Genomic DNA, 420164 nt, shown 5'->3' with positions numbered 1-420164 from the left:
TTCGTGTAGCGCGATTTTGTTTGACATATTTCCGTTTGAATCAGATAATCGACACTAATGTCGGTGAAGGCATGCCTGTACACCACACCACACTAGTGTGGGTTTGACTTTCAGTGACTTATTTCTTAACCATAGCGGGATAATCAGTTCTACGTACCGGGACACGGTTCATACGGGACTTGAGCCCATGACGAGCGTGTCGTTAAGTCGTGCAAGTAGACGACTGCACCACGACACCTGGCCATTCCGGTCTCATAGATAACGAATAAATGTCATAGATTAGGAATAATGAAATTGTACAATTACAACAGACTAAAAACAAAAATAAGGTACAACATTGTGATACACAACATCATGAATAACGGCGGCATGCGATGAACGATTAGTTGTTTGGTTTTCCGTGTACTCCCACAACGTTCACTTTTATTTTTCGCATAATGAATCGCATATCTTCGCCGTGCAACATGCATTACAATTTCCCTACAAACAAGGGCTCTTGATTTTATTTGCTTTATCTCTCTCTCTCTCTCTCTCTCTTTCTTTCTCTCTCTCTCTTTCTTTGTCGTTCTACGCATTTACTCTAGCTTATTCGTCGCCTTCGTCGAAAGCATTCCACTTCGTAGGCAAACACGTTCCACCAGATGTTACAAAATACTAGCCACACACGATTCACACGCTTTCGTTTGCTCTCTCCAATCTAAGATTGCTTCATACTTCGAATACAGGCTCCAGATAAAAGATGGTATGAATTTAATCTCTCTGCGATTGAATGAAACCCGCAACCATCTGCACTATAGTCACATGAACCGGTGATACTACCCTTCTTCTTAAAGTATGTTATTACGATTGAATTTTTATTACAATTATTTTTCTCAAATCTCACTCTTCTTTGATTTCATCATGGGTGCTTCTGCCTTACTCTGCTTCAGGTTCGATTTTCTGATCCTTTACGAGACGGCTACAGCTGTACCCCGTACGTTGACGGCTATCATCACCACGCTGGTTTTAAGTTGTTCTGAATTTCAGAATAATTCTATTCATTTCAATGCTGCACACCCCGACACGACGAAATTAACACATCATGCAAAGGGTAATCTCGAACCGAAAGCAAGCCACCTCGACCTTGTCTCAGCTTTGGGAGCTATCAAAATCGTTCGATCGAAAGGGGCGTTTCGACTTACAATTTCATGATGAGGTCAATATCATAACGCTAAGCATGGGTTGCAGTGGCTGTCAGTAGGTGTTATAATAAGCAAAGAATTAATTTAATTCTTTGTAGGTTGCCAATACATTCAGTAGTACGCTGCCTATGAACCAATTAAGTGACGCACCAAACGGCCGCATACGGTGGTGGTGATCGAGTGCAGCGTGGCATTTAGTTTCACCTCGATATAGATGTGATTTCCTTTTATCCCTTTGCCCTGCATTGTTATAAGAGTGTTATTCTGAACGTTTACTTTTGACTACGAAACAATCACTACACACCTGGCACCAGAACCGGTTAGACGATAGCTAACATATACTGTTTTGTTTTTTTTTTGTTTTTGTTTTGCTTCCATGTGTTGATGCTATTGCTGAGCTTCGGGCGGCGTTATGTGATTAATTTGTTTGTTTGTTTGTTTTTTTTTTTGTGTTATTTGCTGATGCTTATTTTCATTTTGTTTCTTTTTATTATTGCTCATTTGCGTGACATACAGATATTGTGTGCGCTGCAGCTGCAGTGTGCAAATTCATTTCAGTGTAATTTTTGAGTATGGACTTTCATTTCTTAGACTGATTTTGTACCGATTCGGTGCATTACAGTGAGAAAGAAAACTTATATCATTACAAAGCTAAACACAGTAGTTTAGGATGACTAGCCAGCTTCAGTAGAAACGAATCGGACAAACTGGATAAAGCTGGGTAAGCGGTTTCAAACCCGATTGCGGAATATTGCATTTTGCGCATACCTTGCGCTAACCCGCTGCACTACACAATTAGAAGCGATTGGTAATTAATTGCTGTTGCATGCATGTGTTGAAAATTGGGTACCCCTTCTGTTGCACCATATGCTTTTTTAATATATAGAAAAATGTTTGATTTTGATGCTGACATTTCCATATGCCATCCTAGTGTCCTAGTGACTGTAGCGCATTACTGACAATAGATCGAAGATCGGACAAAAGTGTTAATGCGGTTGCTTTCAACACGCTAGCTTCAATGCAGGAGCTCGTTATCGGCCGCTTGTCGATCGTTTTCGAAACAATTCTAAATATTTGGGGCTCATTTTTTATCATACTATTTGTTTGTGTTAGCTTATGGCGCAGACTTATTGCGCTTACGAGGATCAAATTGCATGCATACATATCGGTACATTGGTTATGAACAGCTTGGTGCTAGAGTAGAGTAAGAAGAGAAACGATGACAATTAACAATTTGAATGATGTTTGCAGCTGCAAAATTGTTCATGGTGGCATTTGGTAGATTTTGAGTATACATCTGGCTACTAGTCTTAAAAAGCAGTTGCTCGCTTCTGTGCAAGCACAGACATTGCACTAATTATAGCTTTTAAAACATTTTCACTCCTTTTTTGCCGCATATTGCATGTTCACCTATCCACTCGTATGTTCTCCAGATTATGTTTCAGTTAAAACATTCACTGAACTATTGGGCTGAACAGATAATTAACACACAAAGTACAGATGAGAGGGTCACGCAGAGATTGAATACTGTACTGTGTTTATGGTTCTGCAGTTGCAGTACATAGCCGTTCTCGTCAGACGGGTTTCACCACATCCAATCCATACCACGTTTGTGCAACATACCCATTACAAATAATCTCAGGAGATTCATGGCCGCTGTTTATGGCGAATACGTTGGTACGGTAACGATTTTTGATCCTTTCGCGTAACTATTGTACAATCACACATACACACATACAAATACGTTCATATACATCCACTGTTCACATCTCGAGCACATACGTTCTTGTCCTATGCCACTGGTTTGCGTTAGATGTGCAACAGATTGTAGCACGTGGTGTGTATGCGAGGGAGAATAATGCTACCACAGCAAGCTAGTATGACTTAAACTGCGCTACACAAAACATTCGATTATCGATAGCGTCGGTACTATGTGTAAGCGAATGGTACATTGAACGGCGAGCGAATCTTGCTCGCGATTAGTTCACCGGCCCATTTTGAATTAGATTCTTTTATAGTATGTTGTGTGCTTTATTTTTGTTCCATTTCCAGCACGAACATTGTATCGCGGTTTGAAATTGTGCGGCAGGTGCAGATAAAACCGGAATTAAAGAAAAATGTGCCTCTTTCAGAGACCAATCACGTTTGCACGTTTGAATAGCATAGAAATTTAGAAACTGTTCTTTGGTAAGAAGTACTCTTTCCTAGATCGCTCTACACGTTTGCAAGACTTTGCGCGTGCATACTAATAGCGTCCAGCGAAACGTCCAGAACGTGTGTTTCGTCCACGTCGATTACCGCCCTTGGGGTTGGGTTTGTCATCCTTAGATTCTTTACTGTCGTCCTCTTTGCTGGAGTCTGCTTCGGTCTGTGCACCCGATTCGTCATCTTCGTTTGCAGGGGTAGTAGACGTTCTCGCACCGTCCTTACCCACCAAGTCCGATGCTGCTTCCGTTTCCATTGGCTCGACCTGTTCCGATCCGTTATGACCGTCGTCGCTTTTACCATCCTCAGCCATGCTGGCGTCGCCAGATTCTTGAGACATGAAAGTAAATATCATATTTAATCAAGCCTTTTAGAGAAGGTGTACAGCTGAGGCAGACTCACTCCACGATAAACCGATTAACTGAACATAAACGTGATATCATGCTGGGAATCGTGTAAATAAGGTGAATAAAATAACTTAATGTTTACGAAGGAAAAAAAGGCATTTGTTTCAAGTCAAATTATCACGTGCACCATGTGCATATATTCACAGTACAAAGATCAATAAGTTTTAAACACTCGCGTAAACATAATCGGAACAGGAACATTCCTATCTGGATTAGTAAATATAGTAGGGTGATGTGCAACACAAATCTAAGACGGCAAGCAACAGAAGAAAATAAATTATCACAAAAAGGGTAAAATAAACTGGACTTTCGTGCGAATTATTTTCTACAACCAACTCAAAAAGCCTTCAGTTACACCACATCTGCCTGTTTAACGGAAGCCATATCACTAGTGTTTAGATTGTAACGAGTAGCACTGCTACCAGTATCTTCATAATCATCACCTGTGGCTTCCGAGGGATCGTACAGGTCCGAGTCCTTCTTTTCGCCTTCACCGTTGTTTGCCTGTTCACCGTTCTGCTCTCCAGTGCACTTTTTCTCATCGACCAGCTTTTGTTTCTTCTTGGCCGCCTCCGCTTCCTCCAACGCAACGACGGCACGCTTCTGAGCGATGCGTACCTCCATTGCCTTCTCATTGAGAAAGCGAATAAAAGCACGGTAGTGCGAATGTGTTCGAGCATGCACCTCGCCGGTTGCCTCACTATCGAAATACTTGTGGCAGATACGACACTCCACACATTCCAGCTTCCCAATTAAGCTCAACCCGAGGGCGCGGTTCTTTTTGTAGCGAGGCAACTTGTTGTCAATTTCCGGCGCGATCTCGTCGCCCGGTTTGTAATCTAGTATACAGTCTTCACTTTCTTCCTCCTTTACCATCTCATCCTCAGGGCATTCTTCGTCCAGCTTCGGGTCGTCCAGTGTCGCACCGACACCATCTTCCACTGATGGTTTGCTGCAGTCGCCAGCATCATCAGCTGTGGCTTCAGCCATGGCGGTCCCTTCTTCGCCCACTTTACTCGACTCGCCGTTCTCCTCGGTACCACCTGATGCGGACTGTTCGGCTAGCTGAGTCTTGGTCGCAGACTTGCCTTCTATATCCGATTTCTTTGTGCTCGTCCCTGAGGTATCCTTTTCCTTTCTCTTTTTGGGTGCTATCTCTTCACGAATATCCAGCAATTCGTCGTTCATTGTAGAGATGGTCAACTCTGGCATTTGGAATGGGAGAAAGGAAAGCAAACGTGATACATATTATTACAATCGACCCAACTAGCGGCTAAAGCGGAAGAAGATTAGCTGGAGAACTTACGTTTTGCCTTTCGTTCGATCTCAAGTCGACTCGGTTTTGATTTGCAGTTTTTCATGTGTACAACCGAAAGTAGATGATCATCATATTCCGTGCGATTGTGAAACTCGAGCTCACAGTCGTCGCACTTGGGATGAAGGAACTTCTTCAAATCCAAATGCTTCTCGGAGCGCCGATGGGCAATGATGTGCCCGTAGAAGAACAGTTCACACATGGGACAGTACTCGCGCACCTTGTAGTAGTTTTTCGCCTTCCCCATACGCTTCAGACGATCGATCTCGATCGTTTTAAGCTGCTCGGCGATGCGGGCCTCCTGCCGCAACAGTGTAGCACGCATTCGATAGCTCTCTTCAATGCTTTCCTTCATCACCCGATGCGTTCGGCCGGTGATGTGGTTCTCAAACGATGTGGCGTCGTACATATGCTTATCGCACATATGACAGTAGAGAAAGTCGTTCGACACATCCATATACGGTGATACCTTTGAAGTGGAGGATTTTTCCTTCGACCCACCCACAGGACCACCAGCTGGATTGCCCTTTTTGACTCCTTTATTACCACTGTATGCGCATCGAATTGATTACAGACGTTGTTGCGACATGGGAAAAGAATGAAAATATGTGTAAGTCAATAACTAAGGATCAGATCTACTTATTTTATAATTATTCCAACACAATACAAAAACAAACACTCACACACACTTATACGCACACACCGAGGACTACTTGAACTCAACCCGCAATGTAGATCATTCGCATGTTGCCTAATTACAGTTAGCAGTTTGGTAAAATTGTCTTTTTTACAATTATGAATTTAAACAAGCCGGTGCTTCCAGTTTAGTATAATCTCATTTTCTGTGTATTGTATTGACGTAGGGAAATTAAAAAAAAGTTCATGCATTACGTGCACTACCAACATTTAATAACATAAATATGTTTCTTACTAGCATAGAGATGAGATAATTCTTAAAATTAAATGACATATAATGCGTATATAATGTTTAAACATGAAGTTGGAGCCCAATCGGCAGTAAGTGCATTCTACGCAATGATTTTTCTTATAGTTGCCTATGAAGATTTTTTTAATCACCTGTAAAGTATTAATTTGAAGTGGTGCATATATTCATGTATAATCAACCATGCAATCATGCAACATAACATAACCACCAGGCGTGGGGCATAGAATAACAACATATAAGTAGCATAAGCGGAATAATGTAGTGGGATAAACAATGCAAAAAGCCAGTGTGCAGGTTTATTGTAATATTACCTGTTCTTATTTTTACTATTATTACTAGACTGAATTGGATTTCGTCTTTGATACCCAAGATTTAACCGCGAAATATAGTCGTTCTGAAACGGAATAAACCGATAGAATAGAGAACAATAAATGGAGTACAAGATTGATCACAGTAGAAATTATAATGCTAGGCGAAAAACGAAAACAGACAGTCTTTCAGTATTTATTTCAGATTAAATAAAAGAAACACACTCATAATACAGCAAAACAGACTCATACATTGGTGATAAAATCATATTCAATATACAAAGAGAACATCCAAGAACATCGAAAGTCCTGTGAGATCAAATCAAATTTGCAACAAAAATCTGTTTATAGTTCTAACTTAAAACACCCACTCACATACACACGCACACACACACATATATTTAAGATACTGGGGGCGGCTTTTTGGTCTTTGCTTATCGATAGTAGAATCCAATTACAAGTCTAGTATCGAAGAGTCTTTGTTATTCGGCTCTTTTCTACATACTGAAATAGTAAGAATAGTAAGGAACAGGTCTTATTTAAAGGCGTTTCATTGCATATATATATAAGGGTGAAATATGATTGCTGTACGAGGTGAGCGACAGTAAAATACAAACATTTGTACTTGTTCAAGTTCAAGTTTAAGAACGAGAGAGAATAATGAAGAGAGCATGAAACGACGAATTAATACAAAAGATGTACCAGCGAGGCTTAAAACAACCATTCAAACTATAGGTTATCATTGAAACCGAACCGTGCAACGTAAAGAAATGAAAGATAAATAGATAACGTGAAGAAAGAGATATTGTAGATCATACTAATGGCAGTATCAGTTGCATATTTTGCAGATGAAGTTTGCATTATATAAATTAATGCTTGATACTAAACAGAAGCACCAACAACTGTAAACGTGTATTATGAAAGAATAATCTCAGAATTTTCGTAAAAAATACGTTTGAAAATTCCGTGCAATGCAAACATTAGGTTGTGTATAAAGTTATTGCTCATTAGGTATACTTATTTTCTTAGCAAAATTTATTATTAATTATTTTTAAAAATCAAACTGACTTCTAATGTAATCTTCGTCATGGTATGGATGGTAACATAACAGAAACGAATTTTTAAGTGAATGTTACACTCGGCTTATAAATGCAATAATGCGCTCATACACGGGTTGATATATAGCTGGAGTGTGTGCGAGAAGAACGAAACTCCACGAAAAAGCTCCTGTTCATTTCCTTACCTATGATCGTTTCGGCTGCTTGTACCAGCATTGCCGAGAGCATCTTTACCTAAAGGTTTATTATAATTTTTCGATAGTACGTTCTTGGAACGAACAACTGCATCCGGTTTGCGAATGCCACGTCCATTTATGTTACGATTTTTGGTGTATCGGTTCTGAAGATTTTTTTTTCACATACAAAATATAGAGTAAAAGAGAAAAAAAGGGGAATTGAAAAAAAGTGTTTGTATCGATAATCGGCCAAGTCGAATCACCATTATATTGGTATATTGGTAAAAGCGACATAATAGGTTTACGCAAACCCGCTAGCCGTTTTTGGTGTGAGTTTTTAGCCTTTAGAATTGTAGATGCTTCAATAATAGTCTTCTAATGTTCCTGGATTTTGTTAAGCTATATAAATTAAGAAGCAAAAATCAAATGTATGAAAGGTTGATGTAATAAAAACCCAAAGAGACATAATAATACATCTACAATCGAAATCAATATCATTAACTTTAAAATACTAGTTACATTTATTTGAATTGCAATGAAAATCATGTGCATTTTTTGGACTGTTCGAATGTTTAAAAAACCATAAACGATTCTAAGAAAATAGAAACTAGTAATTCAAATTAATATGAAAAGCGGAATAATGAAATAAGGACAAATAAAAAGTTCAAATATTATACAATTTGTTTCACTTATGATTATTATGATCGTAATGTAGAAAAACATTAATTTACTGCTCTTTGTTAAGGAACATTTTTTCAAAAGAGAACAATATTCAATTGGAATGAGATTCCACGTGTGCCACACGAGCAAATTTTCAAAAGGTAGGAGACATATAATAAGCGGTAACTAATAAAATGTAAATTCCCTGCTGAACAAAAAACTATCTAGCTCGACGAAAAAAAAAATTGTATATCGGTACAGAACAGAACAGAAAAGATGCGTGATGTAACACTTACCCTAATAAAATTGTATCCATTCATATCGTCAAATCGCGAAGATTGCACACCGTCCAGAAGCGACGGCACTTGGTGGTTCGCGTTTTGATTGCCGAGCAGGTTGTTAATTAAACTGTTGGCAAACGAGAGCGCATCATTGTTCACGCGGACCCCGCCCACACCCGCATCCCAAGGATTGATACGGTTGCCATAGTTGTTTCCGAAGTTACTACTGCTACCTCCGCCACCGCCGCCACCTCCGCCACCACTTCCACCGCCACCGCCGCCGCTTCCACCACCTCCGCCACGACGGTTGTTGTTGTTCCGATAAGCCATGCTTTCAGTACGACAATTTATTTCTTCGGCTTAAGGAATATCTGAAAAAAAAGAATAAACAAACGATTTTGAGCTGTAATGCGACATCGCAAAACATTCCCAGTTCTTACGCAAACGGCCATCAATCAGAAAGTATTGATGTAATGCAAGAACACTAACACGTTTGGCGGCGTTCCCGGTCGAATGATGATTTAAAATACGGCCGGCATACGGAGTGCCCTGGAGTACGAACTACGGCTGTGGGACATGCGCAGTATATCAACGAAATGTGCTTCATTTTGCACGAACAAGCATTAAAAATGCTTAAACTAAACGTCAACAATTTGGTCTCACTTGGACAGGCGTAGAGTTTAATTTAAGAAAAAAGTATTTTAATGATTAATTAAACCCGTTCGTCAAATATGTATAACTATTGGAGCTACTTTAAAAAACAAATTTGCATTTTTGTAAAGTATTAAACATTATAACTACATTATTTTCCCCGTCGTAGATAATTTAACATTTAACGCAAACAGCATAGATTTTGGATTTTTTAACTTGAGTGCAAACAAACGATAAACACGAAGAAACAAAAATTGATACGATCACAACGGTTAATAAAGCTAACGTCAAGACGTCTTCCACCCTTCCAGTCTGTCAAAAATCGATCGAAACAGCTGTTCGGCAAGCATAAAAATCAACCCCCATATAATGCGGATTTTTGCTACTTTTTTTCTTATGAATTTTCATTGCCAGCAGTATAGTATTTAACAATTGATTTTTTTGCCAACATTCGCCAACGCTCTCTCTGTATATCTGTATTCACAAAATAATAATAACTCAATCGATTGATGCTCCAACCACTACCTGCAATAATGATAATCACACGGGTTTTTTACACGATACCGGCTTTCATTACATTTGATGACGGCATGATTCGGAAGAGCTGGAAAATGTCTATTTCACTCATACCGTATGGCAACGCAAGTGGGTAACCGAGACAGTATCAGCGTGAGAAAAGCGCTGAGAAAAATCGATAATTTTCCATCACCTAACATCATCCCCAATTTTACACGCCATTGCTACACGATTACCGTATTGTTTTTTCGCATAATATAACCGGTGTATTGGTGAAGCATTTACGCTTAACATTACTAAAATATAAATGCCGGTAACTATCACTAGCGAGGCCGATAATAGACGTGTTTTTTTCTAATTAATTTATACACGACAGCACATAGGCGGCACATTTCGATTCCATTTCTCCGCAGCAAGTAGATTTTATAGTCGTGTTACGATTTGCACACCGGTGGTTGAATTATAACATGAACAACTTACTGTGCTTAAGCAATTACTTACTTGATATATAGAAGAAAAATTGTACACTTTGAGATACACCTATGAAATTTTCTGAAAGCGATGAAAAAGTTTGACAGACAGAGTTTTTATTTTCACAAAACGTTTCGTCAAACGTTAGACACACCGATAGACCCGTTTATCTCTTTCTAGCAACATTTTTTGTCTCGTTTCGTTCAAACGTCTAACGTCTGACTCAAAATGAAGGAGGCATTTGAATGTTTCGTGGAAATTATCTTTTGTTTTTTTTGGTTTGTTCGATATTATCTTTACTGAATTACTTTAAATTTTAATTTTTTAAACCATGAATCGTAAATTTTTTTGTGTGAACGTGATCAGCACAAACAGCATTAACAAAACACTGTTTTGAAATTATTTGCCCTTTATAAGTAAAAAGAGGAAATATTGTTGTAACGCTTTCAAGTAGGAATTGTATGTGACGATGTATATATGTGTGATGTTTAAAACTAATAAGATGTGTCGAAATAATAAATAAAATAAATAATAAATACTCAAAGTTTGATGAAGTTCACATACATTTATGTTTAAGCCCATTCAAGAGAGAATTATTGCTTGTCATCTTACGTAAATCCCACTTAAACAATGCATTTGCAGAGAATACTGTTATTTTCATAACATTACAAACAATTTAAAGAGCAGAAGCTTTTCATACACTTGGCTGAAAACATATTTGGTACTACTAGCAGCATTGGTTCGCTAATAAAAAAAGTTTGAAAAAACTGAATATCTTTTTAAAAACAGTTAAACTAATAGGTACAGTCTGTTCAGTTCTGAACTGAAATACAGTTCAAAAATGGGTATTTTTTAATTAATTTTATGGGTATATGTATTTGGGTGGTTGTGTATGGGTATTTTAGTATTAATATACACTTAACTATTTATTCAATACAATTCGTGCAGAAATTTAGAAAAAATCTAGTTTTCGTTTTCAATGTTGAAATTGTATTAAATGAATAATTAACAAATAAAAAAAATTAACGATGGTATTCAAGTTCTGTTCAACAAGTTCTGTTCAACAAGCAAACCTAGCATTCGCTAACCGTAATCTTTTTGGTTAGTTTTGCCAAGGTGTAGATTCACAGATGCGGAGAAATATTAAAATGAATGAAGTCTTGTCTTAAAATTCTGTTAATTACGATAGTACGAACAATAAAAGCTGGCCAGATGAATTGAAATGAAACAATTTTCGGATCGACTAACGCTGCTAAACAGCTATATTTCGAGATTGATACAAAACCAACACTCCTACAATTTTAATGTAGACTTCTCATTGTTTCCGCTTCAAATGATTGCGTGATTCATTGTTTTATTGAAGCATCATTCATTTCTGTTACATGATTTGCATTCTGTAGTACTTTCGGTTCGTAATGTTCCACTTTCTTAACGTTTTCTAACACGTTTCTTAACGTTCTAGCACACCTTCTTTCCGCGCTCTCTCTCTCTCTCTCTCTCTCTCTCTCTCTCTCTCTCTCTCTCTCTCTCTCTCTGTGTCTCTTGTGAGGGAATCCATCGTAAGTACTCTCATTTTTCATTTCACTAACAATGCATTCTTTTGCACTGGCGAGAAGATTTATAATAGCTTCCACTCCACTTTCTTTCGGCAAGTGTTCAGGCATAACAACATTGGACAAGTAATAATCAATGCTTTCCATAACAATTAATATTAAATAAATCATTATTATTTTTTTCAAATTTCGAATACACAATCGCTTCAATGTTGCACAACGATCTGTACGCATTGATGGTATGGTATGGTATGTGCTCTGCTTTGTATTGTGTCTTTTAAGATTTGATCTCGCACCATGGACAACGAAAAAAGTGGAAATTTACCACAATCTCTTCAACTCCATTTGCGTCTGCGCGGGCGCGATGTATTACATTTGTGACTTCAAAAAAGCTACAAGCATAATCGTACAAAAATACACAGTCTTCATCCATGCTAGCGATTAGTTTCCGTACCTTTTCTGCATTTCCGCATATTTTCAATAAGTATATAATAAATGATACAAGATTTGCTTAGTTGCCTGTGTACTGGGGTGTTTATATTCTTACTGGGATACAGTGCACATCAAAATTGATCGAATTCAATATGTTAGTTTAGCATGCGTCAGTGATGATCATTAGTAGGGATATTATGCATTGATTTAGTATATATATTGCAAAATAGAGTTATTTTGTAGCTATGAAATGCAATTATTATTAATATGCCACGATCACCTTCTAAATGTTGTTTACGCACATCATACTATAATTATTATTACTATATACCATATTTAAATTTATCTCAAACGCTCATCACGCACATCAAAACCGAACTAAAATGTGTGGAAAGGGGAAAGTGGTTGCATTATGTACGAGCAACCAGTGTGATGTTTACAGTTGCGATTTTTTTTTGTCATAAAAATTGTTGTTGATAAATTGTGAGTTTCATCATCTATGCGCTTAACATGTTCTTCTTTTCAGTAGTATTGGATTGGTCCATTGCGTGCAAACAGGACATTACATAGGGTTGTACATTGGATTCAAGCGGTAGGATAATTGCATAAATCGGCGAAAGAGAAGCAGATTTGTAAAGATTTCTTTTCAATTAGTTCAAGCATAATATATATATGCACTTTACTGAGTACGCATGTACGCACGTATGTATATGAACAAAGTTAAAAGCCTGAGATACACTAGTCTATCAAATGAATGGTTTTTAGTAAAGGTCTAAGAGCTGATACAATGGTAACAATTATTCAGCGACCCGTTTTAAACGAATCCCATTTTGCACAGTTGATTGCTAAATAACCTTTCATGTAACAGTGTACTACAGGAAAATAAATTCATTATATAGAGGAAAACATGCAACAATGACATTCGTTTGAAAATAAAAATAGTCAATACAGTGGTCAGTATGCGATATCGAAACGTAGCCACACCATAGACGATGCTTATCACACGTGTGTTTGTAAGGGTTACAAAGGAAAATTGTCCACTAGTGCTACATTTCTTAAAATTAGGCAATCAATATTTTAAAGTTTTTCGCCGTGCAAACAGCGCACAGCTCCGTTTGCTACAATGTTAACGTTCGTTTTATTCGTCTCAACATTTTACATTTTAAAAGATAGTCTCAACATTTTACCACATCCCTGACCGATGCAGAAATGCATGTAAAGTTTTATGATACGTTAGTGAAACGGACAGACTAAATTAGTAAAATAAAGTATCGTAATTACATAAATGAGTTAAAACCTATATTCTCAATCATGGTACTTGTAGGAGACACAATAACAGTTGTACGAAATAAATAATACATTTTATAGGGATAAGTATAGCACAAACCAAACGATCATTGTTTTTCGCAAATAATGATCACGTTTATACACGACCTATTGTAGTTGTTGCAATTGATGTAAAAAGTCAAAACGAGTGATGATTATCTTTCAAATATAATATATGGCCAAAATATTATAGTTTAGATACAGATTTTTTAAGATTTGTTGCTTAAATTTTTTACTCTCTTGTATTAATAATTGCAGCTCATACGAAGTAGACTCATTAAACTGCTTACAGTGAGTGAATATATTGTTCTACTAGTAAACGTAATGGATTTCACATTTCAGTTGTATATCCGTAGCATAAAATATGTCCATAATTATTCATGTCGCTAACTACAAACAGTGAGGAAAAGGGGAAAAGGTAACAATTATCTTAATTTTAGTGGACTTTTGGATTGGTTTGATAAGTGCCGGTATTAATTAATTCCATTTATATAGTTAAGCATATTGCAGCCACGTACAAGCATCGCACCTCCAGTGGCAGCTATTAGTCATTGCTCGTTTATGCGCTTTTTCCCACCACCTCCAGAGTAGTTTAATATGAATGCTTTTTTTTTATTTTTAGATTCAAATACGGGTGCCTTTGAGATAGAAGTTGGTTTAGTGATTTATTACATTATAGATAAATACAGAAAATTGCTGTACGATCTAAACGATTAATCGAAGTTGATTACGAGGAAAGTTCCATCGATAGTGTTTCATTCATCAATTAATTTAAGGTACAGAAACATCACCTTTCAGTTCAACTGTTGACGCGATTATAAAATTGCAAAAGACTATCAAAAGATTAGTTCATGTAAGTAATTTGGCGTCTGCGTTAAAAGTTGTAGCATGCTATCGTACTCGTGGCGGTAGTAACGAAACTTTTTTCTTTTACTCTATTTAGTATGAAAAGAAGACGATCAGAAAATATGATGTGTCCCTTCATATGATGTTTATAGTGTAATTTTTTCTGTATAAGCTACGTGCAGTTTAACAACATTCGTAAAACAGTTTCAAAACATGTGTGTGTGTGGGTGGCTTTTTTTGTTATGGCGGCAACAATACACCCCTTTTAAAAGCTTACTTGTTTCAGTACATAAGAAGTGAAAACACTATTTAATATTTGAATATCATGTTTAACTAATCTTAGATAGTACAATGAATAAACAACTCAATCTAATCGCATCCAATTACAATTCTTCTAATTCATTGAATTTGCATTAGTTCAAATTCAAAACATTTGTTATTTTAACTATTTTCCCTGTAAGAGCTTTTCGTACTAACGCATATTTCGATAACCAACGTTATAAGTAGGCAAAATACAAAATCTAATATCGTAGAACGTAAATAAAATGAATTGAAACCGATCTATATTGATGGAAATTTACTGTTGAACTACACATTGTGTTCCTATATGTATGTCTGTTGACGTTTAACGTATTACAGTCTATTTAAACATTGATTCTTTTGAACAAGCTACTACTATGACACGAATACTAACATAAAAAACCTATTTGTTGTGTGTGACACTTCAACATTTTAAACCTGTCCGTACTCAATAGTAACACATACATAGATTGTCGTTTGCTGATTAATTATACATCAACTACGATCTGTATAAATGAAACAAAAAATATGAAATATGAAGGGTGGTAACGATAGTTAACATAGGTCTCATATACTGGGAACAGTTAAAAGGGGGAACAGTTAATGTGCATCAATAAAAGATAAATCGGCAATAAGCCATACTGTTGTTAAAAAGATTAACGAAATATGCTATTCGTATGCTGATTTTCATTTCACTTTGTTGCATGATATCATTACTGAATTTCCTTCATTTACTCTTCCATTCGTTAAACTGCATTCGGATACATTGGTTGTGGCTTTTGCGTGGTTGTTATAATGCTTGTTATTAATTAACTAATATCACATTGTAGAGTAGAAGATATATTTCCACAGATAACTATCAGTTGCTCTTTTCAACTTCCCAACTAGTTTGAATTCATTACACTGTTTCGTTCATTAGGTAGCGCAACCACGCTCCTTTTGATTCATTTTGAAAATATATTCATGAGCGCATGATGCTGCATTATTGCCTGAATAGATGTAAAATGATTGGAAAATTGTAGTTTTCTTTTCTTCTGTACTTTTAAAATGTGTGTTATGTTATGCTGTCGATATTATTTAGTATTTCTAAATTATGTGGCATGGGTGTTACTTTTATGAGAAGAATGTTTTGATTTTTTAAGAGTTTTAGGAATCTGTAGATCCATGTTTGAATGCTTATTTTATGTGCGTTAGATAACAATGAATTTTACAAACTGTAACTCATAGTTTAGTGCTCAGTAGGTTGATTTATGTTTGGTAATAATTTTGTTTCCAATATAATACTAACATATGTGTGGTTAATTCTTAGGTCTCTTAGTACATTTCGACATATTAGTAAACAATTGTTACATAAAAGCAGTCACACAAACAAACTCTAGTCAAAATGAAAACATAACTGGTAAAACCCTCTTTTTTCTAGTTTTTTAAGCAATTATTACTTGTGTATTTAGTTGTAGGCGTTTTTATCATGCCGCTTATGCTTTGATTTGAATTGAAAACTCATCACCAAGATTACCCCTTTCTATTGCATTATTAAAAGCGAGAAGTGAATACTTGGCTTTTGAGACACCTTCTCATTGTTACTCAGCTTCCACATACTGACATGTTGTTCTTAATAGCTATTGGTTGCACTGCTTTATAAGAGTAGTTTTTGTTTGATCTGTTCCAGCTTGCAATTACTGGCCACAACAATTTGATTTCAGCATAAAAAAACATGCCAAACTCACTAATTCTCCATCAAACGTACATATTTCTTCATGCTGTTTCTTCAATGGCACGGTGCGTATTCTGGTGTTGCGTTTTGATAAGGTACCGTATCTGCTCGCCCCTGCACCACACAATACCCGGTCGAAACGTAGAATCCTGTGATTACCGCTTACAGTTGCTAATTAGTTCTTGCTAGCTATTGCCACCGGCATTGCTGAACATTCTTTCGCTGCGACCCGTTGTGCTTGCCGTAATGTGATTTTAATTTTGCGTTTTGGTACCAATGTTCCGATCCGGCGGTTTATAGAATTGTTGTACAAAATGTAACAAATCGTAAACCGCACCCGGCCCCTTTCCAGGCTTCATGCAGATGAAATCGTCTAAGCTGTGGGTGCTCGCTAAAAGGAGACAAAATTAAACATTAAAATTCAGAGCAAAATGTTACAAACATTTCAGTTGTGCAATAAATGATTAATGATATGAATGTAATAGTAAAAAAATATCTAGCCGAAGAAAACTAATTGCATACGATATTTGCATTTGTCATAAGCAGAATTATGAAACTATAATACAATTCCCATTGCAGGATATAATGCTTCAATTCCTTGCAAACAATTCAACCAAAAAAAAACCCTTTCCAGATCGCACTAATACAAAATGTACTCACCGCTTGTCTGTATTGGCGGGTAGGACGGCGGTGGTTTAATCCAGGATCCATCTGGTCTACGCATATGCCGTCGATCCGAGGAAAACTCAGCCAAGTATTTTTCTGCCGGAATCACTCTGAAAAAACTATTTCCCAAACACACAGAACATGCAAGTTAGATTAGTTACAAAACTGGTCCAAACCTAAACGTAGTTGATAACATCAACACGAATTACGTCTGAGACTCGCTAAAATTGATTAACGAACCAATAACAGTTCGTAGTTAGTGTGAGAGCGATAAAACCCTTCTTTGTGACGCTGTGATGAAGGGCCGATAATGACATCATTCGCTAAATAATGGTGAGTAAATGCTTACCGGTGATGCTCTGGCGTTAAGGCATAATCCGATCGGAACGTTTCAGTAACATATTTGTGAAAGTAGGTCGGGAACGGTAACGTTGTGTCTAGATCAAACACCAGACACCGGTTCGGTGACGGATTGTGCATGAAAAACACATGGTAGTCCCATATCACCAGCTTTTCATCGCCTCGACCTGCTTTCTGTCTCCATAAGGGTACAGTGCGCCGTTCGTTGGACACAAAAACAGCATAACATTTCGGAAGTTCCGAGGGATACGTTTTCTTCACTTGTTCACACAGCTTCCAGACATTCTCCTCGCTAGAATTGAAATGAAAAAAAGGAAGGCATTAATAGATGCGTATGTATTTGATTATTTATTTACTTGCTTACAAGGGTTCTCATGTAATCTGATAACGTTGATAAGATCTGATAACATTCAGTTTGTTTTTTTTTCATATTAAACCAAGATCTGCTGCTAAAACAATTTGCTTTATGGCATTACTTGCGAAGCAAACTGAAATGTTTGGAGACTCCTGCTCTAGATACTTGATTCTTAGCCCTATCCTACCTTGAAGAGTGAGAGAAACAGGAACACTTTTTAAATCTTCGTGTCACTGTATTTAGTATGTGATTGTATGGACGATTGATGAGCAAATTTTTTATTCTTCAAACCCATGACTCGAATCCATTTAACATTATTCATTCAAGTTCTTTCATTTTGTACTCATTTTACTAAACGTAAATAAGGTGTCCGGCCCGTGTTTTTATATACATTTTTTTGGGTTTTCTTGTCAACTCGACACTTTTTTGGAATTTTTATCTTTTATTTACACCGATACCGACGCCATCTGACGTCCGGTCTGACAATTTGTAAAAAAGGCCGTGAAATTGAAAATCAATTTTAGGATGCTCAGAATTGACTGACATGTACTGTATATGGTTAGAGCGCTATTAATTATTTTACCATACTAATACTTTAGCCATCTATTCTGCGATCGTTCAGTTATAATCCATGTTTTTCTTTCTTGTCATGAGTACAGGTGACCCCCGTGATACGACTGTATTTGGGACCGAAAAAATGCCCCAAGGTAAGGAGTAAGTCGAAAAAGACGTATGTCGAATATGTGTCAGTATAAAGTTTATAACCGAAGCTGAAGAGTCGAAATCTATGATATCGATAAACTTTTATTAAAAACAATGTTCGATAATTTTCAATTTGACTACAAAAGAAGTTTACAATATATAATAAATCTACCTAACTGTTGCTTTCGAAACGGTTTGAGCAAAAAGCTGTGATGTTTTTCTTTTTATATATTAACATAAATGTTTCGTAATGTTATTGTTTGCAGTTAATTGAAAGGATCGCTTTAAACAAATTGAAAAGTTCGTCCAATAAGATTAAACTAACTAATTTTATTCGATAAACAAAAAAACAAACTAGTGATTTGAAAATGAAGTTTATACAATTGGGCAGATTTTTTTAGCTTTGTAAATTGGCTGAACCTTATTCTATTTGGTGTAACGTCCTCTGCGAACATTCCGGTCTATTTGCTGAAATTTGCTAAATGTTTCATTTGTAACTAAATTTGTTTTAGCTATCTTTGCAAAAAGGGATTGATAATAACTGTTGTTTACTATTCTTAGTTTCGTTTGGAAATGTCAGCTTTTGGATCTTTGAATTCTATATATTTTAGTAATTTATTTAAAATGCATACTGTTGTTGTATTAAACACAACAAATATAGGCTGTGGAAAATATTTGCTAGTAACGGGTCCTGGTAAGTATCATCAGGATCTGCATAAAACACTCCATCTGCTCTCAGTAGCATTATTGCCACTACGCTTGCATCGTAAACCATGAAACTGTTCCTGCATCCAGTATTGGAAAGGCATATGAGATCCCATGAGTGCATCCGTACACTCGTAAAACCATTCTTATTAAATCGCTTTACGTAGATGCTTCCGATTGCAATGGGATTTGAATAGGGCAAATCATACAACCTTCACCTAACTTAGAATGCAAGATTTATTGTGTGAATTTGTGTAACTTATCTTTAAAAAGTATGCATTTAGCTGAGAACAAGTCACTAAGAACATGCACCATCATAATCGCAAAACACATCTAAAAGTTGCCAAACTATATCCGCTTTCTGTTAACATGACTTTTTGAATATTTACTATGGGTGAAAAATGAAATTTTATGGTCATATTTATACTTAATTCCCGACCGGTGAGGGTTCGATTACATCTCATTTAGGATTTTTATTCTTCAATTTCGGAATTTAAAAAAAAAAACAAACATTCTATTAGTAATTGCAATCAATCTTGCTGTGAAAAAATGGTAAATATCGCGATGGTAAGAGAGTATAATACATTAATCTGGAATATATTTGATATGAGTGATAATTTAAAGAATTAAGAATAAATAAAATGAGATATAAAATGAGATAAAATGAAATCAGCATGTGCATGAGAGAAATAAATTCAGAAAATCTATGAGATGTTGTGACCATTCAAAGGCTTCAGAAAGTGTAGAAAGTTCTGCTTTGAGATAGTCTATTCAGCATGTATTTGATTAGTGACCCCAGAAAAAGCATGTCATGAGGTTGTTTGTTTAAATTGATTAAAACAAAATGTCATATGATATACCGGTAAAATCATTCAACAATGGATACCACATTTTCAATCAAGTATGTCCGGAATAAGGCAAAATATACAGGAAGCAAATATCCTGGGAAGCAAATGTCTGTTGATACATGATATAGCCGATGCCGTAACAATGACAATCTAAATCAGTAAATACCACTTATTATCTTATTATGCTTATTTGTTATACCACTTGAACTTTTATTGATAAGGTGATCAATCTTCCGCGAAAACCATAGTAACAAAAAAAGAGAGAGTTTTAAACCGCAAGCAGGGAGTTCGTATGTACATCCATCCAGAGCTTTTTCACGTCCCCAATGTATTCGGATGGATTCAAACCATTTGGACAAAACACAACCTTCTGCGAAGGTAAATTATCTCAAATCATATTCTTTACCAAAATCCTTTTTGTTTCCTTTTGTATGTTGATTCAAAATCAAATTTTAACATTTAAAATACATCTGTGAACATTCCGATACTGCCGATCCGATCGGATGAATCCGGTAGTAAATCAAACGTTTCATAATGAATTTGTCTGGCAATGATGTAAGAAAATGAATAAATCCATTCATTTATAAACTATGACCGAGGTTTTACATGTCTTTATGTAAATCAACAGAATGAATAGAACCAATGTACTGTCGTATGTGATAATATAAATAAATAAAACTAAGTGCAGCATAAACAGAAACGACGACACTTGTTGTGCTTTTAAGTTACACTTCAAAACACTTAATAATATGCTGTATTACATAGCATGTTAATGGTTATAGCTTGTAGCTCGATTCACTGTTACAAAGCAAAATGATTGTCCCACTGAGATAATGTACGTATAAGGTGGCGATGTTTTGGATATACACAGGAGACTGTTGCCCACACAATTTACCATGAGGCTGTACGGCTATTAAGGCATCATTCAGCTATAACAAGAAGAGATAAAACACTTAGGAATACTGTCATCAAAGTGCTTGTAACAAGGTCGTAACGATATGTCTGTCAACAAACACGTAACTGTGTTTCATAATTTCTTGTTTATACATCATTTTACAATAATAATCTCACAATGTACTAAAATTAACTTCAACCAATACAAAATTATAGCTCTGTGCAATGTACTCATTCGAGTGTTGCTATCTCCAAAAGCATCATACGACATACTTTTTGAGCAATCAGTGCAATAACATGGTATAACTGTTCAAAATTTACTTCATATTGTATGAACATTCAGTATCTAATTATAAAGAAGCCACCACCGTACGCGGTGAATTGAATTGGGGGATGTGTCTTAAATTTTTACATCACTAGCTTGTCCTTGTACGCCTTATTTTTACGTTTTCTAAGGAAAGTGGTTCAGGAGGAAGACTATTTAGCGGAAAGTCGCTACCAGCCGTAAGTTGTTTTTGTATGCCAAGTAACGCTTCATAACCGGGTTAAGAGTAAGCTCTGCCGCTGACTGGTCTGTTTATCGTTTCCATTAGAGGAGAAAATAAGATTGCTCACTGATTAACTTTTGGTTGCCTGTTATTTACTTATGTCATTTTAGTTATGTTGCATGCGTCGTACTCGACGTTCATGCCCAGCAAAGCAAACCATCGAATGTAAAAATAACCGTTCACACGTTCCAGTCCTGTTATGACTATGAAACTTACTTCTGAGGCGCTGCTACCAACTGCTAATATTTCATAGCTATTTTATAGCAATACGATTTGTATTTAAGCTCCAGCAAATATGTTCCATTAGAATTGTTGATTGCTGGGAACAGAACATAACAAATGTTCAAATAATTGAAAAACATATGTTGATGTAACTAAAAAAAAATATAATAGTCTTGAATAGACAAATATCTCGGGAATCTCCTCGATATAATACAAATTTAATTTTCAATCATCATACATAACTTTTTTATGTTTGGCGTAACGATATCCGCGGTCATGGCGGCCTTTACAGACTATCGAAACTTATCAGTACCACGCAGCCGAATAGTCAGTCTTTTCTTCAGGATATCGGTCCACATGAGGCGTGAAGAGTAGGGAGGAAAAATGTTATTCCAACACAGCAATAGTAGTTTTTGCAGAAAATTTTTCAAATAGCATCGTTGTGTACTTCTATTTAATAGTGAATGATGAGAAAGGTAGAAGTAATAACTTACCAAATAATTTAATCTTGAAACCCAATGCTATCTTATGCCGCTTTCATGCAATACCACTTCATGACGTTCAATTTGAGAACCGTGCCTTACACCATTTTCAATGCAAATTAGATGTCATGTTTGATTTATCGAAGAATCTACAACCACAGAATAATCATCTAGTGTAACGTGAGAGAAACATTATAACATCATTTTGGAGGTATTGTAACATACCAAAAGTCCAAACTACTATGTAAAAAAGTGTATCAAAAAGGCTGAAAACTGTTGAAGAGTTTATTTAATTTCTGTTCTGTTCGTTATCCATGTACATTGAAAACACAATTTGACTCGAGAGGGCTTTATAGTCTAGTGATTAATAAACACTAAACACTAATTCTTCCATATGTTTTTTAGATTTAGAGGATATTTTAATTTGCAAAAGGACAGCAACATCAACAGGATGCTTTGGCAATTCAATACCAGAAACGCTCGTCCCACTAAAAGCATGATTGGAATTTATCCGCTAATGGAAAAATAATTAGTTATATTTTTGGGGGATCCCACTTCCTTCGTTCGGCATTTGAAATCATCTCATTTTTCATGTTGCGAACCTCCATGACCCGGGTAAGAGCAATCATTTCGATCTACTCGTTGATTTAAAATATATACCTGTGTTTTGCTGTGATTCCGTTACGATAAATATAATCGATTTTCAGTAAACCATTTATTACCACGGTATCAGAATACAATCCCAATAAACCCCACAAAAATTATACTTTCGCGTTGCACTGTTAAACCGTCTCCATAAGCAGTGCGATGACGAAAAAACTAATCATAATAAAAATAAATATGCTTTTCTTTGTGTAGACCACCGGTTTCCAATCGCGAGGCAATTTTTCATTAAACTTTCTCAAAATGCAATGGGTCAAGACTTAAAAAGTAAGATTTAAGTGGGTTGTTTAAAAAGTAAGATCCTTAAAATGATAACTCATTTAATATTCAACTGAAGTTGAATATTGTAGAAAGTCATTGAAACTAAAAATTGCAGAAAAAAAACTTCCTAATAAATTCAAAATGATTTAAAAATGTGTTTTATTTCTTGTTTTCAGGAGGGACGGCTTTGTAGTTTCTAAATGAAACAAAAATGTGAAACAGGATAAACAAAAGTCATGTTCAACACTCCCCTTCTCCACACAATTGGAAAAATTATGAAAGAAAGAAATTATGTCGTGCTTTAGATGTTGAAAATCATTTCAAAGACTAATATTTCGCTAAAATTAGTTTCAAACCAAATCATAAGCAATAACATTACAATAGAAAAAAACGACTGAGGTCGTATTACTGTAAAATAGAATTAAAATTATAAATATTAAAGTATCAACGTTGATATTTCGCGGTATAAAGGGCTTCAATTACGTTTGAGCTTAGTATTTAATTTAACCTACGTATTATCTTATTTATCTAATAAGCAGATATTTCCAATATTTAATGTATCTATGCAAAAGCTTCAAACGATCCCTTCGGAAATAATAGTATTAGAAGAAACAGTTTGGCTTATACTTCTTCTTTTTCTTTATTATATTTTATTTTATTTTTTTTCTTTGACACAACAAACGTTTGCTGGCACAACAACCGTTGACGCCTGCCTGTATCCACTACTAAAGTGGATTTGTCTTTCAGTGACTTATTGTTACCATAGCAGGATAGTCAATCCTACGTATGGGGGCACGGTCTATTCGTGGCTTGAACCCATGACGGGCATGTTGTTAAGTCGTTCGAGTTGACGACTGTACCACCAGTCCGGCCCAGTATACTTCTTACAAACTGATGTTGATAAAATATGACGTAACTTCTAAAGTTGCCCAAAGGGCGTCCTGATTTTTGCTGAAGCTGTATAATAAGTTAGTTTACTAGGAAAAACTTTAATATACATAACTCTCAGATTTTTAACATGTTAAAGACATGACATTTAACATGTTTTATTTAGTTTTAATTTTCTTGTTATAGTTATTGCCATAACTTTCTTGGAAATTAAGTAATTTTTTAAATAAGGCATTCATTTAAATGTGATTAGATAACCTTTCTAAAACACTGTTAATTCTGACAATCAAAGTATTACTTTATTTAAATATTGTCGTTGAAAGATGCCTTTACCTAAATGTGAATAATTTGAAACATTTTTCATATTTGAAAATTTATTCCTAATGATTCACGTGGTGTAGAAGTCTAATTGTTTACCTTTCTTAATGTGATAGTATTTACTTAAAAGCAAAAATACTCTGGGCATTGAACTCGAAACCTTAAACAAATCCTTTTCATCCCAGTCTGCTTCCAGTGTGCATTGTGATCACAGGTACACAATACAATACATTTAAAATCATTTTTTATATTTATATCATAGAAAATGAAGGTGCAAAAATTTGTGACAGTTTTTCATCTTGACGCCGCTGGTTACCTACACATACTATATTGCCTAATGGCACGCACATTTCGGCTAGATGATGATTGCTTACACGAAACGCAGGCATTAAAAAAGTATAAGAAAAATATGAAAAAGAAAAAGAAATAAACCCAGTTTTCAACATAAGGTTTGATAAGGGTACAAGGTCATAGAACTGGAGGGAAAAGTTTAGTTGGTCCTATTCTACGTAAAATCACACTCAAATTCGATTTGAATATAGCAGTCAATCACACTACTTTATCCTATAACTTGATATTAATATTTTGTTCTATTATAACTACATGTTATATTAGAATTGTAATTTTGACATTTACTTTACAGGGTTTTCCAAGTCAGTTTGGAATGTAAACGTTGTTATTCACCGCATGCAAAATGTTGAACCACATCGATCTGACATTTCCATCATAATAATTTTTAATTTCGTCAGAATGATTTTCAACACGACTCACACTGGATTGAGTTTGACAGTTCTTTATTATGTTTGAAAATAATGTGTTGAAACTTAAATTTCATGTTGAAGCAAATACACCATTTGAAATTGTCAACGACCATACCGTGTTGAAAACACCAGTTCTCGTCCGATCACCATTTGATAGCTCTTGAAAAATATATTCGATGGGGTAAATAATTATGTGCACATTTAAAAGTGACTTGGAAAACCATTTACATTTTTCTTATTGAGAAAGAACGGTTTAGCAAGCTTACGTTGATTAGCAAAACTATTCTCCTTTATAAATGTATGTATAATTTTAAAATTACTAATTCATAAATAATGAACATTTTAAATTTTTACTCACTAAAATTTATAGAGCAAGGGTTCCTAGGTAGACTAAATTGAATAATATATGCTTAACGCGGTTCCGTGGAACAGTCGTCAACTCGTACGACGTTACGCCATATAGAAGAAGAAGAAGAAGAAGAAGAAGATGCTTATGTAACGAACGACGACTTATTTCACACGTGAAAACCTGAAATACGTGAAACAACAGCTTGATTTACTAGTGTCAAGATGAAGATGGCTTTTCGGTATCCACAAAAGAGCAAAACATTTCATTAGGCCTCGTTTCTTTCACTCGTTTCCAATTCACAATGCAGCTGGGTTTCGCGGGTTAGACATACATATCTTTTTGCTTTTTTTTGCTTTTTTTTTTAGAATTTAAGGATGTATTCAAATAAATTCCATACGCATTTTGAGTATCGCACAGAATCTGATTAATCGTTTGAGTGCTATTTTACACGCGTAACTAGGTTAAATATGTAGTTGTGACTCTCCTTCTTCGTGAGAAATATTTTTTCTACAACATTCCTTTCTGCTTTATTGCCATCACTTCAACATCAAAAGTATTATCGCTTCTTTACATCGGCTAAATTTCCGTTAAATTACTACCGTTGTAGTATTTATAATCTCGCTAAAAAGTGTATTAAAACCAATTTATTCGGCAAACCTTTAAATGAATGTTGTGTTTCTGCTCACTCACTGATAAAATTTGTAAACAATAACAAACTTATAGTCGATAAAGTTTCATAAACATCTGGAAGCCAAAGAAACAGGCAAGAAACATTAAGCTCCTTTTTGTGCTGATGCAATGGTGCTCTAAATGTAGATTAACCTTTTCCACAGGCAGTACAAAACAACCAAAACCACAGGCAAAATTCAAACAGTGATGGGGCCGCCTGGTTGTGCTGGTGATAAACCTTCGTATCTGCCAGGACTTGTAAACAAGTACAGCAGGGCCAAGTGAGGAAAATAGTAGAAAGCATCGCGCCTTTGATCGTCTGGCATCTTGAGGTGGATGACGGCAAGATAAACAGGTCAGATCGAAAGCTTTTCAGCAAATCCTATCCTAAATGGCGGTGCTGGCCCAGTAGCGGCTTAACTTGTCGCATTATTAGCGATGTACAGGGAAGGGTAGCGAAGGTCACTTGGAATGAATATAGCAGCGAAAGGCACCTTCTATAATGTTTTCAGTCTAGTTACATTGGAAAGCTCCATTAGTATTAACCGTATGATACACACATCTATAAAAGTAAGCTAAAGAGGAATCACCACTTCAATGACTCTTGGAAACAAACCAATAAGATAGGCTCGAACTTTGGAGAAATAAAAAAGCCTTTTTGTGTTTATGTGATAACAATTTAATGTAGAATGGCTTCTTTTTCCAAATTAATACTCTTACAGGGTTTCCCACGATTTATTGGTCAGTTCCCATGATTTTTTGGTGCGTTCCCACGATTTTTTGGTCGTATCCCATAGATTTTTGGTTTTTTCCCATAATTTATTGGTATTTTCCGATTGGATATCAATACAATTGCACCAAAAAATTCTGGGAAACGACCAAAAAATCGTGGGAACGCACCAAACAAACATGGGAACCCACCAAAAATTGATGGGAACCAACCAATAAATCGTGGGAAACCCTGTAAAGCAATATGGCGATCATTCCGAAAAGACGCTTTAGTGAGTAGTGTTGTAATACTAGAAATTGTATAGTTGTGTTTGACATTTCAACGATTTTCAAACGAAAGGTATTTTTAACATTCTTCTTCTTCTTTGGCACAACAACCGTTGTCGGTCAAGGCCTGCCTTTACCCACTAGTGAAGGTGAGCTTGGCTTTCAGTGACTTATTGTTACCATAGCAGGATAGTCAGTCCTACGTATGGGGACACGGTCTATTTGGGGCTTGAACCCATGACGGGCATGTTTTTAAGTCGTACAAGTTGACGACTGTACCACGAGACCGGCAACTTTATGTTAAGAAATTTACTTATATTTAATAGCATTTCCAGAATTTATTTAGTTATTTCCAACATCAGGTTAAGAAACTGCATCTTAACATGATCTAATCGACGTTTGACAAAGTTCTACAAAATGTATTAAAATCTTGGCATGAATAATATTAAACAAAATTGGAATCATTTTTTAAAAAAGAAGTTAGAGGAGGAGAACAGATAAAAACAAATAAATAAATAGATAAATAATTAAATGTTTAAAAAACAATGGCTGTTTTATTATCATCTAGACCGTCCCCCCATTTTTATATTTGATCGATTATGCGGTTACCACATGCTTACGTCTTGACATTATTTATTTGAAATTAAAAAAAAATCATAAAGCAAACAAATAAGTTAAATCAATTTGTTTAACGCATGAATGCTGCATCAAGTTGACATTCAAACAGTCTAGTGAAACTTTTTAAAGGAAAGCGCACGAGGAATGTTCTTACGGTAGAGTTTGCACATGATTTCCATAATTTTCCAGGAACTAGCCGTAGAGGTGGTTACCATTTCCATTGTATGAAGGTAGAACAGCGGACTGTACGACGGCAGGCAGTCAAAAGGAAATCTCGCTTTTTTCCATTTCAATCTACTCAGACCTTACAATATATGTTCTTCTACACATTGCCATGGTTTTCCATTTTTCAAATTACCATCCTGGTGAGGAAACCACTCAAAAGGAACTAAATTATGGGTATGTGACTAGTAACGTTGCGACGGAACGGGAAGCATACAAAGTTGATCCGATGTATATCAGCGGGTCACCAGTCGCCGGACGCCATCAAATTGGCACCGTACTGGTGAAACAATGCTGGCCTCGGCAATGGCATCAAACGCGCTTGCAATGGCAGGCAAACATACGGCCTCTGGATTATACTACTAGCGTGCTAAGCTCTACATTAAAAATCGTGCGTGCATCAACCTGTGTCCGTTAGTCGCCTGATAGACGAAGGCGGCGCGAAGTTGAGGGCAACATGCTGGAAGGTTGGTGCCTGTAAGCTGGAAGGTTGGTGCTTGTAAGCTCGCAAAAAGGCTGTGAAGTGGTCATTATTATGGGTTAGCATGCGATGCGCATAAAAATCCATCCCCCAGTATTTCCTTCGCTGACATCTCATTCGTTTCACTACTCCTGGCAAATATGTAAAATCCCTTGAGATAGATTTCCCTTGATGTGCGCTTGCTTAAATTTTGTTCTTTTTACACTTCTTTCCTCTCGAAAGTAACTCGTTTAGCAACACAACACAAAACACATTTAGGGCCAGTTTTAGAGGACTCATTCGTCAGATTGTAACATGTCAGTTATGCAGCTTATTTCAGAGAGAAAAGTAACGCAAACGGCAATCTTACAATTATGTTAACCTTTGAAAATAAACTTTCAGATCCGATTTTGATAACTGCATGAAGTTAGTTTAATGAAATGTTTGTCTTTTAGTAGCTATGGTCATGGCAAATATTTCACTGTACTATACTCAGATTGATCTTATACATATCTAAAAGGATAATGGGTCACGTAAATGACGAAAACTATTACGAAAGCTTTTCAAAAAAGACGTAAATATGTTTGCTTTTGTGTGATACGTTTTGTTACTGACTCATTCAAATTAATAGTACAAATTTATTAAAGCCTTCATAAAAATATATTAGAAAATACAGACAATTATACAACTTTTTTCTTTTACAAATTTGATTTAAAATATTATAATATCCCTTACTCATGTTAAAGATAAAAATATATACAAAATGTAAAAAACCTTGTTATTCAAAATTCATTTCAGGATTATTCCAGGATTTTTTAGAAAACCAAATCAGGTATTCAGTATTTTATCTACAATCATCAAACAATTCAATTTTATTCACGATAAAGATTGTCAGATAAATTCATATTTACTAGCAGTACAACCTTTGTGGGAACTCGTAAAGTATATGGAAATAATAATATGCACGGTAAAACATACGTAAAGGGAGAAGATACTTTGTTTGAACGCATATATGTGTGATAATTTAAAATGATCTCCCACGTGAAAATCTAAAACGAGTTTGGACATGCGTGGCTCAAGAAGGCGAATAGTATAATGCCACAAAAAAAAAATACAATGCTGTAATTTTATGTACACTCTCAATTATACGTAAAATTTATCATTATTGCTACTTTACTAGAACATTGAACCTCAACGAAATTGCGATTACTGTACAACCATACTCTGTATTTGCGCAATGAGTAGAACGTGTTAGAATAATCAACATGGGACCGTTAGCATAGTAAATTGCACCGAGGCACTATGACATGTAATGCACACACGCACGATTACACATTAATCCATTGTAGGCCTTGGAGCAAGGATAAAGCTAGACGGAGAACATCACAACATTATTCAAAGGCCACAGCGCAAATGGACCGATGGACATTCCCATTCCCAATGTTTTCATTTTTCGTACCACTGACTATATACAGTGAACCTACTGATAATGTTTGGCGCCAAGATGCCTTTGCTTTCTACTCAGATAATAACGGTGGGTCGGGACAGACAAGACCTAAGATGTTATTCACCGCAGGTCGAAACGAGCGTGAAACGTTTTCCCAAAATGTCATGTTTTTGGCACTCCCTTCGGTACCTTATGTTGAAATATGCTTGACCTTACTTCTGCCGAACGAACCATTTTGAGAATGTTGAAGCACGTTGCGTACTTGCCATCATAGGCGGTACTTTTTTGCCTTGGATGACGATGAAAAAGTCAACTATGAATAGAAGCATAAAACTCAGGCACAGAAACACCGTTGAGAACAAGGAAAAGAGGAATCATCCATACCATACAAAGGAAAACGGGAAAATCGCGATGGACGAGAAAAAGCAGCATTCAAGGGACGCAGCAGCAATTTCATTCTTACTGGAGCAAAATTGTTGGCCAGTTTGATGACGATTGGACAGAATAAATAAAAATTGTATAAACATTCTTATGGCGCACTCTTAATTCAACCACCCAGGAATGTTCCTGCCATCCCTATCATCAATGATACGTCCGCTTTCGCCCTGATGAAATTACGTGGCTGTAATGGAAATGAAGTTAATAGGTATGATGTGCACCGGACCGCACAATCCATCCATTTCAAATTATTCCGTTACGTTGCACAAAAATTATATGATTAAAAATCTTATACTTTTCAACCGAATGATCCAGCATAAAGGACGCCTCGTATTTCACGTGAAACATGTGCCAGCTAGCAGTTTTTTTGTTTTTTTTTTCAGTCCAATTTTATTATTTTTATTAGTCTTCAAGTATTTCAAAGGGAATGGGTTTTTAGATTATCCCTATCCTGTGTCGTATTTTAGTTATGATTTAACTTCCTGTTACGAGTTACAATCCCAATTCATAAGTCATTAATTTAAATTTATTAATAATTACATTTCATACCCGAGAAACATTATCAATAAGGACCGCAAGTAAACAAAGTGTGTCGGACTTTTGCGTAAGTTGTAAATTGCATTTGTGCCTATAGTGGATATCAAATATATTCGAATCTTATATTATAAAACCAAGCATATTAAGCGAAAGAGAATATTTATAACCATATTCTAATAATGGAATAATGGGTATTATTTTTGTTTCTACGATCTTTTTTCAATCAGCTTCTGCTGGGAATGCGCCATTGACAGGATAATAAGATTGTTATCCGTTCAATAACTGCAATCTGTCCAAGTTCTCTTTTGAACCAGAATTAAAAAATAGTTTCAAGGTCGACAAGGATTCGATTTCAAGATCGGTTTCAGGAATGGTTTGAGTATGGTATCAGTTCCACGAACGGTATAGGTTATTGATGAGTCCTAGAACCGGTATGGGTACTGAATAATTTCCAGTACAGGTACAGGTTCAATATCAATTCCAGAATTAATATAGGTTTAGGACTTGTTTCAGGATGGGTATTGATTTTGAAACAATTCCTGAAATGATATGGATTAGAAATCAGTACCTAGACTGATAAAGATTCAGAATTAGTTCCATAACTGGAATAAGTTTCGGATTAATTCCAGGATTAATATGCTTCCGGGATTTATAGCATGTTGTTAAATCGTGCGAGATGACGACTATACCACAGAACCGGCCCTATACCGACAACAAATCGAAGCTAAGCGAACGCTAAAAGGTCACTCTTTCGTCAATACCCGCGAAAAATGACGGATGTCTTCAAATAATAATAATTTGTAGAGTAATTTGCCAATTGTTGCACACTTAAGGGAATACCCAACGTGTTTTATATGTTTGAGATGGATAAACCACAATATTCATTCTATGTGGTTTTAGTATACATCATTATTGTTTAAAAAAAATATTATGTACATTTTTTAGGTAGATGAACACGATGAATAATGGCAGGAAATACTGATTTTTATTAATTAATTAATTTATCTATTTGTATCCAGATTTGTCTTGCTTGATTTCGCTGAGACTACTTAATTATAATATTAATTCTACCCTATCTCTATCGGGTTGTGCCGTCACCAAAGTTAAAAATTATTATTTTAATTACTATTATTATTATTATTTATTTAAATTTGTTGGCCTCTAGGGTTTTACAAATATGTTCTTATAATCTAGGGAAACATAAGGGATGAGGATTCACGAAGACGAGAGCGGAATTGGGAAACTGGGACGTTGAAGTCGAATAGGAGATATGAATCGTTGAAGGCAGAAAGAGCGCGCAAGAAAGGGTCATTCTGGCCATGACGAGTTTGGTGGGAAGGAATAAGGAGCGGGGGTCGGTCACGTAGACGACGTGAGGGGGCATAGATAGGAATCGAGGATAGGAGGGCGGGAACATCCAAGTCATTGGAAAGAAAGCAAGTTTCATTTGAAAGTATCAGTAGTTATGTTAAAGTCGAAATGCTCAGACCATATATTAAATTGCCGAGCCATGGCAAGGATCGGTTCATTAGCTACATGTAGTGTCCGTCTAGTCTCGTTTTGCAATAATTTTCTGGAACGGAGTGGCTTCAAAGGTGCGTAAAAATATTTTTTTCTAGTAAAGGAAGTGCATCAAATTCATTCTTTTAAAGTTTTACCACAAAAACACTTTGGCTTACTCTGAAGCGGTGTTAAAGTGTTTGTAACCCCAATAGAAGGCGTCAAGAACGATAACTATGCATATTGTTGAATCCCTCGAAGGACCGCCTTTTATAGCAAGCCTGGTAAATTTCCGTTGAATACGTTCAATTCTGTTGATCGCTGAGACACAATGTGGGAAGCAAACCACGGAGCAGCACTCCACGCATGATCGTACCCGTAAACAACGATTTCAGACATAAGGGGTCATTACATCCACGGGTTTGTCTGATAATGAAACCTAATAGTTTAGGCGCCTTACTCAACGTGTTGTCAATTTGTACGTAAAAATTCAAACACTCGTCTAAGGTAACTTCTAAGTCGGAAGCTTCTTGACGACGGGATAGTAAACAACCGTTCATTAAATATTTATAAATAACAGGATTCTTAAGTATATGGGACGATACAATAAAATACTCCTCAATGGCAAGTTCCATGTCGTTAGAAAGGCACCAGGTACTGAAGTAGTTAATAAAATCTTGAAGCAAGAGACAATCGTCATGGGTTTTGACAGGTATGAATATCTTCACATCATCTGGGTACATTATTCTCTGTTCAATATCTCTGTTCAAAAATCTAAATTTTACACACTCAAAATTCTATTATTGCACATTTTATATCAAAATTTTGGCAAGCTTTTCAACACACTGAAATAGTCAAAAAGCGACCTGAAATGGGTATTTTCAATCTAGTAGTGTTCAGGACAATACGAAACGCTGCTACAATGCACGCTTGTCTTTGGTTTAAACCAGAATTCCGCAAAATACAGCGATTATCCGTATGCGTACCTCCGTATGTAAGGTTCCACTTAAATGAGTCTCCTGTATAGGTTGGCATGTCTGTGTAGGACATTACGCCAAATAGAAGAAGAATATGCATAATGTGTGTCACCAAACCTTCTGTTTTTTTCTCTCCATATTTTAAATAGTGAAGTAGAGCTTCCCATTTTTTGTTACACTTTTTGTTACAAATGTTACCATGCTTACAATTAGAATGTTACATCCACCACAGCGAAATTTTTAGTAGAGCAAAAGAAAGCCTAAAGATGATGCTTCAAAATGACTGGGTGTGTTTCGTTCCACCACAGTTAAATAAGTTTTCGACGACACCTATACTAAAAGTGAACTTATTAAATAGTCGATGATTAATTTTAAATATATCGAGATAAATTATTGGTTAGTAAATTGTAGCTACTTTAGTAAATGAAGACACAAACAAAAGACTCAAGTCCATGAAGCAAACGGATCAACTTGGGGGTTTCAATTGTTTAGTTACGATTGAACGAAGTTCAGATAGGCGTCAGTATTTCAGTTGGAAGTCAAATGTTTACTTTTAGTTGAACAATGTTCAAAACCAACTTAAATTGTTTATTTTGGCACGAAAACGGTGCGTAAAACAGACTGCTTACTTGCAAGACTTGCAAAAGTGTTATTTGTCAGTAAATTTGAGAGAAAGAAAAATTTCTGTTGTTACGTTTACAACATGTGTAGTTTATATGTTTTATACGAGCATAAATAACGTTAAAAGTGTAATAACAGACGACCAATAAATGTAAACTTACGATATATGCCACGGTTTACCAAGTGTTTCATCAAAAGCCAATTACACTATGAGTTGATCACAATAAAAAAGAACATCAATAATAGAAGAAAACGAACAGTATAAAGAATTCGATAGTGATTATATTTTTAACTATCACAACAACAAATTAAACATACAGTTTTCCATAATGGCGTAATATAGACGATTCATTCAAACAACTTTTTATTTTTAAATAACAATGAATGTGAAGCATCGTCAAGATTAACACGGAGAAGGTAGAAACTTTTCAGATTCTACACAGGATGCGTACAGTCAAATTCCACGCATTTTTTCGAAAAGCATTTTTCAGATCATGTGTGAAATGTGGGACCAAGCATAGCGGTCTGCGAACATACAGGCTGGGATAGCATTTAACCTCAACCTTCGTTTATTTCAGTATCATTTCCGCCGTTCGCATCCTCCGTCTAAAGGAAGTTGCTCTTTTCGTTAGCCAATTATGCTCTTTTCTAACCGAATTCCAAAAACTTAAAAAATATGATCCTCCACCAAACACCAGGCGGCTCCGTTCGCGTACACATTTCAGGCGCTTGCTCCGCTTGCTGATACCCACATTCGCTTCGTAAACGGCAAGATAAACAGAAGCATTCTTTGTCAAATGAAGCTGGTCGAAAATGTTGTATACCGTACAAAGGTGCGTAGACCGTGAAATACTGAAGACCTTCCCCAGTTGGTGGCAGTGAGTGCGTGTATATGTTTATCCACGCTCAACGGGGCGAAAGGAAAACATAAATTGATGTTAAAAAGATTGATTGAGTGCCCGGGACTTTGAAGCAATAGCAGGTGTGTAGGTACTAGAAACAACAGAATTGGGTGAATGTTGTGTCACGCTAACGTAAAGCTTCATCATCTCTCGCTCTCATTCTCTCTTTAACTATGCGCCACTTAATGTGGTAGCAATTTACTAGCTGTTTAATACCGATCTAGTTCTTTCAAGAATTCTGGATAAATTATTTTAAAAAACTAATTCAGTTTACTTACCAGTAGCAAGAAACGTACGAGCAGTCGTTGATGTTTGAAAACAGCATAAAGTTAGCATCGTTTGTCGACATTTTCGCCGCTCCACACGTCTACTACTCTTTAGCTCCTGTTTTCCACGCTCTCGGCCTACTTCTGAGTGTGTATGTGTGTGCTTTTGCCACCGCTCTTCGCAGATTTTTCCTCGTGACACCACAACACTTCAATGGAGCGGGCGTCCAAGGGAGAGAAATAGCAGATGTTGCAGATTTTCCTCTCGCAACACGAGCCAAATTGCCGGGATACGGAGAGCAGCAAACGTTGTTATTATTGCTGAACACTTTTCCCCGTGCTGCTACAGAAGCAGTTGTTGCTGCTGGAATTATATTTGCTGTTCGCGCTTCAGTTGCCTCCACACTCTGGAGCGTTTTTCTCGCTTCGACCACCGTACCAACGCCCTAGCACTCAGTTTCCTTCTTTCACACCAGCTCGATCACCCAACGGCAAACGGCACAGAACACACCCGCAGACCACACTTGCTCACTCACTCGTACGATCTCACAGCCGGAGTCGGATTCTCTCGCAGGACATCTACCAGACAAGCAACGCTACACTCTACTTCACACTGGAACGATTGCTTGCTCGGTGCGTTTGGCAAATATTTGAAAAATATTCACTTTTTCACCGTCTGCCTTACCGTGCTCACGCTAGGCGTGAGGGTACTTTGATGGATTACTGTTGTTTGACTTTTATTGATATTGCTCTGGGGGTGTATATTTTCAATTTAACTAGCACGTTCGATATTTTAACGATTAGAATAGACCCTGCTTCCTCAAACACGCAAACACTTATCTAGCTCGAAGACAGCACGTACCACACACACACACACATAAATCAGTCTGATAAATTTACTAGCCTTTAAGAGAAGCTGCTAACTGTCGTAATAATTCACTTGCAAATATTCGCCACAGCGTATAATCGATGCCTCGGACGCAAAAAGGAGGCTGCGGAATCTACAGCAGAGATGTGCGTGTACGCAAGTGTATGAGAGCTTCAAACAAAGGGTCGCTCTGATCTCGAAACAAACGCACGATACGCAGATACGGATGTTGCTGAACAGTAAGTAGGAGGTTATTTCGAAATGAAGATTTGCTGCTTTCGGCCGAGAAGATGCGTTTTTGTTGCCTATTGGGTTGCAAAGTTTTGGATGGTTCTGGAAAGTCTGGAAGGGCTGGCAGGATGTCGGGAGGAAACCAGGGAAATATATTCCTATCTAACCGTTCCTACAACTTTCGGACTGATGTCATCGTTTTCCCTACGTTATCACTGTACGAAAATTTGCACTCGTGTACAATTGCAATCCATTCTCAACGCGGGAGACTGCCACATTTGGAAAGTGAGTAGCCACTATCGACGGGATATATCGTCGCTATCGCACTGCCGATGATGTATGATGGTGCATAACTGCGGTTAGGCCCCGACAGGGTGGCTTTAGCTAGGGGTGGGTTTTCTGGAAGGGATGCGCACGACCTCAAACGGTACTACACATACCCATGACACGAATAGGCCGGACGTAAAGGATATCGCGATAAGACCACAAAGCACGGATAACGTTCTCGCACTGGCACGTTGCTGCAGGTTTTACCTATCTTAAGGGCTTGGTACTCTCTTGTTTTGCCAAACTGCAAGCTGTAGGTTGAGTTTTCCTTTACTCTCGCGGGAAAATCGTTTTATGCACGAAGAGAGCTCTCCGAGCACGTTAGTCAACAAATAACAAGTTCCGAACGTTGCTGCGGAAACTGTCGCAAGTAAGCACGGGTTACACACAACACAAACTAGTCATACATGTTGTAAAGAAACGTAATCAACATCTTTGCAACTTGGCGTGTACCGACTGTTCTAGATCTGAATTAATCTAACTGATTAGGCGATTTTTTTTTGTTACAGAACCTGTGACCTATGATGCAGACGGAAATATTAAAGGCAAAAATAAAGAGGTGAATGAGGCCAATCGGCTCAAAGTCTCTATAAAAAAAAGAAAAAAAAAGGCAAAAATGTCTATGTAAAATTACGTATCTAGCCACTCTTTTCGTTTAAACAAATGAGAAGATTAAGAGTACAAATTGTCCCGGGTTCCGCTGTGAATGCGTTCCGCATAACTCAATCAAATATCACAATTTTCTGTCAAAATATTGTTTTAAACAGGTATTTTTAAATAAATGGAGAAACTTTATACACCCAATTACTGATTTAATACGATACGTGGAAAAAGTTTATATTATACAGCCATTCCAAGGATGTCCAAACTTGATATTTTTTATATCGCTTTATACCTCTCTATCTCTTTCTATTTCTTTCTTCATCTCGCGCTCTTTTTCCCTCTCTCTCTCTCTCTCTCTCTCTCTCTCTCTCTTTCTTTCTCTATTTCTCCATCTATCTCATTCTCTATCTCTCCATCTATCTTTTTCTCTCTCTTCTACCTACCGATAACGTAAAAAACAATGTGATCACTCTGGGTCCAGCATGAGTATCTTCGCAAAGGCGCTCCATTGTACAAGTTGTATACAAGATATTAGTGCGGACCGAGTAGAAACTACGTATATCGAGTTTCCGCGTTGGTCAAATTTGGCAGTTTCTGGCAGCTAATTTTTTTTGAGATTTTGCTTCAAGTTGTAGTCATTAATTGAATTATTTGATATAGCTCAAACTGAAGAGAACATTTTTGTGTATTTTTAAATGATTTTTTAAACTCGTAAAGCAGGAAGTTTATTTTTCATTTGAAAATTGATGTGTAACAGTACGAACTGCTCAAAGAACTGTCAAATGCACCGAGAAAACAGCTGAGACAGTAACTGACAGCATGCTTTGACATCGACTGACAGCATTTTCGGTGAGAGAAATCTCCTTGGCATGCAAAGAACGTGAGAAATTTGCAGTTTAAGGTGGACGATCAGTTATAGTTAGTCTTTTTGCAGTCAAATAAGCACATAAATATTGATAAATCGCAGAAGAATCTTTTTTGACTACATTTTAACGATTTTTTTTTCCACATCGTTCCAAAAGTCTCATATCGGTGTCTTTCGGAGCTTCTACACACACCGGCGTGAGAAACCAGTTATCAATTCTGTCACAGCCATCTCTCACCTTCAGTCTCGGTGTATGTAGAAACGCTCTAACAGTTACCGCGTATCTCGGGGACTTCCTGTATGCATAAATATTTATTGCAACTTGCTGTAAAACATGTGAAGTAGTTTAAACCATTAAATATCATCGACTTCGTAAGCATGCTGTCATATTAAAAATGAGCAAAATATGGCAAGATACACTGCTTGTACTGAATGGTGTTTAGCTCGACTAATAAAAAGAGCTAATTTACAAAGAAAAAAGAAAAAAATTAACAAATATTACAAAACTATGCTTTCAGTTATTATCTACATCACGAGCTGAAAATTAAAATCAAATTGCTGGATTATACACATTATTTATATCGTTATAAACCTCCAGGGGTCGGCAAACTTTTCGACAAAAAGAGCCAAATTACATAAAAATGTTAGCAGTGATCCACTGAAGGAGCCAAATTCATATGCCATGTGCATATGAGGACTAAGAGCAATCTGGCAAATGCCTAACGTTTGGCCTAAGGATACGTACTAATGTATTGCCGGTGAGCATAAGTTCATTTCCATTTTTTTTTCTTAAAAAAACTTGCAAAAAAAAAATTATAGAATTTTGTACAAAATGCTTTTTGCCACCTCAAATAACCTGCATCGTACATTGTATACTTCCAATCCACCTCTGAGACACCTCAAATTGAGGTAATGTCCTAGAATCCGTTACGGTCTGTTATGGTAGATCACCGATAACGCCGAGTAAATGTTTTGGGAAACGAATGAATGAACATAACCATAAAAAGCAGTTATAGCGCCTAAATAAGTAAATAAGTAGTTCATGTGTTACATATTGTAACATAATTAATAGGTTGTATAATAACTTAAGCAAAGGGTTGTTTAAGACAACGCAACTCTCAACTGCCTCTCAAATCCCTGGGGCACGTCAAGAGAAAATTACAGTGAACCCTCTCTTATTTGACACCTCTCCAATTTGAAAAACCTCTCTTTTTTGAACATTTTGCACAGTCCCTTGATTTCCAGTACATTTTTTTCCTCTAATTTGGAAAACCTCTGAAATCTGTGTCCCTCTTATTTGTGTATGGTGTTGCCATGGTTATTGAATGATGTATGCTCAAATTGGCAATCCTGTTCGCAGTTTCCTATATCAACAGTTAAGGCTGCATACTAAATGTTCTGTCTCTTTCTTGTTTGGACGGACCTTTCATTCACTTTCCACCTCTGTAATTTGAAAAACCCTCTTATTCGACAGTCCCATCGCCTCTCAAATAAGAGAGGGTTCACTGTATTAACAACACATATCGTTCATGGAACTGTTCTCAAAACCGGATTTGGAACCAAAATCACACTAGTTCCACTTCATACTAATCTTCGAAACCATATTGACCTTTGAAATGGTACTGAAACCATACCGATCCCTCATACAGATCTTGAAACCCCATCTAATATCGTTCCTTTCATTAAACTTATTTCAAGATTCCAAGATATTATTCCGAGAAGGAACCAGGATCTGTTTCTCTCATGTAATTCATGTTTTCAGGATCTGTTTCTCTGTTGTAATTCATCAACCGTTTTTTTGCTGTTAGAGGAAGTGGTTACGGTGGATAGTTTCTACAGCTAGCAACAAATTGTGGATCTGTTTCTCTCATGTAATTCATGTTTCACTCTGTGATCCATTCCGAACCATTTCTGGCAACAGTTTTTTGAAAACTTCAACGTAAAAATAAAGTTATCCATTTAACCATAATGAGCCGGCCCCATGATACAGTCATCAACTGACAAGACTAACAATATGTCCGTCATGAATTCAAGCCACGTGTGGACCGAGCCTTCCATACGAAGTGACTATCCTACCATGGGTACACGCTAAGGCTAAGTGGCTAAGGTAGGCTTAGACTAGTGTTTGGCACATTTAGATGCAAACCTTTAAAAATTTTAGTGAAGAGCCGCCAAAAGAGTCGCCGTCTAGGTAGGAAAGAGCAAACAACTACTATTAAGCTAAATAAGAAGAATTCGTCAGTAAGTAACAAAAGTTAATACGTGTTTCCCCTTAAATAGATTTTTTTTTGTGTAGAGAATGGCTTTTATCCTTTTACTCAAAAATATAACAGCGGATTGCCATATATTGCCATCCCCTAGTTTAGATAAGTCAGTAATTCGCTTTTATTGAGTTGTTAACAACAAATACAATTCTCCATTTAATATATTTAATTACACATTTAATTTCGAACTGTTGAATCATAGGGAGATAATTATTTTAATCATTTGAAATGATGGATATATTCATAATGTCAACACAAGATAACGCGGGGGAAATAAACATAGAAACTTCTATTCTCTCTGTTTTTGTTGTTGTTGCATTATACTACGTATAAAAATTAAAGATAACCATTTAATTTTGAAGTCACTACATTTGTTTGTAGTTTAAAACAAAAACAAAAAAAAGAGCCCAACCCCCAATGAGCGAATAATGTAAGCGTATTTTATTCGTTATTTTCCAATAGAGCTTTTCACGTATCCACGTTTAACTGTATTGAATCTATTTGTCATTATCTTTTTCTTCTTTTGGCACAACAATCGTTGTCGGTCAAGGCATGCCTGTGCCACTAGTGGGCTAAGCATTCATTGATTTAAGAATTACCCCATAGCAGGATAGTCAGTCCTTCGTATGGGAGCACGGTCCATCGGGGGCTTGTACCCATGACGGGTATGTTGTTAAGTCGTACAAGTTGACGACTGTATCACGAGACCCGCGAATTTAAATAGTTAAATAATCTATTGACAATTGTTTACATGAACCATTTATATAATTTAGAATTAAGTTTATAATTAAAATGATTAAAATATTCAGACTTATTCGAATTGATTCGTGTTTTGCATGATATGCCTAGAGGCGATCCATTTACTCTACGGTTTGATGCAAACATGGGTCTAGCTGTTGAACCGTCCGCTTTAATAATACAACTTTATGTAAACTTTCTGTAAAAATAACGGAATGTATTCATAATAAAGCTTACATTTTTCTTTCCATTTTTCTTTCTTTTGTTATAGTGTAATGTGATATTTTGTGAGTGAACCACCAACGCCAACAACAATCTCACAAGAGCAAAAACATTTAAACGTAGAATCAATCCAACCCGGCGCGACAGTTTAAATTGAAGGACGGCCTACAGAGAAGAAAACAAACAATAAACACGCCAAAACAGAACAGAAACGTGACAGATCATTAATTTATTCCACACATCAAAAGCGAAACAACGGTTGGTAGAATTTATTGACATGTAATAATGAAAACTCATTTTCAGTGCGTAACATACGTTATGTTTTTGTGTTGTGTTGTTTGTTCTTCTTATATTTTGATCGAGCTACGTTTCATAGTTTCAGGTTTGCCTCCCACCGAATGGCTGCCGGGGGAGTTTTTCGCATTTTTCAATTTCTTTCGTTTCTTTTTTTTATGCCAACTACGTTGACAATCGTAAAATGGTTTTCTTAATTTTGTACCAAGCAATTTTGGTGCTTTGTTGTTCGATCTATGCCCAATGATCGGTACACTGTTCTTATGTTTATTATAATAAGTATGGTTGGTATTTGCATTCATAGTTTAATATGTTTGCCTGTAGTACTGTTTATAGTATTTCAGGGTGTATTAGATCTTCCGTTTATTTTTTTTTTTGCTGTTAGAGGAAGTGGTTACGGTGGAAATAGTTTCTACAGCTAGCAACAAATTGGCGCTTATTTACAATCAGTACACGAGCAGGGCAACAAATGGAACCGAGATTGTGATCCATACGAGGGTAGCGTGCACAATGGGGAAGAAGAATGGCCTTTATGTTGATGTTTCGAATGTCCAGCACACCACCGCCGTATCCGTGCCGGTCCAGGGAAGGCGGGAGGCGACAAACAAGCGTCCATCAATCCAGGATGGTGCGGCGAGCGTTTAGGCGCTGTTGCCTCCGATTTACCTAGCAAGACGCCAGCAGGACCGAGTGGGGCGGTCGGATGGTTGGCGGGTAGCTCATTTTCCGAGTCCGGCAAGCATGTACACGGGATCGTGAAAGTTGGTCCCACGGTACAGCTCCGGCACGGTGGAAACCAGCGCTCGAATCCGGTGCGAGGGCCGATAGTTCCGGATGGCGTGCAGGAAAGCGGCACTGCCCGCCGGCTTGGGATAGTCCTCGACAAACTCTGGAATAGAAGAACCCTTCAGAAAACTTGGAGTCATTGGAGCTTTCAACCCCGCGGGCGGGTGGTTGTACCTTTGCGTAGATTGCTGATCATGTTTTGACCCTCCAGCAGCTTCACCTGATCGTTGTTCAAGTTCTTCGACTCGAGCGATTCCAGATTGTGCTTAAGGTTCTGGAAGAAATCGCCCAGGTTTGTCAGCGCGCCTGGAAATGAATGGGGGATGTGGGGGGTAAGGAAAATTACATCTTCCCGGCGAAACGCGTTTTGCGCACAAGCCAATTAACGATATTAGATCACACGACACATCTAAACATCCCACACAGTACAGTACAGTACACCGCGAAACAGTAACATCATGCAACCGATCGCTAGCCAGATTAGAGCACACGTGAATAGTAACACAGCTGTTGGAAGAAAGAGAGAGAGGGCAGGAAGGATGTTCCATGGAGCATAATTCATCACCTGACGACTGACAGTGATGGGAACGAAAGGAGTCGCGTTCAACCACAGTAGATGTGAGTGTGAAACATCGAGCAGATGAATTAAATCACCACTGGCGCAAGTAAACGAATTAACTATCAGTCACACCGGTAGCCCATGGGAACAGGTATGCTCCTGTGTGTACGAATATCTACACACTTCGCACTGACGGTGGAGCATCCTCGGCGCAAACCACCACCCACCATTATTAGACCAAGCCCGATGACGATGATAAATTTTATGTCGTCTCACAAAACGGCCGAGCGGTTAGAGTACTACCCGCCAAAGGACGCTGGGATATGGCAATTAAAATGACTATTTATGGTTGTATGATACATGCACCGGCCGGTTCTGCTATCCACGGGCGCTAAACGCACACCACGGTCGCGTCAATGAATAATGGTTCCAATAATCAAGCCCGTTCACTACCAATCCCTCCCTCCCGGCAGGCATGGTGATCAATCAATCAATTTTTGCTACTAATCAATTGGCGTGATGTAAGCACGGTAAACAAATGCAAATGAGGTGAGCGTGGAAAGCAGGTGATGCTAGCGCAGGATGACTACGCACGAGAGGTATAACCGAAGACTGCTACCATCTCTACGTGGCCAATTAAAATAGTTTAAAACAAATGCAGACTGTTTTTTTGTTGTTGCCCTGTTAGGGTGCACTGATTAATTTTGGCAACTAGTTGATCGGTGAGCTTGATCATGTGATATTTCATTAGTACTGTGGAGCTGTGGGCAACGGACGAATCAGAAGGGTGTTGAATAGCCTTGATTTGTAGGATTTATATGTAAATAAATACATTAGGAAATATTTAATATAATTACATGAGAATTGTGCAATACATGCTGAAATGTGTAATAAATGTACATAAACATAATTAAGTGTAAGATAAGCAATAATTGGTGTACTTGGTAACACTGAAAGCCCAAAAATTAAAACAAAATGTGAAGGACATGCAAAAACGATTGTTAAAATTTAGCCTAATTTAGCATTGCTTTTAGCCACTAGTTTTTCTCAGTCTATAGCTACAACAATAGGAAATAATCAAAATGCTGCATTTTTCCTCATTACTTATGGTAAGTAAGAAACCTGCAGGTGAACAAATCATATTACTTGTAATGTACCAAAAAGACTAATATAGTGAACAGTAGCTTACTGACTGATTGTAAGTAATGAAAAAAAGCAGTAATTGAAGTATGTTTGGTTTGTTTTAAATAGGTTTTGTTTACAAGTCGAAAGCAACATGGTATGTTCTTTGAACAGTGAAAAACTAAGAAGAAAAATAACAAGTGATTTAAAAAAAAACTAGTTAACAAAAATCTTAGCATAACATATAATCACAATTATTATACTTAAAGTTTCTGATCACTAATTATGAAGCACAATTTGCATGATTTTTGTTTAGTTAAATACAATAAAGCTCCGAAAGCACTGCAGAATATAAAGTTGAGCATTCGTAAGCGTGCCATTGCCATTTGCAGCCATCTGTGCCGTACCAAATAGGGTATTGAGATGGGAAAAAATCCTTTCATTGTTACCGTACCGTAAAACTCACCAACACTGATGGAAGGCATAAAGCTGCCCTCCTCCGCCGCCGCACCGCCCCCTCCACCCTGCGTGCCAGTGGGCATAATATGGGAACGACGTGCCATGGTAGAACGAAGAGCAGCGGCCCGCTTTTGACCTACGGTTCCGAAGGATTCATCTACCGTTCCGGCATTACGCATCTCCCCGTCGGTAGAACTACCAAAAGCAGTGCGCTGTCTTGGGCCTATCTCAACCAGTTTGCCGTGAAGCATATAGTTCGCCGTGTCTGGCCCATCGGGAACCAAAGGTTCACCGAACAGTGCTTCCTCTTCGTAGGAACCGATCGCATCATCCGCTGACAGATGTGGTCGATGTTGCAGCCTACCGTACGGAAGCAACAGTTGAAGGACCGTTGCTAGTGATCTTCTTACGCCAGCCATTTCGGACTCGGAAGCGGTCACTGGTACTGATCGGTGGCCCCCACTGCGGGGAATTGGTTGCATATGTTTCAGCTGACTGAACAGATCGAGGTCTTTGCGTCCCGCATCACTGATACGCTCTCGGCCCAATCCTGCGGTACCGGTGTCTACGAAATCCATTGGCTGGGTCGGTAAGGATCTTGACGCTGATGCATGGCCTGTGTCGTCGGGGCTTTCGTTTACGTTGCCATACACTGTACAGTCTGAAAATGAACAATCTAATTAAGATAGTTAATTAGTAACATTTTATATAAGTTATACAATGATCTTTCGATCGATCAAATGCGTCCGTTATAATTTCACCATTTTTTGTAGCATCGAAGCATGAATTTATGTGAATTATTTTCAAGAATATAAGTTAAAAAATCAGAACATATTAGTTATAGGATAACGATATAATTTAGATAAATTAACGCATAAAAAGATCAATTTGGTGGGAACATTAAACATTGTTTGAACATGTTTATATGAAACAGATAAAGCAGTACAAACAACACCCGAATGCTAAAATCCCTTACAGACATTACAGACATTATATTCGATCCCCGAAGAAGTATTGGTCCGTTTTTTTCGGCTGTGTGTCGAAATCGTTTTGCAGGAAAATAATTGCCAAAAAAGTAATTTGTCATTCTTTATCTTCAGCTAGCACAATTTTATTTGTCCCAGTACTGGAGTGAATGTTACCAATGGTCTGCTAATAATACTACACCCACCCGCCATAACCGTCTTCTTTCACCTCTGGCTCAAAAGTACGTGCTTTGCATTACAACTTATTATCACTTCTTAAATTGTGTGTACCGTGTGAGTTAGGTTCTTATGCCGTTTTACGGTCATTGACTTTCAATTGGTGGTTGTATCACTAGATAATGAATTATAATTGAAGCTCCTAAATTTTAAAGCCGAATTTGAAAAGAAACCCCAATTGATTTTAATGGAATATTAACATATTTTACACATAACACACAATACACAGCATATATGCAAATAATACGTTGCACAGTTAGCAGTTTTTTACGTTGCATTTTAATTTCGTGCTTGATATGATACTACTGAAAAATTATGAAATTTTGAACACTGCACCATTTTGGTGCTCGAACTGGTCTTTGAATGAACCAAAATAAATTGTTATCAGTAGTGCTATATTTTAAGTACAGCTTCTATTTGGCTTTCGGGATTTATTAGTACCACACAGCACTAATACAATGGAAGGACGGTTCATATGAGTCTTGAACCCATGACAGGCATTAATGCGAGTTGAATACTATACTACGAGACCGTCCCTGCATTTAAATAACATAAAATGACTGAATTCAGCAATGTTTGTACTTGTTGCTGTCATTATTGTGTTATATACTACGGCACAAAATAAAATTATAGTTATAATTGGAGGAGTCAAATAAAACAACCCAACCAACCGAATATCTGTAGGTAAACGATGAAATAAAAATCACATAAATAGTAAACCGTTGCCAAAACAAAATGTCTTGTCTTGTAAGAGTACAATTACTAGTTGGAACGCTCCATCCAAAAGCATGACAGTAAAACTTTATGTGATAATTACCCGTAGTAAATACTAATAAAACAATCCACAGGTGCCACATTGTTACGATCACTAATGCGCTTTCGCCAAACACCTCTGCAATAAATGTTTCACTTTCTGCACGCCCTCGTGCAAACACACCTTGTGGCTCAGGGTTAAAAGGATAGAGGAGCCTGCCACATACAACCACACAGACACAGACAAATGATGTCCACTACACTTTGCTTGGAACTTTTATGGAAACATAATCACACCAAGAAGCTTATCTATTGCACACAAACAACCAACGATCACACCTTGTTGTCCTTTTAAAGGATCTCCTTAACGAACTGTGCTCCACAATGCGACCGGATGCGACCTGTTGCTTCCGGTTCGGGACACTGAACCATGGTACCGCCGGTGCGTTCATTTTTATATACACTCGCTCGCACCGTGAACTAGCAGTGAGCTAACTAGCGTTTAAGTGAGTTTTATGTGGTGAGAAGCGATGAACATCGTGGAACATGCGTGTTGGTAATGTTGCGGATCGTTCGAAATTCGCTCGACATCGAGTCGAGGTGGAATGAATGAATTGTGCGCTACCGGAAGTCGGTGTGTATCCGTCTGTCCAACTGTCCTTTGCTAATTGATAGCCAAACTTCGAAGCCTAATCGAACGGTGTTCCAAACTTTTCTTTCGTCTTATTTTAACTACAGCGCAACTGTGAATGACATCTAACACTAACTTAACAGCACTGCTCAGATAACATTAACGGGTATCGGGCCTTTTGCTGTGGAGGCGGTATGATGAGTTTCGTTTTTACTTGTGAAAAATTAATGCACTGTGAACGGTTTGTCATCTCGTCACTCTCGTGACTCTTACCGAAATGATACATATCGGAGGGAGTTTTTTTTTACAAATTCGTACTGCGTTTATGCAGTAAATTTCAACTCATAACATTACATCCCCGGCACAAGGGTCCGCGTACACTTTAAGCGTACATAGGATTGAGCTGTGGCATTAACATTGGTGCACTGTAAACAGTGACGATATGGCGAGACATTTAAACGTTCTCGAGGGACATATGAAATCGATGCGGCGTTATTGCGTTAAAATTAGCTGCTAGTTACGACGGGAGAGGGGTAAAAAAAATGAGTAAAAGGAGAGAAAATTATCTGAACTAGCAAGACCTATGCAATGAGATTAAAGATATAACCTAACTAAAATATACTACAATATGTTTATTTGCTAGATAATCAATAGCCGCAAAAATATATACAAACCATGAAATATTAAACATTTTGTAAAAAATATTTGTAAATATTTCAAAAACTACAAACATTAAATCATTACCTCTACGAAAAAATACATAATAAAAGTAGAAAATTTTGATCCTATTGAGGCATCGACAGAAATATTACATCCATTTATTACTCATAGATTGTAGATCCATTTATTACATTTTTCGATTGTTGTCGATTGTACTGCATTTTTGAGTAAGCTAATTATTTTTGTTATGTTATAGCTAAACAATATACTCGTCGTGAGTTCAAGTCTAGAATGGATTGTCTCCATGTAGCAAGGATTTGACTTATTCGGCTACGTGGTACTTAATTAGTCTCGAAGACCTGTACAGGCAGGTCCGTGTAGGAAAATACGCTGCATAAAATTGTATGCTTTATGTGGGCCACTGGATGTTTATTACTTGTGGTGTATTATATTGCCAATGCGCAAACATAACTTATATTCTCTATAAAATTTGCCCTGGTAAACTATAAGTAGGAAATGGGATCAATTCTTCATACATAATTCTTAATGTTAATTGTTCAAGTACAGTGAACCCTCTCTTATTTGAGAGGCGATGGGACTGTCGAATAAGAGGGGTTTTCAAATTACAGAGGTGGAAAGTGAATGAAAGGTCCATCCAAACAAGAAAGAGACAGAACATTTAGTATGCAGCCTTAACTGTTGCTATAGGAAACTGCGAACAGGATTGCCAATTTGAGCATACATCATTCAATAACCATGGCAACACCATACACAAATAAGAGGGACACAGATTTCAGAGGTTTTCCAAATTAGAGGAACAAAAATGTACTGGAAATCAAGGGACTGTGCAAAATGTTCAAATAAGAGAGGGTTTTCAAATTGGAGAGGTGTCAAATAAGAGAGGGTTCACTGTACACTGTAACACTCTTACATAATGGCAATCTAGCTAAAGTAGGACTATATTCTGTTGAAGAGCAAGCCTTGAGTAAAATAGTAAGCTATGATTATTAATGTAAGGTTCTTAAAAATATAGTCTTGTTCCAACCAGCAACCTTTACACAGCTACTCTCTACATATTCTCACGACACTAGCAACCTACACCTAACTAATGGGAGACTAAACGATATTCAAGGATTGGGTAAACGAAACTGCATTATGAGGCCTTAAAAAAACGCCCATCGCGCACAGCTTTAATCATTGCGCGGGTAATACTCAATATTTTTGATACCTCGATTTCGGTGATATCAAATTCCGAACATTGAGGATGAACGAGAATTTTATCAGTATCATTGCAATACTGTTTTTTTTAACGAGTTTTCACTTAGATTGTCTGGTAGATTGGACGACCCTCTATCGCTTGTTATTCAGGCTTTTTGTCAGGCTGCCTTTGACTGTATCTCCCACGAAATACTACTCGAAAAAATAAAATAAAAAGAGTGTCCCTTATATGCTCTCATCCTGGGTAAAGTACTATCTCTCGGACCGTAGTTACCAAGTGGGAATACAATCACAACGCTCATACCCGTTTGCTAGCACGTCTGGGTTTCCGCAGTGTAGCATCCTTAGACCTCTGCTATTCCTGATTTACATCAATGACCTGTCAAGCTTGGTGTCCTGCTAGATTGTAAACTCACGTTTCATGCACATCTTGCAAGAGTTATCTCCAGGGGTAACTAGATACAGACACGACACGACACATACCATCTGTTCATTGACTTCAAAGCCGCATATGATAGTATAGCCAGGGTAAAACTGTATGACGCTATGAGCTCTTTTGGAATCCCGTGTAGCATCCATGCTATCGCATACCCGCTTAACGCATGAATACTGCACATGCGTCCCGTGCTTTACTGCACACGCGGTTCCGTGTTTTACCATGGTGGTCGCACCACCCAAGTTGGAAATAAACAAGGAAGACCTCCAAAGTAGGTCATAAATAAGGAAGAACAATTAGCATAAGAAACGCATTAGACCTTAAGCAAAACATTGTAAATTGTAAAAACCCACCAGGTAGGCGACCGTCTGGACAAACATTCGTTCGTGAAAGCGCATCAAGTTGCGAAAGGGAAAGTTACGAGCGTAAACATCTGGTGGACGAATGTGCGCTAACTTTCTTAAGATGGGAGTATAAATAAAGCTATCAGAACGGACAGAAGATCAGTTCTGATCGGACACAGGATCGTACATCTTGTCGCTTCAACTCATTTATGAGCAGTATTGTCCCCCTACACAAGGTTAGGCTTTACTGTCTCCAACAAATGCACCGTGTATTAGCTGGCCGGTCAGCAAAACTCCAATCCGAAAGGTTAACGTATGCTAGGTGGCATAACGTCGAAAGTTCCCACGGTTTAGCATAACTGGATGTCCGGTTTTCACCTGACACATCACATTGATATCAATTGTTACGCAAGGTCAAGTTCGATTAGTTTACTCGATTAGTACGATTAGTATCAATCGCAAAGTGCTAACTCAGCACTGCCACCAGGCCTATGACGCGAACCCGTACCGAACCAACAACAATTTTTCCCATCACCACACCCGGCCAAACTGATAAGGCTAGTTAGAATGACTATGACCAACGTCACTTGCCAGGTGAGGGTGGATGGAAAACTCTCAGGACCTTTTGCTAACACCAAAGGTCTGGCATACGCTGATGATATAGACATCATTGGTCTGCGGCTCTCCTATGTAGCAGAAGCCTACCAAGGGATCGAGAAGGCGGCAGAGAACCTCGGATTGCAGATAAACGAGGCAAAGACCAAACTGATGGTGGCAACATCAGCGGGCCTACCCATTAATAATCAGAATCTACGTAGGCGTGACGTACAGATAGGTGAACGCACTTTTGAAGTCGTCCCAGAATTCACCTATCTTGGGTCAAAGGTCAGCAACGACAATAGCATGGAAGCTGAGTTGCTCGCAAGGATGCTGGCTGCCAACCGGTCATTCTACAGCCTGAAAAATCAGTTCACCTCAAAGAACCTGTCGTGACGGACGAAGCTGGTACTCACATACCTTCTTAGCCGCGTTCGAGTGGAAGATGCTCAGAAGGATACTTGGCCCCGTATGTGTGGAAGGATAATGGAGGAGCCGCTATAATGACGAGCTATACGAAAAATTACGGCGACCTCACTGTCGTACTATACGAGAGATGTACGGCGACCTCACTGTCGTACAACGTATCAAGCTAGCCAGGCTCCGGTGAGCTGGCCATATTGTACGCATGGAAACGGACGAACCAGTCCGTAAAGTCTTTTTAGGCTATCCACTAGGACAGAGGAGGCGTGGTAGTCCCAAACTGAGGTGGTGTAGCATATCTGCTAAACAGAACTTATTATAATACACACTATCAGCTATAGACACATTGTAACTGTTGCGGTAGCAACGGGTAGGTTTGAGGCGATTTTTAAATTGCAACGGCTGAGTTGAGGATTTTTTAAATTGCAACGAAACGATTCATTTGCAACGGCTAAGTTTGGGCAGCAATTGAAGTTATTGTAACTTATCGTATGAGAACGAGATCGCTGGCCTAAATAAACATACAATTTGGGAACGGCCCGTTTCTTGAGCTCATTGATAAGCATAAGCCACTCGAACAACGTGTAGGGTAATAAAAATATTTTAGAGCTGGTGCATCCGGTAGGCAGACAGAAATTAGGAGAAAAATGCATGAAGGACGAAAACCATGCATATGTGCATGTAACGAATTCTTTCAGTTATCTACCCAAAACGAGGAGGTCATAAAATTTCAAGTTAGTTTAGGATCAATCTAGAATGCGTGGAATTGAAGTATAAACAAAACACCATACGAAAACATAAAGCACACTGGCACCAATACAATTAAACAACGTGTACGGACACGTTCAACACCATCAAACATGTTAGTATATAAGAACCAATTTTGTCAAATAAACGTCAGATCTAATTTAGAAACTGAACGGAAAACGTCTCGATTTTTTTGAACGTCTTGGCCTTTCCTAGGTTTTTGCTTTAGGTCTCATCCGGGTCCCTCTGCCCCCATCCGAAAAGTTATTGAATGAATTGTGCCACTTTCGAAGCATAGGTTCCCACGAACCGCGAACACTAGCCGAAGGTTTAATGTACAATTTATTTTGGTAACTCCTTTCGGGCAGAAACCCATCTTTATATAAATTTGTTTTCGGTTGGATCTCAGGACACTGAAGGCCTTTCCTTCGCGTGGTCTGGCCCGAGTTCCGCCGTCAACATTGGTGGCTCCAGAGAGGAAACGAATTCTCATTCGTCAGTCAGATTGAAGCTCCAGTTAGGAGACGAATTCCTTATCATCCAGAGATGAAAGAGATGAGATTATTATTCGTTAACATTGGTTTAGCACCGGAGAGGATGCGAATTATTATTCGATCCAGTTTGTAAAGAGAGTAACTTTACAAGAACGATCCTGTCCACAGAGAAGGCGTTCAATTTCAAGGATTATGGCAAAAGGAACAAGCGAACTCTACCTGTTGGGATAAATCCTTCAGTTATTAAAAAACTGACCTACGCGCTACCTTGAGCAACAGTAGTTGCATAATAATTTCGGTTGCTAAAACCAGAGAAGGAAGATCAATCAACACGAAAATGGGTTTAAAGAGTAAGAAGTACTTCGTTAATAACAAAGCCGGACTCTGCAGACTGTGTACACAGGCAGATGATTCCGAATCAAAAATGGTCCAGTGTGAAGAGTGTGACCGATGGTTTCACTTGGCTTGTGCTAAGTTAAACACGAAACCAACCAACGGGGAAGAATACATTTGTATTAAATGTAAGGATAATTTTTCGCAAGATATGCCACTTCCCAAAGACCACAATTCTGTGGTATCGGCTTTGATTGAAGCACTGAAGCAAAATCGTGTGAACGATAATATGTTCTACAAACGTACAACATTAAGAGAACTTCCATATTTCGATGGAAGAGCATAAGATTGGCCTAAATTCAAAAAGGCATTTGATGAAACCTCAGAGGAAGCTGGCTTCAGTAATTTAGAAAACTTGAATCGCCTTCAAACATATCTTAAGGGAGACGCAGAAAGAAGCGTAAGATCACTTTTTCTGGATCCCGTAAACGTGAATATGATTATTAATAGGTTGGAGGAATTATACGGAAGACCTGAAATCGTTCATCAGGAGTTGCTGAACGATGTTACAAAATTCGGGTGGAAAATAATAAAATCCCCGAACTAAGCGAAGCGCTTGAAAATCTTGTAACAAACATACAGGTTATGAAAAAGAAGGAATATTTGTACGATCATCGACTTATTGATGATTTGGTTGGAAAAATGCCATTTCACCTTCAATCTAATTGGATTGTATACAAAAGTAACATTCAGAAAGACGAGATTGTCACTCTTGCGCATTTATCGAATTGGCTCATACCAATCGCGAGCACAATACGGCAACTGCCGAAACAACATAATCATTTGGATTATTTAGCAACTTTACATATACCAAGCAAAGGTAATGACACATTCTTTGATGAAATGATATTTTGTCATAAAGGATCGCTCAATCCAGAGCCGATAAAAGATCGGCCAGAACACTCAAATAGCTTATCCAGGTTTATTAATGATAATTCATTAGTAGAAAATAGTTCATCGAGAACAAACGATCATTCGGAAATCTTAGGTTTTCTAGGAGCAATCACTTCCCAAAATAACATTAGTTCACACGAACCAAAGGAAGAAGAGAACGAAATAATTAATAGGTTGCCTCACAAACGTAAAAGATTGAAACCACCGAAAAAGAAGGTCAAAGAGAAGAGGAATGATAAATCAGTTACAATGTCAACAGAAACAGCATTAGAGTGTGCGGACAGAAAAGAAAATCAAATGCAAACCCAAGGCAATAAGAACAAGGAAAATCATGAGAGAACGATTACAGTAAATAGAAGTGAGCTAGAAATTGAAAATTTGCTAGAACCCATACACATTTTTGGTCTCAAAAAGGCAATAGAGGTGAAGATTGAAATCTTAGATAAAGGTATATCATTTGATATCAGTAATGAAGTAGGAACAGTATCAGAAACTTCGATTGGTAAAACATTTATTGATCATGATCATGAGAATATTTTGATGGGTATTGAACAAAATGAATTGACAAATTTCAATGTGCAGGAAATAACGAAAACAGAATTGGAAAAATATAATGAAATAAAAGAAGTATCAAAACTCGAAATAAATAATCAGGAGCTAGACAAAGATAACGATAAAGCTCAACATTCAAGAAAAGACGTAAATAAACTAGACATGACAATGATCACAAGTTTGAACAATTTGAACAAACAAGTTTTGCGTGGATTAAAAATCAAATTAGGCTTTTATGAAAAAGACAATTACAATGCTGGTAGGACTCATCTGAAAATGAAAATATCAACACAAGAACCCGTCAAAGCGAACACGAGATACGACTTAAAGAAATGGTTCTTTTATTGGGAGGAGTTTAAAATATTTTTGATGGAAATGCAATCAGTTGCAAAAGTAGTTAACATAAACGAGAGAATAAAAAAATATTTGCCTAAAGAAAGCCAAGAAAAAGTGCATACATTGAAAATGCGGAAGCTAGGTATAAATGAAACATCCGCAATAACTGAGGTACAGAACAATCTTTGCAAACGGTTAATTGGTTACTACGTGCACTTAATATTTTGGATTTCGAGCATCCTTGCAACATACGCAACTTTCACCAAAGCACATGGTAAAAACAAACTTCAACTTCCTTACGAGAGAGGAAAACTATTTGGTCATCTGGGGAAGATTCTGGAACCGAGAAGACATCATACGAGGCGAATCAAGACAGAAGTTGAATCAAAAGCAAGCATCATATATAAGCATCTGCTGATCGTCATCTAACCGTTGTATTGCATTGATTGAAGATTATTCAATTTAATTAAGGAAAACAATATATTGAATGGAAGTAAAATAGCCGGATCAAGTATCCATACATCGCTCAAACCAAGAGTTAGGTGTAATTCATAGTGATGAATTACAAGGGGGAGAATGTTGCGGTAGCAACGGGTAGGTTTGAGGCGATTTTTAAATTGCAACGGCTGAGTTGAGGATTTTTTAAATTGCAACGAAACGATTCATTTGCAACGGCTAAGTTTGGGCAGCAATTGAAGTTATTGTAACTTATCGTATGAGAACGAGATCGCTGGCCTAAATAAACATACAATTTGGGAACGGCCCGTTTCTTGAGCTCATTGATAAGCATAAGCCACTCGAACAACGTGTAGGGTAATAAAAATATTTTAGAGCTGGTGCATCCGGCAGGCAGACAGAAATTAGGAGAAAAATGCATGAAGGACGAAAACCATGCATATGTGCATGTAACGAATTCTTTCAGTTATCTACCCAAAACGAGGAGGTCATAAAATTTCAAGTTAGTTTAGGATCAATCTAGAATGCGTGGAATTGAAGTATAAACAAAACACCATACGAAAACATAAAGCACACTGGCACCAATACAATTAAACAACGTGTACGGACACGTTCAACACCATCAAACATGTTAGTATATAAGAACCAATTTTGTCAAATAAACGTCAGATCTAATTTAGAAACTGAACGGAAAACGTCTCGATTTTTTTGAACGTCTTGGCCTTTCCTAGGTGTTTGCTTTAGGTCTCATCCGGGTCCCTCTGCCCCCATCCGAAAAGTTATTGAATGAATTGTGCCACTTTCGAAGCATAGGTTCCCACGAACCGCGAACACTAGCCGAAAGTTTAATGTACAATTTATTTTGGTAACTCCTTTCGGGCAGAAACCCATCTTTATATAACTTTATATACATTTGTTTTCGGTTGGATCTCAGGACACTGAAGGCCTTTCCTTCGCGTGGCCTGGCCCGAGTTCCGCCGTCAACAGTAACACACTTCGGATGGCTTGGAGATGGCCTGGAGGCGTCCGCCATTAAGGCCGGGATAATGGACTGGCAGACGAAGGCGTGAGACCGCGAGCGGTGTCGGACACTCCTGAGGCAGGCCAAGACCGCAAGCGGTTGTAGCGCTGGATAAGTAAGTAAGTAACCAGATATTAGAACTTATGATGAAAATGTGTAAAGAGTCCATGATCCTATATTCCTGAAAACCGTATATTGAGCTATCGTTCGGTCCATCCTGGAATATTGTGGTGTAGTCTGGTGTCCCTTATTAGTCACTGAAAGCCAAAGCCCACAAGCGGGGGTACAGGCAGGCCTTGACCGACATCGGTTGTTGAGCCAAAGAAGAAGAAGAAGAAGTCTGGTGTCCCTTAGCAGCCCGCTCAATCAATTGCCTGGAAAGTATTCAGCGCATGTTTACGAGGTTCGCTTTACGACTCCTTCCTTCGTCTAACCTCCAAACAACCTGTTTACTATCGACGGTGCCCATTGCTTAGTTTGGAGTCGCTTAGTGTCAGGAGAAAAACATGCAGTGTTTAATCGTATTTCGGCTGCTATAAGGTGATATCGCTTCCCGGTGCTCCTTGCTGGCTTGATTTTTTTACATCATCTAGGGTAGTTTAAGACGAATTTTTATTTTTGTCCCGAGCGTGCGAGGACTATTTATGGACAAAGAGCACCCATTGAGTTAATATTTCTACGTCAGTGTAAAAAGATCGCCTTCGTCAACGTTTCTGCTGTGGTTAGTTTGTAACTATTAGTTAAGCTATGTAGAACGCTTTTATTTTGCAATGCATATATATCCTTTCTACCAGCAGTGGCGGATCAAGGGTATCGGGGGCCCTAGGCGGAACGACGACTTGAGGCCCTCTGTAAATGGTAGCGGAATTTGGGGCAAGTGTGCCACCTTAAGCATTTCAAGTTATAACTCACTAAAACGTGTTTTCCAACAGCCGATTTAAATCTCACAACCATTTTACATCTATTTCCTCACTTATAAATGAGTTTCGCTTGAAAAAAGTGCAAACAAAACAGTTTTTGAAGCGTTTTAAAAAGGGTCCAAAAAGACGTTGTTTTTTGGGCTATGGGGCAAGAGTGCCACTCGTATGGGGCAAGACGGCCACCTGGTTAAAATAACCGCATTTCTTTGATAATTGGAAATTATTACATTTGTACAACTAGTGTATGTATTCCTACATGTCTTGAGTCGCCAATGAACCCCTTTTCATCACAAACTATATCGCAATATGGGTTGTTGCTGGTCTGTTTTTCCGGAGTAGAATCCGCTCGTAAAAGTGCACCATACCGCTGAACGGTACAACAATGTTTACATTTTTGACAGCTCGCGCCTATGAAAGATGGTGGTACACTTGCCCCAAATAGAGATGGCTCTTTTGCCCCAAAAGTTGTAACTTTTGGAAATTGAATTTTTCAGTGACAAAAAGAAAAATTTTTTCAACTAACCCCACAAAAAATTTCACGTTTTCTCAGCTATACGGTGGTGTAAATATTTTCTCGGTTGATTGTTCGCATGATTTGTGAGAGCTTATTTGGTTGGATTAAAAAATTATAGTATTCTGCTCAATTTTGAAACTCAACACAAATTAGTTCAAAACAATGCGAAATATCGATTGATCTATATGAAATTCGGCTCCGTATACCTAGACATTGAAATGCATCCAACTGTATAATACAATTGATCATTAAACTAAAGTTTTTAAGGAAAATTGCTTGGTGGCACTCTTGCCCCGTATGGCACACTTGCCCCAAATTCCGCTAAATGTTGTTGGGGGGGGGGGGGGGGGGATAGCGGCACTAAAGTTGCTGTTGGGAGATTGAACAGTAAACTTGATCGAAGGAGGCCCCGACGGCATTTCATCAGTCGCAAACTCTTAAATTTTTGCTGACGGGGGGGGGGGGGGGGGGGGGGGGGGGGTGCAATTGATTCAGCGGGGGCCCCTTCGCAAATCAAATCCTTCACAAATCATCTGTCGCAAACTCTTAAATTTTTGCTGACGGGGGGGGGGGGGGGGTGCAAATTTTTCGCCAACCTCGGGGCCCCATCGGCCATCCTTCCGGGGGCCCTTGTCGCTAGTACTCTGTCCATACGGCATACTATAGAATGTCTACGGGGCCCCTAAATCGGCGGCCTAGTCCGCCTACCGTTAGATCCGCCGCTGTCTACCAGCACTTCTTGAACCACTTACTTCACGATTCTATTATGATCCGTGTTAGAGCACTCGATTAGTATCTGGTTTCAGCGGCGGATCTAACGGTAGGCGGACTAGGCGGTCGCCTGGGGCCCCGCCGATTTAGGGGCCCCGTAGATCGCCATTCTATAGTATGCCGTATGGACAGAGTACTAGCGACAAGGGCCCCCGGAAGGATGGCCGATGGGGCCCCGAGGTTGGCGAAAAATTTGCACCCCCCCCCCCCCCCCCCCCCCCCCCCGTCAGCAAAAATTTAAGAGTTTGCGACTGATGATCGAAGGAGGCCCCGACGGCATTTCAAGTTTACTGTTCAATCTCCCAACAGCAACTTTAGTGCCGCTATCCCCCCCCCCCCCCCCCCAACAACATTTACCATTTACAGAGGGCCTCAACTCGTCGTTCCGCCTAGGGCCCCCGATACCCTTGATCCGCCACTGTCTGGTTTGATGTATCTTACTGAACGAAGGTCATTTGCATTACCTGTTTAACTACTAAATTTGTTTAACTGCTAAATAAATATTTTTAAACCACATGTATTGCATGTAATTATATTCAGAAGGGATTTTTTGTAATTATTTACTTAAAAAGGGTGGGAATAACAAAATGCACAAAAATCAGATACATAACAAAAGCACTGCTTTGCATGACATTGCCAAAAACATTTAAAGAACAATGATACGCCACACGTATATATAATTATAAATTGATACGATACTTCCTGCGTTTCGCATTGCAGTTTGTTTTAACAAATAAAGCCATTTCAGATCAATTTGGCAGCAATATCTCGAGTCAGCGAAAGAATTCTCTAACCACTTTTATAATACCGATTTTGTTTCAGTTCGTGTAGCGCGGTTTTGTTTGATACTTTTCCGTTTGAATCAGATAATCGACACTATAATTGACACAAACAATAAACACATTAAAATGATACATGTGGTGGCCGATCAACGAACGGATGTGCAGGTTGAGGATTCATGGCAGGTTCTTCAACCCGACCATTATAAATTCCGGCCTCTTCCTTCAAGCACATGAGCATCCGCAACCCCTGCTTCCAGCATGCACACCGCCATAGTTACACCTGCAGACACCCTAAGGGTGATTCAAAGTCCCAAATCGACCACGTTCTGATTGACGGAAGGAACTTCTCGCATATTATCGACGTCAAAATGTATAGAGGCGCAAACTTCGATTCGAATCAGTTGATCGCGAAAATCTGGGAACAGGAGGAACTACCGGAGGAGTGGAAGCTGTGTGTCATCCACCCAGTCTACAAAAAGAGCGACAGGCTGGATTGCTAGAATTTTCGAGCCATCAAAGTCCTTAATGCTGTTTACAAGATCCTGTCCCAGATCCTGTTCTGCAGACTTGCGCCCTTAGCTACAAATTTCTTCGGCAGCTACCAAGCTGGGTTTGTTGGAGGCAAATCCCCCACTGACCAAATGTTCATTCTACGGCAGATCCTCCAGAAGTACCGAGAGCGCCAGCTCCCTACGCACCACCTGTTCATCGACTTCAAGGCGGCTTACGACACAATAGACCGGAAGGAGCTATGGAGCATCATGCAGCGGTACCATTTCCCTGGGAAGTTGATCCGGCTGTTAGAGGCCACAATGGACGGGGTGCAATGCAAGGTGAGAGTGTGGAACTTGACGTTGGAATCGTTCGAATCTCACAGGGCTCTGAGGCTAGGTGACGGACTCTCCTGTGTGTTCTTCAACATCGCCCCGGAAGGGCTAGACAACGACATCCGTGGCACGATCCTCTACCGGTCTCTCCATTTGTTTTTGGCTTTGCGGATGACATCGACATCATCGGCAAGACGACAGCGAAGGTGTGTGAGGCGTACCGCCGACACAAACGCGAAGCAGCATGCACTGGATTGAGAATCAATGCGACAATGACGAAGTACCTGTCGCTGGAGAATCAGACCATCTGAAAAGCAGTGTATTAGTTGACGGCGACGTCTCGAGGTAGTAAAGGAGTTCTGCTACCTCGGGACGGTCGTTTAAGGTAGGATGCATTTTTCAGTAAAGTGTACCGACCCGAAGGCTGATTCTTAAAGGATTGTTAGAAGACTCCGAAATTAAAAGGTTCATATACTACGTTAAAGGCTCGAATCATGGAGTTGAGAAAATCTCTAGATCAACGCAAGAAGCGGACAGCAGCGTAGCTGAAATGCGGGCACATATAAATTCAACTACTGAAGCCAGGATGGACGTTGGACGCTGCTCAGTAGTAAACCTTCCATAAATAGTTGTTGTGCAGTGCGGCGTTTAATGTGGAGTGGATGCAGCTCAAGAAGCAAAAGTCACGTTTAACATGATGGTAACTGAATGTCAGGAGACCAGGGTAGCAGGCGTATACAAAACCGAGACAGTCGACATTGAATCTATTCCATCCTGCCATATAACCTTCCATAATATGGAAGCCAAACTATACACCCGTACTCGAGTACCTAGCGAAAGATCCAACAAATTGAGTCAATTTTATGTGTTTTCTCCGTCCGCATTAGTACGGGGAGGGGCGATTCTACAACTCACAGCGTTTTTCAGGGGTTCTCATATTTTTGGGAAACTTTCTTGACTCTTTCTTATATAAAGTGAACTTTACGTGGAATCCAATAGGAATGTTGAATGAGCTTTTGCTCGTTATAAGGGGTATTTGTGGAGCATTTGCATTTACTCGTTCTGATAGGATCAACTGTATATAATATTTCGAAGAACTATCTAAAAATAAGCAAGTGAACGGTTCAAATGACCAACTACGAGAGGAAAACACAAATAACACTCCTTTTTTGCCTAGCCTTCGGATGTAATCGATTGCAGGTATTTATCCTGTTAGTGCATTAAACAATGTACGTATTCTTAATCATGTTTATTTCATCAATTGTATGGACTATTATAAAAGAAACACGGAAGCCTCCAGGAGCTAAAATATTTCACTTCTATCGTCATGCAATGAATAGTCACTATCCGTTTGAATCATGCAGGGGTCCATCAAGAAGAATATTTTACTTGCATAGTGTTAGGTTATGCTGCTGCTGTAACTTCGCCTTAAAATAATACACGAACAGATAAATGCATATTTTTTCCCAGCTTCATCACATTTCCAAAATGGTGGTTGTTCGTGTTTCGGAAATTACTACTCTATAGTACTAGGCTTATATATTACAAAACTTGAAAATTAAAATTCAGGTGTCGAAAGCTAATGTACTTAAAATTCAAGCAGTATTTGCAAACAGTTTTTTACATTCATTTATGTATTGCATTTATACACAATAGCTTTGTTACGATAGAACACATCATCCAAAATGTAATACTACAGTCAAAGGAGCTACCCATTCGATTTTCCAATTTGATGCTAATTTGTGTTATGAAAATTGATTCGACAAGAAGTATCGAAAGACTGAAATACAATTGCAGTTACTAGTTTTCCATTTATATTGCCTTTGTGCCCACAGTTGAAACACTATCAAATATGTACTGTTATTATAATCAATATCGAAGAGTGCTCAATGCAGGAATGCAGAAAATAGGTTTCACTGCGTAAAAGTTTGGATCTGTTTCAAAGACATTTGCGTTCGGAACGGCTTACAATGTTGTGTATTGATCTTAAAGCATTATCTTATATGTCACTTGTGTAGAGCTGATAATTTCACGTATCATCATCACTACTACTTCAGGTTTTTTTTTTACTTTCTAAACAACGTATCACAAAAACATCTATGCATACAAACCTTAATGGTTTACGCATAGAACGCTGTTTAAACATTACTTTCGTACTTACATGAAAGTAGATACAAACTCTTGTTTAGGAATCCTTCGACGAAGAATCTGGCAATACCGCATCGTCCGGTACCATGCTTAGTAACTCCGCTTCTGACAATTTCGCCAACCGGCTTTCGCCTTCAGAACCGCTCGCAGGCTGACAAACGGTACTAACCGAAGGCAAGCTGCCGGCTAGGTTAGCCAGCACTGCTCCAGCAGCAGTAAGGGAAGTGACAGGATCAAACGACGCAGCATTTGGTACCGCCACCGTCGGTGGCAGCAGCGTTGCAGGGAGAATGCGTTCATCTATATCACCTTGACTGTTGGCAACTGGTATGGCAGAGTAAGGAATAGATGGTGCAGCTTTGTATCCACAGTACAGGGAAGGTGTCGTCGGGTTGTATTCCTCCTCCTCCTCGTCTGCATTCGCTTCGGAAGTTCGGTTCGTGGCAGCCGTTACGGGTTCTGCCGCTAGTGAGCCGGAAGATGGCCCAGAAGAAACTTCGCCGACGTTTTCTACGGACGGCACACTTGCAACACCTGCTGCTGTATTACTGCCTCCCTTAATACTGGCCAGAATTTGTGATAGGTTGGGAGGTATGGGTATTTCGTTGATCAGTGACGGCGGTAAGGCGGAATTAATTTCGTCCTCCTTAAGTTCGGCCATGCTGATCAGACCAACGATTTCGTTCTTTTGTTCTGCAATTTTCCTGTTCAGTTCATCCATGGCGATGCGTATTCGTTCTTCTTCTATATCAACCCCGTGTTCGGAGGTTGAAGTACGTGCCACCTTTGACGTATCGACGATAGCGGTCACATCGGCGAAATTACTATCATCGCTCCCACCTCCAGGAGAGTACGGTTCATCGTCATCGTCATCTATCAGCATGGCGCTAGATTCCGGTGCACGGCTCGATCCAATAGTGCTACTGTTGCTGTTTCCTTCCACGGACATGACTAAAACCGCGATCAAAGAATGTTAAAGATGATGATAATGATAATAATAAGCATGACTTAACAAATAATCAGAAAGCATACTCTTACCTTTGCCTGCGATCGGTGCTTTTATAATATTCATATCGACTTCCATATCCATCGGATCATTGGCCGGAGTATCAGGGGTGCTCAATTTATTCGATTCTAAGCTAGTAGCCGATTCAGATCGCACTGTCGCTGTGTCATGCTTCAAGTCCACGTCCGGTTTTGCTGGCGCTTCATTGGCTGGTTCCTTGGAAGTGTACTTTGTAATAACTTGCTGCATCAAAGAAGATTTACTGGACGTCGATGAGCTTGTGCTTGACTTTCCACTTGCACTACTGATCAAACTTTTCGGCTGGTGCCGTACGACCTGTAGCAAATAAAAATATAAATTATATATTTATTAACAATTATGTTACAGAGAGCATACATCCCACTCTCAAATTATTTACCTTTGATGGAGCTGACGTAACGGAAGAATTCGAAGATGCTGGTCGTTTGCCTCCCTTGATCTTTACCAGTATACCTAGCAAAAGGTTTGGTTTATTATCACCTTCAATGATACCAATACCCCTAAGAGGTTTTAAAATCATCGGTATCATTTGATCCGCCGGCAATGGAAAAATGTAAAAGTCCTTAATAGAAGCCGACGGTGACTTCACTACACTGTACCGTTTGCGAGAGTGAAGATGTTTGTACAGTGTGTAATATGCGCTTGCTTCCGGCGAATGGAAACGCACCAAGCAGACCTCTTTATTGGGACTCTTCTTTATCTGCCCAATGTATTCCCAAACAATCTCTGGTTTAATAGTTCCGCAAATATTCAGATCCACTGTGAAGTCTTTCACTACATCGTGTATTTCTCCGCTAACAGCGCGTATTGACATTTCGATGCTCGCTACATCGATCATGTGTACGCTACCCGTCCAGTAGTTCTTTTCTGCTTCTAGTTTTTGTTGATCAACGGGGTCACTGCTTTCCGGTTCCTCCAGGGATTCTCCTTCATATGGATAGTGCGGGGGTGTTGGAATTGTAACTGTGCTTGTCGGTTCTTGGTCCTGCTCGGACTTCGAGTCTTTAACCGTGCTCTCTACTGCTACGGCTGAACTGTTAGAAGCCTCGGCATTTTTTTCCACAGTCGATTGATGTTTTTCCGACACAACGGCCTCACCCAAATCATCTGTGTCTGTCTTGTTTGTTTCCGTTTTCTCAACTCCCTTGTCACTAAGCGTTTCTATCGCGGATGGTTGTTTAGTTGTGTCTTTCGTTAGTTCTTCTGTTCGTTTTTTCGTCGACCCTGTAGTAGTTTTGCTTTGCGCTTCAATAGTTTTACCATCTGTTGTCGTGTTCGGATCGGATGAAGTTTCGGCACCACGACTAGCAGTTGACGTTCTTCGTTTCTCCGAAGAACTTTTCAATGATGCTTCCTTCTCGCGTGAGCTCTTCCGTTCATGTTTAGGGCGATCTTTGCTACGTTCGCGTCCTTTATGATGACGATCACGATCACGATCCCGTTCGCGGTCTCGATCGCGTTCCCGATCACGATCACGATCCCGTTCTTTGTCACGATCGCGTTCTTTCTCGCGGTCCCTGTCTCTACTGGAATGCCTTTCATGGCTACGTTCACGGCTGCGCTTTCGTTTGTGCTTGGAGCGGCTGCGATCCCGCGAGCGATCGCGTTCGTGTTTTCTTCCACTGCTGCGACTGCGACTGCGACTACTTCGGCGAGATTCTTTTTTGCGTAACGAAGATGATGATGAACCTGCACCACCGGAACCGTGACTATCAAGCTTTCCGCTGCTGAGTGTTGTTACACCACTGCTGCTGGATATTGATCCCATGCCGTATAGACCAGAGTACGTCTTACCATACACGCCGCCATATTCGTACTCTTTCGACCGATGCGAGCCTTCCAGCAAACCAGTAGATGAATCATCCATCTCACTCGTACTGCTAACAGCCGAATTGTTTAGCAGAAGAACTACATCCTCAACAGGCGCCGAAGGGTCCAACTGAACACGATCATCCGTTTTTCCTTCGATCACTTCTTCGCCCTTATGCGTCTTCAGAACGTAATTCTTGGCACAGGCAAGCAAATCTAATTCCGATTTCTTTATCATTTCTAACTGATGTTTAGCTTCTTTCTCGCGCCATTGTGCCAGTTCTTGACTGGCCAATTCGTCGGCGGTCATACGAACCTAGAAGAAACAAAGAGTTAAATTAAATAATATACACCGTATATACCGTAAAATTAAATAATATACACAGCATTAACCATATTCAACAGCTCGTGCATTTATACATACCAATTGCTTTGGTTCAATTAATTTCTCGGATATTTTTTGGAACAGTGATAAGTTCTTGCGATCTTTTATGTTAAACACCAATGATCGGTACTTGGCTCGATACTTCATTCCAGTGTCCTTGTTGAACAGGATAAACATTTCCCGTTCGGTGTCGTCTACGAAGCGATCAATTTCTTCTTCCGTGAGTCGCATAATCGTACTATCTTCTAGCAGTTCAGCGGTACGTTGCATAAGGTGTTCCTACAATCGATGCAATTACATTTATGTTATCCTTTTGAACAATAATTCTTAACAAATTATAATAAAGCTATTTTTTATACATTTAAATAGTGGCTACCAAAAGTTTCGATTATCACTTGCTTGACCACTTTGTTAACAAATTAAAAGCATACGTATGGACCACGGTTAATGTGTTTAACCATTCCCGGTGAAGAAGTGTCGAAGAAGTAAACAAAATACACGTACCTTCAATGTTTTCTTGACAGTCACACGAATGTTTTCACCAGCAGGAGTAGTAGATGATTTTGATCCTTTGAACTGTTTTGTTTGATCTGATGCGGTGGACGATGAAGGCGAAGGTGTATGAATTGGTTTTTGTTGTTTTTTGCTGATCGGTGTACTGCTCGGTGAGATCGGGACGCTGCTGTTTGTATTCGATTTCGGTGGATTTGCAACATTCGATGCAGTTTTGGCCACAGGCGTTGCAGTTCCCTTCACTGGCACAACGGGAGTAGAGGCGCTAGGAGTAGACGAGCTAGATTTTTGCTGAATTTGCTTGCTGCTTGTTGCCGGGAGAATTTTCGGAGAATTTTGCGACTTCACACCCAGTTGCGGCGAGCCCGAGGCAGATGTGGATAGAACCATCTTTTTCTGTTCGTTAAATTTAAGCTGAGTTTGAACCTTGGGAGACGATCCACCAACACCGCTAGAAGATGTAATTGTAGCATTAACGGAAGAGGAAGATTTCTTTTCCGCCGCTTCTTTAGCGAGTTGCTGCTTCCGAACTTCAGCCTGCTTGGCAAGAATAATCGACGCTTGAGCCGAACCGGGTGGCACAAGCTCGAATGTTGGATGCGTTTGAAGCCAGCTTTTGAGTTTATCTAATGAAGGTGCATTTCTTCCTGTTAAACAACGACCAGTTTTTCGCTCCATTACTATTACCTACAATAAAGGCGAAACGTAATGTTAATATCAATATGAAGGGAACAGAGCAGGATAAATATTCTTACAATGTGACTTTCATTCGTTGAATCTGTATTGCCAACCGATGCCGTGGCAGGGGAAGAAGCGACAGGAGGACGGTCCTTGGATTTGTCCACCTTAGATGACTGCGCGTTCACAATGGTACTAGAAGCGTGTTTACGTATGCATTCATCGCTACAGTAAATCGAGCTAGGTTTAGCACGTTTAGTACAAACTACACAATTCGTCACATCGCTAGCCGTTGACGGTGTGGGTGCTGCCGGATGTGTGATCTTAGGAATCGCAGCAGCATTTGCTTCCGTGGTTCCGGTGTCACTGCTTTTTTGCCAAAATGCCATCAACTTCGGTTGCTAGAATGATAATAGATAGAAGCCTCAATAAGGACGATTCTATGGTATTAACAGCCAACCATTCTGCCTACCTGTCGATCTTGTTTCTTTTTAAGACAGTTAGGGCAAGTCCATTCGATGCCGTCTTGCTCCATTTGTTGGCCCATCGCTTTAGTGATGTTGACGCATTTACCGTGGAACCAGTCCTCACACGAGTCGCAACATATCATAAAGCGATTGTTGTGAGGTTGTCTGCAAATACACCAAAGCCTGCAGGAGAAAATATGCGCATAAATATTAATTATGTACTACTGCCGTTGTTATCTGCTGCAGGCCTTACCGATCTGGATCGTCTTCCGAGTTCCAACTCTCATCTGATTCGTAATCATCGTCCTGCGCTGCTTCTATGGCGATTGCCACATTGGACGAGCTAACTCGTTTCACGCGAGTACTATCCACCGATTGGCGCACTTTACTGTTTCGTTTGTTTGCCGTTGCGTCGTCAGTCGTTTTTTGTTCGCTTTTACTCTCCACTAAGCTACCAGCTTCAACCATGGCGGCTGTAGGGGTAGCGGGTCGAGAGGAGGATGGAGTCATTACACCCTTTGCAACGGACTGACGTCTTGAAAGCTTGGGCGTGTCAGATGCAGCGACTGTTTCAGAACTATCAGCCACAGTAGCCGGTGGCTGTTCGGTAGGCTTGCGAGATGTTGTCGGTGTATTCGATCCACCAATTTGTGATCGTCGTTTAGACGCGCGTGTTGTGGGTGCTTCTATTGGAGGCAGCGTTATTACGCGCCCGTCACTACGACGAATTAGAATCGCATCTTTCCGTTGAACCGCTGGCTGATCTTGGATGGTGGATTGCTCCTGAGCGGCATCATTGGGGGTCAATGGTGCCATGGAAACTGGATTAACATTGTGTTGCTCCGGTACTGCAGTTGCAGGTCCAAAGGGTACGCTATTTGAAGTAGGCTGTACAATCGGTTGCTCCGGTATCAAGTTTGTCATACCACCGCCCATAGGTAGAACCGGTGGAGCTAAAAGTCCATCCGGACTTATCACTCCTAACACCTGCTTATCGAGTATTTCCTGCAGTTCCTTGTTTTTCGCCAACTCCGCCACATGTTCGAGCAATTCTTCCGGCAAGGCATCATCGTTACTGGTCAGCGCCTCCAGGATGCTGGTATCGGGTAAGATGTCCACGGCCGGTGCCACTGGCTGAATAGCTTTCACCTCGGGAAGCATAGCCGTCATGGCTCCCGCACCCACTGTGTCCACTGTATTGGACGGTGTTTCTAACATCTTTACAATGTTTGGAATTTCGGCTGGTTGTGCATTCGTCGTCTGTGCGGAGCCTAAAGATTCAGTGACGGGTGTAACAGTTATTGGTTGTCGTAAATCTTCTTGTACGATTGCATCAATCAGATCCAATCTTTGCTCTGTGCTAGGATGCGTAAGGGTAGCCGACGCTGGCGCTTGTATCTGCATTACTGGTTGTTTCTGTTCGGTAGTTTTCATCGTTGAATGAGCGGGTCCTTTTACTGTCGTTAAACTAGCGGTGGTGGTGGTAACGGGCAAAACGTTACTCGTACTGGTATTTGCTGAAGAAATGCTACTGGGGGTTGACGGTTTGTTAGCATTAACTTTTTTGATTATATCTGGTGTAGAAAATAGTGCAGACATATCGCTAAATAATGCGGCATCGTGTGGATTGGTTTTAGGTTTCTTTTCTTTCTTGGCAACCGGTACACTAGCTGCGGCTGGCGACGCGACTGCTGCTGCGACACAAGCTGCCGGCTGTTTGGGCATGCTAGAATCCAGTTTAGTTTGCACTTTTCCAGAGACAGCTCCATGCGGCAGTTGTTTGTTGCTGCTAACCAGTGTCGGTGTCGTTGATCCAGACGAGGACGAGGAACTAGAGTGAATTCTTACGGCATCTTTCTTCACAGGCAATCCCTTAACACTAGGCTCCACTTTAACGATGGTAGATTTTTGTGAAGGTGTTTTCACAACTACTGGCGTTGCTGATTTTACGATTACCTTTCCCTGTTTATGCTTATCGCCTTCCTTGGTCATGGACTCATTTAGCTCTTTTAAGTCAGATTTTTTATACTGCGCTCGTGGCATCGTTTTCGGCGAAACCTTACTCTTTGCTGTTTGCTTTCGTTTCTTGCTCGTCGAACGTCCACTGACACTAAAGTCTGCATCCATCTCATCATCTTCTTCCGAGAATGAAGACTCTTCGTCGGAATACTCCGAATCGAAGTCGTCATCCTCCTCTTCTTCGTCATCAACATCATGAGCTGGCTTTCCAACAGGTTTAGTGGGTTTGGTTACCTTTTTCTGCTCCGGCGGCGTAACTCCTACAGCTGACGTTGATTTTTTCAATTTGTTCTGAGGTGTCGAGCCGGCTGCTGATACCGCCACAGGGCCAACTTTGATTACCTTCACGCTGGATGGTTTACGCACATCGACACCCTTTGCACTGACTGACTGACTCACAAAACTGCCATCGATCTTAGGTTTGCTGGCCGTAGTGACAGTGCATTCTTCGGACGAATCGGCATCATCCAGCAACGTTCTTGGGGGCAATTTTTGTGTCGGCGAAGAAAGTGGCGTATAGCAATGATCGTTTGAAACGAGTAGCTTCAAGTATCCGATGTCAACTGCCTCCTTGCGTAGAGGATGCTCGTAGCCAGTTAAGCTGAGCACTTGGGCTGCAAAATTTGACGCTTCCTTCGGAGGGTAGTAAGCTTCCACCGTCAAACTAACGTGCTTTGGATCATCGTCGTCCCCCAGCAGCATCGTGCTCAAGCTTTTTTTAGCTGTAGATCGCCCTCGCCGGGGTGCTACTCCGGCGACGCTCGACGTAGCGGAGCTGGTACCAGCGACGGAATTACTGTCCTCGTTCGAATCTTCATTAGAGCTGCCAGCATCAGCATCCATTTGCTGTTTCTCTTCCTTACGCAGTCGCTGTTCTTCTTCGATTTCCTCCTCAATACTTGGCGTTGGGGAGGATATACGCACCACGCTCACCGATGTATCATTCGTTTCATTGGCTACAAAAAAAAAAGAAAGAGCAAGAACAATATAAAACGTAGGCAAAAATCTTGAGTCTTTTTAATGAGACTCAACCCGAATGCAGACGCGGAACTAAAACGTAAACAATTACCTAGCAGGCTCTGGAGAGTGCTTTGATCCACCGATACGGATCCATCCTTGTTGACCAAAATGACCAAATTTGAATCGATTTTCAGATCTTCGTGAACAGCACAGGAATCGCTTACATCACGTTCCTTCGCGCCAATACCGCCGCTGGAACCGGCATCACTCTCGAACCCATCGCGGCTGGAAGAGGCGTACACTTTGAACACTGAGCTTGACATTGCTTTATTCCTTGCGCTTCTAGCGTGGGCATTCTACTCTCCCGGTGGAGGTCTTCTTCACACAAGAAAAAAGCACAATCGAAGTCCGGAAGAACGTGCTGCGTGCACTAAAGCTGACACCCACACACAACAAGTACAACATCCGCTCAAGTAGTGATGTTGTTATTGATAAAAAAAATGCCCGCCCAAAAGTGATTGACCGATGCTCACATACAATACCAAAAGCGCGTGTGATATGGTTAAACGATGAAGCCAATTTAATTCGCTTTACATTGATACATTTCACTTCAATTGCAACCAATCCGCTTCATTCTTGCAACACCAGCCACCAAAAACGCCAATAAAACCACGAGCACAAACAACACCAGAATGCGCCTAGCCAGCCGACGCCATGTTTTTTTCTCGCTCACACACTCTAATCCAAGAAACTGGCAAAAACGCGCCCACCAATTCTGTCTCCGATGTTTAGATAATGAATTCGGTTATTGGAATATATGAACAATGCTCAATGCAGTGTGCAACATGGAGGAAAGCATAAATAAAAAGGTAGCAAAGAATTAGTGGCGTGCTGTCGCAGTTATTTCAGAGCCAATCTTTTCGTTCAGTGAGTGTGAAGAGGCGGCAAGACCATAGGTATGACATGGGCGCCATGTTGAATTGTAGGTTGACAGTATAGTTCTCAACATTTTTGCCAAGCGTGCAGATAGGAATGTAAAAAAAAGTTTGTTGTTTTTCTTGTAATATGTTTAACACAAAATTCCGTTCCATTATTCCTGCCATATCCTTAAAATTTGCGGAGCGATTGTTTTGTGCCGTCCAAACAAAATCAATTCCACAATTATTTCTACCATGCAGTAGGCTTTACGAGATCTGACATTACCATCGACCTTAGAATGACAGCTGGTGACACGTGAGCTAACCTTCTGCTATTCGCTGCCACCATTTGTACAAAAGTCACTTTTGTCTGCAGAAAAAATAGCTCTCTGCTCCATTGCGTGGAACATTTGTGCGAATTAAATATCTACCCCTCGCGTTTGAAAGCACAAAACACGAACGAAATAGTAAGCGAATACCATGGCAAGCCAAACGCAAGGAATTCAGCAACTGTTGGCCGCTGAAAAGCGCGCCGCGGAAAAAGTGGGCGAAGCACGGAAACGTAAGTGTATCTAGGGAGATTTTTTTTTTGTTACCACTCGTCTTCTCCCAGCGCACAGTCGTCAAGAAAAATCGATAGTACACACATTACATTACGATCACAAGAGGCGCCGCGCTACCCACTTGGTGGCCTTGCCCATCATCCAGCAGCAACGGGGACTGCTGCGGGGGTCGTCAGCTGGAGGTTGTGCATTCATCGATTGTGAATAATTAACCAGAGGGAACGAATCTTAATTGCAGGAAAGCAGCGTCGTCTGAAGCAGGCAAAGGAAGAGGCACAGGAGGAAATTGAACGATACCGTCAGGAACGGGAGCGACAGTTCAAGGAGTTCGAGGCAAAGGTATGCACAGAAGTGCCGTTGGGTATTGTTGTTGTTGTATTATGTTGCTAAAATATGTGTTTCCTCGCTTTTCAGCACATGGGAAGTCGCGAAGGTGTGGCGGCTAAGATCGATGCCGATACTGCCAACAAGATCGTCGAGATGAACCGCTCCATTTCGGTCAATAAGGCAGCACTGCTGAGTGAAATCCTTACACTCGTGTACGACATTAAACCGACGGTCCACAAAAACTTCCAGTACACCAAGTAAGAGGCGTCCCAAACAGCAGCCGAACTAACGGTTCTCCAAGTGAATTGCATACTGCAAATAGGAACGGAATACACACGGAACAGTAGTAGTAGTAGTACCCCCCCGCCCCACAATGTTGAACACAAGCGAGATTGTGTGGCAAGACAGCGACAAACGACAAAACAAACGCCATTAGATTCTATCGATGTTCGTCTGGGTGGAAATTAGTGGAGCTGTAAATACTTGTTTCACGCTGTTCTTCTTTGCGCGAGGAGCGTTGCCGCAAGTGAAGAAATGCTTACTTTGTTTGTTCCCGCGCCATTACACGTATTGCTATCTTCTCTCGCGTATCCTGTTTGTAGTGTGTAACAGTTGGAGAATTTCCCCCTTCCCCCAACGATTTTGTTTTATCTCTTCTGCACCACTGTAGAAGGGAGGTTTTAATTCAGTAAAAACTCGGCCCAGGCTGGCTGGTGATCCCGGGTGCGCATACGTTCGTCGTACAGGGCGTTTGATTCAGCGAAGCTAATCGTCGAATATTGATCATATTACACAAGGATCCGGTATCTCTCATTCCAAATCTTTCAATCGGTGTAGTATCTTGTTGTTCCCCAAGCCATTGTCGATACTTGCTATACATTAGATGAATTACTAACAAAAATCATGACAATATTATCGAACCACTGATCGCTTGTAGAGAGGCAGGAGGCCGTCGCGACCCGCCGCCTTATTAGTTTCGTTACAGCCAAGAGTGTTTTGTTTGGTATTATGAACCGGGGTTTGATTTAAAAAAATAACTGTCTCACTCTATGATCTATAAAAATATGTGGCCGCACAAACACTATGAGGCGCTCAAGATATTCAACTTTTTTTTGTATCCGTAATCTGTTCCGTTCTTTGCTATTGTTGTTGGCTTAATTGTTTTTTTTTTTATTATTACTATTTCGTTCGTTTGTAACTGTTTACCGATGATATTTCGGATACGCAATACTGTTATATCTATCTATAAAGTGAAGGGCGCGTGTGTGGTCATGAAAAACTATATATATTCCCTATTCCTTAACTGCAAAAGCTATATCTATCTTTACAGTGTATCTCCACAGGAAAAGTTATCTCATAAATCGAAAATGTAAAGAAACCGATAGCTCTACATGGAATATAGTTATGATGAATGCGGTTGAACAAGTTTCGTTTTATTTTTCGTCACCTCATCCGAATGTACACCCGAACGACAACACGACACATGAATAGTGCATGATAATCGGCCGTATCTATTTTGCCATACCGTGCGATAAATTACAAGCATTGTCTAGGAAGGTACAACCAGCTTTATTGTTTTAAAATTCGTCTGTAGAAACATCATAAACAAACCCTTCGCTAGCGTGCCAGACGCGGTTTCATCGCTGGAAACAGCACATTCCAGTAAAAAGATGTACAAAAGATTAAATAGATTTACTCCTCCATGTCTTTATTTAGGCTTGTATGTATAGTTATAGATGTTTTTATGTTCGTTCAGTACAAACAAGGGACTAAACACCGTCCACCTTCATGGTCAAATGTGCTTTTCTGGCAAGGATGCGTGCCAAATATGTTCCTAACTCATTATCTGGTCAGTTTGAGGGTTCACAAAACCGTAAGCGAGCTTGTGTCGTTAAAAAAAACATGTGGCTAAAGAACAGAACATTCGTTGAATACATATTATTCTATCCGTTCACGACACTAGTCTGCGACTTCATACTGAGGGATACACTTTTCGGGGAAAAGTTGGAACAGAGTCTTCCAGCATAATTGGGTACAAATAAAATTTGCTACTGCAAAAACTTAACTTGCGCTTGGGAAAAGTATAAATTTAGGCACCAGTTAAGTGTATGTTTCATGGTACAAAAAGGGCTCTTCTTTATTATTACACACTACCTTGATTTGATGATTCCTGTAGTTTCGTGTGAAAATGTTATAAATTTCCTAGCTATCATCTCAGCACTAGAGGAATATCATTTCTTACCATATATGTAGATATTACACACAGAATAACATCGATAGCATCTTCCGAAACGAAAGCAAAGACTCTTCAAAGCGGCATTTACTTGCTGCGTAACAATACTCATTATTTCTGATCGAATATAGCACCTTGCTGCGGCTGCGAGACACATAAGGGAAATCGAACGCGATTGTTTTTGTCTTCTGACGCCGGTAATGATTTTTTTTCGCTTCCCAACAGATTTTGAAACGTAAAACCGCAAAACATTGAGGTGAGCTGGGAAGCCGTACAACATATTTGCTGGGTTCGTCGTGCTGGGTTTGAGGAGAGAGTGTGGTTTTTGTTATTTATTATTAGTTACATGTTAACGAGGCGCATGCTGCTTCAAGAGGCGCCGCCGCGCCGATTATCATCCTAATACGATACCACGTGACTGTGACTGTAAGAGCAAAGGCGCACATTCATTTGCTGCTCAAGTAGCGTTATTATCTTGGGAAACGAATAAGATTCTGTAAGGAAAACGAGACATTGGATATTCTCTCCTGTATCCACTTTTGTACCAATCTGCTTGCTTCTGACTGTAGTTTAGTTGTAAGGCTGATTATCATGACGAGCAACATTAATTATAGAAAATAGCACACATGATAGATGGAACCGCTATGAAGCTGTACGAAAGAGGAAAGAATAATCCGTTTCCGGGGTTACATATTCTACGACTCTTGTAGGCGATAGAGTGCTTTAAACGGGCCACTACGATGTCGCGATCCTCCTGCCATTGATTATTTTCACAAAAAGCGAACGCACAGCTCATCCCGTTTTAAGCCGCAATATGCTTAGGGGATAGGCTTCTCCTCTGGGATGGCGGTTGGCGTAGTCACAGAACTGCGACGTTCATCGTTCTGAATATCAGACAAGCTTTGCACCGAACTGGAGCGTGATGAAACCTTCGACTGCAAGTAAGTAATTAAATACATTAGCGTATTGAAGTTCTCTCCTGCTCCCATTCTTGTCCAATGGTTTGTGGACTACTACTACTACTACTACTAACCCTAACATTTTCGTACGCCGATCCAACTCGTTCCTCGAACGACCGGAAAGAATCAGACTGCTTCATTTCCGTTAACTTCTGGGTCATTTTTCCCGCAATGCCACCGATCACAGATGTCGTCTTGCCAGCAGTCGTTTTGATCGCACTTTCAGTTTTTTGATAGCTGAATCAATAGAAAAAAAATAAAAAAACAGAAATATTACTTATTAATATGTTTAATTGCATGTATAAACTTTGTTAGTTGTTGTTTCTAATCATACGTTGCCAATTTTGATTATATCAAGCTTACTTAGTAAGTGCACATATTGAACAAACACATAGGAGGTGCTTAGTTTTTATAATTTTAAAGGAAAAAGTAGTGATAGCTTTTTTTATTTCTAAAAAGGAAACAGGCGACTTACCCTCTCGATATCCTATTGTTACATGCAAGCGGAAGGAAAAAAAGGGAAGCTTATATAGATCACACATTTATGCTACAAACGTATAAAGACATTTGCCACACCATATTAAGTCTATGCCGAGGTCACAAGTGTTAGTAAAACAGGAATAGGTGCACCGATCATACAATCAACTAATCTGTAGCCATTAATAGTTAATTTAAGTTATTTGCTCAGTTTGCGATCCTTGCAACCTTTCTATGGTGTGTAAGGATGGCTTTTGATAAGAACATCAATGCTAATGCTAATGGAACCATGTTTGTTAGGAAAATACACACACTTGGGATATGTTTTACAGCTTAGTCACATAAATGATACGTGCAGAAAGATACAGTTAGATACAGTTTGAAATAATATTTCAGTCTTACTTACATCGGCGCACTTGTAACCACGGTCGTGATTTCTCCCACCTTCGTTTCAACGCTTTGATAACTTAAAAGCAAACCGAGAAACATATTGAAATAAAACAACAAATAAAATAAATTGGGTACAATAATATTCGGTCAACAAAATGTAAAACGTAAATTATTAGTTTTGACAGACATAAAGAATGGGGTCGTTTGTTTCTGGACGTATTTTATATAAATTTAAACAGTTACCAAATATGCAGTGTATAAAAAGGTAAAACAGCCCAAAATCAAAGAGATTTGAAAACGCATCGACAGCAATTTGTTCTTTGACTCCTTATTATGTGTGTAGTAGCTAAATGATTGTACTTACACGTTGCTTTCCTTGACGTTTTTAATTCCTTGGCTGACATCGTCCGTGATTTCCTTCCACACGGTGATTCCTAGCTTCCGCTTCAGCTCGCTGGCATGGCGCATTTTGGATTGAAGCACCGTCCGCAGTGTTGTGATCTCTTCTTCAACTCGTGCCAGTTCCTGTTGATGTAGAAAAACAGAGGTACGTGTATAATTGATTAATATATAACAAGCTTAAGAAATCTAAAGACATACCTGGCTCCATTCCTCACGCTGTGCGGTTTGCTCTTCGGCTGATAGTCCAGAAAATTCGTTCGCGATTTCAGCCGAACTGATGGATCCAACTGGAGATGCATCGGACAATTTTCCAGAATTGTCTGTAATCAAACATAACAAAAGTAGTAAGTAATTTATTCTTAAGAGAAGTATCACCTACAATACGATCACGATCACTGTCGATTGTCGCAACATTAATGACTGTTGGGGTATGTGCGGTATGACGAGCCTGGAAGATTATAGCAAACGTTGAACGGCAGAACAATGTTTTACGTACATTTAAAATTCTAAATCCATACTTATTACATAATAACGTAACTGTCCCGTCAACATAAAAAAATCGCATAAACCATTAGAGGAAGTTTTGAAACTCACTTTTTATCGCAAAAAATATATAATACCCCCGCCATTATATAAATGCTTGGATTCTTTTTTCATCGTTTTGTTTGTAATAGGTTTCACCAGTCACTTGGGGCCTTTTCAAAAGTTGGGTTTCTTTATTCAAAGCTTCACCAGTTCAGCCGTGCATCTTTGCAAGGTTAAAAAACGTATACAAATTAACTAGATTCCACTTGAAAAAAATGTGAATGAGCTTTTTGTCACACAGTTGCAAAAGCCAACCCAGTGCATCGGCCCAACTGGAGTTTTGCTTAAATTAAAAAAAAAAAAAAAATGCCGCTATAAGTTAAACAAAGAAAATTGATAATACATAACGAAGAGGTCTGGTTTATAGATACAGCTTGCAAAAACCTATTGTTGTAATATATCTTACATTACTTTTTAACACTTTTGGATTATCACAAAAATGAATAGGATTGTATTGTATGATGAGTTTGCTAAATGTTCAGTTTATTTTAAATCACTGTTTTAAAGCTTCCCAAACAATGAATTGCTGAGTTGCAGTAGTTTGAAAATAATCGTATTTAAAATTTAATTTAGTGTGCAATCGCACCACACAACACGCAACAGCGTAACAAATCAATGGCCTTGAAAGAGTGAAAGAACTCTTGATCGAGTAACAACCAAATTTCATTGTGGTACCACCACCACCACCACACAGGTTCATTTCTGTTACATTGGCCCAATTAACGGGCTAAATGTAATCATGGAATGTCTGCTTCTTCTTTTTTTCGCATTGTGCCGTGGTTCGTACAGCTATATCATCCGCATTGGTTGTTCAAAACAGCACAGTAAAACCGATTAGCTGTTCCCTTTTCAAGCTGATCCCCTTCAATATTGTTAACAGTTTTAAAAATTACTCTGTATTGCGTTCATGGATCATGCACGGAACTCTGTATGTGTGTGGAGCTAATGATACGTTTATGAAATGGTTGTCTGTAGTGACGCTTATTATTCATACATTTGCGCCAAAATACTCATTTTTTGTCACTGCTATATAGTGAATAGTAAACAATCTAAAGTTTTTTTTTTTAAATTCTCGTTTGATAAGGAATTCTTTGACTTATGCGTGGCTGTTAGGTGCACAGCGCATTGTGACGAGTGTAGTTGTAATTTTAACAATTGGTCTAGTAAAACGGCCCAAAAGGGGCTTTTAGCCCAAAGTTAATGGAACATAGGCCAATAAAAATAACGACATTGGAATGGTTTGTAGTTATGAAAGTATGCTTAATTATACTTCATATCATGTTTCGCGTGCAGATGATGCAGCAAATAAGAATATTTACAATCATCCAAACTAGTGACAGTATAGATTATTCCTTTGCTGTTCGCTCGACACACGTATCGTCGCTGCACAGTGTTCTCCCTGACGTCAGACAAAAGTTACCACACTTCAGGGGTTTCAACAGGGCCTTGCCAGCAAATTTCGCTATTCTAACGGACACATTTTGTAACGCGGACGGTTCTTGGGTATACATTTTATGCAATCAGTAGTTTCCCTTTACGCTCCTACCACCCGCTTACCTGGAGCACTCCCAATGTTGAGGAAACTTTTGTAGTTATCACCACTCGAGATACGCGCTAGATATGGCTTCGAGAAATCGATGAACGTGACCCGCACGTCCCGAATTTTGCGCCGATTGAACAGTGCCCGAATGCGCCTGTTGGTTGCACTACCGAGCAGCAGTTTGCTGGCTAGTATATTTCGCACCACGCCTCCTCCACTGCTCGACTGGCTGGATGTTTGATTTTTACCGACCGGTTCAAAACATATGCCCACCCCTAACCGTTCATCGGCAGGATCTTTGCCGGGCGATCGAGCGACGCGACTGGACGGATGTTCGGTTGTATCGCCTTCGTCCGACGACAAAGGTGGATTAAATTCCGTTTCGACGGTTTGCAGCTCCACTTCCGAAGTGGGATCGATGTCTTCATCGTCGGACGGTACGCCTAGTATTTGATCGAGCGTGAGTGAGCGCAGGTAAAGTTCCGTTTCATCGGACCAATGCTGCTCCTCATGACCGATAAGCCCATCATCCTCGTCAATGTCGTACACTTCGTCCAGCGAGGGAGTAAAACAGTTCGGATCGAGCTTCGGTATGTACGGATCCTCGATGTACTCGAGACTTGGCAGATCATCCTCGCCGACACGCATCTTGCTGGCGAATTCTTTCTGCGACGTTAGCTTGCTGGTGGACGATGGGTGTGTTTTATCACTGGATTCACCCATTCAACGTTTAGTTTTACCTGATCAGGAATCCTGATCAGTATATCTGCCAGCGTGCGCTATATTATCGCGTTAGTACGTCAGCACTCTGCACAACTACTGACCATTCTCTTCACAACACTTCACTATCGACGCCACTAAATTCATCGAACGAACTATGTATGGCTATTACACCTAATGAAAGGGAGAGCGGCAACTACTGTAACAACAGTGAAGTAAGATGATATAATTGCCTTCGGGGGCTCGTAATAACATCGCCAACATCATGTCCAACAGCAATTCTTTCGTGTTTCGCTCTCCGGACAATCTGCACCGTTACTGTGTCGATGGGTACGCAATTGGGGCCTGCCAAGACCCTCTTTTCTAACAAACGAGCCGTCCGTTATAAATACACTGCTTGCTGTGTGAGTGTGTGTGTGCAAAAGCTCTTGAATTGTTTTCCTCACCGCTGACACTCACGTAGTACAAGCGACTCTGACGAAGCTTGAAGACAATCACTTCATAAACAACAAGCGACGTAATCCCCTCAACTTACAATCCCTCAACTTACAATGTTACTGATCGGAAATCTAGTGAAAAATGTTTAATGAACTTTGCTGAGATCGCACATACACATACGAACATTACGTTAACCAACAGGCGCCGCCGTTATGACCAATAGCATTCACACCACATGCACACAACGCGTTACTATTGCTTTTCTAACCGCTCAGTTCCATCGCCACCACAGCGTGCTTGGATGATTTGGCTGTGCCTCTTTTTCTTTGGGATCTCTTCGGCACTTCTTGTGCCACTGTAGTTTCATGTAACGGGTTGTTGTAAGTATGCTTTTTCACGTAAAATTGCAGTGGTGAGAAGCTTCTACTTCCTGCTGAAACCAAACAACGAACGAGCTTCGGCTGGCGGTCGTTAAAACGTGCTTTCTTTACAGTACAAATGGCAAACGGTTTCACTAGGTCAACTGCAACACAGCATGGGATGAATGTGTGTAGAAAGTGTCATTTAACTGAAGTGAAATGAAACTGAACGTAGGTACCTGATCCCATTTCACCAGGTTAAACAGATGTCCATTTTTTAACTTCTTCAGCGACTTCTACAATCGGTGGTGGCTCACTCATCACGAACCTTCGGCATTCATGCTTGGCTGACCTCAGGGGAGGTTATAAAAATAAAATCACTCCAACGCGATTGTTTCACGCACAACTGGATAGCAGCAACCTGTCACGTAAAGCTTCATAATCGCTATATTCATAATTGTGTTTCGAACCGATTATGCACGTAGCCTTCTCTAGCCCTGCTACCCGGTCGATCGATCTACCTTTTGTTCATTCACGGCGTTCTTTTCCAACCATTTATCTATTTCCGTTACTTCTCCCTCAGCGAGTCATTGGTCGTTTATTGACCAAACTTCGAGACGGATGAAATAAATGGAAAGGTTAAAAAACGCACCCACTGTGTGGCATTGCGCCATTCACTGCAAACAACGCTACCGTAAATTTTCCTCAGCGAACGCCGATTTGGCACACTTTTTGGGTCGGTTTCTTCCGAACGGCGGCGTAAAGCGAGCAAAAAAAACGCAACGGCAGCAGATAATGAAACCAGTTTCGAACGGTTTGAAACACCACGCGCACGAAGCTTTTCCCTTAACCGCGGACCGCGGAAAGTGTATCCGGACACTGATCCGTGGGCGAGAAGCTGCTTATGTTGCGCTCGTCCGCTAGCTTCGACGAGCGCCTGTGAACTAAAAGCAACGCGCCGCGAATCGAACAGCGTGGCAAAGCGAACGAGCATGAGGAAATGGTACAGCTTTTTGCCTTTGTGCTGCGGTTCCATCACGGCGTACCGCGTAAAAGGCATACGCGTAAAAAGCTCTCAGTTCGCCAGAGGCCCAGAGTACCAGAGTACCTCCAGAGAGAACAAATACGGCCAACACCGCAAAGCAAAACCGTCGATCGTTCATCACGATCGTTCGCTGGAGGAGAACGATGGAGTGGATCTTGCGAGAGAAGAAATGGTAACATGTAAGAAACTGAGAAAGGGTTTGCTTCGCTGCTCTCCTAAAGCAGCGATCCCAACCGAACACTTACACGATGTATTTCACGTTCTCTGAGTAAAGGAAAGCCTACAACTCTAACATCCGTAGTGATTCGTTGAAATGTCACGATCGGGAAGGGCAGGATTGCGGGGCTACTTTTACACTCGCGGGATGCGGTTTGTTACCCGTCTCAAGTTACCCAAAGCGGTAAGGTCGAGATGCAGTTAAGTTACCATTTTGCCAGATTGCACATACGGGTAACTTGCACCGGAATACATCACGTTTTAGTTTGTGTGACTTTGTTCTAGCGAACCTTAGAACTGTCGCCTTTGCAATGTGTTATGATTTTCCCCTTGCCAGATGTTATACACAATTTCATAACTCATCGGCTTAATGTCTAATAAAAGCGAAAGTGTGTGTACTAATGCAACCATCTAAGTTATCTAAAGGACTGGTGTTTCTGGAACTTGTTCGAAAATTACGAACAGTCCTTCAATTATAGATTCGGTATTGATAAATATTGCACACATGTTGGAGGAAACGAGTAGGCTATGTTCAAAGATCAGCAACCTGAGTGATTATGTGTTGGGTATTGGGTATACAACATGTAATTTAACGAGGTGTAAAGAGCCCGGGGCTCAGGTGCTAAATGTTTTCCACATACATTCTGCTAAACGATTGTAAAAGTGACACACTTTTTTTCATTCCAAATCGTTACTCGTTCGAATACGAGCAGCTTCTGGGTAGAGTATGGCAATTCTGGTTCCCTGCCAGACCAGCTATAGACGGTTAATTGTGATAACATTGTTTGCAACGATGATTAGTCATCAGTGTTACGATAACGTGGATTGGCTTATGGTCAGATGTAGCTACAAGTTTAGACCATTTTCTGTCGTCACATGCAGCTGCTGACCGCTACGGCAAGTGCAGGAGAAGGCAATAGAAAGTGCAGTTGTACTACATGTAGTAGTTCAATTTAATTTGATTACTAATTGATGGCTGCATTTGCATCGTTCTGCTCCCTCTGACACACGCAATGCACACGGGCAGAGGAAAACAAAGAAACCCCATTCAGCAGGGCGGAACAACAGTAGAACGAATGGAAAATATGGCATCACGAGTGGCTTCTTTATTACACCCGATGCAGTCCATTAATTGCTGGAATTATGTCTAAAGATACACGTACACCAAAATTGTTGAAAATGTCTACCGTGTGGGTAGTATTGGCAGGTTTTTTTTTACATTACAGTACTGAGCGACAACCGGCTGTAAATTCATACGTGCACCAAAAATCTTTCCATTTTACTTACATGATGAGTCTTCCATTGTGAGGTCGAGAATTAGCTAGTTGTGGACGAAGTCAACTGAGCACGATAATACACGCAGGAACTACAAAATAATCGCACAGAAAATAGGGGAAAACCTTTGGCTATTTGTGAATACCGCTAGGCTATTTTTTTCTCGTTCTCGTTCCCGAAGGATGCAAATGTTTGACATATGACGTAGACGACATTTTAAATGTCGAAATGGGCCAGGTTGACCAAAAGATTGCAGTTTGACATTTGCTGACCGGCCAAATTTGGCGCAGCTACTGGCTAGAACGAATCGTAGCGCAATTCATGCAAATGTACAATGAATGAAATAAATTTGCTTACATTTTATGTGCCGAAATCATGCACAACTCTCCAAAGTAATTTGATTACATAAAGGAGAGAAAAATATGTCAACAATGTCTACAACTGAGCATCGATTGCGTGCAGACGTATCGCATCATAATCATCAAAAATACGAGCGAAATCGGGGAGTGTGAGAAGTATTGTGAGTAAAAAGGTTCAATTAATATTGTATCAATCAATATTGTACTGTAATATTTGAGAGGGTTATAAATGATCTTATCCGCGCTGGAAAAGATTTGCTTTCGTAGAACAGTTGATCGAGTCACATTTCCCTATGCCGATCGAGCCATCAGCTACCCGCACGCGATTAAGCGGTGGTTAGACGAGCTGTACAAGCAAAACAGATCCGGGGGGCATGAATCGGCAAATGCGGCTAGTTGTCAAATTGGCACCAGCAGAAGGCAAACAGCCAACAGACTCGGCAGGAAAAAGGTGAAGACGACTCCGGGCACCAGCGTACTGAAAGTGAATAGTGTTGTGCGAAAGGAAATGGAAAGTATTGTTGATGTAAAGTTTCCTGTGACATCGCTAGTGCCGAAGAATGAAACCGGGGCGCTTAGTTTTATCCGGATGTATCCGGAGTACGATGGCCGAGACGTCACGATTGCAATCCTCGACTCTGGCGTAGATCCCCGGGCCAAAGGATTAGAGGTAGGTAGAGACAGAGAGAGAGCTGTGACGATCATGGGTGAGAGGAGCGCGGGCCAGGAGTATCAATTTTCGATTATTCGACATTTGTTGCAAGCTCTGCCGGTATCTAACTGAACGGCTTTGTAGCACCTTCCAAATAGGCCTTTCCATTTTCATACATTAAGCTAAATGTTTTTTTTTGTCTATCTTTCTTTCATCTTTGTCTGGTGTCATGCTATTCTTTCCGAAAAACGACAATTGAAATGGTTTAGCAAATCCCCGGCGGAGACGTTAAGGTAATCGAACGTTTTGACTGTTCCGGTTGTGGCGATGTGGATACCAGCAAAACGGTTACGGCCAGTCCAGATGGGACCATTGTGGGTCTTTCTGGGCGTAAGCTGCATCTGTCTTCCACGATGAAGTCAAAAAATGTTGCCGGGAGCGAATATCGCGTTGGACTGAAGAGTGTGCACGATCTGTCGCCGTCGCGCATTCGCGAACGTATTTTAACCGATCTGAAGGTGAAAACCTGGGACGATCGGCATAAGGTGGCAGTGAGTGAGGCGGCCCGAGAGTTGAGTGATTTCGAGGCGAAGAATCCATCCACCGGTCTCACTGGAAAGGACAAGCTGGCCAAGGAAAATCTGGAAAGCACGCTGGAGTTCTTGAACACTTGCGATAAAAAGTTCACCGATCTGAAAACGTCGTACGATTGCGTGCTGTTCCCTACGAAGGAGGGCTGGATGGCCGTCATCGATACAACCGAAAAGGGAGATCTCGAAGACGCTGTTCACGTGCTGGAGTACACCCGTTCGCATCAGGTCGTGAATTTGGATGATTTCCTGTCGGTTTCTATCAATGTGCACGACGAGGGAAACGTCTTGGAGGTTGTCGGAGTATGCTGTGAGTATGGGAGGAGAAGAGATACAAAAGAACCGGTGGAGTTATGAATTGTGTTTGTTCCTTTTTATTGTTGTTTTGCAGCAAGCCATGGCACGCATGTGGCTTCAATCGCCAGTGGCTATCATCCGGATGATCCCGAGCTTAACGGTGTCGCTCCGGCTGCAAAGATCGTGTCTCTGACCATTGGAGATGGGCGGTTGGAGTCGATGGAAACAGGAACCGCGCTGGTTCGTGCCATTATCAAGGTGATGGAGTTGTGTGAAGCAGGTCGCAAAATCGACGTCATCAACATGAGCTATGGAGAGCACGGACATTGGTCAAACTCGGGACGTGTGGGCGAGCTGATGAGTGAGCTGGTGAACCGATACGGCGTGGTGTGGGTAGCTTCGGCCGGTAACCATGGTCCAGCGCTCTGCACTATCGGTACCCCACCAGACATTAGCCAGCCGAGTTGCGTTGGCGTCGGAGCGTATGTGTCGCCCGAAATGATGGAAGCCGAATACGCCCTGCACCAGAAGCTTCCTGGCAATGTGTATACGTGGTCTTCTCGCGATCCGTGTATCGATGGAGGATTCGGAGTGACGGTTTGTGCTCCCGGCGCTGCAATCGCTTCTGTTCCACAGTTTACAATGTCCAAGGCACAGCTGATGAATGGTACCAGCATGTCGGCGCCGCATGTAGCCGGGTCGGTAGGTTTGCTGATTTCGGGATTGAAACAAAAATCCATCCCATACACTGCATTCAGTATTAAGCGTGCCCTATGGAACACCGCCACCAAGATTGATTACGTTGACAAGTTCGCGCAAGGTAACGGATTGTTGAATGTCGGTAAAGCTTTCGATCATCTGACCACCTACTGTGGACTTATCGAGAATAAGCTACGTTTCGCCGTCACGGTCGGCAATAACAATGCGAAGGGTATTCATATGCGCCACGGCGTACTTACTAAGGTTGAAGATTTTTCCGTTAACATAGAGCCGGTAATATTTAACGAAAAATTTGCTGGTAAGTTAGAAGCGAATGTCCGTGGTCGTGAAGCTACTAAATTTAGTGAAATTTCAATTGCAGATGCAGCAGACAAGATCAACTTCAACGTACGATTAACGCTCATACCAACGGAATCGTGGATTCAGTGCGGCAACTATCTGGATCTGTGCTATTCAGCAAGAAAGATTTCCGTCAAGGTAGACCCGTCCGGATTAGCTCCGGGTGTGTATAGAGCGAGCGTGAAAGCGTACGATTCCGCATGTCCGGAAAAGGGAGTTTTGTTTGAAATTCCGGTCACCGTAGTGCAGCCGCACGTGGTTGATGCTAAAACGAATGAATTTATGCGCAGCGATTTACCAGTTGACTGCAAACCGCATACCATCATTCGGGACTTTATCCTGGTACCAAAGTATGCGACCTGGGCTGTCATTGAGATGCGCTCGGCCGATACGAACGATGCTGTGGGTGGCAAATTTTTCCTGCATACCCAGCAGATTCTGCCGATGAAGTTCTGCAAGGCGATGGAGATGCAAAAAATATTGCCGGTCAACGGTACGGCCCCCACGGTGCAACCCGTTCGAGTAGAGGTACGTACAGGAGAATATTACATAGCTGTATTGTATAATTTCTCTAACTTCATATTTGATGCGTATTGCAGGGTGATCATATAATTGAGATTTGTATTGCCAAGTTTTGGTCTAACTTCGGAACGCTGCCATTACGCTACTCGATAAAATTCCATGGAATAAGCCCTTTGAATGGATGTAAATATCTAAATACACGGCGTGGGTGAGCAAATAATAATTTCAATTTATCGTTACAGCGGTAATGCATAGTGCCAGTGGAATTCATCGAATCGATTTAACCGCGCTCACTAGCGAAGAAGTCCATCCAGTAGTTTCGTTAAAAACTGCAGCTATGGTCTTGAAGCCATCTGAAACAAAAGTTACTCCACTAACGACGCGCGATGTCATCCATCCAGCAAGGCAGATCTACCAGATGCAGGTCACGTACCATCTGCATTTGACGAAGGGCTATGAGGTAGCGTTCTACACGCCACTGTTTAGCAACATTCTGTACGAGAGCGAGTTTGAATCCCAATTCTGGATGGTTTACGATACAAACAAAATGATGGTTCGCTGTGGAGACGCCTATTCCTATGATAAGTACGAAAAATTGGAAAAGGGAGACTACACCATCCGTTTGCAGGTGCGTCACGAGAAAAAGGAGCTGCTCGAGAAGCTAACGGAAGCGAACATGGTCGTTAACTTCAAGCTACCTAGCAATAGTCTTTCCGTTGATGTGTACAAATCATACAACCACGTGCTGTCGGGTGCTAAAAAGATGACGAGCTGCTCCATGGCGGCTGGTTCGTGTCGCCCGATCTACCTGGCACCAATCCCTAGTGAGAAGCTGCAGAAAGCTGCCATGCCACCGCAGTGTTCTTGGCTGGAGGGCAGCATTACGTATGCGAAGGAGGACATCATTAAAAAGTGTGTTTCGCACTGCTTCCAGTACATACTAACGGAAGGTCCTCCGGCAAAGAAAACTTCTAGCACGGCTAATGCAACCACTGGAGCCGCAAATGCCGTCACAAATAACGCAACCAATGGCAACAGTGTGGCCAATGCAGGCTCAAACGGTACCGGTAACAACGTAATCACCGCTACTAACGGAGCTGCCAACGGTAGCTTGCCGAATGGAACGGCAGTGAAGGAGAACCGAAGCAAGTGGGATGAATATTGCGAAGGATTGCGCGACTATCAGACCGCACAGATCTCCAAACTGGATGCGGAAAATGCTGAAAATGTGTATCAAGCGTTGCTAAAAGATAACCCGAACCACTTGGCAGCTCATTTAGCCATGGCCGATCACTTTGACAGTACAGATTTGAAGCAAAATCTGCCCTACACATTTACTGCATCATTTGATGCTGCAGACTCATCAGCAGCGACTCTGTTGAAGGTGAAGTTGCTACGCATCATCGAACTGGCGAGCTTAGTTGTGAAGGATATTGATCAAAGTGCATTACTTGCATACTATGGAATGAAGGTCGATAATCGACCAAATGCCGCCAAGATTAAGATGTATGTAGTCCTTTTCGATCGATCTTTACCTACGTAGGCTCTATTTTTATATCTGTTGTGTCTATTTTTCTCTCTCAAGTCAAATGGACAAACAAAAGCAACTTCTGCTGGACGCTTGTCAGCGAAAGTTTGTAGCATTGTGCAAACTGAAGGTATTGCAGAATGTATTCGATGCTCAAGACGCGAGTCAACCGGACTATACCGAGGAGCTAGAACAACTGTACGGTGATGTGGGCAAGTTTATCGAATACACCGATTCGAAGGTACGTAGCATTGTTATCCCTGTGGAACTCTTTCTAATTGATCTATTTCCCATTGACAGGTATTGCTGCTTACCATTTGGCATGCGTTTTCTCTGAAGCAGCACGGCCGTATGCTAAAGTATTTAAACAAACTGTACGAAGAAAAGCTTAGCCGCGATATACTGGAGGAAATACTTACCGTTGTTGATGAGAAAAAGTGGTCACACGTACGTAAGCAGCTTTCAAAAATAATTGTATCATCAAATCCTCAGGGCTATCGACCATTCTAAAATGGCACACCGTTCTAAAACTGATGCCTGTTTTATACAGCGATAATTGATTCATCATTTTCTTATGCACTTTATGTTTAATTCGCTGCTTCGTCCTGTTTGGTAAAAGCGGTTTTGATTTGCTACATTACGGAACATGCGGAATTAAATTTTAGAAAATAGGTGCGATCTAAATTTTGCTGAATATCCTTCCATTTGCTGAAGAGCCGCCAGGTAATGCAATTCTTTCCAAAAGTTAACGCATTGTCTTACGACATGAATACATAGAAAATCGCAAGTAAAGTGTCGCTTGCCTGCACTTTTGTGACTATATAACATTATTTTTAATTTCTACTGCATTGTATTGCTATATACTCGACAAAAACGCCGTTTGTTCATTTTCTATGAAGGAAACAGGAAGGATTGTCAATTTTCGTAGCATCATCCCAAATTGAGGTCTGCTGGCACTTTTAAATCCTAAGGTTTTCGCATTTAAATTTCACATCAAAACATTTACTATCAAAACACTTGTGTGTTATCTGAACAAGGAGTCTGAAAATCTTAGAAAATCGACGAAAACGTAACCTAGTTTTCTAAACTTACATACCTTGTCCCGAAAGTGTGCAAAGAACGTAATTTGTGTAGTCGCACACAAATAAAAAAATGGTACTGCCCTTAGCAGTCAGTCTCGCGATCGAAGTGTATTAATTCGCAAACAATGGCTGATGATTGATGTTCAATGAAGCGGAAGTCTAGAATATTGTATGGTAAGAATTTTTGATTGCGCAACATTAACAACTCGTTCAATACGTAAAAAAACAAAAAAAAATACATAGAAAATGATGCTGAAATTGCATTCAATTTTGTTTCTGTTTACCACAAACAAAGGTACATTTAGTGTTTCTTTCGCAATGAACACTGAAGATGAGACATCTAAAGAATAATTTTTTATGTTCATCTTCATGTAAAGAACAGTATGTTTTACGCAAAACATAGAACGAATAATGACTAAAGATCTAAATGAATACTGTACGCCACTATAGCTTTCTGCATTCGTCCCGTTTTACTATATTATTTTTCATCGAGATAACTCCACATTAGAAACGATTAACTTTGATAGAAAATACTACAGTTTCAAAAATTGACTGCCCTAGAAAAGGAATAAATGAAATAGAGATAAATAAACCGTATTAATTAAAAGTTTCTGAATATAATATTGATGAACGAATACAACGGAAGAATATGAAAGCAATATGAAAGAAAATCTTGACATGTTTTAAACGCAACACACTCAAATGTGGGTTATTCAAATTTAATATGGAATTCAATATAGAACAAATTAGGATCCGCTACACAAGGAGTTACTGAACGATCTCACTACCCGGCTGCGAGTTAAGATTACCAGACTTTGGTGGTGGTCCAGTACGTTTACACCTTTCTGGCTGCTCTAAGATAAATGAAGCGGGATAGGTCTGCGTCAATGTGGCAAGATCCATTTCTCCATTAAGATCGACATAACTGATAGCAACGACGTCGATCTGAGTTGAAACCTTTGGCGATTACGGACTTTTCTGCAGCCTGTGAAGGCCGAGTGTGGGTAAGTAAATGATAATGCCACATTCATTAAAGATACAATTTAACGGATTCGGTTGTTTGATGCCAGTCAAATATCGCACTCTTTCTTATGTACAGTGGAACACCTCACACTGACACAAATGGATCTAAATTGTGTTTTTAAATAAATAAACTAAAACAATGACAAACAAATAGTAAACTACAAATATCTTCTAATTTGTTTGTATTATAAGCACATTATTATTTTTTCATCTTGTTATGCTTGAGGAAAAGAGATTCCCGCATAATAAGCTTTTCGTATAACGAGTGAGTCACTAGAACGGATTAAACTCGTTGTGAGGGGCTCCACTGTATTTGAAGATATTCAATCATTTGAAAACTAATAAGAACTACTACTACTGTTTATCATTTTCTACTATTTGTTATCATCTAATTGTGAATGATAGTGAACTACAGGCGGTCCCCGAGATACACGGTTAATGGGGACCGAAAACGGCCGCAAAATACCGCGTATCTCGAATTTCCGCGTAAGTCGAATCTCGTGATTTCCAGCTAAAATATCACTAATTTTCGTGTAATTTTGCAAGTAGGAGGCGGTTTTAGTCACTTCATGAATTATTTGATATGATTCTGACTGAATATAACAGTTTTAAACCTTTTGAAATAGTTTTGAACATTCGATCAAAACGGAAATTATTTGGCAATTTACAATTGATGTGTCAAATCAGTACAATTTGCTCAAAGAACTGTCAAAATTAGAAAACCGCGTATCTTCGAATCCGCGCATAAGAGGTACCGTGTATCTCGGGGACCGCCTGTATTTGTGATTTGTTCTTTCTTTTGCTTTATTTTTTGGAGAGTCTTTGAGAACCTGTTTGATCTGATTCCCTCCTTTGGATTTTGTACGCTACTTTACACTGTTTTGCTCCTCAATTTTCAATGTGAACAGCATTATTCAAAACATGCAAGATGTTTTTCGACATCTGTTATTACTTGATTACCTATTACAGATAGGTTAACGCACGCAAGTCGTCACAGAATTTACCTATCTTGGGTCAAAGGTCAGCAGCGACAATAGCATGGAAGCTGAGTTGCGCTCAAGGATGCTGGCTGCCAACCGGTCATTCTACAGCCTGATAAATCAGTTCACCTCAAAGAACCTGTCGCGACGGACGAAGCTGAGACTATATATCACCTATATACTCACCGGTATATAGGTACTCTAGCCGGTCTATATAGTACAGTCGTCAACTCGTACGATTTAACAACATGCCCGTCATGGGTTCAATCCCCAAATAGACCGTGCCGCCATACGTAGGACTTGACTATCCTGCTATGGGGGGGAACCAATTAGTCACTGAAAGCCAAGCCCACAAGTGGGTACAGGCAGGCCTTGACTGACAACGGTTGTTGAGCCATAGAAGAAGAAGAAGAATATAGGTACTCACATACGCCTCTGAGACATGGACACTGTCCAAATCTGACGAAACTCTCTTAGCCGCGTTCGAGAGGAAGATGCTCAGAAGGATACTTGGCCCGATATGTGTGGAAGGAAAATGGAGGAGCCGCTATAATGACGAGCTATACGAGATGTACGGCGACCTCACTGTCGTATAACGTATCAAGCTAGCCAGGCTCCGGTGGGCTGGTCATGTTGTACGCATGGAAACGGATGACCCAGCCCGTAAAGTCTGTTTAGGCCGTCCGCAAGGACAGAGGAGGCGTGGTAGGCCCAAATTGAGGTGGCAAGATGGCGTGGAGGCGTCCGCCATTAAGGCCGGGATAACGGATTGGCAGACGAAGGCGCGAAACAGTGTGCGGTTTCGGACACTCCTGAGGCAGGCCAAGACCGCAAAGCGGGTTGTAGCGCCGGATAAGTAAGTAAGTAAGTTATTATTTGTGACAGTTTAATTGTTAAAAAAACAGTGTAAGACAATGTAAGGATGTTTGGAAATCATCAGATCTAAAATCACCTTTTATAGAAAATAAGCACTTTAAATCATCGAACTAGTACACAAATGCAGATTTGATGTTTTTTTGAATGAAAATGTATATACAAACGCCATGAATTTCGATAATACACCCCAGATGACGAATGTACCAGTAATTTACAAACAAAGACGTTTCTTAAATGTTGAGTGAAAAGTAACATAACTGTTTCATTAATTCAAGCACTCATAACGAATACCGAGTAGCGAAGGAAACAGGACTATTGGTTTATGAATTATTACTATGTGACGTTCGATTTGTTCCATCAGCCGTTAACAGTGACACGGATAGCATCGGCCTTCAAAACGATGGCCCTGGGAAGGGGGGGGGAAGAAGAACTCGCACCATTTGCTTTGCGTAATGGGCATTTGCATGAAACGCATGCAACGCCCCGGATACTAGAACACAAAAGCAGCAGCAAAAGGGGACGTACAAAATAGTGGCAAAGTATTGCAGTTGGTAATAGCAGCTCAAGAGACATGAGAGTCGGTGCAGCTGCGGTAACAGTGGCCCGGTCCTACCAACGTCCACTTCACGTAGCCAGCAAAAGAGGCTCCGTTGAGGGTTGCTTTCCGCTTTCATTTCAGTGACAGTCCGTGCGGTTTGTCATGTGGCGCGTTATGGTTTTAATGATCGTCTTGCTTTTGCTTATTTGTATACTTTTTTACACATCCATTCCCGGGATGGTGGTTTGGGGTGGGTTCGGTGGCCACATTCACCCGGAGTTCACTTGTAATGAGGGAGTGGGAGGGGGTGGGAGTAGGGCGGCTTATTTCTTTGCGCACAGTTGTTGCAGGCAGAACGAATGCCCTGCCCGTACTATGTCAACTGCATCGCCAGATCATTCCAAAGGGAGAACAGGCGTGAGACACATAGAGTGAGACACAGTCGAAAATGAAAAGTTTCACTCAGTGCACAACACGTATTGCTTGTGTTCGCAGCTAGGAAAGCGTCGGGAAACCATCGTCAACTGAACATTCCGCAGTGTCGGGTCAGTGTTGTTTTTCGGTTAGCAGAAGAATATACTTCTGTTCGCTTATCTATCCGTGCTGTTTTTGTTCGTATAAATTTATTTGTTTGTCAGTTTAGTGATATTACTTTACAAGCTTTCTTTCTTTCTTTTTTTGTGGTCGGCTTAGAACTTCAGTTACCAAAGCAACGGTCAGCTGATTATACAGCCATCTGCCTCTCAATTTGTGGAAGCTGTAGAGGAATACCTGTTGCATTTTTCAGTGGTCAGTTGGTTGCATTGCCAAGGTGGTGGGAAAAGCTTTCAGCGAAATGATGTGTTGCTTCGTCGGTTTTAAGGAATGGAATGTTGATACGTATTAAGGCATTTCCGGGAAGTGCGCGGTGGGTGGCAAATGAGTTTGTTGTGTTGTTTGAATAGCAGGACTATCATTAGTAGAATTACTTTCTTGGCTGTGTGGTGAAACATCGTCATGCAGCAACAATAGTGTATCAAAGAACCGCAATTTACCTTCATTGTTTTTTATACTCTTTTTGTACGCTATTTTGAACAAAACGAAAATGTTATAAAATAATTTCTGTACATATTTCAATGTGCCTCTCAACTACAGTTTATATGAACTGTTACGTTTAGACTGTTACTTTTTATATAAAATGCACATCGAGGAAGGGCTCAAAATAGCGGAGTCGATTCGACTTCTGTTCAGTTACGATTATCGATTGAAACAACTTTCTTGTACCATGCAGTGTCAATATGCATTTGTGAAAAGAAGGAACTGCATTTGTGTTGAATGGGTGAATAATTCATCCTAATAACTGCGTCATTGGAGAATGATATATGTGAATTAATATCGATATCGGGCTGATACGATCATCGATGAAAAATAGAGAACAGCAAAGAGTCAGTCCTCGAGTGATGTCAGGGTTTTTATCAAACTTTACAACGGAACGTTTGTATCGATTTTATTAACACTGTTTAATGCTACAATTACCTTTATTTATAGGGCCAGTGCAGTGCTAATTATTGCTACAATTTTTCCTAGAGGATAAGAGAATTACAGATGAATTTAATTTTAATTTGAGTCTATTTGTAAGTGTGCGTGTATGTTTGTGTTGGTATGTGTGCCTGTTTGATACATTTAAAGTGCAATTTACAGCAGCAGCAATCTTTGTCAGTATCGAAACTGCAGCACAAGTGAACTGAACGTGAAATTTACATAAATGATGGTTCCACTCGATCCTATGGGACCACCTGTAGTCAACGGTGGTAAAGGCAGTGGCACCAACGGTGGCTCAGATGCATCGGGAATAGCAAATAGTTATGGCATTGCAACCATCAGTACGAACGCGTCGTTTCGGAGGCGCGATGACGAATATCGGAACAAAATAATGGGAAGTAAGTGTCCTTCTGCTGAGTGGCAAAAAAAAAGATCGATGGTTTGAAATCGTTTCAGCATTTTGCAACAGAACTGAACATCAGCCCGCAGTCCATCCGATTGAAATTAATCTAGTTTTTTTTCCCCCATTCTCTTTTGTTGCTTGTTCAATATTAAAGCCCAGGTGCGGAACTATGGTAAGTGTGTTATTTCCGTTTAGATATTGAGATGTATGCATTGTGGCGTAATGTTTATTTTGAAGTGAATAAACATTACAAAACACTCTGCTAAGAGATTGCTATACACATAGTGAGTGTTTGCTACATAGTACATGGATAAATTGTAAAGTAAGGAAACACCAACAGTACTTGCCGGTTTATTTGCAACAATAACAGTGGTAGTGGTTATAGACTAGCTTCAGAGGCGTTGTGGGTTTTGATCAACATGTATTTGTTTGGTTTTCCGATGATCCGTTCTGCGTTTCGGAGGCTCAGTCTATACGGGACTTGATCCCATGATGTGCATGTTGCTTGGTTGTCCTGCTACGTCGAGGCGTAAAAAATTCAATTAATAAAAAAAAACATTTTCATATTATTGTCCCTTTATCAAAGATCATATTATGAATATTCGCAATTGCATATTGCGTAGCATAAGTAGAATACGTTTTAAATCTATTCTTGCTTCATATATCTTCTGTCTGCCGTAATAATATAAAATAGTAACACATCACAGTTTTCTATCTGATAAATCTATATAATTCCATTCCAGTCCTAACGCATACTAATTAATAGAACATTTTCGATTAAAAACTACAATCTATGGTTATGAGCTATACTTTAAATGTCATATTTGAGTTTGAGTCCACTTCAATATCAGTTATTTTACATGATCCATACAAGATAATACTAGACAATAAGTGGTTAAATAAGTATATTAAATATTTGTCACTTTATTTGAAATAAATTTGGTCTTTCGTGGACACATTCGTTTCGTATAGCTTAGAGCGTAAATTATGATTTTTTTTTTTTATAAAACAAAGAACAGTTTATTCACACTTATAACAAAAAATTCTTATTCGCTAGCTTAAATCTATATAAATCTTGTTAAACATATTATGTTTTTCAATTGATTTTTGCCTATGCTATTGGTGAAATTCTCTTTGTAAATAAATATTAAATTATTGATAAATAATGACATAATTTTAGCTCTTTTTTCTTTTTTTATATTATTCATATCTGGTTTAATAAGTTCATGAAAATTTGGTTTTATAATGACTAAGCCTGAATTTTGTGTAATCAATCCCCCGCATTGAGTTCGTTGATTTTCTGTACTGCGTAGATTTTAAGCGTAGATTACAGATGCCTTTCTTTCACACTACCGTGCAAATCTCTAAAAGCACTCGTAGCTAGTGGTCATACGACGGTTTACCCTGGCAGATAACAGAAAGCGTTTCCGCTCCGCATTACAAACTGGTCAAATGGCAGGATTTCCGAACCACTTTCGCTCAATCCAGATGCGAACAGTGCGGGACGACAGTACTTACTGGCATTCAATTGGAAAAAAGTCACAATCGCAAAGCGACACCTTCAAGATGCGGTCACCGTGCCTTGCTCCATAATATGGTGCTTGGTCACGGTGGGGGCAATCCTCTCTCTGTAGTAAGTAGCGGATGTTGAGGAAGTAATGAGGTTCAGGTTACAACGGTCGCACGCTGACAGAAATGTTTGCTGAGCATTGTGGGTACCTTAAGTCGTTGTAGCAACAAGAAACCATTAGCAGTAGAAAAAAACGTCCTTGTTATGTGCATACCGGTCGGGTTTGCCATTGGTATGGCACAGAACGGGAGAGGTTTTAAGGAAACTTCATCAGCCACTGTGCCTTTGTTGGGGTTGATCGGTGGTTTCGCTTTTGCCAACCATGTCCATTGGGTTTCGTATTCCTGCGTGAACTTCGGTTTCTTTTAGGGGACTGTTACGATTAATTCAATGATATGCGTCAAATATTTTTTCTTGACATTCAATAATGGAAATCAATTCGGGCAGAAGAGAGAGCTTTTTGTTAATGGCGTATCGCTACATTTGCATACTCACTTTGCATGGTTATGTACATAAGTGAAAGTGGTCTGGGAGTTCAACCGTTACCAATAGGGAGCACATAAAAAACACATGGCATCTCGGCCACAACACAAGCACAAAGCATCATTATACTTATTACAGATCTGTCTTTATAAATGATTGTTGAGGAAATTATTTTGGGAAATCTGAGCTGTGAATGTCTCCAAAATCATCAGCTCCATACCCTTTTTTAAAACACATTGGTTATTCAAAGACAATATCTGATAAACCAGTTTATTAATTGAAATTTTTGGTAAAGCAAGAAGAGGAAGAGCTACTTTCAAAAGAACTTTCCAATCTCATTTTTAAATTTGTAAACTAGAGTAAATGCAATAACACTTTCTTGTACAGCACCAACAAGCTGTAAGGAAAAGGAAATTAACTTCAGCCCAATGTGCTTGAGGCAGTGCTGAGGACACTCTCCAGTCCGTTGGTTTGATCTTGTGACTCTGAAGTTCTCTGAAGGGTTGCAGGGTAATCAAAAAGCATTGCTGAGGATTGACTGGCGTAAAAATCGGTTGGAGTTGTAGGATGCTTATTCGAGCCTTGCGGCAGAATTCATTATCGTCTTATCGCAATTTGTCATCGTTGAGGGCTACGTCGTATTTGTGGGGTAAGACAGCATCCAAGCTGCGAACGGGACGGAACGGGCTTATGAACGATAGCCGGGAAAATCAATAAAAAACTTCAGTATCTGGATCAAGTGTAGCTTATATGCACTGCACAGCGTTGACCTATCACTTTCATCCAAAACTGCAACCCATCCGGCACTCTACACTAAAGAAGGTCATGGTTTTAATTGAACACTCAACCTTTATGTGCAGCCTTTTCCTCCAATAAACTAAGCTGCTCGTGTATACTGGGTCGTGGGTAGGTTTTTGATGTGGCTCTACTAATACAAACAATGATGAATGAAGCACGATTAATGACGAAAAGCATGTTTAAAAAACATACTCTTGAAAAAAAAAGGAAAATGTGATGAAATACGTCAAAAGGTTTAGCTTTTTATATCCTTTGGCCAGGCTGACCTCGTCCACGTTCTATGGTGGCTAGCATTTAGGAAAAACAGTTTCAAGTTGAGTTTCAACATTCAACACAAGTATGCTACGTGCGGCTTTTGCTGCAACAAGCTCCAGATTTCTTCACATTCCCGGTGTCATGCGAGCGCGGCATCACGTTGCAAACTTTTATCGTTCACTAGGGACACGGTAGGATCTTGTAGGTTCTTATAGACCTTACCTTGAGAAGAAAAGAAAAGTGTTTGTACGATTTCATTGCAAATAAGCACCGCAAGAGAGGGAAGTGATGGTAGGGAAGTTTCAACTGTGTTGCGAGACATACAATTATGAAGAGTTGTTGTTGAAACCTGTGCGGGTTATTCGGATTCGGAAATTCATTTCGAGGCTATCGCATTCACCGCTGTCAGATTGGGAAAGATGGCCTTATGAAATGAAAAATGTAGAAACTTCGTTTTGACATGAAGGGGTGAAACAACTTTTGAAGATATCACTTCGCTAAACATTCATGTTGTTTAATAAAGTTTGAATCGTCATATAAAACGTTCTGTAGGTACGGAATTGCGCGGTTCCGTAGTACAGTCGTCATCCTGCACGATTTAACAACATGCCCGTTGGTGGTTCAAGCCTCATATGGGGGACCGACCGGTAAATTCGAATAGTTCGCAAATGAAGGCGATTATTAATGTTTTTTTTATGAAAACAGCACACAAAAACTGATTAATATTACAGTAGTACTATTTATTTTTACATAATTTCATAATGTTATCTGTAGTATCAATCGGCAACTATAATACGAATTACTCATTGTTTGAATGAATAAAAATTAATGTAGTAATGCTTAAAGACTAGCTATTAGAAGAGTCATTCTTACAGAGTGAAAGTTTTTACAAAATAAATGGTCGTTGTTGACGGTGGTTGTAATTTGTTAAACAATTTTACACCGATGAAAAGTGATGGAATATTTTACGCCATGGATGGAACGAGCAATGTTCGTATGAAGTGCTACAGGATCACACTTTACAAATTGCTTGTCTCATCCAAACCATCATTCGTTGCACGGTGTCGGCTGTCGGCAAAGAGTGATTGGTTTAAAAATTAATTTTTCCAAGCTGTCGAGCACGTGTGACGCATACACCAGGCAGAGCTTTGCTGAACACCAACATTAGCTGAACAGCCACTAACGGCCGCTGAATAGAAATGTGTCGGTGTCGATGTCAAACCGCTTTACGATGGGACACACAACGGCAGGATCACATCACCCGGTCCTGTATCAAACTTTTCCCTCAGCAGGGAATTTTGTGGCAAAAAACGTGTTCGTTCGAAATGTGCGCAGGGGTAGATGTGTTTGGTTTTGCTTGCTCTTGCTCCAGGAAAATGTAGCGCTCTTTATCATCCGGTCATGCTTCAATCTTCCTGCTTGTGGATAACGCGATGCTAATTATGAGGACGCATGTGGTTGGCGTTTTCGCACGATATAATTCATAATTAACGTCAATCGTTTGTACAACAATGTGATTGGCATCAAACTAACAAATCATAGAGTGCAGAAAATGAGAAACAAGTGTAGAACTACATACGGAACGGATTTAAATACAATCGTGCCAGCTTCATCTGAATGGATTAGAACGGATTGACTAATGGTTTTTGTTTATGTGTGCTCATTAATCTTTGACTGGGAAAGTAATTTGGACATTTTATGAAAAATAGATAAAACTCATCACTTATCAAGTTATATCCTTTTTTAACTTACGTATGTTTAAAAACACACTCTAACGCTCCAATTCTAAGGTTTTTGCTTTAAAATCTGTATAGATATACAGATTTGTTGAGTAATGCGCAATGAATGGATTTTCAGTTAATTATTCTGTATAACGATTAATATAAAACTCAAAATCACGATTCCATGCTTCACTTTATTGAAATAACTGATATCGTTTAATAAAAAAAAACTTTATTGTTTACGAATTTACCAACCTCCGATCAACATGATGACCCATTCAAAAATAGGTCAGCAAACGAGTTTCGTTGCCTCCAGTCAAATCAATCAGATTGGGTCAAACACGTACGTGTACGTATACTGGTCAAAATTCGATGCTCATCGTCTGTAAACTGTTATGTCTGTTACGCATATACGCTTCCCTTGCATGCGCTCTGAGAGATAACAAAAATGTACAACGCGGTACAAAAATGTCCAACCAGCAATGTCGACCATACCACGCGGATGCGCCATACCTAGATGAAATATTTTGAATCGTTCAAAGTTTTGTTGTTGTTTTTCATATAAAAAATGTAGTGACAATTTTAAGCATACATACCAAGCATGTAATGTTTACCCCAAAACACACACACACAAACTGCCACACAGATATCATCACAAGTTTAATAGGATCAGTGGTCCCGCAGGAGAACACGTAAAGGATTTTACCATACAACGGTCCACGGTGGGAAACAGTGATTGCGTCGGGTGCGAAGCGTGACGGTGAGGCAGACTTTAAGTAAACTCTGCCGTTATTTTCTTACACCGCCCTTCGCAAACGGTCAGATTCCGCAATTTCTGAAATGAGAAATGAAACGGGAAAACTGTTTTATGACACCAACTTATACAGTCCATTTTGTACGTGTAGCCGTTAAGTGAGACTGTGTGCGTGTGTGACAGAGAAAATGCGACAGTGTGTGACAGTCCGTTCCTTCACAGCTTCACGGAGAGAGAGAGAGAAACGAGCCGAGAGTTAGCGAATGAAATAAATGTTGTGAAAAAAGCTGAGAACGTGACGCCTGTGGTGGGCGGTGGAACCGACCACAGACCACTGTTGCTGCCGAGGGTGGGGTTTTTGTTAGCGACTCAGCGGACATCAGAAATCATGCGGATGATTAGTGGGTTTGGCACATGGCGCAACGCTGGGATGGGTAATACAAAGATGAAGAAACACCAGAAGGGTGGCATGTAATAAAGCAAGCCACAGCAGATCCTACATCCGAGTTTACGGCGGGAGTGTATTATAGTTGCTCAATTCAAATCAGAATCCACCCTCGGGGGCACGAGCAATTCGTTTGGTGTAAATGATAGCCACAGGGCAGATGAGATCGTAGTCAAATGGTGCCGGAATAGCGTAAGCGATACGGCAAACACCGTGCACCGTGCACCGGGCGGCCCTTTCACGAAAGCCGCTGGAATAAAAGAAGCTAGAAAATGGGAAACGAGGAAAAAGTGTACATATTTATCTTTGCCGCTTTTTTGTCCTTCTCTTCATCCTCTTTTTACTAGAATTCGCCGGTTTGTTGGTGAATACTACTAGTCAACAAGCTATTAGCTTTGAATGGCAAAGCTTAGTGTGCTTGTGTCATGTTCGTTACCACAAAACCTAGACGCAGCGCTGGGAAAGCCTTTTACGGGAGATGTGTTTGATGGTAGGATGGCCAGTCCCTTTTTGAGCTAAGCTGCTTGTACCAGTTACAGGTTGCTTTGGTCTTAAGCATGTAAGTCATACTGCACACTATGCACACATTCAGTGTAGCTAAAGTGTTAGTGTTAGTGGAGAAATGCTGCGAAAAAAAATAATCACATGTGTGTATGTTGATTCCAAATACCACCTACGGAGTTCTTGGTTGAAGATTCGTGTTCGGATCTCGGGCGTTTAAGAGTCTACTGCGGAGCGTGAATAAATACCACCACCGATCTTGGGATTCGTATAACGAACGCATGCGTGTCCAATGTTGAAGCTCTGGTTTGCTCGCACTTCACTAGTAATATTCATTTTTATTTCCAAAAATTGATTTCTAAATCAATAGTTAGGCTACTTACTAATTGCTGTTGTTGGTATAGCAGTTGCTTTAATATTATATGATGTGGTAAACTATAGTTTTTTGTGATTGTATTGATGTATTTTGTGATTTCGTTAAATTTTGTTTTTTTTTTCTGTGCTTTTTTGGCTAATTACAATATATTCGTGCTACATAAATTTTGTTTCGATAATCATTTATGAAAAACTTTATTTCCTAGTAACTCATCATTTATGTATCACACATGAGCTTTTTATGTATACAAATTTTACATAAATTAGCTTAAATAAACGTTGCAAAACACGTTCGTTTGTACCGTTTTGAAGCGAAAAGCTTTTTATGCATGATATACTGTTGAAACGGTAAGATTTTGGCCATCGCACGCAAAACGCTCGGTACGCTCTGTTGTGTGCTTCCGAGAGTCCTAGTGTGCACACTTGTAGCGTGTCCTTCCGCTGTTCCTGCTGGCAGGCGACATTGTACGGGTGTTTGTCGGAAAATTGCGATAAAGAAATCGTTCGCGTGTGGAATGGAATTTCCCTCCGACTCGTTTCACTTTTCACCCTGCTCCCTGGGCTGCCGGAGCGTCAGGGCAGTGGCGTGGCTCGTCGTGTTAAAAACAAATAAGAAAAGTGTACACATAAAATCACTCGCCTCGTTCACTCAAACGTTCGGTGAATCGACGTTCGCTCCTCGGTGAGCGATGGTGATGGTGGAGAAAGATACCTACGCGATACCTACACGCGATAACACGGTGTGGTTGGTGAGTACCACTTCGTATCATTTTGCCTTGGCGCTCAGCGTATTAAGGATTCTGGTGCTTTGAAATAAGGATTGAGTACCACGGTGAACAGGAGCTGTTGCCCTGTAAGGTGGTGGATGAACGAGCGACTGAGCGACCCGAATGAACGTAGAAAACTCACCATAGCAACCGGTTGATGTGAACCGACGAAGACCTGTAGTAAGCTCGGTGGAACACACAGACACACACACACACACGCATAATAGGAGCAAAATACGATGGTCCTTCTGACAGTGCTTGTAATGGGCGGCGCTGGTGGAAACCTGGCCTAGCTCGAACCACCTTCAAGGAGAGCGTCCGTGGGTGACTGGCGTTAGTCGACGTTGGTACGTCGTTTTTGCGTGTAGTCAGGTGGACTTTTCCGCACATGAATATTAAATGTACGACATATTTCGATTCTGTGCTTCGTTCTGTGGTACTTTCGAGTGCTTTTAATCGCAGTACTACCACTGTGGAATAATTTGTGACAACTTGTGCCAGTGTGAATGCAAAAGTGTGTAAAATTGGGAAATCTGGAAGCTTCACCAGAACCGCGGGAATCCCATGGGAGCGTCAGAAGTACGCGCTTGATAGCATTCGTCTTGGTACTTTCCACCCAGTGATGAAGCGTTTAGTGCAATCGTATGAATTTATTGTTGGGCTTTAGTACGACACAGTGAAACCGTGGGGGAGTATCCATTGTCAAGGAGCAAAGAATAGTTCAATCGAGCAAAATAAAAGCCACACGCCTCCGCAGTGAATTGATGCGCCTTCCGTTGCGCCAACTCTAACCATACCACATGTGTAGCGTGTTGGGCGTGTACGTGTGTTTATCAGTTTCCAGTTCATTAGCCACGTAAAAAGGGGGAAATTTCACGGAATTAGCGGAGTGCCCCACTTGTTCTGGTTATTATCAGGTAGAGCGTGATAGTGTAACCGACTGCTGGGGTATAATTTGTCACATGGGAGTTGCTCGTTGCTTGCGACCTGTGCTGATAAATCCGCAAGGTGCGTTGACAGTTTTGCGGTTGTTCTAAGGTGTGAAGCCATAGGGTTGCACCGGTGGTGGTGGCTGTAGACATCGGTGCGTTCATTAGTGCAGTAGAAGTGTGTGCAACCGTGTGACTGACTCGTGGTTAGTGGTGCATGCTGGTTTGGAGCCGCGTGCAAAAGCGATCTACTGAATGGCACCGACTATTAATCCAGCGACGCATCCCATCAAAATGTTGCACTTTGGCAATAACAACAACTCCCGTGCCAGTTCAATGCGACGTCCGGATACTACCGCGTCTGGTTCGTCCATGTACACATCAGGTCAGTATGATATGGAGGGAGGTAGGAGATGTTGTTGTGTTAGTGTTTGCGGGTTTTTAGGACTGCTCACTAATTCTTGGTAAGACAGGATCCATCAGCTATGCGTCAAACGTGAACTATCTCTTTGGCGGAAAAAGAAAATGAATGGTCTTGTTGTTTCACTTTTTTCCACGCTCGGAGAAACTTCCTCTTTTTTGGTAATTGCTGCAGCATACGTAGTCGTTCGGTAATTTGTGAAATCCTTTACGACGCGTCCTAGACGCACGTGCTCACAGCGTTCTCTGCAGAGATTTCGATGTCGAAGTCGATGGGATTTAGTATTACAAAATGCTGACAGTGTTTTAGACTTGGTTGGATGTGGTTGTGGTTGAGACGCACTCAGCCAACCTGCTGTCGGTGTCGTGTGTTTTCCAATAAGGTATTCATTGAGTGGAATAATATGCTGATGATAGCGATTTCTGCAACTCTATAGACATATACTCGTCTGTAACATCTGCTGTGGGAAGTATTTACATAGAACATAATGATATGTTCAGGAATGGATGAGATGAGTATGAAAGATGTTTTTTATTGATCGTACTATACAGCAAACTATATCGTTTTTCATATAATTTACTTAACTAAGATATTTCAAATATAAAAAAAAAAACAATTTCATCAATCTTAATCGTAAGCTACCAAATGTTATAATTATAGCTATAAAATATTGGTTAGTGTACTTTTAGTTTTCTATGCATGGCAGATATTTCAACTATAATAAATCAACTCTTTAAAATTCCATCCTTTCCCGACAATGGCTGGGGCCGTTGATGCACATGCAAAACATGTGTGAAAAATAGCGCAAATATTTCACCCAAACCACTAGGCAGCGATTTTGCACCACTAACCCTGTTTACCGAGTATGGTATGGTCAGTAAAATTTGCACCCAGCCACATTCAGCATGGCAGTATGTATACAGTATCCTTTTGAGATAGTGCACAGTCCCACATGCCCTGGACGTAAGCGTCGTAAACAAAATTGTAACACCAGTTTGCGAACGAGCCTTGCACTGGCAGCGTTGGCTTCGAACTCGGTGCACTGCGACAGCTGGATCTCTCGACGTTTGGGGTTTCCTATGATTCTACTGGCTATCCCGTGTTCGGAAGATATATTGTGAAAAGAATGTAATCCCCATTGATAAATAGAACAAAAAGTTTATCATGCTTTTGTTTGCCCAGCGGCACATATATGCAAGCAATGAGGAATAAAAGAAATCATAAATAAATCCTACATTTCACAGGTTGCAAGCCGATTCCAGATCGAGTTGGATACCTGTTTTTTATATCATTTATCATATCTTGATATCGTTCGTCTGTAATAATGACGTAGGACATAAAGTATTTATTTTTATTTTCAATGGCGAGTAATGGCAGAAGAACGTGAGTAGAGCTCCTTAGCGGCCAGACTAATGTAGACCCTGCTGAAGTGTCCAGCAGAAAGGTTGATTGAAGGATTCTCTACCGGAGAGGTATCGAGATGAAAATTTGCTTTTGTCTGGACAGGAGGAGGGGCCAATTTTTCGGACCCGCTTGTGAGTATAGAGCCCTAAGCGGCCACTTATTTTGCATAACGGTTGATGCGCGTCTGGGAGTACTAGAATTTGACCAATGCTTTTCAGGTAGTAAAATAAATATAACCGGCATGATGGACTCCACACTTTACACATCTAAGGTAGTTTTAGACTAAAGTAAAATAAAGCAACAAAAAGCAATAAACAGTAAATATAATGTTCTGTAGTATGTGAAATGAGTCTGAATCAAGAAAAAAATACGACTGAAACATTTACTCAAGAATATTGCTATCAATAGTACAATGTATACAATGTCTAATATCGGCATTGTAGGTGGAGTGAAACATTCGCCTAGATTAACATAACAATTTTAGCGAAATAAAATCGTAAACACTAACCGCGGTTTAAGGTCAAACTCATAATTCAAAATTTATTTGCCATCATACATATCCTCCGCCTGCATAAGAAACCGATCTCGATAGGCTTTTAAGCTTCATCCGTGAAGGGTTCGAGAACGTACACAGGCCTTGCCCAGAAGGATTTACGTAATTACTACTAAAGTTGATTAATTATCTCACAGGAACCGAGTATACCGCAGGTTTTTGGCTTTTCCCGTACTCTGGCGTTCTGTGTGTCGCAAACCCAGTTGACCTGGGTAAAATACCATCTGCTATCAAGCGTAGGGCGGGTAGTAATTTGACCGTGGAAGGGGCTTTTAATTATGAAAACGAGCCCGTTGGTGTGTTGGCGCGATTGGATAAGGTAGCAAAAATGTGGAAAATTTATAGAAATACCGCGGCAGCATTAGGCTCGGGCGAAACTCTCGGGAAACCCCTAAAGCATACCAACATTTAGAGGTGCTTTTACATGATAGAATGTATAGCTGTAGCTACACAAAAACACCATTATGAAAGGTGGCGGTGCACCTCCAAGACCAGCAAATTATTGTTGTTTTTATGATTTTCCAGATAAACTAATTTTCGTAATCCTGGAAACATTAATTGGAACAAGTGTAGGTGAGACAGAAAGTGAGACAGCTAAGTGAAACCGTATCCCGTGCTATCTTTGCGGGATACGCTTTATTTTCGTGGAGAAAGTTTCCTACTTGGTGTATAATCAAATCAACCCATGATGGAGAAGCCTGGTAATTCGTGTCTAATGGAGGCGCATGGTGTTTCATTTGTATGGGGAAAGCGAAAGAATTTGGACGATGTCTCTAATACCATCACGCACGAGCGACCGTTTTACGTGCACGGATATATCAGCGCTTCCAAATCGGGGGGAGAAGTGATAAGAGGTTTACGTGGTCTAGGATACACACGTTTTCGCACAACATTGATTAATGACTCTCGGTTCGAAATACACTCGAACAAGAGCTCTCCGATGTACGGTGGACGGTAGATGAACAAATAATCCAATTGTGTGGACGTGCAGTGCATGTTGGACTGGACATAATAACGAATTTGAATTTAGTGTTCTTTTGTAGCGACCGTCTGTGTAATATAATGCTTCCTACAAGAACACAATTGAAACACCAACTTCTGAACTGCGTATAAATGGCTTTGTCAAAGTGTTTGCTGAATAAATAAAGACTCACACAAGTACAGTTTCGTAATTTAATTCATAAGTTGGCCCTTCATTCTAAAGCCCAAAATGAGAAATCGTACCAAAGCAAAACCATTTACTTCCCTCTGCTGTATTTACTCTATTATCTTCATCACTTTCACTGTTCGTCTGTACGTTCATTCTCGGTTTTTTTCTCATTTTGTTTTGATGATATACTATGAGATGATGCTATTGTTTGAGCTTGCCACACAACAACATATTAAAAAGCGGGGCTCAAATTGAATTTCCCGACCGGTGCAAATTGTGCGCTGTAAACATTAGCGCCCATAAAACGGGCCATTCTGGACGGTTGATGAAGTTTCGCGTAGCGATCGGGATGAGGCAGTTGTCTGTCGCTTGAAAGGCCTGTAACGCTTGATTGCTGTCTGGTGAGATAATGACCATTGTTTTGTATTTCGATTACTCATATGATACATTAAAACTGCACATTACTGTACAGTACTGATTGTAAAAGAAAGGGAAATTTGTTGATTGTTTGTTTTTGCTATACATACTATACTTTCCGAGCTCAATGGTTTTCAATTATCGAATATCATCCTTACAGTTTTAAAAACTTATTATTTGAAACAAGAAGAAACAGTTTATGGATTATATGCAATTATATAAATAAAAAATATTATTATATAGCTTGTATGAAATCTTGAACTATGTTTACTTAGCGTACATGTACAGCAACAGTATACGTTATATAATATGTATGAAGTTTGTACTAGTCAACCATCTTGGGATGATGGCATTCGTTACGCTTTGCTGAACTGGTAATGTAGTTCTACGGCAGGCATCCAGAGCATCATCTTATGGAACAGAGCAAGGAAAAAATAATGACGACCGGAGCAAACCATTTAACAAACGGGCAGTTTAGTGTACATCGCATAAATGGGGGGTTCCCGACCTTTTCGTGTGGCCTGCGAGACCGTGGAGCTGTGCAATTTAGAGATGGTCTAATTTGCATCTACCCTTTGATTTGTGGCTCAATAAGAAGCTATGGCTGAAAGTAAAAGTTAAAGGAGGCGTTAGTCCCTTTCGGTGTAGTGTAAAAGTTTCTTGTATGAAGTATTTACATTTGCAGCAAAAAAGTTTATTTTTACTATCATAGCTTCATGATCCTTGCGGCTGGGAAAGGTTGGGATTGATTTTTGGGTTTCTTTACAAAAATAGAGAGCCAAAGAATATTTTCTGCCTCCCTACTGCTTGAATATAATAAACGTCTTGTTGTAGTAGTCCTGAGTGACTGTTCAAGTGAAATGGGATTAAAGCTGCCACACTTTGATATTCCTGTATACATTCGGGATACAAATATAACGAAAACTAACGCACACATAAACTGTAATTTAATGGTAACATTTCATCTTATTTGCAATCCTGCTTACAAATATCGTATCATAATACTAAGTTTCTATTATACGCTACATAATTCCTTGTCGTTTCCCGTGACTTTGTAGGTAAAAAGGAATAGTTCAATGGAATGTAATGATTGGTTAAAATTATAAATGCTAAGCAGACAAAACAAATGAACCCAAACGAATGGTAGCTTACGCTTACAACGAGTTACAAACTCTGTCTACTGTCTGCTCCATAACACAACTGCTCGTTGAAAGTGGAAAATGGGAATCGAAAAACTTTCCTCGAGAAAGCGAGAATAAAGTCATTGCTAAAGTCTCGCTGATTAATACCCCAGCACCGGCAGCTATTATTGTCTACTTGTTGTTTGTCGTTAAATATCGGGTGCCATTGGGCGCTCGTATCAGTCCGAATCATTTATCTTGATGGAACGAAAAAGTTGCCTTCGGCAAGTTTTACTCCGTTGTCGATAACGCGATCCGAGGCACCATTATCCATTCCGCGTACCTTCAGACAAGGCAAAAAAGCAGTCTTTTGTGGAAAAAGGAAAACAAAAATGCCGGAGGTTATGGCTAGTGCCCTAAAACAAAGAGTAGAATTTACTTTTAATCAGAGTGTCACGGCGCTTCCGACAAGTTGCAATTTACTGTAAATAAGTTTTGAAATCTTTTCCGTTGGTTTTTACATTCCGTGCTTCCGGGTCCGGGCAAAAGGTGCTCGGTGGGTCGTTGGATTAGTGGTTTCGACTTACGATTTCTACGACGCCGTACGTACGAGGGTTAGCTATGACAATACGAACATCCGCAGAGAGATTCGAAAGGGAGGGTAGGAAAAAAGTTTTTCCCCATCAAGGAAAACACATTCCCGGACTGGAAAGCTTGTGTCTCCGATTGGTTGAAAGAAAAGCTATTCTTTGCAGAATGTTTTACGTTACGAGACGCGACCGGAACAGTTCTGGGGGCTTCGCTTCCGGTACACTGATGTTGGTGTTGCTTCTATCTGGAAACGAAATCTTTCAGCAGCAAGGTGGTTGAAACAAAGTTGTTTGGTAAAGAAAATAAGCTTCGCTCGAAATTAGATGAAAAGGAATGGAAGAAAATGAAGGAATTGATAGAAAATAAAAATGAAAGAGAAACTAGCTTAGCGAAAGTTATACATTCCGCCGGGAACAATCAACCTGAAGTGGAGGTCGGAAATCGGTTTATGGTTACAGTGGTTTTGTGGTGGCTTTAATGGTACCAATACAGGGAAGTTGGTAAACAACATCCTGTTCCATTTAGCTTTGAAAGGTAATACGCGACACTTTTAAAAATAATATAAAAAGAGGAAATTAGAACTATTAATAATTGGAGCTTTCAAAATGTAATATAAACATATTTTTAGCTGCCTAACTTAAAACTAATTGACACAACTACATAGCTATAGACCATGCATGAACTTTTAAATTCATTAATTGTTCTGCTTGCAGGTGAACTTACCAGTCAAGATTTGCCTTCGAGGTAAATAGCGTCCCGAACAAGATTGAATCATCTCAAATACCAATTCTAGCGTAAACATCGCAGATTACATTCGAACCATCGAGGCTTAACTACATAATAGCATTCGATCGTTCACTAACGTCAATTATCCCGTGCATTATGAAGCGTACGAAAGTGTATTGACCTGTAAAGGGCGATGCGGTTCGCTGGGTGGAAGCCCATTTTGCTAAAGTGCTTGGTTGTAAAAAAGTGACTCATATAGAAGCTGATTGCGTTTGCAGTACAGCTAGGTTCTTGCAAATCACTCGAGATTGCCTATCGAGCAGTAGGAATGGTTTTTCTTGTTTTCTGCTCTTTCTAAGGGCATTTTTGAAAAGCTTCGATTTTTTTTTAAGTTTTCAAGTTTTCAGGCATCTGTGGATGCATGATAAAGGTTATCAATTGTTACGTTAATTTAAGAGGCACTATGTGTCATGAAAATGGTTAAATTATACAGGGTTTTGTAAGTCAATTTCAAGTGTAAACATTGTTTTTCGTCACGAGCAAAATGTTATTCCACATCACTCTGATATTTCATTTTCTTCAAAATAATTTTTAATTTCTTCAGCATGATTTTCAACACTTCCTGGGGTTTTCAAGACAGTTAGAATGTAAACATTGTTTTTCGCCGAGTGCAAAATGTTATTCCACATCAATATGACATTTCATTTTCATCTTAATATTTTTTTTATTTCTTCAGTATGATTTTCAACACGTCTCAAGCTAGATTGAGTTTGACATTTCTTTATGATGTGTTGAAAATTATGTGTAAAAACTGAAATTTCATTATGAAGCAAATTTACAATCTGATAGCTGTTGAAAAATATCTTGGAGGTGGGGAATAATTATGTGCACATTCGAAAGTGACTTGGGAATCCCTGTATGTTCGTTTAGAATGTTAATATGAATTCATTAATATGCAACGTTTTCAATGCTTTCTATAAATCGATCTAAAACAATCGACCTTGATAAAAGCATATCATTGGGGACCAAACAAAAGTGATTGCTGACCTATATTTCCGGCAGTTGAATGTTGATCTTTGTTCTCTCACTTCATCTACCAAACAGTTCGTAATGGTACTGTATGCGATAAGCAAACAGTACCGAACACAGCATGGCACAGTTGAAACATGCATCCGTAAATGATATCAAACACCGATGGAAAGGTTTTGTCAACTCTTTGTACAAATTAAAGCTCTTGAAATACATGTTGTACTTGCAGATCAGAAAAGTTGTCAACAGTATGAAGAATAAACTAAATACTAATAGGTGTAATAGATAACTGTTAAATATTACGTAATTTGTAGATTAGCCTAATACTTGAATCATCATATAGATAATGTTTAACGAAAAATATGTGTGTTGCTCTACAAAATTCAACCTAATGGCAAAGGAAATTAATTTGATAAAAAACTGAAAGTTTAACAATCTGAACTGAAAATGATTCAATGTCCTGTTAGAAGTATTGTTAGATGCCGCATCTTAAACCATTTCACATCATTGAGATGGACGAATTATATAAAACACCATCCAAAGAGTCATCCTTCATCCATCCTTGTTGCTGGGAATCCTATATTTTCCAGATACTACATATGGAAATGCACATAATAATATGGAAATTGCATATGATACTTAATTTCTGTAAAGTTACTAACATACTATTATCTAAATTCAATTGAAATCGAAACATTATTCAAAAAAACAATCATAACAAATAATGGGCCCCTTTCCTTTTTAAGATCGTAGACTGAGATTTCAGCCTGTCAGCTGTTTGCATTATATAGCAGTTTTCGAGCAGCTATCAAAGTGGGTGAATATACAGGTGGGATTATTCCGAGGTGTTTGTATTTAGAAGGTTGATTTTTATCGCTTCTGCTTCTGAATCAAGATTTTAAGAGTGTTTTGTGTATTTATCAAGAAAGCATGTTTGAGCTAAAGTTTTCACCCGTACTGTCAAAAAGTGACGTTCAAACAGGCTATGAGACCACCTGGACTACATACACTTTGATTCTAGATTCCACCACCTGATCTCTGAAATGAAAACTAGACCTTGTTTTGACATTTTTTCGAGTACGTACTCGAATCTAATTCTAACTTTGAGGTTAAATTAAACTAGGCTAAAAATTGCAGGCTAGTTTTGTACGTGATTTTGTATGGAATGTTGACATGATTTCAGCCGCCAACTGTCAAACTCCATATAGAAAAGCTGGTGTATCATGAAAGGCCCCACCAATCAAAAAGTAACACATGTCTTCGTTACCTTTTATGGTTTCAGAGAACAATTGATCCTCTGTTTTATCAATCAAATTAGTTAGATAGTTATAGAATAGCTGAAGCAGAGGAACTTGTCTCAAATTGCTTAGATAAGCTCTGGATTTGAAGTGACGAGGTGAATGCAAAGCTTCGCACTGCTTTTGATACTTTGTGATTGAGTGAGTTTAATATAAAAAGGCTCATAATTTAAACATATAAAAAAAACATAAAATTTTATAACGTTTAAAATTCACAGTACTTAACGTGTAGTGATTATAATGTACCGATAATTTTGTTTGTTAGTCATAGTTGTAACAAGTTCCTGCCGCAATTTTTATTGCTATACAAAAAAATGTTTTTTTAAATATTTATCGTTGTTCATGATACATCTTTAATCGTTCCTTATAGTGGGATGCAAAACAGTGTTACCATAAAATAAAAGGTTACTGCAGTTTCGCAGATTCAACAGCGTGAATTAAACAACCATCGTCCTGCGTAACATTTGGTGTAGTAAATGAATTTCTGCCGCCGTCCACTTACGATCATGTGTATGTAGATGAGTGATTCGTCTGCGAGCATCCTGATTATAATGAAGCAATCTTGGTTCATAATTAAAATTCATTATCACATTACGAATGCATTATTCAACAGAAAGGTACTATCCCCGCAACACAGTTTATCCTTTTTATTAGCCAACTTGAGCACCATGCCCGAAGCTTTGAAGCTTGTTCTATATGCCCGGCTTTTGGACATTGCGTTTAAATCTGCGGAGAAGCCAACGGACTGCATTCTCTACGGTGTCTCATGTCGAATAATGGTTCTCGAATCTGCTATGTCGTTTCGATGGTACTTGCTATCTATTTGAATACTGACTGCCTCATGCTTGCGCTGCTTTTTGTAGTTGTTGCTGCCACCTACTGGTATGGGGAGCTAGGGACGAATACAGAATGGAACAGATTGGCCAATTCGTTTAGAATACGAGATTCATGTGTAGCATTGCATTTTGTATTGGTGGCTGCTGGTATTCAAATCTGAAACAGACAGACCTTTATCACAAATCCATTCCGTACAGCAAAGTGGTTACTTAATGTTGAGTATGAGAATTGTGTAAAGTTGCTAGCATAGTAAAATGGTGACCTTAGATTAAGAGATGGACATTTTATACAGAGAGTTTGTGTAATGGATCCAGTTATCGAAAAAGAATTTTTCTTTTTAATAACTTATAATCAAACAAAACTGAAATGTCACTTCTTAATTTACAGTTCTATTTACAGTTACGATCATAAGATAACTGCGCAAAATTATGCTTATATTTTCAATTAATGTGATTGCTAACTATGCAGCAGATCAACCTGCATACAGTTTGAGAGTTCTATATTGAAATCACTTCAACACTAGGCTGAGATTTCAATCAATTCAGCCTCAAAATACTGTATAATATTTGATTCGACATGTTGGTATAAAGTCTGCAACATGTCGAATGGTTGGTAAAAAAGTCTGCAGTAATATTCTCATTTCGAATAGAAAAAAATGCATTGGTGACTGAATTTTGCAAAACATTGTTATTTTGATCACAGCACAACGTTGACAGAGCAAAACGAATAAATCTATCTACTCTGGTGTATTCAATTTGTCAATATGTACGTCAATGGTGGTGTTTTATTATACCGACAACTAGCAGCGGCTCTGAATGGAGTTCCGCACACACCTACTCTATGATGTCTTCAGCGTTGTATCCATGGAACAATGTGCATGTGCCATTGATTTATGGATGCGAGACTAAATTCGAACGACCGAAATATACGATAGTCTAGCCATCTTTCTTACGGGATATCATTGAGGAAATACTATATGTCACGCTCTTTTTTTCTTTCTCGTGTGCTAAAGTCTTTGTAGTAAACGTACCACGAAACCTTTGCTTGAAATACTTGCTTGATCCAAGCGCGGGCTAATGGCGTTCTAAGTAGTCGTTTACTTCAGTTCGTTAATTGTGTTTCACAAAAGAAACGGATTCCCAGCCACCATTCATTCAAGTCCTCTGGGAGCATGGTCACAGATGCTTGCCAAATTTGGCGGATGATTATTCTTCCATTTTATCTTAAGCCCTACAATCTCATTTCAACATGTCCCCAAGGTCATCTAAAGGCAGGGAGTGTTTCCGCTTGCATTGTGTTGTTTTGAATTGAGAATGAATGTACCACAGTAACAATATCTTATCTCTTTCACTGCTCCGCCAAGAGTGTGTGTTCTCTCGAGATTCCGGATCTTGATATCTGGCAGCTTGAATGGAGAAGACCAAACTCTGGCGTACAGCACTCATTCCATCCTACCATTTTCCCCAGTTTGTTACGCATTTCATTGTCTGTAAATATTTAATTCTGTTGTGGTAGTTTTATTCCCTTGCACTCTATAGACCTTTAAGATTTCTTTGCAAACCAAAATAGCAAAACATTGGGCAAACTTTCAATATAGATTACAGTAGTATGTGATTTCATGTCAAGGTCCTGGAAGAGTAATAATGTTAAAAAGCAATGTATTTGAAATGGAAATGAAGTTAATAAAGATCTAAAAAAAGTGGTAAAAGTTCATAAATAACTTAAAAGTTTATGCAATACCCAAGTATAAAAAACATCTATTTATGTAAAAAGGACAAACATATTGACAAATATATCCTTCTGGTACTATTTACTTGTATGTATTGTTAGTAATGGCATATTTTGTTATTCTATTCGGTGCGTGCCATGCTTTTTCTAAGCAGAGCTCATTTTTCGCCTAATTAATCATAAATTTTGTCATCAATTACTTAATTTTTTCCCATGCATCAATACATCATTTGTTCGTTTTGGCACCAGCCTTATCATCTGAAGCGTGCCTGCTTCGTGAAGGCTAGATGGATGTTTTTTTTCTTTTACTGTCCAAAAATGATTGACGAATCACGTTGAATGAGATGGGCATTTTCCTGCAGCCTCATTTTCTTTTGCTTAAGCTTACTTTTGTCAACGCATTCCTTGCATCACCTCATAGCGGCATAACGTGTTACACGTTTTCTTCAAGTGGCCAAACGAGCAGGTCGAACGATGCTGATAAATGATTACCCGTAGCAGTTGTGATGAGAAAATCGATAGTTTCCCTGTTTTTTTTGTTACTGCACCGCCATTCGTTGCGTTGTTTGCTGTTCTTTAGCGCAGTCAGGTCAGCTAGACGATTTATTTCTTGGCACATTAGCCAGACACTCATTGCGACGTATACAAAGTTTGACGCGTACGTGGTAGATGATTTAGGAAGGATTAGAGTACTAAAAAATAAGCAAAATTATATTTATTTGTTCGTGTTATATTTTTACTTTTAATTTTATAATGTTTCATGTTTTATGGCTTAGAATGAACTCTAATCCGTGTGAAGCTTCTCATGTATAATGTATACCACTAGCACATCTTACACAACACCAGCTCATGTAAATGCAATAGATTGTAGATCACGTTAATGGAGCTGTGCAAACAAAATTTGACCTTTTAAAGACATTCAATTAACATGAGTTGTGAAGTAATAATCAAGCTGTAATCGAAAGTAATACTAAAAGTGTAAGTTTCATCACTCGATAATGATTGACATTAATTCACTAGTAACGTTATGAAGTCTATGACCTTTACGTGATTTATGATTGAGCCGAGCTCGAAATTAATCCATCTGCGTGGATCCTATAGTTTAATCGTTAAATGTTTATATAATCTATTTGTAGTGTCTATTATACTCATTCTAAGTAAATTTAAAAGTGTTTGCTTTAGGAGATGATGCATAGATAAATGATGTATCCACTACATTAAAATATTTTTTTCAAATATTATATTCCTCCGTAAAGCCACGTGCTTGGTCCAATAGCAATCAGATTATTTAAAGGATCGGTTATAAATTTGCCCTTGTTGTTTTATCTGATAGTTCATATTTTTCCAATCACCATTCTTTGAAGACCCTTTAGCATTCTGGCCTCTGTAAAGATTCTATGAAAACAAAACAAAATTGAATGAAAAATCTCACACTAAACGACGAAGGCTACCGAAGGAAACATTTACCACGCTTCTTCTTCCGTTTCGTTTTATACGGCGAGTCACCGCCAGAGTATGCGTTTCCGGCACAGTTTCCTACACTTAGCACCTTCACAAAGAACGGATGCTCAATTCCGTCGGTCGGACTGGCAGAACAGTCTGGCATCGGAACGCAATTATGACAGCAGATGATGAATTTTACTCCCATTTCACTTCGTTCGGGTACTGAACTGAAATTACGGTTGTGTTAGTATTTCTTCTGCTTTCTGTTTTGTTCGCATTTTCTCAGTAAGGAGCCATCGATAAACGTCAAACGATTTGTTTTTTTTGTGCTGCAAGGAGCTTGTTTTTTTTTTAAAGAGAAATGGGTTATAAAGTATAGGTATAATAAGAAAGATAATATGTTTGGCTGTCGGTGACAGGTGTAACATATGGATTTCAAGAGTAAGAACGACATTTTATCTGGTCGCTTTTGCGAGTAATCGTTTAGGAGAGCTGAAAATATGTTTTTTTTTCATTACTGTTTACAACATAAGAATAGACACGATTTGTTCGTAGAGTTTTATAGAATTAAAACAATGAATATAAATGTAATAATTGATTATATGTAGTTTTGTTCGAAAAACGCTATCGAACATCAAATCTTTGTCATTTATTTTGCAAGTTTTCGAGAAGCAGATTCTACAAAAACATTATAAATAATCGTTATTTAGCCTCCCAACAGCAACGCTATGGTACAGCTTGGCTCGTTACAATGAATAATGTTAGAATGTTTGGAATGCTGGCATTTATCTTAGATAATATTGCATCTTTTGCAACACCGATTAAGGTGGCATGAGTAAGTGGCATTCCTGGTCTCTTTTGGCATTACGGATGATGTTAAAACTTGGCGAAGCTGGGATTATCCTTTCAGCTTGTTTGCAGAACGGGAGAAAACACATGCTTTTCTCTCTGTACCGGCTACTAGAAGTCACGTAGTTATTCGTAGGACCGTGTACTTAAAAGCGAAAAGACCACTTGGAACGATGGCTGAACTAATTAATTATAGCGTGATGTGATGCTAATGTGTAGCGGATCAGAAATGGATTTATAAGGATGAACTAAACAGTTGTTACAAATCAATTTATTATAGAAAGTAGGAAATCAACATTAGCACTCATTATCGTGTAGGTTGAAGTTTTCATTGGACGATTAAAATTGTTTTGAAAAGTTAAAAGAACAGCATTAAATCATACATTTTACAAAAGAGTCTTAATGTCTTCGTTTCATTTAAAAATCATCATGCAAATATTTGATTTTAATACCTTACTTTCAATGAAAATTCAGTCATTCTCAATGTAAAGATACGTTCGCTTGGTTTTCAACAAGATAAAAGTTAATTAGAATCAACATTTATGAACAAATTATACACAAACATACTTATGTGTGCTAGCCAGACGCAATGTCTGTTGGCACAACCGTGATGGAACGAACGTGCTAAAGTATGTACGTTTACCACTTCTTTCACCGACCACGTAGCATTCCATTGATGAGCATTTGGAGAGCTCTTGCCTAGGGGAAAAGCACTAAAGTTCATCTGCTGAAGTGCAAGAAGTCCAGTGTAATGGTTAGCCAGAGTACCCTTAGCGTCAGGCAACCTTTCTTCGGTATAGAAAATCAAAACCCGAACGAATGTAAACCGGACCGGATGCAAAGGATACACGGTTTGGCTTTGTGAGTATTCGTGAACCGAGAATAAGAAAGCTTGCGACGACATATAAGCCCAAAGGGAGCAGTTGTTGAATGTTAGCTGGTGACTATTGCAGTACTGTGCACTACGTGCACTTGGTTGCAGTCGAGCTCGGTTGCATTGGTTTGTGTGGAATATAATCAGATACCGTGCACATGGATAAGCTAGCAAGCATAGCAACATGTAGTTTGCATGTTTCATCGCAATTTGAACTTCCGAATTGGCAGGAACGTGTGTAAGTGTCTCGGGACAGGACTAGGACGTTTTCGTACGAGATTGTACAACAAATAACGCTGAAATAAAAACATCCTACATTTCAGGAATATGTCAACAAGATTGAACAGGTTAAAATGATGTTTGTGATTGAAGTTAAGTTGAAGTTACAAAAAAGTGCAATTTAGTCCAGTTTTAAATACTCAAAGACAAATAAGGGTCTCTTTTTACATTTTTCATGAAAAATGCGAAACAAATGAATGGATGTGATGTTCTTACGCCTTTGTAAACATTGTTGGCTGTTTTATTGCGTTGTTCTACGAGCAGTCGTAGCAAAATTTGTGGGATTCTTACATTTACATCAATCCTGTACCCAACATCAACAAATCAATGGTAAAAAGGGTGTTATACGCCCATGTCAACCATTGAAAGTAAAATTCAGTTGGCTTCATCGATTTTTTATTTCATTCAACAAACAGGTAAGCAACGCAACAACGTTAAACCTGTTGATGTCTGCTGAAACTTGTTGTTCTTTGGCCTCCCAAAATAGCGCTGGTGGTACTAAACCAGCGTAAACCATGACACGTGGGGCGTGATTTCGTGACTTACACTTGCACGCTGAATTTATTGTTGGTTTGCGTGCTAATTCTTTTCACCCTTCACAAAAGCTTTGAAGCGTTACGCACGAGTCTCGCTCTTTGCAAGCGTACCAGTGTGCGGGGTACTTGATTTCCATAGAAAATCTTTCTTTGTTGCTCCTAACATGGCACTAGGTGGGAATCAAGGGCAGCAAATAAAAAGAACGCTACGTTAAATAAATTCACCTCCCTTCTTCTCCGTAGTGCAGACTGGTAAACATTTTCTTTGTTAAATCGACATGCTCCCACATTTGTGTGAGCTAGTTTGATTAATGTATGTTACAATCCTTCATCTTGAGGAAGGATATTAGTACATGTGTTGTTAGGTGAGTAATTATTTCCATAAAATACAGTGAAACACGCGTCTATCCACAATATTGTTTGAAATTTAAAGTTTTATTAGAAAACTAAAGAGATCTGTGTAATAAGATTAGAGTGAAAATAATTATTTTATAATTCGTACCTTATCTCGTATCGTATGAGGATGAGCATCATCGTATCTTATAAAAAGTGCAAATATATGGCATTATACTTGTTTAAGATGGCAATTATGACATTCTATTTAAAACGTAAATTAATATGCGGAAGGCAATGAGAAGAAATATATTCATGACGTTCTGAGTGTAGTTTCAACCATTTGTGTTCAAAATGCAATTGTAAATTTTAATCAACGACAAACAAATATATTTTCATCATACATGACCACCTACCTCATAAGACATCATGCCGTGAGGTCTTTACATAAGTATAGTTTATGGAACAATTTTTATGGGTAATGGGTAATGGGTAAGTATTTGTGTCAAATTATTGTTTGTATTGTATGTGTGTGTTATTTTTAGATGTCAGATGAATTCTTGTCGAGATAGGAGTTTATTGTAAAACGCTTTTATTTAATTATAGCATAATATCATATAGAAGCATAAAATATGGAGTTGGAGCGTACTATGATAAAAATGATACATTCTTTTATAAAAATACAATAATATATTAGAAGTCATCAGCGTTCTGAAATGGAGATCCTATTACCAATCAATTGTTTCAGATCTTAATTTCAGAAAATAATCAAGTGAGAAAGTACATCAGTAAGAAAGTAGGAAAGAAAGTGAAACAAAGAAAGTAATAAATAACAATAGTAGGAACGCAAGAAAACAAGAAATTAAGAAACAATATAGTAAGAAAGTGAGAAAGTCATCAAGGAAGAAATTATTAAGAAGATATATAAGAATAATTTAGAAAATTAAGTAGGTACGTGAGTAAGTAAGCAAGTAAATAAGGTAAGTAACAATATAAAAAATGCCATTTTTTAATGTTATAGAGGATACTTTATCAATTGGCCTTGAGTCACCAAAGGGCCTTGAGACCTTGAGTTTAATAACAATTCAAAACATAACAACCAGGTGGCTTTAGCTCCCAGGTATTTTGTATGAATTTTGTTGCTAGTGAATATTACATGTGATGAAATTTTGACGATGCACCTTTGTGTTTACCCTCGAAACTTTGTCATGTGGTATTATAGTATAGTCATGAAACAATTTGACCTCGTCGGGCGTTACCAAACTGCCTACCGTACAAACTGTCAAGCAGGTCGTTGTCCTTTGAATATTCCAAATTGGTGGTCTATTGCATGATAATAGCATGTGGTCACTTTGTTGAAATGACCTTTGGTAGGCCATTAGCAACCAATCAGAACGTACGGTTAGAAATGTAAAATTATGAAATAATGATTCACACAACTCATTCTTTTGTACGTGGTAACCAATTTGAATTGAGAAACAATTGATGTCAACAAATTGATCTACTAATAAAAGGATAGGCATGTGCGTCATTGATGTGATTATTTTTATTTTAATAATAGTCAGGAAGTAACGCTTAGCTCGTGTTCTAATAGCAATGACTTACTTATTATTCAGTATCTATAGTTTAATTCACTTTACCATTTACACTAAATAAGCACATTTGTGCCGCGTATAGTATGTACATATTCCTTTTGAAAAAATACCATACAAATTGATAAGAGTTTGCATACAATTATACCAAACACCTTTACTTACTTTATTTCCTTTACTTAAGAGACTATTGGTTCATAATCCAAGGCATGCTTTCCCTTCGCACAAAACAAAACACCAAAAGCTTTTGTTATTGAAAGCAAACGCAACAGAGTCCTTTTAGAGAGGGAAAGATAGCAGCTGCTTTTAATAGTAAAGGCTGCATGCAAAAAAAGGACGGTTCACATTTACTAAACAACTAGTAATAATTTGAACCACAGAGGACGGGCAGAGAGATACAGTTTCGCAAGGTACGAGAGTCTACTGATACTGATTCGTTCTCTTCGTGCCACTTCCCCTAGATTTGGAGATGAGAGAGCTTCGTAAAGATGTTTCGAAAAGCTCTGCAGAATAGAAATCCTTTGTTCAGTTTGATTCAGAGCTTTCGATCCCGGTAACTGTGCTCGCGTGAAAAACACTGTTGAGCCACCTAAAAGCTTCCCAGCTTGTTTTACCGTTCTCTCTCAACTAGGCAGGTTATGTGGCAGTGGAGAGCTTTTCCCAGGAGAAGCAGGAAGCTTTTTCCATGCTCTCAAACGCTCTCACCAATCTCTTGCAAGGTTTTCTCCCGTTTCGTATTTCGGCTAGGGAGCAGGAGTTTACTTGGGGCGAAGGGTAACAATTGAAATTCGAACCATGCCGTTCGGTCCACAAGCTTTCCCTCACATTTGCTGGAAGTTTAGTTTGGTTGTGCGTCTGCTAGCGAGTGGTCGAAATTTTCGTTGGTCGAGCCTGTGCTGGCTGGAAGCTGTACGTTAAGCATCCACGAGTTGATAACGAGCGTGTTCGATCCGCATTGTGACGCATGAAATACGGTACCTAGTTACACGGGAAATTCAATTTATAAGCTTAAACAAATATAAAAAATAAGAAAGCCTAATAATATAAACATAAAGTGATGCGGTTCCAGTCCTAGTGTCGGTTTGCTTGTTTGTCTTGTGTTTGTTGCCCCTCTCACATAAAGCATACTATTGCGTGTATCCTGGCTGCAGCATCAGCTCACATCCGGGCCAGGTTTCATTTCCGTTCAAATTCGTTATCCTCGCGCTTTGGTGTTCTTTGTGCTCTTTGTGTGTTGCCAGAGCTTGTTTGTATGTGGCAGTATTATTTTCTCGCCTTGTTACAGTAAGATACCTTGTGAAAGCAAAAATCAGCTCGGCGAGCCCCGGAAAAGGTTCATGATGAACTTCCCTTCGCTGCAATGAGCTTACCCGTAGCGAGCTGTATTCGAGGGAGTTATTAAACTTTTCAAAACTTTTCATCTGCAGCGTGTAGTAGCGCACCGTTGGTCCACAGGGAAATGATGTGTTGTAGTCCCCGAGGGTTGAGATTTGAAGAAGCATTTGCGTAATAAGTGCCAGTAACTGAGGAGGCTATCATTAGTTCCCAGTAACATGTGTGTCGGAATGTTGTGTGTTTGTTATTTAGTCAGTGTTTAAATTAACTGTGTCATTTGTGCCGTCCATTGCGTCTCCAGAAGAAATCAATATGTTGGTAGTATAACCGTCTTTTTATCGTAAGAATCGATAAGAGAAGCATTGTGAATCATATCCTACCATTGTCGCTAAACAATCCCGTATGTAAGCAGTGCTGTTATGCAGGTGTTATTTGCAAATCCTCTATCCAGCAAATTACGTGTTTCGCCCTAGGTGACTTCGTACACTTAGGCCAGAAATACTGTGCCAGCAGGTACTTGTGGTTTTCCAATCTCGCAAATTTCGGTCCCCGTTCGAATGAATCGTGATCAATAACGGTAGCTGTGGGATTAAGTCTGCAGAGAAATTGCAAAGGTAGAAAGGCACACGCTAGAAGCGTTCTTTCTCAACCTTTTTTTCGTGTATGTGTGCGTTCTGAAGAGTGTGTGTGTGCGTGTGTGTGTGTATTTGTCCGTACCTCTGTATATATGTGAGCTCTTTGTATGCTGACGCGTGTAATCATGCCCAGTGAAAAGCCTGTGTGCCTGCGAAATGATGCATGTTTATAGAATATTGATTTCGCGGCAAATTGTTTCCAAGTACTGACCTCCACGCCAAACCACACGACGCAACTTGCGAACGTTTGAGCACAGCGTAGTAATATCGTTAAATAAAGTATCCTTTCGACAGTGACGGTCGAAAGCGTCGAGCCACGGTGAAGGTTCGAACGGGAAGCAAAATACGGCACTGCAGTGTTTGATCCCTGCCGGGATAATTGCTTGTAAATTCAAAGCAGCCGACCGAGTCGAGCGGTTCTCTTGTAAAGTGTTTGCCCAGGTTTCTACGGAAGACGTAGAACAAAATCCGCCATCACGACGACTACCAACGGGGGAGGAAAGCTTGGCCACATCACACTGATAAACGGAAATATGCCTGAAGACAGTGCTGTCATAGTGGAAGGTAGGGACGAACGGGTGGTTTGAGCGTTTGGAATCGAACAGCCACATGTGTATGTCCTGTGTGCACATCCCATTTACACCGTGTCCTGTGTCCTAGTTCCCACCAGCATCGCGGTGCAAAATGGTCAATAGTTGCAGAAAAACCCAATTCCCGAAAAAAAAGTTCGCAAACCAGTACACTATTGAACGTTTGCACCGATCGCTTGCACGATTTCATTAAAGTACGATGTTCGATGCACCATCAGTGGAGGAAACAGATGGTGGAGTTTCATTTTTGTGTAGTACAGTCACGTCGCACTACTTGCACTGCGTTGACAATCGATTGAATGTGATGGTGCCCAGATGTTCTCTACACATCCTACTGGCAAGACAACGACCAACAAAAAAAGTTTTGATTTTTGTTTGCAAATATTAATCTAACCTGCTAGTGACATTCCCGCTGTCCGAGACACGGTCGCATCCAATCCATTTATCCATCACATCCATGCACACTTGTCTCTCTTACACCTACTGATATACACTTACAAGACAAATACACTGCACAATTTCTACCGGCTTTCATCAGAGAGTGATGATAGACTGCAGCAGGTCAGACGGAAGTGAAGTCTTCCCAGCCTGTTGTCGGTTTTCAGCAGCTTCATTCCCGTTTCTAGGCCACGTCACATGTGCCCAGCAACGTAAAGCACTAGAATGACTGCACAGAGCGGCAAGCACACAAGTAGGCGCAACGAGTGCAACAGGAAACAAGAGACTTCGCCTACTAGCAGTTGATAGAGCACTGGATACTGTTTCTAGTGAGCGTGAGTGAAGGCTTCCTGTAACAAGAGTGGATACTCGATCAAAAATGACACGTTTTGGAGGACGAGTGACGAGCATCTCGGCAACGGGGTGACGGAGGGTGCAGGAGGAAAATGTGAAAAAGGGGTACCTATTTATATAAAAACGAATGTCACCTCTGTGTGACACGGTGTCGGTCGGTGCTGAAAGGGGTTCAGAAGTGATTGATGAGCATTTGATGAAAGTACAGTTTATAATCCAGTGGAAACTCTGCGATAAGAAAATAGATCGATCCCGCCCGTCTCTAGTTGATGTGCAAGCTCAACATCGACAGTTTGGTGAAAGGTGAAGCTTAAGCGATGCCTGATACAGTGTGGTAGAGCTTACATCGCTAGAACAAAGGCTTGCCATCGTATCAGGTGATGAGAGCGGTGGTGAGATGAGAGGAAAATTTTCAATCAAATCCTCAGCTCATGTTCTATGGAAATGGTTCGCTTTACCGACCGAACTCCGAAACAGAGTCTCTCTTTTGTGTAGCGTTGATGCATTCCAGCATCCCACAGCTCGATTACTTTTTGAACACGCTTGGATGCATTTATTGCCTGCAGTTTTCGGGTTTTATTTTCTTTGAAATATTCTGCCAAGGAAAGATGTGCCAGTTTGTTAGTCAAAGAAGGACCTTCAAGCGGGCGTCAAGACCTTCTGCTGGTTTGCGATTGTATGCGGACGGCACGTTTTATAAAATAAATTATCCTTTAAAGTTTGCTCAATCATGCCGTCATTGGCATTGCTAAATGGTCACAGCTAAACTGACCTACTTCAACACCAGTCGTCGGTGCGTTTGCCTGGTGGCTGGCTGTGGACTGGTCGTTTGGTGACGTTGCCTGCGATGCGACCCCTATTGCAGTGGCGTCATCGTGCAGAAATTCGTCCTGACCTTTCGCATTGGTGCTACTCGGGATGCTTGGCTTGGCCACCGAACCGTTTGCTCCTGTCGCATGGCAATGCCATAGGCCGAGTAATAAATTCCCTGTACCTTCGCCAGCTTCGGTCTTCGGCCTTGGCTGGATTCCAACGTTGCTGTTATAAGAAGGTCAGTCAGAGCGAACACTCGATAGTGATTTATCGCTAAGTAGTTATTGTATTGCATTTTATCATCACGATAGCTTGGTTGCAAAATTCTAAACTATGACACATGGGTTGCCACACCGTCACTTTGTACATGTTAATGATTTTTGTTAAGCCACGACGCATTATTGTCACGCTTTGATAAATTGTGCAGAGTCAGCAAAGGACAGTTAATTCATTTTTTGCTGAATCGTTGACAAGGTACGAAGATTTCCTGTTTTTGTTGAGTTGGTTAAAAAGGAAAACTTTCGACTGCATGATTAGTGACCCTGGAAAGACAAAGCCCTAAAAAGGCCACGAGCTGTAATGACATGGCAACTTCTGGAACCCAATTTGTTCCGTTTAATAGCAGCTCTTGTCTCTCTGTTTTTCATGTAAGCATGAAGAAAAAGTCAAGAGAATTACATAAGAAAAACCAGCAATGAATTAGTGTAATCTATTTAATAATCGTTTAGTTGGATTACGTGCTGATAAAATAAAAACTAAAAAGTTTTTTAGTTGATCTACAGCATACCAAAAAATTAGACTGTCCTACGGAGGGCCTATTCGATGAATGCAAGGCCGATAGAATCGATGCCCAAACGGACGGTTTCCGCTCATCAACTGACTGAACATACTATTCGGATGCGAGGTATTAAACTATTACAGAAGCATGATCACGTAAAAGAAAAGAAGAATAAGATAATCAAACGAATTTGGAAGTGAAACCTTGTATGTGGTCGTAGCCACAACCTCAAGGTCGGTTTTGCCAGTGATATAGATCGAAAGGAAATTTTCTATACATCGTACATTTGTCAGTCCGTGTTAATGGTGCTGTCTACAATATTGGTTTTCCCCTTGTCCGGATAGCTAACTGTGGCTAGCGATTCACACAGAGTATTCTCCAAAATGCGATGCAAAGTGTTTGGGAGTACACGTTGAAATATGTTCTGAAAATTTCACCAGAAGAGCTTCGTGTCCTAGTGGCTGATCGACCGATCAAGTGAAAGGTAGTCGCATCGCGAAAAGGTAGTTCCAATAATGTTCGAAAAGTTCTCGACACCTGCCACTTATGTGTCGATGCAAGTGGTTTGGAATAGGGTCGGTAGATGTGGGTGATGGTTTTACAAGTGTTGTACCCATCCACAACGGTGCTCCCGTCGCTCAAGCTATCGTGGACGTTGATTTGGCAGGTTGCAATATGGTGTGGAGTATCTAGCACCAACACTCAACGTAACTGACCGAGCAAATGTGCGATATGCGATGCGATAAGCATTCAGGAAAAGAAACTTTAAACGCTATACACTTCGGTGCTTCCTATGGATATATCGTCACGATAAAGACAGCACGTTTTGGATGTGATGAAACCATGTTCGATGTTTCGGTAAAAGGTCACAAGAAAGCAAACCACTTAAAAAATGCTAATTGTTTCAGGACTGACAAGGGAACCGTCGATTGAGAGCTTGCGGAAGGATTAAAAAGGCCGAACGGACAATGTTGAAAAATTACTTACATATTGTGCCATTGTAAAACCTCCATTGTTGCATAAAAGAATGCAAATAGTCATATATTAGAAGTTTTAATCGACTAAACGCAGATAACCTTTTTCTACAAACGAGTGTTCTTATGTACTGATTTAATGTATCACCACAGTCCTGTCAATTATGCGGAAAAAGCTTCATATCGGAAAAGACTACGTTTGATTAAATATTTTACACTGCTATTGGGAATTGGATTATTTCACTCCCTTTAAACCTCAAATACGCTTTTGCTGATTGCGATAAATTGAAGCAAAGAGCAATTGGTAAAGTGGTTTGGCAAATAAAGTCGTTTGTTTACTTACCACATCATTTACAGGGGCACACAAAGTTAGTGGTCAAAGGGACGGGAATATTTATGGCCCACTCGGAGTCCACCCGACATTGGAAAGAAATAAAATTTTGCAAATAAATCGTTCTCAATTCCCGAATGTAGCCCGATTGATGAATCTAGGCGGCAAATCTAAATACCAGCATTGGTGGACCAGCATTTCCACAATCGAATTGAATCGAGATGAAACCATTGTGGTGGGTGAAATGGGCGCAGCGCGGTAGATGGACTGTAGAAAAAAAAATTACGATAAAATGCTCAATTTTCAGCGCATTGCCGTTGGATCGTTCAATTCAATTAAAAGTGGGCAAGCCAAACGAATGAAGGCAATTTATTACCAGCGGTACCGTAAAATCCAATCATTTGCGGTCGAAGAAAATCGCTCGATCCATGCTGGCGTAATGACTGCTCGTTGGTGTGTGTGGGTTTTGGTTCCGAAATGTGTACCGATAACCAACGCGAACACCGTACTGACTGTCACTGACGAGAACGTAGCACGGGCATTGCCCCGGGGGCAATAGGGGTATGATGAGTCATATTTGAAAGCCATTTGAATGCTTGATGAAATGGCGGCCGTCCTGATTGGACCAGGACAATTATTGATGTGATGTCAGCGTTCTGTGTTTTGGCGTCACAGTAGTCAAGGTGATCGTAATTGCAGGATACAGACACGCATGTGGTTGTCACTGTACAATACAGGTAGCGGTGGCGCGGTAGTATTCCGATAAATGTTCCTTTTTTGGATACAAACGAATGGCTTGTTATATTCCGTCGTTGCTTGTGCGCTTTCAATATTCATATGATCACCTGCCATAAATCCCTTGCCATATTATATAAACGCCAAAATAGGCTTACGATTGATCATGCCTGACGAGCAAATCCTCTTTACAAGAACACACGAGTAGAGTAGGAAGCATATTTTGTGTTACGTGTGCCTTGTATTGCAGTAACACGTGTAGGGAGCATATTGTGAGTCACATACCAATGTAATAGAAAACGTGACATTTTTTCACTCTATCTGTTTTTGCACGAGTGAGGATGTATTTCCGGATTTTAGAAAGATTTGCACAAAGAAGAGATATTTCTTTCCAAGCCCAGCCAAACCACAGCTCAAATTGTATTTGCTGTTAGTAGGAAACTGATTTTACTTTCAATGTTTATATGTGGTTTTACTTCAAGTGTGCCCAAGTTAATGCTTTGTTTTTTGGACGACACTCTAAAATTGTTAAAAGATGTATTGCTCTGTTATAGCTAATGAAATGTTTCCCCAATACTCCATGATGCTGCTAATTGTATATCTTCCCTTGATGCTACTAATTGTATATCTTCCATTGATGATTGACATTCTCGGGCTTAAATGTAGTACTATATCATTAATATTGTCTCACTTCGTCTTAGACCCGCGACAAAGTCCGACAAATTTCGTCATGTAGAACCCTACGAAAACGTCAGGCTTTGTCAGTCCGCCTGTACTGAAATAAAGCGTCCTGGAAACGGTTGGTGCATCGCAAGCCCAGCCGTTGGTGCCGCAATGCTACACTTTACCAGGGCAGAGAGGCATACTTTAATTAAATTATCCCCATCACCATGAGTCCTGACTAAGTGAACGAGTCGAAAAGTGGGACCGACGAAATGCAGAGCGATACCGTACCGTTTTGTCTTCATCAAGCGCTTTCTTCTGATGATGATGACGATGAAGGCGGTTCAGGCAACGGACAGGCCAGCCTTTGCTGGTCCAATGTTGCGACGCCCATTTGTATGTGGGCATGGTTTTTCCACTGCTAGCCAGTAATTAATTCAAATCTCCTTAATTACCCCAATTTGGCAACTTCGGCCGCGTGCATGTACGCGTCATACAGACCAAAAAGCAGTTGCTCAAAAGTTGGGCGCATATTAACCGATCGTCGTAAAACCGGTCCGGTGAAAACTACCCCTCTCTAACCGTCCAGGAGCCGTGTGTCTGTGGTAAGGAATTGTACTACTCAGCAAAAAAAGCAACAACTCCTGTACCCCAACCTGATTAATGGGTGCACATAAACCTAAACAGTAAACCGGCGAGGCAAACGATTCTAAATAAAGGCTGCCGAGTGGCTGAGCAATACTTCTTGTGCACACATCGCACATAAATCATGAAAGTTTCACCAATTACAATGTCAAAATTTTAAATTTTCCTCATCAGCAGCCAAGAGATTTATCGCTGCCCATGGCATGGTGGGAGCCCTGGGATAACGAGATGGAACAAATCGAGATGGGAGAGTGTTCTTGCTGCTGCGTATGAAAAGCGTACTTTCACTCGTAAACGGGCGGGAAATGGGCGAAGAAAAATGAGCTTTCCGTTTCTTCTCACAAAATTTCACAGCACAAGGAGAAGAAGGAGAAGCAGTTCCGGTAGTGCTCTGTTGATGATGAATGGAAATCTACGCTTCGCTCGCTTCGTTTGGTGCACACAGAGCCATCGCAAAAGGGGTTGTTAGTCGGGCTTGTATTAAGAAAGTAGTCCAATTTGATGGATCACATCGTGGCATGTGGTAGTAATGGTTCCGCTTTAGGACATTGAGATATCCCTAGCTGGGAGGCATTTTCCGGTAGATTCCGGTCCTTTGTGAAGGTTATTCCGGTGCGATTACGGTTGCGGTGCAAGCCCAACATACCGCAACAATCGCCATACACAGCCACACCCAGCCGTACATGAAGTGTTATGAAAGCAACCGCAAGCAGCCAGAAGCAACCATGCTGTGCCAATGATTATGAATGATCGCGAAAAGCATCAGCGCTCGTTATACATCGTTATTGAGCGTCACTGGAACTGTATACTGTACTGTGGTTCGGGCACTGCTAGACCATTTGCTTTGATTTTGAAAATGTGCCATCGGGTGCCATAGGCTGCGGGCCTGAAACGAGAAAATGAAACGATCCAAAAGGAGGTATGTTGTAGTTCGAAGGACACGACACGAGACTTACTGGCGACAGTAAATTAATTGATGTCTTTCGATCTCAATCACTCCATCACTACTGGTAGTATGTATCTGTGGAATACTGGCACATAACGTATAATTACCGGCACGTGGTCAACGCTGTGCACTTTCTGTACGGTGCAGAGCGATGTGGCAATACAACATCTGACATGCTCTTATCGTGTGAAAGTCATTTTTACGCTAGTGAAGGGATATAAATAATGGTTAGCCATTAGTTCGGCTTCGTTCGGTGTGTTATCCTGTGACTACATGAGCTTTCAAACCTGCTAAATGAGTATGTCACGCACGTCGAGTCTATTGTAATTGTGGAATAAAAACGGAACTCCTGGAACAAAACCAATCTATTATTAGGTCAATTTCAAAATAGGTCGATAAATGCTTCAACAGTAAATGTTGAACAACGGGAAATATATATCATATATTTTAATAATATTTTGTTAAAGGATATTTTGCCGAGAGAGCGAGAGATCTTTTCAATGTAATTATGTTTCAAAGAAAAGGTTTCAAAATTCCCTAAACAATTTACACGCTTAGCACGCATAACTACTTGACGTTCTGAGCCTGCATGCTTTCTTATCTCTAATTGGCGTTGTCTTACAGACACATTTGTAACTCAAAATTTTGCCTCCCATTGCCCAAGAGTATATGCAGGATGTTTCAGCGAAATGGGAAATGCTTAGCCAAAAGTACATACCATTCATCATTCGCTACCCTCAGCCATGGCAGTAGAGACCAAACACACTGACATACAAACCTAATGTGTCTCATTATCGCGTCGTGTCGATCTAACACCGCCATCCTTTCTAACGATGGCCAAAAGTGTCTCTCGTTATTCAGATTTCCGTAGCACTGCTTCTGCTCGATCCGTCTAATTAGGCTTCTAGTGCCCTTCTAGTGCGAACCCAAAGACAATCTCTAGCGCAGACGGAATTTGGCGAAACCTTTGCTAGCTAGGAAGGAATCCCACAAGAGCGTTGTTGGGCGGTGATTTTGAGAATCCTATTAATTTCCCTCATCGCCGTTACGTTCGGTCCGTTGCGATTGTGTGCCCGTACCAGGACGTGGGGGAAACAAATGTCCCAAAGTCGATCGATGGATGGACCTGAGAGCCTCAGCTTGAGAGCACTACCGAATGTTGTCAACGATGGTACCGACAGAGGAAGGCTTTATAGCTGGCACGCCGGTTCAAACGGACGCAAACGGTGTGACGACCATTTCCATGGGTAATATCATTTTAATTGCGTCTTCATTTACGTAATCTATGTTGGTAGCAACTCTCCCGACCGTTTAACCACAACCATCATTAGGAATATCATAAGAACCTTGATTTTGGTTTTTATTTCAAGGTGGTGTGATGTGGTGTGAAAAACAACAAATGTTGTCCATTGAACCGTTTCAGAATTGGTTCAGACAGTTTTTGCTCGAAGGTCCTCTATGTGTTTTGTTATGTTCAATTATTTCCTGCACACCGAGTATTTTATAGGAAATGTAACAGTTTCTTTGTTTGCTGTAATCATACAGACAATAAAGTGTAAGAAACTGTTCCAATCTTTCATTTGTTTTCTCTCTTAGACAAGACAAATGTTCCGTAACTTTGCTCGGCTTGTTTAGCATTAAGGTGTTTCTTTGTATTTTTTATGTCACACTTCCAAATCAGTTTTGCTCAAGCTTTAAAGTGCCGAAGATTGCGTTAGGTATTGTTGTGTGGTACAAATTCAATTCAAATATTTACATTTGACAATGAAAAACAACATCGTGTCCAATTGCTTCAATCCTTACCACGCACAGCTTCATCAAGATACACTTTTTGATACACTTGGTCACTGTAAGCATGAATAGACGTTTGTTAAACGAACTGAAATGATGTGAACCGCGGGATGGTATTTCTAGCATGGGAATCAAATTCTTCCTCAAACGAGATATGTATTTACGATTGTACTCGTCAGCTCACACCGAAAGGATCTTTGGATTTGCAAAGATAGAAAAATGGTGGTCTGTTCCATCTCCGTATGCCATATACTTTACCATTTATTTGGACATACTATATGCGAGATTGAGAGAACGTACCAGTGTACCTCGTATCTGTATGAATGTTTGAGTGCGGTTTGGGGGTTTAGCATGTTCCAGCACAGTACTTGGTGGCCCGTGTTTGCTCCAATTTTGTGAAGCACCAACCACTCTTAGATCATGCGAAACTGTTTCAGCAACAAAAGAAATCGCTTTTATTCAGTGGAAACGACGAAACATACGACGATTCCTTTTTCATGCGCTGAACCGTGCCGATCGCTTACAATGAAGCACTGAAAGCCTTGAGCTTTTTTATGCTTTTCAAGGGAACTGTCGTATCCTGTCGCATGGTTCGACCGGCCAAGGAACAGATTCTTAAATGTGCTTCTTATATGATCTGGCAAGTGGAGCGATGGCAAGGGATGGATATGGGAAAAGAAATCCTTTTGTTACCATGCAATGCAATTTATTTACCTTTTCAATGAAACTGCGTAGAGTTGTGTCTTGCGCTTAGCTTTTCTATGGAACGTAACATACGAATGTCGGAGTATGTTTCCAAAAAAGATCGATTACAGTTATCCAAATGGTATAGGCAAGGCGACAAAAGTATCGTTTTTAAAAGGATTTAATATTCCTAAAATGGTAAACTTTTAAGCATTTATAAATTAAAATTAAAAAACTTGGTCGATCATGATTAGGTTTTATATGATATCATAGTTGTACAACTCTAACTGGTTTAAATGGTTTAAATGATGACTAGGTTTAGAAGATAAACCAGTATTTCAGTAACGTTCAGTTTATAGAAAGCAAAACGAATTAAATTTATACAATTTGAGATTGCTACACTCATTCACCAAAATCTGAAAACTCTAGCACTAGCAAGATGAAAATGTATTTGCACAACGAACAAATCTTACCCGAAAAGCGATAGTTTGCATTCCGCCAAATCTTTCTCGTACTGTTGTTCCAGGAACGAGGCTCATAAATAACCCAAATAAACAGAACTGTGAACAAAGCTGGGCTTGTAGGAGTCATTCCCAGCCGATAAGTGAAAGAAGAAAAGTGTTTCATACTTCTTCAACCACCCGTTTTGTGAACAACTTATGCCCTAGGATGTCTTGTGGTACATAATGCACGTAGTGCTGAGTCTCTAGAGCACGATGCAATATTTTCCTACGATTTAAGAAGCACAAGATTAAGAACACTGGCATAAGAGAATGCCTATGTCTGTAGAAAAAAGAAAGAAGAAAATTCCCTCCCAGTCACATGCAAATGCCCGAGAATCGCGAGATGCAGCCAACAATGAGCGCATTAGCTTAGTGTGTTAGTCGTATTTGCTTTTTCTTCTTCTGGTTTTTAGGAGTCATTTCATAAAGCTGTTTCATGTTCATTGGTGTTGCTTTCAACCATATAAAGGTGTTTCGATGATGTGAGACATGTTTCTGTTGAGAATAGCAGCGAAATATAATTAAATTTAGCGATATGTCATTTAATATAGAATGCAATGGCTTTTAATGATATTTTATAAACTCTTTTAGACCACACGACATCTAATTGAGCGTATAATTAATGTTTGTTTTGAGGAAGAACATCGAGAAGGAGGTTTTTTCTCTTCTAATTTTAAAATACATTTAAATTTCATTTGCATTTCACAGCTTTTGTTGTGACTCATGTGCTATTGAATTTGTGTTTCATGTTTCACATTGGGAGTGGCATTCGGACGTAACGTAATTTTGTTATCATTTGTATTTTGATTGTTTTTTTTTTCTGTGTGCCCTCTCATGTACACACATCAATACATCAACAATCACACTTTACAGCATTGACCAAAGCGGCCACCCTGATATGATATCTCGATTCGATGCATCTAAATCCATAAATGTTTCCAATCACACCGTATAAATCCAGCCAAACTAAATTGACCCCCCCCCCCCCCCCTCATCGAAAAACCAAATTATTGAACAAGCTAAATTCTAATTCATTCCAAAACTAATTCATCTTTTCACATTTTGCATACCGTTTTATTTTTATAGATGTTAAAATGAAAAACTCACTGTTGCTCTACGGTAAGTGGTGACAGCCGACGGTGGACTAATATAATGGATTGCGGATACTTGGTCGTTAAAATAAAGTAACCGTCTCGCTGTGTCTTTCTCTCTCTCACTCTCTCTCTTTCATTCTCTTTGGTACCAAATTTCAAAATTTCCAAATATTTTTCATATTTTCTCTTTTCTCCCTGTTACTCTTCATAATCCATTTGGGGTATCGGGACTCTCTCATCTCGTCTCATTCCGTTGCTCCGGTGTCTTTATCTGTTTGTGTATGTGTGTGCGGGCATGGATCGTATTAAAAAAACTCAATCACCTTTTACCAAATTCAACAACAAAAACTCATCTTACGACCATCACGTCAACGGCTAACACGTTTATCTTCCCATCATCCAATCTGCCCCGGGGTATCTCGACGAAACCGTTTCTCCCGACATTGGCCACACTCGTATTGTTCTCGCATAACGACCCACACAGGAAGTACGTAAAAGACTTTTTATACCAAAGTTCAAGTAGACACTTTTGCAATAGTACTTGGTTGATGCCGCTCTTCTTATTCCTCTTCTTGTTCTTCTTCTTCTTCGAATCCCCGCATACATTATTTACCCGTATCCCGTTCGTATGTTGTGTCCTAATTTTGTCTTACAAAAGTACTTGCTCTTTGCCGTCCGAACGGTTGTAATTGAGAAAAATTTTCCGCACCATAGTAGTTTATAGCACCAGTGAGTAAAGCAGTGAGCATTTCTTGCATGATGACAGTAATATCTTCCCCGTACATGTGTTCACCCGTTCGGTTATATTTCACATCACATTTAAACTCCCAGTGTCAATTCGTGAAGGTTTCAGTTACGTGAAATGTTTGATTATCTACATTTTTGTTTTCAAAATTTATCACTTAATTTGTGCATGGTAGTTTGTAGTGTTCATGCGTTGAAGGATAATTTCTTGATGTGTTTCCAAATAAATTCAACCTTATTGTCACAAAATGATCACCACATTAAGTGATTATTAAAAAAAAAATACTGCAATATTTTATTGGATTAAATCATATCAATGAAACTGCTCGAATTTTCGTAAATAATTGTATAGGTAATATATAATGTGCTTAAAGGCAATAAAAACCGCAATCATTTTTTAAACTCGTTTTCATAAAAATATTTTTTTAGATGAATCCTACATATAAGCAAATAAATCAAATTATAATGAAAGCAATTAGCATTCCTTACACAATCCCAATATTGCATTGTGTAACATCCTTTCTCTAAGTAACAAAACGACACGTTCTTCCGCTGAATCGCGCGATTGCTACGCAAATATCAATTGTATGGCTAAAGCACACCTTTGCTGTCATGTAATTGACAGTAAATTACGCCATTTGATAGCCGTTTGCTTGAGCAGGTTGTAAAACTCGCGACGTAAGTTAATTGCAGCTTTCAACAACGACCTTTACCGGCAGCGTTGCCAAATAAACTCCTAGTTATTACTTCAACGTATTTGCCCCGTTTGTGACCATCATCCGTAGGACTTTACTTGCTTTCGGGCTCAATTATGTGAATTTTATGAAAATTTACGGTATGATCCGTATCATACCGCTTTCATAAAGCAATGACGAAATATACTAAGGGTAGCGCTTTTCTGGTTTCATCCTGCCAGCATCCCTGGTCGTGAATAGTCGTTAAAGGAACGCCTCTGTGAGCGCAACGACGAAAAGGTGACAGAAGATAAGAAAGATGGATAAAGTATTTCATTTAATTCATCTTGAAACATTTTTTCATTCTGTATATTTTTTTGTTTCGTTTTTTGAAAGCTAAGTCTGCACAGAGTGGTTTGCGGCTGGTATTGAAAGATTGTGAGGCGTTGTTTAGCTTCTTTCTAGCTCACGTGATCCAAACGTCTTTTGGATTGTTCTGAGAAACGTCCTTGAGGTCAAGGATCGTTTGAGGAAGGTCGAAAGCATTGAGGAAGGATTTTAATTGTGTGTGTGTGTGTGTGCGTTCGTCATTCGAATGACAACGAAGCTTTGTGGTTTTCTCCATCAATGTGGAAAATTCATTAGCAAAGCGGACAATATCGCAATTGTGCTGCCCATATAAATATATATATATATATATATATATAGTGGGCTCTCCACCATCTCGACCATCGATGAGCCACGGTATAACTCACGGTAAGCGCGACAGCTTTCGTTTACTTTGGAAATTAAATTCTGTTTATCTTTCTGGCAACTTTATACCACCATGGACATTTAAGCTGGCCGTTTTTCATCGTCGTCGTCGTCGTTGTCGTTAAGTCACACAAAACACCAGCAAAGCCGTCCATGTTAAAGTTTGGCTCTCGCACCAAATGGAACGATATGATTCGACAACGGGATGATGATGATGATGATGCAACGGTGTCTATGCAAACAAACCGTTTTTCGGTGGTTTGGCTACATGTTTGGGGGAATGACAGTGAGGTGAAGGTGCGAGGAAGGTGCTGCCCTTAACATAAATCCACTTTCCAGCAACAGCAACTGGGCTTAACTTTTGATAGCCACACAGTCAAATAAAAGCGAGGAAGATAAAAAACCGGGGACAACCCGCCGTGAGCGTGCACTGCACTGCTTTCAGGAGTGATTTACTGTTGTACAGTAAGGAAAGCGTAAAAAGTTTCAATTCCGGCTTGATGTTTGCTTTCGGGTTTGTTTGGCAATGAGTTATGGGTGTGTCGGTGGGATCTAGGAATAGAAGTAATCGCGGAAGAAAAGTATACGTGAAGCGATAACATATTGTGTTGAGTAGATTCCTAAAATGCGTTAGAGCACACATCCCGTAGCTTCTAGTCACAAAAATAAAGTTTGACGTGGTAGAAATCATTACTATAAAAAGTAGCGTGGGAATAGCTGAGAGATTGTTATAGTCACTCTATTCAAATGGATAACCTTTAACTAATTATTTATACTGTTATAAATCTTATGCTGTAGCTCTTGATAAAGGACATTTATGTACAGTTATTAATTCAAACGAAAATTAGTCCAACTCAGTACGTAGTTTTATAAGTTTGTTGTTAAACCTAGTTCCTGAACCCGTATTCAAGGATAGTCTCTAAGCTGTTGCAATTGTAGCAAAAAATTTCCAAAGCATTGCTGGCAAACAAACTATCCAATTTACCAGCGCCGTCGATCCAATCCAACAGCAGTGACCGATTGTAAATTCAGCGCAACACGTTACACCTTTTGCTCTTAATCTAATGTACGACACTTGTCACACATGCGACCATGTACGTACGAGCAACGTTCGGGTCGGTGTGTGAGCCATCTCCTTGTAGCAATTACCCGCTCGAAATGAGGCTGGGTGGCACAAAAACCTAGGTGACATTGTAAAAAGCAGACGTGGTAGAAGTTTTTCGAAATAACAGCCGCAGCATCAGCAGCAGCAATGCTTGGCGGAAAATCTAATAAAAGTTTTTCACTTTGCGCTAGGTGGCAAAGCCGCACCACGGCACCACACCTACCAAACTACGATTTTCTTATGGTGTACCACTTCTTAGCTTATTTCTTTGTATCGACGTTATACTCGTTCTTGTACGCCCTTTCCAGTTGACTCACACCGTTCTTGCATATTCCAGCCGAGGATGAGACGAACGGCGAAGCATCGACCTGTGGCCGTATCCTGATATTTCTGTCCTGGGTGCTCGTCGTCCTTACGATGCCGTTCAGCCTGCTCGTCTGCTTCAAGGTAAGAGGAATGCTTCAACAAATTTCGTCCAAATTTTCCACTATCATTCCATCTTCTTCGAGGAGGTGCACGGAGAACCAGGGCACGGTGAAAGGGAATCAAATTTAAATTTGGTCCCTATTCAGACTTTCACGCTGTTTGCATATCGTTACACACGAGCATACTACACACTAGCACATAGTTCCCACCACGCATACACATATGCGTGCTATCTGCGAAGCCGTGTAAACCGCAAAACCCGCCCTGGCGGTGGAAAACTAGCGGGAAATTGCTCTCATTTGAGAGCGCACAGCTATTTTTCCTTTTCTTCCCAGCTCCCCAAAAAGCTTCCTTTCATAACCAACAAGCCCGCTCGTACGAACGAACGAACGAACGAACGGGGTAGCAACTGTGGACTGGCTAAATGAAGTGTGAACTTAAATAAAGTGACGGACGATGTGAATATGAAAATACCGTCCCGAACCGGCAAACAATTTCGTTCTTGCCAAACCACTCCGCCGGTCACAAAGTGTGTGGCAGCTTGCGAAGCCGGAAGGAAAGAAAAGAAAACAACGAATGCTTTATGGGCGCGAGTAATGCACGCGAATAAAACGGTCCACAGTTGGGTGTTTGGGGCCGCTCAAGCGGAAACGGAATCATTTTCTTCGTTGGAGGGAAGTGAAAGGGTATGGTGGGTAGAAGTGCAAGCTGATTGTGCAACAGATTTATTGACTTAAGATGAATGATTTGCCTGGTGGAAAAGGGTAAACCTTAGTAGCTAGCGTATTATGATGAGGCAAAATGATGGAAGAAATAGAATGGTACATAAGCTGCCAATTATGTACATAGATGTACAAATTCAATATTATCCACAAGTAAGCGTTTTCCACAAAGTATAATTGATTGTAGGACATAGAAAAAAACATTAAATAAAACTCTGTTATGGACGGAGTTTCTCTTTCACTCCATAGTGTGAGTTCAACCAAACATTTTAACCAATTAATTAGTTGATATTAAAATAGGACCTGCTCAATATATTTTAAATGTTTTTTTTTTCTTGATTGTCTGTCAACGGCGATCTTCTTCTTCTATTTGGCGCAACGTCCTACGCGGACATACCGGCCTATACAGACTTTCGAGACTTAATTCATTAGCACGCAGCCGGATAGTCAATCCTTGCTACGGGGGAACGGTCCATTCTAGGCTTGAACCCATAAAGGGCATGTTGTTGAGTCGTTCGAGTTGACGACTGTAGCAAGGTACCGCCCCTAGCAGTGATATACATATTAATTAGGTAAAATGAAATAGCCTAATGAAAACTACTCTCGTGGTTATTCTTGATTCTTAGCTTAAAATCGTTGAGTATAGTAAAGTAGTATAATTTTGCTCCTATGGGAATACAAAATGTCTACAAGGAATGAGATTCAAACAGTAACAAATACTTGTTTTGTGATTGGTTGTTGTAGATTAGATATTTTAACTAGTCTCGACTGGTCATCTATAACCACCGGTAACAACATCGTATTTCGTTTATTCATAAGGTTTTACAAAACAATTGCCAAGTGCTCCTAACCTCCAGAACATACGGCGAATGAAAGAGACTATTGATCGCGGATCTTCTTATTGGCGTAACGTCCTACGTGGACATGCATATGGGACATGAACAGGCTGAACAGGCTTTCGAGGCTTATAGAGTATTACGCAGCTGGATAGTCAGTCAGTCCTTGCTATGAGGTCCTGTATTTGAGGCTTCACGACTAGCATGTTGTTAGTGTTACATTACTTGGTATCAAATTTACCCCGATTGTGGAACCTACACCATATCTCTCACGGCCTAGGAATTAATAGTGAATATATTCTGGAATTGAATTCATCCCTATATCAGTCCTGCAACATGGTTTAAAATGTTGCTGTTTAGCCAGCTGTTTTTCTCGGCATTGTTTAGATCTATCTTCGTTAAGCCTATCAAAACTGTTTAGATTGAGATTGATCTTGAAAATAAACAGATCTCGACTCAGATTTCTTATCTTAACTGATGCACGAACAACGCAGTTCCTGAACTCGTGTACTTTTGCGGCTGTGATGGAATGAAGCAAAACCTATTTTTTTTTTCTTTGGCTCAACAACCGATGTCGGTCAAGGCCTGCCTGTACCCACTTGTGAGCTTGGCTTTCAGTGACTGATTGATTCCCCCCATAGCAGGATAATCAGTCCTACGTATGGCGGCGCGGTCTATTTGGGGATTGAACCCATGACGGGCATGTTGTTAAGTCGTACGAGTTGACGACTGTTCTACGAGACCGGCTCGAAAACCTAATTTAAGGACCTAATTTAAAGATAAAATATCATGAAGAAATTTAATAAGAAAACATGCTTTAAAACTGTAGCAGCTTTTGAAATGTGTATTCATTTGCTTAAATGTATCATTCCGTAAATCAGCATACAATAATAACGAACATAACAAAGCCGTTTACCAAACAACATTAATTCACACCATTAAGCAACGACGTACTACGTACTTCCACATATCCACACCCTGAGCAGTTTGGAAAGAAAGCTTTGTAATTGCATCTGCTATCTTCTGAAATCGTCTTCGTTTACTTGAACAGGTCGTGCAGGAATACGAGCGTGCCGTAATATTCCGATTAGGTCGTCTGATGCAAGGTGGCGCCAAAGGACCAGGTAAATTAGCCGGAACAATTTTCCACCTTAATTTCCCCTTTCCCACTTTCACTGCTCTACCATTCCGCTCACGACTGGCTGTAGAGTTAGCCGAATGGGAAAGTGTTTCCCACGGAAGTTTTTTGCATATTAATTGAATCTCTGTCTCTTTCACTTTTCTCTTTGTGTTGCTCTCTTTCTTTGATTGTATTCTGCCTACTTGTTCGTGTGTTTGGATGTTGCTGTGTGGAATCCTAGGTATCTTCTTCATACTGCCATGCATCGATGCCTACGCACGTGTAGATCTGCGAACGCGAACGTACGACGTACCACCGCAGGAGGTAGGTAACTTGTTTTACCCTCACTGGGTTGAGTTTACATAAATGCAACAGATAAAGAGAAAGATTGGTTATCCTGATCAGTAAGCACCTTGTTAATTTATTCTTATTTCTGTTTTTTTGTTCTCTTTTTCATGCTTGGCGCTGGTTCATACGCACCACATGCGCGCATTCATGTACTATCTCTTTAAACCGCGTCACGGTCAGGTTTTGACGAAGGACAGCGTCACCGTGTCGGTGGATGCTGTGGTGTACTATCGTGTATCAAATGCCACTGTTTCGATTGCGAATGTCGAGAACGCGCATCACTCGACCCGGCTGCTGGCACAAACCACGCTTCGCAACACGATGGGCACACGGCATCTGCACGAAATCCTCAGCGAACGAATGACAATCTCCGGCAGTATGCAGCTCTCGCTGGACGAAGCGACCGAAGCTTGGGGCATCAAGGTGGAGCGCGTTGAGATGTAAGTACAAAATCTTAAGAAATTTCATCCAGCTGGAACGTTGTGATGAGGCTCGATTCGATATTTGTTCGTCGATGTCGATAACAATGATGTTCTCTTTGCCCTTCAACTCAACTACCCAACTCCCCACTATAGTAAGGATGTACGCCTACCGGTTCAGCTGCAACGTGCGATGGCTGCTGAAGCCGAGGCTGCCCGAGAGGCCCGTGCCAAGGTGATTGCAGCCGAGGGTGAGCAGAAGGCTTCACGAGCACTGCGGGAAGCGTCGGAGGTGATCGGAGACTCACCGGCCGCCCTGCAGCTACGCTACCTCCAGACACTGAACACCATCTCGGCGGAGAAGAACTCAACCATCGTGTTCCCGCTACCGATCGATATACTGACGTACTTCATGAAGTCCAAGGAAGCGTTTGTGCCGAACGCGTAAACCGATGCCCGGTTCCATCCCTTCTTGCCTTTGAGTATTCTGTCACACACAGCCACTACTGTCGGCAGCATTATATAGTATTGACGGGCTTGGCTTTTGTTTTGAGTCTCATTCATTGAATCAATCACAGCTGCAGCAAACAATGTAACAAAAAGCCTTATTTTTTCACAAAAGGACGCTGCTGCCCTCAACGCTTCTAATACAATCTCCCAGAATTAACAAAAATATCGTTCTCTCCTTTTCAATCAACCGTACATGACTTACGCCCAAAATAGTAGGAAATCTATCAATGGCAATGATAAATAAATGCAGATTCAAGTATCGGGCCAGCCTTGCCCTTGCTTTCTACTGCAGCGAGACGAATGAGTAGCCATCAAACGGTATGTGAATATAAAGAGCAGCAATAGCTTTGCGGATTTCGGGCGAACATGGCGAACGGTTTTGGCAGGACGATGAAAAACAAAGCCCCAAAACCATAACCAAATCGCAAAGCTGGATGAAATAACTGTGGAAAGCAGCAATCGTAATGATTGGGAAACAAAAGTCAAACGAAAGCAGACTGCGAAGGGAAGGGAGCGATCGAAATGGAACAATGATGGTTCTTTTTTTGGTCGTTCCTTGTGTTTCTTTGTTTCCTGTCGGCCGTTTTCGCCACGCTCTGACCCTTAACTCAATTTCCCTCCAACTTTTGGGGCAATGGGGGAAGCGGGTTGTTTGAAATTGTCCACCGGCACTCGCATACCGTGCGTCCTTGGAGCCTTGTTAAAGTTTTTAATATAACTTTTGCAAATTGTTTCCATTTCCGTTTTCCGCACGCTGTCCTGGCGTTTGAGTGTGTTTGCCTTTTCCTACGATCCTTCGACGAATCGAACTCGGTTTCCCTGCCGGATTCGGTATGTTCCAGTGGCGTTGTACGGGCATCGATAAGGCTCCACCATCAGTCGTCACAGAGGACAGTGTGGATGTGTGAGTGTAGCTGTGTGTGTGTGCTCATCCTCCCGGTGGTGGAATATTCCGATGCTATCGTCCCTTCACTGCGAACCATTCCGGCCGCACGGCCGGGGCGGAACCCTACGGGAAGGGCTTAGCTTAGGCAAGGGTCTGCTGTTTTGTTTTAACCTTTTTTTCCGTCGAGCATGGAAAAAAGGTTCAATCGTAAAACGAGGAATGGGTGCAAGTTAAGTTGTAGGTAAAATGGATGAATTTTTAAGCATCCATTTCCGATGGGGAAAGCGCCACGTGGAACAGCGCCCCGGACAGTCGGTTCTGTATAACTTTTTCATCTATCATGCGGCGACCCATCCGCTATGAAGGGGATGTTTATGAAGAAAGACATAAAAAGCACCAAAAAGGTAAAGGATTTAGTCATTGGTTTATGTTTTTGCTTTTTTTTTGTTCCGGGTCAGCAGGACAGATACGGTCTTGCACGGTTGAAAAGGCTTAGGGATGAGTTTGATTAGAGAGAGAGAAAAGAGAGAGCTAAACAAAATAGCGGTGCACTTAAGAGCACTGGACATGCTTGTGCAGAGTTTGAGTTTGTTTTTGTTAGAACTTCAGCATAAATAAGTGTGTTTATGCACAAACAATCTGCAAACATTTCCTTTGGACTCTGCAAATGAGTCAATGAGTTCACAAAAGTGAGAAACAGCATAGCCCAAACACACGTACACACACACACACACACACATATAGACACACATACACAATATTCTAACAAAGTAGATATCATATCATTCAACCAGACGCACCTGATCATCTAATATTAAGTATTCGTGAGTGCAATTGCCAATGATTGTTGACTTTTGTTGCGGCAATCACTAACTTAGCAGCCAGTGTGTCACACGTCATGTAACAATATTTACATAGCAGCACATTTGAATTGCACGAACAAGTTGTTGTCTTTTAATGTGCATCGATTGAAGTACACCCTTGCACAGGAAAACGCGTGATCGGTTGGGTTTGTTTTTAAATGCCGCCTCAATGATTTGGCCTTGGTCACGCCTCTCTCGCGCGGTCGTAGCATTCGGTGCAGCTTTCGGTGGATCTCAAACCATACGGTTTAGATAGGTAGAAGGTAATTCACTTCGGTCGCTGTTTAACAAGCTTTCCCGATGCCAATGGCACGCCAAAAGAGAAATGTTTAGTTCGCTACTTCAATCACACAGCAGCACGATCGTTCGAGCAGTCGATCGACAGATGCGGTGGCTGCATCGAAACAAACAAACAAACAAACAACAACACGGTGTCAAACTGTATAATGCAAATAATGACCAATAAATCAAAAAGAAACAAAACTCGTTGAAAGTGATATAAGCTTTAAGAGGAAGTTGTACTTGAACGGAAGCAATGAACAAACCAGCTTAGATAATGCAATCATTGTTAATAATGAATCAATAAAGAGTGTACTGCACGTAAGGATGCATCCGGAAACAGAGATTAACAAAAAAAAGAACAAAAAAAAAAGAAAACAAAAGAATGTTACACCAAACTACCAATCAACAGATCTCTGCTAAAAGCAGAAGGTATACAGATTCGTTCGTTGAAATTGAATTTATTTGGTGAGATACAAAGCACAACCCGATACACGATACAATAAATGCACATCAATTTCGTTACTCCATTACATCACAGCAGCAAACGTGTGAACCATCCACGACGTTTGGTAATTTTTTTCCGCTCTAGCAGTGTGTGCGTGTGTGTTACAATAAAACGAACGGCAAGTGTGCGAAGCGAATGTGCAAATTTTTATCTATCAGTGTTGTCATGTATTGCCGTATTCAACGAACCAAAGACACAAATTCTATTTGACATACTAAGACGTTTAATTCGAGTGTAAAAGAGAGTACTACTTACAATGATAGTATAACGAGCCACTTTACCACGTTAGTTATTTGATTATATTAATGTTAACAAGTGCCACACCAGCACACAACTACACAACCACACATAAACACGAGCAAGAGGGAGTACAACAGTAACAACCAAAACAACCAACCAACCAATCGAAACAGTAGACCTAGAGCGATAGAGTTTATAAGAGAATGTTTTGACTTAACGGATCACTTTCAACTCGATGTTCTAAATATTTCACTATTGCTGTGTTCAATACAGCTTCAAGAAAACTCTGTCCAAAAGCTGCTCCCGCTGCCACGAACGAGCGAATCTTACACGGGGAAAAAAGTGTATTAGACGGGGAAACGTAAAAATCAAAAACGGAATTTACTCTAGACTTTGTGTCCTGGGGCAGGGACCGGAACGGTTGGGCAGGGCGGATGTAGAAGCGTATCTAGTTAAGAGACTCACTCACACGAACACACACACATACACCATCACACACCATTACACAAACTCTTGTCAAGGACGGTTTAGTTGTCCCGCGCATCACGAATATATGCGATCAAGATCTTCATCATCATCGTGACCATTACGACGATTGTCTATTTTTCTCACGTTACTTACATTTTCATGATCCACTCGGAATGTTTAATGGTTGATGGACAACAGATCAAATCAAAGTATATTATGCAAAAAGGTGCAAAGATATTACACAGAGGATTACACATACAGAAAACAGAAAAGTATATAGATATATATTAACGACGTTGAGCGAAAGGCAGAGTCTAGCAAGCAAGTGTCATTGTTATAATAGAGAAGAAAGCGCACAATAGAAAGGAAGTGCAGTGTTAGTTTGTGGAGGCCAAAATGAAGGAATGGAAGGAATGGAAGGAATGACAGGGGGAAATAGGGCTGAGTTCTCAAACACTGAATGGCTGAGCCGTACCAAAACCAATTACTGAAACAACTGAAATGTGTGTTCTACACCAAGCGCAAACTTGTACGAATTCATCATACACAGAGCTAAAAACCGGCCGCACAAGGGCGAACACAAACACCCAATCATCAAAAACAATACATACAAATCTACTGATTGTGACAAAAGATCAAAACGATTCAAATAAACAAATTCGTATGAAACATTTCGTTTTACAGAAAAAATGGTACAAAACTGAACGATCTTCAGCTGGTACAGTACATTTATTGCACGTAGTACATCCGAACAGCGGGACAACGGAACAACGGTACATCGCCCACAGGGCGCGGTTTAATGAAGCACACCATTACTTATTGCTGGTGCAGGGTTGCTGCACGTAGTCGAGACAAAAGCCACGATTGTCCACATCGGTCGGTGCTTCGATGGAGTCGGTGTGGAAGGCTAGCCGGAACGGGCGTATCGTCGACACGACGGTCCGCTCGACAGAGCTAACCTCCGCATTGAAGGTGCCGCCGCAAATCTTGTCCTCGCACGTGCTAGCCATCGGCAATCGGTCCGCAATCTTGGCACACGGCACCATCAACCAGTCGTTGGTGCAGGAGTTGGGTGAACCTTGCGTACCGCCACCAACCATCGCCTGCACGACGCTGTTACTGTTGCCGGACAGTGTGAAGGTGCGCGATCGATTGCCAGGCACCGCACCCGGACACGCCGTGTACTGGATGCTGCAAAAGTTGCGCTCCGTTCGGATGCATATGCTGTAGTCCTGGTTCGATAGCTGCCGTCCACTGAGCGGGTCAAAGTTGAAACTCTTCACCCGACCGCTCACGCCCGTGTGGTACTGCAGACAGCCCTGGTCCGCCTTCGCGATGGCACCGCAAGGAATCTGCGAGATGCGAACGCGCCAGGATCGCGGGAAGCTTGGTCCACTCGTAATGACGGTCAGTATGATGGGATTGCTTTGGCCCATTCCTGCATCTATGTACACTGTGCAAGCGATACGAACAAATGGGAGAGAGGAAGGTTGCTAGAAACGGAAGAGCAGAGCGATGTTCGGTGCATGTGCGCGCCTCTGATACTTACTGTGCTCACCCGTTGCGCTGCCACAGATCGTTGGGGCAGGACTGCCGCCCGACACGAGGAATTGGTCCGTGTTGCAGATGTGGTTCACGATCTCGGGCCCGTTCAGCGAGAAATGGTCAAAGTCGAGTCGAACTTGGCAAATGTCCGGATGCATCTTCAAGATAGTGAGCTGACAGCTGCCCGTCCCGTCCGTACTGTCCGGGTGGTTCGGGTTGACGAAGTAAGTTCCATTTTCACGCACCACTCCGCCACACGATGCCATAACTGTACCCCAATTGGAAAACCGAATGTCACTGTACCTGCTTGCAGATTCACTCTATTCGTTCAACTTACAGATACAGCACGTCCCGTACCCACCGGCACACGGTCCCGCCGGTATGCCGCCGCGCAGTACGCACTCGTTGTTGGGCTGGCAGGATCCATACTCACCGGAAGCGGCCGAACACAGCCCTTGACCCCACTGATACACGGTAAATATTGGCAAAACTGGTAGCAATGGGAGACAGACGGAGAGAGAGAGAGATGGTTAAAGTGCTTAGTATAACCACTGCCGTTTGACGTCATTCGTGCGAACTGTAAGGCATGTGAGCGGGGGTATGGAAAACTTGAGAAAAGCTTCCAGCAGCAGTGCAATCGACGGGGCAGTGATAAAATCGGCTCGCGGTGGCCTGTCGAAAGCAAAGGTTTGACTAATGGCGGCAAAGGCTAGCGAAGCGGAAGAAACGCACTATAAATGAATGCATTGACCCGAATTCCATGTTTTAATTGCATTTTTTGTTTGTTTTATTTTGGAAACGGTTGAAAGCTTCGACAGCTATTTTCTAGCCGTGGCTCAGGTATGATTAGGCACGAGCAATTATCATTGCAGATGGGTGACTGGGGTAGTGCGGCTATTAAATAATAGTTTGGTATAAAACTACAGATTGCAATTAGCAAAATAGCATTAATTTGTATAATAATATCAAAAAGAAAGTAGGGGAAAGCGGGGCAAAATGGGCATGTGGGGCAAAATGGGCACCCTCTATTTAAGCATTATTTGACTACAAAGATACTTTCCAATGCTCAAAATGTATTCATTACAGTGTTCTATGAACACCATGTAAGTTTCATAACCCTTACATAACAAATAACTAAGAAAAATGCAAAATAAGGTTTAGCAGCATATTGATGTAATTTTTGCCACTTCGAAAATAAGCTTAAACGTGTGTCACAGGGATGCGTTGAAGTTTTTAATGATATATTTTTAAAGATATGATATTTCTTTACAATTTGTCTGAAGCAATCAAGGCGATTGAATTCGTATTTTTACTAATATAACAAAAAATACAAAAATGCTACACGTGGGGCAAAATGGGCAGTTACTCTTGGGGCAAAATGGGCAGATGCTTTTGACATACGGCGCTTGGTGAGGCTATGGTGTTGTATTTGTCGCCTCAATAATGATAACAGGCACAGCTTCAAAACATTCGATTTTGTAGATTTAAACGTGTAAAAACTGTTATAATTTTGATAACATATTTTTGGAAGAATTTTAAGGGCTTTTCTGACCAGCAAATCAAAAGAAAGAACGAAAAATACATTTCACGAAACGTGCGCAAAAGCATAGACCATTACCTAAGCGCAGTTGTTGTGGCCCATATTGCCCCAGTGTTTTGACGTTTCACAGTTTGTTTACATATGCCCATTTTGCCCCAGGGCTATGCCCATTTTACCCCGTGTGTCAAAATAGCTTCTCGTAAAACATCAACTTTTATTTTACATTATTTTATTGTTTTTAAGTTGTTTTCATTCTATGTGGCAATTTTAATCCATAGATAAATGGTGGAGGCATACAATAATGAAAGAAAAATTGTGTTTTGTGGCATATTCAAAGGAATATTCAGTAAACTGCTTAACATGCCCATTTTGCCCCGCTTTCCCCTACTCTAGAACTGATAGAAAGATTTAATACACAAAAGATTGATTTAGTCACTAGCACTGTTTATCTACTGCAAAGATTATATTTATATATTTAATACATTTTTTCATTTAATTTATACAATTTACTCCTTGATTACTTCATTATTTCATTACTAGCCATTGTTTCATTTCAATCACGTTAAAAAATTGTTATGTATTTACTGTATTACGGATTAAGCATGATTTTCGTAAAACTGTGATGCTTTCTGCAGATTTCAAAGAAGCGTAAGTGTTTAGTACAAGTAAATGACGTCTCTATAAAAAGTAATTATAACCTTTGGAAGTGCTGTTGAGCTATGCTAATAAAACAAATAGAACCTAATCTATTGGATTGAAATATGATCCAGGCTTTTCATCTGTACAATCCGTACCATTTGATTCGTTTCAAGAAGGAACGAAGCAGCGATTCAATTACGCACAAAACCCGCTCTTTATTGTGCGTGTTGAACTCTGCCTCGTCATACGTATTGGCGAGGCTTTATTTTTTTGCTGACGGTGAAATAATATACTGAACCTGTTCGTATCCCATCTCGTTTATCAATGATCCTACCAGTGCAGTGCTTTCAGTGAAACCTTAAGTCTGCCACAGAACGAGACGGTCCAGTGATGCGATGGAAGCATCAAATGAACTTTTTAATATTCAAAACCAAAGCCAGCACTGTCGCTGGCGCTGAAAGTGATGGGATTTGCTGTGGCTTTCTTCTCCGTTGCGAGCGATTCTTTGTTCCCTGTGCTTGTGCCATTCGCCTTATTCGCCTAGCGCCACCGGTGCCAACGGTTTGTTAAAAATACATGGGGATTCTTCTCTGCTTTAAAAGCTCACGTCTCACTGATCCCGCTCGTTGGCATAGTCGTTGCGTTAAGTGAAGTGAACGATACTCTCCACCGCGTACCGTATACTGTGTGTGTGTGTGTATGTGTCCTTCCTTCCCCCGAGGGAACCCCCCGTCCAATCATGTTTTGTGCGGGCCAGTGATGTTTAGTTAATTAAATTTGAACCAATCTGCCAGGCAACTGGCGAGGCACTGACTGGGCACGTTACAGTACGCGCGGCCTTGGTAGCAGTAAATGGCAACTTTATTTTTTACCTACCAAAATCACTTGCGCTCACAAGTCATGGGGGCACGATACAGGGACGAAACAAACGAGTAGCATGCACAAAAGGGGAGCCGAAAATATGTTGCTACATGGCTCCTTCCTTTGCGGTTTAATGAAGGAACAAAGCGTAAGGAACAACACCCAACAAAAAGAGGACGAACGAGGGCAGGCTATGAATATTGAAGAAGAAATACTTCCACGCACTTGGAGAGCTTGCAGGATGCAGGATACGATCCGTTCGATCTACTGCACGGTGCGACGGAGCGGAGGCATTGCTACGAAAATAGCTTCTACAAACAAAAACCGCACGGAGCAGCGGGGATGTCCTTTCATCGTTTCGCTTTCTTTTCAGCTTCCTCTGTCCATCCGATTCACTCGATGGATGATGTTTGGCAAACTAAAGCCGTGTGAACGTGTTTGCAATACGTAACCGAATCGTTTAAAGGTTCGGTTAGAAAGCACTCACACATTGCTTGGGACACTTGCCACCGCTGTCCCGTCTCTCAGTGGTATGGGAGACTGTTTTAGTCTTGATTACATTGACCGGATATGAGAGTAGATAAAGTCATTCATCGAATATTCCGGGGATGGCTTTGCACTGCCCCACTACGTCCACTCGTCGATCCACCCCGACACGCAAGAAAGCGCGCCACTGTGTCCGGGATGGGATGTCAAGTGGCGCATTGCCTTTGAAACATGGCGCGCTAGGCTATGGTTGGCCGATTGTTTGCCGGAACGCACTAGTCCAACACAAGGATAATGTCCGTATTAATCATCCCAGATGCTTCGTTTACCACCCATCACTGTTTGCGCGCGTTTGAGTGTGATGCGGACGCGTGGGGAAGCATATTCCAGCGCAAAAGGGACACTTTACGCACACATATTTTTTACATTAATCCTTTTTGCGCACAGAATGGCACAGAACACACACACACACACACACACACACCTTACATTCGAACATTAGTCGCCAGAATTGGATTGTACGAATATTCTTAAAGTTAACAACCGAACCGATTGTGTTGACCGCGAATGGGTTTATTCTTACAGCGTGTGTCTCGGCGGCTTGAGATCTGTCTGCTGGCAAGCGATCGTTGTGCACGAAACTCTTCCTGTAGCACGTTTGCTGCTGCTGGATGCACGAATAGATGAGTCACCAAAGTCTGCACTAAAGCCACAAGCACAAGTTTCTCATGAAAACCATCCACCAAATACCGCCACACGGATGATGGCATGGTGATGATTAGTATTTTGTACTTTTTTAATTTTAAAAATGAGCCACTAGTGAAGCGACGAGAGTTTGCTGTGTTGATGTAATGTTGTTGCAGAAAATAACTTTAACAAGTCATCTTTTACAGACAACAGACGTTCCCTGCCGAGCCAAACAATCGGAAATGACTGCGATGCGTCTGGTGATGTGCTGCTTTATTTATCACTTTGTTGCAGTGTCGCCGTTACCTGCCGCTTCGTTGCCGTTCCGTTTGGATTCGCGCGCTGCTACGGTTGTTAAACTATCGTCACCCGTCATCGTCTAAGCGCAGATGTAACTGAGCATTGTCATTTGATTTGTATGTTGTTCCTCTCTCCAAACGGTATGGTATAGTGTTGGGGTACAATTATTCTGGTGTAAGTTGCTTTTTTGCTTTCATTTTTTTATTGATTATTTACCCAAGGGAAGATTATGGTTAGGTTTGCTGAATAAGAACCTGATTAGATAATTGTCATTTTTTATTAACCTTTATCATGCAAACTGTTTCATTACCAAGAAAGATTTCTCATTTTGAAGACAAAAAATCGTAGCAATTGTGTAAAAATTCGGTAAACAATCATAAATATTTGTGGCCAAAAATTGAGCCACATAATTTATGTTGATTAATAAACCACCAAACGTTGCTTTCTATGCGAATGCAAATCAGTACAAAACACACACACTGATTCTGTATGGCTACGTGTTGCCGTCCATGATCGATAGATAGTGAAAAACAAACACGCACACAGCTCTGTTGCACAACGAATCAGGGAAAAGCAAGCATAGCAACCGCATGCTCCAACCATACACATACACGGAAGGCACGATTGTGGCCATTGTGGCGATGCGTTCATTTGATAAAGAAGAAAATTGCACTTTCCAACAACAATGACACAATTATGCCAACGGACCGGAGTAAAAAGGGCAACGCGCCCCGGTGGGTTAAAACACAAAAGACCCTTTACCCGTGCTTCCTTGTCCCTGGCCCAATGGCTTCAACCGGGAGGCTGTACACCTGTGCTGACGTTTAATTTCCTTCCACATTCCAATGCTCGTGCATTATGTGACGATGATATCTGATTGACCATGCACGAGCATTCGTATCGGTGCCAACAGCAGGAAGCACCGGTATCGTAGCGACTTGCACAGCACACTGTGATGAGTATCTCGGTCCTCGGTTGAACTGAAATGTAGGTGTTAGACGAAAGTGCGAAAATGTCACCCAAAGTCACCTGCCCTTGTTGGTTGGGTGGCGTCTAACCGTCATTCGGGGGCACACGCTCCACCCTGATGGCTTTGGAGCAGAGGTTACAGTTGATGGAGGATTTATTGCATAATGTTTCAGTCGGCTTGTCGCAGGACTGGAATTGCTTCTGCCAAGATGCTTCAGCGACGTGTTAGGTGGTTTTGCACTGAACAATCGAAGCTTCTTCAAGCTTCTGTCGTCTTTTTCGGTATGATTGGAGGATGAGCGTGTCGTTCTTAACATCCGGGACAACGTGGGACAGTTCAGGGTGCTCGCTTGCGTCTTGGTCAATGAGCCGTAGCCAAAGCCATCGAGAAACGCTGGTGTAGGCTGTGAACGGGAACTACAGCAATCAAGAATATTGTCTACCCCGTCGAAGCTCCCGAACCGGAAGTAAGTTGTGTTGAAGCGTAAATAATTTGTGGCCCATAGCTGCAGGGGAAGCATTTCGGGAGCTTATGGGCGACAGTTATAGTGGCTAGTTGTCAGTAGATGATGTCGGCAGAAGACGGCGTAGATAGTGCCAACACTTCCGCTCTCTAGTTTTATGGAACAATCATTTCGCTTTCACCATCACTTTATGGATCATTCTAGATGTGACTAGCGTGGTGGTAGGATACTTTCATATCATTTTGAATATAGTTTTATGTTGTTGTTAACATGTTGCTTCGCGTCGGTAAACAAGAAGCAAATTTATATTTTTTCCTCAAAAGTTGTGCATTATTTTGTGTATATTCTATACATTCGCACTCTTCTTTTTTCCACTCATGTTTCTTCATACTCTCACGGATTTTTCTTATTGTCGCGAGGAGGTACTCTTTAGAGAGAAGCATAACGAGGCAGAGCGAAAGAGGATTTTTCTCATTAGAATATTATCTCATATTTCCTCTTTTTCTATGTCACTTTAAGTTGAATTACTTCTATGAATATGTTTTTTCTCTGTTTTATGTTTAATCTTAGTTCTAAGATTAAGTCTAATATTAAAGAATTCTTATTTTTTATTTTATTATGCTAAATTGCTTTATTTATGTGGTTTCTTACTTTAACTTATTTTGATTTATTCATTGATTTACTGTTTTATTTAGCTTCTTTATATATTTCATTATATATTTTTAAAAACTAAATTCATTTGTTTTTGTGTAACGATTTACTTAGTTATGTATTGACCACAGTTTACATTATTGTTTTTTTTATAGTATACTGTTTATCAACCTACTATCTTTCGTCAGTCGTGCCATTTATGCGAATAACCATTTCATCATACTCTTATTAACCTCGTTCGGCGCAAATTTGCGTGTAAAACTGTGTAAACAATTGCGAGATTACTCGAGCAGGAAGTGTGCCAACGTTTACATTTCGTTGATTTGTCTGTGATATAATTTAACATGTCACACCCTTTGACTTGTTGTTTGTTGGGTTGCATCGTTCATATCGTAACACATGAGAGGTGGGAAGATAATGCGTCACTTACTTAACGCGATCATACTTGCTGGTGGCGTAAGATATATATTATACATTTAACGTGTTTAACACGTCATGTTACCGTCATGTTTTTTTAGTAACTGAATGGCGTTTTTCGGGTGATAACAAGTAACACAGCTAGTAAAACTTATCAATACCTCGTCGAGATTATAGATTCTAAGCCTATAAAATGGTTGCTCATAGTATACAATCCGTTATTTTTTGGCAATATCATGCATCATATAAACATACTATTGTAGTAATGCTTAGTTATTTTATTTATTCAGGAGGGACTGCTTTGCCGCATTGCTTATAGTAATGCTTAGTAATACTTGAGAAAGAAAGCGCTTAACAAAAGCATGTATAAATCGTACGAATATATAATATATGGAAACACAAACGTATATTAATTAAGAAGGAATATTGAAATAGCTAACTTCTGAACCTGAAATTACTGTTACAATCATATTAATTGCATTTATTATTTTTCAAGAATCATCATTAAATGTTTTAGTATCTATTTGTAGATCAACATCTGCATGTTCTATAATTATCTTTATTACATTAATTGTTAAATACCTATAGATTTCAGAACTACATCTTACCAGTCGTTTCAGTGTTTCTCAACATTTCTACCAAGTGAAATATTTTTAAAAGATCACTATCGATTAACACATGTTTTGAAATTGTTGATATTTTATTGATATAGTTGGCAGGCCGAAGATACTTGTTAAACATGTCGCTTAGCATGCACAATATGAATTTCGCAATACTAAAAACGGCTGTTTGTCAATGCATACACATCGGTTCGGTACATTTGCTCTACCTATCTCGTGCCCGTCGTTTACATTGAATAGTTATTGTATCAGTTACTAGGTAAGTTAAAACTCTCCCTCTCTCTTTTCACCTCTCTTTCTACCCCCCCCCCCCCTCTCTCTCTCTCTCTCTCTCTCTCTCTCTCTCTCTCTCTCTCTCTCTCTCTCTTTCTATAAACCCAATGCTATTAGCATAGTTGGTCTGCTGCACGAACGTCTCATTTCATTAATCTTTGATTTTCATAAGGATTGAGTCTTCTGTTGGTTAATAGTATCCCCTTTTTCCCTTTTTCGTATCACATGGTCGGTGCAAGATTCCTTCATTTATTTAATACGATCACTCCTTTCCCCTCCCAAATTATAAGCAGCTCCACTGGTGTAATGCTGGGCCGACCGAATAGCCAACCAAATTCTATTCTACTCTCTCTCTCTCTCTCTCTCTCTCTCTCTCTCTCTCTCTCTCACTCTCTTTTGCGCATCTCAAAAGCATCCCAATCGGTTCCGCCTATCTGCTTATTTGGCCTAGTTAAGTTTGTTTCGGTTCCATTTTGGTTATAGTGATATAAAATGATCTGTTTCACGCTCGCGAAACAGTGAGCTTCTCGAATTGATCCCACCCATTGGAATTACTTCAAGCGGAACAAAGTGCTGGTGCTGGAGAGGCGTATCGATCTTGGAACATCTCACGAGGCAGCGCTTTGTCCACGGTACAGCGGCATAGCAGCCGTTCAGTCACACAAACATAGGCACACGCACACCCATCACATAGATTCAGCCCGCAGCGCAAATGTCCTTCGATCCGCCCGCGGTTCCTCGCCTGCCCGTTTCCAGCTGGGTGCGGGTGATGATGCGGCCCGAATTCAATATCCTTTTATTAACGAGGCTACATGTTGCTTTTCCTCCTCCGATAATCCGTTCTTCAGCGTGCGGCGTACTACGCAGCGTGGCGTTTGATATGATTTTGGTCGTTGTTGTTGTTGCATTCCGTGACGTTGACGATAATGATGATGATGATGATGATGATTGGCAGGCCCGGACATTTGGTAGAGTGTTGACAGAAGACAAACGGGTGGCAAAAAAAAAGATGAAATCAAAAAAGTGAAACATGTTAAATGCTTGATAAAATTTCAGCCATGCTCAAGCAAAATGGGAGTTGAATGCGAAACTGTGGCACTTTGAACAATTGCCATGCAAAATACGATTGGGAAGGGGGGACAAGGATGGCCCTAAAACGATGGCACTGTCAGTCGTTGATGCATGCCTGCCATGGTTTTAAGGGAAGGGAGACGGAATGGATGGATTTGCACTTTTATGCTGATCGGTGCATCGAATCATGCATTCACACATGCCTTTCACTTGTCAAGTTAGTCTCAGTAAAACCAGTTTAGGTGAGACAATGCGACTCTAGTAGTACCCATGGTACGCTTTAAACACTATATCATCATGCCAAGATCTCAAGGGTAATTAATTAAGAAGCACAAAATTAGTAAAAAATAAACCAAAAAAGAATGAATTTAAAAGGAAAAACAAAATACAAACAGGAGCAAGGAGTTACTGAAAACGAACTCAAAACGAGCAACACGAACGGAAGCAAACGGAAGAAAACAAAACCATGAACAAAACACATTAAGGCAATATTCACCGGTATGTATAATTGCGAACCGATACTGAATGGAAAGTGTGTGTGCGGAAAGGTCTCTCCAGTAGGTAGTCGGTAGTGGAGGCACTTAACAGATAAGCACAAAGCCGATCTACTGCTCGAGATGGAAGGATAGTACGGGAACCCTAGCGAGAAAGGAGGGGAGACGCTGCCAGTTGCACTCGGTTAAAGGGGAGGTGAGCTTCCGGTGCGTTCCATTGTGAATCCTTCGCGCGTTCTAGATCGTTTGACTGCAGAGTCGGGGAAGAATGGGGGGAAAAATGGAAGAATATTCCGTCAAACCTGGTAGACTCGTCCTCGAACGGGTGGTGGTGATGGTGGTGTTTGTGAGCAGACAATGGCACAATGTTGTTGTTCACCGAGAGGGGAATTATATTACAACAAGGTGAAAGCAGTGGATGGTGTAGTTTGTTATTGTATTCTAGCTTTAGCTGTTCTACTGTTTTTTGTTGTTGTTGTGGGGTTGTTTCATGTGTACATGTGTGAGCTCCACCGAAATGGCTACCTCACGGTGGTGAGATTAAAAACGACTTGTAAAAATGATAAAACATATTTGATTCGGGAAGGGATCGGTCGCATCCAATCGGTGGCGACCAACGGCAACTTACATGATTTCCGATCTGCCTGGCGCGTACGTTTTCGCTCCCTTTGCATTGGCCGCGGGGTGGCCGTTTTGGTGGCCGTTTTCACTAGCGACTCCAGTATCTCATCGTCGCCATCGGTGAAGCTTTCGTCCCGTCCGCCCATCACCGAGACGGAGTTATGCCCCGGACTGGGTACGGTAGGGTGCGAGTTCATGAGTGTGACGGGGGATGCTGTCGCGTCACCGCGACGCCGGCGCCAGGTTAATGTACCGCTCATCTCCATCTCATCTCCACCGGGGCCCTTGGTCGGTGTGCCAAGCAGCGTGCTAACGGAAAGAAAGGACAACTTAATAAGAGATTTTACTTTCGTCAGTGGCGCAAGAAAGCTTACCGCAGCTCGTCATCCGCCCGGTCCTCTTGCGTTTTGAGCTTGGCAACGTCCACAATCAGCTTGCCTCTAGTCTTGTTTCTCTCTCGATGGTTGGCCTTCTTCTCGATCTGCTGCTGAACCCGTTCGCGCGTTGTTCGATACTCGAGCGCAAACTCGGACACAATCCGGCAGAATTCGTTCGGCCGTGATTCGGCGATTCGTAGCTGGGGTACACCGAGCCATAGCAGGAACTTTCGATACCTTTACAGGTGCCAAACGGAAACGAAAAAACAACAGAACGATTAGCAAATATTCTTTCAGCAATGGAAAGCCCTTTTACCCCTGTTCGGCCTACCTGTTCAATACCCGCCGATGTACTATGTCCAGGATGATAATCCGTTCAGCACAGTCGGCCAGAAAATCAATCAGCTTCTGCTTGAGATGCGGTGCGGTATCGTGTTTGCCGATCAGCTTCAACCGGTCCCAGGACGCCTTACACTCCGTCTCCAGATAGACGATGTTGTGAGCCAGCTCGTTAAAGTCCGCCTTGGAGGCGCGCGTGATCGGCCCTATCTCCGAGTACAGGTCGGTGGTGTTGGCCTGCGATTCCATCACCATGTGGCAGAGATGGTGAAGCAGCGAGTGCTTGTGCACGGTGTCCTTCACCTCGGGCACCTTCGCCAGATAGTCGATCTGGAAACCCTTCACCGGTGCACCGTTCAGGAAGATGCCAATATTCAACAGCGTCGACAGGATGCATTTGAAGGTGAGGTTCGATTTTAGCAGCTCGATGCCCTGCTTCAGATCGTTCAGCGGTTCGGCAATTTCCTTCTCGATGTTTTCAAAGTCCAGCTTGAACGCCCACAGCTTTAAGCGAGCCCCCAGCTCGGAGATGGAGGAAAGGGTCAGCAGAAACTGTTCGGCCGTGCCGAGCGGCAGCTCTGGGTTTAGCATCTGTGCCTCCTGGATTTTGCACCGCTCCTCGTCGGTGGGCAGCATGTTCAGCAGCTTGTCGATGCCTTCGCGTGTTACGACGGTCGAGTCCATCTTTAGAATGGCCGCCTTAATCGCTCTCGGGGGAGGCAGCTTCGTCATGGCGATGTTGATCGCGTTCGAGCGCTTATGGTCCAGGACGATGATTTCCTTGTTCTTGTTTAGCTCCTGTTGCTTCTGCACGGATGGACAATTTGATAATCACGTTGTTGAGCGGTGGGAGAGCATAGACGAGATAACCAAAAAAAGACACCGAAAACAGAGGGTGTCAGCAAGAAAGAGAAAAAGAGAGAGAAAAAAAAAGTAGAACCAGATAACAACGGTTTACTAAATGGTCGTCCCGACGTTGGAGTGCAAGGACGGTACGTTTTTATTAAATTTTTTATCCTATCCGTCGTGCGGAAGGACGGAGCGCCACGACACTGGCGAACGCCAACCGGTGGCTGTCTGTCTCCGAACACGTGCACACTCACACACACACACACAAGATGGAATACGAGTGGAAGGACAAGTTAGCGAAACTAAATAAGATGTAAAATAGGTTCATGCATATTTATGAGTGCAAACAAGCGGCACGGTACCGGAAACTAAACTATAAAAAGGCATGCTAGGGTAGGCTGAAGATAGTGACGAGACGAGTGCACGTGATAAAGCGAACTGGATGGATGGTGAAATTAAGCTTAAATAGTTGAAATTTTAAAGGGGTTTATGACTTTTTTTTTTTTTAATTATCTACTCACATCGCCTGTTTATTTATCTATGTTATATCAAACGTGTACGAAACTACCTTCACGTGTGGCAGAAGCGATTCATTTATTTGAGGTTGAGGTTCGTCGAGAGAAACATTGATGCAAACACTATTTATAACGCGAATGCAATTTACAACCTTCATCCACTATAACCTACTGCCTTGTACGAAATGTAATCTTACTCTCCATACACCGTATGGTAGCTCTTCAAAATAGCAGTAAAAGGAAATACCTAATGGGTTCTACTCGAGTAAGAGCTTCCTGCACCACTATCAACTGCATGAGTGTGGGGAAAGGTATAGCAGAAACTTTTAGAAAACTCCATCCCATTGAGTCGTTGGAGACAATGATGAAAGCAGCAAAGGTAAGGTAAAGATGTAGTAAGACTTTATCCGTCTAGACATGGCATCGAAAGAAAGCTCATTGCTTGAAGAAATCCCTCAAGGAATCTTTCCATAATGTGCAAGAAAAATGAAGTTGAACAAAAGTTGCGCCAAACTTGTGTGCCGAGAAATGATCCCGGAAACGTTTCTTACGTAGGAAAAGCTGAACATTAAATCTCAATCGAATGCTGGAACATGGGTTAAGGCAGGCACAACTTCCGTACAGGAATCGTTAGTAACTTATTCCTCCGTTTTGGCGGAAAAATAAAAAGATAAATGAGGGGAAAAATTGATTGAATAACTGTCTCACATTCATCTTTCCATTTTTTTGCTACTACTAACTGTGTCTAGGGCACTCCAGAGATTAAGTATATCGGTTATCCAATCAGTCGATGATTTCTGGTGCGATAAATCAGCCCAAATCGGCTCCAAATTTGCTGAGGTAGATCCCACTCGCTTAACAAATGATGCCTTTCACCAACCTTGCATCTTGAAAAAGCTGTTATCATCCCATCTGCTTACTTTCATCTATTTTTAACAAATGCCAGATCCTGCCCCATATCAGAGTGCATATGAGAAAATGGCAGAAAAAGGGAAGCCAAATTTTACGCAACTTTTACCTGTTAAGGGTTTTGGAAGGGTGTGTGTGTGCTAAAGGGAGCGAGGGTCCCGGATGGGATTTTGTTCCCGGTATTGCTACAATGAAGGTGAATTGTGAGATAGACATTATGGAAGTGGAAAATCATGCTGCAGGAAATGAAGTACGACAAAGGGAAGGAAGCAACGGGGGCACTATCGAACGAACGCTTCTTGGAAATGAAGCTACGCAAGACGAACCAAGCTCTGCTACATTAAACAGATCGATTTCGTTTATATTCGTCTGCAAGCAAAGTGTGTTGTGCTGCCAAAGTAATGCCACTGTGAGCAAAAATTGAGACGAGGAAATCAAATAGAGAATCATTGCAAAAGGACAAAAACACGCAGCAAAGAGGATTACGATAACGAACGAACGGGTGGAAAGCTGTGTGCAGCTCACCACTAGCAAAACCTGGAACAAAACAACGCGCTTAAAGTAAACAAGGATAACAGGGGGTAAAAGGATCCGAGAACCTTCCCATGCGGGTTAGCAAATTGGGATGAGAAGGGAGGGAGTTTCATGCAAAAAAGAAAGAATACACACACACACATGCATATTCTCTGTTCATCGTGCTTGGCGTATGCGCTTGCCTTCGTCAAGCGGCAAGAGGATCTCAAATGGTCAAAAATTAAATGTGGCGTTAAGATGGGATTTAGTCGAATTGATGTCTACCGTCGTGAAGTTAAATAAGATGGGATTAATACAGGATTGAAATGTTCGTTTTTTTCGTTCGGGAGATGGAAGTTGCACGTCTAAACGGTTCAATGTTAAAGCACAGCCTCGGAAAGCCATATCGTATTGTGTTGTAGCAATAATGTACTTCTGTAAAGCTTTAAGCATAGCAGAGAAAACGCAAAGTAAAAAGTCTATCGCTAACGCATCAAAAAGCAAATGTAGGCAAATGCAGCACAAAGCTTTCGCACACATGACACCGAAACAATGGAGTAGGAAAAACTACAGAACCACTCACCTCCTGGTTAGGTCGTACAGATTTAGTCATGATGGTGTGGTGACAAAACAGAGACAAACGTGAATGGCGAGGATGGATATTTTGATCGTGTGTGGGTTTGTTTTGATGGAAAATAGTTCAGATACAGCAAACAAGACAAAGGTGAGTATTTGACCGCGAACGACGAACGGATATGATGGATACAGTGGTAGTTCCGTTGATAAACCCCTCAAAATGAAGGGTGCAAATGAAAGTAAGAACGGCCGCATAGCAATTTCATCCACGGGGGAGGGCATGAGAAATCGATTGAATTTGGCGCGTAGCACAAATGGTGGATATGTAGTGATGTAGTGACAAATTTTGAACCATGAAACGGCGAATGGAGAGATAGAAGAGAAAGGTAAAGAGAATCAGAAACGGATGAGTTATGAAACACTGGTAGTACATTAGTAGTACTGTGAGTAGTAGCTGTGAGGCTCTCTTCTTGGGCCACACGGGATGACGACACGAGAGCCACGCTCCGACTGTGTATGCCTGTGCCACACCAGCTGCTTACCTTTGTCATCAAATCTTTGGCTCTTGATTCGAACAGATGCTCCAGCTTTTGCGTGTCTACAATCGCTTCGGGCAACTCATCCCAGATGGTGCGCTGAATAACGGCAGGAATCATATCGTCACGCACCTCCTTCCAGAACAGTTTCACCTAAACGCGAGCAAAGCAAGAGAACGAAAGTTTTCTTAATAGCTGTCCATCCTCTAACGCACTCCTTTTAACGTACAGTCTTTTTGTTTTTCTTAATGGCCGCCGACCCGTCCAAACTGTTCGGTTGGGGCAGCCCGTTTCCATTCATCATGCTGCCTGATAGCGGTACCAGGTTGGTCGGTGGCGGACGCATCATACTCGGTGGAGGGGGCATACCGTTCATCAGCATACCGCTGGGAGGTGGCGGCGGTGGTACAGCTCCACCGAAGCCCCGCGGAGCCAGCAAATCCTTATCGTCATCCGAGGTGAGATCGGTAAAGTCCAGATCACACAGGCTCAGCTTGCGCGTCATGTTCTTCACAATCTCTTCCCAGTGGAGCTCGTTTTCGGACTTTTTCGGTTCTCCGTTGGCAAGCTTTTTGATGTCATTGTCGACGCTGGGCGATCGAGAGATGTCCTTGTTGCTTTTGCTCTTAGCCAGCCCTTCCTTAGCTTTGGAAATCAGGCCGGACATGTCACCGATTCGATTTTGGGGCTTCTCCTCTTGCGGGCTTAGCGGTAGGCAGCTTAGCTTCTGGGTCAAATCTTTCACTGTATGGTCCTTCTTTAGCTGTAGAATTAGCTTCTTATCTTCGTTATCCGATTCTGCTAAAAAAGGAAGAAAGTGGGAGAGATAAAAAGAGGAACGAATTTGAAACATTTGGCATACTTGTAGCTTGGAGTGAAACTATTAGTATCGTCTACACACAACGCAACGCAATTCTAATGCTGCACAGTCTTATTAGCAGCATTCCATCGAGTACTAGCTCTAATGACAATGGCTTACCTGGAACCGGTGGGAGATCTTGCCCCTTGGGCTCAACGTGGCCTCCATTCAACGAACCATTCGACCGTTCATAGGCCGTGCTCGTGGCAGAACGTCGATGGTAGCTCGTGTCGGAGGAATCCTTACCGTTTGCTAGCTGCTTCCCGTACGCAACCGATAGCCCCATCATCTGTGTCTTAATGTTGGGACTTTTGTTTTCGTCGTCCTGTTCCGACAACACGCCGGTGCAGGTGCGTGTACTTCTAACACTATTTCCATTGAGATCTGCCTTATAACGATCAGGGGCGGTGCCGTTGGAGATTGATACAGGCGCCATACTAACGCCACCGCTAGTGCCATGCTTCTTGAGCAATAGATTGCGACTATTGCGATACTCGACACTGTCCAGTTGGGATGTAGCGTTGGCTGCACCGTGCCCTATAGCATGGCCGGTGCCGTTCGTGTGTTCTATATGATTAGAGGGTTGTTGCTTATGCAAAATCACAGACGAGGTTAGACCGCCGTTGAGACGTAACTGAAGTTTGTCCTCTTCGTGGATGGTTGGCGGTGCTAGCAGCGACGAGTTCGTGAGAGGTCCGGTACCGCCTGACTGTCTGCGATAGTTGCTTGCACCATTTCGATGTCCCGCGTGATATCCTACTCGATCGAACACGACCAGTAGCGTTGCACACAATAACGCATAAACACACGCATACAGACGTAAAAGCAAACAAGCGCATGCGCCAAGAAATACATCAAATAAACGTGTGTTAGTAACAAATGAGCAATGAACAGTTGTCACACAATAAAGAATATTAGAAGCGTAACTCCAATGAAATTAACTTGTTGACAAAGTAAACTTACCATTGGTTGCATTATTTCCATCTTCCCCGGTTGGCACAATGCCGTTCGGGAATTGGCCGAGTTCTTGCTGTTCGCGCATTAAGTTCATTTGCCGCTCGGCTCGTTCGCGACGTCGCCGCAGTCCGGGCGTTACTCCGGTAGTGTCACGGGACGGATCGTGATATCCACTGCCGGGCAGGTGATCACCACTGTGAGCCGAGCTAGAACTGTCCTCATCCTGTTGACGTTGTCCGGGCAGCTGGAGTCCTCCGTACAGCTGTACCGGTACGACTGGTGGAGGCAGTGGTGGCGGCGGTGGTGGTGGAGGACCACTGGGCGGTGCCGAGTACATTGTGTACGCTGGCATCGGTGGAGGTGGTGGAGGAGGTGGTGGAGCAACTGAAGGCGGTTGGGGTGGAGCCGTTCCCGTGCTATGTCGACGCGATTTCCGTCGATCGGTCGTATCGTTGCCAGTGGAACGGTATCGAAGCGTTTTGCGCACAGTGTTGTCTGGTATGCGTATACCGTCGCACTCACCGTCCTCGAATCTCAGAACGCTCTCGTACAGCTGCAGCTGATCGAGCAAATCGAGATCAGTGCCTGGGCGGGACATGTATCGCTGGATGATGCCCTCCATGCCCTGCTGCTCCAGGAAGTCACTCTCGTCGTAGAAACTGTCCTGATCGCTCAAGCCCGACAGAGTTTTGTTGATCAGTGATGTAGCGTAGATCAACAGTTCGGTATCAGCGTTTTCGTAGTCTTTAAGAAGCCTGCAAATTGAGGGTGAAAAGAAGCAATTATTAATGGTCGAAAATCTCCTAAGCCACAGAGAAAAGGAAGTTCGCCGATGTTAGCGATATCCTATGTATTCTGGCTGAGTGAATAGCCTTACCGCATGATGTTGTTCCACGGAACAACGCCGCGGGCCGTATCCATGAATCGGATGGCGCTTACGAGCAGGTAGCAGTTGCCCTCACAGTACTCGACAAAGACTAGCAACAGCTTGAGCGCTGTCTTCACCACCAACCGATAGCGTGACGCGATCAGCGAGTACAGCCACTGGATGGTCGGCGAATGTTTCATCACACCGTTCATACCGTCCACGTAGAGCATCACCTGTCCGAGGGCTCGCAGAATGTAGTTCTGATAGTTCTGATCCGCTTCGCTGCCTATCTGCACCAGACAGTTGAGACCCCCGTGGGCAACAAATCCGTGCACCAGGTCTTTGTCCTCTTGGAAGATTTGCTTCAACGAAAATAGCACCCGTCGCAGTTCGCGGCCTTCGGAGGAAAGAAGTTTTTCTGAAATTGAGAGCATAGAAAGCATACAATCAGATGGTCATGCGTTTACAGTTTGCATTATGTTTACTTATATTTTTTATGCTTAAAATCTGTACATAAGCATTCATTGTAGCATAATCGTACTATAAATCATATACTTGGCAGGCCGGTGTAGAAAACGGAAGTCAATAGATCTTATATCGTGGCATACTGTCCATGAACGCAAGCAAAACAGTATCAAACATGACCGATCGAGACCGCTTTGCGCATAGGCCAAGTGAAGATATCAATCATCCGCTCCGGTGTCGTTGGCGACAGCCGCCGTTCCATGCAGAACTGGTTGGTCCGAAAACCGGCCCGCCAGTGACGCCCGGAAAGCTAAATGCGGATGGCGCCAGGCACGTGGTTAGGAAGAGAAAGGATTGCTTTGGGCAGTGGCAAAATTTGCTAAGCGCTCACTATTTTGTTTGCTGACGGAAAAGTGCTTGCACACCACGGCTCTGTTGTGCTAAAGCGAAATCCGGAAAAAGTGCTAAAGCGACCAACGTGAAGAGAAGGATGTACGCCAAAGACCGATAAAGGTGGCATCTTGTTTTCATACCGAAAGCATTCGCATTGGCGCTTGGCATCTCCCGTAGCAGGAAAGTCAAATTGACTCTTGTACAGACAAAACGCTAAAAAGACGACATGGGACGGTGCTATCACTGCCACTACCACAGCCACATGCATCCAGCAAAAGGAACTACCAACCAGGGAGCGATGTGCTATGCCCGCGGGCGGTTCGTTGTTGAAGAAAGCATAAACACATTTATGCTCTTGATTGAAAGGGCATTTACGATGTGCACAAAAGGGGGGTGAGCAGGGCACAGCACGGTGTACGTAGACGCACAATGTCTTCGGCTATTGTGTGCCTGTCGCGGCGTGCGCGTCATGAATAGCAGCGAGATCGCGGTAGTTTTATTTTACGCAACACACCATCATGCCAACGCAAAGTGAAGCTTTGCGTACGCATCAATCCATTTTGATTCATTATTAAATTATACACGTTATTAGATAAGAGAAAATTGGACAGTCGTCGTTATCGAGCCACACTCGCACCAGAACCGCCGTAGTTTCAACACCGTCACGGCATAATGCTGTTATGCGATATGTGAATTTGCCATGCGAAGCAAGAAGCATCATGCAGAAGCGATTTATTTCCCGATAGAAACCCTGGGACAATGCGAAACGCACTGCCCAGCGAGTTCCAGACAGAGTTCCATAGAAGCAGGGCAGTCCATAAAAAATAGGAAGCATTTCACAGTCCGCCGGGGTCGCAGTAATTTTCGTCAAAGCCAAGTTAATAAGCTCATTAGCATCGTTAAAGTCGGCTTTCCATCAAGTTGTAACGTTCGCAGTTTCATCGATCTTCCTTAGTTAATAAAACAAACATAAACTTTAAACGAGTCGTTCTAAATTGGACTTCGTTTATGGCAGCATTCGTGTTATGATGTTCTTTTAATTACCGAATCGTCTGGACTATGTTTGACCGTTTACTATTGCAGCGAGCCGAGGTTCCGTTTCCCACACTACCAAGTATTGCATTACGAACAATAAGCTCCCTTCAAAGAACTTGCTTGGCTCGAGCAAGCTAGCTAGTTAGTTAGTTGTGGCTAGTTTTCGTAAAACAACCGAAACCGAAAGCTACAAACTTTTTCCATCTCCCACCACTGTGATAAAACAAGGGCAAAAAAGGGTCGAACCTGGTTCGTTAGACCTTGATCGTGAACTTAACAACCGTACATCAAATTCACCGTCGGCATCAATCGGACTGTAAACTGTAAAGCCTATCTAAAGCTATGCATGGAGCGAAAATAAACCACCGAATGTCAGATTCGATTTGGATGCTTGCCCCAGTGGACGGCAGAGTTGGCACAGTAAATCACAACACACACACACACCCACACCCTCAAACACCGACCCAGTGGTACTAATCGACAATGACCTCATGGAAGAAAGCGGAAAACCATGTATCACCAATCACGGCTGATGGTGCGCGTGTAGTGCCCGACGGTGATGCCACTAGCCGTAGCGCTCCGAAAAGTGTTTCGAAGATGCGGACAAGGTAAATCGGGGGGTGAACAACACTCACGCCCCTGATGCAGATTAGATCAGAAAAAGGGAATTTAACCCCTACACCAAGTGTGACAAGCAAACCCCTCTCTTGGTATGTTTTTGATATTTGTTTTATGAACACAGTACACGGCGGGTGATGGTGTGTGGTGTGGCGATGTTGCTAAAAGCTATAAACTTTTATGGCATCTTCTTCAGAAGTTTTGTAAGATGGGTTTTTGGGACTCTTCCGGCTGCTTGTGCACTGTTGTGCACTGTGGCTTCTTTTCAAAACATTACAGGACCGGGTTCGTTCACCCGTTCCCTCGCTGGTGTGTGTGTGTGTGTTTATGGTTTGTGTGGTGATCTGTGGTTTCAATATCATTTATTGAGCTTTTGGGCGATGTTCAGGTCTTTCCGTTTTCGCTTTCCATTTCCTTCGGCTTTCGAGAGAGTTTCCGGCCAGACGAGCATTTTGCATCTTTCTGCCGAGAGTGGCCGTAACCTTAGCAATGCCATGGTAACCGATTCGCACATAAAACCACCAGCAAAATGACGACGACAAGTCTTACAAAGTCTAACCTCTGTCGTCATGTGTTAGCATGTGGTGCGCTTCCACCACACCATACGGAACAAAGGAGCATCCGGTACATACTGGTTGATGTTGATTTTGCCGACCATCGGTGCGATGGGCTCATAAATGAAGAATAATCGAAAAAGGTAGGGTAGTCTGTACTGAGGATTCAAGGTGTTGGTGGCAGAAAAGCACCGTCAGCTGCTTTTAGCAAATTAGCTGCACAAGGTAAGTTTGAATAATATTATGAATCGTTGGGTTTTTTATTGTACAGAATATTACAAAAAACCACAAATATTAATAAAAGATAACTTAAGTGCGCCTCCATGTTTAAGCACAGAGGACTCACAAATGATATATTTACAGGATTATATTCCAGTTACTTTTCAAGGCATGCTTCGGGTCGGCACAGAGAACAACAGACTCACTGCACACTTGGTACAACGTTCCCATCCCGTTGCTGAGGATATTTTTTCTCTACCCCTCCATTGAAGTTCGAGCATAAACTTTAGCATTACACACCTCGCGTGCATGTGTGTGTGTGTGTGTGTGGGGACACTCATAAATAAACAACGGAATCACACAGCCGTTGACACACATTTCATCTTTTACCGTCTTAGAATCTGCCATTATTTGCCGGCCTTTTTGCCATTCCCGAAGGTTGTGAAATCGCTGCACCGTGCCTGGAACCTGTGAATCCGTGTTGCTGTATGTATGTGTGTTTGTATGTGTGTGTGACGCAAATACACGATTACAGCGTCTTTTTTCTTAGTTGGCTCTTTCGTTCAGCCAGATTGGACGAAGAAATCGTGACAACGCTCGAAAGGGTATGAATGAATTATCTAGAGAAATTACAACCTTGACCGTTATTCTGTATGTTTCTGTCAGTTCACGTTTCTTGGGCGTTTCTTTATGAGATTTTAAATGCAGGATAGGCATTTGCGTTGTTGAGGTTTAAAAAAAATACATCATTGTCTTAAAATGTCTGAAAGCTTTTAAAAGTATAATATAACACAAATTAAATTTTTGAAAAATTGTGAATGGAGCATAACAATCGACAAATATTGTATTCACTTCGTGCAAATTGTTAACTAGTTATAGTTTTGGTTTAGTTTTTTTCTCATCGTTAACTTAACAATCCGTATTAGCAAGTCTTAGGGATAGTTGTTTACACTTTACGCCAAACGTCTGCTGAGCGCATTCCTGTCTACTCCACCAATATCCCATTCAGTACGGATACTGTTCCTAGTGTGATAATCGATTTTTATGCCTCGACTCAAATGATCCACCTCCGGCGTTTTTGATTAGTTTGGTGCTACACAAGGATCATCAAGAAGGAGAGCAGACCTCAGAGCACGGCAGCAGCAGTCAACGAATCGATATTAATCTTGAACGAGTGTGTATCTAATATCCTGCTCAGATTTCTGCGGTTCTGTGCCGTTTTGTTGGGTAGGATGGTCCATCCCCGTGTGTTACCCCTGGTTGTTAAATAATCGACCGAAATTCCATTCCATACACTCACGCACAGAAATTCCTACACGTCAAGAAAGACCTCGCCAGAGGCGCTTCAACAACACCAGCTCCCATGAGGGTGAAGGTGGTGCAGAGCAAGTGGCATCACCGAATGACTTATGCGAGTTGTGCCTCCATCTTGTGCATAGAATCTTGAACATCGTGGCGCTGAACCGTCAATTACGCCCGAATTTGTTCACAATGTTCGCAAACAGCTCGCACATGTGAGTCCGAAGCGCAAGCGAAGGGCCCGATGTGGCAGCCCACATCGTTGTCTCAGGGGTCATACCATAAACAAGAGCCAAAGCATAAACGAGCTCAGAATATTGAACATTTCGTTTCGCATTTGTAATTTTGCACACAAACACACACACACGCACTCGCAAACACGATCATATCTGGGTGGCGTGCACCAAGCAATGTCGTATTTTCCGATAGCTGGTGTTGTGTCACCAATTCGAAATTTTTCGGCACCGACGAAACTATTCACAGCGACGTGTCGAGGGTCTGGAGACGGAAGCGGACCACTGCTTGAAGGAAATTGGGAAAATTTCGCTTCTTCCTTCGTACATTGACCCTCTCTTTTGCCAGCCCTTGGGCTGCGTATAAGCGTATTATGTAAATCATAAGAATCGCAAACGAATACGCCCGGCGTATAGGGACAGCATTGGGATTGCTGCACCATAAATACACTTTCCTTATGTGGGTTGGTGTAGGTTGCGATGGAGATTCTGGCTCTTTGTAGTCCTTTTTTGTGGCTAGCACACAATGTATGGTTATTGAAATTTCTTAACTCATACTTTATGATCTATACGTTACACATCCAAACGAGTATTAGCTAAGCAGAGTTGAGGCACTTCCCCAAAGTGTACTAACAAATGTAATGCCTTCAACCCAAAATCTTTAAGAATCTTTCAGCTACAGAGTCGCACAAACTGGAGCATTTTTCATCATGATTTCAGGATTATTATTCATCCAGCTTATGAAGCTAATAGGTAATCCAGCGTTTCATTGGAAATTCGCCCTGCAAAGTACCACCTATCGCTAACCGTCATGATCGTCACGTAAAATTCAATCAATCGCCCTCACAAACGGAGGCGATAAAATAAATTGAGCTTCAATGGGCAGTGTCTGAGCAGACTAAAAGCCTTTCGAAATTCGCGTCAGGCTGTCTCTAGGTCTAGGCGTACAATAAAGCGGTTTAGCGGAGCGGTAATTTCGTTGTTTTCATCCGCCCGCCTAGAGGTTACGGACGTCCCGAGACACTCTCGTTTGCAGTCTGCAGTTGTGGGGCGTACAATGCCGATGTGGCGTGAATGTTAAAATGAGCACACACACACACAGACATAAAAAAAAACTATATGAGTGAGAATCATTTTAGGTAATCCCTCCTAATTTAAGTGATAAAATTTCACCTTTCTAGACTGCACAGCAGAGGGTTTGGGTCGACCAAAAAAAAAGGCGCCTCAATCACACGGAAGACGGTCGCGGGCAAAATGGGCGGCAATCTCTCACCCAAACGCGACCAACGGCGGCCGCGACTCAGTGGCCGACCGCGGACCACTTCCTTAGAAGCGAATCATTATTGACAACGGCCAAAATGAAGGGCAAAACTTTCACGCCTACCAGAGAGCTCGGCTCGGTACTCCGGTGTCCGGATCGTCGTAAAGGTAAATCGATTTGAAAATGTCCAAGTTCAGTGCTGACCTTTCGTTACGGTACTATCGTGTTAAAACGAGGTGAACGTACGGATTTAAAACGGATCATAAAACATTCAAACGATCCTACAGCTGCTCAGGATCGTTGCATACATACACACTGAAACTCACTTTCAGTGTTTTAGCGCTATAGAATGGGATAAAATGCCAAACTTTAAGTGAAAGTTATGGCACTTTGTACGTGATGATTTAAGAAATTAAATACACTACTATTGTCCTTCATTTTACAACATTGAATGTAGTTTAATTTTGAGAATAATCAAATTGTAATTGAAACACAACGAAAGTTTGATTGAAAACAGGTCTTAGTATCCGCGCAAGCCGAAAGCGAAAATCGTCCACGCGATGATCAATGAAAGCGTCTCGAACGGTTTCAGGGTGGGTGCATTTGGGTGCCGCCAGATAGACATCAAGTTTGACATCAAACTTTTCACCCAGATTGGGTAGCTTGGCCTCTGCAGTGGTCTCACTCTGTACTATGTTCAATTTAGAACGAACGGTGATTTTTAAGTTGGGTGAGTTTGCAAAAATGAACCATATTTTGTAGGCCATCGCTCACCGATTCGAGCAATTTTCTCTTGCACACAGCGCTCCTTTCTACTGGCCATGCGAGAAGCCAGCGGTTATGGTGCACCTTTTCTTTGTTCATGTTTCGCATTGATCAATTTTAAGGTTGGATATAGTGAAATACTTTCAATTTACACGTTGCTTCGAATGCGATGGACAAATTAGGTCAAGTTCGGTGTTGGTAGTGAAATTAAAACTTTATAACCAGTCGAACCCGTGTTTACCAGTTTGTAATGTAAGTTTATAACTTATCAATCCTCTGTAATGTAAAAATGTTTGTTGTTTATTATAGCTTATCATCTGTTAAATAGATACCATGAAAAGGCAAGTTTTGACGACGAAATAAATCATCCGGGTTTAAGTCGGAAAGCACAAAAACAAAAAAAAGAACCTTAGGATTGTCCATGTTATCCCCTAATTTACCGAGCACAATGAGCGACAAACGACGACGGTTGGCAAGTAATGTGCTGCTTTGTAACCGTCGTAAAAAGTGACCATTAATTCGGAAATGGTCGCCTTTGCCCAGGATGCAATTTATCACCATAATCATAATGCTGCTACCAGAGCGGTAAAAGGGTGATGGAGTACGGATGTAACGTTTGGTGGAGTGGGTTTTTTTTTGTGTGCACAAAGTTGGGTGTTAATTTTACGAATTATTATCGATAAGCGGGGTTCCTTTGGGTTTCGGGCTGCTGGTCATTGCAATGTAATTAATGGTAGTACACTTTGCGCGCTTTTCTTTCACATTCAACAATCTTAATTCCGACGTAGAAATGCGTCTCAGCGGCATGCTTCACATCGATAAAAATCAATCACGAAAGAAAAAGCAAAAGGCTGCTTTTTTGTTTCAAATATGATGTGAAAGATGTGGAACAGCATACGGAGGAGAGCATTTGGCATGATTCGAATACAATACCAGTGCGGATTGTGCTTTTTCTTTGCTTCTTTACATGTCGTTCGGGGTTGAATGTGAAATTTATGTGATTTTATTGCATCTTGATGCTGGCTTGAACTCACAAGCACAATCGACACACATACCCCAATACCGACTGTACAACGTTTGGTAGTTTCATATTTGCCTCGAAGCAGCCGGAACGCGATGTTCCGGATTGTTATCTTCTTAATAATGGATTCATCGATGGATATTGGATAAGAATGGGATGGTATCAAACCGTGGCAATAAAAAAGGTCATAATATTTTGCTGAGCACCGCATTGTTTACGATGCATTACTGCTGCGATGGTCGTCATTGATTGTGGTATATAGATTCAGGGCGCCAAAAAATGTGAAAAGATAACTTTAATCTAAACGCTAATTCGTTATTTTACTTTCCGGTTTGTAGATAATTTTCATTATGTAAAAATACCCATGAAGTTTGTTCCTTTATAACAAAAGTATCATTGTTTTTTTGCGTTTAAACAATTCGTATTTATTATTATATTTAATATTTGTCGCTTGTTGAACATGTCGACCTTGGTTTGTGTGTGACATAGCAGGAAAAAGAAGCAAAAATGTAGCGATTAATAAAAACTTCTAGCAACATGGTCAGTCTATGACGGAAACTAAGCCTAAAGCAGACTAATCCTAGGTATGCACATGGATGGATTGCTTGTACCATAGACCATAAGGTAGTCACATGAATGTCGCTAACTGTCGCATGACGCGAGACCTGAAATTCCAATCCTCTGAACGATACTGCCACTCAGCTAATCAACGGGAACAGCGTCTGTCTTGTTATCCGTAAAGAAAAAAAACCCGCGTGAGATAGATAAAGCAAACCCGCGGAGACAAAACTATGGCATGAATAGGCGAAAGAAGTGTGGCACAAGATTTCTAGTCTGCCGGTCGAAACGAAACCGGGCGAAGAAGTTCAAGTTCATTCATTTAAAGGCATTTGGCGCAGTTATGTTTGTCGGTTTGTGTAAAGCGAAATCGAAGCCACCCAAAGCCTTTCACAGCTTCCTCGATTGCAACTACCAGACAAACATCTTCCTCCGTCAGCTTTGCACAACCCCAGTCTTGCCGATCGTTGCAGTAAATGCAGGTAGTCTTGCTTTTTCTTCGTCTCTTTCTTTTTTCTCCCACAGCACACGAGCTGTCAACCAAAATGGTCAACGAGCTCATCAGCACCGTCCTCAGCAGCTTGGCCTCTCTCGTCTAACGCTTTCGAAAGATGCAGCTACCATAGCAACGGAATGGCAATGCAATAGACGGTTGAGCTCGGGGCTTGCGGGAGCTTGCAATAGTGCGATGAAAAAATGTCATTTGCTCGTGAGGACTAGCGAAGGAAAGCAGGCACTTTCCTGAAGCTTTTTTCCCTCTCCCATGCAATTCATTGGAGAATGTTTCCGGTGAAGCTTTACGGCAGCGGCTCTTTGAATTACAGTGACGATACAGTACAAGTTTATGAAGTTGGCTCTTTTACTTACTTAAAACACATGTTACGATAAGTTTTCATACAAGTTTTGTAAAATCTTATAACCCTAACAAATGCTTGTAAAAAATTTAAGAACGTATGTAACAAACTTTAAAAGCGTTTCTACCGAGACTAAATGGTTGTAGAAAGACAAAATCTCAACTCCAACCAAGCATCAAGCAAGACAAGAAAAAGGAAAACCCTTGCTCAAAAACACGTGGGCACAACACAAACGGACTGCCGTTCAATTGGAGACCACGATCTGGAGAAAACATGAACGAACATAAAAATAAAAATCAAGCAGCAAAACGCGACGTGATTGACTGTGCACGAAGCACCCTTTCGGTATATCGACACACTTAACAAGCGCTTGAAGCTGTAGGAAGTAAAGTTATGCTCGGAGCTTTCCAACGTTTTTAGATAGAATGGTTTAAGAGGAATGTTTTCCCGTTAAATTAAGAGTAATGGATTGTTTTAAACAACAAAATGTTGAAGATTGATCTGTGCATGACAAAAGCAAATGAGCTACATTCACCTTGACTGGGTCAGCGCACGGCGAGTGTGTCAGTACTTGCGACATTACCAGAGTAAAATGATCATAAACACAAATTGCTACCCCTTCGGGAGTGCAACGGTTTAAAACTGTTTACCATCACTGACCTTGCTCAAGCCCTTTCTCAACAGCGCATTTGAAAACGGTTTCAAATGGAATGGCTCATCGAGCACTCTGTACAGTGTTTTGCATCCGACAACAAACTTCGGCGGGTAAATATTTGGGTCGTTTCAGTGCTTTGCGTTTCAGTACCGTGTGTACACACAAGCGGAGACGAGACGATGAGCCAATCATCTCGAATGAGTCATTCAAAGACAATAGTACTGCTCAATTATATGTTGTGCGCGGTGTTTAACAATGCTTCACTGTGTGATTAATTTTGACATATGTAAAACCAAATTTACTACACTGAGTGAATGTATGAAACGATTGTAGCGCAAGATAATGAACATTTATCAATTTTTCTCACTCACAAAAATGAACCAATTAGCTGTGTCCCAAAGTTTCATCTGCCATCAACCCAAACATGACTTTTACTTGTATGTTAAAACTTTGGCAAACAAACACACGGCAACGGACGACATAATTGCCACCCTGGTTTGCTAATAAATAATCATAGTGTATGGCTGGACCTTCATAATTCCGTTCAACGCGGCACTGAAGCCACTTCCCAAATGAAGCCATCCATCTGCTACGATTGAACCGTGTCCGGCATATCGTATCTAGTCTCTTCCACGGCTCCATAAGCTAACAGACAAAAAAAAGACGAAAAAAAACTGGCCAGGAATTTTCCCTACGCTAGCCAGCTACCGTACAAGCTGCACGGCAAAAGCGAACAGAACGATAGCCGGAGTTTTTGCCATCGATTAGTGAAAGCACGTAACCTCACTTTATTATAAAAACACATGCTCCGGGTAAGGGCTGTTGAAGGGGTGTTAATTCTTTCCCTTGGCACGTTTCTGCTCGCTGATATTCGCTTTCGTGGGGAACGAAGCTTTTTATTTGCAAAGATAATCCGCGTCTCAAAAGTTCCTTTCGCGCTGATTTTGGTACAGGTATATCAGGATCATAAATCGAACGATGAGATTATTGACCAGAATTACGAGAATCATGGTGGTAAACATGAGCGACAAAAAACATTAAGCTTCACTAAGCTCCCACAAGAATGTACTCGTAAAAACTAGGTCTTGTTACGGGCACTGATTGAATGAGTTGCAGTTTTGTTGATTCATCCCGAAAGCTCAAATCTCATTCTCTTTATCCGAATCTGTACGTCCATTGGGTAAGTTTTATGCCCGTGTTTATTGTGACCCACGTATACGGTCGAATTTGACACAGTCACTATTGATAGTCCAGGACTACTAACGGCCAGGATTTAACGTCTTTTAAGCTATGGGAATAGCGAAATTCACAGGCTCGTGGAAGAATCTTCCGAAAGCCACGGCACTTCCGTTATTCCCACTGGAGCACTTTTTTCGATTGATATCTTCTTTCGTACCTCACACATTGTGGCGCCACGTTCCATCACGTACTGGCCACTACACAGCTGCCCTGTTACGTTTGTGAATTCTGCCCGATCATTACTCGCCTTGAAAGGGCAAATCCCACCAAACTATCATCACTGTTCGTTGCTAATAAAGTACCGTTTAGTACTATCGACCCGATGGCTACAACTAGAATATGCTTACCCACCCGTGCCATCCACGGAAGGAGGCACAGATATTGCGTTGGAAATTCTCAAATTATCGTCCATCGGGCCCCCTCCTCCGGTTGCTTTATTTCTCATCCGCAATCTTCACCCGCAGGTCGATCAACGTATTCAAGAGGCATTATTATCGATTTCGACGCCAGAATACCGAATGAAGCTAATCGGTGACGCTGGACTTTGCAATTTCCTTTTGCCCCGTGGGTACTGGAGCTGCAAAATTCGGCAGCTTCAGCTGGGAGTGGAGCCTTTTTGAAGCCAAAAGCAAACATGCGGGCAAACCATGCTACCGTTGCCGTTGGATGCACTAGCTCCGAGAGGGAGGCCGAAGATAGGATGACGTGGTGAATATTTGGGGTCGTGTTTGTTTAAGACAAAGCCGTACAGAGGTACAATGGAACTTTGGGAAGGCTATCACACATACATTCGAGGGTTGTATGCGTAGATAAACGAAGCTGCTGCTCACTGACATCATCATTAGCTGTCGCTTTGTACACGGCATCGTGTGTTTGCTCAAATATCTTAGAGGTTACCGCACACATGTGACCCCTACGATGAGGCCAGCATATATTCTCCAAACGAAATTAAATTATGGGGTTTTATTTGGTGTGACTATGACAATAATGTATTTTATAGTCACATGAAAGTAACATTTGTTGCATGATTTTCATGTTTGTATAACATTCAAGCGATTTTATTTATTTGCAGGATTAGACATGAATAGAGAAAATATAGATAACTATATAATGTTAAATAATACACCGCATGTAGTAGAGAAGTGTTGCAGTGTTTTTGTTGTTGTTAAAATGTTGCACAAGCGTTGTATGCAAATTCACACTTGACAAAGAGATTTGAAGTCTAGTTTGCTGAGAAACCTTTGCTATCTTAGTGAATGGTATGAGTACCGAACATTCCTCGACAGCAAATGTTGTAGCGATTGGTTTAAGAAGGATATGGCCACTTCTAGAATCCATCAACACTTATACCCACGACCACCCATGTGACTACGATTGTGCTGTGTTGCGAAACAATTTTATGCAAACACTCTTACAGCAGTTGCAATAGAACCGAAGTTCAACATGATGCGTTTTTAGACCCCACAGAAGCAATGAGTCAATAAGGCAGTGAATGAAGCACAGTGTCAGCCCGGCGTAACACTTCATGTGTATTACCATTTTCATAATGATCACTCCATACAACAACCTCATCTTCCGACGGAGCATCACTCGCACCAGCGGCGTAAGTGGTAGCAAAAGGGTGGCAGCAGGAGCATCATCAGCATAATAATGGTTGAAAGACAGGTCAAGCCAGAATCAGCTGCAAACGCACGAGGGTAGGCCTGGATAAGTCCTGCCGTGTTCGTATGAATTTATGACCGAATGCCAACCGATCGATGGTTATGTTTTCTTTCGATAGCGATAATTGCCTAATTAGCATAACAAAACATCGATTCAGCGGCGAGGAGACACGCGAACGACGAGACGATCACGGCCCATGACACACCATAGTCTGCAGCATCACGACCTCTTTCGCTTCCTCGGTTGTTCCTTTTCCGCGATTCCATCGGGCCTATCGGGAAGCAAATGGTTATGAGCTATCAAAACTGCTGATGCTTGTTGGTCATTGATTGCGTTGTGGGCGGTGTGGGCATAGAATAAGCGGCCGATGCTGTTGTACTGTGTTGTGTTATGGTTTTTTTTTCTCTCTGTATCTTTCTCTCTTTACCTCCCTCTCTCACTCTCTACCCTCCCAACTATCCATTCGTTCGTAAGATTCGTTCCATACTTTCTTCTCTACGCATGACTTTTCGGTATTGGTGTGTACACAACCTCATCAAACGGTAATGAATGATAGGGCACGATTAGTCTTAACTGTTATTTTACTGGTCAATTTCAGCAGTAAACGTGTCCCTAACAATGTTCTGGTTAACCAGCAAATTTGGATTTTCGCAAATAAACAAGATAAAGAAATATTGCTGAGCGTTCATGAAGAGACCAGTTCAAAGAAACAAAATGGTTGCTTTAGTTTGGGGGAGGCCAATCGGTACTATACTTCTTGGTTCAATGCTGTCAACGCCCTGTAGGCAAAGCTGCCCACTTTTAACGAGACTGTGGCGTACAAATTAAGTCGAACGTGTAGCACAAATGGGTAGATAATCAATTTTGGAAACCACACACTAAGCACCACTGGCGCTAATAGTGATTTAGAGGTGAGTATGTACAGCCACAGCGTGCGCCTGCAAAACCGCCAAAGTGAAATTGGAAATTTATCAGCTTCTACATTCTGCGCCAAACCACTTCATTGCCCCCATCGAGCGAAAAGCGTACTGGGACAAATTGTGGTGGCACAAAAAGCAGACCTGCGTTCATATCCTTCCTAGGACAGAATGGGATGCTTGATAGAACCATTACAGTGCTTTGCAAAGCCCGCTTACGCCAATACGCCGATTTTGATAGGACTACATTTGCTGGCCATGGTGCAGGATGCTATGGCAAGCGGTTTCAAGCCATCCTGGGAACGATCAGCGCCTGCATGGGATGGCTTTTTTGGCAGTTGTTGTTGTTGTTGATGCATTTGCATTCGCATGCAGCAGAATGTGCGAAGCGTTTGGAGTAATGGAATGGAATAAATTTTATTTCTAACCCCGGAGGGAACTGTGCTACTGGAAGCATCGAAACCGAACATGGCCAGAACGTTAGGTAGCTATGGGTATGGTAGCTCGTCTGTGAGTCGAGCGGCAAAAACGTTTTTCGTAAATTGTCGATGGATAAACCTGTTGCGTACCCGATGGTGTAATGATCGTCTGTATTTTACTCCATCTTTCGATCAAATATTCTCATCTTCAATGCGCAAAACTGGCATTTGCCCACTGTTTCCTTTCATCAAACTGTCCACCAAAACGTATGAGTTTGAAATGTTTATTCAAATCAAAGAACAAATAATCATATTTTACGATCCTTTTTAATGGTGCAGAGAATAAAGGCTTTTGAAGCGACATGCCGTACGGCTAGGTTGCTTTTATTACATTATCAACCAACGTGCTTGCCGGGTTGTGACGGACCGTCCGTTCCATTTCATCACTCGGCCATCCCAACGATTGAAGTAACCAATTTAAATTTTATTTACATTTCATTGTCCCTCGGGGAAGGATGCAAAACCATGACTGTGGTTCGAGCCCATATATGTGGAAGAAAGGATAACGAAATAAGGACAAACACAAAATCCCTGGCCAACGTCTGTCGTTTCGGGGGTCTTATGCCCCTGGCCGGTGACGTTCCAATACCAATGGCTTCGATACATCACTTCGATTTTCCGCCAACCGCCCGAGAGTCTTCGGTGCTGCTCACAAACTACTATAACACCAACACAAACAAAAAGCAACAGAAAAGGAAGCATTTCTGCAGCATTATATTGCGATGAAAAGAAAGCCATTATTCGGTAGGGTTCAATCGAGTTAGCTGCCGGAATTCATCCGGGACACCCAGGTGTGGCGTAGCGAATCCAAAAACTCGATCGTTACGTCCGGAGTTAATTGAGTGAAACATCAAAGAAGGAACAACTAAGTTATGCAGACGATTGAGATGGCTACGCCTGGCGTCACAGCCAGTGTGTGCCGATTTCTTTGTCCTTTTTCTTTCCTGGTGTGCTGGTAGCAAAAGGTAGGTAACTTCTGAACAACTAATCCGTACGGAATTTGACTGTGGAATGCTCTTTGTCTTCAAGGAAATGTTGAGCGTCTTGTTGAGGCAAGGACAGTGGTTCTTTAAATTTTTTAAGAACATATCGTAAAACAACCATCCTTTGTGTCTAACGGAAACCCTACTAACCGAATAGAAGACTACTTCCTCCTGCATGCAGAATGTATAGGTTAAATTTCTCGGGCTGTGAAATTAAAAGCATGTTGCTGTTATTGTTGTCCTCGATATGTAATAACAAAAGAAGTACACTTTGTCTACTTCTAATAATCGATCGATATGAGCTTGTAGTACATTTTGAACTGCAACGTTTTTACCTTGCGGCGTTGAGAGGTAAAATTAACTTGTTTGGCCGTGCCGTAAACATCTAAACATCCCAATATACCATATAACATTTATGACCTCAAGCACGGAGCACGATTTCCCGAGATCCCATTTCCCATCGTATCCATCGTCACGATATGTCCAAGACGACAAAGATGTACCGGCCGGCCGAAAGGAATATGATTCTTGTTCGTTTAAAGTGCCTTGCACGCTCTCACGGATGGACCTATGACCGTTTTTAGGAGGGCAACGTGTTTTGTCATTCCCGGTCACCGGAAGACCCGAATGGCTTTCACCCTGTGGTGCACACGAAAAGAACGTGCCCCGGTGTGTAATAATTCTTGCAGACTTACCGATAATGGAGTGAACTCGGACGCTGAGCTGCGTACGGACGACCAGTGAGTTTTTGCGGCTGTGAGTGTACGTAAATGAAAATAAAATCAGATAAAAGAAACTCATAAATACTACAGTTTATTAGCTGAGGAGCAGTCAGTAAGGGACGGGTTCGTTTCGGGCGGGAAAAGTCAGTCAGCCTGTCAGGGGTTTCTGAATTGTTTACTCAAAGTTTAATTAAAAGCATGCAGTAAGATTCTTCTTTTATTAACTTCAGCAAATTCTGTTACATCGGGCACGTTCGTGAACAATGTAACAGCAATTCATGTGTACTGTGCTTACTGTGCCCAGAAAACTATTATCCAATTAGTGTTTCAACCCTGGTTTTTTTTATCCTGACTGCCTTAAAAGAATGGTAAAATAAGTTTCAATCCGATTTGAAAACTCAAACACTTCAAGAACATTCTCAACTCTTCGCCAAATGATCGTGCAATTTCTTACACAAACTCTAGCAATATCCAGAAAAAAGGAGTGTCTTTTTATTGCCACTTGCGTCATTAGCACACTCTACCAAAACTGCTCTGCATAAACTGATCCGTAAGGTGGTACAAAGTGTCAAAAGAAAATGTGATATTTTTTTTTTGCAAATGCATCCTCCAACAGATCCAACTTTGGTGACAACACAAAACGAAGTCGTTACAAACTATCGCCCAAGAGCTTGCACTACCGGCTAAACTTTTCAACTATTTGAAAGAAAACTTGAACAGTGAGAAAGTGGACTCAAGTAGGATGCTACCGTAGCAGCATACAGTGTTAGTTAGGCAGCAGCAGCAGGAAAGCTGGAGATTCGCATGAAGAAAGCACACAATTTTCGCGCCATTCTTTTGCGGGAAATTAATGCTTTGCAATTAGCTCAACAATTCCGTTCGCCGGAAGTGATCCGGCAAGGATGCCAGCGAGAGCAATTTAAATTCATCCCTAACTGGTGGCATGGTTGTGATAACAGGTTTGGAAGGGGAAAAAAATGGGAAAACTACGCGTTTGTCTAACTTACTTTGCGTTGAGCCCTTCAATATCTTCGGATTGTTCGGCCAGCGACGATTCCAGATCGAGGTATGCTCCATAGTCTCCGTCTTTGTATACTTGTAGCGCCGCATCATCAAGCTGTCGAGTAAAGGGTAAATTGAAAAGTATTATATAAATTAATTTAAAATATGCATGAAGCAACACGTAAGATAATCAATATAAAAATTTCAACATACATTTGAAATACAAATGTTGCCAACGAAGTATTTCGACCTACACTTATTATTCGAACTGCAGTCCATTTTATACAGTTTCAACACGTTTACAAATATGTGCAATTGTTAAAGTTATTTCAACGTTGCGAGTCTTTGCCGTATGTAATAATCGCTTTATTGATCCCAAGCTCAAGAGATATGTACATATATGAATTCGAGAGCTTTCCTATTTTACATTTATTTTGATGCATTTAGTCGCACGGGTGGATTCACGCTCTCGGTGGATACAACATTGCTCGTAATAATCCCCAGCAGTCTGACCATAGCGAAACCTTCGCAAGGTGAATGAAAATGAAAATTTATTATTTAATTTTATGGTACGTAGGCTCATATTTCGGAGCACCTTGACGAGGTAGCCTCTTTTTTGCTCATCACGGTTTGAAAAATGAATATTAGCTCTATCTGCCGCGCCGCTCCCGGTAGTGTCTGTAAACATTCGCACGAACGAGAGAAAACAACAAAGTGCATCCCAAAATTGGAAACTGTAATAACCGGAGCTTCCGAGACAGCACAACAATAACGAAGGTACATGCACACAAAAAAAAAAACAGCCCAACCAACGCGTCACTGTACGCCATTTTTGTACGCATTCCCCTTTGCCAGCGAGACCTTTCGGACGGCTGCTCGGACGATCTGCCCGTAAACCGGTGAAGGTCATAAATCGTTCCACTGCAACTGGATCATTTCCGAATGGTACAATGAGTGCACCGGTCACCGGCGATATGGGAAAAGCGATGCGCTCGCAACGGTTCGGTGCGTTTGTGTGGTGTGTGTGTGTGTTTTTTTTTTATTATTGTCTTTGAAGCCACAGTGTTTGCTTCATGCCCGCTGACCGCAGCGGTGAAATGCAATACAAGACGGATATGGCCAAGCATGGTTTATGCGCAGGATGCAAGTGATAAAACAATTTATCACATTCTGACAGCACGGAAAACACACTTCTTTAGCCCTTTATAATTAATGTCATGCATAATCCGGCCGAAATTTTAGCAGTTTGTACAGCAAAAAGGGCACAATCATTCCCACGAGGAGTGTTTTGTTGTTGTGTTTTCCTCCATTGGCACTGTTCGTTACGATCCCGGCACTTTTGCAGCTAATGAACTATGAAAAATACTGCGATTAAATATGTGTTATTTACGGTAACCGAACAAACAAAAGCAAAAAGCCCAATATTTCTCATTTCTTAGCGAGCATGTACGCACTCTTGTATTACAATAATAGACACAACGAAAGTGATGAATTTGAATAACAATCTTTTACCAAAAGTCTTTGTAAAATACGATTGACTTAGAAATAAATCAAATACGATAGAAATTAGATCTAATTTCCACGGAAATGCTTAGTATTACACAATTTATTCCAAGGTAAAAAAGAAAGAAATTATATTACTCACACCACAACTTTACTTTTCGATGATGGCCCTACAAAACCGTACCGTATGTGAATTTGTTACGTATCTTCGACAGCATACTCTCATACGCTGGGCCGTGTATGATTTGCTTTTTCATACGCCGCCCGTTCTAATGATCACCGATGGAGCCCATTGAAATCGAAACTAGACGATAGCTATTTGTACCAGAGTGATGTCTAGCTTTCGATTTCAGCTAAGGTGCCATTAATTATATGTAACCGTCACCTCCCCTGCCTACCGACGCGGGGCAGTACTGCCGTGCATCTACGCATTCTACATCGAGCATGGATTGGGAGGCTCTTTTAAGCTTCCAACTTCCCAACTTTCGTGTGTTTGCATGTATGTTCGTGTGTGCACTCGCCACATAACTGAGTCATTATTATGATTTGCAGTAGACCTCCGACACCACAAGCCACCAGTTCACTGCAAAGCCCACCCATATGGCGTGAAAAGCGATCCCTCGCTAGAAGCGCCACCTGGGAGGAGGAAGACCTATTTCATGCCCATTCTCTCTCACACCCGAGGCAACCCCTTGTTGTGGTTTCGATGCGCGTAATGATGCGATGCTGTAATAGATGAAGCGAATGAGCGATCGTTTGTTCGGTTGGCTTCGCGAAAACTGAACATCTTCTGAGGAGCGTTCGAGCCCGCGATGCAACGCGATATCTGCCTAGCGAAAGGAGGGCACTATTCGGGGGAGAGGACGCGCATGTCGTGATTCACCTTCCGACATTCATTTCTTTAAGCTAGTCTCCGGAAGAATGGTAAGCGATAGTTTCAAACCGCCGGAGAAACGATGCAATCGATCGGAGTGGTGGCAAAGTTGGGAAAAGTTAGATTCAAAGCCTAAGGGCTGGTGGAAATTAGGGGTATGCAAAGTGATTGTTTTTGTGCGGTACTTTACGTATTGAAATTTTACCAATATTGTAAAATAATTTTCAAGTAATTTATGTATTTTAACAAATAAAAAATTGAACTTAATATGAATATCTTTCAATTACAATATATCAATTATTGTTCAAACAGCTACTTCATCTTCCTGCGCATAGAGGACAGTGTTGCACGTTGCCACACGTTAGTGTGTCGTTTGGAACGTGTAACAAATAACATCCGGTTTGAAAGAGATAGTGCAAAGTTTCGCTTTTGTTGACGAAAAAGAAACCGTCAACCATGAAGACGTAAAAACGTACATCAAGTGTGTACCGTTGCTGCCTCCAGACGGCCGGCATGTCTTTGCTAGCTAGCCAAACAGCTTAATTGAATTCGTACTCACTTTCAATCGATCACCTCAATACACGGTACGCGGTTTGCTGATGGATTGCGCCGTTTTCTTCTTTTATGTAACCGGCGATATCCACCCGGTGACCGTCATTTGCATACACTAAATGCTACGTACGCGTGACGAAAGCAGTTCCAGTGCTGAAGACCGGGTACCGCATTTCCGTTTGCACGAGCCGGTTTATGCCTTTCGACGACGGCCCCTGTCCCTTCCCCTGGTGGTGGTGCTTCCCTGTCCTCAAGCAAACGGTCACCCACCCATCCGGAAGGCCGAAAATAAATCTTACGCGTGAAGCGTGATCACCTCACAACGTTCACCGCAGCGCAATGCAACTTTGGCAATCGGCTTTTGGCATCGGATATAGAGTGTGCGCCTCCGAAACGCTGCCATTCGCCATTGGATCCGGCGCGCTAACGAACGGATCGAATACATCAATCTGATGCGGGCGGATGGATTCGCTACGCCTGGTCGACGCTGGGGTCAGCGCGAAAACAACGATTTTCACTCGCACTGCACGGTGCTCGATGGGATCGTGTGCAGTAAATGTAGGCCAACGCTGCTATATAGATTTTCCACCGATAGTAGTTCGTTACCAATGATGAGGTAACTAAGTAGGCGCCAGAATGAACGATCGTCTCAAGATGATGCTGTAAAGTATAAATGTGTGTGTGTGTTATTTGAATTTCAATAGGAAATAAAACCAAAACATCTAGATGCAAGCGCCCTTGCGGTTATATTGACAAAAGTGAGAACTCGCGCTGCGTTAAACAATAACTATCATGTCTTTGCTATCTTATTTTATGCTGTACAAAAGCTGACGATTGTAGATAAAGATGTGTTTACGGTGCGATAGAAATAAGCAACGATTTAGCTGCTTTGGATCGAAACCATCTTCATTATGTTCAAAGCTTAAGTAGCAAGTTGACCATTTTATTGCAAAACTTTTACTTTTTACTGCCATATCTTGAGGTGAATGAAAAGATAACTTTGAAATAGTCTACTGGTATGTGTTTTTGTTTTGGTTTAAAAATGTGTAACGCCGTCATAAAATTCCACATTAATTCATTTTTATTAAACTTCCTTAGGCTTTTCTTAGGCAAACGCACATCCTGTCTAGCTAAACATTCATCTAAATTCACGATTGCATATCAAACGTTCAGGTAACCCATTAACACCCTGGTACCATCGCATGTTTTGCATGCAATCAAATCATTTCTTCATCAACAGCTTGTCGTACAGGAACTTGCACCACTTTTACCAATCGCAGCATCGTAGACCTCACATCGCCACGCTCTTCTCTTTTCCTTCCCGTTGTACGGCTCTTGTAAACGCTCGTTCCATAAAAAGTAAACACAATCCATTAGTGACAATATTCGCGACAAATTCACCAATCTCCCAGCATTAGCCACTGTTACCAATAGGCACCGTGGCATTTCTGTCACCTTTTAGTTTGTGGTCCCCGTGCACCTCAGCCCTAACGGGGGGAGGTGTTAGCGAATCCGGACAACAAAAAGGGGAAGAAACCGCACAAACGAACGCCAACCGTCCGTGCAATTTATTGTTATTGTTTTCGCAAATTAACGCCCGACACGCTACCGAAAACGGATGGAAACTTCGTAATTTTCTTCTCCGAGTTTGTGTGTGCGAATCCACGCCAGACGATCCCCACGTGCAAGGCGGCAAAAAATTGTCCAACAGCCCCGGAGCCGGAAGTCGAAACGCAACGTGCTTTTCCCCCTTTTCCGTGCACAGGGGCTGCATGCAGAGTTGCCGCTACCGCTGCAGCTTCTCTGCCGCTTTCAACCGACCAAGAAACGTGACCCAATACGAACAAACGTTTCGAAAGAAGCAGCAACAAGAAGCTTTGTACGTGAACGGACAACTGAAACTGATGCTCGAGCTCGACAATCGAATTGTCTTTCAATGTTTCTTGCGCGAATCTTGCTGTACACTAAGGCCAACTCCACGGCATACACCTCGGCTATGCGTACCGATCATTGAATTTTATGGTCGACGTGCGGGAAATGGGTCGTACCGCTTTGCCACAAACCATCCAACGTTATGAATGGTTGATCGGCAGATGTGTGTGTGTGTGTGTTTGATGTTATCTAACCGTATGGATTCAATTTGCGGAAGAGCCAATGGTCAAGTAATGGAATATAGGATAATGGCGCCAATTTGGTATCGATTTTTTGTTCCCAAATCTACTACTTGGAGAGCAATATTTTTTGTAGCTAAATAGCGAACAATATTTGAAGACTCAATTCGTATATGTTGTTGCTAGTTGTACTTTTAGTTTGTAACGTGACGATCTTTAAATACTTCGATTGTAACGCTTAATGCAGCACTGCTTATTAGTACACTATCTACATTGCTTGTAGCTACAAACAATCCACCACCATTGCTAATAGACTACCGCATTACGGTTTTAACATTGCTTACCCTTTGTGGAGCACCGAGATGGCGCAGCAGCGCTCCGAGCTGCGTTGCCAATGGTACGGCACTGGCGAACGAGAACACTGGAGCCCGGGACGGAATCGGATACATGGACAGACTGTTGAACGGGTCACTGTCCACGAGGTATTGGACCCGAATCGTGATTAGTTCGTCCGGCTCCATTCTGTCGATGATTTGGCTGATTTCACTGTGTCCTAACTTTTCAGCTCCACTTTTTTTTTATTGTGCTACCGCTTTCTGTGGTCACAATTTGCACACACAACTGCCCTGTTCCGCAATTCGTTTGGGCAACGACTCACACAAACAGCGAATAGATTTCTGCAATTTTCACGTTCTCTGTGCTCATCACGGTTAGCAAAAAAGGACATCAGTAGTTTGACGATTGTCGCGGTCACGCTGCGTTGACTGTGAACGCAACAGCCGTGAACGGAGTATCACACCAACACACCCACACACACACACACAGACACACACACTTAGATGAAAATAGCACACGTTAACAGTGGTGCTGCAGCTGTACCATTTCTGGAGCTTGCAATGCAACAGCATACAGATACACGGATCACGATACGCGAATGTGCAGTGCAGATATTTGGTGCATCTCTTTTTTTTCGACAGCAGCCACAACAAAAACCACCACAGGAAGTGATTTGCAAAACCCGATACGGTACGGTGCTCCAATCTGCAAGAATAGACATTTCGATGTTGTAGGAAAAATGACGAAAAATCAATCTAACAAAAGCTCCAAAGCGAGATGCATTCTATGAAATGTGTGGGTCTCCGAACACTTTTTTGCACCCATTCATTTGAGGTCGTTCGTAGTTCAGTGTGTGGAAACTGAAAAAGAAAGTAAAAATCACCTATACCAACCATGGAATGGTGCAGCGTTTTCTAACCACGGGTTTAAAAAATAAATCCCGACACCAATGCAGTCGTCATGCAGCAGCCGAGGAATGCCTCGTTTGACAAAATGCGCGAAATCAAGCGGGAAGCCGAGCTGATGCGCACATCACGAGTAGAGCACGGCGCACGGGGTAGACGGGTATGATGTAGATGTATGAGCACAAAAAATAAATCAGCTCTCAAAACTCTGGATCGAAAGAATTGACGCGCATTTCCCTTCACTTCCGGTTGCGGAAGCGAATTCTTTCCACAAACAACCCCAGCCGCTGTGGGATGGAAAATGCAAGCAACTCAAAATGCATCATCCAGCGATGCGTTTGCTCCGCATTTTCACATGCCGCATGCCGCGGTGCATCCAGCGTTTGCTGCTCCAACAGCCGGAGGCGATAATTGATCAGGTTTCAAGTTTTAGAAATGAAGCTCCCCGCCGCTTCCGCTGCAGTCTACTGCTCGGCACTGCCTTTACCCAGCACGTTGTCGCTGGGTAGCTGCTCCTTCCTGTTGTGATATCAAGCACGTAGTAATAAATTATTTCCATTGCAAACAAACGCAAGGAAAGCCATGTAAATGTCGTTTTCACCCGGCGAACGCTGTGCGTACTGTCCTGCTCTGGCGAATATGTTTCATACGCTGTTGCTATTTTCTATTCACGTTTTGTCAGTCTTCTCTTTTCTTCCTTCTCACCTTTCTCTTCCTCATTCTCCGTTCGTATGTTTTTACAAAATGCATTTGAGTGCATTATGTACAAGCAAGCGCCGATACGTGAATGGCTAAATTCATCTCACAATCAGCACAGCATGCACAGTAGCAATAATATTCAACAGATTAATTGCAGGATGCTAGTATTAGTGTCTTTTATCCTAGGGCACCTAACTTTTCCTTGCTCAATTCAAGCTTGCTCTTGTCATGCCTGAGTTAGAACTAAGCCAGTCAATGCTTGTCTTGTATGATGATGAAGCCTTCTCCAGTAGTGTTAAGAAAACTAAATTATTCCAATGCATTTCATTCAATACTTTTGTATTTTCTTTCAACAACAAAACAAAACAACAAAACAATCAAACATTTTTTAAACAAGCAGCACTGTTTTTGTTTGATGCTTAAATGAAGAGCAATGAAAGCAATGTCTTAAATGAAGGATTTTGATGTTAAATTATCAATCAATAGAGCTGTACGGAATGCAGCTGATGTTTAGTGTTGTAACACAACATATCAACGTTTCGATTGTATGAAACCTTCTTTATTTATTGTTCTTCCCATTTCTACCCCGATTTCATATCTCACACACTCACCCAGCTAGCTCTATAATTTAACCGTTGATGAAGCAATTTTGTGTACAATTTCATCATTCAATCCCAATTTTTCTTTCTCAGCGTCTCGTATGCACATGTAAATCAAAATTTGAACAAACATTTGTGCAACTCTCCGAACGTGTGTATGTGTGCTGTGAGCAAAAGCAAATTTCGCACCACGCGCTGCTCTGCGCACCGGTGCTGTAGAAAATGTAACAAATCCAACACCATTCATCTATTCAAATATTGAGTTATAATGATTGCTAATTTCCTTACATTTGAAAGATGTTGAGCCTGCAATAGACGAACAAGTGTGTGCATTTGTGTGTGTGTGTGTGTGTGTGTGTGTGTGTGTGTGTGTGTGTGTGTGTGTGTGTGTGTGTGTGTGTGTGTGTGTGTGTGTGTGGGTGTATGTGTGGATTTTTTTTTATCTTTGCACTCGCTGCATGATCCACCCAGCACTAGAGGAAAACGTCTCAAATCGAATGATGGCTCAAAAGGAGAAGCACAATTGAGCACACACCAACGCACGTGAAGCATCGATGGAAATGCTGCGATAGAAGGAAGTAATCTCAATTCGAGCCATCCGGTTTCGGTATGTGCGCTGCACGGATGCCAGGCTAACGGGGCGGGAAAACGGGGGAGAGCAATCACTGCCATAAGCCTTTCAACGTTTATATACGCCCGAGAGACAGGGCTGCGTAAGCCTTTGAACGTACATTTCCCCTTCGACTGCATTCAAGAGATGGTATAGTCGTCGGTGTATGATCATTACCAAAATGCGTCATATCAAAACTCTACTAACCTAAGTGTAGAAAGGATCAGTGACAAATCCTCTGCTTTGATTGTCGAACACTCTTCAAAATCAACTCATGTCTACAATCTGTAGCGAAAGCTATGTTGTGTATTTATTCATTCGTTTGTTCCACGTGGGTTTGACTACATTTTTACAGTTTTTTGAGTCACTTTAATGTATTGCATCATCCAGATAGTGCACAAAATAACAACTTAATTCTATCATTGACCAACAAATACCCTACGGTTTGTTTTATAAGACCCTCTTAATAAGTCCTTCCAACGACATGCGATGTACACCAAAAGCTAAATCGATCCAGTTTATTTGATCATCAACTTTTGGAAGAATCTCGTTTGGAAGCTTTCACTTTCAAGCAAGCGGCTCTAAAAAATGCTCCCCCTATGTTTAAATATCTTCTCACTTTCAAACAAACCCTGGCTGCGGAAATGCACCCAGTGCAATGCCATCACGACGAAGATGTGCTTTGAAACTCGCACGAGGTTCGAGCTACGGCTATTGCTTTTATCCGGTTCCGGACCTTTGCAGACACGACGCGACTGGAGCTATATTTCCTGAGCAAATATTTGCCCTGCTTACCCCCTAGGTTGCATGCTTACCACTTGCTCTCACACACACTCACATGTTTATGTGTCTCACATTGGTACACTATCGCACCATTGTCTGTGGGAAAATATGCAATTGCTACCGGTTATGAAGTCTGGAAACCGCTTGCCCCCTGTCTGCTAAAGTTCAACGGTATCATGAGAAGTTACCGGGGTTAGAGTACTAACAACTTCAAAAGAAAAGACGAAGAACGTATTGAAAGCTTAACTTCCAGTGAATTTACCCAATATTTCTCACAGCTAAATGCCTTCGACATCTCTCCCTATGTACAAGTGATAATTTAACCGTTGGAAGGTATCTCCTTTCCCAAATCAACAAACCATTTGAAAGTGCGTCATTTGATTGCAACACATGTTTGCGTTTAATGTGTAACAACTTCTTGCATAATTTTTATATCAATTTGCAACAATTTTCATACATTATAAACAATCACGACGAAGATAGATTATCAGCAGTGGAATAATCGCGCGGCCCAATTTGGAACCTCTTATGAGTGTGTTGCGTCTTGCGATTGTTTTCCACATTTGCGGTATATCTGGAGCACATCAAACGTTGACGTTGATAATAATCGACAACCGCAATGAAACTATTTTTGTCATTAACGCTTCATTTGAATGAAAAGCGTTCGGCTATTGTATAAGCACCCAAGTGACTCGTTTTGCGTTTGTTTTTGCCTTCGCACATAACAACACATGCCATCGCGGTTGGTTGCAGATAGCTACAGCTAAGTCGATTTACGCCCCACAAATGACCGAAATAATCTCGTAAAGAGGTTTCATCCTTTGGCATTAACGAGGGATTAGGAACAGGCTCTTGCACAACTGCTTCTTTGCACTAAGAAGCTTGATAGTCAGAATAGAGCATTGTCCTACACAAACATGGGAATTCTTCTTTTCTAACAGTCTGTCCTGCTTGTACTGACAAGCTTATTGTGTATTGCTTGATTTACCAGCAGTTTAAACAAACTGCAATTATATAAAACTCAATGTCATCTTATCTGTAGTTGTGTAAGGCTGAATCTCAATCACCAAAACTCTTCACACATAAATAGTCATGCTCCATGCCATTCTGAAAGATTTCTCTTGTTTCATTACCATGTTTATAGAACACCAACGACGGGAAACGGCATCGATTACATCCTATAAACGTCAGCAAATTGTCGATAATATCCCAGTGCGGAAAAGCACCCATACACGTGTGCAACATGATATGCGTGTGTCGTCAATGGCGTGGCAAAATTCAACGACACGCGAGTCGTCCTCAGCACATAGTTCCTCATGGACAACGCTGAAAATGTGGCACAAGTATAGTGTTGGAGGGCAGTGTGAGTAAAAACTGTAAGATTCCATATCTCTTGTACGGCAAAAAAGAAGGTACACTCTCTAATTAAACAACACCACCAACAACATCTTCTGTTGCTCATAGATTGTTTGTTTACTGGAAAGATGCCTTTGAAGGGCAAGTTTTCCCCGCACACCAACGGTTGTAGTGGTCATCATTCAGTGGTTATGGATCGTTTATTGTTCCGAGACTCCGAGAAATGGTCATAAACTTGTTTACCAGACATCGTTTGTAACAGCTTCAGCTGGATCCCGGGATTGACCGGTTGCTTTGCAGTAACGTGGAATGACGTATGTGCGAATGTAACGAATATGAATTGAACATAACATACCGAAAGGTAATTCTTTCAGTAAGGTGCATCTACAGCAACTGATTCTATTTCAAGGCTGCACGAGACGTGCCATATGAGTGATGGGACATCGTTGTGGAATTAAAATACATTTTGGTTTAAAACTCGGCCAACTCACCACGACTGCACCTATGCGGAAGTATTGTCGAGCACGAGAACTAGTGGTAATGCAATAATACCCAATTACTATGCAAATGACCTTCGTTCGTTTGGGTGGCATAGAACAACACAAAACGTACTGCGTCCCACGTCAGCTGAGCGTAATTTGCAAACAATTGTGCAGAGCATGGGTGTCACACGTTTAAATACTGTGCGCGACATCGATCTGTTTAGAACATGTGGTTTTTGAGATATTAAAGGTGAATTATCTATTCCTTCAGCAAATCGTATCGTAGATTTAAGATACCTCGTTAAAGAGTACATATTATGGAATCAGTTGCAAACCCCACAAGAAGTGTAATTGAAAACCTTCTACAAACGTTGCGTTACAGAATCGTACCAAGGGAGTAAATTGATACTTCTTCGTGCTCCTCTGCGTATTAATCTGTGACAGTGATTGGAAAATGTCTCGCACTGTATATGCATTCTATCGACAAAATTCTATACTCAAAACCACATAGTCTTTGTGCTGTACTGGTGGTAATATCGTGGGAAGTAACCGTTGATCAACGATATGGCGCTAGCCAAGGTCATGAAACGCACGATTTGCATTACAAGTTTGAATCAATCCATCAAGTAATCAGTAAGATTGTACTTATTTAATGGAGGTCAATATCTAAACGCAACTCGATCCAATAACAATTAGCATACAAGCATACTTTTTCTTTATCAATAAGCATTTTAAACATAATATGTCATACTATTATGAGTATAAACGCAGCACATTTTTGGTGTTATTAATTAATTACATCTTAAACAATCCCTTTCTGGTAATTATGATTTATATTAAAATGAGGAAAATCACCTATCTGAGACTTCCAGTCAATTAACAAAATGTGAGCGCGAAGCAATACATAACCCCATACATTAAAACAAAACTTCAGATTTATCAAATTCTGCACTCCTCCTGACCGTCCATGCCTGATGTGTTGTGTGTGGCTAAAAATATGCATAATCTGGGCTGAAAACTTTTCCATCATTCGGCTCTCGATTTCCCAGCAGTATACAAACGTACCAGCAGCAACCTGCGTGGTGTTTGCATCTCATCATCACACACCGATGGCGGGAGCATGCGGAGGGAGGATTTTCAGTTCAATTTCAACACTTGCTCTTTTTCTCCAACTCCAACTACCCAAACGTGGCGGCTCTTCATTTCTCCCCTTTTGCCCCTGTTTACCGATCAATTATCGCTTTCTGGTCACGTTTTGGAATGAAGTCAGACGCCGCAACATTTTGACGCAATACATGGTTGCCATCTACAACCGATGCACCTATCTATAGATATGTCGGTGTTTGTATGAGCGGGATGGTGGTTTACCTTTTGTACTTCCTCTCTTCACTCGGTAGTGTGCTCCACTTGGTATGGGCCGGTATTGAGACAAAATGATTTTCCCCGAGCCAGTGTTACCGCCAATGTTAATGCTCGGCGGTCACACCATTTTGCATGAACATAAATTTTGAAGCTCTCTGCTGCATACAGGAAGTGTTGCAAAAACACGGCTACTAATTTAATAAAGTGACTACTGTCTATGAGAAAATAAACACCAAATTCAGTGCTCATAACAGCCAATCTCTGTTATCGGCTATGTCAGTTTTACAGAACATGGGTTACATGGGCTGGGCCAGTTTTACAGAACATGGGTTACATGCTGGTATTTGTTATCAACTGGGAAAAATGCTTTGAACCAATCCGTCGTACCATCAAACATCAAGTTTTATCACGTTTATCTGTTACCATCGATCACCTCTCTCTCTCTGTCTCCCATATATGTAGCTACATCAATGAGTTTGACAATGAAGACCTTTTGAATAATGAGTTCAAACGCATGGTACATAGCGTTGTCTTTTAAGATAAGTTTCACTCGCGAAAAGAACCAACTGATAATGGTATCTGCTTTATTTCATATGAATGAATATTAATAGCTCGACTTGGGTGCTATCGATTTACTGTAGTTAACAACTGAATAAGTAATAAATAATTATTTACATAAAATGTTTCATAAACATTAATAACATAATCATTTTATTATAAGTCATATAATTTCAACCGATAAATAGTTTCATGAAAAATATTATACATGTTGATCAAAAGTGGGTGGTCTTTGAGCACATAGCTCGTAGGCTCGTGGGCTTCCCAACCTACTAGGCTCAATTTTCCGCGGTGAAATCGAAAATGATTCACCACCGACGCTCGAAACAAATAGCTTCGGCGGCCTTCAAAGCTGAGCTAAAAATCTCAATTCACCGTGGATCAATGCGATCGAGAGAAACGCAAGTAGAAATGAAACAGAAACAAAAACCCAAATGGAATCACAAGACGATCCTTTTGCTCGGCTCATTCCTCAACTGTAGGAGTGTGGCAGGAGTGCACCAACAACAGTGAAGGCATCAGCATCGACCATCCACAGTTCCCCGAGACAGTTTAGTTGAGCAACATTCTTGAGATTCTCTTTCGTAACCTCTTAACACCTTATAGCCGAGGCGAGATTCTTGGGCGAAGGGCATCCAATTCCTAGGCTGGCGTCTTTTTTCCCATCGCCGTCAACGAGTGACGCATACGTATCGCGGTGACTGAATCACTCATTAGCCATCCCTAGATTGTTCTTCACTTTCCACCTGCCGTGACGAGGTAAGAATCGGGCTCTTCTCCTACACCTTCCCTCGCATGGCGAACGACCGCAGCACCAACAGACACGCTCTTGACGCTAGATCAGAGCAATGCGCATCATGTCGCTGACTTTGGAACAACGGCTCGAAGCATAAAAGGCGATAGAACAAGGAGGCAAGCAAAGGAGCAAACTATGAGCCCAGCATCGGTAGGATTCCAACCTTTCTATGCACCTTTTCCTGGGTTGGTTCCATCTTTCGTTCCGTTTCGTCTCGCGATCACTCTTTTGCCCGTATCCGTTATGGTCGTCTTGGCGCTATGGGAAATGGAAAGAATTCCTTTACGACAACTGGCGCAACTGTAGCACCATTGTCGGATGCAACAAAAAAGAAGGAAGGAAGGAAGTGCCTCGAGGCTCAATCCCCAAAGCAAATAAAGCTTTACCTCTGACAGATGTGTATATGATCCATGGTGGGAAAAAAGCACTCATGCTTCGTTTTCCGATCATAGGGTCATAGAACGATACGGGGTGAGACGAGTTCAAATTAAATTTTATCATTATTTCCACGGTTGCTGTATTATGGAATTCTTCTACCTCAAAGGAAATTATTCGTCAAAATTCTTCAACATAGGTATTGCAGACTAAGCAAAGAACAAAATACGATTGAAATCTGACGTTTTATTATAACAAATTCCAGCATCCAATACATAATTAGAAAATAATGTTTAAACATATTCTGTTCAATATTTGATGTTGATGATCATGTGCAACAAACAAAACTAACTGACTAAATAAAAGCAATCATTTCTAATTTTTACCCTTTCAATTGCTTAATAAACAGTACACCACCATCATCTGAGGTAATAATGTTTAAAAATCAATTAAGGTACGACTGTCTTTCAGCTTACTTCATTCCGTCTGCTGATGATGCGTTAAGCATTCATGCAACATAGCAAAAAATGGCACAAAACAATAGCGTGCTTGACGTCGCCAAACACACTGGGACGTCCGGAGCAACAATTCGTTGTGATACGATCTTTCAATAGCCATTAATGAAACCGAGCGCAAATAGAGAGAATAACAAACCACCGAAAACACTCTCAAAAACACAAAGCTGGGAGGAGCAAAACCGGGTGCTTATTCGTCATTTGCACGAAATTGTGGACCTCGGGACATCGGAATGATGCGGAGCGTGCGTGGAGAAAGTTTCCAACTTCTTCCGCGTCCCGTCAGTCGCGACCGTTAATTGCTTACTTGTAATAACAATTATGTACTAGCCCGTACAAAAATACAGCTTTGAACCAAGCCTCCCACTGTCATCTTTGCAATGACTTTGTCTTTACATCATCATTAAATATAGTGAAAGGATGTTTAGATATAAACTATCACTCATATGACGATAAGTGTGCGAACTTTATTGGTGAAAAGTTGATCGAGAAGAATTCCATTCACCAATAAGAATGAAAATGATCGAACAGTGGCTTGCGGTTTAACTGGCTGAAGGCTGGGTATTGAAGCCACCAGTACTTTCTATGGACATTGGTCCAGGGGTTGTGGCCTCTATACGTTTAAGTATTTTAAACAAAAGTTCTAAATTTCACATCATTGTGCTCTCGCTTGGAAACAGAGCCTATGACCAAGAACATGCGTTCTTACACGTGAAGTTGAACCCTACAGTCGTGAACCGGAACGAGCCGCGAATGTTTCCCAAGGTTCCCGAGGGCTCTAAAAACGACGGTGACGATGAAGCGGCTACAAAAACTCCCTACTGCCCTTCACGCTTCCCTTAGTTTGGGTAGATTGCGCGGATTGTAGGTCTTTGCTGACTGAGAACGAGAGCAGCAGGTAGTGGTGCAATCAAGAACGACAACAACAAGTGATGGACTGGAATTTACAACATGTAATTGAATTTAAATCGTTGTTCCGGTCGGGAGTGGAAAAAGTGTCGGGGAATTGCTTGTCCAACCCATTAAATTGTGTTCTATAATCAACGACCTAGTCATAGTAGCTCGTTGATAGAAGCATTTTGGAACCTAGCACATACCAAAATGAGCAATAAAAAATGTGAAAAGTATCATTATCTTGGAAAGTGTTGTGAGCTGTGAAACATCACGTGGAACTGCGTATTGCTTTAACATTAATGTAGTTTATTACATTGAAATTGAGCATTTTTGTTTTTACAGCAATGATTAATGCTGTTTATTTATGACCTATTCTTATAGATTGAATTTTACAGAAACTTCAGGCCTACCTTTAAGCACCAGAACAAACACAGTTCTTAAATGAAGGGCTCACACAAACCTACACACGGACATAATGCTTTCAAACGGGCCACTACCATGCCAGCAACCTTCTCGGAAACATAATAATATTTTACTGTATGCAATCTCCGGCACTGCATGCCATGTGCATTCGCCTGTGACATCCCTTTCGACGTGAAGTCTTCCCCGCCGGTAAACCGACGGGCAGTGTTGACCTCTTCGGGGTCCAGATGGAAAAGATAAGAGTGATGTAGCGTTACTTTAATTTTAAGCAACTCTATCAGTTCCACTTTTCGTTAACAATTTGATGCCATCAGTCAGCTTATGCATGGTGGCTTTTGCCCTACGCCTGGACATTGCATTCCTTCTCTTCTATATGACGGCCGTACTAGCCCAACTGGCTCACCAAGCCAGAACGACGCCTCAGAGGTATATGTCATACGCGAAGGTTTGGAAGCGTAGAGCCATTAAATTATGCAAACGAATTCCCGTGAATCCAGTAGCTCGGACACGGACGAAAAACTGATTCGACTAGTGATCTTGCTGACTGCCAACCGAACAGTGATGTGCGAGAACCGACCAAGGAATTGTTTTACATTTTTTGTTCGAAATTAACGTTAGTTTACTGAATTAGACAATAAAACGTGATGGGAAAAGACTATTGTCAACATAGGACCGAATACAACTTCTCCACCGAAAGGAATTTCGAAAAGAATAAATCATTAAACCTGCGATATCTTCCTTCAAGGATTCATTGTAGCAAAGTGGTGGGAACAATTCAACACTTTTTCATCGATGTATATAAATTCTTAGTTTGGTCTGTTTCCCCTCCCTTTCTGCTTGATAACTCTTTCTCTCTCACGGTGCTCCGAAAATTATCTTCACTCAGGATGTAGTCGAGAAATTTGCAATAACTGACTTCCGCTCAAGATAGAACAGGTAAGAGCGAAAGGAAAGCACAACACCAATAGCCACAACGTACTGTGTGCGACTTGTCTTGTTCTGTGGCGTAAAAGCAATGCCCTGTGAACGGAAGCCACTTTCGATCTAATGCATCCACCCAAGGTTCAAATGCGGCCAAGTTGCCGTCGAAGGTCAAGTGATTTCAGTGATCGAGCGATAGGAGGATTCTCTGGACAACGATCGACTTCTGTGCGGAGCTGTGCTTTTTGATTGCTTTAATACGGCATTATCTGAACGTGCCCATTACCGTCCAGCCGGGGTGAGGATAATTTTGACGAGTAATTTAATGTTTTTCCTTTCGTGCGCTTAACGCCGAGTCAGGCAGGTATTACCACTTGCCAGAGACTGGGCCAGAGCCGATTTTAATGTTCTAATCAAGTTTAATTATTCTTCCGGGAGAGCATCCTTTCGCCTTTCGTTTCCCGTCGATTCGGGTGGAAAATGTTGTTTGTATTACAGTTCAATTTCTTCCGGTTGAGCTTTATAATTAAGCGGCCGCATATACTTCACATCCTCACTCACTTGTTCTGGATCGTTTGCTGGAGTGTGCGTTACAGCCAGCACGTATCGATAATTTTAATGTGAATCAGACAAAAGCTATGAGTATATCACACAATGCTCGACAAAGGCAGCCTACAATTGAGAACTGTTCACTTTTGAAGAGAAATCAGTTTCATAGTCAATCTCTTTGAGAAATTTGGCAAAACATTTCATAAAGCACATCCTACCACAAGGCGAGGTAGCTTTACAATGTGTTTTTTTTTTTCATTGCATGTTGAGCAAATGATGTTGCACCTTACCCAGCATTCTGCTCATGATTATGGATATTATTTCAACAACAGCCAAATGATGGCTCTCTTTTAAAAGCCCTCATTGCAAGCCACGTTTCCTGTTGTGATTGGCGAAACATAATAAAGTTCGGTTTTAATTTTGTAGCAATTATGTTTGGCTGCAAGATGGGGGGAGCCAAAAATGGTAAATTTTACATCGCTCCACTCGTCTGGTCATTTTTATCCACTTGCCCGATTGGGCCTCCGAAATTTTGTTGTGTTTTCGTGCTAATGACATACGCGCAAAAATACAACGCTGCATTTTCGCGTGTTACAGATCCTACGAGAGAGAAAAACAAGAGAAGACGAACTTGATTGCTTCTTTTCTGCACTGATGTACTTTTCGCACCACATTTCAGGCTGTCAGTCAGTGTTCTCTAGTTTTTCTTTCTGATATCAGCTTTTGTCGATGAAGGTATGAATAACGTGTTACAGGGCAAAAAGGCATGCTCCGCCAACCGGCCAGCCAGTCGCGCTCATTGTTCACTTTTCTGCTCGATTGCATCGACAATCCGACCGTTCGATGTTTCCATTCCAACACCTGATCATTCATTATTGGGCCGGTCGGCGGTTTACTTCGTCTGCTCGTTCACCTCTTCTTTACCATTTGCGACACGAATCGCTCAATTTTCGGACCAAGCGAAATTATTTTCCAACATCGGTCCGGGCACACCTCAACACCCGATCGCCTATATATCATTCCCGCTATTGCGATATTTGTTGCTCGATGTATTCGCTTATGAATATTTCATCGTTCCGTGTTCATTTCGCTGCCAACAAACTGGCGCGGTTGCAAGCTCCACCGATGTACAAAAGGACATAAGAATCCATTTTTAGGGTCTTTTAAGACACAACACCAGGTATGCAGCTCGAGCACCGCGGCTTTGGTGGCCAAAGCCAATCGTCTATCAAAAACATGGAACTGGCTTGTCTGTCTTATGTTTGCCAAGCTTATGTGCCCACCCATTCAAGACACTGCCTCGCGTAGTCAGCTGGACAGTGGGAACTGTCTCGGTACGTTAGCGAAAAAGTTCATCCAACACATCATTCGAATTCTTCCATTCGATTGCCCAAAAGGTTCCCATTACGAATCACGCTAGTGCTTTTGTGTCGTGTTCCGGCTGCATCCGTTTGTTTTCCACCTCAAGAATCGATTCCCAACTGTTACACATTGTTTGCACAAAGCATAAGCAGAGGGGAAAAAAACTTATCCTAAATCCAGAACAGGTTTATGTTGCCAATCTTGCCGTAGTCTCTGTCCCCTTTAGCTCGCCCACTTTCCCCGGCGCAGTGGTCCTTATTCCTGTGCATGCTTCTGGGCACCGGCAATCCTAAACCTGTTCGTCGTTTATTTTATTCTTCACTCGAAGCGTTCGTGCTCTCGCGCCCCCTGCTACTCCTGCGTGGCTAAAGACAAAAACAGCCGCAAAAACGACCCAACGGCAAACCGTCGCCAGACGAGAATCAAGCGTTGAGAACTGAACTGCATGTTTTATATGTTCGCGCTAGCCACATTTGGGGCTGCAGCGTCTCCCTGGACAAGTACTGTTTTATTTGGGTGTTCATTTACTGAACGTCGTTTCTGCGTTTGTCCAAACCTGTTTTTGGTTCCATTACTGTAACAGACGCATCACTACCGAACCATTCTGACAATCAGTAAATAAATTGAGCAGTTAAAAATTCTTATCAATGAACTAAGGGACCGGTTATGGTATCGTGCCTGTACGCTATAGAAATGAGTTTTGACTTCATCACAATGAAGCTGTAGCAAATGTGGACGACTTGAGTTTCAACAGCATTAGTGGTGGCACTTTCAAACCATCCTCCCAGTGTGATTAAGCACTGCCATCTAACAAACGCCATAAACAATCCAACTCAAGTTCAAGATCGCAGACAACAACGCAGAGCTGAAACCAGTCCGCAATCGGGTTCGTTTCTGTCACTGGAAGCGTAACAAATCCCCGTGTCTCTGGAGCTCTGAACCCGTTGTACGACTGCGCGAATGTGCGGCAAACAGCATCGATCGATAAATAAGCCATCGTTTCCGGCTGATAGTTTGAGGTTTCCAGCCCGTTAGCATAACCGCCCGAGTTTGCGCGAAGTAAACGCAGAGTAAGAACGGAGGCAGTGGCGGGAAATTATGATCTGATTTGGATGGGTTTTAGTCTTTGTTTTGGTTTTGCTTCGTCGCGATCGTTAACGGATTAGCCGGGTCGTGCAGGCAATACAGACGGTTGGAAGGAACGAAACGCCTATGATCTAGGCGAGTGCGAGTAAACACGGACACGGAGTACGAGCTTTTTCTTCTCCCTGCCGAGGTCAAAGGCACCATTTTTCATCGATCCTGATCCGTAACGAGCAAATGCAAGAAAATACAAAAAGCACGACTGTTTGCTGGTGGATTTGTGGTAGTAACATTGCAAGAGGAAAAGCACACTCTGCCGTAGCACAAATGAACTTCTAGCTAACGATCGCATCTGCACCAGAACCAAGGCAGCAAGGGGAACTGCAAACCATTTTACCAACCATTTCGCAAGCCAGATTTCTTGCACAGTACCGTTCGTTTACGATGGTGGATTCGAACTGTTTGCACGACCACTGAACACTACTGGCTTTGTGAGCTTTACTGTTAGATTTTATTGTTTGCTGTGTCTATCGCTCTTGTCTATCGGGTTGGTGCAAAAACTAGCTTTAACTATTCATGAACGAGCATATAAAAAATCAATATCTTATTTTTAATCGAACGATGCGCATTATTAGATGTTTTAGAATTATAAGTCTATTAAGCAACATTGGAATTTTAAAGAAACTGAAATTATAAATTAAATTACCCCAAAATAATCAGTCAAATAATATCAAATCAAATCAGTAACCTAACATTACAATGTTTTTGTGCGGTTCTGGTAGTTTTAGCACACACATCTGAGTATTATTGTAATGGTTTTTCAAAAACCTATAATTGTTTGCATGACCGCAGTCAGAATATCGGAAGCAATGTATATCTTATCTCATCGTGGAAAAAAACTCTTATCAATACGATCATGCTCCTCTTATCAATATGATCATCACAACAAACTGCCAATATGCTACACACATTAATGTCAAACAAAGTTAGTTTGTTTGCTGTTGTTAGTTTCTTTCGTGGATCTCACTGTCATCGACGTACCACCACGATGGCAGCTAACAATGACACACATGACCGCGTAACTGGACGGCTCGACGTGTTCGTGCTCGAGAGAGATAGGAAAATAATTTGCGACTAACTGCACCTCGCACCGCAATTTAATGAACTTGCTTGCTGGGCGACAAGTCTGGTGGTTCAAACCGTTGTATCGGTCATGACACCGGTTCCGGAGCAAACGGTCCCTTCCCACTGCTACTCAGCTGAGTTGTTCAGCTGAGGTGCACGAGTGCGCGGTTTATCGCTCACTGTACACGTTTTCATGTGTTCTTGGTTCGACAATGTGCCTAGAATGCTCGATAGCTTTCTATTTTGTTTTGTTACTACCAATCTGTAGCGGTAGTCCTCGGCTCAATTTCCCTCGCTGGTACCTATGCATATAATTTGATTTTCTGTACGCGTTCCCTACGCTAGCCAATCGATACGGCTAACGCTTGCCTGTGGTGTGCCCCGTCCTTCGTGGGCATGAATTCTTAAATACTCCGCCCGCTTGCATTCGATTAGAGATGGTGCCTATGGGTTTGGTACGCCTTTTTTTTGTTATGCAACGATCCGGTACTACTCAGTTACGTGCAATTTTGCTTACACGTTTCATTTTACTAATTAGAAACATGTAGAATATTGTAAACTTCAAAGCATTCTCCCCAGCGATCTATCACAATTATTAAACCGAATGCGTTTACTTTTGCACATTCCAGTGCCAGGGGTTTAAGTGAGAAAAAATACCATTCAAGGTGACCTTTGCCGTAGTTTCAATCACACCCGTCACGGATCTCAAATTGAATTCCTTATTCTCCCCTCCACCCATTCCCCCCTCATTCTAACTAAGCCCAAAATACACCCTGCTCAAACATAGCGCCTTTGCTCTAAGGTCCAAAACACGTCTGCCCATTCCGTCTGTATTTCTCGTTCCATTTCATCGTGGTTGATTTTTACTTTTACTTTTCCGGTTGCCAAACGCTTACGCTTCAAGCGACTGAGGTGAGAACGGAGACCGGCACATAAATAATTTCGTTGACCATTTCATCTCATCTGCTTTGGAGGATTGTTTGGAGCATTGAACACGCTTTTGACTTACGTCGTGGCTTCGGGTTTCGGCGCTGAAAGTGATATGAAAAGTGCTACAGCTTGTGGCCCTTGCAACACTGAGCAAAAAGCACTTTTTCAAACGCTCGTTCAGAAAGAATACACACTTTGGATATGCTTGTAAGAAGCTTCTTACAACAGGAACACAACTGTTAACGAGATCCAGTGGTTTGAAACGGTGGAAGATTTCACGGTACAATTTTCACACTCGATCACTTGTGCACTGTGAAATTAGAGCAACCACTCTAGTGGCCGCTCTGGTGGCCAACGAAACACAATCGATCTTTTACACTATGGCCATAAATTCTACCATCCAAATTGCACCACTTATTTCGCTTCCATCCGCCGCGCAAAAGAGGCAGGGTCTCGTTTTGCTGTGGGTGTACGCCGTGAAATATGGTTCTATTTTCGTGCTCACTTAACACTTTTGGTCTGGGCGCAACCGCAGCGTTGGACTATTTTCTGCACCAAGCTCCAGCACATCATCTCTTCTCGCGGGTGGCGATTCGCTCAATCCAAGCGAGCTCCAATAGGTTTCAATTGGAGGGAGTCAATAACGCCTGTCACTGCAGTGCAATGCAAGCTGTCAATGTACCTTCCAAAAAGGCTGCCCTTCTGCGCTGCGTAGGCAACTGGTGGTTGCACTACTACTACTACTACTACTACTACTACTCCCTTCTCCCTTCACTGTCACGCGTGATAACGTCGATTCAATCTCGAGTGTCGATCTCGAAACAGCCGAAATATCTAGGCTCGCACGCGCGAACGTACGTTGCTCCCCGGCTTGCGATCGGCTCAAAGCTTCCGCGGCAACGATCTTTCAGCGACTGACTTAGCGGTTCGGTTGAAAGGCCAAAAAGCTCGTACGGTTCGCTCTCCACGCATTCAAGACGGTCGGCGTTCTCTTCTCTCGCTCGGCTGCCTGGCCATTATTCCATGTTCGCTCTCTTGCACGCCGACCAACCTAAGCGCACGACCGCTTGCCTTGAAACGGGTTTTGCTACACGCCGAACCCCTCACCGCTCTCCCTCCGCTCCACCCCACCGACCGAGTAGCAACGGCCGGTCACCGGCTTCTTGTTCCGTACGGCAGTCCACACCGCACACCTGTGTAGGTCATCCCGTTTCGGTGTAGGGGAAAGCGGGGCAAAATGGGCATGTGGGGCAAAATGGGCACCCTCTATTTAAGCATTATTTCACTACAAAGATACTTTCCATTGCTCAAAATGTATTCCTTAGAGTGTTCTATGAGCACCATGTATGTTTCATAACCCTTACATAACAAATAACCAAGAAAAATGCAAAATAAGGTTTAGTAGCATATAGATATAATTTTTGCCACTTCGAAAATAAGCTTAAACCAGTGTCACAGGGATGCGTTGAAGTTTTACATGATATATTTTTAAAGATATGATATTTCTATACAATTCGTCTGAAGAAAGCAAGGCGATTGAATGCGTATTTTTACTAATATAACAAAAAATACAAAAATGCTTCACGTGGGGCAAAATGGACAGTTACGCTTGGGGCAAAATGGGCAAATGCTTTTGACATCTGGCGCTTTGTGAGGCTATGGTGTTGTATTTGTCGCCTCAATAATGATGACAGCCACAGCTTGAAAAGTTTCAATTTTGTAGATTTCAGCGTGTAAAAATTGTTTTAATGTCGATAACATATTTTTGGAAGAATTTTAAGGGCTTTTCTGACCAGCAAAACAAAAGATAGAACGAAAATACATTTCACAAAACGTGCGCAAAAGCATAGACCATCACCTAAGCGCCGTTGTTGTGGCCCATATTGCCCCAGTGTTTTGACGTTTCGCAGTTTGTTTACATATGCCCATTTTGCCCCAGGGCTATGCCCATTTTACCCCGCGTGTCAAAATAGCTTCTCGTAAAACATCAACTTTTATTTTACATTGTTTTCATGATTTTAAGTTGTTTTCATTCTATGTGGCAATTTTAATCCATAGATAAAGGGTGGAGGCATACAATAATGAAAGAAAAATTGTGTTTTGTGGCATATTTAAAGGAATATTCAGTAAACTGCTTAACATGCCCATTTTGCCCCGCTTTCCCCTAGTTGTCCGATTTCAGTATGTTGCGTGCACCATTTCTTTTCACCTCAAGGGACGGAGCAATGATTCTAACACACATGCTTCTTACCACCGGGAGTGCTCTTGTTCGACGGTAGGTTCAGCAAGAAGCGAGCGTCGTGTGTGTCACCGTTTTGCACGGCAAGCACGCACACTATCATAAAGTGCGCCGGGTGGGTTCGTTCGCCACGATGGCTTCTACGGTTCCACATGGGATTGCATTACCAAGGGCAGCAGCGTCGGGTGGATGGATGCAGTTTTTTGTCCGTCCACTTTCGGTGCCCTATTCTGTGAATATGTATTTTTCTTACACAATGTTTTTGCTTCTACTTTCAAAGGTTTTGTGTTTTTTTAAGTTGCAAGCATGCACATTTTGATTTTATTTGAATAAAACACTAAATTTGCCTATTTCTGAAAAATGCACTTAGTGTCCAATCAAAGGTAAATTTACACTCAATTTTTTTATATTCACCGTAGACTGTATAAATGATTTACCGAATTAGAGATGGAAGGTGAGTTCAAAAACATTCTCCCCCGACGTAATGTGTCAGTTCCATCCAACCTAAATCCAGCTGGTACTGAAAGCAAGTAGTATGCGTTCGCTTAGCAAGCAGTGTAGTTGTGCCTTTCCTGCCGATTTCCAACTGGTACCAGCTACCGGCCGCAAACATTGTTGCCTTTCGAAGGCCAACAAAGAAAATGATCATTCGCCAGGCGTGCGGTTTCCTGTCTCGCCCCCCACCCTCAGGGCTAGTGGCTGGTATGATGCGCACGGTTGTGGGAGGCGCGATCAAATATTGACCGTTTCTCGTTGGTTCGCGGTTTGTTTTACTCTCCTGGACGCGTCATATCGGTCTGACGCACCATACGCACTGTTGATGTTTGCGGACGAACGCAAGCACACCAAGATGCGCTGTCTTTTCCATATGTTTGGTCAGCCGATACTATCATTACAGACAGATGAAAGCATCTACTCATTGCTGATGAAATAATGACTATTTTTAAACAGAGCAAATTTAATGGTTAGTACCCAAAAAGGTTTTTGCGCAACGTGGGAGCATACTGACAATTTGATAAGTCGTGCAGCAAATTCTTATGGTTCTTTAGGTAATTGATATCAGCTCTGTACGTATATTGGACGAATAACAATAAACTTGGATTAACGTTTATCATTATTTAGCCAGCAATTAATCTTGTTTTAATTAATATTGAAATGCACTCTTCAACATGTCATAAAATTACATCATGCTATGCAAAAACCATCAACTCCATCAAGTCATTCGTAATTTCACCAATAAATACAAGTACATCGAGCATTGTGCATCCAGGGGTATATTGCAAGAAAGTATAAAACTCGAGCATTGTGCATCCAGGGGTATATTGCAATAAAGTATAAAACTTTTTTCTTTAGCAACACATATGTGCCTATTTAAGATATCACATACGCAGATTGGCTACGCATCTAAGAGCGGTTCTAAAATTCTCACCTCAAAACAAGAAGTTGATTAAATCATGACTCTGTTTTCCCTCAGAGCGAATTTTGAGCGGTCATAGCGTGCGGATATATGTAGGTCAAGCAGCCGTTCGGACAACGACCCTGCCAATTGCTTATCTTAAATGATATTTTAAGACTTATTGTTCATTCACCATTAAACACGTTAGGTTATCTACTATAATTTAGAGCATTATCATAACGCTTGCATGTAAGAGAATCAAGACATAGGGAGGGATTTCCACAGCGCTATACTAACATTATAATCATCAAGACCGTTTGATATGTATGTGTGTATTTTCAGATAAAAAATTGAAACATCATGCATATTACTAGTGTGCGGAAATAATTAAAGCTGACATAATATGCATGTATCCTAAAATAGTACATGATAGAGTACAGAACGAGCCAAAAATTACCAGCAGCTCAAACGATCCACGGTATTTCACCTAAATCCATTGCCTTCAGAACTGGTTACCTATTTAAACTGGTGCCAAATAGTACAGACGAATGAAAATGTTAGATTTCTTACTAGCATGAGTTTGATATCGCCCACGACACACGTGAAAATTTCACAGGTGGTGATGCGGCTGACTGTCTTTGCGTCGGCGCATCTGAATCATCGTGTCAAATGCAAACACACCCACGGTAATCAAGTACTGAGAAAATCACAGCACAAGAAAATGTGTTATGTGCGCTTGGAAATTCAGAGCTGTGCTCCGTCATATGTTCGAGTGTATGGGAGCCTGTCTCATGTTTCTCTTAAATCTGTACAAGTATTTTTTTCTAATTTAAACCGTCGCCAGGGTATAAATATGCTGAAACTCGTAACGTTCTAAATAGTTATAGCTATTAGTATTAGTTAAAGATTCGCTTATAAAACTAGTCGGATATTCAGGTAAAACGAAAATAAATCGAGCTGGGGTAGTTGTGGCGGTTTCACATTAAAAATGTACGGTGTGAAATTAATTGATTCTTTTCCATAAAATAAACTCCATTTTTCAATTTATCTTTACAAAATGCCATTGTAAACTAATGTAAAATAGATAAATTTGCTTAGCTAACAACAGTTGTACCGCAACGGCTGTAACGGTCGAAAATGCAACACCAAAAACAACTATTGTCAAAACCCAAGTGACATTTTCTCGAAATTGTTTTTTTCCATAGCTGCTCGATTACGCCTGAAATTGTGGATTTGTTTGTGATCAAGTGTGTTGAAAGCACCAAGATTTGGTGTGTTCGTAAATTAGACTTTCTTCTATCGATGGACGATGCCGACGAACTCAGTTTGCATTCATAGCCTTGGTTTTTGATGAATAACAAAAGCTAATTTTTTGTGAAAATATTTAGGTATTGTTGAAGTATTAAATGGCTACATGACCAATAGGAAACATCATTTCTGCGCGAATCTAGAGGAAATCAACGAAAAAGCCGCATCACAGTTGATTTTAAATATTTTTTTTCTAATTTCGCTTAAACTGCACCAGTTTAAGGAAAGTTTAAGGGACTTTGCTCGAATTTCCGGTTATTCGTGCTCGAAAATGTCAATTGGGAACTCGCCACAAAATTTGAATGTTGCTCTTCGCATGAGGCCGTATTTTCTGTATAATTTTATAATTTTTTAGGAAATCTAACCAGCTTGGTTATCTTATGCTTTCAAGAAATATTTGCCTCATTATGTCAACAAACGATAATAATTTATTCCGACTTACCGCGCCCGTCGTTTGCTCCCTGCAAGAAATGAAAGAAGAAACGAGAAATTGTGGTGAGTTGCGATCTAGCCGAGACACAAACCCCGATCGCGTGGGGAATATATTTCTTTGATCATCTGTCTTTGTACTAAAACCAGTAGCACAGTGTGCTACTGAAAAACGCAACTGATGCGGTTCATACGCGTCTCGAATTAGAAATGACCAACGTGGTATCCCTTACCTTTTCTGTCCGGCGTAATCGATGAACTGCGGTGTACTGTCGTGTACTCGAACGTCTTTTGGAGTGATCTCTTGCAGGTCATCCATAATAAACATCCTGTCCATCATAGGGCTGAGTGGATGGCAAGAGCCACCCAGCAGATCGTCAATGTTGGTATGACGCGAAATAAACACGGGTGACTGGGTGTCCTTCCGTGTGCTAAAACTACCACCGTCTGCCGGAACAGTCGTGCCGCTGTCCATCGATACGATCGGAAGCGTCTGGACGCTCGTTTGCACTGGAGGGATCATCGTCGAGGGAATGTTATCGTACGGGGAAGCTCGACCGCCAGCCTCTCCTTCCGGACTGGCACGATCGCCTAGTGGTGGCGTTTCGCTAGTCATCGGCTCGATTGTGTAATCGCCCGTAGGGAATTTGGGCAAGCCGGCCACAAAACTGGTAATGCTTTGCAGCTCTTGCTCCACCTGCGCCTCAATGTCTTCGTTTTGAAGATCGGCTTCCTCTTCGCCGTGCTGCTCCACGAAGGATGATAGCTTGCGTGGACTTCCGGCACCCTCGTCCGGGCTTTCACTGCTCATCCACCATGCCCTTTCTCCCGATTCGATGCGAGTTATACGGTACTTGGTAGGACTGGTTTGCTTCCCACTCGCTTTGGAATTGAAACTATTGGAACGGCTTACTACGTTCGATTTTGATCCCGATCGTGATACGGGTGCATCTGAGGTTTCCAACATCCACCAGGGCTGCTCACCGGACTCGATACGCGTTATTTTGAATGGCTTCGCCTTCACCGGACTGCACTCACGAATCGACTCATTACTATCGACACCGTTCTCACCAGCGTCTGCTGTCACAGCCGCGTTCGCCTGCTCGTTCACCTGCTCGTTCACCTTATCTGAGCTATACAACCACCAAGCCTTCTCTCCCGAAACGACTCGAGTAAGCGTGATACCTTGGCTTCGCGGTTCCGGGGTAGGCTCCTTCGATGGTTCTTCACTTGCAGATGTGCTGCTTTGACTGCTACCAGAGCTCTGCTTGCGCGACACATCAGCCATAGCCTGTTCCCACCACGCTTCATCTTCTGCTTCGAGCTTAAACACCGTATAACCAGGACTCTTTTTACCCCCACCGACTGATTCTGGAGTTTGTTCTTTGCTGGGCTGCTTGCTTCGCTCACCGGATGATTTGGCCGCTACGTTCTCGGTGCTCTTCATCCACCATGCCCGTTCGCCGGACTCCACTCGCGTTACTCTGATCGGTCGGAAGGGACTCAACGCTTGACTCTCGAATATGCTCGTTGCAGTAGTACGCCCGTCATCGGTCGTCATCTCCGTACCAGCAGCCATATCCTGCCCAGTACCCGGTTCCAGTTCAGGTACCGGTTTGTTGTCATCCTCTGATAACCACCATGGCTTTTCACCGGACTCAACGCGCCTGATCCGGTACGTAAAGCTACGAGCACTCGGAACCGTATCCTGTACGGTTGCCGTTTGCTCAAAGTTACCCGAACGCCTCCACCACATCGCTTGTTGGTAGCCTGAGTTTGACTTTTGATCTTCTTCACAGCCTTCGTTGTTTTGCTGTTTCTCGTCAGCTTCATCGCCATCGTCCTCCTCATTGCTGGAATCATCCTTTATACTTTCCATGTAATGTGTTCCTGCCTCCCAACCTGATTTTCCATTCGGATCCGCGGCCAAACTTTCAGACATGCTCGTTGTGCTGGCATTATCATACCAGCTAGTCGCGCTGCGATTTTGATTGTTTACAAAATTCGTTGCCAATTGAATGGCACGCAATAGCAGCTCATTATTCGCGTTCGATGCGTCCGTTGCGGCACTAAGATCTTCCTGTTCGTTCGGGGCTGTTCGGGTGATTGACTGTTCACGATCGGTATCTGTGCCGGAGGAGCCACTGCCACTACTCGTCTCCTCCGAACTGGTGGATGAGGATCGATCGGATCGTTTTACAAGCTTCGATCCATTTTGCTGCCTTACGTGAGGAATGCGACTGGTTGAACCATTCGTTTCAGCAACTGGTGTTGCCGTGGATGCCGATGAGCTGGACGATTTGCTTGACGATGTGGACGATTTGCGCGGTCGTTCAGGTGCTGGACCCATGTTAAGTGCTGATTTGCGGAAGTCCTTGTTAGCCACCGATCTAACCGGAGATGGACTGTCCTTGGCCGGTGCAGGAGGAGGCTTTTCGGGTGATTTCTGTTTCGGAGGCGTTTTCTGCTTCCCAGTTGGGCCGCTTCCAGTAGACGATCGACTGCCCGTGGATTTAGAGCTATTGGATTTCGATAAACTCAACTCCTTCACTCTAGCAGCTAGCGTGGATAGCTCGCGTTTCTCAGGTACGTCACTCTTCGATGAGCTTACACTTGTTTCGCGGCTAAAACTGGGACTATCACGGCTATACCGGGACGATGCACTCGAATAACGCGTATACCCAAGTGTCGGGGAGGATGAGCCATACTTTGGCTCTATAAACGGTGACCAGCTACGTGTGGAAGGTTGGCCATAGCGCAAATATTTCGTTGGATCGTCCATTCGATCCGACTGAATCTGCTTGTCAGCCGTTTTGACTGGGAGAAGCTGCTTCTGTATAGTTTTTTCAATCGTTTTACACATTTCTGCCCTGCGGGCTCTTATGAACGGAGTTGTACCTGGTGGTGTTGGAGATGTACCGCGCGTTACCAGCGTTATTTCAATGAATATCTTCGGTTCTGGCTCAGTGCTGCTTTCCGTTTCCTCTGATGATTCTTCAGACGACGAGCTTGTGGTGGTAGTTTCCGACGAACTTGATCCTTCCCGTTTCTGCTCTTCGTTTGATGCTGTGCGTGGTTCCGGTGAAAAGATCTGACTTGCGGTCAACGGTGACGAGCATTGGGAAGGTTCTCGAGATTGCGAGCTTAATCGCAACCTAGATGAAGGACGACTTGTTCGAGATGCTATTGCCTCACTAGATGTCATGTACGATAATGCAAGGTCTGCGATTGGACTTTTAGGAACGGGACTAGCACTGGCTCCAAATCGATTACCTACTCCGAGTGCACTGTTCGATCGTCCATATGGACGGTACGCTCCCGAACCTCCCAGTCCATACTTTTCGCGCACAGACTCCGCTGGACTTGGTTCTCGTGAAGTCCGGCGTGGAACCGTTGCCGGACTGGGATCTCGACTACGGACCTTATTGGCAATTCCTGGGCTGGGATCGCGCGTTTTTCGTCCAGTGCCAAATGTCGAGGGCTTTGTTATACCTGTTTCATTGTTTTTACGGGATGTTCGTCCACTCAAAGACGCTGTGGTTCGTTTCGGGTCAGCGGGACTAGGGTCTCGGGAGCGCACTTTGCTTGCATTATTATTGAGCGTTGGAATTTTTCTCGCTTCAGCCGGGCTAGGATCACGCGATCGCACACCTGTCCCAGTTTTGATAGTGATTGAGCTCGTAAATCGCTGTTTTTGATCAACGGTATTGCTCTGTTTGTTGCCACCTAGCGATTGTTTAATTTGCTGCACTGGCGCAGGACTTGGATCACGAGAGCGTGCAGCTGTGGCGATCATTTTATTAGCTAGCTGTAGCCGCCTTTGCTCCATGGGACTCGGTTCACGCGAGGTTCTCGTTCGTACCGTTGGGCTCGGATCACGAGAGCGTGCTCTATTCTGCCCGAAAGCGGTGCCACTCGATTGCCTTCGATATTCATTGGGAGCACTCTGCTGCGGAAGTTTCGAGCCGGACAGTTTGCTGGCTATAGCTAATGCATATCCTCCAGTACGTTTGGGCTCGACGACAGGACTTGGATCTCGGGATCGTGCCTTCTCCGTGACAGTTGTTGCCACGGGACTTGGATCGCGATGCCTAGTGCGTGCAGTGATTGAAGTTGAAGAGCTCGTTCTCGTTGCCGGACTAGGTTCACGAGACTGCTCCCGAGCGACTCCGGTGCGCCCATACCTTGTATTGAACGTTACGGGAGGTGCATTTTCTTTCTTTGGCTTTGTGCCAACCTCTTTGGAGGATTGGGTTTTATTTGTTGTACCGCTCTTCGTGGATGAATCGTCGGTCGCTGTTACATCCTTGGTTGAACCGTACTTTGCCGCTATCAGAGAAGACTTCTTCAACGGTGCGGGTTTGCTTTCCTTTATTTCTGCTTCAAGCTTCTTAGATGTTTCGATTAAACGCTCCTTTTCACGATCACGTTCTTTTTCGCGTTCCCTCTCCCTCAATTCGCGCTCCTTTCGTCGTTCTTCTTCCTTCGCTTTGTCTCTTTCCCTTTCCTTGTCCTTGTCGGCTGCTAGGCTCGAGTATCGGCTGATAAAGGAGGAAACGGTCGAGCTTGGAGCTGTGGTCGTAGATCGCGGAGAACGATAGCTCCCGGAAGATAATGATGGACGATAGCTGCTCGTGGAACTCAACGAACTGAACCGGGACGTCGTTGAAGGTTCGGTCGAGAACTGAAGAAAGAAATTTAAAAAAAATACATATCAGTTCTACTGTCACGGTTTGGATCAGGATGAAACAATTCCAAACAATAATAAATGAACTGCACTGATGGATTGCAGGCTAGTTTTATTTACTTTTTCCCTAGTTTCGAACACCCATCACTGTACGTATGTTAGAAAAAAAACAAAAACACATTAATTAATGGGAATTCCGGCAAGCGTCAGATAAATAGGTGTTTAAATGCCTACACAACGGATCCTAAAACATACACGTTTCACTAGATTAAAAGAAAAACCATCGATCAATCCTAAACATGAGTCTTGCTGCAAGTGCCTTTGCATGAGCTAAATTCAGAACTGCAATTGCAATGCCAACAAGAACATTTTGATTCCTGGCGCCAACCGTATGCTTCTATCCGTTCATTTTTGTTTTGTTTTTTTTTTGTCACTATTTTCCATTTAACTCAGACGAAATGGATTTGTATACGATGCACTCTTCTAGCATTTCAAACGAATGAAGCGTTTGAACGTGTTAACCAATCGTCACCTAGTCTACCAACAGTTGGCATCAATTTCACATTACTACGTACTGAATTTCCCGTGGTGCTCTGGCAACTTGCTTCTATTTGTAACAAGGGACTCGTGATTCTACAGAAATAGCACGGAAACGCAGCGACGTAAATATCCCAAGCAAGCCAACCTGTCAATCAGTTCGCAACAAATCGCGTACTTGCGTGCGTTGCAAAGCCATACGTCGGCACTATCGGTGACGACAGCTGAACGCCATTTTATCCACACTTGTACGTAAAACATGGTCACTACAAACACAACGAAACAATGATATGAGAACATAACGAATCAATTGCATGGAAACTTCCTTAAACAACTATTTCCTTACAAAAACACACACACATTATCAGACACATCAGTAGGTTGTGTCTGTAACAGGGGTAGTCAAACGTCAGAAACAGGGGTAGTCAAACAACAGCAGACACATTACAAGGAAGAACAGGGGAATTTATAATGGGTGAAACATTGATTTTTTTCGCATCAATTTAAATCAAACACAAAACAACCGGACATTTGTAGGACATTGTAGGACCGGACATTTGTAACAAGAGAACTATGGAGGAAACACATTCGGAAGCTTAATTAAACATTCAACACAAGATTTGGGCAGGAAGGGGAGGGACGAACAACAGCAATACATACTCTTGAGCTCCGATAGGAGCTTGGCAGACTAGATGATGCAGAATACGACGAAGAGCTTGAATTGTAACTGGACGTAGACCAAGGATACTGTAATAAGCCGGAACAAACGTGTATCAGTATCAATTTAAGAACAGGAATGAGGTTCCGTGTCTAGAACACAAGGGAATATTGCTCCATCAAGAGATATAACCTGATGTTTCTTACCAGTTATCTAGTATTGTAATATGTGTTTTCTTAAGTAATAGTGTAATAGCGGCATTTGTAGTGGTATTTTTGGCCAAATTGGCATGTACTGCTATGTCTGATCAAGAACTATCCAACACAACAATAAAAATCATTGATTTACAAGCCTTATCTTCCATACGTATTTCCATTTTTTCTGTTTAATCAAATTCTAAGCAACTCTAACCTTCGTTCTAGCCTTAAGTAAATCTAGTTTGAAAAACAAAGAGTTCGAAAAAGTGTTTCGATTCCTGAAACTGGAACTGTATTACATATGATGAGAAAATCAACGATGGATTAAACTGCCGTGTCATTGCAAGCAGCGTCTCATCTCATCTCAGATCTAATTTCATGAACCAAGTGGCCTGGACAGTGCGTGCATATTATTTTTTTGAATAGATAAAGTGCATCAAACTGGCATTTTAATAGTTTCGAAAATGCATTCACTTTGCATCGATGCTCGAGTGTCTTAAAAGAGACAGATGGAAGCGATACATAACGGAAAATAACAGCTACGAGGAACAGAATATTTACAAAATTTCCACAGGCTCAAGAACTCATAAATAAATCCTAATACTCTTCTCAATCACATGGGTCAACTGTGATCAAATTCAAACAAAATGCTTCTTTCGTGCATTTTGTATTTTTTTCCGAATTTTTAAATAGCAATACATACTAAATATGTCACCATAAGCCAATCGTAATTTCTCTACATAGACTGGATTTGTCCAAGCAAATGACGAATTAAAAAAACCGAAATATCATCTTCTAATGACTACAAGCTATATTTAGTCCTCATGCTATGACCTGTTTTCCCTGTTCGCAAATCCAATTAAGAACTTTGCCATCTACCGCTAAAACTACACACTTCGACGGGTAAACTCCATCCAGCCCTGTGAGAGGGCGTTGAAAAGACCACTTTTCCCACATCGTAAGCAGATGCATTACTGCTTCAAGCACCATCAAGAACTTCGTGTTTGATGTACTCTCGCGCAGCTTTACACCCACTAGGATGTGTAACTAAAAAAAACAACATACACTCACACATGTAAACAATGCACACAGCAAAATGTCTTGCATCCATCAGCACTCCCAACCGCACGTTTTACGAGCATCGGCATTGAAAATTCATGTTTAAAAATGCTAAACAAAACCATCGCCTGTGATTCTTAGCGTAGATTTCCACATTGCACCGAGTGAAAATCTTTAACAACGTGTGGACTTTGGTCCCACGAAACGAAGCATCGAAAAGAGTGTCATAAATTGCTCTGCCTTCGTGAGATGTAGGCACTCCCCGATGATTCATAGGTTACGGTACACTAACGACAAGCGACGGCGCGTGGATCTCTGTAACAGACGGGATCTGCAATAGAATGGAAAGTGTTGCATCTAGCTTAAAAAAGAAAATGTTCTAAAATAGAACGATCGACTGACTCAGCTGAGATGGATGACAACGATCTCCAAGAACGCGATAGCTTACTGATTCCTAATTTGTTACTCATAAATTGAATAGAAGGATTGAGAGATCCTCCTCTATTTGTAGTGTTTGACTAATATGGAACCACACTATAGACTTTTATTTTAAATATCGGTCATCGACCGTTGGTAAAATCATGTTTTGGTTTAAATTTACATAATTGTATATTGTGGATTTGTGTTCATATGAACTAAAATATGAAACTCTTGCAGAACACGAATGTGTAATTGTGAATGTGTAACATTATCTAGAACAAAAACCTATTTTCAAATTCTACATTACTTGCCTTCTTTACAAGCCTTTTTTATACTTACATTGTAACTTCGATAAGACATGTTGATGGTTTTCGTTTAAACTTTCGTTTTGCTAAATGAATCGTTCCAGCGATGGGTGAATCCAATGCTGTTGAATATATTTTCTGTGCCTCAATAGTTTGGTTAGCTGTGGTGATATTCCTTAACTGAAGCACTGGCATACTTTTTCTGCACCAAAATTAATTTTACACTTGTACCGATTCAATGGTATGATTTCATGTTAAACACTAGAAAATGTGTATTTTTTTTAAATTCACTTTCCCGATTACGATACTAAACTTGGCTTATGGGTGCTAAACTCGGGCTGACCTATTGAAACTTTTTCACTATTTCACAAACACTTGCATGATCACTTATATTCTTGGTCTTGATATTCTACAACTCCAAGCACCAATCGGCTGGCTGCGCAATATTGGACTGGAAAAGTCCGAGGAAAGTGGCATTAGAGTAAAATTTAGTCCGTTGCAAAATCGTCACTTTTCACTGAAAATCTAGCTCGCCCACTTGTTGCGTCACTCTTACTCCTCCCGATCCAATCCGATCGGAGCGATTTTGCTGCACCGTGAAATGAGCTGCATGCAGCCCTAGATCACACAGAACATAACATATCCTCACCGGCTCTGGCCCTTATCTAACGGGAGCGCTGTGCTTAGAGCACACTTCAAACCGAGATCACGAAACACATTCGCATACAACACACTCGCTCGTTGCGGTGTACCATGTGCTGCCCGGGAATGTTTTCGCGCACAAACGTTCACTCACACACGATCACGATCACTGCGCAACGTTCGTCTAGATCTCGCCGGATTCACATGACCAACTGGGAATGCAACGATTCCCGAACAGATGCACAAGACACACACTTCCAGCCAACGGCGAACACACGCGCACTGGGTGTTTCCTCGCGAGAGAGAAAAACTGGTCCGATTTTCCCTTCAGCACGCACAGGCAAAGCGTATTGGTGCAAAAGTCACATCACGCAGCGCATAGAACCACATTACGCACACGATCGCAAACATCTACTCAGACAACCACACACACATGCAAATACTCTGACCGCCGGTTGCGTCGAGTGGACTATTTCGATGGCGCAGTCTTATTTTTAGATACTGCCTGTTCTCTGCTCCCTGTCGCTTCTAAGTAAACATCACATTCAAACAACGAAAATGCGAAACACACAGCACACCTTACGGCTAACTGCTCCGGGGTTGGCCAACGGGGACACCAACACGCCAGACAGACTCTTCGCATGCGAAACGTGCGCGCAAGTTACATAGCAAGCTGTTGGCGAACTGGATAAGCTACGCGCATCGCTTATCGGAAGAAGTTATCGAACAAATTCAGCTGATTCCAGCCGGCTCCGTTCTGTACCAGCACATACAGATAAAACGTGTAGATGTAGAACCAGGGCTGCAGGTGGAGCCGCTTCGCAAACAGGAAACCACCGACGGAGCGTGAAGAGCGCAGTATGGCGGCTGTTTTACCGTACAGCAACTTCCGTACCAACGCCCCCACGAGATAGACGACCGTGACCAGAAGCAGAATGCGGCGCAAGTGTATCAAGAGTATTGCCATCACCGCCCTGCAGTCGCCACCAGATAAATAAAACCTTTTTTCAGCTCACGCCTAGTGCTCCTTTCGCTTCGAACACGGCACCACAAGCAAGCCGCAAGTAGCTTGTGCTTTTCTAGTGCAAGATCTCATTAGACACAGGTTCGTTGACAGATAGCGTACACACATTCGATTTTTCGACAACACACTCGCTGCGTTTGTGCATCCACGCCCGCCGTTCGTGAAATTCGCGACCTTTTGCGCTTCTTTTTTCGCTAATGTACGTTCGCGTTAGCTCAACCGTTAGGTTAAAGGGCTCCCCATCGATGTACAGTGCGACCGGCTCGGAAACAATGGCAGTGGGGAATAAGTGCTGGCTCGCTTTCGAGAAAAGGTTGCTTCACGTGAAGCGGTTCGTTGATACTAATGGTACCGGCAAATCGTAGACCAGCTCAATGGTCACACCAAGAAACAAACTTAAATCACTCGATCGCGAGATCGGTCTAGCAAACATGAAAATGACAAATACCCACAAACCACGTGCGTAACGCGCATGTCAGCAGGTCAGTTTCAAACATCCACACGTCCACACCAAAACCACAAACATAACCATTGCACACATATTCAAACAGGTATCGTTTCTTATCGAGAGAACACTAAACCACACAGTTTCGCTTGGACTGGTGAGAGATGTTGAAGATGAATGAAATTTTTATCAGCGTACCACATCTGATCTATAGCGACTTGAAACGAACGGCTCGTTTGGAATTGTATCTTTTCACGCGATTTTGGAATAGAAAATCGATAAAAATTAAACAATAGCCACCATCGAGCAGAGCAAACATTCCATTTTATTGGACACGACCATGTAGCCCTATTTCCATTTCAGACTCCAACCAGCAACGCTTCAGACATTCCTCAACACCATCAACTGCTCTCGTCAGACAACCGGAAGACACCAACCGTATCTTTGGCGACTTATATTTAGCGCGTCTAATGCAAAGCCGCATCTCTTCGGCTCGTGCGACATCAGTTGGTACGCGCCAGCCACCCGGCTCGATGTGAACGATCCGGCCGAACGAAAGGGAACGATCACGGGAGCAGTTAAATAAATAACAATTAAAGTGTCAGATTAGCCGACGACAACGCCATCGGGGTGGAGGAAAATCCCGCTACCGAGATGCGCTTACCGAGGAATGCAAGCCAGGACGAGATAGTCGAGCCATGTCTCTGTACTGGCTTGTTAAGTCGCTTCGTATCAAACTGCCTTGCTCTTTGCCTTCTTGCGTCCTTTCCGCTAGAAACTCCATCAAAAACCCGCGGGCAATGCGCGTGAGGAATATTTCAAGGACAGACGGAAAAACTATTTCCGACATCACGTGTGTGCCATCGACTTGTTAATTTACCTATCGAATTGTTCCATGTTTAGTTCCATGTATTAGTGAAATGCTTTTAGTATGCGGGTCGTCGAGCAGTTAATACATAGAATAGTCTAAAACGTGAGATAGCGAACCAATTAAATTTACTGTGTCCCTTCGGATACTTCAACGCTCCTCTGACTATTCATAATTTTATTAATTGAACAATTAAAATGCTTCCAGTGCTAATAGCTTCGGTAATCTATTGACCAATGCATCATTGTATTGATAAAAAAACACTTGTTAAATATTACACTTCATACACTTCCCTGCCTCAATTTCCAAATCCCAATCTTACCAAACCAGTATTACTACAAATATCCGTTCCACCATTTTACCTGCAACTCCACCACGCCAGCTCGTGGTTTATTTTCCCTGTCCATTCAACAATCGGAAGCTCCCGAAAATCAGTGTGCCTGTGTGTACGTTCGTGGCCATTCAAAGTGGCAGATTGATTCGTTTGGTAAATCTGGCAAACATCAATGCACTCCATTTGAGCCCTCGCGGCATTGAACGAGTGATTGCAACGAAAATCCCCAACCAATGGCTTCCATTCGTGCTCCAACGACCATTCCACATCGGCCACAGGCCCTTCGGCAAACTATTCTACAGGGCCAGAGGGCACAAGTGCCGCAGTGTGAATAAATCATACCAGTTGGGAGATGCCAACTGATTTCCCAGCATGGCGGATGGTCCTCATTTTCACAGCGTGGCAAATCGTTACTGATTCTCATAAATCACTCATCGTCCTCTTGTCATATTCCACTGCATTCTTCACGTAAAAGCGAACCGTAAACATCGTTACGCCTGTTTCCGGTATTAGTGCACCGGTTGCAGCCATCTCGTTGGAATAGTATGTGTGTGTGTTTTGGGCAATTTCTCTCAATCGGCTTTTCCAACTGCAACTATTATCTGGCCAAAAACACATACTCCACTCCATTCTTGATTCGTTGGACGCGTAGTGGTTTCTTTCGGTGGGATTTTGCTCTCCACCGACACTGGCATTCATCGGCTTGTTTACCCAAAAACATTTCCCGGCTCTTTATTGATAGTTTTGGCTTTGTGGTTCTATTTTTGCCATATGTAAACAAATAAATAAACCACAGTGACACTAACAACTACCGTTTTCACTCCAAAGCCCCTAACTGGCATGGTTGGCAAATTGGAACACCAAAAATTGACTAGAAACTGGAAGAGTCGAGCACGAATCTTTAGAAAAGCAAACACAAACAATGTACTCTATCATTGGTGAGTGTTGGGTTTGCAATTTTCCAATACCTTATTGTATCCGTTCCATTGATGCGGGGTTTGTATATATCAGACATCAAAAGCAGCCATTAATTGTCACACCGTGTGTTCACTGTACTGATGGAGCAACATGGTTCTGTTGACAGAAAAATACACCAACACTTTAGCTGATGATGCAACGGCTTTCCATTCGAATCAAGCCTGCTCTCACACGCCAGATTTGGGTCATAATTCTTCCGCAATCGTCGTACGCAAGGAACACCCGCATGCCAAAAACCGCTGACTAAAACCGATGGTAACCCGTCACGTGTCCTAACCAGAGTGTGTTCACGACACCTCTTTACACGCCGCAACGGGTAGGTTTACTGTGACTGACGAACATCCAACGCAGAGTTTCTGGGGTGACGCATTAACGGTGTCCACCAGGCGCTGGCACAAGTAGCAGAGAGCAGCAGTTTGACCTACATTCTACAATATTTTAGTCACTCCGTAGGACAATCGTTTTCCTTCACGAGAAACTACGTAGACGAACATTTCCCCACGATTCGATTGCATCGTTGCATGTTTTGAGTGTGCCCGTTTCTTGGTGACATTTGCCCACTGCTGTTTATTTCCTGAGGATAAACGAAAAGTATAATGTTGTACATTGGTATGCGTGCCTGTGTGGGATATACTATTCTTGTAGTCGCTCAACTTCACAGTCATTCAAATCCGAACAACAGACAGCATCGTAGCAACGTACATTGCAGACGTTTGCAACCATTTCTTCCACAAGCTGTGTCTCGTTTCACACAGCCACTGTACAAATCATTTGAAGTTTTTGCCTTCCTACATTTTGCCTTTTTTGAAATAAAGTCGAAAAGCGTAAACTCCATCATTCAATATTTAGTTTGTTACCAGATCCCACCCTCATTTGCACGTGCATGCATCCGAGCTGCAAAGCTTATCGCTTGCTCGGTACGACACCACACAGATGGAATCTGTGCTGCAGATGCTCTCCATTCTTGCATGGTGAAAGAGCCGCCTACCCCCGTCGTCTAATCCGTTCATGTGTCACGAAAATCCCACATGTCAGAACTCTAGCAAAACTTGCTTCTTAATCCTTGTGTCGACAGGGATAAATTTATGCCCAGATCTTCTACCCGCTTGAAAAAGGGAACTTTTCATCAGAGTGCTTGCAGAACACTGCCTTTGTGCAGTTTATTAATTCGATCATTTTATTATTACTTCTATTTTGTTTCTCCTAGTGAGAACTACAATTTACATTATTTTCATACATAATTTCCTCTTGATATAAAGACTTTTTCATGCGTGACAAACTTATTGAGGTTTTAACAGACTTTTTAACATATTCACGTTACTGGACAGGGGCCGATCGATGCTTAGTTGTATAAACGCACAAACTCCTACAAGGCCGAACGGATTCAATTCCCATCCACATTGAATTATAAAGTGAAAAGAGCACCCTCATAACGAGTTCCCCCTTATTACGAGTTTTTTGCATAACGAGCAAATCTAAATGCTAAACAAATACCTCTCTAAACGAGTAATGTCTCGCATAATGAGCAATATTACAGGGATTTTTAAGCCAGCTCAACATCGTAACACTATTTTTCGAACACGTTAAACGATTGTCATCATCGTACATACAATTCGAATCCGTAAACTCTTTTCGATTTGGTAACACTAGATTTTGGACCTGTAAAATCCCAACTCGAATCTGAAACATGTATGCTGGCTGTCTTGTCATCTATTATTCATTTTCCAGATTCGAGTTTTGATTTTACGCGTTCAACACCTAGTGTTACCAAATCGAAATGAGTTTACGGATTCGAATTGTTTGTACGATGTTGACAATCGTTTAATGTGTTCGAAAAATAGTGTTACGATGTTGAGTTGGCTTGAGAACCCCTGTATTTGCGTTTGTGATATATTTTTTGCTGCCGAACTGCCATGCTTCAAGCCCGCCATTGGTTCATGCCCGTCATGGGTTCAAGCCCCGAATGGAACGTGACCCCATAGGTAGGACTGTGACTATCATGCTATGGTAATAATTAAGTCATTGAAAGCCAAGCCTACTGGTGGTACATGCAGGCCTTGACCGACAACGGTTTTTGTGCCAAAGAAGAAGAAAAATGAGAGTTTCAAAGAACTACTAAGTATCGTTTAATATAGCACTATTTCGAGACGGAGAAGTGCCATGTAATTGTGCACAAGTGTTTCTTGCATTTCGATACTAAGATTTGATTGACGCCTTATCTACAAATTGCAGACATTTCAAGTAGTTTCTTATGAGGGTGTTTGTGTTGTAGATTTGATGTCAATGACATTTAACGAAATCTTATTTCGTGCTGGAAAATATTTACCACAAGCAAATTTTAAAGTGTGATGAAACTGGATCATATCGGAAAAAGTCTATCAATACATGTCAAACAGCTGCAGAAGAAGCTCTGCCAACTGAAGCTTCCAACCGATAAAAAATCGTTCATCATAGTTATTTTGGCCCATTGCAAGTGGAGGCTTAAAATTGTATATATGCATTTGTACCAGCACATCTGCGGGTTTTGGAACCAATTATTTTACTTTCTATACAAATTATATGAAAAGGAGTCTCTCACATAACGCGTTTTTCGCATAACGAGTGCGTAGCTGGAACGGATTGAACTCGGTATGCTAAGTTCCATTGTATACTGGGCCAACTAGAGCCAATCTTCAGAATTTACAAATTCTTTCATAATTTGGCAATCAAAAGATTATTGTGGATACAAGCTAGAATCATAAATCACCATGATTTTATAATAATTGAACGTAATTGATTACAATGATTTGATAAACAAACATTTCCAATACAATTACTTCATAAAATGTAATGAATTTACTTCTTTTTGTTCTTTTGGTTTTTTTGCACTTTTCCGTTGCCACAACCTATGCGACCAAACCGAATTAAACACTTTGTAGTTTTAAATACTAGTAGCGTTTCATTTATCGCCATTTCTTCATATAGAGTGATGCGAATTAACAATAACTCAATCTATAACTAACCATACTATACCAGACTACTAAAACTAAATTTGTTATTTATCGTTGTATGCAAATAACGGACATGTTTTATAGCCCATGATACGGCGACTTTCACACGACTGACCCGTTACTTGGTCATTCGCCAATTAATCATTCAAATAAGAGCTAAAGATAATTACCATAAATGAAGAAAAGTAATAAACTTTTATTTTGCTTTTAAACTATTAAAGTAAACATTACTTTTTCATTTTAACTTGCTAAGCCATCCTGTAGAAAATTACTTTATTACACACTGTAATGTGTAGAATTTATTTCAACTTATTTAACCATTCAACGATGAACAAATTTACATTTTTACACGATTATTGGTGCCGGCAAAACGACTATGGCAAAACTCTACCTTTGTTTATATTTGCAGTCGAAATGTTCGCATCATTTACAACATTCGTTCGACTAGTTGTGTTGAAATGAAGCTCAAAATAGAAACACAAGCTTGCCGGCCTTTCCTGATTCGACATCACACCACAAACAATAGTTAACCTCAAAACCTAAGCAACAGCAACCGATCAAGCGGGTGAGGATGCCATTCGTAATTTCATGAACCCCGAATTGTTCACTGATTTGCACTATTATTCAAACCCTTTTGTACAGATATTTGATCTGTGTAATTAGGTGGTAGTGGACGCTCTAGTACTGGTTAGACCAATTACCAGTCAACCGTGTTGGTCCCACCTGTGAGATCGATTGTGCGTGTTTCAAAAGACATTGCCAACTTAATGGATCATCTCAAACACACACACTTAAACCGCGCAAAGTAAAGATCTAATTTTGGTTCCTTGCAATTCACGAAAGAACTACATTCTGCGTAGTTTTCATTTCTTTTTGTTGTTTTTATCTTCCTTTACTGTGCTAATACTCCTTTACGTGCATCTTTTGCCGGATTCTGTTCTCACATTGTGTGTTTCACTGTTTAAAAAAAAATCTTTGAAAATCGGATATGAAAATCGGTGCTACAACTTGAGCCAGGAGATTTATTTTTATCACTCGTACCCCGCCGAATCACACAATAAACGAATTTTACGCATAAAACATTGCTATAGCATAAAACAGCTTGACAGCATTCAAGCAGTTTTTCCACACAAGTTCACTATCAATGTTTTACTATTGGGACATGCAAAGATCCGAAAGGCTCAACATAGCTATTGTTTTAATTGTTATTCTCACATACTACACAAACCACTAACAAATCACCATACACTATCGTATTCACACTATCGTTCGAATCGGTATTAGCCGATTGATTGAATCTGAACTGACAAGGATACATGCACTTTAGAGCCACTTAATTACTGTATGATAGTCGCGGCAATTGTGACAACTATCGAGAGTGCGTGTGCCTCACGCGGCGATCGCGTTGCTACTGAGACAGATCCTCTCTCAAAACTCACGTACACCAAGTGGTCGTATCAGATCGTTAACTGGTTCGTTTTGGTCTGCTCAGAATGGTCTATATGATTCACAATAATCATTTACAATACAGTTTTTATATTATATGCAAATAAGCATACTGATGAGCATGAGTGGTTTGATAGCAACTGTTTGTTTTAATCGACGATTTGGAAATACCAAACATAGAATTTTATAGGAATCACCGTTATTAGTTTTACTTTATTTGATTTTCTTCCTTCAAGTATTTTTTTTACATTTCATGAGAACATGTGTGAAAATAAAGCATTTCACTGCAATATCTATCAAATATCCATGAACTCCTCGTGTCTCCTATTCCGCTTTAATTGTGTATCGTTGGTCTTAAGAAGAGACTGCATTCAATTTACAAAACGTCTATCCATAACAGTCAAAATGAAATGAATCATAAATTTGAACGCTAAATATTTCATGCACGATAGTGAAATATTTCATGCCCACACTACATATACTGTGGTACCATCTGAATGTTGCACAGTAGGACAATGTCATGAATTCCGAAATGTAAATTTGATTTTTAATTTTGTAACCAATGTTATTTTTGTAATATTATTTTCTATAATATTCAAGACAGAAATTGTGTAGAGATAATTTATGCTTGTGTAAACAACATTTACTCATATTTGTTCAATGTTCCCGTTCATACGGATAGTCAATGTTTGTTACGGGGACACGGTCAATACTAGGCTTGAACCAATGACGGGTATGTTATTGAATCGTACAAGTTGATGACTGTACATCGGGATTGTCCATCTTTTTATTATAAAAAAATTGTTACATAACAATGTACAAATTTAAGACTTTGCAATTAGGTTTTTTGAGTATTTCGTTTTAGATAGTAAACAGAGGCTAAAAGTAGAAACATTGATTCCTTTATTTTAATTTTGTACTAAAATATCCAGCGAATGCTCACACGGCATGCATGAATCAAACAAACATGCGTACAGCTACTACGCATCGCCATTACACCAGGTGGTCGAGCTGAATCGTTTTGTAGGAGTAACGGAGTGTAGCAGTATTGCGAAAACTTAACATCTTGATCGTATCCATTTACGTATATCACCTATGCCAACGACACACTTTTTCTACGTGTGTGTGTGTATATGCTCCCGTCAGCTAATGGTGCTATAGCAGCTGAAAATATATCTCTCCTTCTCATACGCTTTCTACTTTACTGGAAAAACTCACCTTTGCGACCCAGCCGATTATTTATTTCGTAACCTTCTCGAACTCAAAATGTTTATGCTATTTTGCTGCTTATTGCTTGTTGAAAAGATATATTTGAATTCATGGCTTATTTTTTAATTTTGAGCATTTTATCTAGAAATAATACAGAACACTGGTATGGTTTCGCCAAATATTTATTCTGGTAATTATTGACACTAACATAAAATTCTTATAATATTAGTTTCGATTATATTATACATAATCAACAAAATGTGGATGAACATTAACTATATCACACTCATATAAAATATAATAATTACGAACTATCTGAGCTTATTTTCATAATAAAAGGTATCCTAGATTTAAAGAAAAGTAGATGAACCGAAAACGGATAGCAACCAAAAGCGCAGAGATATAAAAACACTTGGAATAGTTTAACATCGTTACCAAAAGTAGGAACAATTTATATATTACAAACCACAGCAAGAACAGTATCTACACTATAACCCATAACAAGAACACAGTGCTGAAAATCATCGTTACAAAAGATAAACGCAACTAGTAAGATGAAAAAAATAACTTTCAATCACAACAAAAACACAACTCGCAATCAAATGTACAAAACCAAGTCAATTGTACAAAACCCAAAAGCTTCGAAGAGCAGTGGCGGATTAACGCGAATGTAGGCCTTTCTAAAGTGTACAGTGAGAGATTGTATGAGCAATACTTAACCTGAGAATGGGGCCCTTTCCGTTTGAAGCTCGTAGGCTGAAATTTCAGCCTGTCAGCTGTTTGCATTATATAGCAGTTTTCGAGCAGCTATCTAAGTGAGTACAATATACAGGTGGGCTTATCCCAAGGTGTATGAATTTAGAAGCCTGAATGAAGATTTTTTTCGCTTCTGCTTCTGAATGAAGATTTTAAGAGTGTTTTGAGTATTCGTCAAGCCTCCAGAAAGCTTGTTTGAGAAAAAGTTTTCACCCGTTCTGCCAAAAAGTGATGTTCAAAATTGGTTATGAAAACATACCATGAGACCACCTGGACTACATACACTTTGATTCCAGATTCCACCACCTGATCTCTTTAATGCACCTTGGGATAAATGTAAACAAACCTGTGTTTTCAAGCAGGTACTCGAATCTAATTCTAGCTTTTAGGCTAAAATTTTCTAGACTGAAAATCGCAGGCTAGTTTTTTGTGTGGTTTTGTATGGATTGTTTACATGATTTCAGCCTCCAACTGTCAAACTCCATACAAAAAACTGACTAGAATTGTGAAGGCCCCCAATGTTTGAAAAGCAAATTTACTTATGATCGGGAAGGGGAGGGGGGTGTGGATTTCTTTTTAAGCCCCCACGTGGTCGCTTAGTTTGTATACTACTTAATCCGCCCTTGTCGATGAGTATAAATAACACAACTAATGATATTGGCTCACAGATTCGTTCAGACTAATGATAGGACTATTCCTTCCTGAAAATCAATCGACCTCACGTTTCAAGAGTTTGGAAATATCCCCCTACCCAAAGTAAGGCCTCCTTACCCCAACATATCTACTGAGTGAACCCCTTTCAGGGTTTCTATGATCGTATAGAATGCGCTTCGAAAAATGTCCTCTTCAGTTCAGCCTATGTTATCAAACAATGACCTTGATATTCGAAAACCACCCTGGCCAGCGTAGGTTCCAAGTTAGTACACTAGATTGATTCTTTAATTCTAAAGCACCAGCTGCTTGTACTCTTTATCGCTCCTCTCCTGCATTGCTGGTATCATTATAATTTACTTTCCAGTTCCGTAGTGCAAACCAGAAAAATAATCTATTAAATCAGCTGTGTTATGCTCTTTTGTTCGGCGGGACACATTTCGATATTAATTCGATATTAATGGTGGCAAGCCGCATACAGGACTCTCAGGGGCCGCCAGACATACGTGGTTTAGATAATACATGAGTTTTTAAAGCTAATACAATGAGAGAATCTTACCTTTCTCAATATCGATGCTCAAAATACGCGCATGCTCAAAATACTAAAAATTGAATTTAAAGATAAGAGCCAACTGCAATAAACAGATTACGAACCTGAATTTTTATCATTACCCAATGTCTCAGAGACGCTTATCGCCAATCGTCTGGGGTCTGTAATATATAACCTGCCTCACCTATAGCGTCTGGCAGTCCTAATTAATCGTCGTTTGTGTAAAGAGCATGGTACGCGCATTTCTTTTTTGTTTTGCCCTACTCGTGGCGTTTTACAACGTAGAATCAAGAAGTAAGTAAACATTTAACATGGAGTGTTTTATTCTACCTAATCTATGCAATGCATAAACTAATTGATAATCGACCTAATATCCACAGAACCAGTGGTTTGCTACTACGCATCATGGTCAACGTACCGTCCAGGAAGAGGACAATTCAACGTGGAAAACATCGATCCCTTCCTGTGTACCCATCTCATTTACGCATTCTTTGGAGTGAACGACTCTGGAGCAGTGACGATACTAGATCCCTGGTTAGATCTGGATAGTGGCCGAGGAAATATTCGACTCTTTAATCAACTACGAAACCAGAATCCTAATCTCAAAACGCTGGCCGCTATCGGTGGTGCAACTGTTGATCGAGTCATATTTTCTCAAATTGCTGCCAGTGCGTCCTTGCGTAGTACCTTTGCACGAAACGCACGAGACTTTTGTCTCGCCCATGGATTTGATGGAGTGGATCTTGGATGGGAGTTCCCAGCCATGCACGACGGTGATACCGCACCGTATGATAAGCGGAATTTTGTGTTGATGCTATCAGAGCTGGCTCTTGCGCTGCGCTCTCACGGTTTGTTACTAACAGCGGCACTTGCCGCCAGCGAAACAATTGCTTCCATTTCGTACGACATTGCCGGTATAGTGCCACACTTGGATTTCATTAATCTGATGGCGTACGACTACAACGGAGCGTGGAGCAATTTCACGGGCCACAATGCACCGCTCTTTGCCGGGCCGTCCGATCAGAATGACTTTCAACGAACACTTAACGTCCAACACAGCATCAACTATTGGCTAAGCCAGGGAGCTCCCGCGTCAAAACTGGTTCTCGGTGTTCCGGCTTATGGGCGTACCTTCACATTAGCCAACTCTGCTGTTAATGGATTACGAGCACCAGCCGAAGGTCCCGGACTACCCGGACCGTACACAGGCCAATACGGATACATTGCATACCACGAGGTTTGTGGCCACTTGTCATCTACAACTGGTTGGTATCGTGTATGGGAACCAATTCAAAAAATTCCTTACACCTTTTCCAATAACCAATGGATAGGATATGACGATAGGCAAAGTATATGGGAAAAGTGTAACTACGCTAACAGTCAACAACTTGCTGGTATGATGATGTGGTCGATTGATATGGATGATTTTCGTGGAAACTGTGGAACCAGTTTTACTCTGCTCAAAACTGTCAATGAATGCCTAGTGTAATGTTAGCATGTTGTGAAAACTTATCGCTTAAAAAATCTATTCATAGTGAATATTTGTTTAATTCAAGTGAAAATAATTGCTTTAATACTGATTATAATATGGTATTCCTTCATTTCATGTGGAATTGTAAGTAATACTTAATCGTTTACTTAGTATTTCTATATTTGCTAAAACAGTCAAATACACGTTCGTTGATCTTTTAGAATTGTACTGTACTTTATTTTACTTTTATTTTTCCTGTAGGTGTAATGTATGCAAATAAAGGACAATCTAGATCAATTTTCTAAAATCCAGTACATAAAGGTTGAACCGGTATCGTGGTACAGTGGTCAAGTCGTTCAACTTAACAACATACCCGTCTTGGGTTCAAGCTCCGAATGAACCATGCCCCCATACGTAGGACTAACTATCTTGCTATGTGTAATCAATAAGTCACTGAAAGCCAAGTCCATTAGTGATACAGAGAGGCCTTGGCCGCCAACGGTTGTTGTGCTAAGAGAGAAAAAAGTTCATGAATGGTTAGCAGCGTTATAGAAAACGATCGTTTAATGTACTTATGACAGCTTACTTGTAAAAGTTAAACACAGCTGACCTGAGTTTTGTGATTCAATTCAATCACTAGGTATGCTTTTTGTAATGTGCCACTTTTCTTTACTGCTAACAAAAATTTTACAACCGTGATAAGCATAAAAACAAAACATGTAAACAGTCCAACTAAACATCGCGTCACAAAACAACAAACAAAAGTGACCCATGAGCTCAACAAACACTAAAATCATCGCTCCATGTTCAGTATTTGTTTTCATAAGTGGTTGACCTATTTTTAGCTCCTTTCGTGAAGGTATTCGACGAACGAACCTCGTTTATTTTGTCGAACGAACGAGTCGCATCACGCCGTGAGTGTCCGTACTTGTTTCCCTTCCGATCGCTTCAGCCGCATCGCCAACACAGCATACGTTACCAGAATGCGATGGTTTGGTCCTTTTTTGTAAGAATTTAAATTAAGCATGTAAGATACAAAGTTTCAAATTTGAACTAATAATTAGATTTGAAGCATACTCTTCAATACAGATTATGGCAAAATTGACACAAAACATTTCTAAACAACATATCAACTTTTTTCTTTAATTTTTTTCATTTTTTAAATTTCCTCAACAGCGTATTTACCACTGCATAGAGTTTTAACTGTCTGAGATGCATCCCATGAGCCGCAAACCACCATCTAAGACAAGCATCTTTGAAACATCCCACACACATGGCCTAAAATTAGCGCTGGCATTTTGCGCATAGTCGCGATCGCTTACTACTGCCCAGACATGGAGCAGCATGATCGAGTGAAACAAACTTCAAAATTTTTAGACAGTCAGCCCGAATTGGTTCTCCCCTCTTTATTTACCTCCAATGAACGATTTTCTTATTTCGTCCACACCTTGCATTCGGCTCCGGTGAGTCATGGAATGGACAAATGTCTTAATTTATTTACGTTCATCATTTATCATTATGTAAACCAGTGACGATCACTTGCTTGATCCTTCAGTAGGCATTCGTTGTTATTAAAGGTTATTTTGTTTTTTCTTCCTAATCTTTCTTTGTTTTATCTTTGTGGTACATATTCACCAATGTTTAGCCTGTGTTAAAGTCTTTTGGGATATTGATCGTATATTGTATTCCAAAATTTATTTTACTTTTTTATAACCATTTTATATTGCTTTGTATTGTTATGCAGAGTTCGTTGGACCAATAGTTAAAAATGTCGTTTAGTTTGTCGTTAACATTTCATCCACAGTATGAAAATATTTCTAACAAATAGTTAAAAACTCAATGAATCCTTTCTGAGCAGAGAGCAGCATACACAAACTGTGTGACGAAAAAGAGAACACAGTTATTTTTTTAAGATAGAGCGTAAAGCATATCAAAAGGTGTGCGTTTGTAAATATCATCCAATTTCGCAACGGCACGTAGGTTGTTAGTTAGATACAAATATAATCCTTACTAACCACACACACCTATATACTGAAAACACACTATTGCACACACATACCACTGACAAGCTCGTTGGTATGGAAAATTATAGAATATATTTAGAATCTGAAGCAACCACACAAACAGGACAGAAAGAGTCGGCTTCAGTTCGTTTCACACTGCCAAATCAGTTAGTGTTGGTTGGTCAACGGAGAAATACCTAGCATTGGTAACGATCGTTCTTGCTCGCGCCCTCACAACGTTCACCAATACAGAACACTGTCGCTTTCCTCTATTCCTCGACAGTCTATCCTCACGACCCTCCTCTAACTGATGCAAGATCTATGACAGTTTCCTAGGAACACCAATGGCAAGATTTGAGTAGGCTGGAATTCTTCAGTCTCTCAAACAGGCAATTCCTCCCCCACACCAAGAAATACGGTGACAACCTAGGATTCTACCTATTCGACATGGTGCAAATGCTTGGGGCCTTAAGCGCACAGTTCATTCGAGTCTGCAATGCAAAGTGAAAAATAGCTAAAAATACAAAACCGAACCACCATACCCTACCTATGCGACACATTTTAACCGCAGGTTTATGATTAGTCGGCTTCTGATGATGATTATGATGATATTTGGCGCTTTTGCTGCCGTTCGATATGTATGTATTAAACGTGAAAGGTGTATATTATGTTGTAAACATCGAATATAAAACATGTATACCATTTACAATTTTAAATGCATACACATGCATATTTGTATTAGTATGAATATGAATTTTAAAAAAAGAACATTAAATAAAACCGCGTAAGCTTACGCGGAGCCATACCACCTGACAAACCAACCAAAGCAATATTAATCAAACTACTCCCAAAACAAGCTGCAACAATGTTTTCATCCTTTACTAGACACTATCATGCAAAGCTACACCTTTTCCCTAGCCTCCAATACATGCAACACTATTCTGTATTGTGGTAAATTTGGCGAAACAAAATGATCTCCAAGCTTAACACAATCCCACCGGTATTCTGGCCAACATTCGCCAGGTTCCGTCAATTTACAAACCCCAACCAACATTCCGTTGACTTTGTTTGTTTTGGTGAGCATAGATATGGCTACTGGGCGCCAAAAATAGACCATATTCTTTGGAGTATTTGTACGATTTTCACATCATAAATTTCGTGCTATATGGTGTTGTGTTTGGATATGCACACACATGATTCTGTCCATCTTCTTAAATTTGTGCATTGCGTTCTCTTGATATAATAACGGTGTACGATCATTGAACATTTTGATTTGTACGAACTAGGCTTCAAATTTACATCTGTCACATATAATAAATAAAAAGCTAGTAATAATATATTTCAATTCTCCAATAGCCCAATAATGTGGAACATGATCGTCCCCATTCCACAGAGCGTGTGTCCCTCCTCATGCTGCTAGGTGAATTTAATAAACCCGCTCATTAGTCATACAACTCAACCGTGTACAGGTCCAACAGGTCGGGCAATAAACAAGTGTGAGCGTGCAGCACACTCAAGACACTCGGGAAAACATCAACAGGAAAGCATCCCCATGATTCAATTCATCAATGGTTCAAATATTATTGTTGTCCCACTTACGGTGGCCCTCTAGCACTGTCATTTGCATACACGTAAACACATACAAGCGGTTATACCGAGAGGCGGCAGTCATTCCGACGAACCAGCTCGCGTTTCTCTATCTCCTTGAGTCTTGAACTGCATTGATGGGGCAGAAAAGTGAGATAATTATCGTACCCAACGCATGGTCATCACGGTAGACTGGTGGTGGAAATTTGTAACTTTTTCTCGACTCGTCGATACGGCTAGCGGACACGAAATTCATTCTTCCGCCATTTGCAACACGCACAGCCGTTTTCCAACACACAATTTTGCGATACCAACACACTTTCGGCTCGGCTTAGATGTGTTGGGAAACTAGTAACCGTACACTGGGAGCGAATGGTCGGGAAAAAACAACATCCGCGACATGAGCCGGAGCCGAAGCCGGAGGATGGCGACGCGGCGGTAGAAACGAGGATGAACATTCCTCCCGACGAATGACGCCATCGGACCTGTGCCGAGCATGAATGTGAACGGCTCGAATAATCTCAGCTTCTGGCACCGAACAGCGCGATCGGGAGTGACTGCCGGGAGGGACAAAATATGAGTAAACCGTGAGTATTTATAAAACAATAAAACAATCCGTGCCCGTGCTAATTTTAACACACCTGACTAACGCGAACGGCACGGTTTGATGCGTGCGCAATACGGATCATGGTGTGCGCCGGGAGTACGATCAAGATCCAACCAATTCGTATGGAGACTCGCTCGCTCGACTCTTGCCACGGCGGTACCATTGCATTGAATAGTTTCCCTCCAACTTGGGTCCCTCAGCCGGTGGTTGTGGTGCAGCCGTGTGAGTTAGCGTGGCCAGTACCACTACAAACACATCGAGCAACAAGCCAGCCGCAACCAGGCACATCAACACATACACGATCATCTATCACACAGCAGGAGCGCCAATCTGCGCAAACGCCCTGCTGCATCGGCATGCCGGATCGGATGGAAATGCGAAATGGGTTGAATCCGCTTTCAGAAAAATGAAGACGGGCCCGCTCACGCACACAGGCGCGCTTGCACGGATGCGTAAGCCGAACACTGCTCGGGAAACCCGGTGGCCGGTTAGTAGATCACCAAACTTGCTCCGGCATTTATGAAAACCACGGCACCTAGTGTGCTTCTGACAGTCGGTTCAATCGGTGTTCAGGGTGGATTGATCCTGGTTTGACTCTGCCTGGTGGGGGACCTGTTCTCGTGTGTGTTTTTCCCTTCTCTGTCTCTCTCGAAAACGATCGAACGAGTGTAAACCTTCCGTGCGCCGTAGCGTCGGTTACATTCGTGTGTTCCAGACGCATATTTCCCAACGCCCGCAGGCTAGTGTAAATCCGTGTTCACGCACAAAAGACGAGCAATATGTCTTCGTCCGCCGTTACCACTAAAACGTCCAAGTACACCTACCGTTCGACCGGAGGTGGTACCGCCGATGTCAGCATCGAGTACAGTGCTGACCTGAGCGCTCTGTCCCGACTGGAGGTGAGTTTTTCGGGTCACAACATTCCCGAACGAGCAGTGTGGTGCGCAAGGAACGAAAGGAACTACGGCTGGAACTTCACCTGATACACTGGACAAATCTACACAAGCACACACTCATACTCGTGTTCAGCGATACGTACACCTTGAAGAACAAATCTTAAGCTAAGACCAGTGATATTATCTATTTAGCAATACATTACATTAGTGTTTATTCACAGAACATTCGCACAGAGAGTTTTGCATTAGGTCGCAATTCAAACTAAACACATTCACAATGCATTCACAGTTTGCTTCTCATTACCAAAAACTACTACCACACTACCACATTCCATATGCATTCCATAATCTACTTAACACATCCTCGACTAAGTACTTTCATTGGTAATAGTGAAAGCTTTTCGGAGAGCCGGAAGTATGTTCAAGAACATTCTCGCGTCATGGTGATATATGTGAAAATGAAAAATGCCGAAGCCTCTACTGCTAGCGCTCTTGATTGCCTGCTACCATTGCTAGTACTGCTAACATGATCGGTAAAGTGCCTAGTGTTACGAAATTTAAAAGAAAAAAAATACAGCAAAGCGCAATTCCAGCACCCATTAAAAAGTCCTTAACCAAAATGCTGCCATTGCTAGACCGTGCCACGAAAGTGCCTATTGGTGAATGTTAGTTGACGTTATTCAAGTGCTCCTGAACACACAGCTGAAGTGCATGTTGAGAACTGAAGATTGTTGTAAAGGCGTTATAATAACCTTCCTTAAAAAAAGGATATCTCAGCTTAGTGGTGTACATGTGTAGTGCGAGATAGTTTTAGACACGTTTTCATCCCTCCGGACAAAGGAATGTATATGTGCGTGTGTGTGTGTGTGTGTGTATGTGTATGTGTGGAGTGTCCAATGGTGGATAGGTTCCTGCTGAATTCCTCTTCTTACTTGCGTGCATTACCGATTGGCAACAATGCGCTAATAAGCCACGCTCAAACATTCAACGATTTTCTACTGATTTCAGGACAAGATCCGTCTCCTGCAGGAAGACTTGGAGTCGGAGCGTGGCCTTCGCCAGAGGGTAAGTTATGTTTTCATATTAAAGAAAAAAAAACTTTAACGATCTGTTCTAAAAATATCGCGCAAAACATTGTGAGACGATTTTTTGTATCCGATCCACCCGCGAAGCTATGCTGATTCATCGTTATTCATAGGTTAAATCGTGTAAATGAGTTGGTATCGTTTACACGTGCGTTTTTTCGAGAATAGTGATTAATTTTGTTACAATGCGGGTAGTAGTTTGAAGTATTCATCATTCTAAATTCCTATCTTGCTTTTATTAGTATTACCTCAGACATTTTTTTCGAAAGACCTTGATTTTAAAAACAATAGCTAACGATCAATCCATTTATAGCGATCTACTACACCCATTTAAAGCGACCTACTCTCTTTTCACACGTCAATCGCACTTCCGGGAGTGACCATCAGTGGCCAGCGGTAGCTCACAAATATTATGCTTTACACCTCGTAGCGTAGGAGTCTCATGTCCATCCGTTTTTTTGCAAATACGACCTGTCACTTGAATACATCTCATTTGAAGTGTCGTGATGCGTATTCCTTTCTGTACTCCTACACAATACCGCTAACCTTGGTGTCTTGTCGATTTGGCCCGACCCGTTGATTGGCATGGGCCTGCAAGCGTCTTCAAGTGGCGAAGCAATTACATCATCCCACAGCGCTGAAGCATCACACCTTCGAAGTGAGGATTGTTCCTCGTTCCTTAGACCGGGACAAGGTTTCGTGCTGGTTCTTGTTGCTAGTTTCCTCCACCGCTCAGGTCGACCAACTGTTTGCGAACACCGAACAACCTACTATCGCCGTCCAATGCGAGATGGTTTTCCCTCGAGCACTAAAAATAGCCCCCGCTCCTGCGATCGTACTGAGAAGGTGGTTTTAGATCGCTAGAACGTGCACACATGCGTGTGTTTGTGTCTCCTCTGCGCTGCGAGTGGTGTACGTTTATCGACCGAAAACGGCAAAAGAGAATATTGGCCTTTCGAAAATAGTTTTCCTAGCACCCAGAGCCGTTCGTTTCATTGCATTGCTGAACTTGGATTACAGCTCTACTACTACTGTACTACTTAGCCGTAATCGTAATCTTTGATCATTTGCCCTTACACAGCCTCTTTGATAAGGCAAAGTGCGTTACCGTAGTGCTGTTACTTACTGCCAAGATCTTGAAGTAACACTTCTCTGTAAGCCATCTGCTAAACTCTACTGCAATGCTTTTGGTAGCTTCTCTCGCAATGTCTCCGTCGGCGCATTCCACAGAGGGCAACGCGTTAGAGACCGCGAGCCGCGCGTGTGCCATGCTGCACATAATTGTAGATCCCCCCCAAGAGATAGGCGATGAATAGAGTACATGAATCAGGCTCATCGTGTTTTTTTTGCAATTAAAAAAAATCGCCGACAATAAAAATCTTCTTTCTACCGAGACGTGTGCCGCTAAAAAAAATCAAGAATCACGGTTTTTTTATCGTTTACGATGTTGCTTCGTTTTTGTAGACCAACTTATGATCTGTTGTTTGGGAATATTTTTTTCTCCTCAATGCGAAGAACACTCATGCAATTAAGTATGAAATATTATGCCAATTCCAATGATTTTCCAAGACAATAATTTTAACACTCACACACATTCAACTTCTTCCTCATATCGTTGCCAATCTGCACTACATATGCGTGTCTCATTGCGTAGGATGTGGCCTCCTTGCTTTCCGAAATGCACACAGTGCTGAACACCTATGTGCGGGCTGCTAAAAATAAACCGTCTTCCAACGTTTGGCGCAGCTTACCTGCTTTTGGTTCCTGCGCCGAGCGCCGGGTTGCAAAATATTACCGGATTTTTTTCCTTTCTTTCTTTCTAAAAGTGAATTTTGCCGACCATCTCCGGATAAGATGCATACGAACTTTTTAACCAGTGTTATGACATCGTATTGCATCGGTATTGCATTTTTTTTGGAGCAATGGAAAAGGAAAACTCTTGTATCTTGTTGGAACAAAATAATGTGGAAACTATTTTCTTAAAAACAGAAATTGCACGATATCACGATGTGTTTTTGTACCTTTTTGACACCTTACCTTCCTTCGTATTTTTAGTATGTCTTTTCAAATACACTCAATAAGAATAATGTTTGAAAACTCAGTTAAACCTTATTAGTGTAAGTTATAAAAATTCGACTCTCTTTCAATATATCTTATTATTGTTCTTGTTTGCTTTAGGAAATACAATCCTAATCAACAAAGTTTATTTGATTATTTCTTTCTTCAAACTAGATCGAACGTGAGAAAGCCGATCTCAGCGTACAGGTGATTCAGTTGTCTGAGCGTCTCGAAGAAGCTGAGGGTGGTGCTGAGGGACAGGTAACAACAAACCACAATACTAACATAATGAGCATTCGCATTGAAAACATTTTCGTTCTCTTTTGGCGTCGATTTTTATTAAAGCTGGAGATCAATCGCAAGCGTGATGTCGAGCTGACCAAGCTGCGTAAGCTGCTGGAGGATGTGCACCTAGAATCTGAGGAGACTGCTCACATCCTGAAGCGCAAGCACCAGGAAATCGTCAGCGATTTCAACGAACAGCTTGAGGCTCTGACCAAGTCGAAGCAGCGGTAAACTATCCTTTTCATTTTATTTCCCTCGCTGTAACACTAACATAAACACCATACAATCGATAATCGTTGTGTCCATCTCTATCGCACTCCTTTTCAAATAACACCCACTCATTCCTCCTCCGAGTGGCCACTGTGCGGGTGATGATTAAGTTACGATTCGTCATCTCATTCGCCAACCCTCGCCACGCATTCCGGGCCGTTCTCGGACCGACCTTTTTTCGTAACTCTTTGCGCACGTCACACCACACGTTTCAATGCGCTTCTGCGGCTGCTGCCGGTATTTTCGAAGCGCGATCACATAACTGCCGACCGCTAATGCGCGACCGCCCATGTTCCATATGGGTTTTCTCACTCACTTTTACGGTTGCGATACTCCGATGGTGCGCGTGTAGAGAAATGAATTTCATACCGCCGACTGCCCAGGACGTAGACGGTGGTGATTCGGTGCAATCATCATTCCCCAGCGGTATGTAAACAGACCGATGCGTCCCAAGACCGCCAACGAGCGCTTCGCGAGACACAGCGAGCGACGTAAAACCTGGGCAGATGACATGACAGGTTTCGAGGCTGGCGATCTATTTTAAGACCGGGATGTGCTGCTCATTTCTGCGGGCCAAATATGTCGGCTAGCGCACGGTCTTTGCGTTGATCGTTCCACACTGTACGGCGGGACCGAAGTGTAGCTTGAAAATTCATCTCCCACACTAATTTGGATCACCTGTTGTTTTTTCGCACCTTGCGTAGTTACACATAACCTCTCTATCTCTACACTGTAACACGCTGGATGGATTAATGTAATGGCTGATCCCTTCTACCGTTCGCTTTTCTAGAGTCGAGAAGGAAAAATCGAAGCTGCAGGCTGAGATCTACGAGCTGCTGTCGCAAGTCGAAAGCATTTCTAAGGACAAACAGGTCAGCATCAAGACGATCGAGAAACTCGAGGTCCAGGTCACTGAGCTCAACATCCGCATCGAGGAGCTGAACCGCACGATCGTCGACATCAGCTCGCACAAGACGCGTCTATCGCAGGAGAACATTGATTTGGTCAAGTCGGTTCAGGACCTTAAGCTGAGCGTTGAGAGCATCTCGTTCTCTAAGACCCAGCTGAACTCGCAGCTCGAGGAAGCTAGACGCCGCCTGGAGGAAGATGATCGCCGCCGCTCGATGCTCGAGTCCAGCCTGCACCAGGTCGAGACTGAGCTGGAGTCTATTCGTCTGCAGCTCGAGGAAGAGTCGGAAGCTCGCCTGGACCTGGAGCGCCAGCTCGTCAAGGCAAATGGTGAGGCCGGTACCTTCAAGTCCAAGTACGAGGCCGAATGCATGGCCCGTGCTGAGGAGGTGGAAGAGATCCGCCGCAAGTACACGGTGCGCATCACTGAGTCGGAGGAGCACATCGAGTCGCTGCAGGCCCGTCTGAGCAAGCTGGAGAAGGAAAAGAGCCGATTGACCAGCGAGATCGAGGTGCTGATCATTGACCTGGAAAAGGCCAACAACGGTATCCGCGAGTACACGAAGCGCATCGAGATCCTCGAGAAGACCAACATCGAAATCAAGACCCGCCTGGAGGAAACGATCGCTCTGTACGATGCGTCGCAGCGCGATCTGCGCCAGAGGACTGCCGATTTCCAGCGCCTGTCTCACGAGCTGGACAAGACTCGCGAGCAGAAGGATCAGCTGGGACGCGATAACAACAAGCTGCAGAACGAGCTGCACGAGTCACGCAGCACCGTCACCGAATTGACGCGCCGTCTTCACGAGTATGAAGTCGAGCTGCGTCGTCTGGAGAATGAGCGTGAGGAGCTCACGGCCGCCTACAAGGAAGCCGAAGCGGTAAGTGTGCTAAATAACTATTTCGATTGGAAACTAAAATTATTTTTCAATTATCTTACATCTTTTCGTATTTACAGGGACGCAAAGCAGAGGAGAAACGTGCTCAGGCCCTTTCGGCTGAGTATGGCCAGTTCCGTCATGACACTGAGCGTCGCCTATTGGAGAAGGACGAAGAGATTGAAGTCATTCGGTAAGTACGGGCGGTGTTTAATGTTACGCTAGCAATATCAAATGTCACATTGCATTCGATGACGTTAGTCTCTAAATGTGCCAACAAGTGCCAACTCGATCTCACCATAGCGGCCACTATACTTCGACCTACCGGAGTCTCGCGTGCTTTGGTATATAAACGAATTAAACAGTTGTTCTAAACAATCAGGAACCGTATGGTATTATCGCCTGTAAAAGGTTTTGAGGTCAAACATATATGCTTATAGCTGATCACAAAAACACAACCATTACTTGGCTCTGTTACGAGCATTAGATACGAGACGTACAACAAGATCGCTGGTTTTTACGCCTCTTTGTACTTTGAACTACCAGGCGCCTCCATCTGCGTTCCAGTGCAACTATTAATTTTGTTCAAATTATTTTTAAGCCAACAAAAAGTGTGTACGCTAACTCATGTGCTCGAACAACATTCATCAAACATGCAACTGATTTTGCTAGTTATAAACTTTACATCAGATAGCGCAAGCTCAGCATCCATTTTCGCTAAGCGTGTGTGCCACTTTCTGCAATCCATTATTTTGTGCCACTTACTGCAACGACCTTTAAATAACCGTTCTTTCAAATCAAACAATCGTCGTCACCTCTTCCTAGAACGCATTAACTGCAGTTTGTTGACCGCAACCAATGAAAGTCAATCGATCCACCACTGAGCACGGCTAGCACGAGTTGTATACGAAAATATCTCATACCCGTGCACGTTTTCTTTGCTTCCTGCATTCGATAATCAGCTTGTTCTTGGATGGCGGTACCACACGGCTCTTGACAGTGCTCCTGAAAGTGAAATAAACTTGACGGGTGTGGTGAACGCTTTAGCGCCTAGTAGTGATTGCCACAAACGCTGTATCGAGTAAGCTGATCATTCTAATGATGCTTGTTTCGTTACCTCATCATTGACCGAGCACTTTCGCTCGTGTTCATTCGATTGATTTCGCTATCGCGACGGTTTTCTCATTCTAAGCTGCTGCCACTGACCTTACTTTCAGTCGCCAAATAGCCAAGGTGAAGACCAGTTCAGTGATCAATAAACAATTGTTCTGTTTTATTTGAAATATTCATTTCGCCATTTGTGCTATTGTTGGTTTCAAAAACTTTCATTTAAAAAATCTCAATTAGTACGTTTTAACCTATTATCAGACTTCATTTGATTGTTAAAGCAATTCGTATTTTTGGTAAACATCATAATCAACTCATACCCTTCCTGTTTTGATGAGAGCAATTTCCACTTGTGAAGTATCACCAAAAATATAGTGAACCAATAAAATGTGATTTTATAGTAACAGTTTTTGGCAAACGAAATCGCACCGTAATTGACATCACGAGGTGGTCCAGAAACGGTGTCAGATTTGTAATGTTTTCCTTTCTGCAAAAACAAACAAAAAAACGTGAAGCATGACACATATTATCATGTAATCGTCATGTGAAACGTCTGGTATATGTCTTGTGGCGCATACTTATGACACACGAAATTTTAGTTTGAGTGGAGAAAATGTTAAATGGTTGTTTGAGATGTGCTGTGGACCGAATTTTTCAGAAAAAAAACTACTAGCTACGTAAGAAAATACGACCGAAGCCGTGATAACGTGAAACTAAATTACAAAATAGTACGTGTTACGTCCATTCGGATATACGCGGTTTTCTAAATTTAACAGTTTATGTGCCAAACCGGTACAATTTGCTAAATGAGTTGTCCAATATAAAAGTAATAATTTTATTCAAAAATACCCGTTTATTTTGGCTCAAAATCATGAAATTTGACTTATGTGGATATCCATAACCGCGTATCTCGGGATCAGACGGGAAAACGGGTAATCTGGTCATATTTTACAATGACAATTAAGATTAAACTAATTCTAAAAAAAAAATATTACAAAATGAAAAAACCTCCCTCAACACTTCATATTACATTTCTTTGGGTATTTCGAAACTTGGTTAGCTTTATCGAAATGGAAAATAACAGTTATATGTTTGCTCATTCTTGCTCATTGTACCACAAACAAGCATGTAGTCACGTTCTAATATTTTCGACAGTTAAGGTATCAGAACGTGTGGATCATAAAATGTTACACACGCCGTAATTGATCAATTAAGTTACTTGTGCAAACATGGTGTACAATGTGTGTGTGTGGGTTTTTATAGCTTTCACATCTGAGAGCCAGCAAAACAGTGCCCCCTCCCCCGTAAGGCACGATCCTTAGTGCGTAATTCGCACGCCCGTCTAATCATTGCCATCAGTGCATTTCATTGTCCTTTATCATGATCTAAAAATACATCAGATCATTTGTTCTATTTCGAAAAGGTCTCAATGTTGTTTTTGGTGCTTTCGTCACATCACTGGTGTTTTCTTATGACATTTCTTCTTTCCCGTGATGTAGCATCGAATCTGTTCGTTCGCAGTTTGTCGTAAGCAGCCTCTTAGCAAGACACTAGCAAACAGCGAATAGAGAAAAGCAACGTGTGTTTGTGTGTGTGTGTTGCTTTGACTTGGGCATAGATGGGGAGGGAATAGATACCACAAATTAGGCAAAATAAGTAAGAAAATAAGTAGCGACTCTTTCTAACAGCAACGACGGGACGTGTGTATTTGTGCCAGCTTTAAAGCCATCGCAATACTGGGAGTTCTAATGGTTGCCGTCCACACCAGTTGAGGTATTCGCAGTTCTCTCACATTTTGTGGTTGTGTGCGCTTCCTTCTTCGTTCTCGCTCACACTTTCTTTACGGCATTGAGTGATACAGGCGCGATCTAGATGGCACCACTGTTTGCGTTGGACAACCGGTGCGAAAGACGCGAGAGGCTCATCCCCACTCAGATCTACCAAAACAACTACGGACATGCGATGCACTACTACCAACCCATGATCGACTATCTCGATACGAAGAGTGCGAGTGCCGAGCAGTCCCCTCTACCCGATCCGCGCTGCCCGTACCTGCCCTACACCGAGGAGCGCGGTCTAAACCGCTATCACACAGGGTACTTCCACTTCCGACCGTACTCCGACCGGGAGGTTGTCCGACTGTCGGAGGCAGCAGTTGACACGGCGGAACGCTACCTACCCGATTACCGATTCGATATAAAGCGCTCAGTACTCAGTGTGACCGCGACTGCCGACGCAGCTAGGCTCAAGAAGCACGTACCCGCGGACAGTGTGATCGATCGTTACAATCGGAAAGTAGCCGTACGGAACGCACAGCACGCAGCCGACGACAAACGTGACAGGATGGCACTGACTAAGCGCACTCATTTTTACGGTAACCTTAAGGACTCGGACTCGGATCTCTCGCCGGAGCTAAAGAAAGCGATCAAGGGAAAATCGGCCGATCAGATCAAGAACATCTTGCTGAACGAGTCGCGCCGGACTCGCGAGTCGGAGGAACGTTCCCTGAACCAAATCAGCAGCCGGTTCAGCTCGTCTGTGTCACGCCAGGCGGTGGGTAGCCGTGCCAACAGCGAGGTACGCTACATTGTCAAGCGATCGACTAGCACCGTCGACGTTAGCCAGGCTGCCGAGGAAGCCTCCACTCAGTACAAGGCTGTCCACACCTCCGTCGATAATGTGCGCCGGGAGATTAAGAACTTTGCCGTCAAGACACAGGAATTCCTGCACGACACCAGGTGAATTACTACAACCGTGACATTCACCATCCATCCAATAGCCATGCCTTTCCCCGAACTTCCTGTATAGATCATAGACACCTTCCCAAAATGTTGATCTACTGTTCTGTGCTACTATTACCCACTATCAAAAACGGTTCTTATCAATATTGGCGACAGCTTGCCAATTTCGCCGGATCTAGTTCAAGGCTGAGTTCAGTCAAATAACATATGATTGATTATTATTGTGGTCTTGTCTTGCCCTACTATTGCCCTTCAATACCAAAACACACACACACACATCCGTGCTCTATCTCTAGTTCTTTTAATTGCATTGCGATTTCTTTTACTGTGTTGTTTGCTGTCGAGCTCCAGAAAATCTATCTCCATGCCAACCAAGGTAACGTAACGAGTTTCTGCAATCTTACCAATGTCCAAGTTCTTGATGTTTCTGCATCTTTCTATATCTTTCATCGTCCTCTGTATCTTTTTTTAACGTCTGCCTAAAATCGGTCTCACTGCTAAAATGCATCCATCAGAAGACTTGGTCTGATTTGCAATGACCTCGAATGTGAGTGTTTTCTCGTGTGACATACTTACAGTTATGCAAATATTTCGTACCATCACTCTACTGTACCACGGGCGTGCGTCTATGGCTGACCGTTTCCTGTGCAAATTTATATATCTTACGAGTTGACTTTCCTCTTTTACATCGTTACCCATACCATATCGACTCTACAAAGCTTCACCATTCATCAAGTTCACACACGCCGTTAAGAGAGATATTTAAAAAAAAAAGTCACATCCACAATGAAACAAAACTGCTTATAAATATCATGCAGAACGGTCAGTTTAATGATTTCGAGGTTATAGATATATATATACACTAACACTTGTCGCTTTGTTCATGAGGTCTAAAGGCAAAGTGCTCGTGCAGTATTAGACTCGCAGATGTCAGAAGTCTGACGAACGAACAAACGAACGTCCACACAAGATCGTCCATTTTTTTGCGTTCTATAGATACCGGGGGTATTTTTTTTTGTACTGGTTTTGCATTCCTTCGTTCCGAGTGTACGAAAAATGTTATTTGTGGGATTTGCTGCTACCCCTGACACCCGGGCCTGTTTATACTTTACCTTGAACTGCTTTCGTCTAGGCATTCCCGATTTTTCGTGCGGATTGAAACACAAGGCGACTTCGGGTTTATTTATTTGTATTACGAATGTCTACTATGTAACGTTACCGCTTACGCTCACCGTGTCAACCGAAGGCTTAATTTATTACATAAATATACACTTACTTTTCTCCCGTCAACATCGTTCGCAGCTTCAAAACCTTCAAAGCCGCAAAGATCACACCACAGCCTGTTCGATGTAAAGTCGTTTATTATTAATATTTGTTGTGAAGAGATATTGTGCAATAGATTTAGAGCTTGGTAGCTTAAATGTACTTATTATATTCTTTTATACATTCCACATACTTTTACAACACATTTTAAACTGTGGATCAATCTCTTCCTTTGCCGAAGATAGTAAAAAAACTCTATATTTAAAATCACACATATATTTTACACCACTTTACTCCATCTACTTACCAACACATCATCAAGGGGCAACGAGTATCATCGTTATTTTACATTCGAATCCATCTGCGGGATCTAATAATAATCGCAACGAGAGCATTTGGAGAGTTTGGCAAGACACCAAAGCCGTCATGGTGCATATGTCTTTACTTTTTGTTTGCTTCATTACTTAATTCATAACGTAAGCACTGTCTGTGTCTATCGGAAAATGTGTCAAATATTTTATTTGTGACAAATAGGGTAATTTGCAGTCTAATGATAAACACAACCGACTTTAGGAAGCTGGGTGTAAATTACGTTTTTATCCGGACTGTCTCCTTATAGCAAAGAGTGACTACCTAAAAACTTAGTAAAATTGCATAATGCTTTATATTTAAGCATAGATAAATCCGATATGAACTTCAAGAAAATATTGTTAATTTAAATATCATCAATAATTCATATAGGACTACTTCAAGCCTGATCATAGTGTTTGAAAGTTCATTGTTCACTGAACTCAAATAGCAATGTTTCTAGTAATCTGCTTTAAATGTAATTAAAACACGGGTACAGGTATTGTCTAACATCCTCTGTCTCGACCATATGTATGATTCACTGCACCTTCAATCAACGGGAAATCCGTTGATTGCGTAGCATCATCTTATGCGTTGAAGCAAAAGAGTGCGAGCCGGCAGAAACGGCATTTGTTGTCGTATTATTTTATTTTTAACTATCTCCTATGCTAAAAGCAAGTGGTACATGGTATCAGGACAGAGGACAATTGTAAGCCACATCCGAACGGAATGAATCATCGCGTTGCGATAATACCACACTTTTCACACTTTCTACAATACACGTTTTTTCTGTCTTTTGCTTTTATCCGCAGCAAGCAGACGAGCATCGAAATCGAGCAGCTGAATGCCCGCGTTGTCGAGGCTGAGACCAAGCTTAAGAGCGAGGTCCAGCGCATCAAGAAGAAGCTGCAGATCCAGATCACCGAGCTGGAGATGTCGCTGGATGTGGCCAACCACACCAACATCGAGCTGCAGAAGACTATCAAGAAGCAGTCGCTGCAGTTGACCGAGATGCAGGCTCACTACGAGGAGATCCAGCGCCAGCTGCAGTCCACTGTCGACCAGTACGGCATTGCTCAGCGTCGCATCCAATCGCTCTCCGGCGAGCTGGAGGAGATCCGCATCAACTACGATTCTTCGCTGCGTGCTAAGCGTCAGGTGGAGGTGTCTCTCGAGGAGGCCACCACTCGTATTAACGAGCTGAGCGTTGTCAACGCCAACTACGCTTCGCTCAAGGCTAAGCTTGAGACCGAACTGCAAACCTTGGCCGTTGACTACGAGGAAGTCACCCGTGAGCTGCGTGTCAGCGATGAGCGCTACCAGAAGATTCAGGTATTTTACCGCTTTAACCTCGTACCTCAAATCAACCAAACATCCTGACAAACTCATTTCCGTTTTAAAGGTTGAGCTTAAGCACACCGTTGAGCTGCTGCACGAGGAACAGGAAAGAATCGTCAAGATTGAAGCCATCAAGAAGTCGCTGGAAGTTGAGGTTAAGGTAAGAATAACGCTAATAGGTGCAGAAGCAGCGGCGAAATGGTAGCGTACAATAACATAGCCATATGTTCACAGCAACTGTCCGTCCGTCTGGAGGAAGTCGAGGTCAATGCCGTGGCTGGTAGCAGACGCATCATCAACAAGCTTGAGGCTCGCCTGCGCGACATCGAAGTTGAACTGGACGAGGAAAGACGAAAGCACGCCGAAACGATCAAGATTCTCCGCAAAAAGGAACGCTCTGTCAAGGAAGTGTACATTCAGATCGAGGAGGATCAGAAGAACATTCAGATTCTGCAGGACGCCCTGGAGAAGGCCAACCAGAAGATCGCTGCCTACAAGCGTCAGCTAACCGAACAGGTATGACGACCGTTACTATGCGCCCTTTACTTCCTAGGCACTCATTCATACGGTAAACTAATTCAATCTGCCTCATTCTACAGGAACAATCCTCACAGCAGTGTGTCACCAAGGTTCGCCGTTTCCAGCGAGAGCTCGAAGCTGCCGAAGACCGTGCCGATGTGGCTGAGAGCAATCTGAGTCTGGTCCGTGCCAAGCACCGCACGTTCGTCACCACCTCGACCGTGCCCGGATCGCAGGTCTACCTGGTTCAGGAAACTACCCGAACCATCAACGAAACTTCATCTTAAATTTAGCAATGTCCCTTGCCGCCAGAGTGCCCTAACAGTTGGCCGAAGCGTCGTTAATCCTGGAAGAATATGCGACGACTGAAAATCGGAACAAGCGATCTAGCAACCTCCAGCCGGGCCGATCATGTGGGTTACCACTCTGGACACCGCACGCAGCCAATTGGTTCTTTTCATTATTTTATCCAGTTTCGTTCAAATACGGTCATGTGTACGTGTTGTGTTTTGCAGAAATTCTATGCCCTTCCTTGGTCCTTAGCTCTTCTCCTTTTTTTTCTTGCCCTTCCTTACGTTCACTGTTTTATATATCCCTTTTTGTTGTGTATAGTTATGTTTAACATTAGCGTCTTCCTATTTTTATTTTATTACGAAACAACGTTAGAAGGATAAAACACAGCATCAGCTGGAAAGTTATTCGAACATACACAAATCGACAAACCAGACAAGAGCGCTCACTGCGTACACAGATAACATCTGAGAAGCTGTATATCAACAAAAGCTCTTTACATTAGATACTTTAAATCTTAACGAAATTGTGTTTGTTTGTGTCATATGAACTCGTTTACTATGTGCTGTTCGTCGTTGCTGCTCTGAAGAAATGTGGATACTCTACCCTCTCGATCATGGGTCAACGCGATCTACCGACCTGAGCCAACTTTAAAAAGATCAACTATGATGAGGCTGTAAAAACAACTGAAAAGCCAAACCAGAACAGCACACAAGTCGCTTGTAAAGGAAAAAATAAAGTTTATTGATAAAGATTATTTTACCAAAATAACAATGCTACTATGGAGTGTTATTGCTAGTAGACGATTTAAAAAAAAACGGTATTCAAAAGGCATAACGCATGCAATGTTGTGAACGAGTGGATCTATGATTTTTTTACGCATGTACTGTATGATAAAGATTTATTATTAATAAAACAAATCATCTAAATTAATATTTATCAATTGAACTGCATATCGCATATTGCCATCTTACCAAAAAACGATGCAGTTCCACTTTCAATTGTGGTGAATGCTTCAATGATTCAATGATGAGCAATGATTTTACAAATACAAATTAAAAAGTAATGATAGAAATTATTCAAATTGATTTTCTCGATCCTATATGTTTTATGTTAAAATTGTCATATATTACTTAACTTGTAATTTAGTAATGATAGAAATGATTCAAATTTATTTTCTCGATCCTATATGTTTTATGTTAAAATTGTCATATATTACTTAATTGTCATTTATGTTGGTTATGTAGCGCTTTCTACAGCTTGCTTGTATGCTTTATGTTTTGAGAATGAACAATTATCTCTTTGATAAGGTAAGCTATCTTTAGTTCTATTAAAGCCTTTTTCAATGGAATCTATTACAAAACTACCTTATGTTAATGCTTAGGTAGTTTTAGCTTATTAAATAAATTTCAAACATCAACCATAAATCATATGAAATATATTATTGGAATCGACTCAAAGTGTGAAATTAATTACAACTCTGCTTTTGTAGGTGATTTCAAGAAACATAAATTACATCTCACGATAGTATGATAAATTGTTGTGTAAATTTGTCGCCGTACATCTCGTATAGCTCGTCATTATAGCGGTTCCTCCATTGTCCTTCCACACATACAGGGCCAAGTATCCTTCTGAGCATCTTCCTTCCCAATGCGGCTAAGAGAGTTTCGCCAGTTTTGGACAGCGTCCATGTCTCAGAGGCGTATGTACTGGTACTATATAGGTACTATATAGTTCCACCTTTGTCCGTCACGTCAGGTTATTTGAGGTGTACTGATTTTTCAGGCTGTAGACCAGTAAGACCAGTTGGCAGCCAGCATCCTTGGGCGCAACTCAGCTTCCATGCTATTGTCGTTGCTGACCTTTGACCTAAGATAGGTGAAATCTGAGACGACTTCAAAAGTGCGTTCACCTATCTGCACGTCACGCCTACGAAGATTCTGATTATTTATTGGTAGGCCCGCTGATGTTGCCACCGTCAGTTTGGTCTTTGCCTCGTTTATCTGCAATCCGAGGTTCTCTACCGCCTGCTCGGATCCTTGGTAGGCTTCTTCTACATAGAGGAGCAGCAGACCAATGATGTCTATATCATCAGCGTATGCCAGGATCCTGGTTGACTTATAGAAGATAGTTTCCGCAGTCTCCACCCTTGAGTCGCGAATGGCCCTTTCTAGCGCCAGGTTGAATAGGAGACAGGCAAGCCCGTCCCCCTGCCGCAGACCTTTGGTGGTAGCAAAAGGTCCTGAGAGTTTTCCATCCACCCTCACCTGGCAAGTGACGTTGGTCATAGTCATTCTAACTAGCCTTATCAGTTTGGCTGGGATTCCAAACACTCAAAGAGCTCATATCGTCATACAGTTTGCTATGCTATGCTATGGCTATGCTTTCATATGCGGCTTTGAAGTCAATGAAGAGATGGTATGTGTCGTGTCTGTATTCAGCCATTTTCTCCAAGACCTGCCGCATAGTGAAAATCTGATCAGTGGTTGATTTTCTGTTTCGGAATCCTCTTTGATAGTTTCCGACTATCTCTTCGACGTGCGGGACAAGACGATCCTGAAGGATCCGGGAGAATATTTTATAGGCGGTATTCAACACCGTAATACCCCTGTAGTTGTTGCAGCCCAACCTGTCTCCCTTCTTGTATATGGGGTAGATGATGCCGCGATTCCAATAACAAAGACATTGATTCGCTATCCCACACCTCAGTAACAATTTGATGAATCTCGTTTTCTAGTCGTCCATTCTTGACCAGTTCAGCTGCAATTCCGTCGGTTCCGGGTGCCTTGTTATTTTTCAGCCGACGGATAGCCTTTCGTGTTTCTTCTATGCTAGGTGGCAGTAGCATGACACTATCTGCTAGTGGCGCTTCTAGCTGTTCGTTATACTGGTCGTTGAATAAATCATCAAAGTACTGAGCCCACCGCGAGAGGTCCTCTGGCTGGTTACCAACCAGATCTCCATCCTTGTTGCGACAGCAGGTTACCTTAGGTACAACGTTGTTTCGGTGACCTGCTATCGCTTGGTAAAACTTTCGTGTCGGTCCGTACGCCTCTCTGGTTTGCTCGAGTTCCCGCATGTTTTGATCTTCCAAAGCATGCTTCTTGGAGCGGTGAACTCGTTTCTCTTCGCGTCTGAGTCGTGAATATTCCTCTACGCATGCCCGCGTTCTATGCCGTTGCTGCATTGCTCGGTATGCAGTATTCTTACGTTCGGTCACTTGTCTGCATTCATCGTCGAACCAACCAGATTTTATGTTGCCACGACGTGGTGGGAGTGTATTTCTTGCACAGTTTATTATTTTTGCTTTTAGAGTTTTCCACCTCTCGCTCGTAGTTTCATATCTGTTTTCTGGTAGTAGAGACTCGTCTACAGCGGCTTTGAATTCCTGTTGGACAGTAATGTCCTTTAGAGAGTCCGTGTTGAGCCGAGGCTAGTATCGCTGAGGTCAGATAGTTAATGTCAGTGCCTAACATTGTGTCACTAAATGGGGTGACATATTTAGTGACACAATTTTTGGCACTGACATTGGCCATGAGCCAGGCGTAATAAGATCCAACAAATATCGCTTTAGTAAATTGTATAAAGTAGGACCGAACATTCAAGGTTCCAAGGAACATGCTCGAATTCTGTTCCTCAAAAGGTGTATCACTTAAAAACTTGAATGTGTACTTTGAACATTTCAGTGCCACAATGATACGCATTTTTTCAACAGAAAATTACACACTGTAGCTGTAAAAAAGTGGCCCGAAGGTAATAAACCATTGAATTACAAAAAGATTAAAATCATATTCATTGTTATATACGGACATTCCAACTTCATAAACACACCTTAGACAAAAATACGCAAATCGGATGGAAATTTTCTTGAGCTTTTATTTCCTTTGTAAATTCGCTTCGAAGCATGCGATGGTGTTAAAAATGTTTACAAAACCCCGACTAAAATGACGGATAAACCATTCGATAGTTTACTCCTACAATGCTAATCAAGAATATTGTCTCTACCAAGTTATCTTTATGAAATGTTTATTGTTCACATGATAATGATGATTATGTGTGTCGTATGAGAGCTTGGACTTTGAATGATAACTGCACTGCACTAACACTTACGACTAGTTGTTTTACAAGAAAACCATTTAACCGCTAAAGGTACTTGCAGGATGGGAGGGGAGGCTTTTGTTCCAAAATTTCCAGCTTGTTTTATTTTGTCTTTAATATTACGGGTTGACCTAATACGAATGTTTAATCTCTAGTTAATATCACCAAGGCTACTACGGTTCGGGATCAAAAACACACACACACACTTACAAATAGGCACACGGGCACACATAAAACGTGGACAGTCTGTTTAATGTTAAAATCTAACGACATCACATAAATGCCATATCAGTAAGTAAGTATGGTCCTGTAATTTGTTTCTTTTTGCACTACATGTTCTACACTTAATGACTTGCTAATGACTCTAATCGGCGGAATGGTTCTTGCGCAGTCAATGGTTCTTTACTTTACTACCTCTTCATATGATAGCATAAAAAATACCTAAAAAGATCCAAAAGTTGGTTGGAAAACCTACGCAGTATCATTGTCTACATTATCCATTCGTTGAATAGTCAAAATCAGTCAAATAAATACATTTCCATTCACACACACACACACTTTTGATGTGCACAGCAACTAAGCATAAATAATCATCCTAAATGAATGGTGTGTAATAATCTCTTTCCAAGTTGACATTCACTTGCACTATCAAACGTAATCAGAAGCGCTGATAGTCCCTTCTGGTAGCGTTTCTGAGTGTTTCTCAATCGTTAGTAGGTTGTTCGTTTCGTTCAAAAAATGGCTTTGGACATTGTGGTTTTTGTGAGGTGATGACATCTCCTTCAGATCAACTATTTCGTATGGACGCTCGTCTTCATCCTCCGCTCTGGTCATATTGGCATTATTGAGCAGCCCAGAGTAGTACGCACTGCCGGACCCGCTAGCCCCTCCGCTAGCACTGTGCGATCCGGTCGGTATTGCTGGCAGTGGGCAGTTCATGATTAGAATGTCGTTGTCTGTACCCTGAAAAAAGTATATGTCTTTCATCTGTTTTTCTGTTTGAACACTGATCTAATCACGATTATTAATATTAATTGTATTGCATCTTCCAACACAACAGCAACAACAACAACACAAATAAACTTACTCACATGTTGTACGGAGCCTGATTTGTAGGAGGTAGTTTCTGAGGGACCAATTTCGTTTCCCACTTCAGCATACGATGCTTCGTCGATCTGCACAGGATTGTAGTTATTGTCATCCATGTGCGTGTAGTGGTTCTCCACCGGTAGCGTATGCGAGTTTACCAGCTGATCCGGCGTTGACAGATTCTTGCGACTGCTAAACCACGTCCACAATCCGGAATTTGTACTACGAGGGCTACATGACCCATTGGTTGAGTTTTTCGATGTTTGATTATCAAAATTTAACCCACTGGTATCCTTTGTACTGCTAGAATCGAAACACAATGTACGGAGTCCGTGCGGATTGGTACGAATCCTGTAAGGGAATGATTTGTCACATATTGTTAGTCTATCCTTCAATAATAATACTGCTTTTCGGCACGACCGTGCACGTACCGTTTACATCTAAGAAATACTATCATTATTATGGCACCGAGAAAAGCCGACGTCAGCGAAACCACTATCAACGCAAATGTCCAATTAAATTCCTTCGTGTCCGATGAAGTGAAGATTTCCTCTGAAAAATAAAAAAAAAACGAATATGCAAATTATGTCCATTGCCTTTAAGCCTTTACTCCCTCCATATAACGTACTTATTGCGCCATCAAGTGACAGTGACCCCTTATCTTGCCAGGCCCACGAGCAAAGATCGCACGTGGTTAAACCGTCTGGAGCAATCGATTCCTCCAGAAACGGAGGCCTCGGCGGTGGTGGGACAAACTTTCCATTCCAGTAGCTTTGATCGATCGTGTCGATCACTTGCATTTCGTCGTCGATCATGGAGAGACTTTCTGTTTCTAAGCTCCAGGCGCTTAGAGAACTCACATGTAGTACTGTCTTCCTGGCACCAGTAAGTTGCTCAAAACCAGGGTTGGTTTCGATATCAATCGGAGCGGTAATGTTTTGGTGAGTACTATAGACTGTGTTTGAATTGTTGCTGCTATTTGTAAGCTTGAAATCGTCATCCTTATCGTTAGTGCTGTATTTGGTGAACATTATTCATTTCTAGCAATCTGAAAATATAAAAAATATTAAATGAAAATTAAAATTCATTAAATGATACAAACTGCTTTATTTTATTTCCCATTATATGTTATTACGCTTTCATCTATATAACTGTAATCTATTATAATTTATTCATTCTAGTTGATATCGTAAAAATATGATATGATCTGTTCAAGAGATTATGAACTAGTTTTGGATAGTTAGATCTTCACATAATTTAGCTTAAAGAATAGCTTAGATTCTTGACATTGTTTATTAATTACTGTTGTATATAAAGTCTCTAAAATCCTTATCAGTTTACGATGCACTATTGGTGGACGAAGCGTTTTCTATAGTTTTAGACAGTTTTTAATTCTCGACAGTCTCATATTTAGAACGACTTTCCAATTGTTCTCAATAATAAATCAAAACTGTTAATAAGCTGCCGGTCTGGTGGCACAGTCATCAACTCACACCACTGTACTACATGGGTTACACTACATACACTGTCATGGGTTCAAGCCCCAAATGGATTGTGATCGTAGGACAGACCTGTAATGGGTAATGGGTAATCAATAAGTCACTGAAAACCAAGCCCACTAGTGATAGAAGGCAGGCCTTGACTGACAACGGTTGTTAGGCCAAAGAAGAAGAAGAGAAGCTGGCAATAAGACGCGCACTAACCCTGAACAGATGCTCCTAAACTAATCCTAGGTGTTGTACGAATGAACCAAATTTAAAAAAAAACAACCCAGCATACCTAATCCTGTCAGTGAAACTAACAATATTCTGTTATTAGTTTTTAAGACTTTGACTATACATCTTCTGAATCCGCGTACAAAATAGTAACAGAGTAAAAGAGTACGACAGAGTCTTCCATCATTTAATGAAATTTAAACCCTAGTGTACAAGCTAAAGAATTAAGAAATTGTAGACGAGCACGACTATGTTCATGACATTGTCTACTAACAGGTCAGACACACTCAAAAATCGATTAGGGCACTGGTCGAGTGCCATATAGTTCTGCTGTTTCCGTATTTTGAAACCAACATTCAGTTCACTTCAATATTAACAGATAGAAGAAGACTTACAAAGCCAGTATTAACTAATTCTATTTACATATTCTCGGGCAGCCTTCGTTTCACCCTTACTGTTAGGTGTCAGGCTTATAGTGCTTCCGTTTGAATTTTACATTTTTGTTCTTTTATCGTGAAGAAAAACGCACTTTTCATGTAGTTGCAGGTACATTGTTTTCCCTCCCCAAAAGATCATTTAAGTTTTTTTATAACAAACGAAACTGCCAAAACCATCCAATTAAAATACCCCTTGTAATAGCGCATTGAATACGTGTAATGCTTCTTCTTCAAATGGACTCTTTGGTGAAGCTTTCCAATTATTCGCCAACTTGCATATGAAACGACACTCACGTCATCAGTAAAAGCTGACATTTCCATCCAACCACCACACAATTACCATAGCTTAACCGCCTAGATTCAAATCAATCTCAAGATCCACTTTCAACTATATTTGCGTAGACTACACATTCAAAGTGTTCTTCGTTTAGCACAACAGCAATTCGTACCACTTCATCTCGTGCCGCTTTTAGCTAGACTCAGCGCTTTCAATCAACGCTTGCAACAAGTTCATCGTCCTTTCCCATATTGGGAACAAGGCTTGCAACACCATCATCCTCGAATGTTGCCGTCGTCGCTTTTTACTACTGCAGGCAGGATAAACACAGCAGAGGGTGAGAGAAAAAAAAATGCTCAAACACTTTACAAATGACTTCATTTGCATGGTCAAACAGTGATATGTCGTTGCATCAGTCCCATCCTGGTCCCTTGAGTGAAGTACGTCACATCGTCTGTCGTCGTTGTCGCGTTCATCATCCGATAAAATTGTATTTCCCGGAACAAGAGGCATGTGCGTCTCAGTGAACATATTTGTGCAAACATTATACGACTTTGGCACCCATAAACGGTACCCATCAGAGCCACGAACAGGCTTCTGACAATGACCGTTTAGCATCCGTGCTTTATCGACAACGACTACAACGGTGTTTGACCCGTTCATATTTGTGTTTGGATCATTTTCATCAATCTCTCTAGCACTGCCCATTCATCCAAAGCGTCATTCACATATTATTTTTTAGATTTTTAGAGTACAAATTGAAGTTCAAAATGTATTGCAGAGCTTAAAAAAGACAAAATAAATTGATTTACTTTTTCAAGAGGTTGCTGTTAAAAAAAAAAAAAAAAACAAATAACTCTCAAGGCAAGCCCACTAAAATAAAAACACCATTGGTTGCATCTTTTCAAAAAACCATCTTTTTGTTGCATTCTTTACCATGCCTTAGAGATACTGTCTCGATAATTTCCCCACCAGACAGTATCATTGCTTCAAGGACTTTTACTTAGAGCGCCATATCTTGTGCACATCTTTATTCAAAAAACTGTAATGAGTGATCCCTCTGTAGCATCATATTCCCCGACAACTTCACTTTCTCAAGAGGCGCGCCAGACTTGCAAACCATTTATGTGCATCGGGCATAAATAAAGCGCCATTCTAATCGTGTAGCAGCTTATGAAGCTGGATGATAGGCCTTCTTTCGAACCTTAAACATCCTCAGAAGACACGGAATATGCGTCACTAGGAGAACCGTTAAAAAAAAAAGCAATTCCAACAGGAAGCAATGGCTAAAGCATCGTAATTAAAAATTCAACTTGCCTTTGATGTAGCGCTCTCGAGCTGAGCCAGACGGCTAGTGCTCTACTAGAGTTGTTGTTACTACGTAGTAAAGGTAATTCCATTTTTTGTATGGATTCATGACGATTTTTATACAACAAAACAACCAGTGCTCAATTCAGTTCAACTAGCAGTACGAGTTTTAATTCAACTTGTAATCAAACTTTGAAAACTATGATTTATGGAATCAATACAAATTGCTCTGATGATAAAATAATATTTCAACTATTTATTTCATTTTTTAAGTACACAAACGTGCATTATGTATGTTTATTTAACTTTTTCATGATAGACAAAATAAATGTTGCTTATACCATATGGGAAGGTGTTTCTATACGCAGAATATGATATTAATGATTTGTTGGAATATGTTGGAATGATATTTTATCTTAACATTTTAGCATCATTTCTTTACGGATTCTCTTATTACTTGGTGTAAATACATGTTGTGGAATTAATTGCTGCAATATAGTTTAATTTGATGGGAAAATACCTCATGCAGTATTACTAACTTGAAGTACTGCTGCATGAATGCAGTAAAAATTGGTCTCTTCAGCCAACTGCAATTCATCCACACGTTTGCTAGTTTGTACCATTTCACTAGGAATGTCTCGTTGAACATCTGGTGCATAAGCATGATTATTTATGGTCTGTGAAGCACAGTCACAATTTTAACATTCACACAATAAATCTACATAGCTTTCAACCGTTTTTTTTAACAAGAGCTATCGTGTTAGGCACACGCTACACACAAAAAGGCTCCGCAAGCGTACGCACGTTAGTCTCGGAAGTGTGTGCGGTGGCGTGTTCAAGTGGTCGGTTTATGATCATACCCGATCCGGTACTCTCACTTCAGTCACACACTCGAACTGACTGCAGTTATCGAAGCAGCAACTGCCAAGACCGACACGATTTCAAGTGTGGATAAATGAAATGAATGAATAAGCTCTTAGGTTCCACTCAACACAAAACTTCGCTCCAATCTTTTTAAATCTTAGCACGAGAACGGAAGCAGTTTTAATGCAACTACATGTGTACGTCAATTAATAGAAAAAATAAATGTTCAAATGCACTTTTTTCTCAGCTCAAATTTTACTTACACAACCTTACCGTTTTGCAAGCATATGAAACGTTGTTCGATGCGGGGTAGGTCATTGGAAATGCCAATTGCACATTGCCGCTTATTGCATTGTACACCTTTTTGACTCGCTCCTCATGCACAGCAGTTGTAGCAACAATCCCAGCTGCATGTGTGGGAGTCAACCCTTTCAGCCCAGTAATCCTGTCCAGCTGGTACCAGTCCATACCACTGTTTTAATAGTGTGAACATAACTCCCTAAGTCAGCTGTGACAAATGAAGTTCAACTCGAATCAGGCTAATTGAGGTTTAGAGATTAATTTATACTTATTCAGTTCGTTTTCTTTTCTTCCTTGTTTTTTTGAATGCCCAATGTAATGTAATGTGCTCAATTCAATATGTTCAGACTGCCTCTACCATTGAATGCGCAAAACATTAAGTCCCGCCGTTAGGTTGCCAAATTTATCGCTCTTTCAAACGAAAAGCGTAATAGCAACAGCGAAGAAAGATCAACTTCCAACGCGAATGATACTTGAGAAATAAAAAATAAAACGCTACACTACGACAGAATGGGAAGCGGAAAAGAATGTTGACGGCCGGTAATAGCGTCACGATTCAGGCAGCGGTTGCATTTTCAGACTACAAATTCACCCCAGCATACATACAGTTCATTAAGCGCAGACACAGTTGCAGGTGCAGCTGAATCGATAACTAAGTGGCAGTCGACCAGTTTCCAGATCGCCGAGAAAGATCACGCATTACAGTTGGTGTGCTTGGAATGTAAGATCACGCAACAGCTTTAAATGCGTTGATAGTTTATTTATGTGCTAATGGGGACGTTAAGGAAGCGTTAAATTTTGCTGCGATAATGAATAAATTGTCGCTGAAATTGGATCAGCTATCGTTCGTCGTCAGTACATATTTAAATAAAAACATTCCAGCGCCATTTACTTCTACGTACGAAAGTAGGTTAACGACAAGAAGCAGAAGGTAACGGCTGAGAACATCTGTCTCCGAACCATGCATTTCAATTCCATGTTGGAAAAGCTTTGTGATACAGTGACATGAATAAATCAATAACAGATACCGATTTAAGTTCCATGTAACGGCTGTTAATCCTTGTATTCATGCAATGTCACAACTTTTGGACATGCACCATGTCTAACTTTTTGATCGTTTGATCGATCATTCTGACTATCGCTACGGTACAATCTCGGACCCTCGGCTTACAAACATCCAGTACATGGGCTTTGTACCGCCATGAAAGGTTGCTTAATTTATTTTAATTAGAATCAGTGCTCCTACCTCCAACTTCAGTTTAACACATGCCACACCAAATTATGTTCACTCTCAACCAGTCCACCAATGAACAGTTCTTTTTTATTCGTCTGTCGATTTTTGGGCCCGTGCCTTTTCTCATGGAGACACAAGACGACAGTTCAGGATCTGCGCAGCAAACAGAGACGCCTGCATAGAAATGCTGTTCTGGAAATGCACAAAATATGTACATTTCTGATGAATTGAATGTTCATGCTGCGTGGTGGACTCGCAGTTGGATTGCAGTCCGTGTTGTGGCCGATTTTGCACATACGGGTACGCCCGTTATACGGTATTGTGTGTGTGTGTGTGTGTGTGTGTGTGTGTGTGTGTGTGTGTGTGTGTGTGTGTGTGTGTGTGTGTGTGTGTGTGTGTGTGTGTGTGTGTGTGTGTGTGTGTGTGTGTGTGTGTGTGAGCACATCTTCTCGGTTTCTTGGAACAAACGCAACCAGTCTGATATTGTCCATGGCCGGAGTATGCTATTTCTTTGCGTCCAGAACGCTCCCCGCAGCCGACTGGAGTCTACCCGGCCCGTTAAGAGCTTTGCCATGTTCGGTCGCTTTGGTACGGTTACCAATAGCAATCGATTGGTGTGCCATATTTGGGGTCACAGGAATTTTACATGAAATACGTAACGAGAAACGCATTGTACTCTTGAAATAGGGTCAGTAAAGACTCTTTCGCATGATAGTATAATGTTTTGCTGTGAAGTGGTTTCTTGTCGTCCTCGGACAACGTACATTTTCCCTCCGAATGTAGCATTTTAATCTGAATGCAAATGGACATGATGAAAACAACGCGATTACTTTAACATAAAAACTATTATGTATATCACATTTAACACAAACGAAAAACAAAGTACCTTGACGTATTGTTTATAACTAACCTGCAAGTAATAGCATTCTAAATAACGTATATTCATTGTAATTGTTTCAAACCAACAAGACATTAATTTACAAATTGTACATTTTACCGGTGTAACACTATGTAACAAAAGGCATCAAACGCTCAACGCATTTTATTGCTATGAGCAAAGCAATTATTCACTCAATCAAGCAAAGAATTACAACATACAAACATGCAGAATTAATGGTAAATGTGTACAAAACTTGCTAATATTTATTACACCTTACCAAAAATATGTGCAAAGTACAATAAGTTATGCGAACGCTTATCCCACAATAAGAACGCTTATTCCTTCTACATTTACGTAGAATTATTTTTTTCCAATTACTCGTTTCCAAAAACTTACAAATAAGAAACAAAGAAACAAATAAGCCTTAAACAGTAAAAAAAGCTAATTTCGATTAGTATTTAGGCAAATCAAACAATCCATTGGGTGTCAGAAACTAACCCCTTTGCAAATCGCAATTCCTCCTCAAACTCAATCTTATCTTATCGCGTCTAAAAGATAAGCTGTATGTGTTTACAACAAAACAGCCATTCTTGCCAGTCTTGTGTAGAAACGGCTCACACTAGTTCCTCAACCGTAACAGTAAAGACCTGTGCGAAAGTTTGTTGCACAACCCGCACACACGAGTTCTCTCAATCGCTGTGATTTTAGTAACATTACCCGTGTGCTCGAGCCTTTTTTTTTAATGGCATCTTCTCCTCAGTGTACGATTTCGTTCGATGACAATTACCATGGCGTGTTCTTTGCTGGACAGACAATCACTGGTACAGTTGACATTGATCTACCCAAGACAAAGAAAGTGAAAGGTACATTTTTAACTGCCGATGGAAAGACGATATTATGTGATGTGTGATAAGGTGTGTAACTAAAACAATTTTTTTTACTTAATCGTTCCACCAGGAGTTTTACTTAGAGTTACCGGTCTGGCATGTGTCCTGTGGACGGAAACCTATGGGACGGGTATAACTGTTGCATTCCAGGGAAGAGAAGATTTCCTTAAGCATACGATAGATTTTGTACGCTCTGAAACAGGTATGGTAAATTCCTTTTTTATTTTCTTAATAATGCAAGTTTAACGATTACTATCCAGTACGATTAATATCCACTCCACATGTATAGATGATCCCATTGAAATGGCACCAGGACGTCAGATTTATAAATTTACTTTCCAACTGCCAACCACACTGCCAACGTCTTTCGAAGGCGATTACGGTTACATACGTTACACAGCTCGGGTTGTCTTTGAGCGTCCGTGGAAATTCGATCTTACTTACAAAATCGCGTTTACCGTGGTAAATCAGCTCAACCTCAACACCGTCACGCCACCGTTAAATGTGGCCGTAGTTCAAGAACACATAAAACACTTCTACTGCGGACCTTGTCGCTCAGAACCACTAAGCATCAACGTGATGCTTCCGATGACGGGATACGTACCCGGACAGTTCATTCTCGTTACGGTCGACATATCCAATCGAAGCAATAAATGCATTGCAGAGGTGAAGCTCAAACTTCGCCGACAAGTACGATACAGCAGTCAAACGCCGTACAAGCAGGTGCGCACTGTTTACAATACCTTGGCCAAGTTTCAGTGCAGTGGTGTCGATGCGAAAGGATCAGCAGGATACGAAAGACGATTTCTAGTGCCACCAGAGCCTCCGACTCGTAGCGATACAATCATTCGTCTCGAGTACTTTGTTGAAGTGACCGCAAAGGTTCCAGGAATGGCCTACAGTCCCGAAGTACAGATACCAATTACAATCGGAACGGTGCCGCTCGTCAACCTTAACCAAACACAGCACAGAGCATCCATCGTTGAGGCACATATGACGACTGCCTCTTCCTTAACGCAAAAGATCTTTCACAGCAGTGTGCCGTCGCTAATAAGTAAGTTGGTTGGCAATTCATTTGGTGTTCGATGCATGTTTCTCCCCCTAATCGATTATTCTTCATTGTACAATGTTTTGCACAGTTCCACACACATTCGAAAAGTCAGCAGGTCGTAGCGAGGTAAACATTCAAGACGATGACGAGTCACCATCGTTAGGAACCGTGCCCTTTTCACCTCGCTACCCTATGTACCATTTTGATACAAATAATCAGCCTGCAGTGCACAGTGCAAAGCTGCCAACAATTCACGCCCAACCTGCAAAAAACTACGGCGGTGATAAAATTCCTTCACACGAACAGCCCACCCGAAACAGATAACAGGTCAAGTGGATTAACATTGATAGTGTAGGGCTCTGCAGGATGCCGTTTGGGTAATCTGTGCAAGTGATTTTTTTATTAACTTTATATAAATCCCACTACTAACAAACGGTGCTATCTTCAGTGTGATGTACGTTAAGAGACACTTGTTCAATTCTCCAGCTACTGTTCATTTGACAACACGTGTTAGATAAGAAATAAAAAGGGTAATAAAAGGTTATAGGTTTGATTCAAAGATTCAAGCATTAGTGTTTCACTGCTACAATTATGTGGTTCTAGCGATTCGAATTGCATGGCTCTAGTATTTCTTACCAGAAAAAAAAAACAAAATTTTTAAGAGAGTTGTTTCCAACCTGTGACACATGGCGTAAACAAGCGTGTTCCTCGAAATACTTGATTTTTTTCAAAAGAACTGCTTTTGTATTGTAACATTTTGTTCAAATTGTTCCCACAATCAAAAATAAACTTTTAAAAGACATGTATTATCTCGAAGAATTAAACATATTCGATCAAGAGGCTTTACACAAAGTCCACTAATTATATGGTCTTACCAGTGGTCAGTGTTCCTGAAAATATTCGATACTTATGCTTTAGGGAACGGTGATGTGTATTTTTTTGAAGAAATGGTCGTATAATAGTAAAAATAAAGAACCTAAAGATTTAGTACAAGATTTGTTTTTACAAAACTGCTTCAAAACGATACAAAATATTGAGTTTTTATAAACTACAGTAGTGTGCCATAGTGCTTCGTTTACGTCGACCAAAGCTCGTATGCATCGGAATGCAAAGAAAGAAAAAAAAACACAAACAGGACAGCCCACGACAGAACAGAAATTACCAACTTCATTTACCTTCCCAGTGTCCGTTCAGTAGTTATGTTTTTGCTGTTGTACCACCTCACCACAAATTACACCTCGAGCAACTGTCTGTGCCCGCCGATCGGAGAAACGGTCCGAGCAATGCAATGCGGCAGAAGATGGCAGAACGATGTACGGGAAGAGGAAAATTATTCAGCCAGGGTGGTCTCGACCCCTACTGCCCCAACGATCATGGTTCCCATAAAAGGACGCAGGGAAGAACGGCAAGTCTTGGGCAGCTTGCGCAGTCCAGCGTACGGCTGCTCGAAAGCAGGTTGACCACTTTCAAAGGAAGCTTGAGCAAGGAGTATTGGGTGATTCGATCGACGATGGGAGAACTATTAATGTTATCTCACTCTCGCTTCATTTCGTGCTCATATCCCACATTTTGCTCTTCTTGCTTTTGAGCGATCGTTCGCCAAAATATTTGAAGGCTTGTGAGTGTCAATCACTCCTTTACAAAATACTTTCCTAAGAGCCCCTTCAATTAAATAGATCGAATAACTAAAAACTAACTAGCACTTAGCATGTAATCGTACTTTAAAGCAAAATGAATAGTAAATGCCACTCCTTCTTCTCTTCATCATGTTTCCAAATTCTTATTTCTTCATTCATTTCATTTCACTTCTATTCTCTTTAGTTGATGGAATTTGTACGTACAATCATTCAGTAATGCATTAAAAGGAATGCTCTCTATTGAGTGCAATTTGAAGCTTTACCCACTAAACTTGTAACAGTTGTTACAGTATATCGCTCGAGGTTTTTAAAAATCAAGAGCCACCTCGAGTGGACCGTTTACGGAAACTAACAGCCTACTCGCACATTCTAGTAGCTTTCAAACAATGATAAAAGAATATTTCTGCATGCAGAGACATGTTGCAACAAGGTGCTCACAATGCATCACGACGGATACTTGTAAATATTTTTTCCTGCGTTTTGCAATTTGCTCCCCTTATTTCCAACAAGATGCATGAATGGATTTTTCTTCTGTATGTATGTATCTGTACCAAACCCTTCCTAACACCCCGCCACACCTTAACACATCGAAAGTGAAAAGCAAACTTGGAAAATCTCATCCCACCTGAAACCGCATTGGTTCTCCGCCGCATCAAAAAGCCGGTAAATGTGTTGCAGCAACGTTGCTGAAACACATAAATTTTAATTACTTTCTTCCTCTTCCTGCTCGCATAAAAGAGCCCTAGCATACTCCAGGACGCCATCTTTGGACTGTGACGAAACGTAGATAATAGCGAAGTCGTTTTTCTTTTCCACTAACAGCAATATTCCAAAACACAATCTTACCAATGAAAGGATACACACGGCCGTATGTTACCATTCGTCCGTTAGTAGAGTCCTTTTCAAAAGTGGCTTTTACCGACTGCCAGGGGCATAAAATTGCACGAACAGAGCATGTTTTTTCCCTCCCCCTTGCAGCTCATCTAATGTGACAGCACATCGTATGGCAGGCTAAAAAGCATAGTCTTTCAACGGTAAAAAATAAGAACAAAACTCGATCACATTTACAACAGTCCATGGAAAAACGCTACGTATGCACAGTAGAGTTAATGAAGAATTTGACATGATTCAGATTTGAAACATAAAACTTTTGGTTTAATTTATGTTTCCTACGGATTTATTTAAACTAGCATATACAACATCAATAACTCGCTGCTGTAGACTCTCGTTATCGTGTTATAAACTAACTAACGCACAAGGTTTCACACACAAGATAATGGTTTTGATCATTCTGCCACACGAATCGCTAAACGCTCATACCGTAAGCCGGATAGGGGTGTGTAAAGTTCATTAAAACCAACCGCGTACGTACATAATTGGAAATCTGCTGCAAACATATCGGCTCATTTACCTCTTGCCATGGGAAATGCACTCATCTCCACAACTCCTGGTACCATAAACGTACGCGTAGAACTTCTCCACAAACTCCTACGCATTTTGCGCCACCCGACCATCAAAAGTCTTTAATTGGGCGATCTGCCATCAGCCGATAGCTGTTGTTTTCTCGAGCCAATTTGCAGATAATCGACAACGACGACGACGGCGACGACGACGACGGCGACGAACCCACCTTCAGTAACTGGCTGAGCACCATATCCTGCAGTTTTCGAGCAGCATGCTCGTACGCGTTTTGGGTTCAGCTCGATGTGATCACGCTCGCCTACCCGTCCCATCAACCGGTCGCCCGAGAAAACGACGATTAACGATCGTTTTATAGACGGAACGCGAACCAACCGCGTTTGGGAGAAATAAAATATTTCCTCTCAAGATCGCTTTCGGATCGACTAATTGGATGCAGTCGTTTAACGATTCGGTGCTTATTGCCTTTGCATTCCTTTGCCATCTTTAACATATTTCAAATAGATGCTCTCATCTGTAATGTGCTTCGTTACAGACAAACTTTCTTCAAATATTTGCGGAACCACGTAATTTATCTTTTCATTCACTATCATCAGTTTGGCATTGCAGTAAGTCCCATATCTTCCGGACTATGTAAACAAATCCCTTGTTCGACATCAACAGATTGCAATGGACCAAACCATTTCAATTAACATTGTTGTATAATTTAAACACCTATATTTTTATGTCTTCCTGGCATTTACATCCTCACCTGCGAACGAGAATTTCTTCAACTGTCAAACTTTAACGGCTGTTTATTTGGTTGCTGTTGTTGTTGTTTGCCACGTTTCCAACCTCTCCGGCCTGATGGGCGTTCGCACTTTTTATGGTTCTCAAACATGCTGCTGTAAAACCGTTTTTCGCCCGCCAGGCACGCTTTTAGTGTCTCCTGTTGGTGTATGTATATTATACCTCCTGACGTCTGCCCTGAAAGTTGTATCTTACTTGTTAATTTTCTTACTTTCCCACCACAGGCTCATTGCATTGGCCGTATAAAGCTGCGAACAAAACATGTAAAAAGTCCATAACGAGACAGTACGAGTATATTAAAATTGCATATACTTCTGGTTGCTTCGGCTGCAATTCGATACTTCTCGCTCGATGGTGTCTGCCGTGGGCATGGGTTATCGTTTGCAATTGGCTTCATGCGCACCAGGCTGAGGCTGGTTCGTCGCTGGTGCAAAGTTTTGCATGTTTTGCCATGGCTACACTTTGCCCAAAATGGAACCGAAACAACATTGCATTTTTATTATTTACCAGCCGGAACCGAAATGATCGAACTAATGATTGAATTTTTTGCACCGTTCTGCCGCTCTTTTTTTGGCTTCTTTCCGGGGCTTCAGTTAGTTGGAAATGCAACTTTATAAATTTAACATCCGTCTGCATGGTTGAACACACACACACACACACACACACACCACGCACACGGAGAACCCTCCTTGCAATCAGCGGACGTAAAACACACAACACATGACGCAATTAAAGGTAGGTTTATGGTTCTTTTAACAATGCGGCAATTGGGTAGGGTTATAAAATCATGAGCAGTGCTCTGGAAAATTAAGTTGTTCAGTGTTTTGCTAAAATTTATAGTATGTTTACTTAAAATCACTTAAGCTTACTTTTATTTCAAACAAGTTTTTATATGCTTACCTTTACAACAAATCACTCACAACGAAGAGCTTTCATGGAGAGCAACTCCTGCTCCAATCTCCTCTTAACCGGCCTCTGTCCGTTAGAAAAGTCTAACCACTTTAGATGTTTCTGTTACAAAGTACCACAGCGATACAATATTCATTCAATAACACTTTAAACAACTTTGCCCTTAAACCATTCCAACCTCTGTTGTAAACATTTATACCTGTGAGCAACACTTTAACATACAGCTTAATGCACCGAATTCTCCATTTCGTTGATAACATAAAAACACACACACACACACACACACATCAAAAGACCACTCACTCCAACTCTCCCTTGATTTGGCCGCAACCATTCATTCCTCTCGCGCTGGCGCCGGGTAGCACGACGATGATTATTATTTTCCTCCTAATAACTTCATTTGCTTGCTATTCCTCCTTTGCTGTTCCGTGCGTTCGTTTGATCATTCGTTTTGGGCTGAAATTTCAGCAACAAAAAAACGGCCGAGGATCAACTAACGTATCGCGGCATCAGTCGTTTTGGTCGCTTTTAACCACACACTTACTCCACACTTTTTGGCACTTGTCGCGTCCGCCGTTTGATGCTTATCTCGTTCCGTTTGTTGCTTCCCGTTTTTTTTTTTTTGTTCTTCAGTTGCTTTTTGTGTACACAGTAACACCAACGAACGACCGTTGCACTTAATCACGATGCGCTATCGAGAGCTAGACTAGCTTCCTCTTTGGGGACACACTTAAGCCCACGACGAACTAAAGTGACCATCGTCGGAGCTGGCCATCATGCCTACCCGGGCAGTGTGTTGAGCGTTAGCGCGATCGGCTGCCGATCCAGTGGTCGCTAACGCATCGCCAAACATCACGACGTAGATGCTGCAGAAGAAGCACCACCAGAACACGCTGAAAGCCACGATGCAGAACCCGAGCAGTGCCAACCGTTGCACGTACGCGCACATCCGATTGCACATATTAACTGACGCTGCACCGGGCACAACTGCACTGTTCGACCTGCGGCTGCCGAAGCCCTTCTGATGCCGAAAACCGGGTACAAACGGCCGCTTTCCGACGCACTCGACGCGTTCGCCGATCCGGTCTTTTGCGAACGGGGCGAGCCTCGCGCAGCTCTCTGCGCTTGGACAGGGGGGTTGGAGGGGCATTTGTTTTACTACTACTACCACGTCTACCTTTGCCGCCACGCTCGCGTCATCATCAACACCGCCGGCAGTATGCTCACCACCATCATGACCCACCAGGTTGATTGAATGCTTGGTCCCGCTCGCGCTTGCCCTCTCTTTTGTACACTCATGCGTGTTTATTCGCAAAAAAAATAATGTCCCGAAGCCTACCTTGCACTATGGGCCGAGTGGTTTAATCAAATTTTACGAATGTAAATAACGGTCCAATTTACCGGATGTAAGTATCATTCGATCCTCATTCACACACCAGTTGTTGTTTAGGTTGGTGCAACCGTTTGATAAAATAATAGCCTTCTTGGATATTCGCAAGCTTCTATTTGGCCATCTATAGCTGCCGATCCTACTGTACGCGTTACACGACCGACCCAAGACCGGATTGTTCTCAACCAGCTTCCTCCCCCATCATCCTCCAACGTGCGCGTTGTTTCGCCGGCGGTTGAGCACCTTCGTTATTCACCTCCATTTTTGCCCAACCATCGTTCTCTCTGCTTTACATTCGCATACTGTTTTTTTTTTCTTCTGCTCAACCCTTTACAAAAAACCCTCTCTCATTAGAATGAACCTCTTATTGTTTGTATCTCTATCTTTCATACGTTCTACCACACTTTCCGCACTGCTGTGGAAAGGAGAAGGAAGGTGGGCAAAAAATAAGCAGCATGTGCTCGAAGGGAAATGGATTCATGATGCAAAAGAAACCTTTCCGCGTCAAACAAAATACAAAAAAGGTGTGTGCCAAACTGAATGTATCCGCCGAAATATAAACACCAAGTTTCGGTATAAGTGCCAAGTTTGGAACCTGTCGCTTTAGAAACATGAGAGCGGTTACACACAACCGCCACACCGTAAACATTGCCGTTCAATTCGCCGTTGCTCGATAGCCGGAGGCTTTGGGCCGCCAAAGCACTATCATACAACAACTCACGAGAATTTGAAAACTTTCAATCGGAACGCGTACGGCTTCAAATTGTACCGGTTTTACCGGAGGCGCATTTTTTCTGATTCTAGTTTCACGCACACAAACGCACACAATGTCCCATCGATTCACATTCTTGTTTCTGGTTCTTCCTACTTTTCAGCATGCGTTCTAAGCATTTTATAACTTAGCTTTCTAGGTTTAGCTTGAAGCAAACAATGAACGATTGCATCAATCAGATAGTAAACAAATTAATCAGAAACGAATGTATCTATAATGATTGTTGTTCAAATGATCCGTTTTTTTAAATGGTAGTTTAAAATTCTCCTTGAATTTTATTTTCTAAAATTTTTCTTTGCGTTGCTCACGTTTGCCAAACCGCACTAATGATCACACTAATGTGCTCTATACAGTAAGCAAATAATATCGTCAATTAGAATCCACATGAGCTCGCGCGCTTCTCACTCCTTCGATACTCCAATATTAATCATCCCATGAGCTAGGGAACCCCCACTGTGCCTACTCACGTTGAGTTTGATGACTACATTTTCCATCTGACTACCTTAAATTCCCAGCCAGCCCAATTGCATCCATCTGCCTCTTCTTCTTCTTCCTTTATTCGACGTGGGGTAGGATCCAGCCCTGTTAGCAAAAACAAAACGACACCGGAAAACGTGCCCAAGTGCTTCTTCGATGCATCCTGACATCCGACATCCTTGCCCGGGCCGGTTTCACGCTCGTCCCGAATTTTATTCCAGACATCAAAACCCCGCTTCAAGCAGCTATTGTCACGCCTCATCACTGAGTGTATGAGTGTTAGTCCCCTGCGCCCCTACGGTTAATGTTAATGTGCAAAACAACAAAAAAACTGCATGGGAGTTTTGCATGCATGGAACCCTTTCAGCAACTGGCGTGGTGTGGATTTCATTGCACTTATACGAAGTGGCAAGCTTATTTGTCTACGGACGCGTCACCACGATCCTTCTCGGTCACACAAAAAGTGGAGCACAACGGCTTGGTGTACGGATGACAGACAGGGGTTGCTGTGGAGTGAAATCGAACTCGAACAACATGCCTATTGGCCCATCGGGGATGTTGGAGCATATTTCTTAGCAACCAAAGCATGGCGAAGCAGCAACCCTAGTTCACTCAATAATCAACCGTGCGAATAAGAAAAGGCTTATAGAATCACAAAGGTCTTACTACAGTTTTGTGGAAAATGTGTTGATTGTAAGCAATTTGTCTCAAAGTAAAAAAAAAACGTCACGCACAAAATGAAGCTAAACTGCTATAAATCACTTTCTTGCTGTGTATTTAACAATATATTACTCTTATAATCAAGTTTCTCTATTCCATTCTCACAGTAATGGCGGATGATGGTAAGTTGTTATGCTGATGCACTGTAGTTTTTCGTGTGGTTTGGTTGATATTCGACCCCTGATGCAGACGGCGAAACCTTGGCCATATGTACTCAAGACACTTGTACGTGTCAAAGTGTTGTGAGAAAAGTACTTGCAAAAAAAGAAATCCCCCAAACAATACGCCGAGCTGCAAAATTACCGTAGAGGAGTGAAAACATGTCGCCAGCATGTTTTCTCCTGTTTTTGCCAACCATTCGCCAAAAGCATATAAACACCACAAACGAAAACGAGGTAAAACTGGCGGGATTTTGAAGAGCAAAAACTGTTTTGCACAACCTGTTTCGCTAGCACACATCCGTCTGTGCAGGGAATGCAATTGTGCTTAGAGGCTGAGTATGTGTTTTTTTTCACAAATCCTTTCCCTTTTGTCTTACAAATGCATCGATGCAAAGGACGCACAGCGATAACCCACACTGGTGCCCTTCGATGTCGTTTGCAGTTAATAATAGCTCAACTGTGCAAAACCACACAAACATACATCCTGTACCCTAGCGGCGCACTGCTTTCCTCCCGAATGCTTTCCCTTCCGTGCAAGGCATTATTGAGGTCAGATGCATTTGTTTTAGCGAGCGATTGATAGATTATAGTCAAAAAAAGTGAATATGCACATAATATAAAACAAGAACCCATTCCTCGTAGCACCTCGTTTGACAATTTCAACCAGACCTCGATAATGCGTACAAATTGCACAGTAAGGATTGAAAAAATATACGATTTTACCATATCATCTCGCTTACAACCGCTTTTCATTATAATCTGATCGTTTGTTGTTTGCATAATAGTGACTCGACGAGAACATAGTGCCAATTAAATCTATCAACTGTAGTAATATTGTTTTTTTTTTTAAATTATTTATTACAGATTTACTGTAAATTACTGTGCTTAGTCCACACGCATTCATTGCCACATAAAAATTTGCCAAACAGTCAAAAATGTTATTAAAAAAATGCGGTTAAAACAAAAATGTTTAAGTTTTCTCATTTAATAATAATGAGAAAACTCATTCACTTATAACAATATTCTACCTGATATCATTCGATAACATAAAACCTAAGAAAACGCTCGTTAATGGACAGAACCAGAGCACTAGAATGAAACTCATTTTCTGAAGAAACATTAAAATGAGCAGACCATGCCAAGATGATGCCAACGATGCCATCGCGTGACGAGAGGATTATTCGCATTTTTAGCATAATGAAAGCGAACAGCATACAGCTAATTAATAGAAAACTTCAACCAGCACGCTCCGCAGCCGTTGCAAGGAAATGTGAAATACACTTGCACCGACATTCCTAGATGCTACAGCATACTATCTCTTTTGAATACGATAGGACTCTTTTGTTTTTGTAATAAAATCTTTTTCTGAAATTATGTCTTGTATGGAGTGATGTACACAACTTTATAAACCAATCCATTTTACTGTTACAGTATGTTTAATTAATTAACTTTTTTAGCTTAATTTTCAAGATTCAACTAAACACTTTTAACACTCATTCAGAGCATAACATTCTGAAGGTTGGTGTCAGTGCTCCATCAGATGTACTATTTCAGATCGATTTAGCTGACAGAATCATATATTTTGTTTCTTTCAGATTGTCACACACGATTTTGTCTGTCAATCCGTTTATATCCGATCCGTCAGTGTAAGTTTTTTTGGAACAACCCTAAAATGTATTGTTTATTAGTATCAAACTACAAAACAACATAATAGAATTTGACAGCACATAAACGATACGCATCGTACGATAAAAATCGCATCCGATTGAGCATGCCAACCTAAGAAGTCTTCTTCTTCTTCTTCTTCTTCTTCTTCTTCTTCTTCTTCTTCTTTGACTCAACAACCGTTGTCGATCAAGGCCTGCCTGTACCATTTGTATAGCTACTGTAAGATTTTAAACGGCCTATATTTATAGGCCTAACAAATTATGCTCTTTAACAATTATGCTGCAAACATTCAAACATAACATAACAAGAAAGTAAAAAAAAACATTATAAGAACTTTATCAAACTTTTTACTTCACAGCCAATGTGATGTCGATCAAGACTATTTTTCCGTAAGAGAAAACACAGCAAATTATCATTGAAATTTCATCGCAGGTTACGGGATACCGTGTGATTTTTAAAAAGTTTCGATAAGATAGCACTTCCATCGCGTTCCATGAGTGAGATCCTTGAAATATTTTTTCGAAAAATGAGACGCATCTTAATCGTTCCCAGTTACAACTTGAAGGAAGCGGAATGAACTTGTCGGAAACAATCAGCTTGATCTGTGCACAGTTCACCATTATGACTTCCTATCGAGATTTCTTGTTAAACTTGATTTTATGTATCCGTTTAAGTTCATTTCGCGATTTTACGTATCCGTTTCAGTACATTTGGTATAATTTGAAGACAATGCGTGTTATTTTTTTTAAATTTGAGATTTGGCGAATCAGAACACAATGTAGTCAATTGGACTGTCAATTATTATTGAGCGATTGAGATGATTATGCCGCATATGAACTTCTGTAATTCCACCTGTAATTCTACTAACGGTAATTTATAAAAATTGCTTTGAGATGGGACCAACTATTTGTGAGAAATAAAGAGTAACATTGCAAGTCTCCATTTGCATTCAACTCGTCCTTGATTAGTTATAAATTTATTTTTCAACCAATCACAGCTGAACAATATTATTTTACTACTTTATAACAACAAAAAAGTGAGTTGAGTTTAGGACCTTCATGAAGATATCTTTTTGTATTTGAAGAATTTATTTCAAAAGAGTTTTTTAGAAAATAAAGATTCCCTGATAATAACTCTATTTTCTTGAACATATTAAAGATATTTCATAAAAATTCGAGATGAAAATGTGTTCTAGATACTTGCCCAATTCAAGAAGATTAACAGGCACAATAGCATGGAATTAACAGTGTGTGTAGTTAACACACGCATAAATGTAATAAACAACAATTAACAGCTAACAACAACATATATGATCCATCAAATGTTAAACTGAAGTAATTTCGTTACACATATTAATTATTATCAACAGTTTTTATTATAATTATTATTATAATAATAATAATAATTATTATTATTATTATTATTATTATTTTAATATTATTATTATTCTTATTTTTGGAATAAACTAAAAAATATTACTAATTTATTAGTAGTATTTTATTTGTTATGTTTATTATAATTATATTTAATTTTTTATTATAATTAGAAACAGGTTGATTCGTTTTTCTGTTTTATTTTAGTAATTCGCTTTACGTTATATTTTTGTTATTGTCCATTCTTTTAAAATCAATTACATTGACAACGACATTTATAAATTAAATACTACCTACAAAATTACTATCCCAGACTATTGTTTTTTTATATCGTATCTCTTTATAATGTTTTAAGATATTTTCTTCAATCGATTCGTACCTGAGTATTTGTAACCATTCTTATTTCCAGACTATTTCCACACTGTGTTTGATTCGCCGAATCTCCTTTACCCTGCATTTTTATTCATTCTCTTTTCTCGTATGCTCTCATGCAACCAGTTGCGCTGAGATCTTGCCTCCATTTAACCACGCTTCGTCAAGCTTCCCTTGATTCGTATAAATTAAGATATTTAAACTGGATTCGTCAGTTCAGCGCAAGCCTTAAAACAATCCAGGATTGCCATTGTAAACGAAGTGAAATGTTTGCAGCCTTTTTGTAAAATTATCCAAAGAAGCAGACAATCAACAGAACGAGCGCATATTTTTCAGTGCTGAAATGAAATCCCGAGCAAAGGAAATGAACGTCCGGCGAACAAAACGGCACGTCAATAAAAACAGACCATCCCACGAAGCAACATTATCTAATCATCGCATGGAACTGCTTGTGAAATGCAGCTTACAAACGAAACTTAACAGTTGTTCACTCGTTTCGTCACTTTTCGGATGAGAATGTTTACACTACCCGTTAGGGTATGATTTTATCCTTTATTTTCAGTTGCTTTGAGCTTTCGATTCACCTTCGAGATAATCAACTCCAAACGCGTTATTTTATCCATTCTTCAGTTTATGTGATTTTAATCGCCCGTATAGGCGACGTTGCATTCTTCGCAGTTTTTAAAGTTTATAAAAAAATCTCCTTTCATACACGTCAAATTTCATTTTACTATAATGTTGTTTAATAGTGTGATTCATGTTGTTTAAGTGGAGCACCGTTTATCCGACTACCTTATATCCGGCTGTCCGTTTGTTTGCGCTGTTGAGAAATGACAGACCGATACAAAAGAGATATTGCGTTCTAAAGAGGATATTTGAAAAATTTAGTATCAGAATAAACAGTCATAACAAAAAACATTATAATTCACGACAATTTTCAAATATTCTCATTGGAAATCTTGAAGCTAACAAAAACTGGGTAATTTTTATGAATTAAGATAAATTTAAAAAAAAATCAGGAATTCGTAATTAATTATATCCTTTGACTCATTATCCGTGTTATTCACATATCAGGGCAAAGTGGAGTCCCGATGAGCCCGGATAAACGGCGCTCCACTGTATAACTATTTCACATTTTAACTGTAACATTCCTCTTTTTTGGATTCTTTCTTTTATCATGCTGGCTTTGTTATAAATTGTAGATTTTATCTTTCATCCATTCTCTTTTCAAAACGCTGGGATCAGTAATGTGGATTTTTCTGTAATATTTAAATTGTGTGATTTTCGTTTGACTATACTATACCTTTACTATAAGAGATATCGCTGTCCATATGCTATCAATACGAAAGAGAAACCTTCAAACCAGTCGGCTACTGTTTGCTACCACCTACTGGCCAAATACCACAGTCAGATGATATTTTAGCAGTAAAAGACAGAATAATTAAATATTCACATCTCAAATAGTCACTCAGAGTTACAGAGGCGAATGTGAAATCATGTAACAAAAAAGGTCAATGTGATAAAATATCCATACAATCTGAATCATTTGAAAGAGGTCACAGCAACGATTTGAGACTACAGTATGTGTCAGTCAATTGTGTACAATTGAAAATTGTTTTAGTGTTTCCTCATAACATTGATCAACGAACTATTTTTTTCGAACAAATTCAATGGAAAAAGCTTCAAATTTAATTGAATAAATGTCCATCATTAATTTAATATTTTTTTAAATAATTTCAATAGCCGTTTGTTAAGTGTCGACAACTGAATGGCTGTTTAAAAATACATCCTTTTTTAACGAAAACTATCTTATCTTATCTTACCAAAATTTATCTTATCTTATCTAATCTTATCTTTTTTAAAAAAGAGAACGTAGAGTAAAATGCTGATAAGGTTTTATGACGAAATAAGACCGGACAACATGTAACAAATTATGTGAAATTATGCCAATAGCGTGAATTTTCAAATTTCTGACATCCGGAATTGTCTTACACATATTGTCCATTTACCGAATAAGGCTAAGTAAGTGAATTACTGAAGTGATTAAGTGAGTTATTGAATACTGAATAAGTTAAAAACAGTCTTACTTACAGCTGGACAAATTATTAGCATTCATGAAAAGCGTTAATATCACAATTTTAATATAATTGATACGTAATTATTATACGTCTAAATTAAATATGTGTGAAATGACAAATTTTTCATTGAAAATTCCTTTCTTTTCCTTAATTTTTAAAAAGAGTCGGAGTCACTTTTGTCTTCTTGGACCTACCGGTAGATTCGAACGGGTCATACGAGTAGATTCGAACTAGTTGCACCTGCGCTTCGGACATTATTCAAATTTCGACCTAATGCATCCACTGCACCTACGGGCGAATTCAACTAAAACAACCTCGCACACTGCTCAGAATCGCATTAGTTCAAGTAAATAGCAATTAAAGCAATCTGTTCTAGGACCTAAATTAAACAAGCAATTAATAATGTTAAAATAGGATTTTTGGGGATTGCATATGACCCTTTCGTTGTTGAGCTTGTTAGAAACTCAGTTATAGTTTTTCAAATTAATACAATTTGTTTTAGCTTGAAAATATTCAATCATACACTTTTTGATTGAGTTATTTTATTCACATAATTTATTCGCCAAAAGCTGTTCGCTTGAATCACACTGTTAATATCAAAAGATTTTGACATAAAGTGGCAGCTTATTTCATTTCTAGCCTTACTATTTAATTGAATGATAAAAATCAAAATGCACTATATCTCATGCAATATTGGTTTTATGTCCATAATCATGTTATAACAACGTTGTTCAGCAGTGGATGCTCGAAAGGCATGCGCAATCACAATGGTACGTCAATTGGACATCCCAAGTTCCAAGCTATTTCCGTTTAAATTCGTGAGTGGCACGGTAGGTGCATTTACAAAGAAAATCGGATAAAAAATTATTTGGTCATTTTTTGTTTGTATCAAAAATTTGTTTGACATTTTTTATTTAAAAAAAAGTGCAATAGTACACCAACTTCATACAGCCGTTCAGATGTATGTAATAGAATAATTTTAAAAACGTACAATCACTCATGTACAGTCTGTTCCCGAGTTACGCTGTTTGTGCGTTCCCGAGGAATCCGCGTAACTCGAATATCCGCGTATGTCGAATTTTGCAGTTTTCGACCAAAATACAATTGGTTACCAAAATACAATTGGAATTTGTATTCAATTTAGTACTTTTATACACTTCATTTAACCTTCATTTCTATAACCACCTACCCGGGTATGTTTTGCTTATTCTTTTTATGATAACTTTTTATTAGATTATCGAATCGAACCAAAAAAATAAAATTCCTAGAGAAGCGTGTTTTGCAAAAGTGGTAAAAAATTCAGAATTTTTCAGTGTTTTAAAATGTGCTTTAAAAATAAAATCAACTTTTATCCCTTACTTCTATAACCACATACCCGGGTAGGTAATACATACAATAAAGGATTTTGGTTTCGATTAGTCGCTAATTTTGTTATGATATGTATAGCAATGCATGTAGTTATATTTATAGAATCTATTCCAAAAGTTTTCTAGCTCCTAATATTCTTCTAAAGTCACATAGATTGAAATGATTGCCCCGACAGTCGGGAAGACATGGCGGTGTATAAGTGTCAGTTGAACTAATTGCTATGCATTCAATTTATGTAACTAAAAGCCATACTTCATAAATTTATAAAATAAAAAGAAGTATTGTTATTATAGCTGCATAGAATAAGTTAAATAAGACATTTTTTGGCCAATAAAAATACAAATTCCCTCATAAAATGTATTACCTACCCGGGTAGGTGGTCATAAAGATGAGGGTGTATTTTTGGTCATAGAAACGAAGGTTAATCGTTTATTTAATGCAATTCGTGCAGAATAGTCTGATATGTTTCGCTTGCAAATGAATTAAATTTATTAGCAAAACTGCAATTTATACTGCATTGGACAATTCTTGAAGCAAATTGTACTGAATTGACATTTGATCTGTAATATTTAGAATACCACGTATCTCGGAATCCGCGTTATTCGAGAACCGCGTAACTCGGGATTAGACTATACTGGGAGTAGTTTCCAGCTACATCATGCATCATAGATTAAACAAGTTAAAGTGTTGAAATATGCAAAATCATTTTTTCTGTTTATGTTTATACCAACATAATTGGTGGCTTTTGAATATGTTATATTCATTTTTAATGGACTTCTCATAATGTTCTATTGGCAGTAGGGTTTAGTTTAGGTTATAAAATTGAATAAAATTGAATCCCATAACTACATTCATCTCTTATGTTATATTGCACAGGGTTTCCAAACTTTCCAGTCCAAGGAATTTAATGTCGCTTTTCTGAGTCATGCTGAGTTATCTTTAATATTTTAACATTTTGATTTTGGTGAACATTTTCCTCTCGTTTTTATAATAAAATACTTACTCAATACATTAAATTACTGCAGCTATCTAATTAAGAAGCTTAGATTTTGTCGCAAAAAAGAAAAAGTCTTAAATTTTGTTAAATACATTTATACGTTACGGGCCTCGTTATAGGCTCTCGAGAGCCGCATTAGTTTGAAGACTTATTTTTACTTTTTTTTATTATTATATATATATATTTTTTTTTATAACATATTCTATACGTTCTTTATTTATTCTAAAGTAATATTAATCGTCTTACGTAGTATTGTAATACAAACACTCGTGCAAAATAGTACGTGCAAAACGTCTCGTGCTCCAAGCTCTTGCGTAGCAATGGCATTGAAAGCAACAGGTAGGATGCAGCAAATGCAGTCACATGCAAAAAAAAAGTGCAACCGACAACGCTACCCTTGGTACCCACCACGTTCCGTTGGTGATCTTTGGCAGATGTTCAAATGTAGCTGAGAATGTATTCATTCACAACTGCTACCTTTAAGCACTCTCTCTCACTCTCTCTCCATCTCTTGTTCTGGTGCGTAAATTTCACAAGCGTTGTAGAACTTTGCACGAGTGTTGCATCGTTCCAGGAACTCGTTGCATCATTCATTCACTCTGTTATGGGCGCTCACTTTCGGTATTGTGCAAAGAAAGAAGTTTATGATATGATCATTTGCTATGAGTCATAAAACTAGGAGCGCAATTCCTGCGCATTATAAGTGTTGAAGTATAAGATTTACATTTATCGAAATAAAGTCACTAGTTAAAAATTATGTCATTGAAAAAACATATAAATTAATTAATAATATGTATCATAAATTATATTAAATACAAACATTGTCGAGGAGCATTAAATTAGATTACTACTCTACGCGCATTTTTTTAATACAAATTGGAATCAAATCAAACTCAATTCAATATCAATATGTAAAACTACTAAATTTATTTAATAATAAATACATATACAAAAAGGCAGGGAGCGAGGGGACCTAAACTATGGTTCTATCTTATTTCTAATTTTCTAAAACAAAACACGTGGCAGTCACCACAAAAAGCACATCAAAAACAAACTCTTCAAACACCCGGCCACAACCATCCCGCCACAAACAGCTGACGCGTACCATTACGCACCGCTTGCATCAGTCTGGCCCATCATCGTCCAATAAACACATATACTCACAATTCATGCGCTCGCGCCGGGTGCGGCGTGTATGTGCGGTGTGCGTGAAAAGGAAGCATACCGTTCCATCCATCGTACGCTTGTCCGCGCTCTGCGCTCATTTCTGCACATACCATACCTTTCTTTGAGCGATGAGACTGGTTGGGAGGGGAACAGAGAATCCCACCGATACCAAAGGTCACCTTCAAAAGCGCGCCCTGAGCCGACGCACTCTCGGTTTCGGATATCGACGGAACGCGTCGAGGTCAGTACAAATATTCCATCGTCGGCCGCGTCAGGGTGCACACACGAATAGTGACTCCGTCATCGGTGCTACATTCCGGTAGTTTCCATCAGTTAGCAATTAAAGCTCCTACGGTGAATTACACCTACGTTTAAAGTGAGTTGATTTGACCAGTGCAATATTTATCATTTGTGCCGTTTGTTCCGTTAATGTGTTAATTGTGTCCATCATTAGTTCCCCTTTCTACAACACAGTTCTACAGTTCGTCAAAATGTCTGAAGTGAAAGCTAAGCTGCTTACCCAGATTGCCGAACCGATGACCTCGTCTGGCAACAAGGTCACCGTTGTCGGTATTGGCCAAGTCGGCATGGCCTGTGCATTCAGTATTCTAACCCAGGTATTTGCAAGCTTGTAAGATCGCAGTGAAAGTATTTACTAAAATGAATCCGTTTTACAATACTTCGCCCACGCCAGAATGTGTCCAGTGAGGTTGCTCTCATTGATGTCAACGCAGACAAACTGCAGGGTGAAATGATGGATCTGCAGCATGGTTCTGCCTTCATGAAGAACGCTCACGTCAGTGCAGGCACCGGTAAGTTTTTTTGCTAAACATTGCTCCTCTTTCCCCGTCCTGTACGGTCCGAGCTGGGATGGGACACGTTGCGATGGGACCGATCATTCCAGACTGCTGTCCGCGCCGTGCTGTCCAGCTGAATGACATTTCAAGAACACTTTTACTATCATTCGGGTATTCACATCGTGGCCACTTGAAAACAAAAAAAACAAACACACAGACACAACCAGCGTTAGATAAATTGAGCGAGAGAGAATTGGACAAATCCCTTGCTGGCCTATTTTTTGTACTCGCGTTTTTCATCGCTCTTCCGTCACAATAAACACAAGGGCATAGACGTTAAATGAAAGCGAGAGTTTTGGGAGCAGTACAGTGCTGGTAGCAGTTTCGGATCAATCACGAGATCTGTTACGTACAACAAACAGTTTTATTTCAAACTCGTTCTGTATCAATTCAGAGGAATAGAAGGTTGGAATAAAACATCCAAAAATAAAAGATGCTTGCTCAACAACGTCTTTGCCGTTTGAGCGAAACACACCACAGCGCATGCCCTGTGGTTCGATACAAAACTACACTGACTTCAGCTTGACCTCCCAATGAACTTCGCACAACCACCGACGGTATCATTCCTTCGTTTTATTATTCTGCGATATGTAGGGTATGTCAAAGAACACGTTCTCTGACACCAAAGTAAGACAGCACGGGAAGGGAAGGGGTGCACTTATTAAAGTTTTGCTATCCAAGTGAAGACACTAGGTGCATTGGCCTCCAGACGCTATCACTGCTGTGCTTTCTTTACTACACCTTTACGCAGTGGCGGATTTAGGGTGTTGGGGGCCCTAAGCGTTAAAAGCAGTGGAGGCCCCACGGTTGGTGTCGAGCGGGGGGGGGGGGGGGTGCATATTGCTCAGAATCCCTGTACTGGGTCCCTATAGTTTATGAGTCCCTTCATCCATGGGGCCCCAATCTAGCACAGAAGTGCTCTCAGTGAGATTACTGTTCACACTCTTCTATATGCTGGAATTACCATACACGGGGCCCCTACATTGACGGGGCCCCCCGCGGTCGCTCAGTCCGCGCACCGTTAAATCCGCCACTGCCTTTACGTGTAGACCGACTAGAACGGTGGGGTTGTAATTTAATCAAGAATCTATCACTTTTCATTACCCAATGTAACAAATGGTGCACTTTTCTGATTAAGTTTTGTTCATTACACTTTTAAACTGTTTCAGTAATGTCGGCTTATTTGCAAATCAATCCAAATCGCTAAAATTCATCACAATCACTTTGCCAAGCTTGCTTTTACGCGGTTTGTACATCCGTATTTCATTGATAAACTTCTTCCATGTGTGTACTATAGGTTCATCACTCGTAAATTCAATGTTTCCAGATAACGCTTACTCAAAACTCAAAGTCAGCCTCGCTATGCGATTAGAACAAAATTGCACCAACAAAAAAAAAGATTACCAACCCCTCAGCCCTTTACTTGTTATCAAGTTTCAGTGACCTGCCTTCACAGTTAAAGTGTGCTTATCTGTGTGTCATTTGCTTCATTATTGCCTCATTACCAGAAATTGCATCTCTTCGCCGTCGGCTTTATATTCCGATCGATTGTGTCTATCGGGGTAAAAACAAAACACTTTGCAAACACCCTTTTCATCAACTGTTTAACTTGTTAAACAGCTTTTGCATTATCACACTCACGCATTAAAGTAACACAGAGTAATATGTGCTGGGCCGGACAACAACTGTATTGTTAAACATTGTGCGGAGTTAAATTGATGCTAAACATCAACATTTTGGTCCTATCCGAGTTTTTATTCAAAACAAAAGCGGTTTCTAACGCGCCAAAAGTTCACGGTGAGATAAAGGTGAAGTGAGCTAAGAATTATGCTCACGCTATGAACATCTGCTCACTATGGCATGCTTTCAACTCCCACACCTAGATGGCGCTGTAAAGCCGGTTTGAATTCTACCGATCGTTAATTTCAGCACAAAAGTCAACCATATCAAACATTTTACTTATTGTACACTGTTTCTCGTTATCTCGTTGCAGATTTTTCTGTCTCTGCTGGCTCTCGTTTGATCGTCATTACGGCTGGCGTGCGTCAGAAGGAGGGCGAAAGCCGACTAGACCTCGTCCAGCGTAATACCGACATCCTGAAGGGTATTATCCCCAAGCTGGTCGCCCAAAGCCCGGACTGCATTCTGTTGGTCGTCTCCAACCCGGTCGATATCCTTACCTACGTTGCATGGAAATTGAGTGGACTGCCCAAGAACCGTGTCATTGGTTCCGGCACCAACCTTGACTCGTCCCGCTTCCGCTTCCTGATGTCGCAAAAGCTGGGCGTCGCTCCCACCTCGTGCCACGGTTGGATCATCGGCGAGCACGGTGACAGCAGCGTGCCAGTGTGGTCCGGTGTGAACGTGGCCGGTGTTCGTTTGGCCGAAATTAACCCAAGCATCGGTACCGATGCCGATACAGAAAAGTGGGGTGATCTGCATCATCAAGTTGTTAACAGCGCGTACGAAGTCATTCGTCTGAAGGGCTATACATCCTGGGCTATTGGGCTTAGCGTAGCTTCCCTAGCGTCTGCTATTTTGCGGAACACTTACAACGTCCATGCCGTTTCGACGCTGGTTAAGGTAGGTCTCGCAGCAAGTACTTTGTGTTTGTGCATCACGAAACGTTGTTAATGTTCCTTTTTTTTGTATACACACAGGGTGAGCACGGAATTGATGACGAAGTCTATCTATCGCTGCCATGCGTGCTGGGCCGTAACGGCGTTAGCCACGTGGTGAAGCAAATTCTTACGCCAGAAGAAACGAAGAAGCTGCAGGCATCCGCCACCCTGATGGCGCAAGTTCAGTCTGGAATCAAATTCTAAGCACTTCGATTGCCATAGCTAAGGCTAAAAATGTTATTTATTGTCAAAACCAAAACGTACGTTAAGCTAGCTACAAACAAGCACTGAAGCATCTGATCCCTTCTCTGTCCAGTGTCGGATCATTAAGCCCCCGCACCACGCGTTAGGAAATAATTCAATTGCACGATCCATAAATGTCCCTTTGCCTCCCAAGAACAAATGATATACAACAAATAAAATGATAGAAATATTGCAGAGTGCATTTCATTTCACTCAGAAAAACAGCACATCCTCCAGGGATTAACTGACCGGGTATTGTACTGTTCTTGTAGGTATTACAAACAACTAATCTAGAATGCAAAAAGTGACCGTAAATGGGATCGATTTGAACCTAAATGTGTAGAATAAATTTAGGCAACCATTAGAAAATTGTGTAAACTAACAATGCAAACAAACTGCATTTGAAAACAAAAACCAGCAAAAAACACACCACCCTACCTCGACTAGTGTTTAGGAGTCTCACAACAATATGGTAATTCGGTTATACACATTGATTGGAAGCGAGCGAATTGGCCGTCATTCGAACCCTTCTCACTCTACTCTGCACTTTGATGCAACCCGAGATTACGAAATTGTTGAGCTCATACGCAAAAAATTTGAAAATCAAACCCATTTAAACTAGAAATTATAATCTACTACTAGCATCAAATTTTCAGATACAACGTACGATGAGAAATTCTGCAAAATAAATTATTGTGAAGAAACCCCAGCATCAAAATTCAAGAACCCTGATATTGAAAAAAGAATGAATAATTTTAGATATGAATAAAATAACCATTCAATAAATTGCCCCTCAATAACTGAAACAAAATGTGTCTTTCATAAATTCGATTATTTTTTATAAGTCTTAGCATTTCTTAAATGATTTTTTTTTTGTTTATTTATAATGATGATCGTGACATTGTGAAATATTATGCCGTTCTTGAACAATACTATAACTTGACTAAAAAAGAGAATGTTCTTTTTTAACTAGCTGAATCAAACACTTTTATAACACATTTTTCAAATCTACCGAAAGAAACGAAATTTCCTGTGTAGATTCTTATCTTAGTATTAACCAGCGGACAATTGGGATAGGAATTAAATCATCCCGGAATCATAGACGCTGGCGTATAAATAGAGTATACAATATTTCTAATTGCTGAATATTACTTTTATTTGTCGTCCAGATCCCAAATATTGCTGAAAGATTTTTTTTACTTCATACTTTATGAAAAAACATTATTTGTATTATCGAACACAAATCATCAATGTAAGTCTATGCCGACAATACACATTCTTACCGAACGGTTACTTTTTTCAACGACATGTAGACTCGGCTTAAACCTCACCTTCATACGATCAATTTCTGTTATACTCGTCAACCTTATCTATCAATAGCCACTTCTATTGATAAATAGAAGCAATTAATGCGAAAACGTTAAGGCCGAAAATACATGGACCGGAATTTCGGAGCCGTGTAATTCCGCCTGCTGAAAAATCTATGGATATGACAGTCCGGAAAAGTTGCCGTTGACAGTTTGTACATGGGTTTGATTCTCTCTCTCTCTCTCTCTCTCTCTCTCTCTCTTGCTCTCTTTCTCTCTCTCTCTTTCGCTCTCTCTCTCTCTCTCGCTCTCTCTCTCTTCACCTGATACAGCCATCGAATCCGCTGTGCTCCCTTTCGCCTTATGCTGGACTGGGGATCGCTGTCATCAAGCAAGCAAGCTCGTGGTTCATCCTTCTCCTCCACGCTCCATGCTCCATGAACATATCGCCAAAGATGGCCCGGAGGATGCGTCGCTCAAACACGCCCAGAGTGTTTGCATCCTCCACTCGGATGGTTAAGGACTCGTGTCCGTAGAGGCCCATCGGGCGAATCAATGTGCGATGTATCTCACATTTCGTGCTTGCTTGAAGTCTTCTGGATCTCAGCAGTCTGTGAAGCCCATAGTATGCCCGATTTCTCTGCACAATGCGCCTCCGCTGTCCGAAGTAACGACCGTCCCGAGATAGCATTCTCAATGTATTCTTGCTGCTTCGCGATTGAGTCGGGTGTATGCCTCACACACCTTCGCTATTGTCCTGCCGATTATGTCGATGTCATCCGCGAAGCCAAGAAATTGGAGAGATCGGTAGAGGATCGTGCCACGGATGTCGTTGTCTAGCTCCGCGCTTCGAATGACACCTTCCAGAGCGATGCAGATTTTGTAGCAAGGGGCGCAAGTATGCAGAACAGGATCTGGGACAGGATCTTGTAAGCGGCATTAAGGACTGTGATGGCTAGAAAGTTCGAGCAGTCTAGCCTGGTGTCCTTTTTGTAGACTGGGTGAATAACAATCAGCTTCCACTCCTCCGATAATTCCTCTTGCTCCCAGACTTTCATGATCAACCGATGTATTTCGACGGTAAGCCTCTCCGGCACCATCTTGAAGAGCTCGGCCGCCAGTCCATCGATGCCAGCAGACTTATTGCTCTTAAGCTGCTTGATGGCACTGTCAATCTCATCCAGAGATGGCACCTCATCGTCGGCGCCAATGCTGTCACTGTTGTTACTGCTGTGCTGCCGCTGTGGTGGTTGCCTTGTTCTCCCGCATGCTCCAGCCTCTCCTTGCTCTGCATCATGGGTTTGACAGCAGACGGAATTACGTACCCGAAAAATACCGGTTCGTGTTACAGTATTTGTTATGAGAATAAAATAATAGGCCTTTTGAAGGCATAAATATGCATGCAATTAAATAGAAATTTCTCTCAACAATGAAAATATCAAGTTAAGAGCGCAACGAAAAGATTAAAAATTTTGTTAAGAGCAAGCCTTTTTCCATCAAATCGACACACCCATTCTCTGTAGAGGATCTGTGTCTAATATGGCATATTTGCTTTTTTATGTTATATTATATTTACTGTCTTTCCTCGAGACATTCGCATAGCTCGAATTTTCGCGTATAGCCTTGTATCCAGACATACCGCCCAATAACGTCACGCTGTGAAGTGTGTTAACAAAATCGATTCGATTGTCGAGACATTCGATGATATTCGATTAAAAATACATACACATTTTTGATGCTCGGCTTGCCGCAACTCCACGACCGGATAGAACAAGCTAGGCTGGCTGGGCTCGTTGGCCTTCTCAATAGTTGCTCTCTTCAGTTCATCTGTACGTTACTCTGCTAGAACCCTTCGTCCTCGTGCGCTGCTGGCCATTCCAGAGACAAACATGTGTCATGCTCGCCATTACGCATATATCATGCTGTAAGCGCGGTATCTAATACGTACGAGCTGGACATGACGGGTGCTCAAGTGTTGTCCCATAATAATGTTCTTCGTGTGTCGCGACTGAACGTTTAGCGTCATTGTAATTGTGGTACGTAAGTGTAAGAACAAGGATGGAGATCTGGTTAGTAACCAGCCAGAGGTCCTCTCGCGGTGGGCTCAGTACTTTGATGAATTACTCAACGACCAGTTTAACGAACAACTAGAAGCGCTACTAGCAGATAGTGTCATGCTACTGCCACCTAGCATAGAAGAAACACGAAAGGCTATCCGTCGGCTGAAAAAAAAACAAGGCAACCGAAACCGATGGAATTGCAGCTGAACTGGTCAAGAATGGAGGTGCACGACTAGAAAACGAGATTCATCAAATTGTTACTGAGGTGTGGGATAGCGAATCGATGCCTTTTGATTGGAATCTCGGCATCATCTACCCCAAATACAAGAAGGGAGATAGGTTGGACTGCAACAACTACAGGGGTATTACGGTGTTGAATACCGCCTATAAAATATTCTCCCTGATCTTTCAGAATCGTCTTGTCCCGCACGTCGAAGAGATAGTCGGAAACTATCAAAGAGGATTCCGAAACGGAAAATCAACCACTGATCAGATCTTCACAATGCGGCAGATCTTGGAGAAGATGGCTGAATAGAGACACGACACATACCATCTCTTCATTGACTTCAAAACCACATATGATAGCATAGCCGGGGTTCGCCCGGTACTCGAATACGCCTGTGTTGTCTGGAAGCCCTCAACCCAAAGACTTTCTGAGAGAATGGAATCGATACAGCGTCGCTTATCCCGATACACAACACGCTTGTTACCTTGGCCACCTGGCAGTCAGTTGCCACCTTATGAAACGCGACTTCAGCTTCTCGGACTGCAACCGCTCCACATCAGACGCCATACCGCGCAACAATTGTTTGTGGCTGGTTTACTGCAAAGTAACATCGACTGTCCATCCCTGCTCTAACAGTTAAACTTTTACGCGCCTGCTGGTCAGCTTCGTTCTCGTCCGTGCCTTGCCCTGAACCGTAGTCGAACTGGATATGGATCTAGAGACCCCATCAACTCCATGATTAAGGTGTTTAACGAAGTTCGTCATTTGTTTGATTTTGGAACCTCAGTGCAATCGTTTAAAAACTGCCTTAGAAACGAATTATTAAGTTGATCTTTCTACTTATTTCTAACTAATATTAGACTTAAGAACATTCACACGGATCCATTTTTATCCATTGAACGAGAAATAAACAATTAAACAATCAAACAAAACTGTATGACGATATGAGCTCTTTTGGAATCCCAGCCAAACTGATAAAGTTAGTTAAAATTACTATGACCAACGTCATTTGCCAGGTGAGGGTGGATGGAAAACTCTCAGGACCTTTTGCTACCACGAAAGGTCTGCGCCAGGGGGACGGGCTTGCCTGTCTCCTATTCAACCTGGCGCTAGAGAGGGCCATCCGCGACTCGAGGGTGGAGACTACGGGAACCATCTTCTATAAGTCAACCCAGATCACGGCATACGCTGGTGATATAGACATCATTGGTCTGCGGCTGACGTATGTAGCAGAAGCCTACCAAGGGATCGAGCAGGCGGCAGAGAGCCTCGGATTGCAGATAAACGTGGCAAAGACCAAACTGATGGTGGCAACATCAGCGGACCTACCAATAAATAATCAGAATATACGTAGGCGTGACGTGCAGATAGCGAACGCACTTTTGAAGTCGTCCCAGAATTCACCTATCTTGGGTCAAAGGTCAGCAACGACAATAGCATGGAAGCTGAGTTGCGCGCAAGGATGCTGGCTGCCAACCGGTCATTCTATAGCCTGAAAAATCAGTTCACCTCAAAGAACCTGTCGCGACGGACAAAGCTGGGACTATATAGTACCTATATAGTACCGGTACTCACATACGCCTCTGAGACATGGAAACTGTCTAAATCTAACGAAACCCTCTTAGCCGCGTTCGAGAGGAAGATGCTCAGAAGGATACTTGGCTCCGTATGTGTGAAAGCACAATGGAGGAACCGATGATCATACAGGATGACAGTTGGGTACATGCATTTAAGCGTGAAAATATTTAATCATGTTGATTGTGGCTACTTTACGCTTCACGGCGTGACATTGACTCGGTGTGTTTGAGCGCACGATAAGTTAAATATGCCGTTTTTTTCCAAAATATAGTAGATAAATAGACATGTTTTATTAAACTTAGTGCTTAATTACTTATTCAATACAATACGGGTAGAAAAATCAGTTAATTCTGTTTTTTTAACGATCTCAAAATTTAAAAGAAGCCATTTAGACCAAGCCAGGAATTTATTTTGCATTGAACATATGTACTTTTAAAATTTGCATAGTTCCTGTATCGCTTAACTTGGGACAAGACTTTATAGATAGATATATTTGATCAAATAAATTATTGTATAATTATGTCTCAACTAAATATTTTTAATTATTTGGAGTAATTGAAACAGTACATTTTTCTCCTTAACCCTCAGCACAAACTTTTGTAAGTTTTAAGTTTTATTTTAGTAAAAAAAAAATAACTCAAGCAAGTTTATTATAGATTTTCTTCGCTTTTAAATTTGTCTTAAGATTGCTAAAGTACTAATTTCATTTAATTTTACCTACGATATCAGTTTCCTCTGTACAGAGGCAAATGAAGCCAGTGGGCTTAAAGTCTCCATTAAAAAAAATCAGAAACAAAGAGATAACACTAGATTTCAAATTTCACAATGCATAGATTTGCTTCACCATCGAAAATTATAACGAAAGCATTATTTTTATTTTAAACTTTGACAATCGATGATCGTTTGCCCATAGTGCGTGGAAAAATCACCAACACAAGCAAACATGCCCGCGATCGGCCAGCTAGCACACAAAGAGATGAACGCCGACCGTGCCAGTCGAAAATTAGTTGCGCGAGCGAAGGCTGCAACACCTGCGTACAAGCTGTTCGTGCGTTCGAGTCTATGCGGTTGCTTGCTCACCAGACACATTACGCGACGGCGTCACCGCCTGCTGCCATTGTCAGCACTGTGATAGGTTGGTTAAACGTTTATTAATTACAATAAACCGATCGCATCGATCGTGTTTGTGCCATGCCTGATCTGTGTAATCGATGATATTCAACGCATCGAACGCCTTGCGCGTGTGCCCAACATATGTGCGTGTTTGTGTTGTGAAATTATCCTGTTAAACTAGTTCAAGCTTTTCCTGCTCGGTCGAGTTTATTGTGTCGATATTGTACCCCCTTTCCCCTCCAACACCTCGCACGCACCAGAACCGCGTACGTTCAGCGGGTGACAGTTTTATCCAAAGTTCTCCACCGCCCCAAATATCGTTGTAGACGTGTGCAATCTCGCTGTCGTGCTTCGTTTCAGTGAAATCTTTCGCGACCGGGTACAATTTCCAATCGTTGTAGGGCGCAGCCCCAAACGGTGGTAGTGGTGCAGTTTAACCGCCACCTCTTTGGTTCTATGGCAAGTGCCATTTCCGGCTAGCTCCGGGTCCGCTGCAGTGACTGCGATGTTAAAAGAAAAACAACACGAGCAGGTTGAGCGCGTGACGGTATTCCGGTCATTTAAACTGTCCCTTTACGCGTGCATCTGTATACAGTGTGCTGTGTCTCAGTTTGCGTGTGCATTTGTACGTTAGTATTAGTGTGTATGTGTGTTAACGTTCCATCTATGTAGAGTGTTCTGGTTCGTGATAAGTAGTCTATCGAGCAATGCGATCGAAAGATTCAAGTGAGATCATTCAAGAGATTGGGCACAACTTCGCGAAATGTCGGTACACGATCGCCGCAGGAGACAGTGCTAATTTGGAATCAATTTTAAGGCAGTGACACGGCTAGCATATCTACCTCGTATACTGCTACATGAAGTGATGTAGCCCATCATTTGACCTCGTAGCAGTGGATTGTGCAATGAAAACTAGCCAATGGCATAATAACAGTAGGATTGTTTCACAATTGAACAACCGCGCACCGGTCGACCACAATGTAGGACACGATCCGTCCCAATCGCCTCAGTGTAGCCAATGAAACAACAAAGTAACACATTTTATAACTACATTGTTTGAGTGTACAAAAGTATGTGTACACACATATGTTCCGTTTATACCTTTTTACAACTAATGATAAACAAAAGATTGATCGACCTTTGTTCGATTTGAAATTCGCTTATCCTTCCGTCACAATATTTGTGTGGGCCCATTGATTAGCTTGCCATTAACTTTCTTTAGCACTTTCACCAAGTACGATCAACCCGAAAATTCGATTCAGCCATACCGCCGTACTAATGGGCACACACCGTACACCAAATGCAACGCGGACAATGTTTTCACAATCGGATCGGATTTGCAAATGGGCACGTGCATGCCACTTCCCCCTCCCCCCTCCCTTCCCCCTTCCCTGTCGGTCGGTTTCCAACCCTTTGCATGTGTGGGTGCGAGTTTGCTTCGCATGCAATGTTTATGCGATGCATACGAGCAACTTGCAATTGTCATTCCATGCCCGTGGCCTGAACAAAAATGCCATAAACTTTCAGTTGCCACTGCTGATCGTAACGCTTGACCCCCGACCGCTGGACCACATTTTTCACCCCCTACTTTGGCGAAGATGTTACGGATGTTTGAATTTGCATGCAACTTAATGAATTCACCATCTTGGGTATTATCAGTATGCGATTCATAAATTAGTCGCAAAAAACGCATAACCTGTTTTTGCGAAAACCAAATCCATCCCGAACGGCAAACAAGTTTCATCAAAAAATGAAAAAAAAAACAACAACAACAATCGGTTGCGAAATTCCAAATACTCGTTAGGATGGGTATTAGGACACAGCACGCTTGCTTCCTTGATGATCGGAGATCCGTTGTCAAACTACATTCAATTCCGACAACAGAAGGCCAAGCCTCATGCCAGCTTTAAGTTACTATCACAAAAAAGTGAAACCCAACGGGCAGACGCATGAGGATTTTGCTAAGGTCTCCGCCGTGCTCCCCTTCTTGTGGTTCCGACTTGGTTGGTTCGTCGTCATCATTAAAACAAACAAACAAACAAACAAACGACCCTGGAGCACGCATACTACGATACACTTTCAGACACACACACACACACAACCACATACGCAATCTGCACCCCGCGAACATTGCAATTTTGGTGTAATCAAGACGGCGGTGGTGGCCGCGTGAGCTCGAAATCGAAAGCAAATCAACGCTGCAAGAAGCGCTCGCAACGATGAAAGAGCGCAATGCTACCTCAAGCGGGAAGCCCTCCACTTGGGGGGAAGCCCAACATCATCATCATCACCATCATCATCCATCTGGCAATGGTGATGTTGGCGAATCGTTCATTTTTACCACGAGCACAGCCTACTAATCTCCTCTTCCCACACCCCTGTCCATCGTACTTACATAAGAAGTGCGACTTTTTCCGTTCGACTCACCGCAACTACAACACCTCCCCAGGCTTTTAGTAATGAAGAACCAGGCGTTTGTTTATTGAAAATCGTAACACGACTGATCCGGTGTACCACCTTGGCAGTCATGAAATTAGGTGGTCAGTGTTTTTGGACGTATGTCTAATAACGGGTCTGCGCGGTTGATGTGATGTCTAAAGGAGATTCGTTCAGCAAAGTAGCGTGCGCAAACCGGCTAGCCCAAAATTAGCGATCGTTCGATCAAGAAGGAAGCTAATGGAACCGGAACTCCTTTCACCTGATCCATGATTTATGTTGGCTCGTAGACACCACAGTTTGGAAAGTGTTTTGACAAAAAAAAACAACAACAGACAAGCATGTAAATAAACTTTTTTCGGCATCTTTACGCAAAACGTGTGTTATATAGCCGATCTTTAGGCGAATACTGATCTAGACGACCCACGGTTATGATCCTTTTAACATTGATCCCTAATTTATTCCTAGCCGTTATGATGCTGTATTACAATCGTCCTATGCAAATATTATGGTAATATTTTGACGCCTGCCATATGCGTTCTATTAAAAGGCGTAGAGGCAAACAGGATTGATTGGTGGCCGTTCACCCTAAAGAACGTGCGTCTGGAACGTTCATGGTTTGTTTTTTCGCTTCCACTTTTAGGGGCAAAATTCAGCTTGTTTGCGTATTGACGTAATGGATCGCCTATAAATCTTTACATTAGCACGAGGGAAAAAAACAACTTTTGATACTTCCAACAAAGGTCAACACCGTTGCGATCCGTCATGTGAAGCCCCGTTTCCCGACAAAAGTTACCCAGAAGTGTATGTATGTAATAAAAATCACTACGGCTGAGCCACACAACAGCGCTCAATCAAGCGTTGCCTAATGAAGAACGAATGGATTGACTGGCCGTGTGTTACGTTCCGTGAGGTTGGAATTTTCAAATCACTTCACATATTCCTTCGGGCGATTTGTTGCTAATACTCCTCCCAACTTTTGCTCTAACACACACTCTAACGCAGCCGCTTGAAATCTCGCGTAGAAGATACAAATGCGCATACGACCTGCCACGCTGTTCGGCGCATTGTGCGTGTTGGAAACCCGGTCCGAAGTAGAATGAGCGAACCTCTGGGGAGGGCTTTTTTCTTTCCCATCTGCGACCTCGGAAGGCCATTCTCGGCACAGCGTGACCTCGTGCGTCGAGATGATGCTGCCGTGCATGCGATGTTAGTGAACTGTTTCAAGGTGGCGGTGCGCAGCGCCGTGGAATGCGCTCCACTCTAAATTGGTTGCCACATTCGGAAGGTTGCCAACCGGTTCGGGAAGGAGTAATTTTCGAAACCAAATATACACCTGACTAGGCGCTTCATTTGGTCGTTGTTGCTAGCATTGGTTGTATGTTGCTGTTGTTGACACGAGTCTGGCAACAGGCAGCGTTCACAACACGTTGGCTTGAACTTGATCCTTAATCAGCTCGCATAATATCCCCACTTAGCGCCAGTTACTGGCCGGGTCAGGGAACACAAAACCATACGACCGAAAACAGCACTACGCGTATAGTAGCAAAATATATGAAAATGTATGCTTAATGTTGACATCTTATTTAACATTTTAATTTTACATTCCAAAAGATGCTTTGTTTAAATAAACAACATGCAAATGTTTCAGGCAACACAAGCCTCCCACTTCTTAGACATAAAGGAACATGTCATATAAGAGCGCATGAGCACCAGTTGAAAGTAGGTAAAAGTACACACCAATGTGCGAAGCCAAACAATGTGATTCTTTCTTATATCACTTGAACCCATCCATCATAATGATTTAGATTGCCTACGGCGCCTTTACTCAGCGCGCACGAGGAGTGGTTAGTGCGATTGCAGAGCAGTGGTACGAAACCGCAAACAACTCCATGGTCGCCGACTGTCTGAACAGCTTGCCGTTTGGGTTATATCAATAGTAACGTCAAATAGTAGTTCCATTATTCATACGCAAGATGGTTTTGCACCACTAACCGAACTACGAGTGAAACGAAAATAACACCAAATGCAGGTCACGATCGTGTACGATCGAGTTCGAAAATATCTTCCATTGCAAAATGCTGTTACCAACACCGACAACGCGGTGTAAGGTGTTAAGTGACGCGCTTCATTTGGTAATCTTCCGAGGTGAATGGTTATGATTCATCCAACGATTCCCAATTCTCCCCAAATAATGCTGAAAAACTTTGAAACGTGGTTTAATTGTGTGTCTTTAAGAAAAACCATTTCAAACTATCTACCAATTCTCATCGAACCGTCTAGAATGATCTTACTTATCGGTAAACACACACTCCCGCTACTCATGTTCTACCATCATGTACCACCACAATGCTTCTTGTCACCGATTATCCGAGGGTATTTTCGAGAAAGTTTTCGATGCCATAAAACTAACCGGCATAACCGGCTCTGCTCTGTGCGGTACAGAGAAATAATGGAAATTAAGCGTCATAGGTTCAGTGACATACACGATGCACTACCAGCATCCAACGTACTCTGTCTGCAGGTCTGCAACGCTTGGATAAATGTACGCGATATACAAATGGTTTGTTTTATTGCGCAAATGTTTTTTTGTTGTTAAAGCGTTACGCAGTAATGTGGGCTCTTCCGGTTTCGGTGCGATCGTTCAACGCATATGCGATGACGTTCGCTGACTGCTGTGTGCTGTTAGCTGGTAGCTTCAATGTCTTGCTCCAATGACGCTGAATGGAACATTCGATGGTGTATCGAACTTTGTCAATCGACAAATCTGAGAACGAATCTCCCTTCACTGTTTGGTACCCCATGGAACAATCTATTTATGTGATTGGTAAACACTGTAAACACTTTTAAAACGAATATATATGCATTTAAAATCGTTTGCAATAGAATAGAAAGTATTTGTGTATTTAACGTTGAAGTATTTAACATTATTTAATGGAAAATAACGTCATGATTTAATGCGTGAAAAATGTTTCGCAAAACATAAGCACAAACATCGTTTTTGCTTAACTTAATGCTTAAAGCAATAAAGCAATTTCTAGGAGTATGGAATCTTATCCTTATTTATATAATAACCTGAAACGCAACATTATCTGCCATCTTGCATTATAACTTCCGGTGATACGCTCCTTCCAGTTATGAAACTGTTCGTTCGAGAGATACTACTGATAATCTTATATAGGGAGATTGATGATTTCTTATACAGTAACCGCTAGCTGAGAGGATAAATTTCTCTTCGTAAGATTCCGGATATTTCATGTTTTGACATTTATGTGGCTTTTAACTGAGAATCACTCCAGATAGCGAACTTCCAATTAAAAAACACTCCAGTAAAACACATCGAGTTATCGGTCACCTACTGTATACGCTTATTACTACAGAATGTCTCTTGCAAGAACTTGTTACAGAGTACGTATGCTGATCTTCACAGGCAATGCGATATGTTGGTGAGGACATCAGTTGCATTGAACTATTGAACTATATAAGTTATTTTTTTATTGAAAATAGAGTGAAATAATGTGAAAATTATCTTCTAATGTTACATGTAAGGTAATTCAAAGCTCATTTTGTTCAAACTCATAGGTTAAAAATGCTAACGAATGAACTATCATTATCAACACTAACTCCGTTGCGATTGTTCTACATCTGCTCAGGGTGAAGACGAGAAGCGGCCGGTTACATTGTGCCCAGATGTTCTGAGACCGAGACCTCATTCACACACAGACCTGACCCAAACTCCCCTCCCGAGAACGCTTTCAATTCATCAGCATCAGCAAAAGGGGGGAACAAAAAAAAGTAACACAACCAGCCCCCGGATGTGGGGTTTTGTTTTTTCGCGTGCCAACTTTTAAACCAAGACCACACATACCAATTGTTTGCACGCAACACATCAACCAGCGGCCGTTGTTTGCATCTACCAATACCGCTGCTGGCCAACCGAACGGAATGGATCTACCTGCTGATTAATTCCATCATTGATCGTGCGCTGCCTAGATCCTATCCTCGTGTCAGCGATGAGCTCGTTTGACGTTTGAAAACGTACCCAACTAGCGGCGATACAATGGCCCATTTTAATTCTCGTTCCACCATTCAGCACCAGCCCAATACCAATGCATTGTATGATTGATTGCACCCATACATTGGTAGAGCCTTTCCCCCCATTCCCTGCTTCACTCCTCAACTGCTAAACGTGAGATTAGATTTTTTTTACTTCTTTCCCAACAATCAATGACGATCGAAACTTCGTAACGATCGAGTCTGTTGTTTTGCTTCCCTTTCGAAATGATTTGACATTCACCCGTACCTCAGTAGGACAGGTGGTTCTGGGCATCAACATCAGCAGGGAACGTAACACAGCACACACACACACTCGCGACTACGCAAACCCAACAGACGGACGAATGGGATTATTTGTTTGTTAATTAACCGGTTATTGGTCGGCCATTTCCATTCGACTGATATCGTTCGGAAAGGGGTTTTTACACAGGTGGTGGTGCTGGTGGTGTGTGAAATTCTGCACCCCCTAGACACCAAATCAACAAAACCCAAGACTCAATCGATTCTGTGACGCCGAGAACCTGTTCTGGTGTGGTTGGAACGTGGCACACGATTCGTTTTCGGGAAGCTTAGAGAAACTTTGTCCGAGCATTCCGAGCCATCTATTCGACACAGTTGCTAGAACGTACCGGGACGGTTTGGAATATTTGGTAAGATTTTTATCACAGCTAATTACTCAGACAGCGTCTGTCTGAGAGGCGTCCGATCGTGTAACCACCATCACACACTGTCGGTGCTGCTGCTGGCGTTAAGACGTAAACGAGGGAAAGGAAACGGGGGAGGGGGTTGTATAATTGCGACACGGGTTATTAATGACCCAATGCTATGAAGCTATAGCTATAAAGCTTGTTAAGTGATATTGCAATAGTGCTTTGTTTCTCGCCTAATCTCGACAAATCACCTACAATACACCAATCGTGAAATGACCGGTGACTAAAAGTGTGCAAACAGCAGCACCCAAAGGAAGTACTGTAATGCATTCCGCGCATTCAATTAGTGGCATTCGAATGGATTGTATTAAATCGTGGATGGATTAACGCACATTGAGAATGTGAAGAACAACGTAAAACAATTTCAATGAAAGTAAGGATTTGATACATACCCCCATATGATACACCTTCTTACGTGCTTAACTTGAAATTCGATGTCTGGATTGAAGGGGACACTGGAAAATAATGTTAAAATGCCACACAATTATGGTTTTGATCTTCGACCGTCTTTGTAGCAACCAGCAATCCTCTAAATGACAGGGCTTCTTGCTGAAATGAAATGTGAAGATTGATAATTAATTACAAGTATTTTTACCACAGTCGGTCTCATAGTTCAGTCGTCAACTCGTACGACTTAACAACATGCCCGTCATGGGTTCAATCCCCAAATAGACCGCGCCGCCATACGTAGGACTGACTATCCTGCAATGGGGCGGGGGAATCAATTAGTCACTGAAAGCCAAGTCCACAAGTGGGTACAGGCAGGCCTTGACCGACATCGGTTGTTGAGCCAAAGAAAAAAAAAAAAAAAATTTACCACACGGTCTCTACTCTGTTCTCATTTCATTAACTCACCTAAGTAGATCTTACCAAGAGATTTTTCCATTTCTTAATTGCAAACGCACATTAACATAATTTGGGGTTTGATTATCACGAACGATTTAAAGTGTGATATCGTGGTCCAACACTGATCTGTACTATTGCCTTGTCAAGCTCATTCAAGCAACGACCGCTCCAATTCCACTACACTCGAGAAAAGCTTTCCGTATATAACACCTTTTCTTATACGAGTTCCAAAATTCTTCAAGTGTTGCTCTTTTTATTACCAAGTCTACTGCTGACTACGCTCATGTATCACCACTCACCGCTACTGCCCACGCCACGTAGACAAATCAATAGAACCCCTCAGACAATCTGTCGCCCTGTCCGTTAACCACACCCCTAACAGGATATACAAAAGTCCAACGCTCAGCCACAGACGAATTGTCACGAAAATGAAATCTACTCCAACAGCTTCCCACACTTATTAACTCTACACGAAGCGCCGGTGGTGCTTACCGATTAAGGAAGTGGCTGATCTCGATGACGTTCCTTCCTCTGTCTAGCGATACTTTGGGGTTTGCTTGTTCCGTCACATCGCTGTGTCATACTGCAGCTTCATACTTGTCGGCATATTAAAGGAAATGGGAGGATGGGGGGTAATGGACGCAAAAATCTCACAATCTTATTAAATGCCTTTTTGTGTATTTCTCTTTTCTCCCCCTATACCCATGTACGGTGTACGGCTTCGTGTAGTTAACCTTTCTTAACACCCATACGTTGCGTTGCGTACACAAAAACCGAAACCTCCAATGCAAAAATTATACAACATCCAGCCGGATGAGGGAGAGAAATAAGTGTACACAGCAAAATCAACTCATTGCTCAAAGTGCCAAAGTGTACAGTGCACAAGGAAAACGATCGCAGAAAGTGAAACAAAGTCCCAAATTACGCTCTACCCAACCGTCGGCCGTGCGTGAAAAGAGTAAAAAAACGAAAGTTAATTTCTTCCCTCTCCAGCCACAGATTCAGATTGGCTGGTACCGTTTAGAGGTAAATATTCGGTGTTGGCGCAGTGATCATTTGGTGCAAGTGTTCAGTAAAATCTATTCCGATTGTTTTGTCGTCGGGACGACATGCGCATCGCAACGCGTGCCGTTTTAAGCATGATCGCATCGCAACACACCGGTGCGTAATCCTTCGATCGTGACGTGCATGTGACAAGTAACATGTGCCCACCATCTTCTTCTTAAGCTCAAAATTCGAAAGGTGCGTGAACAGTGTAAAATACACACGATATTACATACCCCTGCGCAGTGTGTTTGTGAATGTGCCATCGAAGCTGATCGTGATCGTGTCGCATCATCGTCGCTAGTCATACACGGAGTCCCCACAGTCACGAGTCCTTCCGAATGAAATAATAACTAAACTCTAAGCTGCTCCTGCCCGAGTACAGTGGACGCGTGCCGTAAGCAAACATGACTGTTTCGTATTCAGCGGAGGTACCGAACGGTAGCAACTTTGGCGTATTTTGGCGAATTCTATGGAAGTAAGTATTGCAGTAGTTAGATGTAACATGCGGATTGGTGATGAGTTCCCCTCTCCCGCACCCGTTCGGTCCGGCTACTCACGTATTAGGGTAAAGATTCCATGACAGTCAGCAGTAAATAACAGGACGATATTTAAATATTAATTAAACGGTTACGCACAGAAATACGGACTGGCATGCACGGATTAACATCTGGCGAATAACGAAAATCTTAGCGCATGGTACGTGCCTAAGTGAGTGTTCGTAAAAGTCATCATGAATATCCATTGTTGCACGATCGGGGGAGCAATTTGACCATGATCGCCATATACAAACTGTGCTTGAAAAAGGAATATTTATGTCTATTTTATGATGTATGATAATGTTGGTATGCTTAAACTTGAAAAGCAACAATTTCAATGCTTTCATTTGTTGCATTGCTGAACAGCCATACTCTCACTCTTACGTTTTTCAACAAATGTGTTCAAATCTACAATCTCTCACAATGTATGTCCCTGACATTCGCGGTACAATCGAAGTCAAAAGGTTGGCTAAGATCGACACTGATTGCTGTGTGCTCAATAATATAATAAATAACAAGGTTATTTAGTGAGTTTTCATTGGCCTTTGTTTGCTTCTGCAATATTATAAAATGAATTCAAAATTAGAAAAGATTCGAATTAAACTCATTGTTCCAAAAAAAATCTTTGTAATCTTCTTCACACAACGGTCCTACGTATTCTCTCTATGTATATTTATTCAATTCGATCGTTTCTCATACAAGTTTCATTTATGCATTTACATCTTGCCACATGCATCTTCAACCAAATGTCAAACACAATTGCACCGGTAAACGGTTTTGAGTCATGCAAATCATCCCACTGCACAGGCAAAGATCACAACCTTATTGGCGCAATGGTACTCTATCCGATACTAACGCCTCTAGCACGCTCACGTTTTATTAATTTCCTTTTTTTTAATGCAAACTTCCCCTTGTATCACACTTCGTTTTGATAATGTACTGCCCCTGTCAAGGTTAGAGGGGCGGAATAATCAAAGTGCAACACATGATTTATTGCTCGGGTGGGGTGTTTATGTGGTTCGAAATCGATTAATGGATCGATTAGCTGATCATGCCCCAATGCCCTAATGTTTCGTTGCTGATGGAGAATGCTATTCAGTGCTGCTACTTGGTTCAACAATGTGTTGACCATCGTTCATGGTTTGCCGGAAGTATTCCGGAACAGCCGACCCGGTTCTCGAGCGCTCGGACCAGTTAAGACGGGACCTGTTTCCTTTAACTCTACCATCGCTATCCTTGAGGCTATTGACGAACTCTCCAAAGCTTTTGGCGCTTGACTGACAGGCTGACCAACCTGCCCATCACCGGTAGCCAGTCTTCAAGGTCATACCCAAGAGCGTTCAAACATAAATGCACATATGTGATGTGCACAGCAAGCGACGAACCCGCGCTGCAACTAGCTACCCGCCGGTAACACAAACACACACACACGATCTTCCTTGGCAGCTTTTGTCGCCCATGAAAGATCAGGTGATAATTACGTACGTTCACATGCGGTGTCGTCGACGGTATCAACAACCGGTTGTGCACTGAACGACTGAACGACCGCTTCAGTGTAGTCTTCACTAGAGCCAATCGGGGAATCTTGCAGATGGGGTTGGTTCAAGTATGCACGACAATTGTTGTTTACAATATTTAAATTGACTTTTTACGTTTCCTTTGTGTTCGTAAAAAAACGATAAAAATGAATTTTAGTTTATACAAGATTGTTTGTTGATTTTTTATTATTAAATACCATGACACTCATTCCACACATTCAACAATGCCATCCAAAGGGATTAAGCATTCAATCGAGTCGTTCTCATGGCACAGTCGTCATGCCAAGTCGTCAAGTGGACGAGCTAATAATAATATGGACAGAGAACCCTTCCATACAGCTTGGCTGTAACCATCTTGCTTATATAGGTACACCATCAGTCACAAATATCCCAAAGCTCTCATGTTAGGCTAATAACCTAAGAAGGACTACGGTTGTACGGTGAAAGATAAGAAATAAATAAACCCAAAATATGCAATTAACAAACATTTCATCAAAAATGGTTGTGAAAAGTAAATACCACTTGGTGCAGCGATAGCACGTCGCCATTCCTGATTAGGTCTTTTCTCTTGAAGCCAACAGGTAAAGGGACATAAGCTTTTACCTATAACCCTGAGAGAAAAAAAAACCCTAAACAATCTACCTAGAAGCCGAACCGGCTGGTTTTCGAATTACACTGAATTAAATTGTCTTGAAAAGGCTCGGGTCGGAAAATGCTTTATATGCAGGCAATTAATTGTCTCCTTCAAACGTCCTCGAAGCTTTGCGGTGTGCATTGCTCTTTGATCGCACACAAAACTTCCGCACAAAAGCACAACAAAAAACACGCGTCCCCAATAGTAACCCCGATGTTGCTGTGTCGTTACTGGGGCAACTGCCAAGAGCGCTTCATTCAAGTTTATTGGAAAAGAGGAAAGCTAACCCCCAGCTGTTTACAAAATCGACGTATCGATAGATTAGTTTCTTGGCTGATTAATAACAGGATATAGGTACACTCATTTTATAGTTTTGTAAGTCAAATAATATTATACCAGTAGATGGAAAACGGTTCAGTTGACTAGCAACTTCTTACTGCTTATTGCTGTGTTTTATTTTTTCATGCCATATTGTTACCATATACAAGGTAAAAGCAATGTTGGATATAATTTTAACGTTGTATAAATTACTTGCGGTGTATAACAGCAACAGGTTAAGATTTGGGGTTTATAATCCTTCCACAAACACTTCTGGCTGACTATTTCCTCGTACCAAAGGAAGCAGTAACACGGTGTTGATTATTTTTAATTGCTGATTCGTGCTAATTCAGCTGTATGCACATTCCATCGTCCATTGGGGTTTTTTTTTCTGTGGACGAATGTGTGTGTGTTTGTGTGAGGTTTTCTTTGCCATTGGGACTGATCCACTTCTATTGCCGTGCACGTAGCAACTGTTATTTTAGTCGGGCAAACGTTCTAAGGTAATTTCAAGCGACGAGTTCTACATTCATTGGTTCAGGTGAACGTCATCACTAAACAATGCGCCCCACTATTCGTAGCTAATAGTATCTTAAGTAGGAATAGAATGGCCGGCAGTGAAGTGTATCTTCTGGGTAAATCTTTTTTGGGATATTCCAAGCCGTGAATCGAGCTTAGCGCTTAGTTTAGTTGTTTAGGTTGTATTAGGGTTTGGGTTTGTTCAGTAATCGTTTCAAATCTAGAAAGAATTCGTTAAAATCGAATTTATTAAAACACCCTTTTTTCATCAATTTTCAGATGGCGTGGCAGTGTTTATAAAGCCGTTTGGCGGGAACTGTTAGCATATCTGCTAGTCTATTACACACTTAATTTCACATATCGTTACGGTCTCAGCGAAGATGGTAAAAGGTAAGATGATCGATTTGCATGCGTTGCATTTGTTTGTGTTGTTGTTCGAATTCTTCAAACACTTTCTTCTTGGTTGCTGCTACAGGGTGTTCGAACGAATCCGAACCTACTTTGGCCAACAGCGGGAAACGGTGCCACTTTCGTTCGTGCTCGGATTCTACGTCAGCTTGGTTGTGAAGCGTTGGTGGGAACAGTATCGGATGCTGCCATGGCCGGACACACTCGCTCTGTTCGTGAGTGCCGCCATCCAAGGAAATGTAAGTAAATCGCATTAACTGGCCCAATTTCAAAGAAGATTTACTAACCCTCTCCTTTCCCTGCAGGATGAAACGGGACGGCTGATGAGACGAAACATTATGCGCTACATGGTCCTATCATACGTGATAACGCTGCAGAAGATTTCGCTCCGCGTTAAGCGTCGGTTCCCCGGCTGGCAGCATCTGGTCGATGCTGGTTTGATGCTCGAAAGTGAGCGCAAAATTTTCGAGATTATGGACTCCAAAAGCCCCATGTCGAAGTACTGGATGCCGCTGGTATGGGCTACAAACATCATCAATCGTGCGCGCAAGGATCAGCTGATCCCATCCGATCATATCGTGCAGACGCTCTTGATGGAGCTCTCCGACATTCGGCGTAGGTTGGGTGGTTTGATCGGGTACGACACGGTGTGCGTACCGCTGGTTTACACCCAGGTCGTGACACTTGTGCTGTACTCGTACTTTACCGCTGCCATCATGGGTAGCCAGATGATCCCAACCTACGATGCGGCGAGCGGCACGTACCAAGAGCTGGATGTGTTCTTTCCACTCTTCACGGTGCTACAGTTTGTGTTCTACGTGGGATGGTTGAAGGTGGCCGAGGTGTTGATCAATCCATTCGGCGAGGATGACGATGACATCGAATTGAATTGGCTCATCGATCGACACATTAAGGCATCGTACATGATTGTAGACGAGATGCACGACGAACATCCGGAGTTGCTGAAGGATCAGTACTGGGAGGAGGTCGTACCGAAAGACCTACCGTACACTGTTGCATCTGAGCATTATCGGCGCGAGGAGCCGAAAGGATCGGCTGAACACTACAAGGTGAAGGAGGCGGATGCGGTCTACGCAAACATCGGTGCCGTCGGTGGGAAGCGCATGATGAACGACGAGATGTACGCTGACTATGTAAGTAAAAATGCGTACCGCGCACGTCTGGTGCAATTTTTGACATAATTATCTTGATTTGTTTTCATGCTGCAGGAAAGCGTAGACACTCCAATGGCAGAACGACGAAAGGGATGGCTTGGAAAGGTCAGTCGCATGGGATCGGGACGAAGTTCGTCAACTGCTTACTCGTCCGGTGGTCTTTTTGCGCGCAATCGACACAATTCTGTCTACTCCAGCCCAGAAGCAGGCCTCGGTCAACCCATTGTCACAGGGGCTCCTGCCCCTAAGGTCAGCTTGTATGATCGGTTCGTGAACCGGAAGTCTGGTCGACACGCGAGACAAATTATTAAGCAAAGTAAGCTTTCAAATTTCCTCTTTTTTTGGTACCTTATCTATTGGAGCACCTTAACATTATGGCTATTTCCATTACCAGATTCGAAGCTTAGTCTCAACGGATCAGTCATATCGAACGTACCGCAAAAAGCGCGCCCACGAATACCGACACCAGACGTGACGAAGGAAAGCCGTGTCGCACCACTCGGTACAGTAACGACAAGTACCGCCAACATTGCATCCGGTGTTGCACTGATGGCGACTCAGGTAAATGATGCAAATGACAAAAACCCGCTTAACCCGATCCTAATACACACATGATTGACTGCTAACTTTCCTTTAAGCTTGCAAACAATCCCTCTATCTATCCGGCATCCACGGCCACGCTCAACAACAACGAAGTTCCAGTGGTCGGGACGCTTTTATTAGCACCGATCAAAGAGCTAGATTCCAGCTCGACGACCAACACTTTACACTCAGGCCAATCCGCAACGGCTTCCCTGGCCAAATCAATCCTTCCATCAACACTCAAGAGTTCCGGTAGGTATCATTCGGCATTTGTTGGCCGCAACTCTTTTCCTTCGTTTGAAATATCACTAATAGCCTACCAACCCTTACTCTAGAGCAAACGTTTTCACGTTCTCGTCCCTACTTTGCAGTGTCCCCGTTTGGGAAGGATGGCACCAACCTTGAGCTCACACTCACCAACTCATCCTCGTTGGGTGGGTCACCCAATCCACTCGGAGGCAACACCGTCATTGTCCTTCCGGCAACAACTACAGCAGTGGCTGTTTCCGCCAACGGTACTACAGTGACCGGTACTATTCCGATCACGGCCGGACCGGGAAGGTCGCACGACACAACTGACGCTAGTACTGGCATCAGAAGCACTTCGCTAGCATCGGGTGTGCTAGTGCCGAAAACGGACGCCCTGTTGCCCATTTCGCTTACCTCCATTCCGCTCTCGTTTACGGTGACGCCCGTTACAAACACCAGCAGTAATAGCACCACCAGCACTACCACCACCACTGGCGGCACGATCATTACCGAGCTACCGTGTGACAACGGTGAGATCAGTACGAGCGTCACGATGAGTAACGAAAAAAACCGCCAACCACCTTCCAGCACTGCGGACAGTTCTTCCTCAGCCGCATCGACACTAAGCAAACGGAAGCCAAAGCATGGCGAGGTTTACGTTTAGAAGACTAGCAAACACACACTGGATTAATTGTACTATAGACAAACGTAGCAAAATTTAACACAGAATGAAAGTTCAGCAAAGAAGCAAAACGTGAAGAGATGTGCCAATTACAAATTTTCCTATTTCTTTATCACTATTACCACATTCGACCCGTGAATCCGTGCTGGAAGGCGACTTACAAAGCCACTGAGCGCTGTGTATTTGTTCTAGAAATCGCTGATACAAAGTATTGTTTGTTTTATAAGAAAGTAAGTTTACATACACGTAAAAGTAAAATAAGTGTATATTTTTACAGTAGCAAAGACAACAATCAGCAGCTAGTTTTGTTCTTTCTTGGATCATCATTCAAAGGCGCGTGTAAACTAAGCTCGCCAGAAATTAAGACGCACGATTGTTCGTCAATTGTCTTAATACAATTCCGTCCATCGTTTGCCTTGCGATATATGCATTTGAAATGTATTTTAACTAATTGATATACGTGTTACCACGATAAAGAAGGTAGACCGAGCAAACTTGTTTTATATTCGGATCGGATTGAATCTGGCTGATAATGGCCATATTTTACCAGCCCTATCGAAACTTTCCTCCCATTGTGCATCATAGGAAAGTTATATAAAAAAGGTAGTGTTTAGCATTTTAAAAACGAGTTTTGTACCAACTGAGAACCGTAAATGGCAATCTAGCATCTAGGTATAAACAATTTTTAAATAAACGTGATCATGATATTTTAATAGGTGTCCTTTACTTTAGCAGACCATTTACTTTACAGTAAATATCCGGAATTTCCAGAACAGACTTTATTGAGGTGTCTGAATTTGGAGGCATTTCTAAAGAGCCAAGTAATAGCCATCCGAGTTTCGTGCATTATGCAGTGCTGCAAATGTGGTCACTGTCAATGTCATAAAAAATTCTGACCGAAACAAAATCTATGTTAGCGTTACGTACTCAATATTGATAATCAGAGGTGATATTCTTCTTCTTCTTCTGTTTAGGTTGATGGGTTACATCCTCCTATAACTCTTTTTGGGAGGTATAATCAGAGGCGTACCATCTGAGTTTGGGAGTGGACTGTCATCCATGTCTCCTTTTTTTCCAGGTTGGTTTATATTGTGTCGTTAGTTACTTAGTCTTTTTTCCGTTATTTCCTCCGTTCATTATTATTATTATTATTTTTATTTTTTTTGTATTATATTGTATTTTTGACTACGTTATACCGGGCTAGATTCGGTTTATTATTTCTAAGCGATTTTCCATTATGGTTCCCCTTTCATGGTCTTTCCTTAAATTAAATTTAAATCTTTTTTTTTCTTTTTTTTTTTTTTCGTTTGTGTTTGTGGGTTGTGCTGGTTTTTTTGTTTTTTTTTGTGAATGAGTTGATATTATTATTATTTTTGTGAGGTAAGAGAATAGTTGTTCTGTTTGTTTCTTTTTTATGCGGTTGTTTGGTTATTGCTTATTTTTCTGCTTATTATTTTTATTTTTTCACGTCCCTCTGTTTCTGAATTGGGATTTGCCACCTTAAGGGCAAATTCCAGCAGAAAGGGTGTTCTGGTTGTGACTAGTGGCATATGGCTTTCTATTCATCTTGTTGCAATTCTCGTGGAATTGAAGGATGCATGTGGCCTGCCCTTTCTCCTCAAAAATACGATGGAGGTCCCGAGTTGTAGGTAAGGTTTTCCTTTTATTTTTTTTGTTTTTAATAGAAATGTATAAAATATTAAGTAGATAAATAACTGAGTAAAAAAAATTTTTTTTTTCAATAAATATGTGAATAAATATGTCAATAAATGTGAAGGAACGAGGTGGAAAATGTCATGGATATATAGACTGCGGTACGTAATGAAAGTATGTATGAAATGTGACCGTTTGTATATATGATGTGTATTTAGTTGTCCCTGAACCTAAAATTTCTATAAAGATATATTGTTTTTTTGTATAAACTCTATTATTTGTTTGCAGGTTTTACCTGATTTGTCTAGCCAGTTCTTTGTGAGGTTTTCTTTAGTGATCTCTGTGTTTCTTTGGTATATTTTACAATCAAAAATTTTATGTCTCCCTGTTTTTGGTGTCAGGCATGTTTCGCATGTTCCATTTTGCATTATTTTCATAATGCTTAGCCAGTATTCTGAGTAATCGTGTCCTGCTATTATTTTATTAATAGTTTTTATTTCATTGCCTTTTAGTTGTATGTGTTTGTGCCATATTTCTGTTTTAAATTCATTTTGAAAGCATAGGAATTTTTTCCCTTTTGATTGTGCCGTGTTTTTAAACCATGTTTGTGTTTTTTCTATCATTTCGTTTTTAAAAATATTGATGGCGTCTATGTATCTGATTTTATTGTTTATTTTTGTGCTTGATATGGTTCCTTTTTTTGCTAAGTCGTCTGCGATTTCGTTCCCTTTTATTCCTATGTGTGATGGGATCCATATAATTTGAGCGTCTATTTGACTTGCTATGTTTAAAATGTTATAAAATAATTCCTCAATTTTTGTTTCCTTGGAGGTTTTCCTTAGGATAGTGCAAGAAGTTAGACTATCTGTGTATATTATTGGTTTTTCAATTTTTAATTCTGCCGCTGTTTGAAGTGCTTTTTTAATAGCAATTAGTTCTATTGTCGTTATGGACGAATGATTTTTTATGTTGTAGTTGTAGTAATGTTGGTGTGATTTATTTTTTATGTATATTCCTATACCCGCTTTATCTGACGTTATACTTCCATCCGTGAAAATGGTTGGTTTGTCCTTATTATTTTTGTATATGTATTCTAGTGTTTTTTGTTTTAGAGTATCTTTGTTGTTATTGTTTTTTGTACCTATTAGTTCTTTGAGTTCAGTGTTGATTGGTGGATATTTCTTTAAGTCGTTAGTTTTTGCTATATATATATTTTTTATAATATTTATATCTTTCTCGTATAGTTCTTCCTGGAAAGTTTTTTTTCTTTTTTTGTTTCGCGTGTTATGTTGTGTGTCTAATTGTTTTCTTGTTGTCTCTGAGTATACTATGTCTTTCACCAGCTCCTTTCTGGCTGTGAAGTTGCTTCTAAAATTGAAAGGGACTTCCGCGGAGATAGCATGCAATGTGTTAATTGGTGTAGTTTTTGTGCATCCTGTAGCTTTTCTTAAGGCCTGATTTATAATGGTGTGCATTGTTCTTATTTTATTTTTGTTGCAATTTAGTGTGTATGATGCTCCCGATTCTAAGGTGTTTCTGATGGTGGCTCTGTATATATTAAGACTTTTTTCCGGATTTAAATTGTTGTGTCTGGCGCATACTATTTTTAGAAGATTTAAGCGGTTAGTGGCTTTGTTTCTCAAGTGTTCTACATGTTTTTGGAAGTTTAGTTGATTATCTATTATGGTACCAAGATATTTGTATATCTTTGTATTTTCTATATTTGTGTTCCTAATTGTTAAGCGTATATTGTTGTCTTTTTTTCCAAAGATAATGTATTTAGTTTTTGCTATATTTATGGTTAGTTTTAGCGATTCCACATTTTTGGTAAAAGCGTTTAGTGCCTTTTGTAGATTTGTTTGTAACTCCCGTTCATTTTTTCCCTTGCTGAGGATGACAAAGTCGTCTGCATATTGTATGATTGTGTTACTTGGGTGTGTTTCGTGTATGGTTTTGTGTATTTCTTTGGTGTATATATTAAATAGTGTAGGTGACATGACATCTCCTTGTGGTAGGCCATCCGTTATTAGCATATTTTGTGATTTGTTATTACTGGTTATTTGTAGATTTCTGTTTCTTAGGAAGGCGTAAGTCCATATAATGATTTGTGGGGGGATGTTGGATATGCTCATTATGTCTATAAGTGTTTGTGTATGTACATGGTTATAGGCCTGTTCTAAATCTATGAATACTGCTCCACATATTTGGTTTTTTCTTTGGTTGTGTTTAATGTGGTTGTTGAGATAATTGATACATTGATTGATTGTTCTTTTTTTCCTAAAACCAAAAGATTGTTCTGGTAGTGTGTCGTTTTCTTCTATGTGTTTGTTTAGTTTTAGGAGTACCGCCGTATTTAAGATTTTTGTTATTGTTGGTATTAGTGCTATTGGTCTATAATTGTTTGGATCATTTGTATCTTTGTTTGGTTTAGGAATGGCTATAATTTTTATTGTTTTTAGTTCTTTGGTTATTTTTCCTTCTTGCCACATTTTATTTCCATCGGCAATGATTGTGTTTCTAGTATAGTCATTTATGTTTTTTAGCATTTCATATGTTATCTTATCGATGCCTGGAGTAGTGTTTTTTTTCTTGTTTAGGATTTGATTCCATATTTCAATGTTCAATAATTCATCTTCAGTGGTAAAGTTTGGGTCTATTTCAATTCTGAATTTGGAGTTTTTGTTTTTAATGAAATTTATATTCATGAATTTTTTAGCGCTATTCTCTTCATTGTGAATTATGTTAGATTCTTTTGGATTTGTGTTATTATAAGTTATTTTTCCAAAAAGTTTCCAAAGCTCAGTATTATTTGTGTTTGTGTTAATCTTATCCATGGATATTTCTGTTTGTTTTTCTCTTGCCATTTTACTGTTTAATCTAAAGATCGCTGTGGCTTTTCTAAATTCTATCGCATTTTCTATACTTCTGGTTTCATTAAATATTTTTCTTGCTTTGTTTTTTTTTTCATACGCCTCTTTGATCTCCTTGCTCCACCATGATTTAAGGGTAAAATGGATTTTGTGTTTGCTGTTGTTGATTATTTTTGTAGCCCTTTTTGTGAATTGTTTAATGTTTTTTATCTCGTCTTGTTTGATTTCCTTTAAAAGTTTGTTAACTTTCTTTTTATTTATGATCGTTATGTCCTTAGGCAATGCATTATGGTTATTTATTGTAATTTCAATTATTTTGTGGTTGCTAGCTCCTATGTGGTTATCTTTTATTATTTTATGTGTATGAGTGTATATGTCTTTCGATATTATTGTTAAATCGATTGATGTCTGTCGTTTGTTGTTGTCGGTGGGAATGCAAGTATATTTATTATTTTTTAGAATAATTAGGTTTGATCCATTTATTTGTTCAATTATTATTTCTCCTTTTCTGTCTGATTGTGAATCACCCCAAAAGGTGTGATGGGAGTTAAAATCACCTGCTATTATGATTTTTTTGTGGTTGCGAGTGTTGTGGAGTATTTTTGTTATAGTGTTTTTTAGTGTTATTGTGGGGGTTTGGGGGGCGATATATATTGATACCAGAATAGTATTTGTGGAAAGTAGTAATATTGCTGTTGTTTGAATGTTTTCTTCTGTTTCGTCTGTTAGTGTTAATTTTTTGAAATTTATTTGTTTTTTTAATATAATGCACGTACCTCCGTAACCATCACTTCGGTCGGTGCGTATCATGTTGTATCCTTTTATCGTCATTTTTTTTTCGTTTTTTAGCCATGTTTCTTGTAGACAAGCAATGTCGTAATTGTTCTCTTTTAGAATATGAATTAATTCTTCCCTATTTTTTTTAATGCTTTGGATGTTTGCTTGAATTATATTTAGTTTGTACATTTAATTTGTTTTTTTGTTTGATTTATGTGTATACTTTGTTAATTTATATTATTAAGGGGATATTTCCCTACCTGTTTCTTCTGTTCTTTGAATATCTGTGTCGCTAAGGTATATTAGAGTATCGTTGTGTTCTGTGTTTATTTCGTTTACTTTTTGTGTATTTTGATTTAAATTTTTATTAAGTTCATCGGTGATTTCTTCTGTTTCATCTGTGTGAGTTGTTTTGTTTTGAATATTAAGGCGGTTGTTTTCGTTTATTTTTTTTGCATTGTTATCTTCTTCAATAGTTACATCTAATCTCCTTTTTTCCGTAGTTATGGGTTTTGAAGTATTGTCGGATAATATTTTTGAATAATTGATTGTGGTGTAGTTTCGAGGTACTATTGGCGCTACTTCTCTTCTTATTCTGCGGGCTTCTCTGATCGTGATTCTTTTTTCCGTTTGTATTTTTTTTATTTCAACTTCATCTTTCCAAATTGGGCACTCTTTATCAAGTGATGAATGGTTTTCACCACATGCTGTGCATTTTAATGGGTTGTTGCAGACTTCATGATATAAATCTCCGCATTTTGCACATGTTTTTTCCCTACTACAATATTTTTTAGTATGGCCAAAACGCATACATTTCATACATCTCATTGGGTTAGGGATGAAAAGTTCTACTCGTTCTGAAAAATATCCTATATCCACTTTTCTGGGAAGCACTGTAGTTTTAAATGTCAGAATGGCCGTTCTCGTGTTGTACATTTCACCATTTTGTCCTCTCCTCTTCATAATGTAAACCTCTGTAACATTTTGTGGTTGTAAACCTTCCAATAACTCCTGTTCAGTCAAAAACTTACAGGCATCACAACGGATTACTCCCTTACTCGTGTTTAAAGTTTTGTGCTCGTACACCTTCACTTTTATACAGTTATCACCGTGGTTTAGATTTATGTTGTATAATTTCTTGGCTTCTTTGTGATTTCTCATTCTCATGAGCATTTTGCCGTCTCTCAGTATGGTGGTTTGTAATGGCTTTCCTCCAATCGCCATCTCCGTCGCCTTTGCGAACAGAAAGGGATTGTAGTTTGCTAAACTTTTTCCCTTAGTGTCACTCTCCACAACCATGAACACCTCCTCTGTTTTTTCCGATTCGTTAAAGTTTATATTTATTCTCTCACCTCTCATTTTCCTTCTTTTTTTTGTGTTTTTTATTGTTGTGTCTCCCAAAATGCCGAAGTAAGACCCGAAGGTCCTACCTCCTCCCGGGTCGTCGACCTCCATCTCCTACGCGGAAACACTTCACTTATAATTTCTTTTCCCACTTAATGTAATTATCTTTTATTGATTTAGATGAAAAAAAAGAAAAGGAAAGGGTCCCAAGAAGGGAATTGAAACGCTGTAGATATTTTCGTTTGTATAGATATTTATTTCTCCGATCTTTTATATAAAATATATACGGAATGGAAAAAAAAACGGTTTTGACTATAAAGTAACTCGACCACTTTGACCAACGGTTAGACCTGGAGTAAGGTGATATTCAAAAAGATTGGTGTGACCAGTGCTGCAAAATGTCACTGTCAATGTCATAAAAAAATCTGACTGAAACAAAATCCATGTCAGCGCCACTTACTAAATTGTGATAATCAGAGGTGTTACAGAGTGTGATCAATGCAAGCTTCGTGACATTTTTGCGACCAACGCTTGGTCATTCACAATGTCATGACTTTTTTTTACTGTGATCAGTTCACAGTTCGTTGAAACAAAATATTGTCCGCGTCACGAACTCTACTGTGATGATCAGACGTGAAACTCAAACAGTTGTTGCGACCATCACCTGCTTGGTCGACAGAAAATGACAGACAGAAAATGTCGTGACCAAGTGAGTGATCAAGAGTTGGGTGCTAAACAAAATGTAACCAAGCATGTGATTGATCCACCAACTGTTTGAGTCTTACCTCTGATCATCTCAGTTGTGTACGTGTGCTGATTTGAGCTTCGGTTTCAGTCATGAGTGTTGGTGACCGAAACAGTCACAGGCAAGCACTGCCACAGCCAGAAAAATCATGATTATGCTTGCGCCGGCATTAAGCTCTACTTATCAGTCAGAGTATGGCGTTGGACACAAGCATTCCCATGTCGTGTTCGGCATGTCATGACGCACGTTCATTGAGTATCAGCAATGAGCATCAAGCAACCTCGGATATGTTCATTGTTATCGTTGGTGCACATCTCGTGATGCTCAGTACATTTTGCAGCACTGGCCATATGAATAAATAAAGATGCTATACGAACCGAAAACGGGTTTGACATGTCAACCCGTTTAGTATATTGAATATCTGTGAAATATGTTTTTGTTCAGCAGTCTTACGTAAAGAAGAACGATCCAGATGGGAATCGATTCCTATCCCGTTTTATGGCTCGAGCTTTCGTTTTAGCGAGCGTGTCGTTATAAATCTTAAAATATTCGAAACCACTGGTGTTGGTCAATATAAAACGAATAATAGATACAAAAAAATCACATAAATAACTCATATGAATTGGGCATTTGCAATGTTATACTTACAGTTTTCAAACGAAACAATCTTCATTCTTTCACACTTCATTAAATGAGTCGTGTAGTTGATTTACGGAGGATTCCCCTTCTATCGATTTCATGTTCAGTTCTATTTTCAGTAAGCTATATCAATCCTCCTTCAAATTAAAAACAAAAATAGTTTATATACTGCGATACTGGAACGTAGCGAACTCTGTTGCAGGTGGTAGGAGATGGTGTTTTTGTTGTTTCTTTTTATCTAGTTCAATATCATCAGCTTGCTGTAACTCTGATCTCTCTTGAATTGTCTAACAACATTGCCACGACCCTTTACTATGGATTCCTTTGCACACCTAAGTGGAAAAATAGTTTACCATAAGTAGTTGAACTACCACGCACGCACGTCACTTGTTTGCTGAATGTTTGCTGATTGATTATTCTGAGTAAGGCAACATAGCATACTTTTACCCTCCAGCACACATATGTTTCAAACAAATGGGATAAAAAAAAAACACAAAATAAATCAACCTAACCTGCAAGTTTCGTGCATTTTGCCACTTGTGTTACGAACAAATATTTCATCAAATGTACGTTCATTTTCTCCAATATTTCTACAAAACTGAAGTGCGCTTTGTCCTGTTTTGCAACAACACTTATGAAGTTGCTTGTCTTATGGTACGGTTTTGAAGGTTTAGTACACAGTCCGAATAAATCACTGTTTTCTCGTTTATATTCAGTACGCGTGTTTCTCACAAATCGAATCGCTTGCTTTTGAATTCAACAGGGGATATACTTGTTTTATCCTCTGTCTCATTTGATGATACCATTCTTAAACATTCCATTGCGATTCGATAAGTCATATGCGTCCGTTATTTCATTGTTCAAATGCTGCCTTGCATCCTGGCAATTTCTGTTCTAATACCAGGTCAGCTCATAAAAGCTCCGTTCTTTGCAAAATTTTCGTTTGAACTAAACCTCCTTTCATGCGATTAAACCCGATCTGCATATTACACACACACACACGCACACATATTTCTTCCAATAGCATTCGATAGTACAACGTGACAGCTAGTATATTAAAGGTAGAACCATAAACTAAAGCAAGGATTACTGAAGGTTATCAAAGGATTAGTTTATAACATCCAACGCATGCGTTATTCCAATCTCTAGCAATTAGAAGAGTGATCAGCAAAACAGTACCATTGCTACTGATCAATACGAATCCAACACTGCTTAGCCAATGCGGGATTGACAAAACCGATCGACCGATGTGCGTGTGTCCATGGGCACGGATGTGAGGAGGGATGGATTTGCTTAATCAATCTTTACATTGGAATATATCTTTCGCACAAAGAGATTTGTACCGAAGTACCCCACTGTCCCGCAGATAATACCCAGCGCTCCAGAGAATAATGCCATGTAGCCGAAATAGAACGCTGTCTGGAATAGTCCATACATTCTGCAAACAAAAGAACATTATTATTATTCGTTGCAGACCAATGCACATGTTTGGTGAACTTACTTCGTTTTGAAGAAGAAATAGTAGAAAGAATACATGTACACATATATTGACGTGGATGCTGCCGACATGAAGCTGGTCCACTGCCATCGATAGTCTTCGGCATTTAATAGGAAGTATGTGCAGACGATCGTCACGCAAACGGTGACAATGATCAGAATCAAAAACACCAGAAGCATGAAACCGTACACATAATAGATTTTATACGCCCAAAATGATGTGAAGATAAAGTACCTATAAACACGAAATTTAAGTTTAAATACATTGTAAAATTTATGCTGTTGAAATGTTCAGAGGTAACAAAAGCATTGTAAGTTATACTATCACATGGACAAAGTTCAAACTTACATTTCGATAAATATCGACCCGAACGGTAACACTCCTCCGAGCAGAATAATCACAGCTGGCTCCATAAACCATTTCTTTTCGGGTATAGGCCGCGGAACAGCATTAACGCGACACGGGTAATCTGGTTGGCCGTCCAAATTGCGTCCAACAATCGTTCCAATCAGCGTCAATGGTAAGATTACGAATATACAGATACATGTTACAGCAACCTAGAATCAAGATCACGTTAGTCAAATTTAGTTGAATGAATTTGCATTTAATAGCAAATTGAATTTCTACGTTACCATTGTTCCAAAAGGAATTGCTCGCGAGGCATGATAGTAGATTGCGATAAAGTTAATAAAGAAAGCAGTTCCACACACAAGCGCTGGGACGATGAATGCGGACATAAGCATCTGTTTTATCCATTGCTTTCCTCCCATTCGGGCGTACAGCGACCCTCCAAAGTAACCGTTGATTGGGGAAGTTGCCGCATATACAAAAATCGTCGTCGAAAGCATAGAACCCCGCCTATTCGTACAAAAACCAAAAGCATTCATATAAAACCAAGTAAATAGAACTGTTTCATAGTTGCTCGCGACGACTGTTACTTACTCAGTGTAAAGTTCTCCCAATATTGCAAACGTTATGACACACAACACTACCGATGTCAGTTGATAGCCAGCACCAATTAAGGCAGAAAATAGCATCACGTTCGATGCTGGACGGAATACGTCGCCGTGTATCTGCTTCCATCCGTACTCGTCACCGAGATCGCGCTCCTGTTGTTTATTATTTCGTAAAATCATGCAATTCCCATCCATTAACACACAAATAATGTATAAATAAATTGCTCACACCTACCATATCATCTGCTTCCTCGTCCTTGCTGTAACGCGCGTAATCTTTCCTCAGCGTGCGCATCAAAATCATCGACACCAGCCCGACAAGGAATATTACCATCATAAAACTATTGAATATGCTGAACCAATGGATGCGATGCTGGAAGAAATTCGGGTCCAGATACTTATCGAATCGGTCCTCAAACTTGACCGAGCTTGGTTTCCAGTTCACTTCATACGTAAACTTAATCTTCGCTCCCACTCTCAGCAATTCCTTACGCTCCGGGGTAAGCGTAACGTCCACAATCTGTTTGCCATTGTAGCTGATGTCGAACTTTTTGTGGGTATAGATGTAGTACTTCTTGTCCTCCTCCTTGCCGACCACTCCCCATATTGGCAGATCGTCGATGTACATTTGATACCAGTACTGATTCTTCACTGCATATATGAATGCTTTGTGCTTTTCCTCCGTCAAATCTACCATACAAATCTCCGTTGGGCTGATGTCATCTGTAAATAAAGGGTGAAGTTTTATTATATTTCAAATGTCTTTTGTTTGATTGAGGATACCATAAATATTATAATTATATAGTCATTAAATTCGCAAAACAATGAACACATTATAGAAATATATACATACACTAGCTTTTGGGTTTACGGTTAGGTTAGTGTAAATTGAATATAGAACACTTTATAGAACAGTATAATGTTTTGCAACATCATGTTATGCAAATCTGCCACTGATTCTACTTGCCTTGCAATTAGAGCCCCTATTTGCAAGGCAATTTCCGTCACGAAATTCCCATTTTACTGTAATTATTACATTTTTCTTGCTGTTTAATTATTAGACAGCACTCGAAACGGGTTCATCTCTATCGGTAGTCAAATGTCTACAAAAGCAACATGTTGACTAAGAAAGTAATAAATATCCAAACAGTCACTGGTGGTATACACCCGTAGCGTTTCCGTTAAACTTGAAAAGGAAAACATGAATTATTATCGTAATATCGTTTTCACTGTTTATCTTATTCTAGCATTTGTGCAAAAGATAAAAGCTCAAGAAGGTAGATAACAAAACAAAAAATCCCCGATGATCTCTAGGTGAAGCAAATGACTCTTCACTTGCGCATTATATCTCTTCAGCAACTGCACCCGGAAATCATACCACCACAATACAGTGCCATGTTTGCTGGAGCCTCGAAAGTGCAGCCCAATGTCAACACAGTTCCAAATCCGAACCTTGCAACCCTCACCAACTAGAGGCTACGGGGAAAAAATTGCGTTTAATTCACCCCCATACACCGGAACAAGGCTCAACGAACGAACGCCTGCAGTTGGAGCAGTATCGCTGCTTTACATTGTCAGCATCTGCGGGAAAAGGTGAAGCAAAGAAAGTGTTCTACGCCAAAGGATGCACAATGGCTGCGAATGATCCCTGCAGCAATTGGGCGAAGGAGAAGAGTGCTTCCTGTTCAGTCTGCAAGGGGAACAACTGCAACGCTCCGATGCCGGTAGATATTAGTCACGTGGCGATCAAAGCGAGCAAGAAAAATTGCACAGCTTCAAATAGCAGCACTACCGCAGAGAATAGTCGTTTTTACTGGATCATTGGCATGGCTATAGTTAGCAGTCGGTGCAGTTCCATTTTTAATTAGTGATTGCATCTAATAGAGGTTGCAGAACGTTAAAATGTTTAAAACTAAACTAACTTAGCTAAACAATTATAGTAATTTTCGCAATATTGCGTTTCAATTAACGAGAATAGCGTTTGAAACATCAGCTTTGACAAATAATTGACTAATACTATAATTAAACTTAAGGGTGTGTATAATGACAACCGAAAGAACGACCTTATCCTCAATCATTTAGTTTGCAGAATAAAACACCGATGTGCAATGGTGGAAACATGTATCTCCACCTTATCAAGCACTTGAAATTGTTGCAAACTACACGTGTGCTAACAAACTCCGTATGTACAATGTAGGCTCTACAGGTGCGCTTTCATGTTCATCATCGATTAACGTTAAAACGTTGCTTCATTTCAGCAATCCCCAGCAATCCAGCTGTACTTGCCAAAGTATCCAAACACCACGCCGACCACCGATCAAGTGCTTACATTTGTATGTCGGACGTTCCCTCCCCGACCGATTTGTTCTGAATAATAAACAAACAAATATAATCAGTGCATGAACCCATGACAGAAATATACAGAGTTTTAGCGGGATGGTTCTACACTCTCGACACACACTACTATTGCAGCAAATGTGTGCTAGGTACTGTTTATGAGTCACGAGGCAAATTTAACTAACAGTCTCCGAGAGCGAAGAAGAACAGATTCAAACACAGTGCCATGAGGACAGTGTAGTGGGAAGTGTGGTGCATAAGCGCGAATGATAAGCGTTCACGTTTGCCTAGACGGCAAAGATATAAATACTGCTACTGCAGCAGACCGACGGGTGCAGTTGCATTTACAAAGTAGCATCGTTCAGTGCGTTTTGTGCGAGTGATATTTGAATTGAAAAGCATTTGTAGGGAACGTTTTTACTTTCAAAGAGATTGAAAATGCTGTGCTCAAGATCATCTACATTGTACGCAGTGTTTGCGTTTATTTTCGTATCGGTGTTGCATGACGGTATGTGTGATTAAAATTGTGCATTCTTTCAAAGCGTTTTACTTACTTCACTGTTTACGCTTTTTTTACTCCTAGCCATGGCATTGCAATGCCGCAACTGTCTAAGCTCAAAAAGCTTCGCAGAGTGTGAAAAGATGGGAGAAGTAGTCGTATGTAATTCCACGATTGTCAATCAAAACCACCAAGCCTTCCTGCCAGATAATCCGACATTGCCACAAGGCAATTGGACTGAATTTAAATGCTACCAATTGCAAGTCGCTCGGTTGCACCAAAACAACACTGACAGCGGATTGCGCGGATACGCTCGGGGATGTACTTTTCTGCACGTAAACTTTTGCAACGGTTGGACCAGCACCCTAAACCTTACCAGCTGCTCAACGTGCACGTCGGACAACTGTGAGCAACACCTTCCTACGGTAGCACCCGAGCTCACAACAACAACTACTACGAAAAAACCATCTTCTAGTGGAGCAAATGTATTAACGTGGCGAAACCTCTCCAGTTTAGGCTTTCTGAGCGCCGCGGTTCTTCTTCTAGCAGCACGATAACTTTAATAAACATATAAATAGCAAACAAGGGTAAACTAGTGACCATCATCTATCTTAGAGGGATTGCATGCATTACAGCAATTATCCGCAGTACGCGATACTCGATATACACGAATTTGCAGTACGCGATTCCTCTAAATTTGACAGCACGATGTGTGTTTTGAAAATATTTTAATAATTTGAAATATTGTATGTTCTTTTTGAATATCAATCATCTTCAAAACCCGTGTTGCATCGACTTTGTGAAGATGCCTGTTTTACAATAAAAATATTTATTTCAAAACTCTGTTTCGATATTCTTCGACCCTTGAACCAGTAGTATAAACTATTTTTCGATAGGAATCCCCGAAAGGAATACGCGAAAACTCGAGATCAGTGCTGCAAAATGTCCTAAGCATCACGAGATGTTCGCCAACGAAAACAATGAACATATCCGAGGTAGCTTGATGCTCATTGCTGATACTCAATGAACGTGCGTCATGACATGCTGAACACGACATTCGAATGCTTGTGTCCAACGCCATACTCTGACTGATACAGGGTTTTCAATGATATTATTGACGTGTTCAGCGAGTTGTAGATTCGTTCGGGCATATAATTGACACTTTCAGCGAGATATTGAATTGTTCGGAAGGCGGCGTTGACAAGTTCGGCGATACTATAGAGCTGTCACTTTCGTACCCCTTGGACTGCAGCTTGGATCATTCTCATCAGAAGGTAAACAAACGGTTTTCGTAAAAATATGTTTGTTTTAACTAATTCATGTATTAAACAGCTTGGGGAATGATTATTAGCTACTTTTAGGACTTCTAAGAATGAAAAATTGAACCTTGCGGCACAGTGTGTAAACAAAACAAATGACAGCACTACAGAATCGCTGAACATGTCAACGCCTGCTTACGAACAATTCAATATCTCGCTGAAAGTGTCAATTATATGCCCGAACGAATCAACAACTCGCTGAACATGTCAATAATATCATTGAAAACCCTGTAAGTAGAGCTTAATGCCGGCGCAAGCATAATCATGATTTTTCTGGCTGTGGCAGTGCTTGCCTGTGACTGTTTCGGTCACCAACACTCATGACTGAAACCGAAGCTCAAATCAGCACACGTACACAACTGAGATGATCAGAGGTAAGACTCAAACAGTTGGTGAATTAATCACAAGCTTGGTGACATTTTGTTTAGCACATTTTGTTTAGTTTCGTTTAGTTTAGTTTGAGCAGGTGATGGTCGCAACAACTGTTTGAGTTTCACATCTGATCATCACAGTAGAGTTCGTCACGGTGTTATGGTTTTGTTTCAGTCGGAATTTGTCATGACTATTTCAGTGAATTTTTGCAGAACTGATCACAGTAAAAAAAAGTCATGACATTGTGAATGACCTAGCGTTGGTCGCAAAAATGTCACGAAGCATTCATTGATCACACCAATCACTTTGAGTATCACCTCTGATTATCACAATTAAGTAAGTGACGCTGATATGGATTTTGTTTAAGTCAGATTTTTTATGACATTGGCATTTTGCAGCACTGCTCGAGATACGCGATTGTGCTCGGTCCCGTACGATAGTGTATATCGGATAATGACTGTATAACAGTTTATGAAGGTAAGAGTCGATCAATCCCCAACGTTCGCAGACGCAGAGTCAGTTTTAAACGCATTCTACTTTATACTAACGACCGTATAACGGATAGTTTGATGCTTACAACTATTAATATCTGCTTCTTTACAAATACATTAGCAGATCGTTTTGATCGAATGAATGAAACCTATGGCCAACATGTAATGACCAAAATGATCAATCAATTAATGGCATTCCTTTGTACATCTTGGATTGAATATACTACACCGGAGATAATAATTCAATTTTCATTATCAATGAGGTCCGCCGACCAAGTCAGTCTACATAAAAATAATTAATAATGTATGTATTGGCTGATAAGAGTTCCTTAGTGCTCTTAAGAATAAACCAGGCTACCATATTAAATTGTAGAACATCGTACCCTCATTCTGGCCATATGTGATATTTGTTCCACAAATTGTATTATGTGAGTTATTGCCATCACAATAATTTTTAATTTCTACAGCATGATTTTCAACACGACTCAAGCTGGATTGAGCTTGAGCTTGTCAAATTTAGAAAATAGCGTATAGCGATATCGCGTACGTATATCGGGGAATACCTGTATAGATAATATTACATAATATCGAATGTTTAGAATCCATATTCAACTATAAGTAAAAAATGAAAACTTCTATAAAACATGTACTCTCTATTCGTATGGATATTTTAGGGGTAAACATTGGCGCACGTTTTGGAGCGCACCAACGGCTTTGGAACCGGCCCCGCACCTTCGGCTCTGCTTCAACGGCTCCGGAGCCGGCAGCGAATCAGCGGCATCGGACCAACGGGTCCGGACCAACGGCTTCGGACTAACGGTTGTTCAAAACTATTTTTTTTTGTGAATTCTTTAAAACAAGACTTACTCGGCTATTTACGGATTTTTTCGATTTAAACCTCATTGAAAAGGTTTTTGTTTTTGGCTCGCTGTGTTAAAACCGGCTCCAGAGCGGTGGGTGCGGAGTCGGCTCCGGAGCCGTGGGTTCAACCGAAACTCCTGCAAACAGTTACGATTTTGTTCATAATTTGTGAAACATGGATTACATATTAAGCCACATGTTGTGCGGCATATTCTTCTAGAAAATATATGTAAAACCACCCGTCTCCGGAGGGTGTGAAGCCGACTCCGGAGCCTCCGGTGGGTGCGGAGCTGGCATCGGAGCCGTTCGTGGGGAGCGGGCTCCGGAGTCGTTCGTGGTAAGCCGGCTTCAAAATTGTCCAGAGCCAGTCGGAGTCGACTCCGGCCTCGGAGCCGTTTTGTCCATCACTACTGTATACACAGTGGCTTAGTAGTGAAGTGATATGATTTATAACATGTCCTGTTATTTACTCATGCCGTCCTTTTTGAGAAAATTGTGTTTGACAGTAATTTAAAAACAAAATCCATTCCAATCCAAGAATTTAGCAGCATTAAATGAAATAATTTTGATAACAAATCGCACGCACACCTTATTGGAACACCAGAAACACACCGACTTTTGAAAGAATTATGAAGCTCTTTTTCGCCAAAACATATTATTTTCAATATTTATAGGGTGCCTGAGAAGAAGATCGTTTGTTGGCCGTCGTTCTACTCCTTCTACTTCTTTATTCTTCAGGCAAAGCCACCAATGAGCTTGGTTTATCTGTCACAGTTGATTTATCGATAATAGCAAGAGAAGTTAGCCCTACACATATGGGGAGTACGGTCCATACAGGAGTTGAGCACTTGAAGGACATATTGCTAGATCGTACGACCTGACATGGGTACCACGGAAACCAGGCCGACCGTCGACCAAAACTAAGAAACACGGTACCTGTTATACGAGAATTCGTTAATAAGCAGATTTTTCTTAATGTTTCGAAACATTGTACTGATATAGCATATAAATTGTAAAACGCGAAATACCCTGTTGCCTTTATGTTAGAATGCAATTAAATAATTAATTTTATGGTCAAAACCATCAACTTGAATCAAAGTTCACATGCATTCGGTATGTATTGGTTCAAAATCTTATGGTGTTTTAAGCTTTTACGAAAATGTGACAGGTAAAGTAGAGCAATTATTCCACTTGAAAATCTTTATCGAGGCCCAGACAGATTGTGTATTGAATGGTATCTAAGTTTTTAGTTTAACTTGCCAAATGGTTGAAACGTTTAACGTTTAATTGGTTGAAACGTGAGCCACTAAAACTATGGCGGTAGCGGAATTTGGGGCAAGCACCAAGCATTTTTCCTTAAAAACTTTAGTTTAATGATCAATTGTGTATACAGTTGGTTCCTTTCCAATGACTAGGTATACTGAGCCGAATTTCATATAGACCTATCGATATTCCCCATTGTTTTGAACTGATTTATGTTGAGTTTCAAAATTGAGCAGAATATTATAATTTTTTAATCCAACCAAATAAACTCTCAAAAATCATGGGAACAATCAACCGAGAAAATATTTACACCACCGTATAGCTGAGAAAACGTGTAATTTTTTGTGGGGTTAGTTGAAAAAAACTTTCTTTTTGTCACTGAAAAATTCAATTTCAAAAAAGTTACAACTTTTGGGGCAAAAGAGCCATCTCTATTTGGGGCAAGTGTGCCACCATCTTTCATAGGCGCGAGCTGTCAAAAATCTAAACATTGTTGTAGCGTTCAGCGGTATGGTGCGCTTTTACGAGCGGATTCTACTCCAGAAAAACAGAACAGTAACAAACCATATTGTGGTACAGTTGGTGGTCAAAAAGGGTTCATTGGTGACTCAAGACATGTAGGAATACATACACTAGTGGTACAAACGTAATTATTTCCAATTATCTAAGAAATACGGTTATTTTAACCAGGTGGCCGTCTTGCCCCATACGAGTGGCACTCTTGCCCCATAGCCCAAAAAACAACGTCTTTTTGGACCCTTTTTAAAACGCTTCATAAACTGTTTTGTTTGCACTTTTTTCAAGCGAAACTCATTTATAAGTGAGAAATAGATGTAAAATGGTTATGAGATTTAGATCGGCTTTTGAAAAACACGTTTTAGTGAGTTATAACTTGAAATGCTTAATGGCACACTTAAATGGCACACTTGCCCCAAGTTCCGCTACATCAAAATAATTAAATAAACTCGATTTTGATGTACCTGAATGAAGAACCGAGTGACAACATCTCACAGGTTCTACCAGCATGGGACGCCTGGAAATACTGATTTTTATTTTTCGTGTTGCCAGCGATAGCTTATAACAAGCTGTTGCAACAGTACAGTGCATGACACTAAATTATACTAAAAAATATATAGTTTTGTAGAAGACAATTCCAGAATGTAAATGGTAATTGATTGAGAAAATGATTAAAAACAAAACCCCAAAAACAACCAAACCGCGATTCTACTCGTCTATCCTATTGAATGCGCATTTTTAAGCTGCGAAGGCATTCCACATGGGATAAAAACCGGGACGCGTTTAGCTGAATGAATAAATATTAGATGTAGCGATATGTGGACCAATGCGAATGTGCACCTACCTTTGAAATCGATGTCATAGCCACTGAATTCCAACTCAACTCCCTGGAGAGCCTCACTCATAGTTTCGTGGTAATGATTGATCGATTGTTTGGCACCGACACAGAATGGTAGCGAAAAGTACGCGTACGTCTCCTGCCGATTATGGTACGGTCCGACGGTGTTCATCCATAGTACAACCTCCTCATGGTCTTCATACTAAAATAAAAGACACAAGCGATGATTAATGTTAAATGATAAGCTTTCCGTGGCAAAACCACAGCGAAGCGGATCGAAGGGACAAAATAATCATGATAATTAGTCCCATCCTTACCATATGATTGTGCTCATCTGCTCCGACATTGGTGACAATCAGCGAGACGGTAACCGCCACGACGCACCACCACCACCACCTCCCCAACGTTGAATAGGACGACCTCATCTTGGCACTGTTCGTGCGATCTATTTTACTACCGAACGGCTCACACCACATCCAACTATCTGACCAGATTGTGATCTACCGCATAAGCTAGCTATTGCCGAATGTGCCGGAACATCCACGACGGAAAGTTTTGTTTTGGTAGCATCAGTAGGCCTAGCGCAACGGGGAATGCAGCTCACTGACACATCGCATCCGTCCGATTCGGCGATGGGAGCGATTTGGATTCCGGCAACACTAATCTAATTGATAGTCACAAATACCGCTAGCTCCTTAACTGTACTTTTTTCCGTTTCACGAAAAAAGTGACACACGTACAGGGGTGTGAAAAATGGTATTATTTACTTTTCTTGCTGAATATACCCCTCGGAAGTTCGCTAGCACCCGTCGCAAAACATCGGGGCGAAAAACACGTACACAGAAACCGATTTGCGAGCAGATGCGTAGACGAATCGTACCGATTTGACATTTCCATTTATTTTGACAGCTATTTCTCGGCCAAGGTAAATAGAGCTAAGATGCAGTATATGGCGCCGTGCACACAAGCTAGTGAAATGCAAAAGACTCAATTAACCTTCGTTTCTATGACCAAAAATATACCCTCATCCTTATGACCACCTATCGCTACAGCGGACGTTTGGGCGTGCGTGCGGAAAAATCAAAATTGTTTGATTCTGACACATGCGGTATCAAACTGTCACCCGCTGCGGGTGTCATATTCCATATAGGTCATATTCCTATTTTCAGAAAACGCATGCACGTCCGCATCAGCGATTTGAAATTAAGCCTCCCATCCATGTAGACACCCGAACTCTGACAGCCCAAGCGCCACAGATTAAGCTTAAACGACTGAAAAAACAAATATCCATAGAAAAAAATGAAAGCTCCATAGCTTCACTGGTTTGCTCAATAGATGGCATATTATAACTCACCATTATATTGCTGTCCTTTTCTTGCAATGTGTTTCGACAAGCTTCATCTAACCATGACCTCATATATAGTCTTCTAACTTTCCGAGCAAAAATCTATATGAATGGTCGTGTGGTCAGATTCATGGGTATCAACAATTTTTTTCACTTATTGACTCTTATTCAAATCTCACTTGTTTCTTGTTTCCATGCGCAACCATATAACAGTACGGTAGGAAGGAGAAAGCTCTCAAAGCGAGGAAAGCTCCACTGGTTGGGCCACCAACCCGCCACCAGCTTTTTGGCTATTTTTAGACTGCATCAGTCGTCCACCGTCTGTTAAACGAAGTCTTTCTATATACCGTTTAGGTAGAGAGGTTGAGTCGTTTAGCGCCCGTTTATTGGTCGTTTAGTGGATTTGTTTCACTTTGGAGGTCTCTCTTCACCTGAACCAGCCATCGAGTTCGACAGCGATCCCTAGTTCGGCATAAGGCGCAGTGGAGCACAAACACCTTTCAACTGTTTAATTTTTTTTTATAAAAAAAAACATGAAATTAATAGTTTGGCGTTTCCATAACACTGTTGTACACAAGAGTTATATGTGTATACAATTTGCTTGATTGAACAATTTGCCCATCCACGACGATTAAATCAGGCGTTCAACAAAAATGCTGCTTGGGTTGAGATAAAAGGCGTTACGCGTAACGCTAACGTAACGTAGAGGGATAGGCCACCACGCGACTGTGCAGCTGTCAACGGGACAACGAAAAAAGGCAAACAAATCGGGCTCGTATTCTAAACAGTTCGGTCGGCACGGTTGTGCATGGTTTAACAGCGGAATCCTTTCGGAATCGGAACGCGCCACAACTCCACCCGGCTCCCCGGTTCGGCGGCACCATGTCTCGGCTAATAAACTGGCAAACACGCTGCGGACGCTCGAAAGCTACCTTTACTGTGGCATTGGATTTCCGCCAGGTATGCGCATCACCCCGTTTCACACGCCCGTCCTTTAAGTAACCCCAACCGCCGGGCACTAGCGCACGTTCACGACGGCTCACCACAGCCAGCCGCACCACGGGCAGCACTATTCTCGCTGCGCGACCTGCTCGGCGATGGCATGCTGTGGGCGGTGCCGATGCATCGCCGCACGGTCGAGAAGCGCCTCAAGCGCAAGTACGGTCCGTCCGAGTACAAGCTGAAAATACTGACGCCAAAGGTACACCTGCGGACGTGCACGACCTGCGGCAGCGACCAGGAAGTGGGCGTCCTGTACCGTAAGTGGAACCATTCTTCATTTCCATTTAATTCCATTTGCAAGCTAACCGGCCCTCCTCTAACGTCTCCTTCACACAGCGTTTCCATCTCGAGCAGATACTCGTCAATGATTTCGTGCCGCTGGCTTAGCTTTTGCTGCATCTGTTCGAGGTTCGCGTCCAGTGCGGAACGCTGGTCGAACAGCGGGCGGGATTCGATCCCTGCCGGCAAACCCTGCTGCTGCTCGCCCAGCAGGCGCTGCAAATCCAGCGCCTCCTGCCTCAGCTCGGCTATGTTGGCCACGAAGCGCTCGCGGCGCTGGCTGCTCTCCTCGTACACCTCCTCGAAAAACGCCGTCATGTGGTCCGGCAGCTGCTTGGCATAGGCCAAACACAGGTTGGTGTCGAACATTTCGTCCCACCGATCGCGCATACGATTGAAACCGGCGGTACAGATGGTCTGCATCTGGTGGTGTATCTTTTGGAATGGATCGTCATCAATGGTGGTTGAGGATGACTCCATGATGTTTGGCTTTTTTGTTTCTTAAGCGCGGGTTTCAACACCCATATCATTACAAAATTAACGACTAGCCGAAACCAAAATCTTTTATTGTATGAATTACCTACCCGGGTAGGTGGTTATAGAAGTAAGGGGTAAAAGTTGATTTTACAATTATCCGGGGGCGGATTAACCGGCGGGCGGCTTAACCGTGCGCATAAATGTGACAGCTGTTCAAACGTACGGCGAACATTTGCAGCGATAGTCAAGTGGGCAACCAGTTTTTTGTGCAGCTCTGTAGTGTCTAGTGGTGTATTCGAAATTTATTTTTGTTCATGAACAGTTGTTAAACCTATAGTTATTAATTAAAATAATATTCTACTAACGATTTTTCGATGGATTCAAGGTGAATTTATCATAAAACTAGTGGATTATTTAATTTTTATATGAATTTGTCATTTCTTGGACCATTATCCGTGCAAATCGATTAACCGGCAAACGCCCGGTCCCGAGCTGCTCGGATAATCGACGTTCCACTGTATTTATTAAAGCGCATTTAAAAAAATGGAAAAAATCTGAATTTTTTACCACTTTTTTAAAACATGTTTCTCTAGGCATTCTATTTTTTTGGATCGATTCAATAATCCAATAAAAAGTTATCGTAAAAAGAATAAGCAAAACAGCAAACCCGGGTAGGTGGTTATAGAAATGAAGGTTAAAAGATCGCTCATGTGTGTGTGGAATTCATATGGAGCGATATACAAAAAAAACTATTTTTTCTGCTATTTCTTGCTAAAATAGTGCATCTTTTTATTCACAAATTTATGTTGCTACATCTCAACAATGTTCCTGTTTCTTTAAATTTTGCTGCTCAGGATCAAAACTGTTAGCAAATGAGCTAGGTCGCTGTAAGTAAACATATAAGTTATATTTCTTCTTCTTTTTTACCTTGTTCGCTGCAATAATGGACGGAGCATAAGAACAAAGCGAAACATATTCACGACGAATTACATTCTTTGGTACTTCGAGTCAATTTTATTATACAAAATCAGAAATTGGATGGTTTACAAAAACAAACATAACATTCCACAAGTGCGTCACAATATTAAACTTTAATTTCGAGACAAACTCAATAAAATATGGAACAATACCGCACAAAACACGAACATACCACATCTATTCACTTTCGAGAACTGAGCGAAGAGCTGGAAAACGTATTCAGTGTAACCCAAAATAGTATGTAAGCGCGCAAAGTTGCAAATAAAGTTAATGGCGTGCGAGAGCTGAATGCTTCGAAGACTACACCTCTACAACGATCCTTTTCCGTCAAAACGCTCAATTTCCTTGCTGATCGGTCTCTATTACTAAGGATGTAAATCAAATCGTGAAAGCACTGTACTGAGTGTCATATTCACACCTCACACATGAAGCTATGCTTTTTGTTCGTCGTGTTTGTTTTTTTTCCATTTACCCGCAGGACTGCAATTGTATCACATTATGATCGACAATAGAACGTTTCAAGAGGGAAGAATGGAGCACGCAGACATACTGGCAGTGTCCTCCCGAAATATCATAAAATCTGCTCCGTGTTGTGTGTGTGTGTGTTTTTTTCTGCTGCCGCCATCATCATCGCTTACTAAGTTACCTGCGCATCCTGCTCAATAGAAAACATGCGCGGCCATCCGATGCTACAATACTGCAGGGTGTTTTACTACAGTAGCACAAAATCGCTAATGTTTTTCTTCGGCTGGCACAGTGCCTCTGGCATCAGGTCAACCAGCTTGTTAAACAACAAACATCGGCGTATCTTCATCTCGAACTGTTGATCGATAGCTCGATTGCGCGCCATTCCACCGCTCGAACGGGATGTCGAGGGTGTGGGTGCATTGGCTTCTATCGCAGCCCGCCCACCGTCGCCATCCTTTGCGGCATTCGGCTTTTGGGGAACGGTTGAGTTCGCTGCCGAACTATTTCCCTCTAGCTTCTCGGGCGGCTGTTGTGCTGCAGCACCTTGCTGCGGTTGATTTTGCGAGCAATCGCTACTGCTCATCGAGCTAATGCTGGATGTGTCGGCTTCTTCGACACTTTTCGGTGATTCAACGCGCATCACTTTGGCCAAGTTTTCCTCCTCCTTGTGACCGTCATCATCGGCCCGTTGTTGTTTATGCTTGTTACCGCCAACGGGAGCACTTGCGGAAGCGGTTGAAGCGAGCGGACAGGTCAGCAGGCTCGTCGGTTCGGTTTCGCCGTCCACCGTATCGGACTTGAACAGCAACGAGGCCAGCTTGTGAAATTCTTTCAACTGAACGGGATCACTGTGATCGATGATGTCGTACAGCTTCGTTTGCAGGTACAGTATTGCCGACAGGGGATCGTTTTTAGTGATCTCTTCGTACTCTTGCTTCCTTAGCAGGTATTTACAGTAGCGCAGTATGTTGCCCCGGTTCGGTTTCTCGAGCCGCAGCACCCAAAAATCGTCCAACCGAACGTTCGAGTTCGTTCCAGGATTGCCACCGAACAGGAAATGCACTTGGTTGGTGGTGTCGTACACGATCTGGTGCGCATACCGCGGGCATGGCTCATGGCAGGTGTTTTGACTCTTCTGGTAACAATTTTCCCCATTCGAATGCTCACTCTTATACACGCAGCACCATTCTTTCTTCGACAGCGAGAACAACCAAAAGGAATTGATGTTCAAATCACGCCGCTCCTTCTCCTTGCTTAGACTCTACAAGTGGAAAGGATACACACAAAAGAAACGCTCCGATAAGCTTATCATATTCACCAACAGATATTAGATGGCATTTAAATTTACCGTTAAAACGTATATCTCGTCCTTTTCACAATCAATCGTTGCTCGTTGCGTGAATCCCGATTGCGGAACATTTTTCGTGTCGGTATTATTGTTCTCCGGGGTCATGTTCGAGAGCTCGTTCGTGTTCACGTCGTAGATCAGAAAGTCCGTCATGTAGTCCTTGCCTCGCTGACCACCGAAGATGTACAGCTTACGATGTTTCTATTAAAAAGAAGCAAAGAAAAACACGTCAATATGGTTTATCGTTATTTATCCTCTACCTCTTTCGATAGATTTTGATCAGCGGCCAAACATATTTTTAGAAACCGGTCCATTGCGATATTCTACCGATATGCTTGAATTATTTGGCACAGAAACCAGGGATAGGTTTCCCGTTGTTTCCGATCTAAAATATGCTAATTCTGTGTTTATTTTTCTTTTCAAAAACAACAACTCTAGGACACGTTTACCAGTTTAAGCCCAAAACCTGCTCTTATACTTACATGATGGAACAGCATTGAATGAGTTACTCTAGACCGAATGCTCTGGACGTAGGGGCTGGACGCGGTTGGGTGTTCACAGTCGACGAGTATGTGCGCCCAGGTGTTGGTACTAATGTGGTAAGAAAACAGCCCCGAATACCGATACTGACCAGTCGTTTCCTCCTCGTTTCTAAACGACAAAGAAACTCTGTAACTTGTACGTAAATGTACATGCAACGGAAATGATGCAAGCAAAAACGAAAATAAAATAAAACACAATTTAACTACGATGGATACAAACAATAAGTTCCGCGATAACAAATAGCGCCATGCGGTATGAAGAAGTAGCGTGTTTGTTGCGTGCAAATGGTATGTAAACTACATTTAAATAAAGCAATCAAATAGAGCAGTCAATACAAACATACTTCGGCTCGAGGATGCGGCCCCCAAATACGTAGATCGTCTGCTTGTCCACATCGATGCACATCTGATGATCGAACACAAGCTGCGGGCCGCCGACCTGGCTGGTGTCGTTACAGATCAGGAACCACGTTTTGGTGATGGTGTTGTACAGGTAGAAATCGCTGTTAATGTTCTCTTCCGTACGTGATGCACTGTCAAGGTAGCGGCCTAGCATGAAAATTTGCGAATTCCGTGTATCGTACACCATCTTGTGGCACGCTCGGGGTGTCGGTCCGTCCAATAGCTCGGAGCGCTCGTGGATCAACGTCCACCGGTTAGTCTTCACATCGTACGACCAGAGATCGCTCAGATCCTCGTTCCCATCCCATCCACCGTAAAGATATATTGTGCTAGTCATTGGATCGATGATCAACTGATGGCCACCCCGACGCCCTGGCCGGGGTTCGTTCTCCGGCGTCAGCTGCAAACTCCACTGGGGCTTGTACTCCTGTCTCTCGAGGTAGTTATCCATTAGGCCGTCTGGGGTGGTGGAGGGCCGGAAAAGGAAAGTAGGAAAAAACGAGAAAAGATAATTATCTGATAAGCGTGCGATTGCTTCCGGGACAACTTACAACTTCGACCCAGAACGACTTACTTTCAATAAAACCAACCAGCATCTCTTCAGTCTTCTTAAAATCCCCTCTATTTACAAGCGTTTCGTGCAGCTCCGTCATCTTTTCGTCCTCCAGCTTAACGCCCGTCTCCTCTTGCAGTGCGCTGAACGAGTTTACATATCCCTGCTGCCGACAGTGCTTCAAAAAGAGTCGAACGATCTCCACCTCTCGCAGCATGTTGTACTTTCGCAAGTTTGACAAAATGAACATAGAATCCTCGATGCCCAGCAGCTCGACGTACCAGATGCAAAAGTTGAAGCTTGGACCCCATGACAGTAGCGGAACGATCTGAATGAACTTGATCGGCAACAGCTCGCCGGAATTTGTGCGATGCTTTAAGTTGAACGTTTCCGGCACTGAATCGTTTCTTAAACCGCTGAGATAGGACGAATAATGTAAAGGGGACCGAAAATTGCAAAGGGATGAGTACATTTCTTAAATCATTTCCCCCACTGCTGATCTTTGTTTTACCCTTCGAATAGCAACACCATTCGCTCCTCTTCCAGTCCACCAAGGATTTTGAATTTGCGCAGATTGCAGACATGCGTTTTCTCGTACTTTCCAAACTTAATCTTCGTCACGATCGCTGGCCGTTCCAGCTTCAAGACCAAATATTGGGGCGGTGTGTTGGAGTTCGATGACCAGCGTGACGTTTGGTTCGATGGGTTGTCCTCTCGAATGTTTCTACAATAGTAAATTTGGGATAGAAATGTTTAACAAAACATACTTTTACGATAGCCGTTTGTTTGTTCCATGCCCAGCTTCTACCCACATGAAGTTGTACGAGTTCTTTCAGGACTAGTATTGAAGAGGTTCTAGATACCACCTTCCTCTCCAAATCACTGAAAGTGAAACAATTGTTTATCATCAAACTACCCAAAATATTCAACTCCGGCGATGACGCAGGTTTTGCTAGCGTACGACGCCCGGCACGAGGGACCCCGATTGATAAATAAATAAATATGCATAACAATGAGCAAACCATTACGAAATTGGCCAAACGGGCGGTCAACGGCGATGGCAACGACAGCTTCTATTCGCGCTATTTTTACACCCTTCGCCAATGAACCTGTTCGTTTCAATGCAAATGCACTGCGGTTCACCTTCAAGCTGCCCCTCCTCTCCTGCTGCACCTGGCGCATAACACTTTTCAAGCACAACAAACTCCTACCCTCACCAATACACCCAAGCGCTCCCAGCACTTAATCGCCATCAAAAAATGATGCGCCATCGCCCGAAAGCACAGACCATCCAAGCATGCGATTGTTTTGCGCGTAGCGTAAAGAACTGCACCATGCCAACAAGTACCAAAATTTGCGATAACCCAAGAATGATTGTTTTCTTCTACTTCTTCCACCTTGCGATGCTGTCGCGTAGGCCCCGTCTGCTTTTGCAGCAGGGAGAGCTACCGGCGCCATTCCCTGCCATGTGGTAGTAGCGTTCTTGATCAAGCATACACGAGCGATTGTACTATCTTTAAATTACTGCTACCGTACTTACTCCGGCAAATACGACGACGAATAGCTCGAGTATTTGTAAATATCGTAGTCTAGCTTTTTTATGTCCGAAATTGTTCCAGCCATTTCTCTGCTCTGCTGACACACTGCTGACTCAATGGATGGTGGTTTTAAGGGTGCGTTCCCGTGTCAATTACTTTCAATCGCGGTTTGTTTCACTTTGTACACTTAATCTGTTTAGTAAGAATTGTATTGTTGCAAGCGAGACCAATCTTGGCGGCACGCAATTGTCGAAAAGATGGAAATTTTGCCAAACGAAACTACACCTTGCGCTACGTGATTACCTCCTCCGAACACAGTACACCAACACAACTCCAACAGTTGCTGTACCGCACACGGTTGACAGATGGTGTGGCAGTTTTGCATTGGTATTGGTGACACCACTGTCGGCATCGACTGTCAGTTGCGTTTCTTCCGCACCGGGGGTCCAATGTTTTGATGCCAGTGGATCGGTGACTTATTTTTGCAAATATCACACTCACGCTCCGTCGTTACCTTTCTACCGCATTTCTGTCTCACGTTTTTGTGAAACACACCACTGTTTGCGATGAACAAAGTCGTCAACGTATTCCTTGGCCAAGTACCTTGCTATACAGTGGTAAGTACGATCGAGATGTACGCGATGGACACTGGTGGTAAAGTTTGCACCTCTCGCCTTTCAGAGGACTTCTCAGCTATGTGTGGGCCGTTTCTACGGCACTGCCGGCAATGACCCCAAGATTCCAAAAAATGTGATCGAGCATCTGAACACAGCCCAAGAGCAGCAAACGAACGGAGTTGTATACGACAAGAAACCGTTCCGGATGGAGCTGGAAGAGGGTAACGGAACTGGTCCATAAGTGACGTTTATTACCTAACCTCGTCTCGTTGCAAGGGAAATTTTTAATTTTTTGTTACTTTTTCTTATCATATAAAAGGAAAGCGTTATTCCTGGTGCCTATGTGGGCGCTCCAAAGGTCAACCGCTATGCGATGGAACGCATAAGCTAGTGCAATATAAAATCACGCAGCGGTACGTTGTTCACTGTGCAGCGGGATGATGATGATCATGGTATCATCACCATGTGCTCGTATAATACTCAACGCTACTTTACCCTATTTCAGTCCCATTCGGTTTCAGGTGGAAAAATCCGGCACATATTGGCTGTGCAATTGCAAGCAGACGAAAAATCGACCATTCTGTGATGGGACGCACAAATGTGAAGAAGTTCAGAAAACCGCTGGAAAATAGTTTCAGCATATCAAGCTAGAACCAACGAACAACAGTTCTTGTTACTCTACATTATTGCTGGCATTCTGTATCGTAGTTTAGCAAACAGAATAAAACATAGATGTGTACAATACAACAAAATATTTTCAATATCATCCTGCGAAAAATTTTTTTTCGTCATTATGTGCTGATTTGTCATCATTTTTTTACCGACCAACACACAAACTAAACACCATCTTCATCCTTACTTGTTTGTTTAGCATTTTTCTATTTTCAAATAAAACAAAAAAAGAGAAAAAAAAAAACAATTTTCTTTTGAGAGCATTTTATCAAATGTTACATTACTTGAGGCAAACAGTATCGCGATATTTCAAAATCAAACGGATTAGGAGAGTTGTAGAGGAAAAGGAAGGAAAAAAGAATGAAAACACATTACACGACTGAGTAACAAAAAGCAAACTCGTTTCTAACGGCCTTATTATGTGAAATGCGGCGCACATTACATAAAAGTGTTCATTGTAATACATTTTTACAGGTGTTTAAATGCGTTCTGCTTCTGTTATGTGCTTTCGACCATGATGATTGATCACGTCCATGTTAACATGTCACATGAGAACACACTTGCAATTCGAACCTTAAACCTTTGCGTACAAAGTAATAAATTATTATTTTCGCATATTACTCGGCACTCGGATCTAGACAAAAATAATCGTTATGTTGCGTTTCGCAGCTCGCCCGTCGTAACACCTGACACTGCACAGTACACAAAACGAAAGTAGTACAACATGCAGTAGTAGTACAACTTTGCCGTGCTTATAAGATGCGCATCCCAGCGACCTGACCTGCTGGTTGATTGTTTGCCTTACGTGTCGTTGCGTTTCTTTGTTAGCAATTGTAACAAGAACTTTTGAGCTATTATACCTATCAAATAGTAATCATGTTCTATTATCATTTACCGCTCCATTCTTCATTTACCGTTTACAAGGTTTCCAAACAAGCGTCTGGTAAGGATCGTTCATTCATTATACTCTTAAGATTTGTTCAATCAAATTAGTTTGCAAAAGTTGATACATGGGGAAAAATTATTTAGATTCATGTTTTTTCACATCAATACACCAGCATGAATCAAGTTTTGCCACAGAAAAGTCGTACATAGAAAAAAGCACCTATACCACACTATAGTAAATAGTAAAACCGCAAGGATTATTTGCAGAGTCAATTAAGCGACCAACAACTTGATTGAATTACTTCGGAGAAAGAAGCTACATCAGGCTGTTGTGCTTTTGCATAAATATATTCGAATCAGTTTCCTTTTTGGTGCAATTTTCACCATCCTTCATAATGCTGTTACCACTACCTTCCCTGGATACTTCCTGATGTATTAGTGAATTGCAATATCTTTGTATAAATTTACCAGGCTACAATACGAAAAGAGTACGGGATCAAACCGCACCATGGTGCGGACAAATTAAATGAATTACGGTTATTTTCCAATGGTTCCGAAAAGAAATAAATGTTATATATTTTCACGTTTCCATGAAATTAATTGTAAATAGAGCTTCATTCATGTCAAATTGAGTTAGTCAAATAGAAACGCGACATAAAAAATACCTTCTCGAATAGTGCCAACGCGGGTAAAGGATTTAAAGATACAGTACAAAATACAGGCATAAACCGGCGCAATCCGGCCAAACCAAAGTTTGACGAGAGAAAAGCATCATGTACGAAACGCAGATAGACTTTTTTACGCAGTTCAATCCGTTAATTATTCGATCTCTCAAATCATACTTACGCTCTTAGCGCGATATTTAAATATTTGTTGCCTCCAGCAACCGACTCATTATTTGCAAAGCAGGGTAAGTGGATAGGTTTAATAATTTACCATCATTACGTTCTTTTTTCTTTTCTTTTTTTTTTCTTCATGAAGCTTGTAGAAATCCTGTGGTTTTAACGCAAACCCTCACTTATGTAGCGTATTTCTTTGCCATCCTTGGAATACCTTTGGGATGCACAGTACGGCATACACTGCACTGTTCTTCTATTGGGTTACTTTCATTTCTTCCTTCTTATTTTTGTTTATGCTCTGATTTCATCTCTACATTTCGTTTCATTAGTATGGTTACTTGGAGCAGATGATGTACACATCCAAATCGATCATCTTTATCTCGCCCAGCAGGAGCAGTACGATTCGATCAGCATCAGCATCAACACTTTACGACGCACCTTAATATTCCTCTTCTTCTGGCGGTATTTCATCTGGTGGCGCGAAACCGTCCTGTAATTAATAAAATCAAAATTCATGACCCTCTGCAATACACTCCCCGCAAATGGTACTGTTCCTGTTCATTCGAAAACATACCTCAGTGGCATAAAGAATCTCTAGAATCTTTTGAACGAAAGGACTCTGGCTTTGTTCATCATCTTGGCAGCTAAAAGAGAACAACAAAAACATGAAAATTAATCGGTAATGATGGCAAATAGCACAATGTTTAAATTATCAACTGTAGTGGAAACTTACAGAATTTCAATATCCCTCAGTTTACTGAAATAGAAATCACGTTCTTTTTCCAGTCCTTCGAAGTTTAATCGCATATCACTGATTTGTGAGTTCAGTTCCTCGATCTGCTGATTCGTCACGCTATTCTGGGAGGACGATTTGCTCGTATTTACGTTAACGCCACCTCCAATACGGCTAGGCGGACTCTGCACCATCTGTCGGGTGGGTGCAACTTTGGACACTGGATAACGTTAGATATGTTTGCGTGTATTTGCAGAGGTGGGATAATGGTTAGCATGATGTGGGTGGGCCAGATTTACGTTTGCAGGATAGTGGTGTGTCAAAGGTGCGTTTTTTTGGTACACATGCAGGATATAACGTTAATTTGAAACCACATTATTAGGGATACATACGCAACCACGAAAAGGGAACGTTACGCATTGGGTTCAGAAAGGACAACACAGGATGTTTGTTACGTGTCATGTGCCAATGCGTCGTTAGTGCATTGGATCAGGAAAATGATAAGACATAAGATAAGAAGCAGAAATAAAATAGAAAGAGAAGAAAAAATACGGTCAATAATTGCGCTACAATACAAAAAAAAAGTTTAAATGTTTTTTTTCATTTCCCACAAAACTACTCTACTCCAATATGCAATGTGAAACAACAAACTAACTAAAACGTTTTCGTAGTGTAACGAAAAATCCAGATCATTGCTGTTTTTGATTCAGTTGTTTCAGCTAGCATTTTTACATGCTCTGCTAGAGAATATGTTACCACGGAATAATGAGAGAGAGGGGTAATTAATTTTACTTGTAGGACTATTGTAATAGAGCTTAGAGGATTGAAATGTGTAGTACAGTTATGGTATATAGCATAGAATTAACCAAAGATACAAAGCTATTCACACATATTGCTTCGCTATTAGTTATCAATTAGCACTTTATACATGTCACTCCAAATCAGTTTATTTTTAACCTAACTATGCTATGATACGAATCCACTTCTCCAATATTTGTACAAAGCAATGTAATGAATTCATAATTACATTGTGTATGCTACAGAGTAAAGGCAAGCAACAAACATATTTTCATTTTTCATTAGTAAAAAATAGAGTTTGAAATAGAAAACCAGGAAATCAGATAAATTAAAAAGACTGACAATTTGCAGAAAATGACTGCATATATGCGACTATGCTGGTTCATAATTGTTAGTGTTCCTTTGTTACGTTAACTATCATCGACGAAAGATTGGAAATGCCAAAAAACACAATTAACTATTAAATAGATGTATCATATGTATGGAAAACCCACCCGTGGTTATGTTCAAAAAAATCCACTACGGTCATAAAATTGTATATACAAAAGTTCTATTTAAGATTGTGAATACTGGATATCCCCTAGAGACGCTATTAAAGCGGACCGCGAAAAATCTAAGTTAGCATCTTATTTTCGTGTAAGTTTGCTTCATGTTGGTAGTTTTAATCACTGATATATTATTTGATATGATTCTGAATGAACCTAACAACATTACTTAGTTTTATGCACGATTTTTTAAATATTCAACATAACGGGTGCCTTTGCATTTGACAATTAGACAATTGTACAATCAATGAAATTTGCTCTAAATTGTGATATTTTCTAATCCGCGTGTCTCCAAATATGCGTTTCTTGGGGACTACCTGTAGTTTAATTACTGTACAAAAACACATATATAAATGAAGATTCTGTTAAACAAAAAATATAACAACGAGACGATTAATGAAACAACAGAAAGCCATTTTTTCTACATTCTGATGATACATCTACAGCAGTCAATCCGGTGATATAATATTGCGTTTCCCGTTGCTCAAATTCAGTACACCTGAATGAGGACCCCATGGTCATATAGAACACGTATCGCCAAAGACGTAACAGATTGTCAGCTGATATCACCATAGGTCTAATAGTAACAATTATCGTAAAGTTTTCTACATACGTTTAATTTTTAACATATGTTAATGTGCTTCTTAATGCCAGGAATATTATGAATTAGATAAAAATAAAATATTGTCAAGTTTGCTGCACATAAGGCGATAGCAGTAATGGTAGTTCGTTCAGTTGCATTACTCTACTTCATCATTGACCAAAAAAATCCATTAAGATTGCATTGAATTATTGAAAAGCAAAAAAGCAGATAAGCCCAACGAGGCATGTTAGGACATTGAAGGACGATGCTCATCATACAACAAGAATAGCCATCGTAGTTTGGATTAATGTAATAGTGATAGAACGTGAGTTCAAGTGAAGAAGTTGTTAAAGACGAGTGAAGTTTGCATTAGCGTCAACAGATACAGATATTTATATTAGTATTTGTATCCTAAGGTCCAAATGAAAAATGGGAGTAAATTATTGGAATTGAGGGCGATGCTAGGACATTATTCTTTTAATCATATGCATTAATGGATATAAAGTAATGGAAAGGCAACATACTCGGTTTGATTCTATCACGTGGTGCGGTGGTGCCGATTGCCATTTTACGGGGTGGAGCTACGGCTGATACACCGTTACCTTTCGGTGCACCCGCACCCGAACCCATTCCCATCGGTAGGTTATCGCGCGCTAATAAAGCATCATACTCTCTACCATCATAGTTTGCGTCGAAGAACTTTTTGAACCATTGTAAAAATTCAAAGTTATCTTGGAAGCGACCCTTAATTAGTTTATCGATTGGAATTATCTAAAAATGAAGAAAGAAAAGAAATTAAATTAAGTAGGGTGAGAAATTATCATAAATTATTAACCTGTCACCATGACAAAAACGAGTTGTAAATTGAAGCGAAAATATAAGCAGAAGCGAAAATTCGAGAGGAACTCATAACCCATTAATCTTTATCCCATCTTTACACTTTGCGTTGACAATCCCCAGCATAGCATGTACAGACAGGCGCCCACAGCACTACTGACATTTTTTTTAAATGTCAGATTATGTACCAACGTCTTACACATTTCGAAAAATCGTACTTAGTAAACAGATTTATAAACCACTCATAATAACGTAATTTAAATCTTTGCCTTTGTAACATGTTTGCAATGTACACTTAGTAAAAGCGTTTTACAACTAATTCTCATTTTCTCTTTCTCTCTCATTTATGGTGTGTCGATGAATCAATTCCGAAACGTAAACGAATACAATTTGTCTAGAGTATTTTGGATTTACACACATTGTATGTATATACATGTATATGTCGTTATAAAAAATGTATATTCGTTCAATTTTGGGCATGATTTAAAAAATAGGTGCAGTGCAATCACTAGTTGTTTGCACTGTTGAGTCCTGCTTCTTCACAGATACAAACAGACAGTAAGGAATGCAACTAAGTCAGAAACACAACAAAATAACCGACCAGAACTAATGATCGAAAACGAATGAACAACATTTGGAGCAGAGAAGTTTTAATTTATGGGAAAAGAAGGAACAAGAAAGGAGCAACTGGTAGTCAAAAGACTATTGTGTTTGGGACAATTTTTGTTCACTGAGAGGATTTTCATGAACCAAAAACATGGTTTTGCTCGTATTCTATCTACTGTACCGATCGACCCGCGGGTGGCGGAAGCTGCTGGTCGGCTGTGAATTCGGGTTGTCGGTAGTTCACCTACACCCAACTCGTTCTGTATCGCTCCCTGGCCGAGCATAATGCCACTGCGGGCTTCCAGCGCATCGTATTCTCGGCCGTCGTAGTTTGCGTCGAAGAATTTTTTAAACCACTGTAAAAACTCGAAATTATCCTGAAAACGACCCTTGATCAGCTTGTCCACCGGGATGACCTAGTTTGCAACAAAGGAAGGGAAATGAGGAAAGGATGGAAAAGATGAGAGAAAGATAGAGATGCCTAAAGATTCGTTCTGTCACATAATTGTTGTTCGATTGTCTTCGATATTCGCTTCGCGATTTTAAAAATTTGCCACCCAGAACAATCGTTTCCCAAGTTGTCACAAAACTTAATAATGATTTCAATGTCCGCTTCTGTTCTGCATTTGTTGCGTGCTATTACACATCAGCGTGTATAACGTAGTCGACGGCAAGTCGATCAAGGCGAAATTCGAACTTCTCGCGCATGGTATGCTAAAAACCCATACTCATAACTATAACTCAGTCCTAATATTGGCAGTACGATGTGCTGAGCTGTGAAACAATCGGCTAACAAACTAGAAACCGCTAAAACCAAAGTTTTATCCGCATAATTACGGAATTTAGAAGTATAGATGGATCACAATGCTTCCTCCGATCATACCTTATCGACGTTCATCTTCTTGAAAGCAGCCTGCAGGATTTTGAAGTTCTGGATGTACTCGTGCTCGAGGTTAGTGCGAAACTTTACACGCTTCATTGGTACGGAACCCGGGAATAGCATGTCCATGTATTGGCAATACGCAGCTCCGGTGCATAGTTCCTCGATCTTGGTGAATTGCGATCGCAGACAATCGTTTACCCACGAAAGCATATCATGCCTCGAGAGATTGTCTGTCGTCACGTTCGTCGAATAAACGTTAACGGCCATGTTTAACACCGACTATGTTGTACGATTCTGAAATTAAAAAATGGAATTAATTGGGTCATATGAAACACTCTTTTGTGTGAACACATAGTTACGTCGCTAAAATATTATTCTATTTGAATCTTATAATAATGAACAGTCTGGAATTAAGTTTTCCTATCTTTCGATTGTTGCTTCATTGGCAAAATCTAATACTGATCGAACCAGTGGTATCGTTTTTGTGTTTTTGTGTTGTTGTGCCATTAAATAAGATCACCGTTCCGCATATCTTTGTGCGCAACATGGCATGGCACAGACGCGCACTGTTACACGTGGGCCGTAAGGTAGTACGAAAGTAATCATCTATAGCGAGCAATGAACCCAAAACAGTTGCATGTCTCGCATGAATTGCACAGCGCAAAACGTTTGATAGAACATTCTACTTTTGCTCTTGACATTTTTAGTGCAATGCAAAGCTAAAACTAAAGGAATGCGTCTCATGCTCGTGGCGTCCATCCAACCGTATCGAATCTCTAATTTAGAACGTATTTCACCAATCAACGTAAAGTCTCGTTGCAACCAAATTATTTAGCTTCATTTAGCATTGCGTTTTTACCAACCATTCAAAACACTTTTTACTTTAATGTATAATTAATGAAAGTGGTACTTAAATCATAGTTTAATAATACCAGCATGATTTTCCTTAAAAAAAAATAAAATCATAATATGCATATAATTTTCAGTTTGCCTTATCCAACTGAGAAGCGTAAAATATTTTACACGTATTATGCAAATATTAGTATACAACAGATTGGTTAATATAAAACATAGTTTTGTTGTGAGCAGCAACAGGTCAAAGCGGATGTGGGCCTTCCATAAGCGCAAATTCAATCAATCGGCCGTCACAAAAAAACGATATTCATTCAAATGAACACATCCACCTTCACGATTCTCTCTAAAGGAGCATGGGGCGTTTTTTTAACAAGACAGCATTCCGGTTTTCTTTGGAGAAGCGATAGTCTTCGAGAAAGGAAAAAAACAAAGATGCTTAACACCCGTCCGCGTGACGCGTAGTGCAGGTGGAGTTGTGAATCCGAATAAAATATTTGGGATAAATATTCACGACTGCGGAGGTTGACTGCCGCCACATACAGCCAAACAACCAAGACAGCATCGTTTGGGTTCCAAACTTTACTTTTCAAATCTCTCTTCTTCGAGCATTTTTCTTTTGTTATGTGGTCAATTGTCATCGATACGTGAAAACTTTGCTTTCTCTTACATGTTAGAACATTGCAAATTTATTGCCGTTTTTTTCGCTTTTTGCTATACTATCAAATTTCTAAAATTTATCTTCTATTTGGCGTAACGTGCAATGCGGAAATGCCGGCCTGTATCATTTGAGGCTTAATCAGTGTCACACACAGCCGAATAGTCAGTCAATCCTTGCTACGGAGGAACGGTCCTTTCTAGACTTGAACTCATGGACGGGCATGTTATTGAGTCGTACAAATTGACGACTTTACCACGGGACCGCCGTCCTTTTCTAAAAGGTACATTAACTATAAAACAAAACAGTTAAAACCGATTCTACACTGAGTCAATACATATCAACAATTGCATATCTCTATGTGACAAGTTTTAGCTTCCGATGATTAAACCATATTCAATTGACTTTCATCCCCACCAACAGTAGACACTCCTTTCGCCTTACGTCAATCCTTTCAAGTTTACAACCTTGTTCATGAGTGTACCGAACACTTCCTATTGGAATAAATACTTCACCATTGCTTTTGCTGCTGTTCACTTTCTACATTCCTAAGATCGTTGTCAGCTAGTTAAACATGATTTTTAAACCCCCTCCACATCTCCTAACGAAACAATCAACATCGTGCATAACACGTGAAATAAATGGCCAAACAATCAGAGTTCATGAACAGATTCTTTCACACGTTTTGAGGAATCTTTGAATGTTTTGGTATTGTACATATGACAACGATTTTAAGCACACAATTGATGATTAACATTTTATTAGCGAGGCAGGCAATAGACCGAACCAAAAAGAGCAAATTATTTTCCACCTAAATTTACCATCCATTTGAACAGGGTATGGGAAATGCAATCAAACAAATGTCCCATGACATAGATGCGCTCATATCAGGACGTAAATGGCAAACACTCCTACGTCTGCTTTAGAATGTAGGTAGACCGCTCCCCTTTTGAATCGTTTGTTAACTACACGCGTTGGCCTTGGTACAAAGACTAAAAATTTATAGCACGTGTGTTTGCAAACGGTCCTTGCTAAAAACAATTAAATAGAATCAACAAATTTTACTTATATACAAAGCTATACAAATAAGCTGTTATTCTTCATATAAATGTATGCAACGGTAAGGCAGGGCTGTACGTTGCAACACATATGTATACCTCCTCCACTTTCATCCCTTGCTCGAATCTATGGAGCGTGATGGTGCATTAAGCCAAGCCCAACAGGAAACCAATCTGTGTCGGCTACAATATTGAGTCATATGATTTTGAATGGTTGATGCATCCGCCCAATACGCTACCTACACAATCGCTGCCATATGTGTAGTCTATGTCACTTTTTAACTCCCAATAAAACATACGCATTTCTTGCTAGAAATTGACAGCGTTAAACATGCATCAATTATATATTTTTACCGCACATTACCGCACACTTAAAAAAATAGTCGCAAGATGTTAATTGTACGATGAAATTATTAAGCCCATACAGTGTGTAATTATGCAATTATGAGCAGTTGAAGATGGTTGCCACCATCGCAAGTGAGAGCAAACGAAACAATCGCTTACAGAGTAAAGAATGCTTTGACGCCTCTTTAATTTACAACGCCTTTCTGATTATGCACCATAATCACCTGCACTGTTTTGCTCTACTGTTTTGGTTGACCCGCTCTACATTAACATGAATTAACTTCTAAGCACACATCACAAACAATCACACTTGCATTAATCTAAGCTTCACTCAGATTATGAAAACAGAACAACAGAAAAGAGCATATATGATAGATATAGCAATTAAAAACTCAGGAATATAAGCTAAAACTTACTCCATTTAGTTTAATACAAATGAATAAAATACAAAGTGGTAAAGATCAAAATTAACGGTTAACCAATAAAAAAAATTGGAATAAATTTTCAATTAAAAGGCTTTCATTAAAAACAAAAACTTTCATTCCAATAATATATATACTCTGACTGGCGCGAAAGTGATTGATTTCACTTTTATAACACAGTACGTAGGATGCTTTTTACGCTGACAAAGATAATTAAAACTCAACGGGTGCTGTTTGCTTCGCTTTGCTTTGCTTTACTTGCTAAATTTTATGCGATTTCTACTCGTGTGGCTTATTTATGCGTTCGTTTTTGAAATTAAACTTTCCATTTGCGCAACACTTTTACAATACCACACGGTATCAACATCCTTATCATTTTGTTCGTTAAATTTCATGATTCATCTGATAAAGGGCAAATTCCTCAAATGCATTCCGACAACATCAACCTAACTCGAACATTAGCACCATAAAGCCTAATAAAATTGTGTTGTTCGGGAAGTTTAGTTTAATTAAAAAAAATATTATTAGATTTATCCATTATTCAGCCTTTGCTGACAAATGTGATTGTAGTAGGGAACTGCACAATACCTATGACCAGATAGAGAACAAAAAAACATTGAAGAAGCGCAAAATCCACTAGAATGCATGGTTACCAGCCCCAAGACATTACGCGAAGAAGACTGCCGGTCGGTCGCGAATGCGTCCCCTCCCAACCTTCCACCAACATCGATTTTCAAAATAGCGGCACATTCGCATACCGTTCTTTTGCCCACACTGCTCTGCATCACACTAACGGTGGCAGGGTAGGTATACCCATATTGTCTATCATCCGCACCGAAACCAAATGCGGCAACTAGCATGAGAGCCGGTATACCACCGTACGTGGGGATAGGTGGATAACAAAAACCCGGCCAGAGAGATATTTGGATGTAACGAAGTGTTTGGGCTTCTAGTTTTTCTGATCTAAAATTAAACCGAATCATTACTGCTCACCACAAAATCTCTCACCAATGCTTTCCCATTACCCGATCTGGAGAAGCAGATATCCCGTTCTATTTGGATAATTAAGGCACACATGTGAGGTGGTACCCATACCAATCGCCTCGAAGCGCACTTGAAGCTATAATGATGCAAGTGAGTGAGTGAGTTTGAGACAGAAAGAGAGACAGAGACAGAGAGAAAATGTTTTCAACGTACAGCAAATGAGTTGCTATACTTTCAAGTAAATGTATAAACGAATACAACATAAAAGTACACGTTACGACGGAATATGGCGCACATTGATTTTGTACTGGGAATTGGCAAACATGGTAAAGGTAAAGGCTCTAAGTGTGCCCTACCCAAACTTTTTCTCTTCGTATCCGGCGACTATCCCTGATATGGGTGTCAATTCCGGTCAATGTTTCCGTTACGATTTCAGTGGAATTTAAATGAGTTGCTATCAACAATTGAAAAAAAGTGGAACGAATTATAATATAATACAAAACAATAGTATTGCGATGTGTTTCATATCGTCATGATGAAACACAAGTAGATAATTTAACAAATATTTTATGAAATAAGGTGATGGTAAACAAGGTATGCATTTAGTATTTAGATCCTGTAAATAAAATAATGGCGTAAGTTAAAAAAAAAAACGGAACAACTACAATTTAATCTGTTGAAACAATCCATAGCAATTCTGGGCTTGAATTTGATCACCATTTGATTTCTGATTCAGTCTGTACTAGTCTATACTATCTTACATTCTCATTCTACTGAAATCAGCCGCCTATCCTTCAATTCAAATTGCCTTTCTTTCCCTTCAGTCTGCAAAAACCCAACCGCGAATGTTTTCGATACGCTTTTTTACAACATTCCTCCATCAGTTTCAATTTCAGCATGTCCATTCTAATACAGATAGAACAGCATGTACATGTGTAGATTTCTTCTGCTCTTTTTTACTATTAAAATGTGCCGAAATTTGATTTATTTTCAATTAAAATTGATTCGTAACCTTGGAAAATTTTTTTTTTTCAAAAACAAGAATGTCCATCAAAATTTTTGATTGCGTTTTTTATTTTACTGGAATAGGCGTAATTTAAAAAGTTCGAAATGGCTATTGTTAGTCTGTGAGGAAGGTAACACATAATATGAAACTATTGAAATAGTACATAAATTATTATTTTTTTAATGTTTCAAGTGTCGTAGCTCTGCATAAGCATAAAAATAATATATAAATATATGAACGGAGTCTAGTTAAAAAAATAAATTTAGAATGTTTTTCAATGCATCTTTAAGAGCAAAGAACAAAAACTTTGAAAAAAAATACAACAACAAAGAATACAAAAAATATAACAATATTAAATGTTATGTACAATGCATACAACAAAATATATAGCATATTATAAATGATTCAATTTATAATTTAAGCTTTAAACAATCTAAAACAAAGCACAAGTTGCTTCCAACGTTCAAATAATATGCAGAAAGATTATACACCAGAGCATACGATTGTCTCGTGGAAGCATACATGGTTAGGAAAAATACATAAATATACGAGGACTGGCTGCGGTCTACACAAACACATCTTAGCGCACGCAACATGCTTCTACAGCAGCACCACCACATCCACACATGGATGCGGAACATGCATCAACGCTTGCTATGGTTGTGTGTTGCCATCTTACGCCCCAAACCCGACAAAATGCCGATGATGAATCATACGTAGCAGAAGGCTCATGCAATCAATCCCGGGCGGGGAAAGCGCACCAAACTCAATCTCATCGGCATTCGGTAAAAACTTTTTACAATTATTATTCATTTGCCATTTCGATGACAGAGTTAGCTGTGTCATTTCGATAAAACGAACCATCTAGAAATGCAAGAAGAAGCTTCCATATTCACGTCTACGTATGTATACCACATGTTTCTCGATTACCGATTTGCACTACACGAAAAATTTCGAATGCCGTCTACACTGCTGAAATTTTAGCTAATCTGTCTGAAAACATCACACACAGAAAATATTGTAACCTGCTTTGAATCGATAGAAAGTAGATATCGTATTGAAACTTTCACCTGGTGTTTTTTGTCTATCTCTACTAACACTATCGTTTTTACGGGGACAACGGGGAAAAAGGTGCAGTTCCGGAACCAGAGAATGTCTTACGTACGCAAATAGCAGTGAATATTCCGTCACCACAATAATAGCAAGGCAGGGAGTGCGTTATTCTTTCTCTTTGAGCTGATTTTTTCAATCGACAAATTTTGTCAATTCTGTTCTATACACGCAACACACAAGGCGAAATGTTCTTCGAAACACTAACAAGAAAGAACAAACCCTACCCGCAGCCGAATGTACAAAAACGCTCGATAGGGAATCAAGGAACGATAGTGTTCGTTCGTAGAAAACTGCAACCCGTTCTCGTCTATACCACACTTTTCACAACTCAACTTTAAGATTCCTCTTTTCCGGCGCAGAAGGTACCTTTTTGCTGTTCTCGTCTCTGCCGTGCTTTCTTTTGATTCCCTTTTCACACCAATTACTCACAAACACACACAACGTACACACGATCCGCTCTTTTCATATACGCGTGGCGTTTACTCACACGCACCTACGAGCGCCCTGACAATGGCCAAAACTGAAGCTGGAAAGATGCACAAAAAACGGACGGCGTACAGCTTTTACTTCAACTAACACGCACACACACGCGCACACACACACGCACACATATTCACGACCATATATCGCGGATATGGAGCGACCTACAGCTAGTAACATTTGATTTTTTATGCAAATTAGCAAAATGCGATATTTCCTTCATATCAAAAATACAAAAGTATGTACGGGCGTAAGCTTCGGAATGTGTTGAGGAAAGCGCTATATTCAACTAAAGTTTAGCAGAACCGCATGTCTACATGCCAAATGTACAAGTAACTTTATACATTCCGCCGCAGTCTGTGTATTAAGGGATAATATAGAAGTAAAAAATCAAACAAACCCAACAAAGTATTTTCCACCGGCAACTTGAAACGCAGTTCAATACTCCTTCACTCGGCTAACTAGCTCGATTACTGTGCAAAAACGACCGGATTCCACGGCAAGGCTTGCTGAGCGACTGTAACCCGTACGAAACAAGAAACAATTGGTTTTTGAAAACCGTCTTCGTCACTTTCTGTCACACGCAGCGCATTTGACAGTTCGCTGTTGTTGAGGGTGCTTTTACACTAGCAGAACCGAAACATCAATTTTGGCCCGAAGTAAGGCCGTTGCCAGACGCACCGAAAAAAGCACCGTTATGAAAAATATTGACAACCGGAAAATAACGCTTGGCCCGTGGCAGGTTGCACGCAAGTCTTAAAACTGCAGGCAAAATGAGGAAAAAAATCGTCAGGATGGGAGCACGGATTACATTAAACATATTTTATAATGTTAAATCATTAAAATTTTAAACCTATTTCATTTTATCGTTCTCTATATCCCGATCGGGGCGTGATTTTCAGCACTTTTGCATGCAATTTTAATACTTGCGTTCAGCCTGAGTTTTAAGTTTCCTTTTGCCGAAATCTCCATCCATCATGGCTACCAAAATCAGAGCTAAGGACCCATCTGTAATCTATCTAGGCACCTTGGCGTGCTGAAGAAAACACCTTAAAAGATAATTTTGACAACCGAGAAATAACGCTCGTTATTGTAAACGAAAATCAACCGATTTCTGTTTCCCTCAAATTTGATGAGAATAATTGGAAAACTTAGGTGATATTTGTATTAAACTGTTAGTTTGCAGTGCAGAATCAAACTAACAGCAATTTAGTGGAAAGAAAAAAGAACCGTCATAATGCGTTATTTTTCATCTGTCTTTTTTATTCGATCCGGTGAATTTTCGGTGTGTCGACAGCGGCCATAGCGACAATCGCATTCGTAACTCAAGCGCCATAAATGCTCTCAACGACTCCTAAATAAGGTTAAAATTACTTATCGTTCAAATAGAAGAGGAAAATTTCGCTCTCGCTCGACAAAAAAGTAGCTCAATTTTTTCAAACAGAGCTACTTGTCCCGCGCGATGTTTCCGCTTCATCTGAAACAGTCGAACGGGCTAAGTTACTGCCAAATTCAAAAATATAAATTTGAACTCTTTGCAATTAAATTTTACACGTTATCACACAAAACAGAAGTAGGTTGACTTGGTGAACTGAGCTACTTTCATATTTGTGGTATAAATTTTAATGTCGCAAGTAATCGAAAGCTCATAATTCATCGAAAACGTAAAAACGCCGGCATCATTGAAATTGAAGCTAGTATAAGAGCATTATTGATTGAAATACATTCCACAGTAGCAACCGTTCACGAAAGTCAGACAAATATTTCTTTTCATAATTTTCAATTCAGATTTAAACTGGCGTTACAAGAAAAACAATTACTTCTGTTTGGTTAATAGAATTGCAATGACATCCTTCAAAAATAGAATTTTGAATCACTTTACCAGACACAAAACTGTACCTTGAAAATGAGCTGCTTTTCAGCGGATTCAAAATACACAGCAGATCACATTTTCTAAGAGCTTTGGACGGCACGAATTAAATATCCCATTTCTTAAGCAATCGACACCAGTTTTGATGAAACATAATCGCTGCTGACCACTTCACGATAATTGTCATCATTAAACACAGCAGGAACCAGGAACACCAGAGGAAAATTTCCTTTACGAACGCACTGCTTGGTGGTTTACATTGGTTTTTCCTATATTCTGGTTAGTTTGCACCCACACACACAGTATTACAGGAGAAGACCAATCCAGTGCAGTAATCTTAAACGATACAGCCCAAGACACATTCGCATGGTCTTAGTTGCGTCGATTGCTGTATCCTGGAGCGGTCGGATTGGTCAACTGGACAACGATGTTGTTGAAGTCAAGATGCTTCAACATCTCCTTCGTCTCTGGATCCACCTCAATGATATCCTGCTCCAGTGCTGAAACATCCGGCACATAGTTATCGCGACGCTCACGCTCTTCTTCCTGGAGCTTGATGGAAATACCACGCACTTGCGAGTGACGCAGGCGCTTCATCAGATGGGTTACAAAACTGAAACAAAAGCACAACGGTATGGTCCAATCAGTAACACAATCCTTGCACGGATCTACCAGCACATGCCGAACAGCTGCCCTCCCCTCCGGCTCCGCTGCCATTACTCACCCAGCGATCTTGTTACGCAGTGGTTTCGTCGGAATGATGGCCACTTCTTCGACAATACGCTTGTTAGTGTCGAAATCCATGGTCAATCGAGTGTAGTACTTCTCGATGATGACCTTCGAGGCCTTCTTGATCGTCTTGGTACGTACACGACCCTGTAACACAATACAGTAAACATTACATATTTAGGTTTCGATTTTTGAACTCGCAGTGCATTAGTCGAGTGTAGCTGCTACGCCGAAACCCATTCACAATCATTCAAGCTAGTTCACCGGGACATAAGCCGGGCAACATAACCTTTCACATTATTTCTGGCTGTGCATGGCTGTGCGGTTTATGAAGGAACACCCATTCCGGTTCAGCTGTCAAACATGGTAATCGGTGACTGTGGTATGGGTAGCGTTGCTTCGCGTTCGACGAAATCGTATCTTGGTTTTTTGCGGATATTTAGCGCTAAATCCATTGTTTTACTTCGCACTGCACTAGTATCGATGATTGTGATTGTTTTCCGGCGCACTAAAAGCAAACTCGAAGCATTTATTACACATATTTCCGCATATTTACCATTCTGTGCTAAGATTCACGGCTGTCTTTCGCTACGAAAACGTGTGGAAAAGGCCCGTGTGACGTCACGTCCTTCCGATGCTAACTTTGACAACCATCAAAATTTCGTGTTGCCAACATTGAAGCATGAAATCCCATTAAGGTGCCCAGTGAGCTGGTCGTTCGTGGAGATGTACTTCAAAATATACACAGCCACGTTCCCAAACTCGTACGAAGCGGGAACGGTCGAAGAGTGGATTCCTCGGATGTTTTAAAACCATTTTATCTCGTTATACCCATCGTGGAGTCGTAAACTCATGAAATAAATTTAAGTAACTGCTTCTTCTTACGTTGAGCGATGGGTTTTGTCCTCCTATTTTCCTATTTTGTTTCAACGTTTGCACACACCCGCCTACAGCCGTTTAAGAAAATTATTTGTATTCAGTAGATATTGTTGCAAAAAATAATTTACAATTCAATATAATGATTTTAACATTTTCTACTCATTAAAAGCATGCGCATATTTATTTACTATTTATTATTGAACAGATATCGCATGTTTACCACTCCCAGAGCAGCATTTCCCCACCTATGGCGAAGAATGGTCCGCCGTTGTCAATAGCAACCCACAATAAATAGAATTTTCATTCTCCAAAGTTGAAAGATTTTTGATCGCAGTTAGTTTTGTTTCATACCAATAGACGTAATAACCCAAAATACCCTCTCTGTAACTTCAAAATTTTGTATTCGAAAAGTTGAAAAAAGTGATTAAAACGTTTCAAAAAAGGAAAAGTACGATAAAGCCTGCCAGCATGTCGGAATCCAACGCACCAGAGTCAACCGAATCAATTTCCATGCATGATTTTCTGGAGTTTCTGAATGTAACGTGCCAAGTGAACGACTCGTTCAACAGTAGCAAGAAAAATCCTCCCACCTTCGACTACAACCAACTGGCACGTAATGAGCTGGTCAACAGTATACAGCAAAACTCCCGTACGACCGGCGGAGGAAAACCGATCGAACATTCATCAACAATTTCCCCCGCCAAATCCATCACTGGAACGACAGGTGGCAAAAAGGACACCAAGCTGGATGATACCTCCTCCTCGCTGAGCACACGATCGCCAGCGGAAAAGAAATTACCGTCTAAAAAACGCACCATTTCACAAAAATCTCAAAAAAGTAAGCCCGAAACGGTCGAGGTACCGAAAAATCGTCTGGAAGCTATTTTGAACGAAAAATTAGACGAAGTCCTTAACGAAGGCATACTAGATTCGGTATTGCCCTTCATTTGTCCGTCGAATGGATCCGGATATCATCATAAGAATGGGACAGGACAGAAATTAAATGGCAACAACCCTCTGGGAGTGCAATCGATGAATGCGTCCGCTTCGATCGGGGTTGGTTGTTCCAGTGGTGGGAAATCGGCTGCAAGTGGTGCCTCCTCGCCTGACACGCAAAGCGGCAGTAGCAGTAAAAAGTCTACGCTTTCCGCTGTGGGAGATGTTTCACAAAACTTTCTCATCGCTAGCAGCTCTACCAAAACAGGCGTACGGAGAAAATCATCGATCGCACAGATAGCCATTCCAGACAGCCGTGCAGAGTAAGTATGCGTGATGTATTTCAACGGCCATTTCATATAAAACTCTTTTAAACTATCCTTTCAAGACCGGAAGTCGTTATTCACGTTTGTGACGAGGTGAAAGGATCGTCCAGGGATTTTTCCTGTCCCCAGAAATTGCTCATTACCAAGATGGGCTACTTTGCGGACGTGACTGCCGGTCAGCGACTTGAGGATATGGACATTTCGGTGCATTGCGATCTGCAAATTTTCGAATGGCTCATGAAGTGGGTTAAAAAAGAATCGATGGCCACGGATGAATGGCCAGCTTTAGATCCTACCAACGTAATTCCAATACTGGTATCGGCTAGCTTCCTGCAGATGGAACCGTTGCTGCTCGATTGCCTTTCGTTCTGTCACGCTCGACTTAACGAAGTCGTGAAGGCTTCCGCAAATCTGGCCTGCCTGAACGACAGTATCATCACGCGGCTAGCGGCCATGTTTACTAATCTCGAGTTAGAGGTAGTAAAGGATAAGAAAGATCGCATTGCACCGCGTCTCTGGACCAAACTGATCCAAAGTCTGTGCGACATTGAACCACAGGCGCTGCGTGGTCACTACGCAACGCTGGTCGGCATGTTCCGGTGTTTAAAGTGCGGTAAGTTTCTTACGCAAACGGTCAGCACATACATTCACTGTCTGCCGCAGAACTTTCGATTGAATCGTTGGGGCCAGCTGATCAGTGCACATGTGAAGGATCCCTCTTGGAACATTACCAACTATGTGTCCAGCTTGCATAAAGAGTTGCGCTCCTGGCGGAAGGTTTATTGGCGTCTCTGGGGACATTGCCATTTCCTGTACTGCTCGATATGTGACACCCACTTCCCGGTGAGCCAGATGATGTGGTGCCAGTATCATCCCGAGCAACCGCAATTCCTTGGCCCAGCGGCAGAGGGCCGTGTGGCGGGCCCTGCTGGACGTTATCCATGTTGTGGAAAGCAAGCCTACCGGTACGAAGCATTGCCAGGACCTTCGGTAAGTGAAATGAGTGTCAAAAATAAACTAAACAAATAAATGTGATTCTCTAAAAGTAGAGTTTAACGCTTCCTCTGTCAATTTAACGTACCAACTAGGGTTGCCAGTTTCGTGAACATACCGTACAGGTGGACACCGACCGTGATCGCGCAGTTTTGCAGCTTGCCCTGCACGCCTCCGAAGGTGGCTGCCTTTACGAACAGCCACCCTTTAAGCCGCCAAACACGTCCGCCGATCCCTGGTGGAGCGGAATTGGCATACTTCCGCATCGCTCCCGCCAGGGACTACTGCCCACGTTCCACGTGGACGGCGATGCAATGGTCAATCACCATCACCACCATCGCTCCAATCGCCAGATGTCCCAGTCGGTAATGGATACGGAAAGTGAATCGGACTCGGATGAGTACGACAAATCCGGCACTAATCAGAGCCGCAGCACTAGCAGCAGCTCCGACGGTGAGGAATCGGAGTACAGCAGTCCTCCATCGTTTCAACATCAGCAGCAGCAGCAACAGCAAGCACACCAACACCCACAGCAGCCAAAGGATGCCAAGCGAAAGTTGAAACTATCGTACGGCAGGCACTGGGCGGGAGACATGTCCGCGCGCAGCAATCAGGACAACCAGCGAGAATTTGAGGAACGCGCCATGAAACAGATCATTTCGATGGTTGGCAAGCGGACAGGCGGTGAGCAATATTCACAATACCAGACTTACCAGCAAGGTGGAACGTACATTAAGCTCGAAACCGATTGGCGAGAGTCGATAAAGCAAAAAAACCTTGCTAGTCTTAAGGTAAAATCGAACGGAACGAAATGATTGCTATTAATAGATTTACGTGATAAATCCTTAGAAAAATCGTACTAACTTAACTCTGGCACGGTAGAAAAGTGGTAGATTTGAAACGATCTTTTTTGTTTTACTTTATTTGCAGCCATAATAATTTCTCTTTGCCAAGTATTTTCTTTACGAACGGAATGGAATGAGCGAATAACTCAGTTGCTGCTAACTTGTTTTCAAAAGAGTCGAGCTTTGTGTGTTGTTGGATTGGTTTATTTCTTTTTCTACCAAACGTGTGCACTAGGTTTCTGTACAACCCCAGGAAGGATTACGGCATTGAAAAAGTGTTTTTAGCTTTATCGATTTTCATTCACAGTTCTCTTTACTGTGCTCCTTTCCATACGTTCATACTAACAACCACTAATAGTTATCTTTGCACCAACGCAATATAATTTAAGCTGTCTTTTCACGTTGTAAGCCATGTATTGCTCATTTGCTTGGTTTCGATCCATTCTTTTATGATAGTATAGTATACATACATTGTTACGCACGCGATTCTAAATTTCTTTTTTTTTACCAATCTAATCGTAGTAACCATTGTTTATCCTTCCAAGTCAAAATAAGATGTTTCTGGAAACACGAATTATCCCGTCCGAACGGATATTCGGGTAAACTTGGGAGGATAATTTTAGTATAAAAGTAGGCCATATTTTGAATAAAGCAGGATTCAAACGCAGAAGCTCTTGGAGTAAAGAGGTTTAATTCTAAACATCCGAAATAGGACAGAGACCCTGGATTTCCGAGCCAAACACCCCCTTCCGTCTGCATAGGCTTCCCAACCTTGGATCAGAAGCAACTAGCGGGAAGGACTGGTTAGTAGGCAAAGTATCAAATACTCTGTCCACTCTGCTGCTGTTTGTTTCTCCTCCGTTACAACCCTGCAACTCTTGCTGAGGGCCAAACCTTCGCGTGGCCTGCCGGAGAAGCTCGGTTCGTAACATTTGGTGGCTCCAGAGAGGAAGAAGATTTCGCGGAAAATTACGATTTCGAAACTATCGGTTCTTGAAAGACGGAAGAAGATTTAACAGAAAATTTCTTTTTCGAAGCTATCGGTTCCTGTGAGAATTTTCTCTACGAAGCATTCGATCTAGAAGTCTGTTGTGTCGGAGACATAATTTTTCTGCTTGTCGAAAGGGATCTGTGTATTCTTTGCTGCACAGATATACTAACTTTCAACAATGGCGAGCAGAAGATTATATTTTGTTGAAAATGAGCAAGGTGCTTGTCGCTTGTGCACCAAGCCAGATGACATTGATGATATGGTACGCTGCGATGAATGCGACCGTTGGTTTCACGCTTCATGCGTAAAGGTGATACGATTGCCCGATGAAGATGAAGAATTTGTTTGCGTGAAATGCAGAAACGATAGGGCGGAGTATATGGAAATTTCGCAATCAACAAATCAGGATACAACCCTAAAGGCACTAATTGAAGCGTTGAAAATGAGTGGTTTGACCTCATCAACTCATATCAAGCGCATGACCCTCAATAGTTTGCCAAATTTTAATGGTACTTCAAAAGATTGGCCGAAGTTCAAACGTGCCTTTGAAGAAACCACTGAGGAAGGAAGTTTCAGCAATGTAGAAAACTTAAATCGTTTACAACATGCTTTGAAAGGAGAAGCAGAAAGATGTGTTCGTCGATTGTTTCTCGAACCAGACAACGTTCCAATCATTATGAAGAAATTAGAAGAACAGTTCGGGAGACCAGAACAAGTGTATCAAGATTTACTTGGAGAAGTATTGAAGGTTAGAGTCGAGAACCAGATGAAGATACCGGATCTGTCAGATGCTTTGGAAGACATGATCATCAACCTCAAAGCCATTAAAAAAGAGGGATACCTTCAAGACCATCGTTTAGTGGATGAATTAATTTTTAAATTTTCGACCGATAAACAATTGAAATGGATCGAATTTAAGTCTAGCCTTGAGAAAAAGAACAAAATACCAACACTTGAACATTTTAGTGAATGGCTTTATCCGATAGCAGAAAATATCAGAAAATTGCCGAAAAGGAATGAAAGATTTCGACAACCTTTAAACTTTCATCGTCCTCAATTTTCGCCAAATCAACAACGTCCAGCGGAAATAAACAACAATCGTCCGATGAATCGTCCACCACAACCTCATAATTCTCACCCGATGAACACACAAACAAGACCATTCAATACACGTGTGCGGAACGTTCAACGATTTTTCCAGCCATGTCCATGTTGTCAGGGTTCTCACGCACTATATCGATGTGAACGTTTTAAGAATATTCCGGTACATGAAAGGCTAGAAATAGTGGTAAACAGCCAGCAGTGTCAAGCATGTTTGACATCGAATAATCATAGCCAGAACAATTGCAATGCGGCTAGAGAATGCGGTATTCAAGGATGCAGAGAAACCCATCATCAGTTACTGCACACTGGAGACACAGTTCGGATGAATTACCATCAAACAATTCAAAATGTCTACTACCAGATTGTTCCAGTGGTGTTGCGAAACAATAATCATACGTTAGAAACGTACGCATTTTTAGATGCCGGGTCATCTTTAACACTCATCGAAGAGAATACGGCAAATAAATTGCACTTAAACGGTGTAACCGATCCATTAACCCTAACATGGACACAAAACCTATCGGTGCAGGAAAACTGTAGCAGAAGAGTGAGCTGCATGATCAAAGGAGTGAACGAGAAAAAAGAACATTTACTTAATGGTATACGGACTGTGAAAAATCTACAACTGCCAAGTCAAACGCTATCTGGCAGCATATTAGCAGCACGTTATCCGCATCTTAAAGGCATCAAGCTATCCGACTACCAGAAAGCTCGTCCAACTGTGCTGATTGGATTAAACCACAGTCATCTTTTAATGCCGCTTGGTCGAAAGATGGGACGACCGGAAGAACCAATGGCGATTAAAACCAAACTTGGATGGTTGATTTTTGGCATCGACAAAATATGTCTATCAGAAACAAATCACTTAATGATTCACAAGAGCGAGGATTTGATGACTGAAATGATGCGACGATATTTTTCCACCGAAGAGTTTGGCGTTAAACCGGTGAAAACAGTCAAATCTCAAGCATTAGAGAGAGCGGAGACCATCATCGAGAAAACACTGAAGAAAACGGATGGTAGATACGAAGTAGGCTTGCTATGGAGAGATGATGACGTCATATTGCCGAACAGCTATAGCAACGCGCTCCGTCGCCTAGCAACGCAAGAGAAACAGCTAGCAAAGGACCCTGGTTTGAAAAATTGGCTGTGCAAAACATTTGAAGAGTACCAGCAGAAAGGATACATACGCAAGCTTACGAAAGAAGAATTTAAACGGCATTCACAAAAAATATTTTACATTCCTCACTTTGTGGTAGTAAACAAAAATAAGCCGATACCAAAGCCGAGGTTAGTATTTGACGCAGCAGCAAAAGTCAACGGCGTTTCACTAAATTCACTATTATTAACTGGTCCAGACGAGATGGCATCTTTATTTGGAGTGCTCCTTCGATTCCGTGAAGGACCCATCTGTGTATGTGGTGACATCAAGGAGATGTTTCACCAAGTGAAAATTCGGAAGGAAGATCAAGATGCGCAGCGAATTTTATGGCGTGACGGCGATAGTACCAGAACACCAGATACTTACGTCATGCAGGTTATGACGTTCGGAGCAACTTGCTCACCGGCATGTGCGCAGGTAGTGAAAAATCGCAATGCGGAAGCGAATAGTGAAATGTACCCGTTAGCACTTGAACCAATTCGAAACCAGCATTACGTGGATGATTACCTCGATAGTTTCTTTTCCATGGAAAAGGCGATCAAAACGGTGACTGAGGTGATTCAGGTTCACGAAAATGGTGGATTCCATATAAGAAACTTCATCTCGAATAAGCGAGAGCTAATGGAAGCTATTCCTCAAGAACGACATCAGGTGAAGGCTATCGTCGATATAAAGGAAAAAGATTCGTGTGTCGAGAAGATCCTGGGTGTCCAGTGGAACACACAATTAGATTGCTTCGGGTACAAGGTAGATGTTGGACGGATAAATCTGGAAAAGAAGCCAACCAAAAGAGAAGCTTTGAGCTTCGTAATGAGTGCATATGATCCACTTGGCCTCATTAGTCACATAACCATCCAGGGACGTATTCTAATGCAATCTATCAACGCCGCAACAAATGATTGGGATACGCAGATTCCTGATAGTTTGCATGGAAAATGGATCGAATGGCTCAAAATGATCACCAGCGTTAAAGATTTAGCCATCCCAAGACCAATTATTGCTTCAATTGCCAATCCAATTGAAATCCACACATTTGTAGACGCTTCACAGGAAGCATTTGCTGCAGCCGTATATGCAAGAAGCAATTTCAATGGTTGCTTTGTCGTACGACTAGTTGCAGCAAAGTCTAGAGTGGCTCCAACGAAGGCTTTGTCAATACCAAAACTCGAGCTACAAGCAGCAGTTTTAGGAGCCAGATTGACTGCTAGTGTAATTAAAGAGCTTCGATTAAAGATTAGTCGTACAATATTCTGGAGTGATTCGAAAACTGTTCTTGCGTGGATTAACAGCGAACATAGAAAGTATGAAGTTTTCGTATCGCATCGTGTAAGTGAAATATTGGACACAACCAGTGCCAACCAGTGGAGATGGGTATCCACAAAGGATAATCCAGCCGATATTGCCACGAAAATCACCAGCAATTCGTGGACATGGTACAATGGCCCACAGTTTTTACAAGAGCATGAACGCGACTGGCCTGGAGTACATGAAGTAGCTGTGGAACAGCACATCGTTACCGTGCACAAAGAAACAATTGCTCCAGAATACTATTTTTCATCGTGGGACAAATTGCTGAAGCACCAAACAGTTATGAAAAAATACGTCGATTTCTTGAAGAACCGGAGCAATTTTTCTCGAACCATATCGTACAGGGACATGGAAACGGCTAAACTCTCATTACTGCGAAAAGCTCAGTGGGAAGGTTTTCCTGAAGAGATGGAAGCTCTCGAAAAAGGAAAGGAGATTTCGAACAAAAGCAGCATTCGAACACTAGTACCGTTTCTAGATGAAAAAGGAATATTAAGATCAAGAGGCCGTCTAGAAAATGCATCATGCTTGCCATACAGCGCGCGTTTGCCAATTATCTTACCCCAAAAGTCACGTGTTGTGAAACTTCTCGTTCGAGACTACCACGAGAAGTATATGCACCAGGCAGATAATGTTGTAATAGGAGTTTTAAGACAAAATTACTGGATTATCAATCTACGAACAGTCTTAAAAAATGTGAAAAGTTGCTGCCAAAGATGTATTTTGAACACCGCTGCTCCTAAAGCACCTCTCATGGCACCGCTTCCAACATATAGAACGCATCCATACAATCCTCCATTTCTACATACAGGAGTAGATTACTTTGGTCCTCTAGATGTGACCGTTAAGCGCTCTACTGAGAAACGGTGGGGAGCGATATTTACCTGTATGAGCACAAGAGCTGTACACCTGGAATTAGCAGAGAAACTGGACACCGATAGTTTCATGGTGTGTTTGAATAACTTCCTTCATCGCCGCGGAAAGATAACACATCTGTACAGTGACAACGGTACAAATTTTGTTGGCGCAGAAAAAGAATTAAAGAAAATTGTCGAAGATATCGATCTAAGAATGGGACGTGAGGCTGCACTAAAATATAAAATAGAATGGAAGTTCAACCCGCCTGCAGCACCGCACTTCGGAGGTTCCTGGGAACGTCTGATTCAAAACATAAAGAAAGCATTGCGACATATGGTTACTGAATGGAAGACGCGGCACCCAACACCAGAAACATTAAGAGCGACTTTAATTCAGATCGAATCCATTTTAAATTCGCGACCTTTAACACATTTGCCGCTAACGTCAGAAGAAGAAGAGGTTCTTACACCATTCCATTTCTTAATTGGTAGAGGTGTAGATTCCTTACCAGCACCTACTGAAACATCGCAAGTGGATCGGCAACAATTTAGATTGGCACAGCACAATGCCAAAACATTCTGGGATCGATGGAAAAAGGAATACCTGCCTACTTTGATCAAACGAAATAAGTGGACGTGCAAGGTAGAACCCATCAAGGTTAATGATATAGTGATCATCACGAATGATAACGCTCCACCTGGACAATGGCTTAAAGGAAGAATAGTAGAGACTGCAACAGCACCAGATGGACAAGTTAGATCAGTGTCGGTCAAAACAGTCCAAGGTGTAATAAAACGACCAGCAGTGAAGGTTGCAGTGATAGACGTGAAGCAGAAGGAGCATTTGCTGTTTGTGAAGAAGCCTCCGCATTCACCAACAAAAAGAAAAGTGCTATCCGAAGAAAATTTGCAGAAAGTCCCGCCAAAGAAACGTATGATAGCTCCATGCAATTGGGCTCCGAAACTTGTACAACAGTTGAAAAAAGAAGATGATGTATGAATCGCGGCCAATATAGCATAATCCATTGGGATGAATTATGGTGGGGAGAATGTTACGCACGCGATTCTAAATTTCTTTTTTTTTACCAATCTAATCGTAGTAACCATTGTTTATCCTTCCAAGTCAAAATAAGATGTTTCTGGAAACACGAATTATCCCGTCCGAACGGATATTCGGGTAAACTTGGGAGGATAATTTTAGTATAAAAGTAGGCCATATTTTGAATAAAGCAGGATTCAAACGCAGAAGCTCTTGGAGTAAAGAGGTTTAATTCTAAACATCCGAAATAGGACAGAGACCCTGGATTTCCGAGCCAAACACCCCCTTCCGTCTGCATAGGCTTCCCAACCTTGGATCAGAAGCAACTAGCGGGAAGGACTGGTTAGTAGGCAAAGTATCAAATACTCTGTCCACTCTGCTGCTGTTTGTTTCTCCTCCGTTACAACCCTGCAACTCTTGCTGAGGGCCAAACCTTCGCGTGGCCTGCCGGAGAAGCTCGGTTCGTAACATACATTATGGAAAAACAATCCTCGGTTGCGAAATGACGGTGGTTCTGTATTTGTGTATTCCAACAGAAAACAAAAACTTACCGAAGGTTACTGATTGATGATATCACAAAACATGTAACATTTGTATCAGTTGCTAACGTTTCCAACGGTACTTTGGATCATTAAGAGAACGGTTTAATTTAAAACTTCACGAAAACGCACTTTTCTGTATTTAAAAAGGAATACCCTGGCTACGAGAAAAAAACACGTCATTTGCAAAGGAAAACACAAATAAAAACATCGAGTATGGGGGCGGGAGGCGGTCGAACATTACCCACAAAGAGACTAACTGAATAGCTGTTCAGACGCACGTTCCAGATGCCAGTTATGGCGTGAAAGGGCGGCTCGGGCATCGTACGCCGGGATACCCATATCACGCAATCGTTGAACCTTCTGATCAAAATCGGCATTTGCAAACGGACCACCTGCATACACGTTGGTCCAATGCTTTGCCGTCAGGATGAACATTTCGTGGTTGTCTTTGTACTGCGTAGCAACGACCGCATCCTGTGGATCGTCCGGCTCAGCAGCTGCCAGCAGTGCTTGCAATGATAGCAATACCGTCCGCAGGGTCATCGCAGCAGCCCAATTGTCTTTTAGTATGTCGAGACAAATCGCACCAGTCACAGACGAGATGTTAGGATGCCATATTTTTGTCACAAATTTCACCTAGAAAATTAAGCACGTTTTTACTCTCTGTTTGTCTCCTACTCTCTCTCACTCTCTACGCGTTTATTATCATCGCTGATGCCGGTGGTCTTGTTACCTTGGGAGGATTGAAAGGGTACGTTTCTGGGACCTTTATTTCTAACACAAACTTTCCTCCTTCGTATGGCGTGTCGGGTGGTCCAGCAATCTCACCCCTCAGTTCCGTAAAGTTGTCATTTACCATTTCCAACTTAATAGAGCATTGTGTGATCTGTGGAAACAAAACAGAGAAAGATTGGAAGGTATTTGGACATTAGCAGCTTTTTTTTTTATTTTGAGGAAACGTGCTTGCACCGCGGACCCTATCCAATGTATTGTTTATGATAACACACATGGACAGTATGGGTAATCACTATGGGTAAGTATGGGGCAAACTAAACAAATTAATTCAATTTTCAATTTTAATCAGTTAACGGAAGGTATGGGAGATAACGGGAAAATATCAAATCGATCTTTTGCATTAGAAGCGATGACGGTAACCCTTTCGTCATACTAAAGCCATACGTAAAAATAACGAATAAACGTGTGTTGTTGGCAATAAGTAATTTTATAAAATTGAGGTTTCGGTAACTTGACTAAAAGACATTTTAAAATTTTAAGTATTATACGCTCATTTTGTATGGCACATAGTAAAACGATCGGTACCGCCGGTCGTTTGTTGTTTGCTCTCTCAGTATCAGCAATAATCAGATGCAGAGGAATAGGTTGTGATTCAATATGATTTCAAAAATAAGTCACTAAGTTCAAGGTAAAGCAGATATGGCCACTGATTGAACGACAAGCCGGTGTTGGTGTTGCTGCGCGATTGTACCAATCATTCTATACACCGACGACAGTTGAAAGTTCTATCACGTACAGCAAGTTCTATCGTAAATATTCCAACTAAGTAACGTTTAAAGTGAACTTTTATCGTAGTGGCGTGATTGTGAAAACGCAACATTCTTTACCAAACCGTGCACAATGGGCAGAAAGGGCAGCAAACAGACAAAACTGCCTCCGGACAGTCAAGAAGGTAAAACAACAGAAAAGTGTGTGTATTGTATGCATACAGATTCCGCGCTCGTTGCTGGTGCTATCCAATCCACCAGATCCGTAGTTTGTTTACGTACAACACAGTGTGTTATGCAATTATCAGCGAACAGATGTTTTTTTTCGCGACGAATTCATATCACACACCCACTAACACTGGAAGAACAATTGTGTATTGTTGCAATTACCTCTTCACTTTTAAGAACCTCCTTAAACTCTCTTTTGATGCGGGATACTGCCATATTCGCCATAGTTACACAGTACGGTGTTCCTCTGCTAGATGATGGTTGTGCAGTAAATCTCGGAAGCTATGTGGCCGTATTTTTTGTATTTTTCTGGCGAGTAGCGAGGGTAGATGATAACGCTAGAAAAGAAGAAAAACGGAGGTTTAAGTTTATTTTTTGTTAATATGTTGCTCTTGTAACCGAAGGGAACAATGCTAGGCTAAACACAATTGCTGATAAATATACCAAGCACCATCATACCCACGTCTGATGGGTCTGATTTGTGTTTTGATTGTTAGAAAAAAGTATTTGTTGTTCAGTTATCTACTAATTTCATATGACATAGGAGCAAATTGAGAGTAAATAATGTTATCCGCAACTCCATTAATTGTGGCTGCTGATGGTGGATCCAACATGTTTGCAATATCATTCTTGCCATATCGTGACGTCAGTTGACTAGTCGGTACATTATTTATAATTATCTCTGTGACGGTTTCACTGGCAGGATCGTTTCTATACGTACCTGGCGGCAAGTATGACTCTGGGTAGTTGCTGATGATGATAGTGCAGTTTACTTTCGTCTCAATGTATTACCAACAGAAGATATGAAATTGATCCAACAACATTATCATCCGGGATGCGGGCTGCTGGTTTCTTTTTGGGTGCTTTATTCCCTTGCTTGTGTGCGTGTGGCAATGTTTGTGTGTGTGTGTGTGTGTTGTGTGACAAGAGAAATGACAGAATTTGAACGGTGTGAATCATGACGTTTCGAAATGCCTGCACGCTGAAAGTCGCATGGAGGACTTTATATTAAGGAAAACTTTATTGTTATAAAAAATACAAAATAGACAGGGAAATAGTGTAACTCACAGAAAATTCATCAATAACTTTTCTAACTTATTTTCTTACATTATGCACAAAAAAGTACGATAAATTGCTTTAATTGTATAACGCGTTTCTCATTGCTTAACATAATTTATGTATTTTGATAAACAAATATTGTACAAAAATATGCCTTCGTAGTGTTGCTAGTCCAGTATCATGCTCGTGAATTAAAAAAATAACTAATCTGTTGCATGAAGTGTCATTAAACGATGTTCAATCGATAGCCATCGTGCACTGTGGGTTTTGTTGGGAATTCGAATGACGGATATTCTTTTCACTTGATTGGTATTTAATTCCACAACGTGATGCCAGTCCGATCATCTCACCCGATTCGCGCCAGAACGCTCATCCGCAGCAACTTGGAGAAGGCATCTGTTATCAGCAATACCAGCAACAGCAGCAGCGGCGGCACCCCGGCCTGCGGCAGCAATCTCGTGCATAGTTTGTCATCGGCGACACCCAGCACCGGTGGCAGTAGCATTAGCGACAGCGGCAGCGATAGCAAGCATCCGACCGACAGCATTTCTACTCCAAGTGTCGATCCTCACCAATTGCTACAGTCGAGGATGCCTAACATCAAAGTGTTTTCTGGTTCGTCCCATCCGGATCTTGCGTCCCGCATCGTCGACCGGCTGGGTATCGATCTCGGCAAGGTGGTGACGAAAAAGTTCAGCAACTTGGAGACTTGGTAAGTGTACGTGCGCGCGTATGTGTGTGTCTGTGTGTGTGTATATGAATGAAACGGTGTACGAAACTCCCTAACCCAGTACGGGAGTGTATATGTGCAGGTGCAAATTGAAAAAAAGCGGAATATGTAGCAGCTTATTTCTGAACAGGCGATAGAAGTGGATGGCATGGAGATTAGATGATCTCGCAAATAAGGCAGAAAGATGTTACAATAAAATGGCAGCAAAGGATAAAAGTTCTGCACCCTCTTAACATGATCTCTGATAGCAGCATCCCGTCGCATATTGTATATAGAGAAGTGCAGCGCTAGAATTGGGCTAATGGCAAACAAGGCATCGAAAGGAATTAGTTAAAAATAAATTGATGCTATCCCGCCGTCCGTCCGATTCGCGTCCGCTGCCCACTGGCGGCAGGCTGTTTTGTAACGAGCAATGAGTGCACCCAGTACACAGTGAGTTGTAGCAGGCTATGAGGGATATTTTTCTATTTAAACTACAACATCTTTGAAACAATTCCCGCATGGTTTACGCCAAAGTTATGGATTTCTTCTTTTTTATTATTATTATTATACAATCATTGCTCTAGCTTCGCTTGGTAATGTTGGTGTGAGAATGTGTTGAAAAATTCGTTGCGGAACCGGTTTCCCAAACCTTTACATCGGATAGAATTGAATCAATTACCAGTTGCTTTCTTTCTTTTTATGAATGAAAAAAAAGCATCATCGTTTTGTGCATATCTGGTACCAAGTGCCCGTGATGTAATGTCGGTGATGTATGTATTACTTCTGCTGATATTGGGGGTTCCATTTGCTCGCCGTAAGAAAAGAAAGGTGAACCACCACGTGTAGCCACTTTACCAGCGCGACGGAGGAACCGGCTTAATGCTCTACGCATACACAACACTCACACACCTTCATAAACAAACGAGAAATGCGTGTTCCGAAAAAGGGATGGAATTGGTTTCTTTGCTCTTTTTGCTTTGCATTTTCTTCGACATGTTTAACGTGTCCACAAGGTCATGCAAAAGGCGTCCCTCAAGGTGTTTGATGATGGGGATTGATTGAGCTCAATTTATGTGAACTCCACCGTTTGTTTTGCGGCTTCTCAACGAACGACGGCTTTCGTTCGCTAGATGATGGTTGTCATGCCTTTACCATGATTCCCCTTTCGGGCAGTCATGCAATCGATCAAGCAGCTTGCTTTTTTTCTTCTTGGCAACGGGGTGAACATGGTTTAGAGAGAGAGAGGGAGAGAGAAAAGAAAAGAAACGTTGTATACTCTGAAAGGACCTTTGTCCTGTTTACAGTATTTTGAGTTAAATGTGTTTCACAGCTTTTCTGTGGCAGTAAACAGCTGATCGTTATCAGTGTTGATTGGTGCGTGTTTTTTTGCATAACTTGGGCATGAAATACATTAACGCATTTTGCAGCAACAGCTTGTACTCAAACAGTGTGGAAACGGGACATTCTATGTTTTCGCTTGTTAATTGTGTAATTTAGATAATTACAAGCATTCCCCTTCAGGGAACAGGGAAAAAAGAGTATGATCCGATCATCGAGATATCTGCCAAACCACCTCCATTATTAGGCCAGCAGGAGCTTATCTCCAGCTCACGCACACATTGAACAGAAATGTTTGTGTCATTCTAACGCATCGCGTCTTTACTTACTACTACATCTACGCTGCCAAAGCGTAAGCAAGCACGTTGTTTGGTTTGCCGGCAAGTGTAGGTAGGCTTTGCAATCTGCTTTGATGGTAGTAGAAGGAACCCATGCGTTTTGCGTAGAGAAATAGTATAGGAGCCGACGCGTATGCAAGGGGAGAGGTGGTATACGCCGTCCATTAGGAAGCACGTGTTGGCAACAGAGTCTGCAACATTGTATGAGATGGATCGTTTTTTTTACCCTGTAATCGCAATGATCTACTTTGACGGTCGTTAATAATATTATAATGTTAAAATGATGATACACACGATTGGTAGACATACGTTTAAATATGGTTTCACATACGGCCTGGAATTGTATGCGGATGAAGAGAGAAAAGGGTGGGTGGGAGGGAGGGTAGATGGAGGGGAAAAGGTGACATTTTTTTTGGGTAAGAAACGCTTCATCGTAAAGTAGCAGCTAGATGTATGATGCTTTGTAATGATAAACATAAGTTATTGAAAATATAATTACTAATATTGTATAATCTTTTTAGTGTGGAAATTGGTGAATCAGTTCGCGGCGAAGATGTGTACATCGTGCAGTCAGGTTCCGGTGAAATCAATGATAACTTGATGGAGCTGCTGATTATGATCAACGCGTGCAAGATTGCATCGGCTTCTCGTGTGACTGCAGTCATACCATGCTTCCCTTACGCACGGCAGGATAAGAAAGATAAGGTACGTTGTTATAGACTCGAGGTGATGGCAATGCGGCGCGAACACCCCATCCTTTTTTAATGCTTTGCGTTCCTGTGCGCAAAGCCAACGCTGCACCTTTGTTACGATACAATGTTCTCGCTCTTGGTGAATGAAAGAGTGGTTAGATGTGCTTAAGTTTCTATGCGGGAACCGGTTGAATGGGCAGGATGTGTAAAGTGATTTTGATTTTTGTAAACAATAGCTTGCGAATGATCACATGTGAATTGAATTTTGTTGCTTGCCCCAACGATCGTACACAGTAAAATGTAAGATTAGTCTAAGAACATGTACAAACCCCAACCCCCCCTCCCAAAGCTTTAGGTTTCGGATGATAATGTGGAAATATCGGTTGCTTTTAGTAACAGTTGACAGTGCTTGTAATGTTAACATCATCGGCCACAAACGATGCTGCGATAACAAACGATGCTGCGATTCAATGTCCTGGTGGAGGGTTGGTTTTCACATGAAATTGTTTCTAGGCATTAATCTTCCAAACAGTAAAAGGAAAGCACTGATGATGATGATGTTGATGATGATGTTGATGCCGATCGATCATGTTCCACTTCTACGATGGTGGTGGGAAAGAGGCAACCGCGTCGGGAACGCGCTTCCGTTTCGATGAGCGATAGTGAATAATATTATTCAAAATAGCTGAAGGATAGAGCAGGCTGCGGGATCGATCGCCAGAGCAGCTGATCTGTTTTCCCAGTTTCTTTCGAAAGGTTATCAGTGGTGGTGGCAGAAAAGACGAAACGGTTTAAAATGATTTCGTCAATCAACTCGCTTTCTAACGAGTTGCTGTGTCAGATGCTGTGAACGATGACGAAAGCACTGTAAGATGGAGTACATCGTGATTATTATAAATGCGTCAAGAATGTAGTACATGTTGCGAGGGGTAGCACGAGTCTGGCGAATGTTTACAAACACCCTCTTATCGGCAGAAAGTCAATCATTCGTCGTCGACGATCAGCCCAGCTCTGGGGGAATGTGCTTTCTAGGGCAAGCCCTCTATTCTAGGGACTTGTTTTCATAACAAATACGTATACATATATACATATATATGCATATATACATGGTCATGTGTAAATGGCAACGATACAATACTTTCTGTGGAGCAGACGGAATTATTGACCAGTATTAATATAAAGTACGCGTTATACAAAGAGTAACAACAACAAAAACCTGTTTAAACTAATATATTTTTCTTTCCTTTTTTGATACATATATGTATACATAATTGATGTATTGGTTTGGTCCACGTTATGGCCTTGTCCTCAACCTACCCACTACACATCACATCACACAGACAGGCGACGATAAGCTGGCAGAGCTCATGAAAACCAATGAGTGGAAGTTCCGGGTAGGGCCAAAGAACGGTTTTTTCTTGGCTGTTTTTTTTTTATACTTCATCGTATTAAGAATATGTATTTTTGTCATTTGTTTGAGTCCTAGCATATTGTGTGTTGATGGTACATCTCATTCCATACACAGAGATAGGGACATCGTTTTGAAATGCGCAAAAAACCTCTAACTATTTTGTGCCTATGGTCTGTGGAGTATTGTGGTTGAACCTGTTTAATCATTCGATTCGTGTATGTTTTACACTTGGAATCAAACGTTAAAATAAGACTAATTTTATGGTAAAGAAAAAGAGGCGTTATTTACTTACAAATATGTTTTTTTTTCTTTGCGTGCAAATCTCGGGTGCAATTTATATTAATCCGTTAGCCTAGGATGTTACCACGTTTCAACTATTGTTCTGTCCACTAATAACACTCTGCCACACTTGGTACGAAGAATCATTTTCATCGCTGCATTTTCCTTCTCTTGCGTTTTGTTATTGCAAATCGTGACGCGATGATAAGCACATCAGAATGTTAATGCAACACAAATTATTTCCACATTGGCAATCAAGAAATTGGCGTATTTAATTAATTGAGAAAATGTAAAACAAACCAAAACACATTAGTGAAGCGTTTTGTATAATTTAAGAATTATTTATGTTTATCATTTACGTTTTTTTTGAACAATAATTGACATTTTTGCTGTTCTGTACTATTCATTGTATGTCTTTCATCGTCTTTCGTGTTTTGTGTTTTGTAAATCGGGTTTTGTTTTTTGTTTTTTTTTTTGTAAATGTAAAAACAATCAATCGCCAAAAGCAGTGGAATGTAATACGGTAGACGCGAGTAGTTAATGATTGATTTATGTTTGTTTTGTATGTATTGTGGAGTTATTTTACGAAGCGCCATAAGGGAGAGACACTAAGCTGTTGATTTGTTCATCTTTTCTTTACATCTCTCGGGTTTACAGGTGCTCTTCGTGGTTTTCTATCAATATGCGTCTTTTTGTTTTTGCACAAAACATGCTGCTCACGTTTAATTCCCTTTTTTCATAAATACAAAGCATTGCCTAAAAAAAGGCTTTAAAAGCTCCTACTCATTTGCGTTAAATAGCCTGATGATTGTTAAAAGACAACGTGTAGGAAAGAAACAGATGTGTGCAGTTTCGAAAGGATCGATGTAATATCCTGTACAACCGGTAGCTTCACTGTAATCATGCCTGAAACATTATCTTACGTTTTCTCTTTCTCTTTTTTTCCTCATGTTTCCGTTCTGTATCATTGTGTTTAACCATTTCTCACCCATCTTAGGATTACATACCAGAGGCCTATCTAGTGAGTAGTGAAAAAAAAATCATGGAAGTTCAGGTAGCAAAAGAATATGCGAGTGTCCCTTCCTTTTAGGCAGATGCTTTATTAAAATTGTGTAGAAAAATTCACGGCATAAAGCGGATCGAATCTCTGTTGTTATAGCAAACATTCTAAAGCCAATGTGTGTGTTTCGAGTATGTCTAGAAATGGCCTTGTACATATAGCGGGTTTTGTTGCAAAATGCACCTGACCAGAGAGTTTGTGTTTTCAATTTTTTACACACGAATTATTGTTCAGCTTAGCACCACTTTTATTCCCTGCTCTCTCTCTCTCTCTCTCTCTTTCTCTAATACGTCGCTCTCCCGAATGTTTTAAGTAAAGAACATTGGATAATAATCCAATGTAATTTGTTTTACACCGAATTTAGATATTTATGTTTCAACCAAACTATTCTTTATCAAAAGTATCATTCGATTGCTTCATTTCCATGCGTTTGTTTTACCCTGTGGAACACTGTTACATTGTTTCAGTGTACATTTCAAATTTTCGTGGTCATGGCCTTTTCTTGCTCCCTTTATTCCCTTTGCACTGATGTGGTTTGTATGTGAGATGCATAGTTGATACGATCATTCAATAAAACATTGGGCAATTTGTGGAAAAAACAGAACCGAAATATTAATCTTACTCGCTTTTATACTCATCCTAACACCGATACTGGGATGCATGTCCGTAACAGCAGTGCGTTGTTGTATGGTACACTTGTGCGCAATGATCTCGACTAATCTAAGGGAAAAATTAACAACAATAAGTACAATATCATTAAATGTGTTGCAAATGTGTTTTTTTTTCTTAATTTATTTTGGTTTGGGATTGTTGCTAGGTTTATGGTTGATCGAGAAACGGTAACAAACGTGTACCTCTTTTCTGTAATTGCTTGTTTTCTGCGCTTTTTTCCATCCTATACAGAGCCGTGCGCCGATTTCTGCCAAATTGGTAGCAAATATGCTTTCCGTTGCGGGTGCCGATCATATCATTACAATGGATTTGCACGCTTCACAGATTCAGGTAAGCTAGTCGATCTGAAGTGGGCACTGGTGTTGCTAAGGAAGAACAATCCGAGATCAGATTGTAATGATTTTCTATTGCAGGGTTTCTTCGATATACCGGTCGACAATTTGTACGCCGAACCGGCAGTACTGAAATGGATCAGGGAAAACATTGCCGAGTGGCGGAACTCCATCATTGTGTCGCCGGATGCGGGCGGTGCGAAACGTGTTACCTCCATCGCGGATCGGTTAAACGTGGAGTTCGCTTTGATCCACAAGGAGCGTAAGAAGGCAAACGAGGTCGCCTCGATGGTGCTGGTTGGCGATGTGAAGGATCGTGTGGCGATCCTGGTAGACGATATGGCCGACACGTGTGGCACCATTTGCCACGCGGCGGACAAGCTGGTAGAGGCTGGTGCAACGAAAGTTTACGCCATACTGACGCACGGCATCTTCAGCGGGCCGGCCATCTCAAGGATAAACAATGCTTGCTTTGAGGCAGTAGTAGTGACAAATACGATCCCGCAGGATGGCCATATGAAGGATTGTCCCAAAATTCAGGTACGATCGAAATGAATGCTTTGTGTCAGTATGATGAATGTGTAATTATTGTCTTGTGCTTTCGCCCTTTTTACAGTGCATCGACGTTTCGATGATGTTCGCCGAGGCGGTCCGTCGGACGCACAACGGAGAAAGCGTGTCGTATCTGTTTTCTAACGTTCCTTACTAAAACACCACACCACACCGCGTTTTCTAAATACCAGAGTGTGTATACCTCTGCTCTTCTAAGCTATGACACAGATACACAAACACACATAGCTCTACACCTTACACCATAGTCATTGTCTCCAATACGATTGGAATTCGTGGCCCGGAAGTCGGAAAGCGGAAATTAAACACAACAACAACAACAGATTTCATTGTTTCTTATCGGTTATACGTAAATTTTGCATACCCACGCGTTCTAAAATAGAAAATCTAAAATATGTATTCATCATCATGAATCATGATCCAGTGTACAACATGGGGGTAGTCATAAACAAAAAAAAAGAGAATAAGTACGTGCAAAAGGTAGATCAGGATGTGAGGAAAGAACGTTAAAAATACATTTGCCAGCAGCCATTTATTTGTGCAGCATAACAAAAACGTTGGGAAGTAAGAACTGAGAACAGGGTCAAGCATAACAGCCGTTATGCTTGCATAAATAAGGACAGTTTTGGATGTGTTCCTTCAAATGAGCGTTTACGTGTTTCATACGTTTCATATGCACTCTGTGAAATGAAACAGTTCCACATAACAGTTGTTCGATTTGTTTTAGACGCAGTCCGAAAGTGCTATAAAAAGACAAGTTGCGATTTGCATTTTTTTTTGTTGTAAATTTGTTAGCAGTACCCCTAGATCCGATTTGCGGTCGAGTACTACAAATACTGAAAGAATCAAATGATTCGTGTTTGGTTTGCAAATAGTGGAGCATAAACGTTTGTTATGTTTTGTTTTTTGTTTTCTTTTCTTTCTGTATAACAACCGAAAAGGTGTAAAAGAACATGTGCATTCTAGGTGCTAGAGTCTGGCTAATTTCTGTAAGGACTAGGCAGTAACCATGTAAACAACAATTGTGTGTTATTTGAAGGCAAACGGAACACATCCTTTTATAGTAAGGTATCAAATATCGAGAATCTGGTCCATGTGGCATACACCGCGCGTTTGTACATTAGATAAGGTTGAGAGTCAGGGCAGTGAATGATAGGGGGATACTCCTGTAATTGGATGCAATTGCGCTACCGTGCAACAAAACTTCTTTTCTGGCAATATTTCACACATCATATAGTTTGTTTTGTTATTTGGCTTTGTCCTCGCAAACCGTGTTGTGACGGCGACTCTCCTCCTCTTTTTGGTCCCATAGATCCATTGCGACGTGTTTCTATACGAATGTAACAGACAAACACACAGACAGACATATGTTTTATTTTATGGTACAATCTATGTTTAGTTTACTATTATTTGATATAAAACCACATTAGCTAGTGCTGATATTAGCTACCAAAATAGCGTCGTCCTGTTATGAGTGTTACAGAACCGACAGAAAGAAATGCTGATTGGAGAGTAATTTTGTAATAAATAGCACAATTTGAGCATTCAGCCATTGTGAGGCAGCTTTATTTCGAATTGAAAGAAACGTATAACGCACATATTCAGCTGTGCACACAAACCAAATTATGCCTCTGGACGCTATATCACGCAGTAAAGCAAATACAAGTGCCACTAAAACAGAACAGCAAAATTTATTGACAACATTCTACACGTGGGTGGAGGGGAGGTCAAAAGCAATAAATATAATTAATTTCTCGAATCTTGCATCCGGTTTTTTGTATCATCACAATCGTTCTTTTGCTACGGAAAGAGTGTTTTTAAGCCAAGCTTCAACTAGTACAAAGACTAGCAGTAATGTAATATCCATTCTACTAACACAAAAAAGTAACACGGCCTGGCCGTTTCATCTTGAGTAGAACCTAAGAACGTCTAAATTATTGAGCAATTGCTTTCTACCTTTTCCCTAACTGCAGGCTTTACATGTAATCTTATTCCGTGGCCCTAATGTGTGTTGTTTTTTGTTGTTGCTTTGTGCCGCATATTGATAACTCCAATAGGGGGAAGTGTTTGGTTTAGATAAGGATCGGGGGGTTTGATAATTGAAATGAACCATTTCATTCGTCACTCTCGTTTGCGCGTTCGATGGGGGAAAATGTGATGGAACGAAACATGAGCATTTACATTAATACTTCGTTGCCGCTGAATATACCTTTGGTTTTCGCCTAAATGTTCTAAACGTCGGTTCGTTCTAGACATTGTGCTGTACGATAGGGAGAAGGATCTGATGAGCCTTATCGATTTGTCAGTGCGTCACGTACTGCTACAAGTAGTGTGTTGATGTTTCTTTACGTTGCTAAGTACATGTCATGGTATGGCACAGTAGGCCGCTAAGCTTATAAGTGAGGTGACTAGTAGTAGCCCTAGTCGTCTTTGGTTCGACCCTTGGGCAGTGTCACATCGAAAACAATCGGTTGATTATTGGGCAGGTAGTTAATGTCGCAGGTGGATGCATTCACAAAGATAATTCGACCATCCGAAGTGATTCCGTAGCCTTCGTGCACATGTCCGAAAACGTGGTACTTTGGCTTAACTCGCTGCTGCACCGTTGCAAGCAACTCCACACAACCTGCTCGCACTCCGGAACAGCAAAGATCCCCATGCCCAACGGGGGGCGTGTGCGTCACGAGTATATCCACGTTCTCCGGTATTTGTTCCCATTTCTCGAGACACGCCTGGCCGCGCTTCACGTTAAATGCCCATTTGCAAAACTCGGGCTGCCAGGGTGTGCCGTAGATCTTTAATCCGTACAGCTCGACACATTCATCCTGGAGGTAGGTACAGCTGCTCAAATATTGTCGAATGTTTTCGGTTTTCACGGCCTCCGCGAGGCTTTCCTTCGAGTTGCCGAGCGTCGGTATTTCATCCAACAGTGTGGAGCCCGTCTTCTTGCAACAGGCACTTGCATTTTGAAACGGATGGGTGAAGGTGTGATCGAAACTAAGCTCATGGTTCCCAGCAATCACCAGCTTGTGTTTGTGCGGCAGTTTTTCTGTGGACGCGAGAGAGAAAAACAAATAGGTTAGGTAGTAAGGCTTGGTCTGCTGGAGGGAATGGATGGTAAAATAAACTTACTTAACCACTCGTTGAAATCGACCACCTCATCCAGCTTGCCGCAGCGTGTAAAGTCTCCGGCGTGGATAAAGATATCGCCGTCCGGAATGTCGAATTTGATGTGATGCGTCAACGAGTGGGTATCGGACATGCAAACGACGCGCACCTTGTTCGATGGAACGTCCACGGCCGGGGGTTTTGTGTTGATTTTTATAACGCGCTGGGACTTTGATAATTCCTTCCATGCCGATGTAGGATCGTGCGTTAGCGGGTGGATATCAATCTTCATAGCCGAGGCGATATTGTTCAGTAGAGCTGGTGGACACTAGCGATGGATTTGCACGATTGACAGTTGGAGCCGGATCGCTAGGCTGCAACCCAAGCAACAAAAGGAACATACTTTCTCGCTCTCTCAGGGTTACCGGTCTATTGGGTAAAACGAGAAAGCTGTAGTTGGTTGGTGTTAGTTGTAGTTGGGAACGTCCCGTCACGTATACTTGACACTTCGTTTACTTTCTCTTCTTGTTTTTTTTATGTTCTAGCATTGTGCTCCATTGCATTTTGTTTTCATAGAGCACGGAAATGTAAATTTCACCTCAAAGTTAGTTAATCCACATATGTTTTCAGAAAAAAGAAACACATAATTGATGTATTGATTTAACTCCACTGATATCACTCATAATTTATTTTTCTTCTGTTTTCTACGTTGTTTTTTTCGATTTTATCCACGTCTCTTTCTATCTCTCTCTTACATAAAAAGAAAAAGCAAACACAATCGATGCTTTACGCACAATTGAAAACTTTAATTAACTAATGGGCTATATACGGTAGTTACGCGACGAAAGGTGTGCTAAAGCAAAGTTCGTTCCTGCGCTGGTCGGTCTGACTCTATGTTCCGCATGTTGGTTGTTTTCAACACTGTTTCGGGATGCTTCCACTTCAACATCTCAACTCAGTGCTTCAAGGAACGTCTCCGACTTCTGCCGTTTCCGCAGTGAATTGCGATACAAATCTTGTTTTTGCTATGTATGTTTGTGTGTACTGTTACCTATCTTCATAAGGCCATACGGCCCGTTGAAGATTAAACAATAAATAATAAAGTGTCTTTTAATTATATTCTACTAACCATTTTTATTGTAACCTCGGCTAGTTTTCGATTACAAATCAAAGTAAGTTAAAAAAAATCACTGATTGTGAATTAAAATAGTTTATCCCGAGTACATTCCGTGCTTGCACTTTCTGGAAGAAACGTTGGTATAAATATGTTTATATTCCACTTAACAACCACTAATGGACGTCAATTAACACGCCATATTTGCTGACAGATTAATTTACTGTCTGAAGGAAATGCACCCAATTTGGTTTGTCGGGTATCGCGAGCTTACATTGTTTACGTAAACAGCTGATTGACAACAAAGCCGGGTGCGACCGTGAGCTGTTTCACTGAGGACAGAAAGAGGAACCGAGTAGTGAATGATTCAACTTTAAATGAACGTATTTATAATCTTACCACTTGGAGTGAATCCGCAACACGTTAGATAGTTAAAGAGATGCCCGAGTGATAAACAATAATCAGCTGATGAATATGTTGTTGCAAGCTGTGCGCCCTGTTCGATCCGTCATCGGAGAAGTGGTGTTTTTTGCCGTCACTGTGAACCGTTTGACAGCTGAATAAAAGCAACAAAAAAGAAGAGCATCAGAAAGAGGAAAAGTTGCATTATTAACACAACATAGCAAAACTGTTCGATCAATAGTGAAAAGTGAAAAGCGTGGAATAGTGTTTACAGAAGTTGTTTTTGTTTGTAGTAAACGGCTGGGATTGGGCTGTAAATCGACTACCCGTTCGACGGTCGTCGTTTAGCCCACACTCACTCGCACAATGCAGCGCGAAGTTGCTGACGATGGGACCGAGATGGTCGACAATGGCGAAGATAATCCGTCCACAAGCAGCACTAACTTAGCATCCACCAGTGCAGGTAAATGGTCAAATAATGTGGATTAATTTAGTGCAAACATATTGCCCAAAGTCCAAGGTTCTCCTGATCGAAAGCTGCCCTAAATTACCTTCATCCCATTAAACCCCTCCCCTTCCCACCCCCTCTGATGGCATAGCATCAATGTTGGGTGCCGTTGCGTTGCGGATGTGCTTACTAGATGTCTTGACATTGCAGTAACATGAAGCTTATATCAGATGTATCCAGCAGGGTGAAAAAAAACAAACATGTTCTGTAAGTGAAATTTACGTAACTGGACAAAGCATGGGGATACTGGATGGCTTCCAATGTGACTATGTATGCAAAACTCCAAAGAACTTCCATGACGTGAAATGCAGCACAGAAACCATCATACCACCAATGTTTACATACGCTTCGCTTTGTTTTGCTGATGTATGGCGATCCGTTTGATGACAGTACGCTAATGTTACGAAGTTCTAAATACGAAGTTCCAAAGGCTTTTCCAGTACGGTTTGGAATTGTTTGTGATACATGAAGCTGCCTAGCTGTTTCAATTCTATATGAAACAACATTCTAGATAGCTGAACATCAACGCATCAATGGGCGTTATGTTTGATAGGAGGAGACTACTACTTAATCACATACGGAGGCCTTCCCAATTGATGGTACAGATCCATCGGCTGACTTGTCTACGATTTTTGCTCTGCTCATATGCATTGCAAAACACGGGTTATTGAATATTCTTGAATAGTACTCCAAATAATATCATTTATCGCACAGAAGATTAATGTCATTCAAGCTCACACTATTGATGTTTAAAACTGGTTTAATCGTGTAAACATCTCTATATGTTGGGTGTCTATGATGCGGTGTATGTTAAGGCAACATGTTAGGGTCCATGCATTGTTTGTGCCTACTGGACTTATTACACTTCACCGAGCCCAGTCTAGGTCCGACTTTCATATTAGCCCGTTTTAGCATACAGCGGCGGCGCCCTTCTGTCTGAAGTCTCATAATTTCACTTCAATATGTGAAGAGTAGTACCAATTATCAAACTTTTTACGAACCTTTTTATGCATGTGTTGTGAAGTAGTGAAGTCAACTCTCTTGTAAGTATACTAACCATGCCCCTTATGGATTGCATTTTGAGTTGAATGGCTAATTTTCTACGCTGATTGTTTCAAATAACTTCTGCCGGGAATGGTTCCTTCTCCAGTAGCGGACACAGATACTGTATCGGTTCCTGTAGTGGTACAGGGTCACGATTCATTCCATTACTGGGATACTAGATCTATCTTCTTCTGGTATCGGAGGGAGTAGTAGGGAGCAGTTCCAGAAATGGTATGGATTGGAGAACAGCTCCAAGATCGGTATGAGTTCTGCATAATTACTAATTACGCAATACAATAATTATGTTATTGATTCAGAAACATTACCATGTCAAATATAGGTTCGGGATCTGTTTCAGGATGGGCATTGGATATGGTTCAGATATGTTCCTGGATCTTTATCGGTGTGGTATAAAGGGTATCTATTTTGTAAAAAAAATCTTTCGCGTATCACGCATGTTTACGCTACGGAACACAGGTTGGAGACCACAAATCGTACAATCGTTCGTTTCATTTGCGCAAAAAGGTTGACATTTGATGTAAACAACTACAGTTCACGGTCGGTAATCCGCACCTTTTTAATCCGCAATAAACTTTCTTTGTAAAACATGAAAATATATTTAATGTAATATATTAACTCTTGAACTGAGACAAAAATAAGCTTTACAGTAAAAGAGAGTTTTGCAGAGACAGTAAGATGTTTAAAAAAACACATCAAAACGACTTTCGATAATCTGCACTCTATCAAGTGCTAATTACCGAGCGTGAACTGTATACGAAACAAAAATTACGGTCTGATATCCATATTCCATATTGTATGAGTTGCAAATATTTTCAAAGCGCTGTAAATATTTTCAAAGCGCTCCGATAAATTCGGAATCGACTCCGGAAGGTAGGTCCGCGCTCCAATATCCGGAGTCGTTCGGAGTCGTCCGGAGTCGTCCGGAGTCGCCCGGAGTCGGAGTCGTCCGGAGTCGTTCGGAGTCGTTCGGAGTCGTTCGGAGTCGTCCGGAGTCGTTCGGAGTCGTTCGGAGTCGTTCGGAGACGTTCGGAGCCGTCCGGAGTCGTCCGGAGTCGGAATCGTTCCGAGTCGTCCGGAGTCGTCCGGAGTCGCCCGGAGTCATCCGGAGTCGTCTGGAGTCGAACGACTCCGAACGACTCCGAACGACTCCGAACGATTCCGACTCCGGACGACTCCGGACGGCTCCGAACGTCTCCGAACGACTCCGAACGACTCCGAACGACTCCGGACGACTCCGAACGACTCCGAACGACTCCGAACGACTCCGGACGACTCCGACTCCGGGCGACTCCGGACGACTCCGGACGACTCCGAACGACTCCGGATATTGGAGCGCGGACCTACCTTCCGGAGTCGATTCCGAATTTATCGGAGTCGGATCGGAGTCGACTCCGGATTTTTGCCAACTTTAGCCATCACTAATCTTATGTTGTTGTAGTGTTGCTTCGCAAAAAGAGGTTTTAACCGGTAACCGGCATTTATCATAGTATCAATTGTTTTTTTGTTTTGTAGTTTTGTAGATTTTCTATGTAACAAATGTTAGTCACATTTTATCAACTGAAAATCAACAGCTTTTTTCTATTTTTTGTAAACAAAATCCAGCTCGACTTAAGATAGTATATTCTTGTGTACGTTTGCGTTATCCTTTTACATTTCAAACTACAGTGAAACCCCTCCTAATGAATAGCCCTTATTGCAAGTTTTTCGCATAACGAGCAAATCTAAATCCTGCACAAATACTCGCTTAACGAGTAAAATCTCGCACAACGATCAATATTAAAACAAATTAATCAATAATGGTTGTATAAAATACACTCATAAGTTCATAAAACATAAATAGAAATAAATAGATTTTGAGCCTTGGAATTCATCTTTGCTGTGAAATAATGCTTAAATAAATGGTGCCCATTTTGCCCCCCCCCCTGCTTATTTTGCCCCGTTGATCCCTACAAAGAATAGTTTAATATTTATATTTAATATTGTATAACAAAAAATGTTTTATATTAAAAAAATACTAACAGCCTAAATGTCTTACAACTTATATTGTTATCAACATATCAACTTAGATATGGATATCAACACCATACTCTTCATTGACACAAATCAATAAATAGATTTATAACATCGCCAAAAACATTTAAAGAAGAACAATACACCACACGTGGGAATAATTATAAAATTGTCCGATACTTCCTGCGCTTCACATTCTACTTGCTTTGACAAACAAAGCGATTACAGACAAATTTGGCAGCAATGTCTCGAGTAAAGTCTCTAACAAGCTAACCGATATTTTTCCGTTTGAATCAGATAATCGGCACTTATATGTTTCAAATAAAGTTTTTTTTTTTTTAATTTAAATGATATTTTACCAACGGGTCGGCGTCGCTTATGCTTTCTTGCACATACCGGAGTTGTTGCACCTCCTGAACCTACTTGTACCGGGTTGATCCGAACGACTCCGGGTCGCTTACGGATGGCTCCGACCCGATAGGTTCGGGTCGACCCGCCCATCACGCCCAGGCTCTATAGTAGGAGAAAGCTGGGCAAAATGGGCATGTTAAGCAGTTAACTGAATATTCCTTTGAATATGCCACAAAACAGAATTGTTCTTTCATTATTGTATGCCTCCACCCTTTATCTATGGATTAAAATTGCCACATAGAAGTAAAACAACTTAAAACCATGAAAACAGTGTAAAATAAAAGTTTATGTTTTACGAGAAGCTATTTTGACACGCGCGGTAAAATGGGCATAGCCCTGGGGCAAAATGGGCATATGTAAACAAACTGTGAAACGTCAAAACACTGGGGCAATTTGGGCCACAACAACTGCGCTTAGGTAATGGTCTATGCTTTTGCGCACGTTTTGTGAAATGTATTTTCGTTCTATCTTTTGTTTTGCTGGTTAAAATTCTTCCAAAAATATGTTATCATAATTAAAACAGTTTTTATACGTTTAAATCTACAAAATCGAATGTTTTGAAGCTGTGCCTGTTATCGTTATTGAGGCGACAAATACAACACCATAGCCTCACCAAGCGCCGTAGGTCAAAAGCATCTGCCCATTTTGCCCCACGTGAAGCATTTTTGTTATATTAGTAAAAATACGCAATCAATCGCCTTGCTTTCTTCAGAAAAATTGTATAGAAATATAATTTCTTTAAAAATATATCATGTAAAACTTCAACGCATCCCTGTGACACTGGTTTAAGCTTATTTTCGAAGTGACGAAAAATTACATCAATATGCTAGTAAACCTTATTTTGCATTTTTCTTGGTTATTTGTTATGTAAGGGTTATGAAACTTATATGGTGTTCATAGAACACACCAATGACTATATTTTGAGCATTGGAAAGTATCTTTGTAGTCAAACAATGCTTAAACAGAAGGTGCCCATTTTGCCCCATATGCTCATTTTGCCCCGCTTTCCCCTATATCTTCACAAATTTGTCAATTTTACCATGTTCTTATATTTCGCGTAACGTCCTACGCGGACATGCCCGCCCATACAGGCTTTCGAGACTTTATTCATTACCATGCAGCCGGATATTCAATCCTTGCTACGGGGGGACGGTCCATTCTAGGCTTGAACCCATGACGGGCATGTTATTGAGTCGTTCGAGTTGACGACTGTACCACGGGACCGCCCTCTGAATTTTACCATGTTACATAAATAATAAAAAGTGTGCATCTCCAAATAAAATGGCTTTGTTTGATTTTTATCTCACCATTCTTAAGCAAGAGTCTAATATGCATCCTTCATATTTTAATCCTTGTGTTTTGCTTCCTTGAATCCTTGCATGTATCAAATACATAAACAAAGCAGCTACCATTTGTCATTAGCAAACATTTGCCCCAGTGCGCACGGTGTGCTGTGTGTGGCCATCTCTGTGTTGTAGTTACTGCTGCTGCTGCTGCCACTGCTGTTTTTACACTGTTCGTTCACGCTTGGGTCGAAAAATGATAGATAACAACACGTTACTGTGACGCGCACTTCAATGTTGTTTGGTACGCAGTGAGATTCAAAGTCATGTGGCTGAGACGACGATGTCTGTCCGTCTGTTTTTGATGCGCACGCCGGGCGGGAGGGATGGTGGGGTGAGATTATTTTTTTATTCCGGTCAGTGTGTTGACACTAACAGAAGCGTGTGATATATTGACGAAAATAATTGAACCATTGAGCGCGATTTGTGTGTAATGTACTACTCCGTTCGGAAGCATTCGGGTTCAAAATGCAGTGAAGTTGTTTGATATAAAAACGAAATTAAATCATAACTAAGTTTGTGTGTGGTACAGTGGATTGGAATATATTATACAGATCAGTGAGCTTTCGTTAGTGTTTTTTTCATCGTCCAAAATTCTTTACCTAACAAATGAAGCATAAACACAAACGGGCTAGTGTGGTTATCAACTAATTGCGTTTACAATAAGTGGTTGCTGAGTTCAAATTTGAACTGTACAGACCTTCGTTGCTCTGCGAAATGGATAAATCGTGTGACTTAACGATTGCTAACGAGCCAGCTTAAGGTGGACAGAGATAGTAGAAGCAGCGAAAAGCAAGTCTTCAAGTATGAGATTAGGTTATCAATAAGCAAGATCACGGTTGTGATACGTTTAAGTTTAGTTTTATTCTTTTAGCTTATTCAACGTTATGTGATTCTGATTCATTATTTTAAGCGTTATTCAACGTTATGTGATTCTACGTGTAATGGTTATTTGGTTAGAGAACGTTTGCACGAAGTTGGCACCAAACAGTGTGAGCGTGTCGATCCGGTAATACTATATCGATATTCACGAATATTGTTGGATATAATGTGCGATTTTTCTGCTCACATGTTTGTTGATGTGTGATCGTTGATCAAATACACGATGTTGTTGGAGGAAGATCAGTGAATCGGTAATCGGTGCTATTCAAACGAGACGTCTCTATAGTGACGGAAGAAAGTGTATCCCGCCGGGATAGGATATGAATTATTCTTGCTGCCGAAAGTGAACTAGTTACGTCTGTGTGTGTGTGTGTGTGTGTGTGTGTGTGTGTGTGTGTGTGTGTGTGTGTGTGTGTGTGTGTTTTTTTTACAAAAAAAAGCAAAAAATCATCCCACAGTCGATCACCGTTCTGCGCGGTTTGATGCTAAAAATGGCACCTTACACGGGACATAACTAGCCACTGTGCTTCCTTCCATCTTCTTGTCCGCTGGTCTGACGGGCCGGGTTGATAGAAAAAGGAAGACAAAACAAGGGTAGGGTGTAGTGGCTGTTTCTTTGGCTTCTCGTTTTCAATGTTCTGTTAATAGTGGCTGGCGGTGGTGGTTTGTAGGGAGATGTGTTTGTTGCGTACTGAGCGTATATTAAAGAGCAGGTGGCACGGAATCAACGATTCGCTTCCAGGCCATCATTTTTAGAGCAGTGTGTCAATCAAAGTGAGAATCAAACAACCTGTTTATGTTCGAACGCAACAGTTTGCATGGAAAATTGCTTAGAATAGTGGCCCGCTTTGGGCACGCACTTGCGCTACTGTCCCCTGCACGTGAGTATATTCGAACGAGTCTAACAGGATAAAACAATTATTACATCGTTTATATTGGTGATATCTGTGGAAAATAATAACCACAACTGTGGCGTAAAAGAGAGAGAGAGAGAGGGAGAGGGAAAACCCATTAGCGTCTGAAGCTAGACGGGCCGCAAATCGTATCCTACGTAAATGCACGCTGTAGAGATGGATGGTTATTTTTGAAATACCGCACGTGCTGTACATGTTTTGGTAATGAATGTTTATTTTTTGCAATTTGTGACCGGTGTGGTGTTGTGTGAAAGAATAAAAAAACCTCTTTTTTTGTTCCATTTCGGGGTTTTCAGCTGTTTTGCTGTTCTAACCATGCTAAAAAGATCAAAGACCGTTGCTTCATTTTCCCCGACGTTGTTATTTCATTTCCCCGATATTTCATCCTAATTTTGGCGTATAATATTTACTGGTATGGTATGGTTTATATTTGCTGTATCTGTTGGAACTGAGCGAACTATTTTTGGTAACGTATTTTTATAGATGATCAATATCAATTGTTGCATAGTAGGTAAAACAGTACATTGTAATTGATATCTAAACTTTGGTCTCGGTAAGACTGTAGTTTGTAATAGTGTCGTTTATTGATTGTGCACCGCCGGTACACTGCTGCGCGCGTTACGTACATTTACGCCAGCTGTTTTATGTGCTTCTGTTCTGAGGATTTTGGAATTAGCAAGAGTCACGTGGCAAAATGGCGCGATTCTGTTACTTCCGTTTACCGTTTGTTTGTTGCCATCGCTGTCGAATGGGAAGCTTTCGTTTGCCATTATCGATCTCTAGTCGATTGGCAGTGTCTATTTCAGTTGTAACGTAACTTCCGTTAAGAAAGGTTGTGGAAAATTCCTGTTCGAAGATAAGTACAAAAGTGTACTATAGAATAACAGAAGCGGAATATTGGTACAATCGGTCAAATTTCTCAAAAAGGGAAAACAACATTCAGTTGTTTAGTAACGTGTAGTATTGTGTAAATGAAAATGTAACGCAAAAAATGCAGATAATCATTATCCTAGCGCCGCTTGACATATCATCGGATATGCTCAATAAGTTCGGAAGCATTTCACATCATTTCATGTAAAAAAAGTGTAGTTGCACGGTTTCATTATGTTGTTCGAACAAATATATCCCATGTGACGAGGTTTTCATACGCATTTTCCTGTGCGGTTTCGTGGAAATAGCTGGAGAAATTAAAACGGGGGTTGATTGTCGTGGTTCATGTAATAATCGGAAAGATGTAAATGTAGCGAATGCATAAATTAAATGCTTCCACGAATCTACGAAGCGGGACAATGGGATATTTGATTACTTAAAAATATTTGCGTTTACTTAATGAAATGCAGTTTATCCCCAGCCATCGTCTGCATGTTTTGTTCGGGCATATTATACTAAATATAGTGCTTGTCTGTTTAGTTGGGCATTGAAAACATGTTTACCACTACCAAAAATACCTTTTGAAGTATTTACTAACCTGTTACTTTCTCCTCGTTTGTTTCGTAGAATCTCAACACAATAGTGAGGCCTCAAATGTAGCAGTAAATCAACAGCAGAATATCTCCATTCATCATGATACGACCGGATCTGCAGGCGTCGGAGTAGTTGCCGGTCAGTCTGACAGTGTACGCAGCACGCCGAAACTTAGCAACGATCGTACCTCGAAGAATGGATCTCAAATGCAACTGTCTCAATTGGCACCAGGCTCCGGAAGTGGTGGCCTGTCTGCCTGTGGTCTTTCTGGAGCAAACAGTACAGTTGTAGATGAAGGCGATACCATTACCGTGATCGAACGTCCGGTTCATATTGAAACTTCGGAACCATCAAAATCACCTCTAGGCGTCGTGAACACTACTTCCGTGCGGCTTAGCTTGTTGCCGTGGAATAGCCACAACCGGTCAGCGATCCTTTCGGGAAACAGTGGCAGCGGTATGGTGACTACCATCGACATGATGGCTGCATCGGACGGAACACTTCGTCCCGGGGAGATTGTAATGCGCACACTGTTCACGGACTTTACGGTGCAGGCGGAGAAGAAAATAGAATGTGTAATGCTGGATGGTTCGGACAGGAATTTGCCAAAGCTTCTCCAGCGGGGCGAAGACTATCAGTTTGACCAGCTGCTGCAAGCGCTCGGCTCGGTGGCGGAACATTGCTTGCCGTCCTTGCTAAAAGCACTACTTGCCTGGCACAAACATCAGATCTGCGATAAAAACATAAAGCGAGACCTGCAAACCGGTGCTAGCTCCACCGCACACCATCCGGCAAATAAATCGGGCTTGGATCTGGATTATCAACTGTTGCGCCGAGAGGCGGCGGTAGAGTTTATCTTTTGCCTCGCGCTTATTGAAATACTGCGCCAGTTTCCGTTCCATCCAGGACATGATGATATAACAAAGCAGATTGAAAATCTTGCCTTTCGCCAGTTTAAGTACAAAGAAGGTGCACAGACGGCACCGAATGCAAACGATAACTATCGCATTGCGGATCTGTACGCCGAAGTGGTGGGCGTACTTGCCCAGAGTCGATTCTCTTCCGTGCGCAAAAGGTTCATGACGGAGCTGAAGGAGCTGCGCAGCAAGGAGCCAAGCCCGTTCACGACGCACAGTATTATCAGCCTTCTGATGGGCATGAAATTCTTCCGCGTGAAGATGGCCCCTATCGAAGAGTTTGAGGCATCGTTCCAGTTCATGCATGAATGTGCACAGTACTTTTTGGAGGTAAAGGATAAGGACATAAAGCATGCGATGGCCGGCCTGTTTGTGGAAATTCTAGTACCGGTAGCAGCAACGGTGAAGAATGAAGTGAACGTACCGTGTGTGAAAAACTTTATCGATTTGCTGTACTCCCAAACGCTCGATGCGTGCACCAAGTCCAAACACAAGCTGGCCCTATTTCCACTGGTGACATGTCTGTTGTGTGTTTCTCAGAAATCGTTCTTTCTCAGCAACTGGCATTGCTTTTTGGCAATGTGCCTTAGTAATCTGAAGAACAAGGATCCCAAAATGAGTCGCGTTGCGTTGGAATCGTTGTATCGCTTGCTGTGGGTCTACATAATACGCATTAAATGTGAATCCAACTCGGCAACTCATTCAAGGCTTCAGAGCATCGTCAATTCGCTGTTTCCGCGCGGTTCAAAAGCAGTGGTACCACGTGACACCCCGCTGAACATATTCGTAAAAATTATACAATTCATCGCGCAGGAACGGCTCGACTTTGCCATGCGGGAGATCGTGTTTGAGCTATTGTGTGTAGGTCGTCCGATCAAGATTATTATGACGCCGGAGCGCATGAGCATCGGATTGCGCGCATTCATGGTGGTGGCGGACTCCTTACAGCAGAAAGATGGAGAGCCGCCGATGCCTCGAACAGTTGGCGTCCTTCCGTCCGGCAATACGTTGAGAGTGAAAAAGACCTATCTCAACAAAATGCTTACCGAAGATACGGCGCGTAGTATCGGAATGTCAAACTATTTTCCACATGTGAGGCGCGTGTTCGTTGACATCCTACGTGCACTGGACATTCACTGTGGCCGACCGTTGATGATGACGGTGATACAGAATCAAAACAAAGAATTGGACGAAATGCTTACCGGGGAACGTAAGCCGCGCATTGATCTGTTCCGCACGTGCATCGCAGCGGTGCCACGCCTCACACCGGACAATATGACAGGCCACGAGTTGGTGGATATGTTATCGCGGCTAACAATACACATGGACGAAGAGTTGCGCGGATTGGCGCACCAATCGTTGCAAACTTTAGTTTGCGATTTTCCCGAGTGGCGTCAGGATGTGATTCAAGGATTCAGTCAGTTTCTGGCTCGTGATGTAGTGGATACCTTCCCCCAGCTGCTGGACAATGGGCTACGCATGCTGTATGCATTTCTGACGGTTTGGCGAAATTTGCTCGGTGCTGGTAGTAACAATAACAGTAATAGCAATACGCTTAACACTAAGGGAGGAGGACCAGCAGGAACGGGCGGTGGCGGTGTACCGTTAGCTTCTGCGGGTCAGCCTGTCATTGGGCGTGCAACAAATCAGCAAGATTTGGGAATGCTCAAACCAAACCTCACACAATCAAACGTAAACGCGTCATTGAACGCGGCTACGATAAATTCCAACTCCAGTGGAAGCTCAGGCATATCTTCCATCACACAAACAACCACCATTACGGCGGGAGCCATTGGCGGTGGGGCGGGTACGACCAGTAGCAGTGGCATTGGGGGTACTGGAGATGGTACTACCAACACGACAGCGGCTGGCAGCACTACCGCCGGTGGGAAGAAAGGGCATGAGCTACCGTTAGCGACGACCATGCACATGGTGGAGGGTTTAGCGCTGGTTATGCTCTGTAACTGTCGATCACCACCGCGCAAATTTGCTGTTAGCATACTGAAAGAGGTAACATAATAAAATTCCTTTATTTAATGCGTAACATTTCCTCGAAATATTATACACCATCTGGTACAACTAAATGAAACTCATTTTTGCAGGTGAAAATACTGAAAAAACTTTTGGGCATTCCCGAAACAGAACCGGCCTTGATAGACGTCATTGATAAGTGCTGCCCACAGGTAAATGAAAACCGATGGCTTTTTATTCGCTTTAAAAAAAGCGGCGTTTAATTGTTGTTCAAATGTTGTTACCGTCCATCCACAGGTCCTGGAGAAATGTTTGCATATGCTACCTCAAACGGATCGAACGGCCATGCTTAATGCAAATATCATCGACCTTCAATGGATCGTGGACCGTAACAGTGGCATATGGACGACAGGTCACGTCGAGGAATCAACCAAAGCATCCACTTTGACGCTCTGTCTGTCCCAATCCGCCTTAGGCCAGGCTTACGATCCCTGGAGTGTGTGTCTGTTTGGATTCATGGAGCGCACGCGTGTTTTACAGCACTGTCCATCGGTCGTAGCGCAAGCATGGCCGATTTGCTATCAACGAGTGACGAGTTTGTTCAACGTTATAGACCCAACGTATGTAGAAGGCGTTCATCCTCAATCGAGAAATCGAAACTTAATGGAAAATACTATTCATGTTTCGACATTTTTATGATTGTTTTTCCCGTTTTGTATTCAACTCATTTGCAGCCCTGTAAGTGACAACCGCGCGTCGTTGCTTCGTAGCTCGGCACCAACGAAAAAACCCCCGTCCGAGGCACAACGTGACTCACTGGCACATCTGTGGAAAAACCAGGTGGCCCTTGCTATGCGTCTTATCCCACAAATGCCGAGTGTTGCTGTACGTTGTGCTTCGCCTGATCTCAGCTTAAGGTAAGTGTACGGCAAGGGCTATGTGTACATGGTAGAAGTGATATTATTTCTGAAATACCAATTGGACAAGGAATAGGGAACTTGTTGCCTTATGTTCGTCGATGGAAATTTATCTACATAAAGATATGTTCTGCAATACGTGTCTTGCTGTTCTCCGTTATATGTTAAGTATAATGGTGTTGTAAAATATAGTTTGACGCATATGATACCTGTCACTAGCAACAGTATTTACGATAAACTGTTGTTCACATGGTCATTTTGTTAGTTGAAACCTCTTTGTAGGTTACTATATTCGTTCTCTATTTTAATCGTTTAGCGTCTGTATGTGTATATATGTCTGTGTTTGTGTGTGTGTGTGTGTAGAAATACTTCTAATTAATAATAATGATCAGCAGTAGTGAGCACTATTCTAGATCATTGCAATTTAAACATTTGTATGTATCTTTTTTGTAAAATCAGATATTACGACGTATTTAGTGGTGGTGGTATTACATTTATGTGCATAATCATTGCAAAATTAAAGGAAGTGTGAAAAGTGCATCTAATATATAAATTCAATCAGGTTACAAAATCAGAGAATGGGCTGAAGTTTGTGATGATAATCGATTTAGATGAGCACAATTTGGGTACAGTTTATTCGTTAAGTTTCGTTTAGAATGTATTCATGATTAATTTAGTTAATACATTGATATATGTTCGTGCCGTTTTGTTTTGTGTTAGGAATGGTTTGCCTAAAAACAGCTAATTCGATTGTCGTTATTGAAAGTGAGTTTACTGATATTGTATTATTTACTTATCCTCTGTTTTGATGTGTTACTCATCCTGTCACTACTTAAACACAAGTGCACATAATTTTCCATATGCAGATGGACATATGATTCTTACATACTTACGAAGCCATGTGCGTTTTACGGATAGGATAGTGTGATCGGGAGTTAACAATCCATTTTAAACGTCATAACATACGAAAATATAGCACCGGTTTCGGTTTCATAGCTCATCGCGTACTGTAGTGTTTGTGTGATAATGTTAGGGTTTTCGAGGGAGAGTGTTGATCCTAAGCCATGAAGCTCAGCTAACTCACATTTCTCTTGTTAAAGGCACAATATGTTTGTTTTTACACCAATTACTTTTAGTTTAAAATTGCTTTGATGGTTTGTATAGCGTGTGCGTCCGGCTAATATTGCACTAGTATGGAAAGGGTTTTGGAAAACAAACAGTTGCTCTTTACCACTTTTCAGGAGGTCGCGAATTGTTGTTGTGTGTACACGCACAATAAACTTTTGAACAGTAGTGACATTGATTGAATGTAACACTTAAAGTATGTATTTTTCTTTCATGTTTCTTCTCTCTATGCCAACCGCGTCATATCCTGATAATCGAACAACAAATTCCACCGTTTATCGACTTCTACTCAACTCAACTATACGCCATTCTTCTACTTTACAATCACTGCTCCGACTTCATCTTAAAACAAATATATAACGAAAATAAATAAACACATTCATTTGCCACTTTCAATATACTCCATTATCATCGGTATATTTATATGAACATCAATGCGACACAACACAATGATCGCATAATAATCGTATTATAAAAATTGCAAACATGGAACATAACGAAATACGTTTTATAAATTTGTTTCGTATGCTGTATCGTACCCTATCTCATAACTGTTAATTTGTGGACGATTATACATGTAAAAATGCTATATATGATCGATTAAATGTAAATTCCAAATTGGATTGATCATTTCGTCCTACCTCTACTCCATCCTCCGTAAATGGTGCTTATAATCGGTAACAATGTTCACCATTCGCATTCAAACACATTACTACACGACACTATCAGTCTGCATGATCAGTCGGATTCCCGCTCGTTGTCTGACTCTTTGGACAATATACCGTCATCCGTGTTTGGACCAGAAGGAATCGTGACACGCTTCACCCTACCTCTATCCTATGGTCGCAAAGATGCCAGACATAAGAGACAAGGGTAACGTTTATTTTAATTTTTTCCGGCATAGTTTTACAAATGATTACTTTCCGTTTGTTTTTTTATTTGTTTCATTTATTATTTTGTGTTCATTCATTTCTTCTTCGTTATCATTTATGTTTCACTCGCGATCATAATTATTGGTTTTGGATGTGCCCATTGTTCCGTTCTTGTTTTTTTTTGTTTGTTGTTGTGGCAGATTGTGGCACATTTATTTGACGTTCATTCTGATTTCATTCATTTAAAGTATGTTTCAGTTACGTTGAAACTAAGAGACACATGAATATTCGTTCTCTGTTGTTGGTGTTAGTATTTACTTTGCGTTGATCAGTAGTCAGAAAATTTAGTGTTGCTTGATCTTTCCGACAGACATTCATTACACATTACAGTTTAACTAACCCTAAAATGGTAGCTGATTGGTAGCATCAACAATATTTGTTACACTATTTGAGGTACAAGTTAATCAAGTAAAACGATATTTGGCAGTAGATGTATTCGTATGCTTTTAAGCATTATTTTCCTGCAACAGACGTTTTGTTATATTTTTAAAAACCTCTAACCATTTTTAAGCGTACTTCAGAGTAATTTTTGCAAATAAGGTATTTTGCAATTTTTTTTAAATATTAAATGTAGTGTTTTGAAGCAATGAATTGTTTTTTTTTAAATAAAAATAAGTCAAAATCATCAACAATTCTGAGCTTATGTATTTTTATATACATGAATAACAATATATAATAGTATATAGAGATATTGTTATACGATATAACAACAATACTAGCTCCACAATTACTCTTCAACGGCATAGCGTATACGTATTATCAAAGTATTGTGAACGTATTGTGAAAAAAGATTGGTAACAAAACGACTCAATTTTTAAAATAGTTCCTCTTGTCCACATTTGGATGTAGTAAAATGATGAGGAACATTTACTTGCTCATTTTTGCTATTGTTAGTAATACTATGCTCAGTATGATTATTATCATTATTATTATTATTATGTGTCAATTGAATCAGGCAATTGCATATTACTTCTAGACTGTATTGATGCTGCTCAGTCGATCGAAACGAGGTTGGCTAGAGTCTATAATGCAGTATTGCAGCTCATTTGTCATCATTCCATCACTATTACCATTGTTACTACTTTTACAATATATAGCGCGTTTTACTTTGTTCAATTTTTATCTTAGCCGCTTGTAGCATGGTAATGGTTTATGGTGCTGATATATGTTGTAAAGTTGTTTCATTGTTTATTTCTTTTTCTCTCTCTCTTTATCTCTCTCTCTTTCTCTCGTTCTCTTCCTCCCTGTTTCTCTTTCTCTCTCTCTCTCTTTTGAAATATCCCGTTAAATTGGGTTTCCTTGCAGCTCTTCTCCGGACTCCTTGTCAGCGGATCGAAGCGACAAATCCAGTGGGACGAGCGCTTCACCGGTAGCACTTTACAAGCTGGTGATACCGTTGCTACGCTGTGAAGTCGTCGATATACGAGATGCGGCCGTTAATGCACTGGGAATGATAAACCATGACGCGCTAAAGTGAGTAGGGATTTATGTACAAAGTTGTTCGTTTTCGTTTGATTTTTTTACATTGCTACTAGTTTAGGTTTAGTGATTTAGGTATAAAAAAACAAACAAACACAAACAGTTTGCGTGTTAGAAAAAATCAAATAATCGTTAACTATTTTTAAGTTCTCTTAAACGTGTCTTATCCACTAACAAATAGATAAATAATCTAAATTATAGTCCCATGAATTATCCTATCCTATCCTATCCTAACTCCTATCCTATTTAAAAATTAAACTTAAAACTTGTTTTTATTCCAAACTATGCCTTCCCTAACTATTCACTTCACGGGCCGCATTGTTTCACAAATAACGTTGTTATTTGCAAAAAGCAAAAGATTGAAACCACTGTATTTAAAATTACCTTCGCGGCACGTGCCCTTCGTGCCGTAGTTTGGAGGCCCCTGCTTTAAATAGCAACAGTCCTAGGAATACTGTGCATGCTTTTTTTACAGTTGATTATTTGCACTATTTTTATGTTTTAGATGAGAAAGAAAATAATTTGAATTTTTCTAAAAAAAAATATTATACGCAATATGTTTAGTTGAGCAAACTACATAAAATCATCTATTTAAGTTTTTTGTTTCAAAATCAATGGTCGATTGGTAATATAATCGTATCGTATCAAGTATTGCTAGCTAGTACAGTTATTACGAAAAAGGGTATCCTTTTCGGTCTTATTTTTTGAAAAGTGTTTGCAACTTTACTTTCCTATTAAGCATAAATAGCAATAGAGGGAGGATTCTTGCCCTATTTGAAATAATTTAAAAGTAAATGCCAAACTCAAGTTGATTCTCCTAGCAAGATCTGTCTATCCAATTACGTGGTATTAATAAGTCATTCAGTAAGCTTGTGCTATGCCAGAATGACCGTGCATTTGCCCCAAGAAGGAGAAAATTGGAATAACATATTTTGGCTAACGTGTTACATATTCTGTGGCCAGAACAGACCTTGCATGAAGAGGAAGTGTATGATCAAAACATCAATTTAAAAAGTACATCTATTTTATATTCGTTCATCGAAACAGGGTTCCATTTACCTTTGATCTTAGATTTTGATCTTGTTTGTTTTTCCATTCCTATTCGCGAGAAATAGTATCTGTAGTGCATCAATCGAATCGTAAATATATGCAATTTCAGAACTAAAATATATTCTGATTAACTCGAGGTTTTTTAGTGATGTGGAGATGAATAATAACAAAATGTGAAAAAGTGAACGAGATTTTGTATTAGTTTTTTAAAATAATATTTTAAATTATTTTAGTCAAAATTAGGCATTTTTTTAATGTTGATTGATTTTAGTTCAACACATTGTACAACGTATAACATAGTAACACTTAATAACACATAAAATATGTTACAATCAAAGTTTATTACGCAGGAGTGATTATGTTACATGAAATTTGAGAATGTTAGTAATAATATTATAAGAAACATACTGTTATATTTTAACACGCTCCTTATTTTTAACACGATTTAAAAGTAACGGATATAGAAGGCTAGGCAAGGTTAATTATACATCTCATTCGTATTCTCATGACACTTTTTATTTCATATTTTATTTTGATCCTAAACCACAATAGGGACCTGATGGAAGAGCTAGTAGTATATATACGTGAGGCCATTGATCGCAAGCAAGAGAATATGAGACGCCGCCGGCGTCGTGATGCATTGCGGTTGCAACTGGTGCGTGTGCTGGAGAAGATTGCCGAGAACGGCACGTTCGGTATCAGCCAGTTCGTGCTGGAGCGGGAAACGATGTCGCTGCATCCTACCTTTGTTGAGTACATTGATGGTGCACGCCTCTATCTGGAAACAGAAACCGACGGCAAGGACAGCAGTAGTATGCGTGAGGTGAAGACGCATTTTTGCGACTTTATTCGCAAGATGATAAAAAACTTTTCGCTCGAATCGTGCGGCACGCTATTGTCACGTGAGCTGAAACGGAACCTGGTCAATCTGTTCGTCGGATGGAGCGGTACAGCATATGCTCTACCATTTGCACACGGCCACCACGGATCGTCCCATCATGGCAGTCATCATGGGGTCGGTGCTGGTGGCAGTGGCGGTGGTAGCATTAGTGGAATCGGCAGTGGAGTTAGCGGCATTGGTGGTGGAACCATCGGAGCGAGTGTATGGGGAAGCTCGAGCACAACCGCGGGCATCAGCTCGGCGGCCAACACTTCCGTTGGTACCATCGCAGCGGAAGAGGAAAAATTACAATTTAGCGCATTACAGGTAGGTAAAAGGAAGCTTGATAAACTTACACAGAATCACGATATCAATCAAATATGAAGCATCCATATATGTGTATGACGTGGTAGAAATGCTGGGTGATTTTCCTATAATTGGTATCATATTGAAATAGAGTTTTATTGAGAGGATGTAAATGTTGCTCCAAATTGAATCGAACTAAACAGTCAATGATGATGTTTCAATGTATGCATTAAATTGTATGGATAGATTATCATGAACATAGTCTGGCACTTAAATTGCTGTGATGTAACATAATTTTTTTGGAAATGATTGAACGAAAAAATGAAAAAATAGTTAAACAATCTACGGAGATTTAAAACATGTATATTAAATTCCTCTTATACCATTTCGTCGATTCGTGTTCAGTATAAGCATATGTTGGTTTGGTTTTGAATCTTCATCTCGAACGTTCCTTTTCCGTTGCAGGCTATGTCGGCGGTTTTGTGCTGTGGGCCATGTTTTGATCCCGGTCATTTGGCGGAAGATGGTGCAATTTATAGTTGGCTGGACATGCTAATGACTTCCAAAGACGAGAAGGTAAGTACGCAAATCAAAGGTAATAGTGTAGGGTTGGCTTGTGGTAAAACGACTTACTGTCATTCATCAACTCTTACCGCTCTTGTTTAGGGATAGTTTATTATGAACTTTGAAGTGAATATTCAGGATATGGATCATTTTCCTTGATTTCTTCCAGTTTTGTCTGGAAGCGTTTTTTTGTAATTTAAAAAACGAAGAATTTCATTTATACTACAATGTAAAATGTTTTGATATCATTGGGAAGAGATTTGATCTACTGTTGACCGTATTGGAAGGATTAAAGATAAGATTTTGTATCCCACCTGAATCATTCTTTGCATTTTCTCCTTCTTTTTTGACATAACAACCGTTGTCGGTCAAGGCTTGGCTTGACTAGTGGGCTTGGCTTTCAGTAGCTAACTAATTACACATAGTATGATTGTCAGTCCTACGTATGTATGGGGGCATGGTCCAATCGAGGCTCGAACCCATGATGGGCGTGTTGTTAAGTTGTGCGAGGGATAACTGTACCACCAAACCGGCCAAAAATATTATCTAAATTATCCAATAACAACATTCCATTACTACGCAATGATGTGCGTTGTATTTTATTACGGGCAATTTTTAGAACATCACTTTTATGTACAAGACAAATTATGTAGGTTTAATGTCGAATTCATTACTCAGTATGAAACATTATCTCCTTAAAATATGACCTAGTAATATATTTTATCTCCTTTACTTACTATATTATTTTCCCCAGATTTATGAGTTAGCCAAGGAAACGGTGGTACTGCTACTTGAATCCAATCCCGATATAGGTCAGCTGCTTGAATGGGTCATCGATCGTTGCTATACAGCTTCTCCTCGTGAAGCAGATGCTTGCTTCTTGGCATTGGCGGTTATATTTAGTGCAAGGTAAAATTATTATTGTTATCTTTGTGTTGGAGGGTGTAAAAACTATTTAATTATACATTACAAAGTTATAAACATTTATCATTTTTAATTATTTTTTTTCTTAACCAATGCAACATTTATTATCTTAAAAGTGTGTGTGAACAATGTACATGTGTAAAATTTTAAATTGAATCATGTTTTTTCAGGATTTTATGCTAACAGATAATTTTCTAACAAAGGATACTTTTCACAGTTATGTCTTGTTTTTCAATTATTTTAAAAGCTTTCTTTGGATTTCCATCGATATTGACGCTCCAAAGACAGACGAGCTTTCACAAATGCTCCCTAGCACGAAGAAATTGTTTGCTAATGAGTTTGCTATAGAGTGCTTTATTTCTGCAGTCTCAGCATACCTTCATTTAGTGCTAGTACCGCGAATGCGCTATCATTGGCCTTATTACCAGTGGCAGCACAGGATGGAATAAAACGTTACTGCGCTTTAATGTTTACGATTGTCGTCGTAAAGCTGTTGCTCTGTTGTCCGGCACATCGCGTTGGGCGTTTTTTGTGGGATACTACATTTGATCTTGATGTCACTTGATTCTCAATTTCAATTAGGTCAGGTTTACTGTCAAATGTGTATGGATCAACAAGTAATACTAGAATACTAGGTGCTTTATTCTTGAATATGCACTTTAATTATTGCATCACTGTAGGCTAAGGATCTTCAAACTTTTCGTTAGAATAGTCAAGCCCTATACGCACATGGAATGGCTTGATCTGTACGGGGCTTGAACACATGACGGAAGTGTTGCTGAGTCGTACAATTCTACTTTTGTATCAAGAGTCAGAAGTAATTGTACGTCTACTATACTTACGCAAATATAACTAACCACAAATAATCACAGCACAAAATATATTAATGTTCCAAAATGGATTTATATTGTGTCTTTTAATTGATTTTGATTTGTCTCATATTGAAATGATTGCATCACAAAATTACCTTGTTTACGGGAGAGTGGCTATGAATAAAAAAATAGCGCTTTGTTCCGAAAGCTTCAGCAAAGTCGGGATGATGCACCATTTGTAAATGCTACCACCCCAAAACAGAGAGGCGAGAGAGGGTCTACAATATTGGCAGTATATTGAGCAACAACACAGCAGTGTGGAATAAGTTGCTACATAACAGCTTGCGCCGACGCGACACTCGGAGCATTTTATGTGCTCTCAAGTTCCTTATCAATTTCCGGTTTTACGACCGTCGTGAGTTTGCAAAATTCGTGCAGATGGGTAGGCTAACCTATAACGCTTTACGATCCATCAAGCATTTCCTTCGGCTTGGTGGGTTGGTGGAAACGAGTGAGGTCTGTGGATAGAATTGAATTGGGCAGGAAATCTAGCGGCAGATTGGTGGTGTGTTTGGGGCCCGGTTCAACAGAACTCTTTGTCAATAGGGACAACTTGAGCGCTCACATTTTTACCTTTTGGGAATCCTATGGAAGGTAATATAACACGTTTTGAGCATCCGCATAAATGCATCGGCGCAATCAGAATATTGGAAAAACGTTACATCTAGATGGTGATAACTGAAACGTGACTAAAGTTTATGACAATGCTGCTATTTCCATGTACCACCTAATGATCTATTGTAAGCCACATTATTATTTTTACCTTCCTATAAAGAGTTGTATGTTAATGTGTTTGTTTTACGATTTATGTTAAATTGTAGATATATTGATTGTTTATGTTACACTATCGTGCTCAGTGTTACTAAACACATTGAGTTTATGGTCGCCTTTAGTTCATACATCCTTGGTTTGGTTTTATATGTAATTAGAAACATTGTTGGTCCATTTTGTTCGATAATAATAAATTTTGTTTTTCGTTATATTTATTTCCCAAAATAATCATTACAGAGAATATCCGTGTGACCATTATACATCCGTGATCAATGTAACGTTACTGATGACTGGCTGTCCCCGTGTGGAAGTGCATTCGACAGCTCTGCAGTTGTTGCAAATATTGGACAAGCGTTTCTTTGGCAACGTTGGACCGCTGCAGACAGAAAATGATCGAGGTGAGTAAAACAATTGATTGATATAAATTATGAGCACAATTAAATAATATATAGGTATTACTATTTTTTTCTCTGCAAGCTTTAACTTTTGGTTGGTTCACTTTGGATACATTTTTGTAAATTTTAGTTTCTTTTTCTTCTTTGGTACAACACAACAGTTGTCGGTTAAGGCCTGCCTGCCTTGTCTGTGCCCTATTGGGCTTGGCTTTCAGTGACTTATTGATTACACCATAGCAGGATATAGTCAGTCCTACGTATGGGGGCACCGTCCATTCGGGGCTTGCACCCATGACGGGCATGTTTTTGAGTGGTTCGAGTTGACAACTGTACCACCAGACCGGCCCTACATTTTTGTTTAGTATGTCTGATAATTAGACAAGAATAACGCAAATTATTGCAGCGCAAATGTTGGTATAAATTGATCAATTTGTATTATCACGTACGGGAAAGCATCACGCGACTAGCTTAAACATTTCACGTCGAAATGTATGTACCCAACTGTCATGCTTTCATAGACTACTTATCACGATTCACGGCGTGATGCTATTTGGTGGTGTGTCTGCGTGCTTGATTAATCGAGGAGCGACTATTTGTTGAAATCTTCCGCTAGAAAAACAATTTCTTATAGCTGATGTTAACTAACTAATATAAATATAATGAATTGTCATAAATGTCTGAATAAAACAATCCACATATTACAGAGCCCTTAAGGACCACCATATTTTTCTTCAAAAAGTATCTGCAGATATTAAGTTTATCTTTCCTTTCAGATAAAGTTAGTTAATAATTTATTTTCCCCGTCATAGTTAGTTCCTGTCACAATTCTTACAAATGCGTTTATATATTATTCTTCGATGCAACTCATGAGATTTTGCACCACCTATATATCGTCTTATCTATTCTTTAACAGTAAGCAGCTGGTAAAGGTCTTGAAAGTATTTGAATGTTTGTTGAATTATTGCCTTTAGGCTGGACATTGGACAGTTATTGTGCTGTATGTAGTAACTGTACCATTCTAACTCTTCCCGGCTGAGCCAATTATGAGTCTTGATTGTTGGAATTTTTTTAAAAATATATTCATTTATTTATTTATTTTTATATATTTGTTTATTTTTATTTACTTATTTATTTATCTATTTATCTATTTATTATTTATTTATACATTCATTTATTTATTTAATTATTTAATTATTTAATTAAATAATTCTTAATTAATTGATTCATTTATTAAATTATATATTTGTATAGAAAATAATTTATTTATTTATCTTTTTTATCTCTTTATTTATTTATTTATTTAGTTATTATTATAATTTTGTATTTATTCATTTTCATTTTTATTTATTTTACAAATGTTTTGAGTTTATTATTACATTGGTTATGAAAGCACGTGTTTTGTGCCTTCACCTGCCAATGATTTCCCAGCGAAGTATTATTTATATATTTGTTGGGGTCATTGGATCATACTTTTTTTACCAGGAACTTAACATTATTTACCAGGATCTTCAATTTTAAAGATTTTTTCATGTGTTTTTTTTATCGAAATGTCATCCTATATGGCATGATGAAACTCGATGAAATGTCAAATTCTTCACGCGCCCACACATTGTGTGAACATACTCGCGAGGAAATAGATTGTTTATGTGTGGACTTTTCATCGAATATCATGACATGTAATCGATTTTGGCTTCACGTTTCACTGCGCCGCCAAAATCACTGTACTAATTGGCAGTATGTCTAAACGCAAGGTGAAAAAAGGCTGAATTGTGAAAATGTCTTGTTGTGTTTTTTTGTTGCGTTTAACTACGTTTATTATGACTTTCCATTGCATTGTGTTTGGAATGTGTTAATGATACGTCTTACCCTTAACACCCACCCTTGTACAACACCAAATTGTTGGTTCAAACAATTGGAGGAATGGCTGTATTACCTTGTGTATCACCTACAGTTTTCTTTCAAGTTCAAGCAATATTTGAAACAGTTTATTTTACAGCCTTGAAATAAGCGTGCAAAACCCTTTGCTATTGTTATACAAACTGTGTATAGTGCTACAGGTGCAAAACAAAACAAATTACATTACCTGATCTCTCCAATCCAAGACCGTTGCGTACGGCTCGCGATCGCTGCACAAGCAATGGTACTGTTTACTACGGTGCGACTGGCACATGGATGCAGGATTGTCTCCTACCGTGTACGTTGCCCGATTTATCAAATTGATGAAGGAATAATTACAGACGAAATAATACTCTCGACAATCTTCGCCAGTTGCGGTAAAATATGCCTCAATACGGGCGGCATACGAAATCAGCGCACAGCCAATAAAGTACACATTATCATTCACCAGCAGGGTGAAGTGGCCGATTGGTTTCCTATGCGTGTGAGAACCACAACATGGTTAAAATAACGTAATATCGTCGATGGTGCACGAAGGAACCCTTTTTTGCCCCCTCTCATACGTTGGGCTTACTTACTTGACAGGGTGGTTAGGGTATTTGGTTAACATTTCGATGCTTGTGTCCCAGTACTCATCAAACCAAGCGTTCAGCGAACTGTTCACTATCTCGGTTAGTTTGAGCGTTCGTCCGCATACGGTGCGTCTGGCGATGTTTTGTCCAGCGTAGCGGTACCGTTCTGTGCTGCGGCAATCATCATGCTCATAAATACACCTTTTCACGTTACATTCAGCCAGCGTTTGAAGGTCTTCGTCCACACGCTACGGAAGTGGAATGATAATGAGCTGACTGATTAATTTGCTGGTGGTGGTGAAATATCCGCGAAATGTATGCGAAAATCCTTATGAATGGTAAAAGGATGCGCTTATCCTCAACTAACTTGAAATTAATTTGAATAGTGGCATATGCGAATTGGCGAAACTAATGCAATAGTACCAAAGGCCGCATTCTTTTTGCTTTGTTCAACTTGATGCAATACCGTTAGTCTAGTGTTCAGGTCGTCACAGAGTGCAGCAAATGGAAGTAAAATTTGGATGCATTAAACAGATTTCCTAAAGAGAATACTTGAACATTATATCACCGAGTGCTTTTCATTTTTCTTTGTGAATTCGTTGAAGGTTGAGAAGATGCCTCACCAATTGAACCATCCGGACTGCCGGGCGATAGTGATGTATCGAACCGCAAGCAAACAGATGTCTCAGGTGGTTGTGTGTATGCAGTATGAACTGCAGATCCTTTTTGGTGAACTTGTGCAGCTTAGGGCTTTTGCCGGTGCAAGCGGGACCATATGACTCGTTGAATTTGCATCCACAACCAATATTCTCTTTTCTCGGAGGGCAATAGTTATTGTCACAGTAGTCGTAACGCGAATGGTGTTTTGACGCTCCCGAGTAGTGCACGAGTAGTGCAAAGAAGGCCACACAAACTAACACTCGCCGCGGGTGCATGTTGATATTATCTGAAGGGCGATAGACGAATGCGTCTTTCTGGGTGTATCGAATCGTAGTTGTTAAAAGCCAGTTTGCAAAGGACTGCACTACCGCACCGCACCATCCAGCTCCATCATCACCCACCGAAAGCGTTTGAGTAGGTGTCCCCAACTGTGTGCAACATTCTCACAGTGGTTTTATGTTTGGGTGAATAGATACCGGGCGACGTATCGTATGTATTTGTCGTTTGGTTTTATTTTCGATTCGTGCGAAATAGAGGAAATGAATTTCTTTAAACCCCACGCCGTAGTTCCCCATAAAGTGAACCGTTCGTGAGCTGTGGAAGGGCTTGCACACGCAGACATAGGACACATAGGATCGTCCCATCTTTTGCTTTGCCCGGTTTCGCCGTAGTGGATGAGTGGGATGTTCATTGCTAAACCATTCGGAGACAGTTTCTAGGCAAACCATTCGGAAATCGTAAACCTATCTGTTGCTCGTATTTTTTACGAGCGTATTTTTGCTGCCCGTGACCCACACGAACGGAGATGCGGTAGGGTTTATTAGCAAGAAGGATGGGAAGAAACAACTCTATTCCGTATCGTTTGAGATTCAAATCCCAAATGTAGTTACGTTATTTTTCTTCTAGTTTTGTCTAGGTACGCATCATAAATATGTATTGCTTATTAGTACTTTGTTTTGGCACTACTGATTCGTTCCCTTTAATGTGGGAATTCGGTAGAGTCGTTGAGGCAGATGACTCACAAACTTGTGGAGCAATTTAAGAAAGGATTAATAAGATTGGGAGCAAATATAAAACGACATTTTAAACAGTACTATTAGTGGAATAATGCATATAAGATATATTGGTAGAACCAGATGTGATAAGAGTTCCGAGATATTTATTTTATAGAAACTTATTTCATTTAACTATTTTGGACTTTGGAAATTATAAGTAATGTAAAGTAGAGGTTTTCCCCGATATACGCTATTAATGCGAGCGGGAGGCAATCGCGTATCTCGAATATTAGCGTGTGTAGGATTTCGAGATTTTCAATCAAATTATTGCTAATATTCGTGTAATTTTGCTTGATGTGATTATTCTAGCCACTAAATAAGTTATTTGATCTGATTTCAACTGACAATTACAATTGTGTACCTTTTAAAATGGTTTTTAAAATTCCACTAAAAGGGAATTTATTTTGCATTTGTCAATTAATGTGTCAAATCAGTACAATTCGCTCAAAGCACTGTCAAATTATGAATATCGCGTATAAAGAAATCGCGTATATCGAAAAAGGCGTATATCGGGGAATACCTGTACTTCACTATTACTCTCTTCAAACAACAGCGCAGTAGCAAATTTATTATAATAGCTTTCCCATTTTCCCGTTTTCTCAGATGCTTTTAACAATAATTTCGCGAAAAACATCGAATTACAACATTTTCATTTGGTTACATTCTATTAAAAAGAAACTGAACATAAATACAGCAGATTATTTTAATAATGTAAAGTGCAACTGCGTCCGCAGATTCCAAGGTTTTACGTGTCGATGTCGGTAACACGTATGAACGTATGAATAATATGTAATTTACTTTATTTATTTATTCAACTTTTTCAACTTTATTGTTAATTTTAACAGTGTATTTGACTATGATGTACGTACTGTGAACGTTATCTTAAAAATATGTTCTTGTTTGGTTCGTGCCATTGCAGAGCTAGATAAAATAGGTACATTAGATGCTGTACTAAGTGGCGCGTACTGTCGATCCCAAATGTATCTTTCTCGCCAGATAGCGCGCCTGAGGCCGGAACTAACCATGTCAATGTTTTCTGGTAAGTGACTTATGCTTTTCATAAAGCTAAAGCGATTAGCGTCTTTTGTTTTGGCCCGTGACTATGATTAAATGTTTCTAAATACGTTGTCATGCTTTCGTGCATCCTTTTGCAGAGATAACATATCGGTTTCAAACGGCACGAGCTGAGGCGCGAGCATTATTGTTACAGTGCTTGTTGCCGTGGCTGGAAAACGTTGAACTTGTGGCTTCGAGCGTGCCACCGGCAACACCACTCTCTTACATAATGGTAATTTTTGAAATGAAATTCTCATAACTAGAACATACATATTTAATTTTAATTAGTTTGGATTGAATGAAGCGAATTGTCTGCAAATGACACATTTTGATCGATCTGTACTACCGTTATTATTATTATTTTTAAACTAAACTGTCTTTTAACAGTATTATCCTGATTCTGGTACAAGAGGACGTCGCGAAGGATCTGGCTCAACTGAGGCCACAGAAATGATTCTGAACAATCTTTTCTACATCACTGCAAAGGTAAACTAATGTGATTATTTTAACATGAACTGTGTCTTTTTTTCACGCTACCTGTACTTTATGCTGCTACCTTTTCTGCTTGCTGTATAATCGACGTGCTATTTATCGTTTTTTTTTTTACAGTTTGCAGATTCACATCCTTACATTGAGGAACTTTGGGGCACTTTATGCCAATTTTGGCCTAACAACCTTAAAGTTATCTTGCGCTACTTGCTCATTATTTCTGGGATGGCTCCAAATGAGCTATTAGCCAATGTAAGTATATCGTGTGCTGGTTTGAATACTTCATTCCACTTGATTTATGCTGGCAATATACGGAAATGTGATAGTTTGCAAAGATTAATCAAGGCATCTGATTTCGTACTGCGCTATCGAAGAGCAACTCGCAATTGATTGGCTTTGTTTGGGCTATTTTTTTTTCTTCATTATATTTCCTCAGGCAAAACGGGTCGCATTGTATTTGGCGCGTTCATGCACCAACAGATTACTGGACGAGCTGATGAGCGAACTGCAGACGGTGGAAACTTTGAACTGTTTAATTGAGCGCACGGAAACGCCTCCGTTTTATCGCTTAACGAGCATGAGAAAAGCGTCCAGCCACTCCGATGGTAAGTCCATGGTACAACCGGTGCTTAATTAGAAGAACTCTCTGCATTGCTGTACCCGTCGATGTGATTGACGGTCAGTTAGTCATTCGACGTTTTGCCTGTTCCGTACCATCGAGAACGTTTACGAACCATTCAAGGATGGTCGTTAATTTTCTTATTTATTTTTTTTATAAATGAATTCTGTAACGCAAAAAGGTGAACGACTTTTCCATTACCACCTATTGTCCATAGGTCCGGCATCCGGCAACAACGATCCGAAGTTACAGGATGTAGATGTAGAAAAGGGGACCATTCACACGAAGCGTCACAGTGGGGAGGACCCTATAAAGTCTGGGTAAGTTATTGGTTGCCTTTTCAGTAAAATGTATTTTGTAAGGAAGTTTTATGAAAATATTACACAGACAAAAATAGTTTTGGTTTGTGCATAGAATTGAAATGATGCATATGTAGAATTTCCTCCCAACTAAAAATACTCATGAGTACAATCAATTGATCGATTACGAATATGTTTATAGCTAGTTAAGCTTTTGTTTCATTGTGCTATGACGTACATACGAGAGACTCCTTTGCGAATTTTCTCAAATCCTATATTTCACTTTGAATAGGTGAATAGACCTTCTTCTTATCTTCTTTGGCTCAACAACCGATGTCGGTCAAGGCCTGCCTGTACCCACTTGTGGGCTTGGCTTTCAGCGATCTATTTGGGGATTGAACCCATGACGAGCATGTTGTTAAGTCGTACGAGTTGACGACTGTACTACGAGACTAGCAAATAGACACCACACAATTATTCATGAATTGAAATTGTAATTAGTTAATGCCTGTTTCGGATGGTTTATGTTACTTACACAAAAATAAATTGCACAACACAAATGGTTGTACACAGAATGGTTAATGAATTAAAAACAAAGAACATATCCTTGTACAGCCGTGGGCATTGCACGATTTAATATTGATGTTTATAATAATAATAAAAAAAAGATTGTAACGAGATATTGGATGCAGGATAACTATGAAGGGATGAAATGAAACCAGAGCTAATTACAATCCATTCAGTTTGAACCATTCTACTGAATCGATGAAACTACTGCGTTTGATGGCCGGCGCAGCAAAATAGAAAGGAATCTCAATTAACTTTACGTATTGTTTACTTATTCCTGTACCTTTTTTATGCATGGCCATCTGTGCGTGGGCTCTTGATGGTACGCTCTGCAGGACGTGCAAATCGGACAGTGCACTTCGAACGTTTGCAAATGCCTACCGTCCGCCCCGTGGTAGCGATAAGATACGCACCGCGTCCGGTCCGTGCGTTCTGCCCCGGCATGAGGACGTAATGATGATGATGAACGAACCGGAAATGAACCAAGAGGATAATTTTGTGCAAATACGCACCGAGCAACCGACCGCACCCCATCCTTTGCCGATGCCCGAGTACGGCGGCTATTTTGCACCGCTGACGGAGTTTTTGCCGGACACGAACATTCCAATCAGCGGGTTTCACCGATGCAATGTAGCTGTAATGCTGCTAACGGACATCGTAGTCGACGGCATTCCTGGGTTGGACTGGACGCTACATGTTCCGCTGATGCTGCACATTCTATTCCTCGGACTGGACCACACTCGCAGGATCGTGCGTGATCATTGTAAGAAACTGTTGCTGAATTTATTGGTAAGTAGTCTTTCTTGATTGTAATCTATTGAAAGGCAATACAATGGATATAAATATGCTGGCTGGAATTTATTGGACTATACTTACCTTCGTTTATCTTGTTCGATGCGCGGTGCAGATTGTGTTGGCAGAGCATAACGATCATTTGACGGTAGCAAAAATATTGCTAAACAGTGACACATCCAAATTGCGATTGGGTATCGTTGTGCCATCACTGCCGGTAATCGATCACAATTTTACCGAGCCCGACCAGGAGTTCGACAGCTATCTGTTTGGGTTAAATAGCACTTCCACACAGCAGTCGGTTCTGTCGCCTGCCTCGAACCAGCCCAACGAGGAAACGCCGGCTGTCCCGATGATTGTGACGGAGGAGAACGCACCACCCCAGCCCGGTCCCACAATGCCGACCGCACACGTCATAAAAAGTTTGATAAAATTCCTGTCCAATGAGAGCAGCCAACAGCATCCGCTGTGGAACTATGAGGATATAACGGCGAAAGTTTGGAGCATAAAGTCGGCGGATCAGTTGCAGTGCTTCCTACGACATATTGTGAAGGCGTTCACGGACAGCTATCCCCACGCGCGAATACCGGAGCGTTGGGCTCAGACTGCACTGCAGCTGGGGCTTAGCTGCTCGTCGCGCCACTATGCCGGGCGCAGTTTGCAAGTGTTCCGCTCGCTTAATGTACCAATCAATTCGCGCATGCTGTCTGATATTCTGTCGCGGCTGATTGAAACCGTAGCCGAGCAGGGTGAAGACATGCAGGGCTACGTAACGGAGTTGCTGCTCACGTTGGAGGCTGCTGTCGATAGCCTCGACTCGGATTTCCGACCACTGGATGTAATGAAGGACATCTTCAAAAGCACACCGAACCTAAACAACAAGGAAGGCGTGGTGTCGAGCATGTACAGCGGCAGCAAGCGTTCCGGCGACGGTGGTATTACTGGAGGATCGCCTGGACAAAGCTTACACAATGCCACGAGTGGCGGTCATACGCGTAGTACCAGCTACTCCATTTCCTACTGTTCGCGCAAGGCGGCCAACTCGCCAATTGACAAGCAGATCGAGCTGCGCAATCGAAATGCAGCGCTGGAAATTGAGCGCAATGCAGCAAAGTTTGGCGCTGGTCAGACGTCGCTGTCCCGCTCGCGCAGTGCACAGAGCCTGAAGTTGCTGGGAGACACAGCTACGCAGGACGATAAGATGACAATACTGGCACAGCTGTTTTGGTTGGCAGTTTCTCTGCTGGAAAGTGATTATGAGCACGAATTTCTGCTAGCGTTAAGATTGCTTACGCGCGTACTGCATCGACTACCGCTTGATCGACCCGATGCACGGGACAAGGTGGAGAAGCTGCAGCAGCAGCTCAAGTGGTCTACGTACCCGGGGGTGCACGCACTGCTCCTGAAGGGCTGCACACATTCTGGAACGTACGAGGCATCGATTGCGCTGCTGTCGCAGCTAACACCCCTGCTTAACTTGCCAGTGTGTGATCCAACGCAAAGCTGCGCTTTTCCCATGAACGTCATTGCACTGCTACCCTACATGTTATTGCATTACGAGGACGCTAATGAGATCTGCATCCGGAGCGCGGAGAACATCGCGCAAGTTGCGTCGGAGATGGGTCTGAAGCTGGAGAATCTCGGCACAGTCATGACGCTTTACAGCAGGAAAACGTTCAGCAAGGAATCATTCCAGTGGACCAAGTGTGTGGTCAAGTATCTGTACGATACATACGCACACATGGGTCTGCATATGTTGGCGTTCTTGACAGAGGTGCTTGAGAAGGGTTGGGTGCAGGTGCAGCTGCAGGTCCTGAGCGTGATACACTGCATGTTGCATTACGTCGATCTGTCCGCCGTAGCCATACAGCCGATCGCTGGTGATATGCTGAGGATAATTTCCAAATATTTAGATGTGAGTATATGCTGTTGCTGCTTGTAATAATATCGTATGCTTGAATGATGGTGCATTGCAACCAAAGTTCATAACGCAATGCGAGCATTACGTTTTCAAAAAGGTCGCTACGTTTAATAATAATATCGACTTTGTTAGCGATCCCATCTAACTGTTCGTTACGGAACGTTCGCTCGTGACGTTGATTGAATGTTGCGTAAATCCGCTCCTCACTAACGATTGATTGTATTATATTCCTCATCCTTCCATCCCCAAACGCAGAGCCCCAACTGGAAAGAAGCGCTAAAGATCTTAAAGTTTGTGGTGACACGAAGCTCCAGCCTTCAAGTAGTTCCCCAATCATCCGAAGGAGGTGGTGGTGGTGGTGGCGGTTCGTCGTTCGCTAACCTGCACGGAAGCTTCAGCGATTCGGAGGTATTCTGCAAGAAGGAGCTGGCAGGACGGACGATGGAATTTTCATTCGACGTGTCGCAAACACCGCTAATAGGGCGAAAATTGCTGCTAAAATCCGACCACGATACAAGCGCACCGTCTGGCGTCGGTGGTGGAACCCAAATGGGTGGTAAAGGATTTAACGGCTCGAGTAATGTTACGGGATCAGGAGCACATTACGGTGGGCATGCTGGTACACCGAACTCACCACGCCGAAGTGCCAGTCTTTCGCCTGCCGATACGGCTCCATTAAGTGGATGGAAACGACCATGGATGTCACAGGTAATGTTCTATACTCCATGTATGTATGTGTCTTAGTATATTGTTGTTTTGTTGTTTCATGACATAATTCACGTACGACTTAAAATAGGATAAAACTGAATCTCATTACAAGTAGCTAAACAGTATCGTTTTGTGTTTTCATCTGTGTAGGGACGAGTTCGGGAGTGTTTGGTAAATCTTCTAACAACCTGCGGACAGCGTGTTGGACTACCGAAGAGTCCATCGGTAAGTGTTGTTAGTTTTTATTACAAGTTTAGTATCTTTGTTTACCAAACTGGTCCGAGTTTCGGGAAGTGTGATTATATGTTGCAAAATTTATTTTATCTATAATCTTACAAATCAAGGGAAAATGAGTGCTACACTCATTGCAAGTATGAGGCAGGTTTTGTTTTCTCTTTTATTTGATTGAATAATACGACATGTGGTCATCGAGTAGTGTAACTTATTTGATTTTTTCTTTTCTATTTATGTAACATTCTGTAAATTCCCTGTTAACAAAATGATATCATAAAGGATGATATCATAAGTTCATTGTATTCCAAGGTAAAGAAACATTTAATTTCCTTTAATCATCCAACGTAAGTGCTTCATGCGTGTGCAATTCGCTTCAGCCGATTACATTTGAAAAGCTCATATTATTGTACACATGCTATTGTATTCATTTTGTGGTATCATTATGTTTTGTCGTACAACAATATCTGTGTGCCGCATACATTTACTTACTGTTTAATGTATTGGTTATGCGGATTTGCATAATTTGTTATTAGTTTTCCTTACTTTCATCTATGTTTTCATTATTGTCCGTTCAAGAATACCACGAGCATTTCATTCGTATTTACACGTATATACCACAAAAATATGAGTAATAGGAAGCACACAAACAAACAAACACACACACGTGTTGTTTTGAGAATTGATTCGAATTTTTAGAATGTTTGCGTTGTTTAAAAAGCGCACTATCTCTGAAATAGCGGGTCGGTTCGATGGTATATTTGATGAATGCATCAGTTTTTACACAGCCGGACATAATCGACTCCCAATTCCACTGTACAATTCTCCGGTAGCAAGGACGACTTGACTGTGACGTCCGATTGCGTAGTAGTGATGGGTAATTCGGAGCAGAGTCTCATGGATTAACTCCCCGACTCCGGTGCGCAAAACATGAATCCGACTCCGTATCATAACCGGATTCGAATCCGGATCAGTCCGGATCAGTCCGGATGGACGAGTCTTATTGGGCCTCTACATGTTTTGGGCTAGCGTACGATCATCCGCACACTTTAGTGAACTGAGTGCGCGGCATAGGTCTCGCACAATTGTCCCATGCCTATTCCAGACCCTTCCGTACTGATCTGGACTAATCTGGACTTATCCGGACTGATACGTTATCGTAGTCGATGAGTTCGGAGTTTTCCCCCCAGAAAAAACAAAAAAAAACAGTCCATATTAACTTTGAGTCCGACTCCGATGGGTACTGGAGTTGGACCGGTAAAAAGGTATTTACTCATCACTACTACGTAATTCTAATACGTCTCGCAAGAACTTGTATTCAGCGACACGCGTGCTTAGGTAGTTACGCCAAAAAGATCTGCAATACCTGTACTAATACTGGAAAAATGTGCTGCTGTGAACTGGTGCCTCTTCCACCACCACCACCACACCGCGCCCCCTAGATTCCAGATTGCCGATAAATAGCTTCAAATGAAATGTATTATACACGGAGCTCGAGCATCATGGAAAGGCACATTTGTCAAACAAAAAAGGAAGAAATATGTAAACCGTGCTTGTAAAAGAGCACCACGTGTACACTCGCATACACACCCGGTGGCGCCGGGTGTTGGTGAAAATGATTTCACCTATTTCATTGCGAAACCATCTCTTCACTATGACGAACGCCATGCCGTAATGCCTCGTTCCGAGTACTACTACTAGCAGTGGTGTGTATCCACCGTGCGCCAAAAATGGATGCTTCAAGGAACAATGAAACATTATTGCTGGTGTGTTCATTGCTGGTCTCTTTTGTAACATTGAGCCGCTCAAAAATGCTGCCTTTGAGGTTAGTAATGTCTTAGTTTCGTTCCGGCCATTCAAAGAAAAGTGTGTGCTGGAAAACTGAGCTCGAATGCTTAACACAATCGGATTTTCCAGTGTTATGAGTTCCTGTCCTATTGAAGATATGGGGGCGAAAAGAAAAAGAAAAAAAATCCTTCGTTGTGTAGGTGTTTTGCCTGTTTGGTGTAGACGATGTTTTTCAGAGCACTTGGCCAAAAATCTATATAACTCAATCAAACGCCAAACATCCCATTCTCGTCATACGTCATCGCCCAAAACGACAACCATGCCATCCATGGCGCTAACCGACTGGCTTTGAAGCAAATTTTGTCGTTGATTCGTTGAAAAATGTTTGATCGAGATATTAGAATAAGCTGCAAACAAACAAGAAACAAAAAATTGACCATCTTTGGCAAAAGTTCCGCGAAACGTTGGGAATAGAACGGCGTTGAGAGAGCAATGGGGACTTATGGTGGGATGAGTGATGAAGTCGCCATGCATAATGGATCGTGTACGGTGGCAGTGTGTAAAATTTATTTGTGCAATCAACCAAAAGCTTGGTATGGCAGCATTGACGGACTGGGCTGAATGTTGTGATATATATGGCTAATTTGGGTCTACGCGAGTTTCAAATAGCAGCATTGAAAGGTACCGGAATGCGTTTGAGCTTAAATGTGTACGTATAACGGTGATTAAAATGTCCGCTAGCTGTCCGCTGTTTTAACAGGCGTTTGAGAAAGAAGAAGTAAAGAAATCAAGAAACACATACACACAGTTGCTTAAAGGAATACAAATGATCTATGCAAATGATACGAAAAAATAGTTAATGAAAAGATGCAGATGAAAATTTATACAGTAGGTCTGGACACCATTTAGCTCGAATAACTTTGAAACATTTTCATTTCAACATTTGAGTGAAAGTGAATGATTACGATTTGATGATGATATAAGATACAAAATGAAAGGATACTAAATTCCCCAACTAATTGCAATGTAATTTTTTTTCACAAAATTTGCTGTTTTTTGCATATTTTTGACCTTTCCCCTCGTTCATATTGTAATTTCATCTTGCACACAAATTATCACAGAGCGAAATTAACGGTAATTATAATACGTATTGTGTGTAATTTGAGCATAAAGAAAGAGTTGAGGATCACATTGTTCTTCTTTAAATTAGATTTAATATAAAATTTCTTGATTCTTTCCTATGGAAAGTGTACTTTACGTGATAGGAAGGGAACCCTACGGCATCCCAGTTGGACAAGACACGTTGGAAATTTCTATTGGATTTCAAATTAGCCTGTCCAAAAAGGGTGCCGAAGAGTCCAGTTCACTTTAGAAAGAGTCAAGCAAGGGTCCCAAAATTATGTGAACCCCTAAAAAATCCTGTAATATGGTGACCCCTTGTCACTAAAGTATGTGAAGTACTTACAATCCCTGACCACTTACCGGTAAACCCGTTACTGAAGTCATGAGCTCTTATCTTGTACACAAGAATGCATTCGAAACGAGCACAAAAAATACAAATGAAAATTGTTATAAAAATATTATAAATGTACAAGTACATTCAAACAAAGCGCATAATGGAGTGGAAAAACAAAAAAGGAAGGAACATTTACTATGGTGCAAAGATTGAAAAAGGATCTCGCTATAAATAACTGTCGATTTTTTTAGCAATGAATATGTCACAACGGTGATTAGGTATCTCTTCTTTTGGTTAACGCATCCCGTTTGCGAAATATTTTCGCAAATACCTTTCCGATCCGCTATTGTTTGAGCTCGGGAAGGTGACAAAGGGGTTTCAAGTCATTGTAAGAGTTCCTTTGTACGTGTGGTGGCAGTATCGATTGTTTGACAATGTGTGTTGTAGGACTGTGATGCACAGAATCCCTTTTGACAGAAAAACACACGTGTCAAGCTCCTTCATGTCCGCGCTAGGAGGTGTAGCATAAGCCTATAGGTCTGTGTTCATGTATTTATAATTTCTAAAGATTTATTTAAATAAATTGCAACCGTTGGAGCAATTGTGGTAGAAGAAAGTATGAGCGAAATGGTTCTCCGATCGCTCATTGGACTGTAAACAGGCAACAATATCGGCTGGCCACGTTCTTCGCTAAAGCTGCTTTGCGCCAGCTGCTGCTGAATGAATTTTTACGCAAGAATAACGCACCAAAAGCGCTTTCTCGCGGCAGAGTACGTCATTTTGACAAATGGTGTGATTTGAAAGCAATCAAATTTTGCGTAACAAAGCAACCACCGCCATCGGTCGGTCGGGGCATCAACAAGAGCAATGTGCCGCAAACCGCAGCCATCCGCGCACAGTTCTAAGCTGCCCAGCTAAGTGTGAATCATTTGCGTTGGCTGGCTGGCTGGTTGGTTGGTTTGGTGGCACGTTAGACAGCTTACAGCACTCGCTTCTGCTTGAAAAAGCACTCATTCGACGTTAATTGAGTGGCCGAGGTACGGAACGGTTGTTCGGTTTGGGCCTGATTGAAACAAGGATAATAAATGGCTGATGGGGTGAAAGAGCGTTTCTGCTACCCCAGTTCGAAAGTCACACTAGTGGCGGCTAGTTGGAAAGAGTCGGTCGGTCGGTCGGTGAAAATGTATGTTTCGTTTTTTTTACGATGGCTGCAAAAGATTGATTCGACATTCGGATTGGAACTGTTCAACCGAATGGCGGCACACTGTCCTATAACTGGAGATTTATGGGAGCTAAACTCTCACATCGACACAAGGACTGCTGCATGCTGCTGCACCCCGGTGACGGGGCGGCGCATACGGTTGTTGTACGGTCGAAAAAGTACATCTTTCCGTACCACAAAGCCACCCTACCTTGGATCGGGTGTGAAATGGTTAGAGAAAGTTTGAATCCTCCTTCCGGGACAAATTGAACGTTGCAAATCGGTAGTTTTGCTTGCGAAAGCTGACAGATATATTTGGGGCAGAATTTCATTTACGTCTTTAAGATTCCTGCATTGTTCCCCTAAGTTCCCCTCAGTTTAGTCGGTAAAGTTGCAAGCTTTGACATGCTAAAGGTCTTAAATTATTCGTCCTCTCCATTGCTTTCCCCCCTGCTGAGCTCCGGTACCAGGCCACGAACAGTCATTGGGACGGTATGGAAAAGATATTGCCACAGTTACGGTTCACTGGGTTGAAAGAAAACCGTGTGGAACCCCAGCAAAAGTACAATGGGAGTGTACGTATACGGCGAAAGATGAGTCTAAATGGCTGATGCTTTTTGAATGTGTCTATGCCTTTGTCTCTCTCTCTCTCTCTCTCTCTCTCTCTTTCTCTTTCTCTCTTTCTCTTTGAGGTCTGGTTTTGAGTGTGACAAGTTGTGTGCCTTTTTTTTGCTTTACAGGACAACCTGACAACTTGCAAAATTTTCGCTAATGTTGTGGAAATGTGCGAATAGAAAAGAGTGAGGATTAGGTATTACTTTTTTGCTTGTTTGTTTATTGCCCCTTTAGATTTGATTGGGGAGGAAGCTTGTTTTTTTTGGCACGGCCTGTTTGACACGGCTGCGGCTATGTAAGGCAAAAGAAAACGGAACGAGATAGATACGGCCAAAAATTATCACATCCGAAAAGTTTTTAAAGATTCGCCAAAATTTATGACGCTGTCAACAACGGTTACAACGGACCGAACGGATTTTTGCTTTATGACGTATGAAAAAGTTTCGGAACGAGGATAATAAGACAATATTTTTCCTCAGACGAATATGGCATCACAGGCACGCTTTCAGTAACTGGGGTCTGGAAAAAGCTAACGGTAAAAATCATTTTTCAAATGAAAATAAAACCAGCAGCCCGAGCAAACACGATTTTAGCTGTTGGGTGATATTGATGAATCGGTCAAACAAAGAGCTTTGGAATAAATTGAACTTTCCGCGAACGCACTTACTTAGGACTGTATCGAATAGTGATGGGCGGGTCGACCCGAACCTATCGGGTTGGAGCCATCCGTACGCAACCCTGAGTCGTTCGGGTCGACCCGAATGGTACAAGTAGTTTCAGTACGTGGAACGACTCCGGTAGGTGGCAGAACGCATAAGCGACTCCGACCCGTTGGTGCGCTACAAAGAGCACATCACTAGTACATCTCGTACAGGTCGTCGTTATATCGGCTCCTCCATTGTCCTGTCACACATACTTACTTACTTACTTATCCGGCGCTAAAACCACTTTGCGGTCTTGGCCTGCCTCAGGAGTGTCCGAAACCGCTCACGGTCTCGCGGCTCCGTCTGCCAGTCCGTTATCCCAACCTTAATGGCGGACGCCTCTACCCCATCTTGCCACCTCAGTTTGGGCCTACCACGCCTCCTCTGTCCTTGTGGATGGCCTAAGAAGGCTTTACGGGCTGGGTCGTCCGTTTTCATGTGTACAACATGGCCAGCCCACCGGAGCTTGGCGAGCTTGATATGCTGCACGACAGCGAGGTCGCCGTACAGCTCGTATAGCTCGTCATTATAGCGGCTCCTCCATTGTCCTTCCACACATACGGGGCCAAGTATCCATCTGAGCATCTTCCTCTCGAACGCGGCTAAAAGGTTTTCGTCAGATTTGGACAGTGTCCATGTCTCAGAGGCGTTTGTGAGTACTGGTACTATATAGGTACTATATAGTCCCAGCTTCGTCCGTCGCGACAGGTTCTTTGAGGTGAACTGATTTTTCAGGCTGTAGAACGACCGGTTGGCAGCCAGCATCCTTGCGCGCAACTCAGCTTCCATGCTATTGTCGTTGCTGACCTTTGACCCAAGATAGGTGAATTGTGGGACGACTTCAAAAGTGCGTTCACCTATCTGTACGTCACGCCTACGTAGGTTCTGATTATTTATTGGTAGGTCCGCTGATGTTGCCACCATCAGTTTGGTCTTTGCCTCTTTTTTCTGCAATCCGAGGCTCTCTGCCGCCTGCTCGATCCCTTGGTAGGCTTCTGCTACATAGGAGAGCCGCAGACCAATGATGTCTTATCATCAGCGTATGCCAGGATCTGGGTTGACTTATAGAAGATGGTTCCCGTAGTCTGCACCCTCGAGTCGCGGATGGCCCTCTCTAGCGCCAAGTTATATAGGAGACAGGCAAGCCCGTCCCTTTGGCGCAGACCCTTGGTGGTAGCAAAAGGCCCTAAGAGTTTTCAATCCACCCTCACCTGGCAAGTGACGTTGGTCATAGTCATTCTAACTAACCTTATCAGTTTGGCCGGGATTCCACTGCCACACATACAGGTCCAAAAATGCTGCTGTGCATCTTCCTCTCGAACGTTGCTAAGAGGATTTCGTCTTGTGTAGGCAGTGTCTATGTTTCATAGGCGTATGACACTACTGGTACTGGTTTTATTAAGGTACTGTAAAGTGCTTCATACACAATATCCCCAGCTTCCTCCATCGTGATAGCCTCTTTGAGGTGATCCTGCTTTCAGTCTGCTCGATCCCTTGTTAAGCTTCAGTTACATAGAAGAGCCACAGACCAATGATGTCTATATCATTAGTGTTATTTTTGCATTCTGTCATCTTCGCCATGATCTGGGCCATGATGAAGATTCGGAATCCTCTTTGATAGTTTGCAATTATCTTTTCAACGCGAGGGACAAGACGATCCTGACGGATCAGGGAGAATTTTTAAAGGCGGTAGTCAGCACCGTAGTATCTCTGTAGTTGTTGCAGTCCAACCTGTCTCCTGTCTTGTATATAGAGTAGATGATACCGAGATTCCAATCACAAAACAATGAATTGTATTCGGATCACGCCCACAATATCAATTTGATGAATCTCGTTTTCTAATCGTGCTCCTCCGTTCTGGATCGTTATGGAAATAATCAGTTCAGCTACAATTCTGTTGCACTAAACAATTAATTTAAAATATTTTATAAAATATAGTAGATTTTATAGATCACAAAACCCAACACCTGCTAGCTGATGTTTAGGTATAAAGGTTTTCAGGGTTTCAAGATGAAAGATGGGAGATTAAAGTGAACATAAATCTGTTAGAGCGCTCACGAAACAGCTTATGCCACGTAGTACGAACAGCTGCTACAGGTGTTAAAATGCCAGTACATGTTATTACGCTATTTTTGTAGTAATTATACCGCACCTCCGCACAAGCGCATTACACCAATCGTTGGTGTAATACCTATTAGACACTTGATGTATCTACCACTGACTCACGACTATTGTGTCTATATGCGTAATATGGTCCGTATAGTTACGTACATTAACTGTTTCTATGGCTTGTTCCACAGGTCATCTTCAGCCAATCATCCGATCTGCTGGAACGCCAATCGTCCGCAGCTTCCAGTACGGACGAAACCTCCGGTGCTCAGCAGGATCTGAGCGGTGGTTCGAAACGCGACGACGGTGCGCCTGACTTTGGAGTGTTTAAGGACTTTGACTTCCTCGAGTACGAGAGCGAAAGCATAGAGGGCGAATCGACGGACAACTTCAACTGGGGCGTGCGCCGTCGCCCGCTCTCCGAGGGTGAAAATGAGCCTCACGCCCTGTCGGCCGCTGGTGTACGCGCATCTCACACCAATATCGACGAAAGCCTGAGCGAGAAGACGCCCGTGTTCAATCGCAGGAAGCGGCCCAATGCTGACGATTCTTCGGACGAGGAGGTTGAATCGGAATCGCCGCTGGACGAAGAGCCGCGCCCTATCTTTACGAAGGCAGCCTACCTGAGCGGCCCTCCAACGAGCCTGAGTCTGCGGGAGCGGCGCCATCGGCGGGATTCGGTGTCGCGCAGCGATACGAGTGGTTCGAGTGCTGGCGATCTCGGTGACATTACGCCGTGCAATGCGTCACCTCACCTGCCGGGTATGCACCCATTCCGCACTGGTCCGATAAGGGATGAAAGTGTGGACGTGTGGCGACGCAATCTGGTGGGGCTGCTCATGAACCAACCCTCATCCCATGCGCCCGATCTGCTCAACCAAATGTTCCGCCTAATCAAAGAGCTGACGGTGCGCTCGATTGCAATTTCCAAGGAGTGTATGCGATACTTTACCGGGTGCGGCGTGCAGCTGGGCCATCGCATTTCGGTACTATCGGACCTGCTGGCCACACGCGGTGATCCACCGAAGATCTGGTATCATCAGAGCCTGGCGACCACGCCCCGCCTGTTCGAGAATCTCCGCTACGGTGTGCTGGAGGTGCAGGAGCACCTGGAAACGTTCTTCGACCGCAAAGAGACGGTGCTGGACAGTTTGGACGAGGTGAAAACGTCTTGCAAATTGGCACTGTTCACGTCCGACATTGACTCGGCCAATGAAGGAACCGGAGGCTCCAGCGCAGTTGTTTCGCTGTCCACCTCTACCGACCCGGCCACGGCGGAGCTGCTGCTCGATCTGGGACGCGGGCTGTACAAGCTAATGTTCCAGTTGCTGCTGTTGATCGAATCGGACCATAAGATCGCAATCAGTGTAGTGCAAAATCTGCGACAAAATGAACAGATGCAAGATCTGTCCAACCTGTACCTGTCCGTACGGGGTGCGCTGCTGCGCTGCATAGACGACGCTGAGATGGAATCGCTGGATACATCGACCTCGACCGAGGGAGAAAATACACCCACCCCTTCCCCGGGTTTGCCAATGAATAACAGCGAGTTTGAAAACATCTTGGTCGAGCTGATCGACAATCAGCGGTAAGTAGTAATTGCTGTAATTGAGTTTGATTTTGATAGCCTTATCTTGGTATGTAGAGAATATCGTAATAATATTACCGGACGCGTGCCACATTGGCGTGTTGCGTGATATTCGATATTATTAGTTGCTTACGATGGTAAAATGGTAATATTTATTGATGATATTTTCATGCACCCGCGTGTGGGTGATTTCTGTTGCTTTTCCCCATTCGCATAGGTGGTCAGCGGCGATAAATCACGTAAAACAGCACAAACAAATGTCGAATCATTCTGCATCGAATTACAACCTTTCTGGGGGTGCCAGTGGTAGTAGTGGCGGTGGCAGTGGTGTTGGTGGCATGATGTTCGCCTCGGGTGGCGGTAACTGCAGCATTACTGGTGGCGGCGGCGTTGGCGATGGTCTGTTCGCCAATCTTGGCACGGAATTTAAACCCGTCGATGATTTATCGATCATATTGAACGTTTACGCTCACCGGCTGACGAAGGATAGAAATGGTAAGCATTAAAGGGATGAAATGATCATGGGAATCGAAATTATTTGTTTTTGTTGGTTTTTGTTTCTGTTTTTTTTTTTAATATTTAGAGGATTTTTAAGATTAAATATGTTACCCCAATAACCATATAATGACTGTTTGCTTTTGCAGCATTATCAGCGACAACTATTTCTCATTTTTTAAACGATTTTCTCTTACTGTGTCAAAATTGTTCTCTTCTGAATCGCGCACACATTTTGAAACATTATTAAACACTATTACCTTTCTGGACATAGTTGAAATCCAATAAAATGCACCCGTTTGATGTGGACCAAGAACGTAAAGTAATAGATTTGTGATTGCCAACAGTAGGACAACCCGTAACGATATTATTGATGGTGTCGTGTTCGGGGCTACGACCACAGTAAAAATAAAATAAAAACCTACCCTTATAGTTGCTGACCGTTGCAAAAACGTCCATAAAAGCCAAAAGCGTTCTTTTGGGGAAAAGTTTGTGTGTGTGATACGTTTACAGAAGTTTGCTTTTACGCTGAAGTACGATAGCGTTACACAAGGTTTAGAAAAAAAATCTTTAAGTCTCTTTAAAGCTGTTGAACTTATAAAGATTTGTGTGTAGAGCGTTGAAACATGATGGCAAATGTTACTTTTTTAAGTACATAAACTGAACCTATTTTAAAATCAGCAGCAAAACATTTATTTTTCAACATTAATCGACCCGGATGAAGTGTTTGCCTTCCTTCATAAATGTATTACTTCGAAGCTTTATGGTGTAATTTATTGCTTCATTTACATGGTTGGTTGCGCTGCTAAAGCACTCAGCACAGCAACCAATTGGTTAGAGACTTCAACCTATCAACAGGCCCTTAAATCATGCACAATCATGTGTCAGTCCGTTGCAATTGCAAACAGTGCATAGAGCATGGCAAATTTAACGAGGACGATCCTGGTCCTACTTTCGCTTCACCGTCGCAGGCCGCAGAATGCAATGTTGTTGTGAGTAAGATAAATGTAGTCGAAGATATTATGAGTGCTGAGTGTCTGGAGGTTGTGCTATTTTTTCCCTTAGATAGAAAAAAATAATATTGCAATTTTTCCTTGAAAATGCCTTTTTAGGGGGAGCTCGAGCCATACGAGTTTTGAACCCTTAACGGACATGCTGTTAAGTCCTACTACTTGACGACTGTACTAAGTATGCGGGGAAGCTCAGTATAGGGATTGTAAGGTTAATAAACAACTGCCTACTTGTTTAAAACAATTGTATCTTTGAATATCCATCATAGCTTACCAAGCACACCATGGGGCTGTGTTGTCTAGGCAACATATGGACAGTAGTGATACGCGTAGGTTCGTTACGTTATTTAAATCGGAACATGAGTCAAATTGTGAACCTGGTAGGTTCGCTGGCACGGTAGGTTCGCTGGAACGGCAGGTTCAGTCAGAACAGTAGGTTCAGTCAGAACGGCAGGTTCAGTCGGAATGGTAGGTTCAGTTGGAACGGTAGGCTCAGTCAGAACGATAGGTGCAATACGAACGGTAGGTTCGGTCTGAACGGTAGGTTCGGTCTGAACGGTAGGTTCGGCCAGAACGGTAGGTTCGATCGCAATGGTAGGTTCGAACGGTTGGTTCGGTCGAAATGGTAGGTTAAGTTGGAAACGTAGATTGGGTCGGAACGGTTGAAAAACACTTAATTTCGTTCCATTCATGTTTTTGTTGTTGAAAATGTTCCATCACTAGTGGACACTTGTCTAGTGGACTGGTAAACCCTGTAATACAAACAAAAATACTCCACTGATTATAATCTGGTCCTTCAAACCGGTATATCCGCTTAATATTCGCTTTTTGTTCTATTCCCCTTATCATAGATGTGTTCATTGTTTCACGTTCGGAGCTCGAGCTGAGTGAAATCTATCAAATTCTCATGGAGAACCTGCTGCACGTGTCGTCAGCGCTATCCAACATGGAAATCAGCATGAAAGCTAACACAAGTTCCAGCTCCTCGACCGTTACAACGATGACGACAATTCCAGCAGTAATTGGTACGGGCCCCAGCACCGGTCCAGGGAACGGCGGAACCGGAAATGGCCATTCAGGAGCACCGGGCAACGCAGCGGGCTCGTTAGCCGGTTCCACTGCACAGGGCAGCAGCAATCTACCACCACCGCCGCCGCCTGTATTGGCACCGACCAATCCGTTCAAAGACACCGTTGACATCATTACGACACTGTAGGCAAACTAACGGGGCAAACGACGCTAGGGAGCTGGTATTACAATGCATGTGGATGGTCGCTTGTTGCTGTTGAAATGTAGGCTCTCGGTTTGGGTCGATCCGCCTGGAACACACCGGACCGGGGCCGGGCTTACACGACGATGAAGGCTTTTGCATGCAAATTTGATTCCATTTTGGCGTGACACTCAGGAACCGAACCGGTTTGATTATCCACCATAATCCGTGTCCTCTTTCCGTCCTGCTGTGTCGTTATCTTCCGTCATTTTCCGTCATTTTCCGTTGTTTTTTTGTCTGAAGCCATCTTTCAAGGCACTGGTACAACAGCAAAGAAAACCAATTGATTTAGCCCGCTTTGTCTGCTGGTGCGATTTTTACGACGAATTTAACGCGAATTGCGAGACCCTAGCACCGATATCCATTCGCCCGTGTAATGTGATTTTAAGTGAGGATCAAACCCGAACTGGAAAAGTCAAATGTATTCGAAACGAACCGTTTCACTGGAAACGTGTCACACGGAACACCAAAAAAACCGTTTGCGAGAAGCAGCGCAGCAGGGACGGTATTGTGTGATAATAATGTTGAAGTGAAGCGGTGTGGTCATTTTTTTTGCATAAAGTCCGCTGCTTGGCGAACGTTCCGAATTCCATTTTAATAATTTATCCATTCATCCATCCATCCATCCATCAGCGGGAGGATTGCTGTGAGTGCGGCTGTCTGTGTTTTAGTATTATTTATGGATGGTGACAATTGGCGGCCTAATGCCTTGTGACGCAGCTTGCGAGCCAGGCAAACGATAAAGTACTAATCAATGAAATCATTGTAGCATGAACAGGACACTAAATAAAACCAGAACCAAAAGCCCAGCAGCGAAACAGTTAGAAAAAAAGAACAAAAGAGTGAGACAAATTTAGGCGCGAGCTCGCGCTTTCGTTGCCACTGCTATTCGAATGAGGAGGAATCGTTGTATTGTACTGTAGCATTTTACAAAGTGATTCGAAAATAAAACGTAAAACTAAGCGTGTTTGCATACTACCTCTGTCCGGTGGGAATGACATTTACTTTTTCCACGAGTGCATGCCGAAATAATCAGCCAAAACTGTGTTTGTTTCCTAATTGGGGCTAATTCTCGTAAAACAGCTGACAGTTGTTGTGCGCGTACAAGGTGGAACATTTATTAATTTCCCGTTTTTCTTCTACTTTATGAATGCTTTTTATAAATATTCGCCTTTATAAAATTGGTGTGTGTGTTTTCATCACAAACATGCATATCCAACATATTGTGAACTGTTTCCATTTGATCTTTGTGCTTGCGTGTGCTGCATCTTTCAAACAGAAAATCATCGTGAAAATGCTCTGTATAATGCCGCTGTGATGCTGTGGCGCGACTGATGGTAGCGTATCTGGTTATCAATGTAAACCATCCCTGTTGCAGCGTTTGT

The 420164-nt window shown here is 41.1% G+C and overlaps 31 protein-coding genes and 1 long non-coding RNA gene across 95 annotated transcripts; 15 read left to right on the top strand and 17 right to left on the bottom strand.

The window, feature by feature from the left end:
• Nucleotides 1-544: 544 nt before the first annotated feature.
• Nucleotides 545-10317, bottom strand: LOC1275094 (zinc finger protein on ecdysone puffs). 5 transcript variants are annotated; one of them, XM_061644357.1, is made up of 6 exons: nt 10206-10317; nt 8553-8908; nt 7606-7760; nt 5100-5656; nt 4237-4998; nt 545-3716 (listed from the first exon to the last, which is right to left on the bottom strand). In XM_061644357.1, the coding sequence occupies exons 2-6, from the start codon at nt 8865-8867 to the stop codon at nt 3427-3429; spliced, it is 2079 nt and encodes a 692-aa protein (XP_061500341.1). In that variant the 5' UTR covers nt 8868-8908; nt 10206-10317; the 3' UTR covers nt 545-3426. The 5 variants fall into 5 exon arrangements, with proteins under 5 accessions (XP_061500341.1, XP_061500344.1, XP_061500343.1 ...); XM_061644360.1 differs by lacking the exon at nt 7606-7760 and adding an exon at nt 6366-6448; XM_061644359.1 differs by lacking the exon at nt 10206-10317 and adding an exon at nt 9027-10114.
• A 1170-nt stretch (nt 10318-11487) lies between these two features.
• Nucleotides 11488-36814, bottom strand: LOC1275093 (protein N-terminal glutamine amidohydrolase). Its single transcript, XM_314323.4, has 4 exons — nt 35034-36814; nt 17362-17664; nt 17007-17131; nt 11488-16737 (listed from the first exon to the last, which is right to left on the bottom strand). Exons 1-4 carry the CDS (start codon nt 35102-35104, stop codon nt 16601-16603), a joined length of 636 nt encoding a protein of 211 aa, XP_314323.3. The 5' UTR covers nt 35105-36814; the 3' UTR covers nt 11488-16600.
• Nucleotides 36815-41363: 4549 nt separating this feature from the next.
• On the bottom strand, nt 41364-46768 carry LOC133391690 (uncharacterized). Of its 3 annotated transcripts, none has more exons than XM_061647378.1 (4): nt 46379-46768; nt 44355-45035; nt 42394-42525; nt 41364-42338 (listed from the first exon to the last, which is right to left on the bottom strand). In XM_061647378.1, exons 1-4 carry the CDS (start codon nt 46416-46418, stop codon nt 42100-42102), a joined length of 1092 nt encoding a protein of 363 aa, XP_061503362.1. In that variant the 5' UTR covers nt 46419-46768; the 3' UTR covers nt 41364-42099. The 3 variants fall into 3 exon arrangements, with proteins under 3 accessions (XP_061503362.1, XP_061503365.1, XP_061503363.1); XM_061647381.1 differs by having other exon boundaries at nt 41364-42322; XM_061647379.1 differs by having other exon boundaries at nt 44367-45035.
• A 13796-nt stretch (nt 46769-60564) lies between these two features.
• Nucleotides 60565-70301, bottom strand: LOC1275090 (uncharacterized). The gene is made up of 9 exons (XM_061648398.1): nt 69464-70301; nt 66629-69350; nt 66381-66558; nt 65986-66309; nt 65222-65917; nt 64757-64996; nt 62903-64648; nt 62517-62820; nt 60565-62429 (listed from the first exon to the last, which is right to left on the bottom strand). The coding sequence occupies exons 1-9, from the start codon at nt 69675-69677 to the stop codon at nt 61516-61518; spliced, it is 7338 nt and encodes a 2445-aa protein (XP_061504382.1). The 5' UTR covers nt 69678-70301; the 3' UTR covers nt 60565-61515.
• A 271-nt stretch (nt 70302-70572) lies between these two features.
• Nucleotides 70573-72583, top strand: LOC1275089 (V-type proton ATPase subunit G). Its single transcript, XM_314319.5, has 3 exons — nt 70573-70833; nt 71073-71173; nt 71249-72583. The coding sequence occupies exons 1-3, from the start codon at nt 70752-70754 to the stop codon at nt 71420-71422; spliced, it is 357 nt and encodes a 118-aa protein (XP_314319.3). The 5' UTR covers nt 70573-70751; the 3' UTR covers nt 71423-72583.
• Nucleotides 72584-72843: 260 nt separating this feature from the next.
• LOC1275088 (tumor protein D52) lies at nt 72844-82064 on the bottom strand. Of its 7 annotated transcripts, none has more exons than XM_061648399.1 (7): nt 79786-80205; nt 77765-78666; nt 75821-75942; nt 75585-75745; nt 75237-75296; nt 74428-74590; nt 72844-74329 (listed from the first exon to the last, which is right to left on the bottom strand). In XM_061648399.1, exons 2-7 carry the CDS (start codon nt 78468-78470, stop codon nt 74213-74215), a joined length of 1329 nt encoding a protein of 442 aa, XP_061504383.1. In that variant the 5' UTR covers nt 78471-78666; nt 79786-80205; the 3' UTR covers nt 72844-74212. The 7 variants fall into 7 exon arrangements, with proteins under 7 accessions (XP_061504383.1, XP_061504386.1, XP_061504384.1 ...); XM_061648402.1 differs by having other exon boundaries at nt 79917-80205; XM_061648400.1 differs by having other exon boundaries at nt 79958-80205.
• Nucleotides 82065-82238: 174 nt separating this feature from the next.
• LOC1275087 (tripeptidyl-peptidase 2) lies at nt 82239-88510 on the top strand. Its single transcript, XM_314316.5, has 8 exons — nt 82239-82829; nt 83081-83711; nt 83793-84716; nt 84780-85285; nt 85357-85462; nt 85522-86785; nt 86865-87048; nt 87108-88510. Exons 1-8 carry the CDS (start codon nt 82389-82391, stop codon nt 87315-87317), a joined length of 4266 nt encoding a protein of 1421 aa, XP_314316.5. The 5' UTR covers nt 82239-82388; the 3' UTR covers nt 87318-88510.
• Nucleotides 88511-92924: 4414 nt separating this feature from the next.
• LOC1275086 (band 7 protein AGAP004871) lies at nt 92925-143924 on the top strand. 14 transcript variants are annotated; one of them, XM_061642812.1, is made up of 8 exons: nt 119833-119983; nt 121274-121543; nt 132311-132343; nt 135932-136041; nt 138630-138702; nt 138940-139022; nt 139227-139486; nt 139622-143924. In XM_061642812.1, exons 2-8 carry the CDS (start codon nt 121513-121515, stop codon nt 139911-139913), a joined length of 882 nt encoding a protein of 293 aa, XP_061498796.1. In that variant the 5' UTR covers nt 119833-119983; nt 121274-121512; the 3' UTR covers nt 139914-143924. The 14 variants fall into 14 exon arrangements, with proteins under 14 accessions (XP_061498791.1, XP_314315.4, XP_061498792.1 ...); XM_061642814.1 differs by having other exon boundaries at nt 121260-121543; XM_061642813.1 differs by having other exon boundaries at nt 121113-121543.
• Nucleotides 143896-149460, bottom strand: LOC1275085 (uncharacterized). Its single transcript, XM_314314.2, has 4 exons — nt 148874-149460; nt 145102-145254; nt 144769-145032; nt 143896-144672 (listed from the first exon to the last, which is right to left on the bottom strand). Exons 1-4 carry the CDS (start codon nt 149058-149060, stop codon nt 144032-144034), a joined length of 1245 nt encoding a protein of 414 aa, XP_314314.2. The 5' UTR covers nt 149061-149460; the 3' UTR covers nt 143896-144031.
• A 2989-nt stretch (nt 149461-152449) lies between these two features.
• Nucleotides 152450-222701, bottom strand: LOC1275084 (FH1/FH2 domain-containing protein 3). Of its 14 annotated transcripts, none has more exons than XR_009764624.1 (16): nt 214062-214877; nt 212049-212135; nt 206398-210848; nt 206178-206196; nt 179095-179204; nt 178061-178119; nt 162165-162573; nt 161294-162042; nt 160451-161086; nt 159701-160272; nt 159477-159624; nt 155566-156382; nt 155232-155471; nt 154865-155166; nt 154239-154486; nt 152450-153530 (listed from the first exon to the last, which is right to left on the bottom strand). XR_009764624.1 is itself a non-coding variant. In XM_061641973.1 (16 exons), exons 2-16 carry the CDS (start codon nt 214080-214082, stop codon nt 153457-153459), a joined length of 8694 nt encoding a protein of 2897 aa, XP_061497957.1. In that variant the 5' UTR covers nt 214083-214478; nt 222650-222701; the 3' UTR covers nt 152450-153456. The 14 variants fall into 14 exon arrangements, 12 of the variants coding, with proteins under 12 accessions (XP_061497957.1, XP_061497955.1, XP_061497958.1 ...); XM_061641973.1 differs by lacking the exon at nt 154239-154486 and adding an exon at nt 222650-222701 and having other exon boundaries at nt 214062-214478; XM_061641971.1 differs by lacking the exon at nt 154239-154486 and adding an exon at nt 222556-222693 and having other exon boundaries at nt 214062-214478.
• Nucleotides 215174-216372, bottom strand: LOC4576457 (uncharacterized). Its single transcript, XM_061641983.1, has one exon. It carries the CDS (start codon nt 215634-215636, stop codon nt 215376-215378), a length of 261 nt encoding a protein of 86 aa, XP_061497967.1. The 5' UTR covers nt 215637-216372; the 3' UTR covers nt 215174-215375.
• Nucleotides 222702-226102: 3401 nt separating the features above from the next.
• On the top strand, nt 226103-227614 carry LOC133391783 (chitinase-3-like protein 1). Its single transcript, XM_061648052.1, has 2 exons — nt 226103-226214; nt 226301-227614. Exons 1-2 carry the CDS (start codon nt 226151-226153, stop codon nt 227407-227409), a joined length of 1173 nt encoding a protein of 390 aa, XP_061504036.1. The 5' UTR covers nt 226103-226150; the 3' UTR covers nt 227410-227614.
• Nucleotides 227615-232021: 4407 nt separating this feature from the next.
• LOC1275082 (paramyosin, long form) lies at nt 232022-246509 on the top strand. Its single transcript, XM_314309.5, has 10 exons — nt 232022-232487; nt 233493-233549; nt 235802-235888; nt 235973-236139; nt 236973-237972; nt 238050-238162; nt 244241-244760; nt 244831-244926; nt 245001-245282; nt 245366-246509. Exons 1-10 carry the CDS (start codon nt 232368-232370, stop codon nt 245570-245572), a joined length of 2649 nt encoding a protein of 882 aa, XP_314309.4. The 5' UTR covers nt 232022-232367; the 3' UTR covers nt 245573-246509.
• Nucleotides 246103-264508, bottom strand: LOC5667362 (uncharacterized). Of its 2 annotated transcripts, none has more exons than XM_061641428.1 (5): nt 264462-264508; nt 251392-251811; nt 251195-251315; nt 250766-251114; nt 246103-250637 (listed from the first exon to the last, which is right to left on the bottom strand). In XM_061641428.1, exons 2-5 carry the CDS (start codon nt 251792-251794, stop codon nt 250323-250325), a joined length of 1188 nt encoding a protein of 395 aa, XP_061497412.1. In that variant the 5' UTR covers nt 251795-251811; nt 264462-264508; the 3' UTR covers nt 246103-250322. The 2 variants fall into 2 exon arrangements, with proteins under 2 accessions (XP_061497412.1, XP_061497413.1); XM_061641429.1 differs by having other exon boundaries at nt 250504-250630.
• On the top strand, nt 258411-260709 carry LOC4576501 (arrestin domain-containing protein 3). Its single transcript, XM_061641427.1, has 4 exons — nt 258411-258641; nt 258736-258867; nt 258955-259719; nt 259805-260709. Exons 1-4 carry the CDS (start codon nt 258521-258523, stop codon nt 260038-260040), a joined length of 1254 nt encoding a protein of 417 aa, XP_061497411.1. The 5' UTR covers nt 258411-258520; the 3' UTR covers nt 260041-260709.
• A 12525-nt stretch (nt 264509-277033) lies between the features above and the next one.
• Nucleotides 277034-280929, top strand: LOC1275079 (L-lactate dehydrogenase). 2 transcript variants are annotated; one of them, XM_314306.5, is made up of 5 exons: nt 277034-277389; nt 277468-277630; nt 277708-277825; nt 279864-280453; nt 280531-280929. In XM_314306.5, exons 2-5 carry the CDS (start codon nt 277505-277507, stop codon nt 280693-280695), a joined length of 999 nt encoding a protein of 332 aa, XP_314306.2. In that variant the 5' UTR covers nt 277034-277389; nt 277468-277504; the 3' UTR covers nt 280696-280929. The 2 variants fall into 2 exon arrangements, with proteins under 2 accessions (XP_314306.2, XP_001688555.1); XM_001688503.2 differs by having other exon boundaries at nt 277239-277389; nt 277488-277630.
• A 5951-nt stretch (nt 280930-286880) lies between these two features.
• On the top strand, nt 286881-303467 carry LOC1275077 (bestrophin-2). 2 transcript variants are annotated; one of them, XM_061643328.1, is made up of 9 exons: nt 286881-287040; nt 296060-296588; nt 299938-300048; nt 300134-300305; nt 300372-301220; nt 301296-301557; nt 301636-301802; nt 301880-302075; nt 302159-303467. In XM_061643328.1, the coding sequence occupies exons 2-9, from the start codon at nt 296518-296520 to the stop codon at nt 302734-302736; spliced, it is 2406 nt and encodes an 801-aa protein (XP_061499312.1). In that variant the 5' UTR covers nt 286881-287040; nt 296060-296517; the 3' UTR covers nt 302737-303467. The 2 variants fall into 2 exon arrangements, with proteins under 2 accessions (XP_061499312.1, XP_061499313.1); XM_061643329.1 differs by having other exon boundaries at nt 286883-287040; nt 295796-296588; nt 302195-303467.
• A 7380-nt stretch (nt 303468-310847) lies between these two features.
• On the bottom strand, nt 310848-322631 carry LOC1275074 (transmembrane 9 superfamily member 3). Its single transcript, XM_314301.4, has 8 exons — nt 322050-322631; nt 321739-321934; nt 313472-313959; nt 313223-313389; nt 312913-313138; nt 312629-312837; nt 312284-312514; nt 310848-312220 (listed from the first exon to the last, which is right to left on the bottom strand). Exons 1-8 carry the CDS (start codon nt 322206-322208, stop codon nt 312076-312078), a joined length of 1821 nt encoding a protein of 606 aa, XP_314301.4. The 5' UTR covers nt 322209-322631; the 3' UTR covers nt 310848-312075.
• LOC133391234 (uncharacterized) lies at nt 314397-315378 on the top strand. The gene is made up of 2 exons (XM_061643330.1): nt 314397-314513; nt 314593-315378. The coding sequence occupies exons 1-2, from the start codon at nt 314438-314440 to the stop codon at nt 315102-315104; spliced, it is 588 nt and encodes a 195-aa protein (XP_061499314.1). The 5' UTR covers nt 314397-314437; the 3' UTR covers nt 315105-315378.
• LOC5667361 (uncharacterized) lies at nt 315810-316664 on the top strand. The gene is made up of 2 exons (XM_001688502.2): nt 315810-316081; nt 316157-316664. Exons 1-2 carry the CDS (start codon nt 316012-316014, stop codon nt 316627-316629), a joined length of 543 nt encoding a protein of 180 aa, XP_001688554.2. The 5' UTR covers nt 315810-316011; the 3' UTR covers nt 316630-316664.
• Nucleotides 322632-323959: 1328 nt separating the features above from the next.
• LOC3292660 (large ribosomal subunit protein bL32m) lies at nt 323960-324979 on the top strand. Its single transcript, XM_061663810.1, has 3 exons — nt 323960-323967; nt 324077-324336; nt 324416-324979. Exons 1-3 carry the CDS (start codon nt 323960-323962, stop codon nt 324445-324447), a joined length of 300 nt encoding a protein of 99 aa, XP_061519794.1. The 3' UTR covers nt 324448-324979.
• Nucleotides 324980-325821: 842 nt separating this feature from the next.
• On the bottom strand, nt 325822-330804 carry LOC1275072 (muskelin). 3 transcript variants are annotated; one of them, XM_061643305.1, is made up of 7 exons: nt 330667-330804; nt 329638-329850; nt 329148-329542; nt 328516-329032; nt 328112-328304; nt 327630-327830; nt 325822-327542 (listed from the first exon to the last, which is right to left on the bottom strand). In XM_061643305.1, exons 1-7 carry the CDS (start codon nt 330747-330749, stop codon nt 326526-326528), a joined length of 2619 nt encoding a protein of 872 aa, XP_061499289.1. In that variant the 5' UTR covers nt 330750-330804; the 3' UTR covers nt 325822-326525. The 3 variants fall into 3 exon arrangements, with proteins under 3 accessions (XP_061499289.1, XP_061499290.1, XP_061499291.1); XM_061643306.1 differs by having other exon boundaries at nt 328112-328298; XM_061643307.1 differs by having other exon boundaries at nt 328112-328280.
• Nucleotides 330805-331139: 335 nt separating this feature from the next.
• LOC1275071 (CDGSH iron-sulfur domain-containing protein 3, mitochondrial) lies at nt 331140-332033 on the top strand. Its single transcript, XM_314297.4, has 4 exons — nt 331140-331281; nt 331346-331502; nt 331601-331694; nt 331787-332033. Exons 1-4 carry the CDS (start codon nt 331231-331233, stop codon nt 331911-331913), a joined length of 429 nt encoding a protein of 142 aa, XP_314297.3. The 5' UTR covers nt 331140-331230; the 3' UTR covers nt 331914-332033.
• A 1751-nt stretch (nt 332034-333784) lies between these two features.
• LOC1275109 (microtubule-associated protein RP/EB family member 1) lies at nt 333785-346254 on the bottom strand. Of its 15 annotated transcripts, none has more exons than XM_061643323.1 (7): nt 345981-346143; nt 345467-345626; nt 338663-338956; nt 337961-338195; nt 334411-334630; nt 334252-334321; nt 333785-334167 (listed from the first exon to the last, which is right to left on the bottom strand). In XM_061643323.1, the coding sequence occupies exons 3-7, from the start codon at nt 338927-338929 to the stop codon at nt 334117-334119; spliced, it is 843 nt and encodes a 280-aa protein (XP_061499307.1). In that variant the 5' UTR covers nt 338930-338956; nt 345467-345626; nt 345981-346143; the 3' UTR covers nt 333785-334116. The 15 variants fall into 15 exon arrangements, with proteins under 15 accessions (XP_061499307.1, XP_061499297.1, XP_061499298.1 ...); XM_061643313.1 differs by lacking the exon at nt 337961-338195 and adding an exon at nt 336861-337107 and having other exon boundaries at nt 345325-345626; nt 345981-346139; XM_061643314.1 differs by lacking the exon at nt 337961-338195 and adding an exon at nt 336861-337107 and having other exon boundaries at nt 345434-345626; nt 345981-346139.
• A 1421-nt stretch (nt 346255-347675) lies between these two features.
• On the bottom strand, nt 347676-348889 carry LOC1275106 (small ribosomal subunit protein eS17). The gene is made up of 3 exons (XM_314292.4): nt 348736-348889; nt 348175-348326; nt 347676-348063 (listed from the first exon to the last, which is right to left on the bottom strand). Exons 1-3 carry the CDS (start codon nt 348736-348738, stop codon nt 347823-347825), a joined length of 396 nt encoding a protein of 131 aa, XP_314292.2. The 5' UTR covers nt 348739-348889; the 3' UTR covers nt 347676-347822.
• A 138-nt stretch (nt 348890-349027) lies between these two features.
• LOC3289865 (SANT and BTB domain regulator of class switch recombination) lies at nt 349028-352631 on the top strand. Its single transcript, XM_061643308.1, has 3 exons — nt 349028-350317; nt 350383-351310; nt 351409-352631. The coding sequence occupies exons 1-3, from the start codon at nt 349527-349529 to the stop codon at nt 352126-352128; spliced, it is 2439 nt and encodes an 812-aa protein (XP_061499292.1). The 5' UTR covers nt 349028-349526; the 3' UTR covers nt 352129-352631.
• Nucleotides 352632-359114: 6483 nt separating this feature from the next.
• On the bottom strand, nt 359115-362266 carry LOC1275105 (ubiquitin-conjugating enzyme E2-22 kDa). Its single transcript, XM_061643326.1, has 4 exons — nt 361613-362266; nt 361054-361229; nt 359895-360047; nt 359115-359797 (listed from the first exon to the last, which is right to left on the bottom strand). Exons 2-4 carry the CDS (start codon nt 361114-361116, stop codon nt 359414-359416), a joined length of 600 nt encoding a protein of 199 aa, XP_061499310.1. The 5' UTR covers nt 361117-361229; nt 361613-362266; the 3' UTR covers nt 359115-359413.
• LOC1275069 (ribose-phosphate pyrophosphokinase 1) lies at nt 360038-370809 on the top strand. 3 transcript variants are annotated; one of them, XM_061643309.1, is made up of 7 exons: nt 360038-360194; nt 362287-362662; nt 364860-365043; nt 366371-366424; nt 368684-368782; nt 368866-369324; nt 369401-370809. In XM_061643309.1, exons 1-7 carry the CDS (start codon nt 360191-360193, stop codon nt 369491-369493), a joined length of 1269 nt encoding a protein of 422 aa, XP_061499293.1. In that variant the 5' UTR covers nt 360038-360190; the 3' UTR covers nt 369494-370809. The 3 variants fall into 3 exon arrangements, with proteins under 3 accessions (XP_061499293.1, XP_001688552.1, XP_314288.4); XM_001688500.2 differs by lacking the exon at nt 360038-360194 and adding an exon at nt 360514-360848; XM_314288.5 differs by lacking the exons at nt 360038-360194; nt 366371-366424 and adding an exon at nt 360573-360848.
• A 217-nt stretch (nt 370810-371026) lies between these two features.
• LOC1275104 (UPF0046 protein C25E10.12) lies at nt 371027-372890 on the bottom strand. The gene is made up of 2 exons (XM_314287.5): nt 372487-372890; nt 371027-372403 (listed from the first exon to the last, which is right to left on the bottom strand). The coding sequence occupies exons 1-2, from the start codon at nt 372752-372754 to the stop codon at nt 371775-371777; spliced, it is 897 nt and encodes a 298-aa protein (XP_314287.3). The 5' UTR covers nt 372755-372890; the 3' UTR covers nt 371027-371774.
• A 686-nt stretch (nt 372891-373576) lies between these two features.
• On the bottom strand, nt 373577-374132 carry LOC133391067 (uncharacterized). The gene is made up of 2 exons (XR_009764541.1): nt 373976-374132; nt 373577-373908 (listed from the first exon to the last, which is right to left on the bottom strand). It is a non-coding gene; the product is annotated as an uncharacterized LOC133391067 (long non-coding RNA).
• LOC1275103 (protein furry) lies at nt 373856-419757 on the top strand. 5 transcript variants are annotated; one of them, XM_061641159.1, is made up of 25 exons: nt 373856-374441; nt 382609-385502; nt 385595-385675; nt 385761-386083; nt 386198-386380; nt 388235-388378; nt 389743-389910; nt 391519-392173; nt 392618-392728; nt 393471-393625; nt 395521-395681; nt 400781-400900; nt 401016-401149; nt 401305-401403; nt 401527-401658; nt 401843-402011; nt 402243-402345; nt 403227-403680; nt 403799-405598; nt 405860-406312; nt 406463-406537; nt 406826-406855; nt 414608-416004; nt 416222-416499; nt 418361-419757. In XM_061641159.1, the coding sequence occupies exons 1-25, from the start codon at nt 374345-374347 to the stop codon at nt 418723-418725; spliced, it is 10581 nt and encodes a 3526-aa protein (XP_061497143.1). In that variant the 5' UTR covers nt 373856-374344; the 3' UTR covers nt 418726-419757. The 5 variants fall into 5 exon arrangements, with proteins under 5 accessions (XP_061497143.1, XP_061497147.1, XP_061497145.1 ...); XM_061641160.1 differs by lacking the exon at nt 373856-374441 and adding an exon at nt 380661-381078; XM_061641163.1 differs by lacking the exon at nt 388235-388378.
• On the bottom strand, nt 397642-399399 carry LOC1275110 (antigen 5 like allergen Cul n 1). The gene is made up of 3 exons (XM_314286.5): nt 398770-399399; nt 398153-398394; nt 397642-398050 (listed from the first exon to the last, which is right to left on the bottom strand). Exons 1-3 carry the CDS (start codon nt 399079-399081, stop codon nt 397753-397755), a joined length of 852 nt encoding a protein of 283 aa, XP_314286.5. The 5' UTR covers nt 399082-399399; the 3' UTR covers nt 397642-397752.
• Nucleotides 419758-420164: the final 407 nt, after the last annotated feature.

Source organism: Anopheles gambiae, chromosome 2, assembly GCF_943734735.2.
Source record: "Anopheles gambiae chromosome 2, idAnoGambNW_F1_1, whole genome shotgun sequence".
NCBI lineage: Eukaryota > Metazoa > Arthropoda > Insecta > Diptera > Culicidae > Anopheles > Anopheles gambiae.
Note: the sequence above shows the minus strand (reverse complement) of the source record. Positions and strands in the feature narration are given on the sequence as shown.

Coding starts and splice junctions, on each gene's coding strand:
- LOC1275094 (XM_061644357.1), bottom strand. CDS start 8,867: ATGGCTTATCGGAACAACAACAACCGTCGTGGCGGAGGTGGTGGAAGC. Junction 7,761..8,552: donor ATGGATACAATTTTATTAGG/GTAAGTGTTACA, acceptor AAAAATCTTCAG/AACCGATACACCAAAAATCG. Junction 3,717..4,236: donor CGATCCCTCGGAAGCCACAG/GTGATGATTATG, acceptor TCATGTCTCAAG/AATCTGGCGACGCCAGCATG.
- LOC1275093 (XM_314323.4), bottom strand. CDS start 35,104: ATGTCGACAAACGATGCTAACTTTATGCTGTTTTCAAACATCAACGAC. Junction 17,665..35,033: donor TCGTACGTTTCTTGCTACTG/GTAAGTAAACTG, acceptor TTTCAATTCTAG/CGAGGAGAATGTCTGGAAGC. Junction 16,738..17,006: donor CCCGCCAATACAGACAAGCG/GTGAGTACATTT, acceptor GTCTCCTTTTAG/CGAGCACCCACAGCTTAGAC.
- LOC133391690 (XM_061647378.1), bottom strand. CDS start 46,418: ATGTGGCACCTGTGGATTGTTTTATTAGTATTTACTACGG. Junction 42,526..44,354: donor CAGTGTTGGTGAGTTTTACG/GTACGGTAACAA, acceptor ATTCATTTCCAG/GCGCGCTGACAAACCTGGGC. Junction 42,339..42,393: donor GATCAGCAATCTACGCAAAG/GTACAACCACCC, acceptor AGTTTTCTGAAG/GGTTCTTCTATTCCAGAGTT.
- LOC1275090 (XM_061648398.1), bottom strand. CDS start 69,677: ATGTCAAGCTCAGTGTTCAAAGTGTACGCCTCTTCCAGCCGCGATGGG. Junction 65,918..65,985: donor CAACGAATGAAAGTCACATT/GTAAGAATATTT, acceptor CCTTTATTGTAG/GTAATAGTAATGGAGCGAAA. Junction 62,821..62,902: donor TTACGTCAGCTCCATCAAAG/GTAAATAATTTG, acceptor TATTTGCTACAG/GTCGTACGGCACCAGCCGAA.
- LOC1275089 (XM_314319.5), top strand. CDS start 70,752: ATGGCAAGCCAAACGCAAGGAATTCAGCAACTGTTGGCCGCTGAAAAG. Junction 70,834..71,072: donor AGTGGGCGAAGCACGGAAAC/GTAAGTGTATCT, acceptor TCTTAATTGCAG/GAAAGCAGCGTCGTCTGAAG. Junction 71,174..71,248: donor TCAAGGAGTTCGAGGCAAAG/GTATGCACAGAA, acceptor CTCGCTTTTCAG/CACATGGGAAGTCGCGAAGG.
- LOC1275088 (XM_061648399.1), bottom strand. CDS start 78,470: ATGGGTGAATCCAGTGATAAAACACACCCATCGTCCACCAGCAAGCTA. Junction 75,943..77,764: donor CAACATTGGGAGTGCTCCAG/GTAAGCGGGTGG, acceptor GTTTGATTACAG/ACAATTCTGGAAAATTGTCC. Junction 74,330..74,427: donor CGGCGTACGAAAATGTTAGG/GTTAGTAGTAGT, acceptor ACTTACTTGCAG/TCGAAGGTTTCATCACGCTC.
- LOC1275087 (XM_314316.5), top strand. CDS start 82,389: ATGATCTTATCCGCGCTGGAAAAGATTTGCTTTCGTAGAACAGTTGAT. Junction 83,712..83,792: donor GGAGGTTGTCGGAGTATGCT/GTGAGTATGGGA, acceptor GTTGTTTTGCAG/CAAGCCATGGCACGCATGTG. Junction 84,717..84,779: donor ATTTAACGAAAAATTTGCTG/GTAAGTTAGAAG, acceptor TTTCAATTGCAG/ATGCAGCAGACAAGATCAAC.
- LOC1275086 (XM_061642807.1), top strand. CDS start 93,051: ATGATGGTTCCACTCGATCCTATGGGACCACCTGTAGTCAACGGTGGT. Junction 138,703..138,939: donor AGGTGGCGCCAAAGGACCAG/GTAAATTAGCCG, acceptor GTGGAATCCTAG/GTATCTTCTTCATACTGCCA. Junction 139,487..139,621: donor AAGGTGGAGCGCGTTGAGAT/GTAAGTACAAAA, acceptor TCCCCACTATAG/TAAGGATGTACGCCTACCGG.
- LOC1275085 (XM_314314.2), bottom strand. CDS start 149,060: ATGCCATCATCCGTGTGGCGGTATTTGGTGGATGGTTTTCATGAGAAA. Junction 145,255..148,873: donor AAGCCGCCGAGACACACGCT/GTAAGAATAAAC, acceptor CATTGCTACCAG/TTTTGCCAATATTTACCGTG. Junction 145,033..145,101: donor GTACGGGACGTGCTGTATCT/GTAAGTTGAACG, acceptor ATTGGGGTACAG/TTATGGCATCGTGTGGCGGA.
- LOC1275084 (XM_061641973.1), bottom strand. CDS start 214,082: ATGTCTTATCGAAGTTACAAT. Junction 178,120..179,094: donor ATTGAAGGGCTCAACGCAAA/GTAAGTTAGACA, acceptor GTACACTCACAG/CCGCAAAAACTCACTGGTCG. Junction 156,383..159,476: donor CAAAGATTTGATGACAAAGG/TAAGCAGCTGGT, acceptor GTCCATCCGTGC/AGAAGCAACAGGAGCTAAAC.
- LOC4576457 (XM_061641983.1), bottom strand. CDS start 215,636: ATGGCAATACTCTTGATACACTTGCGCCGCATTCTGCTTCTGGTCACG.
- LOC133391783 (XM_061648052.1), top strand. CDS start 226,151: ATGGTACGCGCATTTCTTTTTTGTTTTGCCCTACTCGTGGCGTTTTAC. Junction 226,215..226,300: donor TTACAACGTAGAATCAAGAA/GTAAGTAAACAT, acceptor TAATATCCACAG/AACCAGTGGTTTGCTACTAC.
- LOC1275082 (XM_314309.5), top strand. CDS start 232,368: ATGTCTTCGTCCGCCGTTACCACTAAAACGTCCAAGTACACCTACCGT. Junction 232,488..233,492: donor GCGCTCTGTCCCGACTGGAG/GTGAGTTTTTCG, acceptor TACTGATTTCAG/GACAAGATCCGTCTCCTGCA. Junction 235,889..235,972: donor AGGGTGGTGCTGAGGGACAG/GTAACAACAAAC, acceptor TTTTTATTAAAG/CTGGAGATCAATCGCAAGCG.
- LOC5667362 (XM_061641428.1), bottom strand. CDS start 251,794: ATGTTCACCAAATACAGCACTAACGATAAGGATGACGATTTCAAGCTT. Junction 251,316..251,391: donor GTCACTTGATGGCGCAATAA/GTACGTTATATG, acceptor TTTATTTTTCAG/AGGAAATCTTCACTTCATCG. Junction 251,115..251,194: donor GTATTTCTTAGATGTAAACG/GTACGTGCACGG, acceptor ATTCCCTTACAG/GATTCGTACCAATCCGCACG.
- LOC4576501 (XM_061641427.1), top strand. CDS start 258,521: ATGGCATCTTCTCCTCAGTGTACGATTTCGTTCGATGACAATTACCAT. Junction 258,642..258,735: donor CAAGACAAAGAAAGTGAAAG/GTACATTTTTAA, acceptor TCGTTCCACCAG/GAGTTTTACTTAGAGTTACC. Junction 259,720..259,804: donor CAGTGTGCCGTCGCTAATAA/GTAAGTTGGTTG, acceptor TGTTTTGCACAG/TTCCACACACATTCGAAAAG.
- LOC1275079 (XM_314306.5), top strand. CDS start 277,505: ATGTCTGAAGTGAAAGCTAAGCTGCTTACCCAGATTGCCGAACCGATG. Junction 277,631..277,707: donor CATTCAGTATTCTAACCCAG/GTATTTGCAAGC, acceptor CGCCCACGCCAG/AATGTGTCCAGTGAGGTTGC. Junction 277,826..279,863: donor TCACGTCAGTGCAGGCACCG/GTAAGTTTTTTT, acceptor ATCTCGTTGCAG/ATTTTTCTGTCTCTGCTGGC.
- LOC1275077 (XM_061643328.1), top strand. CDS start 296,518: ATGACTGTTTCGTATTCAGCGGAGGTACCGAACGGTAGCAACTTTGGC. Junction 301,221..301,295: donor ACGAGATGTACGCTGACTAT/GTAAGTAAAAAT, acceptor TTCATGCTGCAG/GAAAGCGTAGACACTCCAAT. Junction 302,076..302,158: donor ATCAACACTCAAGAGTTCCG/GTAGGTATCATT, acceptor CCCTTACTCTAG/AGCAAACGTTTTCACGTTCT.
- LOC133391234 (XM_061643330.1), top strand. CDS start 314,438: ATGAATTATTATCGTAATATCGTTTTCACTGTTTATCTTATTCTAGCA. Junction 314,514..314,592: donor AAAGATAAAAGCTCAAGAAG/GTAGATAACAAA, acceptor ATATCTCTTCAG/CAACTGCACCCGGAAATCAT.
- LOC5667361 (XM_001688502.2), top strand. CDS start 316,012: ATGCTGTGCTCAAGATCATCTACATTGTACGCAGTGTTTGCGTTTATT. Junction 316,082..316,156: donor CGTATCGGTGTTGCATGACG/GTATGTGTGATT, acceptor TTTTACTCCTAG/CCATGGCATTGCAATGCCGC.
- LOC1275074 (XM_314301.4), bottom strand. CDS start 322,208: ATGTGGTGTGAGCCGTTCGGTAGTAAAATAGATCGCACGAACAGTGCC. Junction 313,960..321,738: donor CTATGACATCGATTTCAAAG/GTAGGTGCACAT, acceptor CTTTATTTACAG/ATGACATCAGCCCAACGGAG. Junction 312,221..312,283: donor TATTTCTTCTTCAAAACGAA/GTAAGTTCACCA, acceptor TTTTGTTTGCAG/AATGTATGGACTATTCCAGA.
- LOC3292660 (XM_061663810.1), top strand. Junction 324,337..324,415: donor GGAAGTGGGCGTCCTGTACC/GTAAGTGGAACC, acceptor TCCTTCACACAG/CGTTTCCATCTCGAGCAGAT.
- LOC1275072 (XM_061643305.1), bottom strand. CDS start 330,749: ATGGCTGGAACAATTTCGGACATAAAAAAGCTAGACTACGATATTTAC. Junction 329,543..329,637: donor ATGGTGTTGCTATTCGAAGG/GTAAAACAAAGA, acceptor GTCCTATCTCAG/CGGTTTAAGAAACGATTCAG. Junction 329,033..329,147: donor GCTGGTTGGTTTTATTGAAA/GTAAGTCGTTCT, acceptor CCACCACCCCAG/ACGGCCTAATGGATAACTAC.
- LOC1275071 (XM_314297.4), top strand. CDS start 331,231: ATGAACAAAGTCGTCAACGTATTCCTTGGCCAAGTACCTTGCTATACA. Junction 331,503..331,600: donor CCGGATGGAGCTGGAAGAGG/GTAACGGAACTG, acceptor ATCATATAAAAG/GAAAGCGTTATTCCTGGTGC. Junction 331,695..331,786: donor CAATATAAAATCACGCAGCG/GTACGTTGTTCA, acceptor ACCCTATTTCAG/TCCCATTCGGTTTCAGGTGG.
- LOC1275109 (XM_061643311.1), bottom strand. CDS start 338,929: ATGGCCGTTAACGTTTATTCGACGAACGTGACGACAGACAATCTCTCG. Junction 334,322..334,410: donor CTGAGGGATATTGAAATTCT/GTAAGTTTCCAC, acceptor GTTCTCTTTTAG/CTGCCAAGATGATGAACAAA. Junction 334,168..334,251: donor AGATTCTTTATGCCACTGAG/GTATGTTTTCGA, acceptor TATTAATTACAG/GACGGTTTCGCGCCACCAGA.
- LOC1275106 (XM_314292.4), bottom strand. Junction 348,064..348,174: donor CTGCGTAACAAGATCGCTGG/GTGAGTAATGGC, acceptor CTTTTGTTTCAG/TTTTGTAACCCATCTGATGA.
- LOC3289865 (XM_061643308.1), top strand. CDS start 349,527: ATGTCGGAATCCAACGCACCAGAGTCAACCGAATCAATTTCCATGCAT. Junction 350,318..350,382: donor ATTCCAGACAGCCGTGCAGA/GTAAGTATGCGT, acceptor TATCCTTTCAAG/ACCGGAAGTCGTTATTCACG. Junction 351,311..351,408: donor AAGCATTGCCAGGACCTTCG/GTAAGTGAAATG, acceptor CGTACCAACTAG/GGTTGCCAGTTTCGTGAACA.
- LOC1275069 (XM_001688500.2), top strand. CDS start 360,797: ATGGGCAGAAAGGGCAGCAAACAGACAAAACTGCCTCCGGACAGTCAA. Junction 362,663..364,859: donor TTCAGCAACTTGGAGACTTG/GTAAGTGTACGT, acceptor TAATCTTTTTAG/TGTGGAAATTGGTGAATCAG. Junction 366,425..368,683: donor CCAATGAGTGGAAGTTCCGG/GTAGGGCCAAAG, acceptor CATCCTATACAG/AGCCGTGCGCCGATTTCTGC.
- LOC1275105 (XM_061643326.1), bottom strand. CDS start 361,116: ATGGCGAATATGGCAGTATCCCGCATCAAAAGAGAGTTTAAGGAGGTT. Junction 360,048..361,053: donor AGGTTCTTAAAAGTGAAGAG/GTAATTGCAACA, acceptor TTGTTTCCACAG/ATCACACAATGCTCTATTAA. Junction 359,798..359,894: donor ACCCTTTCAATCCTCCCAAG/GTAACAAGACCA, acceptor TTAATTTTCTAG/GTGAAATTTGTGACAAAAAT.
- LOC1275104 (XM_314287.5), bottom strand. CDS start 372,754: ATGAAGATTGATATCCACCCGCTAACGCACGATCCTACATCGGCATGG. Junction 372,404..372,486: donor CGATTTCAACGAGTGGTTAA/GTAAGTTTATTT, acceptor TCGCGTCCACAG/AAAAACTGCCGCACAAACAC.
- LOC1275103 (XM_061641159.1), top strand. CDS start 374,345: ATGCAGCGCGAAGTTGCTGACGATGGGACCGAGATGGTCGACAATGGC. Junction 388,379..389,742: donor GCCAGACATAAGAGACAAGG/GTAACGTTTATT, acceptor GTTTCCTTGCAG/CTCTTCTCCGGACTCCTTGT. Junction 395,682..400,780: donor GCAGACAGAAAATGATCGAG/GTGAGTAAAACA, acceptor GTGCCATTGCAG/AGCTAGATAAAATAGGTACA.
- LOC1275110 (XM_314286.5), bottom strand. CDS start 399,081: ATGCACCCGCGGCGAGTGTTAGTTTGTGTGGCCTTCTTTGCACTACTC. Junction 398,395..398,769: donor CAGTCCGGATGGTTCAATTG/GTGAGGCATCTT, acceptor CCACTTCCGTAG/CGTGTGGACGAAGACCTTCA. Junction 398,051..398,152: donor TACCCTAACCACCCTGTCAA/GTAAGTAAGCCC, acceptor TCACACGCATAG/GAAACCAATCGGCCACTTCA.